Genomic DNA, 454,883 nt, shown 5'->3' with positions numbered 1-454,883 from the left:
GAAGAAGGACTGGGTCCTCTGGAGACTGGTTCATGATCCCCAGGGAGATTTTCCATTTTCACTAGTTCAAAGCTGTTTTTATTATTTTCTTAACTTCAGTTTCTCCCATGATGCACATAAAGTTAATTTGGGCTCTGCCAGACTCTTCACTGCTTTCCCATAATGGCTGATGAACGTTTTCCACTCTGTTTTATAGATGAGACAGCTTGCCAGTCAGCAGCTTTTGTCTCTAATCAGGGAGCTCAGTTCCAGGTCCTAACTTCTATTAGACTCATCTATAATCTTGCATGACTGTGAAAATATGGTCCCAGCTACCCACCCGTATTTCTAGATCTGATAGCCTCAGAAGCTGTTGGCTTCCGCTGCCACTGACCATTGTGGTTTTTGCCTAACTCTTCATTTCTGGCATCTAGAAATGTTTCCTTCTAGTTTTCATAGTTGCTTAAGTTCTTTTAAAAAATGTATCTAGTATTTTCCTGTATTTGGTCTGTGGGCTGATGCAAAGCCCTTCTGAATCAAACCAATCATTCATAGTAGCTAGGAATTTAATTATACTCTGTATTCTATGCCATCTTTTGTCTCTGCCCAAAACCACCTTTTTTTTTTGGTGGGGTGGGGGGTGGGTAGAATTTCCTTTTGGAGGTTTCTGTCTTCTAGCTTTAGGCTAGTAGGCTGGATGAGATGATTTCCAGACCTCCTGTAGGGCTGTCAGTCTGAGCCTTTGCTGTATGTCCTGGTAGGTGTAGCCAGTGCATCAGCGAACATGGTCACTGCCTTGTCCTCCTTGTCCTGACCACAAGGGCTTTTCAGTTCACTGACTCTGGTTTGTCTCTGTGCTTTTCCTTGGCTACATGAGGATATATCCAGTGCTCCCTTTGCATGCAGGGCATTTCCAGAGGCTGTTTAAGGTCTGCTGCCTAGATGCCCTCTCCCCTTCTTCTGCTTCCTCTCTATGATGGGCATGGGAGAAACACCGAGGTCTTGCAGGTTTCCTGGGCTACCCTTGGGAAAGAGCAGCACAGCTTCTGCTCTGGAGAACTATGCCCCCCTCCACTGACTTAACCAGAAGAGACAGAGCCTAGGTCCCCTCCCTGGAGATCCACAAGACCTAAACCCTCTTATTCCCATTCTTCTCCTCTATCTCCCAAGTTTGGGGAAATTTTCTTTAGTGTCTAGAGCAAGAGAAACTGACTCTTGGAGCATATAATATATTTTAAATCTTTTGCCTGCCTTGCCAGGTCCTTGGGTTTTTTTCACCTGAAAGCTAAGAATGAACTCTTTTGTTCTCTGTGTTATGCTGTGTCATCCTTTCCCTGAAGTGGGAAGATGGAATGCCCTGGCTGCCTGGGCTGAAGGAAGGTCACAGGGAACAATGAGGAAAAACCCTGTGAATATCTTGACATTCTGTTAATCACAAATGCTTGGGTTCTGTGTGTCATCCCCAGCTAGAACTCCACTACAATTTTTGGGAGGCGTTCTATTATTTTTTAGTACTTTATAATTAGTTGATGGATATATTTAGTAGGTTAACCTGAAATTAGCTAATTAAATCATTTGGCATATCTCCTCTATGATATCAAAACATCCCTCTTTAGCTTCTTAAATTCTAATCTGCTATTTATTCAACTCCACTCATTCATTCAGTATTTATCACCTACCTAGTGTCAGCTACTGTGGTTTTTACTGGAGGAAAGTATGAGACAAACAAATAATCCCTTCAGAGGAACTACTGACTCACATGTGGGGGAAAAATAATCCCTTCTCTCAAGATGCTTTTGTTGTGGTGGGAATGCAGACAAATCACCCCAAAATTCTAAAGAATGATAAGAGTTATAATAGTGAAATGCATAGAAAAGGGGGCAAAGGAGAGAAGGCCATTAGCTCTGGCTGGCAAAGAAAGAAAGATCTTCACAGAAGAGATGACTCTTGAGTTGGGTCTTGAAGAATGGGTCTTGAAATAGTGAAGGATGAGGAAATGCAAGTTGTGGGGCAGTGGGAAGAAAAGGCAGTTGGGGAGAGGAAGGAGCTGGTGAAGCCCCATAAAAACATGAACATGTACTAAGGGAACAGGGAGACTGTGTGGAAGTGAGAGTAGGGGAATGAGGAGCAAAAATAAAATAGGCAGAAAGAGTAGAGCGTTGCGCTTTAGGAAGTCTATCTCTCTCTCTCTCTCCCCCTCTCGATGGAATCTGGCTCTGTTTCCCAGGCTGGAGTACAGTGACGCTATCTTGGCTCACTGCAACCTCCGCCTCCTGGGTTTAAGTGATTCTCCTGCCTGGACCTCCTGAGTAGCTGGAACTACAGGCACCCGCCACCACGCCTGGCTACTTTTTTGTATTTTTAGTAGAGATGGGATTTCACCATGTTGGCCAGGCTGGTCTCTAACTACTGACTTCAAGTGATCTGCCTGCCTAGGCCTCCCAAAGTGCTGTAATTACAGATGTGGAGCCACCAACCCTGGCCCTCTTACTGTTTTCTAAATTTAAGTGATCAAATATATAACTGGGAACTTTTCATGCGCATGTAATTTTGTAAAGCTCTGCAAGTGATACAATGGTGGTAAGAAACTAATAGCTTACCATCTAGTTCATGTGTGTACTAAGTAAAATAGATGTATGAATGATTATAAAACAATTTGTATAAAACATATTAATGCTAGAGTATAACAATTTTATTTGCAGGATAAGAGAGATTAATAACACAGTAGAAAACAATCTACAATCTCAGTGGCTTAGTGGAACAAAAGTTTATTTCTTACTCCTGAGGAGTCTGCTGTAGGCCTGGGAGATTCTCCAGGACAGATGTCTGATGTGTGTTGGCTCAGCCTTTGGGGCTGCTTTGGTTACAAGGGGCTGCTTTGGTTACAAGGCGCCTCTACCTGGACATGTCTCCATGATGGCCACTGGAGAGAAGAGTGGGCAGGAGCCTCGACTACTGGCAATTAAATGCTTCTACCCAAGTCACTTCTGTTCACATTTCACTGTCAAAACAAGTCATATGATTGTGGCTAACTTCAAGGAGGGCAGGAAAGGACTATCTGCCCATGTGTGAGGATTCAGAGAGGATCAGACAGTAAAAATGCTCAGTAGCATTCAGTAAGATAAACCTAACAGGGCTGGGTGCAGTGGCTCATGCCTGTAATCCCAGCATTTTGGGAGGCTGAGCTGGGCGGACTGCCTGAGATCACCCCGTCTCTACTAAAAATACAAAAAAATTTGCCAAGCATGGTGGTGTGCACCTGTAATCCCAGCTACTTGGGAGGCTGAGGCAGGGGAATTGCTTGAACCACGGAGGTGGAGGTTTCAGTGAACCGAGATCGCACCACTGCACTCCAGCCTGGGCGACAGAACGAGACTCCGTCTCAGAAAACAAAAACAAAAACAAAAACAAAAACAAAAAAAATAACAATAGAAAGAATGAGGGGCATTCTCAAGCAGAAAGCAATCATACTTAGCATGTCATGTAATAAAAGACAATTCTGTTTTTCTGTCAATCAGTGAAAGGGTGTTCTTTGTTACTTCACTTTATTATGCCAGTAGTAACTGGCCTGCTGGAGCTATTAATTCAATCCTAGCTCCCAAGCTGGTTGATTTCGTAGAGTCTACAAGACTTCCATGCTTTCTCCATATCTTTGTTCCTTTCTTTTATGTCTCAGATATGTAGCCTAAGGAAATGGGATCTGTGTAACAGAGTTTCTGGGAAGGTTCTAGAAGGTCTCAGTCTACCTTCCAAGAACTTTTCATTGCTTCTTTGAAGACATGGGTCTTTTTGAACAAAGGTTTTTTAAGTGGTTCAACCAAATGACTTAACCTAATCAATTAGTAATGTCTCCATCTTGGAACTTAGATACCTATTAATAAGAGAGCCATCAGAGTGCAACCAGAAATTCAGCATAAGAACAATGGCAGTTGGTTATATTGATCTTAAATAAATAGAAGGGAAAAAGTGGTCCCAGGGCTTTATAAAAAGTGAGAACTCATTAAACTAAAAACCAAGAAACCCGAGTTTTCATTCTTCTTGTAAGCACTTAGGAGAAAGTCAGGAACTTCTGTGTCTTTCTTATTTATTTTGTCTTTACTTCTTACCCAATTCTTAATTATCATTCGGTATGAGTAAAAAGGGAGAATACTTGTCTACCTGTCTTAAAATTACAATGATCAAATTATTCCAAACTTTTTTTTAGTTCTTTGGAAATATGTATTACCACATATATATAAAAGAACAAGAAATCTCTACATTAGCTCTCAACTGGGGATATAACATAAATAAAACATAACTTTTCCATATTTTAAGAAGTTGGCTGCTTTAATAACTAGGAAGATTCAAGCTGTCGATATTATGTTTTAAAGTGAAATTTGGAACTGGAATTTATAATATTGTGATTGAAAACACGAGCGTTTTTTGAGATTATTAGGAAAGATAATTCAGAAATTAATGTGTAGGCTTTAGAAGGAACTGAAACCAAGCAAATACTGTTAAAAAAAAATCCCAGTTCTCCACTGCGAGTGGCCCCCTCTCTAGGGGGCAGCAGAGACGCCCGGGAGGAGACGGAGATCGCGGCGACTCAAGAGAGGCCAAGTGGGTCCGGGCAGTGCCCGCGCCAGGCTCTGAGCTGCAGCCCCAAGGGCGGGGGTCGAAGGAAGAGGCGAAGAGGCGGAGAGGCGGCTTCACGGATAAGCTTTTGCAGGCGACGCTCTCCGCCCGCCGGACGGGAGGCGGAGTAGCAGCCCGATTAAAGAAGCAGCCTGGAAGGAAGGAAGGAAGGAGCGAGGGAGGGACGGGAACGGCAGGAGGAGGAGCAGCGAGCTGGGCTGCAGCTGCGGCGGGAGGAGGAGCGGCCCCCGCGAGGCCACGTTTTGTTTTTGTTATTTTCCACTGGAGTAGTTGCCGGAGCCTTTCCTGAGGACTGACCGCGCCGCAGCCCTGCAGCCCCGACCTTCCAGGTGACAGCCGGTCACCCTGGTAGGAGTCAGCTCCGCCCCAAGTCACCCCCTCCCGCCCACAGCCCCATTCCCCGCCCAGCCACCCAGTGTCTGCCCCAGGCGAGCGCGGCGGCCGCAGCGGGGCTGCAGCGCTGGAGCCGGCGGCCGCGGGGACCCTCGGCGTGGTCCTCTGACCCTGCAAACCCGCGACGGAGGAAGGGGAGGTCCTGCCCGAGGCGCCAGCCCAAGGAGGAGGATGCCCATTTAACCCGCCCTCGCCTGCCGGGCGCTTGCCTCGGTGCCCGCCGCCGGAGCCTCCGAGCCGCGCCCGTGGAAGTGCTGCATGGGGCAGGGCTGCTGAAGCGCGGAGTTCGGGGTCGCGCCGCTCCCAGGCAGGCGCGGGAGCCCGGTGCGGCAGTTGGCACAGTTTCGGCGGCGCCTTCTGCGCGGGAGTGGGGGGCGCGGTGCGCCCGGCCGGCCTCCGCGGTGCCCTGGTGAGGCGAGAGTTATGGAGCCGCCCAGCTGCATTCAGGATGAGCCGTTCCCGCACCCCCTGGAGCCCGAGCCGGGCGTCTCAGCTCAGCCCGGCCCCGGGAAGCCAAGCGATAAGCGGTTCCGGCTGTGGTACGTTGGGGGGTCGTGCCTGGACCACAGGACCACGCTGCCTATGCTGCCCTGGCTCATGGCCGAGATCCGCAGGCGCAGCCAGAAGCCCGAGGCGGGCGGCTGCGGGGCGCCGGCGGCCCGAGAGGTGATCCTGGTGCTCAGCGCGCCCTTCCTGCGTTGCGTCCCCGCGCCGGGCGCTGGGGCCTCGGGGGGCACTAGTCCGTCGGCCACGCAGCCCAACCCGGCGGTATTCATCTTCGAGCACAAGGCGCAGCATATCTCGCGCTTCATCCACAACAGCCACGACCTCACCTACTTTGCCTACCTGATCAAGGCGCAGCCCGACGACCCCGAGTCGCAGATGGCCTGCCACGTTTTCCGCGCCACAGACCCCAGCCAGGCAAGACAGGGGCTCGGAGGCGCGGGGGCGGGCTCGGCCTTGGGGGATCGGGGAGCAGGGCGGGAGGGGCGGGGACCCCACTTTAAGGACCGACTGAGGTTTGGCTGCAGGCGCGCGCGCTCCACGTGGCGCGCTCAAGCGCCGGCTGGCCCCTTCCCTGGACCTTGGGAGTGGGAGAGAAGGCGTTCGGGGGCTGGGCGAGCGGCGGGAGCGGCCGGCCGGCTACAGCAGGGACCCGGAGGGAAAAGGACAACGGTCCCGGGATGGAGGGGGAGCTGGCGCGTCCAAGGAGCACGCGTGGAGGAGCGCCCGTCCCGGGAGGACGGCGGTGTCTGGGGTGTGACCGGAGATGGCTTGCTTGCCGTGTGTGTGTGTGTGTGTGTGTGTGTGTGCGTGCGTGTGCGCGCGAGCGCGTGTATGAACGCAGAAGGTTGGGTTCCTAGAGGTCCTCACTAGTTCTCAATCGCAGTCAAATCCTTAACCGGTTTGGCTGGTCGCGTCATCTTCGCAGCAGCACCTGCAGGTCTCCGGTCTGGGAGGCAATTTCCGAGCGGGGCTTAGGGAAAAGTTACTAGACATCGTCAGATTGTCTGCAAAGAAGGATTCTACATTTGGATATTGAATGGAAAGAAGCCCTTTTTTTGCGGTTTTTAAACACACTTATTGGAGGCAGTGTAGTAGAACAGGTTTCTAATATCATTTTTTAAATGTTTTTTTCACTTTTGTTTTTAATATTTTTTTTCCAGAGTCTTCTAAATCTAATTACCAAACAGTAAACTTTACTTCCTTAAAAACAGATATGGTCCTTATGGAACAGGGAGAGGAGAACTTGACTATGCAGTGATTGTGTCTTTGAAAACAGAGTTTTCCCCCTTTAATTTGTAATGAGTTTTCTCCCCGCCATATCAAAAGCTTCCAAAATGCTGTTTTAAAAATGGTTATTTACTGTTTGCACAGTACTTTAGGTTCTTTGGAAAAATAGTGTTGTCTAAATATAAATAAAGTCTCAGGTTGCACCATGTGGCTTTCTTTTGGTAACTGGGAAATTAATCGTAGTCAGATGAGAAAAACATCCTATAAATATGGCTTTAATTTTTTTTATTTCACAATTCTTCTGTCTGTAATTGAAAGACTTAGTTCAACAGTTTTCACAAAAGGCTTGTAGTTGAATTGAAGAAAATAATAGTTCATTGTCTTAGATTTCATCAGTTACTTTGAAAAATAGGTTTTTTTTTTTTGAGACGGAGTCTTGCTCTGTCGCCCAGGCTGGAGCGCAGTGGTGCGATCTCGGCTCACTGCAACCTCCACCTTCCGGGTTCAAGTGATTCTCGTGCCTCAGCCTCCCCAGTAGCTGGCATTACAGGCACCCAACAATCAGAACTCCTAATGTGAAGTTATGTTTATGGCATAACTGTTATGTTTATGGCAAAATATCGTACTAAAATTATTTCAAGATCCTAACCACGATTTAATGAATTTCATTTTGTGAACATTTGTTCAAAACTTATTTTTAGCTTTCACATATGTTAAAATTGGAAAGTTTCTGAAAGCTATTACATTTTATTGTATTACATTTTTCTGGTTCTGGTGGTAAAGAGGAGCCAGTTGCATTTTTCCAGGACTTTAAGGAACTTTTCATGACTCTCGGGGGTTTCTGTTAAAGTTATTTCCCCCCAGCGACATCTGATGCATGACACATTGTTGCTAATCTCATTGATGGTCCTGGCACCTTTAGTTCTCAACAGCTGCTGTTGAGTTCCTCTTGGTCTCATTGGTAGGAAGTCAATTATAAACATTCCTTTATTTTCCTCCATTATATATTTAAGCGTTAGAGGCTGAACTATATAAATATTAATATGTTTAGGCTCACTTCCCCCTTTTAGTCCAGTGGGAGCAGTGGTAGTCATATGACTTTCTCATAAAAGTTCAAGAAAACCTCTAACTTTCCTGTTTATTGCCTTTTCCCAGATGAGTGTTTGATCTAAAGATATGAATTACTATTTGCTCTTAACCAAGAGATTTCCTGGCAGAGGGTTATTAATTTGAAGGGCCAGATGTAGCGTCTCTAGAGAGCATCTCCAGCCATTAATCGGTGGTTACAAACTCAAATAACAAAGAAGAGGGTTGAGTGAGGACCATGGAGGACTGGATAGTGGGTGGCCTTTCTCAAGGTGCTACTTAGCTCCACTTGGAAATTGCATGAATAGGATGCAAGTCTAGCGTTGCTAGAGCTGCTGATTTCCCAAGAGAGAGTGGAAATCTGAATTTTTATATATGACCCCGCATTTTAAAGTACTGGCAAATATTGTAAACATTTAAGAATCCTATCTGGGCCAAACAATACACATCTGAGAGATGGCTTTAGAGATCCATGAGCGGCCACTTTTGATCTTTGGCATAAATATTTGTTGAGTGGACAAGCGCAGTCATTGACACTATGTGCTGTTTGCTGTATTTCCTTTAGAGCATCCAGGTTCATTTGATATGGCTGTCATAGTAGGGGAAGCTGGGACCATCCTTTTTGAAGAATTTAGCAGAAAAATTCCCAGAAGTGTTGATTCTGCAGCTAGACATGTTAAAGGGGTCAGTTCAACATATTATCATCCAGCAGTATGCTTCATGCAGAGTTGGCTGTGGATAGTTCTAGGGACCCTTGAAATCAGAAGGAAGACCTGCTGTTTGCTTTGTTCTGAGTTCTATATTTGAAGTGGAGAATTATTTATTTGGACTTAAGATCATTGTTAAGAGAGTCTCCTAAGTGTTTCCCTCAGTCCTCGACAGAGTCTATAAAGTCTACAAACGTAGCCTAGAGCAGTAGACCTGCAAACATCCCCTAACATACTTGTCTGTGGTTTGTCTGTCATGCCTATTCCTTTAATGCAATGGCCCTATCTGTTGGATGACCGTATACTTTATTGTTTGATATGGGACAATTTTATTGTCAAAAGGGGCACCACTAATAATTATACAAGCACTGTGAGTAATAAACCTGGACTGTTGAGGACAAACCGAGATATATGGTCACCATGGCAAAGTTTGTGTTCATGCAGAGCCACCGAGTTGGAGGATTGTGGTTACTAATATAAAATGATAATGTTTTCAAGAGTATCTACTCACATATTGGAGTTGGATCTACATTTGACCTTAGAGCTGGGAGTGCTGTACTAATCGCTTGGGGGTCTGTTGTGGGGAGTTGCCACAGTGATGTGTTCCCTCTTGGCTCCACACCTCCCTTTGGGTCAGAGTCAATTTAAGGATGTGTGTCAGGAGAAGCATTCAACCAGAATGGCTCAATGCACCACTGTTTCTCCAAGGTGCAAAGAGAAATGGAGATGGGGGTGAAATGTATGCCAATGCAGATCTGTCTCTAGTCAAGCCTATGTAGTCTTATACAGGAGGAATGTCAGGCTTAGCACATTTCAGCTAAACTTGAATATTTGAACTGGGAAAAGGGCTTAATCCCATTGGCATGAAGTGAATTACAGACTTAAACTGATTGGGGAAACAAGAATATCTGATTCTCTCCCAAAGGTCTAGGATAGGTCACTAATACTCTGTAAATATTTATCCACTTGCAAAAAGAGTCTGTATGGCATTACCCAAATTTTTCTGTTAAAAAGTTATTTTATGTTATACATACATTACTACAATAAAAAATAAAGCAGGAGTTGTTATTGAAAATATGAGACTTTGTTATGTTAATTTTTAATTAACATTTGCCTGTGAGTTTTGAAGCATCATTATGTTTTATAATTATAGGATGAACAATCATTTAAAAGGTAAAAACATGATTGTTATAATGTTTATTGGTTGTTTTTGTGTATTATTTACTGAAGCTTGCAAGAATGATTTTAAAGAGACTTTACAAATTGTGTTCTTAAGATTAAAAAAAGGAATTTAATGCCAGTGTTTTCCCAACTCTCAGTTCTCTTAAAAACGTGTATTACTATCTGAGCTTTATTCACGTAACCAGTTTTTTTGTCAATATATTTTTAGAAGGTCATTTTTCAGTTCTTTTTCAAAGTTGATGGTTAGTAGCTTTGAGAATATACTAGTAAGAATACCAGAGAAATTGAAACCTGGAAGATTTCACCTCTCTGTGCTTTCTAAGAAGTTTGTTCTGTGGACAGATAGATCTATCTCTTTTTTTGTAATCATTTTTTATTCTCTCTCCTCCTTGCAGTCTGAAGTGGAGGTTAATTTGCCTTGGCTCTGTGGTAGAATCTTGACTGCAATATCTGGCGGAAAGGCACAAACATAGCCCAGAGACTCCCAGCCACAATGGAGCACATTATGATAGGAGCCCTAAGCTGAAAATTGAAGGTGTTCAGTGTCAGGGCTTGATTATCAGAAACCAGAGATTCTCAAACTTCAGTGTGTGTGTCAGAATTACCTAGAGGGCTTCTTAAAAGAGACCACTGGACCCTACCCTCAATTTCTGATTTAACAAGTTCTCTGGTGATGCTCAAACTACTGGCCGGGTGACCACAGTTTTAGAAACCCTGTGCTAAGTTATTTGGTTCATTTGGTTGGCTGTATGACCATTTCTGTTCCCCTGGATATTTTTGTAGTCTTTCTCAGACTTGAAAGTTCAAGTGGAATGTGAGGAGAAATAATATTTGACTCTGGAATATTTTTAAGAAGCTCTTCATCTTCTAGCTTAATGATTTGCCTGTCCTTTCCCTGATATAGACATTATTCTGCCAGACATCATAAGACCATGCAAATGTTGAATGAAAACTTTGCCTTTCAGCCAAAAGTTTTAAGTTCTGCAGGTGGAATAAACAGTTCATTTTGAGGGGAATACAGATAACCTAAAAATCTGAAGTCCAAAGTGTTTTAACGTCAGAAACGTTTTGAGCATCAACATGACACTACAGGTGGAAAATTCTTCACCTGATTTCATGAGATCACAGTCAAAACACACAAAATTATTAAACATATTGTATAAAATTACCTTGAGGCTATGTGTATAAGGTGTATAGAAACACAAATGAAGTTTTTTTGTTGTTGTTGTTTATTTTTTTGAGGTGGAGTCTCGCACTGTCGCCCAGGCTGGAGTGCAGTGGCGCGATCTCGGCTCACTGCAACCTCCACCTCTCAGGTTCAAGTGATTCTCCTGCCTCAGCCACCCAAGTAGCTGGGATTATAGGAGTGCACCACCACGCCCAGCTAATTTTTGTATTTTTAGTAGAGACGGGGTTTCACCATATTGGCCAGGCTGGTCTCAAACTCCTGACCTCAAGTGATCTGCCCGCCTGGGCCTCCCAAAGTGCTGGGATTACAGGTATGAGCCTCTGCACCCAGCCAGAAACATAAATGAATTTTATACTTAGACTTGGGTCTCATCCTTAAGATATCTCATTATGTATATGCAAATATTCCAAAATCTGAAAAAAAAATTCAAAATCTGAAACACTTCTGTTCCCAAGTATGTTGGATAAGTGATACGCAACCCATATATCCTAATTTCAGATTATGATAGTTTTTGAAAAAATTAAAGCTTGATTTACAGCCTGAGAAATAACACCATTCAGTAAGGCAGAGACTGTTCACATGCCCTTTTCTCATTTTGGAATGAGTAATTGCTTGGTGAGGAAACTGATGATTTCCATGAATTTTCTAGATTATCTGGTATATTATTTACCTCATAAGTAAAAGAATCAAGTCAGAAAAATAGCAGCATGCTTAGTATACTGGCTATTAAGAAAATCATGCAAAAAGAAGTAGAGTTGGGCAATTTAGTGAATAAGATAATGGCCAGCCTAAATAATTACTGCAAACAATTTTATTTACTTAAAAAAACCTCAAGGCTTCTGTTTGTTTAAAAATATCTGGCTGGTAGTTTCAGAGTCCCCTTTCCTTTAGACTACATTGGCATGTCTGAACCAAGCCAACATGCAGTTACTTGGATGTAGCCCCTTGGAAAGTGAAGAACAGCTCAATTATGATTTAATGTAATAGTATATTCAGACTTATTTGACCAAGTAAAGGATTTTTCTTGACATATGGTCTGCATAAAATATGTATACAAATTGAATACCTCACTGGGATGTGCCAACTCTAAGGATGTCATTGGCTTGTTACTTTAAGGTTGGAATATGGTATGTAATATGGTATGTTGACATTGCACTGTCAAGTTTGTCTGAGTAGCTCCTTAATGCATTTCCTTAAAAGTGAACGTTTATTGAGCTCTTCCTGGGTGATAGCACTACTCTCACTGCTTCTCTTAGGAGATCACCCTTTAGCTTCACAGTAACTGGGTGAAGTACGTACCAGTATTTCCTTCATTTTATAGATGAGAAAACTGAGATATAGAAAGGTTAAATTATGGGCCGGGCGTGGTGGCTCATGCCTGTAATCCCAGCACTTTGGGAGGCTGAGGCAGGCGGGTCACCTGAGGTCAGGAGTTCGAGACCAGACTGGCCAACATGGTGAAACCCCATCTCTACTAAAAATACAAAAATTAGCCAGGTATGGTGGCATACGCCTGTAATCACAGCTACTTGGGAGGCTGAGGCAGGAGAATCGCTTGAACCTGGGAGATGGAGGTTGCAGTGAGCCTGGATCGTACCACTGCACTTTAGCTTGGGCGACAAAGTGAGATTAAAAAAAAAAAAAAAGGTTAAATTATTTCTCCAAGGTCACAAGACCTTGGTAGAAGCATATTTCTATCCAGGCAGATTCTAAAGCTTGTTTTCTTTTCTTTTTGAGACGGAGTCTGACTCTGTCGCCCAGGCTGGAGTGCAGTGGCGCAATCTCGGCTCACTGCAAGCTCCGCCTTCCGGGTTCACGCCATTCTCCTGCCTCAGCCTCCCGAATAGCTGGGACTACAGGCACCCGCCACCACGCCTGGCTAATTTTTTGTATTTTTGGTAGAGACGGGGTTTCACCGTGTTAGCCAGGATGGTCTCGATTTCCTGACCTCGTGATCCGCCCGCATAGGCCTCCCAAAGTGCTGGGATTACAGGCGTGAGCCACTGTGCCCGGCCAGTTTTCTTACCTGCTACACTAGAATGCAGTTATTGAAAATTAGTTTTTAGTTGTTGGTCTTATCAGCTTTTATACTATCACTTTTTCCTACTCATATTAAAAATCTCCACAGGTAAATATGCTTATTAAGTTTGTAAAATAATAATTAGTGCTGAATGCACACTTGGGTATAGTTATGCCAGTATGTACTTTCCATTTTAAGGGGAAATAAAAAAAGTTTGTTTGATTTGTTGGGCTGGTAAGGCTGAACTCTGGTGTACCTTTGATTTAGTGTCTTTAAGTATGGCGGGGGAATAAACTATGAGTCTATAGTATTTATAACCATTATAATTTTAGGTTAGAATAAAAGATCATTAGGATCTACATTTAAAAACAAGTAAACCATGAATTTGAATTTATTTTATTGAATTATAAAGTATATGAATATCTTTTAATATGTCTTTGATATCTGTGATTATATGACAGGGACAAAATATAGGATTAAAACTTTGGTTGGTTTCATTTCAGATAATCTTGCCATAGGTTTGTGCAGTCTCAGCAGAAGGAAATCAGGGTTGTTATTACTGTTTTACTGATCTCTTCCAAGTTTCACTTCTTGCAAGATGTTGGGGTTGGAAAGAGGATCTCTAAGTAATGGAATCTTTCTGGCTAAAAATAGGAGCCTACATTGGCTGCTGCTTTAGCGTTTTTATTTTGTGGATACCCTTAACCAGTTGAATAGTCTTCACTTTTAACTTTTGTGAATTTTCACACAAATTTTAAAAATTCTCTAAGTTAGGACCATGGAAACTTTGTGCTATCAATATTACATAATTTGTGAATAGTTTACTATCAGTCTCAGATTCTAAGTCAAACACAGTGCTTCTGGTCGAACAAATCTAGAAATCTTCTGTATCTCACAATTGTATCTTCTTTTGTATCTTACAATTGTATCTTCATATATATTTTTAATAATGGGTTATGTAACTTGGACAAATACATTTATGGCTGGGACCTTTTAAAATTCAGTAAAAATTGGGAGGCCGAAGCAAGCAAATCATTTGAGACCAGGAGTTTGAGACCAGCCTGGCCAACACAGTGAAACCCCATCTCTTCTAAAAAAATAGCAAAAATTAGCCAGGTGTGGTGGTGCATGCCTGTAATCCCAGCTACCCAGGAGGAGGCTGAGGCATGAGAATTGCTTGAACCTGGGAAGTGGAGGTTGCAGTGAGCCGTGATTGTGCCACTGCACTCCAACCTGGGCGACAGCTTACTCTGTCTCCAAATAAATAAATAAATATCAATGAGTAAATTGTTTTTGGTCCTTACATGGCTCCCAGCTTTTTCAACTCATCTCTTGCCTTGGTTTCAGTCATTTAATTCCCATTGGCTGGGCAGTCTGAGAGCTTTTCCTGAGTTTACCTGAATTAAACTGATAGCCTTTCTCCTTGATTCTCCAGGTAATTATTGCTCCCAGATTTCCAGTAGCAAGTTCTTTAGGAGACTAGTTTGGATCCCTCATTATTCTGTGTTGGAACTCCCTGATTCTGCTGCTCCCTTTGAAGACCACCCAATGCTTGTTGCCTAACTCTTTACAGATTGTGCACTACTTGCCTGATTGGATTTCTTTCTAGTCATGGAAGCTGGCCTTCTTTTTCCTGAGAGAGTATCTAGTTATGGTCCTCGCCCCTTCCTGTTAGCTCCTTCTAAGGCTGTTAACAGATTTTATTTGCAGACAGATTTTATTTTGTACAGATTTTATTTTGGCTGTCGTATGGAATTTTGTAAAAGCCTGTTGGCATGAACATAGTGGTGGTGGTGGGCATGACCCTTTTAAATCCATCCACAATTCTTTTTTTTATTTTTATTTTTTTTCTCTGAGACGGAGTCTTGCTTTGTCACCCAGGCTGGAATGCAGTGGCGTGATCTCGGCTCACTGCAACCTCCGCCTCCCAGGTTCAAGCAGTTCTCCTGCCTCTGCCTCCTGAGTAGCTGGGACTACAGGCGCCTGCCAGCACACCCAGCTAATTTTTGTATTTTTAGTAGATACGGAGTTTCACCATGTTGGCCAGGCTGTTCTCTCTTGACCTCATGATCCGACCACTTCAGCCTCCCAAAATGCTGGGATTACAGGCGTGAGCCACCGCAATGGCCCATCCATATTTCTTTTCTTTTTTTTTTTTTTTTTTTTGAGACAGAGTCTGGCTCTGTTGCCCAGGCTGGAGTACAGTGGCACAATCTTTGCTCACTGCAACCTCCACCTACTGGGTTCAAGTGATTCTCCTGCCTCAGCCTCCTGAGTAGCTGGGACTACAGGCGCCCGCCACCATGTCCGGCAAATTTTTGTATTTTTAGTAGAGATGAGGTTTTACCACGTTGACCAGGCTGGTCTCGCACTCCCGACCTCAGGTGATCCGCCCGCCTCGGCCTCCCAAAGTGCTGGGATTACAGGCGTGAGCCACAGTGCCTGGCCATCCACAATTCTTTTTATCTAATTTGAGGCAGGTAGGCAGGTTCAATAGGCAGATCTTTGTCTAGTTTCTTTCTTTTTTTTTTTTTTTGAGACAGTCTCACCGTCACCTAGGCTGGAGTGGTGTAGTGGCCCAATCTCGGCTCACTGCAACCTCCGCCTCCCAGGTTCAAGCAATTCTCCTGCCTCGGCATCCCATGTAGCTGGGATTACAGTTGTGTGCCACCACACCTGGCTAATTTTTGTATTTGTGGTAAACACTGGCTTTCACCATGTTGGCCAGGCTGGCCTGGAACTCCTGGCCTCAAGTGATTCTCCCGCCTTGGCCTCCCAAAGTGCTGGGATTATAGGCTTGAGCCACCCGGCCTGGCTTTGTCTAGTTTCTAATAGCAGTATTAAACAATATGAAAACAGGTGGTGGTGTATTCTATTTATAGATACCCCTTTATGTTTTATCTTGCTCCATTAATTTTAAACCTTTCCACTGGTCACATTATTCTGTTAATAACATTTGATAAATTTGTTTATTCTCTGTTCATGTAAATAAAGTACATTAGTTATAACATAGAGACTGTCACCTAATGCCTAATCCTCCATCAGGGATCTGGAAGTTAATTGGCATATCACGTTTCTTCTACTGGAAGTTAGGTTGGAGATATATATATATATATTTAAAAATTAAATTGTTCATTTTAATAAGTGGAGTGTGAACATGACATAATTAAATCTGTCTTAACATAAGAAAGTAAAGGACTTCTTTAGAATAAAGAATATATAAAAATCAACCTTTAATTTCTCCAGTATTTTCACCTAAGCCCACCATATAGTTTTTTTTTTTTTTTGATACAGGGGCTCACTTTGTCACCTGGGCTGGAGTGCAGTGGCGGATCTTGGCTTACTTCAACCCCCACCTCTTAGGTTGAAGTGATTCTTGTGCCCCAGCCTCCCAAGTATCTGGGACTACAGGCACGCTCCACCGCACCTGGCTAGTTTATGTATTTTTTGGTAGAAACGAGGTTTCACTATGTTGGCCAGGCTGGTCTTAAACTCCTGACCTCAGGTGATCCACCTGCCTTGGCCTCCCAAAGTGCTGGGATTACAGGCCACCATGCCTGGCCAACCCATCATATAGTTTAACAGAGATTTTTATCTGTCTTTTGCTTGATCTACCAAAATTACCCAGCATTTGACTTGATGTTTAGGAGCTATACCCTAAACTTCTAGGAGCCAGATTAATGATGATAAAAATAGCACCTAATCACTTTATATTTATTTACTCTCTAGACCAGAGATTCTCAAATTTAGGACTCCTCCCTTGGACGTTTTGTTACAATATGATTGCTGGACCCCAACCCTGACCCCCGGAGTTTTTGATTCAGTAAGTCTAGGGTGGTATCTTAAATTTGCATCTCTAACAGTTCCCAGGTGATGTTGATGCTGCCAGTCTGGTGCCCACACTTTGACAATACGGCAGTAGACAGTGGGTTGGCAAAACTATAGCCTTTATTTTTGTAAATACAGTTTATTTGAACACAGCCCAGCTCATTTGTTCATATATTGTTTATGTTTTCGTGCTACAGTGGCAGTGCTGAGCATTTGTGACAGAGACTTTATGGTCCCCAGGCCTAAAATCTTTATTATCTGGTCCTTTATGGAAAAAAAAATTGATAACCCCTGCTCTAGACAATCTTGTAAAAAATAATAGGTATTTTAACTCTCATTTTATAGATGAGAAAACTAAAGCTCAAATACTTCTCTTAAGGACTGGAGCTAGTAAGTGGCAGATCTGGGATTCCAAACCCCATGTCCTTTCTGAAACCTACTTAAAAATTTTTTGTTGACGGCTTCCACATTTGTTACTATAGCCCAGCCCTCTCCTCTGAACCCAAACTTTCTTCAGTATTTAAATGCTTATTTGACATCTGCACTTGAATATATACTTGCTGTCATAACTGGGAATTATATTTGAATCCTACTTTTTCACTCACCAATTTCAATCATTGAGGCAAGTCACATTGATTCTGCCTCCGAAACTCTTTTTTTGGAGGGGTAGGAGACAGATTCTTGCTCTGTGGCCCAGGCTGGAGTACAGTGGTGCAGTCGTAGCTCACTGCAGCCTTGACTTTCTGGGCTCAAGTGATCCTCCCACCTCAGCCTCCCAAGTAGCTGAGACTACAGGTTCCAGCCACCATGCCTGGCTAATGTTTTAAAAAATTTTTTGTAGAGATAGGGTTTGGCTATGTTTCCCAGGCTGGTCTCAAACTCCTGGGCTCAAGCAGTCCTCTTGCTTCAGCCCCCTAAAGTGCTGGGATTACAGGTATGAGCCACAGCACCTGGCCAAAATTCATTTTTTGTATGTCCACAGCTCTCCATTACCACTGACACCACCCGGATCTCACTACCTTATCTTTTGCTGGGACTATCATACTGCCTCTCACCTCTTCTCCTTGTTCTCAGCTTGCTCTCCCATCAGTCCCTTCTTTTATGGAGCAGTAGGAGAGGTAAAATACGAGCCAGATCAGGTTTCCCTTGCATTCAGAATAATATGCAAATTCCTTATCATGTGATCGTGTGTGACTCCGCCCCGTTCATCTCCGGGTGTCTTCTTGAAGGCTGCTCTCCTGCATGCATTACATTCAGACATATAAGTCATCTCCCCTATCCTTAAACAAGCTCAACTCTTAAATCACTCCAGAGCCTTTGTACTTGTGACTGCCATTCTTTGCGAGCTTAGTTTTTTATCCTGGGCTTCAGTTCTCTGTTAAATTGCAAATGTCACTTCCTCAGATTGGCCTCCATTAGGTGGGTAGCCCACTTTTTCACTTCTGTCTCAGCCATTTGTTTTTCTTTTGACACTTAACTCGTTTAAAATTAATTTTCTTTTTTACACTTCCGGGGAGCACTGTCACCACCTCTGGAATGTAAGCTTCACACTGAGCGAGATCTTACCTGCACATGGTTGTGTGCCCAGAACCTAGTTCTGTAGTATGGGTTCATTCCAACGAATTGAAATTAGGTTGAGTAAGAATTGATCCCTGCCCTCAAGGAATTTAAGTCCACAGGAGCAGATTAATGTCTACTGGCAAAGATGTATGTTTGTTTTCATATGGTTGCCTTTAGTTTTCATCATGTTTAACAAGTGGTGATTGTATTCTGTTTGCACGATATTTTTTGTTATGGCTACTTATAAATTTAGAGCCATCATACTGCTTATAATATTAAAAAGGATTATAAAGTAACTTACGTAATTTCTGAAAATATTTTGTTGTCTAATTTGAGAAGGGCTTTTTTTTTTCCCTCCTGATCAAAACATAGGAAGTTTGCTAAAGCTACCAACAGGAGAATGTGTGTCTCCTTGTCCTTTGTGAGTTGAGGATTTGGGGATTGGAAGATGATCAGCCTTAATGATTTTACAAATATATCCATGCAATAATTGGATTTATTTTTAGTTTCAGTTCAGTTCAGTTATTTAGGCTTCCCAGTGGTAACATGATCTCATTTGGAAGCCTATTTAGTAACACAGTGCTTGAGAATGGCTTTGGTAAGTTTTTACTCCCAAATCTGAAACTGACCATTTTCTTAGGCCCAAGAAGCTGGACTAGACCCAAGAAATTGAAGCTCTGGACCCCACTCTTCCGTAATTAGTCATGTAACATGAAAAATCCAGATCATGATTTCTTAGTTGTTCCTTTGTTCATTACCCTGTTTATTTAAAAACCAACAAGGTTAATAGCTTTTTAAGGCCTTTCTTAACAAATCGGCAGGGCAGGGCTAAGAGTTGTTTCAAATGCTTTTTGAAATCAAAAAGGGAAATGAATGAATGGAGAGGAGATCCATCTGGGTGAGGTCAGAGAAGAGTAAGAAAAAAAACTGTGGCCAATGTCCACAGTGAACTCTTGACCAACTATAAGATACAGGGTTTGTATTCTGGATTTCTTTATTTGCGAAAACAGCATGCTCTTGTGACAGAATAATAATCACTGCTCTTGTATGTATTTTATTTAATACTTGGAATAAGAGGTTTTGGTAGGTCGATTATACTTTTCATGGCCACTGAGATATGCACCAAGCTATAGATAAGATGGCAAGTAAGACTGCAGTATTCTTGTGGGTTGGGGTTCTACTTTAAAGAAAAAACTACACAAGGAAAGATAACTTTATTTTTCTAGAAAAACCTAACAGGGGCCATAGTTGTATGCCTTTGTAAATATAGGCTCTCTGCTTCCACCTCCTTCCTCAAAAGGGCCTTTTCTCCTCCTTCATAGTCTGTCTAGTATGAGCAATACTCATTTCTACATTTCTTCAATGTTTGGTCCCTTACATGGTGTAGGAGAGTCTCATACAGTAATAAGTTCTAAACAGCTTTTCTTTTTACACCATTGATGAAGCAGTATGTGGTTTATGTATGCGTTTCTCTGTTTTGTCATTAGTTTTTATAATAATTGAAATGATTTTTGGAAACCCGCTTTCCATTATAATCTTGACCCAAAAACATAGATATTGCTGATGATGTGTTGTTCAAAGCAGCAAACACAGCTGCTTGTTAAGGCAAAAGGCAAATATGAAAATAGACAGTTTCACAACATGTTTGCTTATTTACAAAGGCTGTTTTCTTTTGTTCTTGGAGTAGAGGATAAACACATCATTTCTGTAAAGGGACAAGCTGTAATGTACATATTGAGTATGAGAGTTACTTGTTAGCATTGATTTGAGTCATAATATATTACCCCGTTTACTTAGGAACCAGTCAGGTTAATAGATTTTTTTTGTGCCTGTGATTGTACCAGTTAGTAGTTTCTCTGGAAATCTTGTTCGCTATGATTTTTCTTCTGAAAGCAGAATTGATTCTAGATATTGGCAGTGGAAACTGACATATATATGTCCTGTAATTGTTTTTTGGCTGCTTACATTTTTCAGATGTTTTTTTTTTAATTTTTAAATTATTATTATTTTTTTTTGAGACAGAGTCTCACTTTGTCACGAGGCTGGAGTGCAGTGGCATGATTTTGACTCACTGCAACCTCCGACTCCCTGGCTTAAGCGATTCTCCTGCCTCAGCCTCCCGAGTTGCTTGGGTTACAGGCATGCACCACCATGCCCAGCTAATTTTTGTATTTTTAGTAGAGATGGGGTTTCATCATGTTGGCCAGGCTGGTCTCGAACTGCTGACCTCGTGATCTGCCCGTCTCGGCCTCCCAAAGTGCTGGGATTACAGGTGTGAGCCACCATGCTGGCCATCAGATGATATATTTTTAAAAGCCACGCTACTACCGTGAAAGAGAATTACAACAAATGCTTTGCATATATTTAGATCTTCATAATTCAAGTGGAGACTTTGAACTGATTATTAGAAAATTGTTGATTTAAAAAATTATTGTTAAATATCCTCAGTACCTGATAGTGCATAGGGTTTTATGTATATTTTCTGCTTTAGACTCTTGCTGTCAATGAACAAAATGTTCATTTTTCTAGTGCGGATGGAGTAAATGCAGGAAAATCCCATCCTTCTCACATCGTTCTCTGTTTTGAACATGTTCACTGTAATCGGTCTTAAAAGAAGTAACTAACTTCTGCTAAGTTTTCATTTGCCATTTGGTGGCTTTGCAAAGGAGAAAAGACCACTTATTATTGACTACGCAAGTGTGACCCTGTGGAATAGGTGTTGATGAAAAGAGTCAAAGTCTACTAGGTATTTGAAGAGATTTATTCTGAGACAAATAGGAGTGACCAACGGCCTCTGACACAGCTCTCAGATGATCCTGAAAACATATGCCCAAGATGGTGAGGCCACAACTTGGTTTTAGGGAGACATGAGACATCAGTCGATACAGGTGAGATGTACGTTGGTTCAGTCTGGAAAAACAGGACATGTAGAAGTGGGGGCTTCCAGGTCACAGGTAGATTAAAAGATTTTCTGCTTGGCAACTGGTTGAAAGAGTTATTTTCTAAAGACTTAGAATCAATGGAAAGGAATGTGTGGGTTAAGATAAGGGGTTGTGGAGACCGAGGTTGTATCATGCAGGTAAAATCTCTAGGTAGTAGGCTTCAGAGGGAATAGATTTTAAATGTTTCTTGTCAGACTTAAAGAGTCTGTTCTATCAGTAATTACAAAAGGGAGGAAGGTATAATGAGGTGTGCCTGCCCCCCAACCCAATCATGGCATGAATTGGTTTTCAGGTTAACTTTGGAATGCCCTTTGCTGAGAGGAGGGTCCATTCACATGGTTGTAGGGGCTTAGAGTTCTATTTTTGCTTTGCACAGGGACCTCCAGTTTGAGAAGCCAGACTGGAACCAGGAAATTGAAGCTCCGCTCTCCACCCTTCTGTAATTAGTCATGTGACATGAAAAGTCATTTGATCTGGATTATGATTTTCTAGCTGTTCCTTTGTTCATTACCTCATTCATTCATTCATTCATTCACTTGCTCATTCCCTCAACCATTCCTTCATTTGTTCAGTTATGTTGTAAACTGAATGCCTCCAGTGTGCCTGGTACTGTGTTGGATCTTGGTATAGAGTGTTGTATAAAGCAAATGCATTCACTGCTTCATGTATCTTAAAATTTTGCAGAGGAGTGGGACAAAACTAAGTGAAAAACAGCATTAGTTGATAGCAGAGTTCCTGGACTCTGGAATCCGACTGCTGGGACTCCAGGCTCCACCACTTACGGCCCTGCGCAAGTTCTGGCACCTGTCTGTACTTGTATGTCCTCATTTATAATATGGGGATGGCAAAATGTGCAGATTTCATAAGGCTGTTGCGAGGAGTGAGTGAATTCATTTGTATAAAGCACTCAGAACAGTACCATATGGTAAGTACTGTGTAGATGTTAGCAACATAACTACAAATTTTCAATTTCAAATTGTGATGAAGGCTATGAAGGAAAAGAAGGTAATGTTATGAGGAAAAAAAAGAGGAAACTTACTCTAGATTGGGTTTTGTAGTAGGTAGTTTCTTCAGTTCTGTTTTCCTAACAAAATCTTGTTTTTATTCAGTCATTTCTCCTTCTGTCTCTCAGCCAGTAGGCTACAGGAAAGATTTGCCCAGGAATCCAGGCCCAAGCCAGTTTGTAAGTTTGTCCCTGGACATACAGTGGTTCCAGGAAATGTGTCTCAGTTTGTGCCAATGCAAGATCAAGGGCATTTGCCAGGTGCCGAGACCAGCCCGGTTGTGAAGACCCTAACCCAGTGGTGCTAGAGGAATTAAAGACACACACCCAGAAATACAGAGTGTGGAGTGGGAAATCAGGGGGCTGACAGCCTTCAGAGCTGAGAGCCCTGAACAGAGTTTTACCCACATATTTATTGACAGTAAGCCAGTGATAAGCATTGTTTCTATAGATCACAGATTAACTAAAACAGGAAACAAAGGGATGGGCTGAAACAAAGGGATGGGCTCTGGCTAGTTATCTGCAGCAGGAGCATGTCCTTAAGGCACAGATTGCTCATGCTCATGTTTGTGGCTTAGGAATGCCTTAAGTGGTTTTCCACCCAGCATGGGCCAAGTGTTCCTTGCCCTCGTTCCGGTAAACCCACAACCTTCAGCGTGGGCGTCATGGCCATCACGAACATGTCACAGTGCTGCAGAGATTTTGTTTATGGCCAGTTTTGGGGCCAGTTTATGGCCACATTTGGGAGCCTGTTCCCAACAGCCAGGGGCTCTGAGAAAGTTTTCTAATTGGTTGTTGCATGTGGATTTAGAAACTGGAACTGTTATAATTATTTCACTACCAGAAAGATGATGAAGTTAACATACTGAGGAGGGCATTGTTTGGACATCTGGGAAAAACTGTACCTGAATTCTGACAGAAATAAACCTGATTACTACTACCGGTGGTACTTTTTCAGTTTACATGAGTTGAGTTGGTTTTTCTGTTACTTGTAGCCAAAAGAAAGAGATGGGTCACAGAAGGCCACTTGTGGAGGTGAACAATTCAGGATAACTTTAGATTTGCTGATTTTTTTACTAATGGGTAGATTTGGGACCATTTACCAATATGAGGAAGGCTGGTTGGGGGAATGTGGGAGAAACAGGTTTTAGGGGTAAATCAGGAGTTCTTATTTCTATAATAAGATGAGCTGATGTTAACAGTGGTTTGCAAGCTTTTTCTTTTTCTGACCTAAGATACCTCAGACATATCACATCTTAATATCAGTAATTGTGATTTCTAAAGAATTGGCAATCATTTTCACCAATACTGAGGTTGATGAAATCAAAATCTTATTGGGGGCAGGTAGGAAGGGTGATATATCAGTGTTTTTCAATTTGATTGCACATAAGAACTTCATGGGGAGTTAACAAATGTGTACATGTCTACTAGATTCTTGGGTCCTTCTGTAGAGATGTAGAATCAGAATCTCCAGTGTGGGCCCTGGGAATCTCTGTTTAAAAATGGGCCATTGGGATGGAGTCAGCTTAGCACTTTTGTGCAGCCTTAATTTGGAGAACCAGTGCATTAGGGGACCCAAGGCCCCTTCCTATACAGGTTTTTTTAATTATGACTCCAGGAATCAATTCCACTTAAGCTCAGGAAACACCAAGAGCCTTAGGATTTGCCACAGTACAGTCTTGTTAAAACACATGAGTAACATCATTACACTACTGCTTCTTGACACCACCTCTGGTGAGATTGTTATGACTTTTTTTTTCTATAGTGTTAGTGAAAACTCGATCTCTGCAGGAATATTGGCAATACTGTGAGTGCGTTAACAGTTACCAAATGCTTGGGTGTTTGACTGATGGTTATTAGAACATCTGTCACTTAAACAGCAGTTAAAATATCACTTTACGTATCAATAGTTTGGCAGTTTCCTGGAAAGTCAGGTGGTAGATCAGCCTGTAATCATAAGGTTGTGTTCTACAGTCATTGCAAGGACATTATTACCCATGCTTTGCTGAAGCTAGATAATACCAATAGATGAAATCTGTTGTCAGATGGTAAGAGGACATGAGTCTAGGACACACTGAAGCATAATTATGAGCGGTGTTACAAGCAGCGGGGAGGTGGGATGATCTGTGATGGTGATGAGCCAAGGAGGGTCGTGGCTCCAAGGCCCAGACAGGGTCCCCAAATAATGAGGTGATCTACAGGAAGACATTACTCTAATTAATGTAATTAAGACTTTATTTATAGTCATTTGGGCTACATTGTCAGCAAACCAATTTGCCCAAGGTGGTAATGATTCTCTCAGCTTTGGAAAATGATGCTGTAGGCATTGGTGTAGGGATGGGGGGCAGGGGAGGGTACAATTTAGCTCTGCTTTGTCAAATCTTTTTTTTTTTTTTCCTTTTTCCCTCTACCCTCCACCCTCAGAGGTTTGTGAGTGCTGGAAGAACATTTAGTCCTGGAAAAAGGCAATATTTTAACTCTTCTACCTAGTAAGAGATAAAGTTCTGACTTGACTTCCCCAGAAAGCAAGCAAGTTATAAATATAACATTCTTCTCTTTGCTTATCTATTTTTTGAGGTAATGTACAATTTGGTAGTTACCCTAGGTATCATATTAAACTTTAGGTCTGTAGATGTGGGGTGAGGCTTAGAACGTTGGACACCTCGGACACATTTGCATCTGTTCCTCTGGTCCATTTGCTGTTTCCGTAATTGAACTGCCCTTCATGTATATAGTTGATCTGAGACTAATAAAAATAATAATAATAATATAATAATGGTGATGGCATAGGATTTTTAGAGGGTAATTCTTGGTTATGGATTAGGCAGTGAGAGCCATGAGAATTTTGTAGTTGTCACAGTGTTTTAATCATACTTGTTACCAACATTGTCATCACCACACTGTGACCATTAGCAAATATTGGTTGAGGCTAATCAAGTGTAAGATTAGCAGGTTGACAACTGGGAATAAGAGGTTTAAGTGATTTCAGCATAACAGATAAACACTGGTAGTAGCCTAAGCTCATGTTAATTATGAAGTGAAGCTGTAGAGATAGTACACATTGTTGGGGCACTCGGTATTCTCCGACATGAGATCTGCAATTGGTTTCAAGAAATGTGGAAGTTTCAGGGCCTGGTTGAAGAGTGTTTCAAGGGAAAATTGATAAATAAGTAACATTTAAGCCTTCTGCAGGTTTTCATTCTTTAACAAAATGTCTCAATCTGTTAGAGACTTAAAAGTCAGTGTAGCTACCTGTATGTAGGAAATGAAGAACTCAATGATTAGGAAATTTTAATGATAGTGCTTTTTCTGTCATTCTTACATTTCTATAAATAATATGACATTTACAGGTTGAATCAAGTTAAACATTGCTTTCAGTGGCTTCATGGTGATTTCCACATTCCTTAGAAATATAATCATAGTACTTTGAAAGAGAATTTTGGTACAGCTAGAAAGTTTATAGCACTTAGTAATTTTTTGAGGCTATAGTATTAAAGAAATTTATGGCTCCATTATATATGGAAATGGGATCTGGAGAGCATATGATCATTGAAATCCACAGATAGTCCTTTACTTGAAGTCCTTTCTCAATGAGTTGAGGAACAAATAAATACAGATGGTCTTTACATCTTTTTTCTCTTAAGCCCTTACTTGCATTTCTTTCATGCCATTGTGTATTGTAGATTCTAAGATGTAAGAAAAAATAGCTTAAAAAGTGGCTCAACTGAATTTGAGCTCTGATTGCTTTGCAGACATTCAGTGGCTCCCAAATATACAGCAGAATAGTTAGATTCACTCTTTTGTAAGCGAGTGGCTTCAGTGATAATGATGGTATGGAAGATGATAATGAAAAACTACATTGGCTATTTATGGAAACACATTTTTATGTCTGAATGGGTACAGCCTAATCTTGTATACTGCTAGTATCCAGTCTGTAAGATTATTGTCATTGAAGGAATAAACTTGGCTCAACCATTTACTTCATTCCTTATCTCTCTCCTTTTTTGTTGTTTTTTTGAAGCAGGATCTTGCTCTGTTACCCAGGCTGGAGTGCAATGGCGTGAAGTTGGCTCACTGCAGCCTTGACCTCCCAGGCTCAAGTGATCCTCCCACCTTAGTCACCCTAGTAGCTGGGACTATGGACATGTGCCACCATGTCTGGCCATTTTTTTTTTATTTTTAGTGAAGATGAGGTCTCGCTGTGTTGCCCAGGCCAGTGTTGAACTCTTGGGATCAAGCGATCCTTCCGCCTTGGCCTTTCAAAGTGCTGGGATTACAGACGTGAACCACTGCCTCTGGCCTCTCTCTCTTCTTTCTTATAACCAGTCCAGTTACTCAGAGAATGCTCAAGCTCCATACCGTGGGTTGGTAGTTCTCATCCTTCTCTTTGTCTGAACTCCATCTCTGCTTTCCAGCTCTCTGAACTTCTCATCATTCCTCGTGCCCACCTGGCCTTCCACATCTCTCTCTACACACATTGGTCTTTTTGTTGGGAATGCCCTCTTGTTCACCTGGTTTCCTGATCTTTACAAACCCTATTCACAAGTCACTTCCTTTGCTGTAGTCTTCTTGATATCAATCCCCATCCTCCAGATGAAAGTTGTTCCTTCCTTTGTGCTTCCCTGTTTATGGCTTTATTGAGGCAGTTACAGAGTATTTTTATTGTTGATTTGTAAGCCTCTCTTCACTAGTTTGTAAACTCACTGAAAGTATAGATAGGGCCATTTTTGTATCCTTAGCATCTAACACAATGACTAATATGTATTATTATTATTTTTTTTTTTTATTTTTATTTTTGAGACGGAGTCTCGCTCTGTCGCCCAGGCTGCAGTGCAGTGGCGCGATCTCGGCTCACTGCAAGCTCCGCCTCCCAGGTTCATGCCATTCTCCTGCCTCAGCCTCCCAAGTAGCTGGGACTACAGTTGCCTGCCACCACACCCAGCTAATTTTTTTGTATTTTTAGTAGAGACGAGTTTTCACCATGTTACCCAGGATGGTCTTGATCTCCTGACCTCGTGATCCGCCCACCTCAGCTTCCCAAAGTGCTGGGATTACAGGCGTGAGCCACCGCGCCTTGCCAATATGTATTATTTATATGCTTTGTTGAAATAATTTTAACAAAATATATGTTTTTGTTGTTGTTTTCAAGTCTTTCCTTTCTGAGTAGGACTGTGCTATGTGTCCAGGGTTATAAGAAGTATAAGGATTGACCTAGACACTAAAAGGTTCATATTGTGTTTGGAAGAAAAAGAACACACAGGGAAAATGTTAAATAATTAAAGACAGTGAATGGTCCTACCACTGTTTTGGGAAAAAGAACACAGAGAAAGCATATAGGTCCTTAATAGAGAGCTAGGTAAAAGAGGTTTTATTTTAAAAAATAAAATAAAAGTCTACTAAAACTGAACTGCTAGACATAGGAGTTAGCTAATATTGTGAGAAAGGCAAGTCAAGCCAGAAGAATGTCATTAGAATGACAGTAAGAAAATATAGTTGTTATTAATAAGTAGTGGTGGCCAAGCATAAAAACACACATTTATGAGGGAGCCATACAAACTGAAGCCACACAATCAATCAGAAACACAGCTAAAGAAGATAAAGGTTAGGTATTAGGCAAGGAATATGTCAACAGGAAATTGAGAATGAACAGTATGGGGTCAGTGTTGTGGGGAAGGGAAAGGCAGGGAAGTTTGAAGAGCAGTTGAGAACAAAACACAAAGAACTAGTGAAAAGAACGACCTTGAAGCTAAGGCATTGCTTGCCCTAGGCTGGTAAAAAACATGCTCTCCTTCCTGCCAGGACTGGAGCGGATCAGCGTGTGACCAGCCCAGGGCTTGCTGGCGGAAGCAGGTGTGCCAACGAGTGAGCTGGTAATTAGGTTAAGGGGGAGAATGGGGAATTGCAGTAGAGCCAGATTGCGACAAGAGAGAGTAGTGGAGGAGGTAAGGAGGGAGACTCTTGAGGCAAAAGAATGGCAGAAAGGATGTGTGAAACAAGGTCCCAGTTTACATTTACCTAGTGCTTTCTCTTTCTAAGGCCCTAGGTCTGAAAGGGAAGGCCAAGCAGAGACAGTATCAGTTTCATAGGCCCCCAGGAGAGCACATAGCCACTGGCTTGACTTGCCTTTCTCACAATATTAGCTAACTCCTATGTCTAGTAGTTCAGTTTTAGTAGACTTTTATTTTTTAAAAGCATGAGATTTAAAAAAAACTGTTAAAAAATTATACTTGTAGAAATGTTTAGGATTTTTGTCATGCAATATAGTTAAAAGGTTTTCTACCTAAGGGGTATACATTAAATAGAGTTGTCTTAGAGTACTGTTTTAACACTTGCTTGTTTATGATACAGATAGGATGCAGGGAAATACTAGGTAAAAGAGGGCGGTTCCCCATCAAAGGCCCAATCCTCAAGCCTAGAAACCCATGGCCTTAAATGGGAACAGGCATTCCTGTTTTTGCGCCCACATGTTGCTTTTTCCAAGGCCACTGTGGCTTGCCACATCCCTACCTCGAGCCCATATAAACCCTAAGCTCCGCGAGTCACGAGTAGAGAAAAAGAGGAGCAGAAGAGCAGCAGAGTGGCAGAGCTGTGCAGCAGAGAAGGAGAGAAGAAAGGGAGCATCTGAACGTTGAGAGTTCGGCTGGGGGTGGTTGGAGAAGAGATTGGCCAGGGGACAGCCGAACTCCAGGGGAAGACCATCTTCCCACTCCATCCTCTTTCCAGCTCCCCATCCATCCTGCAGAGATCCACCTGCACCACTCAATAAAATCCTCACATTCACCATCCTTCAAGTCCGAGTGACCTGATTCCTCCTGGATGCCAGACAAGGACCCGGGTACCAAGAGGAGAGGGTGTAAAAGGCTGTCACCCCAACTCTCCACTGGGCTGGTTTAACACTTAGCCATCCATGAACGGCAACTACTTAAAAGGGCATTAATTGTAACACCCCTAGATGCTACTATGCGGCCAGAGACCAAAAGCGCTTACCCTGGCTCCTGCACCTGCCCATCTGCATGCTCCCCATTCCATAAGGGGTTTGTGCGAGCAACAGGGCTGACCTAGCAGAGGAGTCACACCCCTGTTGTAAGACCCATGAGAGGGTTAGGGAACGCTCGCTTCATTGATAAAAATCACCTGAGGTGCTTGTTGGACAACAGAGATTTCTAAGCCTTACCACAGACTTATAGAAACTAAATCTCTAGAGCAAGCACCTAGGAATTCATGTTCATAAGCATCCTAGGTACTTCTTGTGATTAGGCAGTTTGGGATAAATATTGCCTGTGTCAAGTGAAAGACTTTTAAGTCCTTCTTGTAGGTCAAGGATTATAGTGCTTAATTTCTAAGTCATGGTCTTGATTGTACTCCGGTTCCTACTTTGAGAGGTTACAAAGGAAGGTTTACTGTATTCTCCCATTTCTACCAGTAGTTTAACACAGGGGTTCTCAACTCCAGGTGATTTTATTCCCCAGTGGACATTTAGCAATATCTGGAGACATGGAGACACTTTTGGTTGTCAGGCTGTTCATGTGGGCACTATAGGTGTCTAATGAGTGGAGAGGTCAGGGATAATGCTAAATATTCTACAGTGCACAGGACAGCCTCCTACAAACAAAGAATGATCTGGGCAAAAGTATCAATAGAGGACCCTGGCCCTAAGGTCTGTCAGTATTAATTAATACATAAACCATTTAATTAGTTAATAAAATCTTAAATTGATGTATAATATATATCCCATGTCACCGACATCCATATTAAAATGTAGAATATTTCCAGCACTCAGTGCTTTCTTGTACCCTCTTCCAGTTGATACCCATTCCCCCTTAGAAATCATTATCCTGATTTCTGTCATCATAGATGACTTTTGCTTGTGCCTGAACTTTATATAAATAGAATCATACAGTATGCACTCTTTTATGTCTGACCTCTTTTACTCAACATTGTGTCTGAAAGGTATATTCCTGGTGTTGCATACAGCAGAAACTTGCCCTTTTTTATTCTTGTAGTATGTATACTGCAATTTAGTTCTCCATTTACTGCTGATGGGCTTTGTATTGTTACAAACTTGTGATTAATATGAATAAAGGTGTTATGGACATTTTTGTGTATGTCTTTTGGTGGACGTAGGCTATCATTTCTATTGCATATATGCCTAGGAGAGGAATTGCTAGGTCTTTGGATAGCATTGGTTTGGGCTTACTAGATACTGCCAGGTTTCCAGAGTGTTGGACCAGTTTCTACTCCCACCAGCAATGTGTGACAGTTCTAATAGCTCTACATTCTTCTTAGTATGTAATATTGTAAGTTCTTTCATTTTAGCCATTCTTGTAGGGAATGTATTTGTATCTCATGGAGGTTTGAATTTGCATTTTGCAGATGACTAATGATGTGCTAAGCACCTTTTCATATGCATTGGCCATTTGGATGTTATCTTTTGTGAAGTGCTTGTTCAGATCTTTTGCCCATTAAAAAAATTGTCTTATGATTTGTAGAAGTTCTTTAAATATTCTGGATATGTGTCCTTTTTCAGATATGTATTGCAAATCCATTCTTCTAGTTTGTTGCTTCGATTTTCATTCTCTTTTGAGAAATAGAAGCTCTTAATGAAATACAATTTATCAGTCTTCTATTATATTAGTGCTTTTGTATCCTTTCTAGGAAATCATTGCTTATCCCAAACACCTGAGGTCTTTGGATGCTCAGGTTTCTGTTAGCTCAGCACTTTGTAGTGAACCAGATTTATTTATAGATATTATGGCTTTCTTTGTTTGTTTTGGTCTAATCCACATGGTTTATATTGGACACTAAGCCTATGTGAGAGCTGGGAGTGGTGCATGCCTATAATCCTAGCTACTGGGCTGAGGTAGGAGGATGGTTTGAGCTCAAGAGTGTGAGGCCAGCCTGGGCAACATAGTGGGACCCTGTCCCCAGGAAAAAAAAAAAGCCTATATGAGTAGCAGATTAATATTTATATATGTATTATATATATGCATTAGAAGAGAAGTCCTTTTGCTTCTTGAGTTAGGCAGTTGATTGGTTAATATTTTTGTTAAAGCAGGGTATCAGAAAGGATACATTTCCTAAACATTTTAAGCTAACCTTTTGCTAGGCTTTTGGGGTAGGTCCACATCAAGGCTGTGTCTTTACATATGGGTGCATTAGTGACAGTGGAGACTCTTCGGTTTTTTGACTATATCATACCTTAAAAGTACCTTTAGTGTTAGTGAGAATGTAAAGATACTTGTGAATTGGTTAGAGTTCAAAGTCATCCTAAAGTTTTATCATTTTTCCTCATTTTATTTTATGATTGTTTTGTCTGCACTTGATTTGACGATTTCTCATTTTAGTGAATTAAAAAAAGTATATATTTTAAAAATTCTATTTATGTTCGCAGGCTGGACTTGAACTCCTAGGCTCAAGGGATCCTCCTGCCTCAGTCTCCCAGGCAGCTGGGACTATAGACCTGTCCCACGGCACTTGGCTTGGTTAATTTTTTGTTTTGTGTCCTGTAAGACTTTTTTTTTAAACTCCAATTTTATTAGCTTACATATATTTAATTACATAAATATAATTATAATCGTTGTATAGTAAGCACAAATAGGACTGGGGACAAACACAGTTGACTTATAACCATAGGGTTCAATTCAGGACAGAGATATCTAGGTGTACGGAGTGGGGGCCCCTAGCTATCCATAGCCAGCGGGCTGTGGGCACATGGAACATGCATGTTTTACAGAGGCAGTGGAGTGTGAGGGTTAATTCATCGACTTATTTAGAGGATGGTGGATGAAGGTTCTCCAGTTCTCATTGAGCTGTGTAGTTGGAAAGATAGGATGGGAGGGAGGGAAAACCAGATATTTTGATCTTTCTGATCAGTTACATAGAATCTCTACCTTCTCTAACTGAAGAATCAGAAGCAGATGAAAGAGTAGTCATATATTTAACTAGGGAAAGCATTTATATATTCATGTTTACATTTTTCCCAGAGAGTACTTAATTTTTAAATTTGAAATAGTAGCTTGGGATTAGACAGAGGAATCTAACACCTATGAAAGGTTATATTGGAGTACATTTACAATGTAGTTATGTAAAGGACTTTACAGATTGTATTTCAAAAGAAAAAATATATACCTTTAGATCAGATCATTATAAACCCTGGGAAAAAGGACTGGGGATTTGTGTGTTCTTGTTAGGTCTTGCTTGTTAGTATCTCCAGACATCCTGTACTAACATGCCAAAATCCACCCCATAAATTCTGTTGGAAAGCGACCTGCTGCCAGTTTGAAGCTGCCTATTGCTTAATAAAGTCTAGCAGTTTCTATATGTTTTCTGCAGAAACTGAATAAATATAGCAAGGTAGAATCTGTATTTAATTTTGGATCTGATAACATCTTTTACTTAAAAGTTGGAAGCAATTTTTGCATGCAGCTGTAATTTCATGTGAATCGTATTTTTAAATATTGAGGATAAATCTTGTAAGAATTTAAAATGGAACATTTATGCTAACATTTATATTAATCTTTTTATCAAAGCCTGGAAAGAACCCTATTAAATAGCAGGAGTAGGTATTTTAAATAACATTTCAGAATGTTAGATTGTCTACTTTCTTTTAATAAGTCACAATAGAGGCCAGGTGCCATGGATCACACCTGTAATCCCAGAACTTTGGGAATATAAGGCAGAAAGATCACTAATATATTTTTATTTTTGTTTTTGTAGACATGAGGTCTTGCTGTGTTGCCCAGGCTGGTCTTGAACTCTTGGGCATGGTGGCACACCTGTAGTCCCAGGCTCCCAGGGGGCTGAGGTAGGAAGATTGTTTGAGCCTGGAGGGTGGAAGCTGCAGTGAGCCATGATCATACCACTGCACTTCAGCCTAAGCAAGAGAGCAAGACTTTGTCTCAAAAAAAAAAAAAATAGAGATTTATTACAGGATGGATTATTAGAAATAATTGTATTTTTACAGAATATTCCTTTTATTTTCATGTTTGTTTCATTTATTATTGGCAATGCCAGGTAACAGGATCCACATATGATTTTTCTTTTTCGATATTATTAAATAAGAATTTTTTTTTTTTTTTGAGACAGAGTCTTGCTCTGTCCTCCAGGCTGGATGGCAGTGGCACTATCACGGCTCACTGCAACCTCTGCCTCCCGGGTTCAAGAGATTCTGCCATCTCAGCCTCCTGAGTAGCTGGGATAACAGGCACATGCCACCACCCCTGGCTAATTTTTGTATTTTTAGTAGAGACGGGGTTTTGCCATGTTGGCCAGGCTAGTCTTGAACACCTGACCTCAAGTGATTCACCCACCTTGGCATCCCAAAGTGCTGGGATTACGGGTGTGAGCCACCGCGCCCAGCCAAGAATCTTTTTAAAATAGAAAATGTTTTTTCTACCTAGTGGAAGTATACATACATATATATATAACTACACTTATAATTAATATTTTTAAGGAGATTGAATAACTTGGTTTAAATATGTCTGAGTGGAACTCAACTATTTGGCAGTATTTATGAAGAAGAAAACATGACTCGGTGAAGAATTCAGATTTAAGTTTTAATTGCATAATGTTATTATTGTATTAAAAATAAAGGCTATGATATATGAAATATATTGCTTGTTCGATATCCTTTGGAAATTTGAATGGTCAGAAACACCTTGTTAAACTAAACATATTGGTTAAACTCTAATGTGCTGCTCAGTGCTTGAGGATACTTGAAAGCAAGAAAAATGCTACCTAAAAATCTTATTTATACTATTTATAAAGTAATATAATATAAAATTTAATTAATTCAGGAATTATGTATTATGACTGCTTTGTGCCAGGAATGTTAGAAATATGAAGAATAAACCTCACAGAAGCTGATAGGAATTTTAATGCATTTGAAAATAATTTTCTTGAAATTTTGCTTATTTTTGGCAGAAAAGACTAAAACCTACCATTGCCAACATTTTTATAAATGTAATTTTATGGGTTTATTAAACCTGTATTTATTGAGCCCTAGGCCCTCGAGACGCTATCCCCTGACGGCCGCCTCAGGCTTCCTCATCACAACAACAGCCACACCAAAAGCTGGAAACAGACACTTTAAAAAGAGAAAAAAAGACTTCCATGTGACATGTCTATGTCACCACACCTAAAATTGTTATCTCTCTCCTGTGACCTAGATAATTACTTCACTCCTCCGTATCACTCATATATCAGGGATTGAAGCCTTTTATGATTTAATACCGTATAGTTCAACTTTCACCAGTTTCTTTGTTGAAAATCACTTACGGCAATTTGTAAAAACTTCTGTGGAATGGTTATGCAATGGAATGTGGGTTAATGTTTAGTCATCGAAATTAGTTGGCAGGTTCTTAGAAAACTGTGAAATAAAAATAAATTTTCTATAAAACATTTTCTCATTATTATTGCTTTTACTGCTACCATTAATAAAGGTTTCAAGTTATATTCCCACATTTTTAATTAATGTCTTAATTTAGCTTTGTCAACCAATATGACAAGTTTTACAAAGATAGGCTCACAGTTTTATATATACGCTCATAGTTTTATCAAGATATGTTCATGTCATATATCCATAGTTTCTGGATACATGCAGCTTTCATATACTAATTAGGGTTATTTTTGGTCATAAACTCCAAGATAGTATCTTTATTTACTATGGAGGAAATGCAAAAGCTAATCTAATTTCCAATTTCTAGGCAGACAGTAACATTTACTGAGTAATCCCCAGCATTATAAACTGATTTTAAAGCACCTTTAATAAACAGCGAGTTTACTTGGAAGGAAGGATAAACATGAAGATGTACTTTAAAAATATAAGCAACCAAAAAAAAAGTCAAAACTTAAGTAAGTGGTGTAATGAAATCAGTCAAAAGAAAAATAACACAATACTAGTCAAAATATGGTCCAAAAGAAATTTACTCACTTAAAATTACATCTTGTACTAAAGAATTAATTTACAGATGTCATCAAAAAATATAAAATTAATTGAAGTACAATAGTTTAAACACTAGTAATTATTTGGTTTGCTTCACAGGAAACAGCCAAGTGTCAAAACAATTATCAGTTTTTTGGTTAAATGCTCCTTTTAATATATATACACATTTGTTATATAAAATATATATTGCATGCATATATTTAGTGTATATTATATTTATTACAAATATATTTTTATAACACATTATGTATAACTATATAAATTATAATATAGAGCACATATAAATATACATAGAAAAGCTTTTGGAGTTTTTTTTTGAGATAGGAACTTGTTCTATTACCCAGGCTGGAGTGCAGTGGTGCAATCATAGCTCACTACATCCTCAAACTCCTGGGCTCAAGGGATCCTCCCACCTCAGCCTCCCGAGTAGCTAGAACCACAGGCTTGCACCACCATGCCTGGCTACATTTTTTATATTTTGTAGAGATGGAGTCTCACTCAAAATATGTATTATAAATATTAATATATATGTTATATATTTAACAAAATATGTAATATTACATATCTATATTACAAATAGCCAAGTTAAATGAAAACAGTCCTAGAATGTATGCTTAATAAGTAACAGAAAAAAATTATCTACTGACTCTTAAATACAGCATTTGATTACAAGAAAAAGATGCACATAATAATAATAGTTATTATTTTATAGAGCACCTTTTATGTGCAGACACTGCGAGGCACTTTTTTTCGCTCTAATAAGTAGGTACTATTCACTCCATCTTATGGACAAGAAAAGTGAGTCTCAAACAAGTTAAGTGATTTACCCAAACCACATAATTAGTGGCAGAGAAAAGTTCTGAATTAAGAGCTCTTCATGCGCACTGCAATGCAAATACGGTAAAGAAATGGTAATAGATCAATTTTGCAGGCACCTAATAAAATAAGACATACTATACTTTTGGGGGAAATAGAAGGACGCTTGAAAAGAATTTGGCTGGCCTTTGTCCTAGCTCCTGAGTGGTAACTTCTAAATCCCTGGACTCTTCCTATTGATAGGAGTATCTTTGTTATTCATGGTGGGACCCTCAAACTACACTTGATAGTTTATGCTAACGAGGGGGCTCACAGTGGGCCCTAGATAGTTTATGCTAATAAGAGGACTGAGAATGGAGAATGGCCAAGCTAGAAAGACTAACCATGTGATTAAAGGTGGGGCTTGTGGCCACCAGGTGATATCAGCCTGACCTTTGGGGAGGTGGGAAGGGCTGAAGATTGAGTTCAACCATATGTCTAATGACTCAATTAATCATGCCTATTTAAGGAAGCCTCAATACAAACTCCAGACACTTAGGTTCTGGTGGGCTTACCTGGCTGGCAGTATTCTCTGCATATTGTCACAAACCGATGCTCCAGGAGGAAAATTAGAGTATCGATCACAGTGTTATACACTTATAAAAAGAGGTCAAAGTTACCAATTTCGTCCTTTCTATTTGAAATTTCCTGGAAAAAAAGCCAGAAAACATATCTGCATGTATCCGTATGGGTGTGATAAAACTTAAATAAATGTCAAAGTTGCTATCAAAAGACTTAATACTAAAGGGCTTTTTTTGAAAGTATAAAGCAAATGAAAAGGCAACAGTAACATCTGAAACATAACACGTGTCAGGAATGTTGCTATTACACTAAATGAAGTACACCTCTGGAGGAAAACGGAAATTCTGACACCGCATCATAATGAAGAAAAACAAGGAAAACAATTAAAAGAAATGAATGGCAACTATGGCCACTGTGAGGTAAAGTAGGGCTCAATAAATACAGGTTTAATAAACCCATAAAATTACATTTATAAAAATGTTGGCAATGGTAGGTTTTAGTCTTTTCTGCCAAAAATAAGCAAAATTTCAAGAAAATCATTTTCAAATCCATTAAAATTCCTATCAGCTTCTGTGAGGTTTATTCTTCATATTTGTGTGTATCCACACAAAACAATATAAAATGTATCAGAGTTCATTTATTTGGAATCATCCATAGGACCCCACGGTACCACTGGCAGTCTACTCCTAAATGACTACAGAATGTAAAAAATACACATTAAAACTATGTACATTTGGCTGGGCACGATGCCTCATGCCTATAATCCCAGCACTTTGGGAGGCCAAGACAGGTGGATCACTTGAGGTCAGGAGTTCAAGACCAGCCTCGCCAACATGGTGAAACAGTCTCTACTAAAAATACAAAAAAGTAGCCAGGTGTGGTGGTGCATGCCTGTAATCCCAGTTACTCGGGAGGCTAAGGCAGGAGAATAGCTTGAACCCAAGAAGCGAAGCCTGCAATGAGCCGAGATCACACCACTGCACTGTAGCCTAGGCAACAGAGCAAGACTCCATCTCAAAAAAAAAAAAAAAACTATGTATGTTAAAACTGTGTGTGTGCGCGTCTGTGTGTGTGTGTGTGTGTGTGTTGCAGTTTCACTTTCAGGTTTCAGTTACCTGTGGTCAAGCGTGGTCCAAAAATATTGCATACAATAAGATATTTTGAGAGAGAGACCACAGTCACATCTTTTATTACAGTATATTGTTACAGTTGTTCAATGTTATCATTAGTTGTTATTGTTAATCTCTTACTGTGCCTAACATAAATTAAACTTCGTCATAGGTATGTACGTATAAGAAAAAAAATTGTGTGTGTGTGTATACACACATATGGTTCAATATATATATGTGTGTGTATACATATATATACACACATATATACACACACACATATGGTTCAATAATATTCAATAATATTGCAGTTTTAGGCATCCACTGGGGGTCCTAGAGCATATCCCTGAGGACACGGGGGGATTACTGTATACAACACACGTTAGTATTATATGTGTTAATATTAGGTAATGTAAGTGTGATTGATATATAATTATCATCAGATATGTATATAATTATATATATATAAGTCAAATATGTGAATGCATATACATGATTCTCCCCTTTGTGTATGTGAATTTCAAAAACTGCTATGAGTGTCACTTTCACATTTTAGGAGGCAATAACTGGAGCAGCTTTTATAAAATTTCACATAATCTGCTATAATTTCAAAGACTGGTTTCATTCATTTTTAAAGAAGCAGTTGCTAAAGTTTATTATTTACTAAACATGACCTGGGGAAGTATATTAGGTCAATTACAGAAAACTGCCTATTTGTATATATTGATTTACTTTCTCATTACTAAAATATTTTGTTTCTTTTTTAATAAGTCTACTCATTTCACATGCTTTAGGAGTTAGATTTTTAGCCATTCATCTACGGTGTTTGGTTAAAAACACCGTATAAAATACTCATTTTAATTAATATGTTCACTACAGAGCATAAAGTGGAGTTTTTTTATGGTGTTTTTGTTGTTGTTGTTATTGTTTTTTTTTTTTTTTGAGACGGAGTTTCGCTCTTGTTACCCAGGCTGGAGTACAATGGTGCAATCTTGGCTCACTGAAACCTCCACCTAACGGGTTCAAGCGATTCTCCCACCTCAGCCTCCCGAGTAGCTGGGATTACAGGATGCGCCACCACGTCTGGCTAATTTTTTGTATTTTTAGTAGAGACAGGGTTTCTCCATGTTGGTCAGGCTGGCGTTGAACTCCCGACCTCAGGTGATCTGCCCACCTTGGCCTCTCCATAAAGTGTTTTTTAAAACATGGGAAACAAATTTTCACATAAATGCAATGTAAAAACACTGCATCCAACTTGAAAGAAAGAGACCTCTGTCCCAGCTCATTCACTTGTTCGTTCATTCAGTAAACTTTTATTAAGCATTTACTCCAATGAAGACCCTGTAGAAGACAGCATGAATACAAGAGTGATTAAAGTAGTCACTGTAGAACAGCAGTCCCCAACCTTTTTGGCACCAGGAAGAGGTTTCATGGAAGATAATTTTTCTGTGGACTGGTGGCGGGGATGGTTTTGGGATGATTCAAGAGCATTACATTTATTGTGCACTTTATTTCTATTATTATTATTACATTTTAATATATAATGGAATAATTATATAACCTACCATAATGTAGAGTCAGTGGGAACCCTGAGCTGGTTTTTTTGCAACTAGACAGCCCTATCTAGGCATGATGGGAGACAGTGACAGATCATCAAGCATTAGATTTTCATAAGGAGCCTGCAACTTAGATCCGTCACATGCACAGTTCCCAATAGGGTTCTTGCTGCTATGAGAATCTAATGCTGCTGCTGATCTGACAGGAGGTAGAGCTCAGGCAGTAATGTGAGAGATAGGGAGTGGCTGTACATACAGATAAAGGTTTGCTACCTCACCTGCCGCTCACCTCCTGCTGTGACGCCTAGGTCCTAACAGGTCACTGACCAGTACTGTTTTTATATATGTGTGTGTGTGTATATAAAGTATACGTATATGTGTGCATATATATATATAAACAGTACTGGTCAGTGGCCTGTACACACACACACACACACACACACACACACACACATTCACACTATGCATGCCCATCAGCTTATGATCTGATGTCCCTACAGCATCGCAGCCTTCAGTATCCTCATCTATGAAAATATAAGTAACAATAAGAATCTGTTTTAGCATTTATATTAGAAGAAAGTGTTAATGATTACACCTAGGGCTTACAAGTATGTAATGAAACTGGAACTCGCATAAACTGCTAGTTGCACTGCAAATTATGAAAATCTTTAGCAACAGCAACTTGAAAATAGGAGTATAGAACCAATAAAAATCTACCTTAATCCTTCCATACTTCTACCGTTGATATAAGTTTACCAAATCTACTAAATACTTTCTCCCTATAAATATCCTCCAGTTATTTCTACATTTGTCACCCATCAAGTCCACCGACTAAAAGTAACTCCTGTAACCACGTGCAACAGTTGTATATCTTTGTGCACAGTGAGGCTTTTATTTTGTAACACCTACACTTTGTTGCCTAATATATAAAAAGATCTTAGCCTTCAATCTATAATATTCCACCCTTAACTGCAAAACATATCCCTGGCACAACCTGTTCCCACCCCCTCAGGTCCTGCTGAGGGTGCTTCCTTGGCCACCACAATTCCTGCTGATGGGACATTTTAAGGGCTTCCTTGCAATCTCTTACTTCACCTGTTTGTTAAAAAAAAAAATTATATGGACTAATTTGAGATCAACCTAGTAGTAGAGGTCAAATATTTATAGTTTTGCTACCTCTAAAATCTGCTTTTATTGAAGGTTATTACAGAAAAAGCCATATTACAAATGCTTCAGTATACACTGTGAAACTGCGGTTGTTCAATGTCACATCAAGTCCCAATTGAGAAATTTCATTTAGAATTCAGTGTCAAGAAAAACTGTTTCCACTGAGGTGCTGGAATTATTCTCTGCTTTTGGATAATTTATCAGATGTACCTTTATGCTCTGTTGCTGGAAAGCTTAAGTGTCAAACCTAATGTTGAATAAAAACTACGTTAACACATGTTGATTTCATGTTAGCTTCTTTCTCCTTTCCTTGGTTCTGATCTTCCATTTCTATTTTATTAATAGCCTTAATGAGAAGCCACTCCCAAGCTTTTTTTAGAAAGAAGCACAGCACAAATAAACTCCATAAATAAATTTAAAAGTACAACACAGTGATGAAAGTGTTCTGGAACTAGATAGAGGTGATGCTTGCACAACATTACGAATGTTCTAAAAGCTACGGAATCGTCTCCTTTATTTAAAATAGTTCACTCTATAAGAATTTTACCTAAATTTTTTAAAGTGCAGCATAATTCCAGCAAATAGCATATGGGTAGCATGAAACAATCATATTACATTCTTCTCATTTTCACTGTGGTGTTTGGAGAGAAAATTAATCTCCCCTCTGCCATGTGAACTGTCTGTCTCCCCTGCTACTACTTATGTTCCAGTATCATTTTCCGCTGCTCAGCTTATGTCAAAAATACTTAAACATTCTGTTAGGCCAGCGGTTTCCAAACCAGCCTGGTTCTGGAGCTCAGAGAATTTTTTTTCAAAAGATGTCTTTCAGAGAATACCAGCACATAAATCAAATAAAACCAGCTGCTCTGTAACTTAAAATTATCCGAAATAACTTTTTAAAAACAAAAATGTCTAGGCTGTGACTCAGGCTTGTTGAATCGGCAATCATCAGATTATGAATATGATAGTAAAGTGTTTTCCAGCAATATTGCACAACTTTTGATTTGCTTACATTTTTTTAGGGAGTAGTGTGAATGGTAAATAACATTTAGACTTGAAACATTTTCTATCTTAAATCAATGTATGTCACATGTTGGTAAATTGTAAGCTTTGCCAATATGAATTTTTTTCTTTCCTTTTATACCAGTAACAGATAACAAATTAGATGAAACTAGTATTACCACTGCTACATTTTACTCTGGGTGAGATTGTTGATTTTAGTGCTCCATGACCTTATTTTATAGAAGATTTTACAGTTTAGAAAGGATTTTGCATATACGATCTCAGTGGATTCTTAGAGTGGTTTCTGAGGAAAATACAACAATAGATGATGTTATATTTTTGGTGCAAATGAGAAAATAATGTGCCCAAGGTCTATAGCTAATTCATATTTGAGTATCTACAACAAGCCCAGTGTGTCATGTAGACAAGGAAATGTGCTGTTCTAGATATTTTGAGACATTAATTATTCAATAACCACTTGAGTATTTTTGAGAATAGTTCCATGCACTGTTCTATGTGTTGTATGGAATAGAGTGATGTACAGTATATACACATAGATTATTTAAATTTCTGTTAATATGTAAAACTAAGAAATAGCAGTTACCTGTGTGATTATCTTCTCTGGTGTCTGCGTGATATTATTAGAAAATTCCAGTTTCGGTGTAGTATGAGGAAAAAGCATGGGCTTTAGGGTTCATCTTGTCCTGGGGCTAACACTTGACTCTTCCAATGGTTAAGTGTCTGTGACCTTGGGCGAGTGACTTTTTTGGGGGTGTTATTTGGAAAATTGAGATTAATATAGCTATTCTTATAGATTTTATGAGGGTAAATGATGTAATGTACATAAAATGCCTAGAAAACTGGCTGGCCCATAGTAAGCAATTAATAAATGAAAGCCATTAATATCATTTTTTCCAATATTGAAATAAAAAGTAGAGAAATGTAGACCCATGGGTCATGATTAATTTATATTATAAAATAAAATATTAACACACCACCAACACAGAATTTGAAATACAGGTTTATGAACAAACATCCAGACTGCAGTGATAAATGATCAACCCCAGAGCCAGGGGTATTGTCTTTTATTTACTCGTTGTCCTTTGAGTTGTTTTGTAAGTGTTAAGGTGGCTTACAGAAAAGCTGGAGAATGTACCATTGTTGTTTTAAATCCAGGATTCCAGATTTCATCAGGGTGTGCAGTAACACCAAAAGACATGAAACATGAACAACAATGTCTTATTTATAATGTGAAATTATTAAACTTTTGATCACCTTGTTTTTTCCATTCCCTTGGACTTTATTATTATCTTATCTAAATTATGATCACAGCATTTAATTTTCTACTAAAGAGTTAGAGGCCAGGAAAGGTGGCTCAAGCCTGTAGTCCCAGCCCTTTGGGAGGCCAAAGAGGGGCGATCGCTCAAAGCTGGGAGTTTGAGACCAGTCTGGGCAACAAAACAAGACTCTACAAAAATACCTCAATGAGCCGAGCATGGTGGTGAATGGTGGTGAGTGCCTGTAGTCCCAGCTATACAGGAGGCTGAGGTGGAAGGATCTCTTGAGCTCAGGAGTTCAAAGTTGTAGTGAGCTATGATGACACCTGACTGCGCTCCGCTTTCGCAACAGAACAAGACTTTATCTTAAAAAAGAAAAAAGAATTGTATCATTTGCTTCTTACAGCTACATTTTTCCACCTTTCCCTCCACAACTAAATGTATGTTCTTTAGCTTTTGGGTATATCCAATATCAGCAGTTACTTTGCCTTTGTCCTCTGTTACCCTAGCATCTACAGCTTTTTTTTTTTTCAGATGGATATTTTTTTCTACTATCTGCTTATAAAATGCTTTAAGAAGACTATGAAAGTTATCCTGTTGTCACGTCTGTATCTTCTTCTGATTCCCAGTACTTGGATTTCAAAGTAGCTGGTAGTCGTTAAGTGCTTGGCAAGGTAGGTGGAAGACCATGTTAAACATTCACCTTGGCTTTTCCTGGTCTCTGCAGTTGTGGTAGCTGTGATTCTGAGTAGGGACAGGGCTTGGTGGCAGATACAGGACAGTGTTCTCAGGGGAATCTATTGTCCCTTTAAGGTGAAGGAAAGCGAAGTTGACTGGAAAAAGCCTCCCTGTTAGTTTGGATTGACATTCTTCCTTTTTCTTTCTTTGAGAATCACGGATGTAGAGACAGGGAAGGTGGGACGTCTCTTCTGACTGCTGTGTCAGCTGTATGTTCTGCGTTAGAAGGGTGCCTGGAAGGCAGTGTTTGATAGGTGTTTTATTATCTGCTAGGGAATCCCAGCCCCTCTGTATATTCTAGACGTGTTATGATGAGAACTCGTCCAACAATTTCCCTGATCTTACCCACACTTGGCAGTGTGCTTTGATTTAGATATAATTAAATTTTTGCATTATTTAATGCTGTATGGAATACTTTCAGGGGATTATAACAAAAATACTCAAACACATGAAATGAGATATCTGCTCAGTCTAGGTACTTTTGTGTTTCTAATTCTTATTTTTATGTTCCTTTAGAAACTCTGTGACAATTCTTGCCTTTTCATTCTTCATAGCTAACCTCTACAGGGAAAAAAGTAGTTGTGCAGTTATTTGTCAGTGAAATGTCCTAGCCGCTGTTGGCATTCACTTGTGCATCTGGCTGCATCCAGCTGGGGGCCTCTAAACTGAAGTAACTAATTACTTGCCTAAGCCCAGAGGAGCTACGATAAACTTCATCAAATAAACAGAGCAATGAAGCCCAGAGGAGCTACAATAAACTTCATAAAATAAACAGAGCAATGATACATGTAGCAGTTTATCACCTCTGGTGCCTTTCTTCAGGTTAAGTGGTGATTCTGTTTTTAGTATAGACTAGGCAGAGAGAAGAGGCACAGACAGGACATGGAGTTTGGACTGTTTCTGTTTTCTTTTTCTGCTCTGTTCTGTTTTCTTTTTTCGCTCTGTTACTCACTGACTTTTCTTTTCTTTCTTTCTTTCTTTTTTTTTTTTTCCGAAACCGAGTCTCGCTCTGTTGCCAGGCTGGAGTGCAGTGGCGCGATCTCGGCTCACTGCAACCTCCACCTCCCGGGTTCAAGTGATTCTCCTGCCTCAGCCTCCCAGGTAGCTGGGATTACAGGTGTGCACCACCACGCCCAGCTAATTTTTGTATTTTTAGTAGAGATGGGGTTTCACCATGTTGGCCAAGATGGTCTCGATCTCTTGACCTTGTGATCTGCCTGCCTCGGCCTCCCAGAATGTTTTTTTTTCCCCTACCAAATCCCTGACACTCAAACTTAAATGTTAGTTTTAGACTATATGATTCCAGAACAAAATTTAAGTGATTTTGAATTTGTTTTCTGTTTTGGGATATTCATAGCATTGTTTTATTTCATTATTGTTATTAGAATCTTAAAAATAATCATCATAATAAACCCCACTAATGTTTATTGAGAACTGGTTATTTGCTAGATTCTCCTCTGAACACTTAAAAAAACTTAGTTCTAAAATGATTCTGTGGTAAGTTTTGTTATTAGCCTAATTTCACAGATGAAGAAACTGAGGTTTTAAGATGTTAACTGTAAAAGAGCATTTGCCAGAAACTAACTAAATACCACTCCCTCCTCTTTGAGATGTAACATTTTTCTTTTGAGGTTACCCTATATTATTGAGGAGGTTAAAAAGAGTACATACATAGTATATATTATGATGTTTATAAATTGCCCAAATGTTTTCTGAAACCATTATTTGAGTAGCTCTGAAATGGAAATTATGACTACTCATTTTAATTAAGTGCTTTAAGCTTAGTTGTCTTCAGCACGTTAATTGAGCATAAACATTGAGTGCAGCTACACCATGCCATTGGATACAAAGAAGTGTTACAGAGTCTAATTTGTCTTCTTAGAGGTAAAACAGACATGTATACAATTAAGTTGTAATGTAGATCAGACTGTGATGGTTGCTGTAATTCGGAGTTGGGGTACTGTAATGGGAACAGAGAGAATGAAGTTACTGATTTTACTGGCAGGACTGGGGAAGGCTGAAGGGTTGTCATTCTGTTTCTGAGTTAACTGATCCTGTTAGATCATGCAGTTTTAAATTGGTTCAAAATTTTATGACTACTTAGTTTTCCAACTCTATAGGTGCTGTGTGCAATCTATACATGTGCATAGACGTTCCTGGGCTATGGAAGATAAAAAATCATATTTTTAGATTTCAAAAGTAATCTTTTTAGAGATATTAAAAATATAGTGCTTTTAAGTTACTCAAGGGGGGAAACTATTTGAATTTTTTTGGTAAGAATACAATTTCCTTTTTAATTTTTCGAGATTGATTAGATATTCAAAAAGTATACACATAATAATTAGGTTTCTTTTTTTTGGTTCCTATTCTTGAAGATATGGTTTCCAGATGAGTCCCTTAAAGTAGAAAGCTGCTTACATTGTAAACATTTTACATGTTTTTTTAATAGAATTCTATAGTTTCATATATTTCAAAGGCACTAATCATGCCTTGTACCCCCTCCTCCTTGTTTTTTGAGACAGAGTCTCACACTGTTGCCCGAGCTGGAGTGCAGTGGTGCGATCTTGGCGCACTGCAACCTCTGCCTCCCAGGTTCAAGTGATTCTCCTGCTTCAGCCTCCCAAGTGGCTGGGATTACAGGTTCCCGCCACCATGCCTGGCTAATTTTTTGTGTTTTTAGTAAAGACGGTATTTCACTATGTTGGCCAGGCTGGTCTCAAACTCCTGACCTCATGATCCACCTGCCTTGGCCTCCCAAAGTGTTGGAATTACAGGCGTGAGCACCGTGCCTGGCCTGTCCTCTTTTTTAAAAAAATCACATAGCATTTAGCACAGCACCAGCCTGAAAGAAGGTAAATGTTCACTGAATTTTTATAAATTAATATTAAAATATGGTGATGGTCTGGTGCAGTGGCTCACATTTGTAATCCCAGCAGTTTGGGAGGCTGAGGCAGGAGAATCACTTGAGGCCAGGAGTTTGAAACCAGCCTGGACAACATAATGAGACCCTGTCTCTACAAAAAAAAAAAAAGAAACAAATAAAACCCAAAGTAGCTGGGTGTGCTGGTACGGGCCTGTAGCCCTGTCTACTCAGGGGGCTAAGCTGGGGGGATCCCTTGAGCCTAGGAGCTCAAGGTTACAGTGAGCCATTATCACACCACTGCATGCCAGCCTGGGCATGCAGTGACACCCTATCTCTATAATTTTTTTTTTAAAAAATAGTAAAAATAAATATGGTGATATAAACATAGGGCCCTTAACAATTGGTTCCCTCTTCAATATGTATTCCTTCATGTTCAGTCTAGTCTTGATGTCCTTCACAGCTCAGTGTTTTTTTTTCCTTCTAAAATTTAACTGTGTCAATTACTTCACTGCTTAAAACCCTCCTCTGTTTTCTCTTTGCTTGAAGGATAAAGTCCAGTTTTTTGCCTGGCTTACTGCCCACTTCATGATATAATCTGGCCCAGCTTAACCTCAGACTTCTCCAGGGTTCTGCTCCCCCTTTGAAGAGTTAGCCATTTCATTTTATACAATCCACCCCTAGTTGAAACACCCTTCTTCTTTTTTTTTCTTTTCCAGTTATAACACTTATCGCATTATTCTGTTTGTTGACTTTGTGTCTCTTTGGAATTACGTAAAGGTGGGATTTCTGCCTTGATATATTTATATTATTCGTCTTTTTAATTACCAGTGCCTGACACATAGTATATCAAAAAATGCTTGTCCAATGATTGTGTTCTATCCTCAGAGTCCTGCAAAATTATTATGCTCATTAAGTGTACAAGAATCTTTTCATAAAAGGTACTGTTTATAGTCAGATGTTAATGAAACATTTATTATATTAGATTTTAAGTTGTTTGGAATATTGCATATATACCAGTTAATTTTCTTTTCTTTTCTTTTTCTTTTTTTGAGATGGAGTCTCACTGCAACCTCTGCCTCCCGGGTTCAAGTGATTCTCCTGCCTCAGCCTCCCGAGTAGCTGGGATTATAGGCACGTGCCACCATGCCTGGCTAATTTTTGTATTTTTGTAGTAGAGACGGGGTTTCACTGTCCAGACTGCGCCACTGCACTCCAGCCTGGGTGACAGAGTGAGACTCCATCTCAAAACAACAATGACAACAACAAAAACCTTGCCAGTTTTTCTAAACATTGGGTACAGCAAAACTAGTCATTGAAATAAAGAAGCATAGATTGAGGAATATATTCTAAGCAAGAATAAGTGAGTTATTTAGCTATTTATATGAAGATTTGAACATAGTGGTTTACAATTTCTGTTAAATACTCTGGATAGCAGTCTTAATATTTTGTGTAATTAATACAGTATCTCCGAGTGAACATACGATTTGCATTAGAGAAAGAACACAAGTTTAAAAGAGCAAGCATATTAGGCTTACTTCAGGCAGATGATAAAGTATTACATTTGAACTGTGAAAAAGTAAAAAATTATGAATTTTATCACAACACTTGGCCTTAAATGAATCAAAATCAACATAAATAGAATAAAAAACTTTATACATGAAGTTATGAGGCATTTCTTTATGCTTTATAAGTTATGAAGCATAAAGAAATTTAGATGTGGCAAATTTTCCTTAAAGTTGCCATCAATAAACTGGAATTACCTCTTGGATAAGGAACAAGACAGTTTTTCGGGAGATTTTGTCTATGGCAAACACATTTATAGAACTTCTAAAGGGAAGCATTAATAGTGATGTTGCTTGAGCTTATCTTCAGCTGGAGAAGCTAAGCTCTTTGCTCTCAAAATATATGGTCCACATAATACTGTACAAAATATTTGGCACTAAAATAATGTAGCTTTCCACTTAAATTGCCTTAAACAGGAAATACTTTTATCTCCTATCATATCAAAATATTTGGCACTAAAATAATGTAGCTTTCCACTTAAATTACCTTAAACAAGACATACTTTTATCTCATATCATATGCCCTTTTGACTACATAGATACGTATCTGTTGGAAACTATTTCTAGATTTTCTAATATACGAATCTAAGAGACTTGTAGCCTGTTTATCTATAGACGTTGAGGTCGACATTAATCTGCTTTAAAAAATAAGTGAAGAGACACACCATGTTTCTGCATGAAAAGTCTTAATATTATAAAAGTTTTCCATAATGTTTTACTGTTTATAACTTGAATTCTCAGTGTGTTATGGCCTTGCATGGTCTCTTCCTTTTAGATCTATCATTGTTATAGAACATAGCGACAGGTTTGCTGGCTAGACTTTCTAAAACTGACTTCCAAGTGCTTTAGAGGACATTGATTGGATTTGCCCCTTTTTATACACCTAGGATAGAGCTCTTCTGTTTTTTCTATCCTTAGGCATTTACAAGTGACTGGGCATTTACAAGTGACTGGGCTATTAAGGTGGGTATTTCAGGAGCAGCTAATATTGAAAGGCATAGTTAATGAAATGTTTCTAGAGAAAATTGAACATAAGCATTGCTCAAGTGAAACCTTTGGAATTGTTTTTAGCATAGAGATGCTTATTTGCTTTATTGTTTTATCAGTTATAAGTTTCTAGGAGTTACTAGGAAATGTAATTAACGGTATATGAACAAGAGTGATATGCTTCAAGAGGGAAGCTTGACTAGGAGAATTCAACAGGTGGAAGTTGTCTCTTGAAAGAGCAGTTCACCATATCAATTATTGGATATAGCAGAATGAGGAAAAGACGTTTATGACATTGGAAAATTGTGGTGTGATGGGAGAACCTGAAGATTTTATTTTTGCCATGTTTGTGTAGCTTTTTGAGTATTTTCTTGGCCAAGAATGTTTTCCTCAATTGTAAGAATTGCAGATCTAAAGGATTTTAAAAAACAGATTTTTAGTAATATCAGGCAAAACTCTGTACTCTTTTGACAGACCTCTGCCAGCCACCAGAAAGAGTTAATGCATCTTCAAATAGTTCACAGTGAACAGCAGTGACTTCTCACTGGGAAGGTCAGGGCACTTAACAGCTTGCTCTGTTTTATAGAGGAATTAGCTACTACTGGTGAGTTAGCTGTTCTCTGAGAGTCGGTTATCCACTGGAGAGCTGCCAAACTTTTAAAGACATCAGCTACTTCTTAGTGTCCCAAATCTGAAAAACTGTATATCGGTGTATTGTAGAGGAGCTGGAAATAGCTCCATTCTCTAAAAAAAAAAAAAGTTTATAATGAGAATAGCACTTAAAGGAATTTAAGGGAATAATTTTGCTACTGCACTGCTGATACTGTGGACAACTAAAGTATATTTAAGAAACCTTTTTGTTTTAGAGTAAGTTCAGACTTATAGAAACATTGAAAGAATAATACAAAAACTCTTACTCCCTTGACTCACATGTTACATTCATTAACATTTTTGCAAAATTTGCCTTATAATTCTCTCACAATATAGTTCTCCTTGTTACTATAATTTTTTTTAACAACTTAAAAATAAGTTGCAGACATGATGCTGTCCTGCCCCCTTAATGCTTCGTTGGATTTTTCCTGAAATCAAGGACACCATTAGATAACCACCGTGCTACCATAAAAATTGGGAAATAAATGCCAATCTGTTGTTACCATTTAATCCACAGACCCCATTCAGATTTCACCAGTGATCTCAGTAATACCCCTTTAGGCCTAGGATCTGTATCGAATCCATTTGTTTATGTTTAAGTCTCTCTTAATCTGGAGTTTTCCTAGTCTTTTCTACTCTCTCATTGCCTTGACATTTTCAAAGAGCACCAGTTATTTTTGAACAGGGATTTTTAGGATATTTCTCAGTTTGGGTTTGGCTAATGTTTTCTTATTGTTAGATATAAATTATGTGTTTTGGGAGGAATACCACAGAAGTGTGTTCCTATCAGTGCATTTTACCAGGAGGCATGAGATGTCAATATGTCCCATTACTGGTGATATTAACTTTTATCACTTGATTAAGATGGTGTCTTCCAAGTTTCTCTAATGTAAGGTTAATAAAATTTTTTTACTTGTCAATTAATAATAAGGATTCTGTGGGGGAGATGCTTTTTAATCAAACATTTTACCCATTAGTGTCCATTGATGATTCTTGCCCAAATCCATTATTACTATGATGGTTGTAAAATGTTTTTTGTTTTTTTTTTTTGGAGACAGGGTCTCACTCTGTCACCCAGGCTGGAGTGCAGTGGTGCAATCATGGCTCTTTGCAGCCTCAGCCTCCTTGAGCTCAGGTGATCCTCCCACCTCAGCCTCCTGAGTAGCTGGGACTATAGGCATGCACCACCACACCTGGTTAATTTTTGTATTTTTTGTAGAGATGGGGTTTCACCATGTTGTCCAGGTTAGTCTTGAACCCCTGAGCTTAAATGATCTGGCTGCCTTGGCCTCCCAAAGTGCTGGGATTTGGGAGTGAGCCACTGTACCCAGCCTGAAATGGTAGTTTTTGATTCCACCATTCCTTCTTCATGAACTAGTTGGCATTTGTGTTAGTCCATTTTCATACTGCTATGAAGAAATACCCGAGACTGGGTAATTTATAAAGAAAAAAAGTTTGAATGGACTCACGGTTCCACATGGCTGGGGAGGCCTCATAATCATGGCAGAAGGGAAGGGAGGAGCAAAGGCACATTTTACATGGTGGCAGGCAGGAGAGCATGTGCAGGGGAAGTGCCCTTTATAAAACCATCATATCTTGTGAGACTTATTCCCTATCATGAGAACAGCATGGGAAAACCTGCTGCCATGATTCAATTACCTCCCATGACACGTGGGGATTATGGGAGCTACAATTCAACATGAGATTTGGGTGGGGACACAGCCAAATGATATCACCATTGTATATAAAATAGAACTTTCTTTTCTTGTCTGTTTGTTTATATCAGTGTGGATTCATGGATTATTATTTTGGGTAGTGGGCTATAACCAGTTACTGTCATTATTTCCCAGAGTTTGCCAGTGGCAACTCTTTTACACTGACTTCTGTATCTTCTTCCCATACCCTAGTTATTCTTTGAGCACTTTTGGCACAAAAATGGATTTCAGACTTATTTTATACTTACCTAGCTTGTCAGTCAGCCATTTCTTCAAGAAACTCCCAGATTCTTTTAGTGGAGAATGGTATTTAGAAACCCACACCAGGACACTTGGTATATTCGTTGCCACTGGGTGTCATAGCTTCTAGGATCTGTCAGTGGACAGATATATGAAATATATGTATGTTTATGCATACAGATTTACTACCTCTAGAAACAACGTGATGTCCTTGTGTTAAAGATTGTTGCTTGTCTTAGCATTTCAATATCTAATATTTAAAGTTTGTAAAGATTAAATTAAAAACCTTGTTACAGTTATTACTGAAGTTTTCCTTTCAAGTTATCATGACTGAATCATATATTTCTCTTACAAAGATGTTTTAATTATGTCACTTATATCAAAGTTTTTTTTTTTTAGTCGTAATTATGTATTTTTTTTTTTTTGAGACAGAATCTCCCTCTGTCTCCCAGGCTGGAGTGCAGTGGCGTGATCTTGGCTCCCTGTTCAAGCGATTCCTGGGATATTTTTTCGCATTCTGTAGGTTGTCTGTTTACTGTTGATAGTTTCTTTGGGAAGCTTTTTAATTTGCCATTCTCTTTTATTTATAGTATGAATCAATATAACATGGTGTAAAATGAGTATTGTGTGTATTAGAATAGATGAATCAAGTACGTTAGGAAAGGGCTGCCTCTCTTGCAGGTAATTATATAATGGGTTAAAGAGCATTCATTGCCTTTGTCTTTTACAGGTGCCTGCCACAACGCCCAGCTAATTTTTGTATTTTTAGCAGAGACAGGGTTTTGCCATGTTGGCCAGGCCAATCTCGAATGCCTAACCTCAGGTGACTTGCCTGCCTTGGCCTCCCAAAGTGCTGGGATTACAGTCATGAGCCACCGTACCAGGCCTATAATTGTGTATGTTTTAATTGAACTTTTAAACTTTCCTCTTCTTAGTATGAAAGCAACAGTTTTTAGATCTGTGAAACTCTCAGAACTTTTTTGTTTTACAGATTTTGAAATATGCAACTTATATTCTTTTTATAGGTTGAGTCTGTGTTATTAATATTTCATCTTATATAAAAACATTTTTAGTTATCTGAAGCTTTTTATTTATTTCGTTAACTTTTATTTTCGGTTTGGGGGTACATGTGAAGGTTTGTTACATAGGTAAACACATGTCACGGGGGTTTGTTGTACATATTATTTCATCACCCAGGTATTAGGCCCAGAATACAATAGTTATCTTTTCTGCCCCTCTCCCTCCTCCCGCCCTCCACCCTCAAGTAGTTTCCTTCTTTGTGTTCCTAAGTTCTTATCATTTAGCTCTTACTTATAAGTGAGAACATGTGGTATTTGGTTTTCTGTTCCTGTGTTAGTTTGCTAAAGATAATAGCCTCCAGCACCACCCATGTTCTGGCAAATACATGATCTTGTTCTTTTTTATGGCTGCATAGTATTCTATGGTATATATGTTCCGCACTTTTAAAATCCAGTCTGTCATTGATGGGCATTTAAGTTGATTCCATGTCTTTGCTATTGTGAATAGTGTGCCATGGACATTGCCTGCATGTGTCTTTGTGGCAGAATGACTTATATTCCTCTGGATATATACCCAGTAGTGGGATTGCTGAGTTGAATGGTAGTTCTACTTTTAGCTCTTTGAGGAATTGCTGTACTGCTTTCCACGATGGTTAAGCCAGTTTACTCTCCCACCAACAGTGAATAAGTATTTCCTTTTCTCTGCAACCTCACCAGCATCTGTTATTTTTTGACTTTTAGTAATAGCCATTCTGACTGATGAGAGATGGTATCTCACTGTGGTTTTGATTTGCGTTTCTCTAATGATCAGTGATATTGAGCTTTTTTTCATATGCTTGTTGGCCACATGTATGTCTTTTGAGAAGTGTCTGTTCATGTCCTTTGCCCACTTTTTAAAGGGGTTGTTTTTCCCTTGTAAATTTGTTTAAGTTTCTTATAGACACTGGATGTTAGACTTTTGTCAGATGCATAGTTTGCAAATATTTTTTCGCATTCATAGGTTGTCTGTTTACTGTTGATAGTTTCTTTGGGAAGCTTTTTAATTTGCCGTTCTCTTTTATTTATAGTATGAATCAATATAACATGGTGTAAAATGAGTATTGTGTGTATTAGAATAGATGAATCAAGTACGTTAGGAAAGGGCTGCCTCTCTTGCAGGTAATTATATAATGGGTTAAAGAGCATTCATTGCCTTTGTCTTTTACACATATGCTTCCCTATCTGTCTATAATAGGGAAAAGCATCTTGTATTTTCATTTCTTAACAAGGGACAGTAGATTGTTTTTATTTTATGGCTTATGCTCTCTTGTCTTGATACTTTGGGTAGATATATTAGGGCAGGAATCGGAACAGATTGTACAAAGAATCTATGAGCCCTTAAAAAAACACTCTACTTCCATACATACTTAGTGAGTGCTACATAGTAAGGCAGTATGGTTTGAAGAATGTTTTGGATAAATGGACAGGGCAGCTTCCTCTGTTTTCCACCATGTGTGAGAGAATAAGGCTGAGGAATGCCACTGGCACCTGAGATGGATCTGATGAATGAGTGGCAGTACGTGGGTCACCATGGCATGACAGAAAATGACTCATGCATGGTAAATATGCAATATTTATTGAATGGCATGGAATGGTGAGTGAGAGTTGAGGCAATAAGTGTAAGTGAAGTAGGGTAGGCTCTTTTGTATTGTGTATTTTTTTTTCCTTTCAGTTATTTGCTCTAATCCTTATTAGAGGCACCATGCAAAGAGCATAGGCATTGTGACAGACAGGCATGATTTTTTTTTTTTTTTTGAGTCAGTCTCGGTCTGTCGCCCAGGCTAGAGTGTAGTGGCATGATCTTGGCTTACTGCAAGCTCTGCCTTCCGGGTTCACGACATTCTCCAGACAGGCATTATTTTTAATGCCAATGCCACTTCTTGCTGGCTGCATGTCTTTTACAGCCTGAGAAATCTTCGATCTCAGCTGACTCATTTATAAGATGAAGATGATAATACCTATCTTATGTATGGTTGTGAGGCTATAGAAAGTGCATCAGACACTTGAAAATATTAGTTCCTTTCTTCTATGTCTTTACTTGTAAATAGTTATTCCGTTTAAGTATTAACTATACATTCTAAATTGCTTTCTGTGTGCCATTTCATTTTTAACTAACAGTAGTTATAAATTCCCACACCTCCAGGTCAAACATTGCCTTTTTATATTGCTGGCAGAATTCTGGTTCTGCCCTCTTCCTAGTCCCCAGTGCTTCTCTCCACCCGACCCATGATGTTTTATTTATTTGTGTGGTTGTTGACATTCCTGCAGTGTCATGGACATCGTTGTTTTGTCTGCTTAGAACCACAGTGAGCTACAGAAAACTGCTGCCTCAGAACATGGAGTTTCAATGGACCTTTTAGTCATAGTCTCACGAGGTTCCTGGGGCCATAGAACATCTGGGCAGTTAATACATTTATCCCTTGGCTGAGATGCTTGCCCCAGGGATGGGCCAGATCAAGTGGAGCTTTTCCCTGAATATTTCACACTAGATACCATTCTCTCCAGTCATGGAGCTGGAAGGCTCTAGTTTGATTTGTCTGTAAAGCCAACTCCACACTGCCTACTTCTGGTTACACAAGAAAAATGAGTGCTCTTTATTTGCTTAAGCTAGTTTGAATTGGGTGTCTGTTACTTTTCACCAAAGAATGGACTTGGCCTGGAATCTTTATCCACTTTCTCACTCCAGTTGACTAAGTTTTACTGATTCCTGTAGACTCAGTTCAAGCAAATCTAATTCTTCTAAAATGTCCATTCTTAACCCTTAGACTGGAGTGAGACTACTCCTTCCTTTCCTGGTTCCTCTCAATATTTCTTAATAGGTAACAAGCTGTTTTAAAATTTTATGTGCACAAGTCCATGTCTTCTTTCATATCCTATTTCTAGAATATAAATTATCTGAATCTTTAGTACCAGTACAGATCCTGAAACATTATAGATACTCAGTAAATGTTAATTCAGTGAAAAGGCAATGATTTGCCTTTTGAATTCCATGCAAATAGTTACTTAGTAAAGATCTTTGGTAAGAAGAATGCAATATGAAATTCTTTTTATTACTTTTCATCATTACAGTTGTTACCTAACTCTGATCCTTAGACCAACAGACCAAAGGTTGGGATCCTTAGTCCCAACAGACCAAACCAAAATGGAGTTACTCATGCTGAAGTTCCCAGGCACCAAGTAGAAATTAAGTTGTTTATCCAAGGAAGATGTTCTTATCTGAATTTTATAGATGTGAAAATAAGCTTTTGTGTGACAGTTAGGTATCATACTGAAGGTCACCTGACAGCTTTAGCGACATAATTGGGATTAGAACAGGGGATTAAGATCATTTAGGAAGTTAAAGAAAATAGTACAAAAGAGTTTTCTATAACCCTAGCACCCATATACTTGACAGGTTATGGAAACTGTTTTCTCAAAGTTCTTCAGAATGAAAATTGCATGGAAACAAAGCCAAAACTCAGGTTGTTCATAATGATAATTTGCATGTATAATTACTAGCTTCTTTATATCAACTAGCTAATTACACCAGTTATAATTTCTAGATAATCTTCTATAATTGATTGTTTAAAGGAATTTAGTACAGCTGTTGTAAAGCCCATTGATGCCTCATTTCCCTTTTATTCTCCCTGGGACACCTCCAGAAATAGCTTAGCTTAAGCTTGCCAGGAGTGTTCATTTGCTGGGCACCCCTCAGGAGTTGAGTTTGAGTCCAGCTTATTTTAACCACAAAGCTTTGGTTCACCTTGTCTTTCACTGAATGGTTATCAGCAAGGACATTCTGAGTTACACTGGCAAGATTGTGGGTGGAGTGGCATGGGAAGGTAAATGTGAGCAGACACACTCAGGGATGGAGCTGCGCTGACCATATGAAAAGGAAGGGGTGGATGGAGAGAGAGTGAAGTGCTGTACCGGAGGAACCCTAATTACACAGGATAAAGCCTTAAGGGAGCAACTGTTCATATCTACACAAATCGATGGGGAAATAAAAGAATGGAAGATTCAAAACAGAAACAGCCATCTGCACATATAATAAACATTTGGCAAGTTGTGATTTCTCCATCTGTCCCCCGATGAGCCTGGAGTACTAAGCTGATGTATAGCAACGACGCTTAACAAGAAAAGCCCTTGAGATGTCCTCTTCCCTATTTCTGTCAGTTTCTCATTCTGCTTTATAAATTCCGGTAGTGTGACCCTTTGGTCATATTTGGAAAGAAGATACAGATATTAAGAAACAAAAGAGATTTTGAAGTACGTGCTTGGGTGGGGCACGAGGGGACAGTGTGGACTGTTTTGAAAATGGCCTATTTAGAATTCACAAAAATACCATTTGTTTAATTTTTAAAGAAATGAAACAATGCTAAATGACTCATTTTTCAGAGTAAAAGCTGTCAGCCTTTAAAGCGATGTATATTTCACAGTGAGAAAGGAATGTCTTCCAACTAAAGGCTGTAATGTTTGTCATCTATCAAGATTATAGAGTAAATTTTATAAATTTCCAGTTACAGAGTATATCTTCAGTGAGATGTAGCTACAGATATTGTGAGAATATTTCATGTAAACTCATATTCTCAACTGTCATGTGTATTTGTCATAATTTTCTTTTTCTGTGTTCATTGTCTGTGTGCAATGGTAGAGCTTGTTCTGTTTAACCCTTCTCTGGAGATTTAGAGTGAAATACCTTTATCTAGTCTTGCTCATTCTATGTGGACTAACTCTAGCTCTTCTCCTATTCCAGATGGGTGCTTTTTGGAATACATTATTATGTAGATTACAAAATTCAGCTAAAAATCTATTTATTCTGTTCAAGTTCTGCAGATGGTTCTATGCTCTGAAAGTCCTATGGGTTCTCAGACTAAGGTTTTTCTAAGTTTTTCTTTGCATTTCAGTGCCTTAAAGATTTTTTCTTTTTTGGTCCAATTTTTCTCCCCTCCAGTTTTCTCCTCTTTTTTCTTCCTAAATTTTTTCCAATTTCTCTCAGGTGTTTTGTTTTTTCTTTTCTCCCCCAATACTTTTTTAAAAGAGTAGTGGTTCGATCTAAATAAATTTTAAAAGCATTTTTGGGATCATTTTAATTAAAACCTTTTATTTTATCTTGCCAAATTGATTTGGAAGAAAAATTTTATCAACTTTTTTTTATGACAACAATATAAATGCCTGGGCATGAAAATCTCAGCAAATGGCACTGCATTTGTCAAGCCCTGAAGGCTTAAATGTTGCAAATCAGACCAGGAGATCCAGAAAGCTCTGGGTCAACCTCAAATCACTCTGCTGTACATACTCATTCCTGAAGTTCTGTTCCATATTAAGACTTCGGGCTTATTCATTGAACTCTGAAACTAGATGGACTTTTCTTTGTGATGAGATGAAAATATTTACTTTCAGTGATGGAGATTATGAAGAGGGGGAATTTTACTTTGCCTTCCATAGGTTGTTGATTTCCATATTGACTTATTTTTTAGATTAGGGTAAGACAATTAACTTTCTTTCCTTTGTTACCAGAAAGATATGCTTCATTCTTTTCTCCAACACGTGATTTTACGATTTGAAAACATACATTTGGTGGTTTTAATACTTAAAAAGAAAACACCAAAAAAGTTACTCACAGAAAACTAGGATTGCCACCACTTGCGACTCTGTGTAATGATAACCTGGGTATGTGGTTTGAGAAATTTGTGGTGGTCAGGTGATTCGGCAAAGGCAGTTTCCACAGTTAATTCACTCTTACCTCTTAGGATGCAGGAGTGTATAGGGAGGGGGCCTACTGTCATCATTACTGCTCTGAAGGTTGGCTGTGTTCCATCAAAGACCAAAGCTGTCATGGCTGGAAATATGGGAGCCTATGAAATGTGTGATGAAAGGGGTTGCAGCGAGGGTGGCATTCTCCTATTTACTTCACCCTCAATCTGCCCTGTTTATGTTTGCGGCAAGCCTCTGTCCAAGAAGGCAAAGACTTTTGCAATGTTGCTTCAGATGAAGAGTGATTCCATTTCAAAATGATCAAGAGGAACTAATCCGGGGAACTGGGTTGCCAAAAACCATTTTGGAAGAAAATTGCTCCTCAGTTGTTATATTTTTATTTCTGTTGTGTTCAGTCACCTGATTCTGTACATAGAGTGATTTAGATTAAAAGAGTCTTGATTTTATTCATAAGAGCTAAAGGAAATTATTATACATTAATTCCTGACTTGTTCATTTTTCTGGAAAAATCTAGTATAGATTCACACCAGCAAACGTTATACTGGTTTTCCATTACTGTATTTAATCCAAATATGACTAACAAAAGTTTAAGGGTAGAGGGTGAAACATGCTGGAAGGATATGTAAAAAACATGAACATTGCCCAGGTAAATTTTCAGGTTTTTTTCCTTTAAAATCTTATTTGGTAGTTCACCTCAGACCTTAGCATAGAATGTTACAAAAGCAGAAATGTGTTTGAGATCTGTTTCATGACACGAAGCATTTTACTGTCATGTTTGAGCTTTGCTTGTTTCATCCCTTCCCTCTACTCCCCCCAAGTCCTCCCCAAAATAATAAACAAACCCAACAGTACTGAAGCACCCCCTTAATGAAGGCTGAATTTTGTGTCCCCTGTTGATTTTAATACCTGTAGAGAATGCCAGATATTCAATGTTTGCTTCCTAATGTTATTTTAAGTACACATGCTTGCTTGCTTCCTGATGTTATTTTAATTTTTCTTCCCATTATAGTCTATTCCTTTCTTTGGCCCTTCCTCCTGTTGATAAATTGTCAGAGGAGTATTTCCCAAAGTATATCAGAAATCCATCATGTATAGTTCACAAAATGAATTCATGAAAAAGTAATTTAGCATTTTCTCTTTGTTCTTATAAGCAACATAAAACAAGAATATGGAAGTGTGGGCTTTCAAGAGTTTTCACTTAAACAGTGAATAAAGCACAGTTATAAATGTGTGAAGGATGCAAAGATCAGTGACCCAGGGATCCTAGCTCTTACAGGATCTTGCAAGTCTAGTGAAAGAGATCAATGATTATGAATAATTCGAGCGTGAGTATTGGGGCAAGTGCCGAGGGAGGTCTAAATACAGAAGGAGCCAGCTTCAAGCTTCAAGCTGGAGCAGCAGAGGTGTGAGGTTCACTAGCTGCTCTGATGGGTTCCATCTTCTTTTTTCTTTTTCTATTTTAATATTTAATTCAAAAATAGAGACAGGGTCTTTCTGTGTTGGCCAGGCTGGTCTTGAACTTGAGTCTAGGCTGGACTCAAGTGATCCTCCCGCTTTGACCTCCCACAGGCTGAGATTACAGGCATAAGCCACTGCACCCATCTTGAAAGTTCCATCTGAATAATATTGTTGATATATACAGCAGATACTTAAAAGTTTATATTTTGGGCCGAGGCGGGTGGATCACGAGGTCAGGAGATCGAGACCACGGTGAAACCCCGTCTCTACTAAAAATACAAAAAATTAGTCAGGCGCGGTGAGGGGCGCCTGTAGCTCCAGCTACTCGGGAGGCTGAGGCAGGAGAATGGTGTGAACCTGGGAGGCGGAGCTTGCAGTGAGCGAGATCGCGCCACTGCACTCCAGCCTGGGAGACAGAGTGAGACTCCGTCTCAAAAAAAAAAAAAATGTTTATATTTTGAAGGTATTCATTCCTTTTTTGTTTTCTTTTTCTTCTGAGACAGTCTCTTGTCGCCCAGGCTGGAGTATGATGGCACAATCATAGCTGACTGCAGCCTTGAACTCTCAGGCTCAAGCAGTCATCCCACCTCAGCCTCCCGAGTAGCTGGGACTACAGGCATGCACCACCATGCCCATCTATTTTTTTTTTTTTTTGTATTTTTTCCAGACAGGGTCTCCCCATGTTGCCTGGGCTGATCTCAAACTCCTGGGCTTGAGCAATCTACCTGCCTCAGCCTCCCAAAGTTCTGGGATTACAGGTGTGAGCCACTGTGCCTGGCCAATATTCATTCTTTCTACTTCTGTTTAAAGCTTTTTGTTTTGGGGATGCTTTTTCTTTCATTTAGTTTTGGACATGAATAGTCTGTTGTGGTTATTAAGAGACAAGGGATTGCACAAGATTGCTTCCAAACCTGTGTAGGTATTTGCTCCTGCAGGTAAGAAATTGAGCCAGTGGCTGAATAGTTCCTGAGTCTCATACCAGTGTTGCTAGGGAATAAATTCAATGCAAGGTGAGTAAGAACAGGTATTATTTGATTTATATGTGTTTATCCTGATGTGTCTAGAATCACAGTCTTTGATATAGCCAATAACAAATAGGGTTGACCTCCTCCCATTTATTAGCCGGATACATGTTTTCTGTGAAGCCACTTAGTAATTTCACTTATGGTTATTTTGATAAGGGGACTTGATCTGTGACTTAAACATTATCAAAAAGGATTTTTTCCCTTTTCTACACATCCTCCCCAACACTTGTGGTCTCTTCTCTTTTTGGTAATAGGCTTCCTAAGAGGAGTGAGGTGGTATCTCATTGTATTTTGCTTTGCGTTTCTGTAATGATTAGTGAAGTCAAGCATCTTTTCATATCCCTGTCGGCCATTTTTATGTCTTCTTTGGAGAAATGTCTATTCAAGTTTTTCTCCCATTAAAAATTTTATTTCAATTGATAAGTAAAAATTTTATACATTTATGGTATAAAACATGATGTTTTGATACCCATATACATTGTAGAATGGTTAAATCAAGCCATTTAAGATATGCATTACCTCACATTCTTAACTTTTTTGTGTGGTGAGAACCTTTAAAATCTACTCTCTCAAAGACTTCGAGTATATAATATATTGTTATTATTAACTATGGTCACCATGATGTACAGTAGGTGTCTTGAACATGTTCCTCCTATCTAACTGAAATTTTGTGTTCTGTGACTAACATCTTATCAGTGCCTCTACACTCCAGCCTCTGGTAACCACCATTTTACTCTGTTTCTATGAGTTAATTTTTTTTAGATTTCACAGATAAGTGAGATCATGTGGTATTTGTCTTTCTGTGCCTGGCTTATTTCATTTAACATCACGTTCTCCAAGTTCATCCATGCTGTTGAAAATAATAGGATTTGCTTCCCAGGCTGAATAGCATTCCATTGTGTATGTATACCACAGTTTTTATATTCATTCATCTGTTGGTGGACACTTACATTGATTTCATATCTTGGCTATTGTGAATAATGATGCAATGGACATGATAGTATAGATACCTTTTCAACATACTGATGTCATATCCTTTAGATATATACCCAGTAGTGGGATTGCTTGATCATATGGTAGTTCTATTTTGAGGAACCTCTATACTGTTTTCCATTATGACCATACTAATTTACATCCTGGCCAATAGTGTGGTTCCCTTTTCACCACATCCTCACCAACACTTAACTTGTCATCTTTTTTTATAATAACCATTCCAACAGGTGTGAGGCGTTGTGGTTTTAATTTGAATTTTCCTGATGATTAGTGATGTTGAACATTTTTTTCTTACAACTATTGACCATTTGTATGTCTTCTCTTGAGAAATGTTTGTTCAGGTCCATTGCCCATTTTTAAATTGTTTTTTTTTAAACTATTGAATTGTTCCTTATATATTTGGGATATTAACCCCTTATCAGATATATGGTTTGCATACATATATTTTCTCCTTTTTCATAGTTTGTCTCTTCACTCGGGTAATTTTGTTTGCTGTGCAGAAGCTTTTTAATTTGATTACATCCCATTTGTCTATTTTTGCTTTTGTTGCCTGTGCCTTTGGGGTCATACTGAAAAAAATCACTGCTTGGATCAATGTCATGGAGCTTCTGGTAGTTTTACAATTTCAGATTTTATGTCTAAGTCTTTAATTCGGTTTGAGTTGATTTCTGTATATGGTGCGAGATAAGGGTCTAACTTTATTCTTCTGCATGTGGATATCCAGTTTTCTCGGCACCATTTACTGAAGAGGCTATCCATTCCCATTATGTGTTCTTGACACCTTTGTTGAAAATTAACTGACCATAAGTGTGGGAACTTATTTCTGGGTTCTGTCTTCCATTCCACTGGCCTATGTGTATGCTTTTATGCTAGTACCATGCTATTTTGATTACTATAGCTTTGTAGGAGATTTTGAAATCAGGTAGTGTGATGCCTTCAGCTTTGTTCATTTTGCTCAAGATTGCTTTGGTCGTTCTGGGTCTTTTGTGGTTCCACGTGAATCTTAAGATTTTTTTTTTACTTCTGTGAAAAATGTCATTGGAATTTTGATGGGAATTGCATTGAATCTGTAGATCACTTTGGATAGTGGAAACATTTAAACAATATTATCAAAAATGATTTAAAAAACATCAAAAAATACAATATTAATAAAAGATTTTGAATTCATTGAATGATTGCTTTCTTAGAGCAATTCTGCATTCACAATTTTTTCTTTTTTTCTTTTCTTTCTTTCTTTTTTTTTTTTTTTAAGACAGGGTTTTACTCTGTTACCTAGGCAGGAATGCAGTGGCATGATCATAGCTCACTGCAACCTCAAACACCTGGGCTCAAGGGATCTTCCTGCCTCAGCCTCCTGAGTAACTGGGACTACCAGCATACACCATCATGCCTGGCTAGTTTTTTGAATTTTTAAATTGTTTTGTAGAGATAAGGTCTCACTGTGTTGCCCACACTGGTCTTGCACTCCTTGTGCCTTGACCTCCCCAAGTGCTGGGATGATAGGCATGAGCGTGCGACTCATAATTTTTTCAAACTGTCAAAAATACACGTAATATAACATTTACCATCTTAACTATTTTAAAGTGTACAGTTTAGTAGTGTGAAGTATGTTTCCATTGTTGTGCAGTCTCCAGAACTTCTTTTCTTGCAAAACTGAAACTCTGTACCCATTAAACAACTCCCCTTTGTCCACCCATCCCATCTGTAATTTTTAAAGATTACTTTTTATTAAGAGAGAATAAAACCTGTAATATAAAAGCAGAGCAAAGATCCTAATAGGAACTATATTAGGAAGAGCTGAAAATGGAGACTAAACAGAAAAGTAGCTGCAGAGTTACTCTACAATGGAAGTTTTTATTTTAGATTCATAGAGAAGTCATTCTTCTCTTGCCCTTAATACCTAGAATCAGTAGAGGAATTAAAATGTCTGGAATTGATTGATGTCTTCACCTGCTTTGGCTTTTTATTGAATCTCTTCTAACTTTGTTATTTAATCTCCCTCTTTCCTTTTACTCCCTCTCCCCCAGTTTTAAGGGAAAACTCTCTCTCTCTTTTTCTTAAAATAAATTTTAATTTCTTTAGCAAGGTGCTGGCCCTAACAAACCATCTGTTGTTAGAAACAGTGCTTTCTTATAACTTTAGTGCTGGAATAACTGGGTGAAAAACACATTATCATACTGCTTTCTTTTGGACATAAGTTATATAGCAACCTGTTAAGATATTTTCTGAAAACTTACCAGTTGGCTTTAAACAGAGAAAAAAAAAACACTTACATACATAGAGATTTTGAACTATATAAATTAAAAATTAATGCAGATATATGAAAACTGTCATAACTTTCTATGGAGGGCTCTATTTAGACCTAATTTGTGATAACTTTGGGCTAATGTTTCTAGTTTCCAATTTTGAGAGTGTTGTTGCTTTTGGAAACTTTTCCCTTAAGATTAACTCTGGTATCGCATCATTAAAATATGTTTTCTCTGTCAGCTGTGTCATTTAGCCTAACTAGTAGCGAATGCAATTCTAAAATTGGCCTCATTTATGAAGTTTAATTTGAATAAAAACTGTAAGTTCAATTAAAATAATTGGTCAACCGATGGTGGCTTGACATACAAACTCATGGAAAGCTAGGGCAAAAATCCATTTTTAAAAACCGAGAGTAGCTGAATACTTGATTGAATTCTCTGTTTTGCTTGTATAGACAAATTATCAAGTTAAAGATAATCCCAAATATTCTGTGACATTTAGAAGTACATTGAGGAATATTATTTCCCCCTCACTCCTCAGTTTTACTAGGAAAAAGGTTTCATTGATATTATCTTTAATATAAATGCCCAGAGAATATCCTTTCCATAGTCTTACTGGCACTATCATAAAAGTGAATTCAATAAACAAGTAACAAAAATACAGCAGTTTTTAACAAGATAGATTTAAATATTGTAAAGAATTGAAGTTCGAAAGGATTTTCTTTGATAACAAAAGATTTCTAGCAGAAATTCTCAATATTTTAAAATGAATTTCCAGTTATTTCTATGACTCAAAATTAATTTTCCATTTGCATAGTTAACGACTTTTTGCTTGATACCAGAGTAATGTGTTTTTCAAAGGATTTTATGATGGAGATAAATGAACTTGTATCTGAGCTGTGTGTTATAGTTTCTCATTTCCATTACAAGAAAGAAATGACTGTCTGATTTCATCCTGCAGTGGCTTCCTAAATTCAGGCCTGAATTATTTTGATTTTTTTTTTTCACAGCCAGTTTCTTAACACTGTATTTTTCTGGTCAAAATGACAAGGAACTCCATGAGACTGAGGGGCAGATGAACTCATCTTTGCTCAGTATTTTGCAATCTGGGTCAGCATTATTAGCCTCTTGGAATAAGGTTTGTGTATAGCACAATAGGTGACATTTAAAACAGTATTTAAGACCAGGTGTTGGTGGCTCACACCTGTAATCTCGGCACTTTGGGAGGCCAAGGTGGGAGGATCACTTGATCCCAGGAGTTAGAGACCAGCCTGGGCAATCCCACCTCTAGTTGAAAAAACAAACTCCAGTATTTAATACCCGAAATGTGCATTTGAGTGCACAATCTTTGTACACCATGTATGGGGAGGAAATGGATTTGTGGAACATTTGATGAAATAAGGGATTGCTTCATCTCAGTATCAGTGATTAAGTCACAATAATTAACTTTAAAGTCAGTATTTTTTATAGATTTGGAATATGATTGTCTTTTGTTAAGAAAGTTGTCACTTTTAAAGTACTTCGTTATTTTTAATATTAAAGGAAATGAGGTACATTTGTAATCCAAAAATTATTTTCTTATAAACATAATAGAGAAGTTCTCTTTGCCCAGTCTATGATATGCCGCTTCATTTCAGGTTTTTCTCCCAAGACTCTACACACAACCAATAGAGTATCATTAGTGCTCCTTTGAAGTATAATTGTTCTTAGCAAAAATAATTATTCTGGAGTTCTTGTTACAGAACATTTTGTAACAGGAAAGCATGTATAAATATACTCCAAAGAATTACTTAGTAACAGTTTCCCAGCAAATAAAAAATTACTAAGGAGTCTCTCCCATCAGGGGTTGCAAAGGTGAGTGTGACCTAATGCCTGTCTTCAAAGATTTTGTGAACTCCCCAGCTGAGTTCACAAAGTCCCCATGCAGTTAGGGAGTTAGGGGGATTGTAAATGGGATAGGAGAGGCTGAAGCCAAGTTCAGTGGTGCCTCCAAGGATGGAGAGATTGTACGTGGCCAAAGGGTCCAAAAAGGCTTTGTGAGGACGATGGTCACTGTTCTGAGGCATCATCTGCACACAGTGAGTGAGAAGTACCTCAGATACCTGAGCAGTGGGGATGCCACCCTGCTGTTCCCCTATTTATCATTTCTCCAAAAGAAACTAGGAAAGCAAATGTAGATTTTATTAGTGCTTCATTATAGATAAGTGAATAGAATTTTCTTTGATAAGTAATCTAAATTTTAAGCAAAGAGTGATGTTTTTATTCGTCTCTGCTTTTGACTTTCCAGTGTTGGGCTCTTGAGAACCAGGGGGTAAATCTGCCTAAATAATTCCCCCTTTTATAACTGCTTGGTCTTTTCTGTTCACTCAAGGTCCGTTTTCTGAAGGCCTCGTTCAGCTCTTGTAGAGGGTATATTTCTTCTCTAGATTTTGTTCACCCTTTCCCCCTGAATGATTTCCTGCTTTAATATTTTCTTGGACTGCTTGTTCTCTTCCTGTCCCCATTGCATCTGCGTACCCCACTACATTTGGTGTAACTTATTAAATTATTGTTGCGTAGAATTTACAAGGATCTCAGGAAGCATAATTGTGTGGGGTTATTTGAAAATCACTGTTATTTCTGATTATGTTCCAGAAAGCTTTACTAGAGATCTAATTAGGTCTCCTGATTATCTTCTTCAAAGTAGAAATATCTGCATTCCACGTTGCTTGAAGCAGTTGTAAATTTCGTGCTTATTTGCCTCACCAAATCGCCACTTGAGGCCCAAGTAGTTTCACACTATAGAAGGAAGTTTATACACGTAGATTTGTTGATTACTGACTGTTGTAGCACTCTAAAAAGAAATTCAAACCTTTGAAAATCTAAAAATTATGCTGACTTGTATTTATGATTTACATGCTATACATTCACTTTTTTTTTGTAACTATTTTTGTGGCTCTCTGAATTGCAGAGGCCATGTAGGTAGAAGGCTAGCTATAGCTAGTGAGCATTCATTGCAACTTTTCTTGGACCAATTGTCTCTCAGATAAGAGATGTCCTTTGTCCATTCCTATTGCCACTGCTCTGCCCAGCACAAGTCCCCCACCCCTTCTGGAAGATGGCAGCATCTAACTTCTTACTATAGCCACTGAGGAGTTTCCTGGATCCAGGCTCTCCAATCTTCTTTGGCCTATTCTGTCTCTGCCAAAATGTGGTACTTGCCCTTCTTCTGATATGTTCCTCCCTCTCCTCTTCCTTTGTGTTTGTTCACGCAGTGTTCTTCTCATTTCTGCCCAGTGACATCCTGCTCTTCCTTTAAAATCTAGCTCCAGTGCCGCTTCCTGCGCGAGGACTTCTGATCCTTCCAGAAACTTTTTTTGCTAGTAGCACACCGTTCTTCCAGTGCTTGTCATATTTGGCATTCTACTGTGGTTATTTGTGCACGTCCTATCACCCCTGATGAGAGACACCATATCATATAATCTATTTTTATATTCTCATAGCATGTAGTGTGGAATCAGGCACATGGTAAGCACTCAGCGAAGATTTTTTGATTTAATACAATTTGTGAGTTCCACATATGTACCAGATGGAGGTGACTGGGAGACCACAGTTAATGTGTGATGCCCACTTCAGCCTCCCTCTGTGGAAGAATGTAAATTGTTATAAACCTTTACACTACTGTGTGGTTCTCATTCATTTCCTGCTGTAATTTCAGAAATATATCTATTAGAAGAGTTAGAAGAGTATTTATCCCCCTTTAACATGATTTTTGATAATATATTTTATACAACTTCGAGGTATGCCTCATCAGAACTCACATATTTGCCTTCTATATTTTCTTAAAGCTGGTAATAGACTATAAAAACTAAAAAGTTGGTAAAAATCTGCAATCCTTACTAGATACATACATTGTTAGACAGAAATCCAAGGAATAGGGTGAAAATGTTGCATAAAACTTCAACAGCTCCTTTTTCCTCCTCCAGCACTGGAATGAGAAGAGGCAGAACGGTAGAGAGGCCAAATGATTGCTTAAAGACACCTCTTAGATTGCAACAGAGCTTGACCAGCAAAATAACCTCCAGCAAAACTTTCTTAAGCAGTTATCTGAGGCAATTGTAAAAATTGGTTGGTTACAGCAAAGTGGCTAAAGTCACATTTGAATTACTGTAAAAGTACCCTGAGTTATATAATCTCCATTTGTGTGTGTGTGTGTGTGTTTGTGTGTGTGAAAGAGAGAGAAAGTAAAACAATTAATAGTTACACAAAACAAACGTTTAGATCAGTGGTCCCAACCCTTTTGGAGTTATGGCACCCAAGAGGTCCCACATGTGGTTTTTGGTCCCTTGGATAGTGGCTGCTCCTATTTTGCCCCAGTCTTCAATCCACCTTTAGCACAACCAGAACTGCTGCTATGATAGTAACAGGGTATATGTGTGTTTATTTTGCGGAGGTTGCAGCAGAGAGTAGGGAGTGAATAAAAATTGTAATTCAAACATAGCACTTGGAGTTGTTAGAATATCTGTGATTCCAAAAATTGAGAAAAAGAAAACCATTGAAATAAAGTGTTTAGCAGAGCTGGCCCTTCTGAGAAATTATTAGCAATTGCTTATGTAAGGCTGTGTCTTCAAGCTGCCTGTATTTTTCACCTTAACACTGCTTGAAATATTGTTAATTAAATATTTATGTAGATAACAAGTGTTCTATTTTAAGAACACAGACCTCTTTGGAAAACTTAAGGGGACCTCTCAGAGTAACTAACAAGAAGCTTTGGCCTAATAGCTAAATGTATGCCCTTCATTGTTTAGGATCTTTTGTTTGCTAGAAATTCTCTTTTCCCCCTTTTTCAGCTGGAAAATTCCTACTTATCTTTTAGGGCCCAGCTCAAATGCCGCATGCCCTGTGTAACTGTCCCAGATCCATCTCCTGTCTGGCAGGAAAAGTAATTATCCCTCCATCTGGATTCTCATTTAAACAGGTCTTTTCACACATTCGATTACAATTTTTCTTTATATTCTTATTTCCCAATAGAAAGAATAAATACCATGGCATACTCAATGCTATATCGGTGGGGCTTAGTAACACCTGCTGGCTGAGTTAAAAAATTTTGGCAATTAGATTACCTTAATTTTAAATGAATCACACTAGGTGATTTTCAAGTCAGTCCTTGCCAAATCTAACATTTTATGATCTCAGGAGAAATGCTTACATTTTAGTCATTGACAATTATGATAAAATAATAATAAAATAATAACAAGTATAGTTAGCATATCCAGATAGTTTATTATATTTCACATACTGGGATTTATACTCACTTCCATTTAATTTTAATAACAACCCTATGGTGGTGGTAGTATCATTACCACGTTGACAAATGTGGAAGATTATGTGACTTACTCAAGATTGCATAACTAGTAATTGGCACGATGTGAACATAGGACTGTCAGATTTCCAAGCTTATCTGTTCATCAGTAGAGTTGAAACTAAAAGGTAAAAAGCCAGGCAGCCACCTGAGGCATTTATTTATAAGGGTTGCTAACACATGAATCACTGGAATAAGAATAATACTACTAGTTAAAATAGGTTTCCATATCTTAATTCTTCATGTCTGAAAACAAAACAAAACACACTTGATTCCTTAAAGGAGGCCACATCCTTTCATGCGTGCCCCTCCTCCTCTGCCTGGTCTGTATGTGCCCCTGTTCTCCATGATGAAGGTCCTTAATTAAACCTATCCTGATCCCCTATGCTAAAAACTAGAAGGAGCCTTCTATTCTGAGCCCAGGCAATTTTTTTTTCATTTTTATGACTCTTATTTTCTATCTGGTATTATAATTTCAGCAGGTGATAAGATGAAATCCAGTTTGAGCTGAGGTCCTATGTGCCCACCACTCTCAGACTCCAAAGGGCAGTGTTACTCCTCCCAGGTAGCACTTACCCGGGGCAGGTGGTGCAGGACACAGGTTTGAGGATGCCGGCTCAGCACACACCTTCAGCCTGCACATGAGGCTGGAAGGAGATTTGGGAAGTAGAAGGAGGTGACGTGTCTAGGGCAAGTGGCAGTTGTGCTGTGAGCCCCATTTCAGCGAGGGGGCAGCAAGTAGAGCCTGGCATGTGGGCCCTGGCTCTTGGGGGACAGGGTGTGGTGTGTGAGTCATGCCAGTGGCAGAGAACAGAAGACGATGGGTGGGAAGTAGCTGCTTTTCCTGCTAACAGTGGACCAGAGATATTGGGTGGAATTGTGAGTGACCATCCGGAGCAGGTGCTTTTGGGCATGTCAAGGAGGGTCCACCTATGAGCAGAGCAAGCAGCTTTGAGCATCTGCACAGTAAACCAACAAAGATACTTGCAGGGCAGTTTGACCTTCCCTGCCCTCTTTTCTCCTCCAGGGGTCAGAAGAAACTGCTAGTCAGCCAGTAGGATCTAGGTTTGGGCAAGTGAAGAGAGGAAGCCCACCCTGCCCTTGTGCCTCACAGCTGCCTGAGCCAGTGGAGGGTGACACTTTCCCTTTGAATGGAGCCCATAGTTTGGTTATTACATAGACTGGGTATTTACCGAATGAAGACTATTTTAGGGACTTTTTATTATCCACAACCTGGCACCTAACCACGGTGACTGTCTCAGATTTAATCCAGGGCTGGCATAAGATGTAGCCTGATCAAATAGGTTTCCAGGGTGCTTGTGCAGGAAAAGTTGCTTTGTGCCTTTTGAGTATTGCTTGTATGTTGCTCTTTCCGTATGCCTGGGTCGTCTTTGTCTTTTCCTGCACTTGAGGCTCTGTGAATACTGCAGCTTGGAAATGAGAGGGGGCTGATGTCTCAGCTGTCAGCACTTAGTTATCTTTGTAAATCATACAGAGCTGAGCACTCAGTTGTTCAATACATATTTGTTGAATAAACGGTTTGCAAAATTAGGCCAAATATAATTTTCATTAAAAATTTTTGAGAAGTACGGAGATTACTTTTTTAAGGAAACTTTAATTTCAGAGTAGTAATTTTAGACTTACAGAGAGGCTATAAAGATACTGCAGAGTTCCCATACACTGCATGCCTAGTTTCCCTTCTTGTTGACATGACTTGAGTATATTTGTCACTACTAGTGAACCAGTGTTGCTTTTTATTTATACAAATTATTCTTCTTACAGCATAAAATAATAAAGGAAAGAATGCCACAATATTTGTCTCAGAATAGCTATTTTGATTTCCAGATTGAGGTTTTGTACAATTTGCTAAACTTTGTTATGCATTTGCTTTGTACAAGTAATGTGCTTCCTAATTTCAGTTACAAATCAAAGTGTATTGCACAATTCCTAGTGAGTCAGATTGCTAAGTTCTGTGACCCTTGAATTTCATAAAGTAGCTATGCTTTTCTTTAAAATGGCCAAGGAGGAAACTTGATATTTATGTGGACTGTTGTCTTCAGTCTGTGATGGAGTACTTTATGTTGTTGCCAGAAATAACATGAATTTAACAGTTAAGATCATTTTTGGTACCAGTGGTTTTGTACAAAACCATAAAATATAACAAGATGATCAAGCAAAACTCTTTCATCTAAGAAGTTTTCCCTTAAATACAGCTCACCCTTTATGTCTCCGATTTCAAGAAATTTTGTGGCCTTCCTCACAGAATAATTATAAAGGAAAAGTCAGTTAATGTAAGAAAAATGCTTAAAAAGCCACAAGACTCTAAATAAATTAAAGCAACAGAATCAGTTTGGATTAGTGTGATATATAGTTTGTCACTACTTGCGAGAAGCACATTTGGTGGTCTGTTATTTAATATGTGTTCCCAAGTAGAGTGTAAATTATTAAAGTGAACAATGCTGAGATTGAAGTACTCTCAGATGGTTTAATGCCTATGTGAAGATGGCTTGATAAACTTGTTTTTGTATTCGACTTACTCATCTGTACTGGAAATGTCATCAATCCAATATTTTTCTCATGTCACCCATTCTCTGCAGTATTGTAATCACTGGGACTTTATAGCTTAACAGCCACCAGCACTGGTGAATGTCTACAACTGGATGTCTTCTGTCAGTCCTAATTCAGTATGTCTAAAACCAATTCTTCTTTTAAAGTCTTAAGTATTTCTCTTGAAATCCCAATTTCAATTTATGGTAATAAATCAGTGACCTATCCTCACACCTCATACTTTACTTTTTTTTTTTTTTTTGTGAGATGGAGTCTTGCTCTGTCACCCAGGCTGGAGCGCAGTGGCATGATCTCGGCTCACCGAAACCTCCACCTCCTGGGTTCAAGCGATTCTCTTGCCTCAGCCTCCCAAGTAGCTGGGATTACAGGCATGTGCCACCAGGCCTGGCTAATTTTTGTGTTTTTAGTAGAGATGGGGTTTTACCATGTTGGCCAAGCTTGTCTCAAACTCCTGACCTCAGGTGATCCGCCCGCCTCAGCCTCCTAAAGTGCTGGGATTACAGGCATGAGCCACTAGGCCTGGCCCATACTTTCGATTTGCTTTCTTTCCATCCCATTTCAGTCTTCACATTGTTGACTTTGAATGGCCTTTCTATGAATTTTTTCCTATTCACTTCTAAATCCCTATTTTAAGGATCACCTCATATCTGGATTATTGACATAGCATTCTGACTGGTTCTACCCTGCTCTATTTTCTCTTCCCCCAAAATACACACACATGCATATACACACAGACCACACCCACACAGACCACACCTACACACCATCCTGCATACCCTTTCTTCTCCCAACATAAACACACACAAACACCAACATCCCCCCATATTCTTCCTCCATATAATACACACATGCACATACACACTTCATTAATTGATCTAGTTGATGGTCACATTAATTGTCCTAAAATACTTCCCCTCATTTCAGCTTACTAAAAACTTTTCGTGGGTAGCTCCTCATGCTTATGGGATGTGGTCTGGACTTCTCAGTCTGACTTTGTAGGCAGTTCACCTTTCAGTTCACTTTGTTGAGAATTCTTCCTCTGCTATGCCCTTGGCTTTCTGTATGCAGGAGGAGATTTATGTGCTTGTTATCAAGACTTTCTACAGAGTGACCTGGCCTTTGTTTAACCAAGTCAGCTGTTTTAGTGGTGTCATCTAGAACTCATTGGAGATTGTTCAGTGGCCTAGGCCTACCACCCTCCCTCTGACATGTCACTGACATGACATGACACTGAGAATGAACTCAACCATGGGAATGCGGATGTAGTATTGCAGTGCCATAAAGGGACAAAATACTTCTAATTGCTAATGGGATTGCTTGATCACTGTACATCACTCCAAACACAAGCATCACAGGAGGCATATGAAGTTGAAGAGACAATTGTTTTTTTCCACCCTAAGCACAATCTCTTGTGGGACCCTTCTTGACATCATGGAACCCCAATCAAGAAACCCTGCTCTAGAAGAAGAGAAGGAGAACCATGTTTGGTTTTAGTTATTTGAGATCCTGTAGAGAACCACCGAAGAGAGGGGCTCCAGAAATGCAAACACCTGTGGTTAAAAGCTAGGGTACTGTGAATCAGTTTTTATACACTGAGGAAGCTACAGGTCATATAACTGGAATCTTGACAGTGTAATACAAAGTGTTTCCCGCCGTGATGCTTAGTGACAGAAAGAACTCTATCCTTTTAAGACTAACAGTCTGGCCTCTTTGTTCTTGAAATTCCATATCTGCAGGTGTGGTCCTAGGTTTATCAGGGGTATCCAATGTCTTTTGGCTTTGCTGGGCCACATTGGAAGAAGAATTGTCTTGGGCCACACATAAAATACACAAACAATAAGGATAGCTGATAAGCTAAAAAAAATCACAAAAAAATCTTATAATGTTTTAAGAAAGTTTACAAATTTGGCCGGGTGCGGTGGCTCACGCCTGTAATCCCAGCACTTTGGGAGACCGAGGCAGGCAGATCACAAGGTCAAGAGATCGAGACCACCCTGGCCAACATGGTGAAACCCTGTCTTTACTAAAAATACAAAAATTAGCCAGGCGTGGTGGTGCGCACCTGTAGTCCCAGCTACTCGGGAGGCTGAGGCAAGAGAATTGCTTGAACCCGGGAGACGGAGGTTGCAGTGAGCCGAGATTGTGTTGCACTCCAGCCTGGGCAACAGAGGGAGACTCCGTCTCAAAAAAAAAAAATTAGTTTTTGGCTGTTCAGTGTTTCTGAGTGGTCACCTTTGACCTTCTGTGATCTTCCTCCCCTTTATGTGCTCCGATGGCACCATCTGCTTCTCTCTTTGTGGCATTTATCACACTGTACTGTACTTGCCCATTTTCTTGTCTGTTTCCCCCACTGGAAGGTAAGCTGTGTGGTTGCAAGGGACCATTCCTGTCTGGCTCATCTTTTTCCTGCCTGGCACAGTGTCTGTCAGGTTTTAGGTCACAGAATAAACATTTGTTGAGGGAATTAACTCGGTAAATATGTCTCTTACTGGAGAATTATGATGTTGCCTAAATGTGGTTTATGACAACTAACTTCTCTGCAACAATAAATTGAAAATTGGCGTTGTTAATAGATTGGGAATTAATCCTGAAACTTCCATTATATGTTAAAATAAACTTCCAAATTTAGTATCTTTTTTTCTGGTAATAACCTGGGAAGACCTAATGACTTCATTTCCTTTTTGTTTGTTTGAAATTGTGGAATCAATTTAGTTTATTTGGCCCTTTGACTTTATTTAGAGGTGACGGTAAAAAGGTATTTTAGCTGGGCATGGTGGCTCACACCTGTAATCCCAGCACTTTCGAAGGCTGAAGTGGGAGGATTGCTTGAGCCCAGGAGTTTGAGACCAGCCTTGCAACATAGTGAGACCTTGTCTTCATTAAAAATAAAAAATAAAAAAAATAACCGTGTGTGTGTGCATGCGTGTGTGTAAGCATGTGCCTGTGATCCCAGCTACTCAGGAACCTGAGGTGGGAGGATCACTGGAGCCCAAGAGGTCAAGGCTACAGTGGGCCATGATTGCACCACTGCACTCCAGCCTGGATGATAGAGGAGACTCTGTCTCAAAAGAAAAACAAACAAACAAAAAAAACCCCACGTCTTTTAGGCCATCTGTGCATTTAGAAGCCATAAAGGGGTTACTTACCTAACTTAAACTGGATTATCATTCAGATGTGTGTTTTGTGTGAGGGGAAGCAAAATTAGGGTGAATTGGGAGGGTATAGCCCAAACTTCTACAGCCCTCACAAAATTTCAAGCTCTCTTATTCATTATAATTTACAGGATTCTCTTCTTCTCCCAGACATGCGAACACTGCTGTCCCTAGGCCTACCCCCCAACTTGTTTGAATTGCCTGGTTATTATTTGTAGTAGTTAGACTAGTGACATTTCAGTAAGTGAATCTTATTAAACTGACTGATTCATCCTTAGCCTTATGAAAATTTATGGGATTAACTAAAGTTAATATTGCAAATGGAAGCAGTGCTTTTTGAACCCCAAGTGTCTTCAGAAGCTCTGTAAACATCCGTGGGCTGGGCATGGTGGCTCACTCCTGTAATCCCAGCACTTTGGGAGGCCGAGGCGGGTGGATCACCTGAGGCCAGGAGTTCGAGACCAGCCTGGCCAACACGGTGAAACCCTGTCTCTACCAAAAAGAAAAAAAAAAAAAATAAAAAATTAGCCAGATATGGTGATGTGCTTGTAGTCCCAGCTACTTGGGAGGCTGAGGCAGGAGAATCTCTTGAACCCAGGAGGCAGAGGTTGCAGTGAGCCGAGATCACACCACGGCACTCCAACCTGGATGACCGAGCGAGACTCTGTCTCAAAAAAAAGAGGCTCTGTGTGCATCCCGTAGTTGCTTAACTCTATAAATTGGGGCTGTCACTACAGCTTCATAGAACCATTTCAGTATTATTTTTTGAAACACTTTAACCAAATGGCCCTTGGCATTGAAGCATTTTAGGAAATGTCCTTTACTCCAAATGTTTGTGGGTTTGAGAGGAATCCTAAAAGCCCATGAGGCAGACATAATAATAGTATTAATGAGATTTTACGTTAAGCCCTCCTGTTTCATACTAAGTGGTAACTAGTTCTATTTCATCACATTATATCATAAGGTGGGGAAGATTTTATTATGTATTTCATTTAACTCTCATCAGTATTAGAATTTGAGTTATTGTCATATTTTCCATGTGCTTGCCTTCTAAGGTCAGTAAAACAAAGGAGCGGTTGTGGAGAAGAGCGTTTAAACCATTTGTTGGAAAATATATGGCGTAACGTTTGGGTTCTTTCGGCTTTTTTATCTCTGTGGCCTGATAAGCTTTAGCCACGTGGATTCATGGTCTATGTGAAATGTCTTACATTTTATATTAGTTAAAATATTTTATGTCTGCACTTAGAATTTTTTTTTTTTTTTTTTTTTTTTTTTTTTTGAGACGGAGTCTCGCTCTGTCGCCCAGGCTGGAGTGCAGTGGCGCGATCTCGGCTCACTGCAAGCTCCGCCTCCCGGGTTCACGCCATTCTCCTGCCTCAGCCTCCCGAGTAGCTGGGACTACAGGTGCCCGCTACCACGCCCGGCTAATTTTTTGTATTTTTAGTAGAGACGGGGTTTCACCGTGTTAGCCAGGATGGTCTCGATCTCCTGACCTCGTGATCCGCCCGCCTCGGCCTCCCAAAGTGCTGGGATTACAGGCGTGAGCCACCGCGCCCGGCCTCCCCTTCGGTATTTCTAAAGTAGTTATTTTTTACTTTTAATGTCCACGTGGTATTTCTGAAAAACAGACAGGTGTTTAATTTCTTGATAACCAAATATAGACCTGCACATCATGTAGTGTGGTGTGCCCTGACCCAACTTCTTCAGCAAATACAGCACGTGTGGAGTTTATTTATAGTTTGACCTCTAGTCTTCATTGGCTTGTAGTTTATTTGGGGCATAATTCATTAGCGTGACGGGCTGTGGTATTTAAGGGTCAGCTCTGAGGAGAAGGAGATAGAAGAAGAAGCACTGTTCTGGCGTTTGTGCGCTGCTGTGCTGTGTCCGCACCTGGATTACTGTGTGTGTGGAGATGGGCTTGGGTTAGGCAGACCATAGCAGACGGTAGACTGACAGCATAGGAACCTTTGGAATGAAAAGGGGGATGGCTGTAATATAGGAAAGCTTTTAAAGAGGACGTGATGTGAATATATCAAACATAGTAATTATAGGTACCATTTATTGAGTGATTATCATGAGCATACACCGTTATTTACGTACATTAGCTTATTTAAACCTCACAACAATACTCTGAGAGTGCTGTTATTTTGTTTATACAAGGCAGGCAACTGAGTTTTAAGGTAAGTGGCAAATTTGGTTAAGATAAACAAATTTGGTGAACAAATTTAAAAATCTGAAAGCTGGGGAAATCCTTTACAACATCTGTCAAGTGGGTCAGAATATTTGAAAGAAATTTTGGATTCGAATTCATTTCCTCCAGAGATGATATAGCAGGGCAAGTATAAATTAACACTAGTATCTTAACATCCTAAGATTAGAAGGGACCTTTATAGCTATCTAGCAAAGGGTTCGCTAAATTTATTAATTGAAATTACATACATGTCTAAAGAGAAGCTGGGATTGCAGAGAACATTTATTGCCTCCTTGAAAGCCTTTGTTGACAGCAGAATATAAATTCATTAAAGAGATTTGTGTTTTTGTTCCTTAAAATTATATTTAAGATTCCGTGTATTTTACTGTGAAGTTTCACCAAGGGTCAATCTGCATCAAACTGTGGAATGAACTAAACTAATTTGCAGAACTTCCAGAGAAACCCAATACTTTAAATTTATCTGTTAGCCAGGGTATTTTGAAGAGGGGGGGAACCTTTAATGTGAATAAATCTACATTGGGAAGGAATGGAATGTTTGATTTGAAATGGGCTACTGAAATGGAAGAACAGATTAATCGTGAACCCAGCCATTACTTTCCTATTTCTAAATTGAGTCAGTTGAAATATCTGGGAGGGAGTGAGCATACAGTATTTAAAATGAATATAAATTTAAAATTAGAAAAGGTTTTGTTGTAGAAAATATTTTAAAACAAATTGAGCAAAAAGGAAAAATTTGCCAATTACCAGCCATTACTGTGATACAAACATTGTTGAGATTCTGGTATATACATTTCTAGCCTTTTTAAAAACCCACATATATGATATCATTGTGTGAAGACTTACGTATATATTCATATTATAAGTTTAAACAAAAGGTTTCTTGAAGGCAAGACTGGTAACTGACCAATAACTCTTTATGAAAAACTATGTATGTATGTATGTGAGTGTGTGTGTGTGTGTGCGTGTGTGTATATATATATGCACACAATCATATATCAGAGGGAACTTGTAAGTTTGCAATCATATATCAGAGGGAACTTGTAAACAGAACATGTACAGAATTTTTACAACTTAATAATAAAGATAATCCAATTAAAGAATGGGCAAAGTATTTGAATGGTTATTTTTCCAAAGAAGGTATTCAGATGGTCAATAAGCACATTAAAAATGCTCAACATCATTCGTCATTAGAGAAGTGAAAATCAAAATCATAATGAGATACTACTTCACGCCCACCAGAACAGCTATAATAAAAATGACTGATAATAACAAGTGTTGATGAGAAAGTGGATGAATTGGAATCCTCATACACTGTTGGTGGGAATGTAAAATGGTACAGCCACTTTGGTAAATGTCTCGCAGTTCTTTGAAAGGTTAAACATAGAGTTACCAGTTAACTCAGCAGTTCGACTCCCAGTTATCTACCCAAGAGAAATGAAAACGTAACTCTCTACAAAAACTCATACATGACACTATTTGGTTGATGGTTACACTAGAGGCCTGGACTTCACCATTATATGATACATACATATATCAAAACAGCATTAATACCCCCTAGATTTATACCAAAAATAACCCTCGTATGTGAATTTTCATTGCAGCATTATTCGTAATAGCCAAAAAATGGAAACAACCCAAATGTCCATCCGTGATGAATGGATAAACAAAATGTTTCATATCCATATGATGGAATTTTACCTGGCAATAAAAAGGAATGAAGCACTGATACATGCCACAACATTATGAACCCCAAAAAATGCTTAAATGAAAGAGGCCAGTCACAGAAGACCACATATTAATATGACATCATTTATATAAAATGTCCAGAATAGTTAAATCTATACATAGAGAAATTAAATCAGTGTTTGGGGGAAGGGGGTAAGGTCCAGATATGGAGGTGCGATTGGTGACGGGTACAGGGTTCTTTCTGGGGTGCTGAAAATGATGGTGATGGTCACACAACTTTGTAAATATGCTAAAAAGCAGTGACCGTATGCTTTGAAAAGGTGAATCTATGGTATGTAAATTATATATTAATAAAGCTGTTAAAAATATGGTAGCTTATTTTCTGAGATTTCCCGGCTCGTTCCCCATTTCTGTTTTATGTGTACCATCTCTTTTCTTTTTTTTTTCTATTTTCTCTCTCCTGATCAAGCCGTTTCTTGTCGGTGTGAGTTCCTGTCTTAGATGTGAGTCCTGGAGTGTCAGTTTCCAGAGTTTATACCCTTAGACTTTGCTGTGGGCACTTCTACTCACTAACTGGGATAGAGAAAAACTTGTGGTTTCAGCTGCTGTGCTCCCATGGGCAGGCCATGATTGACAATGAGTACCTGTTGGCTGCCTTGTAGATCTGTTCTCTGGCCTGTCAGTCACCCGGCTGCTTCCCTTTGCATCCTTCCTCAGAGATGCCGAGATTCTGCAAGTCTTGTATGTAGTTTGTACCAAAGCCACTTTTATTTTTGGATTCAAGAGGATACTTTCTCACCTAATTTTGTTGTAAATGTTGTCCATGGGTTTTGGTTTTGATATCAGTTGTTCTGTTTTTGTGTGGAGATTTGGGAAAATCAAACAATTTTGCTTCCATTGCTGTGGCCATCTTCCTAGAATTCAGAAGTGTAATCTTTCCGGCTGTTTGAGGAAGAGATTTGGAGGGAATTGATCTGACAAAAACAGAAGATATTGTCCTGGAGATTTTAATGTCCTTGAAAGAACTCTTGGTCTATTAGTCTATTTAAATCTGTTTAAACTCAGAACCTGGCATTAGTAAACACTCAGATAAATATTCTTGGAATGCTGTTGAGTTTGTTGAACGTAGATGTGCAGGAGATGAATGGCTACCTGAATGAGGTGGGCTAGAATTTAGAGCTGGTACCCACTTACCAGTATGGTCATTGAGGGGGCTGGATGAATAGTTTCTCCTCCTTATGCATGCAGATCGGAAACACTTCTGAAGCTTTGGTCAGCTTGTCTCACATGCCTCAGTTTATCACGAATGCCTGAAATGATACATAACTATCATGTTAAGTTTCGGTCTCACTAGGGTATGAATACTAGGGTGTTGATCAGAATGATGCAGATCCTACATGCATCTGAATGAGTGTGCTAGAGACCCTTAATTAATCCTTAGGTGCTGGGTCTGTTTTCCAAGTCCAAGGCTTTGGATTCCGTTTTTGTACATTAAACTACCATAAACCCTGCTTGTGGGTAACCAAAGCACATGTAGTGGTTTAATCATGCAGGACCTTTCCAATTTGGTATGGAGGGAACTGCCTGATCTTTCCTGAGCTCTCTTTTCTCTAATAATCACTTTTGTTTATTCTACTCTTACATGAATCGTAAAATGTTAGTAAATAGAACTATATATGTTATAGAGATGAATTCCCTAAAGGCCCCCTCGATGACAACACTGTGATGTGTGCTCCATCCTTCTCGATCCTCTTATCCTCACCAACACTTAGCGTCAGAGGTTTCATTTGCTTGGTGCTCTGTTTTGCAACATGTCCTTGGAGAAAAGGTTGCTGAGGTTGAAATGAAGGACAAAACCATGCAATGTGCCGTCTGTTGAAGACAGCATATTCTTTTGTGTTTTAACAAAGGCCTGCAATGCTTTAATTAGAAGAAGTTGAATTGGGTGGCAATTTAAGTACCTTGGACATTTTTCAAATCTGGGTGATGCCCAGTGATCTTGGTTTTAAGTAAAGTACGTAAATAATAGAATTATAAGGAATCCAGTGTTTACTTTCTGAGTAGCAGTGAAGAGGCTAAGTGTTTTCCTTCTGGGTTGGCTTCTCAGATGTGTTTCTCAATAAATTCTCTAGAGATATGTGTGTCAAGTCAGCTTGTTAAAAAACAAAGAAACATGAAGGCATGTAGCCCTCACAGTTGGATGCTTTTAAACACTGCAGCTGTTTGAAAGGCCGGAGCGAACGAATTCAATTATGACTGAGAAACCTATCATCTCTCCCTGTTAGTGCTTGTCATGAACATCCTTCTCAAAATAATGGTAGCCCAGGGAAGAGAGTTGTGCAAGGAATATAGACAGCTTCAGTTAACTTCAATTTAAAAAGGAACAAAAGACAAAAAATAAAATGACACTTAATTCTTAAAAGATAAGTGAAGGATTATAATCTTGGTTCACCATGCTAGAAGTTTACTCAAACTTCCATTTTTTTGGGTCTACTCTTTGAAACTGTGCTTTATTTTGTACATAGTGGTTAATTTAACTCTTTAAACAAATGAGTTCTTGGCTTAAAGCTTTTCTGCATTATTATTTACAACCTTTTTTTGGTAATAAAAGATGATCATGGTAAAGTTTATGCAATAGAAAAATATAAAAAGTTAAAACAAAAAGAAAAATAACTTCCCTTTCAATTTTTCATCCTTTCAGGAAGTTATAGATTGATGCATACCCTAGACTTTAAAAATTCATATGACCAGGCGCAGTGGCTCACGCCTGTAATCTTAGCACTTTGGGAGGCCAAGGCGGGCATATTGCCTGAACTCAGGAGTTCGAGACCAGCCTGGGCAACATGGTGAAACCTTGTCTCTACTAAAATACAAAAGAAATTAGCTGGGTATGGCAGCGTGCACCTGTAGTCCCAGCTACTCGGGAGGCTGAGGCAGGAGAATTGCTTGAACCCGGGAGGCGGAGGTTGCAGTGAGCCGAGATTGCACCACTGCACTCCAGCCGGGTGACAGAGCGAGACTCCATCTCTCCAAAAAAAAAAAAAAAAGCATATATACATGTATATATACACACAGACGTACCTATAATTTGTTGTGATGTATGAATTGCATTTTTTTGCAAAAATTATATGTTTACTATTCTGCGACATGGTTTGTTTCACCTAACAGGTCATAGTCTTCTCTCCATATAGCTGAGATCTGGTGAGCTGTATTCTCCCTTTTTGTGTCAGTAAGGGTATTACATACATAATGACCCATACATAAGAAAGATGTCAGGGGAAACTGCAACCCTACCCAAATAGTTTGTCCTTCTCAACCCCTGGCCCACATAGATGTGCAGTACCTAAAAGTCATTTAACAGCTGTCAAATCAATTGCACGGCTGCTGGTGTCATAGAGGATAAGCAGCAGCTGGTGGGCAAGTGTAACCATCCCCATTTCTCTGCATGGGTGGAGGGGGGACAGCAGCAGATGGACATAGTTCTACTCTTGTTCAATTTTTAACTGTAACTTAAGGGCTTTCCTTTAGGTGTTTAATTTTAAAGTAATAAAAAGTGATTTTAGTGAAATACTTAAAAAAAGATTTAGATAAGTTAGAAGAAAAGAATTATCCGTAGTCCCTCGCTACCCAAATATAATTATTGTTAGCATTCTGTGATACTTCTTTTTGTTCATGCCTTTTCTTGAATCTGTTGTTAGAAATGGCACTTTACATCTGTGGTCTTCCTCCCTAAAACCCATCACTCAGTCTAATCATGAGAAAAACATCAGATAAATCCTGACTAAGAAACTTTTAAAAAAAATGCCTCTTGAGAACCCCTCAAAACTGTCACAGTCATTAAAAACAATGAACGTCTGAGAAACTGTCACAGCCAAGAGGAGCTTAGGGAGACATATGACTAAATGTAATGTGTTGTCCTAGATGGGATTCTGAAACAGAAAAAGGACATTTGGGTGTCCATACTGAAGAGGGATGTTAACAATAGAAGAAACTGGGTGTGATTTATAAGGAAACTTTTTCAACTATCTTCACCTTTTCTGTAAATCTAAAACTATTCTGAAATAAGGTCAAATACATCTTTTAAAAAGTACTACAATAATACTATGTATGCAGTTTTGAACTCTGCTTTTTCTTACTGCGCCATCTTTTTAAAAAATCTAGTGATTGTTCACTATTTCTCAGAATGAATATGCTTTGATTCACGTAACTATTGCCTTTGCTGGGGAGATGTGTGTGTGTGTGTGTGTGTGTGTATGTATATATATCCCCCCTACAAAAGCCTATTCTAATTTACAGTTACACCACCTATATATATAAATACCTGATTTCCTTGAACTTTCTCTAGCATTGTGTATAATCTTTTATATCATAATCTTTCCCAAAACTAGTATCTTGATTTAATCTGTATTTCTTTAATGAAGTTCACATGTAAGCATTTCTCCATTAGGTTTATTTTACTGCTTCTCTTAAGAAGTCTCTGTTCACATTAATTGTCCCACTTGAGCCTGTGTTTTTCTTGTGAGTTTTCTTGAGCTGTTTAAATAGTAAACACAAAACTTTTAATAGTAAGCACAAACAGAGATGGGAAATTGGACTTAATAAGTATTCTTTTGTAATGATCCTGTAGAATGCAACTAGGAAGAGGAAAAATTATAATTTATTAAGATAAAAACTAATGTAATTGAAATTCATATCAAAAGAAAATACAGAATGATAGTAAGGAGTAGCTCATTTTCTTTGTATTTGCTTTATTTTGGAGCAGCATGTGTATTTTGGAAATGTTGGGGTTGTTTAACAAAATTGTTTATACTTCCTGCGTTTATTTTTTAAGGTATTTGCTAGATCAAAAATAATACATTTTGTAACTACCTGTTAACATACAAGAATATCTCAAAACATTTAGAATGTAATTTCTTTAAGCAATATGAATAGAGCCTACAATTAAAATATTTTGTTTAGTAATAATGAAAAACTAGTTGTTAGCAAGTGATTTTGTTGCTAGCTGCGAAACTAGAACTAATAATTATCTTAATCCTTTCTCCCCTGCAAAAACCCCACACACTTTTCCCCTAAAAATAAAGAAAGTCATGTTGTGAAGTAGAGGATCCGGTGGAATTAAAAATGCATTGACCCAGGATCTCCTGGTACCTGGCCATGGACAGGAGTAGGTCTTTATCCATGGGTGAAAGGCAGTTCAGTCTGCTGGTTTGGTTTATTTTAGCCCTGCATGCCTGAAACAGACTCTTGAGAGAGGGGCCCAGGAGCACGGGGGCTGCATGTTCTTTCCCCATGACTGCAAATGCCAGAGATACTGTGAAACTGGACTGTGGAACTCATTAACCCGGGCCTGATGGCTGGCAGGCTTCACAGCTTCCTCTGATTTTGACAGGGGATGGAAGATGTTCAGACACCTTGTGTATGTAACTTAATCTCCTTGTGAGCTCTATTTTTGCTTTTTGTGCTTAGGCAGTGTCTATTTTTAGATATTAAAAAGTCTCTCATATCTCTCTTACTTTTACCTTCTTTATAAATTATACCTTTTTTTCTGTACTAACCTGAATTAAAATATTTATACAAAATGATGTTAGAAATCTTTTCATCACAGATAATGCATGATACTGTGTGTGTGTGTGTGTGTGTGTGTGTGTGTGTGTGTGTGTGTTTACTAGGGATGGAAGACCACATGGAAAATGAAATTGTTTTTAAAGTAAAAGTGTATGTACCAAGTAAAATGTATAGATTGGGGTAGACAAATGATCTTTTAAATGGAGAATGTTTCAGATTGCTCAACTTAAAATTTCTTATCCTTTTTTTTGAAGCTATTACCTGAGAATGGAAGTATTTATTATACCAGAATCATTATTATAAACCTTGGTTAGTTCTTATATTGAAAGAATGGAGAAATGTTCTATTCAGTCCTTTGGCATGTTTCAACGAAAGCTTAAGTTGCGGCATAGAAGAATGAAGGTGTATCCCCGGGGAGATGGGGGACAAAACCCTTTTAAGTCTGCCACAAGCTCTAAATTACTTTGACACCTTGTTGTATATTAAGAAGTAATTCAGATTTTAGTTTATTTGATAATATATCTTATGTATTTTAATATAAAGATGTTTTTAAAAGCTTGGCAGTAAAATGATTTAACCCCCCCACTCTCCAGTCTATAAGTCAGAATCATTCTACTAGAATCTGTGCCATGTTCATCCTTGACTTTAGGGCACCCTTGGTGGGTGGTACACATCCTACAGTGTACATAGAGCTCAGTTAATACAGCTTTGCATTAGATGCAGGAGGAAGGGCTCAAGATCTACATGTTTCAGGAGATTCCAAGCAGAGTTTGTGTTTGAAGTGTTCACTTCAGCAAAAGTCCACAGGTTTTCATGATTTGAATAATTCCTCACTGCTTAATGTTCATTTTCTGTTAATTGAAACATTCCTTCATTCATTTGACAAATGTTCCAGTCTCCAGGACTGAAAAAGGGTCTGTCTCCATGGAGTTTACAGTGTAGCTTTTCCTATGGTTTCTAGGTTGATAGATACATTCTAAAACTAGTTAAAACTTGTTGCCTTTATTCTCCAGTAGCTAACAACAACAAGAACAACAACAACAAAAATCAACCCCAAAGCATCTTCATTATCTGGAGAATAAACCTACTGCATTCTGTGAGTGAGAAAATGTAGATTAATCTGTATATTCTGTTAATTCTTGCTAAAAAAGAGAATTTCTTATTGCCAGAGTATTATATTTTTTATTTTGTACATAATTCTTGATAGGAAAGAATAGGTTGTGCTGTTCTTTTGTGAAGGTGAAGTCCTCTGTGCTTTCTGATTATACGTTATTTTCAGCTATTGAAAAAGCTGCTTAATGCCAAGGTCATGTAGTATCAGGCATTGACTAAGGATAGTTATGTGGGTGGACCTTGACTGACATATCTGATGCAAAAACAGTTCTTACTGACAAATTGAATCAGTTATTCACCACCACTGTGCAATCCCCCATGATTGTGGGAGATTTGGGGTTTGGAGATACTGTGACTTCAGAGGAAGAAAGGGGGAAATTAAAAAGAAGTAAGAGAACTAATCCTGGAAACAAGCTGTCACACAAGCTTGAGGGTAGAGCTGGGTCAGGGAGAAGGGGAGTATGTAGAACTTCCTTTTTGAAAATATTTTCCTTGTTTTCAGACTCATTTTTGAAAGCATTTTGATACCACAGCATATTAGAGATGGATGAGAGATCAAGAGATCATCTCATTTTGGTCTAACACTAATATTATGTAAAGGAAACTAAAGCTTGTTTATTTAGAGTGACTTGTCCAGGGTCAGGTGGTTAATTAGTGACAGCATATATGCATCTAGAGTCTAGAAACTTGTTCTGGGTTTTTCCTGTGAGACTTTCTCTTTCTCTGGAGTGCTCATTGCTGATGGGTGATGGTTGCACATGAAGCTGGAGAACTGATCGATGCTATATGGGGGAAAGCTTTGTGTGTCCTTGTGAGGAATTTCACTCTATGTGTGTGTGCTGGAGAGCTAGTGCTGATTTTAAGCATGGATGTGGCTGGGCGTGGTGGCTCATGCCTGTAATCCCAGCACTTTGGGAGGCCGAGGCAGGTGGATCACGAGGTCAGGAGATCGAGCCCATCCTGGCTAACACGGTGAAACCCCTGTCTCTACTAAAAAAAAAAAAATACAAAAAATTAGCTGGGCATGGTGGTGGGCGCCTGTAGTCCCAGCTACTTGGGAGGCTGAGGCAGGAGAATCGCTTGAACCCAGGAGGTGGAGGTTGCAGTGAGCTGAGGTCACGCCACTGCCCTCCAGCCTGGGCAATAGAGTGAGACTCTGTCTCAAAAAAAAAAAAAAAGCATGAATTTACTGTTAGGTTTGTATTTAGAAAGAACACTTTGACTGTGATTTGGAGAATGGGGTGTATTGGAAGTAGTGGCGGTGGTAAATGGGTGAATGGGTATATTAGGAAGCTACTGAGAGTTGTTCATGCAAAAAATGATGGGAACCATGTAAACAGTGGAAGTGGAAAAAAAGTGCGGCTGGTTAGAGCAATATTAAAGAGGAAGAGAAATAGGATTTAGTGATTGTATATTGGTGGTAGGATGGGGTGAAAGGAGGGAGAGAAATGAAGTGTTTTGGTTTTCTAGGGTACATAACAATTCACCTTTCTAATTAATGGCTTAAATCAACAGCAGTTGTTTATTTGCCCACTATTTTGCAATTTGGGCAGGGCTTGATGGATGGCTCATCTGTACTCCACATAGTGTCTGCAAGAGCTGGAATTTTCAGGATGGCTTCTTTACTGGGTGGTGCCTCGGCTGACCTTGTGGTGTCATCTAGGGGCTGGCTGGGAATGGCTCTCCTTTTGGTCTCTCCCCAACGCTAGCATGACCTGCCTTACAGCATGTCAGTCTCCTGGTAGTCTGACTTCCTGCATGGTGGCTGGCTTTTCCCTAGAGCTCAATAGTAGAAACTGTTAGCCTTCTTCATACTGGGGTGCAGAAGTCCCAGAACATTAGTTCTGCTACATTCTTTTGGTCAGAGCAGCCACAGGGCCAGATTGCATTCAAGAAGAAGGGAAATAGCTCCCATCAAAGAATTTATGGGTGCATATTTAATCCATCACTGTCTGCCCTCTGGCCACAAATTATTTACATTTCTTCAAAGGCAAAACACAGTTGCTCACTCCCAAGATGCCCAGCAGTCTCAGCTCATTATAGCATCAGGCTCCGACTCAGATACCAGAATTGCATTCATTAAATCACGTGGGGGTGTAGATAAGGTGGGTTGGGTGTGGTTTCTCAGTTGCAGAGGTGTGTGAACTAAATAAAAGGACAAGTTATTTGTCCCCCAGCCCCCCATATATAAAACAGGAATATGGGGATGATATAAGCCCAGTAGACACCCCTGTTCCAAATGGATGTGGGGCAGTTGGTTACAGTACTGTAGAACAGGTACTGGTCCATAGCAGTTCTGAAATTCAGCCAATTCTCAGCCTCAGCTCTCATTGGGAATGATTTTCTGTGATTTTTGGCTCCATCCTCTGTGTTGTCCCTCCATTCCAGTAAGAAACAGCTGATGTTTGCAGCCAACTCTTTTTTAGCATGCTTCCTGCCTATAGAAGTTTGGGGGTTTGGAGGCCTCCTTTATTTTGGGAGATCTTATTTCATTTATTCTTGATCTCCTGACCTCGTGATCCGCCTGCCTCGGCCTCCCAAAGTGCTGGGATTACAGGCGTGAGCCACCGCGCCCGCCTAATTTCATTTATTCTAAGCTAGTGTAGTACCCCCAAATTTTAAGAACTTTCTGTATATCAAATTACAGTCTACTCTGTTTGAGAAAAGTCACACCCAGAATATCTTTGAAGATAAGATTGGTTCTTCTCTACTTTAGGCTGGGTGTCAGGTTGCTGTGGGACAGCCCCTTAAAGTCTTAGAAACCCCCTTGTCTAGATAAGTGGGTCTGGGAGACAGGTCCTCAGATCTTTGAGGTGAGAAAGAAAAAGGAGTCTTACTTTCTTGATACTAACCATGGGTCCTTTTTACTGTCAGAGCCCTATTTTGGTCCTTGACCTGAGGCTACTTTATACTGTAAAAATCTTTTGCTGAGAGGGACTGCAGATGGAAGTAGCTTTACTTTTGGACCCATAACGTTTTGGGTCCTTTATATTCCCTCTGATTTCTGCTTTTCTTAGCTTGTCTTGCTTCTCCCATACTTTATCACAGGCAGTTAAAGGAAGCCAGTTATACTTCCAGCTTTCTGTTGGGAAATCCTCTTAAGTTGACCCCCAAGTTCATTAGATACTCTCTCTGTTGTGTACATTACAACAGTTTTCCTCATTGTTTGCCAGTTCACAGCTGGTATCTTCTTCTGTCCCGCCTTCAGTAGCCGTTTCCTCACTAGCAGCTCCCACTTTCAGACCCACTAGCCATTTCCTCGAGGCCCTTCAGGCTCCACACAAAACCCATTCCCAAAGCCAATTCCACATGTTTTAGATTTTCTTATGCCAGCACCCACTTCTAGATTCTGATTTTTGTCTTGTTCATTGCGTAACAAACCACCTCCAAACTTAGTGGCTTAAAATGATAACAACGTTTATATACTTAGTACCCTGCAATTTGAATTCTCCTTGGTAAGAACAGCTTATGTCTACTTCACATGGCATCTGCCAGGACTAGAACGTCCAAGGTAGGATCTTCCCTCTTGTGTGTGAAGCCTTGACTGAGTGGCTCAAACACCTGGGGCTGGCCAGGCATCTCTTTCTCTCCATTTGGCCTCTATGCTGCAAGCTTGGCCTTCCTCACAGCGTGGTGGTCTTATGGTAGTCATGACTTTTGTTATAGCTGCTGGATATTTTCAGAGTAGGAAAGTGGAAGTAGCCAAGCCTTAGTACCTCGGCTTGAAGAGCTCAAAATGTTCATTTAATTGCTTCTATTAATCAAAGCAGCCACCTAACCAGGGAAGCAGATAGTATCACTTTTCAGTGGGAAAACTACGAATAATTTGTAGCCATCTCTAGTCTACTATACGAGGGTAATTCCTAGGTTTTTCTGGTTTAGCATTGGTAGATTATGATACTATTCCCTTGAACTGGGTTTTCTGGGAAAGGTCATGCTTCATTTTACATTTCAGAGAAGCCAACTCCAAAACAAACAAATGAAAAACAAAACAAAACAAAACAAAAAAGCAAAGCAAATCAAAACAAACACAAAAACAAAAAGCCAAACAGGAAAAGAAAGACCTGTCAGCTTTGTAGACTGACTTATCTTTTCTCTCCTTGCCGTCTCCACACAATATAATTATATTACTGTTTTCACATTTTCTACCATTTATCTCAGTTTTCTCTTTTTCAGCTACAGAGAGTATCCCTTACATTCTGTATTAGTTCTACTGCCTTTCCTTCTCTTTTCCTCTGCTTCCACTTTATAGTTTCTGGTATCTGCCCTTTATTTTTTGTGTTGTTTAAATTGATATCATCACATCGTGATGTGTTCATAGTTAATTTATGCTTTGTAAGTTGATTTTGGGAGTTGATTATTACTGGACTAAAGGTTTTATGCTAATATGACTGTGTAAATATTCACTAAAGAGTCACTGTGCCATGACTACACTTTTTTGTTTGGCAGCTTTTTGTTTTTCCTGGAGTTTCTGCTTACCATTTTTTTTTCTTGCCTTCTCTGCTTTAATCAGACCCTTAAATTCTTCTAACATCTCAAGCATACTAATTAACCTGTGAAATCCATTCATTTCCTAGATCCTCCTCAGCTAGGGCCCTCAGTTGTCCTGTTTCAGTTGGGACTGATGGCAATGTGTCCTCAAGGTTGGATTCTCTATTTCTTAGATTGTATGGCTTCCTGTTTCTTATTTTACTCTCTTGTTTTGCTTCAGCATATCTTTAAGTAAGCTCTCTAAAATGCTTTTATGTGTAAAATCTCTGAATTTTTTCTCATCTGAAAATGTCTATTCTTTAATCATAATTTTTTTCAGTGTCATAGGCAAAGAAATACTCAAGTGCTCAGAATGTTGTTCCCTAAGGATGCTGTAAATACATTTAAGGGTGTATGATTACTTGTTTCTGTTGTTTTCCCCAAATTTGTTTTCTGATCTTATATTCCTGCTTCATCATTGTTTTTTTCTTTTTCTTATTAATATTTTTGAATTTTAGGAATTACATTCAGACATTAGTTATTGGGTTTTAAAAATTGATAATTAATTATACTAGATGACAAACTTGTGAAATTCTCCTTAACTGGCTTTATTAGGAAATCATTATTGTGACACAAATACAATATGCCTATTTTAGAAAAATCTGTAAAATTTCCGAAATATCTACACCTTTCAGTCCCTATTTAAGAATCTCTTTACTTTTTCCCTGGTGAGATAAAGTTGGATTACTTAAAACTTTTCAGGACAGCTTTGTCTTTTAAAAACATAGTCAACAAGATCTGGAATATTTTAGGCCTTTGGCTAGTGGTGCTTTTTAAGTCAGTTCTGTTGCCCCTTCTTTGAAACAGCTGCTGAGACAATAAAGGTTGAGATATAAACTCCATTAACAGCATTCGTGGCTGGAATAAAAATATGCTTTATTGTTTTAGTATAATGAATGGAACTGTCTGGGAGGCCGACTGATTTTTTTCTACGTCTGTTGAGATGTGAAATTTGCAGCTTGTGGGTTTTAATGAAGGAAACTGGATTAAACATTTACCCCTTACATAAATTATAAGCAGGTGAAATAAGCCTGTGGAACACCTTGTGTGAAAGCAGGAGCTACATTAATAGCAGGTCATGAGAAAAACGAGGGACTTTGTTGAGGAAGTCCAGAGCCAATGGGTTGCAGAACCAACCTGATCCTGCTTATAAATAAAGAGGCTTAAACAAGCCAGCCAATTAAATGGGAGGGGCACAACAACTTACTGCTTGTGGAGCCATGATACTTACCAAGGTATCATTTCTTTTATTTATTTATTTTTATGTATTTATTTTTTTGAGATGGAGTCTCACTCTGTTGCCCAGGCTGGAGTGCAGTGGTACGATCTCGGCTCACTGCCACCTCCGCCTCCCGGGTTCAAGTGATTCTCCTGCCCCAGCCTCCTAAGTATCTGGGACTACAGGTGTGCGCCACCACACCTGGCTGATTTTGTATTTTTAGTAGAGATAGGGTTTCTCCATGTTGTCCAGGCTGGTCTCGAACTCCTGACCTCAGGTGATCCACCTGCCTCGTCCTTCCAACGTGCTGGGATTACAGGCGTGAGCCACCGTGCCTAGCCGTATCATTTATTTTCACTGTTGGATTGTGAACTTCATAAACTATGATTTTGCTGTTTCCAGCAACTCATAGAGAAATACCAGGAATCTTTATAAATAGCCTTTGATTGTATACAGATTATGGTATTAGAACGTTGGAGGAATGGATCTCATATTGTGACTTTTGCAGTTTACCACTCACTTTAAAAAACATTCGCGAAAAGGGCCTTCTAGTTTGAACTGAGTCTTGTACATGTTTGTTCCTGTTTAGATATACCAGAAAGAGGCACGGCGTCTGTGGTGAGGAGTTGCTAAGGAGGAAGTAGCAGTAGATATATCTGTTTTATGCCTACCCTTATCCACTGTTGAGTAGTTACCAACCAGTACATTTCAGGTAACTTGTACCTTTGTCCTACCATGTCTGTCTCAGGCCTCCTTTAACACAAAGGAATGGCAGCATTCTTTTTAGAACATATATTCTAATTGGATAAATATTTTTTGATTTCACACACACTGCCTGCAAACATACTTCTGTACTTAGTGCCTATACTCCTATTGTAAATGGTTATTTTTATACTTGGTACCTTCTATACTGAATGCATTCTCTATGCAGTGATCCTGCACCCCACCTCACCTGTATGCTCTGTCAAATTGTAGCAAGGTTTTGCACATTGCAGTTGCTCAATAAATGTTTGTTGAATGAAATTAATTGGCTACAGTCTGTTCCTGTTGTTTCCCTTTAACTTAAATCTACACAATATTCCTGTATTGAAAGTACAATAACATTATTTGCAGTGCTCAGAATCATTGCCAAGGATATATTTGATTTGCACGTTATACTGAGAAGTAACAATGAACAAATGAATGAACAAAACAGCTAACCACATACTTTTTAATTTTTTTAAAGATTCGCAAATCTAGCGTCTATTGTATTTGAAATATAAAATATATTTATGTTTGCTATTTAATAATAAGGTTTATATTTTGGCAAGTATTTGGCTTGTAGGTGGTTCTGAGCATTCTTTTTCTTTTCTGTGTTTTCCTTAAAATTAAACAAAAATTATACAGCTGAAACATCTGGCAGATCTGATTTAATACATAGCCAAAATGACCATTGTTCTTTCCATGATTGTCAATTCTTTTGATGACCTCTTGTGTTTAATAATGTCGTTTCCTTTTTAGACTTCACAACGGTTATGGCTAGATTGTAAATCTGTGGAATCTAAACTATGGTTCTGCTAAATCTTTGTTAATAAATGAGGAAGTAAAATGAATATGAACTTGAGCTCAAAATTAATGGGTCTGAGATGACAGTAAGCTTGTTTTAAATATCTGAGTTTGCATATCAGCTCTGTTTACTAGTGTCATGACTTTTCTTTCTCTAAGTTAATTATATTTCTCTTGTCTTATAAGGTAATTGTAAGAATCAACAGTAGTTGAAAAGCACTTTGTAGCTATTAGCTGTATATATGAGATTATAATTACCAAGTCATATTACATAATCCATATTTCAAAGCAATTAACATAGGCATTTTCAGAAACCAAATCATTCTGATAGACTGACTCATATTCTTCCTCTAAGAAAATAAATATCTGTATTACTCAAGAAAGAGTTTAGTTTTGTTTTTTTGTTTTTTTTTTTTTGAGACAGAGTTTTGCTCTTGTTGCCCAGGCTGGAGTGCAATGGCACGATCTCTGCTCACTGCAACCTTCGTCTCCCTGGTTCGATTCTCCTGCCTCAGCCTCCAGAGTAGCAGGGATTACAGGCATGTGCCACCACGCCTGGATAATTTTGTATTTTTAGTAGAGTTGGGGTTTCTCCGGGTTGGTCAGGCTGGTCGCGAACTCCCAACCTTAGGTGATCCGCCCACCTTGGCCTCCCAAAGTGCTGGGATTACAGGCATGAGCCACTGTGCCCAGCCAAAGATTTTTTTATATCATTTAAAAAATTTTTCCCCAAGAATGTGGAACCTACAAATTTCTCAGGTCTGGGTAACTCTAAACCGCTGTATTGTTGCACTGAAAAATTTGCTGTTTGTAGGTCTCGCCTGTGCATAGCAAGCCAAGTGGCTATGAGTGGGTAGAATATTATCTGGTGGATCGAATGCGGCAAAGGATATTCACCATCCATTCAGACTTGTAAAATGTTTGGAGCGGAGCCTGGCAGACAATATGTCCCATACAATTTTTATTATATAAATATTAAGAACTGAGACAGTATTAATTGTTCTACTGAAATGATGATTAAATGTAATATTCCAGAGACCAGCCTGGGAGAATGGGGGTGAAATGTGTGAATGTAAGGGTGTTAGCAGTGTCTAAGAGATGACTATCTACCTCTTGTTTAAAGAGTTTGGTAGCAAAAGGAAGGAAAAAACAAAACCAAATGCAGTAGTAAGAGCAAACAAAGACTGAGTGTGTGTGTGTGTGTGTGTGTGTGTGTGTGTGTGTGTGTATTTTAATTTAAATTTATGTATTTTTTGACATTACAAAAGAGATGACGCCCATAGAGAAGAAATGACTGCAGGTCTACATAAGGAAGGGTATACTGTAGGATTTGGAATTCTAGCAAAATAGAGATGGATTAAGGGCTCAGCAAAATGAAAGGAATAACTGTAAATCAGAGAAAAAAGGCTAGGTACAGTGGCTCACTCCTGTAATTCCAGCATTTTGGGAGGCCAAGGCAGGAGGATCACTTAAGGCTAGGAGTTCAAGACAAGCCTGGCAATATATCGAGACCCTATCTCTACAAAAACAAAAATGAAAAACATTAGCTGGTGTGGTGGCGCATGCTTGTAGTCCCAGCTGCTCAGGAGGCTGAGGTGGGAGGATCACTTGAGCCCAGGAATTCGAGGTTGCAGTGAGCTGTGATTCTGCCACTGCACTCCAGCTGGGGGAACAGAGAGAGACTCTGTCTCTTAAAAAAGAAGAAGGTGAAGAAGTAGGACGAGGAGGAGGAGGGGGAAGAAGGGGAGGGGGAGGAAGAACGGAAAGAGTAAGAAGAAGAAAAGGAAAAGGAAAGGAAAATGTCTTCAGTGTATGAGAGGACAGAAGGAGGGACAGTGCGATATTAAAGTGGAATGAGGAGCACATGAGAACATTGATGTGAGGTTGTCTTGCAAGTGCCAGTGAATTAAAAGTGGATTGTCTGCTGTGAGGGTCTTCTCTTCTTTCAGATGACTAGAGAATAAATGAAATATAGGAAATGATCAGCTGAGGGGTGTGATGGAGAATGAATGCTGGTAAGGAAGTAGAAATAAAGTGAGAAGGAGGATATACTAATATTTGGAACATACTGTTTGAACTTTAAAATAGGGTGATTTTTGCATTTATTTTGTGTGCATTTTAAAATACGGCCTTTTGGTTATTTATCCAACACATATTTATATGTTTAATTATTCAGCAAATATTTGTTGAAAATCTTTGGTTTTATAGGGCTTCTGTTTTATCATGGGAAGACAGACATTAAAAAGATAAAAAAGTACAATATTATAGCATGCTAAGTGGTGAGAAGTGCTTAGGATAAAAATTTTACAGGAAAGGGGTTGGGGAGAAAGGAAGAGAAGGACTGAGAAAAAGAAATGATGAAAGACTGGAAAAAGAATGAGAGAAAGCGAGAGAGAGGGTTTCAGTGAGTGTGGCCAATGGAGTTGTCACTGGAAAGACAACAGGTGAGTAAAGATCTAAAGAGAGGGACAGGACTTCCATGGCCACAGGAGGAAGCCTCCTGCTCTGTGGAGGAGCAGTCAGGAGGCCACATGGCTGGAGTGGACTGAGTAAGGGAGAGTGGCAGGCGAGGAGCTCAGAGAGGGAGTAGGGCATCAGATGGTGCAGGGTCTTGTAAACCAGAAGACTGCATGAAATGACTAAGTGGAGCAAGTGTAAATAGAAAAGAGGAAAGGGCCAATCATAGAGCCCTGGGTAGCCCCAAGGATTAGAGTTCTGAGAGATGAGAAGGAATAAGAAAAGGAGTCTGAAGGAGAGCCAGTGAAGTGGAGAAAACCTAGCACAGTGAAGTGTCCTGGTAGCCAAGTGAAAGAAGTATGTCAAAGTTGAGGAAGTGCTCTCTTCTGTCAAATGTACTCCATGGGTCTAATATGATAGGGACTGGGAATTAACCGTTGGGTTTAGCAATGTGGCAGTCATACCGGCTGCTTTGCTGGGGTGGCGGGAGTAATTGCCTGATGTTATATGGGTTCAAGAAGGAAAGGGAGGAGAGAAATCACAGATAGCAAATGCAGGCAACTCTTTTGGAGTTTAACTGCATCTAGGAGGAGAGAATTGGCGTAGTAGTTAGAAAAGGAAGTGGGGTCAAAAGAATTCTTTTAGGATGAGAGATAAAAATAGTGTGTGTGTGTGTGTGTGTGTGTGTGTGTAAACTGATGGGGAGGATAGAGTAGAGAAGGAAAAACTGATGTTGTAGAAGAGAGAGGGGAGAACTGCTACAGCAGTGTCTTAAGTGTGCAGGAGGCCATGACATCTGATATACAAGTTGTTTGTGTGTGTGTGTGTGTGTGTGTGTGTGTGTGTGTGTGTGTGGTGGGGGAATAAGTGGCCTTAGCTAGTGTGTTTGTGCATAGTATCAGGAAAGAAGGCATAGTGTAAGCACAGTTAGATGTGAAGGTCAGAACTTGTGGAAGCTCTCTTTGGATATGTATCCAAAGATAATATAGATCCTCACCTTCCCTCCCCTCCCCTCCCCTCCCCTCCCCTCCCCTCCCCTCCCTTCCTTCCTTATCTATCTATCCATCCTCACACAAATACCTATACATACAACATGATTTTCACGCACTAAATAGAAGAGAAAGATGAGGTTTTTCTCTTTTGACAATTGCTGCCTTATATTCCTTGAAGTTTGCTGTTATTTTCTGGTCTTTTTGTAAATCTCTTTGAAGGTCACATGCAGCATCCTTAAGCTTCCATCATTCCAAGTCTTGAGGAATTACTGTTAGCAAGGCAGAGCGTTAGATTCCAGTTCCCTTTCATCTTTGTGTTTTAACTCTGGGGCTGCCATTACTAAATGAGAATGGGAATCTGTAAGTGAGTGAATTGCTGAAGGTGTCAGTGAAACAGTCTGTTAGTGTCAGAAATTAGTATTAGCACCTTTGAGAATACTCTTCAGCAGCCATGGTGTAAGCCCTATTTTTAGGTGATTCCACATCCTAATCACTCTGGATGTAGTCTTGTACCTAATCTCCTGGACCCAGACCTCTTGACCATTGAGACCTGACTGTCAATTTAATCTCTGTTCTGACTTCTTTTCTTTTCTTTCTCCTGTTTTTTTTTTTTTTTTTGACGGAGTCTCTCTCTGTCGCCTAGGCTGGAGTGCAGTGGCGCGATCTTGGCTCACTGCAACCTCTGCCTCCTGGGCTCAAGAGATTCTCTTGCCTTAGCCTCCCTAGTAGCTGGGATTACAGGCGCCCGCCGCCAGGCCCAGCTAATTTTTTTTTGTATTTTTAGTAGAGACGAGGTTTCACCATGTTGGCCAGGCTGGTCTCGAACTCCTGACCCCAACTGATCTGCCTGCCTCGCCCTCCCAAAGTGCTTGGATTACAGGCATGAGCCACCATGCCCAGCCTCTTCTGACCTTTTCATTTTAAATTTTTGGTTTAGTTACCTGTCTTCAGTACTTATTGTTTCTGTTACTTGTAGGGCCCAGACTTCTGGTTTGCTGAGAATTTCCTACCATCTTTAGTGTTTTAACTTGTAAATTTTCTGGCCTTTTCTGCCAACATTGTCTGCTGGTCCTTGTCCACATCTGACTAGCACAATCGTGTTGATGCCTGATATTGTACTGTGTGCAGTAGCCAACCACAGTACCATAATTGGTTGTGATTTTGTAGTTATTTTTATAAATTGTAATAATTCATATGACTAATTTTATCAAAATGATTTCCTAACATTATGGCAATATTTAATTGGTCAAAATATTATTTTTCTTCTATTTTATTTATTTAACCAGTTTAATTAACTGTTTCTCATAATTATTATTTTGTCATTAAAAAATAACAAAAACTAAAACCAATTCTGGAGATACAATAGTTAAATAAAACCAAGCTTTTCTACAAACTATTCTGTTTCTACTTACAGTGCTTTTCTGAAGAAGCAAAGTACATTAAAAAAACTAATAGTAGCCTCAGAATTAAATAAAAGTACACAGAAAAAAGATGTGGTTGTGGCCTAACTTTAATCTGAAACAGAGACAGTATGATGAATAGTTTTGTCTTTTTTTCCAAAATCTCCTTTCAAGGCTGTTTATAATTCATTTTTGGCTACAGGTTAGCTCATTAATATGAACATGATCAGTCTGTAGAATGAATACTCCTGGAAATATATTGGAATCAAGTAAGCAGAGTGCCGTCCTGTTTTAAGTATGACAGGTTAAGAAAAGTCTGGAATATTGCAGTAGGTCTGTTATTTTTAAAAAACAATCACATGCAAAAAATTTGAACCCAGAATAGATGATGGGCAGCAATAGCTACTATTTTAGTGAGCACTTATGCGCCAAGCATGTGTCTGCTCTCATTTAATTTCACAAATCCTTAAAATAATAATTTGAAGCAGATATCAGTAAACCACTTTATGCACAAAAAACTAAAGTTAGAGCTGCTAATAATAAATTTGTACAAGGCTACACAAACCAATAAACTGGAGAGCTGGTATTGGAGCCTGTTTGAACAATGTTGGAAGGCATGAAATTTTAATTATAACCTATATGCACATATGGTGAGCAGATCATTGAATTGGGTCAGTGTTGTCATACTTTATTACTGTGGACATGTGGAAGACTTGAGGACCATAGTACTCAAGTGTGGTTTGAAGAACTCTGGGGTTCCCTGAAATATTTTCAGGGGGTCAGCAAGTCAAAAGTATTTTGATCATAATGTTAAGATGTTATTTGTCTTTTTCACCATGTTGACATTTGCACTGATGGTGCAAAAGCAATGGTAGATGAAACCACTGGCATCTTAGCATGTATCAATGCAGTGGCACCAAACTCTACTAGTGGTCACTGTATTCATCACAATCAATAATTCATAGCAAAAAACCCAGCCAGACCCACTTCAGAATGATCTTCATCTGCTTATTGAATCAGTAGAATTTATTCAGTTTCTTAAAATTTAACCTTTGAGAACACATTTTTAAAAATATAATACATGAGAAAATGGGAATGGCATACCAAATAGAATGCTCATGTAGAGGAAAAGCATTTGCACAATTTTTTGAGTTGTGTGGTAGGCAGAACTATGGCCCCTTAAATATGTGCTTGCCTTCATCCCAGGAACCTATGAATATATTACCTTGTATGTCAGAAGTTAACTTTGCAGATGTGATTAAAGTTAAGGACCTCGAGATGCAGAGATTATCCTGGATTATCCAAGTGGGCCTAATCTAATAACAAGAGTTCTTAACAGGGAAGAGGAAGGTAGAAGATGGGTCAGAGAGATGTGATGTGAGGAGGACTCAACCCGCTATTGCCGGCTTTGCAGGTGGAAGAAGGGGGCCACAAGGCTGGGAATTTGCATGTCTTTTAGAAACTTGGAACAGCCCTCAGGTGACAGCCTGAAAGAAGACCATAAAGAAATGAATTCTCCCCTAGAGATTCCAGTAAGTATCACAGTCTGCCAGCACCATGATTTTGGTCTGATGAGATTGGTGCTAGACTTCTGTCCTGCAGAACTGTAAGGTAATAAATGAAGTTTGTGGTACTTTATTAAGGCAGTAACAGAAAGCTAATACAAGTTGTAAGCTGAACTAGCCTCTTTTACATGGAACACCATTTTTACTTGAAAGAGTGACTCATAACAAAATGTGCTTCTTCAGTCTTGGGTGTTAGGCAGACATAGTCTTGAAAATGAACAAAGTGATCTTGCCACTTAAAGAAAAACAACTGACAGGGTGTATTTAGACTTTTGGAAAAACTTCTGTTTGTCACTGTGAGCTTGATAGTTTGCTGAAGACTTTGATGAGATTGGTGGTGATATTAGTGAATGTGATGTCTTGATAATACCTAATAGAATATGTCAAAATTTGCATAATTCAGTGAACCAATATTTCCCCAAAGATCAGTGTATGAGTTACAAAATCATGCATTGTTAAAAGATTCTTTTGAAGTGCAAGGTAAAGAAGTGGATTTCAATGGGACAGAATGTAGAAAGTTCACTGATATAGTTTCAGATTTCGCATTGCCACAAACCTCTAAGGAACGATCATTCTTTGGTGGATAGTGTCAAAAGATAATATTAACCATTATCTGACAAAGCTCTGAAAATTTGCCCTTTTCCATTTATATATACTTGTGGGACGTTAGATGTTCTTCATGTCATGGCAGATTGAGTGCAGAAACAGATAAGGGAATCCAGCTACCTTTTATTAAGTCAAGTATTACAAAAATGTTAATATAAATCTTTGCACAAACTTTTTTGTTTTAAAAGTGAAGCTATTTTCATAAAATATTTATTATATAATTATTTGTGATTATATTAAGTGAGTTAATAAATATTTTAAATTTTCTCAGTTATAATTTCTAAAATGATAAATATTGATAGATCAAACCATACACACGAAAGCCCTTAGTGGCCTCTCAACAGTTTTCAAGAGTGAGAATTGCTGTTTTAGAAAACACTTGAAAAATAATGATAAAGATCTAAATTATCAACAAGGAAAAATACCTACACCAGGTTTTCAAGCACAAAAAGGAGATCACAAAACTTTTTGTTTAGAATGAGTCTGCGTATTCAAAATTTTATACCTATATTAACTGTTTTAATATTGAGAAATGGCGGAAAGATGTTCACTAAAATTTCAGTAGTGGTATTCTCTGGATGAGTGTTTTTTTTATTTGTACTTGTCTTTATGGTTTTATTATTTCCCAATGAGCATGTATCATGAAAGAAAATAGCAAATCTGAATCCCAGCACTTTGGGAGGCCAAGGTGGGTGGATCACGAGGTCAGGAGATCGAGACCATCCTGGCTAATGTGGTGAAACCCTGTCTCTATTAAAAATACAAAAAATTAGCCAGGTCTGGTGGCGGATGCCTGTAGTCCCAGCTACTCAGGAGGCTGAGGCAGGAGAATGGCGTGGACCCAAGAGGCGGAGCTTGCAGTGAGCCGAGATCACACCACTGCACTCCAGCCTGGGTGACAGTGTGAGACTCCATCTGAAAAAAAAAAAAAAGAAAAAGAAAAAGAAAATAGCAAATCTGTATTAAAAGCACATTTATTATTTTACAACATGCATTTTTATAAGAACTGTGAAGCCAGGTAAAAAGTGTATAATTTATTCATGAAAACTTCTCTTTCATTGCATTCTTTTCCAGAGCTACTAAATGATAGTCATGGTTTTTGGTCCAAATTTATTGCTCAAGGCTTTAATGCAGTAGTTGGCATTTATATGTTTAAGATGGTCTCATTGGTAGCTTGGCCCAGTAGATATTGATATTCATTAATGCAGCAGTGTGTTAACTTCACTCATCCTTTTGTTTTCTGTTTAGTATTTATGGGTAAGCCTTGTAGGGTACAATTAAACTTATGATGTTTATAAAAATATTATAAATTGTTCAGGTTCATAGCAGGACACGAGGGCTTTAGGGTGCACACTGTTAATCATAAGCAAACACTGTCACAGAAATGCAGTGTTTGATGTCTAGTTTCTGTTCTAATCTCATAGTCTTTGATGTTATCATCTCAAGACTGGAAAATGTCATATTCATTTTCTTGATCCAGTTAACATGATTTTATGAGTGGGTTCAATAAATTAGCAGAATATAGGACAGTTTCTTATCAGTAAAATGAGGATAATAATAGAATTACCTCAAAGGATCAAAGGATAGTTGTGAGGATTAAAGGAGATAAAATATATAAAGCATTTAGAACAGTGCCCAGCACGTAAGTGCTCCGTTAGTGATAGCTATTATTATCTAGAAAGTGCACACGTAAGTTCATAGCAAATATTATTTGCAAAGAGCTAACTTTCCCAGATACTCACGTTCAAATTGTTCATGTATTTGCTTTAGCGATGGTCACGCAGAGGCTGTTATCAGCGTCTCTTTTTAGAACAGGCACCTGCTTTTCAGGTGACACTCTTAATTTGATTAATACTGTCTTCTCATATGAAAACACTCTAGGTTCAGGCAAGAACCTGTTTAGTATTGTGATCTAGGAGGGTGAGCAGAACCACCATTTTCTCTTTGATTCTTTGCTTGCTTATTCATTGGTTAGTTCACTTCACAAACGTTTTGCGTGGGAGCCATGTGCTAGGCCTTGTGCTTGGGATAGGTAAGGGGCATGAGACACATCTGTGGGAGAGGAAGATGCCATTGGGTGGCTAAATATAGTGCCATAAGTGCTGTGAGGGGGAAGCACTGGGTTGCTGTGGGTGATTTAGAGGTGTGCATTGCTGCCACAGGCTCTGGGTTAGGGTGCCTTTGGGAAGGGCCATGGAGGGAAGTTTTTTTGAGGGGAGTTGTGAGCAAATAGGCCTCCCAGGCTGCTGAGCAGTGAGCAGTCTATGCTTTGTTCCTCTTTGTTCCTCCTTCTCTGAGGACATCTTATTATCTGCTGATGTGCCTTATGGGCAATTTGCATGGAAGATTTATTAGTCATGTTTTTATGTTCTTCACATTTTATTCACTGGGCTGAAAGAAGCATTTGTGTTTATCCAATATTTATAAGGCAATAAAATTTAAAAATTTTTAAGAATATTTAATAAAGGCATAGAGGTTTCAGAAAGATTTTTCTTCAGTTATTTTAACCATAACTGGAGTTTTAAACATTTAAGGATGATTTTTGTTTGTTTATTTCAGAGTTGTGGAAGGAATAATCTTTCCAAAGTTCTTTTTTTTCTGAATCAGCCCACAAATTCATAGATTAATCATAAGAAAACCATTTAGCTGGTATTTATGTAAAGAAATATGTTATCATCACTGAATTTTCAAATCTTTGGGCTCATATTCCTGTATTTTGCGGTGGCAACCTTTTTTTTTTTTTTAAAGAAACTTTTTTTTTTTCCTTTATCTTTTCTGGTTCCCAAATTAAAGTAGAATTTTGGAGAAACTGGAAAGTTACTGTCAGGTTGACTGGATGTAGTGCTGCAGGGTGTCCAGAAAGGAATATGCAGCTCATTGGAGGTGAGGTTTTTGAGATGGAGTCTCGCTCTGTCGCCCAGGCTGGAGTGCAGCAATCTCAGCTCGCTGCAACCTCTGCCTCCCGGGTTCAAGCGATCCTCCTGTCTCAGCCTCCCAAGTAGCTGGGACTACAGACACCCACCAGCATGCCCAGCTAATTTCTATATTTTTAGTAGAGACGGGATTTCACCATGTTGGCCGGGCTGGCCCTGAACTCCTGATCTCAAGCGATCTGCCCGCCTCAGCCTCCCAAAGTGTTAGGATTCTGTAATCCCAGCACAGGCGTGAGCCACTGCACCTGGCCTGGAGATAAGTTTTCTTTTTATCATTATTATTATTATTTTTTTTTATTATACTTTAAGTTTTAGGGTACATGTGCACAATGTGCAGGTGGTGTGCTGCACTCATTAACTCGTCATTTAACATTAGGTATATCTCCTAATGCTATCCCTCCCCCTTCCTCGGAGATAAGTTTTGAAATGGTTTAAGAGCTGGAGAGCAGCAGATGAGAAAGAATAGTTCAGGAAAACTGGTAGGCCATGTACCCAGGAAATAGATGATGAAGTAAGAATGAGTGCTCAGCAAGGAATTGAGAATCTTGTAGGAGACATAAGGCAAGAAGACCAGTTATATACAGTAGCCCCGCGTTATCAGTGGGGGACACATTCCAAGACCCCTCATGGATGCCTGAAACTGTGAATGGTACCAAACCCTATTTACACTCTGTTTTTTTCCTGTACATATGTACATACATACATACATATGGTAAAGTTTAATAGGCCCAGCAAGAAATTAGCAACAATAATAATAAGACAGAACAATTATAACAATATACTGTAATAAAAATTATGTGAATGTGGACCCTCTCCAAAATGCCTTATTGTACTGTACTGCAGGTAACTAAAACCACAGAAAGTGAAACTACAGATAAGGAGGGACTACTGTACGAGTCCAAATGTATTAAGTGCAATGAGGATAAAAACAAAATGTTTTAGTCATTTATTCAGTAAATAAATAAATTGGTTGAGTGCCTACTATAGCCACGGTTGAGGTGAGGGTAAGATCAATTCTGTTTAAAGAATTCAGAATTCAGGATAGGCTTTTGTTGTTTTTGTTGTTGGGGAGACAAGGTCTCACTCTGTTGCCCAGACTGGAGTGTAGTGGCGCAATCTCAGCTCACTGCAGCCTCCACCTTCTGGGTTCAAGTGATTCTTGTGCCTCAGCCTCCCGAGTAGCTGGGACTACAAGTGCTCACCACCACTCCCTGCTAATTTTTGTATTTTTTGGTAGAGATGGGATTTCACTATGTTGGCCAGGGTGGTCTCAAACTCCTGGCCTCAAGTGAGCCGCCTGCCTCTGCCTCCCGATATGTTGGGATTATGGGCGTGAGCCTCTGTGCTCGACCGAAGATAGGCTTTTGATAGAGTTCATGACATTTAACTTGCCCTTAAAGGGTATACAGAGATAGAATTCTAATGCAGTGCTGTCCAATTAAAATATAATGTGAGGTTCATGTAAACTTTCTAGTAAACAGATTAAAAGAAGTCAAAAGAGACGGGTGAAATTAATTTGAATTGTATATATTATTTAACCCAGTACGCACAGAATATTGTAATTTCAGCATTATAATCAATATAAAATTATTGAGATATTTAACATTTTTCACACTAAGTCCTTGAAATTGACTCTGCATTTTACATGTCAAGCACATAGCACATCTCAATTCAGAAGCTAACTTTTCACTGGAAATATGTGATCTAAATATAGAGTTTATAAAATTTAACAGTTGAAAAACAAAATTCACATACAGTTTGTTCCAGTCATACTTTAAAGTTTTCCAATAACTGAATAGGGCATCTGTTTTAAAATTTTAATGTATATTAAAGTTAATTCAAATTAAAACATCTTTTTCCTAGTCATATTAAATTCATCTCCACCCATGGCTAAAAGCTACCATATTGAATAACACAATTTTAAAGAGCTCGAAAAGAAAGTTTTGTAGGCAGAAAGACCAGTATATGCAAAGGTGTCAAGGAAAAAAGTTGGAGCAGTGTTGAGGAAGCAGCAAGCAGCCCAGTGTAATTTATTTGAAATGAGATAGTGAGAGAAAAACCTGGAATGATATTTGGGAGTCATGGATGCTTAGTCTCCAAATTGGAACTTCATGTAAATAGACATTGGACACTCACAGGTTAAACCTTTTGGGAAAAACTTTATAAGAGGAATGAGAGGCTGCATGTTTTGATTTAGGCTGATTAATCTGGCTGAATTGTTTAGGGTGGATTTGAGAGCCAAGGGGAAGGAGAGAGGCTGGAGGTGAGGATATTAACAAAGAGCTAATCGCCAAGTGGAAAGAGCTAATGAGAGCCTGAAGTAGAAAAGTGCTGGAGATTCCCCATCCTAAAAAGATTCCCTTTTACTGAATCAGCCTCCCTCAATGGGTTTCCTAGTGTTCAACTCTTTCTGTGCTGTTACAAATATTATGTTGTGTCTCTAGTATATTGTCTGCTAGTATTTCATTTATTAATTTCCCATCTATCTCCATAGATTGGTACTGTAAACATGTGGCCGTACAGCACTTATTTCATTGTATCATTGTATATTATTTTGTGTGTTTGGATCTATTCATTTTAGAGTCTGAGCCATCAGCGAAGAGAGACCATTTCATTTTCATGTTTGCATGCTTAGCGCCTAGCATACTTAGGGCCTCTGGTGTTCTGGTTGCACTGAGAAGAAATTCAATAAATGTTTCTTGATTTGACTGAACCTGCAATGATAGTAGTTTGTGGATGGCACAGACTTGGGGATGCCAATAACTTTGACTCATATCTGGGCAATAAGGAAGCAACTGAAGGTGGGGGGTTCATTTCAAGGTGAAGTGCTAGAGGTTTCAAGTCAAATTTTTATTGGGGAAAAGTTGAAGCAACAGTTTGAAGCAGTTTCTGGTATGCCCCTGTTTCTTTTTAAGCATACACAAGAAATTTAAATCATTGGAGAAATCCTATTACTTGATATAGGCAAATATATTACCCCTTACAATTTGTTTAAAATTAGAAATCCTAAAACTGATGGTGAAAAGCCAGGTATAGTTATTTCGACAGTGAATGACTGAGTGGCAGTTATAGGCCATTCACCCACTGGACAAATAGGGACGGTGAGGAAGGACTGGTGTTTGTGGGACATGATGATTTCCTCATAATAAATTGGAGACTTTTTGTACATCATGGAGTTAGTTGATAATGAAGAGGAGGTGGAGAAAAATAGTTAATATTTATTAATTTTATTTACAAGTTAATTCATCCACTTTATTAACATTATTAAGAACCTATGTTAGATACAATGTTAGGTGCTTTATACAAACTTTATTCTCACAGTTTTTATAGGTTACAGGTATTATCCCTATTTTATAGAGGATGATACTGAAGTTAAGAGAGTTTTAAAAGTGTGCCAAAAATCACATAGTAAGTGATCTAGCTGGGAATGGAACCCAGATCTGTCTTACTGTAAAATTTTGACCATTTATAATTGGGCATAGTAGATGTTACAGAGAGGGCATTTTGGAGTTAAAAAAAGGTAGGGGGAAAGGTAAGGATCTTTTTCTAGAACAGAAGCTCCTCTTCTGTTCATTTGGATGGTGATGATGAAAACTCTTCCAGTGGCATAACACCAGAAATTATGGGGACTGCATTAGGCTAGCTTTGTCAGGACTCCCATAGGAGGTGGTCTTGTGGAAACCATGATAAAGAATAAGAAGGTGTGAATATTCTCCCTTTTTTCACTTCTTCACATAACGTAGGTAGAGTTAACGTGTGGGAACATAAAATGCCGAGAAGGTGAAATGAAGGAAATAGGGATTGATTGTTTGTAAATTCAGTGTTTCATGCCTTGAAGATTAAAAAAAAAAAAATCTTATCTAGTTCATTACCGTTCTAGAGACAGACAGATTTAAAAAGTGTCTGCCTTTTTTTTTTGGAGATGGAGTTTTGCTCTTAGGCCCAGACTTGAATGCAATGGCGTGATCGCGGCCCACTGCAACCTCCACCTCCTGGGTTCAAGTGAGTCTCTTGCCTTAGCCTCCCGAGTAGCTGGGATTACAGGCACCAGCCACCATGTCCGGCTAATTTTTTGTGTTTTTAGTAGAGATGGGGTTTCACCATATTGGTCAGGCTGTTCTTGAACCCCTGACCTCAGGTGATCCACCCGCCTCGGCCTCCCAAAGTTCTGGGATTACAGGCATGTCTGCCTCTTAATAGAAGGGTCAGATGAGGCTAGGCGCGGTGGCTCACGCCTGTAATCCCAGCACTTTGGGAAGCCGAGGCGGGTGGATCACTTGAGGCCAGGAGTTCGAGACCTACCTGGCCAACACAGTGAAACCCCGTCTCTACTAAAAATACAAAGGTTAACTGGGACACTTCGGAGGTTGAAGCATGAGAATCGCTTGAATCTGGGTAGCAGAGATTGCGGTGAGCCAAGACTGCACCACTGCACTCCAGCCTGGGCAACAGAGCAAGACTCTTTCTCAAAAAAAAAAAAAAAAAAAAAAAAAAAAAAAAAAAAGAGTCAGATGAACAAAACTGATATACTTCAACACTAGCTTTCTTTTAGCTATCTTAATTTTATCAATAATGGTAAATGTGTTGTTTAGTTGATTTTTATCAACTAAAACTGGGAGTTTTAGCTGACCCAGGAGAGTGAAAGGGCTCTCTTTGAGACTGATAATCATTTTCTGACATGAGGCTATTTAAGGACTCAAGAACTTCTAATGTCAATTAACCATGAAATATTTTAATAGTGCTTAGTCTTTGCTCAATAGGTTGGTCTGTGCTATGTTTGTAATAGATGTAAGTCAAATCGACATTTTGGTTTATGAGATTCCATGTTTCAGAAGAGGCTATTGGATTCTTAAAGTGTTTATTCAGTCATCAAATATTTATTAAGTATTGAACTCATGTTAGGCATTGTGACAGACATGGGGTATTTAGTGGTGAACAAAATATATATTTTCCTGCTGTCATATTCTTTGAAATCTAGTGAGGTTGGCAGACTTTAAAAAGACAGTAACACAAATGAATATACTGTCATACATTTTGATAATATTTGTCATTGCACATATTGATTTCATTGAACACTAGAGATGTACTTTTTTAGACATATCTTGAAAAGCTGTGTGTGTGTGTGTGTGCATGTGTGTATGTATAAAAATTCACGTTTGTGTAAATCAAGTAATAATTTAGCTTTGTGATTTTGAGCTAGTCATTTCGCTTCTCTGGATTTTAATTTTCTTGTTTATCATGTAGCAATTTATAGAAGATCTTTGTAGAAGTTTCTGAGGTTAAATTCAGTCATGATGTTATGTGATTGAGATGTTTATATACTGTTTTTTTAATGTTGCTCAACACCTAAATTAGTTCATTTTGTACCTGAAAATAGAAGTAAGACTTGTTAAATACTAAATTCACCCAATTTGCATCAATAGTTATAAAACTGCCATACTGCAAATGTTGAACGTTTTGCAGAAGCTTAAATATGAAGCTTTGAAAGGTATTGTAGAAATTCTAGATTCTAAGTTCTATTCAAAACCTGTTTATTTTCTTCAGCTGGATATGTATTTGATGTGAATCTTCTAAACTTGAAACAAACACTTGATGGCCATCAGTTTTCCAGTTTATTAGTTTTTAATAGATAATTTTTTAGAGCACATTTAGAAGTATAGAAAAATTGAGAAGATAGACCAATTTATTTTCACAGTGGAAGTAATAGGCCCTATCTTGGATAGTTGTGAGAATAAGAATTATTGAATGTAAAAGTTTTAGCATAGGTCCTCATTCCTACACAGCTATCATTGTGATCAACTTTTTCCCTTCATTATGCTAACTCCTACACTAAAAGAGAGCTAGGTATCTGTTTATCTTTTCAGTTAACAAAAGAGAAAATTCTATTGTCATGCCCAGATTTCCATCTGTATCACTGATGACTACCGAGCACAAATCTGTTACACCATTTAATGTTTTCTCTCATTGTTTAGATAATTAGTTCAGTGATCTTTGTTTCCTTTTTCTAACCATGGAATTTTATGAAAATCTAGAGATCAAGAGGAAGCAACATAAGAATGAGTAGGTGATTTTTGTATTTTTTTCAAAAGCTGATCATTTTAAAACAAAACATTCCAAAAGTTTCTAGCTATTAATATAGAGTTAATATGCATTTGAAGAATTTTCAATAACTTAAACCAACTTTTAGTAAAATTGAACTTTAAAATATATTGACGTGCGTTTATTACATAAGCTGGTATGTGTGGAAAACAAAGGCAAAGATTGAGCAAAAGATATGGAGTAAAATCATGCTGATGTATTTTACACTAACAAAAAGCCACATATAGCCATAGTACTAATGTACTACTCTTTAACATATTACAGTAATTGTAATTTATGGCTTTGAAACTTTTAAGGTATGAAACCCCCAAATCATGTTTATATTTGAAAGAGAAACTTAAGGCAATAAATAATTTGTAGCAATTAGAAGTATATTTTGCATGCCATTAATATATAATTGTATGCTACTTTTATATATTCATTGTAGCAAAGATTCACCAGTGAACTCTATCAGGCCCGGTTTATGATAGATATGTAGATAGATAGGTAGATAGAAAGATCCTGGTTTAATATAGATAGATAAATGGATAGATAGATAGATGCACACACACATACTGATAAAGACCAATCAGAAAATATATATATATATAATATATATTTAAAAGACCAATCAGAATATTTATCTATATTATATATATAATATATATTTTTGGGTTGGTCTTTATCAGTGAAGTCATACTTGAATAGTTAGTAGAGTAACCGAATGTCTTGTTTTTGCTCATTTGTGTTTGAGGTATAGTTGTAGTGTCCATGGGATGGTGCAGTGGTATTTGCATCACATAATTGTTGCATGTGGGCCCTTTTGTTCCCATTGACTTTCAGGGCCATTTTGAAACCTGCATTAAAGAAAATTTCTGAGACATTTTCTTCTAGAAACAAGCATGGTGTTAGCAGATTCAAAGCATGGTGTTAGCAGAGAATCAGAAAATAATTTGTATATCAGACCTCTTCGTTCTATGGTTTTGGAGAACAAAGTCTCACAAGTAGCAGATGGCCCTAGCTGTCATTCACATAGAGCTCCAGCTTTCATAAAAAGGTATGTTTCCCGGATACAATCTGGGGCCTATTTGCCATTTAACGGCCTCACTCTGTTTGAAGTTTAAAGTTCTCCACTGTGCTGCGCCAACAGTTTTTGATATTTATTTAGCAGCTGGCTAGGAACTAGAGAATCTTGTGTTGCACTGAAGACTTGATGTTCACACTTTGAATCAGACAGAAAAATTTATATTATGGCTAATATGTACTGTTTATGAAGACAGAGATGTATATACATGCTCCAAATGATTAAAATGAAAAGTTGTAAACAACACAGTTAACCCTCAGTGGCTCGTAAATTTTTGTGACAGGATAAATGCTGGTTACACACGTGGTGCTATTCTCTGTGTTTGGCCTATTGGAATGCATTGATCTATATTTGTAAGCTGAAATGAAATTAAGAAATTTAATTTATATTATAGTTATTGATTAATTACATTGCTCTGTGACTGTACCAGAATAATACATACAGAAACATATTACTGGTTGAAGTAAGTTTTAGATGGTTACTTGTGGGTTATTGCCCTATTACTGTTTCTATAGAAATGTAAAAGTTTACTTAAAAGTCACCAGAAGGTCAGGTGCAGTGGCATATGCCTGTAATCCCAGAACTTTGGGAGGCTGAGGCCGGCAGATCACCTGAGGTCAGGAGTTCGAGACCAGCCTGGCCAACAAGGCAAAACCCCATCTCGTCTCTACTAAAAATACAAAAATTAGCCAGACATGGTGGCACATGCCTGTAATTCCAGCTACTTAGAAGGCTGAGGCAGGAGAATTGCTTGAGCCCGGGAGGCGGAGGTTGCAGTGAGCCAAGATCGCACCATTGCACTCCAGCCTGGGTGACACAGTGAGATTCCATCTCAAAAAAAAAAAAAAAAAAAATGTCACCAGAAGAACATGATTGTATTTGGAAAAGATATTTATAAATTTCAGTATGTCTGTAGATGCAGCTTAATGATATTACCATCAGATGTGCTTTGTTATCTTTGGGTGGAAAGGAATAGTCCTGTGACAGTCTTTGAAGGTTGATCATAAGATTTCTGGTTTTTTTGTTTGTTTTTTTTCAATTTCAGAAAGTTTTGAAACACCTAGTTCAGCCTTACTTTTCTTAAGGACATATCTCTGCAGCTTTGACTTGAGTTCTTTCTTTTTAGAAGCAATACGTAACTTAAATATTTTGACTTGCATTTATCCCCAGCTTTTCTTCGTTGAAGAGCTCTGATGTATTGCCTTGTCTCGAATGCATAATTGATCATTATGAAAAGAATACAGGTTGTTCCTGTTGTCTGTTCTTCCTTCTTCTCTAGTAACGGAATTTTGAACTAGGTAAATGGCTATCTAGAGTCAAGACTACATTTCCTAGCTTCTCTTGTTGCTAGGAGTGCACCTGCTTCTGGCCACTGGGGTGTAAGTAGATTTGTTTTGTGGCAGCTTGCTTAAGAAACCTTCCTTAAATAAGAGAGAATCCATTATGTGTGTGTGTGGGGGGGGTGGGGCAGTAGGGGAATGTCCTCTATTTCTTTTTCTTATTATTAATTCCTTCTTTGTATCCTGCTCCCTGGAATACAGTTGCAACTATTTTAAACCATGGAGTTGAGGTCCCCAAGACAGAGAAACAAGATAGAAGGCACCTGCACCTTTGATATTTAATGACAAGCGATGAAGTACCATGATGAAAACAGCCCCAAACCCCTAACTACACTTTCATGTTTCATGTGACAGGGAAATAAACTTCTGTTTTGTGTAATCAATTGCTATTTTGGGTTTCAGTCATTGCAGATGAACCCAATCCCAACGATTGGGTTCAACAGGTTATATATAACATTAACTGATTCTTTAACTACTGTGTTAATATATATTCTCCCAGAGTTGTGTACTGGTTAGAACTCTTAGACACAAGGGTGAAAACTATCACCTATGTGAAAGGACCCTGGGAGTGGCCCCCAGAATTGGAGGAGACGAAGAGCTCATTTACCACACCTCTAAGGATGTTCACAGCCAGGGACTGGACCCCACTAGGACTCTGTCTCTCCACATTTTGGATCTAATTTCATTTTCCTCTTGGTTTTATTTTGTTACTGCAGACTGCTCTCTGCAGTGAAGGAGTATGGTACCAGACTAATTTCCTTAATACTTGTGGCTTCAGATGGGACACAGCTGTGTCTTGTCTTCTGTTGTTGGAAAAATATTAGGGAGCAACTCACATTACCTGGTTTGGGTCACATGCCAGTTGCACCTCTTTACCTGTCACTGGACCAGCTTGGATTACTTGCAGTTTATTGTGGCTACTTTGGAGGCAGGTGGATGGGAAGATTGGACCTGGGGGAGGGTGCAAGGATTGGCAGCATCCACTGAAACCATTTGTTCTAAATGAAGTGGGTGCTGTTTTGACAAAACAGTGTCTATTATAGCTGATACGTCATTTATAGATGATTTACAATTGGGCTCATCTTATTCTTTCTTGAAAGCAGTCCATGTGTGAAAAAAAAATGAGGGCTGCGAGTTTGCTTTGAATTTGGTTTCTGACTTTGAAGTTGTGAAATTTGGCAAGACTGCAGCTCAGATAAATCCTTTGTTTGGGAGTTTTGATGAAAATTATTTCAGGCCCCATTATCACATTATACAGGCTAACTGTTAGGAACCACTGAACAGATTTCCTTATTTTCTTTGATCTTCAGTCTCATTGATTATAATGGAAGCACTGCTGTAATCATTAATCTTTTTAATGTAGACCTAAGGAGGTGTTTTGGATGTTAAAGAATTAAGGCTATTATGCCCTGAAAAATACTTTAGTGTCACAAATTCTACTTGAAATTCTAAGGTGAGCGCTTCTCTAAGGAGTTAAAATTTGACATTTAAGGAGTTAAAATTTTATGTATGTTTGACATACATAAAATTTGAGAAGTAAAAATTCTTTTGAAAGGGCTTTGGGATACTGAGTTTCCAGAATGTACTTGAAATATTAACAAGTGATGGGCGGTAAATTAATTGAAAGGTCATGGTGTCATCGGATTGAGTTCTGTGGAGGGAGAGAGGACATCTCCGTCCACAGGGCATGCATTCAGAGTGGGCAGGGCCTGGCGTGGGCTGGGCAAAAGCTAGTCATGACACAGCTCCTGCTTCCAGGTGGCTTTCAAGCAATATGGTGATGTTTCAGAGACTTCAAAAATAGAGGTGTATTGCTTGTGGAAGTATTATATTTATTAATCTGATTTCAAGTCAGATATGTGTGAGGTGCGTAGATGAAGCATATTCTTTCTCCAGGATGCTGAAAGTCTCAAGCTTTTTATTCTTTTCTGCAATCAAAGATGAAAAGAAAGTTTTGTTGTTTGGGTCACGTAAACCATCATACACTTTCTCTTGGTATCGTTTTGCCAGCCCATGCAAGAGAAGGGGAGGGAAGGGAGCGTTTGATATTTAATGAACAAAGAAGCATACCTTTCAACAGCCAGTGTCAGCTCTGAAAATGCCTTTTCTGATCAGAACCTTTCGTAGATGATGTTCACTAGAGTCCCAGACAGGAAGAAGGAACGAGGGCCAGAAAGGCAGTCTTGCTGCAAGATGTCATAGGATTAATTTTTCATTCCCCAGGAGCAGCCACAGCAGGCACGCTCCATGAGGACCCGCATTGTTTGGAGGAGTTGACCTCTACTGTGAGGGTTGGAGGTTGTGCATTTAGAGCTCCAATATGAATGGTTACTATGTGGGGAGACTAGTGCCTTTCCTTCACCCACAAAAAGTGCAAGTCCGGGTCAGAGATTAGCATCCGGTTGCTTGCTATTGCCTTTCCTTCTAGCCTAATTTTGGAGAGAGGTGAATGTGTGTTTTCATTTTTATCCCCGGATGGCCTGCGGTTAGGATTTTTCTTCTTTGAAGAAGGGAGGTATACGCCCCTTTAGCAGTTAATGATAATGTTTATAAGGACCTGAAGTCTTTGAATAAAAGCTCAAGAATGTCATATTATTTTCATCTGCAAGGTGAATAATCTGTTATGATGGTATAAATATCTGAAGTAATGTGGAAGGACAGGACAAAAATAGGTTTCTGAGAAATGTGTGGCGTTTTTTGTTTCCTGATAATATTACAGCTTTATCTACTGATCTCAGCTAGAGTTTGTCATGTCCAGATCCCTCTGGGCTGAGCCGTCGCTCCTTTGCCTCCTTTTCCAAGGCCCACTTCATTGCACAATTAAGCCTTGCTTAAAACCTTCTCTTCTCATGAATTCAGACATTTCATAAGTTAAAACTACCTATTAAATATTCAGTTTTAGGATTTTGTTTAGATTACTTTATACTTCCTATTTCATGATGAAGGACCAAGACGTATGTTTCCTATTATGTTTATTGTGTCCTGCTTTAAACTCTCTAGCAAATTAAATGTCATCAAGTCCTGATTTTGCTGTATTCAAATTTTTTCAGTCTAACTTTATTTTATTAACTTATTAATTTTATTGCCAAACTTGTCTAATCAGCTAAAATTCTAGTTAATTTACTTTTTATGGGCCTAAGATGAGAGCAGTAGTAATAATATTTTATAAACAGTGGGAGCATTTTTTTCTCAGTATTGTGAGAACCTTTAAAAAAATTTTTTTTTGGTTTAAACTAGTCTATGTGGGAAAGCTCCCTCTAGTGTTTCTTGGAGCAAGTACAAGTGGTGTTGAACTATGTTTTTCAAAAAATGAGCCTTAGGGCCAGGCTTGGAGGCTCACGCCTATAATCCCAGCACTTTGGGAGGCTGAGGCAGGCAGATCACTTGAGGTCAGGAGTTTGAGACCAGCCTGGCCAACATGATGAAACTCTGTTTCTACTAAAAATACAAAAATTAGCCGGGCATCCTGGTGGGCGCCTGTAATTCCAGCTACTCAGGAGGCTGAGGCAGGAGAATCACTTGAACCTGTTAGGTGGAGGCCTGCAGTGAGCTGAGATCGTGCCACTGCACTTGAGCCTGGGTGACAGAGAGAGACTTGGTCTCAAAAAAAAAAAAGTGAGCCTTAAATAATAGGACTAATTTTATAAATAAAGAGCATCTGGTTGAATAAATAGATAGTAGGCTGATCTCACATTGAAAATGCTTTGCAGTTGGGTAGAGGGATGTGCTGTATTTGAAAACATGGATCTCGAAAATAAAGAACGTTCTTTATTTTTCCATATAGAAATGTTCCATATAGAAAATGGAACATTAACTTTCTTGATTACATGTTTATGAGATGCTTTACTTTCTTGTTTTGATAACTTTGTTTCTAATTTCGCCATTTTAGAAATCATGCCCATAGAAATATCCATATCTAAGGAAAGAAACATAAGGTTATTTTTCATAAGTGACACAAATATTTTAAAATCAAAGTATGTTATTCTTATTTTGAGAAGGTACACAATAGAGTATTTTTGCATAACTACATGCAAACTTTTTTCAAACTTTATTCCTTATATAAATATTACTTTTATAGGAGAGCTCCCAGTTTCTCCTAATGGCAGAGAAAACAGTTTTACCTACATGGGTTCATTTTACAGGGGCAAACCGCTCTTCTAATTAGTGGCTGATTCCTGAGTTTTACCTAAAATACTTGATGCCATGTAGGGGTCACATTTAGCAATCCAGAGAACACAGGAAGCTTGAGGATCCTAAAGATGTCTTCACCTCACAACTTAGCCCACAAACAGCCCAGAATTAAATTTTATGTTGATGCTTAATATTCTGTTAGATCTTCTTCCCCATCCTCATCTTAGCTAATGAGCAAGCTTGCTATTTTACAGAGAAAATTAAAGCAGAGGAGAAATGCTATAAACTCCCATCACCCATCTGCCTGCACCTGTGCCTTTCTATTCTGCCTTTCCCTTTCAAACTGCCAGTTCAGTTCAACCTCTTCCTTGGGCCTAGATTCTGTCCCCTCTTGCCTACTTAAGGAGATTGCTCCAGCAATTCTGCCCTGTTTCTTGAAATCATTGATTTCCCCTTCACCATTATGTATTCTCTATTGGAAGCTGTCATTTCTTCCAAGAGAGAACCCTGTCTTGACTCACTTGTTTCTCCTACTGCTGCCCTTATAGGTTGTCTGTTCCTATTGCTTTGAATTTCGTTCTTGAAATTTCTTTTGAACCTACTCCATTAAGGCTTTTGTCCTTAGCTCCCACCATTTTTTCTTGTCAAAGTCACCTGTGATCTCGTGTTGATTACTCTTTTCTTTTGGAAACCTTTCTTACTTGACTTCAGGATGCCATTCTCTCCTGGTTTTACACCTGGCTCTTGCTGTATTTTCTTTCATTCATATTTCTCCCTCTTTCAAACTGTAAGCACTGTGGCTTCAGGGCTAGATCCTGGAGATAACCCCCTCTGTGTTTCTGCCTAGCTGTCTATGTCTCTGTCTCTGTCTTTCTCTCTCTGTCTTCTATACTCTTGATGAACTCATCTAATCTCATGGCTTTAAATACCATCTAGATGCTAATAACTTCCAATTTTCTGTCTCAGCCCTGATCTGTCCCTGGAGCTCCAGACTCATATAATCAACTGCCTACTGACATCTCCTCTTGAATGTCTATAAGCTTCTCAAAATTAATGTGTCCAAAACGCGGCTCCTGATCTCTTAAGCCATCACCCACCTGCAGTCTGTCCTATTGTCGCTCCATTTTTTCTAATTCCTGTGGCCCTAAACCGTGATGTCATCCTTGCCTGCTCTCCTTCTCCTGGACCTCACATTGGATTCATCAACATATCATCATGTCTGTACCTTTACAATTATATCCAGAAGCTGGCAGCTGCCTAACCACCTCCCTTGCTGTCGCTTCTGTGTGAGCTACCAATGGCTCACCCTGGATGAGTGCAGTAGACACCTGCCCATTACCCTTGTCCATATTCCACACAGTAGCCAAAGGGTTCTTTTGAAAGCAACTTAGATCATGTCATTTCCACACTGAGCACTGCACTGTACCAGGGGCTTTCTATCTCACCAAGAGTAGAAGCCAAAATCCTTTCAAGCCCCTGCAGGATTTAGATCTCCCACGTCTCCCACAACTGCCTCCCCCATAATCGCGTGCTCACTCACTCCCATCCAGCCATGCTGGTTCCTCACAGTTCCCTGAACATACCAGGAAAATTTGTGCTTCAGGGCCTTAGTACTTGATGTTCTGTCTGCCCAGAACATTCCTCCCTCTGATATTTATATTGCTCATGACCTTGCTGACTTCAGATGTCTACTCATATATCATCTTATAGAGAGTCCTTTCCCTAAAATTGCAATGGTTTTCCTCAAAATTTTATGTCTTTCCAAATTTCTGCCTTCCCTGCATTATTTTTCTCCTTGGAAATGTTCACTAAAATCCCTTATATTTTACTTCTCTTGTTAATTTTTTCTTCCCTATCTCGCCACCTCAATTTAAATTTCATGAAGGCAGGCAATTTGATTTAGCCATAGCTTCTCACTTATTTCATCTTCTTATGTAGCACACATTGGAATTATATTTTGGTTTAAATGTTATTAAATGCTTTCATTGTCGCAGCACTGTGTCAGGCATATTTTCACATCTAATTCATTTTTCTTAGGTTGCCTTTCAGATAAACATTGTGATTTCCATTTTGCATATGAAAAACCTGAGACCTAGGGGGTATCATATCTTTTCTGTAGATAAACATAGATACTGGACCCAGGCTTTAAGTAGAAACCCTTTAACAGCATGATGTGTACCTTTCTAATATGTGAAGCTATGGACTGCTTCCTTTTAAAAATAATAATTTTGATTGTGTGTGTGTGTGTGTGTGTGTGTGTGAGACAGGGTCTCACTCTGTCACCCAGGCTATATAATGCAGTGGCATGATGTGATCACTGTTCACTGCAGCCTCGACCTCCCAGGCTCAAGTGATCCTCCCACCTCAACTTCCTAACTAGCTGGGGCTACAGGCATGTGCCACAACTCCTTCCTGGTTTAAATTTTTTGTAGAGACGGAGTCTCCCTATGTTTCCCAGGCTGGTCTTGAACTCCTGGTTTCAAGCAGTTCTCCTGCCTTGGCCTCCACAAAGTACTGGGATTATAGGTGTGAGCCAACACACCCCACCTGACTTTGGTTTTGAAAGGGAATTGGAAAGTGACGGTTCTTGCCTGCTCCTTTGTCATATGACTTCTTCCCAAGCATGCCATCTTCTGTCTTGTTACACCAGCACTAAACTCAGCCACTTTTGGGGAGATTTTATTCTCTCTCTCTTTTTTTCTCTCTTTTTTTTTTGAGACAGAGTCTCACTCTGTTGCTCAGGCTGGAGTGCAGTGGTGCAATCTCTGCTCACTGCAACCTCTGCCTCCCAGGCTCAAGCGGTTCTCCTGCCTCAGCCTCAGGAGTAGCTGGGATTACAGGTGCACACCACCATGCCTGGCTAATTTTTGTGTTTTTAATAGAGATGGGGTTTTGCTGTATTGGCCAGGCTGGTCCTGAATTCCTGACCTCAAGTGATCCACCTACCTCGCCTCAGCCTCCCAAAGTGCTGGGATTACAGGTGTGACCCACTACGCCCGGCCTCATTCTCTTTATCAAATCATGATTCCCCAGATTTTTTCCTGTGAGTTACTCTTTTATATTTTCTATCTGATCACTTTTACACATTTGTAACAGTCATAGGATAAGAAGGCACAAGTCGTACCTTTTACAGAAGGAATTCAACTGGAGAAGCAGTGAGACAGCATGAGAGGAGAGAACTTAGTAGAATGGTTTAAGAAATGTTTCTCTGACAATTTGGCCTAACTTAGAGGCCATCAAAAAGGCAGCAGTTAGAAAAGAGCTGAACCATAAATGGGTTTGGAGCAAAGTTGCCAAGAATATCTAAGAACTAAAGCCTGGTCTGAGAGGAAACTGTCTTGGCTCATAGCCCGAGGATCAAAAACAAAGCTACTTGTATGACTCTGGTTTAAGTCACAGAGATACTCTTGCTTTCTTTGGCCCCAATAGTGTAGTCTCTTGTAATCTCGTTCTTTTCCTCTTCAGTGGTTTGACTTTTGATGTTAACAGTTTATTGCCACATCTGTAAAATAAGACAGTGGGGACCGGTGATTCCTTAAGGAGACCCTTAGTTTTACAGTTTTACAGTTCTATCATTTTCAAATCAGTGTATTACTCTATTCTATTTTGAATCTAGACTCAGTTTTAGACTTCTATTTTACTTTGGAAAATTTGCTTTAAAGAATAATTTAGATTTTTAACTAAATACAAAGAAACTCTGAAGTATTTTAGGATAAAAGTTAAAATGAGATTGTCAAACAGCTTCACCCTAAAAACCATAGCACGAACTCGGTGTGCTTCTAAGGCTACTGGAGCTGGAAAAATGGCTAGGAATGATTAGTGTTTCCTTGAATACAAATGAACTGATACTTGGCATCTATATATCTTCCCAGCATTTTCCATTATATGAAGATGAAGTTTTAAAAAGCTCAATTAAAAATTATAACATTAAATGACCAAATCAATCGTTTCTCAAAATGCTGCATTTTACTTCATACCATTACGCTTTCAACATCATCCCCGTGTTGCCTGGATAGTCTGTAAACTAATCTTAATGGTTTCTTAAACAAGCAGAATTAATTATAAAGGAAATCTACCCTTCCCCTAAAGCCACGCATTACTTCCAAACCAAATATATTTCTTTTCCATACTGTCTCTGTTTGAGTGAGACTAGTTTAAATTGCTATTCTTTCTCATTAGGCAGTTTTTCAGTTTACTTGTTCCCTAATGTTTTTCCTCAACTTTTTTTTTTTTTACACTTCTCTAAATCTTGCTCTGCCTACTATAGTTATTATAAAAGATTAATAATATCAAGCAGTGAAGCTTATATCAATTGTAAAATAATTGATACAGTTCTTTTTTGTTTAAATATGTTTTAGGAAGCTTATTCTCACGCTGATATCCGTCATATCTATTTTTAAACATTTATTGAAGTTCATCTGTTATCAGTGAACCGTGTGAATAAAAAAGACATTGTACTGTAGATTAATCTTCTCTTATATCCATAATTAGTAAGCATGGGACACTTGTGATTATTTAAACAGTATAATAAAGACTACAGTCATCAAAATTAAAATGTTTCTTTTTAAAGAAAGCTAAAGCTTTGCTCTTTAGTCCCAAACAATCTGTGTATTTCCTGATTGCAGAGTCAGGAAATACTTAACTTTTGAAGCAATAATGGTTACTCCTGGGAAGTTTTATAATTGGCTGCATAGTGATAACGTGGACTTTAATAAATACAATGAAAATACCGCCAGCTTATTTAGAAAGAGAGAACTTAGAGCTAATACTGAGGACTACACCAGTTTGGCAAAATCATTGCTCTTCGTGACCACCTCCAGTTTCCAGCTGGCTTCCTGATCAAAGGTATCTTTCCTTAGTGCTTTTTCACTCTCCAGATTTTCTCCTGTGTTTGTTCAGGTCTTTGAACATCAGTGTTTGGTAGTTGTAGAATTTGTTTTATTTTGAAATCAGGTAAAATGTAGTTTATAAAATGTTAATGGGTTTTTTGAAGTATGTTAAGTAACTATGATAACCAATTAATGAGAAAGAACAGCATGACATCAAGGAATCTAGAAGCAATATTTTTTTTTTTTTGTCTAGAGTGAGGAATTGCTTTAATGTCTGAGTCTTGGTACTTGATTCTAAATTGTTTTAGTGAGGTCACTGAAGGTGTAACAACAAAATACTAGCTAAAGGTGGCACTGTGCTTTTTCTAAATATAATGAGACCCTTATTTCTGTTGAATTGATTCCTGTGTGTTAATGGAAATGGATCATTTTAACAACTTGCACACTACTTCAGGTTTAATCATAAAGGTGATTTTTCCCTCTCTTGATTGTACATTATCCTGCCTTTATATTGGCATTAATCCAAAAATTAACTCACAGAATGTGGATCTCGATGAGACCTTATCAACCATCTATCAAGTTCCCCCATTCACTTTGCTCTTGAGGAAGTTATCTGGCAGAGGTGCAACAACTATTCCCAGAGGTCTTGAGCAAAATATTGGGGATAGAATATAAACCTGTCAGTCCCTAGTTTGGTTGAGCCTCTTTCAGTATCATTGTTTTGTGTTAATAGATTAAATGCTGCCACTGAGTAGAAATCTTGCCTTAAATTGGTGTGTGTAAATCGTCATTAGGCTCTGTGGGTTGTAGGCAGATTCTGAGCAGCGGAATTATTTGTAGCTACAATATGTAGCTAGGGTGTGTAGCTTGAGGTGCTCTATAACATTTAGAGTCATTCTGGAAACATACCGTCACTTCCTAGTTTGGGTGAATGGTGAGCAGAGTGAGAAGCCACTGCTTTCTATTTTTGGGTGTGACAGATCTCTTGAGTCACCAACGGGAATTTACTAAACTGTCTCAGTCCTGAAGAATTTATATCAGAGTTCTAGGTAGTTTTTCACTCCTATATATATGACTCTGTTTGCTGTCAGCATTCATTCAAGTTCTTCTGAGCCCAGACCATTTTCCTAGTGGCCACAGGGAGGAATTCTAGTAAGCAACAAAATCCCCCCAACTCAGTCTTTCACTTAAGAGCTTATGGTACGATGGTACAGGAGAAAGAGATATTGAAAAGATACAACACATATAAGAAGGATTCAAATTCGTTCAACAATATTTGTAAATGTATGTATAAATATATGTCAGTTAACACTATGCTACAGGAGAATCCTATGATTCCAAAATATTGTATGTATGTACAAGTACTTGATAGAAATTTTATTTCTCTTGCATTGTTTCTGATGAATCCCTTAAGTAAATGCTTCAATACAAGATTTTCATGATTCTCTGATCACTCATTTCCCCGCTATGGATATTTTACTGTGCTTATATGAGCAGTGTGCCCCTTCTGGTGTGGCCTAAGTGAGTAGTCAGGGGCTGTATAATGCTAGTGTTTATACTCTGTGTTTCACATGAGGATAAGCAAAAAAAAAAAAAACAGAGCTGTTGTTAGATTAGTTTTGCAGAGTCTCTGCAACCCATGTCATTCAAGTTGTGGTTAGTCATAACCTGAGAAAAGGTAGTAAAGGTAACTAGAACCAGTTTTGTGTTGTAATATTAGCATCTTAAATTATTAAAGATTAAATTATGTACTCAGTTTAGAATTCAAGATGATAAACTTTGCTTATATAAATTGGATCACTTACAGAATTACATTTAGGTGTTGAGTTTTTACCTGTAGTCACAGGGAAGGATCCTGGGAGACTACAGAAATTCAGCCACAAATCAGTTTTTCATGTAAAAACTCTTGATATGGCGGTAGAGAAATTCAAAAGACTTGACACAATTAAGGTTGAATTGACTTTATGTGCAATCTCAATTGTAGAATGGAACTCTGAGGTTGTATGTAAATCATTTAAATATTTGTAACAAGATAAAATATCTGCAGTAAAATCAGTGCTACAGGCTATATTTCTGATTCCGTACTCTGTAGAGACACTTTTGGAGGCATACTTGGGTTAAAAATTAGATGAAAAGTATTTAGTGGAAATCAGACAAAAAGATTTTGGGTTAAAAATCAGATTAAAAATATTTAGTAATCAGATGAAAAGTAGAGAGAAAGAAGAGATCATTCTCCTAGGGCTTTGCCCACTAGAATCATTTTATTTTTTGCAGGTTTGCACGGTTGAGTGTCAGCTAGCTCACTCTCCATAGCTTTGGCCCTTGCCAGGTAAGGTAAATCACATACTAAGGCAGTAAGAAAATGATGAAGGGTTGAGGTTGCTAGTCACATGTTAGCACAGATACCTGACTTTGTCCCTGAGACATGGCAAGTGTTCAGGGTGAGTCACTGAAGCTATAGCATGTGGATTTTATCCTTTCATAGGAAATACTTGGTCTAGCAAGCGGAAATTCTTGTTATTTGTAAACTATGAATGTTCTAGCAGTATATCCCAAATAATTACAACAGCCCCTCCTTATCCACAGTTTCAGTCACCTGTGGTCATCTGTGGTCCGAAAATATTAAATGGATGTGGCAATAAACTGTTAACATCTCTGAACTCAGAGACCTTGTGGGAGGAATGTGCCTTGTATGTTGGAGAAATAGCAAGGAGGCCATTGTGGCTGGAGCTGAGTAGAAGGGAATTTAGTAGGAGATAAACTCTAGGAACCAATTGCCAATCAGGAAATCTTTGAATCCACCTACGATCTGGAACTGCACCGCCCCCACCATGCACACTCCCCACCCTGCCCCTTTGAGTTCTCCCACCTTTGTGGATCGAACCAATGTACATCTTACATATACTGATTGATGTCTCATGTCTCCCTAACATGTAGAAAACCAAGCTGTAGCCCAACCACCTTGGGCACATGTTCTCAGAACCTCCTGAGGCTGTGTCATGGTCATGCCCTTAACCTTGGCAAAATAAACTTTTAAACTGATTGAGACCTGTCTCAGATACTTTTTGGTTTATAGAATGTACCACATTTTATTTATCTCTTCACTTGCTGATGGACGTTTGGATTGTTCTCAGTTTTAGAGTTGTGAACCAGAAAATCTGAGACAGGTCTCAGTTAATTTAGAAAGTGTATTTTGCCAAGGTTGAGGATGCGCACCTGTGACACAGCCCCAGGAAGTCCTGATGACATGTCCCCAGGGTGGTTAGGGCACAGCTTGGTTTTATACACTTCAGGCAGACATGAGACATCAGTCAATATATGTAAGAAGTACCTTGGATCCGTCTGGAAAGGCGGGACAATTTGAAGCAAAGGCAGGAAGACTCAAAGCAGGGAGGGAGTTTTTAGGTCATAAACAGGTGCTATGGTTACATTCTTTTGAGTTTCTGATTAACCTTTCCAAAGGAGGCAATCAGATATGCATCTATCTCAGTGAGCAGAGGGGTGACTTTGAATAGATAGGAGGTAGGTTTGCCCTAAGCAATTTTCAGCTTGAGTTTTCCTTAGTGATTTTGGGGGCCTAAGATATTTTCCTTTCACAGGGTATTGGGACAAAAGTGCCTTTGAATATTTGTTTGTAGGCTCTTGTGTGGACATGTTTTCCAGTCTTTTAATTTTTAGGAGTGGAATGCCTAGGTAATGAAGTAGGTCTATATTTAACTCCTAAGAAACTGCCAAACCATCCTCTAGAGTGGTGTGTCATTTTATATGTCTGTGTACAATGTATGAGAGTTCAGTTGCTCCCATGTCCTTGCTGGCAGTCTTCTTTTTATCTTAGCCATTCTAAGAGGTATATAGTGGTATCTTATTGTGGTTTTAATTTGCATTTTCTCTGATAGTTAATGCTGATGAGGGATGTCTAGGTTTTAATCTCCTCATCAAAAAAGGTTATTTTGTCCTCATGGTTGGAACTTTGGTTCCTTTCAGCTGAGGCACAAATAACTTTTAAACACAATCAAAAGACATATTATGACATAATAGGTTGGCAGTGGCTTATATAGTTTCATGGTTTTGTTTCTGGGAGACTCATTTAAAGTGGGAAAATATAATCCTGCTATTCAATTTCAATTTTCATTACATTTTAATTTTATCTTGAAGTCATTTATGTCAAATAATGTAAGTGTATGCTCTGTCTCGTGTAGTGTCTATTACTTTGTATATTATTTAGGATGAAAATACATTCCATGTGGTAATAATTGGGCTAGGTAAATGTAAATTGTCTCAAAACTTTCAACTAGAATCAGGGTTTTAATTTTTTCCCCCAGGTTCCTGATGTTATTAGCAGCATAAGGCAATTATCTAAAGCGGCCATGAAAGAGGATGCCAAACCCAGCAAAGATAATGAGGACGCCTTTTACAACTCTCAGAAGTTCGAAGTCCTGTACTGTGGAAAGGTGACCGTGACCCACAAGAAGGCCCCCTCAAGCCTCATCGATGACTGCATGGAGAAGTTCAGCCTGCACGAACAGCAGCGCCTGAAGATCCAAGGGGAGCAGCGCGGTCCGGACCCAGGAGAGGACCTGGCTGACTTGGAGGTGGTGGTGCCCGGGTCCCCCGGAGACTGCCTGCCGGAGGAGGCTGACGGCACCGACACCCACCTTGGCTTACCTGCCGGGGCCAGCCAGCCTGCCCTGACCAGCTCTCGGGTCTGCTTCCCTGAGCGGATTTTGGAAGATTCTGGCTTTGATGAGCAGCAGGAGTTTCGGTCTCGGTGCAGCAGTGTCACCGGCGTGCAACGGAGAGTTCACGAGGGCAGCCAGAAATCCCAGCCGCGACGGAGACACGCGAGCGCACCCAGTCACGTCCAGCCCTCGGACTCGGAGAAGAACAGGACCATGCTCTTCCAGGTACACCTGATCGGACGCTGTCTGCCCTTGCCCCAAAAGGTGCCAGATGGAAGTAGCTGGGCATCCAGTTCCTCCCAGCTCCACCTCTATATAACGAATAATCTAACTTTTATTTGTTTTCCCCTTCAAAGCAGATAAGGCAGGTGGAGGAAGAGTGCAGAGGAAAGTAGGGAAGGGGGGAGAGGCAGACGTGGAGTGTGGAGTATAAGAATTAAGGGAGTAGGGAAGGAAGAGGAGGAGGAAGCAATTCGTAGAACGTCCTGGACACCTGGTAGAGAGAATAAGAATCTATAACCAGCATTTGCCTTGGGGTGATTCTCAAATAAATGCTTAAAAAAAAATTGTAGGCCCGGCGCGGGGGCTCACGCCTGTAATTCCGGCACCTTGGGAGGCCAAGGTACGCGGATTACTTGAGGTCAGGAGTTCCAGATCAGCCTGGCCAACATGGCAAAACCCCGTCTCTATTAAAAAACAAAAATTAGCCGGATGTGGTGGGGGCGTGCCTGTAATCCCAGCTAATCAGGTGCTGAGGCGGGAGAATTGCTTGAACTGGGGAGTCGGAGGTTGTAGTGAGCTGAGATTGACCCCCTGCACTCGAGCCTGGGCGACAGAGCGAGACTCCATCTCAACAACAACAAAAAAATTGTAGAAAGTAAATCTTTAAAGATATGAATCTGAGAGAGTGCGATTTGGCATGGAGAAACAAGGGACTTTTTTTCTAGAGAAGAAAAAACTCCAGAGACTTGTATTTGTATTTTGAGTCGAGGACACACCAATTTATGCTGTCACACCAAAAGACGTTAAAGAAACATCATTGGCCTAAAAATGTACTGAATTGGATACTAAAATAATTTGATGCAAGCTGTAGTATTGGTATAAAAGATCATTCTTAATTCTAAACATTTTTGAATGTTGTACAGGGTATAGAAGGTGTCAGGTTCCGCTTAAAATAACTTAATTCCTAACAATACTCTGTAGAGAGTCTTTAATTCTCAGCTTGTGAGATTTGAGTTTCCTTGGGGGGAAAGAAAAGAGTGACTGTCTTTTTTAAACCTATTTTAAAGATTTCCTAAGAAGGAGATTCCGGAGTATTTTGGTAAATAGTACCGGTGTGTAATATCAGAAGTTTGCTTTATCGGAAGTTCATGAGGCTTTTTTTCACAAATGATAATATTTTATTATAGAAAAAGCATCCCAAATGCAGGATTTCATAAACACTCGTAGGTGAACAAGTACAGCTTCAAAAGTAAATTCAGAGTAAAGAGGCAACACTTACAAACATTTTGCCTTAAGGAGAAAATGTGATGTTCTCCTGCAGAAGTAATCCCACACAGAACACAAATGTGGCTCCATATCATGAAGGCATCAGATTTGCTTTCTGAGCTCAGTATGCCCATTTCAACAATTGAAAATGATGGCAAGAAGTAGCATTGAATATATTACTACTTGATTAAAAAAAAACACACCCCTGATTAAAAAAAAAAAATTAAGAGACAGGGTCTCGCTCTGTCATCCAGGCTGGAGTGCAGCAGTGTGATCACAGCTCACTACAGCCTTGACCCCTGGAAGTTCATATTTTTTCTTTTTTGTTGGTGGTGGTTTTGTTTTTAATGAACTCAAGGTATGTCATTAAAGCCTCTCTAGTCTTTGGTGATGTATTAACTGAATTTCCCCTTTTCTTGGGGTTATCAGATTTGTTCTTTTTTTAGTTAGTCACAGTCCTTGTTGTTAATTTTTCTGAATGGGTTATTTTCAAAGATTTTAATTCATTAGCCCAATTACAGATACATCCTTTTGCTGACCATTTAGAAGAAAGTATGATTATAACTTATTTTTTAAAATTACTATTTTTAGAAATCATGAAGTGAGGAAAGTTTGCATATTTTTTAAAAAGACAGTTGTTTCTAATCTGAAAAATATTTGTATCTTATAATAATTGAAGACTAACTTAATTTTCATACGTTTTTTGACAGAGGAAAGAAACATTTTTGAGGCAGCTGATATTTGGGGTTAAAAATATTGGTTGGATTAGATGTTTAAGCACATATGAAATACATATATCTGGGATATTGCATTTGAATCTATATTATTAGTTTAATATTTGGTTATAAAGTAAGATGTTAGATCCTTATGAATTGAAATTAATTGGAATGCTTTTATTTTTAAGGTTGGGCGATTTGAGATTAACCTTATCAGTCCAGACACTAAATCAGTTGTGCTAGAAAAGAATTTTAAAGATATCTCCTCTTGTTCTCAGGTATGTATCAAAGTATATCATAGTATGTGAAGAGACCAATCTTGTTTCAGAATTAACAATAAAATAAGTGGGCTTGACCCCCTTCAAATTTTAATTTTTTTTGAAATTTAAATTTTTATTCTTAAAGGGAATTTGTCTTAAACTAAGGGCTCCTGGGTTTTTGTCTATGGCAGCACCAAAATCCTGCCCAGGTCCCTTGGTATCTATCCTAACAGTTTGTCCTCATTTTAGCCAACTCTTTCTCATTGTAATACCATCAAATCCCTTCCAGTGATGGAATTTTTGTGGTGGTGAGTTCTTTTGAAAATACCTTCACAGTTAGTTCCTTGGAATGTTGGCCTGTGGGACTTGTGGGTATAACTGAGTCATGCTTGCTCTTTATACCGTAGTAGGTAGTAAAAGGAGAACGAGGGTTTCAGCTTATTTTAATGTAAATACTAAACTTTGAAAATATTTTTGTATTTTTGTTCTTTTATTTGTTTTTAATTCACAAACTGTGTATTTAAATGTTTTTTAAAATAATACAGCCAATTATGTACAAGATTATATTAGACATTGAAGAGATTACAAGATTAAAAAGAACTTTTGAAGATGTCAGATAGAAGGAGTATCTAAATGTAAATGTAGGGAGGTTAAAAAATGCACCTCTAAGGAGGTTCCTGGAATTGAGAATTCACTTCTTTTCTGCCTGGTGACTTAACTTACCTTCAAGGAGCTGGATCTTGCCAAGGTCCATATATTTTAATGTTGAAAAGCCACGCCGGCCTATCTTGTTTTCTTTAGTTACTATCTTTTTAAAGATAATTTGAAGTTAGCATTGCTATAGGTATGATATTCAGACATTCTTCCCTTTGAAGTTAACAAGACAGTTTTTGTACTTTTATTTATTTATTTATTTATTTTTGGAGACAGGGTCTTCCTCTGTCATCCAGGCTGGATTGCAGTGGCGTGATCATGGCTCATTACAGCCTTGACCTTTCCGGCTCAAGCAATCCTCCCACCTTAGCCTCTCCAGTAGCTGGGACCACAGGCATGTGCCACCATGCCTGGGTACTTGTTATTTTTTTTATTTTCTTGAATTTTTTGTAGAGACGAGGTCTCATTATGTTGCCCAGGCTAGTCTTGAACTCCTGGCCTCAAGATCTTCCTGCTTTGGCCTCCCAAAGTGCTGGGATTAACAAGCATGAGCCACCATGCTGGCCAGTTTTTGTACACCTTAATTGTTTGCCTCAGTCTCAGCTAATACAGTTCACTTCTGATATTTTAATATACTTTATATTATATGGAGACATAAAATTACATTGTGTAGATAAAAATTTTCTACTCTGATAACTTTGTCAGCAGTTGAAATAAGGAGAAATATATTGTAAATTTCTACATTCCTACTTAAAGGACACAGAAATTTTAACTGAAAAGTATTTATTAAGCATTCTTGTAATTACCAATTTACTGGTTGTCCCTGGGAGATCGTAAGTGCTGTGAGGGCAGGTGTCTAAGGCTGTGGTGTCATTCTGTAGCACATCAGAGTCAGATGTACTAAGACAGAGCTTAACCCTGAGGTGTTCAATACATGTTGAATGAATGAGCACTTTACACATGGTGGGCCTTATGCCAAATACTGAAGAGAAAGTGATGTCTGAACCGAAGCAGTTCCTATCCCAGAGCACCAGGGGGCATCCTCAAAAGCTGTGCCTCCCACCCCACACTCCTCAAGCCTCCTGGTGAGAAAACTCGCAATGCTCATTGGGCAGCTAAAAGAAAAAAAAATAGAAAGAAAAAAGAACTAGCCAAACCAAAAATTGGAAGTTCAGATACAATTTCTTGTTTCTCCTTTGTATTTTTTTAAAGTCAAGATTTGCATTCTGATATTCTGGTTCAGAAAAAGAAATAAACAGAAGCAGGAGGGAGATTTGTGGAAAGCCCTGCCTTTCATTGAGGTAATTGTCAGGTTAGCCATCTGCTCCTCACTGAGTGGCTGGCTCTGCTCTTATTACATCCTTCCATGGAACTGAACGCATATAATGTGGCTGTTTTCAGGAACAGCCTGATTTTTAACAGTGCACATCCCAAATGCTTCTTTCTTCAAAATCTGTCGGACTGTTTGCCTGGCAAGCATGGGGACTACGGGAATGGTTTTCTTTCCTGGAAACATTGCCATTGCCTCAGGACTCTCCGAGCTAATGAGGTCCTGTGAATTTTTCCCATTTAGTGCTAAGCAAGTAAAGGGTATTCTTAAGTCACTAACAAGTTGTACCAAATTGAGGCCAGTGTGGCTGGAGTTGGGGAGGTGAGAAGGGAATGTTATAGGAGAGAAAGCCAGAGGAAAGCAGATGAGGATGGAAAGATGAAAATCGAGGTTGTGTATCTAAAGGTCATATGGGGGGCTGGTAGTCACCGTGCAAATTTAATCTGTGTGGATGTCATATCCATACGGATTGCTTACTTTCACCTCAAGAATTGCAGCCTCTCTCCTCTGTACTGACTTTTTCTTTTTACAGGAATTGATTTCCTTTTTCTATTTCCATTGGATAGAGCTTATTATAACAAAATAGGGGCAACCATTTATCAAACATCCTAGGAATTATATTTCTTAGTTCTAAATCCAAACATTCCTGACAGTAGATGCTATTACTACTGTTTTATAATGAGAAATGGATGCTCAGAGATAGTTATGAGCAACCCAGCGCAATATCACATATCTCACAATTAGTTGAATGAAGATTTCAGCACAAATCTGACTTCAAAGCATGTTTTTCCTTTTCACTTGGATTTAGGTGATTTGGGGACAACTTTAAATTTTTTGCCTACCTGGCTTATCTAAGTACTGTGCTTGCTATTAAGGTGTTGTCTACTTACCAGTATGTATACATTCAGACTGAATGAAAATCACAGATGATTCTGATTTTTTTTAATGGGATATAGGGAGGTTATTTAGCCTGGGTCCAGGAAGTACAATGATTTGTCACTGTGGATAATTGGCACCTGCAATAATTTCTATAACATATCAGTCTTTTAAGTGTGGCTGCTTGAGTGTCTATAAAGAGACAAACATTCCAATAATTCTATGCATACTTTAGGGAATTCCATACCAGTTAATTTGAGTATTGTCAGTATTAGTTTTTCTCAGATTCTTAGCCTCAGATAAGAACAGGGTTTATGATGAATATCAGACTGCCGTGCCAAGAAGACAGTAAACTGAAAACTCCGTTACTTGCAGACATGGAGTAGCATTTTATTACAAGACACAGTGGATCATACCATCAATGTTTTTCCTCCTGTGGCCTTGAGTCGCAGAATGTTTATCAGAAGCAAAACAGTCTGAGTTGGTCTCACCTTTTATTTTATGTATCAACAGGCCACTGCATGAGTTTGCTATGGCATTATGTCCCCCCTTCATTGCTGTGAAGGAGAAATTCGTAGAACTGTGAAAGCAAAGAACTGATGTTGCTTTCCATATTGTTGAGTAAAAAATATATATTCCCATACATTTTTATTGCACTTCTTCCCCTCCATCTAGGGTATAAAGCATGTGGATCACTTTGGCTTTATCTGCCGGGAGTCTCCAGAGCCTGGACTTAGCCAGTATATTTGTTATGTATTCCAGTGTGCCAGCGAATCTCTGGTAAGTAGTGTTATTGCTGTCTGCCTGCTCCTGCGGACACATCTGTCGAACAGAAGACTTGTCTCTTAGGAGCCCAAGCCTTGCAATATGGCTATCTATGGGAAAAGAAGAAGGCGTCTAGAAATATGTTCCTCCCCTTCAAAGCAGCACAGCAGTAGAAAAGCAAAAACAAATTGTCATGGTAAAATATATGCCTACATACTTTTGTGGGTTTAATAAACCCAGTCATGGAAACTTGAGCTTTTTAAAAGGCAGGAAAAGACTAATAATAGGAGAAAAGCTGTTACTTTTTTCATTGCTCATATGAGAAGATAAGGAAGGCCATTGATCTTTTATTTTCTTAACTGCTATAACATTGCAGAGTAGATAATGCTTATATCAGCAGAACAGAGAGCTATTTTGGTTTTCTTCTTTTATTTTATTAGCCCCTTCTTCATTTTTGAAATATCATATACTTTGTGGTCTTACTTTAACCTTAATTTTCTTCTTTGGCATTTAAAAGTCAATTCTCTTTAATACTACCCCTCTCCTACTCTCAACTAAAGGTAATTGGAGTTCAAGGCATTATGTCCCCCCTTCATTGCTGTGAAGGAGAGATTCGTAGAGCTGTGAAAGCAGAGAACTGATGTTGCTTTCCATATTGCTGATTAAAAGATATATTCCCATCAATTTTGTATTGCAGAGTTCAAGGTAATTGGAGTTCATATGTAAGGCAGGCTTGGACATATATCTGAGCGGCTAAGAAATAAGTTGATTTTTTTCCCCTCAAAGTTTTTACTCATTCTTGCACCTATGCCATCTTCCCATGTCATTTTAACACAACCCTTTAGACATATACATCACCATTCTTAGAAAAGTTTACAGAAAATTATTTTCTTAGACATGTGATCCTCCCACCAGGATTTCTCCCAGGGAAACACATACAACTTCGTCATATAGAAATCAGTCAGGCAGCATTGCCCTTGTGCCCTTGGTGAATATCACAATTATCCCTGCCCGACTCTCGCCTTCCACATTCCCAGTGTGGACACTGAGGTTAGGAATAATGAAGAAGTAGGAGTGAATTTGTTCAAAGGCACTTTGTGACCAGCAGCCTCTGGCCTTCATCTTTTTCTCTAAAAGATAGAAAACTCCCATCACTAACACTTTCCTATTCTAGAGGGTTCCATTTGAGTTTTGTTCTCCCTCTAAATAACCACACCTATGCAATATCCACATGTTGATATCCAGAGGCTGTTGCTAAATGGGTTGCATTTAGGACTTGAGATAGAAATTTGAGATTGTCCTTGTGTAAATGACAGTGAAAGGCAGGTTGGATAAACACCCGGGGGAAGAAAGAGAAAGAAAGCCAAAGAAAACCGATGACCTAACACTAGAAAATGCCAACCAAGTAACAGTTTGGTAGAAAGTGGTATCCTAGGATGTTATTCCACACATGCCCCGCTCCCCACCCATCCCCTACACGCCCACACCTCACTCCTTCTCTGTGTCCCTCCTCTACTCTAGGACTGATCCTTCTGTCATGTTCTGGATCCCCCCACTCTGCTACCTTTCTAAAAACTATCATATACCCCATATGTTTTATTTTGGAAGCACCATTTACCTAACTTCTCTACTTACAAATGCTAATGTATCTCTTTCACATTTTATGTGCAGTTGTTCATCAAATCCTATTGACTGAAAGATAAGAATGTCTCTTTTCTCCATTTCTCCCCCATTTCCTCTTTGCTACCCGATTCTAGGCATTCATCTTCTTTACTTGGGCCCTTGTGTTAATGTCCTAACTAGTCGTCCTGCCACTGGCTTAATCTGCCATCTCTTCATTTTCTACATTATGTTAGAGTTTTATTTCTCACAAAATTTCCTCCTTGGAACCTGGTGTATGCCTCACTGTTAAGGGACAAAATCTATATTGTGTAGCACACAGTGGGGCTCACTTCATTCTCTAGCCTCATCTGATGTTATTCTGCACTTAGACCGGAATACTATGCCCTTTCATGACCTTCTTCACATATGTCGTTCGTCTTACAAGCTCTTCTCTGGGTCAGACCACAAAGACTGCTTCGATGGTTGGTGTGATACTGCTTTTAGTTTGGCTTGCTACTGAAACCCACACGTGTTGGTTAGTTCCTGGGACCTAAGGACTTGAGTGAGAGGCTGCAGCTCTCTGAAGGCCCACTGTGGCTCACAGTAGTACAGCTGAAACTCAGAGGTCCCCATTCACTGCATGGAGTGAGGAGTGTGCCATGTGAGAGGATGCCAGAACCAGGGCTTGCTGCCTTTCATACTGTCCGGCTGGGAAGGAAGCCATGTCAGCCTCAAGAATCTGCCTGTTACTAAGCAAGGAGAGTGTGCAATGCTTTAGTTATCTCTTTTTTTTACTGCTTTTAATTTTGGAAGTGAAGCAGGCCTGGCTCTGCCCTACTATAGTCTGAGTACCCTTCCGCTTCTTTTCTACTGCATATTTTTCAGGACCCAGCTTACATATCACATCCTACCGAAGCCTTTCTTGACCCCCTTTTTTGCAGGAATTGCCTCCTTTAGTTGTGCTATTGTTAGTTCTCTTACTATACTTTATTCCTAGGTCTCAAACAGTTCTTGCCAATCCCCACACTCACTTATTGTTGCATAACCACCTACTCTACTAGATTGTGAGTTTCACAGATTTTGGACTGTCTCTTTTACGTGTTGTGTCATGGAGGTTCTAGGATAGCAGGTGCTTGGTACTTTTGTATTTTGAGTGATTGAATGACTGCATTACTCTGAACTTCAGGCAATCATTTTCTAGGTGCTGGTTCATCTGTGATCACTGGAGAACTTGCACTAAAAGGAAAATGATGTAAAACTTTGTTACTTCTAATCTTTTTTACAGGTTTTGTTTTGTTTTTAGTTTTCATTTTGCCCTCATGCATGTAGAATGAGTTTTGGAAACAGGGAATCACAGTAGAAAGTCTGGGAACATGCTGCATTTTTCCACCTAGCATGATCTGTGACTAAGGCAACAGACTTGACTGGCTGTGAATGCCTTCCTACTACTTGAAGCTGTGTCAGAATCCGAGGTTTGGCATAATTATTCTTAAGAACAGGCCTATGCTAGGATCTCTCAAACCATGTTTAATTTTATTGGTAAGCATCTTAACTGAATAGTGAGGCAATAGAACTGCAAGCCTCAAGAAAAAAATTAAACGTAAATTTCCTTCATAATAGAGGATGGCTTAAGCAGCTGATACATAGACCAAAACAAAACAGTCAATTAAATATTATCAGTCTAAGCAGTGTTAGGAGTGATGTGGTTTGTGTAACACAATGTATTGCAACACCACACCTGCTGATTTATCTTCTCTGAGTACCAAGAATACACAATTAACATTTTCTTTTGCTTCTTTGTAATAATTGCTATGAATTTGTAAACAGTATAGTGTTCTGACGGGCCTGGAGGGCTTTGCTGGAAATTTAGATGATCAATTCTTCCTTTTCTCCTGTCTTTGTCTCTCCCAACCTTCTCCCTTCTTTCCTTCTCCCTCTCTTTTCTTTCTTTCTTTCTTAAAATAGTTGTTGGTGAGCAGCTTCATCTTGTTTAACCAACCCTTGAGATTTGTAGAAAATATTATTTCTTCAAAAGTGCTTTCTCTAAAATAGGTTTAAAGAGTTTGAAAAAAGTACAGGTGGACTGCTACTTACAAATGAAGAAAAAGTAAACTCCACAGATGCAGACCAAAATATTTAGGGAAAGTATAACCAAAAGGAAAAAAAAAGAAAAAGACCCAGCTGCCCAAGACCCAGAATTTGTATGGGGTTAATAGTTAATGAAATAAGCATGGTATTTCATTAGAAATGAAATATTAGCATATTGATAGAGGGATGAGATACAAAATCTGGGAAGTTATCTTTCTCTTACATCTGATATTGAGTATATTTGTAAATTTACATCTGTAACAATTAAGGATCAAGCAAAGTGGGAAGATAGCAGGTAAAGAGACAGGGTGAGGTTTCCAATCTGCATGTTTAAATCATGAGGAAAAGTTGCAGATGTTTCAGAAAAGAGCAGTACTCTGTGAAAGTTTCTCATCTAAGAAAAATGGACATAATTGGCATCATTCAGCCTAGGGACAAGAAGTATAGGTCTTAGCTTCAGACATATGAGCTGTCATGTGAGAATTTACACGTAGTATAAAATGCGATAAAATGTGATAAATGGGCTTAAAATCTAACAAATATGGAGAACACTTCAATACATGGGTGGTTAATTAGCCATTGAAGTAGACCTGGTTGTTAAGAATTGTTAAAATAGGATTGATGCCAAAGACTTGGAACCAACCTAAATGTCCAACAACGGTAGATTAGATTAAGAAAATGTGGCACATATACACCATGGAATACTATGCAGCCATAAAAAATGATGAGTTCATGTTAGGGACATGGATGAAACTGGAAACCATCATTCTCAGCAAACTGTTGCAAGGACAAAAAAACCAAACACCGCATGTTCTCACTCATAGGTGGGAATTGAACAATGAGAACACATGGACACAGGAAGGGGAACATCACACACCGGGGACTATTGTGGGGTGGGGGGAGGGGGGAAGGATAGCCTTAGGAGATATACCTAATGCTAAATGACGAGTTAATGGGTGCAGCACACCAACATGGCGCATGTATACATATGTAACTAACCTGCACGTTGTGCACATGTACCCTAAAACTTAAAAGTATAATAATAATAAAATTAAAAAAAAAGATTTTTACAATAAGTATATATATACCCCCCCAAAAAAATAGGATTGATGCCATTCTTTATTGGATAATTTAAAAATTTAAATTTTTTTCAGAGAATTAGACTAGATAATATTTGAAGTCCTTCACATCCTGTGATTCTTAGACTTATTCTCAAATGCTATAAAATATGTAAGTTTGATATATAGTGTAAATGTTTATGAGCATCGTCTGCATTATAGATTTTCCTTCTAATTTTGTAAATTGGGCTTTGTCCTATCTTATGTTTTTTGCTGGAAATTTAATTTGCCCAGTGGTAGTGCCAAAAATAGGTACTTTCTTTCTGTTGGTGTATGATTGATTTATCTTTGCCCATTCCTTTGCTTTTAACCTTTTGACATGACCTATAACTTTGTTGCAGTTGTATCTAGACTAAAATAATTAAGTTATTCACGGTACACTAATTTGAACTTTTAGTTGCACTGATCTCATAATAGAATTTATAGGTCATTTGGGAAAAGTGGTAGATTTTAGAAAATAAAGTATTTATAATTTTAGAAGTCAAGTAAGTTTTTAGTAATATTTGTGTACAGGAGAAGTTGGTAGCCACATTTCAGACACCATGACCCAGAAATAGCAAAAACATCAAAAGTTCATTATTTCTACTAGATACCTTTTACAAGGCGGTATTATTAAATGATGAATAACTTATATGGAAATCATTTATATTACTAGTAGATTGCTAACCCCTTCAGTGTTTAAAATAAATAAGAAACAAGAAAGAATAAATAAAGGAACATCTGCACAAATAGCTTTTGAATGCGTTAACAAGGCAAATGAAATAAAAATGCAAAGGTATTAAACATGTAGTGCTTTTATTTTCAAGAATTAGAAATTATTAGTTTTTGCTTATAGTATAAAATAACATTTTATCAAAAATTACTTTTATTAATGGAATGATAAGAAATTCATAAGCCTTAAGGTTGCTGATATAACAAAACGTAACTGAATAATGACTGACTGCTTGGTGTTTGATCTCTTCTTTCAGAAATAGTAGAAGAATAGTCTGTTTATTTCAGTTTCCTCATATACTGAAATGTAGAAGTAGATTACATTCTTTAAATAATAATTTATTCTTAAATCAGGCCATAGGGGAAGGGGAAAAGAATATAAAAATGTGCTTACCAAGCATGGTAAATGGTTTGGAATATCAAAGCTAGTTCGGATGAGGCCCTTAGTGCTCAATGTCTCTGTTATGCAGGTTTCATAATTTGATCTAAGTCCTACAGAATGTAGGAAAATTACACTTTACATTTGTGATTGTTTCCAGAAAAGGAGATACAACCTAAAATTGGTTTAACAATGCATGGGGATGAGCTGTTAGTTGGTTTCAAAGAAGCATCCAGGAAATAAAAAGGCTAGATTAAAACTTTTTGACTGGGTCATGGAGGAACAAAAAAGAAGTTAACTGGTAGTTTGCAAGCTGCTGGCCTAATGGTGAGACTCAGCTGTTAGATGCCTCTATGTAAGACCTTCTTAGTGTCACAAATCAGAAGTGGAATGATAATATTAATAAATCAGAAGTTACAGGGATAAGCCAGCATTAGTCACAGACTTTCCCCACCATTGTTTAAATGGAACTCATTTTTATCCAGAACTTTACTTAACACTTTTTGTTTGCTTTTACACTAAAAGTAATCCAGAAAAGTAAATAGGATACCTATTAACAAAGTGAATGTTGGACCTATTTTGTTGTTTCATATAAGTGGCAGACAAAACTTCCAAAAGGATCTTTATCTGATAAAGCATATAATTAAACAGAAGGATTAACTAATTAAACTCTCTGTGACGGCATAGCCCTCAATGCAATTTGAAAATAGCATTAAATTTAAATTAACAGAGCGGTATTATATTACACACATTGAAATAATCTTACTTCATCCAGCTTTCAATTATATGTATGAAACGTCTAACTCCAAGACTTAGTATTTTCTCTCGGCTAACTCTCTAGTCATCAAAATTCTATTATTTTTATTTAGTCAGCATCAACAAAGGCTCACATTGCTGTTGAATGTTGAATGTTGCCATGTAAGCCAACTTTTATAGACCTGAGTTTTGTTTCTTCCTGTAGGTTGATGAGGTAATGCTGACTCTGAAACAGGCCTTCAGTACGGCGGCTGCCCTGCAGAGTGCCAAGACGCAGATTAAACTGTGTGAGGCCTGCCCGATGCACTCTTTGCATAAGCTCTGTGAAAGGATTGAAGGTACAGTTTAATGTGGCTTTGGCAAAAGAGAAGTTTGCTTTGGCATTTGGGAAATGAGAAAGTCCCTATTGTCATTGAATAGTTCTTTGTTTCGATGTGAAACAAGAACCCAAAGAATCATTTCTCATGTCCACTCAAATGTGAGTGGGCTGTCAATCTCTGCTAGGTGCTTGACACACACACACACACACACACACACACACACACACACACACTCTCTCTCTCTCTCTACTCTCTCTCCTCTCTCTCTCTCTCATTTCTGAAGGCAAACTCAAGAAGGTATTTGTATTTCCCACAGTTTTTAAGACTCTGCTAAGTACATGGTGGGAACTGACCAAATATTTGTTGAATGAATGAAGAGAGACAAAACCATCACAGAATGTCAAGTGTTTATTTAATATTTCCCCTTTTCTCCTTTACTTGATGATGAGTTCCTTTTCTAAAAATGTAGAACTTTAGTGAAGCCTGCTTGGCTTTTGAAGGACATTTGTCAATGACAGAGATAATAGAGGTGATAATATAAAGCAGTTTTTTTTAATATGTTCTGAGAAGGAGTGAAGGCCATGAGAAAGAGATGATCCTGTGACTCAACTTCCTTTTCGTTTATCTCTTACTAACAACAACACAAAAAAGCTTGAAAACTACTATACAAGACAAAAAACACAATTTAATAAACACTAGTGAAATGTCTACTCTGGACCAGGCAATGTGCTAGGCACTGGGGGATACAGAAATGATTGAGACATGGACTAATCCCAAGAAGCTTACAGTCTAGAGTGGGAGACAGGTGTATTAGCAATTAAATGTAATTCATTATGATAGGTGTTATAATAGATGGGAAGAGTGCAAATTATTAATAAACATAGCAGAGATTGGTCTAGACACTGGAAATGCAAATCATGATTTCTGTTCAGTAGGCAGCAGAATCATAGGCACAAGGCAGAATCAGTGATGAATAACAGTATTCGTTGAATGTTTACACAACTATGTGATCAAACACAGGTTTTTTTTTTGTTGTTTGTTTGTTTTGAGGCACAGCCTTGCTCTGTTGCCCAGGCTGGATTTCAGTGATGTGATTATGACTCACTGCAGCCTCTACCTACCAGCTTCAAGCAATCCTCCTGCCTCAGCCTTCCAAGTAATTGGGACAACAGGTGTGTGCCACCACACCCAGCTAATTTTTTTAAAAAATTTTTTGTAGAGATGGGGTCTCACTATGTTGGTCAGCCTGGTATCAAACTCTTGGTCTCAAGCAATCCTCCTGTCCTGGCCTCCCAAAGTGCTGAGATTACAGGCATGAGCCACTGTGCCCAGCCAAAGACTATTTCAATGTAATAGGCTTAAACAATTATAATTGTAATATTGCAGAATGTACATTATTTTCAAACACATAAAGCATTTAAAAAAATGGAACATTCTTAGCTGTGTGATAAAGGAAGCATGTAAATCTGTGTGTCAACGGGTGCCAGTCACTCAGGAGATAGTGTTGGATCAATTAGCCATCCCAAAAGGGCAAAGATTGCTTATATTCATCCTGCTTAGTAATACATGCTAGATGGATCAAAGTCCTCAGTGTAAACAAACAAAATATTAAAACCATTAAAAGAAAACAAGAAGAGTATTCTTATTTCTTGAAGAGAGATTTATTAAGACACAGAAATGCAAGAACAATCAGAAGAAGACACTGACATATTTGATTTTATGAAAATTTAAAGTGTTTACATAGCAGTAACTGTTTAGGAGTTATATGATCAGTAACAAACAAGGAGATAGCAGATTGGAATCCAGAATTTGTAAGAACTTTAACCTATAAGAAAAAGATAAAACCACGCAGTAGGAAATTGTGTAAGTCATATTGAAAAATACTTCTCAGAAAAGGAAATTAAAAGTTCCAAGAATGGAAATGTAAGGATGCTGAACCTTACTGGATGTCAGAGAAATGAAAATGGAAACAACAATAAGATACTCATCAGATTAACTGTTGGAGAAATTGTATGGTTATGTAATACGTTTGTGTAATACTGATGGGAGTGTAGATTGCTACAGCCATTTTGGGGGGACAGTTAATATAAACTCATTAACCTAACATTGCACATACTCTGTTATCTAGAAGTTCCATGTCTTGATAAGAAAAACTTTTATGTAAGTACAGAAGGTGACATTTAAAATGTTGTGTTACTTGTAAATAATGGAAAATTGGAAATGATCTAAATGTCGATCAATGGCATAATTAGTAGTATATTCACATAATGAAGCAGTTAATAGGAATGAATTTGAACTATGTGTCAACATGGATGCATCTTAAAATTGTATTGTTGAGTGAAAAAATAATTTGCTTAATAACATACAGCATATATTTATATATATGGAAAAGTACATAGTATAATGCCATAAATTTTTTTTTTCAAAAACTTTGATCTACACTCCGTCACTTTCAGGAAGGCAGTCTGGCAATTCCTCAAGGGTCTAGAGCCAGAAATACCATTTGATCCAGCAATCCCATTACTGGGTATATACGCAAAGGATTATAAATCATTCTGTTCTAAAGACACATGCACACGTATGTTTATTGCAGCACTATCCACACTAGCAAAGACTTGGAACCAACCCAAATGCCCATCAGTGATAGACTGGATAAAGAAAATGTAGCACATATACACCGTGGAATGCTATGCAGCCATAAAAAAGGATGAGTTTATGTCCTTTGCAGGGACATGGATGAAGCTGGAAACCATCACTCTCAGCAAACTAACACAGGAACAGAAAACCAAACACTGCATGTTCTCACTCATAAGTGGGAGTTGAACAATGAGAACACATAGACACAGGGAGGGGAACATCACATGCCGGGGGCCTGTCAAGGGGTGGGGGTCTAGGGGAGGGATAACATTACTAGAAATACCTAATGTAGATGACAGGTTGATGGGTGCACCATGGCACGTATATACCTGTGTAACAAACCTGCACATTCTGCACATGTATCCCAAAACTTAGTATATAAAAAAAACAAAACTTTGATCTACTTTTAGATTTACAGAAAAGTTGCAGAGAGTTTCCAAATATTCCTTACCCGTCTTTTCCCATTGTTTATAAGTAATATTTTCCTCCTTAAATTTTATTTTTCAAACCATACACTGTAAAATAAATTAGTTCTGTGTAGGCAAAGTTAAAAACATAGGAGTAAAGAAACAACTTTGTATTTCTGTTTTTAAAATTATTTAAACAGACTCTAGGTGTGTTTTAAAATATGCTTTCTAATACAAAACAGAAGTTTTAAATTCTCATAAAAGTAGGCAGTCTTTGTCAGAAGCTGGCTCTAAACCTATAGGGGAGCTATCACTTATACAAAGGACTCCGTGTAGACATATAGCTGGATCTTGATTTTCTGGAGACTGAAGTTTTTATAGTTTTAAATATCTTTTTTTTTTTTTTGTATTTTCTTAGAGACGGGGTTTCACCATGTTGCCCAGGCTGGTCTCAAACTCCTGAGCTCAGGCAATCCGCCCGCCTTGGCCTCCCAAAGTGCTAGGATTACAGTTGTGAGCCACTGTGCCCGGCCAGTTTTAGATACCTTTTTAAAGAAAAAGAAAAGTAATAAACAATTATGAATTCAGAATTGTTAGGGCCCTTCCCAAAATCTCGAAGGGACTCTGAAACTTAAGCTTTATGCACTTCAAGGCATGCATGTATCTGAAGGGAGTAAAAAGAAGGACTTGTGAGTCACTCAGGGTTGTTTTCCTAAGTCCCTGGATCACACTCTCTGATAGGATTTTTTCCTTCCTCCTTTTTATGTTGAGTAAAGATAGCAGTAAGACAGCACAGTACTCTGATATTAATAGTAAGAACAAAGGTAGTAACAGTAAGGCAGATCCTCTGTAGGCCTCTCCATGTGCGAGGCACTATTGTGTTTCACATGTATTAGCCCATTCCATCCATATGAAAAAAACTGAATCTCTTTTACACATGAAGCAGCTGAGACACTGAGACCCGTAGTGGGGTAATAACTGCTGTATTCACTTTGCTTAGAAGGGGCAGAGCCAGGATTTGGACTTGCCTAATTGGCTTCCAAAGCACCTGGATACCTTTTCTCTAAGAGAGTATCCAAAGGCAGGGACCCTCAGGGCCTGGAAGCCTCCTGGTATCTGTGTGTTTTCCAAACAGTTACTTTCATTTAAGTAAGATAACTGTTAATTCTAAGTTTGTTTTATGCTTAGGTACAAAGTACAAAGCTGGAAGAAGGATCACATTTAGATAAACACAAATTAATAAAAGTATTGTTAGTGAGGAAGATATTTTAAAAAACCAGATAGTAGTATTTTATTTCACTCATTCAGAATTGTAGTATTCTTGTCAATACATTTAGCTGCATTGAGTTCTATTTTTAATGACAAAAATAAGATAAAAATAAAGTAGATAAGTATGTGTATGTGAGCCTTCATCGTCTGTCCTTGTGTTCACTCTTACTGTTTATCCCAGGAGGAACAGTCAGCCATCTCTGTGGACTGAAGTGAATTGAGGGGGTGGCATCGAAGGGGAATGCTGTTTCCCAAGGACCAAACCTCAGAATGTGAATCTGAAAAGTGATGCTGAGTATCACCGAGATAGACCGATTATCCTAATGTTGGTTTCCTACATTAACATGCATAGTGGATAATATACATGCTTTCAATATCAGTAATTCGCCAGTCAGTGATTCCAGTTGCTGGGAGGAAGGAAGTCCAATCAGATTCATGGAAGAGGGAGCATGTATAGTTTGAAAGAAATAAACTCCAGCCAATTCCAATTCTTTGACTAACATAGAGGACTAAAGAAACTTCCTAGTTTATGAATTTAGTTACATACTTCAAATAACTACCTTCTTTATTTTTCTTTTCCTCTTTTCAATCTTTTATCTTCCATGTTAGTCACTTGAGTAATAAACAACAGGAAACAAAACAAAAACAATCATGTGAATCATTATCATAATATGTTGTCTAAGCCTCTGAAGGAGACTTTCCCAGCAAATAATAAATTGTGATAGTGGCCGGGCACGGTGGCTAACGCCTGTAATCCCAGCACTTTGGGAGGCCGAGGCAGGTGGATCACCTGAGGTCAGGAGGTCAGGAGTTCAGGCCCAGCCTCTCCAAAATGGTGAAACTCCGTCTCTACTAAAAATACAAAAATTAGCTGGGCATGGTGGTGGGCACCTGTAATCCCAGCTACTTGGGAGGTTGAGGCATGAGAATCACTTGAACCCAGGAGGCAGAGGTTGCAGTGAGCTGAGATCACGCCATTGCATTCCAGCCTAGGTGACGAGAGTGAAACTCTGCCTCAAAAAATAAAATAAAATAAAGTAAAATAAAATAAAAATAAACACAAAACAGGGCACGGTGGCTCATGTAATCCCAGCACTTTGGGAGGCCGAGGTGGGCAGATCACCTGAGGTCAGGAGTTGGAGCCCAGCCTGACCAACGTGGAGAAACACCGTCTTTACTAAAAATACAAAAGTAGCTGGGTGTGGTGGCGCATGCCTGTAATCCTAGCTACTCGGAAGGCTGAGGCAGGAGAATTGCTTGAACCTGGAGGAGGAAGTTGCGGTGAGTCGAGATCGCGCCATTGCACTCCAGCCCGGGCAACGAGAGCGAAACTCCATCTCAAATAAATAAAATAAAATAAAATAAAATAAACTGTGATAGTGAGTGGTGTCATACCATCAAAATGAATTTAGTTTTCTGTCTGTGATCACCAAGACTTGCACCGAATTTTGCTGTACATTGCACAAAGAAATGTGGAGTGGAGTTTTTGGAAACTTTTCCTCTAGTTCTCATTCAGTACTGCACAGTGGTTTAAAGCAGGCCTGGTGGCCGTGTGGCTGCAGTATGGCAGTACTGTGTGCTTTCTGGCAAGTGTGAAGTGAATTCTAGATCTTTTAAAACAATGTGTATTTTCAGGTGATCCTCCTGTATACTATCTGTAGAGATCTTGATAGTTATTTAATTTTAAAAAGTAGCTCAAATCTATTAAATCAGTTTACTTCAGTTGCCTGGCACCTCATATTTTCTTAGAAATGAATACAATGAGAAAAGTGCACAATGTACTTATAGACTAATACATTATTTTAAAATTCTGTGATGCAACTTAGCGGAACAAATTATAAGTATTTTCGGCCAATTACTTTGTCTTATTCTTTGTAAATAAATACAAAGAATACATGGAAAACATTCAAATTATGTCATAACATCATGTAATATATTTAGTTATAACCTGAGAATGATAGCAAAGGCAGCCTTATAATAACAAATGATTTTAAAATGCCAGCCTACCTATAAGGTTTATTAAATATTATATATATCCAGAATATATATATATATTCTCTTCATAATCAAAATATAGTAGCAATACTCTAAGTGGAACCTAACTGTAATGAAAATCTGCTCTTTTTCTTTGAATCTTCTTTTGAAGAAAGAGAAATCTGTTCTTTAAAAATGAATGGTCTGTTGAATTACTGCAAATATGAATTAAACTTTCTTTTTTAAAAAAAAATTTAAAAACAACCTTCTCATGAAAAAAGATTTTCCCAAGGACTTAATATAAATTATGTGTAAGAATGGGATAGGTTTGTGAATATCATGATATAAAGAAGTAAATGATTTCTTGATAAAATAATAACATTGAAAGTTCACTAAATACTAATGCTATCCTTAAAACTTTATTCTCACAGAACAAGAGCTGCATCGGGGAAGAGATCTCTGTCAAAGCCGTAGTCTTGCCTTTTAATATTATTACTTGTTCTTTCTTCTTTAAATGTCAAGTTGTAAACTTAAAATTTTTGGCCAAGGCTAGTCTTTAGCTTTTATTTCCATGTGAGGTCTTAGGTTAATGTTAAATCATCTGTGAGTTTCTACTGTGGCTGTTTGTTAGTGTAAAGTGGTATCTGGTTGTGCTCAGTATCGCTTAGAAATTCATTGTTAGTAATTTTTGTTGTTGTTGTTTTGAGATGGAGTCTCACTTTGTCGCCCAGGCTGGAGTGCAGTGGCTCGATCTTGGCTCACTGCAACCTCTGCCTCCCATGTTCAAGTGAGTCTCCTGCCTCGCCTCCTGAGTAGCTGGGATTACAGGCCCCCGCCACCATGGCTGGCTAATTTTTGTATTTTTAGTAGAGACAGGGTGTAAAAGAACTAGAATTTGCTTCATGCTTGTCAGAACGCACACAGTCCTGCCATACTGTGGCCACACTGTCACCAGGCCTGTTTTAAACCACTGTGCAGTACTGAATGAGAACTAGAGGAAAAGTTTCTGAAAACTCCTCTCCACCTCCCAAAGTGTTGGGATTACAGGCGCGAGCCACTGTGCCCGGCCCGTTGTTAGTAATTGTAATGCCAAGATCACTACTGGGGGCTGTTGATTTTGGTGGAGAGGTTTTTCATCTAGTTTTAATCATTTCAATGTAGTATTCCAAGGTTTCTTGTAGGCAGGAACACGTCTCCTTGAGAAGATTTAAGTTCAGAGCCTGCTTGGGAAGAGGTGAAGTGTAATGCATTCTCTGCCCCTGGATCTCTGCTGCTAGACTCTGTTTAATACCTTCCCTCATCATTTTCCTTAGGTCTCTACCCACCAAGAGCCAAGCTGGTGATACAGAGGCATCTCTCATCACTGACAGATAATGAGCAAGCTGACATCTTTGAAAGAGTTCAGGTAACATTATTTGTAGGTCTCATAAATAAGACATAAGGAATGAGAATTGGATCCTGTTTTTATGCGTTCCTGTTTTCATTCTGCTGCCTAGAGCTAAAGATGCATGACCTAGAGTACTACTGGATAGAATAGAATGCCATTTTACTTTTGCTTCTGAGCGAAGTTAAAACTCTTAGCTTTATTTACGTTTGTCTGCCCGACAGAATAAAAGGAGGGAAGTGGTGTTGCCATAGTGTTCTTTTGGTTTGTCTGTTGAACAGAAAATGAAGCCAGTCAGTGACCAGGAAGAAAATGAACTTGTGATTTTACACCTGAGGCAGCTGTGTGAAGCCAAGCAGAAGACACACGTGCACATCGGGGAAGGCCCTTCTGTGAGAAGATATTTCCTACTTCACCTACTTTTGTTGTTGTTTAATAATTTTGTTAATTCTTCCCTTTGTACTCTCAGGTTCTTTAGGGCTAAAGTCCTATCAGAGTTTCCTGAACTACCCCCTCACTCCCCCGCCCAGCATTTTAATAGTTTTATAGGTTTTTTTGTTTTTTGTTTTTAAGACGGAGTTTCACACTTGTTGCCCAGGCTGGAGTGCAATGGCACGATCTTGGCTCACTGCAACCTCCGCCTCCCGGGTTCAAGCGATTCTTCTGCCTCAGCTTCCCGGGTAGCTGGGACTACAGGCATGCACCACCACACCCGGCTAATTTTGTATTTTTAGTAGAGACGGGGTTTCTCCATGTTGGTCAGGCTGGTCACGAACTCCCAACTTCAGGTGATCCCCCCGCCTCGGCCTCCCAAAGTGCTGGGATTACAGGCATGAGCCACTGCACCCGGCCATTTTATAGGGAATTTGAGCAGGCACTGACACATTGAGCTAAACTAATGATGGTCTTAAAATGTAAAAGAATTTGTGGGTTTTGGTTAAAAAAAAGCATTAATAGTACATGTTCGTGATTTAGAATGAACATACATTATTTTTAGTTATATTAATCTATTATTTTATTTCCAATTCATATGAACATTTTATTTCATCGAAACTGGAGATAGCCCAAATGGTGAAACAGCAGTAATATCATGTAAATGGTACCCTAGCTGCAAACTGAGGGATGGTATTTTTGTGCATGTGGTCTAGAATTTATCCTCTGCTGCATATAGAAGAAGCAGGACCACCAGCCGTAACATCAAAGGGGATTGTGAAATATTTACTCTTGATAACACTAATTCAGGTTATATCTTTATTTCACTATATTCAGAACAAATCACATATTGTTAGTACACAGTCCTTCATTTAGTCACAGAACAAGCATTTCTTGAGAACCTTCTATGAGTTAAACTATGTGATGGAAAAAGGTGACAAAAAAACCTGATGAATGAATCATGTCCTCTCCAGAGAATAGCTCAAATATTTGAAAGGGGAATGCAAACAGATCAATAGATACATAGAATAAAGTCAATAAGTGGCTTTAAAAAAGAATCTGTAGTGAGCACAAAAGTAGCTGTGTCTTTGCTTTGGAGCTGGAGTAGAGAGTAAGAGAAGAGGAGATTCAAGAGGAAGGACATTTTGAGGGAGTTGGAATTTTAGGAGAGATAAACTTTGCTGTCAGAACAGTTGAGGAACTGTACTTTTTGGGCCGGGTGTGGTGGCTCACGCCTGTGATCCCAGCACTTTGGGAGGCTGAGGCTGGTGAATCACGAGGTCAGGAGTTTAGAGTCTGGCCAACATAGTGAAACCCCGTCTCTACTAAAAATACAAAAACAATTAGCCGGTGTGGTGGTGTGTGCCTGTAATCCCAGCTACTCAGGAAGCTGAGGCAGGAGAAGCACGTGAACCTGGGAGGTGGAGGTTGCAGTGAGCCAAGATCATGCCATTGCACTCCCCAGGCGACAGGAGACTCCGTCTCAAAAAAAAAAAAGAACATTGAGCACAAAGTTATGTAGTAGTGTGCCCAAACTTACTCCATGCAGGCACTGGAATTAGGTGCTGGTTTTGAGGTTGTGCTTGGGGATTGGTGGGGGAAACAAGGCTGGGATGATAGGCAGAATGAGATGAGGAAGGGCCTTAAGTTACTGGCAGGCCTGACTTTGTCATGGAAGGATTTCAAGTAAGGGAGTGAGAAGATCAGATTTGCACCACAAAGAGAAAATTCTGCTGTTCTTCTGATGGTAGATTTATTTATGGGGGAGGTTGCTTGGTTGAGGGGGTTAGGACTAAGTCATATTCTCCAGTTGGGAGAATGTTTTAATAGAATATGTGATAAGTGATTTAATTATTGCACAAATCTTTATCGAGTACAGACTGTACTAGGAAACAGTGATGAATAATGGCGACCCTTCCCTGCCATCTAACTGTTTAGGAGGAGAAACCAATGTGAAACCAAATACATTAAAATATGATGTGATTGGTATAATGATGTATGCACAAGTTAGAGGTAGCATTGGTACATAAATAGCTTGAATAATTCGTCTTGAAGCATTTATTTGACTCAGAGAGGCCAAGCTAGAGCCCTAGAGAAGTGGGGAAGGAACTGAGTGAAGAGCTATTTAGGCGGCATAATCATTAGGACTTAGTGACTGGCTGGAAGAATCTGTAAAGGAAGGGAGAGGGAGTTGCTGTGAACAACGTCAGGGTTTCCCGTGTGGGGAAATTTGATGAAACAGAGCCGGGAAATAAAGAAAGCAGACGAGAGTGGGGCAGGGGATGAGAATAAAAAATAAGAATTCAATTTGGAAATGTGTTTGAGATTCAATTAGAAAAATGGATTTGGTGCCCATAGAGGAATTTGAGGTGATGAGTAAGGAGGTTGATACATTTGGTGCCTATAGAGGAATTTGAGTATAAATATGGAAGACATGAGCTTTGTTGTGGACCTGAAGTTAAAGGAGGATGTTCACGAGATGTGCATTTCTTTGTGATGGAGAAATCACAAAGAAATGATCATACAGGAGGAGATTTTAACAATATTTTCATGTTTTCTTGCTCGTAGCTAAGCTTCTGCCTCCATCACGCTCTCCTTTCCTTCATTTCCTTCCATTTATTCAACTGGTATTTACTGAGCAGTTACTATGTGTCAGATATTTGCTAAGTGCCCATACAGTTTTTGTATTTTTGTCACATTTGTTTATCTGGAAGCCTTAGAATAATGAATGATCCCAGTGCTTTATACACACCCTGAGCCCTGTCCAGCCCACATGTATACCCATTGTTTTTTTTTTCCTCTCCTTTCCTTTCTTGGTGGGGCCTTTCTTGCATCTGTAACTTCTTAACTGATTTGATGGAGCTGGTGCTAGTGTGGGCCCTTATTGCCTCCTACATAGACTGTGCTGAAGCCTCGAGTTCAGTTTGATGTTTCAGTCTGATTTTCCTGTCTTTTAGATGTGTTTTTGAACACTTCTTTTTGATAACTCTCCCTAAAACATTACATTCACAGGGATTTCCCTCAGCTTATAAATTTGGATTGCTAATTCTTCCTATTTACCTGGCACTTAAGAACATTCAAGGTTTTATTTTCCAGCCTGAGTTTCTCGTGTTACCTTCTACTGCTCCCTTCTATTAGGCAGGTGCAGAAGTAATTGCAGTTTTTGCCATTAAAAGTAATGGCAAGCAATATTTTAACTAAATACATGCCCTGACTTTCTCTCCCTTAAGCAATCCACCCTTTAGGATTTTGCCAACAAGCATCCCCAGTTCTGGGGAAGTCTTCATCCCTTTCTTCCCGCCTGTCTGAATCCTGTGTATTCTTTTCTTCCTGTTTAGACCCACAGCCAATCTTCCTGCTTTGGTATTTGATACTTACACGTGCTTTGTGTTGCTATTCCCTCCCCAAGCAAATCATAAGGTTTCTCGCTTGAAAGTTTTTTGCTACTAAGGACCATGTGATATACATAGTAGCTGCTTACTTCAATGGATAAAATACATAGAGAACCTAATATAGTGGACACATCATAGATTCTCACCCAGTTTGGTTCTATACTTGTGATCTAAGACATAAATGACCCACTCACGAATGAAAATGGAATTATAACAGAGGCATTACCAGAATCCAGTTTTGTTTGGAAAATGCTTTGTTCTTTGGAACTTGTGTTCTGTGTTTTTCTTGGTAATTTGGATATAAAGTATACATCTTGGAAAGGGATGGTTATAGATGTTAATCAGAGTAGCAGTAGTAAAAATTGACATATCAAGTATAATTTTTGCTAAATGCAGTAGGAGTGTATTCATGGAAAGGAAAGGCATGAAGGAAATATTTTACATCTGTCTTTTTATTACATACAATATGAAAAATTAAACCCCTTTCCTTATAAGCATTATGTTCACAGTGTGGGACCTAAATTATTACTTATTAATAGAGCTACTGAAGAATTCTTGTGTTTTTTAATAGCTTAGTCTTAAGCCTATAATTAAAGTTTCATTTAACCTTGAGTATTTCCAAACTAAAATGTATCTGTTTTTCTTTTTTTAGACTATTTCAAATAGTACAATCCCAGAAAATGCAACAAGCAGTGGAAGGTTCAAACTTGACATTCTGAAAAATAAAGCTAAGAGATCCTTAACTAGCTCCCTGGAAAATATCTTCTCAAGGGTAAGATTGCACCAATGGTCTTTCAAGTATGCATATCTGTGTTTTCTAACAGTTTAGCTTCAGTCTCAACAGGCTCACTGATTTCCTTAAAACAAAAAACAAACAAAAAAAAAACCTAAGATAACTTTTAAAAATTATTTAACAAAAGGATCTTTTTTTCTTTTGTTTTTTTGTTTTTTTGAGATGGATTTCACTCTTGTCACCCAGATTGGAGTGCAGTGGTGAGATCTCAGCTCACTGCAACCTCTGCCTCCTGCATTCAAGCGATTCTCCTGCCTCAGCCTCTCGAGTAGTGGAGATCTCCCGCCTCAGACTCTTGAGTAAGGCAGAGATTACAGGTGTACATCACCATGTCCGGCTAATTTTTGTATTTTTAGTAGAGACAGGTTTTTACCATGTTGGTCAGGCTGTTCTCAAACTCCTGACCTCAAGTGATTCACCTGCCTTGGCCTCCCAAAGTGCTGGCATTACAGGTGTGAGCCACCATCCATGCCCAGCTCAAAATGATCTTTTTTTTTTTTCCTTGAGACGAAGTCTTGCTCTGTCACCATGCTGGAGTGCAGTGGTGCGATCTCAGCTTACTGCAATCTCTGTCTCCTGGGTTCAAGCGATTCTTCTGCCTCAGCCTCCTGAGTAGCTGGGACTACAGGTGCGCGCCACCACGCCTGGCTAATTTTTGTATTTTTGGTAGAGACAGGGTTTCACCATGTTAGCCAGGATGGTCTCGATCTCTTGACCTTGTGATCCACCCACGTCGGCCTCCCAAAGTGCTGGGATTACAGGTGTGAGCCACCGCACCTGGCCCAAAATGATCTTTCAAAATAAGTTTGCTTCTCAGATCGAGATTTATTCTGGGGCCTTTATTTGAATTCGAGCAATAGATATTTAGTAGTAGAAATATATATGTATAGAAAAGGGGAAATAGAATACTGATGCTCAATACTATAAGAACTTTAAAAATCATTTCCCATAGAAAGTTATAAAGAAATTCTTCTTTTGCCCATTGTATTAGTTCATTTTCGCATTGCTATAAAGAAATACCTGAAACTGGGTAACTTGTAAAGAAAAGAGGTTTCATTGACTCACGGTTCTGCAGGTTATACAGGAAGCATAGTGGCTTCTGCTTCTGGAGAGACCTCAGGAAGCTTCCAATCATGGTGGAAGGCAAAGGGGGAGTGAGACATCTCACATGGTGGGATCAGGAACAAGAGAGAGAGAATGAGGAGGTGCTGCATACTTTTAAACAACCAGATCTCATGAGAACTCAGTATCATGAGAACAGCACCAAGTGGATGGTGCTAAACCATTCCTAAGAAATCCATCCCTGTGATCCGGTCACCTCCCACCAGGCCGACCTCCAACATTGGGAATTACAATCTGACATGAGATTTGGGCGGATCCAAACCATATCACCGATTCTTAGGAACTTAGAGGAAGTGCTGAAAAAAGTATAAATTAATGGAAATTTATGTATTCCATTTAGTAAGTATATATATTCCATTTTAAAATAAGCAAAATGGTTCCCCTTCAACTTCATTTTCCTCTTCCTGAACAATTCTGCCTTAGAGCTATTAGGTGAGGTCAAGCTACGTGGGTGTTCTGGGCTGTGGCATGGGGGACCCACTGTGGCTCAGAGCAGGGAGACTGTCCATATGGGGTGTGGAATGTGGGGATGGCCCGATGCAGGGTGTGGGAGCCTCTTGCAGTAAGGAGGGAATCTGCAGAGAAGGGGAACCTGGTTTGGGAGGTTGTAGGAGGCAGCATACTGGCAGAGGGAAGGCCCAGTGCGGGTGTCAGAGCCACAGTGGAGGGGAGCGAGCATTCACAGGGATGGGTGCCTAAGCAGGCTGAGGATGTGCACGTGTTGGGGTGGCAGCCCCAGCAGGGAGTGGCACAGCCTGGGTGGGATGAGGACAGTGTCTGTGCAGTGGCCATTGTGGAGATGGGTTATATATACACAGGGACTGAAGAAGTAAGTAAATGTCTTAAGGATAGTGGGGTCCAGGGAGGAAGAAATTACTAATATGAAAAGGGTAGAAATTAGAATGAACCCTGTGTTGGATTCAACTTGGAGGTATCACACTAAAGAACTTACTCATGTAACCAGATAACACCTGTTCCTGCCTGGCCGACATGGTAAAACCCCGTCTCTACTAAAAATACAAAAAAATGAGCCGGGTGTGGTGTTGCGTGCCTGTAATCCCAGCTACTCAGGAGGCTGAGGCACGAGAATCACTGGAACCCAGCAGGCAGGGGTTGCAGTGAGCTGAGATCATGCCACTGTACTCCAGCCTGGGAGACAGAGTGAGACCCTGTCTAAACAAACAAACAAACAAACAAAAAACCACCTGTTCCCCAATAACCTATGGAAATAAAAAAATTACAAAAATAAAACTTGGAGGTATCAATATAAAATCATGAATTTTATATACATGTAAATATAGACATATTATATATACAATCATATAGAAATATATATGTAAATATAAAAAATGTAAATGTAAACATAAGTATATATGTATATGTTCCTACTAGACAGAACCAAGATTCTGAGAAACATGGCTAATTTCAGTACTGCAGGAAAAGTATGATCCCAGAACATCTTGGTGTTTTAGATAGTAGGAAAATATTCAAAGAAAAATGGTGACGTGTCATAAAGACATAAAAACCTTGAAAGGGCTCCCACTGGGACAATATGAGCGTTGACATAAATGATAGCAACAGATAATCTAACCTGTTGCATAAAATAGGCAACTATTTTCTGATACAAAAAATAAATGAATATATTGAAAGTTTTATCATAAATAAGATATTTGCTGTATGTAATTAATATTTATTAATTACTAATGGGAAAATAACTTTACAATGGAGAAGGCTGGCAGGCACCACCAAGTGATCAAATTGAACATCATCAGCAGTGGGACAAATTGCAGCCCTGTGCCACCTGATATGAAGAAACAGAACTGCTTCTGTGGTATTCCTGTCAAATAGGCAGTGCTTGAATCTAATCAAGGGGAAATGTCAACAAACCCAAATTGAGGTGGAGTCTACAAAATAACAAGCCTGTTATCTTCAAGAAAGTCAAGAACAGGTTGAGGAATAACTCCAGACTGAAGGACCCTAAAGAAACACAAAAACAAGTGGAATGGGAGATTGTGAATTGGATCCTTTTGCCCTAAAAGCCATTATTGGGACAACCAATGCAATTGGAGTGAAGTCTGAAGATTCAATAGTATTACTGTATCAATGTCAGTATCCTGGTTTTGAAAGTTGTATTTTAGTTATATTGGAGAATGTCCTTTTTTATAGAAAATACACAGTAAAGTATTTCAGGGTGGTGGAGCTTTATATTGGTAACTTACTTGAAAATCGTTGTGGGGAAAAAAAATTTTTGTACTGTACTTATAACTTGCCTCTGCATTTGAGATGGCTTCAAAATGAAAAAAGAGAAACAAAGTGATCGTTTTAAACCTGCTTATCACACATGCCTCACAAAGCCCACCCAGGGTGTTTTTTTAAATTTATTTTTTCTGCTTGCTGTTTTCATGTGTTAATGAATAGCTCAGGTTATTAATGGATCACAAGTACTGCCATTGTACAGTCATCAATAAGGGCTCTTTTCTGTACCCAGCACACTGCCTGTGAAAACCAAGTAGTAAGACTGGTTGGGTGGTAGGTGTTTTAACTCCTGTGAACAAAGTTTCAAAAGGTACCCTTGATGACTTTTTAAAGTCTCTTGGCCTTTATGTTAATACACAAAGAAAAATTTCACCTTCAGTGTATAAGTGTCTTCCTTAGTGATCTCTCAGTGCCTTTAAAGAGGCAAATGAGTGGTAAAAATTCTTAGACTTTGAGAGGAACTTTGAATTAACCATTGAACTCTATTTGCAAATGTGTATTGTTTTTAAAAACATTATTTCCACCTGTTTAACCTTAGTAGCATTATAAGAATATGTTTAGTTAAATAGTTGGATACATTTTGATTTTTTCCATGCTTGTGCAATAGAGCATTAGGACACAGTAACTTCTGATATCCCGTGTTCCTAGTTTTGTTTCTTTGTTATGGCTCAAAATACTTTTCTAGTTATTTCTCTTAATGATAGAGATCCTTCTAACTTTAACAGAAGCCCTGCAGCAAGCATGATCAATTGTGAATGCCATTATTTTATCAGTGGAAAACTGAATCTCAGAAAAGAGTATCTAGGAGATTTGTCAGAAGTATGCCAATGCAAATTTCATAAAATATGCCTTTTTCCTTCAAAATTTATAAATTAGTAAAATCCTGGTCCTCACCCCAGACCTACTTAATCAGAAACTCTCGGGGTGGGGTCCAGTAATTTGGGTTTCAACAAGCCTTCCAGGTGAGGCTGATGCAATTACACTTACTTAAGGCACGTGTAATTCTTAAAGCACCAGCATCAGAAACAGCATCAGCTACCTGAATTGAACACAGTGTTTAGTGAAAATTTTAGCAGAAAAGACCATTTAAGTAGGTGTCAGGGTACCTGAATGTAATCCCTGGCCCTAGCCGATTTTATATTTATGATCTTGGATGAATTATTTGCCTTTTCTAAGCCATAGTTTTCCCATTTGTGAAATGGATATATTAACACCCACTTGCCTCATGTAATTGTGAGGATTAAATGTTAGTGTGTTAGGGAAATATCACATCATAGATAGGAGGTGGTATATTCAGTAGTAAGCTCAAAACCTCTGTCATTTACAAAATGGCAAAGGGTATTTAGGGTGTTCCTTTATCTCCATTTAGTACCTTGGCATCCTGCATAATACTTGCAGTGCCAACTTTGAAGTCTTTTTTGCATGCCTTCAATTGCTGTAATGACATTTTCAGCAAGGGCACAGCCAATCTGTTTTGATCAAGGTGGATACTGTAGCTTTTGTTTCCCAGAGTGATGCCAAATGACATAAATTTTGCGACCTAACAAGGTCTTGCTTGTACCGTGTGCAACAGATTGCACTTTTTGGGCAGGTTGGCAGCTCCCCATGTTGTATTAAAGGTTACATAGCAAAAGGGGTTTTGTATACTTCTAAAACTTGTCTTTTTTTTTTTTTTTCCTGCTGAGTTGTATAGTAGAAAATTCACACTCCAGTTTTGGAGTTTAGCTCATAATTGCTGCCATTTTTAAACATCAAAATATTTTATTTAGCTAACTATAGTTGTTTATGAAATAGGATCCATTTTTTAAATGCAAAGAAACTCAGCTCATTAACCACTAAAAAGCGAGTCCAAGGGAAAGGGCCTGACACATGAATTAGCAAATCACAATGTAGTAAAACAGAAAAAGCTGTCTGTTCAAAGGTGAAAATCAGAATCATGTAATGGCTATCTGTTGCTTTTATTTTTTCAGTTGTTTTCCAAAACAGAAATATTTACTAATATAAATTTTATTTTATTTTTTTGAGATAGGGTCTTGCTCTGTCACCCAGGCTGGACTGCAGTGGTGTGATCATAGCTCACTGCAGCCTCGAACTCCTGGGCTCAAACAGTCTTCCCGCCTTAGCCTCCCAAGTAGCTAGGACCATGGTCACATTCCACCAAGCCTGGCTAATTTTATTTTTATTTTTTTTTGTACAGACAGGGTCTTATCATGTTGCCCAGGCTGGTCTCGAACTCCTGGGGTCAAGCAATCCTCCCACCTCAGCTTCCTAAAGTGCTAGGATTACAGGCATGAGCCACCATGCCAAGCCAATATTTACTAATATAAAGTGCAAGTTATTTTAAAAATAGTACTCATTTTCTACTTTCTTCAGAGTAATATCCATTGTCTTTACTTGTTGAAATGTGTGAAGTGGTAGAGTATAATTTTAAAGTAACTTTGTTTTTCTTTGTGCACAAAAAAAGCTTGTGTGGGTAAAACACCACTATGAGTAAAATAGGTGATTTCAGTTGTTTTTCTAGTAATAGGAATGGTTTGATACCCATCTGACTACTTTGTCTGTTAAGACCAAATAACCTGTCTGAGATAACCAGGCAGGTGGGCGTGTAAGTAGCGCTAAAAATAACAGCAATCTCATCTTTACTATATTTTCCTCTTGGCTACACACACTAACCCAATAATTTATTAGCCACAAATAGAGTTTTTGTTATTGGAAGGATGCCAATTATAACATAGAACTGAAGAACTGAAAAGAATTTGATGAGGTTCTAGGACATTTACAAAATTCCATGTAACCTGTGTAGGCTAATTAGCTTTATTTGTAATTCTCTTTTTCACAGAGCTTTAGTTTAGGGATGTAGTAGTAACAGCTCAGGAGCTTCACTTTACAATTGTGCTTCCTGTGTCAAAATTGCTGCCCTTTCTTTTAACTAGCTGTGTAAACTTGGGCAATGTAATCTATCAGAACTTCAGTCTCTATATCTGTGAAGACGGGCTAAATAACCATACTTACCTCACAACTGGTATGAGGATTAAGTGAGCTAATGCAGTGTAAAATCCTTAACGTAGTATATGGCACATGATAAGCGTTCAATAATATTAGGTGCAGCTATTAATTTTATTATTGTTTTAGTTATCCTATAGTAAGCCATTGGAGATAAAGCTATAATATATGCAGATAAGAATAAATATTGCTTTACGAAACAAGATAGGATGTCATAAATAAAACACAGTCATCTGAAAAGAAGAAAGAACTGTTTAAACTTTCTGATAGTAGATGTAAAAAGAAAAATTCAAGAGAAGGCTAGGAAACTAGAGTTGAAAAAAGGCCTTTCAGAAAATGGAGCAAACTTCAAAGAAATGGAAAATAGGAGAACAAGGTAAAAAGTTAAAGGATTAGTCCAGAACCAAACAGTAGGAGTTCCAGTAAGAAAAAATGCCTGCAAGGAAATTTTTAAAGAAATAATTTTAAAAATTTCTCAGAGCTAAAGAGCGTGAGTTTCCAGATTTAGTGAACTCAGAAAGTGCACAACAGAGTGACTGTGTAAAAGTCATGCTAAGGCACGTCGTTGTGAAATTTCACAATGCCAAAGGGCAAACTTAGATTCTGTTCCAAAGAGAAACAGCAGGTCAGACACACAGGCTCTAGAATCACAATGGCTTTAGACTTCTGAAACAAAGGACATTTGAGCAATGCTAAGATATTTGGAAGCAAAATTTCTAACTACTACAATATACGATATCCAGCCGAACTATTAGTGAAATACAAGCATAGAATAATGACATTTATGGACATGTACATTTTTTAAAAAATTTAGTTCCCACTCTCCCTTTCTCAGAAAGCACCCGGAGAATGTGCCTCACCCAAATGAGGAATTAAACTAAAAAAGGAGAAGACATGGGACCAAGGAAGCAGAAATTCCAACAGAGGAGAGAGTCAAAGGAAATTTCTAGGTTGATAGTGAAGGAAAATCCTGGGAAGCTTTGTAGAGCAAGCCTATATTGTAACATGTCCAGATTGGGGCAGAAACACAGAGGTCTCCATAATGGTAGCTTAAAAAAACAAGCGGGGGAGAGAGAGAGAGAGAAAGAGAGAGAGGAGAGGAGACGTGAGGGGAGGGAAGGGGAGGGGAGGGTAATTGATGGTTGGTGTGGTGATGTTTGACCATATTGTGAACTGTAGGAGAGTTTTGTAATATATTCGTGTTTGCTGAAGTAGTCACTAACTCCATGAAAAACAAAATATATAAGATATGAGGTGTAAGCAGACATAATCATAGTAAAATATGTCGCTCAGCTGCAAACAATACTTACAGTCCTAATAATCTAAGCACAAAGTACTGATTTAACCAAAATTCGTGATGTAACTATATTGAAGGAAGAGGGGAAGAAAGGTGTGTGTGGGGGTTGGGGGGAGGTGGAACTGGGTATATAATGAGGTAAGAATATTAAATTTCATCTTCCAGAGTTAGGAAGTCAATAGATACTTCCTAAAATGGAAAGCTTAAGGAACGGTAGGATAAGCTGAATACCAGAAATATCAATATAAATAATTTCAAGGTTCGCTTTTGGGGAGTGGGATTCAGAGTGCAAGAGAGGGGGTTGATGACCACCACTTTTCATTATAAACTTGATAGCACAGTTTCACTTTTGAAACTTTGTGCTGATATTACTTTGATTAAAAATTAAAATGAAATGCAACCCCTTACCCCCGACCCCCAAATAAACCTAAGAATGTTTGCAGACAGAGTCGAAGCCTGGAAAGTACTATGCAAATGTTATGCATTGTTAAAAAATTTCGCAGGGTCACTGTCACATGGATCTGACTGGTGTTTCCACTCATTCTTTTTTAGAACTTCGCCACATGCTCTAGAGTTGTGTGGAACTCCTCAGTCTGTGTTTTGTCTTTTAAGACCTTGTAGATGATGAGGTTCCCAACCTGACTTGTATCCTCTTTCCTTCTATAGTTGGCCTCAGTTTCTTCCTATTTAAAGTGAGGGGGGAACAGAAAGAATAATCTCTTAGGTTCTTAGGTCTCTTAGATCTTAGGTGATCTCTTAGATCTCTTTCTGAGATCATTTATAAAATCCACACCAAAGGACTATGTGAAAAAAAATTGATAACCAATTCACCAGTATTGAAGCAGACTGATATCTAGTCTTCCAGAATTAAATGATTTCTTGAAATAGTTTGGCATTATGGAATAATGAATGATGCAAAACCGATAAATTTTAGAATGTGGTTTTCTTTTCCATGTGGTTTTTAACTGATGTTTATTATAATCCTATAAATGAATTATGATGTTTTGATCTAGGTTGTATGTATTAAGTCATTTTCTGCATAGCTTTTCTGGTTTGTTTTGCTGTATCTTCCATATTTGAATCTGAGACAGAGTTAATTGGGGCCCTCACTGAACTTATGGATGAATAACGTGTAATCTTGTAACCAAACTAACTTCAAAAAGCTTGGTCTGAGTATCTAGTTATCTAACGGCTGATTTAAAAATAATGGAAATAGATCAGAAATAGTTATTTTTACTGTGCTGTAATGACTATTAATAAAGCCAACAAATTTAAGTGAACCACAAAATGATCAATTTAATGCTAACATTAAGAGACCACCTGGAACTACCTTTTATAGTTTTGAAGTAAAATTTTAAATCACACGAAGCACTTAATTTTATTCTTTTCACTCAGGGAGCTAACAGAATGAGAGGTCGGCTTGGAAGTGTGGACAGTTTTGAACGGTCCAACAGTCTTGCTTCAGAGAAGGTATCTAACTAGAGCTTGTTTACACTAATTGCAACTTAACAAAGTCAGCACCGATATGGTAATATGCATGCTCCATTTTTTATTATGAATGCTTTATAGCTTTTTAAAAAATAAATATTTGAGACTTTATTATTTTAACTAAGAAGATTCTAGGCATTAGCATGTAGCTTCTTATTCCCTTACAGGCTAACTGTGCTCTGTTAGGCTTTTTATTGTTTGGAGATAGTATGCTTTGGACAACAGTATTTGAGCAACTATTGATCCAATGCCTTATAAAAAATGAGCCATATATTAGTAATTATATACTTGTACAGTGATTTTATTTGTTCCCTTCCCGTGTTATTTTCCCCCCTCATTTTTTAAAAATCATTTTAGCTGCAACACTGGGATCTTCTTTATCTCATTGACAACTCTCGGTAGGTTGGGTTTCCTGTTTCCTGCGTAGTGCAGTATGTCACCTGAGGCACATGCAGCCTATTTTTTAAAATGGAAATATATTAAAATATTTCTGTTAAACTTTCTGTTGATGGAAGTGGGGACTTAGTCCAGCTATGAGTCTATTATCACTAACCCATGTTTATCAAGCTAAATATTTCTACAGTGGTGCCTGTTCTGGAAAGTTTTAACAGCATACCTGTCTAAATTGAGAGATTTATGATTTCTACCCATGCAATATGAGATGCATTCCAGCATAGCTCGGTTTTCATTCATTTCCTGTTTTTCATGTGTTTTAAAAGAAATTTACCTCAGGGAACATGTAATTGAATAGAAACATCCACGGTGAGGGAAGATACTTAACAGACTTTATTTTCCGGAAGGCTTTGCCATGAGACTTGGACACTTAGGCATTGTAATACTGTTTTGGCAGTACAGGAAGCATGCAATTGATATGTCACGGAAGCCAGGAGATACGGAAACACAGACTCCACCCTCTTTTGGTCATGATCTTTTTTTCATCTCTCTGGCAACAGTGAGAGAAGTACAGTAGCTCTAGCGTTTCATCACAAAGTGTCAGGGGAGAGAATAGCTTTCACTTTTTTGTCATCCCTCTCACTTTCTGGCCTGTCTTTACGGATGCTGTCTTACAGCTGCTTATCCAAAGATAAGTGGGTTGTGGTGATACTGATTACAGCTGCTTATCAGAAGATAATGGGTTGTAGTGATACTGATTAGCCTACGGCATAAATTAAGTAAAAGGGGGAGGAAAAACAGTTTTGTCATGACTCAGGAGGAAGATGAGGCACACTGTCACTTTTGAGCTCTGTGTTTTGGCAGGTCTGCCATGACCCACGTGGGAAATAAAGGGCTCCCTTCCGCTTGTGTTTCAGGACTACTCACCAGGGGATTCTCCACCAGGGACACCGCCAGCGTCCCCACCGTCCTCAGCTTGGCAAACGTTTCCCGAAGAGGATTCCGACTCCCCGCAGTTTCGAAGACGGGCACACACGTTCAGCCACCCACCTTCAAGCACAAAGAGAAAGCTGAATTTGCAGGATGGGAGGGCTCAGGGTGTGCGTTCCCCTCTGCTGAGGCAGAGCTCCAGTGAACAGTGCAGGTGAGTCTGACCCTCTCCAGAATGAGACCTAGATTCTCAAGGCACACAGTTTTGATTACTCTGGAGTCAAGGTGGATTGTGAATTTATGCTGTAGCCAACTTTTAGTTTTGAGAAACACCATAAAAACAAATTAAGTTACCTCATTTACTAGGCGAAACAGGCAAGGTTAAGGCATACACAAAAAGAAGAGTTAATTCGTTTGGGTGGAAACTCTTTTGTTTTTCCTTTCAGAAAAATAGAAAAAACAAGATAACCATGCAGTTGTTTTGTCTGAAAACCTGCTGATAACACGTTACGCAGTGTCTTGATGATGATTCTAGAGAAACAAAGTCAGCAGATTTGAAAATAACATAGCATTAGAACTTCCTGTTAGCTTATGATAAAATACCAGGGTTTTAAAAGTCACCTAAGTTACTTTCATACATGAGATAATATTTGGCTATATTTTGTTACATAATAAATTAAAGCTGAATATGAAAATTGTTATAAATTGTATCTAGAATAAGGTGATATGTATAAAGAAGAGTATATATACCATAATTGACAGGCAGTGTCCACTTAGAAAAGATCTTACACAGTATTTAAAACATAATTTAACAAAAAGTTGCTTGATATTTGGTGAGAAACAGTAAAGAGGATAAACTTGGAATGATTTTCTTCTTTCTGTGTAACACAGATCAAATTTATATCTTAGAACTCATTTTGTTTCTCTTCTTTACCTATGAATTTGTTACGGAAAATAGGGTTAAGTAAAGATGCTCGTTGGAGAGAAAAAAAAAAACACAACTCGATGTAAAAGGAGAAGGCTAATTTTTATATCGTGTGTTACAAAATTTGCCTGCATTTCTTCTAAGGATACAGTTTTATTTTCATTGTTGTTTTCTGAATGACTCGAAATTTAAAAATGAGATATTTTATGATACAAAAAATAAAGTTAACAGAGTTCATTATTCTCAGATTTTTTTGCTGTGTGTGTAAAGGATATTAAGTAGTCATATGTATATCAAGATATTTAAATGATCACTTCATATATATTTACTCAAGGCAATAGAACTCTTTTTTTTTCCAGGAAAAATTATTTTCAATAATTAAAGACATCAATCATTTTAGACTATAAATATCTCAATCCTTCCCTCTGTTTTCCACATTTTATAATGTATAAGTTCAAACAATTTCTATCACTATAAAAAGATGCTCTCTGTGTCATTGTGAAAGCTTGCTATGCAAAGAATCTTCTAGATTTTGGGCTTTCGATTAAACCATAGTGGCACAATTCCACTGTCCTCAGGAAAGAACACGGACATTAATGTTTGTTAAGCCAAAGGCATTATGATAACTTCCAACAACCAAACATGTTGTTCTTAAATATTTAGAAGGGTTTATATCTTTAAAATAGTCAAAGTCTTTGAACTAGTGATAATCAGTCCTTCCTTCTGGAACTTGTTTCCTGTAATTATTTGTGCTTTCCTGCTTTTTTCCCTTGAAGTGTCTTTTGCATGTGAAAACAAATACTTTTTGTCCTCAAATTGTTAAGAAATTTTTAGAGACAAACACAGATGCTTAGACATACTGTATAGATAAGGAATTCAAATTGTAAAGGAATGAAATTAGGTCATAGTTATCTAAATAGAGAACTGCATGCTTCTTCTTTTTTTTTCATGTAAGATCCAGCCCTGAGCCTTGAAAGGAAAGATTAAATTAATAGCAAGAACCTGTTTATATGCTTTTTCATAGTGAATGAAGATTTTGTCAAAATATAAATTAAGACATATTTGCTGTATTTTCTGTACTCAGCAATCTTTCGTCAGTTCGACGCATGTACAAGGAGAGTAATTCTTCCTCCAGTCTTCCAAGTCTTCACACTTCCTTCTCTGCCCCTTCCTTCACTGCCCCCTCTTTCCTGAAAAGCTTTTACCAGAATTCAGGTAGACTGTCCCCACAGTATGAAAATGAAATCAGGTGAGATCAGTGTCCTCTGTTTGCAAAGCAAAATTTTCTGCAGTGATATACTGATATGTTACTAAAAAGTGGTTGATTAATTTTGGAGTGACATTTATGCATCCCTGTGTTGTGCTTGTTCTAATCTGTTTCTAATATATTGGTTTCAATCCCAATTAATTTTATTAAGAGAACTTTTTCAACCAGTAGTTTCAAAGCTTTTTGATGATATGATATCTTTTTGAATTATGCTTTTTGTATTGTTTGTGTGTTTCGTTTTCTCAAACTCCAGAGTCTAAGCTTTGTATTGTTAGCACAACTGATGCTAACATATACTAAGTGAACCTTCCCTGATTGTGCCTTTTTTTTTCCTTGGCCTTTCTAGACATATTTAATGGAATCCAAAAGCCACTGATTGACATAACTGTACTAAACTGATAGATACAATAATGTCTTTATTTTTAAGTATATAGAATATTTCCTAGGCATTTCTTTGATTTTTCAATGACAGACTTTTCTGGATCTCAATATAAATCGCATAATGGTTACAAGATCATATGGATAGCAACTCTTAGATAGCATGAGGGATCTGTGAAGGACCTCTTGAATCTTGTGAACGACCTCTTGAATCTTGTGAACATTCTATTTTGTTTTGTTTTTATCCCCAGTATGGAAAATGTATAGCCTGTTAAATCTTATTCTTGTTCTTTTAGTAACACAAAATTAGACGTAGTGATTTTTGGAGAATTGCTTTTTTTAAAAAAAATTAAAATTATACATGCAATAATATTGATCATTCAAATTCTTAGTGGGGTGCTGCAGCCTCTAGAAAGTAATGGGCTTACTTGGGAACCTTTCTAAATTTGTTGGTGTCATAGATGTTTGTGAGATTCATTCCTGTTTTTGTGTATAGCTTGACTTATTCACTTTTATTGCTGTATAGTATTCCATTTCATACATTACATTTTATCCACTCTCTTGCTGATGGATATTTGGGTTGTTTCTTGTTGTTTGATAATTGGCACTTCTTGTAGTCAGGAGAGGAATACATGTTATCCACTAGCCTGTGTGCCATTAACATCTTCTTAGATATTCTTTTGGCCTATTTCTCTTAGACATAGTACATGCTAAAAGTTAATATATAACTAGGTAGCACTCACTCACTAGTTAAAGTAGACTAATCCTTGAATTATTCCTGAGGGTCTTTTGTCCATGTGTGCCTTTTTTTCACTTTAAGAAAAGATAACTAATACTGGATTAATATAATTTTGATCCTGAACTTTCCTCTGAATTAGTACAAAGTCATGTTCCAACAGTGAATTTGATTTATAGTGAAGAAAGTATATGAAGAATTTACTTTAGAGTGCTTTCAGGGACGACCTTATGGAAGAAATTTCAAAGGAAATAGCCACAAAACTAGTATAAGATATATAGAATATGAAACTAATTTAGAGAACCAAGAATATACATAAAGATATCAGTTTGCCGTATCTCTATAATACGGCCTACTGATAAGAATACAACACTTTCAACCAACCTATTTGCATTTTCTTATTGTTATGTTTGTTAAAGTGAGTATATGGAGAATCCCAGTTTCCTTCCTGAGAGAACCATGCCTGAAAGTGACAATTAGCAATACCCATTAAGATCAAAGGTTAGCTGTAACTAGGATGTAAAGCACAAAAGTGGTGGCTTCTGTCTATACAGATTGTTCATATTGTTTAATATAAGGTTATTCATTTGCTTTCAGGAGTTCCTGCTTAGTTGTATGTGTTCTTTTTGCCAATAGCTTCCCAAAGCCCTCTATACCTCATTCTAATAGAAGGATTTTGAAGTCAAAGGGCAAATACACATTAGTTTTGGGTTGAAAAATTTCACCTTTTTGTAGCTGTGTTGTTTTAAGTGGTGTATTGAAATATATGGCAAACTTTTAAATTTCTAAGATCATTAAAAAATCCTTGTTTTCTGTATGTTTTAATGTTTTCTTGGCTATGTGCAATTCTAAAAATCAGAGAGTACTTGTTTGTACCCTTTTCTACACTTTGAAAGTTTGATAGCAGAAAATGAATAGGCCAAAAGTGTACTTAAAAAATTGTTTTCCCAGGAAAGGACACCAATTGAAAGCACACAGCTCAATGGATTATCACAGAGTGAACACCACTATTTCTCTTCACCCCAGTCAATAAATGGAATGCTAGCAGCATGCCTGCAACTTCTCCCATGTCCCCCATCTAATCACCATCCCCATGCTGACCTCAGATATCTTAGATTAGTGGTGCTTGGCTTTGAACTTTGTATAAATGGAATGATACAGCCTATATTCTTTTATCTCACATCTTTCACTGACATTCGTTTGTGAGATTTAATTCCTCTTTTAATGAGCATTTTATTTCATTCATTTTATTGCTATTTAGTATTCCATTTAATATATCTCAATTTTTCCATTCTCTTGTGAGTAGACATATGGGTTATTTCTAGGTTTTTGGCTTCAAAAAGAGTCCTGTCTTCACTATTATTATACATGTCTTTAATTGTACCTACATATGAATTATTGATGAATATCTACACGGTAGTAAAATTGTTGGACAAAATGCTCTCTTAATAGGTTTATCTGAACTAGTAAGTCACTTCAACATAAATGTTCAAGTTAGAAGATTGGAGAATTTTTAATTTGTATTTTGAAACAATTTCAAATTTATACTAAAGTTGCAGAAATATCACAGAGGATTCCTGTTAACCCTTTATCCAGGTTAATCAACTTTTTATATTTTGCTACATTTGTTTTATAATTTTTGGTCCATTTACATATATATATACATATATATGCACCGCTATATTTCCTCATTCTAAGCCATTTGTGAATAAGTTGCATGCATCGTGTCCGTTTACTCTTAATACTTTAGGGTGTATTTCCTAAGAAAAAGGATATTCAATTCAAGAGCATGGTTTCTGAAACCCAGTGGTTTCTGAACTCTACATTCTCATTATCACTTGTTTTAGAGAGGATATCATGTACACATAATTACTATGATATCTGGAACTATTCAGAATAGTGAGGGGAGAAGGTTCATAGTACTATCAGTTATAATTTTCTTGTCAGTTGAATACTTAATATCTTATTAGTTGCATAAAATGAATCTCTAAATATGCATAGTCAAGTAGGGAATAGGGTAGGGTAGGAGATACGCTAACAATACCATTACTTTTTTTTTTTTTTTGAGATGGAGTCTTGCTGTGTCGCCCGGGCTGGAGTGCAGTGGCTCAATCTCAGCTCACTGCAAGCTCCGCCTCCCGGGTTCACGCCATTTTCCTGCCTCAGCCTCCTGAGTAGCTGGGACTACAGGCGCCCGCCACCATGCCCGGCTAATTTTTTTTTTTTTTTTTTTTTTTGTATTTTTAGTAGAGACGGGGTTTCACCGTGTTAGCCAGGATGACCTTGATCTCCTGACCTCGTGATCCGCCCGCCTCAGCCTCCCAAAGTGCTGGGATTACAGGCATGAGCACCGCGCCCAGCCTACTATTACTTTTTTAAAAGCACATTATTTTGAAATTTTAAATTCAGATTAGGCATCCATTTCCAGGACCACTATCCTGAATTACTGAAAACAGGTTACTATTTTTAAGCAGGCTGAGAAAAAGGAGCCAAGATCTTTTTAATAGTTGGTTAGTAGATTTATTTGCACATAACTGAAATGATAGAGGAGAGGGAATGTGTGTATTTTTTCTTTTACCTCACTTTGAATTAATTTTTCAAAATTTAATGTTATTTCATTGTTTAGTAAACTATAATTTTATATAATGTTATGGTAATTTTTATAACATCTGCTTATTAAATATTATCACAGACATATTTGTTACTTTTTACAGTGCTTCTCAGGTTTTAAGCCTGTGCTTAAAAATTTATTTATGTTGAAATTCATTGCTCAGAAGTAAATGACAGTCAAAAAAAAGTAAATGATAGATACTACTTCTATTCACTGATAAAACTTTTCAATGAGAAAATAAAATCTTTGATGATGAAGTACTTTGTGGTATAGTTTTTGTTCTATATTTCTCTTGTATTCAGTGAAAAAAAAAGGTATAATTATTCATTGTGGTTCATTATTGAAGTAACCTTACCATGACTTATTGATGACTTATTGGAATGCCTTTTATCCTGAATCCTGATTTGGACATATTTGTGTGTGCTAATTCCATTCCTTGTTTTCCTGTTGTACCAGACAAGACACTGCTTCAGAATCAAGGTGATTAGAGGTCTACGTATTTTTATTTAAAAAAAATTCACAGATTCTTCCAACTGAACATCATCCTTAGTTTAAAAAGCAGTTTTGTTTGTCTCCTGAATGCATGCCATCTTTCTGAGTGCTCTGAGGGCTATATAGTAGGGAAAATGTGACCCTTGGTGTAATCAAAGACCATGAATTACCATGTAAAATGTTGATTGCAGACAGAAATCCTGTTTCTACTCTATTCCATGCTGAAATTTCCTTAGAGCTGTGCTGTGGCCTTCAACCAAAGCCTAATTTTAATTTTAAATTAATAGAAGTGGATTTGCTAGTTAGGGGGTACATATGTGCCTAAGTGGAGTTTATTCCAAATGCCAAGAAGATGCAGAAATGAGCATCCTAAAAGAAACGTACTCACAAAATTGAATCTGCCTTTCAACTGAAGAGGATTATTCGTCTATTTCTGTTCACCTAAATTCCTGTCACGTTGGTCACTTTGAGACACTGCTAAAGCCGTTCAGACCTCCCATTTGTCTGGACACAGGAAACACCTAGTTCCTTATTATGGAAGTTTGACCACATCTGTGTTGACATCTCTTGACTCACATGCTTTTTTTGTGGTGAACATCTAGAATCACTGCTAACAACCACTGCAAATAACTGTCCTCTGCTTTATTCCAGTTTCTACATGTTGCTTTTATCATGAGCCCAGTGAAAAAGATACATGCCCATCTTCCTATTTGGGGCCACTATTTAGATTTCTTTGTAGCTAGAGTGAAAATATAATATTAAGTATCGCACTAGACTGAGATGTTCAAGGAGAAAAAATCCTCAGAAAATTATTTTAGCAACAATTATAAGATTAAAAAGTGACTTTTTTGAGACTGGTAATTGGCAAGTCTCAGTCATGGTTAGGTGTAAGACCATTTAAATAATACTTCTTACCTATTCTTAAAAGCCTAATGGAAATGTTAGTTCTGCCTTGTGTCCTTTTAGGTATGGAATTAGCTCTGTTTATTACTTTAGAGTTAATCTAGTCTATGATTTCCTTATTTTACACATGGATAGATTGAACTCCAAAAAGGTTTTATATTTTGCTTGATTTTTTTTCAGCTTAGGTCATAAGGATATAAATAAACATATGAGATACCCAGAGATGTTTTAAATTCCAATATACTAAACTTATTTTCTTAAAATCTGCAGTGTGTAGAGTTTAGGAAATAAAACTCTTTGTTTTTCTGCTTCTTTCATCTACACGTTGTTCCACTGACTAATCTATCTCTTTTGACTCATAGGTCAAATACTATATATTGATTTCCACTAGAATAGTTTAATCTCAATTTTACTTAATTAGTAAAGATTTTCCATAGGATAACAGACATGTATGCAGTTAAAAGCCAGAACCTATATAAACTGTTAGTGCACCTGATGCAATTATGAGTTAAATTATACTGTGGATCCTGTAGAAAAAATATGGTTTCATTTCTATGAAATGAAATTGTTTTACTTAGCATTTCTTAAGGCTTACAAAGAGAAAGCTTTTTCAGCTTTCGGTTCAATAGTTGCTATCACACTAATGAAGTTTTGGTATCTATCTTATGTTGAATTCATTGTGATTTAGATACAGATTTAGACAGTGTTTTGTCATTTATTTGGACTTCAGAGATAGAGTCTTGCTGTGTCATTCAGGCTGAAGTGCAGATGCTGGGAGTTTCAACTGGGTGCCAGAGGGTTGGGGGATAGGAGGCAGGTTGCTGCTCAGTATAACACCACCTTTGCAAGACTGGTCCTGACAGAAGAGTTTGCCTTTGTGCAAAGTATATCTGTGTTGCCCTGGCAGGAAGTAAAATATGACTACATCCTTCTTAAAGTTGAGTCTCTGTGAGTGGTCATTAGAGCATCTCCATTCTGTACAATAGTCAATGAATTCTTTTAAAGCAGGCAAGTAGACATTACAATTCTATGTTAAAATAAGAAGTGGGATGTTAATTTAAGAGTTGATCTGGTGAAGACTATAACTGCTTGTTCAAGGATATGTTAAAAGATTATCTTGAAGCTTTGACAAGTTCATATTATAGCATTTGATGGATCCTATATACAAAGGACTTGGAAATAGCCTTCCTACCCTATATTGGGGGATATATGTAATACGGGACATTTTCTCCCCATATGAAGTCTGAATTTGTGTTCACAAACTGTGGTTCTTAATTAACTGGTGAGTGGTAAGAGGGAGTATATATACAATATACCAGTCAAAAATGGGTGGGAGTTCTCCAAGTTATGTTTCCTTCCTAGATATTCATTTTTTAACTTTGTCAATTTCTGATAGAGGTAATGCTGGCACAGAATACTTTTCCTGAATATGTATCTTGGGAAGGAGTTTTATAATACACATGCTTAGATTCCAAAATACAAAAGAAGAAGGAAAAAATTCTATGGAAACATAAGGGAATGGTTATAACTTGCTTCATCATTTAAGAAATGTAAAGATGATTAAAATACCAGTGTATGTATATTCAACTATATTTAGGTGTTTTTTTATTTGGTCCTTCTATTTACAGTTAAAAGTGTATACATTTTGGAATGTAATTATTTCAAAGCAAAGAAAAGGAAGTGAGACATTTACATAAACGAGCACCTGATAGTACTCTGAAGTTATTTCTCTGTTGATATAAAATTAATCCATTAAAAAATGGAAAGAGAAGTACCCAATCAAAAGGCTTAGTGCTAATTGGAGACTTAATTTTTCACCAGAAATGCAGAGGATCCTGGGGGTCCCAACAGCTTTGTTTTTGTGGTCCTATAGAGCTTTGTTCAGAACTAATGCAAGGAGTATTTACACTGGCAGGATCAGCTGCAGTGCCTAATGCTGGATTCTGGACCACCTAGGTTTGCATCCTGGTTCCTTCACTTTATTATCCGTGTGACTGTGGGCAAGTTACTTAGCCTCTTTCTACTTCAGTATTGCACCAAAAATGGAAGTAGTAATGACATCTACCTTGCAAGGTTGCTGTGAGGATGAAATTAATTCATACTCGTAAAATGTTTAGAACAATCGATACCTGGCATGAAGTATGTGCTGAGAGTCTTAGCTTTATTATTATTACAGTAAACACCACGTGTTGTTTTATTTTTGTTTTTACTCAAAAAGTAGACATTATGCTTTCTTACCTAAGTTTAATCAAAGGAAAAGTTAATGTGATAACTAATGTTGTAATAAAAACAAACAAACAAACCAAAAGAAATAAACTCCCTCCACCCCCATCCCAGTGTAGTTTCCAAGTTGGGTTATAGGAATTTTGATGCAGTGTTTCATTTGGTTTTGATTCTTGCAATTGCCACCTTAAGAATGTCAGATTGCTGACTAAAAGTAAATCAAACAGGAAACTGCTATAAGTTGCATAATAGCACTGACTGCTTAAATGTTTATTGGGAACTTGACTTCTGAATACAGATCTTCTCTTATTAAAAGCAGAGCTGCTTTTGCCATATCTCAGCAACCAACTACTTTTTCAAGATGTCGATTTTTAGTACAAGATAAAGGGTCAATGGTTTGTTATGTAAGTTCTTCTTTTCAGTATATTATTATCTTCTATTTTGACTGCTAATTTTTTGGCTTATTACTAGTCAGTAAATTCCAGACATGGGAGAAAAATTTGTCATTGGGCAGTTTATATTATAGGATTTAAAATTTTAGGTTTATGAAATTTTTGAATATCAGTGGGCTAATGTAAATACTGTATGCGCCTCTTTTATAACATATTGCCCCCAAAACTTTGTATTTTATAGGCAATCATGAAACTGATATGGGTACAACTCAGTTTTATTTTTAGTACGTTCTAAACACTTGATATGTCATTAGCAGTGAATTGGAAGGTGATTCTTAAAAGCTGTTTTAATTCCAGCATTAAAATATAAACATTTCGGAGTCCTCTGATTTGGTCAACTCTGGTTTGTTAGAGCACTAAAAAAGTCAAGCTAAATTAATATTTGTTGATCTTTTGCCCTGTGGAGCATTGACATAGTGCTTTTAAATAAGTATTTCATTTAGCTTTCAAAGCTTAAAGTATAAATTAGATGGCTTTATGTAGGAAAGGAATAACACTTACTAGAAAAAATATGCTTTTTGTTGTTTATTAACAACATTGTCATGGTCAATACCTACCAGTGCCATCAACAGTTCAGAACATACTTTAGAAAAACAAAGCTATTAGGACTTGACTCCCAATAAAGGGTTTTAAGAAGGTAGATCTTTTATTTATTCCTGACATGTTAGCCTAGCCAGTATTTTTGTCTGTTTCACTTAAACTTCTGAGTTAATATTTCATTTAGTTTTATAAAATATTAATTTATTCAGTAGATATTATTCAGTGCTTATTATTTACCTGTTACTACACTACAAGCTAGAAATATACCTATGAACTGGGCATTTAGCAAATAACTGCCATCAAGGTCGTGTTACAAAAATGAAGATAATGAGTACTTCAACTGTATTTATTGGGTTGTAACTATTATATATAGAACATTTGAATCATATTTTTAAAAGGGAAATACTTGCATTAATGTTTTCCAAAGTGCAAGTAAAAGCAAATATATATATATATATGTGTGTGTATATATATATATATGTGTGTATATATATATGTGTGTGTGTGTGTGTGTATATATATATATATATATTCAATATTCAGGAAGGTTTTTTGTTTTGTTTTGTTTTGTTTTTTGGGACAGAGTCTTGCCCTGTTGCTCAGGCAGGAGTGCAGGGATGCGATCTCGGCTCACTGCAACCTTTGCCTCCTGGGTTCAAGCGATTCTCCCACCTCAGCCTCCTGAGTAGCTGGGATTACAGGTGTGCACCACCACACCTGGCTAATTTTTGTATTTTCAGTAGAGACAGGATTTTGCCCATGTTGGCCAGGCTGGTCTCAAACTCTTGACCTCAAGTGATCTGCCTGCCTCGGCCTCCCAAACTGCTGGAATTACAGATGTAAGCCATTGTGCCCAGCCTCAGGGAGTTTTTCTAAAAAAAAAATTTAATTATAATTTTATTTTGACATGGAGCCTCGCTCTGTTGCCCAGGCTGAAATGCAGTGGTGCATTCTCGGCTCACTGCAACCTCTGCCTCCCGGGTTCAAGAGAACCTTGTGCCTCAGCCTCCCAAGCAACTGGGATTACAGGCACCTGTCACTAATGCCCAGCTAATTTTTTTTTTTTTTTTTGTATTTTTAGTTGAGACAGGGTTTCACCATGTTGGCCATGCTACTCTTGAACTCCTGACCTCAGGTGATCCGCCTGCCTCGGCCTCCCAAAGTGCTGGGTTTACAGGTGGTGAGCCACCGTGCCTGGCCACTGCCTCAGGAGTTTTGAACAATGGACACATATTAGGGTTATAGTGTTATCCAGGATGCATAATAACCAGAGTTTGACTATATTGAGATATATGTATCAAGTACTGTACTTTCTAAAGTATCACGTCATAATACTTACTCTCTGCATAGCAGCTCAGAAGTCTTTTTTTTAACTTTAATTTAGCCAATCCAGAAGTAATGTTTCCATAAAATAGATCCAGACTAGAATGAACTGAATTGCCTGAGTAAATAAAGATACGATAGGCAGATGCTGAATTGCTCTTCTCACTATTAATTGCCTCAACACTATTGAGTTCCTTTGAGTATCTGAGAGTGGCTGTTCTGTCTGAGCTTTATTTCTGACCTCAGCACTGACCTTTTGATTCCATCAAAAGTCTTATACCTTCATTTGTTGGTATCATCACCTGTAAATATTGGTATCCTTATTGTTCTCTCAGGCAAACTCAGACTGTGAAACTTAAAAATGTAAGATATTCCTGCCACTAACAGCAACAATTATTGTGAGGTCTTCCAGCAGCAAATATAATTGGTCTCAAAAATGATTTTGAGTCATACCGACCTTTTTTTGCAGATAGGCCTAGCATAACTCAAAGTGGTCTTTTTTAGGAAATGAAATTTTGACAATAGAGGAGCATTTTCTTATGCACTAATATAGAATGATGTGACACTACTCCCTGTCCCCCAAAAATTGAGGGAGGTGATTCTAGAATCAATTAATTTCAATAAGTTGGGGAATTTCTATACACTGTTTCCCTGTTGGAGAGGTACAGTGCATGCCAGTGTATTAACAGTCTCTAACAAGTACTGCTATAAAGAAATCTGTTAACATTTTTTAACAGGCTGGGTGTGGTGCCTCATGCCTGTAATCCCAGCACTTTGGGAGCTGAGACAGGAGAATTGCTTGAGTGCAGGAGTTTGAGACCAGACTGGACAACACAATGGGACCCGGTCTCTACGAAGATTTTTTTAAAAAAATAGCCAGGTGTGGCGGTGTGCACCTGTAGTCCCAGCTGCTTGGGAGGCTGAGGTGGGAGGATCTCTTGAGCCTGGGAGGTCGAGGCTGCAATGAGCTGTGATTGCGCCACTGCGCTCCAGCCTGGGTGAAAAAATGAGACCTTATCTCACAAAATAAATGTCAATAAAAATATAAAAAGATCTATTTTTTAACTTAGCCATCCAATCTTATTTGACCCCAGTTTTTTCTTAGTATATCACCTACCAATAATCCCAAGGTTGACTGTTCTGCTTATATTCAGGTTATCATCTGCCATGATTCAACTGTTGGTAGCTGACCATTCAGAGACACATCTTAACAGTCGTAGGCAATTAGAAACAGTCTTTATTGACCTGTTCTATAAGAGCTCTAACAAAAGCTCTTTGTGAGGCTTTTATGGAATATTTACCTTGTTTCAAATAAGCTATTCATGTTATTTCCTTAGCAAAGCATGAATTCATGACTTAAGCAACCTGTACTCCTCCTTATAAGTGCTTCTGTTCCTCAGATTAGAACTAGGACTGGTTGGCTGCTAAGGAATGAGTAGAAACAGGGGAGCTTCTCTTGACTGGGCTGTGGCCTAGATTGCTGTTTCCCCAGGATGTGGTGGCCTGGGTGACTAGTGTGCCTGGTGATGCATTGCTCCATGTTGCCTGTGGCTTGTGCTTGCCCGTGACAGAACTTGTGAATGGCTTGTGCTACCAGTTGGTTGTGAAGTGCCATGATGTGCAGCTCTCCTTATAAGTGATATGTTTATTTGCTTTCAACAGTGATGGAGAAGGGAGAAAAAGGACCTCATCTACCTGCAGCAATGAGTCCCTAAGTGTGGGAGGAACCTCTGTCACTCCTCGCCGGATCTCCTGGCGGCAGCGCATTTTCCTCAGGGTTGCTTCTCCCATGAACAAATCTCCCTCAGCAATGCAACAGCAAGGTCTGTGTTGCACTCCCTAAGGAATTTATCCCTCTGAGTGTCAGAAATTAGCTAATGGAATGCACGTGCTGTGTATAAAGAGATTTAAGTGATTACAGTGTAGAAATATCTTTCTGTATGTGATACAGTGGTTTCTCTTTCAGGTATCATTAGAAAACATTAGGCATTCAATACCTGCTTGTTGAATGAATGAATGAGTGAGACAGTTTCCAAAAACCTGTACTTGGGCCTACTCCACAAGGTAGACGGAACTGTGATAGTGCTAGGAAAGAAGCTGTATGTCCTTTTTCTTTCTTTCTTTCTTTCTTTCTTTTTTTTTTTCCCAGAGATTGGGCCTTGCTCTGTTGCCCAGGCTGGGGTTGCAGTGGTGTAATCATAGCTCACTGTAGCCTTGAACTCCTGGGCTCAAGCAATCATCTTACCTCAGCTTCCAAAGATCTTTTTATTATTAGAAAAGCAACATAGCCTTTTATAAGAGCCACACATAAAACAAACTGACATAGAAATATTGAGCAATAAAGGAATATATACAATATACTAGGCAAATACTGAGCAAAAGAGAGCACAGGCAGCTCTCTTTGAGTAATTGACCTATTAAACTAAAGCAAAAGCATCCAAAGAGGCAAGCACATGTAACAGTAAACAAACAGATAGAACAATCATGAGAACATACATAATGATGTAGCTTTGAGAGCTAGAAAATAACACCTAAAAGAATTCTGGAGTGAAATCGATAAATTAATAGCTCCTGTGGGAGATTTTAACATACTCATCTTTAGAAATTAAATATAAATAATATTTGAGTAACACAAATAAATAAGCTTGACCTAATATTTATAGAGAACTTCGCCTCCTATGGAGAAAACTCATTCATTTTTAGCACACTTGGAACATTCATAAAATGTAATTATGTACCTGTCCACAAAGATTTTTAAGTAAATCTTTTTGAAATCCAAATAATCATAATCATTTATACAAATATTCTCTGACCACAATGCCAAAAAAAGAAAGAAATCAAGGATTAGAAGACAAGTAGAATGACATGTGTTTGGGAATAGAAAACTACTCTTAGAAGCTAGAAGGAAGAAAATTCAATGCTTAGAGCCTTACCTATTGAAACGGATCTAGGGAGCAGTTAAAAGCCATGAATATATTGATATAAAATCAAGAAGGCCAAAAATTAGTTACACTGAGTGTTCAACTCAAAAAGCTAGTAAGAGAGCCAGGTATTAAAATTTTAAAACAACAACAGTAAAACGTATGGAAGTAAATAATAAAAGTAAAGGCAGAGGTCAATGAATATATATAAAAAAAGAAGAAAATAGAAGAAAACAACTGGTATTACTAAAGATGAAGTTAACTCTGCCCGAGGTGGTCAGAAAAAGCTTCACAGAACAATTAGATGTTTATTTAAACTCGTTGCTGGAAGAACCATGCTTTAGAAGGAAGGAATGACGAAGCTCTGGAGTCATTTGAGTGAACTTTGCAGATCAGAGAATCATGAGAAATTCAGCATGATGAATGCAAAGAATAGAAGATTGAGATATGAGGCTGGAAATCTGAGTGGAGACCAGAATCTGAAGGAACTTAAATGCTAGTCCCAATTTGTTCTTGCGATATAAGCAACCATTGAAATGTTTTAAGAGATGTGATTATGGTTGTTAATAGGAAAATCATTGGCAGTAGGAAGGGAGAGAATGAGTCACCTGTTAAGGGAGTGTTGCACATGGAATACTGCACAGCCATGAAAAATAATGAAATCATGTCCTTTGGAGCCACATGGATGTAGCTGGAGGTTATTATCCTAAGAATTAACACAGGAGCAGAAAACCAAATACTGCATGTTCTCACTTATAAGCGGGATCTAAACATTGAGTACACATAGAAACAAAGAAGGGAACATTAGACACCGGGACCCCCTTGAGGGTGGAGGGTGGGAGGAGGATGAGGATTGAAAAACTACCTCTCAGGTACTGTGCTCACTACCTGGGTGGCGAAGTCATTTCATTTGTACATTGTACCCCAGAGTCACGTAATTTACCCATGTAGCAAACCTGCACATGGACCCCTTCAACCTAAAATAAAAATTGAAAAAGAAAAAGAAAAAGGTGTTGCAGGAGGAATGAGCAGAGGGAGTACTGTGCTCAGCCAGGAGAGGCCCAGCATTGCTCAGTGGCTATGCTCCTGACGGATTCTGATGATCGATGTAGACCTTCGGAGATCACTGATACCTAGCCACTTAATCTCGTTCCTCACAGCCAGAGAATATACGTAAGTAAATTGCAGAAGTGTTGGACTCAGGAGAGGCCAGTTAGTTTTGGGGCACCTCTCTTACAGAGCTCTTTGGGTGGAAAGAAGAAGTGGTGAAATGACCTATGCTTCTGTTTCATCATGACAGGGAAATCTGGAAGGGGAATTCAGTCTAGTGAATTTACTTAAATATTAGCTGCAGAAACTAAGTTACAGGGAAAGCGGCTTTGTGACATTTTTAAGTGTAGAAGATCAGATGAGAATGTGAATTCTACAGAAACTTGGGTAGTCTGGGTTACTGCTAAGGAATGCCTCTCACTGTGTTCTTCTCTGCAGATGGATTGGACAGGAACGAGCTGCTGCCACTGTCCCCCCTCTCTCCAACCATGGAGGAGGAACCGCTGGTTGTATTCCTGTCTGGGGAGGATGACCCAGAAAAGATTGAAGAAAGAAAGAAATCAAAAGAACTGAGGAGCTTGTGGAGAAAAGCTATACACCAACAAATCTTGTTACTTCGAATGGAAAAAGAAAACCAGAAACTTGAAGGTTAGCCATTTTAACAGACTAAATGCTATGATGCTATGATTGAAGGGTGTATGTTAAACCTACCTTTCTCTCCCCATACATACTATCCGCACTCAGTTTTGGACTGTATGCACACTTTAAGAAGAATACCTACTGATTATAATTGTTGATTTCCATTTTGTGAGGTGGTTATAACATGGGAAAGGTCAGCTTAAGATATTTGTGGTTTTGTTTTAAATGGGTTTGCATTTTAAATAGATTTAAGACTTAAGAAACTCTTAGAGTATATTTAGGTAAAATAGAATGTAGATAATATGGAATCAATGTATTTGATGTGTCTGAAAGTTCATTATCTTAGTGTCACTTCTAAAAAATCCTTAAATATGAGAAAGCAAATTTTCTTTTCTTTGAATGTGATTTTCAAGTTTCAGGTTAATTACATTCATAATGGGAGAAATATGCCTACCTCAAGTAAATCCTACTTACATTGTATTCAATTTAACTATTTAATTATAATTATCTGTTATCAAGCCAAACCTATTCCTATTTTTTGTTAATGCTTTATAAATTTTCTATTTAACAAAGTCGTATTCAAATCATTATATTTATAATCAAATAATTTATAATAGATTTTGTACTGTTTGTGGTGCCTTATTGCTAAGATTATGATTACCAAATGCTTTGGAATGTGTTTTTCAGCCTTTGAAAGAATGATATAATTTACTCCAGTACTGATAGAACCACATACAAGGAGATGCTAAGAAATCCAAAAAAATGTATAAATTTCATTATTTTGGGAAAATCACTTAACCTGAAAGGGTCTCATTTTTACACTTGTAAAATGAAACATTTAACATAAGTGGTCCGTTTGACTTTTAAGATTATTGGCACAAGTATAATTTAGATATTTCTCTCACTTGCCTTTATTTTGTGGTCTTTCATACAGCTTTTTTAGTATAGGTATTCCACATTTCTGACTTTATCATCTACCTTAAGATTCTTGTTACTACACCTATGATTCAATTTAATTTTTTTATTTTAACAATATATAGTTTGCAAGAGCACATTTTTTAAAATCGCTGTTAGCAGAGTGAAAAGTACATAGGATTTTAAATATCCTTTGGAAATACATCTTCTTTTCTTCAAAATTAAAAATGCTATTACTTGTCGTTAGCATAATTTTAAAAGTTCAGTTTGATAAATGGTCTGCCCACTTGAGGTTTCGCAGGCTTCAAAAGAAATTGAATTCATATTTGTAAGCAAGTAGTTATATTTTGAACTAACTCAGAAAAAGAGGTTGAAAAAAAGGTGGTCATCCTTTCCTCAAAAAATTTAATGCATGAAACTGTATTTCACTTGGGAGTATGTACAAATAAAATCTGATATTAAATATCAAAAGGTGGTTTCAGAATCATAGACTATTTGAAGTAGAAATAGCCTTAGAGATTACTTAGCTAGATTCTTCATTCTACAGTAGAAGTAGTGACTGGCTTGGGAAAGGTAGAGAATTAACCTAAGGTCAAATAGTGACATACTGGCAGAGCAAGTACCAAAACTCAGGTTTATTCATCGTGGTTCTCGGGCTTTCCCCAGCACCCCACAGTATTTCTCAGCTGTGTATGTTAATATAAGGAAATGGAATGTTTTACATAAATGGCTGCTGTGTATTCTGAGATCAGTTATACTATATGATTTTACAGGTTAAGAAAGGAGGTGACATTTAGAATACATTCTCAGAAACCTTCATCGGTTCTCTGTTTCTCTGCCTACATAACAAAGATAAAAAATAGTTTAACCTATGAAAATTCTAACCAATGGATAATTATTTCTTGATAGTTCTTTAGTCTTTTCTAGTTAAACAGTTAAGGGCAGATATTAACTGTCCCTGTTCACCATTTTATCCTCAGGGTGTGCGGCTGGCACATAAGCAGATGCTCGTGATTATTTTAAATGATCAATAATCTAGAGAAGATTAGAGAAAAACTCTAAGGAAGTAATTATGTTTTGTCCATCATGAAGAAAATAATTAGTAAAGTTATATATAGGAGTATATTTGTTTTTAGCCTTAATAAAGCCACACCTTTTAAAAAATTACTTGGTTATCAGAGAAATATAAAGCAAATAGCCAAACAGCCAAGCTAGACAGTGTTAGAAAGCCATCTGTGGTATCCGGAAGGAATAGTTTTGTACTGTGATTTATCTTTAGATTATGTTTGGACTTTTAAGTAGGAATTTTTACTGCCTTGCTTGAATAACAGTTTGTTATAAGATATTTTAAGTCTTTTGAAATGGTTTCAAACACACTAAGTAAAGAGTAACTTTCATTCTGCTGTTGTTTTTGTGCTGTCGAGGACTTGGGATGCATGACAAAGATTTGTGTTGCAGGAGGTAAGGTGGCCGAGCGCTGTGAGCATGCATGAATACAGATTGCTCTGAGATGTTCCTGTCCACCGTGATCCTAATGAAGAGAAGAAGTATACTCTTGTGTCTGCTCTTCCTTCTCTTTTGAAATCAGTTTTTCATGATAAAGAACAAATCAAGATACTGGTTGCTTTTATAGACATTTCTTTTAATGAGCTCTGGGCGGATATGTTAGACCATCAAATTAGAGAGAACTCTATATTATTTTAAAAATAGAATTAGTGTTAACTTCAGTGAAAGGAATTTTTCTTTTTAAGTTTATTACAAATGAACACAGGAGGGCTGGGTGCAGTGGCTCACACCTGTTATCCCAGCTCTTTGGGAGGCTGAGGTAGGAGGATTGCTTGAGGCCAGGAGTTTAAGACCAGCCTGGGCAGCATAGCAAGACCCCATCTTTACAAAAAAGTTTGTCAAATTAGCCAAGTGTAGTGGCGCATGCCTGTAGTCCTAGCTACCCAGGAGGCTGAGATGGGAGCTCAGGAGGTTGAGGCTGCAGTGAGCTATGATTGCACCACTGCACTCCAGCTTGGGGTACAGAGTGAGACCCTGTCTCTAAGAAACAAAAGCAAAAACAAACGAAAGAGAAAATAACGAACATGGGAACACATAAGCTAGTTTTATTAGTTATTAAGGGCAGTATGGATAACTCTGGAAACAGTTATAAAAATGTATCATGTTATGGTCATATATTTTTCAAATCAAGATGAGCATGAGTCTTTGTCTTCTCATGTATGGCACATATAAAATATTAACACTTCAGTGGTGTCAAAAAATGGAAAATTATAGAATGATCAACACGGTTTACTTTTTATACTTAGCAGAGTCGCCATATGTAAGATACAGAGTAAAACCTCCTTAGGAGGTTATTCCTCATTTTTTTTCTCACATGAAATGACTCAAAGCTTGGGACCCTTTCATGTATCCTCAATTTGTTTTAAATTTTCTTTTTGAGATACACTACCAGTTGATTCCTGAAAGTCATTTGGTATGGTTTTACAAATACAATCAAACGTCTAAAGTTTTACATTTGAAAAACACATTGGTCTTACGTAAATTGTTTTTTTCCTTAGCAAGCAGAGATGAACTCCAGTCCAGAAAAGTTAAATTAGACTATGAAGAAGTTGGTGCATGTCAGAAAGAGGTCTTAATAACTTGGGATAAGAAGTTGTTAAACTGCAGAGCTAAAATCAGATGTGATATGGAAGATATTCATACTCTTCTTAAAGAAGGTATTTGGGATAATCTCAGTAATTTTTGTTTTTTAAAGAAAAGCCTGGGGGATTTTTTTTTTTTGTTTGATTTGTGGAGCTCAGATTTTGCTTAGTAATTTTGTCCTTGTGTTTTGCTTAGTAAAAAAAGAGAAGTAATTTGTTTCTTCCTGTAGTTTAGTGACTGTCTCTGAGGAGGTAGCACAAACCTATTTTCAGCATGGTGGTGGTGTTTACCAAGGAAGAAGTGCATGCATTGATACAAATCTTTGATCACTGCCATAAAAATATTAATAATTCAGTCTTTCAAACTTGACTCATTTTCATCATTTGGTCAGAAGTATTCATTTACATATATGTGTATATTTACATGACTGTGTATATATACTTGTATGTATTTATATGTATAGATTTATATTCTGGCTAAGTAATCAATCAATTTTCTTTCATCCATTCATTTCTTCACTAATTTTGGAGAAGTTGCTTTTATTTAGCCATTATATCGCATTTATTCTTTTATTGCTGCTATGCCATATAAGATGCCTGATATTTAAGAATTTTAAATTTAAAAATAAAACTAATAAGTCAACTTTTAGTTGCAGTTTCTGTGACTCAGATTAAATATATTAAAATTAGAATCTCCATAGCCTGCATAAACTGTGGGTGTAAAATAAAAATTCCAAAATACCCAAAGAAATTCTATAATGATTGTTGTTTTAAAAGCCTATGCTAATGTGTGAGACTGTTGAGCCACAGTTAAGTTTAAATTAAGATAAGTGTTATTTTGAAAGCTGCTGCATTGACAAACTTAATATAGTGTTCTTTATCCTTGAAGATATGGAAATCCTAAAGATTTTTACTGAATGCTTTATTTGGGAGACACAATAATGGTTAACAGAATGTCTATGAGATGTAGATCACACCATTTTTTGGCATGACTTTCAAAGATATTTTAGGAGTGCTTATCTTCCTATTTCTTATTGGATACAGTTTAAACTTCTTGGCCCTGTGCCCAAGGCCTTTGTACTAGTCCATTTTTAGGCTGCTGATAAAGACAAACCCAAGACTGAGTAATTTCTAAAGAAAAAGAGGTTTTATGGACTCACAGTTCCACGTGTCTGGGGAGGCCTCACAATCATGGCGGAAGGTGAAAGGTGTGTCTCACATGGAGGCAAACAAAAGAGAATGAGAACCAAGTGAAAGGGGTTTCTCCTTAACAAGCCATCAGATTTCATGAGACTTACTCACTACCACAGGAACAGTATGGGGGAAACTGCCCCCATGATTCAATTATGTCCCACCGGGTCCTTCTCACTACACATGGAATTATGGGAGCTACAGTTCAAGATGAGATTTGGGTGGGGACACAGCCAAACCATACCATTGTTCTATAATATCTACTTCCTCCTTTCTGATCTCATTTTGTTATCTCTCCTTACCTTGTATTGTGTGCTCTATTTTACTTTGAGCACTGATATGTCCTTTGCTATTTCTTGCATGGAATGTTCCAGCCCTCCCTATTCTCCTTCTTCCTTACTTCTCTACATTCTCATTTCCCATCTCCCTTTCTTTCCACTCCATCCTCTTCTCACTCCTCTTTCTTCCGCCCTTTCCTCTGCCCGTCTCAGGGCCTTTATGCGGTCCTCTCCTGGAGTGACTGCTGCCTGCGCTTTAAGCCCAGAGCATCCTATTATCCCTCAGGTCCCTCAAATACCATTTCCTCAGAGCACCACCCCTGCCCCCCGACCAAAATCAGTTCATTGTACTTTATCATTCTTTTTCGTGATTTATTATACTTAATCATAATTTACAGTTTAATAATTATGTGTGTATTTGTTTAATGTTTTTCTTACCCCACCACTGCACACCTAGCACCTAAGACAGTATCTTGCACTCATTACTAGATGAATGAATGGATGAATGAATGAATGAGATGATTTTCCTGAGAATGGATTTATTCATCACTCAATGATGAGGCATCCTGACTGCCTTGCTTTATTCTCTGTTACATACTGGATGCTCAATAAATGTTTGTTTGACTGGAATGAAGTTGCTTTTTGTACATTTATTATTGGTTGGATAATAAAACTGCCCACTCATGTTATCAGTGATTCATTTAGTGGGCTGATAGTTACCTTCTAAAAATGACATTTTCTATGCTGTCATTGATTCATTCAACAAATGTATAAGCAGCAAGGTATATTCTTGGATTTTATCATACAGAGATGAAAATATGCTTGCTATTCTCAAGGACCATTTAAGCCGGGAAAAGAGACAAAACTTCAATATAGAGCTAACTGTAATCTAATATGGTAATGTTACAGTATGAGTCAAATGGTGTGTGAAAAGGGACTGATTACATCTCGAGATGTTAGGGAGAGCTTCAAAAGAAAAGGTGACACTCAAGCTCATTCATGAAAGATGAATAGACGTACAATGGGAAGTCAAGCGAGGGAGCTTGGAATTCCATAAAGGCAACAGGAGGTGCAAGAAACTGGAGAAGTGAAAATAACCACAAGCGTCTAGTATACATCAGGGACTGGGAAGTAATGGTGCTTAAAAAGGTAGTTTGGAGCTATATTGTAGAGGCCTCATAAGTCATGCCAACGAGCCTCAGTTTCACCTGTCGGACAATAATACTTTCAGCTTGTACAAACTCTGGCAATCAGTCAGAAGAGATTACTGTCATTAAGCATTTCCTTAACCAGCTGGAGCAAAGGAACCCATTGCCGATTCAATGTGTCCAAACTGAAAACTCTTAGTGAGTGAAATAAAGTTGCCTGCACTGTGCAGAATTGAATTCTGTCCCTCCCAGTGCTTACTTCATTTCCCTTGGCATAAAAAACATAGTCATAGTGTCCTTGAACTGCTTGTGATACATTTTGGTGTTCAAGCATACTAGAGTTAATGTTTCATTATATGTGCTAAGCATTTTCTTTTCAAAGCCCGAATGTTGTTCTGGAGCATATCAGTTACGCCTTCTTATTGTTTACTACTTATATTATTTCTTTTTTTTTTAGACAGAGTCTCGCTGTGTCTCCCAGGCTGGAGTGCAGTGGTGAGATCTCAGCTCACTGCAACCTGTGTCCCCCAGGTTCAAACGATTCTCCTACCTCAGCCTCGCGAGTAGCTGAGATTACAGGTGCATGCCACCATGCTCGCTAATTTTTGTATTTTTAGTAGAGGCAGGGTTTCACCATGTTGGCCAGGCCGGTAATGAACACCTGACCTCAAGTGACCCACCCACCTTGGCCTCCCAAAGTGTTGGGATTACAGGCATGAGCCACCGTACCTGGCCTATTCTTTCATTTTTAATGCCCATATAAGAATGCTATTTGATTCTCTATTATAAAGTTACTTGTTGATGACAAATATTTAGAGTTGTAAATTAGGTTTAGCATTTGTTGCTATCCTCAAGCCAGATAAAGAGTGAAAATAGGCAGTAATACACTTTGGGATATCAGGATTTGGCCTCTGAAACCAGACTTTTGGAGTTCTAATTCTAAACTGCCACTTCCTAGCCATGTGAACTTGGGGCAATTACTTCATCTCTTTCTGCCTCAGCTTTCTGTCTATAAAGTGGACCTAATAGTAATTGCCTACCTTATAGTTGAGTTGTTTTCTGAGTGCATGTGCTTAGTAGCTAGGCACCCTCAATAAATGTTTTATTAATGCTCAGTCAGCAACGGGTGATGTTATTGTTAATATTGTCATTATCGTAAGTGTTGCGTGAGGGTTTTCTTTTGCAAGGCATCAAGAGCTATAGGATTCAGCTTGTCAAAATATGCTTCTGTCAATTATATTGTGTGGTCTTAGGGTGGCATGCAGTACATACAGCTGCCTGTTTACCAGAATTATATAGTGAATCAGCTGGGATCTATCAACTTCATTCCAGAGTTCAAGGCCTTGGTTATTTATCTCCTTCATTGTAGGAGTTCCCAAAAGTCGACGAGGAGAAATTTGGCAGTTTCTGGCTTTACAGTACCGACTCAGACACAGATTGCCTAATAAACAACAGCCTCCTGACATATCCTATAAGGAACTTTTGAAGCAGCTCACTGCTCAGCAGCATGCGATTCTCGTGGATTTAGGTATGTTTGTCATGTGGATTATAATTTACAAAAGTAAACAGCTGATCCCTCTGTTAAGTTTTTTTGGTTTTTGTTTGTTCTTGGTGCTGATAAAGAGCACCTGTTGGCATATGCAGAGCCGTTGACTTTGTCCTTTACTGAGGGCAAGTTGGCCTTATACCTGATTGACGATCCCATAAATGCCTGCGTGTTAAATGAAGTTTTCACCCCAAAACTTTGCCTCTGCAAAGGGAGCCATCTTATATTTAAATTATTATAAAGGTCATATTATGGGGTGCTCTCAGTTACTGCATTTTGAACAACTGACTTTTTAGGGCAGATAGTTGTATCTTAATCAATGCTGGTTTTGAAATAGCTTAGAATAGGTTAAAAATTTAACAAAGGTGTACTAGGTATTCCTGGACACACTGCTGAAAACAATCCTTTATATGTCACTTTAAAAAGCAGCATGATAAATGGTTATGTTGGTGGAAATTATGACTATACACCTATAGGGTGAGTGAAACATTAGTTGCACTAATAGTGTAGGAATGGGTACTCATGACCTGGCGGAGAATTTCCAGTGACAGAATCATAAAGCAGTCTTTTTTTTTTTTTTGAGATGGAGTCTCCCTCTGTTGCCCAGGCTGGAGTGCAGTGGCACGATCTCTGCTCACTGCAAGCTCCGCCTCCCAGGTTCATGCCATTCTCCTGCCTCAGCCTCCTGAGTAGCTGGGACTACAGGCACCAGCCACCACGCCCGGCTAATTTTTTTTTTGTATTTTTAGTAGAGATGGGGTTTCACCGTGTTAGCCAGGATGGTCTCAATCTCCTGACCTCGTGATCCACCCGCCTCGGCCTCCCAGAGTGCTGGGATTACAGGCATGAGCCACCGTGCCCAGCCAGCAGTCTTCTTAAATGCTGATTTTCAAATAACTTATGGAAATAAAAATGCTTTGATTTTTAAAGATTGTATTGTCTCTAATTTTTCTCTAACATACTTTATTATTTAAAAATATCTACATTATTAGATTAAATATTATATATTGGCATTTGACCACTTTATTTGTACTCCTAAAAGTTGATATATGTCAGGTGGCCAGATATGTTATTTGGGCCCATTTGGGAAAATACAAGATTACCTTATGTTTGGGGTCATCTTATATTAGGGCATATGAAAAATCACTAGCCAAACCCTAGTTTTTACCTCTGTTCCTTTTGGATGACAAATGGCTCTTACTGGGAAAGGACCCAGCTCAGTTAATTATTTTTTTGAGCCCAGCGGAATTAAAAAGGGGATTTTACAGAGAAACTGAAAATGAGTTTTTGTGCTGATTGTGCCACTAATTGTGGTCTTAGACATATTACCTTCCTTCTGAGCGTCCATCCTCTCTACTAAGTGGGGACATTGAACAAGGCAATCCCTATGTTCCCAAGCAAATCTGTGGTTCTCTGACCATAAATTGATGATACAATCAGGGTTAGTCACGATGTCCTATTAAAGAGAGAAAATGAGATCATATTACAGTCAGACAAAAATGGAGCTAGAATCAAGTTAATGGATAGAAAGTGTATTTATAGTTTTCCTTAGTAAAAATTTTAAGTGAGAAAGTAAAACCATAATTTTAAAAATTGCTTATTTGGCTCTGCTTGTAGCCATCTGTGTTTCTTCAGCATGCAATTGTTATTTTCTCATATCTTCCTCTTACTGGCTCTGCAGAATTAATCTTATTGGTTCCTAGAAAAAAAAATCACTTTTAAGCATATGTGGGAGAAAACATTTTAAAACCTGGCACTCTTGCAAGTTCTAAATGACATGAGTAATCATTTCACAAGGAAGCTAACATCCCCCTTCATTTTTGTGGCCCTAGAAAAATGCCCATACCAATATAGACAGCTTTGATGTGAAGACGGATTTGTTTCTGTGTATAGAACTCTCCTTTTAGTGATGCAGGACTCACATTGCCAGCTCAAGTGTCTCTGTGGTAATTTTATACCTAGAGGTATATTTTAGAGGGGAATTTATTTGAAATTGACTTGACCCTTTATTTTCCTTGATATTTTTAGATATTGAAAAAGAAAAGTGGTTTACATGGCTCATGGAGGTATTTTAAGAGCAGAGAGCGAACGATAGTTGAAAAAGCAGTTTTCTTCTGAATGACAGTCTGAATGTAAAGTCAAACAAACCCAAAAAGTCCCTCCAGTGTCATAAGAAAAGCAGAAATAAACCTGTTTATAGACTATGAAGATTTTCTTTTAAATAATATAATATGTCTTACAGACTTCTGGTTTCATTTAGAAGGTAGTCTTTATATGAATTAGAATTTGCCTTGCTTTATAGTCAGAATAAAATTTATATTCCATTTTCCTGGTATTTCTCCTGGGTACATCATTGGTTTGTGGATTTTTATTGTATTTTTTTTTTTTTTTTTTTTTTTTTGCTGGAAAGAAGTACTGGTTAGCATAAAATGTTTCCTCCCATATCGTATATGTGAAGATGGTATGGTGGCCTGGCAGAACTTGGGGTGAGAGAGGGAGAGACTCTTAGTTACATGGTGACTCTAAGCAACTCTCACTGGTTTGGGAAAGAGTGTCTGTTTATTCTTGGAGGTCACTGAATTGCAATTTCACTGTTGTCTCCAAGGCATGAGGACATTTCAAAAAATATTTTCCTTCTTTTCCTCTGCAGGAAGGACGTTTCCTACTCACCCTTACTTTTCAGTACAGCTTGGGCCAGGACAGCTGTCACTGTTTAACCTCCTGAAAGCCTATTCTTTGCTGGACAAAGAAGTGGGATACTGTCAGGGGATCAGCTTTGTGGCTGGAGTCCTGCTTCTGCACATGAGTGAAGAGCAAGCCTTTGAAATGCTGAAATTCCTCATGTATGACCTCGGCTTCCGCAAGCAGTACAGACCTGACATGATGTCGCTGCAGGTGAGGCACTTGTGCTTCCCGAGGAAGGTGTGAGACTATTACCAGAAATCCTGGCCCTCTTCTCAATTATTACAGTTCAGATTTAAAGAAATGTAGAGCCATTGTCTTAGAACTTGGGTAAAGATTGGGGCATGTTTTAGTTCACTTAGTGTGGGATTTGCTATTTAGGTAAACTTCTAAGTGTATGAGACCCAGAGGCAGAATACCTTTTCCATAAAATTCCTGAAGTAAGTAAATAAGTAATTTAAGAAAGGTAGGTGATGAGGACCCAGTCCTTTATGCCCTAAGTCTATGGGTTACATGGAGAAGGTATCAAATCATCTTTATTCACTTTTTCTCAACTTCTCAGTTGAAAAGGCTCACAGATCTTTTGTTTACAATCTGAAAGTATCTTTATCCCTTTACTTTTGAGTACACAAATAGCAGATACCATGTTATGGTTCTTTTTGAACTTATCATTGATATCTCCCCTCCTTTATCTTCATGTAAGATAGGCCTTTACAGAGGAAAAAGTGTGAAAGCCAGTGGTGCCTTTTCAGTCTGCTTTGTGTGTGTGTGTGTGTATGTGTGTGTGTGTGTGATGGAATCTTGCTTTGTTGCCCAGGCTGGAGTGCAGTGGCACGATCTCGGCTCACTGCAATCTCTGCCTCCCGGGTTCAAGCCATTCTGCTGCCTCAGCCTCCCCAGTAGCTGGGATTACAGGCAGGTGCCACCATGCCTGGCTAATTTTTTTGTATTTCTAGTAGAGATGGGGTTTCACCATGTTGGCCAGGCTGGTGTTGAACTCCTGACCTCAGGTGATCCGCCCGCCTCAGCCTCCCAGAATGCTGGGATTACAGGCTTGAGCCACTGAGTCTGCTTTTCTTAGCAGGCTCTGAAGAAGCACCATTAAGATTTTCCAGGTATTTTGAGTGGGGTATTAACTGCCACTGCTGTCTTTAGCCTACCTCAGACTCCCTGTTTGCACATTTCTCTCCTAGTTTTCACTTCTCTAAGTGGGTTGGTTGCTAATAAGCAGTTTAAATTTTGTCTATAGATACTTAAACAACCACTGCCTGGCAATTTAAAGCTTTCAGTGGTTAAAAATATAAAAGAAGACTTTAAAGAGGATTCTCAGGTTTTTCCTCCCTTGAAATGAGGTATGCATGACTCCCAGTTCATCATAATACTGTGCTTTAGATAAGAAGTAATAGTTTAAAGATGCTTTTAAAATATACTATTTTTTTCTGTTTCCCAGAGATGAGTTTTTTGCCTTTAATATCTCAGTTGCCAATGTATAACAAAAGAATTGTATTTTTAGTCTGAGCGTTATAGTAAATGATATTTTTTGAGAGTATGAATGGAGATGAAGTATTCCATTTTTCTTTACTTTCTGAAGGTAAAATTTTGACTGGGGAGATAGGGCTTTGCTATCAACATTAGGTTTTCTGGTGTGAGTTCATATGATTTGATTCCTCATTGATGACTATTCGTAGGTTTAACAAGTCAAATAACAACTGTGGAAAGTTTTATTTTTTATTCCTAAAGAGTTTACCTGTATCTTTTTATCTTTTTATCGTTTTTTTTTTTTTTGGAGACGGAGTCTTGCTCTGTCACCCAGGCAGGAGTGCAGTGGCGCGATCTTGGCTCACTGCAACCTCCACCTCCTGGGTTCAAGTGATTCTCCTGCCTCAGCCTCCCGAGTAGCTGGGATTACAGGCATGCACTACCATACCCTGCTAAATTTTTTGTATTTTTAGTAGAGTTGGGGTTTCACTGTGTTGGGCAGGCTGGTCTCAAACTTCCGGACCTCAGGTGATCCACCTGCCTTGACCTCCCAAAGTGCTGGGATTACAGGCGTGACCCACTGTGCCTGGTCACCTGTATCTTAATATCAGATAGGAATCAGATGGTCTTGTAAGGAATTCAATAATTCTGATTTTCAGAAACAACGGTTTGGTAGCTATTATTAGAATTTCAAAGATACAGGGAAGTACCTGTGAGTAGTGTTTGATCTGGGTCCACAGATAAAAGGATAATAGCTATCAGTTTAAAAATACAATGATATTTCAACTTAAAAATTATTCATCAATTTGACATTACAAAAATTCATGTAAATCGGATTTATACATTCATTTAATATGGACTGTAAGTACCAAGAAGTATTTTATGTCTATAATTTTGAAAATGCAGATGTTTAAAAATCTTTGGTGACAGCATTGCTGTAGGCCGCAGTATTGGGGACCTTATTCTGGGAGAGTAGGTCCTTTTGCATTTTAAAGTGAGATATAACACTTTTCCACTTTCTAGAGCAGGAGGTACTGTTTTGGGTATAGCCAATAGGATGTTTAGAAGTGTGCTTAAATGCCTCTTGCAGTGGGTTTGGACTCACTCCACAGGATTTCTGATTTCTTGCTTCTCTCTTGGTGGCTTGGGTGCTCCAGGCTTCAGTTACCTTATCTGTAAAATGTGTAAAATCTTGCTTCAGTTACCTTATCTGTAAAATGTGGGGGTTGAGGTCTTTTTCAACTTTAAATACATGTATCTTGTCACGTTTGTTTCTGCTGCTTTCTGTGTTAAGCATAAAGACATTATATCTTTTCCTCTGAAGTTTTTGGTCTCTACTTTTTTTTCATCTTCTCTCCCCTACCCTTATCTCTCTCTGTGCATCTTTCCTTCTCCAGTTCACCTCTTTAATCTGCAGGTTTGCCTTGGTATCTATAAGGTGGAATTGAAGAATTATTTGTTCTTAGAAAATAGAATTTTATCATTAAAGCTTTCTTTGAAGGAAGCCTGAATTGTGTTCTTATTTGCCCAAATATCCCTTGATGGAAGAAACTCTCTTAACTCCCATTTGAGTATGTGCGGCAGGGTAGGTGGGAAATAAGATTCTCTTTAAAAAATTACATGTTGAAGTATTGCTTCTTTTTATAATCACAAGTGAACAAGAACAGTGTGCTTTTGATGACGTGCTTTCTTTTTATGCTGCTAATTAGACTTTTTTGATTTTTGTGCTTACCAAAATACTAACTCTTTTGTTGATAGATGCTCAGAATTTCTCGTTTCTACGATGTAAATGGTCTAAAGGAAATGTATGTTTTTTTTCAACATGATTTTTTGAGATAATAATCTCATTAAAAAAAAACTTTGACTCCAGCTAAGCTTCTTATTTTATAGCTATGACTTCCTGTGGCTCTTTAACTCCCTTTTATTTACAGTTTGTGTGGAAACGGAGTTTCTAAAGATATTTGTTGTGGATAAGGATTGAACAAACAATTTTTTGTATTTTTGCATAGTTTTTGATTTTTTTCCAAAGGAGTCTGTTGATTTTTAGTTCTGTACTCTAGAAATAATTGTTGAATTCACAACATAATTGGTTATTTTTATGTATTGTCATAGAGCTATTTAAGAGTGATGTTTTAATAATTTCTTCTAGTGAAAGAAGTTCTGCTAGATTTAATAAAACATTTTATACATTTTTACACCAAAATATCAAGCCAATATAACTGATCAGGGAACCATCACTTATCTCTTAACTGTGTGGATAAAAATTTAAATTAAAACACAATTCACAAATTTGTTTGTTACTTACTACTGCTTTATCTGTAGTATCACAGATATGAGTTTAAAAGTTTCTGTATGCTGTCTTTATGATGTTTTCTGAAATGCCAATAACCAACTCAGTAGCCAAATGAAATAATTTTTTCTTTTAGTTCTAGAAATATTCAGAAACAACTGCACTTTTTGCCTTAATCACGTTTGTCATGAAAAATATGCTGCTGGAATAACTTGAATATTAGAAATAAATCTCAAGCTTCTGGCCCTGTAACATTCGAAGCTTTAATTCTCTCCTAGCAGTGCAGATTGTCTGGAGAGCCAGAACTCTTTCATAAATCACATGCTGGTCTCAGTAAATAGAAATAAGCTTCTGCACTGAACATGGTAGATTCTTTAGAATGGAGGCTTTTCTGGAATTAGTCTGAAATTAGAAGGGATTTTCTATGAGGTTCCTGAGCCAGGACTGTTCTCATTAAATTCCAAAAGCAATGCCTCCCTACAGAAGAAAAAATTCCATTTCTTTGTATGTATGTGATGCTCAAACACACGTGATAGAGAAACTTGCTCAGTCTTCTTAGATAGACTTTCAGTGACTTGCTTTATGAATTCAGTTAAGTGAACTTGGATTTTAGTATCAACTTTAAAATCATAAAAATAAAGTAATACTACTTATATATGTGAATTTGTTATTAAATATTAGAATAAAATTAAAATCAGTGTGTTTGATGCACATGCAGATAAATGCATAATATTTTTTTTCTTCTCCAAATTAACTTTAGATTCAAATGTACCAGCTGTCCAGGCTCCTTCATGACTATCACAGAGATCTCTACAATCACCTTGAAGAAAATGAAATCAGCCCCAGTCTTTATGCTGCCCCCTGGTTCCTCACATTGTTTGCCTCTCAGTTTTCATTAGGATTTGTAGCCAGAGTTTTTGGTAAGAGATACCTGTAATTAAATGGAACAGTATTATTTATTCCAAGGACTATACTTCTACTTCTAGCCATATGATGCCCCTATTGTTCTATCATGTGTTATACAGAATAGCAAATTGCTAATGGAATTTAATAAATGTGCCTGGCTGTGTTCTGACAGTAACTTAAAATCATACTTGTCTTACATAAAATTGAAATTAAAAAGGAAAGAGGAATTGGGCTCCTGTATTTGAGTCAGCTGTAATGGAGCTCTTATTTTCATTTGTGCCTAAAAATCAGAGAGTATACTCCTAAAATCTGGACTAGGGACAGACTGTGTATAATTTTCCAGATTTTTATATACATGTTTCTACCCCCATTGTCTTCTTCATCTTGCATTCAAAACACAGAGAAATATGTTCTTAACTGTATCAATGTTGTTTCTAATGGCATTTCTTAACCTGACTTTTTGTTGTTAACAGAATAACTTTACATCCTGTTTCATTGCTCATGTGACTCTTCTTTCATGCCAATGCAGTGCTGGGGGACAGTCTCTAAGACTGGTGGCTCAGGGAAAACACTAAGTACAGTCAGTAGAGCTCAGGGCAAGTTACTGAGTAACTGCCTTGCTCTAAGCACAGTGTTTGGCATTGGGAATAAAAAGAGAGTGTAACATGGTTTATGTCCCCTTTGGAGGCCCTTAAATCTATTCACAAGTCTTTATACTAGTCTAAGTCTGTTATTTAAAAAGCAAAAATTAAAACAACAACAACAACAACCAACTCTTCATCAGAGGTTTGTTCTAATGATGTTGTTTAGGACCTCAGTAGCCTTAGAAAGGGCTCCCTTAATTTTTATGTTCTGATAATCTATTTAGTAGACATGGGCAAAGCAGTCAGTATTCACTCACAACTGCACTTCTGTTAAATTGGAGCTTTTTGTCAAATTGTATTGGCGCCATTGTAGGTCATTGCCAGTGTTTGAAAAAATGAAACAGCATTTAGTGAAGATATTAGGGAATATTACAAATAGTAAGGAAATATGTTGTTTGGAGAAATTTGTTTTGAGGATATATGTGTAATGTATATATATACCAGATTACAACATATGATATCTTTCTTATTGAGGGCTGTGGTTTAAAAGTTAAACACTGCATTAGTGTTACTACAATTTATAAAATGCAGCAAAAGAGTAAAGTGAAAATGCGCTGAATCAAATGTTCACCAGATTTCTCTTGTTTATTGAATATACACTATTGCTTTTCTACAGTGACATTTTCTCTGGAGCTTGGGTTCCTATTAATGGGTATTCTATAAATCCTTTTGTTTATATACATTTTTCTTCCCAGAGAATAGTGTATCAAATCAAAATGATGTTTCAGGGCACCTCTCTTTTACTTACCCTTGGAAGCTTGATATCAAGAGTTCAAGAAACAAATGTCCTCAGTATCAGTTTTTTGTCATGAGAATACAAATGATGCTGTTGGCTATACAATAGCTGTTCAACTCTCTTCTTTGAATTTATAAAACAATGGAGACTGGCAGGAAATGGAAAGATGCATGAGCAAGAAGAATTACTATGAAATAATGATTCTATGGTTCCCTCTTCATTAAAGACTCCCTGTTGTATATTATTGATTAAAGAATGACATAGATTGAGAGAAACTTTCATAAAAAAGTACTAAGTACTTGATACTTTTATTTCTTTCTTTTTTTATTTTTCTAAGACTGAGTCTTGCTCTATTGCCTAGGCTGGAGTGCAGGGCACAATATCAATTCACTGCAACCTCTGCCTCCTGGGTTCGAGCGATTCTCCTGCCTCAGCCTCCCGAGTAGCTAAGACTACAGGCATGTGCCACCACACTCAGCTAATTTTTGTATTTTTCGTAGAGACGGGGTTTCACCATGTTGACCAGGCTGGTCTGTAACTCCTAGCCTCAAGCCATCCACCCACCTCAGCCTCCCAAATTGTTGGGTTTACAGATGTGAGCCAACACGCCCGGCCTAGTACTTGATACTTTTCAAAAGTATTGCATGTTTGTATTTGTAGGAAAGCAGGGCTTAGAGTTAGGGTAGCTCTTATATTTCTCTCCTGATTGAGGTTGTATGTTTTTCATTTGTTTTAATTTTTCTGTTAATGTTTTTTTTTTTTTAATTTCCTGGTGTGGTATAGATTTAATTACATAGCTGGTTCATTTACTTTTTATTATGGTAATGAGAGTTTGAATAGTACTCATTGGTTATGTTAATTTGTTTTTGTATTCCTGTTGTGAAGAAAAATCTAAATATCAATTGAATAACTGTCCTTGAGGTTTACCTAGTCTCCATTAAATTTGGCATTAAAAATTACAAGTAGTTCATGGACAGAGATATATACTTTGTCCTTTTTTACCCTGGCTTTATCTGAGATTCTTAAGAGGAATATTAAAACATCTGCTTATATGTTTAGTTATATTGCTTTTTTAAAAAAAAGCTAGATGCTTTTGACCAGTTTTCTTCTGCAAAATACATAAAACAAGTAAACAAAAACCTTTAGCACAAATAGCGTGCTTTTTACAAGAGTGGATGCATAGTTTTGATCATGAAAATTATATCTCTTCTTTTAGATATTATTTTTCTTCAGGGAACTGAAGTTATATTCAAGGTTGCACTCAGCCTACTGAGCAGCCAAGAGACACTTATAATGGAATGTGAGAGCTTTGAAAATATTGTTGAGTTTCTTAAAAACACGCTACCTGATATGAATACCTCTGAAATGGAAAAAATTATTACCCAGGTATGATTTAAATGCTAATAGTATTATATAGCAGTTTTCTCTACTGAATATATATTAAATGCTTTAGCCTAAAAATGTAGCTTTGCTTGACAGATATTTTCATCAGATACATTTTATTTAGAAAGGGGACTATTGTGAAATTTCTACACTGTGACATTTTCTATCTGGCTATGCACAAAAAATGCTGTTTAGTGCTACGTAATGAGTTTTTCAGGAATCCTTTCAATTTAAACCAATGCTAAAACTGAAGATAGAACTGACAGAGTCAAGAAGGCCTGAGAATAAAATCAGATCCTCTTGCCTTTGTTATATTGTTAATTATTTTGTAAAATAAACGAAGAGGACACGTGGCAGGAGTACAGGCTTTGGAATTAGAAGGTATTGGGTTTGCATCTACTTCTGGCTTTTTAATTGGTTGTTTGGCTTGCACACATCAGCCTAATCATCCAAACCCTAGTTGTCCAGAATGGGACAGTACTGGACAAGTTCCAGAATGGGATGATACTGATCTGAGAGGTTTTATGAAGCTTCAGTGAGGAGACTTGGTGTATCAGTCTTTGTCCCTACAGGAAACATTCTCCCTCCGATGATTCAAATGAAGGAACCATCTATAAAGGTGTGGGTAGGCGTAAGGCAATCCAACACAGCTGTCCAGGTGCGAAGGAACTAGTAACATAGGGAAGCTGTTCAAACCCCTGCTGCAGAGGAGCTAAGTGGAGGATATAATAGTGTTACTAGGCCCAGGGAGAGCTGGAACCGTGGAGGAGGGTTCTGTGCTGGTTGTTGTGGTCTTGTTGAACTAGGCAGAGAAGGATCAGGGAAGAAATACCCAACCCTTTTCTCCTGCCCCTTCTGATCTTGTGCTGGCATCTTCTATTTGCCAAAGTGAACCAGAAGCCAGCCAGAAAGTAAGTGTGGGGAATTGTCTGCCTGCCAGGGTACAATAGAATGGATGAGGGCAGAGAATTGATCTGAGAAGCAAATTGAGAGTAATCTGCACACCGTATGTGTAGTCCTTGACTCTTCATAGGGACCAGGTGAGTGGTAGCTATATATTGCTGCCGTTCAGATGCAGTGGACAAGCTTAAGAGCAGCTTGATAGATTTGACAATTATGCTTTATGAGCATTGATAAAGTTTACCACTTTCCTGAAGGCACTTTTGATGGCAGAAAGACGATAGGGTTTAGAGAAAGGGAGTTTGGAACCTTGTTCTGGTGCCCAGCCATTTACTAGCTGTGTACCTATGGGCAAGTTACAACCTCTCTGAGTCTCAACCTCTTCCTCTACAAAATGGGAATAACAAAAGTAGATTCTATTATAGTTTTGTATTATTTTAGGAGCAAATATAACCAATATGTTAAAGTATTTTGTACCCTGTAATTCATACTATAATATGAACTCTTATTATATTAATACATGTAAAATTTTATTTCCATTACATGGAATCTAAATCACAAATATCTATAAATAGTTTGTATTTGTTAAAATGCTCTGTAAGCTGAAAAGTGTAGCTTTTATTTATATATTCACTTGTTTATAAATTTTTCAGAAATATCTTTCTTGACTGGAATCAGATATTATGCTTTTAGAGATTTGAAATCAGATATCACCTCCCTTCTAAAATTAATGAGGAAATTGCCTGGCTTTATAGATTACTATTGGGATTAATGAGTAGAATTTATAGGCAGGTAAATTTGAACTTGATATTGGAGAGAATTTACTAACAATTAGAGTTGATTACTGTGGAATGAAATGCTGATATTAAGGGAGACTTTGATGAACTTTATTTATGGACACTGGAAAAAAATGCAAATAATGCAGAAAATCACAAGAAAATAAAAGTAACTATAAATCTCAACATCTAGAGATAATCTTTGAAACTTTGTATTACATGTTTCTTTGCTTATATATACATATAAAAATATATAAAGTTGTACATAAATGAAATCATACTATATATACTATTGTGGAACCTGATTTATAATTAAAAATATAAAGTATTAGATTTTTTCCAGTAACTATAAATCCATATTATCATTTTTAATGGTTGTATAATAATCCATTGTATCCATACCCACTAAGTAAGGAAAAGATGATGGTTATTTGAGGATAACCAGTTAGTCTAGAAATTCTCTTATTAAAATTCGAATGTTTGAGTATCTCTATTAGTAAGTAGTAGAGTAAGTCAGGTTTTTTGTGGTTTCTTTTCTCTTCTCAGTGTTAGTATAGACACCATTGCTTGAATAGCAGCTGTTGTCTCTCCTTCCCCCTAGGAAGTTTGGAGTAACTGTCCTCTAGCTTCAAAGCAAACGACCTTCCTATTTAGTGGTGACATGGGAGAGCAGTAGCAGCCCTAATTAAACCTTACAGCCCTGGACAGTGCTCACAGTGTGCAATTTTGAGGATTCTCTGTGTGGTACAATATGTAAATGACTCTTAAGAGGCTTACAGGGAATAGCAAATGGATGCAAAATTTTATTAAGATCTTTCTGCTCCATTGGCAAATAAATTAGAAATGCTTTTGGTTGCTTTATTACAGTAATACCCTATGCAATTTTGCTTACTAATCAGCAGAGATTATCTCTAACATAATAATTACTCAATAACTAATGTTGTTTATCTAGTATACTACATTTTGGGAGACAGTTACTAGATTATGAATATCTTAGCTGCCAAATACACTTGGACATTAATTTATTCTAGGGACTTAGCTTCATGAGAATGTTTCAATTGCATAGAAATAATCTATCTGTTCTGTTTTTAAAGAAAATCTTCTTTCACAGAAAGAGCTATCTGTTTTTATGTTGACAGTGTAAACTATATCTAATTTATTCTTGTATTGACAGTTACACTTTTTTTTTGCTTTTTTATGCTTTAATGTTCTTCATTAATAAGTATTTGGAAATATACATGAAATATACCAAGATAAACAGGCTGTATCTTGTTATACATACCAAAGGCTAGCCTAACCCATGATACTTTCATGGCAGGTTTTTGAGATGGATATTTCTAAGCAGTTGCATGCCTATGAGGTGGAATATCATGTGCTACAGGATGAGCTTCAGGAATCTTCATATTCCTGTGAGGATAGTGAAACTTTGGAGAAGCTGGAGAGGGCCAATAGCCAACTGAAAAGACAAAACATGGACCTCCTAGAAAAATTACAGGTAAAGAAATAAAGATTTGAGCAAATAAGTACTTCAATGCCTCCTGCATGCACAGAACTACCTCAGGAATGAAAGGGATATGTGCGTGGAATGAACCATTGCTAACCAAGAGCCCATGTATCAGACTGTCCAAGTGCTCTGGGGCTACAAATGACATGTTAAATTAAACATTACTTGGAAAAAAATGCACCCTCACAAAATAGCTAAATGGCAGTTCAAAGTGGAATCTGCTTAAATACCTGTTGCATGTTATAGATATTTGGTTAAATTAAAGGGAGGAGGAATTGAATGTAGGAAATTGATGAAGTTGTGAAGGACCTGGGCTTGAGCTGGAATCTGGAGGGTTGGTGGAAGAAATGAGTGAGGAGGGTCTTTAAGTCAGGCTGAGTAGGAGGGTGGCATCAATCAGAAGGACATGGCAGAGCAGCAAAGTTAGCCTAGTGTCAATTTAAGATAGAGGTTGGGGAGAGGTAGGGTAAATATGATAGAGGCAGAATCGTAAGTGACTTTCAGTGTCAAGCCAAAGAACATGGCTTTAATCCTGTCAAGAGGGAAATCTCTCAAAGTTTTTGGGCCATGCTGTAGAAAGATCAATCTGGGAACCTTGACGAGGACAGATTGAGATGGGAGAGAAGGTAAGGAGGCCTGCTAAAAGTCACTTGTGAAAATCTGTTGCGGATGATGAGAGTTGTCTAGACTAAAATGGAAATTGGAAGAGAGGGAGACATGTCTAGGTAAATTGAATCCCATGCAAATGTTACATGTAATATTAATACATCATTCCTGCCATCAGGGAGTTCACAATTATTTGAGAATATAAAATACTATATATCTGTCTCTAAGCGCACACTTATACATGCAATAAGAAATTTATTATAAAGTCATATTCGGTATTTGCAACTTGTATGATGTGTGCTATGTAGCCATGCCCTGAGGGGAGGGGCTTAAGAGTGATCACAGGATGGGGGCTAGCAGGTGACCCTTCTGAAGTCTTCGGGGAGATGACTTCAGGGGAGTTTCAGTGTCTAATGGCTCCTCGGTTTCCACTTACTCCTCCTCTCCATTTCCCCAACACTGCACCTGGCTACAAACTGGAAAACACTAAAACTCTGCTTCTATATGGTGAGTCCCCTGTCAAGACCAGTCAAGAGAGACAGGTTAGAAATGAGGGATCTCTAAAGTAGTTGCTTCCCAAGAATGGGAACACTAAACTTCCTTCGCTTTGTCTTACATTGGCTCTGGCTCATAGAAAATGTAAATCTTTTTTTCTATTCAAAAAAGGGCAACATACTCTATTTTCAAAAAGAAAACTAAATGGTTAGTATATTGTCCATTTTTAGTTGGATAGGTCAATGGCGATTAATTATTTGCCCCTTATTAGGGAAGGTGGGTTTGTACCTGTTTTATAATGATTCGTCTGAACTGTTGTAGACTTTTTCACTGACAGTTCAGTGTAGTCATCATCAGTTACTTGGCCACCCCTCACATCTATAAATACTGATGAAAGCCCAAGTGTATGTTTAGAGAACGCCGTATTTCAGTCAGAGAAGGAAAATCTCTTTTAGCACTGCAATAGTGTCAGGAATCTCCTGTTTCTCCTTCAGCCAGGCCAGATCCCACTCACTCAGGGGAACACCAGTGGGTGTAGAATAAGGATTCCTACTGTTGGTGAGGGGGGTGATTTAGTATTGAATTATTCGTGTGTTCAGTGAGAAGAGATGAAGCATGGTAGTTCCATAGTTACATCTTTGTGAAACCTAATAAATCATCGTTTCCTGTAGGTTTTCAGAGTATTTGCTTCACATAATATTTTATTAAGTAATTTGAAGTAATTGGTTAATATGTGTAAGGACTGTCTCCTACTATAATGAATCATTTGATTTGGAGGATTTTTTCCCCCCCAAACAGGTAGCTCATACTAAAATCCAGGCCTTGGAATCAAACCTGGAAAATCTTTTGACGAGAGAGACCAAAATGAAGTCTTTAATCCGGACCCTGGAACAAGAAAAAATGGCTTATCAAAAGACAGTGGAGCAACTCCGGAAGCTGCTGCCCGCGGATGCTCTAGTCAATTGTGACCTGTTGCTGAGAGACCTAAACTGCAACCCTAACAACAAAGCCAAGATAGGAAATAAGCCATAATTGAAGAGGCACGGCCTCAGCAGAAAGTGCTCCTTAGAATACTACAGAGAGGAAGAGCCTGCATGTCGCTGGCCCAAGGCTGGACCCTGAAGCTGATGGAACCACCTAATACTGGTGCTGAGCGCCTAGTCACAGCAGGTGGACCTCGTGCTCATCAGAGCATGCCAATCCTAAGCCATTGGACATATGTAGACTGGTTTTTGTTGTTGCTATGTACATATAAATATATATATAAAATGAACATAGTTCATGCTTTCAGATAAAATGAGTAGATGTATATTTAGATTAATTTTTTTAGTCAGAACTTCATGAAATCCACACCAAAGGAAAGGTAAACTGAAATTTCCCTTGGACATATGTGAAATCTTTTTGTCTTTATAGTGAAACAAAGCCAGAGCATCTTTGTATATTGCAATATACTTGAAAAAAATGAATGTATTTTTTTCTCCAAAGAACAGCATGTTTCACTCAATGGTGAAAAGGTGGAAACATTTATGTAACTTTATGTGTATCTGTCTTGATATCTACTGACATTGTCTATATGAGGAAAATGATTACTGGTCATGCTCCTGTGAGTTTTTTGGGAAGGTAGGGTCATTTCTCCCTGCCTGCTTTGTGCCAACTAGCATGTTGCATCTACATGCATTATGAGTCTGGTTAGGCATTACTTTAAACATACATAAAGAGACAGTAGGACATTGTGGCTGAGTCTACCCAGCTCAAGGTAAAGGAGAATGTTGCTAATTTTTTAGCAAACTAGACCAGCATTATTACTCAAACTAAAAATATCACACCTGAAAAATTTAATTTAGGACCTAAAATGTCTAGATTAGCTTTCTGCTTTTTTTATTTGAATAACTCATTCAGTTGTGAATGAATTCCTCTTTATTTGGTGCCACAGTCACCAAATGACAAGGATTTGCCACTTTCCCACCAAATTGTGAGTGCTTGTAATTTAGGTCTCTCTACCTTAAATTCAGTATAAGGAAACGTAATTATGATTGATTTTTTCCAAAGATGACAAGCTGTGTTGAAATACATTTTTTCTTTTGACCAATTGACAGAATCTAATAAGCTTTAATAATCTTCCCCTTTTATGTGAAAAGTTTTGAGAACTGTGAAATGTTTAGGAACAAACTGTTGAAATCCATTGGAAGGGAAAAAAGAAAGTGGTACCAGTGTTACCAGCTCAACTAAAACCTGCAATTCTGCATTTCAACTCTTCACTTCCTCAGCCTACAAATAGCTCATTAGATGACATTCACGCATGCTGGGTATAGGCAAGGAAAGTAATTTTCAAAGTACATTTGCAGTTCTCTTTTTCAGAGATGATTCTATGATAGTGCCTCTGAAAGTTGATGCAGCATTTTTGCCTTTCCAAAAAGTATTTATCCTCACTGCTTTTTGCAGTACTTGTATTTTCACAGATGGATTATCTGGGGTAATTTTCTTCAAAGGGAGTTTGTTATACACAGTGAAAATGTATTATAGAGTAGAATAGTAAAGCTCTAGGGGTTTCAGAAAGCTTTGATGAACAGATGACAAACATCTGAAACCCCCTCCGCACTGTTACCCAGTGTGTATATAATGACTTGTTATAGCTCAGTGTGCCCTTGAATCCATACAGTTTCTTAAAAGACAATAAAATCTTATTAATAAAGTTAATGTAACTTCTAAGTTCTAGAAAATGCTGATTCTGTCTGCCCCATTCAATTGGGGGCTACTAATTGATTTGTTGCTTGGATTTCCTGAGAATTTCTCTATTTGTAGGAGGGGTTTTTTCTTTTTACGGTCTGTTGATGACAATTACTTTATGGGTGTGATGCACCGATGGTAGCCAAGGAATCTGTTGGGGAAGTTCGGAAAGAAACCTTTTCTTTCTTTTATTCAGTTTAAAGTAAACTTTATCCTGGATGTTTAGAATCAACATTAAGAGTTATATTATGGTGTTCAGAGATTAAGCTGACTTGGATACAATATTTTCTTTTGAAAATGAATTTTCTTTTTCATTTGTGATTTTTAAAAAATGTTGCACCAGTTATGCTTCATGCATCGTTACATCTTCATCAGGTTAATGTAATGTCTAGTTCCTTTGCAATAAATATATTGCTGCAGCTTTCTTGACGTATACTGTTACTTTTCGGGAGAGAAGCAGCTCTTGGTTAGAGTCTTTTACTGCAGGGGTCCCTGGGTACCTGTCTGTGGCCTGTTATGAACCAGGCTGCACAGCAGTGGTGGGCATGCGAGCAAGCATGACTGCCTGAGCTCTGACTCCTGTCAGATCAGCCACGGCATTAGATTCTCATAGGAGCGCAAACCCTATTGTGAACTGTGCATGCAGGAGATCTATGTTTTGTGTTCCTTAAGAGAATCGAATGCCTGATGATCTGTCACTGTCTCCCATCATCCCCAGATGGGATCGTCTAGTTGCAGGAAAACAGTCAGGGTTCCCACTAATTCTACATTATGGTGAGTATATAATAATAATATGGTGAGGATATAATAATAATAATAGAAATAAAGTGCACAATAAATGTGCTTGAATCATTGAATCATCCTGAAACCATCCCCTGCCACCAGTCTGTGGAAAGATTGTCTTCCATGAAACCAGTCCCTGGTGTCAAGAAGGTTGAAGACCGCTGCTTTACAAGATCTGCATGGTGAAACCCCATCTCTAGGGAAAATACAAAAATTAGCCAGGCGTGGTGGTGTGCATCTGTAATCTCAGCTACTCAGGAGAGTAGGAGAGGCATATATTGCTACTTATAGGAGGCTGGAGAATAGTTTGAACCTGGGAGGCGGAGCTTGCAGTGAGCTTGCAGTGAGCCATCATGCCACTGCACTCTAGCCTGGGCCACAGAGTGAGACTTTGACAAAAAAAAAGAAAAACAAACAACCAAACAAAAAAGATCTGCATGGTTTGGATTGTACCTACTTAAAATTGCTACACAAATAATTCTTCCTAATAGAGTCAGACAACAAAGATAATTTAGGAGACATTTATGTAAGTACATTGTTACCATTTTTCAACTTACTTTCTCAATGGAGACTTTTGAAAGAAAAATATAAGCAACCACATTGACAGATTTGCATTCTACCCTTTTATTTTCCAGGCCCCCTCATAGATAGCAAGGGAGAGAGAGCCACAAGAAAATACAAAATTTTCCAACTGGACGCAGATAATTAAGAATTAAGGACATTTACTGATGGATGTGATATGAATGTTTTTATATAAAATATGCATCTCTTGGAGTATTCTCATGTATATTTGTAATCCAATAAAAATACACTGTATCTTCTTGCTAACTTTAGGACTAACACTTTTAACTATTTTTTGCTTAATGTAGTAGTTAAGCATTTTGAGAAGGAGGCACTGTAGGCTTAATAGTACAGTCTCTTAATATCCATGTTGACTTTTACCCATTTTGTCACTATTTCACCAATTATTTTTTCACAGTACCAGATTAGGAGTAAGAAATCTACCATCTGATGGCATGAAGTATTTAGTCCTTCTACCATGATGTGACACTCTCATTATATTACTCATTAGCTGTGATATAATGAGAAAAGCACGGGATTTAGGGTGAGAAGTTTTATATCTGTGTCTTGGTTCCACCACTTTTATTTACTCATTCAACAAATAGTTTTTCTGAGACTATTCTAGGCTAGCTGCCTGAAATTCAGGGGTGGAGAAGATACAGTCCTTGTCCTCAAAGAGTTTGTATAGCCAAACAAGACAAAGCAAAAATAACAAATCTGGAGGCACCACATTACCTGACTTCAAACATACCGCAAGGCTACAGTCACCAAAACAGCATGGTACTGGTATAAAAATAGGCACATAGACAGTGGAACAGAATAGAGAACCCAGAAATAAAGCCAAAAACAACAACAGATCTTCCATAAAGCAAACAAAAACATAAAGTGGGAAAAGGACACCCATTCAACAAATGGTGCTTGGATAACTGGCAAGCCACATAGAAAAGGATGACCCTCATCTCTCAACTTTTACAAAAATCAAGATTTATATCTAAGACCTGAAATCATAAAAATTCTAGAAGATAACATTAGAAAAACTCTTCTAGACATTGGCTTAGGCAAAGACTTCATGACCAGAAACCCAAAAGCAAATGCAACAAAAACAAAGATAAATAGATGGAAATTAATTAAACTAAAAAGCTTCTGCACAGCAAAAGAAATAATCAGCAGAGTAAACAGACAACCCACAGAATGGGAGAAAATGTTCACAATCTATACATCTGACAAAGGACTAATATCCAGAATCTACAAGGAACTCAAATCAGCAAGAAAAAATCAATCACATCAAAAATTAGGCTAAGGACATGAATAGACAATTCTCAGAAGAGGATACACAAATGGTCAACAAACATGGAAAAAAATGCTCAATATCACTAATTATCAGGGAAATGCACATCAAAGCCACAGTACAATACCATCTTATTCCTGCAAGAATGGCCATAATCAAAAACTCAAAAAATAATAGACGTTGGCATGGATGTAGTGAAAAGGGAATACTTCTACACTGCTGGTGGGAATGTAAACTAGGACAACCTCTATGGAAAATAGTGTGAAGATTTCTTAAAGAACTAAAAGTAGATCTGCCATTTGATCCAGCAAACCCACTACTGGGTTTCTACCCAGATGAAAATAAGTTATATGTTGACTTACAGATATATATACATACATATATACACATGCACACACATATACACATACATACATATATACATATATATAAGTTTGTGTGTGTGTGCGTGTGTATATTACATTTTCTTTATCCACTCAGTGGGCATTTGGGCTGGTTCCATATTTTTGCAATTGCAAATTGTGCTGCTATAAACATGCATGTGCAAGTATCTTTTTTGTATTATGACTTCCTTTCCTCTGGGTAGATACCCTGTAGTGGGATTGCTAGATCAAATGGTAGATCTGTGTGTGTGTGTGTGTGTGTGTGTGTGTGCACACGTGGTGTTCTATATATGTGCGTGTGTGTGTGTATACACACATGGAATATAGTATTCTATGTGTGTGTGTGTATATATATACATGGAATATAGTATTCTATATATGTATATATATAGATATACCTGGAACACTACACACACACACACATATATACATGTATATGAAATACTACTGAGCCATGAAAAAGGAACGAAATAATGGCATCTGCAGCAACCTGGAAGGAGTTGGAGATCATTATTCTAAGTGAAGTAACTGAGGAATGGAAAACCAAACATATGTTCTCATTCATAAGCAGCAGCTAAGCTATGAGGATGCAAAGGCATAAGAATGATACAGTGGACTTTGGAGACTTGGGAAAGGGTAGGAGGAGGGTAAGGGATAAAAGACTACACACTGGGTGCAATGTACCCTGCTTGGGTGACAGGTGCACCAAAACTCAGAAATCACCAGTAAAGAACTTATCCATGTAGCCAAAGACCACCTGTTCTCCAAAAACCTATTGAAATAAAAAATAATAAAAAAGAAAACAAGAGAGTTTATACATTATAGTGGAAAAACAGATATGCAAAGTAGTAAAAACAAGACTCATTTCACTCAGCCTGGATGGGGGACTGGGTGGCATTGGAGTGGGTATCAAATGTGGTCTGAGGATGGGATGCTTGATCTGAGTCTGAAAGCTGCAGTAGAAGTTGACTAGGTTGTGTAAAGCAATATATGAAAGATAGGGGGTGGCACAGCAGATCCTCAAAGTGTTGTTTTATTACAACGTTCATGAGAAAAAAAGTAGATTCCCTGCCAGGGCCACTGCCTGTGTGGAGTCTGCCCATTCTCCCTTAGTCTGTGTTTGAGTTTCCTCCCAGATCTCAAGGATGTGAATTAGGTGAGCTGACATGTCTAAATGGTCGCATTGTGAGTGATTGTAGGTAAGAGTGGCCCTGCAATGGGATGGCAAGCTGGCCAGGGTTGGTTCCTGCTTGGGATCCTGAGATGCTGGGATGGGCTCCAGCGAACCAAGACCCAGAGCTGGAATAAACCAGTTGGAAAATGAATGAATGAATACAACTGATTGTAAAATAAAAATTGATAAACTTTACAATACATGTATGACACTAACGGATGCAGTATGAAAGTGCTCAGCAAGCCCTCCATGTTTGTGATGGTTTTTGAACTTCATGGTTGGAGGAGGTGTTCCTGACAATTTTTGCATTTGCAAATATTTATTCCTTGATTTTCCCCACCACAATGACAAATGCTGTTACTCGCAAGTTCACCAAAAAGGTGGCAAATGATTATCTTACTTGTTTTCATTAATCTTTTTTAAATGTATGTATAATTCACATTTACTTCAGTGTTTGATATTAGAAGTGTTTGGGGACTTCATTTAGAAGTTTGGTGATGTTTTTGTGACCAGAAACATACTGTAGGAACTTAACTTTTGTGTATATCAATTAGCTTATGATAAAATCGGTTTCCTTGTACATTGTGTCACTTAAAGTCAGTTTCCAAGAATCTTACTATTGCCGGGTCTGTCCCGTAGACCCTGACCGACGGATGAAATGAGTACTCAGACACAGGTATGTAGTGTAAGAGCAGCTAGGGGACTGCCTGGTTCAAGTGGCCAGAGTGCAGCTCCAAGCAGCTGGAGCTGCTTGCTTTTTTTAGTGCAGGAATAATGCTGAAAACCTGGAGCCAACAAAACCTGCAGGTAATTAACATTTATTGTTCTCCTTTCAGGGAACATCACAAGCAGATGATCAAAGGTCAGTTCCTCGTCAACATAAGTAAACAAGCCTGTTTAAGATAAATTGCCTCACACTCCCTTGAACCTACTCCTTACCCTCTGCCTCAGGGTTATAGAACAGCTGCCTTCAGCTATTCTACCGCAGGGCTCTGCAGAACCTTCTGATCTTTCAGAAGGTTTGCATCCTTTCCCTATAGTTTTTCCCACCACTCTGACCGATCCCCCACATACTATGGTGGTAAGTGACGACTTACTGTTTATAAATCATAAGTCATTCCTTAATTTTGAAGTGTAGTAAGTATACTTAGTAAGTGTAGTTACATGGGGGTGTAGTGGGAGATGAGTCCCTGACACACAAGGACTCTATCAAGAAAGTCTTTGTAGACCATTGGAGGCCATGTGAGGTCGTTTTGAGTTCTGCCTAGCAGGCAATGGCACCATTAATGACTGATAACCTGGAGAGAGACATCTGGTTTGCTCCAATTCATTTTATACATTTGAAGAGAAACTAGAGAGTAGGAGTGTATAATTAGGTGAATGCAATAAAAATAAGGGCCGAACAAAACAGAACAGTATAAGCCTGATCTAGGGCAGCGGACTTTGGGAAAGAAAATGGCCCTTTACTTCTCTTTCTGATATACCAGTCACTGAAACTTAATAGTTTTGTCTGCAAAATATTTGTCCCCCCTTTTCCCCAATCCCTGCAGCAGCTACCTTAGTTTATTCATGCTCTTGCTCCAGTGGATTAAACTGAGACCATCACCCACTTCTAAGGGCAAATTCCTAAGCCACAGATATTGAACTAGTTGTTTTTTGTTTTGTGGAGTGAGAAACGCAAGTAGAAGGTGGGGCTGAATGGCTCATTAGAAGAGCCAGGAAGGATCCAGAATTGAAAGGGAATTCACTGGAAGCATAGGAAGAGACCAATAGCAAAGATAAGTGAAGATTTTTGGAGCAAAATGCTATTATCCCTTCAGTCTACTCATGACATTCAGTACAATGTCAATATCTTGGTGCTCCATGTTGTGGAACCGGATCTCCTTTGATACAAGTTCTCTTTCAAGGTAGTGTAGCAGTGGAGGTCATGCCAAAGGGAGCATGCCCAAACATGGGTTATCATTTCTAATCTGGATTGCTCCTTGCCATTAGTGCTTCTCCCCTTGGCAAAGAGAACTTCCTAAAACATAAATCTTATTAAGTTCATCCTCAGCTTAAAAGCCTTCAAAGCCTTTTTCTTCCTCCCAGGATGAAGTTCAACTCCTAAAATGAAACATTCAGTTTTTCATGAGCAAGTCCTTAATAACCTGTCCAGCATGATCTCCTGCCTCTGGCCCCATCTTGTTCTGTGCTCAAATCAAATGGCTAAAATGCTAAAATCCATCAGTTTCATGAACCAGCCTTTCTTTTGCTTTGCACAAGCCGATCCTTTCTTCCCACACTCCTTGGGGTTCACTCCTGTAGGATACACTTGGGTCTCTGTAATAGGAGGAACCAACCACACCCCCACTATAGCCTAAGGAGTAGCGTCACATCACTGGCAACCTGGGAGGGAGTACAGGGGAATGGGGGAGCAAGGCGCTGCTGACCTTCATGGATTTCTCAATACCCCCGATGACATTATGCATACAAAAACCTTGAAGAGGTCCTTCACATCCCTTGTAAGTTGGATTCCTAGGTATTTTATTCTCTATGAAGCAACTGTGAATGGGAGTTCACTCATGATTTGGCTCTCTGTTTGTCTGTTATTGGTGTATAAGAATGCTTGTGATTTTTGCACATTGATTTTGTATCCTGAGACTTTCCTGAAGTTGCTTATCAGCTTAAGGAGATTTTGGGCTGAGACGATGGGGTTTTCTAAATATACAATCATGTCATCTGCAAACAGGGACAATTTGACTTCCTCTTTTCCTAATTGAATACCCTTTATTTCTTTCTCCTGACTGATTGCCCTGGCCAGAACTTCCAACACTATGTTGAATAGGAGTGGTGAGAGAGGGCATCCCTGTCTTGTGCCGGTTTTCAAAGCGAATGCTTCCAATTTTTGCCCATTCAGTATGATATTGGCTGTGGGTTTGTCATAAATAGCTCTTATTATTTTGAGATACGTCCCATCAATACCTAATTTATTGAGAATTTTTAGCATGAAAGGCTGTTGAATTTTGTCAAAGGCCTTTTCTGCATCTATTGAGATAATCATGTGGTTTTTGTCTTTGGTTCTGTTTATATGCTGGATTACGTTTATTGATTTGTGAATGTTGAACCAGCCTTGCATCCCAGGAATTAAGCCCACTGGATCATAGTGGATAAGCTTTTTGATGTGCTGCTGGATTTGGTTTGCCAGTATTTTATTGAGGATTTTTGCATCCATCTTCATCAGGGATATTGGTCTAAAATTCTCTTTTTTTGTTGTATCTCTGCCAGGCTTTGGTATCAGGAGGATGCTGGCCTCATAAAATGAGTTAGGGAGGATTCCCTCTTTTTCTATTGATTGGAATAGTTTCAGAAGGAATGGTACCAGCTCCTGCTTGTACCTCTGGTAGAATTCGGCTGTGAATCCGTCTGGTCCTGGACTTTTTTTGGTTGGTAGGCTATTAATTGTTGCCTCAATTTCAGAGCCTGTTATTGGTCTATTCAGGGATTCAGCTTCTTCCTGGTTTAGTCTTGGGAGGGTATATGTGTCCAGGAATTTATCCATTTCTTCTAGATTTTCTAGTTTATTTGTGTAGAGGTGTTTATAGTAGTCTCTGATGGTAGTTTGTATTTCTGTGGGATCAGTGGTGATATCCCCTTTATCATTTTTTTGCTGCATCTATTTGATTCTTCTCTCTTTTATTCTTTATTATTCTTGCTAGTGGTCTATCAATTTTTTTGATCTTTTCAAAAAACCAGCTCCTGGATTCATTGATTTTTTTGAAGGGTTTTTTTGTGTGTGTCTGTATCTCCTTCAGTTCTGCTCTGATCTTAGTTATTGCTTGCCTTCTGCTAGCTTTTGAATGTGTTTGCTCTTGCGTCTCTAGTTCTTTTACTTGTGATGTTAGGGTGTCAATTTTAGATGTCTCCTGCTTTCTCTCTACAATTCACTGCTCAACAAAATAAAAGAGGACACAGACAAATGGAAGAACATTCATGCTCATGGATAGGAGGAATCAATATCGTGAAAATGGCCATACTGCCCAAGGTAATTTATAGATTCAATGCCATCCCCATCAAGCTACCAATGACTTTCTTCACAGAATTGGAAATAACTACTTTAAAGTTCATATGGAACCAAAAAAGAGCCTGCATTGCCAAGTCAATCCTAAGCCAAAAGAACAAAGCTGGAGGCATCATGCTACCTGACTTCAAACTATACTACAAGGCTACGGTAACCAAAACAGCATGGTACTAGTACCAAACAGAAATATAGACCAATGGAACAGAACAGAGCCCTCAGAAATAATACACACATCTACAACTATCTGATCTTTGACAAATCTGACAAAAACAAGAAATGGGGAAAGGATTCCCTATTTAATAAATGGTGCTGGGAAAACTGGCTAGCCATATGTAGAAAGTTGAACTGGTTCCCTTCCTTACGCCTTATACGAAAATTAATTCAAGATGGATCAAAGACTTAAATGTTAGACCTAAAACCATAAAAACCCTAGAAGAAAACTTAGGCAGTACCATTCAGGACATAGGCATAGGCAAGGACTTCATGTCTAAAACACCAAAAGCAATGGCAACAAAAGCCAAAATTAACAAATGGGATCTGATTAAACTAAAGAGCTTCTGCACAGCAAAAGAAACTATCATCAGAGTGAACAGGCAACCTACAGAATGGGAGAAAATTTTTGCAACCTACTCATCTGACAAAGGGCTAATATCCAGAATGTACAAAGAACTCAAACATATTTACAAGAATAAAACAACCCCATCAAAAAGTGGGCAAAGGATATGAACAGACACTTCTCAAAAGAAGACATTTATACAGCCAACAGACACATGAAAAAATGTTCATCATCACTGGCTATCAGAGAAATGCACATCAAAACCACAATGAGATACCATCTCACACCAGTTTGAATGGCGATCATTAAAAAGTCAGGAAACAACAGGTGCTGGAGAGGATGTGGAGAAATAGGAACAGTTTTACACTGTTGGTGGGACTGTAAACTAGTTCAACCATTGTGGAAGACAGTGTGGTGATTCCTCAAAGATCTAGAACTAGAAATACCATTTGACCCAGGCATCCCATTACTGGGTATATACCCAAAGGATTATAAATCATGCTGCTAAAAAGACACTTGCACACATATGTTTATTGTGGCACTATTCACAAGAGCAAAGACTTGGAACCAACCCAAGTGTCCATCAATGATAGACCGGATTAAGAAAATGTGGCACATATACACCATGGAATACTATGCAGCCATAAAAAAGGATGAGTTCATGTCCTTTGTAGGGACATGGATGAAGCTGGAAACCATCATTCTCAGCAAACTATCGCATGGACAAAAAACCAACACTGCATGTTCTCACTTGCAGGTGGGAATGGAACAATGAGAACACTTGGACACAGGAAGGGGAACATCACACACCGTGGCCTGTCGTGGGGTGGGGGGAGGGGGGAGGGATAGCATTAGGAGATATACCTAATGTAAATGATGAGTTAATGGGTGCAGCACACCAACATGGCACATGTATATATATGTAACAAACCTGCACATTGTGCACATGTACCCTAAAACTTAAAGTATAATAAAAAAAATAAAAAATAAATAAAAAACAAAAAGCTAACTTCATCTTTAACCTGCCAGAAAAACATGTTAATGGACTTTGGAGAGATAGATGTAGTTATGTCTAGCACTTTATGTTTCTTGATGGCCTAGTATGGATGGGTCAGACACTGCTAGATTGTAGGACCTCAAAAATCTCTCTCTCTGGAATTCTCTGTGTCAGTTCTCATCTGATAAAAGCACAATTTTTATGAAAAAGCAAAAAGGAGCAGGCAAAGTCACACTTTGTAAATTGTAAAAGTGTTCTAGTGCTTTGCCCTTCATTGTAAATATGTTACATGCTTGTGCTATGTACAAGTTATATCCAATGCAGTATATTATGGCATATCTCCTACTTCACATTAAATATATTGTGATACAAGCTATTAATATAATAGGGTATTTGCACTGAATAATCCCAGAACATCACTTACATAGACTATAATGTGGATGGTGCTCCCTGGAGTTGTGTAATGTAGCAGCTGATAAAATATATTACATATGATACGGTATACATATTATACTGAGAACTGACACCATGTATCCCACACTATTTATGGTCTATATTAACATGCTTTTACTATTCCATTGTCTACATTGATATAATTTTATAATTCTAAAGCATTCTTATCCAGGCAAATTATTTCATTGTTCATTACAGGAACATCCCAAAAGACCCATGAACTTTTCAATAGACAGTTTATATCCCAAGCTTCTCTGAACCCCCTCATCTCAAATTTCACACTTGCTCTTTCCACCAATCATATTATTATTATATCATGATTTTCACCCTGTCTTAATCAAGAACTACATTGAAATACACCCCCCCAAACAAAACTTCCCCTCTGAGACACAACCAAAGCTCTGTTGAGTTGGTGTTCTCCCTTACTGTGATAGGCAATAAACTCAGTTGTCTTCATAACCTCAGCATATGAATTTTTTTCTTCCTTCAGTTGAAAAGTTTCACCTTTTGACTTGCAGGTAGCACTTGACAGCTTCTCTTTGGAATATCTGAATTGCCAGTATCACTATTCTTCAGCTTAGGGGCCATTATTAAGTAAAATAAGGGTTGCTTGAGCAGAAGCACAGCGATGGCTCAACAGGTGATCTGGTAACCAAGAGAGCTACTGCGGGACTCACAGGCAAGTGAGGCAGGAGAATAGGGTCTGGAGGCAGGGAACATAAGCCTGATTCATGCTGACTTCCTAGAACTAAATCAAATGGAAACACTTCAGCTATGACAGGAAATATCCTCTCCATTTACATAGGGCTCACACTGTGTAAATGACTTTGTAACTTTACTTCATCCTCTTTGTTGACATAGGGTGTACACCAAGTAACCAATGGAAACCTCCAGAGGATATTTAAACCCCAGAAATTTCTGTAAAGGAGCCCTCGAGCCCCTATGCTGCAGCCCGCTCCCACCCTGTGGAGTGTACTTTCATTTTCAGTAAATCTCTGCTTTTGTTGCTTCATTCTTTCCTTGCTTTGTTTGTGCATTTTGTCCAATTCTTTGTTCAAGACACCAAGAACTGGGACACCTTCATCCAGTAACGCAAGGAGTGTAGACAGCGTGGATATGCCAGACAAAGGGTCAGTTCATGTCCTAGATGGGACAGAGTGGGACAGTGTGAGATTTCATCACATGACTCAGAACAGTGTGTGATATAAAATGTATGAATTATTTATATGTGGGATTGTTCGTTAATATTTTCAGACCTCAGTTGGCCCCAGATAACTTGTGGAATTTTTCATTTAATATTTTCAGACCTCAGTTGACCTCAGATAACTGAAGTCCTGGAAAGAAAAACTGCTTATGAGGGAAACTATTATAAGGGGTACATGCTATTATTTTCTCTTTTGTTTTCTTACCTTCTTACTTTGCTTATCTTATACTTAATTTCTATTTTCTTTCTCCAGTCCTCTTTTCCCAAAGTTATATCTATCTCAGATCTCCCAGTAATTCCCATCATTTCCTACTGTAATTGGTGCCTAGGGATACAGGCAGTGTTGACTCTCCTAGTTACTATTCCTACAATAATACAATGTAGAAAACATTGGGATTGAACTAAATATTTTATTTACTATCAGGTGCATGAGGTCTATAAATATTAATACCTGGGCACTACAATGAGGTATTCTCTAAAACCTCATAAATAAGGGAAATGTGATATTCTTTGAAGTGAAATCAATAATTTTGCTCTCATCTACAAGGTCGCTTTAGACAGAATACTTCCTGGATCTGAAAGCTTTGACTGTGATCTAATTGAATATGTTTGCACAGCTAAAGAAGGATTAGGTTAATTAGAAAAGAATTGTTTAGCCTTAGAAATATAGAAGAAAGAAAACCAGGCAGTTTGGGCAGATCCAGGTGGAGGGAACCTTAGCCAAGATCCCTGGCAAAGCTGCCCTTTATTGTGAAATTGAATACAGGGAGACCTGGCCTCCAGAATACAAGCGTTCTGGCTCCTCTGACAAGTCTGTCCCCATTGTAAGATTGATGTCATCTGTGATAGACACATGTCCTAAACATCCAACTCATTGTACTCCCCTTGTTCGAAATCTACGCCCTCAGAGCAACTTTCCATTTAGGATTTAGCTTTTCTGGATGTCATAGAGAAAGGTTAGTCTAGTTTTAAAACTCCCTATATTCAAGTCCCTGAAACAGTTCTGTTTTTCAATATCAACTTAAAACAGGGATTTCCAATTTTTAGAATTATGGTAAAATATATGCAACATAAAATTTACCATCTTAATCATTTTTAAGTGTAGAGTTCAATGGCATTAACTACATTTACTTTCTTGTGAAACCATCACTATCATCCATCCCCAGAACTCTTTTCAGCTTGCAAAATTGAAACTCTGTACCCACTGAACATTGAGTCTCCAGTCACCCCTTCCCCAGCCCCTGGTAACCACCATTCTCCTTTGTCTATGAATGTGACTACTGTGGGCACCTCACTGAAGTGGAATCATACAGCATTTGTCCTTTTGTGACTGATTTGTCTTACCTAGCATAATGTCTTCAAGGGTCATCTAGGTTGTAGCATGTGTGAGCACGTCTTTCCTTTTTAAGGCTGAATAAAATTCCATTGTGTGCATATATACCACTTTTTATTTTTTCATTTCTCTTAAAGCGACACCTGAGTTGCTTCCACCTTTTGGCTATTATGAAAAATGCTGCTATGGACATGGGTGTACAAATACATTAGTCTCAGGAGCTTGGTTTTTGTGAGTCCACCCATGAAGAATGAATCTGTGGTTTGTGTGCTGATGAAATCAAACTGCTGAGCCTTCAAGGGCCCAACTGGAAAAAAACTTACCAGGGTAAATGACATTTTTGGGTGATTTCTTGCTACTGTTATTATGTAGAAAAAAATCCTAGAATGTACAGGTTGGATGTTGGGCAAACTGATTTTCTTAATAATAGTGCTTCTTTTGCATACATGGGAGATTGTTTTTCTAAGAGCTAGTCAAATATCACTAATATTCAAGTTCTCTTTTGCAAAGTAAAAGCTTATGTGGTCTGATGTTCTTTGCCTTCTCAAATTGAGTTAATTTGCAAATTCACAGATGTTGTTCTCAATAGACTATGATATTATATAGAAAGGATTATTTCAGTTAAAATACATCTTATGCTCTATATTCAGGGATGTCTCAGGAGTGTGACATCTCAAAATGAAATGAGGGCATTTCCTATGTTGACTTTCACCAACTTGGGCCTATTTATTTTTCTTTATACATTTATATTCTATTTTGTCTAGTGAACAGTTATTATTCCAGTCCCCTCTCCTCCGCTCCCTAATTTAGCTTTTGTATAGTAAATTGGGTACTTATAGGGAGAAATCACCATTCATTCTTTAATTCATCTATTAAAGCTTATGTAATTAGAGCATTCATTAGTCCTTTAATAGTACTTATGTTTAAAATCACAGGGCAAGGCAGGAAGGGAGGTACCAGTGACTTGAGTGAGTTAATATGCTTGGTTTTCTTCCCATTTCCCTTGAAACTAAATTTATCGGTTAAGTATGCCCTGGGATAAACTGTCCCATTCACTCAAAGAATCAAAATGCACTTCACATACTGTTTCTATGAAAGGATTACCAGATAAAATATTAATATGAGTGCAGATACAAGAAATTATCACAGAAATTTGGAAAATATACTTTCTTACAATTGTATTTCTTCATCTCTTTGTTCTTCCTGAGCCTGGAGGAAGTGGACAAAAGAGTTATTAAGAGGCCGGGTGCGGTGGCTCACGCCTGTAATTCCAGCACTTTGGGAGCCCAAGATGGGTGGATCACGAGGTCAGGAGTTCAAGACCAGACAGGCCAAGACGATGAAACCCCATTTCTACTAAAAGCAGAAAAATTAGCCGGGCGTGGTGGCATGTGCCTGTAATCCCAGCTACTTGGGAAGCTGAGGCAGGAGAATTGCTTGAATCCAGGCAGCAGAGGTTGCAGTGAGCCGAGATTGCGCCACTGCACTCCAGCCTGGGCGACAGAGCAAGATTCTGTCTCAAAAAAATAAAAAAATAAATAAAATAAAATAAAATAAAATAAAACAAAATTAAAAAAAGAGTTATTAAGAGCAGCGTCTCTGTAATCCCAGCACTTTGGGAGGCTGAGGTGGATGGATCACCTGAGGTTAGGAAGTTTGAGACCAGCCTGGCCAACATGCTGAAACCCTGTCTCTACTAAAAATACAACAAATAGCCGGGCGTGTGCAGCCTGTAATCCCAGCTACTCAGGAGGCTGAGGCAGGAGAATCGCTTGAGCCTGGGAGCCGGAGGTTTCGGTGAGCCAAGATGGCGCCACTGCACTCCAGTCTGGGCGACAGAGTGAGACCAAACACCACTCTCTGGCCGGGCGCGGTGGCTCATGCTTGTAATCCCGGCACTTTGGAAGGCCAAGGTGGGTGGATCACCTGAGGTCAGGAGTTTGAGACCAGGCTGATGAACATGGTGAAAACCCATCTCTACTAAATACAAACAGACAAAAAAATAGCTGGGTGTGGTGGCACACGCCTGTAATCCCAGCTACTTGGGAGGTGGAAGCAGAAGAATCACTTGAACCCAGGAGGTGGAGGTTGCATTGAGCTGAGGATGTACCATTGCCTTCCAGCCTGGACAACAAGAGGGAAACTCCCTCTCAAAATAAATAAATAAAAAAAAATAAAACACCACTTTCTGTGAGGCTATGCTAATTTTGTTTAGCACAAGGGATGACGGAAAGCCATGCACTGTTTCACTGTGCAGGTTAACTTTTCCCGTGGCAGGTAGAGTTAGATAGCATGAGAAATCTCTCATTCTTTTGTGGGCATTTTATTAAGCTGGTTTGTCACCAGACCAAGCTTATTTGTGTACATGGAAAGTTACGAGAAAGAATTGGTTTACCCATTGCACGTTTGGATTGATTACCATGTGAATTGTTGGCAGCATCTGGGAGACCTAGTTCACATGGCTCTGTAGTGAGGATAATTGTATTGCCTTGGACTTTCTCAAAGTGTTTTCATAGAGAACACTTATCAGTGCTAATGTGTCCGGAATTGCTGGGTTCTTGGTCTCACTGACTTCAAGAATGAAGCCGCGGACCCTCGCGGTGAGTGTCACAGCTGTTAAGGTGGCGCGTCTGGAGTCTGTCCCTTCTGATGTTCAGATGTGTTTGCAGTTTCTTCCTTCTGGTGGGTTCGTGGTCTCGCTGGCTCAGGAGTGAAGCAGCAGACCTTCGCAGTGAGTGTTACAGCTCTTAAGGCAGCGCGTCTGGAGTTCTTCGTTCCTCCTGGTGGGCTCGTGGTCTCGCTGGGCTCAGCAGTGAAACTGCAGATCTTCGCAGTGAGTGTTACAGCTCATAAAAGCAGCGTGGACCCAAAGAGTGAGCAGTAGCAAGATTTATTGCAAAGAGCAAAAGACCAAAGTTTCCACAGTGTGGAAGGGGACCCCAGCGGGTTGCCAATGCTGGCTCGGGCAGCCTGCTTTTATTCTCTTATCTGGCCCCACCCACATCCTGCTGATTGGTAGAGCCGAGTGGCCTGTTTTGTCAGGGTGCTGATTGGTGCGTTTACAATCCCTGAGCTAGATACAAAGGTTCTCCACGTCCCCATCAGATTAGTTAGATACAGAGTTTGGACACACAGGTTCTCCAAGGCCCCACCAGAGCAGCTAGATACAGAGTGTCGACTGGTGCATTCACAAACCTTGATAAACACAGGGTGCTGATTGGTGTATTTACAATCCCTGAGCTAGATATAAAGACTCTCCACGTCCTCACCAGAGCAGCTAGATACAGAGTGTGGATTGGTGCACTCACAAACCTTGAGCTAAACACAGGGTGCTGATTGGTGTATTTACAAACCTTGAGCTAGACATAAAGACTCTCCACATCCCCACCAGACTCAGGAGCCCAGCTGGCTTCACCTAGTGGATCCCATACTGGGGCTGCAGGTGGAGCTGCCTGCCAGTCCCGCGCCATGCGCTCTCATTCCTCAGCCCTTGGGTGGTCGATGGGACTGGGCGCTGTGGAGCAGGGGATGGTGCTTGTCGGGGAGACTCGGGCTGCACAGGAGCCCATGGAGAGGGTGGGAGGCTCAGGCATGGCGGGCTGCAGGTCCTGAGCCCTGCCCCGCGGGAAGGCAGCTAAGGCTCTGTGAGAAATCGAGCGCAGCACCGGTGGGCCGGCACTGCTGGGGGACCCAGTACACCCTCCGCAGCCGCTGGCCCGGTTGCTAAGTCCCTCATTGTCCGGGGCCAGCAGGGCTGGCTGGCTGCTCCGAGTGCAGGGCCCGCCAAGCACACGCCCACCCGGAACTCCAGCTGGCCCGCAAGCGCCGCACGCAGCCCCGGTTCCCGCTCGTGCCTCTCCCTCCACACCTCCCGGCAAGCTGAGGGAGTGGGCTCCGGCCTTGGCCAGCCCAGAAAGGGGCTCCCACAGTGCAGTGCAGGGCTGAAGGGCTCCTGAAATGCCACCAAAGTGGGAGCCCAGGCAGGGGAGGTGCCGAGAACAAGCGAGGGCTCTGAGGACTGCCAGCACGCTGTCACCTCTCACTAACAGGTAAACAGGTTCTATGACCAAATAAATTTGGGAGACAATGGATGAAGTCACATTATATAGAATTTTTTTCTGTGGGGCTTTCGGGTAGCTTTAGCTTGCTGCAGCTCCTTGGGAGGAGGGCCAGGAGACCATGTAGCCCTTAGTGTTAGGAGCACAGGATGTCTCCATGTAGAGCCAGGGTGAATTCCCGCTCCTGCACTTACTTCTTGTTGACCTGGGCAAGTCATCAAACTTTTTAGCATCTGAATTTTTCTTTTTTTTTGAGACAGAGTCTCACTCTGTCACCCAGGCTGGAGTGTAGTGATGCAATCTTGGCTCACTGCAACCTCCACCTCCACCTCCCAGGTTCAAACAATTCTCCTGCCTCAGCCTCCCCAGTAGCTGGGATTGCAGGTGTGTGCCACCACGCCCAGCTAATTTTTGTATTTTTAGTAGAGATGGGGTTTCACCATATTGGCCAGGCTGGTCTCGAACTCCCGACCTCAAATGATCCACCCACCTCGGCCTCCCAAAGTGCTGGGACTATGGGCATGAGCCACTGTGCCCTGCCGCATCTGAGTATTCTTATTTGTAAAATGATGGACTTAGACCACTAAGGCTTCATTCAGTTGTATGATTTCTGCAATAAATAATTTTCCAAAACTTCAGATAAATCATGTAAGGCACAAGGAAGGAAAATTATGGTTTGACTTTCAGTTTAACTATGATAATTCATAATTCATCTTCATCTCATAATTTACTTTTATTTTTAAAAAAATGCCAGTACAAGGAATCGGCCAAATAAATATATTTTACCAGCCTTTTTTTTTTCCCCTCTGAGTAATACAAGTCAGTAATACATGAAACTATATGGTTAGCCTTGTTTTAGAAAAATAGATGAATAGGCCAGGCACAGTGGCTCACACCTGTAATCCCAACGTTCTGGGAGGCTGTGGTTGGAGGATTGCTTGAGGCCAGGAGTTTGACACCAGCCTGGGCAACATGGTGACCCCATTACTACCAAAAATAAAAAATTATCTGGCTGTGGTGGTATGTGCCTGTGGTCCCAGGCACTCGGGAGGATGAGGTGGGAGGATTGTTTGAGCCCAGGAGGTGGAGGCTGCAATGATCTGTGATGGCACCACTTCATTCCAGCCTGGGTGACAGAGCAAGACCCTGTATTCAAAAAAAAATAATAATAAAATGAAATTAAAAACAAAAAACAGGTGAATCAGTCATTTTCCCCTCTTCCTTCTGACTATTGGCATATAGTTGCTGCATTTTAATTTTAGTCTTGCTTTTCATTGTTGGAGTGGTGAAGATGGAAGAATGATATGTCCTTTTGAAAAAATCTAACTACAAAATAAATTTTGTCTTGAAATTCTATTTTTTGGTAAAAAACATATAATCTGAAATGATAAAGAAAGGCTTTGGATCATCAAATGAATTTCTATGAATGCTTACCTCTAAAATGTTGCTTTCATGAATCTACAATACTAAATTTCTGTCATATGGATGATGCTGATGGTCATTCTATGAATGAATAAAAGTTGGTAAACAGAGAAAAGCCCATATCTAATAAAATGTCTTTTTCTATTGACATTGTGCTGTACAGCATCTGTGTTCCCCTCGAGTGGGAGATGCATGCTTTATTTATATAGGAAATCATAAATAGAATACACATTCACTGGTGAGGTAAATTGCAGAATAAATTTTTTATTAATTCACAAACATTTATTAAAAACCTACTGTGTTCCAGCCAGTGTTCTAAGTGCTGAGAATACAGTCCTATAGAGAAGATAGACAAGAAGAGGCCATACAACATAGTGACAATGCATCCTGCTAGATCAGTTAGGCAATGATAGTAAAGCAAAGAGGAGGGCCACCTAACCTAACCTTGTGAGATCAGGAAAGCCTCTTAATTAAATTAATAAAATTTAAATAGGCCAGGCATGGTGGCTCATGCCTGTAATCCCAGCACTTTGGGAGGCTGAGGTGGGTGGATCACTGGAGGTCAGGAGTTTGAGACCAGCCTGGCAAACATGGTGAAACCCCATCTCTACAAAAAAATAACAAAAATTAGCCTGGCGTGGTGGCATGTGCCTGTGGTCCCAGCTATTTGGGAGGCTGAGGTAGGAGATTTGCTTGAATCTCGGAGGCGGAGGTTGCAGTGAGCCAAGATTGTGCCACTGCAGTTCATCCTGGGCAACAGAGCAAGACTCCATCTCAAAAAAAAAAAAAAAATTTAAGTAGTCATTTGTCTTGACTACATGACCCTAAAAGAATTTCAGGCTTAAATTGACTAATATCTTTTAGTCCAAACCACTTTGCTTATTATTTCTTCATTTAAAAAACTAATGCTTGTTTATGTTTTTCCAAATGTAAAAGTCAGTATAGGAGATTACTTATGAAGTCCTGAAAAGTTTAAGAAAATTTACATGACTTCTACTATCTACAAATTATCAATAATATGTTTATATATTTCTTTTGTCATCATTTCCATACGTTACAAAATAGATATAGACATAAATACAATTCTGTATCTGATATTAACATCATGATGTATTTATGTCATTAAAGATCTCTAAAGTATCTGTATGCATAATTTTCAATGACTATTCAAGTAAACCAAAATGTATTAATGTTTTTATATTTATGTAGTTTCATACATTCTTCAAGTATAATCAAATGACTTACAATATTCAACTACCTACTGAAAAATAATATAACATAATCAGCTGTTTTCTATTCCCTAAAATCGGTACCTCAAAAGATTATATTGTATTTGAGATTTCCTTCATTATTCAGTAAACTAATGCATAGGCTACATCGTCTAATATATGGTAAATTAAACATATCCAGAGATTATCTAGATAAGCAATGTATATTAAATATATTACTTTTTAAACAGAATTTCTATGCTCCATACATTGTAGATGTGTTTTGGCCCCTAGATCATATAGCAACATTTGAAAACTAATATTTTAAGATAGTTCAATGCCTCTCAGGAAAGAGTAGAGAATATATGTACCACGGGTCAAATGACATAATTTGTTGGATAGATACAAAGTCATACTTCTGTTGAAATTGTGATGATTTTCTACTTTGGTCAGTAGAACCCAAGTACAAGCCCAAATACAAATTCTAGACTCCTGTCCGTCCTCACTTTCTGACAGCTTTCAAAATCCACAATCAATGTTACAGAAATTTCAAGGAAAAAGAAGATCCAATTTATGAAATACAACCCCCCTCCTTAAATCCTTGTACGTTTCTACTTTCATTTTGCTACAGCTGGGGTCTTTCATTCACAGCCATCTACCAAACTTTCCCCAACACACTCTGAGTGAGAAGCTATTCAGTTTGTGATTCGTAGATCACCTTAGCCTTTCTGCAACTTTCGGTTTTGTACATGCTCATCCATTTGGTATGATCTGAATGTTTGTGTTCTCCCATCATTTATATGTTAAAACCTAACCCCCATGGTGAAGGTATTAGGAGATGGGGCCTTTGGAGGTGATTAGGTCATGAAGTCACAGCCCTCATGAATGAGATTAGTGCCCTTATCAGAGAGGCCTGAGGGGGCTTGTTAGCTTCTTTTTGCACAGAAGGTGCCATCTATGAGGTGCCATAACCAGACATCAAATCTGCCAAAACCTTGATCTTGGACTTCCAGAACTTTGGTTGTTTATAAAATAACCAGTCTAAAGTTTAGTTATAACAGTCCAAATGGGTGAAGAAATTCAGTAAGCAACAGTTGTTCCCTCCAGAAGCCCAAGGTGAAGGAGGAGAAAGATTATATTAGATTGGTTGGTTCTGTTACCTAGTATTAATTTTTGGATCTGTCTGTTATATAACCTTACTATAGACTTCTGGATAATTAGAGAATCCCCACTTCATTCACTAAAAGGGCCAAATCAGTATGCTTGACATTCTCAGAAAAAAAGTTTGACACTACTCTTAATTCTGCCTTCCATTCCACCAGTGGCCTTTACTAGAATACTTGACAGTGAACTGGTTTAGTTGCTCATGTTATAAGGCAGAAAGCTGTACAAAAGGTTTTTCTAGGTTTTGGTTAGAATTAAGTCTGTAAGCTGACCACAGGCACATAAAGAAGGCATCAAAATAAAAGAGAATTCAAATGACATAATGAGAGTGTTTATTGTTTGTGCCTAAGTGGTCACATCAGCTACAAATTATGAAGCTGTGTTTTCCATCCTGGACCCCTTCTTGCACCAAGCTTTGACCTACTCTCTATACACTGTGCTGTCTCAAATAATTACCATCAACAACCACACACACACACAAATTGGCAAATATACTCTTTCCCTAAATCCAAACCACAGAAACAGAAGAGATTCATGAGTCATAAATGCAGCTTCATTAAATTCAGTTGTAAATTATATGAGGTTTCTAGTTTGCCCCACATCTAGACAGGGTCGCTTCTGCCACTACTGTGACTATTTGTAGCAGCTGGTTGCTGTGCAACTATGAGAAGACACAGGATGATCTGATCCATGAACAGTTACCCTGTAATTGAAGTAAAATGTGAAAATAAGAAAATGTTCCCAGTGAGATTTACCAAGAACATCTCCCTGTAAATCTTTCTGTTATGCCTATCTGACTTCTTGAAAATGGTATAAATTCATCAGTTCTAATTGATATGAAAGTTGAAAGAGTGAAGGAATAATAAACATAATAACTAATGGCCGGGCGCAGTGGCTTATGGCTGTAATCCCCGCACTTTGGGAGGCCAAGGCAGGTGGATCACGAGGTCAGGAATTTGAGACCAGCCTGACCAACATGGTGAAACCCTGTCGCTACTAAAAATACAAAAAATTAGCCAGGCGTGGTGGCACGCACCTGTAATCCCAGCTACTCAGGAGGCTGAAGCAGGAGAATCACTTGAACCCAGGAGGCGGAGGTTGCCATAAGCCGAGATCGCGCCACTGCACTCCAGCCTGGGTGACAGAGTGAGACTCTGTCTCTAATAAATGAACAAATAAATAATAATAATAATAATAACAAAAGGAGCTATTGCTTATGGATAACTTATTAATGCATTTTAAACATATGTTAACTTATTTAATTTTTGCAATAATTCTATGAAAGAAAGTATAATTTTATTAATATTTTACAAATGAGAAAAATTAAATGACACAGCTAGTAAGTGAGGAAGTTGGGGCTCAAATGCTGCATGGTCTGACTGCAAAATTGGTTATTTCAATGACTTTGCCAGGCTACTGTAGCCTTCCTTGGAGCAGTGAGCTAGTCCCAGGTTTATCTACATTTCATCATCTCCAAATCTTGCAGAGTCTGGCAGTGTGTTTGTTTGTTTGCCTTTGTTCAAGTTAAGAGTGCTTTTCATATTGGTTCTTCTGAGATAAGCAATTTAGGAAATAGAAAGGGAAGAATGTGTAAAGATTAGGGGAATCAGAAGTTTGGGGGATGAATGAGGAGAGAGGAGGAGAGAAGATAGAAAAGTTAGAATTCTTCTGGTCTCTATTAACTTACACTGTTCAAAAGTTATGATGAAGAAAACCTTAAATACAGCCACAGAGGGACTGCAGATTCCTATGATATCTTTCTGGATCTCATATCTAAACCAATTTATAGCATTTAGCAATTTATTTTTTCCTTGGTGCCTGGGCACAATGAATTAGGAAAATGTCTATTTTTGTTCTAAGAGATTTCTACTAAGGGCTAAGGAAATCCCTGGATAGGAACTCCCAAGCTATATCCCCCAGGTGCCATCCCCACCCCAAAGCCCATATGTTGGGCCAGTCTGGGGGCTCTGGGGAACTAAAGGAAAGGAAATGTCTTAGTGTTCTCCAGCTCCTCATTTCTTTCTCTAGCCTTATACTCTGGCTCTGACTAGAAACGATGATTATTGTAGGAAAGGAAGTAGATCTATAACATTTTGGTCTGATAGGCTGATGGAGGAGAAATGGAATCATGGAAACATTCTGAGTACCTCCATTCATGATGGACCAAAAATCAGATTTATCTGTCATGATCTCAGATGTTTGTGTGTCACTGAAAGAAATCTGTGTAACTTGATTGAATCCTAATCTATTCAGGGAGAGGTTTCTAGGGACATGCAAAGTTTATGATAGAAAATACGTTTTGGCCAGGTGCAGTGGCTTATGCCTGTAATCCCAGCACTTTGGGAGGCCGAGGACGGTGGATCACTTGAGGTCAGGAGTTCAAGACCAACCTGGCCAACATAGTGAACCCCATCTCGACTAAAAGTACAAAAATTAGCCGAGCATGATGGCAGGTGCCTATAATTCCAGCTACTCAGAAGGCTGAAGCAGAAGAATGGCTTGAACCCAGAAGGCAGAAGTTGCAGTGAGCAGAGATGGTACCACTGCACTCCAGCCTGGGCAACACAGCAAAACTCCATCTCAAAAAATAAAATAGAATAAAATAAACTTTGCTTTACTTTGAAGAGCAATGCAAAGAAAGAAAGGGCCAACAGATTAGAATGAAGGATTCCTGAAACAGGCCTATTCCTAACATTGCATTACATTGGTTGGCTGGCTGGATTAATTGATGAATGGATGGAAGAAATCTTAACATTTTGGAGCACTAGTATTTGATAAAGTAATTGTCTTAGTCTGTTTTCTTTTCTGTTGCTATAACAGAATACCATAGGCTGAATAATTTATGAAGAAGAAATTTATTTCTTACAGTTCTGGAGGCCAGGAAGTCCAAGAGCATAGTGCTGGCAACTGGTGAGGGCTTTCTTGCTGTGTCCTAACCTGGTGGAGACCATCACATGGTCAGAGGGCAAGAGCATGTGTGTTAGCTGCTGCTTCTTATAAAGCCACCAGTCCCATCATGGAGGTCCTACCCTGAAGACCTTTTCTAACTCTAATTACCTCCCAGAGACCCCACCTCCCATCAACATATAAATCTGGGGGGACACATGCAAACCATAGCAATAATTAAGCAGTATCATTAAAAAATTTGGGGCTATTAGCCCTTGATAGAATGATTTAGACTTTCTGGGAAATGGGCATTTATTTATTTATTTATTTATTTATTTATTTATTTATTTGAGAGGGAATCTCGCTCTGTCACCCATGCTGGAGTGCAGTGGCGCCATCTTGGCTCACTGCAGCCTCTGCCTCCCAGGTTCAAGCAATCCTCCCACCTCAGCCTCCTGAGTAGCTGGGATTACGGGCACACACCCCACGCCTGGCTAATTTATTATTGTTACTTTTTTTAAACGGAGTCTCGCTCTCACTCTGTTGCCTAGGCTGGAGTGCAATGGCTCGATCTTGGCTCACTGCAACCTCTGCCTCCCGGGTTCAAGCGATTCTCCTGCCTCAGCCTCCTGAGTAGCTGGGATTACAGGTGTGCGCCACCATGCCTGGTTAATTTTTGTATTTTTAGTAGAGATGGGGTTTCACCATGTTGGTCAGGCTGGTCTCGAACTCCTGACCTTAGGTGATCCGCCTGGCTCGGCCTCCCAAAGTGCTGGGATTGCAGGCATGAGCCACCATGCCCAGGCTGGGCTTCCTTTTATTGAGAGAATAAAGGATGGAAAGTGACTCATTGCGGGTGCAACTTCTATGTTAATATCACTTAAGTGAATGCCATTTTTAAACATTTTATAGATGTGTTCGGTTGTCTGATATCTATTTTCTCTTTCACTCAGATTGTGTCATCTCTTTTTGTTTGGGGGAACCTATTTTATTAGATTAAAACATGCATTGTGCAATCTAGGATTAGTGTCTATGGAACTCAGCTTGGGAGACAGTACCTTATTTTGTATTAATAATTTCATTGTCAGAGCTTTGAATAAATGGGATAATCAATCACCCACAAAGTGTGACTTGAAGGACACTGACTAATTTCAAGCATGTTTGAAATTTGCATCATTTAATTCAATTAAATTCATACAGCATTACCTGAATATTTGATGTGTGCCCTGCACTAGGAGAGAGAGACACACAGATAAATATCTATATTTCAGTTTGGTGAATCCATAATAAAATACTATATATTTGAAGCTTTATTTGCACATACGTAAGGAAGCAATTAGTTGTGCCCAGGCAGGCAGGCAGGAAAGCAATGGAAAAGCAAAGTACCTTTTAAAGGATCCTTAAAGAGTCAGAAGAGACTCAACAAGGAGCCAAAGGATGTGTGTGGGGGTGGGTGGGGTGGAGGGAGGGCATGTGAAAGGCACAAGAACAGCGACTATTATCCAGGTTTTGATATTCCTTGATAAGTGATTCCTCAAAACACTACCTCTCTGATGATGAATTCTGTTTCCCAAATACCATGATATCAAGGAAGAAAGTAAACTGATATGAGACACGTGTCTTTCACATCTTCTAATCAAAACAGTAGCTGTCATCTGTGGTGGGTTTGCTGTAAAGCCAATGTTTCAGGGTCTGTCATTTGCATGAAGATCTTCCAAGATTCTGTGTGTAATTCTGTATTAATAATTTCATATATTCCTTTTGAAGGGGAACTCCCCCAAATTCTGTAAAACTCAGATCCCATAAAACTTGGATCTGTCCCTAGCTACCATTTATTGTATGGTGTATCAATCAGGGTCCAATCAGGAGACATAAATAACACAGTAATTTGAACAGGGAATATTTAATATAAAGATTTATAACTGTAATATGGAATTGGAGGCCTGGGGATTGGCTAGTAAGGAGTGAAAATAACTTTAAAGAATGCAGGAATGACAGATACAGGGTGTAGCCACTAAGAGCTGAAAGAGAGAACCCAAGGAAGGAACACATCTGAAAAAGCCGGTCTCCCTGCTCTCAAACCTCGTACCAAGGCTGAGATCCAGACTTTATTGGTGAGGGCATGGCTGTGGCTCCCTGAATGGCAGAGAAGTTTGCTGAGGCTGTGAAGCCCTCAAAAAGCATTCCAGGGAAGCCATGTTTGGGAAGGTACCAGGCCTGAGGCACATCACTGAAAAGCTCTCTGAAAGAGTGTGGAGCAAAGCCGTGCATGGGAGCTGCCTTGGACTTCTGGCCAGCTAGCGATGCAGGAGCCTGTGCTGGAAAAGCTGCCTTTGCTGTAGGTGCTGGGTGCTGCAGAAGCTGCACAGGCTGAAGCAGCCTGTCCAGAGGGCTATCACAAAACCAGGAAGCACAACTGCTTCCTCCTGCAGGGTCCCTCCAGCACCCTCACCTGACAAAGTTCAAATTTTATCATCATGCAAACTGCAAAGGAAAAATACATTTTCACAGAGCACAGAATAAAGAGTAGACTTGGATCTCAAGTAACTGACACTTGAAGTTTCCATACATAAGTCATATATGTTATCTCATTCAATTCCCGTAAGAACCCTGTCTGTCCCATGTACATTTTATTGGCATGAAGTACTGCTTGTGAATATACGTATTTCTGACTCTGCTGACAAAACTGGATTTTTGGATCCATCTAAACAATGGGATGTCTCCTTTTGAAACAATGAGATGTCTCCTGTAAGACTATGTCTGAGAGGGGTCACCTAGAAGCACCAGGAGGAGGGCAGCTAAAAAGGCCTGTCAGTCATTTTAGCTTTCCATGACTCCTAACAAGCAATCACTTCTCATTTCAGCATTTAGACTTGGCTTCAAATCTGGAAAGCCCAAGACGTACATCAGGAGTGTGGCTATTAAGAATTTAATTAAAACATTCGAATTCGGTTGGGTCTACCCTTTAAACTATGACTACCAAAGTACTTATAATTTCTTAGTTCCCTCTAGAGGGTTCAGTTATCAATTAGCCTGATGATTTGGGGGTTCTTTTTAGTGTATGTGGTTGAGGCATAAATGGGAAAATAAAATCTTGAAACAAATTTACATCTGGTTTTTAAAAATTAATTAGTTTTCATATTTAAAGTATATAGGGATTCAATCAGATTGGTATATTGAGTGGTATGACTGAACTTTCCACTAGATGACACTGTTGTTTCAATTTATTTGCATTGGTCTTTGCCTTATTTGGAATGGACTTCACAGGTTAGCAAACTACTTGAAGGAATTTAGTAGCTCACCATTCTGCTTCCAGGTAAAATATCCCAGTATAGGAGGATCTAGCTTATTTGGAAATGCCTTAGGGAAACTACTTAAGTCTACCCTTGTAACATCCCTGAAACTTAATTCTCTTTATTGTCAAGAAATTGTTTTATACCAATCTATATTTTTAATACTGCTGTTTAAACACATTTCTTTTTCCTCTGTTCTCCATGAAGATGAAGAAAAACAGATCATCTTCTTATATATAAAAGCCTTTCAAATACAGAGGACCAGTATAAAATTGCTTTTCATCTTTCTTTCCTGAAGGCAAAAATAATATAATTTCTTCTAACTTTTCATCACATTTCTTCACCAGTCATTTGGACTCAGTTTTGATGATTTTTGATGAGATCTGAATTCCAAATGGACTCCAAAATGCTCCAAAGACTTTAGATTTTGCTTATGACCAATTCACTTAGTTTCTCAAAGTTTCAGCAACGTGGCCTAATACTTTCTTGGGTTCTTAAACAAACACAGAGAATCAAGCTAATATTGGTTTAAGTATCCACCCTTCATTCTGATGTTGGTGATAGAGGTTGAGTGGACAGGTGTTTATCAACTCAGACTTGTCCCAGATAAACCATCTTTGAAGCACCATTCTCTTTCCCACCTGTGGACCTCTGTACTTATTATTCTCTCTACCTGGGATGCTCATAATCTCTCTGCCCTATTCTCTTTCCTCTTGTGTAGTTTCTACACATCTTCAACCTCAGGCTAAACATCATTTTCTCAGGAGACTTCCCTTAGCTCACATCATCTGCTGTCCGGCACACCAGGTTGTGGACTCCATTAGAGTCTTTCTTAGTACCTTGTACTTGCTTTTGTGGAATGTTGCACACATGTAGCCATTTAATTATTTGCGAGCATTTGTTTAATGTCTGCTTTTCTCTCATTAGACTCTATTCAGTTAGGGATGAGATCTGTTTCATTCATCTACAAAGCCCCAGCACTTCTCTGGGAATATAGTAGGCACATAGTATGAACTCGGTAGGTTATTTTAACTAACTACTGGATGAATTCTTGACTAATTTTTGCATCCTTTCCTTTTCTGAGAGATAACACTTCTTAGTAGGGCAATTCTCATGAATCAGGAGGTAGACAGGAGCATGACTCATTCAAAGACCTGGAAGAAAGCCAGGGATGTATACAGGAATGGAGAGAGCTATACACACCTGTCTGGTGAAGAAGTTAAGGCCAGACTTTAGACTTCGAACTGTGGGCAGTTAAAACTATTGATGGGTTTTTGAAGAGGGAAATGATATAGTCAGATGGTCGCAATTTACCAGGAATGTTGAATGGTTCATGAAGACAAAGACCATTTGTGTTGAGAATTTTAGCAGTAATCTTGACATTGAGCCTGTTCCTTTTATAATTTTATTTCCAGTTGTGATTTTTGAGTTTCTTTTTACCATGCATTACAAGCTAATCATACAGATGAAGATGATGAAAATGATGTGGATAATCACAACCTAATATCTAACATTTTTTGAGCACTTTCTGTATACCAGGCACTGGTCTAAACACTTTATATGCATTATATTAGTGATTAAATTTTAGTATGCATAACAATCACCTTGAATGGCTTCTTGCTAAGTACTGGTAGACCTTACCCTCAGAGTTTCTGATGCAGTAGATGTGGCTGGAGCCTGATAGTTTTTGTGTTTCTGAAAATATCCTAGGTAATGCTGATGCTGCTGGTCCAGGGACCACACTTTGAGAACCACTGCACTGTATCATTTAATTGTTAAGACAACTGTAAAAAAGAAGGACTACTATTATCTCCTCTTTATAGATGAGGAAACTGAAGCTTAGAAAGGTGAAATAACTTGTTTAGAGTCACACAGCTAGTAAACGGCAGAACTGTCAGATCCAGATTCATCTAACTCAAAAGTTGGTCTTAACCCCTAAGGTAAATGTTCTCAAACTTTGTGCATCAGAATCAATGGAAGAGCTTTTTAAAAATTCAAGCCAGAGTTCTACCCTATCTAATGAATCAAATCTTCTGGCGTAGGATGGGCTATTTGTTATTGGACAAGCTTTTCAGGGGGACTGTAATGCCCATCAATTTAGAAAAATAGTGCATTTGGCCACACGTTGTAATACCTTAGGAGTTCAAAAAAACTACTGACACCAGTTAATCTGATTTATTTGGGCAGCAGTGTGGCTTGAGAATCAGAATTTGTAATGTTGCCTAGGTGATTCTAATGTGTAGCTTGAGAAACATGATAATCACTGCACTAAAGTTCTGTTTCTTGAACTTGACTGCTTATTTTTTGGACACACTTCAAAATGAATTCATTATGCAAACGAGAGGTTAAAGCCATAAGACTCCACAGCAGCTTTAGTAGGGGTAGGAGTTCTGAAGGTAGAGGACCTGGGTTTAGGTTGTTCTATCATTTACTAACTCCATTGTAACCTTGAGTGAGTCACCAAAAATTTTCTGAGCCACAGCTTTCTCATATATAAAATGAGAATAATAATGAGATTACATACTCATCATAATAATGTTAATAGCATTATTATGAAAATCAAATGAGATTATATTATTTTAAGGCTTTATGAAATATTGAATACTAAACCAAGATGAGGGATTGTTTTCACCCATATTCAAGAGAGACTTCTTAGCAAGCATCTATCCTAGCTGGTAATAAGTGAGGTATATTAATTTTTTTTCTACCTTCAGAAGCCATAATGCCCAGCTCGTATTTAGGTAATTATGTCAAATATATTTCCTTGGATTTTTTTTTCTTGCAGGGCTAAACAGAGACGCAATCTTTTATATATCACTGGTATGCTTTCCTGAAAGCACCAAATTATAGGCAGGACTAATGCGTTGTGAATGCTTACTGCCAGTTTATTGTGGCCTGCTTCTGACATATCACCATCTGAAAAGCCATCACAGAGGAAAGAAATCATTCAGAGTCTAATTTAAATAATGGCCACATCTTTGCAATGATGACAGACTGTGACAGTTTATAGGTTTTAGATGGCGACTCCCGCACTTTGTAAAAACAGATCATCTGCCAGTGGACCTACGATTATTGCCCCACATACATTTGTGAATTTTTAAAAGGAAATTGAGTGTGCAGCTGCCATTACAACAGGTAAATTTAGATGAGTGAATGTATCTATCAAGTGACTTTAAAAAAAATATTATCCTCCTGTGCTCCAATTCCTGAAGCCCCATTTCCAATTTTCAAATTTCTTCTTGGAGAAGAGGTAGAAAATAATGGAGAGAAGCTGAAGGAATATCTCTTGGTAAGAATGGAACTGGGAGAATTAGAAATCGTTTTCTCTCTTCCTCATCCTCAGTATGCAAGCACCATGATTCTGGGAAACCAGAAGGTGCAGCGTAGAGGGACTGGCTTGACAGAGAGGAGGCTTACAGAATGAATTAAAAAGAATCCCAGCTGGTCGTGGTGGCATGTGCCTGTAATTCTAGCTACTTGGGAGACTGAGGTGGGAGGATTGCTTGAACCCACAAGTTTGAATCCAGCCTGGGCAACATAGTAAGATCCCGTCTCAAAAACAGAAAAAACAAAAAACGTATTCCTTTCGCCTTTTTCAAGGATGAGCTTTTCTAACCCCTTGCCTGCACAAATAGAGCCCTTTCTTCCCTATGCAAAAATCTTTAAACTAGGGAGGAGGGAAACTTAGGTTGAACACGTTGTCCAGCCACCTTCACACCTGGGGAAAAATGTCCTTTCATGGGGCAAGGACAGTTTTTCCTTTATTCTGAGGAGAAAAGGTGTTTTCAAAAGTAAAGAGTAGGTTGTTATCTGTGCTCTGAATTTAGAGTAAAGGTGACAAAGACCCAGAGTTGGAATAACAACTACTGGTTGTAGAATACTTTAAAAGATTAGCAAAATTTCCTTATGAAATTCTACCAAAAGGCACCTTCACTTTGAGTCCTAACTCAATGAGATTGCAGTATTTTTTTAAAAGTGTTTCTTGAATGATTTTCCAATGAGTTCCTAAGCAACAAATTCAGTGATGTTGTAAGTGTTTATATGACTTGACCATTTGACATTGGCGAGCATGCTACTTGGTCTTCTCTCCTGTTGTTTCCCTGCTTATGGTCAAAGCAGAAAAGAAGTATGAAGTGAAGAGTGGTCAGATGAATAGGCACTAAAGCCTCTTCTATGTAGTATTAATCTGGCTTCCACAATGCTTTGTTCATTTCTCAATGATAGCACTTACCAAGTTGGGTTGTAATTTATTGTTCTCCCCTATTAAACTATGAAACCCTTGAGGGCTAAGCAGTGCATTACTCTGTTTAGTACCCATTGTGCTGGTAAATAATAGGTGTTTAGTAAGTGTTTATCAAATGAATGAACAAGCATTTGAGCCAATGTATAATAATAAACCTAAGTGAAAATCAGCAATGTATAAGAACCTATGTTTCATATGATGTTCTGTTTTAAAATGCATATATATTCAAACATGTTACTTTACTAACTTGGCTTACAAATACATTCACATCTCTCTTATTTCTCAAATCTTTGGGATCCCAGAGTTCTGTTTTAGAAGAGGGTCCCGTACCTTTCTTGTGTACTATTCCACCCTGAATTGCTCAAGAACCCCAGGGACTTATTCAATGTGGAAGGGCTAGTACGCAATCTGATCAGTTCAAGGGTGGGTCCTGTTTTTAGCAGTTCTTGCTTTGATTGATTGAATCCTTATGTTCTCTTGCCTGCTGTCTTCCCTTGAATCTTTATTGAGTTCCTTCTGTGGGCCACGCACCGTTCTAGTTGCGCCATCTCATGCGTCCCTGTCCCCTGCTACCGAGAGACAGCACACTCTTGGCTGCTTCAGATCTCTGCAGATCACAAAGTGGCTCCAAACTCCATGCTCAGAATCCCCAGGTTACCTCTTTTGTGTTTGTCTAATTGGATTCACAAAACAGGTTAAGTCTTGAGGATCTTCTAGACTCAGCCACACTCTGTGCTGGGCCAATCCCTTTTCCCAGACTTCAGATCTTTACTTTGAAAGAATAAAGTACCCCAGATTTCCACCCTTCTGAGGGACTCTACTTTGGGTACTTGGTGTCCTTTCCTACCATCAGGCCACTGTCAAGACCATCCCAAATATTCTAATAATGTTGAACTTCAAAAAGGGAAAAGATCAGACTCACCTTTTTTTTTTTTTTTCCTCAGGAGGCTTCTAGACTCTTATGCAAATTTGTCCACCTTCTCCACAAATGCTACCTCTGCTTATCAAGAAATATAGGGAGACTTTGTCAGGGTTCATCAGGTTCTATCTTTTCCCCAGGTAATAGTGCCTGCTAGTCTTACTTTTGTGTAACTAAGAGGAGCCAGTTAAGCGACTCTTGCCTGAACAAAATAAAGTCTGCTCCAAGGTGCCTTGTTATGTCCATCCATAGATTCAAGAGTTCTTGGATTCAATGTTCATTTTAAAATTTCTTCTTCACATGCATTCTCTTTATCAAGTCAACAGAAAGTGTTAATAGTAACCAACCATTTCTGGGCAATAATATTGTAAAATATAACTTTATTTTTCTCTTATTTTTCTCAATAGATACATGCTATTTGAAAAATAAAATGCTAAGAGTTAGTAAAATAAAGAAATATAAAGTAAATAAGTTCATAGCTTTAGAGTAAAAAATATCAGCTGCACATGAGAGAGCTGGAATTTATCTTTGAAAATAAAACATGACATTGTCTATAGGTTTCATCCTCTGTTACTTCAAGCCAATTATAAATGAGTTTATAAAAATGTCTATTTACCTGCCCTGTTTGCTTACTTTGTAAAACGAGAGTGCTAGTAACAGATGATGCATACAATCTAAAGACATTTGCTCTGGGTTTTTTACTTAGTTTTGTTTATGGTGCTTTGCATACATATAAGTTTAAATTCTATTTTACCCTCTATTGTGTAATTTATTTTTTATAAAGCATATAAAAATAGAAAAGTAATTCTAAAACTTTTATTGTAGAAATAGAACCAAAGTGTTGCCTCCATTTGTGCTTACATACCATTTTATGTTAACCTAAAATTTTCTAAGATGGATAGCTCATCCATTGGCGTTTTTTCAGGAAGGCTGGCAAAATCTCTCAGGCAATCTCCTTCATATATGTTAACATTTATAAATATGATTTTAATGTTGCTTTAATCTCAAAACATATCATCAAAACAGAATAATCCTAGAGCAACACTTTGCTCTTTCAATGCAAAGTAGACTAGAGGAACGCTTTTAATCATTTTTTGGTTGAATTGTCCTTCGTCAGTTACCTTGTCATATATGCTAAATGATGTCCAGCAGAGCACGGTGGCTCACGCCTGTAATCCTTATCTTCTCTAAGACTTGTGTTTGAAAACTGTTCTCAGTTAAACCCTGTTCCATTTAGTTGTAGAAAAATCAAAAATATAAACTTTTTTTGGGCACAAAGCTTGTTTTTAGCTTCCAGGGCTGGATATTCATATGTTTTGAGTCCAGGAGTTTCAGACCAGTCTGGGCAACATAGAAAGATCTTGTCTCTACAAAAAAATAAAAACAGAATTAGCTGGGTATGGTTGTATGTGTAGTCCCAGCTATTCAGGAGGCTGAGGTGGGAGGATTACTTGAGCCCAGGAGGCTGAGGCTGCATTGAGCTGAGATCGCACCACTACACTCTAGCCTGTGTGACATAGTGAGACCCTGCCTCAAAAAAAAAAGAAAAAAAAAAGAAAAAAAAGATATCCAAACATTTGAGAAAGACAACATATGCGGAATGTGCTCTTGATTGACTAAAATATGAAATCCCCTATATCAGTTCAAAATGGTGAGGGAGCAGCTCATTTACTCCTCTGACTTCGTGGGACTGGAGTTACAACAGTGGGAACTGTGATAACTCACACTTCCTGCACAGCTGGGCGGATGAGAAAAATGATTTCATTAGGAAGAAGATTCCAGAATGGAAGTGAGTTGCTTTTACAAATTTCATAGTAAAAACAGCTTTTCCTACTTTCTATATTCCTATTCTGCAAATGCGTGGCACATTTCTGTCTGCTAGGTTACTTTTCTAATTTGATTCTGGTTCCTATTTGAAACTGCTTTGAGTAAGTTAAAGGGAGGGTGCAAAGGTTTCTTTGCAGGGAGGTGGGAGTGCTCAGCCACAGAAACTTCATTATCCTCTATAGGCTATTTGTGGTCAAATGTCATGGAATTCAGAGGCAAGAGATCCCTTGTATTAGGTCACATCTATTAGATTATTTCATGATTCAATGAGTCATAGAATCAGAGATTGTTTTAGTTGGAAAGAACCCTGGTGATTTATCTAGTCCAGCGGTTCTAAACTGGCTGGGAACTGTGGTGGAGGATGGGGTGGACGAGGGGCGCGGTGTCAAAAGCCACATGACAGACCTCCTCTTCTTGATCAACCCCATCTTCTCCCAATTATGGCAGGTAAGAATCTCCCAGAGGTAAGAATATATATATATATATGGAAATATCTCGGGGGTTCTGTCTGATAGGATTCTCTGGCGGACAGCCATACATTTCATAGTCATATGTTTAAGAAAATGAGAAAAGAAATTCCAGAAAAGTGAAGTAATCCCCATCACTGATAGACTCAAGCCCAGAGACCTAATTCTCAGTCCATTTCTCTTGTAACTCGATTGAGGAAATTAAGTATTTAAATATACCTTCCAAGTAATCTCTTTCCTGTGTTATTCTTCAGAATAGGTACATAGAGTGCAAATGTTGATATAATCCTATTTAGTTCTTTTCTGATTTGTGAAGGTATGTGGACAAGTTGTAACACATCTAGACAGAAACAGGAATCAAACAGAATTATTGAAGAGGGACTGTTCCTTTGTTTTTCTCCTATTGTGGCACTAGCATATTTTCTTAGTGGAGAGACTCAACTCAGTCCCTGTATCTTTCTGAAAATGTCCCTAGATAGGTTGTTTAAATTAGACTTTTATAAAAAAAGTTAAAATGTTAAGTCATGAATCCATTAACTCATATTATTGGATGAGATCTCTCTATTTTTTTTTTTACTTTACAGATAATAACTACATAAAATATGCAGTGAGTTTGAATATTAACTTCCAATTCTTTCTCACTCAATGAGTGCTGGCAATACTTAGCTAGTATACCTAGTAGAATTGCCAGGCTTCTGGCCTGGGCCATTGTCCTTTTGTTTCTGACTTTGTAGATCCTGTTCTATAGATTCATCACAATCTATACTAGACTGGCTGCTTCAGGGTTTGTGTGTACAACATGTGGAAAGTTGGACTTTCTTCATGTACTTGTTCAAGGTATACAAATATCTAGATACTAAGTCTTGTTTAAGTGCATTAACTTCTTTATAGAATGCCTTGTAAAAGACAGGCCACCTGCTTTACTATAAAATATTGGGGATATGCTTTTTGTCTCTCTTTAATCTGAATGCCTAGTATCTGTGTTCTTTTTCACCTGCATCCTCTCTGCCAAATCTATTAAGTTTAATGCCAGCAGATGAGTTTGATCTTTCTGGGTGGGAAGCATCCCTTCCCACTTAAGGTCTCAACTGAAAGTGAATGTCTATTGGATTAAAAAAAAAAGACACTTCAGATACATCTCATGCTTGGAGGTGTTCTTATTTAAACATTTCACATCTGGTTGGATACAGAGCAATCTTCTGGCTGCTCCTAGCTTCCAATGCACAAGCTCACTCACTGCCACCCATATCTCGGGCCAACTAATGTGATTTTAAATGTTCTAGTAGTCGTATTAACAAGAGTAAAAAGGAACATGTAAAGTCAATTTTAATAATATATTTTAGGCCAGGCGTGGTGGCTCACGTCTGTAATCCCAGCACTTTAGGGGGCTGAGGTGGGTGGATCACCTGAGGTCAGGAGTTCAAGACCAGCCTGGCCAACACAGTGAAACCCCGTTTCTACTAAAAGTACAAAAAAATTAGCCAGGTGTGGTGGTGTATGCCTGTAATCCCAGCTACTAGGGAGGCTGAGGCAGGAGAATCGCTTGAACCTAGAGGCAGAGGTTGCGGTGTGCCGAGATGGAGCCACTACATTCTAGCCTGGGCAACAGAGCGAGACTCCATTTATATATATATATATATATATGTATCTTAGTTAATCCAGTATAGCCAAAATAACATCATTTCACCATGTAATCAACATAAAAAGTATTAATGAGTTATTTTACATTCTCTATTTCTTACTAAGTCTGAAATCTGGCATATATTTATACTCATCTCAATGTGAATGCTAAATGCAGAATATTTATTGTCAGTACTTGATCTGTATCCAGATTTCATAACATTTCTGGTTGAAAAGTAGAGCCACACATCCAAGATTTTCCAAACATACTTAAAATATTCCAATAACTAAATTGAGTATCAAAACATAATTTTCCTCTTATATTCACATTCACATTGATAAAACCAGTTCATGTTTTGAGAAGAATTAATTTGACTTTGAAGCCAAGTATGAATTTCAAAACTATACCTGTGTAAGTTAAGTAAATTTACTAACTCTGGTGTCAATATAGTGTTAACATTGAATTCAAAGGGGGTATACATAAATTGAAAAACAACTTTAAATTAATCAATATTTTTCTTGTGGTCTTACAGCCAGTTTATATAACATTATAAATTGCTGTTAAAATCTTGTGTATATTGATTCATGCTAGAAAAATGAGTAAAATAATTATTTACATGTATTATGAAAAATTTAGATTTCAATATAAATGTCTGTACTTGTCTGTCTAAGTCACAAATAAGCTTTCCCTTTTCTCAATAGTTCACATTTAGCTCATTCACATGCAGTGTGAGATCTGTGAGAAATCATAAATCATATTGCCCCTTTTGTCTTTGATTTTTGAATATTTGGCAAATATTCCCTTTGTTTCAAGAAAATCTTGAATAGGAGTATTAACAAGTAAATTGAGGCATATTAAAATATTAAAGAGTTTATATGAGCAAACAGCAAATCATGCAGCAGACAGCTTTAAACCAGAAGGGATCCAGGGACTGAGGTATTTGAGGGAAAGCTGCTATAGGGTAATCATGGACGCAAAGCAAATAAATTATTTGATTGGTTAAAGTATAGCAGTAGCCTCATTTGGAACATGCCAGTGGACAGTCCTAGTTGGAAATTAGTTGGCAGTTTCTGGTTGGTTACACTTAAATTTCATTTTGTTGATTTATTTTTTTTGAGACGAGCCTTGCTCTCTCTCCCAGGCTGGAGTGCAGTGGTGCAATCTCGGCTCACTGAAAGCTCTGCCCCCCAGGTTCATGCCATTCTCCTGCCTCAGCCTCCCGAGTAGCTGGGACTACAGGCACCTGCCACCACTCCTGGCTAATTTTTTTGTATTTTTAGTAGAGACGGGGTTTCCCCTTGTTAGCCAGGATGGTCTCGATCTCCTGAGCTTGTGATCCACCCGCCTCAGCCTCCCAAAGTCCTGGGATTACAGGCGTGAGCCACCGTGCCTGGTCAAATTTCATTTTTTTTAAGAATATGACTGTTTACACTGGAGCTACCTCAGCTAATGGCCTCCCAAGTAATTATTTTAATGGAAATTAACAGTACAATAAAGTTTTGTAAAATGCTTCCACAACCCAAACAAACAGCATTCACAAAGAACACAAGGTCTTTAATCTATTGCCTTCTATTTGTTTTAATGATTCTATTAACTGACAATGATTAATAGTTTGCACATATTTAATGAGTGATTTTAACAACTGTATCTGCAACACTTGTCATAGAGCCTGCTTCAGAAAACTAAGCAGAAATATTTTAAATATCTATTATACAGTGGTAGAAAGAAATGAGGGAAATGTCAGTCTCTTATTTTAAAATTTCAGTAAATCTGGATTTTTAACCTCACCAAGCTGAAGCATTATTTATCATGACAGAAACCATTTTTTTTCTTATCCTGTTGAAAATGTTTTGACAGATATACAAGATTAAAAAATATCTATTCTGGGGTGGAGCCAAGATGGCCAAATAGGAACAGCTCCAGTCTACAGCTCACAGCGTGATTGACGCAGAAGACAGGTGATTTCTGCATTTCCAACTGAGGTACCGGGTTCATCTCACTGGGGAGTGCCAGACAGTGGGTACAGGACAGTGGGTGCAGCGCACCGTGTGTGAGCCGAGGCAGGACGAGGCATCGCCTCACCCGGGAAGTGCAAGGGGTCAGGGAATTCCCTGTCCTAGTCAAAGAAGAAATGGGTGACAGATGGCACCTGGAAAATTGGGTCACTCCCACCCTAATACTGCACTTTTCCAAAAGGCTTAACAAACGGCACACCAGGAGATTATATCCCGCGCATGGCTCGGAGGGTCCTATGCCCACGGAGCCTCACTCATTGCTAGCACAGCAGTCTGAGATTGAACTGCAAGGCTGCAGCGAGGCTGGGGGAGGGGCGCCCACCATTGCTCAGGCTTGAGTAGGTAAACAAAGCGCTCGGGAAGCTCAAACTGGGTGGAGCCCACCACAGCTCAAGGAGGCCTGCCTGCCTCTGTAAGCTCCACCTCTGGGGGCAGGGCACAGACAAACAAAAGACAGCAATAACCTCTGCAGACTTAAATGTCCCTGTCTGACAGCTTTGAAGAAAGTAGTGGTTCCCCCAGCACGCAGCTTGAGATCTGAGAATGGTCAGACTGTCTGCTCAAGTGGGTCCCTGACTCCCGAGTAGCCTAACTGGGAGGCACCCCCCAGTAGGGGCAGACTGACACGTCACATGGCCAGGTACTCCTCTGAGACAAAACTTCCAAAGGAACGATCAGGCAGCAGGATTTGCAGTTCACCAATATCTGCTGTTCTGCAGCCACTGCTGCTGATACCCAGGCAAATAGGGTCTGGAGTGGACCTCCAGGAAACTCCAACAGACCTGCAGCTGAGGGTCCTGACTGTTAGAAGGAAAACTAACTAACAGAAAGGACATCCACACCAAAAACCAATCTGTACGTCACCATCATCAAAGACCAAAGGTAGATAAAACCACAAAGATGGGGAAAAAACAGAGCAGAAAAACCGGAAACTCTAAAAATCAGAGCACCTCTCCTCCTCCAAAGGAACGCAGCTCTTCACCAGCAACAGAACAAAGCTGGACAGAGAATGACTTTGACGAGTTGAGAGAGGAAGCCTTCAGAAGATCAAACTACTCCGAGCTAAAGGAGGAAGTTCGAACCAATGGCAAAGAAGTTAAAAACTTTGGAAAAAAATTAGATGAATGGATAACTAGAACAACCAATGCAGAGAAGTCCTTAAAGGACCTGATGGAGCTGAAAACCATGGCACGAGAACTATGTGACAAATGCACAAGCCTCAGTAACTGATGCGATCAACTGGAAGAAAGGGTATCAGCGATGGAAGATGAAATGAATGAAATATGAATGAAATGAAGCGTGAAGAAAAGTTTAGAGAAAAAAGAATAAAAAGAAATGAAAAAGCCTCCAAGAAATATGGGTCTATGTGAGAAGACCAAATCTAAGTATAATTGGTGTACCTGAAAATGACGGAGAGAGTGGAACCAAGTTGGAAAACACTCTGCAGGATATTATCCAGGAGAAATTCCTCAATCTAGCAAGGCAGGCCAACATTCAAATTCAGGAAATACAGAGAACACCACAAAGATACTTCTCGAGAAGAGCAACTCCAAGACACATAATTGTCAGATTCACCAAAGTTGAAATGAAGGGAAAAATGTTAAGAGCAGCCAGAGAGAAAGGTCGGGTTACCCACAAAGGGAATCCCATCAGACTAACAGCGGATCTCCTGGCAGAAACTCTACAAGCCAGAAGAGAGTGGGGGGCCAATATTCAACATTCTTAAAGAAAAGAATTTTCAACCCAGAATTTCATATCCAGCCAAACTAAGCTTCATAAGTGAAGGAGAAATAAAATACTTTACAGACAAGCAAATGCTGAGAGATTTTATCACCACCAGGCCTGCCCTAAAAGAGCTCCTGAAGGAAGCACTAAACATGGAAAGGAACAACCAGTACCAGCCACTGCAAAAACATGCCAAATTGTAAAGACCATCAAGGCTAGGAAGAAACTGCATCAACTAATGAGCAAAATAACCAGCTAACATCATAATGACAGGATCAAATTCACACATAACAATACTAACCTTAAATGTAAATGGGCTAAATGCTCCAATTAAAAGGCACAGACTGGCAAATTGGATAAAGAGTCAAGACCCATCAGTGTGCTGTATTCAGGAAACCCATCTCACGTGCAGAGACACACATAGGCTCAAAATAAAGGGATGGAGGAAGATCTACCAAGCAAATGGAAAACAAAAAAAGGCAGGGGTTGCAATCGTAGTCTCGGATAAAACAGACTTTCAACCAACAAAGATCAAAAGAGACAAAGAAGGCCATTACATAATGGTAAAGGGATCAATTCAACAAGAAGAACTAACTATCCTAAATATATATGCACCCAATACAGGAGCACCCAGATTCATAAAGCAAGTTCTTAGTGTCCTACAAAGAGACTTAGACTCCCACACAATAATAATGGGAGACTTTAACACCCCACTGTCAACATTAGGCAGATCAACGAGACAGAAAGTTAACAAGGATATCCAGGAATTGAACTCAGCTCTGTACCAAGTGGACCTAATAGACATCTACAGAACTCTCCACCCCAAATCAACAGAATATACATTCTTTTCAGCACCACACCACACCTATTCCAAAATTGACCACATAGTTGGAAGTAAAGCACTCCTCAGCAAATGTAAAAGAACAGAAATTATAACAAACTGTCTCTCAGACCACAGGGCAATCAAACTAGAACTCAGGATTAAGAAACTCACTCAAAACTGCTCAACTACATGGAAACTGAACAATCTGCTCCTGAATGACTATTGGGTACCTAACAAAATGAAGGCAGAAATAAAGATGTTCTTTGAAACCAGCAAGAACAAAGATACAACATACCAGAATCTCTGGGACACATTCAAAGCAGTGTGTAGAGGGAAGTTTATAGCACTAAATGCCCACAAGAGAAAGCAGGAAAGACCTAAAATTGACACCCTAACATCACAATTAAAAGAACTAGAGAAGCAAGAGCAAACACATTCAAAAGCTAGCAGAAGACAAACAATAACTAAGATCAGAGCAGAACTGAAGGAAATAGAGACACAAAAAACCCTTCAAAAAATCAATGAATCCAGGAGCTGGTTTTTTGAAAAGATCAACAAAATTGATAGACCGCTAGCGAGACTAATAAAGAAGAAAAGAGAGAAGAATCAAATAGATGCAATAAAAAATGACAAAGGGGATATCACCGCTGATCCCACAGAAATACAAACTACCATCAGAGAATAGTACAAACACCTCTATGCAAATAAACTAGAAAATCTAGAAGAAATGGATAAATTCCTCGACACATACACTCTCCCAAGACTAAACCAGGAAGAAGTTCAATCTCTGAATAGACCAATAACGGGCTCTGAAATTGAGGCAATAATTAATAGCTTACCAACTAAAAAAAGTCCAGGACCAGACAGATTCACAACCGAATTCTACCAGAGGTACAAGCAGGAGCTGGTACCATTCCTTCTGAAACTATTCCAATCAATAGAAAAAGAGGGAATCCTCCCTAACTCATTTTATGAGGCCAGCATCATCCTGATACCAAAGCCTGGCAGAGATACAACAAAAAAATAGAATCTTAGACCAATATCCTTGATGAAGATCGATGCAAAAATCGTCAATAAAATACTAGCAAACCGAATCCAGCAACACATCAAAAAGCTTATCCACCATGATCAAGTGGGCTTCATCCCTGGGATGCAAGGCTGGTTCAACATACGCAAATCAATAAACGTAATCCAGCATATAAACAGAACCAACGACAAAAACCACATGATTATCTCAACAGATGCAGAAAAGGCCTTTGACAAAATTCAACAACCTTCATGCTAAAAACTCTCAATAAATTAGGTATTGATGGGACGTATCTCAAAATAATAAGAGCTATCTATGACAAATCCACAGCCAGTATCATACTGAATGGAGAAAAACTGGAAGCATTCCCTTTGAAAACTGGCACAAGACTGGGATGCCCTCTCTCACCACTCCTATTCAACATAGTGTTGGAAGTTCTGGCCAGGGCAATCAGTCAGGAGAAGGAAATAAAGGGCATTCAATTAGGAAAAGAGGAAGTCAAATCGTCCCTGTTTGCAGATGACATTATTGTATATCTAGAAAACCCCATCGTCTCAGCCCAAAATCTCCTTAAGCTGATAGGCAACTTCAGCGAAGTCTCAGGATACAAAATCAATGTGCAAAAATCACAAGCATTCTTATACACCAATAACAGACAAACAGAGAGCCAAATCATGAGTGAACTCTCATTCACAATTGCTTCAAAGAGAATAAAATACCTAGGAATCCAACTTACAAGGGATGTAAGGGATCTTTTCAAGGAGAACTACAAACCACTGCTCAATGAAATAAAAGAGGATACAAACAAATGGAAGAACATTCCATGCTCATGGGTAGAAAGAATCTATATCGTAAAAATGGCCATACTGCCCAAGGTAATTTATAGATTCAATGCCATCCACATCAAGCTATCAATGACTTTCTTCACAGAATTGGAAAAAACTATTTTAAAGTTCATATGGAACCAAAAAAGGGCCCGCATTGCCAAGTCAATCCTAAGCCAAAAGAAAAAAGCTGGAGGCATCACGCTACCTGACTTCAAACTATACTACAAGGCTACAGTAACCAAAACAGCATGGTACTTGTACCAAAACAGAGATATAGACCAATGGAACAGAACAGAGCCCTCAGAAATAATGCCGCATATCTACAACTATCTGATCTTTGACAAACCTGAGAAAAACAAGCAATGGGGAAAGGATTCCCTATTTAATAAATGGTGCTGGGAAAACTGGCTAGCCATATGTAGAAAGCTAAAACTGGATCCCTTCCTTACACCTTATACAAAAATTAATTCAAGATGGATTAAAGACTTAAACATTAGACCTAAAACCATAAAAACCATAGAAGAAAACCTAGGCAATACCATTCAGGACACAGGCATAGGCAAGGACTTCATGTCTAAAACACCAAAAGCAATGGCAACAAAAGCAAAATCGACAAATGGGATCTAATTAAGCTAAAGAGCTTCTGCACAGCAAAAGAAACCACCATCAGAGTGAACAGGCAACCTACAGAATGGGAGAAAATTTTTGCAATCTACTCATCTGACAAAGGGCTAATATCCAGAATCTACAATGAACTCAAACAAATTTACAAGAAAAAAACAAACAACCCCATCAAAAAGTGGGCAAAGGATATGAACAGACACTTCTCAAAAGAAGACATTTATGCAGCCAAAAAACACATGAAAAAATGCTCATCATCACTGGCCATCAGAGAAATGCAAATCGAAACCACAATGAGATACCATCTCACACCAGTTAGAATGATCATTAAAAAGTCAGGAAACAACAGGTGCTGGAGAGGATGTGGAGAAATAGGAACACTTTTACACTGTTGGTGGGACTGTAAACTAGTTCAACCATTGTGGAAGTCAGTGTGGCGATTCCTCAGGGATCTAGAACTAGAAATACCATTTGACCCAACCATCCCATTACTGGGTATATACCCAAAGGACTATAAATCATGCTGCTATAAAGACACATGCACATGTATGTTTATTGCGGCACTATTCACAATAGCAAAGACTTGGAACCAACCCAAATGTCCATCAATGATAGACTGGATTAAGAAAATGTGGCACATATACACCATGGAATACTTTGCAGCCATAAAAAAGGATGACTTCATGTCCTTTGTATGGACATGGATGAAGTTGGAAACCATCATTCTCAGCAAACTATCGCAAGGACAAAAAAACCAAACACCGCATGTTCTCACTCATGGGTGGGAATTGAACAATGAGAATACATGGACACAGGAAGGGGAACATCACACACCGGGGACTGTTGTGGCATGGGGGGAGGGGGGAGGAATAACATTAGGAGATATACCTAATGCTAAATGACGAGTTAATGGGTGTAGCACACCAACATGGCACGTGTATACATATGTAACAAACCTGCACGTTGTGCACATGTACCCTAAAACTTAAAGTATAATAATAATAATAATAATAATAATAATAAAATGCAACCACTAAGCTATAAAATGCAACCAAAAAAACTGTTAAAAAGAAGATACACTATAAACACTATGAATAACAACATGGAATTCTAAAACAAATGTTCAAGTGACCCACAGGAAGTCATGAAAAATAAGCAGAGAAACAAGAATTGATACAGAAAACAAAAAATGTCAGGCTTATGCACTAAAGTATCAACAATTAGTTTAATTATGAATGGTCTACCAAGGGACAGATAATAGAAGAGTGTATTTAAAAGTATGACCCTTTCTTATATGTTTCTTGTATGCTGTGTACAAGAAACTTGAAATTTACCAATACAGGGGAGGCCAAATTAAAAGGATGAAAAAAGATACATTACACAAACATTAATGAAAGGAAAGCAACAGTGCCTGTATGTATATCAGATAAAGCAAAGAAAATTACCAGAAACAGAGAGATTATATAATGATCAAAGGTTTAATCCATGAAGAAGACAGCAATTTCAAAAGTGTATTCACCAAAAAGTGCTTCAAAATATGTGATGTGAAAACTGCCAGAACTGAAGCGGGTCGGGCTGGGACCAGCGCTGCCTCAGGATGTAAAGTGTAACAAGGGGGCCAGGGAGGGTTGGGGATGCAGTATGGGCCTGTGAAGCCTGTGGGTGCCCGCGTTCCCCAGCTCCCCCCGCAGCCGGCTCCGCAGTGGTCCGCTCCGGTTGGTTGCCGCGTGCGGATTCGGGTTCCAGACCCAAGGCTGCGTGTTCTCCACCGTTTGTTGTGGCCAGTGTTACTGTGGTGACCGCCAGAGCAGCCTTCGCGCTATGGAGGAGCCCGGTGCTACCCCTCAGCCCTACCTGGGGCTGGTCCTGGAGGAGCTACGCAGAGTTGTGGCAGCACTACCTGAGAGTATGACGGCAGATTCGAATCCTTATGGTTTTCCATGGGAACTGGTGGTATGTGCAGCTGTTGTTGGATTTTTTGTTGTTCTCCTTTTTTTGTGGAGAAGTTTTAGATCGGTTAGGAGTCGGCTTTATGTGGGAAGAGAGAAAAAACTTGGTGAAACGCTTTCTGGACTAATTGAAGAAAAATGTAAACTACTTGAAAAATTTAGCCTTATTCAAAAAGAGTATGAAGGCTATGAAGTAGAGTCATCTTTAGAGGATGCCAGCTTTGAGAAGGCGGTAGCAGAAGCACGAAGTTTGGAGGCAACCTGTGAAAAGCTGAACAGGTCCAATTCTGAACTTGAGGATGAAACCCTCTGTCTAGAAAAAGAGTTAAGGGAAATCTAAACATTCTCAACAAGATGAATTGATGGCGGATATTTCTAAAAGGATACAATCTCTAGAAGATGAGTCAAAATCCCTCAAATCACAAATAGCTGAAGCCAAAATCATCTGCAAGATTTTTCAAGCGACTGAAGAACGATGGGCAATAGCAATAAAAGATGCTTTGAATAAAAATTCTCAACTTCACGAAAGCCAGAAACAGCTTTTGCAAGAAGCTGAAGTATGGAAAGAACAAGTGAGTGAACTTAATAAACAGAAAATAACATTTGAAGACTCCAAAGTACATGCAGAACAAGTTCTAAATGATAAAATCACATCAAGACCCTGACTGGACACTTGCCAATGATGAACGATCAGGCTGCTGTGCTTGAAGAAGACACAACGGATGATGATAACTTGGAATTAGAAGTGAACAGTCAATCGGAAAATGGTGCTTATTTAGATGATCCTCCAAAAGGAGCTTTGAAGAAACTGATTCATGCTGCTAAGTTAAATGTTTCTTTAAAAACCTTAGAAGGAGAAAGAAACCACATTATTATTCAGTTATCTGAAGTGGACAAAACAAAGGAAGAGCTTACAGAGCATATTAAAAATCTTCAGACTCAACAAGCATCTTTGCAGTCAGAAAACATATATTTTGAAAGTGAGAATCAGAAGCTTCAACAGAAACTTAAAATAATGACTGAATTATATCAAGAAAATGAAATGACACTCCACAGGAAATTGACAATAGAGGAAAATTACTGGATAGAGGAAGAAGAGAAGCTTTCTAAAGTGGAAGAAAAGATCAGCCATGCCACTGAAGAGCTGGAGACCTATAGAAAGCTAGCCAAAGATCTTGAAGAAGAATTGGAGAGAACTGTTCATTTTTATCAAAAGCAGGTTATTTCCTACGAGAAAAAAGGACATGATAATTGGTTGGCAGCTCGGACTGCTGAAAGAAACCTCAATGATTTAAGGAAAGAAAATGCTCACAACAAACAAAAATTAACTGAAACAGAGTTTAAATTTGAAGTTTTAGAAAAAGATCCTAATGCACTTGATGTTTCAAATACAGCATCTGGCAGAGAGCATTCCCCATATGGTCCCTCACCATTGGGTCGGCCTTCATCTGAAACGAGGACTTCTCTCTCCTCAAACTTTGTTGGAGGATCCACTCAGACTCTCACCTGTGCTTCCAGCGGGAGGAGGAAGAAGCCCAAGCGGCCGAGAGAATCCTCTGGACCATCAGATTACCAATGAAAGAGGAGAACCAAGCTGTGATAGGTTAACTGATCCTCACAGAGCTCCTTCTGACACTGGGTCCCTGTCATCTCCATGGGAACAGGACCATAGGATGATGTTTCCTCCACCAGGACAATCATATCCTGATTCAGCTCTTCCTCCACAAAGGGAAGACAGATTTTATTCTAATTCTGATAGACTGCCTGGACCATCAGAACTCAGAAGTTTTAATATGCCTTCTTTGGATAAAATGGATGGGTCAATGCCTTCAGAAATGGAATCCACTAGACATGATGCCAAAGATGATCCTGGTAGTTTAAATGTGCCTGATTCATCTCTCCCTGCTGAAAATGAAGCAACTGGCCCCGGCTTTATTCCTCCACCTCTTGCTCCAATCAGTGGTCCATTGTTTCCAGTGGACACAAGGTGCCCGTTCATGAGAAGAGGACCTCTTTTCCCCCAACCTCCTCCAGGAACGATGTTTGGAGCTTCACAAGGTTATTTTCCACCAAGGGATTTCCCAGGTCCACCACATGTTCCATTTGCAATGAGAAACATCTGTCCACTGAGGGGTTTACCTCCTTACTTTCATCCAAGACCTGGATTTTACCCCAACCCCACATTCTGAAGGTAGAAGCGAGTTCCCTTCATGGTTGATTCTGCCTTTAAAGGAGCCTGCTACTGAACATCCAGAACCACAGCAAGAAACCTGACAATATTTTTGCTTTCTTCAAAAGTAATTTTGACTGATCTCATTTTCAGTTTAAGTAACTGCTGTTACTTAAGTGATTACACTTTTCTCAAATTGAAGTTTAATGGAATTGTAGTTCTCAGGATAGTATTTTGTAAATAAAGATGGTTTAAATATGAATAAAAAATAAAAAATATCTATTCTACAAGTTTGAGTTTTCAGGCTGTCAATTGACAACATTTCTTCATAAATTTGAAAGTCCTCAGACGTGCTCTTGAGACACTCATAAAGGACGTGGTTTTACATGCTATCCATATGATGAAGACTTCCATACATATCATATGCTCAGCCCTAATCTCTTTCCTGAATTCTAGACTCAAATATCCAATATCTACTTAACATTTCCAAATTCTTGATGCTCCTGCCAAACTGCCTTTTTACTTAGTCTTCAATAAATGATAACTCCAGGCCAAAACTCTGAGAATTATTTTCAACTCTTCTCTTCTCTTCACACCCTATGTTTAATCCATCAGCACATCTTGTTGACATTACCTTTTGAATGTATTCTAAATATGACAGTTTCTCACCAATCCATTGTTATGACATTAGTCCAACAGGACCTCTTGGGTGGACCATTGCAAAACCTCTTAAGTCTTCCTGTTTCCAATCTGTAACTTTTGTCTTCTATTTTTAACTCAGCAGCAAGCCAGATCATTCTAAGCTTCTCCTCCACATCTCTTGAAAAGATTCCCATCTCATCAGAATCTGGTCCGTAAGTGTTGCCATGGCCTATAAGGCTATGAATCTCACTCCCAGCTGCCTATCCATCCTTACCTCCTACCATTTTCAGCTTTTGCTTACTGATTTCTTCTTCTGTGGCTTCCTTGCTGTTCTTCAAACACTTGAATCCTTGGGGTTATTTTTTTGAATCTACAACTCCTCTCTGCAACATGCTTTCGCTGACAACCAATGACTCATTCAATTAATTCATGACTCTGCTCAAAGGTTGCGTTATCAGGGAAGACTCCTCTGAATACCTGACCTAACATATGTTGCTCTCTGTGTCTCTTTACTTGCTCTGTATTTCTTTATCAGTTACGTTATACATTTATTTGTTTTGGAGGATTATCTGTATCCCCATAGAACAAAAGTATCAGCAGAACAATTTATATGCACCTGTTACTGCTGTATCCCCAGTGATCAGGCCACCATCTAGCACACCACATATTCTCACTTATAAGTGGGAGCTGAACAATGAGAACACGTGGACACAGGGAGGGGAACACACACACTGGGGGGCCTGTCAGGGAAGGTGGGGAGAGGGAGAGGGTCATGATTAATAGCTAATGCATGTGGGGCTTAATACCTAGGTGATGGGTTGATAGGTGCAGCAAACCACCATGGCACACATTTACCTATGTAACAAACCTGCACGTACTGCATGTGTATCCTGAAACTTAAAATAAAATAAAATAGAATTCTAAAAAAATTCTAAAAAAAGATGCTTAATGTGCAGTTGTTTGGTTAATAAATGATTTATACTTCTGATTAAAACTCAATGAGTAAATTGAAATCTTAGAATATCTGTTTTCTGGATATTCCTATCTTCTGAGTATAAATCATTTGTTTGTGGTGGCTAAAATGCATGAAAATAAATTAGGCTTTGAAAATAACCAACTGTTATTTAGATTTTATGCTGCAGGCATTTTGTGGTTGTTTACAACCATGTAATGAGCATTGGCCAATGTCTCTTATGGTTTTGGGGAATAGTTCAATTCACAGAGTCCAGATTTTTCCATTGGTTATTTATTTTTTCATTCTCTTCAGTTCAGTCTTATTTTTTCCACAGCAAGCTCCATGTCTATCTGTAAGCAAATCTCAGGTTTCGAGTTAGTGCAGGACTACCTTTCCTATCTTTGTACGGGTACAAATTTTATAGTCACAGACTTGAGTGTGCAAAAATATAACCTTATTGTCTATAACATTTTATTTTGGGGCTCTGAACTCCCATTCTCAATGTGGCATAAAACTCAATACAATCACTGCTGGGAATTTCAGTCACATTCAGTGATTTTTTTCAGTCCCTTCAGACTTAGCCCAGTCACAGTCAGGACATTTTATGTCCACCTTTCCCCGTGGACTTGCAGATTCACTGTGTGGTGGGTAAAAGGACAGAAGTGGTGGTGGCGGAGGGGTCAGAGTTGTCTTCTCCTCTGTACTGACTCTGTCCTGTGCCAGGAAGGAACTGCTCCTTTGGGCCCTCAATACTGGTAATGGGGTGCTTCCTCTAATGCACACTGAGACCTGTGGGTCCTGACTGGGCTTCCCTCAGCTCCCTGGAGCCAGCAGTCTTCTGACATGCAACTTGTCCACTCTGGTACCCAGTAGATGGTCCACACTGCATCTTTCTCGGAAGTGTCCCCCAGAAACTTCCCTTGTTTCAGCTTCAGTCTTGACCTTCTGGTTCAGTCTCTCTTACCAAATACCATTTGACCCAGCAATCCCATTATTGGGTATACAACCAAAGGATTATAAATCATTCTACTATAAAGACACATGCACACATATGTTTATTGTGGCACTATTCACAATAGCAAAGACTTGGAACCAACCCAAATGTCCATCAATGATAGACTGGATAAAGAAAATGTGGTACATATACACCATGGAATACTATGCAGCCATAAAAAAGGATGAGTTCATGCCCTTTGCAGGGACATGGATGAAGCTGGAAACTATCATTCTCAGCAAACTATCAAAAGAACAGAAAACCAAACACTGCAGATTCTCACTCATAAGTGGGAGTTGAACAATCAGAACACATGGACACAGGGAGGGGAACATCACACACTGGGGCCTGTCTAGGGGTGGGGGCTAGGACAGGGAGAACATTAGGAGAAATACCTAATGTAGGTGGCGGGTTGATGGGTGCAGCAAACCACTATGGCACGTGTTTACCTGTGAAACAAACCTGTACGTTCTGCACATGTACCCCAGAACTTAAAGTGTATATGAAACAACAACAACAACAACAAAAAGCCCACATCCTATTTAGGTTTTGAACTCTTAGGTCTTATAAAACGCAAAGCGTTGTCTCCACCCTTCCTGCTCCTAGAAAAGTTCTCCGCTGTTTCCAATCTCTACCACCCAGATGGGGAACTTCTTTCTGAGGTTTGCTGTGTCTCTGAACTGTACCTGAAAACCATGGCTCAGGTTCTTTCTTTTCTTGGATCCCTTTATTTAAAGGAAGTTCCATTATTCTTTCCCCTACTATAGCCCTGGTACTTCACTCAAGTGGGTAGAGGTTAAGAATACCTCTGGGTTTCTGTAAAAACTCTATTTCTACCCAACTCGGAGGATTTTTTTCCTACACTCAAGGGGGAGTAAAAAAGCTGTGGGGAGCCTGGGCGCGGTGGCTCACGCCTGTAATCCCAGCACTTTGGAAGGCCAAGGCGGGCGGATCACGAGGTCAGGAGACTGAGACCATCTCGGCTAACACGGTGAAACCCCATCTTTACCAAAAATACAAAAAAATTAGCCGGGAGTGGTGGCCGGTGCCTGTAGTCCTGGCTACTTGGGAGGCTGAGGCAGGAGAATGGTGTGAACGTGGGAGGCGGAGCTTGCAGTGAGCCGAGATCGCGCCAATGCACCCAGGCTGGGCGACAGTGCGAGACTCCGTCTCAAAAAAAAAAAAAAAAAAAAAAAAGAAAAGAAAAGAGATGTGGGGAAAGTGGTTCTGACTTACTCAGAAATTGTCTAGGAGTTGGAACTGGGCAGAAGAAAATCCTGGTGTCCTTACAATGGAGCGCTGGGCATTGTCTAACACAGTGTTTTCAAATTGGAAGAATTTGGCAATATTGGAGACATTGTTGATTGTCACCACTGGGTGGGATGGCCTGCCACTGGCCTCTAGTAGGCAGAGGCCAGGGATGCTCCTAACCATCCCACAATGGACAGGACAACCCACAAAACAAAGAATTTTCTGGCTCCAAATGTCAATGGCGCCAAGGTTGAAAATCCATGGTCTGGTGAACCTTCTGGGGATTATATGATTCTATAGTGGTGTGTAATTTTCAATTGCCTTTCTATGGACTAGTCTACTTTATATCACTTTAGGGGAAGAAGTTAACTTGTTAAAAACTGTTAGTAAAGCAAATGATTCTTGTTTATAGCAATGCAAATGAATTTTGACAACTAGAGACTGTTGATTTCTACCTGTAGAAAACACGACCTAAATATTTTATTTTATTGCCATCTGAGACATTATTCAGTTCCGTATCTATTAGCGGATTTATTTCAGCATTTTTATTTGATATATATATAACTGGTTTTAACCACTTTAGTGATTTCCTCACTAATGAATGGGTTGAATACAATCTTTGACACATGTTAATTTTATATTGGCCCAAGAGTCATGTTTTTAATCTTTTAAAAATTATCTTTCAGCAACTGTCCATATCTCCTTCCAAATATTTGCTGTTGTACACTGGGATGGTCCCTTTTGATCTTACAGGTCACAAATTTTGTTGCTTTTATTTTCTTGGGATCTACACTGATAACCCTAAGTTATGGGATCTTACTGTTGGGGTTGGAGTGAGTTCAGGGGTGTAGGGAGTATTATGATGCCCCAAGAGCTCTTTTTCAAACATTACCATAACACCAATACTGATACCTTAAAATGAATAATAATTCTTTAATATTAACAAATCAGATTCCTGATGTTTCATGTATTTTTAAACAGTTAGTTTGAATCAGGATCTAAATAAGACCTATACATTGCAACTGACTGTGATGTCTTTTAAATCTATTTTAAGCTAAAGCTTCCTCCATATCTTTTTCCATATCTTCTACATATCTTTTTATTTTCCTTGCAATTGCATTGTTGGCAAAATTTGATCATTCGTAAAGTTTCTCACACTCTGAATTTTGTTGATAACATCTTTGCGCCATTGTTGCCTATGTTTGCTATAATCAGGCATTCAGTTGAGAAACTTGATTAGACTCAGGTTTGATTTTTTTTTTTTTTTTGGCCTGAACACTTCATAGGTGGTGCTGTGTACTTCCACCAAGAGTCTCAAGCAACTAGCTGTCTCTGGTTTTGTCATATTGGTAGCTGTTGAGTATCACTGCCTAGATTGATTTTTTTTTTTTTTTTTGAGATGGAGCCTTGCCCTCTTGCCCAGGTTGGAGTGCAATGGCACTATCTCGGTTCACTGCAACCTCCGCCTCCTGTATTCAAGCAATTCTCCTACCTCAGCCTCCCGAGTAGCTGGGATTACAGGCTCGCACCACCATGCCTGGCTAATTTTTTGTATCTTTTGTGGAGATGGGGTTTCACCATGTTGGCCAGGCTGGTCTTGAACTCCTGACCTCGTGATCCACCTGCCTCAGCCTCCCAAAGTGCTGGGATTACAGGCATGAACCACCGTGCCTGGCCTAGATTGATATTTTTAAATTAAGGATGTGCAGTGCATCTTTAATAGTTATCAACCTCGTTTTCCCCAGGCTTAATCTTCACCTCTCTATTGGCACATTCCATGGCTGTGGGTAGTCACCTTGCAGTGCAGTAGTAAAGGTTTCCCTGAGGAGGTGAATGCTTCTTAAGGAAATCTCAGAGTTGGGCAGGGGGAAGGGAATTCAATGCAGAGGGAACAGAAGGTGCATGGACAGAGGAATATAAATGAAGACGAGTCCATTTGTAAATTGTGAGTGAACCCAGGTGCTTGGGGAAAGAGTATTCAGGGAAGAATAGATGGGAGATAAGTTTGGGAGATAATGTAGATTGTGGCCCTAGCGTAAGAGGTTCTGTCATAAGCATTTCCAAAAGTTTTAAATTCCTGACTAGGTCAGACTTAGGTACAGTGCTCTACAAGGTTCTATGTACACATCTCTGAAAGGGCAAGAAGTCTACATAAGGGAAAACAGAAACACCCCCTGCATTACTTCATTCTGGCTACTATAACAAAGCACTACAAACTGGGTAGCTCACAAATAACAGAAATTTATTTCTCACAGTTCTGGAGGCGGGGAAATCCAAGATCAATGTGCCAGCAGATTTAGTGTCTAGTGAAGGCCTGTTTCCTTGTTCACAGATGATTCCTTCTCTCTGTGTCCTCACAAGTGGAAGAGCAAACAAGCTCCCTCAGGCCTCTTTTATAAGGGCACTAATCCCATGCATGAGGACTCCACCCTCCTGACCTAATCACTTCCCTCCTGATACCATCACATTGTTGAACAGGTTTCAACATAAGCATTTTGGGGAGACACAAAAGTGCAGACCATGCACCACCAGTCCCTCCTCCTGCACCATACCACTGTCCTCATAGTGTGCTTCTTTCCTTCCTGGGGAATGAATTGATGAGCTTCAGGGCATGAAATGAAACATCCAAGTAGAAATCAAATCCAACATCGCTCTTTTCAAAGTCTTTGCTACTTCTGCTGAGAGAATAATCAAGAGCCTTCAGACCCCTCACCTTTATTGTGGGATGGAGAGAAGGAGAAATCAGGCATGCATCCATTATATTATTTTTCTTGTCATTTTAAATTACTAGGTGGCAGTTTTGAAATACTGTACATGGCTGAATATGGCCTGAAGTAAATACCATGTCTGATGCTGGCAGACAATAGATTTCCACAAGCCTGAAGCATGCAATTTTTAAAGCTCTATTTTTCTCCTTCTCTTTCTTGAGGTGGAGGGTATGTTTTTTTCACATAAAAATAATAAATTTTAAGAATATAAAAATATACATAAAATCCCATCTACATTGAGGGCTTTTGATTTAATCTTCCTTTTTTTCCCTTTTGACTTCATTTCCATCACTCTTTTTGGTTTTTCTATCCCATCTCGCACCCTAATGATTACTATTTTTATGTCCTTTGATGGTTCTATTTCCACATTTGTCTTTCTTAAAATGCAGCTTATTTAGTGTTGGAAAAGGGATATCTCCATTCTTCAACATTTCTTTTTCTGGATATCAGGACCCCTAATTCCTGTTTCACATGTAGATTTAGGAAGAGATGATGTACAAAACAAAGATGACTTGATTTTGGTTTATCTGCAGCCTTATTCACAGACTCAGTACTACCCCTGGGCGCAGAAGTACCTATGTGTTTTTTTTCTTACATATTTTGCTAAAGTTTCTGATTGGAGTATTTTTCAGTTATTCAATCACATTAATTACAAACTTACCATGGATCAAGCATTGGGAATACATAGTAGACCAAGAGAAATAAGTTCCCTGAATCATGAAAATAAAATTCCCATATCTGAAGTCAAATTTGCCACCTTTCTCTTTCTGGTATCTCTTATTTCTCTCAGTCACGAAATTATTCTTTTAATCAGAAACCAGGTGCTAAACCTTATCTCCTTTCTCTCCTTTGGCATCTTCCTAAATTGTCAGTAAACAATTTCTGCCAACTCCTGCAACAATTTATTTTATTTTCACTCTTCTTTTCCATTCTCACTGCAGCCCCTGAGGTCTGGATCTGTATAGCTTTATCTCAACTCTGGCCAAAACTTCTTTATTGATTATTCTTTCCCTTCTCTTCAATGCTTTCTGAACTTCACATTAATTTTCCAATTGTATTGGTTTAGGTAGGTCAATTTTCTCCTTCAAACATCTACAGTTACTACTGCCTAACTTAAAGCAGCATTTCCCAAAGTAGGTTCCAAAAAATGTGGTAATTGCCTTCGACCAAAAGAAAGGTTTTTAAAGTTTGAAAACGCTAGGGTAAACAAAGTAAAACAAATTAACTCTGGGGATAGTAGTTTTCATAAAGGATTCCTGAAAGCCTTGGATGTTGTCGAGGAGATGTCCAATGTGGTGGTTCCCATTCTCATTTGGCCGTGAACACCCCCCTCTCCACCCTGACAGTTTTTTTTCTTCCACAGTAAGTCCCATGGGATCAGTTCTATCAGGCATCAGTGTGGGAGATACTGGTCTGTGGTACAAATTCTAAATTCCCTGATGCCTGTAATCCCAGCATTTTGGGAGACCAAGGCAGGCAGATCACCTAAGGTCAGGAGTTTGAGACCAGCCTGGCCAACATGGCGAAACCCCGTTTCTACTAAAAATACAAAAATTAGCCAGGCGTGGTGGTTTGCACCTGTAGTCCCAGCTACTCAGGAGGCTGAGGCAGGAGAATCGCTTGAACCCAGGAGGTGGAGGTTGTAGTGAGCCGAGACTGCGCCACTGCACTACAGCCTGGGCAACACAGAGGGGTGTTAGAATGTAAACTAGAATGTAACTAGAAGTAGTTATAGTATAACTATAGTTAACTATAACTATAACTAGAAATAGTTATTCAGGGGGCATACAGGACCTTTGGAGAAGGTCGAAGTTCCTTTAATAGAGGATGGGGGCAGAATTTAGAAAATGTAATTTATACTGTTATTTGATCATGTTGCATTCCCCCAGGCTGGCATGGTGTAGAGAAGAGTGGAGTGCTCCTGGCTCTCTCATTTGTCTTCAGCTCTAAGCAGGGAACAGGAGATGGTGGCCTCTTCAGCCCTTTTTGCAGCCAGCTACTGCTTGTGCCAGTGGTATCTGATGCCTGGTGCAGGAAAGAGCCCCAAACACCCACTTCCACAAAGTAGCTTAAAGACTTTTTTGCCTTGTATTTGACTCAGATAGCTTTTGTATTTGTCTGCTCAGGCTGCCACAACAAAATACCATACGCTAGGTAGCTTAAACAACAGAAACTTATTTTCTCATAGTTTCAGGGTGCTAGAAGTGTGAGATCAGGTTTCTAGCATGGTCCAATTCTGGTGAGGCTCTCTTCCTGACCTGTTGATGGCCACCTTCTTGCTGTGTCCTCATCTGACCTTTCCTTGTTGTATGTATGCACCTTGAGAGAAAGAGAGAGAGAGAGAGAGAGACAGAGACAGAGAGAGACAGAGGCAGAGAGAGAGAGAGAGATCTCTTCCTCTTCTTATGAGGCCATTACTCCCAAAATGAGGGCCCAGCCCTCATAACCTCACTTCCCAAAGGCCCCAATTCCAAATACCCTCCCATTGTGGTTAGGGCTTCACCATATGAGTTTAGGTTGGGGGAAACAATTCAATCTACAGCAGTATTGAATGTTAGCCTTAACCAGTTTTAAAAAAGCAGAAGGAAGATTTAGAAATAGGACTCATTGAAATGGTACTAATTTAAAGAAATTCTTCTTTTTCCTAGAATCTCAAGTGGAGTAGAATTTCTTGCCAACAGAGGCGTCTGTCAGCTTATGAGCCTCCTCTTGGGCCGTGTGTGTGTGTGTGTGTGTGTGTGTGTGTGTGTGTGTGTGTTTCCACTTTAAATCCACCTCACCTATTCTTTTCAGAGCTCATCCTTCATTCTCAGGATTTAAAACCGAAACTTCTTCTTGTTCTTTTACTTTGTTTAGATTGCACAAAGGGGTGTGAGAATGTAACGTTTGGGGTTGGCTTGTGAGAGCAGTAGGGAAAACAGTTAAACATTAAAGGGGAAGGAATCCACTCACAGAAGAAAATCACAACCCTGGGAGAACTACACTCAGAGGGCCAAATGGCTTTCTCTCACTGCTGGCTAATTTCTTGTGAATTAGGGGAAGTGCCAAGAAACATGAGGATTCAGAGCCCTCTGCCAGGATCTGGGTATTTCTTGCCTCTTAACATCTGTCTTATTTAGGCCTCACTATAAATTTGATGGGATTTCTTCCTGAACTAATCACAGAACCTCGTAGGGCAGCAGACGCCATTTCTTGACTCTGTGGCTTTATACAGGAAAATGAATTTAATGAGTCCTTGCCTGTTCATTCCAGTGCATAGTTTACAGTTCCCTGGTCCCTATTCTGGTCTGAACACTGGGCTGTGATGCGCACAGAAGAGTGGCTTACCTTTATTATTTTCAACAGATAACGATTAAGCTTTGGACGCCAGGCAATGGTAGGGGGTGGGGATAAGGCTGTGAGCAAAATGGAGAAAAATTCCTGCTCTCATGGAGCACATATTCTTGTGCTTTGTATATTTGGCATCTTTTTCACATGATGGTTGTACTCTCACATTGAACACTTCCTTGTTTAATTGGAGCGTCAGCTCTATGTGGAGATGGTAAGCACTTTAAAGAAAAGGATTCTAGGCTGGGCGCAGTGGCTCATGCCTGTAATCCCAGCACTTTGGGAGGTCAAGATGGGTGGATCACCTGAGGTCAGCAGTTCGAGACCAGCCTGGCCAACATGGCGAAACCCCGTCTCCACTAAAACCACAAAAATTAGCCAGGCGTGGTGGCAAGTGCCTGTAGTTCCAGCTACTTGGGAGACTGAGGCAGGGGAATCACTTGAACCCAGGAGGCAGAAGTTGCAGTGAGCCAAGATTGTACCTCTGCACTCCAGCCTGGGTGACAGAGTGAGTCTTTTTTACTATATCATTGTGCCTGAAACATCATAGGTATTTAATATGCATTTGCTCAGTGAATTAACGTATGGACAACCTTCCACAGGGTATTTTTTTATTGGTACCTCTTCCCCTTATATAGTAAGCAAAAACTTTCATACACGAGAGACTCCTCATCTGCCTAGAATGATTTAAACTAGTAATAAAGTTTGTTGCCCATCCATAGGCCTTTAATAAAATATTTCTGACCTGCTATGAATCAGCAAAGCTGAGGACTCCCATGCTCATAACACTGTCATCCCCACCACTGTTAACTTTCCCTGTACCATGGGATCACAGCCCTATATCCAGTGGGGTACTGGAGCCAGCTCATACCAGCTTGCAATATCTGATTGAGAAATTTTCAAAAAGTTTGCAAGCCAGTTGGCATCACATCAGTAGGTTGAAATTAACTACGATGGGTAGTATTTACACTGTGGAAATTGGTAACTGTTACATATCAGTAGTCTCCCTCCGTGCCTCCAGCCAACTGTTAAAATTTATGAACACACCATTGGACTAGATGGAAAGATAGGGTACAGGATCATATCACTAAGCCACTAACTGAGTCCTGAACTACCTTCTAGAGTCCTTGCCAAAGAAATTTCAAATGTCTTGTGGTTTAAGTTCTTGCTACTCAAAAATGTGGTTGGTGAATCAGCAGTGTTGGCATCACCAGACAGCCTGTTAAAAATGCAGTCTCAGGCCTTGCTCCAGACTTGCAGAGTCAAGAGTCTGTATTTTAACAAGATCCCCAGTTAATTTGTAAAACACTAACATTTGAGAGCACAGGTTCACGTCAATAGTTCTCAAACTTAAGTGGGTATCAGAGTCAGCTGAATTGCTTGTTTAAACCCAGATTGCTGGGTGAGTTTTCCATTCAGTAGATCTAGGAGAAGGACCTTGAGAGGTTATATTTTTAACAAATTTCAGGCTGCTTCTGCCGCTGGCACTGCTGGTGTTGTGGGACTTTTCCTTGGTTCAGCTAAAGACGGGGTCCTTGTCACACGGCCACGGAAATTTAGGCTCGCAGACAATTTGAAGAGTGAGAAAAGTGGGATTTATTGGGCAAAAAAGGAACAAAAAGGGAAACAGATTCTTAGCAAAGTGAGAGAGTGTGCTTCCTGCCCGCTGGGCTTTCTGCCTCACAGTTTGAATCCCAGGTTCCACCCAGGAAGAGGGCCGAGGCTCCTCCAGGCTGCAAAGGGTGTGAATTTCTGTGGCTCCTCCCCCGTGCGCATTCCTCCCAGTGCGCAGGCGGGTTGGAGTTCTGCCAGGAAGCCCTTCCCACCTGGCTGTGTCACTGGTCTGGGAACACATTTTGAGAATCACTGGTAGGTACATCGGTCATTGGGTGCATTTTTTGTTTGTTTCTTGGAGCTGAGTGTATCCTGATGGCGGCAGTAGTGGGCTGGTAAATGTTTAACAATTGGCTCTCTAATTAAAAAAAAAAAGCCGTGATTTGTGTTTGCAGGTTACACGGTGTAAATACTTACCCACCCCTTGGCCAGTTGCAAGCTACCAACATGGTGCCACTGAAAGTGGAGTTGAGATGAGTGTAGGTGGCTCTCCTGAGCCTGTGTGAGCTGACACTGGGACAACACTGAGGCTGGCCAAAGACAGCTGAGAAGTCCAAGTAAGGAATTGTTAAAAAGCTTTCAGCAGAGTGGCTTTATTAGATTTGGGTTTTAGGTGGATCTGTGTTTCCTGGCTCACTTTAACAGAGTCTAATAGAGTTGGAGATCCCCATAGAAGACTGTAGCAATATTTCCAGCTATGAGGCTGAGGAGTGTTGCCAGAGGAGAGAAACAAATGTGAAAACTAGTATATTAGTCTGCTTGGGCTGGCCTAACAAAATACCACAGATCAGGGAAACTTAAAGGACAGAAACCTATTTTCTCACAGTTCTGGAGGCTGAAAGTCTAAGATCAAGGGGTCGGCAGGTTTGGTTTCTCCTGAGACCTCTTTGCTAGGTTTGCAGATGGCCACCTCTTCACTGTGTCCTCACCTGACATTGTCTCTGAGTGTACATCCTTGATGTCTCTTCTGCTTCTTATAAGGACATCTGTCATACTGATTAAGACCCTATGCTTATGACTTCCTTTAACCTCAAATACCACTTTAAAGGCTGTATCTCCAAATAGTCACTTTGAGGGTTAGGGCTCCAACATATGAATTTTAGGAGAACACAATTTAGTCCATAACAGCTAGTTGGGAGGTAGTTTTGTGGCCCAGTAAGTGTAGGGGCTGAGGGCAAGGGTGCAATCCAGCCTGGCCAACATGGCGAAACCCTGTCTCTACTAAAAATAAAAAAATTAGCCAGACGTGGTGGCGGGTTCCTGTAATTCCAGCTACTTGGGAAGCTGAGGCATGAGAATCGCTTGAACCCGGGAGGCAGAGGTTGCAGTGAGCTGAGATCACACCACTGTACTCCAGACTGGGTGACAGAATGGACAGAATGAGACTGTGTCTCAAAAAAAAAAAAAAAGTTGGGGAAGAGGAGAAGATTCTAACAGGGTTTGAGTAAAGGTAATTTTATGTCCTTTATAAAATCATATTTAGCAGCAGCTTATTTTTTGCTTTTCCTGTGGGAACTTGCATATCGTAGAGGATTTTTTTAAAGCTCCAACGCCATCAAAATCCAAACTATTTGGAGCCTCACATACGGTTGCCAGGGAAAATAGAGGATGCACAGTTAAATTTCAATATTAGATTAATAAAAAATGTTTTAGTACATGTTTGTCCATATATTGCATGGGACACATTTCTACTGAAAAAAATTGCTATTTATTTGAAATTCAAGTTTAACTGGGAGCCTTGTATTTTTATTTGCCAGCAACCCTAGCTTCCTATGTACTCATTAGGGAGACACTTTTGATTGGCTGTACTCAAATCATACTAAATACTGTGAAGTTTCCTGTTGACAACGTAGTCGGTGGTCATAGGTGCTTTGCAATAGGAAGTGTAGGTATGGATTTCACATGGGCTATCTGTGAGGCTGGAATCAGGAAAACAAGAGGAAGGATGATTGCAGAAAATTCAGTGTGAGTCACTGGAAAACTGGCTACAGGTGAATGTCTGTTACTGTCCATCTAAGTGCGTCTGTAGTTTATGGTCAACAGCCTGCAGTGTCTTTTTTAGAGATTATCTGAATTGTTTCTCCAGTGTTTCTGTACTTTCACTTACAGCCAACTGAAATCTTAGCAAAGAATCCCATGCGTGTTTCCAATATTAGAGTGTGTGATTCCTTTACTGCAGGAATGTCCTGCTTTAAATCAAATGTTCGGTCTCAATCCTGAATCCCTCTGAGCAGGACCCAGCTGGCCCTACTCCTGGGTGAGACCATGTCTGTGCATGCTTTCCACACCTGGGGCCTGCCTGGCAGGCATTCCCTACACACCCTGGGCTCCTGAAAGCCTCCTGGGGAGATGAATGGGAATCTGGAGCACAGATGGGCCTTTACCTCCCAGACGGTTCTGGCTAGAAGCATGGCCCCAGCTCTTAGAAGCATAATCATGTCCATGTGTAAGTTTGAAAATATGAAATCATAAAAGTGTGTGCAATTTTGCACATTTAATGATATGTATGGGTGATCCTGTGAGTAGAACATAATCACATTTTAGGTAAATAAAAATTTCTATGGGCCTAAAATATTTTCAGATCTTTTAGCAATTGTTTAAAGATGCTATCATTTACATTACATATAATTCTTGGGAAGAGCGTGTCTTAATCATCTTTATGTTTCTCGGCCCATACAAAAGTAAGCCTTCTCCTGCTCTTACATCATATTCCTAACTTTTGTTAAAGGTCCCATCATTTACAGCACTAATCATACAGGAGCCACCCTAGATTCTGCCGTCTCTCTTAAATCCTCCTTGACCAATACATTATGTCCTTTCAGTTCTACTTAAACCCTTCCCAATCTTCCTTTCCTTTGAATCCCTCCTGCCTTAGTCTTACCGCTCAGCTGAAGAATTGCTGTGGCCTCGTCCCATCTCTGAAATAACTTGTGTTTTGTTGGGGCACAGAAGCAATGAACAGACTAGGTAGCATTAATTTAGTAGTTTCATATTTGTTACAAGTTTGAGCTTGTGCCAAATTATCCTTGTCTTCTTTCCTGATAGGGTGACTAGAAGAACCTCACGAGTGGTCACAGCCTGGAGAGTTAGTGTGGGCTGGACGATAAAAACATGGGCTCCGGAGCCCACCTGCCAAAGGTCAATGCGCAGCCCTGCCACTGTGGGCCTTTGGATAGGTAGCTGAAGCCCACCATGTCTCATTTTTCTTGTGGGCCAAAGGAGATAATAACCATAGTGTTATTATAAGGATTAAATCAGTGCCTTGCACAAAGCAAGTACTCTAAGTGTTGGTTAAATAAAATGGTGGGTTTAGGGTGGATGCAGTTTCCGAACCTGCCTCTCATCATATCTACCACAACTTGGGAATGCATCAGGGGTATGGCTGTCTTCTCATGACTGGATGGTGATTCTGAAAGACCCAGAACTTGGTTCAACACCTGCCCACTGGAATGGGGCAGGCTCTGGGGAAGAAGTCTGGGATATTAACTTATCTTTAGATTTGTATCTACATGGGAAGGCAGGGGACAGGGGATGCTGAGACAAGATATGCAATGTACCTATCATGGATAAATTCATTCTGGAGAGCTGCAGACCCTGCCCAAGAAGTGATGTCAATAGGCAGTACTGGTATTATCTATTTATTGATTTGTTTGTTTTCCACCTACATTTACTGTATATGTACCTCTTCCCTAGGCCAGGTACTCGGGCATACAAAGACATGCAAAGAATCATCAATAACAGTCAAAATCAGCAAACCATGTACCCTCACAGAGTTCAAGGTGAGATAAGGTGGCGAAGAACCTGATTCAGAGAGACAGGGACATTCAGGGTCTAGCAGGCCAGGCAAGCAGGTCCTGGCTCTCACTGAAGAGCAGAGCTCAGCAATCCAGAAGCAGCGCAAGATGAACTGTGTTCAGGAGTGATGAATACATAGGCTGGAATTACCAGCCAGCATCTAGACACAGGCCCATAATAGGAGCTCATCTATGGCAAAGCCAACTTGGGGGTGGAGGTGGGGCTAGATAGGACTCTGGGGCCACAGGAAAGATCTCTGTCCTCATTGGAGATTCTGGTCCCATATGGCAGCCAAGAGAATGCTTCTGTTCCGGGCTTCCTCCTAAGATACCTGGTTCAGAGTCTGATTTGACCATGAAAGTGCCTCATGGGGCTGGCTGAGTAGTTTTCATGCTTCCCCCTTAAGTACAGATTTGCTCAGAATCAGGGCAGGCTGAGCTGGCAGGAACAAGGTATTGCTCAAGCATTTGCTCTTTGTAAAGCTGATGTGGTTTGGATCTGTGTCCCCATCCAAATCTCATGTTCAGTTGTAATCCCCAGTGTTGGAGATGGAGCCTGCTGGGAGGTGATTGGATCATGGGAGTGGAGTTCTCATGACTGGCTTAGCACCATCTCCCCTTGGTACTGCATAGTGAGTGAATTCTCATGAGATTTGGTTGTTAAAAAGTGTGTGGTACTTCCCTCCTGTCTCTCTTCCTCCTGCTCTGGCCATGTGAATTTCTGGCGTCTCCTTTGCTTTCCACCATGATTGTAAGTTTCCTGAGGTCTCCCCAGAAGCTGAGCAGATGTCAGCATCACACTTCCTGTATAGCCTGAAGAGTTGTGAGCCAGTTACACCTCTTTTCTTCATAAATTACCTAGTCTCAGGTATTTCTTTATAACAGTATGAGAAGGGACTAATACAATAGCACTGTGTTAGGTACCCGAACCATGGTGCAGAAAGAAAAACAAAATCTTTCTGTCCAGGAGGAGTTGATGGTTTAACAAGAGAGTTATGGCCAACACAGAACATGCAGAACCAAATGCATTAGGACACATCCCCTGCCTCCCCAGTGGTCCCCACCTCCCCATTTTATCAACAGCCCTCCACACATGCCAATATTTAGGTGCTGCTTCATTTAGTGAATCTATTAGAGATTGTTAAGATGTAGTTTCCTAAAAAAAGAGGATCTTAAGTATTGCAGGGGTTTTGAAAGAAGAAGAGGACATTGTGTCATATAAAGAATAGATGTTTTTCAGGTTCTTAATGCCGTAGATATACTAGAAATTTATGTCATAACCACTATTCGTAATCCCTGCTTTATTCTTTTACAGAGATTGTCGCGGGGTTATAAGTAACTGAAAACCCAAACCCATACAATTAAATTATAGGCCCTTTCTGCTAAGTTTTGTAAGGTTGTAAAATACATTAGCAGTGTGCTTCTTTGGTTTGTGTCCTGGTATTTTAATTTTAAGAGTATTTGGCCAAATGGAGATAACCTGGGACTAATCTAATGCAGCATTCCTTGCCTTATTTTCAGAAAAAGTCATCATCTTCTTTGAAAACATGTGTTTTCTGTTCTCTTTTAAAAGTTCTCGTCTGTTTCAGATGTCTTCTCCAAGTCCGTGGAGTCAAAGAATTGCCAGCCTCTGAGATTTATTGGTAGCGGTTTTGCTGAAGCATAGGGTGGGTGATGGGGCTGACTTCAGACCTCCTGAGGAAGGAGTTTTGGGGAGGAGTAGACAGAAGATGTGGTGTAAACTATCTTGCTTGTGTCACACTCACTAACCTGATGTCGCTGTGCTTTCTGTAAGTAAACGGCTTCTCATTTTGACAAAGTCACTTATCAGAAGCCTTACAGACGTGATTTGTTGTACTCTTCATCCCAACATGATAGTTAGGAAACTATGGGCCCTGGTGTGAATTTCGGCTTTGCATCTACCAACGCTTTGAAATAGATAATTCTGTGGTTCTTTGAACTCTTGCAAGTGGAGACTTCCTGATGCCGATTCTAGTAGTGGGCTACTGCCCAAAGGGGTGTCTGCCTGTGGTAGAGCACTCACTCTCTGTCAGAAATCAATGAAGGTGATTTGACGATCAAACTACTCCCTGGTCTAGAGAAGGGTGGGGAGCTGTTGGAAGAAAGTAGACCCTCCAAAGAGAGGCACTCCTGTGGGGGCTGGCCAGCCCCCCGGTAGACCTGGGAGACACAGAGGCTGCCCCAGAAGGAAGCCGTCTTTTAGGCCAGTGGAAAGCTGGACACAGAGGAAGATGGGGCTTTTGCTCCTCTTGGGGTGACAGCATCTCCTCTGGCCAGGGTTTGACAGGGCCGCACCATGCATCTCGGGCCAGACCTGCCTGCAGCCCCGTCCCACTGCCCCTTTGGTCCAGGTCGCCCCCTGAGCCCTCGGTTATCCAGCAGCCTCATTAGCTAGTGAGCTCAGCGGGTGGAGGAGAAGGCACCCAGCAAGGGTGCAAGCCTTTTCTAAAACCTAGCGTACAGAGACAAACCCTAGTCTCCTCCCCGCCCAGACAAAATCCCGTGCCACCCTCCCCACTCCCCACTGCGTTTCTGAGGGAGTGTTTCCATGTCTTTCTCTCTGCATTTTCTTCTCAAGGATAATTGGAGGAGGAGAGCTAGGTAAGGGAAGGGGTGGAAAAGTGTATGTACGTTGTCATTTCTCTCTGGAGCCTAACTTCGGAGCAGCTGGACTCCAGACGCCCTCTTGACTAAATGATGCACAGTTAGCGCGCAGGCTCTGCTCCGGAAACCTGCCGGGCGCCCGTCGCACTGATAACCAGTAGATGGCGCTCCGCCCCCGCTCAGCCGTCCAGGGATCCGCGGCACCCGGAGCTGGGCTCTGAGGTACAGACTGGTGTCACCCGCGCAGGCGAGAGGCAAATATTAAACCTATTTTATGCGTTTTGAGAAAGAAAGTCTTTCTATTTAGGTTCACCCCAGATTCTCTGGAGATGTGTTTGGAAAACCCCCTGCCACTGAACTCATCACTGTGGCCTTTTATTCACTTACAAAATGCTTCCCCCGAATCGCAGCTCAATTACCTTTTGTCTCGCCTCTGTCCTAATACTCTGGTCTGGATGCATGAAAAACAAAACAAAGCGGCAAGGTTAGACGTCCCTTTTCTCTTCCAAAATGGTGTGTCGTTCTTGTTTTCCAGAGCCAAGTGGAACTAGTAGCCTTGCTGCCCATATATATATATATATGTATATATATATATATGTATGCAATTTGTCTGTGTTTGTGTATGTACAGTATATGTGTGTGTGTATTTTTTGCCTAAAGAAAGAAATAAAAATAAATAAGTAAATAAATACGCATTTCTTTTCCTTTAGGCAAACGTACATGCTTTCAGATAACGTTTTTACCAGTCTACTCAAATCATATGTCATTCCAGAGGTCCAATATCTGAAAAACTATCATGAATGTCTGATAGTTAATCAATTCAACAACTAGTTACTGATTGCTGCTGATGTGCGAAGCCTTATACTCTGTTGTGGGAAATACAAATATTACATTAAATCCTTATCCTTAAAGAATTTACCACCTTGTCTTAGAAAAATAGCCCTTGGACAATTAGAGCTAAAGCAGTGTATATAAGCATTTGAATATATGCAAGAAGGCCACAATATGTGTTAGTGTGTGTGCTGTAGTTGATCAAGACTGAGATCTGGAGGACTGTCGTAGACTTTTAGAGCGATATATCTTATAGTGAAGGTAGGATAGTTTGGTTGCTTCAGAGTGCCATGCCTAGTTTGAGCTGATAGTATGTTCTATCAATAAAGATGTGAATTAGGCTCCAAAAATAACTACATTTACCTTAGGTAGATAAAATGATTTACCTTTTCTTTTCTTTTTTTGAGATGGAATCTCACTGTGTTGCCCAGGCTGGAGGGCAGTGGTTCAATCTCTGCTTACCGCAACCTCCGCCTCCCGGGTTCATGCAGTTCTCGTGCCTCAGCCTCCCAGGTAGCTGGGATTACAGGCATGCACCACCATGCCCGGCTAATTTTTGTATTTTTAGTAGAGACAGGGTTTCATCATTTTGGCCAGGCTGGTCTTGAACTCCTGACCTCAAGTGATCCACCCGATTTAGCTTTTCTAAAGTGCTTCCACATGTATTATCTCAGGAATGATACTTTGCCAATATTTTACACTGTGACTTACATTCAACAATAGAGAAGCAAGAGGTGAACATATAGATATTAAGGAATAATGCATGGCCGGAACCCAGAATGCCAGTTATACCTTCATCTATTTTGTTTCCTCTGGTCTCTCTATATTTTTTCCTCCAGAAAATATTTGGTAGATTTGGATGGGAAGGAAAAATTCCTCTGGTGGGAAAGCAAGTGGACTCTGTGTGTGTGTGTGTGTGTGTGTGTGTGTGTGTGGACTTCTGCATGCTATTAAATGTCTTCCCAGAGGTCTTGGTCTGTTGCAATAGCCTTGCCAATCCTTCAATTACTGTTTTTCTTTCATGAGAAATTGTTACTAGAATGCACTCACCCTTTTAGGGAGCTGTGAATGTGGTTATAATTGCCTGTTTCTAAGATAATTGGCCTGACTGCATAGCCCTGGAAAAGTTACTTGAACAAATGGAATGTGGAGGAGAGCCTGAGCTGCATTCAGACATAGTCTCAGCTGCGAGGCTTTGCTGCCATCCATGGGCCACTGTCCTGGGTATCACAGTGTATTGCAAGAGAAATGAAACCAGAAATGTCTATAAATAAGGCCACCTCAGAGTGAAAAGACTGCTTGAGTTTTGACATTTCTTTGAAGGAGCGATGTTCTTTTGATGGTAAAATGACCTATTCTAGCTTTTGATGGGTTCTAATCCAGGAGCTGTAGATTACTAGACTCTCTGATGGATTCCGTTACCCCTTTACAGGAGGCTCTGGAGATTCAGGAACTGAATGTTATCCGAGTCTGCAGGAGCAATGGAAAGGAAAGAGATAGTGAAAGGTTGATTGATTTCAGGCATTAAATCAATGCAAAATTTTCCAACATCTATATTATTGGTACTATCAATAACCTCTGATGGCGCTGATCAGAGTTGTGCTAATGCATAACAGGCTGACATGAAATGACCATGTTATTTGCTCCTGGGGAAAAACTAAAAATACTTAAAAGTATAGGCTCCTGAGGATAACAGAATGCTGTTAGTTTTGTTCCCCTCACACGCCCCCCCCATACTGTCTTAAAAAGAAAAGGAAAGTCCTAGAAAACATTTCGTGATGTGTATCTGTTCAATAACTGAAACTTGGTTACCAAAAAGAATCTTTAAATTGTGAAGAGCAAGAGATTAATCTTTGACTGGGAAAACAGAGATCCGGGGTTGTAAAAAGGTGAGAGTAACCCAATCAAGAACACCTAATTTAATGAAGGTGTGCCCAGCCGTTCCAGGATTTATGGAAAGGCGTAAACACAGTCAGGAAAATCAACCTAACAACTCAGTGTGGCTCTTCTTTTATTTCTTGTTTTCCGTCTTCTTAACAATCTTCTCTTTTTGTTAAAGACTTGGAGGGTTACAGGATCATACAGGCTGTATGTAAAGCATTGTCAGGATTGGAAACTATATGAACTTAGCCAGTTTCAAGGAACTATTGCAAAGAGTTGTTACCCAAAGAACTTCCTCCAAGACTTGCTGGATTACCAGGCAGGGTCCGTGCTAGGGTGCTACCGGGAGCAGTGAGCAATGTGGCTCATTTTGTTAAGCATTTTTTCAGTGACTAGCAATTTAAGCATGCTTTTGCAAGCTACCACTTAATTTTTCAAAAAGTTACTGCAGAACCAGCAAATAGTATCCTTCCTTTTCAAAGTTTTTTTTTTAGCCATGAAAACACAATTATAATTTTCTACCATATTAAAACACAGCAATTCTGCAGCCATTAAAGAGAACGAGAGACCCGAATATAGTGACATGGAGAAATTTCAAAGATGTACTGTTAAAGGAAAAAAGCAACAGGCAGAAACTATGTTTAGGAAACATTTATTATTTAAATACAGAGAAAAATGATGAGAAGCATATACAGTAATCTGTAAATTTGGTTACCCTTGGGGAGAAAAATGGCAGTGCATGAGGAGTAAAAAGTAAACTTTTGCATTTTACTCTCTGTACTTCTATGTTGTTTGAATCTTTTTTTGCTGAAATATATTAATGTATTATTTATGTAATACGATAGTTTTTAAAATGTGACTGTAAATATCACAGTGCTTCAAACACACTGAGAAAAACAGCTATTTCATCTTCTGTTTTGTGTCTTGAGTATACATATATATATATATTTTTATTTCATTTACTGTAGTGCAGGTAAGAAGGGGTTAAGCCATCTAGGTCATTTTTAAACGTCTGGATTCTTGCAATCAAAGCAATCAAAATCCATTTCCACCTTAGCCCTCTGCCACCATTCATCAAATAAGTCCCGCTCTGCTGGGAAGACAATGTTGTTTCACAAGTAGGAAAAAACCCAGCTGCAAATGGTTTGCACAGCGCTGGTAGGGAGAAGTCTGCTGAGGATTCCAGGAGAAAGTGGTCAGCGTGTCTGGTCCTGTGAGGGTCGTGGTGTATGCTTTGTTTTCCTACAGTGAAAGCTTCCCTGAACATCCTGGAGAGGAATGAAAAATGTCCCGACCCGCAGAGAGGGCATCAGGAATGAGTGTTAAACTAATTCTAACATGGAAGAAATAAGCATCAGGAGTTCTCTCTGAAGGAATGGGAGCTGCAGTTCCAAAGGAGCTTGCCTGAGCTCTCTTTCTGATTTCATTTGTGTTGTCAGAAGCTGCACAGTCACTTCTTTTGATGTCTCACTTTCCTACATTGTCTGTTTCCAGACCACATTTTTGGGTTGGGGGAATTCTATGCTGGCCTGGGTGTATATGGGGATTCTTGGTGAGGGCATGGGAGGTTTTTTATTTTTATTCTTTCTAGCCCTACCTACATTTCACCTTCCTTAGGGGAAGACTTTATGTGCAACCTCCACAAGGTAGAGAGAGATGTCATAGAAGAGGGACATATGGAACCACAGCGCTGTAATTTTCCTGGCAAAGAGTAAAGCTTATTACTTCGTCAGTATCTAACAGAATCTGTTTTTTTTCCTCTTTAAGTATTATTCTGAGGCTCATGGTTGTGGCCAGGTCATTTTTTGGGTTCAAGCAGGAATAAGAATCGCTAAAGGAATTTGGGAAGGAGTTGGAGGGAACTACTCCTTCACAAAGCTATCCTCCTGGTGGAAGGGTTTGCTTATTTTTCCCTTTATAGATTCCTACTGGATGGCCAAGTGAGTATCAATGTGAACATGTTTTAGAAGAGGTACTGGCTATTAGGTACTATCAGGCATAAGCCATGAAGCATCACCAGGTTATTCTCCCTTGCACAGTTCAAGATTCAGACCTTTCCCCAAGTGCTTATAAAGCTCTCAGTTTCACACCTAAAAGGAGACTTTAAACTTGAAAAAAGTGCATATATAAAAGCTATAGTTCAAGACATTGGGATATAAAATAAAATGTGGAAAGTTAAAGAAGCAGGACTATTTAATATATATAAAATTATCATCATCCCCAAGCCTAGAGAAAAATAGTAGTAGATGTCTTAGTGTGCGCTTGTCCAGGCATGTTCACTTTCTCTGAGAACAGACATATCACTCTTCCACTGCCCACAGCCAGCCCTACCCTTCTGCTCCTGTTATGTGGAGCAGACCCAGAAGGTAGACACCTGGCCCAGGAATGTTCCATCTAGAGACTGGGTTAGGCCAACAGGTTCTGTAATGGGGGTTTTATTTTTGAAATACACCCGATGTGTCTCCACTTCTCAGCAGTTCTCTTTCTTTCTCTTAAGTCCTTCTGCTGTTTTTACCGTGGGGAAGGGGAGGAGAGGGGAGAAGCATTTCTAGGCTAACAGGTTCAGGTTCAGGTGTCTGTGTCTTGTCCTGTAGAGAAGACCTTTATTCATGTCACCAGAACCACAAGGTGCCTCTCAGGCAATAGAGTAGAGATAACTGAGTAAGGGACAAGGCAGATGGGCCAAGCAACAAGCCAATCATTTGCCTTTGTGGGAATTAAGAGAAAAATTCTCTAAGTGGAAGAATTAGAAAAAGGCATCCCTCTGCATGGAGGAAGGCTGGCAGGTGCATGCTTGGCCAGCTGACCAATGTCTTTTTGCAAAAGTCAAAGGCTCTCTTTTTCCAGACCAAAGCAGCCCAATGCCAGGGAACACCACTTGGCAAGCATAATGAAGATTCAGGCCCTTCTTGCTCCTTTGGCCTTTGTGCAGTGCACGCATGGCTCAACCATACACAGAAACCCTGAGTCTGATAATCACTGCCCAGAGACTCCAAGTTCCAGCTTGATGTCCAGAAAGTGACTGAGACTTCCTAGGCCATTGAAGAGGGATGAGGAATGAGGAGGGACATGGCTGATGGGTGGTAGAACCAGCCACTCTTGTGCAAGGTACCCAGGGACCAAGCAGGACAGAATTCATGGAGAACTCAGGCAGGGCCAGGGCTTCATGAATGCCAGCTTGATAAACACGTACCTGTAGCTATCACTGGGTTCTTGAAGTCTCATCATTTTCTGGGTTTTGGAATTTGTTTTAATTGGAGTTCTGGTTTTTCACACAAATTGGGTTTCACGAAGTAGAAGTTACTTGGACAACATAAAGAGTTCCTTTTATTCCCACAATTTCATTTTCCGTGTAGACACGAGCTTCTCTCATATTTTTCTGTAACCAAACCCCTTATGGTTTTATGCAAGGTTTTGGTAATCAATGATCTTCTCATTTACTCAAACCAATGTAGTCAAAGTTGTATATATGTAATTTTTTTTTGCTAGGCTCATGTACTCTGGTCTTCATTAGGCTCTGGAATTATTAAATCACATATACTGATTAATTCATGGTGTTTCTAGATAAAAATGAACCATGTTAGGCCCATGAGAGGCTTCAAGACAAAAATAATTCTGTAGTCAAGTAAGTTTAGAAAAGATTGCATAATATATTCCTCTCTTCATATTATCTTCTCTTTCATATTATTATTATTATCATATTAGAGTTTATGAAAATTTCTCTAATAACCTTTTAGCCTTGTTTGACTCAATATACTCTAGACTTATTTGACTATGAAACATTTTGTTGGTGTAGAATAGTTCTATGAAAATATTTTGGTAAACACCCTTCTAGATTTAAGATTCCTAGAGCTGAAGATAATTAAGGAACATTTTTCTCTGGATGTTTAAAAAGTAGCATATGTTCTAATTTGTTTATTTTCCCATTTGTAAAATTATCTCTCCCTGTGTTAAAACAACTGACTGTGGGCTTCCATTTTCTCAAGTGGCCTATGCTAGTCTGCCTTTTGTTTTTAATACTTCCTTTATTTGAATAAGTTATGATTGTTTACCATCTATTCTTTCAAATGACTTTCATCTGAAAAATAATTTTAAAAAATTTCCATCTTTTCACAGATTCTTGGATAGCTGTTTGCCACGTACAAAGTATTTTCACATTCATTATCTTATTGATTGTTGCTATGACACAGTCATTTTAAACAACCTTGCTGATAGTATTTAAAAATCATTAGGGCCATTAATATTCTATTTGGTCTGCAAAAAATTGAAATAGCTGACTACTCCATATCACAGAACTAAGAGAATATAAAATTTTGCCTGTAGCAAAAATGCTCAAAGGTTTTACTTAAACACAGATTGCTAGACTTGAATAACAAATAAAGAACAAGGAAGGTAAAGAGTGGAAGAGTTGTTTGCTGTTGTTATTGCTAGAAATACTGCCTTTTAAAAATTTTTGCTCCTTCTGATTGATTGATTTTAAATTCTGGTCATGCCACTTTCCAAGGCCATTATAGAAAATATATCCCCAAAGACTCTGGGACTCAAATCATTATATTTTCTAGCAATCTCAGGAAATAAATATCTGAATAAAAGTGTTTTATTTGTTATCTTTAGTTTACAAAGTTTATGAGAGGGAATATTATTTTAAGGGTTACTTTTTAGTTACAAGTTGTAGAATTTCTTAGTTGTTTTATTTGCCTGATTTCTTTATTTTAAGTTTCGGGGTACATGTGCAGGATGTGCAGATTTGTTATAAAGGTAAACATGTGTCATGGTGGTTTGCTGCATCTATCGTCCCATCACCTAGGTATTAAACCCAGCATGCATTAGCTATTTTTCCTGATGCTCTTCCTCTTCCCTATCCCCTACCAACAGGCCCCAGTGTGTGTTGTTCCCGTCCCTGTGTCCATTTGTTCTCATTATTCAGCTCTCATTTATGAGTGAGAACATTCAGTGTTTGGTTTTCTATTCCTGCATTAGTTTACTGAGGACAATGGCTTCCAGCTCCATCCATGTGCCTGCAAAGGACATGATCGCATTCCTTTTTATGGCTGCATAGTATGCCACGGTGTACATGTGCCACATTTTCTTTCTTTGGTCTATCATTGATGGACCTTTGGGTTGATTCCATGTCTTTGCTATTGTGAATAGTGTTGCAATAAACATACATGTGCTTGTATCTTTATAATGGAATGGTTTATATTCCTTTGGGTACATACCCAGTAATGGGATTGCTGGGTCAAATGGTATTTCTGGTTCTAGATCCTTGAGGAATCACCACACTGTCTTCCACAATGGTTGAATTAATTTGCATTCCCACCAACAATGTAAAACTCTTCATATCTCTCTGCAGCCTCTCCAGCATCTGTTATTTCTTGACTTTTTAATAATCGCCATTCTGGCTGGCGTAAGATGGTATGTTATGGTTTTGATTTGCATTTCTCTAATGATCAGTGATGTTGAGCTTTTTTTCATATGTTTGTTGACAACATAAATGTCTTCTTTTGAGAAGTGTCTGTTTATTTGACTAATTTCTATTAAAAATAAGATATAATTGTTGAATGACTAAATAACGAAGTAATAGCAAAATCCTGGAATTTGTATCCTTTCCATATATTTTCTCAGACATTTTAAATACATATTATGCTTACATTGAGATCTTAATAATTCCTACTGAATTGTAAGCTTCCAATTTTATTAAGGTATAATTGACAAATAATAAATTGCCTGTGTTTAAAAGATAAGATTGATGTTTGTTGACATATGTACACACATATAAAATGGTCACTGTAATCAAGATAATAAACATTTCCATCACCCCCACAATTTTCTTTTGTTCCTTTGTGGTAATGGTAATTTCTCACAGATCTTCACTGTCCCCCGGCAATCACTGGCCTGCTTTCTGACATTATAATTTAGTTTGGATTTTCTAGAACTTCATACAAATGAAATCCTACAGCATACACTTTTTTGTATCTGGCTTCTTTCACTCAGCTAAAGATTTTTGAGGTTTTCTATGTTGCTGCATGTGCCAATAGTTTATTCCTTTTTAAATTATCTTTTGAACATAAAATATACTTTTTGAGCATAATTATTGCTGAGTATTGATTTACTATATGGATACTTCACATTTATCTATTCATCTATTGCATGCAATGGGCTGTTTCCAGTAGTTTTTTGGCTATTATAAATAAAATTGCTAGAAAAAGTACCTAGCGGTAGCATAGCTGAATAAAATGGTAGGTGTAGGTTTCCTTTTTTTTTTCTTTTGAGAATTTTTGAAATGTCATTTGTGAAAACATCTCAATAAATGACAGATTACTAGTCACAAATTCAAAAAATACCTTGGGCATATATTATGTGCTGGATACAGTGCCAGAGCTGAGGGTATAATGCAAACAAAAATAGACATCTTGCCTGTTTTCATGCACCTTATAGTATGGCATAGGAAACAGAAGTTAATTAAATAACTATCCTGATAATTGTATAACTACCCATTAACATATTTACTCTGAAGGAAAGGAATGTGATTCTATGAAAGGATATCATACAGGGATATCTCATTTTATCAGCTTTATGTGCTTTGCAGAAATTGCATTTTTTAAAAATTGAAGGCTTGTGGCAACCCTGGCTTGAGCAAGTCAACTGGCACCAATTTTCCAACAACACGTATTCACTCTGTGTTTGTGTGTTACATTTTGGCAATCTTTGCAGTTATTTCACACTTTTATTATCATTATTTTATCTGTTGTGGTGATCTGGGATCAGTGATCATTGATGTTCCTATTTTAATTGTTTTTGGGACATCATGAACCATGCCCATGTAAGACTGCAGACTCAACTGGTAAATGTTGTGTGTGATCTGACCACTCCACCAACTGGCTGTTCCCCTATCTCTCTCCCTTTCCTTTGACCTCCTTATTTCCTGAGAAACAAGATTGAAATTAGGCCAATTAATAACTATCACAGCCTCCAACTGTTGAAGTGAAAGAGGAGTCATACGTTTCTCACTTTAAATCAAAAGATAGGAATGATTAAGCTTAATGAGGAAGGCATGTCCAAAGCCAAGACAGGCCAAAAGCTAGACCTCTTGTGCCAAACAGCCAAGCTGTGAATGCGAAGGAAGAGTTCTTGAAGGAAATGATAACTGCTACTCCAGTGAACACATGGATGATAAGAAACTGAAATAGCCTTATTGCTGCTATGGCGAACATTTCAATGATCTGGATAGAAGATCAAAGCAGCCACATTTCCTTAAGCCAAAGCCTAAACCAGTGTAAGGTTTTAACTCTCTTCAATTGTGTGAAGGCTGAGAGAGGTGAGAAAGCTGCAGAAGAAAAGTTGGAAGCTAGCAGAGGTTGGTTCATTAGGTTTAAGGAAAGAAGCTGTTTCCATAACATGAAAGTGTGAGATGAAGCTGAAAGTGCTGATGTTGAGGTTGTAGCGAGTTATCCAGAAGATTTAGCTGAGATAATTGAGGAAGGTGGCTACAGGAAGTGGCAGATTTTCCATGTAGATGAAACAGCCTTCTAATGGAAGAAGGTGCCATCTAGGACTTTCCTAGCCAGAGAGGAGAAGTCAATGCCTAGCTTCAAAGCTTCAAAGGACAGGCTGACTCTTGTTAGGCCACTAATGCAGCTGGTGACTTTAAGTTGAAGCTAATGCTTGTTTACCATTCTGAAAATCTTAGGGCTTTTAATAATTATGCTAAATCTACTCTGCTTCTGCTCTATAAATGAAACAACAAAGCCTGGGTGACAGCACATCTGTTTATAGCATGGTTTACTTAATATTTTAAGCCCACCGTTGAGACCTGCTGCTCAGAAAAAAAGATTCCTTTCAAAATATTACTGCTCACTGACAATGCACCTGGTCACCCAATGGCTCTAATGGAGATTTACAAGGAGATTAATGTTGTTTGGATACCTGTTAATACAGCATGCATTCTGCAGCCCATGGATCAAGGAGTCATTTCAATTTTCAAATATTATATAAGAAATACATTTTGTAAGTCTACAGCGGCCACACATAGTGATTCCTCTGATGGATCTGGGCAAAGAAAATTAAAAATATGGAAAAAGCTCACCATTCTAGTTGCCATTAAGAACAATTTTTGATTCATTGGGGAAGGTAAGATATCAATATTAGCAGAAGTTTGGAGGAGGTTGATTCCAACCCTCATGGATGACTTGGAGGGGTTCAAGTCTTCACTGGAGGAAATAACTACAGATGTGGTGGAAATAGCAAGAGAACTAAAATTGGGAGTGGAACCTGGAGATGTGAGTGAATCTCATGATCAAACTTTAATGGATGCGGAGTGGATTCTTATGGATGAGCAAAGGAGTAAATTTCATCTCAAGAAACCACTTCCTTTGCTCATCCAATTGTTTTAAACAGGATGATAACATAATCAGATTTGGATTTTGAAATGATCATTCTGGCTGCAGCATGGAGAATAGATTACAGGAGAGACTAGGTTGGGTGTGGAAGACCAGTCATGAGGCTGTTGAAATGGGCCAGCACGACCTGAGGTGGTGTGCAAGGCAATGGAGTGAAACATATGGATTTGAGAGCTGTTTGAAGGATAAAATTGACATGTCTCATATATGGGTGTCTTATTTCATTTTCTGTTGCTATAACTGAATACCTGAGACTGGGTACTTTATAAAGAAAACAATTATTTCTTACAGCTCTGGAGGCAGAGAAGTCCGGAGTTGATGGGCCACTTCTGACTTTTGGATGGGACAAACATTCAAACCGTAGCAATGTGTAAGGTAAAGTGTGCAGTGCAAAGAAAGGTCAAGGTTTCTGGCTTGTACAAGAGTGCCATTTGGTCACATAGAGATCACTAGAACAGGGCCAAGTTTATGGGAAGATGCCAAGTTTGGTTTTGAAAAGTTGAGTTTGTGCATGGCATGTGAGACATATCTGTGTAGATGAGTCTTCTTTCTTTCTTTTTTTCTTTTCTTTTCATTTTTTTCTTTTTCTTTCTCTTTTTTTTCTTTTCTTTTCTTTTTTTTTTTTTTTTTTTTTTTTGCAGTAGGGTCTCTTTTTGTTGCCTAGGCTGGAGTACAGTGGTGTGATCACAGCTCACTGCAGTTTGATCTCCTGTGCTGAAATGATCCTCCCATCTGAGCCTCCCAAGTAGCTGGGACCACAGGTGTGCAACAGCACACCTAGTTAGTTTTTAAAACTTTTTTGTAGAGATGAGGTCCCACTACGTTGTCCAGGCTGCCCTTGAACTCCTGGGCTCAAGCAACCCTCCTGCCTTGGCCTCCCATGTATATGGGTCTTGAGTTCAAAGGAAAGGTTTGGGCTAGGGCTATATATAAATGAAAGGAGATAACAACCAAAATGATAATATTTGAGTAAGGAGGACTTGGTGCCATGCATCACAGAGTACTAAATGCAAAAACAATAGCTTTTGAGGATTTATAGATCCAGGTGTAATGTTTTTCTTTCTACCTTTAAAATTGAATTATAAATTATCTTTCGTGTACCTCCTCAAAGTGATATCCCTGCTAAAAATGAAATTTAAAATGCTGTAATTAGGTAGGAAAAAGCTCTAACTATAACATTTTAAGTGCTTCTCTTCTCAAAAGTTTAGTGACTGTGTCTCACAAATTCAAACTCTAGTTCAAGATTTTGGTGTTGAATTCAAAGAACAGATGGTTCAACTCATGAAGGCATGGAAGTTCACTGGTTTTGCCATAGGATCATAGTAATTAATGGTAAAAGTGGCCATATGTTAAAACCTTCATGGGCAGGGTGGGTCGGAGCCAATTTTGTGACTTAAATTAAAGGACTTGGCCTCATATATCCATTTTCTTTCTCCCTGTGCATTTTACTATTTCCATCTTCTTGTGGATAATTACCAGAAGCACTCGTACCACTCTCTTTGAACAGTTTTGTCATCTTTTCCTCCTTGATCCTGCTGTAGAGTTGAAATTCTGAATTTATGACATTACGGTCATTTTCATGGCAACAGACTGTGGCATCATAAAAATTGCCCAATAGAAATTTCTGAGAAATTGCCAAGATGGATTTTTGGGCAACATAATCCAATAATTACTAGGAATTTATATTGACAACCTGCCTCTCTGTAAATGTTCTAATGTCTGACTATACCTTGAGATTTTGCTGGAATGTGTAGAATTAATGTAAAGTTCATGGGAGAGCTATATTCTTTTCTAATCTTCATCTACTTTTGGAAGTATTTCGCTAAGGAGCCTATGCATACATAGACTCCAAGAATAAATTTGGTAGTCTAATAAATCTGATTTGAGTCCCAGTTTTGGGTCATACTCTCTGTGTACCATTGGATAAACATTTTGTCAGATATTAAGATGGTGAATCCAGCTTCCTTTTGGTTTATGTTTTCTTGTTAAGTCCATTTGAATCTTTTCAGTTTTTAATCTGACTGTTGTTGCATTTAAATATGATTCTTGTAGATGACATACATTTGGATTATTCTCCAGTTTAATCTGTGAGTCTCTGTCTTTTGGTTGGTAAATGTAACCCACTAACATTTAGTAACTTAAATATCAATATTTATTATAATTTATTTGGTCATATTATTTTATATTTTCCATTCACTCACTTATTTTTCCTTTTGTTATTTCAGTCCTTGCTCTTTAGAAAGATCAAATTTTCTTTTTCTGGTTGCAAATGTACACATTCTATTTTAATACTTTGGTCATTGCCCTTAAGACCCATTCTTATATTTATGTAACCATACTGATTTTTAAAAACTTAACAATATCTATGCTGATATCTGTATATTCTTTTTATTTTTAAATCTCATTATCTTTTCCAACTGCCCTCTTGGAGAGCTCCTCAATATAATGTTCCAACTAATAAGTTTGTACTCTCTTTCCTCCTACTGTTTATCCTGTTGCTCTATTTTAAAATCTCAACTACCATATTTTTATACTTAATATTTACAGTGGGTTTTTTTCTTATAACTTCCTATTTATGTTTCATGTTACTAATAACTTTTTTTATCTCCTGAAAGATATTTAATGTCATGCTGATATGGTTGGTATCTGTGTCCCACAAAATCTCATCTCAAATTGTAGTCCCCAGTGTTGGAGGTGGGGCCTGGTAGGAAGCAGTTAGATCACTGGGGTGGATTTCTCATGAATGGTTACCACCATCCCCTTGGTGCTGTTCATGTGATAATGAGTGAGTTCTTGTGAGGTCTGGTTGTTTAAAAGTGTGCAGCACCTCTCCCCTCACTGTCTCTTGCTCCTGCTCCCACCATGTGAGACACCTCCCTCCCACTTTGTCTTCTGCCATGATTGCAAGCTTCTTGATCCCTCCTCAGAAGCAGAAACCACTATGCTTCTTGTACAGCCTGCAGAACTGTGAACCAATTGAACATCTTTGCTTGATAGATTACCCAGTCTCAGGTATTTCTTTATAGCAGTGCAAGAACAGACTAATACAGAAAATTGGTACTGAGGAGTGGGGCTTTGCTATAAAGATACCTAAAAATGAGGAAGCAACTTTGGAATTAGGTAATGGGCAGAAGTTGAAAGAATGTGGAGGGCTCAGAAGAAGACAAGAAGATGAGGGAAAGCTTGGAATCTCCTAGAGACTGGTTGAATGGTTATGAACAAAATGCTAGTAGTGATATGGACAGTGAAGGCTAGGTTGAGCAGGTCTCAGATGGAAATGAGGAGTTTATTGGGAACTGGAGAAAAGGTCACTTTTGTTATGCCTTAGCAAAGAACTTGGATGCATTGTGCTCTTGCTTTAGGGATCTGTGGAACTTTGAACTTGAGAGTGATGATTTAGGGTATATGGTGGAAGAAATTTCGAAGCAGCAAAATGTTCAAGAAATAGCCTTGTTGCTTCTAATACCTGTGCTCATATGTGAGAGCAAAGAAATGACCTAAAGTTGGAACTTATATTTAAAGGGGAAGCAGAGCATAAAAGTTTAGAAAATTTGCAGCCTGTCTATGTGGTAGAAAAGAAAAGCCCATTTTCAAGGGAGGAATTAAAGAAGCCTGAAGAAATTTGCATAAGTAAAAAGAAGCCAAATGCTAATAGCCAAGACAATGGAGAAAAGGTCTTGAAGGCATTTCAGAGACCTTTGCAGCAGCCCCTCGTAACACGGGCCCAGAGGCCTAGAAGGGAGGAATGGGTTCATGGGCCAGGCCCAGGGTCCTGCTGCCCTGCACAGCCTCAGGACACTGCTCCCTACATCCCAGTCACTCCAGCACCAGCCATGGCTGAAAGGGTCACAGTTATAACTCAGGCCAGTGCTTCAGAGGGTGCAAGCCATAAGCTTTGGCAGCTTCTATGTGGTGTTAAGCCTGTGGGTGCACAGAGTGTAAGAGCTGAGGCTTGGGAATCTCTGCCTAAATTTCAGAGGATGTACAGAAAAGCCTGGATGTCCAGAAAGAAGCCTGCTGCAACAGTGGAGCCCTCATCGGGAACCTCTGCTAAGGCACTGAAGAGGGGAAATGTGGGAATGGAGCCCCTACACAGACTCCCCACTGGGGCACTGCCTAGTGGAGCTGTGAGAAGAGGGCTACTATCCTCCAGATTCCAGAATGGTAAATCCACCGACAGCTTGCACCCTGTCCCTGGAAAAGCAACTGGCCACTCAGTGCCAGCCCTTGAGAGCAGCCTGAGGGCTGAATGCTGCAAAGCCTCAGGGGTGGAGCTACCCAAGGACTTGGGAGCCCACTACTTGCATCAGTGTGCCCTGGATGTGGGACACAGAGTTGAAGGAGATTATTTTGGAGCTTTAAGGTTTAATGACTGCCTTGCTGGGTTTCAGACTTGCATGGGTCTTTATTTTGGCTGATTTCTCCCTTTTGGAATGGGAGTATTTACCCAATGCCTATACCCCTATTGTATCTTGGAAGTCACTAACTTGTTTTTGATTTTACAGGCTCATAGGCAGAAGGGACTAGCCTGTCTCAGGTCAGACTTTGGACTTTTTAGTAAATACTGAAATGAGTTAAGATATTGGGGGACTGTTGAGAAGGGGTAAATGTATTTTGCAATGTGAGAAGTATATGAGATTTGGGGGGCCAGGGCCAAGATGATATGGTTTGGATCTGTGTTCCTCCAAATCACATGTCAAATTGTAGTCTCCACTGTTGGAGGTAGGGCCTGGTGGGAGGGAGTTGAAACTCATGAATGATTTAACACCATCCCCTTGGTGGTGTTCTCAAGATAGTGAGTTCTCATGAGATCCAGTTATTTAAAAGTAGGTAGCGCCTCCCCCGCCCCTGCTCCTGCCGTCTGAAATGCCTTGCTCCCCCTTTGCCTGTCACCACAATTGGAAGCTTCCCAAGGCCTCCCCAGAAGCAGAAGCCACTATACTTTCTGTACAGCCTGTAGAACAGTGAGACAATTAAACCTCTTTGCTTTATAAATTACCCAGTCTCAGGTACTTCTTTATAGCAGTGCAAGAACGAGCTAATACACATGCTTATTTTAAGTTCTTTGTCATTTTCAATAACACTGCTTTAGATGTTTCCCTTTGGTTGTCTTTACAGTAGTCATGTTCCTCACATGTCTAGTTATTTCGTCTTATAAGCTCATGTTCCTCTAGGGGTATCAGCTTCTTTTCTTGGTTTGGGGGAAGGGTCAAAGGCTGTGCCCAAATCTGTGTCCGCTCTGGTGGACTTAAAGAGAAGAAAGACTGTATTCCTTAGATCCTTAGATTCCACATGGTTACCCTTGATGACATTTTATCAAATACTTGTGTTAAGGTTTTACCCTTAGGCACTCAAAGACAAGCATCATTGGGAGAAGGCAGCTGGTGTTCTAGCTGGGGAGGAAATTGAAGAGTGGAGGCTCCAGGAGCATTTGCTGTAAGCTAATGTTACCACGAGGCCAGTGTTGGGATAAATATCTGTGGGGAAGTGCCAGGCAAAGCTTGTCCTCAGGGAAGACTTTAGAGAGATAAAAGCCGAATTTAAGAGCTTCCCTCATCTAGGTGCAGTGGCTCATGCCTGTAATCCCAACACTTTTGAGGCCAAGGCAGGTGGTTGGCTTATGCCCAGAAGTTTGAGACCAGCCCGGGAAACATCATGAAACCCCATCTCTACAAAAACAAAATATAAAAATTAGCTGGGTGTGGTGGTGCATGCCTATAGTACCAGTTACTCAGGAGGCTGAGGTGGGAGGATTGCTTGAGTCTAGGAACTTGAAGCTGCGTGAGTCATGATTGTGCCACTGTACTCCAGCCTGGACGGCAAAGCAAGACCTTGTCTTAAAAAAAAAAAAAAGAAAAAAAAATCAAGTTAAAATTAAAAAAAAAAGCTTTTCTCTACTAGAGCTTCTCCATCACTAGTTTTGAGACAAGAAGCAAGCACCATTTTGGTGGCCACTCTCTCTTTTTGACCTCATAAAACAGGTAGTTCTGGATTCGGGAGTTTTTATTCCTGTGGAGTCTATGTCCCTTGAAGGCAGGGATCATGTCTGTCTTGCTGCCTATTTTCTCTCACCTGCTTCTGCCATTACCCTTTTATTCTTGACTTTTCCATTACTTAGGGTTTAGGTTTAACTGTGACTCTCAAACAAGTAGAAGTTTATTTTCCTTCCATGCCAAAGGCTGGTAGAAAGTGATCTAGGGTGGATACAGTGGCTTTGCTTCATGGAATCCTCTTACTGGTGAGACCCAGTCTCTTACCAGTTTACCTCCCTGCTAACCCTGAGCTGCAGTTCAAGATGGTGACACCACCTTATATGCAGAGGGTAGGCAGGAATGAAGAAGGATTAGTAAAAGACATAACCTGGTTGTTTCCTGGCAGGATGTTTCAGGAAGCTGCCTCATAAAACTTGTCTTTACATATAAGCCACAACTTAATTGCATGGTTATAACTAGCTTCAAGGAAACTAGTCTTTACTGTGTCTAGTCACATACCCAACTAAAAATTCTACAATTATGGAATAAAGGAAGAATATGGTCTCAGTTACCTCTTCCTTCTTTTCTTCTTCAATGTAGCTTGTTTTCCTAGTTCCTTTTGTTCCTGACTCCTTTTCATTCCTTCCCCAAACATTATTTAGTGTCTAGTGTGCACCAGGGGCTGTATTTTGGCCTGCATTTCTATCATTTATTTGGAGGACAAAGATACTTTACTATAGAATGAGGAAATCTCAGGGAGAAACATGTAGGTTGAATACAGAAGTTATACATGTTGTATGAAAATGGTTTGCTATTTACAGATAAAGAAATATCTGTAAATCAAAGATATTTTGCCTCGATCAAAGCCTTTCTAGGCAGGAGAAAAATCATGACTTCAGTCACAGAGGTAGAAATAATGTGGAGGTAAATAGATCAATTTGACCAAATACTAGGCTATATTTTAAAGAATAGGGGGAGGAACATTTGGAGAGGTGGGTGTCAAACCATGACAACCCTTTAATGGCAGATAAAGGTGTTTAGAGTTAGGCAACAGGGAACCTCTTCAAATTTATACCTAGGAGAGTAGCTTATGAACACACAATTTTAGGAATCATGTGGCCTGAGAGGAACCTGGAGACATTTAAGTTTGAGGTCTAGAATGTTGACATTGGGAAGGAAAGTGGTAACTGGTAGACACAGTCTCCTTGTACCTCCACCATATTTAGAACATGGTTTCCACTTTTCAGTTTACCTCAAAGTCCAAGATGGCTGTGGGAAATCTAGATGTTGCCTTTACAGTCCAGGAACAATGGAAAAATAGGACTCTCTGGATCAGTTTCCTTTATGTATACCTCTTGGTAGTTGCCTATAACACTTCTGCTTTTATCTCATTGGCCCGAACTTAGTTATGTGACTACATCTATCTGCAGGGGAAACCGGGGAATCTAATATTGTGTTCTGAGTGATGATATACTCAGCTAAAATAATTAGTATTTAGTTACTATTGGGGTGGTGTCCCAACCTTGTTATTAAGAAAGAAGTAAGGACTGAATATTAAAAGGCAATCAGCAGTTTCTTCCCTATCTTAGATTAGCCTAATTAAGGGAAGTATATCCAAAACTCTGTGGCTGGCGAAGTGGGGTAGTGGTTAAGGGACTTTATGCCAGGTAAATGTTATGAGAGGAAAAATGTGGGGAGGAAGAAGGGAAAAAGGACACAGAGATTCCAGAGGTTGAGGGTCAGAATATTTTCAAATGAACTACTCTGGGAAATCTCCTGTCTACAATGTCAACAGTTGAGCGTTGGCAATGTGACAACTCATGCCAAGGGAGGTGGGTAGGGCTGTAGCCCTGCTGTGTACTTCTAGGGAGCGCCATTCATGTGGAATATATGAGTGGTGCCTCTGAAATTGCAATACAATCCAGCAGCAGCCTGGGCTGCTGTCATGGAGTGGGGGTGGTCCTGACACTGTGGCCTGACCCTATTCTTTTATTTGAGGGGTCTTAGTGGCAGGCAGCTCAAAGCAGTCTTCTCAGGGCTCAGTTCATTGTATTCTCTGTTTCTTTAGGAAGAACACTTGCAGAGTAAGAAAGAAGGATGAGAGAAAGGGAAGGGGATGGGATGTCAACTAGGCTCCTGTTTTAGGAGTCTGCATGGCTAGTGGTCTTTATTTGATTCACTTCATACAGCTTAGGGAAGAAATTAGAAATCCTAGCTGGACACTTTAAGATTTTATCAGCAATTTGGACTTCTGACTTGGAACTCTCGATTATAGGCAATTTTAATAAAAAACCAAGGGGTTTCACAGAAGCTTAGAAAGAAAGAACAAGAGTAATGAGAGCAACAGTGACGTGGTGGGAAAATTCTATTGAACTTGGAGTCATACAATGCGAATTTTAATTATAACTTTGTCACTTGCGAGCGGGGTGATCTTGGTCAAATTATGTAGTATCTCTGAGTTTCAATTTCCTTATCTTTAGAGAGTAATTATAAAAGAATAATCCCAAGGTTGCTGTGAGGAATAAAGGAGTTAGTGAATAATGGACACAGAGGCTGCTGCTAGTGTAATAGGAAAACTAAAGGGCAACCGGGAAAATCTGACACTGGTGATAAAGTACATTCAACCTTTTCTTGCCAATATCCTCGGCCCCTCCTGAGTTACCTCCCTTCCGTGTGACTGTAGGGCTCTAGCATGCCTTTCCTAGGCTCACATCTGGGAAAATAACACAACCATGAATATTTTCACCACAAAATTTTATGGTCACCAACCTCAATTTGGCCTTTAATACTGCTCACTGATTCTTCTATGCTTTGTTCTTTCTGGTTTTGTATCTTTTTTTTTTTTTTTTAATGGATGCTCCAAAAACGTTACTCCTCCTTCTCCCCTCCTGCCCTGGCTTTCCCTCCCTTAGCCCTTATCAAGTGACATCACTTCCCATTTCACAGAGAAATTAGATGCCTTTTTAACTCTCTGTCAGCACTTAACCGGCAAGCTTAACTTTCTTCACATCCATCCTTCCTGCCTTCCTTCTTGTTAATGGAAGAGGTGACCTTCATGTAATGGGCAAGTCCTCTATTTATTTTGAGGGTCTAACCCTGTCTGCTTTCTCAGGGTTCTGGTTTCATCAACCATCCCTTCTCTTCTGTATCTTAAAGTTTTCCCTTCATACTGACTCTTTTTTGTAAGCATTTAAACATCCCTTACTTTTTGCCATTTTAAGAATAAAATCTGGCCGGGCGCTATGGCTCATGCCTGTAATTCCAACAATTTGTGAGGCTGAAGTGGGAAGATTGCTTGAGCTCAGGAGTTTGGGACCAGCCTGGGCAACATGGTGAGACCCCTGTCTCTACTAAAAATATTAAAAATAATTAGCTGGGCATGGTGGCACGTGCCTGTGGTCTCAGTTACTCCAGAGGCTGAGACAGGGGAGGATTGCTTGAGCCTGGGAAATCGAGACTACAGTGACCTATGATCCAGCCACTGCACTCCAGCCTGGGCAACAGAGTGACACCTTGTCTGAAACAAAACAAACAAAATAATAAAATCTTCCTTGACTAAATTTCCTATTCCAACGACTTCCTTCACATCACTCACATTCCATGTACAAAGCCATCTGCGTGGCTAACCTCAGTGTCAATAGGACAGAGAAGTACTCATCTCCTTCAGAGAAGCACTGCAAGTTACAAAGTAATGGGTAGGGATGTATAATTATCCTATAGCAAGGGAAGTGAATAATTAAAACGCAATCTACCACATCCTCTTTATTGCCAGACTTTTTGAAAGAGTTGTCTCTATTGCTAGACTTAAAAAAAAAATCTATTTCTTCAGTTTGGTTTCTGCCTCCACCACTTTAGTGAAACTGCTCATGCCAAGGCCGCTGATGATTTTCTTGTTGCTAAAACCAAAGCACATATTTCAGTTATACAGTACCCAGCTTTTACCAACATTTGAAAACATAGACCCCTCCCTCCTATTAATTCTTTCCTCAGCATCTTGACTTTACTCCCCTGGTTACCCCCTCTCTCTCTGGCTGCTTTTTCTCACTGTCTCTTGTGGGCTCTTTCCCTTGGGCAATTCCTTAAATGTTGGTTTGTGTCACGTCAATTCCCTTCTCAATCCCTCAATAGTCTCTACTTCCAGTTCTCCAATCATGTTCTACATTTTGCAATACATCCTAGATGTGCCAAAGTATAGCTTTTCTTATTTTTAATAACAGATACAATTGTGCTCAACCCTTTTCCCCCTAGAAAGGGGTGGTGGGGAAAAACATAAATGAATTATATTAAAAATTAAACAAATTAAATTAATTCATCATCTTCTAGTTTTAATGTCTCTTGCAGGTAAATCTTATGTGAACTCAATCTTCCTTTAATGTGATTTCTTATCTCTCAAGGAGCCTTCTTTTCTTCTCACTGCCTGCCTCTCGAGGGAGTGTGGATGCAGAAGTGCGCGTAAGCCTTTAGCTATTGATGGAAGCATGGACGTGTAACTGGCTTATGGAACGTACTGAATTCAGTAGGGTGGAAGCTGAAAGCAACTTTATTCTCTCTTACCATTGCCCCATTCAAATCAACTTTCTCTTCTTGTTACTCTCTAATAACTGGAGGAAATTTGGGGTAGGATTAAAGATTTTTGTGTTTATATAATAAAAAAATACAGTCCAATTTAGTAATCATACAATACTAATCTCCAATCCAGTTTTCTTCTCCACAAACCAGTTGTGCCTGCCTAGAATCCTCCAGTGGGAGGAAGAAATAGTTTCTTTTCTGTTTTTCATTCATTGGCTAGATGTTTTTGAAGCCCGTCTAAGGGAGGAAAGAGGTAAGGAAAAAAAGAGATTTTTCCTTAGGTTCATTTTATCTTGTGTTGATGCTCTCTGGCTGCAAGAGATAAGTATAACGAGCTGACTCTCTCACTGGGCTCTTTGTGCATTTTTGGAGATGTTCCCATGGGTGGGAGTTGCCAAATTGCGTTTTGCTTGACTTTGGGCTTAATTGCTCTAGCAGTTACATCTGCTCATCACCTCGCCCCTGCCCTCATTCCTAGCCCCCAGCTTCCACTGCCCTCTGGGTTCTGCTATCCACAGTGATCCTGGGACCAGTGCTCCCTGGGCCTCTGTGTTGCTCCTCCAGGGTTCTCTTGGAAGAAAACTTTTATCAGAAATGTGCTTTTTAGAGAGAATGATGAGGCTCTTCTTCCTCCTCCTTCTCTTCATCCTCTTTCTTCTCTTTCTCTCTCTCTTACTCTCTTTTTTCTTTTTTTTTGTTTTTTGAGGATGGGTTAGGTTTCAGTGGAAATCAACAGCAACTGGAAAAGAAAGTATTAGGCTATGAATAAATATGGAGCTACAAAAGATTTATTACAAGACTTAATTGCATTATTTGCAGTGAAATCTATAATACCTTCCCAGTAAGCAAATCCAAATAAAACAAGTACATGGCATTAAGGAGTAACAGAGGAGGGAAGAGGTTAGTGAACGACAGACAATAAGCAGTAAAAATTAAATAGATACTTAGAACATTCATCTTTTGGTAAAAGTTAAGGAATGTTTTATCTTAACAGTCTGAACAAATGTTCAGGAAAATATAATGCTCTATTTTTAACTGATACTCCTTTTACTCAAAGATATGATAATCTGTTTTTAGTAAATGAGTAAAGGTAGAACTTTTCACCTTTTTGTTATTGAAATCATACAAAACATGTCGAGACTCAAACCTGGGACTTTAAGGAAAAGCAATTTAACAGATAGGGATGTGTATATGGTCACTTTGGGATCCAGGAGTTGTTCACAACCTAAGCAATATATCAGTGTTGAGTTAGGGATGAATGAGACATTTGCCTTTCTTGTAAAACAAGGGAGAAAGGCTTCTGTGAAATGGAAAGCACGATCCCTTTCATAGATTAATTTATGAAGAAATATGCAAAAAAGTTGAGGATACAGAGATTAATTTCTTGAAACCATTTTGCCCATTTTTTCCCTTTGGAAACCCTAGTATACCCTCCAGGGATATATGTACTTCCAGTTACTGTTTTAGGGAGTGCCCTTTCCATTTAGGATGTGAGGGATTCTTGATGCTCACAGTATTCGCTTTCTTTTAGGCTTCTGCCAAAACTGAGCTACAGGGAGTATCATATTTAACTTCCCATTTCACACATATATACATTCTCCTGGGAGGAGAATCTGTAGCTCTCATTAGCTTTATAAGGGGTCCACTTTACCCAGAAGAGTTAAGAAATTCTGACCAACAGATTGACCTCCTTTTGCAATCCTATTATTAGGCTACTATAAATGCAACATATGACTGTATATTGCATACCGTACATAACATTCCTGCCTTGTTTTGATTCTGCAGACCAAATGGTCTGCTTCTGTCAAGTTCTTCCCATATCCACTGGGGACTCAGCTGCCATTCCACAGGGCATGGGAGTGCAAATTAGTTATTCAGTCTCCTTTGGCAGACAGTGAGAGCACTATGCAATCTGTTACCCCATTTAAATATCTGTGGCACAAACAATCACTTAAACGTGATTATAGTTATTTGATGCTACAACTTAATTTCATGATAAAATTGTATGTTTTAAAAAATCTCTTTGCCAGTTTTTTATAAGATCGTGTTGTACAAAGGACTTGCTTTGCTTGAAATCAGATATCCACTGGTAATTTGCGCAACATGCACACCAAACATGGAATGTTTTTGTGGGAAGGCAAAAAGACCAATAGCAAGACTATGTTTTGTTTTCTTTAGAAAAATGCTGCAAAGCAAGGACTGTTTAAAGAGTATGCTTTTGGATGGGTGCAGAGGTAGTGGGAAAGAGGGGAAATGCTTATCTGAAAAATTCCTTAACCGCAGCTGAGACCTACGCAGGTAAAAAGATGACACAAAGGAAGACAGAAAAGTGCATCCTAATCTAACGGAACTGAGAGAACCACCAAACTGTCAATTCACTGAGCTGTGGCTGTAGAAACAGAATGGAGCCTTTCAATTCTGCTGCCTTCTCCCTGGGGTTAGAGACCGGTTGCCATGGATATTCTGGATTCCTGCAGCTAATGGGAGGGAGTTCTGTAGCATGGTATCCTGGGGACCCGCCAGGGTGAAACATGAAATGGAGGCCTGTGGGTGTGGTGGTGGAGGTCTGGGAAACAGAGGTCATAGGGTCGCTTTCCAGCAGAGTTAAAGCTGATTTTATTTCAAGTCACATTCATTTGGCAATCTATATTTTCCTGAAAAACAGACCTTTTTGTCCCTCCCCTACTGAGCAAAGAGAATCTTCATCTCCTTAAAATGGTTGCGATCACAGCACTAAGTAGTGTGTGCTATAATTAGATGTGCAACAGTGGTTCAGAGAAGGAATTTTTTTCAATGTAATTGTGGGGGGTAGGGGGAGAGGGGAAATAATTTTAGTATGGTTCAGAGATTGAACTGTTAAAAAATGCCCCATATATGTTTGTAGCAAATAGGGTGAACCAATAAGAAAGTTTCTGATTTATTCTGTCATTTAAAAAATGAATTGGTATTTGGCCTCTTCTTTCTTTCCAATAACTCATGGCAATGTAGCCTTTTCTCCACACCTTGTATCTGCCTTTCACTCTGCCTCAGTTTTTAACCAGGTCACACTGAAAAGCACTTTCTTTCTCTATAATCTTTTGGAGAATGTCCTTCTCTGGCTGGATAATCGAGCACTTTAAAGTCAAGTTATTGGACAGTGGTGGCTAATGCTGATAAGTGGGAAGTGTCTCTGCCCTGACCTTTGAGCCTTCTTCTCAGCAGAGCATTGAAATGGTTATGGGGTCCTCCTTAGATGATTTCAGCAAGCAAAATATTCAGCACTAACTATCAATGCCGCCTTTCTGTTCAAAATTCTTTCAGTCCTCACTGAAGGAGTTGCTCTAATGTAGATTAAATAAATCACAGTCACCAATGCTGCCTGGCAAGGTGGAGAGGCGTAGGTTCAAAACTAAGACTGTTTTGGTGTTTAATATGTTGCTTGCTTTTAAAACATCACATGGTTTTTGCTTGGCACTCATTGTGTAGCTGGTTGGCAAGGGCAACAGAGGAAGGTTGGCCTCTGCTGATCCCTGAATCCCAAGAATAGAACTGCAGTTTAATATTATCAGCCTCATGGAAAGTAGAGACTTGGAAGTGTTTCCTTGTGGGCCAAACGTAAGGGAGTTTAGTAGTTTGGAATCTGGGAGAAGTAGCTTGCCAGACCCAAATGAACATGTTTTGGCCAAGGAAGCCTATCAGAGTTTTGCCGGTCCTCAAGGACTACTGCTATTCTTCTATTAAAAATCTCCTTCTTCCTATTAATTAATCTCTTGCTTTTTCTACCTTATTTGCTTAATCCATCAGACATTAAGTTCAATACCTAGTGATCATCTACTAGCAAAGCTGTCTCTTTTTCCCCCAAATGGAGGGAGAAGTGGTGGTCATCCACAAAACTCCACAGCCGTAGCTATCAGCACAAATCAGCGGCTGTCAAAAGATCCCATCTTGGCCAGGTAGAGTGGCTCACACCTGTAATCCCAGTGCTTTGGGAGGTCGAGGTGGAAAAATTGCATGAGGCCAGAGGTTCAAGACTCAACTGGGCAACATAGTAAGACCGCATTTCTACAAAAAATAAAAAATTAACAAGGCATGGTGGTGCATGCCTGTAGTCTCAGATACTCAGGAGGCTGAGACAGCAGGATCACTTGAGCTCAGGAGATCCAGGCTGCAGTGAGCTATGATTGTGCCACTGCATTCCTGCCTGTGCAACAGAGTAATACTCTGTCTCTAAGACAAAAAAAAAAAAAAAAAAAAAGGACTGTATTTTTACCCAAGGGATGTTGCATGGCATGTCCAGGTCTCTGTGGATCAGGCACCATCCGGAGGATTGGGAAGCACAGGTTGAATCTGTGTAGACAGTATAGGAAATGAGCATGGAGATTCCTCCATCCCCAATTGTTGGCAGCCAAAGCATCTCATTCACGCTCTTTCAGAAGGAAAAGAGATGTTTAAAATCAGTTGGATTCTCTAACAGCTGGAGGTATCAAAAGATCTACATTTTAGTCCTGGCAGTACTAGGAAGGAATGATGTGGCTAGGGGAAATTAATAAAATTTCTCAAGAATCTTACTTTCCCAGTAAACTGGAACTATATGATGTCTCAGTGCAGCTTCCAATTCCTGATTTTATACGGGAGAGTGTGTACCCTAGAGATGAGGAAGAAGAAATCAAAAGAGAAGTCCAATAAACTTTACAGCACAAAGTAGTAAATATCTGTATATCTGATAAATATACAAATATTGTAAGTAAAATTAAAAGTTGAATGTTCAAACATGTGACAAAAGATTAGTATCTTTATTAGGTAAAATGTAATTATTAAGAAAAATGGGTTAAAGACACAGACAAATAAGAAAAATATTGAAATATCTAATATAGAGGTGAAAATAATGTTCAAATTCATCAACAATTTAAAAACATAAAAGCAACAATATACTGTTTTTAGCCTCTAATTTGGCAAACATAAAAACATAATATTTGGTGATGGTAAGGATGCATGAAGGTAAGGACAGAGTTATTCTCCCTACCTTGGCTTTTTGAAAAATCATTGGTGATATTATAAATTGCTATATATTTTCTCCTAGATATTTTGTCAATAAGTTATTAAGCAATTCCATTTTCATGAATGTATCCTAGGGAAATAAACAATAGTTTGTAAAATATTTAGCTCTAGTCCTGTTAATTGTAGCAACTTCTTGAAAAGAAAAAACAAAATATTCAACCATTGGGGATTTATTGAATTAATTAAGGTTCATTTACATAATGGACTACCACATAATAAGTTAATAAGATAGTACATATTAAATGCTTCTCTTTTAATGAAAATATGTCTATAATGGACTGAGTGTGGTTGCTCATATCTATAATCCTAGCACTTTGGGAAACTGAGGCGGGCGGATCATTGAAGCCAGGAGTTCAAGATCAGCCTGGGCAACATGACAAAACCATGTGTCGACTGAAAATACAAAAATTAGCTGGGCGTGGTGGTGCATGCTTGTAATCCCAGCTACTTGGGTGGCTGAGGTATGAGAATTGCTTGAACTTGGAAGGTGGAGGTTGCAGTGCTCTGAGATCGTGCCACTGTACTCCAGCCTAGGTGACAAAGTGAGACTCTGCCTCAAAAAAAAAAAAAAAAAAAAGCTTACAATGTATTTTTATTTGGAAACAAATTATCAAATATTATACAAGATATTATCATTTTTATTAAAACAATTATGCATACATGTGAATATAGAGCCAAATGTGTTAGTTGTCAGTTTCCGTAGATACAAAGATTTATGGATTTATTTGCATTTTAATTTTTTCATCTGCATTTTCTGTAATGGGAATTTGTTGCCCTTGTACTAAAAAATTTCATTTAATCAATAAAAGACTTAGAATTCTGCAATTTTAGAGGAATGTATGGTTAAATAACTAACTTCTAAACTGGCACTTTGTATAGAATTGTGATAGTAGGGGTAGATTAAGGAAAAAAATCTGTAGTTATGATGTCAATAAAGGCAATATATTTTTGTTCAGATTGATATAATTGACACAGACATAATTGATGTTCATTTAATAATATAAAAAATACAACTGGACGCAGGTTGGCACTTGTGTTGCAGTCAGCTACGATCTTGCCACTGCACTCCAGCCCAGGCGGCAGAGTAAGACCCCATCTCTAAAAAAATAAAAACAAAACAAAAAGCACATGAACAAGTATTCCATGTCGAGTGTGAGGAGAAATAAGTTCCCAGGAGTCGCAAGTGTTTTCAGGTATGCAGAACAATTGCATAGGAGCAGCAAAATGAAAAACACTTTATTGGATTAGATTCTAAATAAATAAAAAGTATCATGTAGTAAAATGTATATGCAGTATTAATATTAATATTGTAAATGCTCTGGGAGTTTCAGAAGCATATACTTCATAATGTTTATTTAAGTTTGTCTCTATTTGAGAGCAAACACATATATTGGAAGGAATTTAACTGATATAAATCCACTGTGTCTACAAAGCAAAACAGTGGTTGCCTCTCACAGTCTAATAACATTTATCTATGTAGATTAACAAATCACTTCAAAATATTCACTGAAGACTTCAACTATCCAGTCCAGCCTACTTTTCTTTTTTAACAATAGCAATTTTTACTTATTTTAAAATCTTTTTTGAGAGTTTTCAACTTGCTTTTTTATAACCACATCCATCTCCCTTTTGCCGCTGGACCCCACCCCAACCCTATCTCTAACCTTTCCCAACCACTAATCTGTTCTCCATTTCTAAAATTTTACCATTTCAAAATGTTCTATAGATGGAATCATACAGTATGTAACTTTTACAAATCATATTTTTTTCCCCTCAGCATAATGCTCTGTAGATTCATCCAAGTTGTTGTGTATATCAATAGTTGGTTCCTTTTTTTTTGTTAAGTGATATCCCGTGTGTATTAGTCAGGGTTCTCTAGAGGGACAGGACTAATAGGATCGATGTATATATGAAAGGGAGTTTATTAAAGACTATTGACTCACACGATCACAAAATGAAGTCCCACAATAGGCCATCTGCAAGCTGAGGAACAAGGAAGTCAGTACGAGTCCCAAAACCTAAAAGTAGGGAAGCCAACAGTGCAGCCTTAATTGTGCAGCCAAAGGCCTGAGAGCCCCTGGCAAACCACTGGTGCAGGTCCAAGAATCAAAAAGCTGAAGAACTTGGAGTCTGATGTTCCAGGGCAGGAAGCATCCAGCACAGGAGAAAGATGGAGGCCAGAAGACTCAGCCAGTCTTGTCCTTCCATGTTCCTCTGCTTGCTTTTGTCCTAGCCACACTGGCAGCTGATTAGATGGTGCCCACCCAGATTGAGGGTGGGTCTGCCTCTCCTAGTTCACCAACTCAAATATTAATCTCCAAGTTTGGTAACACCCTCACAGACACATCCAGGAACACTAGTTTGCATCCTTCAATCAATCAAGTTTACACTCAGTATTAACCATCACACCATAGAATCCATGTATCACAGTTTTTTTTTTGTTGTTGTTATTTGTTTTGTTTTTGTTTTTTGAGACGGAGTTTCGCTCTTGTTGCCCAGGCTGGAGTGCAATGGCGCGATCTCGGCTTACCGCAGCCTCTGCCTCCCGATTTCAAGCGATTCTCCTGCCTCAGCCTCTCGAGTAGCTGGGATTACAGGCATGCACCATCACGCCCAGCTAATTTTTGTATTTTTAGTAGAGACCGAGTTTCTCCATGTTGGTCAGGCTGATCTCGAATTCCCGACCTCAGGTGATCCGCCCACTTCGGCCTCCCAAAGTGCTAGGATTACACGCATGAGCCACCATGCCCAGCCTACAGTTTGTTTGACAATTCACCTGTTTAAGGGCCTTTGCTCCTTTCCAGTTTTTGGTTATTATAATTAAAGCTTCTATGATCATTCATGTACAGGTTTTTATGTGACATAGGTTTTTGTTTCTTTGGGATAAAAGTCCAAGTTAATTGTTTAGATTGGTGAAACCACCCAACTGGTTTCCACAACAAGTGTACCATTTTACATTCCCTCCAGGAATGTATGAGTGGTCCAGTTTCTTCTTCAAGTGGCAGTTGGTGTCACTATTTTTTATTTTAACCATTCTGATAGTTGTACAGTGACTTCTCATTGTTTTAATTTGTATTTCCCTGATGGCTGATGATGGTGAAACTTTTTCATGTGCTTGTTACCAATATACCTCTTCAGTTAAATGTCTGTTCATGCTGCTTACCCCTTTTCTAATTGGACTTTAAAAACATTGTTGAATTTTGAGAGTTCTTTATATCTCCTAAGTACTAGTCCTTGACTAGATATGTAGTTTGCATGTATATTACCTGCATTTGTAGATTATCTTTTCACATGCATCACAGCAGATCAAAAGTTTTAAATTTTATGAGATTCAAATTATTTTGTCTTTTTATAAAATGTGCTTTTGGTGTCAAGACTAAGAACTCTTCGCTTAACCCTAAATCCTGAAGATTTTCTTTTATTTATTTTTCCAAAAATTTTCCAGTTTATGCTTTACATTTAAGATCATGAACCAGTTTTAGTTAATTTTTGTCTAAGGTGTGAGGTTTAGGTCGATGTTCATTTTTTTTTGCTTATGGATGTCCAATTGCTCTGGTGCCGTTTCTTGAAAAGGCTGTCCTTTCCCCATTGAATTGCTTTTGTGCTTTTGTAAAAAAAAACAAAATAATTAAAACAGCTGACTGTATTTATATGGATCTATTTCTGGGTTCTCCATTATGTTCCATTGATCAATGTCTTTCTCCTTCTGCCTATATCACATTGTTTTGATTACTGTAGGTCTACAATAAATTATAAAATTGTATATTAATTTCCCAGGACTGTTGTAACAAATTACCACAAGTTTGGGAACTTAAAATACAGAAATTTATTTTCTCACAGTCTGGAGGCCAGAAGTTGGAAGTTAAGTGGAGGCGGGGCTTCATTCTCTCTGGAGGCTCTAGGGAGAATCTTCCTTTTCCTCTTAAGCTTCTGGTGGCTGTTGGCAATTCTTGGCTTCCTTGGCTTCCTTCAATTTCCGCCTCTGTCTTCATGTCAGCTCCATCTCTGTGTATGTTTTCTTATCTGTATATCTGTCCCCAAACTCCTTCTGCCCCTCTATTATAAGGATACATGTGATTTTATGGCTCACCTACATAATTCAAGATAAATGCTTTCTCTCAAGATTCTTAATCACATATTTTGCGATATAAGGTAGTATTAACTCCTTTGCCATATGTGATGGTTAATATTGAGTGTCAACTTGATTGGATTGTAAGATGCAAGGTATTGTTCCTGGGTGTGTCTGTGATAGTGTTGCCAAAGGAGATTAACATTTGAGTCAGTGGACTGAGAGGGGCACCCTCAATCTGGGTAGGCGCCATCTAATCAGCTGCCAGCACGGCTAGAATAAAACAGGCAGAATAACATGGAAGCACTTGACTTGCTGAGTCTTCTACTCTTTATCTTTTTCCCATGCTGGATGCTTCCTGTCCTGGAACATCGGACTCCAAGTTCTTCAGCTTTTGGACTCTTGGACTTACAATAGTGGTTTGCCAGGGGCTCTCAGGCCTTTGGCCACAGACTGAAGGCTACTTTTGAGGTTTTGAGACTTGGACTGATCCACCACTGGCTTCCTTGCTCCTCAACTTGCAGACGGCCTATCATGGGACTTTACCTTGTGATCCTGTGAGTCTAGTCCCTTTAATAAACTCCCTTTCATATATACATATATCCTATTAGTTCTGTCCCTCTAGACAACCCTGACTATATAAGACACCATGTAAGACAATATTCAGAGATTCCAGGGATAAGAATGGGGACATATATTTTGGAGGGCTAATATTTAGCCTACTACAATTGGATAGAGTAATTCCTCCTGCTTCATTCTTCTTTATCAAATTATTGATTGTTTTAGTGCTTTTAGGGCCTGTGCCTTTTCACATACATTTTAGAATAAACATTTCTTTGTCTTGCCTTGTGGCAATGGCTAGAGCTTTCAGTACTACGTTGAGTAAGAGTGGTAAAAGTGGACGCCCTTGCCTTGTTCCCGATTTTATTAAGAAAGCATTCTTTTTTTTTTTTTTTTTTTTTTTTTTTTTTACCATTAAGTGATGTTACCTTTAAGTTTTGTAGATGGATTTTATGAAGTTGAAATATGTTTTGTACTTCTAACTTGCTGAAAGTTTTGTCATGAATTGGTGTTAGATTTTTGTCAAATGCTTTTCCTGCAACAATTGATATGACTATATGAGTTTTTTTAGATGGTTGACATATATGGATTACACTGACTGATTTTCAAATGTTGGACAAGCCTTGCTTACCCAGAATCAACCTCTGTTGGTCACAAGTATAAATTTTTTTATGAATTCTTGGATTCAAGATTCTATTATTTTTTGAGGATTTTTGTATTGATATTTATAAAAGCTGTTGGTTTGTAGTTTTCTCCTTTTTCACTGTCTTTGTTTTTGGTAAGTATTTTATCTTGATTGAGTTTTAGCAGTTTGTGTTTTTCAATTAATTGGCCCATTTCTTCTAAGATATTAAATTTATGAGCATAAAATTGAGATATTCCCTAATTATCTTTTTAATGATGGCAAAATATGTAATATCTTATATTTCATTCTTGATATTAATGATTTTTCTTATCTCTTTCATTTTCTTAAGTTTTGTCTTGTTTTTGAGTGATGGACATAATTACATATATTTTATTTCTGTCAATATTACTATGATTTTATTAACTTTATTGACATTTTAAGAACTACTTTTTGTTTAATTGGTTTCCTTTATTGTCTTTCCATTTTCAATTTTATTGATTTCTGACATTTCTTTATTTCCCTTCTTCCACTTGTTTTGGGTTCATTTTGTTTCTTTTAGGAAAGAACTTAGATTAATTTATTTAGAAATGTGTTATTTAATTTTTACATATTTGGTGATTCTGCTGTTGTCTGTGTTATTTATTTCATGATAATCAGGGAACATACTCTGTATAATTTCAATTCCTTTTTTGGGTCGGGTTTGTTTTATGAAGCAAGATATTGTAACTGTAATAGGTTACTTACAATAGGCAAGTCAATATGCCAAGACACCAGGTTGCAACAGAGAAAGTAGTTTGATTGTAGGGCCATTGAATGAGGAGATAGGAGGAAACCTCAAGTTCAGGGAGTTTGGGGCTAGGATTTTTAAGGGTTTTGGAGTGGGCCAAAGTGTGAAAATTGTTGATTGGTCAAAGGATGAAGTCATGGGACAGGGAGATGAAGAAACTGTATTCTTAGGCTGATTTGGTTCCTCTGTGGGGGCGTCTTTAAACTGGTTAATGTCAGCTGTTCTGCTGAAATTCAAGATCTGCTTAGGCAATTCTTAAACTAAAGCCTTATGATTCCAATGTCAGAATCCTATATATAGGAACAGTGGGGATGCAAATGGTCCATATCTAGTGTTATTTGACTTTCAGTTACGAGGAAATAGGTCTGTTATAGTAGGCACCTAGGCAGACATGAGCAGGGCAGGAGAGACATCCCAACCTTGCGAATGTCAGGTGACCATCAGGTAATGGTCAGGTGGATGTTAAACTGTCTCTCTAAAATAATAATTGGTAGCAGCCAGCACCAGGGAAAGGCAGGTTCCCAATAAATAGAAAACACCTGAAGCTGGTGATCAGCGCTTCCTGACAAAATCCCAGGAGCTGGGTGAGTGGGCTCAAGCATATGCACTAAGAGATAAAATGACAGAGTTCAACTAGTATATAACCTTCCTCTAGAACACTTAACTGGTAAGGGAAAAATGCCTCAAGTAAGCATGCACACAGCTCCAGTAAACATATTGTGCATGTGGCTCCTCCCAAGTGCTGGCAGGCTACTGTGCATGTGGACAGCCTGCTTCAAGAGAAGAATCAGGGGAAAAGAAATGTAAACCTTGGAACCATGCCACAGTATAAAACCCTAAGTCAAGGGTCAGATGAAGCACTTGGATCTCTCATGTCGCCCACTTGGCCCTCTTCCAAGAGTACTTTACTTCCGTTTGTTTTTGCTCTAAAACTTTTTATTAAACTTTCACTCCTGCTCTAAAACTTGCCTTGGCTACCCTCTGCCTTAAAACTACTTCTGCTCCTCTGCCAAATTCTTTCCTTCAAGGAGGCAAGAATCTATTTGCTGCAGACCTGTATGGATTCACTGCTGATAACGGGTCAACATACAGCCTGATTAATGCTTAATTAGAGCTATATTTCTGTAGCTATTTAACCCTGTGAGGATGGCTTCAATATTGTCTAAGTTGGTGATTCTTCCATGGGTGCTTGAAAAAAATATGTATTCTGCTGTCATTGGGGTGAATGGTTCTATATATGTTCATAAGATTCTGTTGGTTGATTTTGTTATTTGGATCTCCTATATCCTCGCTGAGTTTCTGTCTGGTAATTCTATCATTTTTGAGAGGAGGGTGTTGAGATCCCCAGCGACAATTGTGGATTTGTCTGTTTCTCCATTCAGCCTTATCAGTTTTTGCTTTTCCCTCTTGTTCTTCTTCCTCTGTTTCTCTTTTTTGCTTTCTTGTGGGTTACTTGGATAATTTTTTTTAGGATATCATCTTGATTTATTTGCAGTGTTTTTGAATATAAGTCTTTGTATAGTTTTCACAGTGGTTGCTTTGGGTATTATGATTTGCAAATGTGGCTGATCACAATCTATTGATATGGAAAGCAGAATGTTCCCTTTCCTGGAAGATGTCTGCTTCCTAGTCTTCAAAACTATGAATACTTTATGTGGCAAAAGGGACTTTGTGAATGTAATTAGATAAGAATCTTGAGGAAGGATGATTATCCTGGTTGCTCTGGGTGGTCCAATGTAATCACAGGATTTTTACAAGAGGGAAGCAGAGATACATAGAAGTGATATGATGATGGAAGCAGAAGTGGGAAAGTCACAGAAGAGATCTGGAGATACGCAGCTGGCTTTGAAAATGGAGGAAGGGGCTACAAGCCAAAGAATGCAATTGCTTCCTAGAAATTTTGTCTCTTATATTACGAGTCTCTGGATCCTCATTAAATCTTTTATTTTAGCAAGCTGTCAGTCTGTTTAGCATTCAGATCCTAGCCTACTTTTTGAGGTTGTTAATAAAATGACAGCTTAATTTTTACAGGCTTGCAGTGCTATTTTGGTTGGCTTGATTTTTCTTTCGCTGCTGGGGCTCCCACTAGTACTTGCTGGTGCTGGATGAGAGGATAGAAGAAGTTTCCCCAGGCTGGGCTTCCAGGTGTCTCTTAGATGGGGAGGGTAGTCTTATGCCTGTGGGGGTCCCAGGGGCTTCCTGCACTGCACCTCTTGCTATACCTGTGTCCCTCTTCCAGACTGCCTGACTATCTCTGGTATCTCTCAGTGAGGGAGAAGAGCCTGAGGCCCAGTGAAAAAAGAGTGGATTCTCTCCTGGGCTGCTTGTTAGTGAGGCTCCTGGTGGATCCCACCTTGCCTGTTCTTCTGGGTTTGCCTAATGTTGGAAAGGCTCCCATTCAGTCAGGGGATGGAAGGAGCCTACCCAGGCTAGTTTAGTTGTTGGTTGGGGTTCTGAAAATGCTAGGTCTTGGTGACTTTCAAGTTCTGTTGGGGAGGAGGGTAGGCATGCAACACCCTGCTACAATGTCGATCTCCCAGTTGTTATTGGACCAACAGTTTCATATTCCTGCTGCACAGTAAGAGATCAATACACTGACACAGCAGGGTTTGTAGCAGAGAAAGTTTAATGATTGCAGAGCACTGAATGAGGAGATGGGAGGATACCCTCAAATCCATCTCCATGAGGAGTTCTGGGCTGGAGTTTTTAAGAGAATCATGGAGAGCGAGGGGCTGGAAAACTGGAGTCATTGATTGGTCAGAGTAAGGGGAATGAAATCATCAGGATGTGGCAACTGCATTTATTGGTTAGTCAGTTTCTCACGACGTCCTTCTGACCAGTGGATGTCAGTAGTTTTGCTGGTACACAGGACCTGAAAGAATGTCTCCAGTGGAAAACTTAACATTTCATAATGCCGAAGTTGTTATCTGTAGAGCAGTTAAGGGAACCATAATGTAGGGTCTATGTGATTCTAAGGCAACAGGCAAACAACTACAAGAAAGCAGGTCAGAGAGTGAGCTGACCTACTGATTAGTACTGAGTGTGATGTAGGCTGGGCTTATTTTTGTTTTTCTCCCTTATTGGGGGAACCTGCCCCCAATATTTCAATGTAGGTTCTTTCTATTTTCCCTAAGTGTTGGCCGGTCTGAGAAATAAAGAGAAAAAGTACAAAGAGAGGAATTTTACAGCTGGGCCTCCAGGGGTGACATCACATATTGGTAGGACCATGATTTCCCCCGAGCTGCAAAACCAGCGGGTTTTTATTAAGGACTTTAAAAGGGGAGGGGGTGTATGAACAAGGAGTAGGTCACAAAGATCACATGCTTCTGAGGCCAATAAAGATCACAAAGCAAAGGGCAAAGCAAGGATTACAAGGTAAGGGCAAAATTAGAATTACTGATGAGGGTCTATGTTCAGCTCTGCACGTATTGTCTGGATAAACATCTTAAACAACAGAAAACAGGGTTCAAGAGCAGAGAACCGGTCTGACCTCAATTTCACCCGGGTGGGGTTTTTCCCCACCCTAGTGAGCCTGAGGTACTGCAGGAGACCAGGGCATATTTCAGTCCTTATGTCAACCGCATAAGACAGACAGTCCCAGAGTGGCCGTTTATAGACCTCCCCACAGGAATGCATTAATTCCTTCCCCAGGGTATTAATTATTAATATTCCTTGCTGGGAAAAGAATTCAGCGATATCTCTCCTACTTGCACGTCTGTTTATAGGCTCTCTGCAAGAAGAAAAATATGGGTCTATTCTGCCCGACCCCGCAGGCAGTCAGACCTTGTGGTTGTGTTCCCTTGTTCACTGAAAATCGCTGTTATTTTGTTCTTTTTCAAGGTGCACTGACTTCATATTGTTCAAACACACATGTTTTACAATCAATTTGTACAATAGTCGTCCTGAGTGACGTACATTCTCAGCTTACGAAGATAACAGGATTAAGAGATTAAAATAAAGACAGGCATAAGAAATTATAAGAGTATTATTTGGGAACTGATAAGTGTCCATGAAATCTTCACAATTTATGTTCAGAGATTGCAGTAAAGACAGGCATAAGAAATTATGAAAGCATTAATTTTGGGGAACTGATAAATATCCATGAAATCTTCACAATTTATGTTCCTCTGCTGCGGCTCCAGCCGGTCCCTCTGTTCGGGGTCCCTGATTTCCCGCAATACTCCCTTCCTTCTTCCCTGATTAATTTTATAAAGTTTATAGGTGCAGTTTCATAGTCTTGGGATTCCAAACAAGTTTGCCTTCTTCTTACTACCTTTCAGAGTTCTCCTTTGGTTGCTTTTGCATTATGTCCAGAGTTTATATTACCTAGTGGGAAGAAACAGGGAGAGAAGGGTCTGTGCCTTCTTGTCCAGACTGCAGGTCACTGTTCAACTTTGATAACGCCAAGTTGCTTTTGCTCATGACCTAAAAGAAGGACTAGTGTACCTGAGGAGCTGGAAGAAGGCATCTGAAAAACAATGAACTAATGCGTATGGAGTGAGATGAGGTTGGCAAAGTAGGAAGGGTCAGGTCATGCAAAAACAATGCAGATCATGTTAAGGAGTTTGGATTTCATTCTAGGTGCAATGGGAAACCATGTAAAGTTTTAAGCAATGGAATAACTTGATCCATTTTAAATTTTAGAATGATCATTTCAGTTTCAATGTGGAAAAGAGACGTCAGAGCTTATGAGTGGAAATACTGAGACATAAAACTATTGTCTACTAGAGTGAGACACAATGGCTACTGAACAAAGGTAGAGCTGGAGAGAAGTAAAACGATTAGTGACAGATTTTGGAGGTATTACCTGTAGATTTTGGGGTGGATTGACCATGAAATGTAAGTGAAAGAGACATATCACACATGCCTCTCAAAGCTCTGGCTTAATGAACCTGTGGGTGAGGACAGACAGGAGAAGGAGTGGGGTGAGAGGTATATCAATGGTTGATTTTGAGATAAATTTTACATATTAAAATAGAGATGCCAAGTAGATGCTTATAAATATCAGCCCTCAAGCTCAGAAGAGAAGAATGGACTAGAAATACAAATGCAGAGAATATCAGATCATAGGTAATAGGAAAACTGTGGGAACGGATAAGATCACCTTGGAGAAAATATAGAGTAAGAAGAGTAGAGTTCTCAGTTCAGAGCCCTGAGGCAAACCAACATTTGGTTGTCAGAGAGGAGGAATGTGCCAAAGAAAATAAGTAGCAGCAGCCAGAAAGAGATAGGAAGAAAGCCAAGAAACATTTCCCATCTTTGTAAGAATTTCTTTCACATTCTCATCACATTAATCACCCGTAAGGATGCTAAACTAAGCAGAAAGTCACAAACACACTCCTCCACATATTGTAATCAAGTTCCCTAATTATTCAATTACTTTATTGCCAATTCACATTAAGAAATTATCTGTAGGAGAAATTTCTATATGCACACAAACACACACAAAAATCTGGAAGATAATATAAAAATATTAGCAGAGATTATATCTGATGATAGAATTATGGATGTTTTTATTTTCTTCGTTTCATTTTTCTAAATTTTTAATTTTTTCTATAATAGGCTCATCAGAAGAATTATCTGAATTCTTTTTTTGAGGGGGGAGAAACTATGTTCTATTATTTGGAACAAGGGAAATTAATCTGAGTGTTATGGCATACCATGATTCTATGACACATCTCAACTGGTTCTTTGAGTTAAATATATACAATTTATTTTCCTCTGTGATCCTCAGGGCTCTTTCCTTACAGAAGAGTACATGGTTCTCTGTAAATAATAATGGGAGACCATGAAGCATTAAGAATATGAAACTTTAAGTTATCTGTGTTTGAATTCTATCTCTGCTGCTTCATATCTTTGTTGCAAGGGATATGCTGTAAAATGGGACTATTAATGTATATGTTTTGAAGAGTAATCAGAGGATCAAAATTAGATAAAATAGATAAATGGCACAGTCCACTTTTTGACACATGGTAAGTTGTAGATATGTGGTAATTGTTAATATTGCAGGCTATGGAGAGAGACAGCCTAGGTTTGAAATTTGTTCATCATTTACCAAATGTGTCATCTTCTGCAAATTACTCAACCTCTGTATGCTGCATCTTCCTTGAATGACAAATGAAGGTCTTAATAGCATCTATCACAATAGTATCTATTACTTAATAGTATCTATCACAATGGTATCTATGACAAGGGTTTTATGAAATAATATATGTACAGCATTTAGAATAGTATGAGGAGTATTCACAAGTACTCAACAAACAGCATTTTGCATATTTCTGCTATGATTAAGTTTCTGTAAATTAAGTGGTTATATTTTAAACTCCTTAAGGAGCAGGAACCAGGACTTGCCCTTTTTTATACACAATGACTCATGTGCTCAAAAATGTTTATAATTTAGGATTGTCATTCCAAATATTAATTCCCATGACATAAGACTACAGTTGGAGCTCTCTTAATGTATCTTCGCTTAACTGTCTCACTAGGTTAACTGATGCTCTCATTCTCTTTTGGTGCATAAAGAATCATGCCCAGGTGAGCATTCCTTGTACACTTCAGGCAACTATTTTTATGTATATTAGCACATTTCTGCTTCTAATAGTAGAGTTTTATTACCAAGAGACTTGTGTTTATTTCCAAACCAGTTAATTCCAAGGGTGATTTTGACAGTGGCATAATTTATTTAGATATGGAATATATTGTTCAACTTTGAGTGTGAAAGGAAAAAGCCATGTTTCTTATGAAAATTAAGTTCAATGTTTTGGAAAAACTTGATAAGAATGAGTTCCTGGCCGGGAGCGGTGGCTCACGCCTATAATCCCAGCACTTTGGGAGGCCGAGGTGGGTGGATCACCTGAGGTCAGGAGTTTGAGACCAGCCTGGCCAACATGGTGAAACCCCGTGTCTACTAAAAATACAAAAAAATTAGCTAGGCATGGCGACAGATGCCTGTAATCCCAGCTACTTAGAAGGCTGAGGCAGGACAATCGCTTGAACCCGGGAGGCAGAGGTTGCAGTGAGCCAAGATTGTGCCACTGCACTCCAGTCTGGGCAACAAGAGTGAAACTCCATCACAAAACAAAACAAAACAAAACAAAAAAGAGTTCCTAAAACTTGCTGTCAAATTAGATATGGGCAATGCAACAGAAAGATATTGGGAAATCTATCTACGCTCATATTGCCTTATAGAATAGATTCTCTTTCCTTTCTAAGAAATGCAAACTAGAAATCATAGACAATGGATAATGGATATGATTTATGTGGGTGATTTATGGAGGTACGTGTCTCCATCAGTGGACCTATACTCATGTCTTTGCCCAACATCTGAAGATTGGTATGTATGTATATATTCCAAGTTAAAATGAAATATTTAATTAAGGCTTGTATTCATCCATTTTTAATGACATTTGCGGGCTTTAATCAACAAATATTCATCCTGAAGGTGAAAGAATAAGTGGTCTCCTAACATACTTAGATGGATTGAGCAGAAATTAACTGAATATCTACTAACTTGGGATCCCATGATAATCACTTGCTAATGTTAAGATTTTGAGCAGGTTACTTATCCTCTTGAACCTGAGTTCTTCATTTGTAACAGGTAATTTTTTATTAATGAGGTTTTTTTTTTATTAAAAGAGATCATATATACATAGCAGGGTTTTTGGAAGGGAACGAGTGCTTAAAAATGTGTTTTCTATATTCTGATGACTACTAAATCTTTTATTTTCGACCTTGACCTCTCCTAAGCCCTGTACCCATATTTCCAGCTACATCTCCTTAAGACACCTTCACCATTCTCTCAGACTGAGTTTCAAACTGTTATCAACACATTACTTTTTATTCTATCTAATAACTCATTCCTACAAAAACTTGTGACCACATATGTTTGAATTTGAATTTTAGAAATGTCTCTCTCTATTCTCTTCTTTTTCCTTCATTAATATTCCCTCCTTTCTTCCTTTCTCCTTTCCTTCCTTCCTAATTGCTCCAGTCTATTTAGTTTAGTGAGATGTATCTTATTTTTATTATTCCAACATGAGTTTAAGTGAAACTTATTTCTATTTACTTAAATAACATTTGCAGTTATTCCTTTAGTTCAAGACTTCATTACTTTTCATAGTACATTCCAATCTCTCTCTCCTCTCTTAGTATGTCCACTGCTGATATTATCTTCCCAGGAAACAAATCTGATCTGCCCGCCGCCCCCCCCACCCACACACACACATGCACACACACACTTAGACACTCATGCCTTGTCATTACATCCAAGTTGAGATCCAGTCCCCTTAGCTTTGCATATAAGCCCATCGCAATCCTGCTGGAACCACTTTCTATAGATTCAGCTCCTGATCCTTCCAACCAGAGTCACCTTCCTGCTGTTCATGATTCTATACTGTCCTTGTGTTTATTCTGGTGCTTATATCATGCCGTCTTTTGGAGTTCCCATTCGAGTGGATTAACATTTTCTGTCCAGGAATTCTTCCCACTCCCAAATGTACAGCATTGAAAGTATCTGGGTGATTTTGGAGGCTAAAGCCATATCTCTGTCATTCTCTGTGTACACACACAGCTGGTTATTTGCACATTTGTGGGCAGAATGTAATCTTACCAGAGTTCTCTTAGGTTGACTTGGTGTCTTCTCCCTAATTACTCCACACAGGGCCTCAAGTGAGAATAACAGCTGGTTATGCAATTAAAACCTTTGGGCCGTGAGTGAAGAGCTCAGACAGGATGACTGGAAGGGCATAGTGTATAACTTACTCATTGGTTTAATAAGATGGAAAGTGTTTGGCTGCTCAGTTATGCAATTCATTTTAACTTGAATGGAGAAATCAAATTAACTGCAGGCAGGTATTATAAGAGCTGACAGCTCCGACATCCTCAGTGTTCCATGAAACCGGGAGATTGTCCTTGTAGAGGCACAGGTCTGCTTTTTCTCCTTTCTTTTTCTCAGGACATTTCTACATGCTAAAATAAATGTTCAATTTATATTTTTTAGTAGCTAAAGGGATATTTTGATTTTGGCTGTATCAACTGCAGAATTTGCAACAAATTAATGAGAACCTCAGTGGCAGAAGCTAAAAAAGTAGTCCCCTGAACCATTACTGTACCGATCAGTGTTCTAAATTGCTGGATATCTTGGCAAAAAAAGAGCAGAGATATATGAACGTGGTGTTTCCATCTCATTTAGACTCATTCAGATAATTTTTGATTCATGTTTCTCAGAAAAATAGATTGTCCATGTTTTCTAACATTACTTTGATAAAGACTGGTACAGCGGATTTGCTTTCTAATGGCTCATATGATAAGAAGAAAATAAAGAACAAATTTAAGTTCCTTTAAAGAGATTTTTTATTTTACCTTTTCAATGATTTAGGATGTTTTCTTAAAAGCTTCAACACATGGGCTAGAGATAGAGAATCCAAAAATTAATAGTATAAATTAATATTGGCAAGTTTAATATTCAAAGCTTCTTGAAAACATGCATTTCAAGTTATGACTACATGGAAATGCCACCCTTTCTTAATTTGTTGGGTGCATAGTTTAAGGGAGCAAGTAAATAGAAGCAGGAGAAAAATAATTACAGAAAAATTAAACCACTTTGCACAATCATTCTAATCATTGAAACATTTTATGTTGGTATAAGTGTACTGAAATATATGCATTTTAATGCCTAATTAAATCTTCTATATATGTGTTGTGCAAAACACATCAACTAAATATATGTTTATTTCTACCCTCTTCCCCCTCAATGTGAGGCTACTAAAGGGCAGGGATCACATGTTTGTCATCTCAGTAATCTCAATTCCTTATCAAGATCCAGCTCATTGTATGTTATTCATACCTTTTATAAGGAAATTAATTTTATAAGCACTTAAGTAATATCTATTATATGCCATGCATTAGTCTAAGCACTCTCTACATTAGTTAAAATATTAGCCATTTTTATCCTTGTAAGTATTAGTATCAGTTACCTATTGCTGTGTAACAAATAATCCCACAATTTAGTGGCTTAAAGAATCAAGAGAGATTATCTTACACACAGTTTCTGAGGGTCAGAAAATTGGGAGCACCTAGATAGGTAATTCTGATTTCCTGGTCCCTCATGAGGTTGAAGTGAAGATGTTGGTTATGACTGTAGTCATCTGAAGGCCTGACCAGGGCTGGAGGATCTGCTTCCAAGGTGACTCACACAGTCACATACATGGCCGAAAACTTAGCGCTGGTTGTTGACAAGAGGTCTCAGTTCTTACTATGTGAACCTCTCCTTAGGGCTACTGGCAGCTGACTTCCTCCAGAGAGTGGATGATCTAAGAAAGGAAAATGGAAGATACGATACTTTTTTGACCTAGCTTTAGAAGTCGTACTCTGTCACTTTTGCAATCTATTGGTTACGTAAGTCAGTCTATTCTATGTGAGAGGTACTGTGCAAGAGCATGAACAGCAGGATATAGTGGTCACTGGGGGCCACCTTGGAGGCTGTCTACCACAACAGGTGTATAAAATATGCGCTTTCATTATACCCATGTTACAGTTGGGAAAAATGAGGCACAGAAAGGTTAAGTAATTCGTCTTATGGTGAGGATTAAATGAGATCTCACATACAACACACGTGCAAGATGTAGAACATTATATGGAACATGCTAAGCATTCAAATATTGCTGTTATTTTTCTCTAAAAGCCAAAATTATTGCCCTTGGTGTTTGTTTTTAAATGTCAATGGGTCAAGATGGCCAGCTATGGGTTCCATTTTATGGAAACACATTTTGCAGCTATTGAGAGGGAAAGCTGGCATGTGATGTGTATTAGTGTCCTATTCCTGCTGTAACGAATTAGCACAAACTTAGTGGCTTGGCCTAGTGGCTTAAAACACAAATTTATTATCTTACAGTTTTACAGGTCAGAAGCTTGACCTAAGTCTTACTAAACAAAAATCAAGATGTTGGTAGGGCTACATTTATTCTGAAGGCTCTAGAAGAGAATCCATTTTCTTGCCCTTTTCCGCCTTTTGAGATTGCCTGAATTCCTTCTCTCATGGAGCCCATCCTCCATCTTCAAAGCCAGCAGGGTAGCATTTTCCAATTTCGCTCTCTCTCTGACTTCTGCTTCTGTCACTGCATCTCCTTTGCAGTTTCTGCTTCTGTGGTCATGTTGCCTTGTCTACTTTCCCTGTCCTCTGAGTCTCTCTCTTATAAGGACCCTTGTGTTTACATTGGGTCCACTTAGATAATATACGATAACCTCCTCATCTCAAGAGCCTTAACTCAATCACACCTGCAAAGTCCCTTTCATCATGTAAGGTAACATTCACAGGTTCCAGGGATTTGAATATGCATATATTTGGGAGACCAGTCATTATCCAGCTTACTACATGATGAGTGCTTAGTTTTAACTTGAATCAAAGTTTTTGAAAAAGAATACTTGTGTTATGGTCACTGAACTATCTCAGGCAAGAGGAGGAATTGAATCTATCTGCCTCTCTCTCTCGGGGTGATTTCAAGGTTTAATCTCTTCATATCCTGAGAATGATTCATGCCTCCTCTTGCAATGCATTGTAGGAAGCAAGACTGTAGCAGAAGCCACACCAGGATAAGTATCAGAGTCTGAGTTCTTGTAGATATTCTGCCGTCTTCTAGCTGTGGTACCTTGAGCAAATCACTTAGCATTAGAATGGTGATCATTAAAAAGTCAGGAAGCAACAGATGCTGGAGAGGATGTGGAGAAATAGGAACACTTTTACACTGTTGATGGGAGTGTAAATTAGTTCAGCCATTGTGGAAGACAGTGTGGCAATTCCTCAAGGATCTAGAACTAGAAATATTTGACCCAGCAATCCCATTACTGGGTATATACCCAAGGGATTATAAATCATTTTACTATAAAGACACATGCACATGTATGTTTATTATGGCACTATTCACAATAGCAAAGACTTGAAACCAACCCAAATGCCCATCAGTGATAGACTGGATAAAGAAAATGTGGCACATATACACTATGGAATACTATGCAGCCATAAAAAAGGATGAGTTCATGTCCTTTGTAGGGACATGGATGAAGCTGGAAATGATCATTCTCAGCAAACTAACACAAGAACAGAAAACCAAACATCACATGTTCTCACTCATAAGCGGGAGCTGAACAATGAGAACACACGGACACAGGGAGAGGAACATGACACACCAGGGCCTGTTGGGGAGTTGGGGGCTAGGGGAGTTATAGCATTGGGAGAAATACCTAATGTAGATGACAGGTTGATGGCTGCAGCAAACCACCATGGCACATGTATACCTATGTAACAAAACTGCACGTTCTGCTCATGTAACCCAGAACTTAAAGTATATTAAAAAAATAGCATTGTGTATCTGTTAAGGGATAAAGAGTCAACATCCATAAACAAATATCTAAATAATGTGACCAAAAATACCTGCCTTGCCTACTTGACAGATTGCTGTGTTCATCAGTTGAATAATATGAAAGGACATGTTTTGAAAGATGTAAAAAGCCAAACAAACATAAGATCTCATTGGCATCCTTGCCGCCAGTGATCTGAGCCCCCCACAAATGAAGCTAGCATAGTTGTGAACATGAAAACAAACAAACTCAGACATTCTGAGGGTCTCTGTGAGTGCTCAGGACTATGACGGGAATGTTTTTTATCCCATGCCTTTGGGAGTTACATCATTTCCTCACTCTGTAGAGTGAGATGGAAAATGAGAGAGATTTTCTAACCAAACGACATTTAGACCCCTTGTAATCTTCCATGCTCAAATGAAAACAAAGCCTTTAATTTGTGAATGTGGGCTTAAATATCATGTTAACCAAGTTAATATGTTATTAAATGACTTTTATATGTCAATTGGGGAGGTAATTAAGTGTTGAATATTCTTCAGAATTTGTTTTTTATTCACTTATCCCAGGTATGTTTTACAAATAGGCCTTTTGGGGCCAAAGGAGATATGTTAGGTGAGTGGATGACCACAAATGAGGGGGAAGACATCCTCAATGATGACTGCATAATATTCATGTCATTCTTGCTTCATGAAAAGTTCTCTGAGTTGCTTTGTGTGAGGCTGTATCAGGGCCCTGATGACCCAGGGCTTTTATTGAGTAATCCTTTCAGAGTCAACAGATGCAATCAAAGATAGCCTGGTCCGTCCCATTTAGTCTCCTTCTTTAAGCAATTGTTTATACAGGGAAGACTGACAGTTGGGGAATGGCCACACAGAATCGGAGAGCTCAGGGTTGGAAAACTCCCAAGAGGTCCTTCAGCAGGTTAGCAACTTTATTGCCACTTAGAGCCTGAGAACTTTACAAGCTATTCACCCCTTTTCAGCCAGGGTTTAATTTTCTTAAAATCACTATTGATTTGCCTCAACAACCAGTCTGTTTTCCATAGCCGTCAATGTTTTCTACCCATGAATCCATCCTGCTCTGTGCCGTGGGGTATACAGCTTTAGGCCCCTCCCCAGCGAGTGCCTGTCTTCCTGCCCACCGGGCACACTCACTGTGGTGACATCAATCACTCCACGGGAGGTGGCTGCAGATAACTGCAGCCTCTACCCCACCAGCACTGTTTAACGAAAGGCAGAGAATACTGAATTTGCAGCAAACATCCTGTATCTTTGCCTTGTCCTTCTTCAAGTGTAGATTTCACAGAACTCAATCTTGTTCAAAGAGGGGAATTACTGCCTGCCCCGAAGGGGGAGTCAGGGAGTCTCCTACTCCCCTGTTCATTTGCACTCCCTATAAAAGACAGTGAGGAAAGGTCTAATCTTCCTCACCTTGAGCAATCATGTAAAGAGTAGTGGAAAAACAACAACAAAAAACCAACCAGTCTTTTCAAAGCCTGCCTTCTATACTGAATGTCAGTTTTTCAGGGAGTAAATCATCTTGATGAAAATTATTCTGATTCTTTGATTTTTTTTTCCAGCTATTTTGCTGCCTGACTTTGAGACATTTCAGTACTCATTAAAAATTTCTCTTTCACACAAAACAGAGAAAATGAGAGATTTTACTTGAACCAGGCAATTTGACTCTCTTTTTCAGAGTAGTTGATGTATACACAGGTATATTTATTTCATCTCTTTTCCGCATACATCGTTGCTTAGACACAGATTTTCAAGAAAGGAAATCCATGTATCATTTATTAAGTATGCAACATAACTGATGCATATTATTTGTAAGAATTTTAACATATCTACTAAATAATCCATCTCTAATTGTGGCATTCAAAAAACTCTGGAGTTTGAGATGCTAACTTCATTTTTAAAAATAAAAGCCCCACTTTCTTAGCTAAAAGTGTAAATTTTTAGTGGCTGAAGTGGTTGCCCTCTCAGGCATCTCTAGAACAGAGGATGTGTTATTTAGGGGACCGTGTTATTTAGGGGACCGTGTCATTGGATATGCAGGATAAGTAACCTCATTAAGGATGTAATATGAAGGCAATACACTGGTATATAAATAAGGTCAAGAGGCCTATAAAGGAAAACCAGGAGAATTAGCTGGAAGTATGGCAGTCCACTTACATTACTCATTTGCTGGATTGCTTTTATTTTTTGTGCTTTATGATTCCTTTTAGTCATTTATGTATTTTGATTCCTCATGGTGGATTTTTGTGACTTACAGTAAAAGTATCTAAGTGACTTGCATGAAATAAAGTAACTGATAATTAGTATGTGTGTGTGTGTGCTTGTGTGCATGTGTGTACTTATACATATAAGTACAGTTCAGGCAGGGGAGGGGCAGGGGGCAGGCATAGCCAGCTGTAGAGGAAGAGACACTAATCTGAGCATTGAGCTGTTTGAATCCAAAAGCAACTCCTTGAACCAGCCAAGTTCAAGGTAAGAAAGATGAGCAGTTAGCTAAGGTCTGCAGTAAGAGTTCATCTTTGGGTGATGAACTTTAGAATTCAGGATGTTGCATGCACTTAACTTAGAATTCTACGTATCTTTCCCAAGAATTCAATTAGTTACCTAGAAATTTGAAACTACAATTGACAAGGTGATATAGATGTGTTTAATAAATACTCCATTCATACAGAATGGAGATGTAAAATAAGCAAGAGAGGTGATTTATAAGATGTTAAGGAGCACTTAATTGATCATAGAGCAGCAGTCTCTCGAAGACTGGGCAATCTTAGGAATAGTTCAAGGTGATGTTTTCTTGAAAATGTTAGGGTGTTTAGGTCATCCTCATGGGTTTATCTTGAGGGTTAAATAATAAGGTGGGAGGAAATCATTTATTCTCTTTTTCCTCCATTCGACAAATATTTATCCTGCTCTAACTAGCTATCAGCATGGTGCCAGATACTAGGGTTATAGAAGCAATTTGAATAAAACTTTGCCACTGCCCTCAAGGAGTGCACAAATTAAGTGAATGCTTAGATCTTAGCAAATTGCTTGGCATGTATGAGGCTCAACAAATAGTTCCTTTACTTTATCCATTTTTAGAATCTGGTGGATGTCTCTTCTAAACCTTAAAACTGTGAAGCTGTGAATGATCTTTGATGTGTGAAAATATAATGTTCTTTTATTCACCCACTAAATAGTTCCTGAATGCCTATTGTGTGAATATGGATTATTACTAGGACCTATGTGAAATTAAGTATTATTCTTGGTTGAAAATTCATAATATGTCCATGCATCTGGCATGACTGAGTGATTTAGGGGACATAAGAATTATTTGAAATGATATCTTTTCTTAAGATAATCCATTATAATGTTATACACAATTTTGTCGTGTTTGAACGCAGTGGTGGGTTGTCACGAGTTTTGTGTTTTGAGTCCAAAAAGCCGTCATGATCTGTTCCTTGTCTTTGCTATTAGTACTCTTTGCTGTTAGTATGGTTTCTCTTGTCCCATCCCATCTTCTGATGGACTTGTTTGTTGCCCCGTTGAAATGGAAGAAGCTTTCTGAGAGGAGACTTGCCTGTTCTCCAGACTAGGTGAACCCCCCAGTAATCAACCAGTCTTTTAAAGCAAGCACCCAGAAGCAAATCCTGACTGGTATGATGCTCATTGCCTTTCATTATAAATACTTCTTTAATGTGTGTCTTTCTGGTTTGAGTATGGTCAATATTTGTTGAATGAAAGAAAAGGAGAATAAATGAATTCTGCCTGGCTCATAAAATACACATGGTATTCTGACTACCACAGAATATATCAGAAATAAAAGACGTTTTTCCACTCTTGTGTAGCCCATGCTGGCTGCCCTGAGGCTACCAAGCCCCTTTGATGATTGATTGTGCCTTGCTGTATTCTGATAATCCCTTTTTGGGAGCAAGTTGCACAATTTATGGGTTGCAGTGAGGCTGAATTAAATTGAAATTTTGTGTTCACCTAAATTTCGGAAATATCAAGTTAAACCATGTTAAAGTTAATAGTTTTAACAGTAGGACTTCTCAGGGTCTTTACTACTTAATGTGCATGGTGCATCTCTGACAAGATAATGTGATGTGTAGCATTTTTCAAAAGTATTTGACTTTTGAACCCCTTTTATTTTTCATGGAGCATTTTGTGCAAACTTGAGGTCTTCCATACACCCTTTGAGAAGCTCTGGGTTTGGCTGTCCTAAGGAAGAAACACAATTCTCCCAAGAGTGAGGACAGATAATTGAGCTCAATTACTTTCTGCTAAATTTCTGCTAAGGGGAACTCAACTTCTATTGTTCTCAAAGAAAGGAAATATAATCAAATGCTAACTCTGGTAAATGATAGGAAATGAACTTCCAAGGGTTAAGAAAAGCCAGACATCCTTCCCAGCAGCATCCTCTCCACATGACCGACCTCAAGGCCACCCTAAAGCTGCCAACCAAATGCCTGGGGAGATTCCCATGGAAGCAGATGGTGCTGCCTGGAGACAGTTGTCCACAGCTTGGCATCTGGGCTTTGAGTGCTGTCCAGCTGAGGACCGATCAGGCAGAATACTGGGTGATAGGCTTCCTACTGAAATCCATTAGCACTCAGGCACTGCCCATCCTTCTTTTTCTTAAAAACGGAATTTGTGTTCTCTGAAATTATATCAGAAACACCGGCCAATGAAATGTGTAAGGCAAATTGTGGCCTTTAAAAGAACACATTTAGAAAAGATAGAAAAGTATTAACATAGGGTCCACCCATTTAGTCTGTATGATACTAGGACCTAACCCTGAAGTACATGGAGAGAAGGTTTCCATGTTGCTTTTCTACATTGAATACCTTTTAAACATGGACTGTCTCCTTGAACAAACTTCAGTTAGGCTCCTCTGAGCCCTCTTCTTGACTAGGCCTAGACCTTTCCATGTTCACCTTTGCCAAGTCCAGTTTTAGCAGAAATCCTGCTGAGTCGGTTTAGAGAGAATCCTCTCATCCTTGATGTCTGATCACTCCAGTGTGCCCTCACCGAGATCCCTGTAAGTTGGTTTAGCAAGTTTCCCTTCCCTGCAGGTCTTACCTTAGTAATTTTCCATCCACTGGCCTGCCTCACTCTGTTCCCTGGCTATAAATTCCTACTTGCCCTTGCTGTATTTAGTGTTTCGTCCAATCTCTCTCTCCTATTGCAATCATCTTCGATAAAGTCTTCCTTACCATTTTAACAAGTATCAGAATAACTTTTTCTTTAATATTATACATGCCTTTTCTACTGCGAGGCTCTCTGTTTGGGATCCTTTGTGCTTAATTGTAATTAGCAAAGGTAAAAAATAAAATGATTTTAGAAGGAATGCCTTGAACAGAGATACTCGTTTTCTCTTTGGCTGATTCAGAAACAGAACTGTGGTACCATAAGAGCTAAGAGGAAGGCTCCTCACTAGGAGATGAGAGAGGAGTTAGTCCCTGAATTAAACCCACAGGCAGAAGAGATTTCTGCATCGTTTAAAATATAACGGCCCAAGAATAATAATAAATACAGGATATTACACATACAGCATATCATTTCTGTGATTTTATCTAATGATTATTTTAAAAATTAAGCATCATATTAAAATTAATTTTAAAAATTTTACAGAAAAATGATATACCCATTAAAAAATCATTTCCCATGCCTCATCTAAACAGAAGTTTTACTTTTTCTGGAGTTCTCCTAGCTGGAACTCAAGATATCATACATCTTACTTTGTCTGGGGCAGCCCTGGTTTGCAGCAATTGTTCCAGAGCCCTATCCAGCTTAGCATTTGTCCTGAAAAAAAAAAACAAAACTGTCCATTTGGACTGTGAATTGTTTGAATCCCTTGCCCTATCTGATATTAGATATGCCAAAATGTCACAGTGCACCCACCTGTGTTCACCCACACTCCTTGTCACTTACTATATCGGATACTTCTTATTCAGCAATGGGGATTCTCTTGGTTTTGATTGTTTTCTTAGCCTTTGGCCACTTGTTTTATCCCAGCCACTGTAAGGCCAAATTCATATGACTCTACCCAGCATGTCTGAAGCAACTGACTTCACTTGAGTGTAACCCAGTGGTGCCTCTTGTCATGCCTGCATCATCCACCTTTCCCTCCTTGTCTTGAGCTTTCTCTGCAGCCCTTGAGGTGTGAAACTCTGTAAGACTCACTCTGCCCCCAGTGCGTGGGCAACGTGGGATGTGGGAGGAGTTTACACCTTGGCTAATGGGGGACAAGAACTAGTAATCTGGTCGGGCGCGGTGGTTCACACCTGTAATCCCAGCACTTTGGGAGGCCTATGCGGGTGGATTACCTGAGGTCAGGTGTTCAAGACCAGCCTGGCCAACATGATGAAACCCCATCTCTACTAAAAATATAAAAATTAGCTGGGCACGGTGGGCAGGCTCCTGCAATCCCAGCTACTCAGGAGGCTGAGGTAGGAGAATCGCTTGAACCTGGGAGGCAGAGGTTGCATTGAGCCGAGATCGCACCATTGCACTTCAGCCTGGGTGACAGAGCGAGACTCGCCTCAAAAAAACAAAACAAAACAAAACAAAACAAAACAAAACAAAACAGAAAACAACCCTTCCCCCTCCAAAAAAAACTGTACTCCCTTATTTCTCCTGAGACACAGTTTATAGGCATCTGGCAGACAGAGCAACCAGTTGCACATGATACCAACTATTGGGCAGCTTGATAACATGCTGCTACTTCCCCTTCTTCTTTTCCTGCCTCATTCTGCTTTTCTCTAACTCCTGCTTTCTTGAGACAGAATGCTTTAACAAAATGGCAGTCCCTAAGGTTTTGTCTGGGGCTCCGCTTTTCGAGGAACTCAGGCTATTCAGTGTATTCTAACTCTTTCAGCTCTACACCTCCCTTCTCACTCTTCCCCATGATTCTGGAGCTGGAACTCTGCGAACAACATCTCCCAGACTCCTTTGCTAGTTTGCTTACAGGTTCTGCCAATAGGAAGAGTAGAGAGAAATCTGGAATTGGAATAGAATAAGCAAGAAAAAAAGGATTTCTTATTTTTTCCTCTTTTTGATGTGTGGCCCCAGCATTGGAAGTTAACTTCAACTGTGGTTAAAGACCCCAGCCTCCAGCTTCTTTTGCCATTCCCCAAACCAGCCTCTTGCATCCTCAGAAGCAGGAGCGGCAGGTGGCAGCCCCTCTGAGCACCAACTCCAGTCTCCAGGCTGGAGTGCAATGACACAATCTTGGATCACTGTAACTTCTACCTCCTAGGTTCAAGCAATTCTCCCACTTCAGCCTCCCGAGTAGCTGGAATTACAGGCATGTGCCACCATACCCGGCTAATTTTTTTTAATTTTATTTTTAGTAGAGACGGGGTTTTGCCATGTTGGCCAGGCTGGTCTCAAACTCCTGACCTCAAGTGATCTGCCTGCCTCGGCCTCCCAAAGTGCTGGGATTACAGCCATGAACCACCGCGCCCGGCCCATATCTTAAATCTTAAAAGCAACTTATTCCAGTAGATACTGTTCTCTTTGTTTTACAAAAAAACAAAACAAGGTTCAGAATTTAGTGACTTGCTTTGACTTACATGAGGCTGCTCCACTAACAGGTGCCACTGTTTAAATTCATACCCAATCCCACTGGCCCAGAGCTGGGATCTGGCACTACCCTGCACCACTGTTAGCATCTCTGTCCTCTGCTCACTTCTGTAGGAAAGCTGAAACAAGAACACTGAGCCTCGTAATTCCACTAAAGGTTACAGAAATTTTATTTTATATTGCAAATATGAAATCTGCAAATAATGAGGGTGGACTGTAATAAATTTAGAACATTACTTGTACACAGAAAATGTTCAAATATTCACTGTGACCTTGCCATTTCCATTTTATAGTTGAGAATATTTAGTTCACTTAAATATTTGTGTGTGGCAGAGACAGAATTCAATTCTGGACCTGGTTCATTTTATTTCAGTACTTGTATTTTCAACTATTATGCTGTGTTGTTTCCAAGTTTCTAAAAAAATCTTTGTAATATTTTGTGACCATGTAATATTTTATCACTCTGATGAATAATTATTTTCTTAACTGTTTCTATAGTATAAAGATATAGTCTGGTTTCTATTTTTTTATTTAAAAAAATAATTCATGGCTGGGCGCGGTGGCTCACGCCTGTAATCTCAGCACTTTGGAAGGCCGAGATGGGTGGATCACAAGGTCAAGAGATAGAGACCATCCTGGCCAATACGGTGAAACCCTGTCTCTACTAAAAGTACAAAAATTAGCTGGGCGTGGTGGTGCGTGCCTGTAGTCCCACCTACTCAGGAGGCTGAAGCAGGGGAATTGCTTGAACCCGGGAGGCGGAGGTTGCAGTGAGCCAAGATCGTGCCACTGCACCACAGCCTGGTGACAGAGCGAGACTCAATCTCAAAATAATAATAATAATTCACTAGATGTATATATGCTTTTATCATTTTGCTTCTCATGAAACTCTCAGGAATAATAATCTATCTCAGGCAATATAACTATCTTTAAGACTTCTGCTGTGTTAGAATTTTATTTTCCACAAAGGGATTGCTTTAAGTCCATGTAACCAGCTTTAGATCAGAGTATCATTTTTTGCCAAAATCACACCTGTTCTAAAATTGTTATCAGCATAACATTATTTCTTGAAGTTGCCTTAAGTTATTCATCCTGAAAAAATATTTTCCCATATCTTTTTTTTGAGGTATCTGTGATATCTTTTTTACCTTTAATGATTGAAATATTGCTGTTTGTCTTATACATTTGTATTTTCTATATGTTAAAGAGAAACTTTAATCTGTTGTATTTAATGCAAATGTTTTTTAGTCTGTTATTACCCCTTTAAAATTAGGTTGGTTGTATTTTTATTGTAGAAGTGATTGCACAATTGAATTTTTCATAGAATTCATTATTTGTTTTGTTGTCCTGGTCAGAGGTCAGAATAAAGCCGGTAACAAACCAGCAGCTTGAATGGATTATGGTGGGGGTGGTGAGAGTGGGAAGAGAATTTGATCTGCCGTTTTAATCTTTTCATTTTAAACTTTTCTCATTTGTAAAAATGAGTAAAATTGAGAAGATAGTCTCTAAGGCCTCTTCTGCCACTAAAATCATTTGGTACTAACTTGAATCAAGTATGATTTGGGATAAATGTGGGGGAAAATCTCCTTATTTTGCTAAATCTGTTTGTGATGTGGAAACTGTATTAGTCTGCTGAGGCTGCCATAACAAATGCCATAGACTGAGTGGCTTAAACGACATAAATTTTCTCACAGTTCTGGAAGCTGGAAGTTCAAGACCAAGGTACCAGCAGTTGGTCTCTGGTGAAGCCTTTTTCTGGCTTATAGACAGACACTTTTCCCATGTCCTTACATGACTTTTCTCTGCGTGCAAAGAGAGAAAGATCTCTGTTGTCTCTTCCTCTTCTTATAAGGATGCCAGTCCTATTGGATTAGGGCCCACCCATACGATCTCATTTAACCTCAGCTCTCTCCTGAAAGGTCTTACCTCCAAATAATCTCACTGGAGGTTAAAGTTTCAACATATGAATTTTGGGGGGACCTAACTTAATCCCTAATCGTAGCCAACTTCATTCAGTGAATGGTGCTACACCAGTGCAATAATGTTGTTAGAATTCTGACATCAGTGGAGTTGTGGATTGAAGATTCTAAAATGTGTGGACTTTTCCAATCTCTTTTCCTAGCTTCCCCCCACTTATTCCAGGAACCGTTCGCTGGCCTTCCTTCCATGTTTCCTTGAGCAGACCACCACATTCCACCTTCAGGCCTTTGCATCATCTCTTCCCCTGCGTGGGTACTTGTTCTCCTGGTCTTTGATGGCCCAGCTTCTTCGTCATTCTGGTCTTAGCTCCTCAGCCCAGCCCTTCTCTGTACCAAACTGTTTTTTGTTCTTGCATAGCACTGCCCTCTCCTGAAATTAACTCCCTTGTTTATTTGTTTACTTGTTTACTGATTGCCTGTCTTCCTATTCATAGAATATGAACTCCATGAGGGCCAGGGTCTTTTACTATAGTGCCCGTTACATACCAGGCTCTCAAAATTATTGATTGATGAAAAGCTGTTACCAACATTTCAAGTTATTCCAAACATAAAATGGAAAGGGGTAACTTTGTGACAAATATAGCAGATATTGAGGTGGCCATTGACACCAAAACAAAGTCTATCTGTGGAGATTTAAGCTGCTTATAAGCATAGGACATACAAAGAGTTATCCCTTAGGAATTCTCCTTCACTTTCCAAAATGTCAAGGCATTTATACCCAATTTGTATACTACATGACTTAGTCTACTCTGAGTGTTGTCTGTGACAGCAAGAAGGAATTACCTTCTGAGGTTAATATTCAAGAAAACAAAACTTTATTAGAACACAGATATCATACTAAGATTCAAGATGATTTGAACTCCCTATCAGGCTTTACAATACAACAAAGAATTCTAGCTTGTAGGTGCCACTGACTGGCAAATTATTCCTAAGGAATTATTTATTGGGTGCCAGAATGCAGTTAAGAAACATAAAGACTTGGTCTCCATTTAATGGCTGTTCTTCTAGACAGGAAATACAAAACAACTAAGATAGCCAAAATATAGCAACTGAAAGAAGGAAACAAGTTAAAGGTGAATGACTCCTTAGTTGGCATTTCTTTTACTTGTACCGAACATTTAATTGATTGACCCTATTTACTTTTTGATATACAGAATTGAATTGCTCCTTCTAATCCCTTCAATATTTCAATGGCTGACTTGGTTTTATTTTGAAATCTGTATGACATATATTAAAATAATTATGTTTTGAGGACTAAGCCATGTTTGTACATGCAGAGAATTAATAAAATCTGTCATGAAAATCTTTGGTTTACATTACATTAAATTTTTCCCATGCATTTTTATTTAGCCTCAGAGGATAGAAGATATAAAAATTAAAATAAAGCATATATGCAGTACATTCCAAGAAAGATAGATAATTCTATCCTTTTATCTCTCTTGTGTGGGTTATAAGCTTTTACTAAGCTAAATTACGTTCATAAGCAAGCTGAAATATACAATTTATTTTATGAAAATAATCTATGTTTAGTTATAAATTATAGGAAGCACAGATTCTTTTCTAATAGGATTTTGAGATGATAAAGTGGGAACATATAAAATTGAGTATCTTTATTTTGGTACCTTCAAATGCATTTTATGTTGAGAGGGAAAATGGGGTATTAAATATTAAAAAAATTGAGCGAAACACTAATCTTTCGGTTAATTCAAACTAGGACAGTTTCCTTCCATATAGGCTCGGAACTCTTTTCCATTGATTTGGGAATTCAAGAATAGTTATTTCACCGATTTTCTTTAAATTTGTCTCAAGCGTTGCTAGAAGATGTGTGGCAGCAGAAAGAGTTAAAAGCTCAGGGAGAAAAACTCATGTCCCCTAGCTGTGAGGGACTTGAAAAGCATGAAGAACATTAACAACTTTAGGGGGTTCTCCCCTTATAATTCTTGATCTTTGCAGCCTGGATCTACATGAAACATAAATCAACCAGTTAATGCAATAAGTTCAAGTGAACAATTTGTCAGTTTTAATAGAAAAAGAAAGTTAAATCAGAGCTTGACTAAATTTGAATCATCCTGGTTAAATTAGTCGAAACAGCAGTTAAATTATATGCTCTCATATAAGTTCACTAATGGGTGACTAGAGTTACATGGCTTCAGCATCTATGTCTTACTTCCCCATTGCTGCTGCTTCTCCTCTGAGGATGACCGTGGCTGCTACAATCGCTTTTGTTCTCTTTCTCTCTTTCTCTGTGTGTGTGTCTTGGGGAGAGGACACTGCCCTTTTCATAGAATGCCCCCAGTCTAATCCCATCAATATTTCAATGGCTGACTTGGTTTTGTTTTGCAATCTGTATTATTGTAAAGTGTAAGGTAAGCCTCCTTTTTTTAATCCTCTGGTGGGTAGTAGAGGTCAGCCTGTAACTTTACCCCCACCCCTGCTCCCATCACCACCCTGCAAGTTGTACAGACAAGAAAAGGGAAAAGCAAGTTTAGACCCCCTCTCCGGTAGCCCGCTGCCTGGATCCATGTGGTGGAAGCCAGCATTCCACGTTTACCTTCCCCTTCTTCCACAAGTAATGCTCCAGGTGTCTTCAGACCTTGGTGTTCTGAAACATACTGACTCCCAGATGCAGAAAAGGGGACCAGAGTTCCCTTATTTGAATCCGAGCCCCACTGAGTTCTCATTTCCCATCCTGTGAAGGGCTTCTTTCCAGGGATAGTGACAGTAGGAATTTTTTTTCCATAGAGAAAACCAGCCCTTACCTTTAGAAGGTTAGTCTGTTAGTCTGGCTTCCAAAAAGGTAGTTTTTTTTTTTGTTGTTAAATTTTCAATTTTTGTTGGTACATAGTAGACATACATATTTATGGGATATGTGAAATATTTTGATATAGGCATGCAATGCATAATAATCACATCATGGAGAATGGAATATCCATTTTTTCAAGCATTTATCCTTTGTTTTACACACAATTCAATTATACTCTTTATGTTAAAATGTACGATTAAGTTATTAATGATTATAGTCACCCTGTTGTGCTATCAAATAGTAGGTCTTATTCATTCATTTAAATTACTTTTTGTATCCATTGACTGTCTTCACCTCTCCCCACCCCTCCAGGACCCTTTCCAGCCTCTGATAACCTTCCTTCTACTCTCTATAACAGCAGTCCCCAACCTTTTGGGTAGCAGGGACTGGTTTTCTAGAAGACATTTTTTTCAAGGATGCGGGAAGGGGTGGGGGATGGTTTGGGGATGATTCAAGGGCATTATATTTATCAACAGATTCTCATAAGGAGCACGCATCCAAGATCCCTTGCACGTGTAGTTCACAATAAGATTTGTGCTCCTAAGAGAATCTAATGCTGCCGTGGATCTGACAGTGGGTGGAGCTCAGGCGGTAATGCTCGCTGGCTGCTCACCTCCCACTGTGTGACCCCATTCCTAACAAGCCACAGACCAGTACAGGTACCAGACTATGGCCTGGGGGTTGGGGCCCTGCTCTATAAAATAGTTATTTGAAGTCTGCATCAACTCGTGTTGCATAATCTGTTTCATTCATACATGCATGATACCACGTATGGGATACCAATAATCTAGGTTGTAGTTCAGTCTTTTTAAATCTCTCTCAAGTTTTCAAAATCTTGGTGCATAATCTCACCTATATGGTTAAGACTGTTAGAAGTATCAGTGTGTATGTTACCTAAGTTAACCTCAGATCTTACCTATACCACTCACTTTTAATTTTTCATTATGCTGTTCATCAAAAGGTTCACAAATAATTTTCATATGTTAATTAATATTTCTATTATTCTTTTAAAATGTGTTGCTCTACTAATTCAGTGCATGATGCCTAAAAAAGCTTAAGCTTTTTGATCTAATATGACAAGGCAAAGAAAATAATGATTGAAGTAATCAAATTCCCAAATGCTGATTTTAACTTCTGTATTTACAATGGAAATCGCTTTTTCACATTAGAAAATTAATGCCAATGAATCTTTCATATCCAAATATACTAATATTGCTTTATTAAAATATAATTGAGAAATGGTTGTTGAAACAAAAAAATAGAACAATAGTATAAAAATAGAAAACATATGTCAGGAAACATTGTCACCTTGTATCCAGTCTGGGGATTAATATCACACAAACAGCCTGAAGCTTGAGTTGAGTGCTCTTTACAGCCTGCTAAGTAGGTTCTAAGAGCAGAACTGCATGATTGTGATGAGTAAAAACAATTTAACTGGTTGAATTTGCAATCAAGAAGGGACCTTGAATGGATTCAGATTCTTTTAAAATGGAGGAAAGGTGATTCACCAGGGCACATCCATCACTTATGGAAACCTAATTGTAAATCTGAATAAAGACTAAAGAAATAAATGCCTTTTCAAGCCCTTTGTTTCTTTGCCTTATTCAGTGTTCAATGAGGATCGCACTGAATTAGTTCAAGAAATCAGAGAATGGAAATATATTCCAAGGTTTAAAGGTGTTTTCAGCTACTCCAGATCCAGAAGGAGGGTGGGCTAGGCATCCAAGGCCAGTGAGTGGAAGACAATTGGAAAGACTAAGGCCACCGTTGGAAGGGCAATCCCCAACATGCAGGTGGTCAGTCAGCAAGGAGAAAAGCAGATATGAGCCCTCTAGGGAGGGATGCAGAGGCAAAGAGGTGAGCAACCTGTTTAATAATGATGTGTGTTTAACAGGGAGTCTAGGTTTCTTCCCGTCCTTGCTTCCTGGCCTACTGGAGACAGATTTGGCCTGTTGGAACCCAGTGTGAAGTGGAGGTGATAATCTCCTGGAACTTTCTTCATCAGACCCACTCCTCTGCATGGGAGTGTCAGAGGCATGTGAACCAGAGCAACTCCATCTTGAATAGGAGCTGGGTAAAATGAGGCTGAGACCTATTAGGCTGCATTCCCAGACGGTAAAGGCATTCTAAGTCACAGGATAAGATAGGAGGTCGGCACAAGATACAGGTCATAAAGACCTTGCTGATAAAACAGATTGCGGTAAAGAAGCCAGGCAAAACCCACCAAAACCAAGATGGGCACGGGAGCGACCTCAGGTTGTCCTCACTGCAATACTCCCACCAGTGCCAAGACAGTTTGCAAATGCCATGGCAACATTAGGAAGTTACCTTATATGGTCTAAAAAGAGAAGGCATGACTAATCTACCCCTTATTGAGCATATAATCAAGAAATAACCATAAAAATGGGCTACCAGCAGCCTTCGGGGCTGCTCTGTCTATGGAGTAGCCATTCTTTTATTCCTCTACTTTCTTAATAGACTTGCTTTCACTTTACTTTATGGACTTGTCCTGAATTCTTTCTTGCACAAGATCCAAGAACTCTCTCTTGGGGTCCGGATTGGGACCCCTTTCCTGTAATAGGAGGAACTTAGCTCCCAACCTTATCTTGCAGCACAACAACCCTGGAAGACAGTTGGAGGAGACTAGATTATGAGTGTGGTTAGGAAATGTTTTGTAGAACAGCTTAGATAGTAATAACTATTAACTGTTGTGGAGTCTTCACTGCTGTATGTGTTTCACAGACATTATTTCTGTGAGGTCAGTTTGATGATCTTCATATTAAAGATGCAGAAATTTTGGCTTACAGAGGTTAAACCACATATTCTAAATAAAACGTGGGGCTGAGATTCAAATCTAGCTCTGATTCCAAATCTTATGTTCTTAACAACCATGATCTATTTCTTCTAACTTTGGCAACTAGACAAGTTAATGAATTTGGCTAATTACTGGATCCCAGACTGTATTTCCTCTCCTGAAGCCCTTCAGCTGTAACATAGCTTTCTGGGGACCCATTCTGTCCTTTGGTTTTAGCCAGTACAAGCTAGGCAATTAGGACCATCTAGAATCAAAGAAAAATTCATCTGTCACTTATGCTACCCAGGAAAATATGTTTCAAAATTGATTGCAACCTTATGAGTTTTTTTAAAACTTTTATTTTAGGTTCAGGGATACATGTGCACGTTTGTTATATAGGTAAACTGTGTGTCACAGAGATTTGGTGTACAGATAATTTTGTTACCCAGCTAATAAGCATAGTACCAGACAGGTATTTTTTCTGATCCTCTTCCTCCTCCTACCCTCCTCCCTCAAGCAGGCCCCAGTATCTGTTGTTCCCCTTCTAGTATCCATGTGTTCTTATCATTTGGCTCCCACTTATGGGTGAGAACATGTGGTATTTGATTTTCTGTTCCTGCATTAGTTTGTATAGGATAATGGCCTTCAGCTCCATCCATGTTGCTGCAAAAGCCATGACCTTGTTCTTTTTTTATGGCTGCATAGTGTTTCATGGTGTATATGTACCACATTTTCTTTATCCAGTCTACCATTGATGGACACTTAGGCTGATTCCATGTGTTTGCTATCATGAATAGTGCTATATTAAATGTACACATGCATTTGTCTTTATGGTAGAATGTTTTATATTCCTTTGGGTATATATCCAATAAAGGGATTGTTGGTTTGAATGGTAGTTCTGTTTTAAGTTCTCTGAGGAATCACCATACTGCTTTCCACAGTGGTTTAACTAATTTACACTCCTACCAGCAGTGTATAAGTGTTCCCTTTTCTCTGCAACCTCACCAGTATCTATTATTTTTAGACTTCTTGGTAATAGCCATTCTGACTGGTGTGAGATGGTATCTCATTGTGGTTTTGATTTGCATTTCTCCACTGATCAGTGATGTTGAATTTTTTTTCATATACTTGTTGGCTGCATGTATATCTTCTCTTGAAAAGTGCCTATACATGTCCTTTGCCCACTTTTTAATGGGGTTGTTTATTTTTTGCTTGTAAATTTGTTTAAGTTTCTATAGATGCTGTATATTAGACCTTTGTCAGATGCGTAGTTTGCACATATTTTCTCCCATTTTGTGGGTTGTCTTTTTACTCTGTTGATAGTTTATTTTGCTGTGCAGAAGCTCTTTAGTTTAATTAGGTCCCATTTGTCAATTTTTGTTTTTGTTGTAATTGCTTTTGGCATCTTTGTTATTAAATCTTTGTCAGGCCAGGTCCTATGTCTAGAATGGCATTTCCTAGGTTATCTTCCAGAGTTTTTATAGTTTTGGGGTTTACTTTTAAGTCTTCAATCCATCTTGAGTTGATTTTTGTATATGATTGTAAGGAAGGGGTCCAGTTTCAATCTACTGCATTTGTCTAGCCAGTTATCCCAGCACCATTTAGTGAATAGGGAGTCATTTACCCACTGCTTGTTTTTGTCAGTTTTGTCGAAGATCAGTTGTGCAACCTTATGACTTTTTATAAATCCATTTATATCATGTTTAAAAATTGATTTTGAGACCATAATAGTTTTCCATAAATAAAAACTGAATGACAGAAAATCTGATGGTAGTGTTAACTATAATTTCAAAGTTTAATAAGATTATTGAAAGATAGCCAATTTTTGTAGATGGGTCATGATTTTTATCTTAATTTGTAAGCCAATTTGTAAGCCTTTTCTCATAATTCCAAATAATTCCAGGTGAATAGTTGGCCCTTCTGCTGACTTTATGTAAGCACATGGACTACTTGTGTTCTAGTTTATGCCATCTTTTGTAGATGTAAATAGACATCCTTCTTCCTGCTTGCTGGTGAAACCCAAATTTTGTTCAGGTTTCTACCCTTTCCCCTAGCCAACATGGTTATCCTAGTTCTCCTATCAGAGTTTAATTTAAGACATGGTATACGATCCAGTTTTAGACATTGAGATGCAAAGTGAAATCTGTTGAGTGGTTCTTGAGAAGGTTTTGTTGCTGTTAAAAATGAGACACACAGGAAGAGACGTGCTTTTCTTCCATTGGATATTCTTATGATGGATGTGATCACTGGAATAGTGGTAGCCATATTGCAACCATGAGGGAGTCTGTCTGAGAATAGTAGAGTAGAAAAATGGGAAAATATTGGATCCTCAATGGCTTGCTTAAATTTTTAATCCTGAAGGCAACAGAGTTATTATATATAAAATGAATATTTTTGCTGTGAATCACTTGTCATTTTTTTATTTGCAGCTCAAAATATTCTAAGTGATATAGATGATATCCAAATTTCATTATCATTTAAACACATTTTTATTATAGAAGGAACTTATATTTGGTTGATATCAGTATTCAAAAACAAATTCAAGTTTGCTATTGTTTATCACTGTGAATTATGCACTCCTTTAGGTAAGTAGAAGATGACATGAACTTCTTCCCGCTAAGAACAGAAGAAGAAATAAAAATGAGTGGATAAACAGGCAAAAATCAAAACATAGGATCTGACATTAAAGGGTAGTATAAACTTTATATGTTATTCATTCATTTAGAGAAGGTTAAATAATATTCCTTTTCCACAGCAATTGGAAAATTGGCTCAGTAAAGTGATTTATTTAATCTTTCTCTCAATTAGTGTTTACTATGTTTTAGCATTTACATTGGGCACTGTGCTTCCATCTAGTTTTATCATTTAGAGTTTCTGCCTTGGGGAGACAATAGCTAAGTAGGTGAGCTAAGAGATGTGTATTTTATTTATTTCTGTACAACAACTTACATGAAAACTTAGCAGGATAAAAACAGTTATCTCACAGTTTCTATGGGTCAGGAATCTAGGCATGGTTTAGCTGGCTCCTGCACTTCAGTGTTCTCATAAGGCTGAAATAAAAATGTTGGCCAAAGCTGTAGTCTTATCTGAAGGCTTGACTGGGGAAGGATCCACTTCCAAGCTCACTTACATGGGTATTGGCAGAATTCAGTTCTTGAAGAGCTGTTGGTTTGAGGGCTTCAACTCATTGTTGGTGTCTAGCCTCAGGCAACCCTCAGTTCCTTGCCATGTGAGCGTCTTTAACATGGTGTCTTACTTCACCAGAGTGTGTAAACTGAGAAGCTAAAAGGGAGTCCTCTAGTAAGATAGACATCACAGTGTTTTACAGTCAAATCATGAAATGACATCCCATCATGCTTGTTGTGTTCTGTTCATTAGAAGCAAGTCACTAGGTCTAGCCACTCTCAAAAGAAAGGGATTACATAAGGTCATGAACATTAAGAAATGGGAATCATTGAAAGTCATCTTCTAAATCTACTACAATACAAACATAAATGTTGTCAATGTACAGCAATAGGTGAAGGGTTCCACATGAGTAGAATAAAATAGGAATGCACAAGGAGGAGGAACCAATTCTGACTGGAGGCACAGGAAGGAGATAATATATATAGAGTAAGGTGTTGGAGCCAGATTCCATATCCTACTTATGTTCCAGCTTGAATGGCACACACATATGTCTCATAGCAGAAAACAGTTGGAAAATTGTTGTTCTTGGCAATAGAAACTGATATAGTTTCAATATGTGTCCCTGCCCAAATCTCACATTGAATCGTAATCCCCAGTGTGGGAGGTGGGGCGTGGTGGGAGGTGATTGGATCATGGAGGTGAGTTTCTCAGGAATGGTTTAGCACTATCCCCTTGATGCTGTTCTCATGATAGTAAGTTCTCATGAGATCTGGTTGTTTACAAGTGTGTGGCACCTCCCCCTCTCTCTCTTGCTTCTGCTTTCACCATGTGATGTTCCTGCTCCCGCTTTGCCTTCCACCAAGAATAAAAGCTCCCTGAGGCCCCCCAAGAAGCTGAGTGATGTTGGTGCAATGCTTGCACAGCCTGAAGAACCATGCGCCAGTTAAACCTATTTTTAAATAAATTACCCCATCTCAAATATTTCTTCATAGCAATGCAAGAACAGCCTAATACAGAGACTCATTGAAGTGTTGTGAACAGGGGAGTGACCCCTTGAAGCAGAACTTACAGAAGATTTGTGTGGGATTCATAAGGCTGAATGGAGGAGAAGGCTAGAGTCATAGAGGCCACATGAAGCAGGACCGCAGTATCGAGAATGCAGAATAATGACTCTGATTGTCTTTGGGTTGTGGAAATGCAAAGAAAAAAATGTGAGAAAGAGACAATGAGAAGAAAGAACAAATTGGTCTCAGTGACAATTGAATTGCAAGTTAACTGGAAAGGAGAACTTGAAGATAACTCATTTTTGCCCTGGACATCTAGGCTAATGCTAGTCTTATTAATGAGATAGGAAAGTCAAGAAGTTGATTTTTTTTTTTTTTTGGTGGGATGGGAAGATGATTGCTGTTTGAGATGCTTCTGGAGAACCCATCAAGTTGATACTCAGAATAGATTTCTCTCTTGACCTTACTTAATATTAGTAAAAGTCCTGTTTTAGGACATATGGGCAAAGACAAAGCTTACTAAACCACACTAATATCTGCTATTCTAGTAGACTGAAATGTATTACCATCATCATTGCAGTGCTGGGATTTTGTTTCTCAAATTCCCCAGGCTGAATTTCTACCTAAATAAATAGCCATCAGATGACATTATGGGTCAATTTATCATAAGGTATTATAGATAATCAATTTACAAATCATTTGGGAAAATTTTCCTGTAGCTGTTTTATTGGCTACTATTAGTGTCACATGTCAACCATCTATTATTTTGGATTTGCAATGGCAGCTATTCTTTTACAAGAAATCTAATCAATTTGGTGCACAGAGGCTTATTATTGAGGTAAAATTCACACAATGAGGAAAGCTGCTTTTGTTCCAATAGGACTATGCCATGGTTTGAGGTTCCATTAGTGTAGCAATATATAGTTACAACTGTACATAACTTGGCAGAGCAATTCTGATCGGTAAACTATGATGGTTTAATTCAAAAGTATGTTAGAAAATAAGAAAAATGGCAGTTTTGGAAAACTGCATTTTGTCCTTACAGTTGTAATACTGTACATGGAAACAATCATCTCAGCTTTTTATGAAAGTCAAAATTGTCAGCCATACGACACAGATTCCCCAGACACTGTATGAACAGACTCTAGGGCAAAACTGATGCCAGGGATAAAGTTGAAAACAAATTTATCCATCTCGTTCCCAGGCTGGTAACAGAGTCCGTGTATTCATTGGAACTTTGCCTCTGCCAAAACCAAGAATCTCTGGAATACAAAACACAGGCAGTTCTTAAAAGAAGCTTAACAATATGAAATAAAAACTAGTAGAATGACATTTATTTTGTGGTTCTTGTCTTGCTTTTAGCCACGTGAATTAATTGGTGCATAAATAACGAAAGGAGGCCAAAAGCCTAGAAATGGTCTGGAAAGGGCTCAATCAAGACATCAGATATAAATGAAGATATGGCTGAAGACAAAGGTCTTCTTTAGATTTCCTGGGTAGGCATCCCTCACCCTAGCAGGCACTTGGAAGGGTGAAAGAAGCCAGCTGGAGCCTATATGCCTGGTCAGTTGTGAGGAATCTCCTTACCCATTTGGGGTGGTGCAGAGGATATTCAGAACAGGAGGGTGCTGTGAACACATGATGACAAAAGTGGAAAACTTGCAAGGGAGAGGGAAGTTGCTGCCTGGTTTCTGGTGTTGAAATGCTTCTTGCATAAAGCAGTGTTTTTTCTTCACTTTTGTTTTTGGTTTTCATTTGACCATCCTGGCTCTCCCCAGTTCTTGTGAAATTGTCTTTATAGCTGGAAGGATTAGAATTCACCCTTTCCTAAAACAAATTTCTTAATTAGGGAGTTCCTGTAAAAAATTTGACATCTGATAGATTTGTATTTTTGTGGAAGTTTTGCTATGAGAGGAAAATACTATCTTATCAATTATCAGTGGAGAAATCACATCAGTTTTTTCTTTCTTTAAAAAGAAATTTCCTGAATATTTTTCAAAATCGAGCCTGTTGAAATAGATGTGGAAACAAATGTGTCCATTGGGTTCATTGACTGTAGTCTTTGCTGTGTGAGGAGAAGCACACATTGAGATGGCTGGGAGGAACCTCAATGACTGTGAAACCTCACAGCTGTGAATTGTACAAAGCATTTATGCCAAGCTTCAGTCCCGCACTCAACCCTCAACCCACATGTTAAAAACACAGTTTCCGGAAATCAAGGGCATATTAAGTCCCAATTGCAAATTGAGATGAAACCCCTAATCTGTTAAGAAACATTTAAACTAGAAAGAGTAAAAACGGTTTAATTTTTAAAACTATTACCTTTTTAAAGAGATGTAGATATTTTAATAATTTTCCTAAAGAAAAATGAAAACTGATGTGATGTTCATTCAAATAAACAACGTGCACTTACTAAGATCTACAGTGCATGTGATGTCCTAGTAATTGCTAATGGGAATGTAATGAGAAGTTTCCCAACTATAAGGGGAAACAAGACACAAATGCATACACTCTTGAATAGTAGTGAGAGATTTAAAAATAGCTGAATAAGACATTTTGGAAAAGATGAAACTATAGAGACAGGAAAAAGATCAGTGGTTGCCAGTGGACCGAGGGGAGAGAAGGAGGATGCACAAGTGAAGCACAGGGAATTTTCTTTTTTTTTTTTTTTTTGAGATGGAGTCTCACTCTGTCACCCAGGCTGGAGTGCAGTGGCACGATCTTGGCTTACTGCAACCTCTGCCTCCTGGGTTAAAGTGATTCTCCTGCCTCAGCCTCTTGAGTAGCTGGGATTACAGGCACGTGCCACCACGCCCAGCTAATTTTTGTATTTTTAGTAGAGACAGCATTTCACCATGTTGGCCAGGACAGGGGACTTTTAGAACAGGGAAATTATTACATTCTCCCTGAAAATGTAATGGTGGATACATGACATTATGCATTTGTCAAAACCCATAGAACTGGACAGCACCTGGAGTGAATCTTAATGTAAGCTATGGACTTTAGTTAACAGTCATGTATCAGTATTGGCTCATCTACTGTAACAACTGTACCATGGTAGTACAAGATGCTAATCATAAGAGAAACTGAGGGCAGGGGAGAGAGGGAACACTCTGTACTTTGTTCAATTTTCTGTAAAACTAAAACTACTCTAAAAATGTAAAGCCCATTAATAAAAATAACATGGCTGAAGAACCCAGTAGAAGAGATTTCACAGAACAGTTTTGCAAAATGCATAGTTTAGACAAAGCTTGTAATGGGAACTGAGAGGAAGGTGGTATTACTTCAAGCAAGTGTGGTCAGAAAGGACTGTGCAAAATACATAGGCTTAGTGAGATTTTGAATGATCAGTTTAGGTTGATGAAGAATTGCTGATTGAGCTGTGCTGGGAGGCTGGTGGGTGTGAGAAAATAATGGAGGTGGAGAGGTGTCATATGTAAGAGGGCAGCCAAACAATGGCTCAAATACAACATCTTTTCTTGGTGTGGAAGGTAGGCTTTAAATGAAGTTTAAAATAGTATTCTTGAAGGCCTTTGAATTAGTCCATTTTCATACTGCTATGGAGAAATGCTAGAGACTGGGTAATTTATAAAGAAAAAGAGGTTTAATGGACTCACAGTTCCACATGGCTGGGGAGGCCTCAAAATCATGGTGGAAGGCAAAGGAGGAGCAAAGGCATGTCTTACATGGCAGTAGGCAAGAGAGAGTATGCAGGGGAAGTGCCCTTTATAAAACCATCAGATCTCGTGAGACTTATTCATTATCATGAGAACAGTACCAGAAAGACCCACCCCCATGATTCAATTACTTCCCACCGGGTACCTCCCATGACACATGGGAATTATGAGAGTTACAATTCAAGATGAGATTTGGGTGGGGACACAGCCAAACCATATCAGCCTTGAATGTCAGGCTAAAGTGTATGGGCTTGACCTTCTAACCAAAAAGAAGCCACAGCAGGAAAATAATAGGGTCAAGGTGAAATTTGGGTATGTTTTTTAAAAGTAAAATACTACAAGGTAATTGCAAAAGTCCTGTGAAGGTACAAAAGGAGGAAAATATCCTTCTCCCATCCCATTCCTATAGGATGGCACCTGTGGAGTTAGAGACAGAATTCCTAGAGCAGACACTGTTGATGCTCTGCCCAGATTCCCGTGGGTCTCTTTTCCTTCTGTTTGCAGCTGCCCCCAGCTCCTGTGTGCTCTTGCTTCTAATGGCCCACACCTTCAGACTGCCTTCTGCAGACTGTCGGCTCCTGGAGCTGCTTTGTCTGCACATACACAGAGAACCAGAAGGGCCTGGGAAATTGTGCTCCCCACTGCCCCCATCCCTCCCTCTTTACCAGCCAGGCCTTATTTACTGACCTCAGCAGCTTCTTTTGGGTATATTTCTTTACTCTATCATTTGCACATGAATCATTGTCTCAGAATTTGCTTTTGGGGCCTCTGACCCAAGAAAATTCCCTAGTAACAACATCTGCAAGAGTTTAGCCTTAAAACTCTGGAAACTCTCTGGGTATCCATCTTGTTATCTGCATGATGAGGTCGTTGGTCTGTGACAGTAACTTCTAAATTTCCCTTTGGCTTTAGCCTTTTAAGATCTCAGCTCTGTCTTCTACTGTGGTCAGGGTTAAAACTGAAATTCTTAGGAAATAATCTCTGTCCTGATTCCAGGAATGGCCCCAATAATTTTATGTAATTTTTCAGTAATCACCTGTATTACCAGCCGAGATGAGAGCAGTCAACATACCAGCAATTAAGAATGCATTGGCTTTATAAGAACCACTTGCTTAACTAGTACAGGTAATTTGGGAGAAAGAAGAAATATATACAGATTAAAGGAAAATTGTTAAATTAGAGAAGAATAAGGTGAAGGTAAAGAATTTTCATCCAAAGAAAAAGAAGACAATGTTTGAGCAAAATAAATGGAAGCTAGACTCAAAGACCAAAAGAGAGAAGTAGGGACACATTTCAAACTTACACAAGAGATGTTTACATGGGAGAAGGATGATCAAAAGCCAGTTTGAGTCAAGAAATATAACCAAACTCACTGTCTCATTATTTTCTCCACAAAAGGCACTACAAAAGTTCTGAGGGTTATAGTGTCTATGAAGAGTTAATCTTCTCGGGAGTGTTAAAATAGGACAACTGCATTAAGAGGCAAAAATGGAAAGTCAAACATGTTAAAAACAGAATTACTTTTGGGCAAAGTTGTGAAGAAAGCACAGGGCCTGAGGTACTCTTCTACCACTTCTTTTTAACATTTCTCCTTCACAGTCCTTCATGGTGTCCACCCCTCAGATGCCAAGGCCAGCCAAACCCTCTCTCCAAGTGACATGGCACCCCACACTCCAACAGCCTCCTCCCTCCTCATTGTGGTCTCCACCCATTTGGGTTCTTCTCATCTCTCAACATATATTTTCTTCCTCTAGATCTCATTCTCCAATAATGTGTTAATGGGTGGAAATGGCTTATTAATTACTTTAAGTAATCTGTCAATGTGCTGGCTAGATAACTGATTACCTTCTTGGATGGCTGGCTAGATAACTGATTACCTTTTTGGATAGCAGTGTTCTAACTTTTAAAGATGAATACTTAGCATTGCAGTCAATTGTAGGTCTGGCTAGGGTTGGGGAATATTTTTGAACAAAAGTGATGTTTTTCTGGCCCCTTTTCCTAAGAGAGACAATGACACAAATCTGTTCACATAAATTAATGTTGCCTTTTTGAAGACTGCCCCATATGGCAGGAAGAAGTTTACATGCCAACATGTAGGCTGCCTCATGTGCTCCATCACTCCTTTTCATTGTATATTTGCACTAACAGGCACAGAATGGAGTAAATTCATTTTTCCATTTTTCAGGATGTTATTAATTGACCTATATACCTGCCAAGCTATGTAAGAAATTGCAGGGAATTGCAAATATGGGATGATCTTGCATCATTTGAAGAGGGGAGGTTTAAAAGAGATAATTTTAAATTTATCAAGATGGACAATGGATTCTTTCAGTGTTCCTCAAGTCACACAAATGGCTTACTTATTGGTAAGAATGATCCCAAAAGCTTTGGAAAATATGATAGAACACATAGGTGACATTAACAAGTATAATTTTTGTGAAGTTGGAGCAAAATCTGGATTGCAATAGGCTTAAGTGCAAAAGGAGAAGACAGTGAGTTTGACAAATAATTGGAGGAGCTTTGCGGTAAAGGGAGGAAAAAGATGGGCAGCAGCTGGAGGGTAAAGTGGGATCAGGAGAGGGTGGTCTTTGCTTTATAGTGGGAGAAATATAGTATTTTGTATGTTAGTGCGAAAAAAGATAAGAATGATACGTTGATAATGCAAAAGAAAGAGAGTTACTAGAGGAATGATCTTAGGTAAATGAGAGAGGGATGGAGCACATAAGTTATTGAGGGCGTTGCCTACTTCAGGAGCATGGAAAGAACACAGGAATAGGAAAGAGAGCAGAGCATCTGGGCCCAAGTGCAGGAGAATGGATAGATATGATGCTGGGAGCTCGTGGAGCTCTCTTCAAATTGCTTCAATTCTTAGCAAGATCAGAAGCAGGGTCATTGCTGAGAATGAAGGTGCAGAGATTTGGGAAGACCACAGGGTGGGAATGAGCCAACTGATGATGAGAGTCTTGGGGATAAGGGATGGCCCGAGTATCCTAGGCATCTCGTGGGGACTGACATGATAGACTGTCTCGATGATCCCAGATAGTTAATGGTGGCTGGGCTACAAGTGTTGGGGAGGAGAGTTTTCCAGAATTCTGGCTGTCCATCTTGATCTTTGCTGATGGAGACATAAGCCTGTCAGATGAATGAGTTATATCCAATGCAAAGACCCCTCTCTTGACTTATGACAACTATTATACACAATATAATTTCCCATTATACTAATATGAAAGTTGATTCTGCTGACTTAATGATTTTGATCAGACTTGCAGTGATTCTAGGCTGGTTGTTCTGTGGCTCTTAGAATAATAATGCAAGTGGAGTAAAACTGATTTTTTAAAAAGACCTTTACTACTAAATCTTGAAACAGCTGCTAAACACAATTTAGTGTTCTTAATTTTACAAAATTATTAATGCAGATAATTATTACAGTTAATAACAAAAATAATTCCTACCTCCTCAATGGGAACATGTTTGTGGTTACCAGAGGCAGTTCTCCATATCACACAACCTCATTGATTTATGTTCTTAAACCACATCTTTGATGAGAAGGGTCATGAGCAGAACATTTGAGAACACTTTAAAACAGCAGGGGCAAATCCAATCCAGAAACAAATGCATATAACAACTTTCTCCTAAGATAGGCATATCAGGTTTTTATCTTTAAATGGTGTTAATTTCAATCAAGGTTGACTGCTTAGTTGGTGAAGAGATGTCAGTAACCACTGATTTCGGAGTCCTGAGGAAACTCTTAGCTGTTGGCCAAAGTGGACCTAAAGGAAGCAAGAGTACAAAATGCCTTTAGGGTGACTTTTTCAATCCCTGCAGAATTCTTCAAGTGAAGCGGATGTTATTTAACAATCTGCTGTAGGTCATTTAACACATAATCTATCCACAAAAGGAAAGTCGTGCCATTCCAAAGCCAAAAGCAGGGAAAAATATGTCTTTATAGGATCAGTTCAAATTAATGCTGGCTGCTCTTGTAACTTTTAAATGTAAGACAGGATCTCAAATTAACAAATATGCAAATGCGTAAGAGATCAACTTTCCCCAGCTCTTCCGGAAAGACTGGGGAGAGAGAAAGGTGGGAAAAGACATTAAAAGGAGTAATGAAGCACATTTCCCTCTTTTGAAACATGTTCAGGCTCTGAGAGCATTTCTGTCCCGTCTGTAGATGAAGCAGCCCTGGAGTGAGCATGCATTGGATTTCCATGCAGTCAGGTGGGCAAGTGGCTGCCACCTTTTCATGGGGCTGCCAGTATTAATTTTTGTCTTTCTGAACTCATGGAAACAAATTATTACTAGGTGAAAATTTCCAGATGTAATAAAATCTTCAAGAAAAACTCTTATGAAGAAAAGACTGAGCAGTTGCAACTTAGTCCTCACTTATGGCTTTGGAGTATATTTTAAAAATTAAATGAAAAATTAAGTCAAGAACTGTGTCCATCCAAGTGTAACTTCACATTACTAGAGTTTCAGTCTCTATAGGACAAAGTGAGCATTTGTAAACTGGTTATAGTTTTCAGGATATAGTTTTCATAATAGTTAGATTCATGTTTTGTTTTTGATTTACCTGATGGGACAGGTGAGTTTAAGGAATCAACATATGATGGATGATTGTATCGATTCAATAGCATATTATTTACTTATATGCTCTTAAAATCAAATGATCACAGTGAAGTGAAAATTCGGTTCTAATACCCTGCACATCTATGGCAGTTATCAGTTAATTCACAGTTGTTTTCATCCGTTCATTCATCAAATAGTATTGTACTGTGCCATTTGTCAGGAAGTATGCAGAGTGCTGAAGAATGTAGCAGCAACCAAGGCAAACATGTTTCTTGCTTAAAAGCCATTCTGGAGTCAGGCAGACTGATATGAAACAAGCAATTATAACAAAGTGTGATAGATCTTTTGATAAGGCAAGTAGAGTTGTTATAGGAACACACAGGAAGAAACATATAGGAATGTGGAAAGAACAGTCTGGGGCTATAGTGAATAGTCAAGGAAGCCTTCCCCGGGGAAGTAAGCATGAGAGACTGGACTAAATACACTGGCATGCACAATGCACAGCAGCCCACATCTCTTCTTTGATCTTAGTGGAGGTGTTTCCACTCAGAGGCCATCAATGAGCAGTACCACCTATGGGCTAAAGTTCTGTAACCCTCTGTTCTTTAACTATAAGTTAACTCATAGTCTTTAGCTATAAGCCTTTCACCAGAGGACATTTTCCTTTTCTTTGCACACCCCCAATAACTGCAAAGAAAAGGAAAATACCCTCAGGTGAAAGACTTAAAGCAGATGTCCAGTGTCTGTGCACTCAGTGGACAGACACCTAGACATTCCTGTTTTCTGTCCAGCCAAGTCAAGAAATAGGCTGGGGTCATGATGACATCAGCTTATATTAATGGTGGGTGGAGGAAAATGAATCATTACACTACCCACTGGGCATATAAACTCTGGCACCAGCTCTGTTGCGTATTACTCCTTTTGTAAACTCATATGTGAAATTGAGATTATCTTCCTCTAGCTGCAAATAATTGAAATGTATTTTAATTGCTGATATTCTGTTATTCTATGTTAACACTGCCCAGGAAGAGCTATGTGCCCAAATGAGATGTCTGGACTAGCGGCCTCCTGAGGGCAGGTGTGATAGTCTTGGAGAGGCAAATTGAAGCACTTGATAAGGATGCTGAAGTAGGTAGTTGAAAAACAGTTTGGAGGTTTTTCTTTGCAGAAGCAAACAGCTTGGGAAGAATCAGGAAGAGTTGTTCCTGATTGGCAGGATTTGAGCAATCAACCCATTAGAAAGAAATCCTAAAGCAGGAACAGATGTTTAGGGTGGAAGGCATAAAGTCATGAAATGTGGGAATTTGGCTATGAGCCCAGAATAAAAGAAGTTGAAGAATTACATGCGGCACATCCAGAACACTGCTGTTTGGGAGATTTGAGTTGCTACAGGGGAAATTTCAAATGGAAACTCTCAAGTCAATCTTGATGGCAAAGGGCCCCATGTCTATAGAATGAAATAGTTCTCCCTTTGACTGAGTGCAGAAATTTAAGGGGAGTTGTAAGTTAGTTCCAGAAACCCATATGTCTGTATAGTTGTAGCAGAGCTGTTTTACCAGCTGTATGACAAAAAGAGTGGCTGAAAGAGACATTAAAAAAAAAAAAAAACTTCAACTGAGCTGAGTAATGATGTGAAATGGGAAGGAGCAGAAGTATTTGGTCTATGGAGAAGTAATAGTTGTAACATTCTGGATGGTGGCACCAAATTGTTATTTATATAAGGAGTCTCTCTCCCTGTCATGTTCTGGGTCCATGTGTCATCTCTAGCACCAAATCCAGCCACTACCCCAGTTCCAGTTAGTTTGGTACCATGATGATGACTTCATGGGGTCTGTTGGGTTATTCTATGTTGTGAGAGGAAGGAGACTTAGTGATCCACAATTGGTCCTCAGGGCTTGTCCATGGCCACCAGTAGACAGCTGGAAAGTAGGAAGTGCAACTTTAGATACCAGGAGACTATTTCAGGAACGGATCAAGGCACAGAAGTGTATATTACTGTATCTTCTTGAATGCAAAAGGCTGAATCTGTGTCATAGAAATAAAACAAGATAAAAACTTTCTACTTAATTGAACTTAACTGGAAATAAATATGTTTCCAGGAAAATACTTTCAACACAACAGTTCAACTCCTAGGGTAATCTTGTAAATCAAAAAGTTCTCTGGGCTCATGGTGGCCCTCTTTGGATATGTGTAAGGTGCCCCTTGGGCAAAGGGTGGAAGATGCTGCCTTCTATTCCCAAGCCAAAAGAGAAGGTCTTTCAGGAGGATCCTGTTTGAGCTTTGAAAGACATGTCTTGTGGTTGGGACATGCAGAGGACTGGAGCCAGGCTTAGGCTTGAGAAAGCTCAAGTGGATTATAGTCTTGGGTGGGTCTGACTGTAGGAGGCAATCAGAAGTGAAAGCTGAAGGTGCAGCTAAGAAAGCCATTTGCCTAGGACTGAGGAGTTGTCTGGGACATGGGACTTTCAGTAGTAAAATGGGTACAGTTTGGGACAAACTAGGATGGTTGGTTACCTAGGTGTTGTGCTGGGATTGAACTGCATTTCCAGCACTTGGAAGGGAAGGGTGGCCTGAGTGTTTCCTGTGGGCCTCCTCACATGGGAGAGAGAGCAGACATTGGGTTGTCTTGAGTCCTGTCCAGGAGGGCCACCTGGAGCAATGAGGGAACATCAGTAGAAAGTGTATTTCTTTTTTGGGAAATGGGGGTCTCACTCTGTCACCCTGGCTGGAGTGCAGTGGCGTGATCTCAGCTCATTGCTACCTTGGTCTCCACTCCAGAGCTCAAGCAATCCTCCAACCTCAGCCTCCCAAGTAGCTGGGACTACAGGCACACGCCACCATGCCTGGCTAATTTTTGCATTTTCCTGGCTAATTTTTGCATTTTTTGTAGAGATGGAGTTTTGCCATGTTGCCCAGGCTGGTCTTGAACTCTTGGACTCAAATGATCTGCCTGCCTTGGCCTCCCAAAGTGCTGGGATTATAGGCAGGAGCCACCGTGCCCAGCTAGGAAGTATTTTAAAGTATACTAATGAATTGAGAAAGAAAGCATTTTGAAGTTTACTCAGGAGTGGCATCTTAGAATAGATATTTATTTGGCCTAGTGGCAGTGCAATTATAGGACAGCAGGATCTAGCAGGGAACCTCTGAAGCCCATGTAAGCCTCCCTGGAGGGAGAAAGTCACCTTTATCAGTATGTAGGGTACCACCCAGGGTTACAGCTTTCACCACCTGGCAGGCGAGGGTGTGGAAAGCCACTCAACCGAGGCATAACTGATCTATCCTCACGCCCTTTTGCTTTGCCTCTGGCCTGGAGTGAAACAGCAGCTTGATGTGGAGTAGGGGCAGAAGTTCCTAAGGTGAAGTTGCAGAGAAGTGTCATACTTCCTTCCCTTTGCGGGAAAGGGAGAAGATATAATACTAAGTCAACTATGGCCTTTTGATATCTTGGACTGGACATTCTTTTTATTGCATTTGCTGCTGCAATGGCTTAAAGAAAGCTGAGTTTACTTATTACTCAAGGATCAGCAATAATGTCTCACAACAGTTTTCATCTAGAGGCAAAGGGGAATGATGTCCACTGAATGCAGTTTAAAAGGACCTGGGAGACAAAAATAACTAAGCTGTTATAGAAATTAGACTGCTAGTATCCTAATGAGAATATCTGCAATATATACAGAAAATGCCAGCTGATTTTGAGACAGTAGCTCCTAACCCTGTCAGTATAATTATATCCTGGATATCAAGCACGCTTCTGCTTTAGCTTTCTGTTTCCATTTGGAAGCACCCAGAGTTGATGTCTATGTGCACTGCTCTTTGGGCTCCTCACATTGGGTGAATCTGGTATTTTCAAGGCCATATTTCACAGCAGTCTGTAGGCTTTAACTTGCCATAGAAGCAAATTTGCAGGTATCTGGAAGGGCCCACACTTTTAGAAGGACAGCTAAAAAGCCTCCCTCTTTGCCAAAGAGGAGGCCAGACCATTTATCACAGCCAGAGGCAATGCATGAAATGACTGTAACAAACAAATGAGTGAGTGCCCAATAAATCACAGTAGCTTGATTAATCAATAAAGATATTGATTTTCTTAGTGATATTTCACATCCCTTTCCCCTCTCCCAACTAAGGGATTTATGCAGGCCACTGAAAGATAAATTTATCTTCCATTCTTTGGGGCTCGTATTTGTCCCAACGTAATAGGAATTGATCATTATCTAAATGTTGTTTTGGCTAGAATGTTGTAATTTGCTGTATTACGAAAATGTGTAGAGTTGCTTGTACAGGTACCATCATCTCTAGTTACGTGTTTTTATAATAGAGACTAATGTTTCATATCAGGGATCCCCTTGGAGCTCTCCTTTCCCAATTACATGCCAATAAGGAAACATAATACCAATTAATAGTAACTTTCCTACATAGAAGGGTCTATGCTGTGAAGATTGTTGTTTACCAGTTTTATGCACTCTCTATAAAAATCTTCCAGGAATGAGAAGGCCAGGTGCTGTGCTAGGATGCCTAGAGCATCAATTATTTCCTTCCAGAGGTTCCCAGTTCCACAGTGGGAAGCATGGCTTCCTTCTAAAACCCCTGCTTAGGTTGCATGTTTGTGTGCTGCTCCTGAGGTAGAAGAAAATAGGAGGGGAGATCGCTATCATTGGCACTGTCCAGGCACAGTACAGCTCCCTTCTGCTCCACACTGGTCTCCCTATCAGAAATGCTCAGCCTACCTCATGAAACTCGGGTAGCCACCTCATTCTCTCCTTGGCCAAAGGCAACCTTAGAAGATTCAGTACCAATTCATCCAAAGTTTAAGTTAGTGAAACCTAAAAGATGAGCAGTGCAATCACATGTGCTCTTTTTTAGCATGGAAAAGTGGCCCTGGATATTTGCTATTGGGTACCAGCAAATCACTTTTGCTTTTTTAAAAAAGCACAATCACTTTTGCTTTTTTAAAAAAGCACAATCACTTGTGCTTTTTTTAGTGTGGAAAGTGGCCCTGGATATTTGCTAGTGGGCACTGATCCCTCATAATGCTGATTATATATTACATACCTTTAGTTCTTTTAATTAAAAAATTCTTAGTCTATTAGCTGTTTTTAAATGTTTGACCATTCCTTTACATTCTGATGGGCATCTTTTTTTGTTTAATTTAAAAAACATTCCTTAAATCTCTTCCCAGTGTATAGTCTTTCCCTATGTGGTTCTATCCAATCCCATGATTTAAATACCATCTATGTGCTGGGGACTCTCAAATATATATCCATTGTGTTACCTGAGCCTCAGACTTACATTATCCAGCTGTTAATATTGAATCTCTACTTAGATGTTTCATAAATATCTATACGTTTGCATGTCCAAAATATTCATCTACCCTGAAACCTATTCTCAGCAGGAATTTTTCATTTCAGTGAGTAGCATCAGTACTGACACAGCTTTCTAAGCCAATAATTACTCAATCAAATACTCACAGAGTTGACAGAGATTTTAGAGGGTTAATCGAATTGTATTATGTTTAAAGTCCTTCAGCTTCTTTGTGCAGAACTTAGAAGATAATTCAAAATTCTTCTTGTGGTCTTCAAGGCCAAGTAAGATCTGATTCCTGCCTACTTCTCAGAGCTCTGTTCATCTGCTATACTCTGGCTACTTTAGCCTCCTTTCTTTCCTTGAACACACCAAGGTCTTTCCTGCCTCACAATCTTTTCCTTCCTATTCCCTCTGCTTGGAACTCATTTTACTCCATATTTCTTATCTCAGGTTAAATGTCGCTTCTTCAAAGATGTAATTTCTAACTTCTCTACTCAAAGTAGTTTATCCTCTTGTTATTCTCAAAACATCTTTATTTCCTGAAGATCACTAGTCTCAATATGTAATTATTTTGTTCATTTATTCTTGTGTTAATTTAGTGACTTCCCTAGTCTCTTCAAAAATATTTTTGAGGACAGCGACCACATCTCTCTTGTTGATCACTGAATTCTCAGTGCCTAGTTCAGCTACTGGCACCTACAGACACTCGATGTGTTCTTTGTTGAATACATAAACATAAAAAATAGTAAACAAACTTAGTGAACAACTAGCCTTCCCTCCCATCAAATGATTATCTAACAGCAAATAATTGATAATACTTTGTGCTGATGTGGGTGTGGGGCAATTGCATACTCAAGCATAGTTGATAGAACTATAAATAGATATAACTTTTCTGGAAGGCCATCTGGTAATAGAGAAATATAAGATGTGTATGCTGTATGATCCAGCAATACTACTTTTAGAAAATAATCACAAAAGGGGAAGAGATTTATGTCCACGGAGTGTATCATAGAGCTATTCATAATAGCACCAAATTGGAAACAACCCAAACATCCATTAAACTGGTTAAGTAAATTATAATACATACATACAATTGGATAATATGTGACTGTTACAAATGGTGTAGATCTATATTTATTGACATGGATGAATGTCCATGACATATTGTTGAGTAAAACTCTCAGATTACATATATTATGTATGTATATTATGATTCCCCTCATACAAAGTTGTTTATCTATATATACAGCTATATCTAGAGAGAAAATGGAAGGATGTTTATCCAAATGTTAGTTGTGGCTATATTACAGTAATAAAAATTCAAGTGATTTTTTCCTGAGTTGTATGGTTTTTACAAGAATGTATACTTTTTCTCCTAACAATAAAACTATCCATCAATATAACTACCTTACTTGACTTTATTTGCTCATATTTTATTGGCAATATTTAATATGTATCCATAAATAGGTTTTCTCTGTTTTATGGTTGGTTTGTTGGATTTTGGTAGCCTGTACTTGGTAGCAGATTTAGCTAGTTAAATTTAAAAAATAACTAGAATGAACTTTCTTATTTTGTTTTTTTTTCTATGCTTTAGAATAGTTTAAATACCACACGAATGATGAAATCATTAAACCATTAAAATATCCAGGTTAGATGCACAGAAGTGGGGGTGATTATATTTCTTTGAAAACACTTTAAATGTCTTCTGTAGTTACTAGACTATTCTGAATTACCACCTGTTCAATTAATCAGTTTTGGTGCTTTATGTATTCCTAGAAGGTTTTTTATTTTCAAAGATATTGAGAAAAGTTAAATAATCATATTACAAAAATAAAATATAATTTTGGCTATATAATTTTGTTTTCCCACTTTTTCTCAGTTAGCCTTACCAAGGTTGTATCTATTTTTGTGTGTTTGCTTCAAAGTAATACTCTTTGATTAATTGATTTTACTGAATTCCTATTTTCTAATTAATTTAGTTGAGTTTTTATTTTTATTAATAACATTCTAGTTTTCTTAAGTTTATTCTTTTCTAAGTTTTTGAGGTAAATATTTTGTTTACTTATTTTTATTCTGTTCTTTAAAAAGAGCAGACTAATGAATCTGTATTATGGAAAGCAAAAGTTAGTAAATCTTATTTCCAGTTTTCATATAGGTTCCTGCTGGTAAGAATGATCAAACAGAAGAAAATCAACAGGCAAAATGAAGATTTTATCATTTAAAACATGGGAGTCTATCTGGTAAAATTCAGATAAATGATTGTTTATTTTTTAAAAGTTTAGGAAACCGTTTACAATACTTTATTTTTTTCAGTGACATTCAGGAGGATGTTGCTTTCCTAAAACAACTGGGGTGATGTAGAAAGGGAGTAATGTAAGAACAGGAAAGATTTCTTAGTGTGTTTGTCTATTTAAAAAGGCAAGAGTGAACTGTAGATTGCATTCCATTAAAACTAAATTGCTTTAAGCCAAACTCAAAATTTTCTACATATTCTACAGGAATAGTATATGGAATTTCAGGAAAAGAGACATGGACATAGAGACAGAGACATCTAATATGTATATAACAAGAGATCCAATAAGCATATAATGTTGAAACTGCCTTTGCAATATTACCACAGAGGGAGAAATCTAACACAAGCTGATTTTATCTTGCTTCTAAACACACAAGCTAACTGTCCTGGGCATCAGCCAAGCTAACTATGGGAGGAATTTAGTTTATAGTTTAACTTTAAAGCAAGGATGATAATAGTGCCTTCCTGAAAAAAAGCCTTCTCCTTGTTTGGGGACACAAACTATCTCTGTAAAATTAATGAAAGGCCACAAGGTTAGAATTATGGGAGGTGCCTCAATTCTGCTAAGAACTATGCATAGTTAAGTGATATTCTGCCATTGTTCCCTAGCTTGCTTATTGCTCAGGAGTCAAGTAGCCACAGGCCACAAAATTTGCAGCTTCCCCAGTTGCTTCCATGGAAAAAATCATTATTGTAAAACCTAAGATTGGTTTTTGAGATATTTGTCAGACTTCTGCATTCTGGAGAACTGACTGATGCTACCTGGACCCATTCAGATCTGTAACTCAATTAGTCGATTCTATGACCTCCACCCAGAAACGGACTCAGCACAGAGAGAATTCCAACACTCCTATGATTTCATCCCCAACCAATCAGCAGCACCCATTCCCTAGCCCCCAATCCACCAAATTATTTTTGAAAACCCTAGCCTCCAAGCTGTTGGGGAGGTGGATTTGAGAATTATCTCCTGTCCTCACACTTGGCTGGCCCTGTGATCATTGAACTCTTTCCCTGCTACGGTACCTGCCATTCTCAGTGCAGTGGCTTTTTTGGGCTGTGGGCAAGGTGAACGTGTTAGGCTGTTACAATATGAGAAAACGGAAAATGAAGTAAAAATTGTCAAAGAAATTTGAAAACAATCTACAATGTTGAAGATTTAAGTATAAAGCAAAATGATGAAAGCTGACCTTCAGTTAGATAAGACCTATTGACATTTTGGAACTTTAAGGATAAATATGAAATCACTTTGTATTTAGGCAGAACAATTAGATTGTCTGTGATGGCAGAAACACAATGGCAAAACTCCTCTGTGATTCTCACTGGCTGAGAGTCCTTACTTCTACCACTTCTAAATGCACCCATGTTAGGAACAGTTAACATTCCCTGCTTTCTCCATTTACCATTTTGCTGATGCCAGGTGAAAGTCAGGGACGCTTCAGCTAAATCTGTGTGGATTCTGGAAACTGGCCACTTCCTGAGGCTTTACTGTGACAATTAGAACTGCCTTCTATAAGCTGATAACACTTTTCCGTTTCTGTTTTGATCTGTGGGGGTGGTGAAGGAGGCTAATTAAGTCATGTTGGGAGATTTTTTCCTTTACTCCCTGCACAGGGCTTTTTCATCATCTTTAGTGGTTGTTGTTTGGTAGTTCTTTGCTGCAGTATAGTTTAATTTGTGTTATTCTTTATGAAAATTCCTTAAAGCTGCTGGCATGTGGATGGCACTCTTGCTTAACTTCCAGTGATGATTGCTTATTTCTGTATTATTTTTAGCTGTTTGAGTGGGAATATGTGGCAGGAATGGAGTTAAGTACATGAACTCAGATTGCCAGGGCCAAAAGTCTTCAAGATGACTTCTTGTGGAGGCACTTGCTGTCTGTCAGGGCTCCGGTGTCCTACTTGTGGGAGGTGGGTAAGGGAAAGGATAGCTTTTGATTTAGGTGTGTGTCCCTGAGGCATTTTTTTCCCAAAGGGAAATCACCTGATTATTTTTTATATAATAAGTGCTATAATATATAATTTATGTATTTAAAATTTTATGAAACCTAACATATATTTTCTGAAACTTAAATATGTCTATTAATTGGTGTTTATTTAATTGTGAACATTTTATAAATTATTCTTACTTAAGTCAATGTTTTCCACTTAACCCCAAATTGGTCTCCAGTGTGTTTCTTTTGGCATTCTTTTCTTTTTTTTTTTTCACAAAATAAATACCAGATTTATGTAGTAAAGTCAAAAGAAATGTTTATTCTTCAGAATTTTTTTGCTAGAAAGGTCCCAAAATTTCTTGAACCCTTGGGAAGATCTTTCAATGGGAATAAAGAGCAAAAGAAAAAGACAATAACAATTTCTGTTGCTAAAAATCAGCCATCCATGCTTGTGCCTTTGGAATACTAGTTGTAAAACAACAACTACCACTCTACACAAAAGGCTAATCTGTGCCCTTTACATGGATTTGAAGCTATTCATAGGAAGAGGTAAATTGTTATCTTTCATGCAGTTCTAGGCATGAAATCTACCATCATGTTGGGCAAATATATAGTGTATTTTGGGAGAGACAATACCAGAAATTGTCAGTAAGGACGAGACACCAGGCACTGTATTTAGTATCCCTAAGACATACTTCAAGTTGTATCAGAATCATTGGAACAACAATGATTTTGATGAGACCAACTGCTTATGTACATTACACATACACACATGTCAATTATAATAGTTTTAGAAAGGTAAATTTGTGACTATAGAGACATGAATGGGACGCATTTTTAGCAATATTGTTTCCATTGACTCTGGTTTCTCAGAACACACATCAATTGCAGTCTTTTATGGTGATATGGCCGCTCTGTGCTAATTTCTCTAAAAACAAAAATTTGGGGGGCAGTTAAATCAAGGTCGAATTGTCCAAAGAAGCATTTGCCTACCAGATGCCATTGATCTCTTCTGTGCCTCTTTTCTGGAAAAACTTATGAGTAAAATGTTATCAATCTGATTCAAAGTTTTGTGAGGAATCAACTCATGTTAGTATCATTCTGGTTTGATGCATCCATTTCTATTTTCTGTATGGGTCTCTTTTGTTTTCTAGATTCTAAGATCAGATGAAATCCAGTGACAGCCAGTATCCCAAGACTAGCAAGAAATATGTACATAAAGATCATTTTTTTCTCTCATCAGTTGTAAATATCTGATCAAAGATAGCATATTGAATACATTGCCATTGAAATCTTTGAATTCAGATTCATGCTTAAAGGGTCATTCACCCGTGGGTCTCAGGGAGAAATAAAAAGGGCTCCAGGGTTGCCTGGCTCTGGGTTGGCACTACAGTTTTTAGAACAAGGGCTATGTTACTCTGGATATAAAACTGGAAATTCTGAGGGTGATGGAGTGAGACATCTAGGGATTTAACAAAATCTTCTGTACTCTTGTTTGTAAAGTCTATTAGAAACCTCGCATTGCTGCTTGATTCATCTCCTTTTATAAATAGGGTAGTTCTATCTGCACTTGGTGAGGCTTCAGGCTCACCAGAAGTCTGTAGTGTCATATTTTCCACCTCAGCTTCCTCATTTTTTATTTCAAATCTTTAGTGGTTCTTCATCTGCTCTAAGATCTTGAGCCATTGGTAATCAGGTTCTAGGTCCTCTCATCTGAACAAGAGGGTGGCAGGCAATATAAGAAATACCTGGAGAAAGAGAGGAGGAGCTTTGTGTGGACAGTTGAATGCCCAGTTCAATGCCTTGCGTTCTCCTGGGGCTCTGGCAGTGGCAGTGGTGAAACTGCCCCTATACACTTTATAAAATTAATCAGAGAAGAAGTGAGGGGGAGAAATGAAAATAAACCAAGCTTGCAGCATGATTGACATTAATCATGAAATCAGTGTGCTCTCTGACTTTCTTCCTCATAGTTGTGTGGTGCCTATTGTTGTAGAATAATGTAGACCATGTTACAAGATTATAGTTTCCTTTGACTGCTCTATAGATAACAATTTGAACATTATGAAATGGTGAATTTTTCCTTTGAGATATTATTTTATATCCTGCATACCAGTGAAACGACTGACGTCAGCTGGTCTGAGGGATTCCATTGATGCCAGCTGTCTGAGGAACTCCACAAGAAGCTGACTCATCAAAGAATGCAGTTTCCACGTCCTGATGATTTCATCCCCCTTACCCCAACCAATCAACAACCTCAATTCTCCAGCTCCTCGCTCTCCATGATCCTTAAAAAAACCCCAGCCCAGAACTTCTCAGGAAGATGGATTTGAAGGTCTTTTCACATCTTCTTGCTTGGCACCCCGCAATCATTAAACTCTTTCTCTGCTGCGTTCCTGCTGTCTCAGTGTAATTGATCTGTTACTGCACAGCAGGCATATGAATCTATTGGTCCTATAACAGTGATGTTTCTTTTTATCTAGGCTCTGGTCAGAAGGGCCCCACTGTGGTTATGATTCTCTGTGTAAGAATTTAAACTATGAATCAACTTGGAAAACATAAAAATCAAGATAAAGATCATTTGAAACTCTACTGAATAAAGAGCACATTCTTTATTACATAATGGGCAAATGTTATATCCATTTTGTTCTGGTAGAATTTTAAATTGTAATTCTCCACTCAGAGTTGAGGTAAGGCAGTCTCTGAAATTCCTATTATCTGTAATAAATTTTTGTGATATTCTGCTAAATATTAATAATATATTATGTGCATTTTATCATAGCATTTTTATTCCTTGGGCTTTGCTCAAGGGATTGATACTCTTAGTCCAGGTCTTTATATTGCGGTCAGTGAAAAACAAACCACCAAAGTCAATAATCTTGAGTTTTACAGCTTTTGGGAGCACAGATTGAATTCTCCACAGAGGAGATGACACTAATTCAGCTCTTGATGTAGGCAAGTTGATTCCTTGGCTTAAAGTCAGTGGAATCAAGCTTTGCTTTCCTTAGGTCCATTCTCCTCAATTTCAGCTTACATATCTCCACAGAAAAGAAAAAACTGTCAGTGCTATTTTGCCTTTTATGACAATATTAATACAAACCAAGGAGACAGGGACTGAGTCCTTCCCACCAAATTAACACAAAAACATTCTTTCCTTTGTGAACTGAAAACAACTACAGGTTGAGTATAATCCAAAAATCCAAAATCCCAAATGGTCCAAAATTCAAAATGCTTTGAGCAGCAATGTGACACTCACAGGAAATGCTCATTGGAGGATTTCAGATTTTGGATTGGGGTGCCCAATTGATAAGTATTGGCAAACTTTCCCAAATCCAAAAAAAAAAAAAAATTAAAATCCAAAACATATCAAGTCCTAAGCACATTGCATAGTTGTAAAACCTAAGTTTCCAAAACCTTGGGATGAGCCCTACAAAATTTAATCCTTGTTGAGTTCCCTTGGGTATGCAGTGAATTATTTCCTTACCTCTGAAATAATTTCTTAGTCTCCAGGATGGGTCCTTATAATGGGATCTGAATGGGAACCTCACTTCCCTGAATTCAGGCTGTTTGGTTGGGACTTTATAGAGATTGTAATCTGGTCTACATCTCCCTGGCCTCTTGCTGGAGTTCTCATTCCTGCAAATAGCCTCAGAACTATTGTCAGCTTCCCCTGGTACACATCTTTGCTGGATATTCTCCATTGATTCTTGAGATTCACTCTTTAGCCTTCTCTGTCCTCCTCTGTGCTCTTGCAGGCTGACATTTATGAACGTCATTGTCTGGTCATCCTTGCCCACTTTGGGTTTGGGCAATGGGAGGCATTGACAGAAATTGGAGTGAGGTTTGGGTACTTCTTTCCCAGACTCTCTTTTTGTTTGGGCATCTCTTGATGGTAGCTGCATTCCACTACTACAGACCACATCTCCTGTACAGCAGCTGCTGCTACAGGTCTCCCAGGCTCCAGCAAGAGTTCTAGCTCCCTCCTTGTCATAGGCTGAATAATGGCCCCCAATGATGTCTATATCCTAATTCCTGAAACCCATCAATATTATCTTATATGGAAAAAAGGTCTTTGCAGATGTGATTAAGTTAAGGGTCCTGAGATGGACAGTTTACTTTGGATTATTTAGCTGAGTCCTGAATGTGATTACAAGAATCTTATCTGTAAAAGAGAGAGATAGTGGGGCATTTGACTACACAAGGAAGAGAAAAAAGCCATGTGAAAGGAGCAGGGTCAGAGAGAGAAGTTGTACACTGCTAGCTTTGAAGATAGAGGGAGAGACCTGAGCCTAGGAATTCCAGTTCTAGATGCTGGAAAAGCCAAGGAAATGGATTATCTCTAGAGCCTTTGTAGGGAAAGCAGCCCTGCCAACAACTTGATTTTAGCTTTGTAAGCATCACTTTAGACTTCTGGTATTCAGAAAATAAGAGAAAAACTTTCTGTTGTTTTAAGCCACCGAGTTTGTGGTCAGATTTTTTTTTAGCAAGCCTAGTGTAAATTGTTCCACTGCTGTGAAATCCAGATTGCTTCTTGGCCCCTCAATTGGTCTCCCTTAATCTGCTCCCACCTTTGTGAGATGTCCCATTCATCACACTCTGTTGAGTTACCTTTTAGATCACGGCACTTGTGTCCTGTTGGTACCCTCACAGGTACACCTCCTTTGCTCTGCCAAGGCCAGGAAGATTATGGCTGGAAGTTCTCATTTAAGTTTCAGTGAGTTCCATGAGGGCAAGGACAATGGGTTTTGTTTTGTTGTGCCTGATTTTATAAATAGATTAATTAGTGTAGAAACATTATCAGCCTGCATTTGGGAAAAGTACCACTGGAGCAAGAGACAAAAGGATTCTTAAAGGCTGTCATTTACATTTATGCAAATATACCATATGATCTGAGCTACACATGATCTCACAAGTCTTATATAAATAGTCTTCATGTTGTCAAAGCAAGCGTTTACCTTGCCAACCATGATGTGAAAATGAAATAGTTCAATACTGAAAGAACTCATTTTTAAAATGTTTCAAATAGTATGTGTATTTTTTAACACAGACTTTCTGAACATATTTTCTTCTTTGTTGTTGTCTTATAAGTAACCAGTCTGGAAATGTAGGATTGTCAGAATACATTACACACACACAAACACTTACACACAGTCACACATATACTTGCACACAACATCTAACAGTTTATCTTGTGGTATTTTAGTCCTACTAAAGAAATTGAAAGTCAGTTTATGGTTTTGCAATTGTAGAACATAAGTATATTAAGTGATACTAAGTTGAGGTCCAGAATTAGTCTGTAAGCTGGCAAACTTCTACATTTATCCTCTTATAGCATAACAAAATGTGTTATCCTCTGTAGGATTGATTTAATAGCTTTTATAGATCTGAACCAAGCAATTATTTCCAAGCCCTAGCTATTCTGACCTTTCTCATCGTTGTTACCACCATAAAAAATATTTTGTACACAGTGCTGGGTACTGAACAGGTATCTTGAGCACACACTATCCCTAAACTCTAAACTTCAATCGTTGCTATATTCTTCTGTTCTGAACTGAAAGGTTTTCTAAGAGAAACTCAAAAGCAGTGGACAGGATTTGAAAGTACGTGAAAGAGGTACATGTTTTCAGTGAAATACTTATTTATCTTTCTTTCTACTTATGGGGCCCTTGATTGATAAATTTTCTACAGTCCTCCAAATAATAAAGTTTCTGCTACTTACATTAGCAATCGATTTCCACCTAACCATTCTCTTCAATATATTTTATTTCTTTATAGCACTTATTACCTGCAAAATTATCCCATATCATGCATTTATTTGTTTTTAAAATCTATCTTTTCCACAAGAATGTAAACCCCATGAGGACTGTTACCTACTGCATCCCTAGATGAAAGTTAGAAAGTGCTTGACGTGTGGTACAAATATGACCAAAAAAAAAAAAAAAAAAGATTAAATGAATCATGATGAAATCAACTTTGCTACTTAGGTGGTCAAATAAATAATGTCACAGGTTATTTTGGTGACAAATATATTTATAGCACTACATGTTGTTTTCTGAAAAGAAATTCCTTGGGAAAAAATAACTTACTATGTTGGACCAATAAGTATGTCTCAGATGTATTTCATCATCAAAGCAGATCTGGAGTCAAGGCAATGCACCATCCATCCACAGAAGTTCCATTGTCCAGGAGCCAGGGATGAGTGCTTGTTAACAGCAAAGCTTTACTTTAAACAATTTAAAAACATGCTATAACTCCCAGCTCTTGTATTCCCGAAGTGAGATCAAGGATTAGAAGGCTCCAAGAGTTTCCAATCTCCGTGGAAAATTGGCTGTCACATGGAACGAGATATATACTAACTGATTTTGCCGTGCAATTGGGTTCTTAATGAAAGCAGTATAAAACAAAACTGCATCCCTCTGTATTTCATTTGTGCATCTTGTACCTGGAATAAGATGTAACTGCTGTAAATCTTTGAGTTGGGTTCAATAAAGCAATAATACTGTGCTGTGCAAACTGACCATTTAGCTTAACAACTGATTTGTTACACCATTAACTTGTCCCTTGCCTTGTCTTAGGCCTCTTTGCTAACTGAGTAGTTGTTAACTACTGTAATTAACAGATTCTTCTAAGGGGAAAAACAGCTTAAACTGGGAAGTTGGTGATATCACTGATATCTTAAATGTGGGCATGGAATAATGCATAGATTTTAAAGTTATTAATGTTTCATCATGGAGGTATTGTAGGCCCTCAAAAATAGCTTTAGAAACGAAATCAGCTAAAGAAAAGGCATGTAGAATCATGTCAAGGCTTTGCAATTTGCACCTTACATGTCAGATTTCTTAGCTGCTACTTTAAAAGATCTCTGTAGTCAGATTACATGGTTTGGAAAATGTAGTACTATTATTAAGAGTAGCAGCCATGACATTTATTTTCTCTTATTGACCAGTATACTCTCCGATGTAAAAATATCCTTTACATCCTCTGAAGAAACACATGAAACTATGGAGATGGTCAATTCAGAATTAGAATAAGCTAATGGGAAGATGCAGTGTTGTCTGAGACACCCTGGGCACAGGAAAGAGAATGGATAACTTGAAGCCAGTCCTTAGAACTGGAACAGGGAATGAATGTGCTCTGCTGGTCTCAGGTAGTCCAGCCTGGACTTCAACATCAGAGATAATATTTCCACATCTATACGTAGTACAGCTTCATCAACCTCTAGAGAAATGTAATCCAAACGCTTCATCTTACACAGGAAACTCCATTGTGGTCTACTTTGAAATTTTTTAGTGTACAAAGGCCGTTTTCTTCTGCAAAGCACACTCATCTGAGTATTCTTTTAGAAAACAAGCTATCTGGCAGTTTTTGATATGTGATTTGCCAAGATCATATTAGTCTCCTCTTTCACAAAGATGTTAAGTGAAAAAAAATGAAGCCATAAAAATTTTGGAGGAAAATGCCCACAAATATTTCTATAATTCTGGGGTGAAGGGTATTTTTGAAAAGCTTCCTCAGCATGGCCCCAAAGGCAGAATTCACATTTGAAATGTTCATGCAATTCTACGGTATGAAAATTAAAAACAAACTTCTGAATGCAAAGCCACAATGTTAAAAGGCCAACTAAAAACTGCATAGAAATATTTCAGTGTAAAAAATACAGGTTAATATGCTGATGTATGACATGCCTGTAAATAAATAAGGAAAATAACCTAGATTCCCAATAGTAGGGGACTGATAAATAATTGACATTCATTAAATAAAATAAAAACATGTAGTCATGAAAAAATATAATTCTATATGGGACATGAAAAGATATTAATATTGATAAATGAGAAAGGCAGTTACACAGTAGACTGTACAATATGATAAATATATTTCTATTTTTACTAAAATTTAATGACTAGGACAACATTTTGGAAGGCTAAACAACAAAGTATTTGTAATGATCATCTCTGGTTGGTTGTATTTTAGGTAACTTTAAAATGTTACATCTAAAACAAGCATGAATTACTTATGTAAAACAATAAATAATTGCATAACAATGTATTAAAGACATGGCAGATATATCATAGGTGTCAGGCTGCTGCTTTTTTTCTCCTATTTTTTTTTTTATTTTGGATGAACTGTCATCAAAAGTCTTTGATGTACTGTAAATACCTTTGGAAACAACATTAAATCTTTCAGATTTCTGGGGACGTAAGTTGATATTTAAAGTTTGTGTGGATAGGTTATATGACAATCTAGTATGTGGAATTCTGCCACCTAGCAATTTCTAGATCAAGGGGAAAATGATGCAGCTGCTGCTTGTATCTGTGCACCACGGAGTACTTCAACCCAGAAATGATGCTGGCCATGAACCACCATTACTCACACTGGGCAATAAAGCTTCTGGCCATAAACTCCCTGCTCCTGCCATGGCTATGCTGATAGAGCTTTATGCCAGGAGCATAGTCAGAGGAATGACTACCAAAGACAATTACATAAAAAAGTGTGCTGCTACACTTTTACTAGGTTCTGTATCTGTCTCATTGTGGTCTACCACTGAGGTTCTAAGTAGGTATTGAATGAATCAATTCTTGCTCTTCCATGTCTTTCTCTAATTTTTTTTTTATCGCATAGAGGAAGTATGATATTATGTGTAACTAGACTATCAGTGTGGGCTCTGGAATCTATGTTCAAATTCTGGCACTGCCACTAACTAATGTGTAATCTTGGGCAAGTCACTTAACTTCTCTGTTCTTTGGTTTCCTTATCTGTAAAATGAAATTAATCTCAATCTTGTAGGATGAGAAGATCCAATGGGATAATATATGTAATGAACTTAAGACAGTGATTGATCCATAAGTCTACAGTGAATGTTAGCAATTATTATTGCCAGTATTCATAACCTGTTGAAAGCTCCCTAGTTTAGAGAATATGCTTGGTCATTGTACCATTTTGTAAGTAGCTGAAGAGGCTAGTTCATTCACATCCTTGGAGTTCTATGTGCTATCCACTTTATGTTCAGCCTTTTCAACAACCCTAGCAGCTTATATTAGTTTCTACTTTCGAAGTGAAAAAACTGAGCCTAATCAGGACTGTTCTTTTTCAATCCTTCATACTCCCTCCCTTTACACATCTTATATTGCTTCTGGTTATAACACTCCCAGAATTCACAGGTGGAGTCTTCCAACAATCCTCCTGCCACCTCCCCTCCCTTAGACCTGGTACTCTTCAAGGGGTTTTGAAGAGCATTGAATGAGTAGCATATAATACAAATTGCTGGTGGTTCTGCTCTGGCCTTTTACTGAAGTACTAATAAGTAGATTTTGCTCAATCTTGGTGAACAAGCCTTGTGCTGAGCTTTGTTTCTTCTTGATTTTGGGTATTGCCTTCTGCTCAACCTTCTCAGGACAGATGTCCTGCTGAACTTGTTTCTGTATCCTGCTGCCATACTACACCCATATAGACTGCCTGGCCAAACCTTTACCTATTGTGTACCTATTGCCTTTTCCTCCTCCCCATGCTCTGGTTTGTCCACTTGTAGGCCCTCCACTGACAAAAACCACCTGCTTACTTGAGCGTCTGCCTAATGGTTGCTGGCTCTTCAATGTGCCAGTGGCCAAGGCAGATTTTGTCTCTGCTGGAGTATTGTGGGATCAACAGCATGCTCCCTGTATTAGCTCTGTCAGAACTATGGGTCCTTCCAAATCTGTCCATCTTGCCAAAAACAAAGCTCTAGTTCTGGGATCTGAAGTCTGTTCATGTCGGAACCCTCTTAACTCCTTTAGTGGCCATTAATGCCAGCTGATAAGTGAATATTTCACCCCCATCCTATGAAGACAGATGTGGATTCCATCATGGAATTGACTTACCATTATCATAGGAGCATTTTCATATCTGTCCATGTGGAGAGCCTGTGAATCTGGGAATTTATCCATTTAGAAGATGCTTCTTGCTGCTGAATGGAGAAATAGTTTCAAATGGCCATTTCAACTCATACTCAAAAAAGCCAAAATGAGCACAGTTCACTTTGAAATAATAAAATTATTTATAAAATTGTATTGACATCTCAAACTTTTAATGTTTGAATATTTTTCATCAGCTGTTGAGATAAACATGCACATAGAAAGCAGAATTAACTAAATAGAAAAGTCAATTATCTGACTAGAATGGAAAACTGCATTATTTGAAATTCTCTTGCCTGTCTCCTATAAAAATGAAAACATGCAAAAATAACTTCTTATTTGCATATAAAATGCTACATAAAATTGGTCTACAGCTTATCTCATGCTGTTAACACAAAGAAAGGAGAAAATACGCATTTGTATGTACAGCTTATATTGGAAAGTCTTATTAAATCCAAATTATGCATTTCCATTCAGGAAAAACTTCTCCACTAATAGAAAACTGCAGCCATTTTGCTTGGTAAGACATTCCAAGGGTTCACATAGTAGGAAGTATTCCACTATGTTTCTACAAGCTGTTGGTTACATTCCAAAGAGAGTCGTTTGATTAAAATACCACTTACTACTTGGGATCCTGAGGTTGGAGAATCACTTGAACCCAGGAGGCGCAAGTTGCGGTGAACCAAGATCCCACTACTGGCCTCCAGCCTGGGTGACAGAGTGAGACCCTGTCTCAAAAACAAACAAACAAACAAAGAAACAAACACACTTAGCCTCCTGTGGAGTGTGGCTACACTACCGTGAAAGTGTCATCATTTTTGGGGCACGTAAATGTGAATCTGGGCAAACTCTTTAAATCAAGATCTCAGCTATAGACTGGATGATACCTTTAAAAGACAACTATAAGATATTTCTTGTTTACCTGAGTATACTTTGAATTTTATTTTTTTGTTATAAAAATTATCTTACTATTCGCTCATAGCATCCATACAGAAAATTGCACAACTTGCAAGTTTGTAGCATGATGAATTTTATGCTGCAAATATGTAATATCCACTCAGATAAAAAAAACGAACATTACCCTTCCAAAAGCACCCATCTTATTCCTTCCTTATAGAATCCCTACTTTCACAGTGGTAACCATCATCATGATTTTGAACTCTATAAATAAGTTTTGTCTATTCCTCCATATTTATGTAAATATAAAATTTATATATAAAAACACAATGTATTGTGTTTTTGTTTCTGGCTTTAAAAAAACTCAGTAGTATATTTTTGAGATCCATCCATGTTGTTATTTTTAGCAGTAGTCTTTTATATTTTTGTTATTTTGCTCTATAGTATTCTGTCATATGGATTTATCAGAATTGATATTTGCATTCTATTGTTGATATTTGAGTTGTTTTAATTTTTGCTATTACAGTTCTTTTGGAGCACATGTTGATGCATTTATTTTAGGAATTATATCAAGAGTAGAATTATTGGACATAAGGTATATGTATAATCAACTCTAATAATATTGACAAATAGTTTTCCAGTGTTTGGACCAGGTTACACTCTACAAGCTGTTCTAATTGCTTCACATCCTTGCCCACTGCCCACACCTAGTATGGTCAATCTTTTTAATTTCAGCTATTGTGGTGGATATGTAGTGGTATATTATTATCTATTTATATAATTATATAATTATTATTTTACTGATGACATCTGTTTATTTTACTGATGACTAATGATGTTGAGCAGTTATATGTTTTTTTGTGGCCCTTTGTAGCTCCTCTTTTCTGATGTGCCTATGTAAGTCTCTTGCCCAGTTTCTCTATTGCATTGTCTTTTTCTTGTTGGGTTTCAGGATTTCTGACTACAACTCCTTTGTTGGATAGATCCATTGTAAGTACACTCTTTCATTCTGTGGATTATCTTTAACTTCTTAGTTTTAAAGCTGCTTAACATAGCAATTATTTCCTTGATTTGGTCATTAGTAGTTTCTGTATCCTGTTTAAGAAATCTTTGCTTACCCAAAACCATTAAAATATCCCCTTATGTTTTCTTTTAAAAAATTGTGAAAAGAGTAGAGTCAAGATTAATTTATTTCAATATGGATATCTAATTGACCCAGTACTATTTGCTTTACCATTGTAAAGACCATTATTTCTCTAGTTTACTGTGGTGTTACCTGTGTTATAAATCAGGTGATTTGTATATGCATGGGTCTATTTCTGGATTTTTAAATTCTCCTGCTTTGGTCTCTCCATTTATCTCACTATCTTATTATACTTCTATGATAGGTGTATTAGATAGTAGGTCTAAAACTTAGTTCTTTCTAAAGATTGCCTTGACCACATTTAATCATTTGTATTTTCACATAAATTTTAAAATTATCTTGTGAATTTGCAAAAAAAAACCTGCTGAGATTTTAATTAGAATTGCCTTGTATATATAGATCAATTTGAGCAATACTGAATTTGCTATATCTCTTCACGGATTGAGGTCTTTAATTTCTTTCAATACTTTTTTGGTAAATTTTAATCTCAAGCTTATGCATATTTTTGTTAGATTTACTCCTTGATAGTTAATGTTTTGGTTCGTATTGAGAGTAGTTTGAGTTTTGACATTTTATTTTCAAATTGCTACTTTGGAGTTTTTAACTTTATTTTTTTCTTTTATATTTTTATATAATTTAAAACATTTTTATATTTATCTTCTACCAGTGAATATAAAAGTGACCATGTAAAATTTACTTTTTAATTCTAATAGTTTATCTGAAATGCTTTTGAAATATGTACATATAGAGTGATGCCATTTGCAGATGACAGCAGTTTTATTTTTTTCTTTCCAACTTTTATATCTTTTATTATATTTTTATTGACATAAGTTACCAGCTATGATTTTCTTTTACAATGTTGAAATAGATGTAATATGTAAAATAAATGATCTTTGTCTCATTCCTAATCTCAGAGGAATTATACCATATCTTCTATCAAAGGAAGAAAGCTTCATTCCATTTTTAATTTTCTAAGAACTGTTATCATATGTAGATGTTGACTTTTAAAAATGTTTTTCAGCATTCGTTAGGTGATTTTATGATTTTTCTCTTTTATCATGTCCATGTGATAATTTACAATGATTTTAGAATATTAAACCAAACTTGCATTCCATAAGTATAGCCAATGTGTTTTTTATTTTATTTCTTACATATTTTTTCAAGAAGTACTCCCTGGATTTGTCTGTGAATGTTTTATTCAAGAATTTGAGATCTCTGTTATTCATCTTACCACAGACAGAATGTCACTGCATGCCCCTGATCACTGGATTCCTAAAAGCTCTACTGCAGTGGTAGATCCCTGAGTCTTCATAGAGTTTATCTCCCAAACTCTGGAGCATGTGTGTCTTGCCAGCACCTCCAATGGACTAGCTATATTTTGCTCCTTTTGCCTGATCAGCATAATGTTATTAATATAATGGATCAATGTAAATATCTGAGATGTCCAGATTTCTATATTGTATACTGTATAATGCTAGGTGTTATACTATGTTGTTCTACTAAATAAATTTTCAGTATTCCTTAGGCATTCTGCAGTATCTATCTAGTTTTTGCAAGAGCTAGGTGAGTGAATTAAGCAGGGATTTAATAGGGACCATGACCCCTGCATCCTTTAGATCTTTACAATTGTTATCCATGGTATGAAATTTTGTTTTTGGTTTACCATCTTGCTATCTTCACTATCGAGATCTGTCCTTCTCACTTTACCAGTTGTTATAGTACTTGCAACCTTCAGATTCTCACAATTAGGCGCTACCACCTTGCATTTTGGTTTTAGGTCTCTTCATTCTCATTGATATTAATAAACCATGCTCTGTAACTACTGTCATCCCTGGCCTGCTGAGAAAAGCCACTGAGGACTTTCTTAGTGTTGCTGATGCCCATCTGCTAGCACATTCTTTATGGTCTTGGTGAATTGTTTGTCACTTGGGCTCTTCTGCAGAACATAATTCTCTTGTGGGTCTTCTGGGCTCATATAATATATTCATTCCACCAGGCTCACTTTACTCAGCTTCTTTACTTCCTTCTATGTCTGCTACAGTAACTCCAGCATTTCAACTTAGCTCAGTATGTGCTATCTTTTTTCCCCAGATTTCTAAGAGCCACTCTAGCAGAGAATTTGCCTCAACCTCTGGGGTCTTTGCCAGGGTGCTAAATCCTGTATTCCAAGAAAGTGCCTACAATTTAATGAATTCTTCATATCTCATCTTAAGTTCTAGCCTGCTTGATCAAGTACCCTTAATATCCAATCAAAAGATATTCTCCTGGCTCGTATCAGTACATGATAGCTAATTATTCCTTCTGACCTCAGGGTTTGGTCTCTGTTTTCTCCTATTAGGCCCAGCATTGTTCTGTACCAGGTTACACAGAGATTTAACTCTAGTTATTGGCCTGATGCCCAGCAGAGGTGTTGACAGATCCTGAAGAGCCTCCCCTTGCCTTATAGGGGAGAGGTCTCTGCAGTGTTTTTCTGCATAAGGAGAAGTGATATCTCTTAAAAAGTGAGGGTCTGGCTAGCTCTATAGTCTCTAAGGATTTATGGAAGTCTACAGAGCCAAAATCCTTGGGAGCAACCACCTAGGTGTCTTCATACCACATGTCAGGTCCCTAGATTTTCCCAACAGTATCCTGACATTAGCAAAGCAGGCTTCCCTTGCTTGAGCACTTAAACATTTCTACATCTCTGAAGTACCTCTACCTTTAATATCAGATTCTGAGTTTGCTTCTCAGCTGTTTCTGCTCTGTCATTTTAAGAGATAACAGCTCTCTGTCAACTATCAAAATGGCCCTCTCTAGCCTCAAAATTAGCCCTGTTTGTTAACTGTTAAACACTATAAGTCTCTTATTATCTCTCTTCTGGGTATCAATGCAACTGATTAATAAGAAGACATCTTAACTGTCCTCATATGTCTTATTTCCCCATATTTCTCAAATGCTAAAATCATCACACTGGAAAGGGTGTTTTTCACCCGTAGGACCTTTTTCCATGTTACTATGGGTGAATTCTTCAGCAATTGGATTACCATCTTGTGCCAAGGATTTACATGCCACTTAGGATGGGGTCTTCCACCAGCCAGTTGGCGAATAATTCAATCCCAGAATCTTATTTTATATTGAGATTTTACTGTATTTTCTTTTTTTTTTTTTTTTTAATTTTTTTTTTTTTTATTATACTCTAAGTTTTAGGGTACATGTGCACATTGTGCAGGTTAGTTACATATGTATACATGTGCCATGCTGGTGCGCTGCACCCACTAACGTGTCATCTAGCATTAGGTATATCTCCCAATGCTATCCCTCCCCCCTCCCCCCTCCCCCGACCCCACCACAGTCTTTTCTTTGATTACTCTCAGTAACAGCTGTGTCACTTTCAGTCTTCTGGGAAGCTGACTCCAAGACAGAATTTGAACTACAACAGGTTCATTGGGGGAAATCCTTGTGAAATATATAGGGATAGAGAGCAGGAGTAGGCAGACAGAGACTGTGATACAGATCTGATGCCTATTAGAGGAGAGGAGGAACAAATGAGGAGGATTCGGTGAAAAGAGTCTCAGACCAGTGCAGTTCTGAGATAGGCTCAGCTAGGCTGTTAGGGAGCTGCAGGGAAAAGAGTGCTTATTAGAAGGCTTCCACACTGGGCTGGAGCAGCCTGGGAGAGTATATGGCCTCAGCACCTAGTACTTCATTAGATTCCCCAAAGTGTGGCATTTGAAGGTTCTCTCTTGAAGGGAGATTATAGTGCATACCTCCTAGGCTGCCCTTGCTTTCATAGTAGCCATTTGCTGCCTTCAAACAGATGTTCTTATATTTTATCTATCTTTTCTAGTTGGTCCTAGTGGGAAGATTAATCTAACATACCATAGCCATAAGCACTCTTTAATCTGATTTTTTTTTTTTTTTGGAGGCTGGAGTGCAGTGGGATGATCACAGCTCACTGCATTTTTGACCTCCCGGGCTCAAGCGATTTTCCCATCTCAGCCTCCTGAGTAGCTGGGACTACAAGCGTGAACCACTATACCTGACTAATAGGGTTTTGCAATGTTGCAAAAAAGGTTGTTCTCGAACTCTTGAGCTCAAGTGATCCAACCACCTTGGTCTCCCAAAATGTTGGGACTACAGGCATAAGCCACTGTGCCCGCCCAAATCTTATTTATTTTAATAAAATGTTAAATATAGTTAGATATAAAAGATTGGCAGTCATGAACTGTTTCTATCTGGAAGTTATTTGGAAAATGACATAAACTTAGTCAAACAAGAAAGGGTAAAGACAGTATTTTGGTTGATAAGTTGGGTTTCTTTTTTCTTCTTTCTTAGTGGGGCAGAGCTTCTCTTGGACCTATTACCCAATGTAGCCTAACAGTCCACAAGAAACAGAACAACTATAGGGAGAAATACTGCTAGCTCATGAAATTTTCACCCTCAAATATCTTTTCTATTAGTCTTTCCTAGTTCTACCCTTCTAATTCCAGATTGATTTCTTCACTATTGAGGTTACCAATGGCTTTGTAATGACTTGATGTAGAGGAGGGATTATAGGAGGGCAGAGGGCATGTAAGTAATCTCTACCCATACAACACTGAGTCAGCTGAGGTCAAAAATTGTTTTTTAAAAATTCTTTGTTTATAGGTTGAAGTTCATAATATATATTCAGTTTCTGAAGTATTGAATGGAGAATGATGTACTTGGATAGGAGTAGGGCACAGTTCACTTAGGATGTATCTGGTAGTGACAGAAGAAACATGCAGTGACTTCTGGACTGTAGTTCTCTTCCTTTCATGAGCTTCTACACAGGGACATTTTATTATGGTAGCTAGTTGCTACCTGAAAGATACAAAAAGCCTAACTTTAAAGTGAGAAGAAATTGTGAGGTAAGTTTTGAAGATGGGGAGCATAATTATAAAAAGTATGAAATTACTGGGACACTGAATAGTGATGACAATGGTGCACTGGGTAATGGGGCAATGGTTAGTGGGAAATGTTAGAGAGAGAAATATGGTATAGTAAGAGTGGAATACTATGGATGGTTGTCCAAATCTGGCCCCCTGCCTGTTTGTGTAAATAAGGTTTTATTGGAACACAGCCACACCTGTTTGCCTGCACATTGCCTATGGCTGCTTTCATGCCACACAGCAGAGCTGAGTAGTTGCAAAAGCAGGAATCATTTACTGTCAGGCTCTTTACAGAAAATATTTATAACCTCAGAAGTGCTGGCTTACAGTAGCACGATGAAAACCAACATTACCAATTTCCAGTTTTGTCTCAAAACAGGAAGACTTGTTTAGAAATTTCTTTTAATGTAGCTCCAATATTTTGGCAACACTGGTTCTTACCTCTTTTACTCATCTAGATATTTCCTCCTCCTATAGCCTTTACTTTTTCCTGCTTCTTCCTTTTTCCTTCTTCATTTCCTTCTTCCATGGCATCTGCTTTCCTCACCTTCATGTCTTCTTTTTCTTTTTCTTTCCCCTGCCATCTTTTTCTTCTCTTTCTAGTTAAGACTCTTAATAATGCAACATTTCTGCTATGTTATTAATAACCTGTAAACAGGGTTGAGATTGCAGATCCAACATACTTAGCCTTTAATATGTCTTTGTTCAAGACTAGGATTTACAGTACCACGTGTTCCGAAGGCAAAGCACCAGTCTGCCCGCCTTTGAAGTGCAGAATCCTACAATGGATTTCACACTAAATCCACTCACATCACTCGCTTTGGCTGCATCTTGCTACACCAGTTTATGTGAGTGTCACCACCTGCAGTTTAAATAATGGACAATTTCACTGGCTCAGCAGAGCCTCTGGCTTTCATGTCATATTTCTTCCATGCCTCCTATAAAGAAATGCCTATTTTTTTTCTCCCCTAGGTTATTATAGATCTAGTCACTATTACAGAAGCACAATTTTCTAGTCCCTTCAGTTTTGCTTGTATTGATTTTTAGCTCTATTTTATTTACATTGCTTTTAAAGTAGTATGTGGGCATTTTCATTCATACAGGTGACTTGATAAAAGAACATTGTGCTGTTTGTACAGTAGTATCCCTTTTTCCAAGGGGGATATGTTCCCAGACCCTCGGTGGATCCTAAAACCATAGACAGTACCAAAATCTCTCTATATTATGTTTTTCCCTATACATACATACCTATGATACAGTGTAATTTATAAATTAGGAAGAGTAAGAGATTAACAACAATAATAAAATAAAACAATAATATAGTATAATGAAAGTTATGTGAATGTAGTCCTTCCTTCTCTCAAGATATCTTACTGTACCGCAGGTAACTAAAACCATGGAAAGTGAAATTGTGAATAAAGGGGGACTACTGTACTCAGCTGGCAATTTTTTCTCATTTGAAACCCTTATTTTTAATTCAGTAGTATGGCATTTTAAATTTAAGTAGTAAGTGCTTCCTGTAAGAGATTTTATTATTGCATGACTTAACATTATGATTACTAGCATTTATCATGAACTACCAAAATAAAGAGGATCTGTGGACTGTCAATTAAGTTAACCTAAGTTCAGCAGTACACAACTCTATGTTCCCACACATCTTGGCCTCACTTTCTATTCAATAAGCACCTGCTTTTTGCTTAGCAGATTGAAAAGAAGTCACACAGTATCACAAACTTTTTCTTAAGTCATTTTTGGAAAAAGTAATTATAAACAAAGAAAAAGTAAAATGCATAGTATAAGCAATTAGAGATTCTAACACAATTTAAAATAACATTATTTTTAGTAATATGCTCCTGTTAAAATTTCAGTGCAGTTCACATTAAAATGTTAAAGGGTATTTCAACTACTTAGGCAACAACGATATGCAAGATGTCCTCGTTGAATGTTCTATTGGACACTAATTTTAGAGGTGTTCATGAAGAGGCTTAACTGATGGTAGGTCTGGTGCATAAGAAGAAAACATTACTTTAGGGATGTTGCTTTTAGAATACTGAGAATTTCATGAAGATTCCAATTTGAAAGAGGGGTGGTCCAGAATGGTCATGCAAGATTAATTACTTCTTCTTCCATGGATTTCTGAACTTGCTTTGGCTAATGCCAAGCAATTTTTGGAGAAGCCAATAGGAGAGCTTCAGGCACCCAGTATGAACCAACATTGACCCTGAGAACCCCATGAACTCCCTCAAATAAAACAAGGTAACCTTTCTTAAACCCTTTAACTCCCTCGAATTAAACAAGGTCCCAGAAAATATTAATATTTATATGATTTCTATTTTTTTTAAGATGGAGTCTTGCTCTGTCTCCCAGGGTTGAGTGCAGTGGCACGATCTTGGCTCACTGCAACCTCTGCCTCCTGGGTTCAAGCAATTCTCCTGCCTCAGTCTCCTGAGTAGCTGGGATTACAGGCACGTGCCACCACATCCGGCTAATTTTTGTATTTTTAGTAGAGATGGGGTTTCGCCATGTTGGCCAGGCTCGTCTTGAACTCCTGACCTCAGGTGATTGCCCACCTCGGCCTCCCAAAGAGTTGGGATTACAGGTGTGAGCCATTGCGCCAGGCCAATTTCTAATTTTATATTTAAATATTGCTTTAATCAACATCCATGTCCATTATTTTTTCCCTAGACTAAACTCATAGAAATGGAACTTTGAGGTCAAAAAGTATACATATTTTTGAAGCTGTTGGCACTTGTTGCAGAAATGCACATTAGAAAATTTGTAACAATTTACTATTTAGAAAATTTGTAACAATTTACTATCTGCTAGCATTATATGAATTAAGGCATTCTATTCCGTACTCCTCATCCAACCTTGTGATGTTTATTACTTTTCAAAAGCATTTGTCAGCCTGATAAAGATGTTAATTTAATTAATTTATTATGTGCTTATTAGTATATTAATTTATGTATTATATTAATTTGTATATCTTTCATAATAGTATAGTCTATTTTTATATTTTTATGGCACATAAATATTTCAGACCTCTCTTGTGGCATTTCTTCAATTTGTTTAACTTTTTCATTGCTTTCCCATCATTCGTCTGTGTCTATCTGCTCTAATCTATGTTTAGAAGAACTTGTTCCAACATATAAGAGTGACAGTGTTGGTCAGACCAACAAAGCACTTTCTAATAGTTAGGATTATTCAGAAGTAGAATAAGGTATTTTTTGAGGCAGCAAACTTCTTGCTGGAAGCATCTATCTTTGGAGATTGCTCCAGTTGCTAGTGGTTTGGAATAAATCTTTCAGCTGTCAATTCTACTCCTGAAGCTCTAAGATCCCTTTGAATTTTCATACAAAACATTTTACACTTTGGTGCCTTGTTTGTTCCCTGAATGAATTAAAAAATTAATGTGTGTCCACATAGTTGAGTATAGTTTGGAAACACTTGTCCCTTTATAGGAAGTAAGAGCCAGTAAGATAACTTTTGGTAACTTACTTAAGCCTGGACTAATGTCCACCCGTAAACTCAGCAAGTGAGTTGCTCTTCTTCCATGGAAGCTTAGACAGCGACACAGCATGTGCAAAGCTTTGTTTTCATTTACACACCCATTTGAAATAATACAGTAAGGCAACACCAAAGGCAATTATCATTTTAACATGAAATGTAACATTAGTTTTTTCCACTTTCAACATAAACAGTGCATCTATAGTCTGCTTAACACTAAAAGGTAATTTGCTCCTAATGAACAGAAGAGTTGTAAAAAAAGCAGTGTCGTGATATAGGAAGAGTGGTGACTAACTGTTTTTAATGGAATTATGCATGCTTGATTCTTATTATCATAATTAGGTTTTCTCATGTTATGGGTTTTGTGGGTTTGTATTCTAGTAGAGTACTAAATCAATAGCAGCCTCATCGGGGTCTGGAAAAAAAGTTCAAGCCAAGTGAACTTTCCCATATGGATATAAAATAAACTGCCATAAATTAACATGAGAGTTTTTTTTCCATGCTCGTGTAGTGCCTGAATTCACCTTTTCTTTGCTCATGGATACAATTACATCATATTTGGAGAAGACAAAGTTACCAAAGTAAGAAAAAATGAATGTGCTGTCATGTCACCTTTTCTTATCGCTTTCCCTTTAATTCTTATTTTCTGCAAGTTAATTTGGAATCCTTGCTATGGTAGGATGAATTATTTTATAAGATGAGGCAAGAAAGGAAAAAATAAAAGTATATTAAAAAGATAAGTATATATAAAAAAGAAATTAAAAACACAGAGGCCAGGCTTTGCCTACAGGTCTCATTATATACCAAGGACTATTGCAAGCACTCTTCCAGTGATATAAAAAAAAATTCTCTTGGGGCACTTTTGTCATTTGGTTGGCTCTTGTATCACCATCATTTTGTATCATTAATGCCATCATAATGCAAACATAAATAGGGCCATCACTTAAGGTCTTATTCTGTATAAAATATGTTAAAATTGATGGATTTTTGAAATCACAGTTTGATGTGGATGCCAATGGTAGTGATAAATATTAGATCCTTACCTAATTAGGTCCTATTAGGACCAGTGTACCAGGGTCCTGGGCTTTGCCATTTACACATGTTACATGATCTCATTTAATTATCGGAACAATCTAATGAGGTAGATGCTATTATTAGAATCCATTTAATAGACGAGGAATCTGAGGCTCAGAGTAGTTTAATAACTTGACCAAATAAGAAATAGAATGGGGATAGGGGCTTAGTTCTAATTTCAGAGCCTATATTCTCTTTATTTTTTATTTTTTATTTTTTTTGGAGATGGAGTCTTGCTCTTTTGCCCAGTCTGGAGTGTGATGGCACAATCTGGGCTCACTGCAACCTCCACCTCCTGGGTTCAAGCGATTCTCCTGTCTCAGCCTCCCCAGCAGCTGGGACTACAGGCATGTGCCACTGTGCCTTGCTAATTTTTTGTTTTTGTATTTTTAGTAGAGACAGGGTTTTGCCATATTGGCCAGGCTGGTCTCGAACTCCTGACCTCAGGTGATCCACCCACCTTGGCCTCCCAAAGTGCTGGGATTACAGGTGTGAGCCACGGTGCCTGGGCCAGAGCCTATATTCTTCATCAGTATGATTTGTTAACTAGCCACCAACCATTCCAGAGGGTAAAACTTGAAAATTGACAAACATAAAGGAAACATGAAAAATTTAAACCGTGTATTCATTTAGAAAGTCAAGGGCTAAGCATGTAAGCAGATGAGAACACAGAATGGGACTTTGATAACAATGGTGATGGATCACATGGAATAAGCCACCATGGGCAGTACTGTTAACTAGGCTCCATTTCAACTTGGAATCTTCTCAAGTTTTCCTTTCATCCTTTCCCTATCCCTCTCTCCCTCCTTCTGTCCGTCCCTCCCTCCTTCCTTCCTTCCTTCCTTCCTTCCTTCCTTCCTTCCTTCCTTTCCTTCTTTTCCTTCCTTTCCTTCCTTTCCTTCCCTCCCTCCCTCCCTCCTTCCTACCTTCTTTCCTTCTTTCCTTCCTCAGGGAGATGTCCCCTAGAATTCAAAGGTCTTTGCTAAGTTTTAGTGATAATATTGAAGGTTTATCCCATGGTAATATCCTTGTCTGTATATTCTGTATATTATTCTTAAACTGTATACACGAAGCATAACGGTTTATATATATAAAAGTTGGCCAGAAGTTTTCAGTCACTCTCTCTAAAGCTCCCAGAAGTGAATTCAAGTTTCACAACATGAAAGAAGCTTGGAACATATTCAAGGAAGTCATTAAGGATTTATTAGAGCACAAATGCATCAACTTTTAGTTTTCTTAAAATGGGCTGTGAACTATAAAGGGCCCTAAAACTAAAATAGAAGCTGGAGGAAGAGATAACAGGGAGTAACTTATGTTAAATCAGGAGACAGGCTATTTGTAATTGTTCTAGAGATTGATCTGAAGTAGTGAAAGGAATATGGACAAAAAGGCTCACTTAGGTAGATTCTCATTCTGGTAAGATCAGTGACGAGTTAAATGATCTTGAGCAAGGTAAATAACCATGGTTCATCTGAAAAATGAAGTTGATAATGTATTCCTCATTGCATTTTTTGAGGGCTAAATATTTTAATATCTGTAACATATTTAATACTAAACAGTGCCTAGCAAATGAAAGATGCTGAATGACGGTTTCCACCTTCCTTTGCTTTTCATATCTTCCTGGTGGTGAAAATAAGATGCTCCTCACAAGCAGGAGACTGGTAACTGCTTGGTTCCAAAAAGTATTAGTCAATTTGTGAAAGATTATCAATAAAATTATAGGTAACATGCACTGAAGACATTGCATCCTTCCTGAGCAGTTCTGTGCTAGCTGTTCCTATATATAGCTCCTAATTCAAGCTTACAATGTGCTTGTAAGGTAGGTGCAATCATTCCCTACTTACAGAGGAGAAAAAGAATGTGTATAATATGCCCCAAATCACAAGTGCACACCTGGGCTTAACCAGGGCCAACATTCATATCCAGATATTATTAAACTATAAAATTAGTGTTCTTTCTACTCAAACACATACTTGCGTTAAAGACTATTTTACTAAGATGTTACTGGAAAATTTAGATTACAAGACTACATTTTGTTATTTACTTTATTTTTTCTAAGCTTTTAATTTTTTAAAATTTGGTTTTGTAATATTTGACTTATGTGTAGGAAAGTCATATGCATCATACATGGTTATGAAGCAAGATAACAAAAATACTTGTGAATCCATCCCTGACTTAAGAACTAAGACATCTCTGAACTTTTTTTTTGCAATTTAAAGATTTTGTTTCTTTATTTCTTCTAAAAAAAAATAAAGGGATACATGTGCAGAGCATGCAGACTTGTTACATAGGTATACATGTGGCATGGTGGTTTGCTGCACCTATTGACCCATCCTCTAAATTCTGTCTTCAGGCCGTGGTGTGTGTTGTTCCCCTCTCTGGGTCCATGTGTTCTCAATGTTCAACCCCCACTTATGAGTGAGAACATGCAGTATTTGGTTTTCTGTTCCTGTGTTAGTTTGCTGAGAACGATGGCTTCCAGCTTCATCCATGTCCCTGCAAATGACGGGATCTCATTCCTTTTTATGGCTGCATAGTATTCCATGGTGTATATGTGCCGCATTTTCTTTATCCAGTCTGTCACTGATGGGCATTTGGGTTGGTTCCATGTCTTTGCTATCATAAACAGTGCTGCAATAAACATACGTGTGCATGTGTCTTTATAGTAGAATGATTTATATTCCTTTGGGTATATACCCAGTAATGGGATTGCTGGGTCAAATGGTATTTCTGGTTCTAGATCCTTGAGGAATTTCGATACTGTCTTCCAGAATGGTTGAACTAATTTACATTCCCACCAACAGTGTAAAAGCATTCCTATTTTCCCACAGCCTCGCCAGCATCTATTGTTTCCGGACTTTTTAATAATGGCCATTCTGTCTGGTGTGAGATGGTATTTCATTGTGGTTTTGATTTGCATTTCTCTGATAATCAGTAACGTTGATCTTTTCTTCATATATTTGTTGGCATAAATGTCTTCTTTTGAGAAGTGTCTGTTCATATGCTTCACCCACTTTTGGATGGGGTTGTTTGTTTTTTTTTCTTGTAAATTTCTTTAAGTTCCTTGTAGATTATGGACATTTGCCCTTTGTCAGATGGGTAGATTGCAAAACTTTTCTCGCATTCTGTAGGTTGCCTGTTCACTCTGATGATAGTTTCTTTTGCTGTGCAGAAGCTCTTTAGTTTAATTAGATCCCATTTGTCAATTTTGGCTTTTGTTGCAATTGCTTTTGTTGCAATTGCTTTTGGTGTTTTAGTCATGAAGTCTTTGCCCATGCCTATGTCCTGAATGGTATTGCCTACATTTTCTTCTAGGATTTTCATGGTTTTGGATTTTACATTTAAGTCTTTAATCCATTTTTAATTAATTTTTGTATAAGGTGTAAGGAAGGGGTCCAGTTTCAGTTTTTTGCTTATGGCTAGCCTGTTTTCCCAGCACTGTTTACGGAATAGGAGATCCTTTCTCCTTTGCTTGTTTTTGTTAGGTTTGTTGAAGATCAGATGGTTGTAGATGTGTAGTGTTACTTCTGAGTTCTCTGTTCTGCTACCATTAGTCTATATGTCTGTTTTGGTACCAGCATCATGCTGTTTTGATTACTGTAGCCTTGTAATATAGTTTGAAGTCAGGTAGCATGATGCCTCCAGCTTTGTTCTTTTTGGTTAGGATTGTCTTGGCTATATGGGGTCTTCTTTGATTCCATATGAAATTTAAAATAGTTTTTTTCTAATTCTGTGAAGAATGTCAATGGTTGATGGGAATAGCATTGAAACTATAAATTACTTTGGGCTGTATGGCCATTTTCATGATATTGATTCTTCCTATCCATGAAGATGGAATGTTTTTGCATTTGTTTGTGTCCTCTCTTATTTCCTTGAGCAGTGGTTTGTGTTCCCCTTGAAGAAGTCCTTCACATCCCTTGTTAGCTGTATTCCTAGGCATTTTATTCACTTTGTAGTAATTGTGAATGGGAGTTCGTTCATGAATTGGCTCTCTGCTTGCCTATTGTTTGTGTAAAGGAATGCTTGTGATTTTTGCACACTGATTTTGTATTCTGAGACTTTGCTTAAGTAGCTTATCAGTCCAAGAAGTTTTGGGGCTGAGATGATGGGGTTTTCTAAATATACAATCAGGTTGTCTGCAAACAGAGACAACTTGACTTCCCCTCTTCCAATTTGAATACCCTTTATTTTTTTCTCTTGCCTGATTGTCCTGGCCAGAACTTCCAATACTATGTTGAATAGGAGTGGTGAGAGAGGGCATCCTTGTCTTGTACCTGATTTCAAAGGGAATGATTCCAGCTTTTTCCCATTCAATATGATATTGGCTGTGGGTTTGTTATAAATAGCTCTTATTATTTTGAGATGTTCCTTCAATACCTAGTTTATTGAGAGTTTTTAACATGAAGGGATGTTGAATTTTATTGAAGGCATTTTCTGCATCTATAGAGAAATAATCATGTAGTTTTTTTCTTTGGTTCTGTTTATGAGATAGATTACATTTATTGATTTGTGTATGTGGAAACAGCCTTGCATCCTAGGGATGAAGCTGATTTGATCATGGTGGATAAACTTTTTGATGTGCTGCTGGATTCAGTTTGCCAATATTATATTGAGGATTTTTGCATTGATGTTCAACAGGGATATTGGCCTGAAATTTTCTTTTTTTGTTGTGTCTCTTCCAGGTTTTGGTAAGAGGATGATGCTGGCTTCATAAAATGAGCTAGGGAGGAGTCCCTCCTTTTCAATTGTTCAGAATAGTCTCAGAAGGAATGGTAGCAGCTCCTCTTTGTATTTCTGGTAGAATTCAGCTGTGACTCTTTCTGGTCCTGGGCTTTTTTTTTTTTTTTTTTTTTTTGGTTGGTAGGCTATTAATTACTGCCTCGATTTCAGCGTTTGATATTGATCTATTCAGGGATTCAGTTTCTTCCTGGTTTAGTCTTGGGAGGGTATATGTGTCCAGGAATTTATCCATTTCGTCTAGATTTTCTAGTTTATTTATGTAGTGGTGTTTATAGTATTCTCTGATGGTAGTTTGTATTTCTGTGGGGTCAGTGTTGATATCCCCTTTATCATTTTTTATTGTGTCTATTTGATTCTTTCCTCTCTTCTTTATTAGACTAGCTAGTGGTCTTTCTATTTTGCTAATTTTTTTTTTTAAAAAAAAACAGCTCCTGGATTTGTTGATTTTTTGAAGGCTTTTTCATGTCTCTATCTCTTTCAGTTCTTTTCTGATCTTAGTTACTTCTTGTCTTCTGCTAGCTTTTGGATTAGTTTGCTTTTGTCTCTCTAGCTCTTTTAATTGTGATGTTAGGGTGTTGATTTGAGATCTTTCTACATTTCTGATGTGGGCATTTAGTGCTATAAATTTCCCTCTTAGTAATGCTTTAGCTGTGTCCCAGAGATTCTGGTACATTGTCTCTTTGTTCTAATTGGTTTCAAAGAACTTCTTGATTTCTGCCTTAATTTCATTATTTACTCAGGAGTCATTCAGAAGCAGGTTGTTCATTTCCATGAAATTGTGTGGTTTTAAGTGAGTTTCTTAATCCTGAGTTCTAATTTCATTGCACTGTGGTCTGAGAGACTGTTTGTTATGATTTCAGTTCTTTTGCATTTGCTGAGGAGTGTTTTACTTCCAATTATGTGGTTAATTTTAGAATAAGTGCCATGCGGCACTGAGAATAATGTATATTCTGTTGATTTGGGGTATAGAGTTCTGCAGATGCCTACTAAGTCCACTTAATCCAGAGCTGAGTTCAAGTCCTGAATAGCCTTGTTAATTTTTTATCTTGTTGATCTGTCTAATATTGACAGTGGGTGTTAAAGTCTCCCACTATTATTGTGTGGGAGTCTAAGTCTCTTTGTAGGTCCCTAAGAACTTGTTTTATGAATCTGAGTGCTCCTGTATTGGGTGCATACGTATTCAGAATAGTTAGCTATTTGGTTATTTTGCACACTAGTTCTTGCAGTTTCTTCGTAGTGTCATTGGTCTTTATATTTTTTTTGTTTTTGCAGTGGCTGGTACTGGTTTTTCCTTTCCATATTTAGTGCTTCTTTCAGGAGCTCTGGCAGGGCAGACCTGGTGGAAAAGAAATCCCTCAGCATTTGCTTCTCTGGAAAGGATTTTACTCCTCCTTCGCTTATGAAGCTTAGTTTGGCTGGATATGAAATTCTGGGTTGAAAATTCTTTTCTTTAAGGATGTTGAATATTGGCCCCCAATCTCTTCTGGCTTGTAGAGCTTCTGCTGAGAGGTCCACTGTTAGTCTGATCGGCCTCCCTTTGTAGATGACTTGGCCTTTCTCTCTCGCTGCCCTTAGCAGTTTTTCCTTCATTTTGACCTTGGAGAATCTGGTGATTATGTGTCTTGGGTTTATCTTCTCATGGAGTATCTTAATATTATTGTCTGTATTTCCTGAATTTGCATGTTAGCCTATCTCATTAGGTTGGGGAAGTTCTCCTGAATAATATCCTGAAGTGTGTTTTCTAGCTTGTTTCGATTCTCCCCGTCTCCTTCTGGTACTCCCATCCATCGGTCTTTTTATGAAGTCCCATATTCTTGTAGGCTTTGTTCGTTCCTTTTCATTCTTTTTTTTTTTCTCTATTCTTGTTTGCACATCTTATTTCAGTAAGGTGGTCTTCAGACTCTGATATCCTTTCTTCCACTTGTTCGATTCAGCTGTTGATACTTGTGTATGTTCCACGAAGTTCTTGTGCTGTGTGTTTCAGCTCCATCAAGTCGTTTATGTTCCTCTCTAAACTGCTTATTCTACTTAGCAGTTCCTCTAACATTTTATCAAGGTTCTTAGCTTCTTTGCATTGGGTTAGAACATGCTCCTTTAGCTCATAAAAATATGGAACGCTTCATGAATTTGCATGTCATCCTTGTGCAGGGGCCATGCTAATCTTCTCTGTATTGTTCCAATTTTAGTATATGTGCTGCCGAAGCAAGCACACATCTCTGAGCCCTTAAAACTTCTTGCCTGTTCCTCCCAGGTTCTTTCTCTTCGTTGTTTCCTTGCTTTTAAAAAAGTTTTTACATAAATATCTCTGAACAATGCTTAACTTTGTTTTTTAGCATTTTCAAAATTGTTTCATGCCATCTTCAGTCTTCTGTGTTTAATGTTTTGACTTAACATAATGTCTCTGAGATACTTTCATGTTATTGCTAATGGTTATATTCATTTTCATCACTACATCATCTTCTACTACATATGTTTTTCAAGTTTTATTTATCCATTGTTTAGATGGATATGGATTAATTTTTTAAAAAAATTATAACTGTAATACACAATGTTGAATACCTTTTGCTTAATGTTGTCTGTAAGACTTGGAAGTAATGTACTTATAAAAATTTTCTCAATCGAATGAGCACTAAATATTGGCTTATTGTGGTGTCAGGTTCATTTTCCTAATTATTAATGAGGGTGAACTTCTTTCTTAGTTTAAAAATACTGTTATTCTAAGTTCAGGGGAAAAGTGCAAGTTTGTTACATAGGTAAACGTGTATCATGGGGGTTTGTTGTACAGATTACTTCATCACCCAGGTATTAAGCCTAGTACTCATTAGTTATTTTCCCTGATCCTCTCCCTCCTCCCACCCTCCACCCTCTGAAAGTCCCCTGTGTGTATTGTTACCCTCCTCACCGTGTGTCCATGTGTTCTTATCTTTTAGTTCCCACTTATAAATGAGAACATGCAGTATTTGGTTTTCTTTTCCTGTGCTAGTTTGCTAAGGATAATGGCCTCCTGTTCCATCCATGTTCTTGTGAAGGACATGATCTCATTCTTCTTTATGGCTGTGTAGTATTCCATGGTGTATATATACCACATTTTCTTTATCCAGTCTATCATTGATGGGCATTTAGGTTGATTCCATGTCTTTGCTATGTTGAACAGTGCTGCAATAAACATATGTGTACATGTTTCTTTATAACAGAATGATTTATATTCCTTTGTGTATATACCCAGTAATGCAATTGCTCGGTCAAATGATGTTTTTGGCTTTAGGTCTTTGGGGAATCATTACACTGTATTCCACAATGACTGAACTAATGTATAAGCATTCTTTTTTCTCCACAACCTTGCCAGCAACTGTTAGTTTTTAACTTTTTAATAATAGCCATTCTGACTGTTGTTTGATGGTATCTCATTGTGGTTTGGATTTGCATTTCTCTAATGATCAGTGATGTTGACCTTTTTTCTTATGATTGTTGGCCACATTTATGTCTTCTTTTGAAAAGTGTGTGTTCATGTCCTTTGCCCACTTTTTAATATTTTTTATTGCTTGTAAATTGTTTAAAGTTCCTTATAGATGTTGGATATTAGACCTTTGTCAGATGCATAGCTTGCAAAAATTGTCTCTCATTCTGTAGGTTGCCTGTTTACTCTGTTGATAGTTTCTTTTGCTGTGCAGAAGCTCTTTAGTTTAATTTGATCCCATTTGTGATTTTTTGCATTTGTTTCAATTGCTTTTGTCATCTTCATCACGAAATCTTTAACCGTGCCTATGTCCTCAATGGTATTGCCTTGGTTGTCTTCCAGGGTTTTTATTGTTTTGGGTTTTACATTTAAGTCTTTAATCCATTAATCTGTCTTGAGTTAATTTTTGTATATGGTGTAAGGAAGGAGTCTAGTTTCAATCTTCTGCATATGGCCAGCCAGTTTTTCCAGCACCATTTATTGAATAGGGAATCCTTTTCCAATTGCTTGTTTTCATCATGTTTGTTGAACATCAGATAGTTTTTTCTCAGTTTATTGGCAGTTAGTAGTTTCTCTTCCATAAAATCACCTCTTCTTAGTTTTTGGCCATTTTTGATTGGATTTTTAGACTTTACAAACATTAATTTGAATGAGTTCTTAAGATATATTTGATATTAATCTCTGTTTGTCACGTGTTTAAAATATCTTCTCCTAGTGTTGATGTGCCTTTTTACTTTCTTTTCAATGCTTTGAAATGTATTATTATTCTTAATTTCTGTATAGTAGAAATTATCAATCTTTTATTGTATGGCTAGTATTTTTAATTTTGATGAGGTTCAGTTTATTAATTTTTTCCTTTTATGGATTTTGCTTTTGGTGTCAAGTCTTACAAATATTTGCCTAGCCCTATATCCTAAATTTTTGTGCAATTAAGTCTGTGATGCATTTTGAGTTAATCTTTTATAAGCTGTGAAGTTTAGGTTGCCTGTTTTTCCAATTGCTTCAGCACCATTTGTCAAAAGATTCTCCTTCCTCCACTGAATTGCTTCTGTACCTTTGTTAAGAATCAGCTGAGTGTATTTGTGTGAGTTTATTTTGGGGCTCTTTATACCCTTCCACTGATCTATGTGTCCATCCCTCCACTGATACCATGCTCTTGATTATTGTAGCTATAGAATAAACATCAATATTGGTTAAAGTGATTTCTTCCACTTTAAACCTCAATAGGATTTTGATAGGCATTGCATCAAACCTACATCTTCACCCTGTTGAGGCTTCCAATCCATGAACATAGTATGTCTCCACTTATTTAGAGCATTGACTGATTTCCTCAGTATTTTGTAATTTTTAGCATACAGATCCTGTACATGTCGTATTTAAAATACATCTAAGCGTTTCATTTTCTTGGAACAACTGTAAATGGAATGGTGATTCTGATTTTGGTTGCTGCATATTTATGTTTAGTATGTGGAAGTGTGACTGATTTTTCTGCATTGATCTGATATCCTTTGACCTTGCTGAACTCATTTGTTCATTCTAGGATCATTTTTGTAGATTTCTTGGGATACTCTATGTTGATAATTATGTCATCTACACATACAGACAGTCTTATTTTTTCCTTTCCAATTCGTATGCCTTTATTTTTTTGCCTTATTGCAGGGTCTAGGATTTCCAGTGCTATATTTTCTAAGAATTGTGAGAGCAGATATTGGACATTTTTACATTGTTTCCAATGTTGTAGGGAAAGCATTCAGCCTTTCACCATTAAACATGATGTTAGCTGCAGATGTAGATGCCCTTTATCAAGGTGAACTTAGCACCTATCTCTCTTTCCCTCACTTGCTGACAGTTTATAACATGAATGGTGTTGGATTTTGTGAAATGCTTTTGCCATGTCAGATGATATGACTAATTTGATTAGCATTTTTTGTATTAAAAGATCCTTTTCTATTTTGAGATCATAAGGATATTCTATTTTGTTTTCTAAAAGTTTTGAAGTTTTGCCTTTTACATTTATATATTTATTCCATTGGGAATTGATTTTGCCAATAGTGTGAGAAAGTGTGCAACTTAATTTTTATAAGGATTGCTGATTGTATCAGTTCTTTTATTGAATATATATCCTTTTGCCATATCTGTCATATGATTGGGTCTGTTTTGTTCTGTCACACTGACTGATCTCTCTGCTCTGGGCTAATATCATATAGCTCTACTTATCTTAGTTCTGTAAGCCTTGAGATTATGTTGGGCAAATCTCTGTACTGTATTCTTCATCAGAAGTTTCTCCCCTATTTTGTGATATTCATTTTCCGTATAAATTTTAGAATTTGCTACCATGTTTCTTGAAAAACCTATCGGAATTTTAATCTGTAAACAATTTATGGAAATTGACATCTTTTTGATATTGAGTTCTGATACTTTCCATGAAAATAATATTCCTATTTATTTAGAGATTCTTAAATATCTCTTATAATGTTAAAAAGTTTCTCCATAAATGTCTCATGCTTATTTTGTTTGATTTATTTCATGGTAGCTTGTTACCTTAAAGGGTTTTTTAAAAAGTAGCTTTTTAAAATAGTATCTTATTGCATAATATTTGTTTGTTGTTGATATATAACTAATTAATTTCTATGTATTAATCTCACATTCAAGCATTTTACTAGACACTTTTACTAGCTCTAATTTTTGGCAGATTATTTTGGGTCTTTAATGTGGAAATCATATTATATATGAATAAAGGGGGTTTTGTTGCTTCCTTTCCAGTCCTTTTCATTTTTTTTGCCCCTTTGTCCTTATTACACTGTCTATTATATCAAACAGAAGTGATGATAATAGACATTCTTTTCTTGTTCCTGATTTTAACTTACTTCACCGTTAAAATTTATATTTACTGTAAATTTTTGATAGACAAATTTTGTCAGGTTAAGAAAGCTTTGATTTTTATTCTGAGCTTTTAAAAAAAAACACACACAAATGGGTGTTAAGTTTACCAAATAGTTTCTACACATTGTGACATAATAACTTGTTTCTTTAATCTGGTAGATCATACATATAGATTTTTTTTGCCAGTGTAAACGTGTAAACCAACTTTTCCTTCTTGAAATTCATGTAACTTGATCATGATATATTATCTATCAATGCACTACCCTTAACCATCATTACCAGTCAATTGGAATCATCAAGTAAACTGGAAATTATTTACCAACTCTGACTTAAGTGAGCTTCTTTTATTCTCTCCTCCACCAGAAATAGTTCCATTTTAGTACACAGATTCTTCAATTCCAAAAGTACATACACAACATGAAATATAAATTGTTTACGTTTAAATTCAGGTAAAGGAGATATTTGCAAAAGAGACTTATTTTGCTGCATCTCCTTCAAATCATCCTATGTAGGTAAGTCTATTTAATCTGTTCAAAATTCAGGCCTGCTCAGAAGAGTTGGGTGTGGTTTAAAGCTCAAAGGAGCCCTCAGTTTGTGACTAAATGGACAGGCACAGGAAATATCCACAGGATAAACTAACAAGTGTCTGTTTTAACTCTAGAAACCAAATGGGGTCAGGCGCAGTGGCTCACACCTGTAATACCAGCACTTTGGGAGGCCAAGGTGGGCAGATCACTTGAGGTCAGGAATTCGAGAGCAGCCTGGTCAACATGTTGAAACCCTGTCTCTACTAAAAACACAATAATTAGCCAGGCAAGTGGGGTATGCCTGTGGTCCCAGCTACTTGAGAGTCTGAGAATCACTTGAACCCCAGAGGCAGAGGTTGTAGTGAGCAGAGATTGTGCCACTGCACTCCAGCCTTCCAACCAGGGCAAGAGAGTGAGACTCCAACCAAAAAAAAAAAAAAAAAAAGGAGAAGGAGGAAGAGGAGGAAAGCAAATGTTAAATTTTTTGAGTTTCTTCTGAGAGGATATCTTGTTTCTCTCTCTTTGTCCAGCATGTTGTCAGAAACTATGTGTTTTTCTAATTTTTGCACTTGATTCATTAGTAGCAGACTACACATGCTTAGCTCATGTGGGTTTCTGTTTCTGTGTTTTTCCTAAAAGGCAGAGGAGGAGGGAAGAGAAGTTCTGGGCTAAAGACCCAAGAGCCTTTCATTTAAAGGCTTATAGCCAAACTGCAAGCCTGTGGTGATCTAGACCAATTAAATCAGAAACACTGGAGTTGAGACTCAATTATTAATATATTACAAACCTCCCTGGGTGATTCCAATGTGCAGGAAATGAAGTGAATCAGTGTTTCCAGCTATCAGAGTCAAATGACCATTAATATGTATCTAAGGACATAGCAGACATTTTGTAAATATATTTATTCACCTAGTCTTGAGCCTCTTTAAATACAATGGAAAGGGAAGTGTTTTGATGTTTTACTCTAAAACTTTTACTATCTTGGAACTTTTCCTGTAGTAGACTAGCAATGAGAAAATCATGGAGGAGGCAGTGACAGCAGAATGACAAGAAAAAACACACAGAGGTGTGTATGTGCACACACACACACACACAGATTCAAATATTGCAAGTAAAAGGCGAGAAATTGGGGGGGGTCCATAATTTTCTACTATACTTTGGTGGTGAATGAGACATAAAAACCTTTTTTTTTCTACTGATCACAGCATGATTTTCTTTAGGTTCAAGCCCAGTGCTCTGAGTAAGTTGATTAGCTCCAACCAGGTGAATAGTTTCACTAAAGGTAACACTCTCCTCCCAGAGGAGAAATGCCATCTATAACCTGCCGTTGATTGAAGTGGCTGACCCTGTAGAACACACACACAAGTTCTACCCACCTTGTATCCTGCACCAACCCTGAAGCACAGGCACTTCCTGCAGGAGGCAAAGGAGAAGAAACAGCCTGCACTAACTGCTGGGCTTTGCAGGTGACAATAGCAAAGGTTTATTACAGTTTCTGAACATGTTAGAAAGTAAATCTCTATTGTAGATAGCCCTGCAAGTCCAAAACTGTAGGAGGTTTAGAAAAATATGGGTTTTAGCAGCAGGCGAAACAATGATGACAGCACTATAAGTCTAATGTTGAATTTTTCTAAGTTTCTTAAACATGACATTGGCCATGGGTCAATCATATGTTTCAGTCTTTAAAGAGATGGAAAAGATATTTTGTCCCCAGGTTCTTTTCTATGATGACTCCGATTGTACTGTGGCATTGTATAGTTGGTAGACTGAGTAGTAAGTAGTATAGATTTTCATTGTTATTAACCATCTATAATTCAATTTTTTTAGGAAGATGCAGAGTAAATTGTTAGTGAAAATTGTCTAGAGCCTGATACTATGGACTTTTGAAGTTTGTTTCTGCTGCATACCAAAGTGATGTCTTCCACATCAACTTCAAGCCATGAAAAGTTACACAAAAAGGACTTCATGTATACTTTCTCTGTGGTATTCGTCATCACTCATTCAGGCAATATTGACTGGTTCCTCTTCTGGGCAGGCTTTGTGCTGGGAAATGGAGAAAATGCAAAGGGACATATGTGAAACAGTCCCTGATATTAAGGAGGAAGAGACACTCAAATAACTTTGAGATTGTAGTTACTGTACAGCTAGGACATAGGTGAAAAGCAACAAAGCAAGGCATTCAAATGTTCATTTATATGATAACACAAACCCATATGTTTGAAATAATCGGTGTGACAATCAGAATCTCTCAGTTTCCATCTGGATATCTGTTGTATTGTCAACACTGCCCAATTTTGAGGGTCATTTGGTTTTGTAGCATGATAGATTCTTTCAAGTTCATTTGTTTCCTTTCTCGTAACATGTGTTGCTGCAGCTCCAATAATACCCTTTTGATGATATCACAGATGATGATTCATCCTTAGGTCTTATTCACTCAACACACTAGGCTACACTGGCACAAATCCTCATTTCATTTTTGCTACCTAATTGGAAAACTACTGTCAAATACTTCAAGAAGGAGAAAGAAACCTCAGGAGAATTAGGTGATAATATTATTCAGCGCTATCTATTGAGAGCATTTATCTAATCAAAACAAAAGATGTAACACCTGGTATGTATCTAGCACTTTCCCCTGCTGGTGCAGATGGATGCAGCCAGCTTGAGCTCTGAAATCTCTTCCATCCCTGAGTAGTCCCTGAGTGGTGGTTTGAGCCAGGCAGTGAGGGGGAGAAGCGGACCAGGCCAGCTCAGCTCAGCAAGATCTCACAGCTGCCTGGCAAGTCACTTTGATGTGCTGTGCCTTTGAAGTCAATTCTTTCGTATGGGGCACTCTTCTCACCAGTCTTTTTCTTAGCCCCTGCAGTTTATCAGAGGGAGAAGAGTCCTCCAATAATTACTTCTTTGAGGGAGGCAGAGAAAAGTGAGACATGGAAGGAAGAAAACAAAGACAGGGAGAGAGTGAGAGAGCAAGAAAGCTAGAACTAGGGAGTGAATATTAAAGGCAGTTGGCATTTGAATTTACCTTGCCTATATTTTAGTTGAAACATCTACCCTTAAGCTGGGTTTAGCTTTATAGGTGCTTTTTCGGAAGGAGGGAGGAATTTTATACTCTTACATCTACCTTCTTGGGCCTGTTTGATGCTAATAAGAATACTGTTAGCTTGTGTTTTAAAATGTCTTCTTAAAAGAAGTCTTGAGTTTGCTTGAGTATCTTTATTTCACTAATTTTAGAAACTCTTTTAGAAACTGTAGGCACACCACTGCCAATATCCTCATCTGTAAAATGGGGTTAATAGCGGTAACTTTTTCATGAAGTTATGATGAGGAGGAGATGAACTAAGATTTGTAAAGTGCTTAAAAGTATGCCTTGCAAAGGAAATGCTATGTAAGCATTTATTAAATAGAATAATAAAGAATGATTTAAAAATAAAATATAAAAAAACAAATAAGAATAAAAACCAAAAGGGTAAGTTAGATTGTTCATCATTTAATCCTGATCTATGTTGATTTATTTTTAAAATTAGGTTGATTACTCTAGTGAAGTCAGTGTAGTGTCTGTCCCCTCTTTCCATAGCTGGATGATGCAGAAATTCCATATTGGTGCCACATCTTATAGATAACTCAGAAGACACTTGTTTTAGTTATTTCTAAGCCTCAGGCTTTTGACTTCTGTGGAGCTAAGGAGGACACCTGTCCTTAGCTACTTAGATTTTAGCAAGAATATTATTGCATTGTCTGGTGGTTTGGCTCAGACATGGCCTAGAGTAGAGAATGACTGCCTGATATGGTTTGGATGTTTGTCCCCTCCAAAGCTCATGTTGAAATGTAATTGTCAGTGTTGGAAGTGGGGCCTGGTGGGAGGTGGCTGGGTCATGGGGGCAGATCCCTCTTGAATAGCCTGGTGCCCAACTCGAGGTAAAAAGTGAGTTGTTACTCTGAGTTCACAGGAAAGCTGGTTGTTTAAAGGAGCCTGGAACCCCCTCCTCTCTCTCGCTTCCTCTCTCACTGTGGGATATGCTGGCTCTCCCTTTAGCTCCTGCCATGATTACAAGCTCCTTGAGTCCTCACCAGAAGCAGATGCTGGCATCAGACTTCCTGTACGGCCTGTGGAATCGTGAGCCAGAAACACCTCTCTATTTTCTTTATAAATTACCTGGTTTCAGGTATTTCTTTATAGCAATGCAAATGGACTAACACACTACCTTTATTCTGTGAAAAGTTTCTCTGGCTTGAAATATGGTGAACAACATCATTTGTCCCTTATTCCAGGAAGAAATTCAAAATCCTTTCAGATTCCATGTATTCTTTCTATATTTCTGTTGCGTCTCTTACCATGTACAGCTGACTCTTGAAAAATGTAAGGGTTAGGGTCACTGACCCCTGTGTAGTTGAAAATCCCGGCATAAATTTTGGCTGCTCTTACCTACTTAATACTTAACTACTAATAGCTTACTATTGGCCAGAGGCCTTACTGAAAACATGAACAGTTGGTTAACACATATATTTTGTATGTTATATGTATGATAGAGTGCATTCCTAAAATAAAGTAAGCTAGAGAAAAGAAAATGTTATTAAGAAAATTGTAAGGAAGAGAATATATGTTTACTATCCATTAAGTGGAAAATCTTCATTTTCAAGGGTGGCAGAGGCATAATAAAAACCATGTATAAATGGATCCTTGCAATTCAAACCCATGTTGTTAAGGGTCAACTGTATTTCAGAAGCAATGCCAAAATAAAGCACTTGCCTCCTTTGACTGAAAATGTGCATTAATCATCACCCTTTCAGCAGAACCTGACCTGAAATGCCCCGTGACAGAATTTTTGCTGCTGTTTTATTTTTGGTTGTTTTTTGCAACAGGCTAAAAATATTAAGGCTGTAGAAATTTACTCAGGGTTAGGGCTGTTGATCATATCATTGCTTGCCTTAGGTTGCCTGACATCTCAGTTTATGACTTGTATTCAGGTTTTAGGGACTGGTATGCCATTTACTGTTGTCAATGGACATGGGCTGAAAGACTGACTTGGAATTTATGAAATAATTTCAGTTTCCTGGTTACCAAACTAACTAATTATTAATTGAATTAGGGTTTCAATACAGAGGAAATTGTACCAAATCTGTACATTCAAAATCTTGAGAATACGTTAAGTCTATCAAAAAAAATAGCTGTGGGCATTTCCATTTTTTAAACTGTTATCTTAGAAGCAAAGAAAATAAATAATTATTGTCTTTAATAATAATGATTACTAAATATTCTTATAATATTGAATTCTTAGAACAACAGTATAAATGTAATTTAGGAACTTAGGTGATCTATGTGCACACCTATGGGTATGTTAATACCACATGAATTAAATTTTATGACACCTTTATGATGTATCTGATATTTCAATATTTTCTAATGGAAAAATTACCATAAGATGTTATTCTGGGTTACAGTGTTGACCAGGTGGCTGATTTCCTACTCATCACACTGTCTTCTATGAACAAGTACAAGAGCAACTGGAACAACTACTACAATGTATTCAGTGATGACCCTGTGTCAGAGAGTGTGCTAAGTACATTAGTAACACATTCTCTCATTTAACCCTCATAGCAACCCCATGAGGTAGTTCTCATTATCTTTATTCTAGTGATGAAGGAATCAGGACTCAGGTAACTCAATCATACAGATAGTAAGAGACAGAGATGAAATTTGAATCTAGGCTATGTCAAGACGGCACCCACACTTTTAATCACTAGGCTAAGTTTGCTTCCTCAGTGACAAAATTGCCCCTTTTCTGTATTGAGAGAGTTGTCCAAAACTGTTGGGACATGTGCCAAGACTAGTGTGTTAGTTTGCTTGCTGTGACAAAGAGTACTGGCCGTAAGAGTTAAAAGGAATCTAAATCCCATCTATCTAGAACTCTTTTGAAGTGTCCACATTCACATTTGCTCTTCATGGTTTTTAAAGACTTTGTTAAAGTCATTCATTTTCAATGTATATGAAGAAGTTCCTTACTGAAGAGAATCTATCCCAAGGACATATGTGGACATAGCATCAAATTTTAATAGATATGAGTGCAAACAGTCCACATATCAGTTGCTTGAGGTCATCTTTCAGAAGCCAAGGGTTGGCCATGCCTCTTCCCAATGACCCCCAGCAAAGCCCCTCATTTCCCCCACATCATCTTCTCTAGAGTGGCAGGAGGCCAACTGGGTGTGTCGTAATGAGCAAGTTTGTCCTGTGTTATGAGCGTGAAGAATTAAGGAAAGCTGCAGAGTTGAATTCATACTGGTATTAATATGGTCTATTTTCACAAAGAGAATATGCATAAGTATGTAGCTGGAGAAGAGATTACTCAGAGCAGGCAGGTCTATTAGAAAAAAGTGGGAAGGGAATAATAACAATACTGCAACTATATAAATAAAAACTTTTTATGCACCTGGGAGAAAATAACAATAGTAATGGCAATTATTTTAAGTGAAAACTTTCTATCTACCTGTTTTTTTTTTCTACAGGCACATTATTTCATTTAACTATAATCACAACACTTTGAGCTGTCAGTCATTTGGTTCATTTTTCTAAAGGAGGAAATGGAGATTGAGGGTTATTAGGCATTTTACCCAGTGATACACGGCAGAGCCAGAATTCAAATCTAGGCATGCCTAACTCAAAAGCACAGGTTTTTTCAACTAAAGCCTCCTCAGTCATATTTAGCTGAATGCATAGAAGCAGTGCTGCAAGTTAACTCGTGGCTTCAGAGAACACCACTAATAGAGCTGTTTTGTGTGGTCAATAATGAAAATAATTTTGAAGAAAGCTGATCATGGGTATAGGGAACAAACCAAAAGAGAGCTCTCATCTAAATGTTAAAAAATTAACTTATATTTTATATTAGTTTTACTTTTTCCCCACAAGGAGCAAAGTTTCTTCAGGAAAGAGACCATGAAGGAAGAAAACTATTAACATGATGACCAACAAATGCTGAAAAATATGTCATCTAGAAAGAATTATTTTTCCAGGACGAATCCGTAATATGACTTTTCTGGACATTGAAAAAATTCAATATGCAAGAGGAATGTGGTGTAAAGTAGAATTTAGAATTCAGTAATAGAGGGAGTTAGAGTGGTGAGGGAAACTATATCCCCCTTGCTATTAGCATAGATCACTGCACTCCCAATGCTTTATTATGTATTTCCTATAAACAAAATGCTGTTATATACAACCACAATATAATTATAAAAATCAAGAAGCTAAGACAGGTACGTTGACTAACTGAGCAATATCTATGTAATACTCAGACCCTATTCGAGTTTTGCCAGTTGTGTCAGTAATGTCCTTTACAGAAGAAGAATCCAGTTAAGAATCACACATTGAGTTTCTTTTTAGTTTCTTTAGTTGTGTCTCTTTAGTTTGTTTTTGTTGGAAACAGTTTCTTTCTCTTTCTTTTCTTTTCATTTTGGGATCTTGACATTTTTTAAGGTTGTAGACCAGTTATTTTGCACATTTCCATTCACTTTTGGGATTCTTAGACATTTCATTATAGTCTGATTCCAATTATGTACCTTTGACAGCAGCATCACTGAGGTGATCCTGTGATCCACACAGTTATCAGGTGGTACAAAATTTGTTCTCTCTGATCACTTGATTGAGGTGGTGTCTGCCAGGCCTCTCCTTTCAGAACTTACTTTTCACCTTTGTAAGTAATAAGTGTTTCATGAAGAAGCACTTTGAAGCTATGTAAATATCCCATTTGTGGTTAAACTTTTTTCATTTATGTATATCTCTACATATTCGTGGGTTCCTATTTTATTGAATGGTTTATAATCCATCACAATCATTTGTTCAATGCTAAAATAATCCCAGACTTTTCGGTGGCTCCGGTGTTATTCTGTCCCCATATAATATGGTTTGGCTGTCTCCCCACCCAGATGTCACCTTGAATTGTAATAATCCCCACGTGTCAAGTGTGGGACCAGGTGGAGATAATTGAGTCATTGGGGTGGTTTTCCCCATATTGTTCTTGTAGTAATGAATAAGTCTCACGAGATCTGATGGTTTTATAAACGGGAGGTCCCCTGCAGAAGCTCTCTTGCCTGTTGCCAAGTAAGATGCATCTTTGTTCCTTGTTTGCCTTCAGCAATGATTGTGAGGCCTCCTCAGCCATGTGAGACTGTGAGTCCATTAAACCTTTTTTCTTTATAAATTACCCACTCTCGGGTACATCTTTATTAGTAGCATGAGAACAGACTAATACACCACCTTTCTTTGAGCACTTCCTTGTTTTCTGGACAAAATGTTCCAGACTCATTTTACTTTCCCTGCCCAAACTAGCTATCAGCCATTTCTCCATGGATTTCTGGTTCCTTTTAGTGGAGACTAGCACTTAGAAGCTAAGATCTGGGCACTTGGGGTGCTCATTGCTATTGGGGTATCAGTGCTCTAGGCCCTCACAGTGGACACACACACACATAGGCAAACACACACATACCTACACACTTGCATTTACATTTTTTGCTATGCCTCATCTATCTCTCAAGCTAGCTAACTAACTAGCTATGGAAAATCATAAACTCACACTGATCCTACCAACATTAATTCAGCTCTACAGGTTTGTTCTAGTTTTCTCACATTTTGTTTTTGTAATTCTTATGCTGAAAACAAACAAACAAACAAACTTGGTTTTCATTATCTTTAATGTATTTATGTGATCACTTCCCCTGTATGTAACACATTTTCAATGGCTACACCACCTCTCTCCCCTGCTCACATGCCTTTCTTATTCCACCTGGGCTCTGCCTCCTTCTACCAGGTTGTTCTCCACCCTGCTTGGGTGCTGGCTCCCCATGCCTGGCCACCCCCCACTCCATGTGCTGTCTTCCTCATATGGCCTAGGCTCTGCTACCCTAAGCTGGGCAGCCCCCCAGTGGATGCCCTCCTCACACTGCTCAGTGTCTGATTGTCCACCCTGGGCATCCCTCTGCATGGTCACCCTCTATTTTCCCAACTTGTGCTCCGACACCCTATACCAGCCCACCCTCCAGCATGGATGCCCTCACTGCCCTATTTGGCTTCTGACTTCTCCTTCCTGCCCCTCAGTAAACACCCTCATCACCCTGCCTGGGCTTTGTTACTCCATGCATGCCACCCCTTTGCCTGCATGGATGCCTACCTTGCCTTGCCCCATCGAGTGCATTTTGGACTGAATTGCTAGGAAGGAAAAGGAAGGAAATGAAGGGGAAGGGAGGAAGAAGAACAAGTTGAGGAAGAAAAATGAATACTTTTGAATGAACATCATTAAAAATATGGGCTGTTTTCTAGTTGAATTTCACCCTCCTGAAGTCTTTCTTTTCTTTTCTTTTTTCCAGGAGGGGGTGGGTCTGTCTCTGTCACCCAGGCTGCAGAGCAGTGGCGCTATCATAGCTTACTGCAGCCTTGAACTCCTGGGGACAAACGATCCTCCCACCTTGGCATCCCACATCCTGAGTAGCTGGGACTACAGGTACAATCCAGCTGAGCTCTTTGCTAGCAGAGTTTAGCAGATGCATTTTTACTCAGATGCCCGTATTATTTATAATTCCAAAGGATCACAAATGAATTTCTGTTCTAATAAGCAAACACACTGATAGTCAATCCAACTGTGAACTGTCTTTTAAAAGGCTTGGATTATAATCAAACAACTATAACTGTTTTCTTATATATGTAATTGTGTTGCTAAAGAGTTTAAAAGTCAGAGACTATAATGGGTATCATATCTTTAATCAGCTTGGAGTTTTAACTGGAATCCAGTTAAATTCTGGGCAAAAATTACAGTGCCCCTAAATGGTCTTTTAATTTTTGGCTGCCTGTATTTAAAAGGAGACTTCAGAGTCTTGCAAACATTTATCTGGCAGCTGCAAATAGATAATCATATTCACTTTAAACACAAATGTAGAGTCCTACTCCTGGCCCATGTTTTTGAAGAGACACTTGTAAGAATGATAAAGTTTAGTCTAGATCATAACCAGCCTTGGAATCCTAGTGCCCTCCACTCAGATAAATATCTCTATGACCTTTCATTTCCATATTCTCATTTATATATTTTATGATAACTAAGAAACCAAACTATAGAAACACTTTTTAAGTTTTCTTCAGGAAAAAAATGTAAAAACATATTTCCAGATATAGAACAGATGCACACAACATGCCTTGAAAATGGTATGAAAACTGTCATTTCAGCCTGCATGATCACATTTTTTCACCTGCTTAGGGAATTGTACATCTCTGGCTTGTTGAACACATTCTTGTCTGTAAAATTGAAGACTGCCAGATCAAAAATGCTGCTTTAAGCATGTTATTTCATAGCTTATATTTTACATTTGGAAGCAAAGCATTAAACTACATACTAAAGCATAATGAAATGATGTTAAAGAATGGAATTGATTTTAAGAAGACACAAGTTGCAGAAATACTTTTGTAGATCAATCAAGATTAATTTATATAGCACTTTTCAAAGTCTAAATATACTGAACTTGGACAATCTAAGCCAAACTGAAACAGTTAGTCTCTTAGACTAAAAGCCCCGGTAATCCTAAGAGTATTTCAATATTTGAAAAAGTACCTACACTAAAGTATTTCAGCTTATATTATTTAATTCTCATTCTGTTGATTAAAAAAATCTTTGCTAAAAGACATAACTTCCTTTTGTCTGTAGACTTCTGGCTTATTTATTATTATTTATTATTATATTAAATACACCAGTTTTGTGAAATTGAAAAAAAGTTCAATATTTGTATATGAAGGCACATAATTCTAAATTTTTATTTTTATTTATGTATTTATACTAGAGAAAGGATATCCCTCTGCCACTCAGGCTGGAGTGTAGTGACATGATCATAGATCCTGTATTAATCCATTCTCATGCTTCTATGAAGAAATACCAGAGACTGGGTAATTTATAAAGAAAAGAGGTTTAATTGACTCCCAGTTCTGCCTAGCTGGGGAGGCCTCAGGAAACTTACAATCATTGCAGAAGGTACCTCTTCACAGGGCAGTAAGAGAGAGAATGAGAGCCAGCAGGGAAGATGCTAGACACTTAACAAAACCATCAGATCTCATGAGAACTCACTCACTATCATGAAAACAGCATGGGGGGAAAATACCCCCATGATCCAATCACTTCTGACTGGGTCCCTCCCATGACCCATGGGGATTATGGGGACTACAATTCAAGAAGAGATGTGGGTGGTGACACAGCCAAACCATATCAACCTCAAACTCCTAGCCTCAAGCAATCCTTCTGCCTCAGCCTTGTGAGTAGCTGGGACCACAGGCATGAACTACTATGCCCAGCTAATTTTTATTTTTTTGCTTTTTATAGAGACAAGGTCTCTCTATATTGCCCAGGCTTGTCTTGAACTCTTGGGCTTAAGTGTTTCTCCTGCCTTGGTCTCCCAAAGTGCCAGGATCACAGGCATGAGCCTGTGATCTAAATTCCAAATTTTTAGAACCTAAAAATACCCTAAGAGCAGAAAATAGTTTTTGAGTAAGGCAATCTATACCTGACCTTTATCAAGTGCTCACTCTATGTGCCTCACGTGTGTTATATCATTGAATCAATCATCACCTTCATCCTAAGGAGCAGACATTTTTGTCATCCTCGTCTTTCAGATGAGGAAATTGAGGCCTGGAAAGGCTGAAGAGTTTGCCCAACGTCACACAGCTGGTATATGGTGGAATAGAAATTTGAACTCAGTATTCTGATTGTATGGTCTATGCTTTTTTTTTTTTTTTTGACAGAGTCTCACTCTGTCACCCAGGCTGGAGTGCAATGGCATAGTCTCGGCTCTTTGCAACCCCTGCCTCCCGGGCACAAACGATTCTCCTGCCTCAGCCTCCCAAGTAGCTGGAACTACAGGTGCATGATACCACATCTGGCTAATTTTTGTATTTTTAGTAGAGATGAGGTTTCATTGTGTTGGCCAGGTTGGTCTCGAACCCCTGACCTCTTGATCTGCCCCCATCAGCCTCCCAAAGTGCTGGGATTACAGGCATGAGCCACCGCCCCCAGCCTATGCTCTTAACCTTTAGAAGATAAGTGAGAGACCAAAAGAAGGTGGAACCCACAATCTTTGAAGTTGTGTTACTTCCCTTATGCTAAATATACTCCATCAGAGTAAGATTATAAAAATAAAAATTGGCATTTTTGCAAGTTCACTGTTCTCTGGAGTTCTAGGAAGCAAAGAAAGAGAATAGAGTTGAGATTATGGTTTAGCTATTCATGGCAATAGGGGAAAATTAGAGAGAGAGCCCAGTCTCCATGGCCCGTGCTCCTGCTCTGGCTTCAGAGCCATGCCTGCCCTTCCCACTGGCCAGTTCCAAGTGTAGACTTACAGGTAAAGGCACAGTTTCTGGATCTAGACACTCTTCAATCCTAATCCCTGATGGAACATTTATCACTAGGAGATTATGGAAAAGTGACAACCTCTCTAAGCCCCATTTTCTTTTTATTTGTGAAAAAAAGATACATAATAAAGTATCTCCTTGAAGTGTTGATTTGGGATTAAATGAGTGAATACCCATACATAATGTAATCAGTCTGTCTCGTACTTCTCCAGCTGCTGCTTGCAGTGCCCTGTTGCTGACCTCTTGCTGTCTGAAACTCTTATCTCATCATACGCTATGATGAGGTATTACTTGTTGGAAAATTCACCTTCTTCTTCCCACATCAAAATTCATGTTTTGTCTATGAAGGTTGATCTCAGTTTGAATTTAGAAATAAAGTGGTCAAGTGAGCCTCCTGAAAGTGTTGGCATCTTAAAAGCAAATGTTACCCACGTAAATCTAGTTTAGAGACTATCAAGCTGCATGACAATGTGCAGGGGATTTCAGGTAGGTAGAGAAGGAGAGATATTGTGATGAGCTTCCTCAGAGCAAAATGTATCCGAACTTTCAAAGGAGTGAAAGGAAAAGAAAAAGTAAAATGTGTTAGCCATGGTCTGTTCTGTTAGAGGGCTGGCCTCTTCCTGATCTGCCCCCCTCCTCACTCAAAGTCCCTTTCAAAAGCCTGAACACTTCCTGCTCTGAAGCCAGAACAAGAGGCTCTGAAGATTGGCCGGCCTGACTGTTTTAAAAGGTTACTGGGTTCACCTTGGAGGTACATAGGGGAATTTTAGAGCTTGTTAGAATGCACATGTGACTGAACAATTAAATTCAAATCAAGTGCTGTGCTGGTTGATCTAATGAAACAGAAAGAGCCAGTTATTGAATGGAGAAATACTTTCAAAAGTAGATCGGCAGGGATTGCTTTGCTGAGATAAGAGAGGATAAAAGTAAGAGCCCTTAAGAATAAGATTCTGAAGTCAGAGAATTTACACATAATGGGATAGCTCACAGTAGCATAAGTCTTGTTACTAGAATCGCTCTGTTGGTCACAATATGAAATATGTGGTCTTTTCTCTTCCTGACTACTCAGCTCCCAAGGACTATTCACAGATACACATATTTACAGTGGCTTGTGCACTGTGTACTGACCATTGACATTGCTAACACGTAAAGGCTAGGAAGAAAGAGAGAATCCATCAATTTCTGCCTACTCATCATCCTTTAGAAGGAAGAATTTGTAGAGCTGAAGCAGAAACATCCACTGCCTTTGTGTTTGCCTGGACTCTGTCTGTAGAGCTTGCTTCTTTGTATTCACTCTCTGTGGTTCTATAAGAAGTAATTTAAAGGATAATTTTATTAGTATCCAGTCCAGAGAGAACTTCTTTTAAAAACTCAGTGATCTTTAGCACTGCTTTGTCTTTCTCATAAATTCAACATAAGCCCCTTAACAATACATTTGCCTGGAAAGGAGCAACTCCCCTCAAGGCCAGGGCTGTCAAGGCTGTGACTTCAACCACCAGGCAATGCAGCTGATTAAGTCCTTGAGGAGCAGAGGGTAGGGAGACTTGGAAACCTAAATCCATTGCAGGAGAAGAAGTGCCCCATATGAGCACGACTGTAATAGTATAGGGAAAGAAAGGAATGCAAATAGCCAAAAGTGTGAGATCATGCCCTTTTAAAAACCATTTTACATTTGTAATTTTCTGTTTAGTGAATGATGAGATTGAAAATCAGGTCATAGGTTCAGCAGAAAAAAATAGGTCAGTATTCAGAAACAAAAATGAGGAAGAGTCTGGGTAAAAGATAGAGCTAAATGGACTATTTTAGACCTATGTGAGAGACATTGATTGCCTTGAGAAAATAGAAATACCAATTTCTGATGAGCGTTGTCTGTTGGGAAAAACTCTGTTGGGAGCATGATCTTTGATTTTTGTTTATAGGATGGACTCTTCTTATTTTGTAACCTCAGCGGGAGGAGAGTTACTTTACATGAGGTTTCAGATTTTGCTTCTCTTATTCCTGGTTTGGTCTCTCCCTTCTGTGGTCAGGGATTTTATTGTTTAGGATGAGACATGTTAGTTTGTAGAATTATCTGTCTAACACCTCCATCAATATTCCCTGCTTAGTATTCCTGGCCTTCCTCACTGTGTTCTGTGAATTGTTATCTGATTCTGTTTATGCCACCGTCATCTGCACCTCATGATTATATTTGTGACCTTGGTTATATCACTCATTCTCTCTGTCTCAGTACCCTCCTTTGATAAAGAAGAATGACAGTTACTTCTAAGATCTTTAGAGAAAAATGTATGTCCTCAGTTATTCATGAAATTACTTATCAGAGTCCTAGGAACTGTAAAACTGAGAAGGTACTTAAACAAAAAATATAGCATTGGAAATTCTACATGTTTGTTATTGTCTATTTTTTTTAAAACTAAATGTAACACAGTCATAAGCCGTTGCTATGTATTTGAACATGTTACTGTGTTGGATTCTATATACTGTAACTAAGACATGGCTCCTTTTCATCAAAAAAAGTGAGAATAATGTGCCACGATATTTGAGACACATAAATGAATGAGCAACATAAAATATAATCATGTCTAATTGCTCTCATCCCAGAGAAATTAAAATATATTTGAATCAAATATGTATTTAAATCCCAGGAATTACCCACTAATTTCAACCAATACTCAAAGAAATCAAACCAATACATCTTTTGTCAAATATTTGTGTTTCAGGCTCTTTGCTGACCACAAGGTTTACAAGAAGAATATGAAGGCCCTTTTGTTGCTGAGATTATAGTCTGATGGGGAAGACAGACTTTGCCCTAAAGGGAAAGAACAGTCATTAAATGTCTTACAGCAGAGAATGCTTTGTATAGCCTTGTATTTTAGAAATATAATTTTGAGTTTCCTGTGAAGAACATTTTGTGGCAGGTATCAGAAAAAAACTGAAGACTGAAGAACAGTTTGTAGGCTCTGGAAATATCAAGTGTCTACAAAATACAAAATTTTGTTAAGCACTGAAAATTCTAGAACAATATATATGACATTGTTCTTGCCTCCATCAACCTAAATAACTGAGAGAGACTTTCTAAAAGAAAATAATATTTATTTGGGAATAGAGCATTGCAATGGGTATAAATGTGCCGTAGTGAACTATTTCATATGTGTACATTCAGGAAGGTAAAGGAAGACAAGGGTTTTTGAAGGAAAAATGAGAAAGATTACATAATTGTTTTGAGATAATTCTCCTTAGTAACCAGGATCAACAACAACAGTCCAAATTTGGACAGGCAATTGTCCTCTCAGAAGTATTTTTTCGTAAGGTTGTGATGGCCTTTGTGCAAGACTAATAACAAGTCTTGTTATTAGTCATTTATGCATGAGAATGTTCCCACTGTGGCCTTCTCGGACTCCAGTTTTTTTTGTTTTTTTTTAAACACGAGTGACTCCATTTTGATTCTGACATCTTTCACATCTCCAAGTAGTTAGCATATATGTACAGACACATGGCGTAAAACCACAGGAGGGTAGATAACAATACTGGCTTTGTATTCCTTAGAGGCTTAAAGTGTTTTTATTTTTCTTTGTATTTCATTTTTGGAGCAGAGTTGTTGCTCAGTAAGTATTTTAAAGAATGAGTGGGCTTAAAGACTATCTAACAAACAAATGATAAACAATTTTAAAGGGATGAGAATTTCACCTAAACAAATAATTACCACTGAGTGTGAAGACTTCAGGTATTAGGTAGAGACAGCAGAGAAGAGGGAGTCATTAACTCCCTTCACATGAGACAGGACATCTTCTCTGAAATGGACCTGCAGGTAACATTTTTTTCCAGATGGGCACAAGGAGATAAGAATATTTTACAGAGAAATCCACGAGCAAAAGCATGGTAGTTGAGAAAATATTTGCAATTCTCCAGCTTTCTGTGAATTAGTCACCTGGAGTATATGCAGGAAGGGATTAGGGCTAAAAGATAAGAGGAATTCAATAGATGGAGACCACATATCGAAGAGCTTCATATGCTATGCAAAGTAATTTAAATCATACCTTGTAGTCCCTTAAGAGATTTTGAGCAGGGGAGAGGAATGGTCAGATGTGTTAGTAGTTCACTTCAGCAGCATTATGGAGGATGCATTGGAGAAACTGAAGCAAAGTCAGGAAGAGTAATTAAATTGTTATTGGGAAACTTCCATTTAAGGGCAGTTAAGATGATGGTTCTGCTTTCCAAATTCACCCAAAACAACAGAAAACTGAAAACTTAGACTCTAGTATTGACAAAAAAACAAAACAAAAAACCCTAGAAGGTCTCTTGACTCTGAACTACCATTTATGAGGGGGATGGAAGATTATGGGAAGACACAATAAATAATCTTCTTGACTGAATATTGCAGGCATTAGAGCTGAGTACTATACTTTCAAGCAGGTGGAATACACTGAAGCAAGGTTATAAGCCATTACATTATAGAAACATAGCATCTGAGGGCAGAGAAGGGAGAGAGAGTTACTGGGAAATAGTGTAAGTATGTTATTATAGGTATGTAGCTGTCAATAAAAAAAAAAAAAGGAATTTGAACTAGGATTGTCATTTTACCTCCTTTAGGGCAGAATGCATAAGTTGCCAAGAAAATCCAAGAGTTACACTAAATAAATTCTCCGCACTGAAGAAACATGAGTGGTGGGTAAAAATTGTTCTGCTGACAAATATGGATGAAAAAAGACCCTCATTTTATAACAGCATTCTGAGAATTTATATAATGAGAAAAAGGGCAATAACTTCCAAAATTAAGGGATAGTTCAATATATGATAAAAGTCATCTTACTGAAGTGTACAATTCAGTGGTTTTTAGTATATTTACAGAGTTGTGCAATGACTGCTATTGTCTAACTTCAGAACATTTTAATCACTCGTAGAAGAAACTGTATCCATAGCAGTCACCCTCTATTCTCCCCACTCCTCCCACTCCTGGCAATAGTAGCCAACTTTATGTCTCTATGGATTTGTCTATTCTGGACATTTTATATAAATGTAATCATATAATAAGTGGCTTGTTGTGCCTGGCTTCTTTTACTTGGCATGTTTTTAAGGTTCATCCATGTATGTATCAGAAATCCATGATGTTTTGTAGAGAGATACTCTATTACGTGGATAAATCGTTTTGTTTGTTCATTCATTCGCTGATGGACATTTGGATTGTTTTTGTCTTCTGGCTATTATGAAAAATGTAATGAACATTCATGTACAACTTTTTCTGTAGACATATGTTTTAATTCTCTTCAGCATATACCTAGGAGTAGATATGCTGGGTCATCTGGTAACTCTGTGTTTGATTTTTGAGGACCTGACATTGTTTTAAAAGTGGCTGCACCAATTTACATTCTCACCAGTAATGTATGGGTACTGTAGGTCTCCTTTGGAGAAATGTTTATTCAAACTCTTTGCTCATTGTTTATGTCTTTTTATTGTTGAATTGTAAGCGTTCTTTACATATTCTTGATATTAGTCCCTTATCAGATACATGATTTAAAAACATTTTCTTCCATTCTGTAGGTTGTCTTTTTATTTTTATTTTTTAATTAATTAATTAATTATTTTAGAAATGGGGTCTTGCTTTGTTGTCCAGGCTGGTCTTGAGCTTCTGGCCTCAGGCAGTCCTCCTGCCTTGGCCTTCCAAAGTGTTGAGATTACAGGCATATTCCACTGTGCAGCCTGATTTCCTTGATAGTGTTTTTTGAAGCACAAAAGTTTTAAGTTTGAATAAACTATAGTTTATCTATTTTTCTTTGTTCTCATGCTTTTAGTTTCATGCTATGAAACCCTTACCCAACCCAACGCCACAAAGATTTATGCCTATGTTTTATTCTAAGATTTTTATAGTTTGGGCTCTTATATTAAGAATTTGATTCATTTTAAGTTAATTTTGTGTATGGTGAGAGGTGGGAGGTCCAGCTTCAATTTTTGTATGTGGAAATCTAATTGTCCCAGTGGCATTTGTTGAAAAGTCTATTTTTTCCCCATTAAAGTGTCTTGGCACTCTAATGAAAATCAATTGACCATAAAAGTAGAGGTTTTTTCCTGGATTTCTGTCATATTCTCTTGATCTATATTTGTATCCTTGTTCCAGTATCACATTGTCTTGATTATTGGAACTTGTAGTAAGTTCTGAAATCAGAAAGTGTGAGACCTCCAACTCTATTTGTTTTCAAGATTGTTTTGGTTATTCTGTGTCTTTTGCACTTCCATATTAATTTTAGAATTAGCTTGTAGATTTCTGCAAAGATGCTAACTCAGATTTTGATGGGGATTCTGTTGAATCTGTAGATCAATCTGGGGGAGTATTGTCGTCTTAACAGTATTAAGTCTTTATATCCATGAACATGGGATATCTTTATATTTATTTAGATCTTTAATTTCTTTCAAGAGTATTTAATATTTTTAAGAGTTCAAGTTTTGTACTTCTTTTGTTACATTTATTGCCTCATATTTTGCTGTTTGATACTATTATAAATGTAATTTATTCCTTAATTTTATTTTTGATTGTTTATTGCTAGTACATACAGATACAATTAAATTTTGCATATTAATTTTTTTTGGTCCTGCAACCATTCTGGGTTAGTTTATTACATCTAGTAGGTTGTGTGTGCATGTACATGTGTACTTTTCTTAGGATTTTCTACATACAAAATCAGGTCATCTGCAAAAAGAGAGTTTTACGTCTTCATTTCCAGTCTGGATGCCGCTTATTTATTTTCCTTGCCTAATTGTCCTACATACAAACTGCAGTGCAATGTTGAATACAAGTGTCAAGAGCAGATATCTTGTTCATTACTGATTTTAGGAGAAAAGCTATCAGTTTTCATGACGTGATTCATTAAATATGATGCTGTCAGTGTTTTTTTGTAGATTTCTTTTATTGCTATTACATTATTATGAATGTAAATAAACTCTGCATTCTTGGGATAAACTTCAGGTCATGGCCATGATATGTAACTCCTTTTTATGTGTTTCTGAGTTTGGCTTACTTATATTTTATTGAGAATTTTGAGTCTTTGTTCACGAGGCAAATTGATTTGTGATACTCATTCCTTGTGATATCTGTGTCTGGACTTGGCATCAGAGTAATACTGGCCTCATAGAATGAATTAAGTATTGTTCCCCCCTCTTCTATTTTTCTGGGGAAAGAGTTTGTAAAGGGTTGGTATTAATTCTTTTTTAAATATTTGGTAGATTTCATCAGTGAACCTATGTGGTCTTGGTCTTTTCTTTGCACAAAGATTTTTAATTACTAGTTTAATTTCCTTCCTGGCTATAGGTCTATTCAGAATTTCTATTTCTTCATAATTCAGTTTTGACAGGTTATGTATTTCCAATAATTTATCTGTTTTATCTAGGTTGCCCAATTTGTTGGAGTACAATCATTTGTAATATTCTGTTATAATAATTTTTATTTATATAAAATTGGTTGTAATGTTCTCTTTTTCATTTCTAATTTTAGTTATTTGAGTCTTCTCTCTTCATTTCTTGGTTGATCCAGCTTAAGGTTTGTCATTCTTTCCAAAACTAAACTTTTGGTTTCATTGATGTTCATTATTGTTGTTCTATTCTTTGTTTCATTTATTTCCATGTTAATCTTTATTATTTCCTTCTTTATTCTTTGCTCTTCTTTTTCTATAATGGAAGCTTAGGTTATTGATTTGAGATCTCTTTTTAAAATATAGATGTTTACAGCTATAATTTTTCCTCAAAGCACTAATTTTTCTCATGCTTTCAATTATTGAATATAGTGTTTTTTTTTTTTTTGGTTTTCATCCATATCAAAGCATTTTGTAATTTTTCTTATAATTTTTCTTTGACCCATTAGTTATTTCGGAATGTGTTGTTTTATTTCCATGCCTTTGTAAATTCCCTAAATTTCCTTCTGTTACTGATTTCTAATGTCATTCTATTGTGGTCAGTGAAGATATTTTATATAATTTCGATACTTTTAAACCTATTAAGACTTGTTTTAGGGCCGAATATATGTTTTTTTTTCTCTGCAGAATATTCTAGGTGTACTTGAGAATAATGTGTATTTTATTTTTTGATGCAGTGTTCTATATATATCTATTGGGTCTAGCTGATTATAATGTTCAAGTCCTCTATTGTTGTCTTCTGTCTAGTTGTTTTATTCATTATTGAAAGTGGGATATTGAAGTTTTCAACTATTATTGTTGAATTTTCTGTTCCTTCCTTCAATTCTGTCAGTTTTTGCTCATGTGTTTTTGGACTCTGGTTGTTAGCGGCATATACATTTATAATTACATTTTTCTGAAAGGTAAGCCCTTTTATCATTATGAAATGTTTTTCTCTTCCTCTCTCTCTCTCTCTCCCTCCCTCCTTCCTTCCTTCCCTCCCTCCCTCCTTCGCTCTCTCTCTCTCTCCTTCCCTCCTTCCTTCCCTCCCTCCCTCCTTCCTTCTCTCTCTCTTTCTTTCGTTCATTCGTTTGTTCTTTCTTTCCTATTTTCAGGGTCTCACTCTATCATCCAGGCTGCAGTGCAGTGGCGTGATCTTGGCTCACGGCAGCTTCGACTTCCTGGGCTCAAGTGATCCTTTCATTTATCTTCCTAGTAGCTGGGACCACAGGTGCATACTACCATGTCTGGCTAATTGTTATATTTTTAGTAGAGACGGGATAACATTTTTAATATTACAGTTACTCCAGCTTTTTGAGGATTGTTATTTGCATAATATAGTTTTCTCATCATCTTACTTTCTATTTGAATGTTTGGATGTAAACTGTGTCTTTTGTAGACAGTATAGAGATGGATCATATTTTTAAATTCTTAATCATTTTTTACTATTTTTTTGAGTTTCTTTTTTAATGGTTGCCCTGGGGATAATATTGGCACCTTATTAATACCTTATAACAACCCTGTTCTGATTTTTCCCAACTTTATTTTAGCAGTATACAAAACCTTTTGTTCTACTTAACTCTGTTATGTCCTCCATCTTTTGTATTATTATTGTCATACAAATTACATTTTTATACCTTATGTGCCTATCAACACAGATTTATAATTGTTGTTGTTTTCAGATTATTTTTAAATCAGGTAGCAGTATAAAAGCCTTACAGACAAAAATTTCTTTTGTCATTCAAATTTACCTATCTAGTTACCTTTACCAGTGCTATTTGTTTATTCATATGGATTCAAGTAATTGCCGAGTGTGCTTTCATTTCTATTTGAAGAAATCTCTTTAGTATTTCTTGTAAGACAGGTCTGCTTGTGATGACTTTCTTTGGTTTTGTTTATCTGAAAATATATCTTAATTTCTCTTTCATTTTTGAAGGATTGTTTTACTGGCTACAGTATCTTGGTCAATAATATTGTTATTTTATCACTTTAAATATGTCATCTCACTGCCATCTGGCCTCCAGGACCAGAAGAGAAATCAGGTGCTAATCTTATTGAGGATAAATTGTATGTGGTAAATTGCTGCTCTGTTACTACTTTCAAGATTCTCTTTTGTCTTTAGATTTGATAGTTTGATTATAATGTTTTTAGGAGTGGATCTCTTTAAGTTTGTTCTATTTGGAGTTTGTTGAACTTCTTGAATGTGTACATTAATGCCCTTCATCAAATTCAGAAAATTTTTGACAATTATTTTCTCAAATATTCTTTCTGCCTTCTTTCTTATTCTTCTGGGACTTCTATGATGCATATTTGATATGCTTGATGGTGTTTCAAAGGTCCCTGAGGATCTGTTAACTTTTTTCATTTTTGTTTCTTTCTATTCTGAAGACTGGACAACCTTAATTAAAGTCAGTCAATTTGTCCTTTTATTGACTCACATCTGCTGTTGAGTTCTCTCTAGCAAATTTATTGTACCTTCTACTCCATAATTTCTATTGGTTCTTTAAAAAATAATATCCATGTGTTTGTTTGTATTCTATATTTTACTGGGTAGTGTTCTCATACTTTCCTTTAATATTTTTAGATGTGATTTTTTGGGAACGTATTTGAAATAACTGATTTAAAGTCTTTGTCTCATAAGCCAATCATCAGCAAATTCTCAAGGGGCGGTTTCTATTGATGCTTCATTTTCTCTGTATAGGCCATACTTTCTTGATTATTTACATGCCTCAATTTTTGTTGTTGTTGAACACTGAACATTTAAAATAATATAATTTTGGGTTGGAAACAGTGGCTTATGCCTGGAATCCCAGCACTTAGGGAGGCCAAGATGGGAGGATCACTTGAGGCTAGGAGTTTGAGACCAGCCTGGGCAACATAGTGAGACCTCCATTTGTCCAAAAAATTAAAAAAAATTACCTAGGCACAGTGGTACATACCTGTATTCCCAGGTACTCATGAGGCTGAGAAATGAGGATTGCTTGAGCCCAGGGAGTCATGGCTGCAGAGAGCTGTGATGACACCACTGCACTTCAGCTTGGGTGACAGAGTAAGACCTTGCCCCAATAAATAAATAAAGAAAATCATAATGTAAATTGAAAACTTTGTAAATCAAGATTTTTCATCTCTCCTAAGGTTCATCATTGCTCTATGTTGTTGTGTTGCTGTTTCTTTATTTAGTGCCCCTCTTAAGCTAACTCCATAGTCAGCTAATGATTGAACAGAGATTTCCTTAAATGCTTTGAACCAATATGACATCCAGCCTTTGCAAGAGCTTCTGTGTATGTTTTAGGCATGCCTTCAATGCCTTCAGTCAGGAAGCATATATCTCTGCGTTTGTCTTCATTATTCCTGCCTTTACAGTGCCTAAAGGTCAGCTTAGGACCGTCTCAGTTTTTTTCTATGTGTATTCACAGGCTTTGGCAAGTGTCCAGCCCTATACATTTCCATGGACTTCTCAATTTCCTGTAATACATTGGAGCTTTCTAAAGACATGCAAAGCTTGTACATACATTGCATACCCCAGCTTTTTCTTTATTTTATTTTATTTATTTTTTTTGAATTGTATTATTATTATATTTTAAGTTTTAGGGTACATGTGCACGATGTGCAGGTTAGTTACATATGTATACATGTGCCATGCTGGTGTGCTGCACCCATTAACTCGTCATTTAGCATTAGGTATATCTCCTAATGCTATCCCTCCCCCCTCCCCCTACCCCACAACAGTCCCCAGAGTGTGATGTTCCCCTTCCTGTGTCCATGTGTTCTCATTGTTCAATTCCCACCTATGACTGAGAACATGTGGTGTTTGGTTTTTTGTCCTTGTGATAATTTACTAAGAATGATGATTTCCAATTTCATCCATGTCCCTACAAAGGACATGAACTCATCATTTTTTATGGCTGCATAGTATTCCATGGTGTATATGTGCCACATTTTCTTAATCCAGTCTATCATTGTTGGACATTTAGGTTGGTTCCAAGTCTTTGCTCTTGTGAATAGTGCCGCAATAAACATACGTGTGCATGTGTCTTTATAGGAGCATGATTTATAGTCTTTTGGGTATATACCCAGTAATGGGATGGCTGGGTCAAATGGTATTTCTAGTTCTAGATCCCTGAGGAATTGCCACACTGACTTCCACAATGGTTGAACTAGTTTACAGTCCCACCAACAGTGTAAAATTGTTCCTATTTCTCCACATCCTCTCCAGAACCTGTTGTTTCCTGACTTTTTAATGATTGCCATTCTAACTGGTGTGAGATGGTATCTCATTGTGGTTTTGATTTGCATTTCTCTGATGGCCAGTGATGGCGAGCATTTTTTCATGTGTTTTTTGGCTGCATAAATGTCTTCTTTTGAGAAGTGTCTGTTCATGTCCTTCGCCCACTTTTTGATGGGGTTGTTTGTTTTTTTCTTGTAAATTTGTTTGAGTTCATTGTAGATTCTGGATATTAGCCCTTTGTCAGATGAGTAGGTTGCAAAAATTTTCTCCCATTCTGTAGGTTGCCTGTTCACTCTGATGGTGGTTTCTTTTGCTGTGCAGAAGCTCTTTAGTTTAATTAGATCCCATTTGTCAATTTTGTCTTTTGTTGCCATTGCTTTTGGTGTTTTAGACATGAAGTCCTTGCCCATGCCTATGTCCTGAATGGTAATGCCTAGGTTTTCTTCTAGGGTTTTTATGGTTTTAGGTCTAACGTTTAAGTCTTTAATCCATCTGGAATTAATTTTTGTATAAGGTGTAAGGAAGGGATCCAGTTTCAGCTTTCTACATATGGCTAGCCAGTTTTCCCGGCACCATTTATTAAATGTCTTCCCAGCACCTTTCCCCATTGCTTGTTTTTGTCAGGTTTGTCAAAGATCAGATAGTTTTAGATATGTGGCGTTATTTCTGAGGGCTCTGTTCTGTTCCATTGATCTATATCTCTGTTTTGGTACCAGTACCATGCTGTTTTGGTTACTGTAGCCTTGTAGTATAGTTTGAAGTCAGGTAGCATGATGCCTCCAGCTTTGTTCTTTTGGCTTAGGATTGACTTGGCGATGCGGGCTCTTTTTTGGTTCCATATGAACTTTAAAGTAGTTTTTTCCAATTCTGTGAAGAAAGGCATTGGTAGCTTGATGGGGATGGCATTGAATCTATAAATTACCTTGGGCAGTATGGCCATTTTCACAATATTGATTCTTCCTACCCAGGAGCATGGAATGTTCTTCCATTTCTTTGTATACTCTTTTATTTCATTGAGCAGTGATTTGTAGTTCTCCTTGAAGAGGTCCTTCACGTCCCTTGTAAGTTGGATTCCTAGGTATTTTATTCTCTTTGAAGCAATTGTGAATGGGAGTTCACTCATGATTTGGCTCTCTGTTTGTCTGTTATTGGTGTATAAGAATGCTTGTGATTTTTGCACATTGATTTTGTATCCTGAGACGGCTGAAGTTGCCTATCAGCTTAAGGAGATTTTGGGCTGAGACGATGGGGTTTTCTAGATATACGATCATGTCATCTGCAAACAGGGACAATTTGTCTTCCTCTTTTCCTAATTGAATACCCTTTCTTTCCTTCTCCTGCCTAATTGCCCTGGCCAGAACTTCCAACACTATGTTGAATAGGAGTGGTGAGAGAGGGCATCCCTGTCATGTATCCAACCACAGCTTTTTTTCTTTCAGAAATTTTTGGCCAGGCTCTTATTTACTGGTGTTACTGTTTTAGGCAGCATTAGGTTAAACAATTGCTGCTGACTGCGTTGGTCAAAAGTTCCATGGAAAAGGCTACTGGCACTGACCAAGGTCTGAATCATATCAAATAACAACAAACCCTGAGAATGGGTTTTCCAGGGACTTTCCAGACATGGAAAAAAGTAACAGTTCTCTGAATATGGTTTTCTTAGTTTTGTTCTGCTGTAACAGAATATCGCAGACTGCATAATTTATAATGAACAGAATTTTAGTGACTTAGAGCTCTGGAGGCTGGAAAGTTCAAGATCAAAGGACCAGCATCTAGCAAGGACCTTCTTGCTGTGTATCCCATGACAAAAGGGCTGAAAAGAGAGAGAGGCAAAAAAGGGCTGAATTTTCCTTCTATAAAAAAATCCATTCCCACAATAATGCCATTAATCCATTTATGAAAGCAGAGTCCTCATGTCCTAGTTACTTCTTGAAGGTCTCACCTCTTAAAACTGTTTCACTGGAAATAAAGTTTTCAATGCATGCTTTTTGAAGTACATATTCTAACAGTAGTATTCTGCCCTGGCCCCCCAAATTTACTGGAGAAAGATCACTGACACTCTCAGAGGAAAGTCTCAGAAAAAATGAAAACTTATGAAAAATATAGAGTTTTATGATAATAATTTTTTTTTGAGCCAGAATCCTGCTCCATTGCCCAGGCCAGGGTGCAATGGCAAAATCTTGGCTCACTACAACCTCTGCCTTGCAGGTTCAAGCAATTCTTCTGCGTCAGCCTCCCAAGTAGCTGGGACTACAGGCGTGTGCCACCGTGCACAGCTAATTTTTTTTTTATTTTTGGTGGAGATTGGGTTTCATCATGTTGGCCAGACTTGTCTCAAGCTCCTGACCTCAGGTGATCTGCCTGCCTTGGCCTCCCAAAGTGCTGGGATTACAGGCATGGGCCACTGTGCCTAGCCTGAAAATTTTCATGAGGAGGATTTTTACACAGATGGTAGAAGTATGAGGGGATATAGCCTAAGATACAGAGAAATCAAGCAAATGAAAATATTAGGGATATGTTTTACATCTAGAAAAAAAAGATGTTGAAGAAAGGGAATCTAGTTATAGTTTGTTACTTGGCTCAGTAGTAAGTAGTAGCTTGCATACTCATAGTAATACAAACACTGAAATGAAAACAACCAAAATTTGTGATATAACAGTGTAACAAGATGGGATATAGAGAAGGGTGTAAATTCCTGTAATAGCAATTTAACAAATATTGCCTGAAATTGATGTAGTGATAGCAGAATACACCTATTACTGAGAAATTTTGAAGTCAATTACAGAAGTAAAATTTGAACATAGTTGCTCCTGAAGAAGATGAAGATTACAGGAGATGTGTGTGTGTGTGTGTGTGTGTGTGTGTGTCTATAAAATGTCTCATAATGATATTTACTTTTAGCTAGTAAATACTGACCACATTCAGCTCAGTTTTGGTGATGTGTTTAGCATGAAGCTTTATGGTAAGGGGCTGGAAACTGAATGAGAGTAAGAAGTGTAGTCTGTTTTTCAAAAGAATAGTAAGCTAGTTTTTCAAAAAAGTTGACTGGAAGAGTGGGGGAATAAAGCAGAAGGGTGAGGCAAATGTTGATTAGTGATTGGGTGACTTTATCGGCCCAATATTTATTTTTAGAAAAATTTTTGAATGTGTATAGACTGAGGGAAAAATACATGGTAAGAAAATTTCAGAGAATGAGGCTGGAGAGGTTTGAAAAGATGCTTCTTTCTCTGAGATTCAGTGGAGTGCTAAAGGGAAGAGAATGAATGTAGATAGATTTCTATGAAGACAGATAAGGAGCTGAGGACTTTTTTTTTCCTGGTAAACCTCTAGAATAAGAATAAAACAAGGTTATTCACTGTGAAGTGAACTGATTGGTTTTTGAAGGGAATGATGAGGGTTTGAAATAGCTGCTTGGGGGATTGGCAATTGGCACTGACACATATAAAATGCAAGTGGTGGGGAAAAACCAAAAGATGTTTGAGGCACTATGAATTTATTATCACTCAATATACATAAGATTATGCCCACTACCCCTGAATTCACTATCAGGTAATTAGAAGAAATCAGTAGTGCTCAGTGGTTTGGGTGTGAGAGTGGAGAATAGGGATTGCTAGTTAGGACCAGGGATGAGGAAGTTAGAGTTAATTTGGGTAAAAGGGCCCTGTTAAAAGAGCTAGAAAAAGAGTGGCCCAAGTGGCTATGCTTGGGTAGGGAAGGAGGTAAAGTCAGGAAAATGGTGTGTTCAAGAGACTAATAGTATCTATAAGGTTGAAGAAAAGTTTTAGTGAGATAAAATGGATTTTGAAAACTTACAAAAAAAGAAGTTGAGATGTAAATTTTCTGTCAACCAAATAACTTGGTTTGTGTAGTCTCCTGAGGTTTAAGTGAAAAGCAATTTAATTTTTATTTATGTAATTATATTATCTGTAAAGACAAGGTATTTGCATATTTAGATGGGGAATGATGTATTGATGTTGAATAGTAGGACAAATGGCCTCTACTCCTTCAAATTTGAGGAAGAATTTCTTAAGGAAATGTGGTTTCAGAAGATTTTTAAAGGATGGTAAAAAAAAAGAGTTTTTGAGAAGGTAGGGTGAAGAGGGCAGTCCAATTACTGCATAGGAGAAATGGACTGAGAATTGGATAAAGAGAATCATGGGTTTTAATTCTTAACATTCAGAAGTGTCTTTCCTAGGAAAATGAGATCCAGTTGGGCCTATGTTCTTAATCTCCCCTTGGGTTAAATCTCTTTCTTGTTATCTCCCTGACTAATGTGTGTGTGGTTGGATGTTAAAGCTCATGAATTATCCTGAATGACATATGCACACAGCTAATCAGCTTCCTTTCATTCTGCCCCTTCTAGCTCTGCTTCCTCAGCCACAGATGCTGATTTAGCTGCCTCTGTTTCCAAAGCAGGAGCTGGAGAGTGGGGTGGGCATGAGAAAGTGTACCCCAAAGAGGAAAATGTAAAGAGTGGAAGAGGAAAATTTAAAATAACAAAGTAACTCAAAATGGGAATGAGGGATTTGAATAAAAATATTGTTTATGAAAACAATGGAGTTTGTGAAAGGAATGAAAATGGTATCGGGGAAGAGGAAAGGTGAGGAAGAACATGAACAAAAGGATGACAATGTCAGAAAGTGTCTTAGTCGCTTTGAGATTGCTGTCTTGCTGGTTTGTTATGAAAACCAATAAATGTGGGACCTTTATTCAACTATTTGTTCTTACCTCTTTTTCCATTGTGAACGTGTTTGGGAATAGATGTCACATGGAAGGCACACAGTCATGGATGTACCCAGGTTTGTTTGTCATTTGTAGCACACTAATTTTAATTTTATTCCTTTATCTTTCAGCTAACAATGTATATATTATAAACAAACAGGTAAAAGTGATCTTGTTCCAGAAATAACCACTTTATTTATTTATTTATTTATTTATTTTCTTTTTCTTTTTTTTGAGATGGAGTCTCGCTCTGTCATCCAGGCTGAAGTGCAGTGGTGCAATCTCAGCTCATTGCAACCTCCACTTCCCAGGTCCAAGCCATTCTCCTGCCTCAGCCTCCCAAGTAGTTGGGATTACAGGCGTGCAACACCATGCACAGCTAATTTTTGTTAGCAGAGATGGGGTTTCACCATGTTGTCCAGGCTGGTCTTGAACTCTTGACCTCAAGTGATCCACCCGCCTCAGCTTCCCAAAGTGCTGGGATTACAGGCACGACCCACCGTGCCTGGCCACTTTATTTTTAACATATAAAATCTTTAATAACTTAACTGTTATCATAGATCACTTTTCAGAACTCTCACAACCAACTAAAACACCTAGGTCAAAGACAACCATGGTAAGTTACTTCTGAAATTTTGTATGCCAGTTTGCTGTGTAATACAGAGTAGTTTCTATATATATACATAAGTAGCTGGGGGAGTAGGAGTTGCAATCAATTTGGCGAATAATTCTTGAGAATCTCTAATGTTCTAGGCACTTTGATCTTGATCACTTATCATAAACTCTCTGAGAGCGGTATCCTTGTTGATTCTGTCACCTTTTCTTTCTCCAGCTTTTCCTCCTCCTTCTGACAGCCATTTCTGTCTAATATATACTATGTGTTCTACAAATAAGTGCATAAATTATGGGTGCCTTGGTGCTAAAGAAAACAAATGATGTAGAATCTTTCTTCAAGTACTATTGTAAATGAAGAAGAAGAAGAAAACATATACAATTAAAATGGTGATGGTTGTAATTTCTTCATGTGTGAGTGTTTTATTTTCTCCCTGCCCTACACTAGCATTATTCAATTCCTGTGTCATCTAAAAAGAGAGATATTTTCCAAGGAAGTTCTAAATTTTGGAAGATGCAGAATCAGGAGTGTCTGAATACTGGAGCAAAAACCAGATAAATAAGAGGCTAATTCAATCTAAAAAAAGTAAAGCAAGAAATGCCATGGGTACTGGGTAAATGGGAGAATTTAGGAAGATTTAGCTGTGAATTATTTTAGAGCAGCTGAAGGAAGATATGAGAAAGAATTAGGAAAAGGCAAAAGAACTTTTTGAGAAGTGTTCTTGTGGGTTATAAACTGCAAAGCACTTACAAATGTCAAGATGTGAATACAAATTAAAATTGTATTTTAAATATTTGGATTGCTGGTCTGTCGTTTGAACATACTTTGTGTGTGGAGTGAGTCATGTGGCGCCTCAGCTTTTAGACAGGCTACATTATTATTTTAAAGAGATAAAGCAATTAGTTTCAATGGAGGTGGCAAGGTATTTTGGGGGCCAGAGTAAAATTCTAATGAGACATTGAGAAAAGCTTTAAAAAGAAGGTAATATTTTAATGGGTCTTTGAAAGCTGTGTAAAGTCCTCCTTGGGAGAGGGAACGAGACATTCCATGATGAAGATAATGTCTGCGGAAATACCAAGTTGTTGTAGGAAAGCATAAAATCTGTGTATTGGAACATAAGTTTTATGACTCCATGTGGTGGGAAATGAAGATGAAAAGATTTTTTATAACTACTGCTATTTATTGAATGCTTAGTAAATGCCAGGCATTGTACAATTATCTTAATTGTTGCAACAAAGTTTAACTGCATTCATCATTATAGCCAAGGATGAATAATAAAAGAAGATCGCGAAAAGAATCCTAGTCAAAATTGTTACTTAAAGGATAAGCAGAGAAATAGAAGACTAAAATATGAATGATCATGGGTAGTAGAGACTCAGCAGAAATCAGGGTTCCAAAGCAGAGGAGAAATATTTCTAAAAAGTAGGTGTAGGCAACAATGCCAAACTTCAGTACTTTGAGGACTGAGAAGAGAGAGTAAGAGCTAACCTTTAGGAGGCCATTGTTGACATTTTGGGAGAGCATCTTCCGTCAAATATTGGAAATAGAAATGACAGTACAGGAGGCTTCAGTGAATGTATGATGAGGAGGAAGAACCAGTAGAGAACCAGCTGTTCTTGAGGATTAATAGCCCTTTAAAGAAGGAAATGGGAGACTGACTCAAGTTGTCAACAACAGCTGAGAATCTAACAAATGAAGAGGGAGGAAAAATAAAGACAGAAGGATTGATCTATGAGAGATAAAAGATCACTGATGCAGGCAAGTCTGTGGGAGGGGATGGGCTCTAAAGCCAGGTGAAAGAGTTGGGGTTGGTAGGGAGGGAGACTGCACCAAGGCAGAGCTGGAGGGAGGTCTTAAATGTAGATGTGATTCTAAATTGATTTCTTGTTTTTACTGTTTTGCACCACGTCTCCCTATATTTCTGTAGGGGTAAGCAGCCAAATCAAATAACTAGATTATTGTAATAATTCCAATGCAGCCCTGTAGGATCCTGAGTTTGCTCCCAGTCTTTGGCCAGAATCAATAGTTCCAGCCAGGACTTCTTTATGAAGTAGCTGTAGCTTCCCTGACTATAGGAAGTTGCTAGGGTAATGTAGAAATATGACTCGTGCATCAGGTCAGCTATGTTTATGTCTAGAAGCCCAGCATGGACAAAATAGGACATAGTATGAAACACCGGCTATGCAGGGCCTTACGTGTGCCTTAGCCCCCACCCCTGACCCACTCTCTGAACAAATAGTGGATCCCTTAATTATAACACCAATCACTTCAAATAAGAAGTTTAATCATTCAGCCATCCCATAATATTCCCCGTGTGTGCGGTTGCTCAGAAGCACAGAATTCTGTCCAAGTGCATTCACCCTATAGTCAGCAATCGCTACATACAATTAATGCTGGACTCCGTTTTTGGCATGCTACAGTTAATTTTTTTTTGTAGGGGACAGTTTTTCCTTACTTAATTGAAATCTACTCTTCAGGCAAGGAAAAGAACTCACTAATTTTCGAAACATAAGAACAGATGCTGTGTTAGGGCTGGCTTCATGAACTGGAAACGAAACATAAATTACATGGTGTTATTTGAGTGCCTCGCCAAGCAGTAAACTGTCTTCTCTCACTTATCTGCTGTCTAGTACCTCAAACACTGGCATTAGAAAAAACAAAAAATGAGGTGGATGGTGGTGCCGAAGGAGTCCTAATCAGTTAACCCTATAGAGAAATTCCTTTAAATATAGTATTTCTCAAGATATTCCACTTTATTCAATCAGACCCTCAAAAGCTCCAAGGAAAGACCCACCCCCCATTTCATAGATGAATAAACTGAAGTTTAGAGGTTTAGTGACAAACCTATTTGAGGAAGTGGCTAAAACAGAAGGACAAGCCAGGTGTTTGCAGTTCTCAAAGCTTCTTATTCAACCCCTCACTTAATGGAGAAATGAATTTGCCTAAGAGGCAGGACAAAATGTTCATGGGAACATAGGCTTTATAGCCAGGTTTGAAGCCTGGTATCTCTGCTTCACATTAAGAGTTACCATTTTTTGAGCACTTAAAATGTGTCAGGCACCATGCTGTTTGCTTGACAACTGCTCTCACTTATCTATCATACACAGAGCTGCAGGGTTGACAGTATTATCCACTTTTTAATAAATACAAAACTGTTACTCAAAATGATTAATTCACTGGAGATGGGCCAGCTAATGGGTGATGGAGTCAGGATTTGAACCCTAGTCTGCCTGGTTTACTCCATTCTGCTTTGCTGGAGTTTGTAGCTAACATGCCATGTGACTGTAAGAAATTCACTTTAGCTTCAGCCTCTTTATCTTTTGAATGGATATTTTAGCACATACCTTGTAGTATGTTTTGACAATTAAATCAGCATACAAAGGAAGCATCTACTATAATATCTTTAGCTGCTTCAACAGCAGTCATGGGCCTATTTGTCGCTCTAAGTTGCTCGGTTAGTTACCGTTGGAGCTGGAGCTACACGCTAGGTTTTCTGATTTCCAATTTTCCTTACGTTGCTGTGCAATGCTGAGAGAAGAGTCTTGTGAGGCAGACAAAGAAACACAAGGAGGAGGAAGAGCAAACAGGACAGAGTAAAAGGGAGAGTTGGCAGTGACAGTCATAAATGTAATGATGGGCACATGGCTAATCAAGAAGGGACCCTTGGGGCGGATTCAGTCATGTGTGCAGAGGAATGGCTGTGAAGCAGAAATAGCCCCAGTGGGAAGGCAGGCATTGATGGATGTGAAAGCAAGCAGAGCCATCCTTTGGCTTAATTTCCCATTTATTTGACTTGAGGTAAACTAGAAGAAAAGATCCATTTAAAATGGATTTCAAATTATGAAATTAAAGAAGCTGCAAATTGCAGGTATAGAAATTACAGATGATCTGACCACATCCAACTACAGAAAGGATCAAATAAATATGATTAAAAGATAATTGGAGTTTAAAACGGATATAGTGATTGTAAGAAAGGACCAGGCTGTTTTGAATGAGTTCACTCATCCATTTCCTGTTCATTAAGTACTACTCAGCCCCAGCCAAATGGGAGGCACCGTGATAGCAGTGAGCCATACAGAACTGAATAAAGAATGGCCCTTTCCTCAAAGAGTTCAGTTTCTGGGAGTGAAACATATGGACACAAGTAGTTATGATATGGCATGAAAAGTCCTATTAAAGAGCCTTGTACAGAGCATTGTTGGAGAACAGAATAGGAACATTTAATGTAGCCTTGAAGAGCAGTTTAGGAAACACTTCACTCGTGAGTTAAAATGATCATTTTCTTGAAGGATCAGTAGCAGTTATTCTAATGGAAAAGAGGGGGAAGTTTCTTCCAGAAATAAGAAATAAATACAAAGACACAGAAACATCCTGTGCTCAAGGATACGCAGGATGTTATGGCTGCGGTGTTGGCTCCATGAGGAGAAGTGGTAGAAGGTGACACTGAGAGCAGATGTTAGGAGTTTGGAATTCTACCTGTGCATGATGGGACAGAGCAGCAAAAGCAGGTAGACTTAGGTCTCTGCATTTATCTAGGTGAGAGGAGAAGCCCTGAAAGAAGGAAGCAGAATGAAGAGAAAGGCCAGAGAATAATATCTTTAGCCTCTTCAACACTGTTTTTTTCTTTAAGGTCCCATGTAACTTGCTATTTAAATTACTTGAATAAATGTTCCTATGTACTGTAACTAGTTATTTCTAAGTATGTACCCAAATAAAAGAATTATTTTTTTAGATCACTGGGCAGCAGCTTCCTTCATTAGTCGACTTCTTTGTCCAGTCTTCCTCTGCTGTCTTCTGCCTGGCCCACTGTCCTCCTCTCAGCTCCTTCAACAGCTCTAGGCCCTCACCTCTTCCCCAGCCCAGTCCCTGACTCCAAAATAGGGGGAAGGATAAGCACGGAGCTGGTGGGAGAGATCCTCTGAAATGGGTGAATATTTCTGTTGGGAAAAATGTAGACTAAACCAAGGCCAGGCCCCATGGGTTGGTGGAACACTGAATCACAGTTTTGGTAATATGGCTCCACTTTGCAGAGCAGAGTTACAGTTGGGAGGCAGCAGTCCTGACAAATCTATGTAGGAAGTCAACTCAGCTCAAAGGTTCTGAAGCTCATTCAGGTCTATATTAAGAGGCAACAACACCAACAGCTCCTGATTTAGAAGGTGCTAAGTAGAGGGAAGCATGAGAGCCAGGAGCAACTAATTACATTTACATATACATATACATATGTATGTATATGTATAGATATAAAATGATAATGTATGTTTAACATTTAAATGTTAGTAATTTACTTTTTTGTATTGTAACATTTAGAAATATTTTACTTGCAATAAAATGCACTATTTCGTTTAGTTGCTTATCCAGAACTCATAATATTAAATAAATCACCTTAGAAGATAAAACACCAGTATTACTATAGGTATCTTAATATTAGATATAGAAATACAATGGCAGTTGCTTTGCTCTGGTATTATAATCACTAAATGAAACAGCTTTCCTGTTTGAGGAATTGCCGTATGTTATGGAGAATGGTAGATATTCCAGAAAAGTAGGGTGGACCCAATTTCTAAAAAGCGGGTAAAAAAATGTAAAAACTATAGATTGACAATTCCTAGCCTTATTTTGGAATGAGAAGAATACAGGAAAATCTAAACAAAACTAATTTGATTTCCTTTTTGGAGATGCTTTGAAATTCTATAGACCAAAAGAATGCTGTGGATTTAGATATTTTCATTTCAGTAGAATGACATTTGAAATTTCTTCATACAACTAACAAAGGGATGATAGTTCCATTAGGTGGCATTTAGACCTGACTGACCCATCTGTCACTTAGAGCAACAGACAGCGAGCTTTTGCTATACATTTCCAGAAAGCAAATAGTGTTGGTTTTATGGCCCATGGTCACTGATGCAACTACTCAAGTCTACCACTGTAGCAGAAAAGCAGCCACAGATAGACATAAATGAATGAACATTCCTGGGTTTCCAATAAAACCTTAAAACCTGCTTTACAAAAACAAATGGCAGGTCACATTTTGCCTGCAGCTTGCAGTTTACCTCCATGGCTTAGAGTGTTAAATAACTGGTTGAGATCAGCCTGGACTAATGTTTTCAGTGACATGATGTAGGGTCCCAACTGTGACTGTTTTGTTCGAAATATTATTTACAATGTTGATGAGATGGAAGGCAAGTTTATCATATTTGTGAGCAATAAGCACTGATAAGAAACAGTTAAACTTTTAGAAGACAAGGTTCAAAATGGTTTTGAGGGACAAGTAGTGAGCAAAAATAAGAAAGAGAAAATTTAGTAGGGCTAAATGTCAAGTTGTACACTCAAATTAAAAAAGAGCCCTAGATGTATGGGGGGGCTTTGCCTGACAATAATTCATGTGAAAAAAAATCTCTGTGTCACTGACCAAACTGTTTATAGTCAGCCAGTGATGTGAGGTGGTTACCAAGAATGCTGAGGATACCTTTGGCCGCATTAACAGAGCACAGTGTCCAAGGCAAGGGCAGTTGTGATCACATTGGGTTTGGCATGGACCAGAGTCCCCTGGTGGGCTGTAATCAGTGTTAGGTATCATGCCTTATTAAGTATTTTGCCATGTAAGACAAATAACCATTGGTTTGGAGAAAGATATAAAAATCCAAGATGTTTATTCCTAGAACTGATGTATATACTTTATAAATATGTGTTTAGTGGAGAAGATATTTAATTTTTTTGAATTGTTGAAAGCTGTCATTTGGGGAGTTGTAAAAAATTTCTGCCTTTTTTAGAAGAGATGGGGATGGGGTTGTTCCAGGAGGAAATATATTGAAAACCATTTTTAGTCATATATGACCTAATTTTAGTTTGGGAAGCTCTAAATTGGCGAATTAATTCAAATGAAGATATTTTTGACTGAGATCTTAAGGGTATCGTTTAGGAAGGTGAACTTGGATATAGTAGAAGAACCCTGGCATTAAAGAATTAGCTAATTTTCTCCCAATCTGAACTCAAACCTGAATTTTGACTGCTGTATGCTTGAAAATTACTTTTTTGAAGGGGGAGATATATGTGTGATATATGTGTAGGTACATATGTATGTTCTTACCTAAGTAAGACTCTGTTTACTAGGGATTGGGAGTTAAGGCTAGAGTAGAAAGACTATATTAATTTGGAAGACAGGCTGTGACTTGAACTTGAACTGGACTTAGTCAGTTAAGTACCACCTGGCCTGTCTCTGTATGTTCTCGTGCTACTGGAGATACATAATCCTGGACTATTGTGATATTCTTGTCCTGATTATATAGCTCAGTTCACATCCTTATGGACAGGAATGGAGTTTCCCCTGAATGGAATGAATGGTCCCTCTGTCAACAATCCTGAGAAAAAAACAGGCAAGCCTTGGTCTGGAGGAAGGAAAGATTCTCTATTCTTCTGGGGTTGAAGAGAGTTCGGGCTAGAGCTGCTCTGGGTGAAGACTTCTACTTCATTTGTTTGGGTTGACCTGGACGTATGAATTATTTGCAGGAAGTTTCCAGGGACTTAGGTTCGGGTTGGCCTGGTGGGCACTAAGGCCCACACGCTTTTATTGGAAGTTGTTAGTTCTCTGTGTTGCTGTCTGTTATCCCCGGGCCTTCTGTAATACCTAGCTGAAACTATAACTTGAGCTCAGCAGGTCTTTGAGAATTAAAAAAGATATATGTGGAAAGTGGCAGTAACCTGAAGAAGTTAGTTATGAGTTGGCAAAAGGTAAGCTATAGGAAGGGAAGAAGCAATCTAAAGTGAGACAATTGCCCAAGATGACATACATCAAAGAGGATAAATTTGTGGAACAAGTGGTACTTCCCTGAAATTCCCAGAAATATCCAGAAATCACAAGGAATAATTTTCATTAAAAACTGTACTTCAAGTGGTCTTAAATCACTGGAACTTGATCTCTTGCTATTTGAGTACTAAAAGGAGGAATGGGCATCCATTTTGAGTGTGGCAGAGGAAAGTTGTATTTCCCTTTCTCCACTCAGAAATTATTCAATAAAAAACACAAGGAGGATGACATACAATTCTGTCTCTGACAAAACCAGAAAACATCTGAAACACTGACCACATCAAATACTATCAAAGAGCTATCAAATGCCGTGAAAATCAGGTAGAGCTGGTGGAAGAGAGAATACTATTGGTTACAGTCCTAAAGGGCCAGCAAAGCACACTTTTCCAAGGTAAGAGGTACTTTTCTTCTTTTCAGAAATGCGTAGAAGGTACATAACTTGTGGGTGGGAGACTTAGAGAGGTTCCTCTCTGAAGGAGGCAATGCTAAGTGGAGAATCACACAGACAAGCCCTATCAGCTTGAGGCAGTCTGGTCATGGGGCAGGAAACTTGATGGAGAGATGAGACTCTTTCCATAGTGAATATTTCCAGTGCTGCCTGCCTATCTAAGTAGGATGGAAGTAAATGCTGAAGAACCTAACTGTATTACTAGTGAGATATAAAATAGCACAACTGCTTTGGAAAAAGTTTGTCGATGTTACATAGTAAAACATACAACTATCATTCTGCTCCTAGACATTTACCATAGAGAACTGAAAGTCTATGCCCAATAAAGACTTGGGAGAGGTATACATGGCAGCTTGATTTGTAACAATCTTGAACTGGAAACAGCCCAAATGTCTATCAACAAATAAATGGATCGATGAATTGTGGTATGTCCTTAAAATACTACTCAACAATAAAAGGAAAGATACACCCACCAACATGGCCAAATTTCAAAATATGGTTTCCTGGCATAATGTATGAGGTGTGGAGGGGTAGGAAGAAGACATTATAAAGCAACAAGAACAAATTTTGTGGATTATGAATATGTCTATTATTTAGATTTTTATGATAGTTTTACGTGTGTGTGTATGTATATATGTGTGTGTATATATATATACACACATATATATGAAATTATATGTACATGTATCAAATTACATACTTCAAACATTAGTTAACTGTATATAAATTATACATCAATAAAACTATTTGAAAATAATAGGGCTGTGATACCTCTGGACTAAATACGGTGATTGATTATAATTCAATTGAGAGCAAGTAATTTGATTTCCTGCGTTGTTTTAGAATAACTAACATTCATCAGAATACCTGTAATAATGAAATTTAAGTTGAATTTCAATGTCATATTTTAAAAAAAATATTCTCATGCTTCTGAAGGACTTACATGCTATGAGAACTGTTGCCATTTCAGCTTTATTTCTTACTTGGCTGAGGAGAATAAACAGCCTTAAGAGGCAAGAGATGTTTGTTTGGTTTGGTTTGGTTTTGGTTTTTAATGCCCATGCCCATCCTCCATCTCTTTATGCCTAGAACAACAGTGCTTTGATGATAGTGGATGTTTGATAAATGCCTTGACTTCGTGTATAATTAAAGGGCCTAAATAAAGGGTCTTAGTTGCTTATTAAAACATCTGGGAGTGTAAATTAGTTCAACCATTGTGGAAGACAGTGTGGCGATTCCTCAAGGATCTAGAACTAGAAATACCATTTGACCCAGCCATCCCATTACTGGGTATATACCCAAAGGATTATAAATCATTCTACTATAAAGACACATACACACGTATGTTTATTGCGGCACTATTCACAATAGCAAAGACTTGGAACCAACCCAAATGCCCATCAATGATAGACTGGATAAAGAAAATGTGACACATATACATCATGGAATATTATGCAGCTATAAAAAAGGATGAGTTCATGTCCTTTGCAGGGACATGGATTAAGCTGGAAACCACCATTCTCAGCAAACTAACACAAGAACAGAAAACCAAACACCATATGTTCTCACTCATAAGTGGGAGTTGAACAATGAGAACACATGGACACAGGGAAAGGAACATCACACACCAGGGCCTGTCAGAGGGTTGGGGGGTATGGAGAGGGATAGCATTAGGAGAAATACCTAATGTAGATGATGGGTAGATGGGTGCAGCAAACCATCATGGCACATGTATACCTATGTAACAAACCTGCATGTTCTGCACATGTACCCCAGAACTTAAAGTATTAAAAAAAAATCTACTGATGGGGAAAACTCTACTAAGAGTATAACATAATCTTAAAATATAAGATAGAAAACATTCAAAGTAGCAGAATATAGAAGTATTTTCAGCCTTCAGGTAAATATTTTTTCTAGGTAAATTGAACTCTCTGAGTATGAAAACAAAATTTTGTTCTGTTTAGTAAGTTTGATTAAAAGAATGTAGGCATGAGTGGTAAACAGTACAGGTGTTGTTGCTAGTAAGATAAAATGATGCTGGACAAATTGTTTAACCACTGTTGACTTTGTCATTTGATAATAGCAGTATATTCCTTATAGGGTTGTTGTAAGAATCAATGAAATAATGCATGTGAAGTACTATAGTGGATGCTGTGGTATGACCCGAAATCCCCCTTCCTGTCCAAGGCACTTATTTTTCCAGTTGCCTGAATGTTGACTCCTGAGGGCCCACAGCTGAGGCCCTCTTCAGAAATTGTTCTGGACTAAAGGAAGCTGCCTAACCCAAGGATACACCATTCCCCCAGGAGCTGCCTCTATCCAATGACTAGTCCTTGTAGGGATAATGGGCCTAGCTCTCTTTCCACAATTAGGGCAATGTTCAAGGGCAATCCCAGCTCCAGACCTCCCTTTAGGATTGTAGGATTGGCTGAATGTATGGTGCAACTGCATTGCAGTTGCAATTCCCCTTCTGCCCAATACTGCGACCCTTACTCAGAGTTGTTCTTGAGAGTAGACCCTAATAAGTTTCCTGCATGCAAATCTAAGAGTTTAAGCTTCTGTTTTCCAGGAAACCCTACTGCTATGGTTTGAATGATAGTTCCCTCTAAAATTCAGGTTGAAACTTAATCCCCAATGCAACAGTAAGTGTAGCCTGTGGGAGGTGATGAAGTCATGAGGGCTCTGCCCTTGTAAATGGAATTAGAACTCTTATAAAAGGGCTTGAGGTTGAAGGCAATACCCTTCTGCCTTCCATCATGTGAGGACAAGTTGGTTCCCTCTGGAGGACTTGGCAACAAGATGCCATTTTGGAAGCAGAGATTGCAGCCCTTACCAGACACCAATCATGCCAATGCCTTGTTCTTGGACTTCCCAGCCTTCTGAACTATAAGCAATAAATTTCTATTGTTTATAAATTATCCAGTCTGTGGTATTTTGTTATAGCAGCATAAATGGAGTAGACACCTAATTATAACAGTTAGTGCCAGAAGTTGTTATAGAAGGCAGATGCGCTAACTCTGCCAGGATTTTGATTGGTACTGTTTTAAATCAATAGATCAGTTTGGAAGAGAGTTGATATCTTTACATATTGAATTTTCCAATCCATGAGTATGATATATATTTCCATTCATTTCTTTAATGTTTCACCACAAAGTTGTGTGTGTGTATGTGTGTAGTGAATGATAGAAATTTAATTGCACATTCCTGAGTGCTTTATATTTTGGTATTATAAATTGTTATATAGAAATAGAACTGTTTTGTACTATATTAACTATGCATCTCACATTGTTAAATTCATTTCTTAATTCTCATAATTTGAATTTTCTTTGACAGAGTCTTGCTCTGTCACCCAGGCTGGAGTGCAGTGGTGCAATCTTGGCTCACTGTAAGCTCTGCCTCCCAGGTTCACACCATTCTCCTGCCTCAGCCTCATGAATAGCTGGGACTACAGGTGCCCACCACACTCCCAGCTAATTTTTTGTATTTTTACTAGAGACGGGGTTTCACTGTGTTAGCCAGGATGGTCTCGATCTCCTGACCTTGTGATCCGCCTGCCTCAGCCTCCCAACATAATTTTTTAATAGATTGTTTTGGAGTTTTTATGTCACAATCTTGACTGAGATAACAATATTTCTATTTCTTGCTTTCTACTCCTTATAATTTGTGTCTCTTTTCTTACATTATTTCAATCGCAAGGACTCCTATACAATGAAAAAAGGAGTAATATTAATGAACATCTTTGTCCCATTCCTGATTGCAGGAAGAAATCTAATATTTGTCATTAAGTATAATTTCTATAGCTTTAAAATAAATACCTTTTATCATATTAAGGAAGATCATCTATGTGCCTAATTTGTGAAGAGTATTTAACATCAAATGCATTGGGCTTTTATTAAACGCTTTTTTTTTCTTTTTTGCACCTACTGAGATGACCATATAACTTTTCTCCTTTATTCTGTTAATAGAGTAAATTTCACTGATTGGATTTGTGTAAAATGTTTTTTTTTTCTTTTAATGTTGGGAAGAAGATAGTGGTAAAGCCATCTGGTCCTGACGTTTTCCTTGTTAAGAAATTTTAATTACAGATTTAACTTTTAAATAGGTAGATAATTATTCAGATTTTCTGTTTTTCCTGTTTTAGTTTTGTTGTTCTTTCTAAGGAATGTGGGCATTTGAATGTTCAAGTTTATTGTCTTAAAGTTGTTTATCCTCTATACCTTTTTAATGTTTTTAGCATATAGATTATAATCCTTTTTTTTTTTTTTTTACTTCTGATAGTGGTAATTTGTGTTTTCTTTTTCTCTCCTCTCAACTGTTCTATCCTTCCTTCCTCTTTCTTTCCTTACTTTCCTTCCTCTCTTCTTCCCTCCCTTTTTTCTTTCTTTCCTCACTTTCTTTTCTTTTTTCTTTTTTTTTTGAGACAGAGTTTCACTCTTGTTGCCCAGGCTGGAGTGCAATGGCGTGATCTCAGCTCACTGCAACCTCCATCTCCCGGGTTCAAGCCATTTTCCTGCCTCAGCCTCCCTAATAGCTGGGATTACAGGCATGCACCACCACGACTGGCTAACTTTGCATTCTTAGTAGAGATGGGAGTTTTGCCATGTTGGTCAGGCTGGTCTCGAACTCCTGACTTCAGGTGACCCACCTGCCTCAGCCTCCCAAAGTGTTGGAATTACAGGCGTGAGCCACTGTGCCTGGCTCTTTCCTCACTTTCTTTCTTCTTTCCTTCCTTCTCCTCCTTCTTCTCTTTTTCTCTATCATGCTTGGTAAAGCTTATTAATTTTATTTATCTTTTCAAAGAAATAAATTTGTAAGAATTATCCTTATTATACATTTGATCTCTATTTCATTAAATTCTGCTCCTTATTAACTTCTCCCTACTTTCCTCACATTTAACATACTATTCTTTTCTAGCATCTAGAGATGAATACTTAGACGATTAATTTTAAACTTTTCTTCCTTTTCAATATGTTCATTTAAGGCTGTTAATGTTCCTCTGAATATAGGCTTAGCTGTATGTTACAATTTTTTATATCACAGCTTTACTTTTATTCAGTTCAAAGCATTTAACAATTTTCATTGTGATTTCTTTTTCTACTTATGGGTTAATTAGGAGTCTATCACTTATTTTCTAATTATGGACATTCTAATGATATATTTTTTAAAAATACTGATTTCTAGTTTAATACTGTGGTTAAAAAACATGCTCTGTATGAATTCAGTCCTTTCAAATTTGTTTAAAATTTCTGCATGACTCAGTGCATGGTCAGTTTTGGTAAATGTTCTTTCTGTATGTAAAAAGAATGTGTATTCCTCAGTTGTCAAGTGTAATACTGTATATTTGCATATAAAGTCAAATTTGTTAATCACATTGTCATAGTTTGTTTATTGCTAGTAATTTTTGACTGCTTTCTTTTTTGGTTACTGAGAGATGTATGTTGAAATTCTCCAACAATGACTGTGGATTTGTTTATTTCTCCTTTAAATCCATCAGTTTCAGCTTTATATATTTTGAAAACATGTTACTAGACATGCAATAAAAAATTTTATATTTTCCTGTTGAATTGATATGTTTATTGATATTTTATTGATATTGACACTAGTTCTCCTATTATCTTAAAGTCTATTTTGTCTAATATGAATATAGCAATACTGGTCTTCTTTTGGTTACCATTTGTGTGACATATAGTTTTCCATCACTTTATTTTCAACTTTTCTGTATTCTTGTATTTAAAGTGTTTCTAATAAGCAACGTGTATTTGGATTTTATTTTGCTCAGTCTAATAATCTTTGTCTTTTAGTTGTAGTATTTAGTTTATTTTCATTGTATGTAGTTACGGGGTTTAAAACAACATACTTTTTTCATGTGATATTTCATTACATACATAGAATATCTAATAATGATTAAATCAGAATATATAGGGTATACGTTACCCTGAGCATTTATCATTTCTATGTGTGGGAAAATTTTGAGTCCTTCTAGCCTTTTTTGAAATATACGCTATCTTGTTATATCTGCTAATGTTCCATGGCAGGGTCACCCTACTCTGTCATGGAACATTAGAACTTATTCATTCTATCTAACTGTATGTTTTAACTCATTACTCAACCTCTCTTTACCACCCCCACCCCCACCACACAACTCATGCACCCTTTCCAGCCTCTGGTATCTATTATTCTACTCTGTGACTGTATGAAATCCACTTTTTTAGCTCCCTGATATGGGTGAGAACATATGATACTTTTCTTTCTGTGACCAGCTAATTTCACTTAACATAATATCCTCCAGTTTCATGTATGTTGCTGTAAATTACATGATTTCATTATTTTTTATGGCCAAATAGTATCCCATTGTTATATATACCATTTGTCCATTGATAGGCAGTTAGGTTGATTCTGTATCTTTGCTGCTGTAAATAGTGCTGCAATGAACATGGGGTGGGGGGCAGGTATCTCATTGATATATTAATTTATTTTCCTATTGATAAATACCCAGTAGTGGAATTGCTGGATCATACTGTAGTTCTATTTTTAATGTTTTGAGAAATCTTTCTACTATTTTTTACAGTGGCTATAGTCATTTACATTTCTATCAACAGTGTAGAAATGTTCCCTTTTCTCTGCATCTTCACTAGCATCTGTTATTTTTCTTTTTGTATTTACAGTAATAGCTATTCTAACTGGGGTAAGTTGACATCTCATTGTGATTTTGGCTTACATTTATCTGGTGATTGGTGATATTGATCACTTTTTTCATATACCTGTTAGCTATTTGTATATCTTATTTTGAGAAATGTCTATTCAGGTCCTTTGCCCACATTTTAATGGGATATATATCTATATAGCTCTCTATAAATATATATCTATATATGTATATCTATCCATCCCATTATATATATTTACTGTTGAATTGTCTGAGTTCCTTGTATATTCTGGATATTAGTCTCTTGTCTAATGAATAATTTGCAAATATTTTATCCTATTCAACAAGTTGTTTCTTCACTCTGTTGTTTGTTTCCTTTGTTGTACAGAAGCTTTTTAGTTTAATATAGTCCCATTTGTCTATTTTTGTTTTTGTTGCCTGTGCTTTTGAGGTCTTGGCCATAAAATCTTTTTCTAGAATAATGTATTTAAGTGTTTCCCCTATGCTTTCTTCTAGCAGTTTTATAGTTTTGGATCTTATGTTTAAGTCTTTAATATATCTTGACTTGACTTTTGTATATGGTGAAAAACAGAGGTTCAACCTCATTCTGCTGCATATGAATATTCAGTTTTCCCAGAAAAATTTATTGATGAGGGTGTCCTTTCCCCAATGTATATTCCTGGCACCATTGTTTAAAATAAGTTGGCTATAAATATGTGGATTTATTTCTGGGTTCTTTATCCTGTTCCATTGGTTTATGTGTCTGTTTTTATATCAATATCTTGCTGTTTTGGTTACTATAAGCTTGTAATATATTTTAGGTCAGATAATGTGTTGCTTCCAACTTTGTTCTTTTTGCTCAGGATTGCTTTGGCTGTCTGGGCTCTTTTTTGATTCCATACAAATTTTAAGTTTTTTTTTTCTGTTTCTCTGAGATGACATTGATATTTTGATAAGAATTACATTAAATATACAGATTGCTTTAGGCAATATGGTCATTTTAATGATATTAATTTTTCTGATCCATGAGCATGGATGTCTTTCCATTTTCTTATGTCTTCTTCAATTTATTTCATCAGTATTTTATAGTTTTACTTGTAGAGCTCTTTTATTCTCTTGGTTAAATTTATTTCTAGGTATTTTATTTTATTTTTTATTTATAAATTTTTTGAGACAGTATCTCACTCTGTTGCCCAGGCTGGAGTGCAGTGGTACAATCTTAGCTCACTGCAACCTCCACCTCCTAGTGATTCTCCTGACTCAGCCTCCCAAGTAGCTGGGACTACAGGTGCTGGCTACCATGCCTGGCTAATTCTTGTATTTGTAGTAGAGACAAGGTTTCACCATGTTGGCTGGGCTGGTCTCAAACTCCAGACCTCAAGTGATCCACCCACCTCAGCCTCTCAAAGTGCTAAGATTACAGGCATGAGCCACCACACCTGGCCTGGTATTTTGATTTTTTTGTAGCCATTATTAATAGATTGTTTTCTTGGTTTATTCTCAGCTAGTTCTTTGTTAGTATATAGAAACATTACTGATTTTTGTGTGTTGATTTTGTGTCCTGCAACTTTACTGAATTTATTTATCAGATAGAGTTTTTTGGTGAAGTCTTTAGATGTTTTTTAGGTATAAGATCATATTGTCTGCAAAGTGGAACAATGTGATTTTCTTTTTTCCAATTTGAATGCCTTTTATTTCTTTGTCTTTACTGATTGCTCTGGCTAGGACTTCCAGTATTATGTTGACTAGAAGTGGTGAAAATGGGCATCTTTGTCTTGTTCCAGATCATACAGGAAAGATTTTCAGCTTTTTCCCTATTCAGTATGACGTTAGCTGTAAATTTGTTATATATGGCATTTATTATGTAAGAGGTACATTCCTTCTGTGCTCCGTTTGTTGAGAGTTTTTATCATGAAGGGATGTTGAATTTTATCAATGTTTTTTTCTGTGTCTATTGAGAAGATTATATGATTTTTCTCCTTCATTTCATTGATGTGACATAGAACGTTCATTGATTTTCATACACTGAATCATCCTTACATCCCTGGGATAAATTCCACTTGATCATGGTGTATTATCTTTTTGATGTGCTATGGAATTTGGTTTGCTAAAATTATGTTGAGAATTTTTGCATCAATGTTTATCAGTGCTATTTGCCTGTAGTTTTCTTTTGTGTGTGTTTACCTTTTGGAAATGTAATGCTGGCCTCATAGAATGGGTTAAGGAGAATTCCGTCCTCTTAAATTTTTTGTTATAGTTTGAGGAGAATTGGTATTAGTTGTTTATAAGTTTGGTGGAATTCAGCAATGGAGCCACTGGACCTGGGCTTTTCTTTGTTGGGAGACTTTTTATTACTGATTCAATCTTATTATTGATCTAGTCAGATTTTCTATTTCTTCTTGATTCAATCTTTATGGGCTGTCCAGGAATTTATCCATTTCCTCTAGGCTTTCTAGTTTGTTAGCATATAGTTGTTCGTAATAGTCTCTGATGATCTTTTGTATTTCTGTTGTATTAGTTGTAATGTCTCCTTTTTGGTTTCTGATTTTATTTATTTGATTCTTCTTTCTTTTTTCTTTGTTAGTCTAGCTAGTGATTTATTAATTTTGTTTATCTTTTCAAAAAAAAAACTTTTTCTTTCATTGATCTTTGGTATCGTTTTGTTAGTCTCTGTTTCATTTAGTTCTGCTCTGATCTTTATTTCTTTCCTTGTACTAATTTTGGGTTTAGTTTGTTCTTGCTTTTCTACTTCCTTGAGGTGAATCATAGATGGTTTATTTGAATTCTTTCTACTGTTTTGATGTAGGTTTTCATTGCTATAAACTTCCCTCTTAGCACTACTTTTCTTGTATCCCATAGGTTTTGATATGCCGTGTTTCCATTTCCATTTGTTTTAAGATAAAAAAAAATTCTGTCTTAATTTCTTCATTTACCTAATGGTCATTTAGAAGCATGTTGTTTAATTTCCGTGTATTTATATAGTTTCCAAACTTCCTCTTGTATTGATTTCTAGTTTTATTCCATTATTGTCTTAGATGCTTTATATGATTTAGATTTTTTTTTTTTTTTTTTTTTGAGATGGAGTCTTGCTCTGTTACCGAGGCTGGAGTGTTGAGTGACATGATCTTGGCTCACTGCAAACTCCTCCTCCCAAGCTCAAGCAATTGTCATGCCTCAGCTTCCCAAGTAGCTGAGACTACAGGCATGCACCACCACACCTGGTGAATTTTTGTATTTTTATTAGAGATGGGGTTTCACCATGTTGACCAAGCCAGTCTTGAACTCCTGACATCAGGTGATCCACCCACCTCAATCTCCCAAAATGCTGGGATTACGGGCATGAGCCACATGCCCAGCCATGATTTAGATTTTTTTTTTTTTTGAGACAAAGTATTGCTCTGTCGCCCAGGATAGAGTGCTGTGGCATGATCTGGGTTCACTGCAACCTCCACCTCCTGGGTTCAAGCAATTCTCCTGCCTCAGCCTCCCAAGTAGCTGGGATTAAAGGCGTGTGCCACCATGCCTGGCTAATTTCTGTATTTTTAGTAGAGATGGGGTTTCACCATGTTGGCCAGGCTGGTCTTGAACTCCTGACCTCAAGTGATCCGCCTGCCTTGGCCCCCCAAAATGCTGGGATCACAGGCATGAGCTGCTGTGCCCGGCCCATGATGTAGAATTTTAAAAAACTTGTTGAGACTTCTGTGTGACATAACATGGTCTATTCTGGAGAATGTTCCTTGTCCTGATGAGAAGAATATATATTCTGCAGCGGTTGAATGAAATGTTCTGTAAATGTCTGTTAGGTCAATTTAGTCTGAAGTCCAGTTTAAATTTAATGTTTCCTTGTTGATTTTCTGTATAGATGATCCATCTAATGTTGAAAATGGGGTATTGAAGTCTCCCACTATTATTTTATTAAAATCTATCTCTTACTTTAGATCTAGTAATGTTTGCTTTATATATCTACATGCTTCAGTGTTGAGTGCATACGTATTTAGAATTGCTATTTTTTCTTGCTGAATTGATACCTTTATCATTACATGGCCTTCCTTGTCTTTTTTATTATTTTTGATTTAAAGTCTGTTTTATATGATACAAGTATAGGTACTTTTGCTTTTTCTATTTGCCCATACGTTTATAGTTGCCTTTTTTTCTCCTTTCTTATCTTCTTTTGCTGTTATTCCATTTTCCCATGCTATATTAATTTGTTAGTTGTACATGTATTGACTACTCAACTGGTTGTTATCCTAGAGAATTAAACTTGTATACTTGAATTATTATGTATGTAATAAGTTAATTACTTTTACTTCTGACAACTTTTGTGCTATTGTTGTCATTTACATTAAACTTACATATATTTTTAAGCCCCAGGAGAAACTATTATTGCTGTTTGAAACAGTCAATATTTATTTAGATTTATCAACATTTTATCTGTTTCCAGAGATTTTGTTCTTTGTTTTTATTTACCATGTTTCTATTATCACTTTCTTTTGTCTGAAGAACTTCATTTAGGATATATTTTAAAGCACATCTGTTGGCACTGATTTTTTTTTTGTTTGCTTACTTAATAATATCTATCTTTAGTCTTCTTTATTTAAGAATATTTTTAGTGACATAGAATTCTGGGTTGGTAGTTATTGCCTTTCATCGATATTCCAATCTTGGAATGGGGCAATGAGGAATTAAGTGGTTATTGAAATAATCCAACTGAAAAGAAATGAGGCTCTGAACTGACAAAATGGAAATGAAAATGAGGGAACAGTTGAGATGAAAGTTGAGAACAGAATCAGTCAGTCTCAGATATGTAGGGTGGATAGATAAGAACATTTGTGCTATCTTTCCTTTATATGTTTCTTTCTATTGTCTCATGGCTTCCCTCATTTGTAAGAAAAAGTTAGCTTTAGGCTTTATGGATGCTCTTATGAAATAACTGTGTCCTTTTTTTTCTGCTGGATCTATCTTTCTTCAGGCCATTATCTCTTTAAACATTGCTTATATCACATTTTCTCTCCTTATGTTAGATATTTTTACCTTGTCCTCTATATTCCCTACATACTTTTATTTCTGTTTATCTCTCTGTGTTTTCATTTGGATATTTTTTCTCTCTGTGCTTTCAACTGGATATTTTATGCTAATCTTTCTTCTAGTTCACTAATAATCCTTTTTGCTTTGTCTCATTGGTTGTTAAACCCATCCCTTAGTTTCTCAGTTTCACTTCTAGATTGCTCATGTATTATTTTTAGGAGTAGATTCATGTCTCTACTTGATTTTCTATATTTTGTACTGCTCTATTGTAAGGGGACTGAATAACTGTCTATACTTGTGTCACTGTAGCTGTTAGTATTATCTGTTTTTTCTTTTTCTATTTGTAATTTGAGCCCATTTCTAATCATGCTTGGTAATTTTGGATTGTATGCTTGATAGTGTATGTAAAAGATCTTGATAATATCTTTCTCCTGAGATTTTTTTTTTAAGAAGGCAGCTAGAATAAAGGCTAATCATCTTGATCCAATCAGTGATGAAGTGAACTGAGACTGCTTTCCAGATCAATCTCTTTCTGGTTTGTTCTTGTCACTAGTCTGTTGTCTTTCCAGGGTCTTACGTGAAGCCTGAATAGTTTACCATACCCCTCTACCTTTAAAGCCCCTAAACTCATTTTGACTTCCAAGCTCTGTGAGAATGTAAAGTTCTGCTTAGCTTTTACAGATCTTGGCAGCAGCTCTATGCTGACTTTTTCTACTTCTTGCTCCATTCAGCCCATTCCTAATGGGTAAAATCCAAGCTGAACGTGATTTTGTTTTCCCCTTGATTTTGGTTCCTCAATTTCTGGTTGGCTTGGGAGTTCTGAATCCAAATTTTTCTAAGTATAATTTTGAAACTGTGAATTTTAAGACTCAAATTGTTTGTTTTTTATGTACCATCCTGGGAATTGGCAAATGTATCAAAGAAAAAAATGGTAGTAAATGTGGGGCTTACCTAAATGTACATCCCTTCCCTCCTGGAGATTAATCCCTCAAGTCCAGGCTACCTTGGTTGTTGTCTGATTCCTTTAAATAGCTGTTTAGTCTTTTGTATTTTATGTATGTTTGATTTTGTATTTTATGTATGCTTTGTATTTTATGTATGTTTCTGTCCATGGCAGAAAGTTTGGTTTCATGCAAGCTACTCCATTAATGATATAAGTGAAAGATCTCTATTTTTTCTTAAAGGTCGGAGGACATAAGAATCATTTGAAGTCCTTGAAAAATAGCTTTCTAGGTTCCATATCTGAAGATTCTGATTTATACCTCCATATTTAACAAAGTACCAGATAATTTTGACATAGTTGGTCCTGTAATGAAATTCTACATCCTTTAGATTCTATAGGTCAAAACCTAAAATTCACCTATTCCATTGTGATAAAATGTTTATGTTTTATTGACAACAATGTTAGTAAGAAGAAAGCTAGCATTATCACAAACTTCTGGATTTCTTTTTGCGTGAAAAGAGTATGTAAAACCAAGGAATAGAAACTCATTAGGAAAGGAAAATGAGGGGAGAGTCTATTTGATGGGGGTGCAAAACTCCCTAGATATGAAATTAATATATAATCCATTAGTCATAAATTTTCAGTAGCAGTAATTGGTAGCTCCATAGAGGATCCATATTCAGGCTATTGGGATTCATTCTACATAGGCCTGCCTTAAATGTAATTATCATTGAATTGACTCATCTTCTATCGAGACACATTTTTCAGATACATTTTGATGTAGAGATCTTGTAAGTTCTTTCCTTATTATGATTTATAAGATGAGATTGTGTTAAGCTGGAATGATTTTTGTGTGTATGTGTGTTTGGTTTAATTTTGTTTTAGAGTTATTGTAGCTATATCTCTGCTAGGCTGTTCCTATCAACAGCTAATATCTGTAAGTCTCTATTTACTCTTCTGTTTAATGGAAAGGAAAATGCCTAGTGTACACCTCTATTTATATCCTCTTTGAGGGCCTATTGACACAATTCTTACAAAATTGTTTTATAAATAATAAAGCACTAAAATTTTTTTTGGTTATTTAAAGAGACAGAGAGATAGTGCAGGCAATGACATAGAGGGAAGAAAGCTCAAGATTTGCCAGAAGTCATTGGTTGTTCCATATGGCTGAGTTGATGTGAATGTAAAAATAAACTAGTAAAATGAGGTTGGACCAGATAATGGAAGTCTTGATTTTCGGGCCAAATTTGGTCATTTCTTCACTAGGCAATACAAAGCATTGCCTTATGAAGGGAGGGTTGGCATGACACAAGAAAAATTATATGACATTAGGTGTAAGATGTCCTGGAATGGGGCAATGAGGAATTAAGTGGTTATTGAAATAATCCAACGAAAATAAATGAGGCTCTGAACTGAGGAAATGGAAATAAGAATGAGGGAACAGTTGAGATGAAAGTTGAGAACAGAATCAGTCTCAGATATGAAGGGTGGATAGATAAGAACATTTGTGCTATCTTTGCTTTTCCTAAGTTTTGATGACAGGGAGAATTAATAGAAATAGGGAACACAGGTATGGCCCCAAATCTCAAACTTAATCTGGCTCAATAATTGCTTTTTTACTATACAGTTACAAAAGAGATTTTCCATGTCCCCAGGCACTTCTTTATCTCAAATTGCCACTACATATGGCATTAATTGTTTAAAAATTATAACTATTAGATATTCAGTAGTGTTTCTGTGTCTCCTACGGATGAGCCAACATTCCAACTTCCAAGTGTTCACTTTTAAATAAAACACATTTACTGAATTTTTCTGACACAAATTGTATTACATGTGTAAGGGCTAAATCTCGAAAAGTTTAACAGATAAAAATCCAGTTATGCACAAGGGATTAACACAGGCAACTCCCGTTAATGTTAATCATCCAACTCCTTGGCCGTTAAAGTTTCACCACATTCAGAGAAGAGGTTACATATGAAGAGGAAGTAGACAGGCAAGTAAATCATTTCCGTACAGTCCATTGTACGAGCCATTAAAAATTTTATAAAAGTCATTTGTAAAATGAAGGGTTTTTTTTTAAAGCATAAATACTAAGGAGCAGCACTTCCTTCTTAAGGCTTGCAAATTTGCTTTGGCTGAGATGACCATCCGTGTTGAGTTTTCAGGACTTGTGCTCTTGGTTATGTCTCCTGTGGTTATTCAATGCCATCCCCATCATCTGGCATTTCTTGCCTTCTCTGCTTTAGAAATAATAATAACCAGTACTTATTGAATGCCCATTCTATGATAGTTGCATTAGATCACAGATTCTCAAAGTGTGGTCCCTAGACATCAGTGTCATCTGAGAACTTGCTGGAAATGCAAATTCCTGGCCTCTACTCCAGAACTACTGATTCAGAAAGTCGAATGATGGGGTCCAGCAAATGGTCTTTAACAAGCCCTGCTGGGGATTCTTAGGAACTGAGAACCACGGTTTTACACTTATCTCCAATCACAATATGTCTGCTGTTAGGAATTACCTTTTCAGATGTCAAAATTAAGGCTGAGAGAGGTAAGTAATTTGCCTAAAGTTGGGCAGCGCTTAGGATCTCAAAAGCGGATCTATAACCTACTTCATTACCTCATCACACCGCTCCTTTGTAGTGTGCATTAACTGAAGACTAAATGCAGGCTTGTGTCACAGAAGAACAAGGCCCACGTCATGACTCCTGATGTTATGTTATGAAGCTGTGGGCAAAGCATTTTGACCCTTTGTGCCTGTTTTCATACATGTAAAGTAGGCTTGAGGATCATTTACCACTGTGTGTGTGTGTATGCATATGATAAGCCAACCAACACGCTACTACCCAGGGCTATGAGATAAAATACTAAGCTATGCTAGGTGACTAGAAAACATTATTTCCAAAAGAAGTCATGCAGATGATAAAATAATATGCTTTGATAAATTGATTTGACTTCTCTTTACAATCCCTACCATGTAAATCTCTACTGAATAGCATTAAGAGCTTTCTGTGGTCTTAGCCTGAGTTGAAACATTTGGCCCTTGTGAATGCACCATGGACAGGTTGAATTTTCAGCTCCTGATTCCCAGCTTGCTCCCCTTTCCTCTAGTAGGAATTATGTTTACTTCTCTTTATACAAGATTTCATTAACATAGTTACTCTCAGCTAAATCCTGTGCATGCCACTAATCCCACTACTCCTAAGAAACTGGCTTCTAAAGTTAATGTTTATTCATTTTACAAATATTTTTTAAAAACCCATGTTCTCAGTACTATGCACTAGAAGGAATGTAGATGAAACCATCGGACAACATACATTCTCTACTTTATGGCTTTTACCTGGAGTGCATGTAAATCATATACACATAATAAATGGTGAAACAAAGCAACAATATAAGAAATCTCATGGAAGAGGATGTTGCTGTTACAGTTGCTGTGAATTCAGGGACCAGAGTGAGATGATTTTGTTAGCATTATCTTGGAAGAATTCATCCTGAGAGTTTATAACCTAAGGAGAACCCAGAGAAAGGGAGAGGAGAGAAAAGAAGGAAGACGTGTTATGCTTAGACAGAGCGTGTTTCTTCCCACCACTTCATCTCCCTCTGTAGTTCTTCTTTGGCCCTACTTTCAGTGAAACATTGAAGTGGCAGTGTGCATCTGTGTGGCCCAGAAATGGATGGCTAGTGCTAATGTACATGTTGGTTATTTTTCTATTCTTTTCTCAGTCCGCTTAGACTGAAATCTGTATTCAGAGGAAAAGAGTTTCACATTTCTCTGAGAGCACTGTTGACTTGTGTAAAATATTAACTTGACTTCATAAGAAAGGAATGATGTGGGTGACAAAAATGCTAATTGGTGAGGAAGGAGTAGAGATAAGATTTCAAGCTGACATGGATCCTTCCAACCTTGGGAAAACTCTGCAGCTGGGTGGCTCTCTGGGTGCTGTACTCATCTATATGCAGTGACGGTCTGTGTTCCCGACATGAGTGAACTGAAGACCCTAGAGCTTGTGCCAAGAGCTCCTTCTGAAAGCAATTATCAGGATTCACCATATGATTTCAATTCTTTATGGACTATAAAAGAGACTCTTCACCATTTTTTGAAAAGGGATATGAACAGGAATGCTGGTGGCTTATGCATTATTTAGAGCCTGTCATCCTGCCTTGGTCTCACAAAGGAGAATGACAGCGTTGTCAGAGTGGTTTCAACGTATGTGCTGGTGGAAATAGAGATGTTAGATTTTGTAGCTTCTCTGAATTACCTGTAATCTGGTGACCTATAATTAGCTTCTTGAGGATATTAAATCCTCATTTTTTTCACTTATCACTGAAGAAAGGTGTCTGGTATCTCATTGTATTTAAAAAAATCACATTGTACATATATTTGAGAAAGGTAGTTTCATGATAACAAAATTGTTAACTCTGCTTATAGTTTGTCCACAGTCATGCATATAAAAGTTTAAAGGACATTGCATGGATACAGCTGATAGCAGGATTTGACTCACTCTTTTTTCTAATACTGCCGCATAAAGCTATCTTGCTTTGTTTTGAGACACTTTCAGTGAAGTACTTAGGAATTTGGATAAGACTGTTACATCAAGACACATTGACAAAAATGCTTGGCAGCAGCCCCATCTTATAATTTAGTAGCTCCTTTACCTCCTTTCCTTTTACCGTACATGGATCTCTTATCTGTTTATGAGAGGAAGCTTAGGTTTGAAACCTTTGAGTCAACACTGCCCTTCTATGCTGATCAGTTACTAAGCCCTTTTCCTTCCACTGGCACATGCCTCTGGAAATTGCTCCCACTATATAATAGTCAGCCTTCTCCAGAAAAACAGAACCAATATGATGAATATGTAGGATATAAATATGTGTATATATGGGTATATGCACATACACCATACACACACACACACACATAGGTACATAAGAAGAGATTTATTATGGGAATTGGCCTGCATGGTTATGGAGGCTGCAAAGTCCCACGATATGCCATCTGCAAGTTTGAGAACCAGGAAGCCTGGTGATGTAATTCAGTCTGAAGTGGAAGGTGAGGTCTGAAGCTGAAACCCAGGGTTGGTGTATGGATTGGGGAGGACAGCTAATATAAGTCCCAGAGTCCAAAAGCCTGAAAATCAAGAGCTCCAGTGTCTGAGAGCAGGAGAAAATGGATGTCTCAGCTCAAGAAGAGAGAGAAAATTTGTGCTTCCTCTAAATATGGTTTGGATCTGTGCCCCTCTCAAATCTCATGTAAAATTGTAATCCCCAGTGTTGGTGGTGGGGCCTGGTGGCAGGTGATTGGATCATGGGGGTGGAGTTCTCATGAATGGCTTAGCACCATCTCTTTGGTGCTATTCAAATGATAGAGTTCTCATGAGATCTGGTTGTTTAAAAGTGTGTGGCACCTCCCTCCCCAACTTCTTTCTGCTCCAGCCGTGTAAGACGAGCCTGCTTCCCCTTTGCCTTCTGCCATGATGGTAAGTTTCCTGAGGCCTCCTCAGCCATGCTTCCTGTAAAGCCTGTGGAACTGTGAGCCAATTTAAACCTCTTTTCTTTATAAATTACCCAGTCTCAGGCATTTCTTTATAGCAATGTGAGAACACACTAATACACTCTGTCTTTTTGTATTATTCAGGATCTCAAAGGATTGGGTGATGCCCGTTTTCATTGATGAGGATTATCTTCTTCAGTAAGTGTAAAGACTCAAATTCTGATATCTCCTGAAGACACCCTCACAGATACACCCAGAAATAATGTTTTACCAGCTATCTGAGCATTCCTTCACCCAGTCAAGTTAACACATAAAATGAATCATCACACACTTCAATTCTTCCCCCTCGATCCTCTAATCTAGTCTCTTCTTCTCTCAGTTGCTCTTGATTCCTGTGGTCTTTCTCCTTTTTCCAACACAATGCATAGGCCTTGCATTACCAGACTCATCTCTGAACACTTCTTCCATCACGTCACTGCCAAACTTAAATTACTTCTAGTTGATACCCAAATAAAGTACAAACTCCTCTGTGTAATAATTAGGGTTATCCTGCAAAGTGTAGCCATATTGGTTACTTCTTCCTGGTTACACCCTATGCTCTAGGCAGCCTTGGCTATAGCTGTCTCCTTCTCTTTTATTGATAGATATTTAAGGGGTATAAGTGCAGTTATGTTACATGGATATATTGCACAGTGGTGAAGTCTGGGCTTTTAGTGTAACCATCACCTGAATAGTGTACATTGTATCCATTAAATACTTTCTCATTCCTCATACCCTTCCCACTCTCCCACGCTTCCAAGTCTCCAAAGTCTATTATTCCACATTATGTGTCCCTGTGTACACATTATTTAGCTCCCACCTATAAGTGAGAATATGCAATATTTGACTTTCTGTTTCTGTTTTTTTTTTTAACATAAGTTAATGGCCTCCAGTTCCATCCATGTTGATTCAAAAGACATGGCTTTATTTTTTTATGGCTGAGTAGTACTCCATTTTATATATACACACACACATATGACATTTTCTTTCTCCAGTCATCTGCTGATGGACACTTAGGCTGATTCCATATCTTTGCAGTTGTGAATAGTGCTGTGATAAACATATGAGTGCAGGTTTCTTTTTTATACAGTAGATTCTTTTCCTTTGGGTAGATGCCCTGTACTGGGATTGCTGGATTGAATGGCAGTTTTATTTTTAGTTCTTTGGGAAATCTCCATACAGTTTTTGATAGAGGTTGTACTAATTTCCATGCCTACCAACAGTGTATCAGTGTTCCCTTTTCTCTGCATCCTCACCAACATTCGTTATTTTTAGAATTTTTAACAGTAGCCATTCTGAATAGTGTAAGATGGTATCCCATTGTGGTTTTAATTTGGATTTCTCTGATGATTAGTGATGTTAAGCATTGTTTTCATATGCTTATTAACCATTTGATGTTTTCTTTTGCTTATGTCCTTTGCCTACTTTTTGATGGGGCTATTTGTTTTTTTCTTGTTGAGTTGTTTGAGTTCCTTGTAAATTCTGCATATTAGTCCTTGGTCAGATGGAGAATTTGCAAATATTTTCTCCCATTCTAAAAGTTGTCTGTTTACTCTGTTGACTGTCTCTTGCTGTGTAGAAGATTTATGGTTTAATAAAGTCCCAATTGTCTATTTTTGGTTTTGCTGCATTTGCTTTTGTGGTCTTAGTTATGGATTCTTTACCTAGGCTAATGTCCAGAAAATTTTTTTCTAGGTTTTCTTCTAGTATTTTTATAGTTTCAGGTCTTAAAGTTAAGTCTTTAATACGTCCTGAGTTAATATTTTTATATGGAAAAAGATAGTGGCACAGTTTCATTCTTCTGCATATAGCAATTCAATTTTCCCAGCACCTTTTAATGAATAGGGTATTCCTTTCCAAGTGTTTGCTTTTGTCAGCTTTGTCAGAGATCCATTGGCTATATGTATGTTGCTTTATTTCTGTGTTCTCTATTGATTTCCATTAATCTGTGTGTCTACTTTCATGCCAGTATTATGCTGTTTTGGTTACTATAGCCTTGTAGTATACTTTGAAGTCAGCAATGTGATGTCTCAAGCTATACAAATGTTTCTTATTCACATGTCTTTATTTTAGTAACTTCAAAGTTTTAAATTTGAATTTACATCTCCTGAAATTAAGAGACAGTTGTTGCCTTAATAACTTAGGGTTCAAATCATAACCATTCCTTAAAAATCCGTAACATCTATAACTAGGTGACCTCTGCAATAAAAACTGTTCTATTGCTCATTATTATATATTCTTTCCTTTGAAACTCTATGCATAAATTATCTTTTGCATAAAAAATACCTCAAATGTAGCGGCTTGAAATAACACACATATATTATCTTATGGTTTATGTAGGCCAGGAATTCAGGGACAGCTTAACTGGGTCCTCTTATTAGGGTTTCGTAAGTCTGAAATTAAGGTATCAGTCAGGATGAATTGGGTTCTTATCTGAAGGCTTAACTGAGAATGGATCTACTTCCAAGCTTCCTCAGGTTGTTGGCAAAATTCATTTTCTTAAAGCTGTAAGATTCATGGCAGCTCACTTCTTCAAAGCCAGCAGTGGAGCAGGAGAGATTTCAGTATGATGGGCTGTATACTCTGATGTAATACTGTATATGTAATCAATCCCCTCTGCCATGTTCCATTGGTTAGAAGCAGGTCACAGATCTTACCAACAGTCAAGGAGAAGAAATCACACAAGGACATCAACACATTAAGAATCATGGGGACCTCCTAAGAATCTGTCTGCCACACTGTATATTTTCTTCTTCTCTTCAGTATTTTTTATGTCTCTCTTACCTTTTAATAACCTGATTTTCTGTTTATTAGATGTTTTAACTAGCTAGGTTCAATGATAGCCTGTTTGTGCCTTATTGTGCCTGCACTGTTTGGTGCAAAGTATATGTGGGTTAAATAACATATAACTTGAATCGATCACTGGATGCTATATTTTTCTGTAGAGTCTATGTTTTTCTGTGTTTAACAGATTATAAACTTTTAAAAGGCAAGAGGAATGTTTGTAACTTATTTTACATATTACCTAATTAGGAAAAAATCAACATTTAATATTATATTATTATCACTTATTAAATAAACATTTTAGAGCCTGAAAGCATTAAACATTTAAATTTGTAGTATGAATATAATCCTGCCATCAAAATTATGTAAGTATTATACCCTGTGAGGTACATTACATGAAAGATGCCTAGATGTCTTTGGTTTTCCAGGAATCTCATGCCATTGATATTAGGGCACCATGTTTTTCTTAATTCTCTTTTCTTAACTTTGCCTGAAACATTAGCTGTTGTGGAAAGATGGCAAACATCTTAATCAGGGGAACTAAATAAGAGATGTATTTCTGGGCCAAGGTAGAGTGGTGGGCCCTGGTAGAAAGGTATGAGGGGAGAGAGTCTAGGAAGAAAGAGTAAGAAAGTAAAATAATCCCGCCATTGGTAACAGGATTTGCCAAAGGGTTTCCATAGGACTTATTTTTTAAAATATATCTTAAAGATGTTATAATGAATTAAAAATTCTATTGTCTAAAGAATTTAAGTGACATTAAACAGATTTCCTTCAAAAGGTACCTTTCGAACTCTTAATATGCTAATGAGCATTGTTTGCATCCAAGAGGAAAATTTTAACAACTAATTTCAACTTTTATTTTAGATTCAGGAGGTACATGTGCAGGTTTGTATATATTGTGTGATGCTGAAGTTTGGGGTACAATTGATCCTGTCACCCAGGTAGTGAGCACAGTACTCAATAATGAGTTTTTCAACACCTGTCCTCTCCATTACTATTACTGTAGGAACAGAAAACCAAATACCAAATATTCTCACTAATGACTGTGAGCTAAACATTGGGTACTCATGGACATAAACATAGCAACAATAGAAACTAGGGGCTACTAAAGCCTTCCCCACTCTAGTAGCCCCTAGTTTCTATTGTTGCTATCTTTATGTCCACGAATACCCAACGTTTAGCTCACGCTCTTAAGTTAGAATATTTGGTATTTGGTTTTCTGTTCCTGCAGTAATTTACTTAGGATAATGGCCTCCAGCTGCATCTGTGTTGCTGCAAAGGACATCATTTTGTTCTTTTTTTAAATCACTGCATAGTATTCCATGGTGTATATATGCCACATTTTCTGTATCCAATCACCGTTGATGGGTCTAGGTTGATTCTATGACTTTGCTATTGTGAATAATGCTGTGATGAACATATGAGTGCGTGTGTCTTTTTGGTAGAAAAATTTATTTTCTTTTGGATATATACCCAGTAATTGGATTGCTTTTTCAAATGGTAGTTCTCTTTTAAGTTCTTTGAGGAATCTCCAAACTTCTTTCCACAGCAGCTGCACTAATTTACATTCCCACCAAGAGTGTATAAGTATTCCCTTTTCCCTGCAGCCTCACCAGCATCTGTCTTTTTATGTTTTTTCTTTTTTATTTATTTATTTTTTAATAATAGCCATTTTGACTGGTGTGAGATGGTATCTCATTGTGGTTTTGATTTAGATTTCTGTGATAATTAGGGATGTTAAACATTTTTTCATACACATGTTAACCATTAAATGCCTTCTTTTGAGAAGTCTCTGTTCATGTCTTTTGCACACTTTTTAATGGGGTTATTTGTTTTTTGCTTGTTGAATTGTTTAAGTTCCTTGTAGACTCTGCACATTAGACCTTTGTTAGATGCATAGTTTGTGAATATGTTCTCCCATTCTGTAGATTGTCTGTTTGTTGATAGTGTCTTTTGCTGTGCAGAGTTTCACTGGGGATTAGAATTTGACCTGAAATTTGGGTGGGGACACAGATCCAAATCATATCACTAAGAATTCCAGTATTATGTTGAATAAGAGCGGTGAGAGTGGGCATTCATGTCTTGTTTCAGTTCTCAGGGGGAATGGTTCTAGCTTTTGCCAGTTCAGAATGATGTTGGCTGTAGGTTTGTCATAGACATCTCTTATTATTTTGAGGCATGTTCCTTCAATGCCTAGTTTGTTGAGGGTTTTTATCATGAAAGAGTATTGGATTTTATAGTAAGATTTTTCTGCCTGTATTGAGATAATGATATGGTTTTTGTTTTTAATTCTGTTTATGTGATAAATCACATTCATTGATTTGCATGTGTTGAGCCAAACTTGCATCCCAGGAATGAAGCCTACTTGATCATGGTGAATTAACTTTCTCATGTGCTGCTGGATTCAGTTTGCTAGCATTTTTTTTTAAAGACGTTTATGTCTATGTTCATCAGGGATATTTGTCTGTAATTTTCTTTTTTCATTGTGTCTTTGCCAGGTTTTGGTGTGAGGGCAATGCTGGCTTTGTAGAATGAATTAGGGAGGAATCCCTCCTTCTCGATTTTTTTGGAATAGTTTCAGAACTAATACAAGCTCTTATTCATACATCTTGTAGAATTTGGCTGTGATTCCGTCACGTCTGGGGCTTTTTATGGTTGGTAGGTTTTTGATTACTGATTCAATTTTGGAATTCAATATTGGTCTGTTCAGGATTTGAATTTCTTCCTGATTCAATCTTGGGAGATTTTTTCCAGAAATTTATACATTTCCTCTAGATTTTCCAGTTTGATTGCATGGAGTTGTTTATAATAGTCTCTGAGTCATTACATGTGACCTGGGTCTCTTAAAGACAGCAGACAGATGGGTCTTATCTTTTTATCCAACTTGCCACTTTGTGCCTTTTACAGGGGGGCACTGAGGCAGTTTACATTCAAGGTCAATATTGATATGTGATGTGTCGATCCTATTGTGAGGTTACTTGGTTGCTTTGTAGTTTCTATTGTGGGTTCCTTTAGAGGATCTGTGGACTATGTACTTAAGTGTGTTTTTTTGGTATTAGGTATCATTCTCTCATTTCCATGTTGAGAACTCCCTTAACAATCTCCAAGAGGAAGATTTAACGTGTAACTTCTCTGAAATCAGTTTTTACTGGAAATGTGTATGTGTGTGTGTGTGTGAGAGAGAGAGAGAGAGAAAAAGAATTGGGAGATTTCCTGAGTGGTTAAAAAAACAAGTTAAGTTGAAAGGAAAAAAACCAAAAGGACATTTAAATCCTCCATTGACTCCTACATTGTTTGAGAGGACAACATTTAGATCATAGTTGTGTGGATTTGGGTGGGAGAAGAGACACCTGGGTGCAAAAGGAAGGAAAAGAAACACTTTCAAGCATCTATGTTTCCATCTTGAATTTAGTTAGCTTGAATGCAGCTTTTTCATTAGTCAGCAAATCTACGATGGAAAGGTCCATGGTCAATGTAGCAATTTTATCAAGTTTCTACTAAGTCATTTGAACAAGTAGTGAATTATCAAAATCATACAGTTTTTTAAACTAATAACTGAATAGTTAATATCCACATGTACCCATATGGGGTTAGAAGCTAAATATGCTACCTGAAATTTTAAGCTAAATTTAATTGTTCTGTGTCTTGTCATTTTAATGTTGAATTCCTGTCAATCTGTTTATTGAAAAGGATATAAGGCTTTCCTATAATAGTCTAAGGTTTGTTTTACTAGGTTTAAGGATTGATATTTTATAAACTTAAGATTGATTGTTAAAAAAAGAAACCCAAACAACTGCATTTTCTAGAATGTTTACTCTAGAGAATTGTGTTTGCTGTCTTAGAGGAGTAAGCTGTGTTTGTCATAGGAGGCTGAATCTGCTCAGCCACCTTCTGAAAATTGACTTGCTGAATATAATTTTACTTATCTAGTTAGAACTACGCAACTGATGGATAAGATCTGAAAATTCTTTTAATGTTTGAATGTTGCTTGAAAGCATTCCTCTAAGCATAAATCTTTATAAGTAAATATTAATGTGTTTTTAATGGGATAACTTTAAAAAACTAAACAAAACAAAAAACCATTTTCTCAAAGATGATACTGAAGTTCTAAATTTAAATAAAGGAGATAATGGGGATACCCTTAACAGATAGTAAAATAAAGCAGGAGTATTTGGTATGGAGGAAATTTACCAATAACCAATGTGTAACAGTGTCAAAGAGAATCTTAAAGGTTTCCTTAGAAAAAATATTTAAATAAAATAAAGCAAGGCAGGCAAATTTTGTCAAATATATATAGAGTTTTCTATTAGTGCTCTCCAGAGAAACAGAACACCATAGGAAATATATGTATGTGTATTTATATGTGTGTGTGTATATATATATAAAATAAGGAATTGGCTCAAGTGATTATGGAGGCTGAGAAGTCCCATGATCTGCCATTTGCAAGCTGGAGACCCAGGAAAGCCAGTAGTGTAATTTGAAGGCCTGAGAGAACTGTTGGTGTAGATTACAGTTCTAGTCTTAAGGTTCTACCATTCCTGAGAACCAGGAATGGTGAGCACAGTAGCAGATTGATGTTCAGCGTATGCAGTAAGGCAGAGGGAGAGGGAATCCAGCTTTCCTCTGCTTTTTTGTTTTATGCAGGCCTTCATGCTAAGGAGGACCATCCGCTTTATTCAGCCCACCAATGCAAATGCTAATATCTTCCAGAAACACCTTCGCAGACATACCCAGAGATAATGTTTAATCAGATATTGAGGCATCCCATGGCCCAGTCAAATTGACATATAAAGTGAACTAAAAAAGGGTTCTTAGAAAAGTCTTTAAGTGGGCAGTCTGGAAGGGATTGTGGAAGGGCTCATTGAGTGAACGGGCTCAATTTTAACATTTTAACAGTTCTTTTAACAAGAACTGAAGAAAAAAATGAATGAAATTCCTAAGTGTGTGTAATGTCAAAGTTTTAAGATGTATCTCTTATGATGTGGTGACTTATAAAAAATTATTTGGAGACCTGAATTACTGGAACTCAAAATGCTAACATTCCATACATTTGAAAACCTCTATTTCATAGTCCTTTTTTTTTGACAAATGAATGAGTGAATGAAGAGATTTGGAGGTGGGTATGGGCAGCATGCAGTATTGAATTGTGAAATTTAAAAATGTTTGCAAAAGTGCAAGCTGCACAATATCTTACTTTGTAGGTGAGATTTAGGTAGCAATTGATCATATCTGATTCTGTAACTAATAGTGTATGAGATTATTCTATATACTGAAATTTAAAAAAATTAGGCTTATAAGTTCCTCTCTTTTTTCTCATCTACTTTTCCTCTTTTGCTTGCTATTCTTTTAGTTATTTATTTCTGTCAGTACTGAATTCAGTGCCAGTATTAATTAAATCCCAACTTTGACTACTTTATACCAAGACAGATGACAGATACAAAGGTAAAGAGGGCATGGCCCTCGGCTCAAGCTCAATATAACTCCAAATGGAGCTTGATAATTCCAATGGAAACATGGACGAGAGTTTGGAGCAGTACAGTGTACAGAAAAATATTCCTGCTCTGGAGTAAACTGTCAGAGGCATTCAAACTGGAGCAATTCCATCTTGAACAAGGGCTGGGTAAAATAAGGCTAATACCTACTGGGTTGCATTCTCAGGAGGTCAGACATTCTTAGTCACAGGATGAGATAGGTGGTTAGCAGGACTGTTATAACAAGATACAGATCATAAATACCCTGCTAATAAAACAGGATGCAGTATAGAAGCTGGTCAAAACCTACCACATTCAAGATGGCAATGGAAGTAACTTCTGGTTGTCGTCACTACTCATTATAAGCTGATTGTAATGTACTAGCATTTTGTTGGAAGATAATGTTAGCAAAGTAGGTAGTGAATACAAGTTGTGTTCTTTCATCTTAATCTTTAATTAGATAGATTGTGGAACAGAGAAGTAACAAGTTTAAACTATGTTTAATAGAATGGCGCCTCTGCCTCACTTTTCTATAATTATTCTTATAAACTGATGCCGAATCTAGACTTTGGCTGTGAGGATGGATAAGAAGACAATGGATGCCTGAGGAATTGATGGTTGACTTGATAGAGTTCGGGAAATGGAACTCAGATATGACTGAAGGTGCTAGCCCGAGTGAGTGGCTCCATTAATAATGGCGCAGACTGAAGGAGAAAGGAAGGTGGGTTTAGGAAGCAGAGACAGGATACTCAGTTTTAGAAACTGATTTTAGAATAAAAGGAGGAAATTCCCTTGATGATTACCAATAATCAGATGGCATTTCTGGTTTGGATTTTCAGAGAAGGCTTAAAGCTAGAATTGGAGAGGTAGAAATCATTAGTTCAGATATGCTGGTTGAAGCCAGTATGGGGAAGACCAACAGTAAGTGTTTATAAAGAGAAAGGACATCAAAGTACAAACTTTCTTGCTGAATAAAATCACACTCAAACAGCCTAGGTTTTGTCACCAAGTTAATGCCTCTTTGGTTATCTTCTTTCTCTGGGGTGCTCTTTTGTCTCTAAAGCTTGGGAGTGCTGTCTTTTCTTTTAGGTTTCCATCTAGAGGCCATTAAGTCCCTATATTGGCCCTAGGATCTTCTATTAATCCATCTATCCATCTAGATACCCAGCTCACAGGTAGTTACTAAATAATAGATAATAAAGATACATAGATGAATAGGGCATAGTCCCTGTTCTCATGGGATTTAGTCTTATGGCAAGGAAAGACATATAAATTGTTAATTGAAATGTGATAAATGTCACGATAAATGTGTGTGGGGGCTATTGAGGAAAAGGAGCAAATCACACAGTCTGTAGGGGAGGTATGAATGGGAAAGCTCTTTTGTAGAACATGAGGCCTGGTATAAGTCATAAAGAAGGTATAAGAGTTAATTCAGAAAGTATCACAGCAAGGTAAGGTACATTGTAGAGGATTTCCTAGGAAGAGATAAGCATGAAGAAGAGTAGAAAATTGAGATGCATAGTGTCATCTCTTACACAATTTGTACCTAAATCTCCCCATTTGTCCCAGGAATGTTTTCATGGCTAATTTCTTTTCTAAAGCAAGGACCCAATTTGATTTTATATATTACATTTTTTTGTGCTTTTTCATAACTTTTCATCTGGAGCAATTCTTTCACTTGCTTTGTTGTTTTAATGGTCTTAATTTTTTGAGTAATTTAAAACTTGTAGAATTTTCAGAATTTTTCTGATGGTTTCTTCATGATGTCCTTTAATTTGTTCCTCTAGCTCTATATTGACTACTAATAAACTGGAAGGTAGCTCATTAAGTCTAGAAGCTTGATGAGGTTCAGGTTAAAAATTATGACACTTCATAGTTGATGTAGAATACTTCATATTGTAACACATCAGGAGGGATATAGTATCAAATTGTCTCTCTATTCATGATGTGAAATTCTGTCACTCAGTTAAGGGGCTGAACATTAGGCCATTCCATTGTAAAGCTGGTATTTTCTTTCAGCAATCATTAAGCAATCTGTGGAGTGATACATGTTAGGAGGCCATTCTTCATAGGACTCTTCTCTTTCTGCACATTATGCAAGCAGAGGATTGATTGTTTTCACTCTGGGCTGTCTTTTCAAAGATATTTGTATAGCAAACTGCATTGGAAGATTGAGACAATATCCCCTTCTGGAACAAAAGGCAGATTTATTTCCTGTCCAAGATAAGAAAGATAATATCTCCTTCCAAGGCAAAAGTTGAGTAGGTTTGCTAGGAGCCCCTTTTTCCTAGCCCAAGAATCAAACCCACTGTGTGTATAGCATGCACCTGGATTAATCTGAACACTATGGGGAACAAAGGAAAATAAATGCAAACAGTAAGCTAATGTTTCCTGCTGTGCTGAATAATAGTTATTTCACTCTGACCTAGGAGTTTTGTGTCTTTTCCAGTACCCATTAAATTGGCAGGTTAACAGCCTGCAAGCAGCGTAATATGTCAGATACTTCACAGTTCTTGACTGCAATTATACTCACTGTCAATTTTTTTGTATGATGAAATTCTAAAATTATTGCTTCTGCATTTTTAGTTGACATTCATTCTTCCATAAAGAGGAGCCTCTTGTTTTCCTCTCTTTTAAAATTTTCTTTTTTATGTCACTGTAGGCTCCCTGATTTTTATTTATTCAAAATACATAAAATAAATAAAAAGGTTTCCTCAAAAAGCCTTGGTTCCTTGAATGGGAATTAGTATTTAGAAATTAAGATCTAAGCTCTAGGTATTTCTAGGCCTTGTTATTTATGACATTAGAAAATATAATCTTAAAAATTATGAATTTATGTTGATATTTCCATTTTAAGTTTAATTTTAATGTTACAGGGTTTTCCTCCTAAAATCTTTTATTTTATGTTTGCTTGCATCTTTGTCTCTTTTTTTGATTATTTGTTTATTTTTATTTTTTAACTTTTAAATTCAGGCGTACATGTGCAGGTTTGTTACATAGGGAAACTCGTGTCATGAGGGGTCATTGTATAGATTATTTCATGACTCACGTATTAAACCTAGTACCGTTTAGTTATTTTTCCTGATCCTCTCCCTCCTCCTACCCTCCACCCTCCAATACCCAGTGAATGTTATTCCCTTCTATGAGTCCATGTGTTCTCATCATTTAGCTCCCACTTATAAGTGAGAACATGTGGTGTTTAGTTTTCTGTTCCTGCATTAGTTTGCTAAGGATAATGGCGTCCAGCTTCAACCATGTCCCTGCAAAGGACATAATCTCATTTTTCTTTATGGCTGCATAGTATTCCATGGTATATATGTACCACATTTCCTTTATCCAGTCTATCATTGATTGGCATTTCAGTTGATTTCATGCCTTTTCTATTGTGAATAGTGCTGCAATAAACATATGTGTGCATGTGTCTTTATAACAGAATGATTTCTATTCCTTTGGGTATATAACCAGTAATGAGATTGCTGGCTTGAATGATATTTCTGTCTTTAGGTCTCTGAGGAATTGCCACACTGTCTTCCACAATGGCTGAACTAATTTATGCTGCCACCAACAGTGTATAAGCATTTCTTTTTCTCCATAACCTTGCCAGCATGTGCTATTTTTTGACTTTTTATTAATAGCCATTTGGCTGGTGTTAAATGGTATCTTGTGTTTTTGATTTGTATTTCTCCAGTGATCAGTAATGTTGAGTGTTTTTTTCCTATGATTGTTGGCTGCATATATGTCTTCTTTTGAAAACTGTCTGTTCATGTCCTTTGCCCACTTTTTTATGGGGTTGTTTTTTCTTGTAAATTTTTAAGTGTTTCTTACAGATGCTGGATATTAGACCTTTCCAGATGCATAGGTTGCAAAAATTTTCTCCCATCTGTAGGTTGTCTGTTTACTCTGTTGATAGTTTCTTTTGCTGTGCAGAAGCTCTTTAGTTTAATTAGATCCCATTTGACAATTTTTGCTTTTGTTGCAATTACTTTTGGCATCCTTGTCATGAAATCTTTGACTGTGCCTATGTCCTGAATGGTATTGCCTAGACTTTCTTCTAGGGTTTTTATAGTTTTGGGTTTTACATTTAAGTCTTTAATCCACCTTGAGTTAATTTTTGTATACAGTGTAAGGAAGGGTTCCAATTTCAATCTTCTGCATATGGCTTGCCAGTTATCCCAGCACCATTTATTCAATAGAGAATTCTTTCCCCATTGCTTGTCTTTTTCAGGTTTGTTGAAGATCAGATGGTTGTTGTAGGTGTGTGGTCTTACTTCTGGGTTCTCTATTCTGTTCCATTGGTCTATGTGTCTGTTTTTGCACCAGTACCATGCTGTTTTGGTTACTATAGTCCTGTAGTATAATTTGAAGTCAGGTAGTGTGATGCTGCCAGCATTGTTCTTTTCGCTTAGGATTGTCTTGGCTATTCAGGCTCTTTTTGGTTCCATGTGAATGTTAAAATAGTTCTCTCTAGTTCTGAGTAGAAGGTCAATGACAGTGTGTTAGAAACAGCACTGAATCTATAAATTGCTTTGAGCAGTATGGCCATTTTAACAATACTGATTCTCCTATCCATGAGCATGGAGTGTTATTCCATTTGTTTGTGTCATCTCTGATTTATTTGAGCAGTGGTTTGTAGTTCTCCTTGAAGAGGTCCTTCACTTCCCTTGTTAGCTGTATTCCTAAGTATCTTATTCATTTTTGTAGCAATTGTGAATGGGAGTTTATGATTTGGCTCTCTGCTTGCTAGTCGTTGGTGTATAGGAATGCTAGTGATTACTGCACATTGATTTTGTATCCTGAGACTTTGCTGAAGTTGTTTATCAGTTTAAGAAGCTTTTGGGCTGAGACTGTGGGGTTTTCTAGATATAGGATCATATAGTCTGCAAACGCATAGTTTGACTTCCTCTTTTCTTATTTGGCTGTGCTTTATTTGTTTCTCTTGCTTAATTGCTCTGGCCAGAACTTCCAATACTATGTTGAATAGGAGCAGTGAAAGAGGGCATCCTTGTCTTGTGTAAGTTTTCAAGGGGAATGCTTCCAGCTTTTGCCCATTCAGTATGATGTTGGCTGTGAGTTTGTCATATGTGGCTCTTATTATTTTGGGGTATGTTCCTTCAATACCTAGTTTATTGAATTTTTAACAAGAGTGAATGTTGGATTTTATTAAAAGCTTTTTCTGCACCATGTGATTTTTGTCTTTAGTTCTGTTTATGTAATAAATCAGATTTATTGATTTGCGTATGTTGAACCAACCTTGCATTCTTACACTTTCAGTCTTAATAAACTTTTCTTCAGTCATGAATTATAAGTTCTCTTAAGTATCTTTTTGAGTCTCAGGATGCCTCATTCTGGACCTCTTGACAGCTCCACAGGCTGACCATTCTAGCCTATAAACGTGCAGGTCTTACCTTCTAAGATCTCACCCAAGATGTTTTCCTTGTAGCAACATGGTTGACAGGCTAAGAAAAGCTTCATTCAACTAATTTCAATTGTGAATCAAGGCTCCTAAACTTAACTGCACTGAATCTACCATTTACCCTTTCATTCCTAAAATATCAAAACAAGCTCCTGATTGGTTTGCTTGTTTCCAGTCTTGTCTCTGTAGACATAATCTATTTTTAATAACAGTGATTTAATTGTCCTGTTGTATTTATACAAATCAGAGACAGGGTTGATTTTTAGATGGTGCAATTATTTTATTCACTACTAAGAAAGAAGTTTAGCCATTAATATAATGACCCAATTTTTAGCACTTTAATTTCTGTTTTCTATGAAAATATCTTTTAAATTTAATGAGACATAGGGTTACATCATGTATCACTATAGATTCATAAGATTAAAGAAATAGGCAAGGTTTCTGGTCTGACATGTAAACAGTTTGGAAGTTGTTATTCTTACAAGAAAAAGCTGAACAGGCTGGGCACAGTGGCTCATGCCTGTAATCCCAGCACTTTGGGAGGCCAAGGTGGGTGGGTCACCTGAGGTCAGGAGTTCAAGACCAGCCTGACCAACATGGTGAACCACCATCTCTACTAAATACAAAAAAATTGGCCAGGCGTGGTGGTGCATGCCTGTAATCCCAGCTACTTGGGAGGCTGAGGCAGGAAAATCACTTGAACACAGGAAGTGGAGGAATCTTGGCAGTAAGCCAAGATTGTGTCATTGCACTCCAGCCTGGGCAACAGAGTGAGACTCTGTCTTGAAAAAAAAGAAAAGAAAAGAAAAGCTCAACAAACTGAAAATCAACAACTTTTTTTTAATCCCGCATAAAATTATTGGCATAGGACAAACTGCCACCCTAACAACTAGAGAGATTGGCAGATACAGAGATCAGAGAGCTTACTGGGAGCACAAGCCATATCTGGAGACTTAAATTTAAACACTTAAAAGGTAATTGAATAATTGCTGAAGTCTGAAAGATTAAAAACCCCTGGGAGCCAGGTTTTGGAGGGCAATACCCATGTTTTTATGAGTTTTACCTCCAGGAGCTTCATCAAGCTCTCAGGGTCAAGGTCAGAGGAAAATTACCTCATGCTTCTGATACCAAGAAGGGAAGAGTAACTATTTTGAAATATACCTAGAGTGTTCTGTACCCTCAAAGGAAACTATTTTATCAGCTTCTAACCAATGTGAGTTTTACCAGAGCTTAACAAACCCATAAGGGAAAGTAAATACCCAACTCCTGCACCCTCTAGCCTTCTTTTCTCATGTAAGGGAGAAAAAAGCTAGAAAGTATTTGTAAAGATCATAGTCTAGAGTCATGGTCTCACTAAACCATTAAGACCTGGTAATAAGATTGTAGAGTACTTCCTTCCCTCCACCCACACTCTATCAATAGGGATCCTGTATAACCCGAGTTACAGCTGAGAGCAATTTCAGAGTACAAACTCTATTTAAGAAGGAGTCTCTAGAGAAGCCCAAAGACAACAAGGAAGAGAGAAACAAGGACACTAGAGTAAATGTTAGCCTCTAATACCTATAGGTACAGCGAATAGTAAACACAGTCTAATTCCTATCCAGATAAACGTAAAACCTCACTCTAAAAGGCCATATGCCTCAGTTCCTTCACTCTGATACAGTGTCTGGCTGTTAAAAAAAATTACAAGGTAATTTATAGATTCAATGCCATCCCCATCAAGCTACCAATGACTTTCTTCACAGAATGGGAAAAAACTACTTTAAAGTTCATATGGAACTAAAAAAGAGCCCACATCACCAAGTCAATCCTAAGCCAAAAGAACAAAGCTGGAGGCATCGTGCTACCTGACTTCAAACTATACTACAAGTCTACAGTAACCAAAACAGCATGGTACTGGTACCAAAACAGAGATATAGATCAATGGAACAGAACAGAGCCCTCAGAAATAACGCCACATATCTACAACTGTCTGATCTTTGACAAACCTGAGAAAAATAAGCAACGGGGAAAGGATTCCCTATTTAATAAATGGTGCTGGGAAAACTGGCTAGCCATATGTAGAAAGCTGAAACTGGATCCCTTCCTTACACTTTATACAAAAATTAATTCCAGATGGGTTAAAGACTTAAACATTAGACCTAAAACCATAAAAACCCTAGAAGAAAACCTAGGTATTACCATTCAGGACATAGGCATGGGCAAGGACTTCATGTCTAAAACACCAAAAGCAATGGCAACAAAAGACAAAATTGACAAATGGGATCTAATTAAACCAAAGAGCTTCTGCACAGCAAAAGAAATTACCATCAGAGTGAACAGGCAACCTACAAAATGGGAGAAAATTTCTGCAACCTACTCATCTGACAAAGGGCTAATATCCAGAATCTACAATGAACTCAAACAAATTTACAAGAAAAAAACAAACAACCCCATCAAAAAGTGGGTGAAGGAAATGAACAGACACTTCTCAAAAGAAGACATTTATGCAGCCAAAAAACACATGAAAAAATGCTCGCCATCACTGGCCATCAGAGAAATGCAAATCAAAACCACAATGAGATACCATCTCACACCAGTTAGAATGGCAATCATTAAAAAGTCAGGAAACAACAGGTTCTGGAGAGGATGTGGAGAAATAGGAACACTTTTACACTGTTGGTGGGACTGTAAACTAGTTCAACCATCATGGAAGTCAGTGTGGTGATTCCTCAGGGATCTAGAACTAGAAATACCATTTGACCCAGCCATCCCATTACTGGGTATATACCCAAAGGACTATAAATCATGCTGCTATAAAGACACATGCACACGTATGTTTATTGCGGCACTATTCACAATAGCAAAGACTTGGAACCAACCCAAATGTCCAACAATGATAGACTGGATTAAGAAAATGTGGCACATATACACCATAGAATACTATGCAGCCATAAAAAATGGTGAGTTCACGTCCTTTGTAGGGACATGGATGAAGCTGGAAATCATCATTCTCCGTAAACTATCGCAAGGACAAAAAACCAAACACCGCTTGTTCTCACTCACAGGTGGGAATTGAACAATGAGAACACATGGACACAGGAAGGGGAACATCACACTCTGAGGACTGTTGTGGGGTGGGGGAAGCGGGGAGGGATAGCATTAGGAGATATACCTAATGCTAAATGACGAGTTAATGGGTGCAGCACACCAGCATGTCACATGTATACGTATGTAACTAACCTGCACATTGTGCACATGTG

At 38.3% G+C, this 454,883-nt stretch overlaps 1 protein-coding gene, 1 long non-coding RNA gene and 3 pseudogenes across 13 annotated transcripts, besides 13 other annotated features; 2 read left to right on the top strand and 3 right to left on the bottom strand.

Annotated features, from left to right (window-relative positions):
• Nucleotides 4,406-4,495: an enhancer, noted in NCBI's record as "active region_7827". NCBI's record gives its function as "activates an Ori minimal core promoter by ATAC-STARR-seq in GM12878 lymphoblastoid cells {active_cell/tissue: GM12878}" and the evidence as "EXISTENCE:reporter gene assay evidence [ECO:0000049][PMID:35858748]".
• Nucleotides 4,976-5,425: a silencer, noted in NCBI's record as "silent region_5402". NCBI's record gives its function as "represses an Ori minimal core promoter by ATAC-STARR-seq in GM12878 lymphoblastoid cells {active_cell/tissue: GM12878}" and the evidence as "EXISTENCE:reporter gene assay evidence [ECO:0000049][PMID:35858748]".
• Nucleotides 5,029-203,695, top strand: TBC1D4 (TBC1 domain family member 4). 11 transcript variants are annotated; one of them, NM_014832.5, is made up of 21 exons: nt 5,029-5,928; nt 124,591-125,172; nt 127,340-127,429; nt 130,947-131,051; nt 137,896-138,028; nt 145,611-145,702; nt 145,963-146,073; nt 150,158-150,277; nt 159,372-159,446; nt 160,775-161,001; nt 162,797-162,961; nt 167,161-167,184; nt 174,300-174,460; nt 177,047-177,256; nt 180,727-180,885; nt 184,797-184,955; nt 187,624-187,868; nt 192,185-192,344; nt 194,927-195,096; nt 198,088-198,264; nt 200,173-203,695. In NM_014832.5, the coding sequence occupies exons 1-21, from the start codon at nt 5,431-5,433 to the stop codon at nt 200,404-200,406; spliced, it is 3,897 nt and encodes a 1,298-aa protein (NP_055647.2). In that variant the 5' UTR covers nt 5,029-5,430; the 3' UTR covers nt 200,407-203,695. The 11 variants fall into 11 exon arrangements, with proteins under 11 accessions (NP_055647.2, XP_011533633.1, XP_005266660.1 ...); XM_006719903.4 differs by lacking the exon at nt 5,029-5,928 and adding an exon at nt 76,557-84,297; XM_011535331.3 differs by lacking the exon at nt 145,963-146,073.
• Nucleotides 6,026-6,395: a silencer, noted in NCBI's record as "silent region_5401". NCBI's record gives its function as "represses an Ori minimal core promoter by ATAC-STARR-seq in GM12878 lymphoblastoid cells {active_cell/tissue: GM12878}" and the evidence as "EXISTENCE:reporter gene assay evidence [ECO:0000049][PMID:35858748]".
• Nucleotides 91,822-91,871: an enhancer, noted in NCBI's record as "active region_7826". NCBI's record gives its function as "activates an Ori minimal core promoter by ATAC-STARR-seq in GM12878 lymphoblastoid cells {active_cell/tissue: GM12878}" and the evidence as "EXISTENCE:reporter gene assay evidence [ECO:0000049][PMID:35858748]".
• Nucleotides 95,733-95,782: an enhancer, noted in NCBI's record as "active region_7825". NCBI's record gives its function as "activates an Ori minimal core promoter by ATAC-STARR-seq in GM12878 lymphoblastoid cells {active_cell/tissue: GM12878}" and the evidence as "EXISTENCE:reporter gene assay evidence [ECO:0000049][PMID:35858748]".
• Nucleotides 101,792-101,841: an enhancer, noted in NCBI's record as "active region_7824". NCBI's record gives its function as "activates an Ori minimal core promoter by ATAC-STARR-seq in GM12878 lymphoblastoid cells {active_cell/tissue: GM12878}" and the evidence as "EXISTENCE:reporter gene assay evidence [ECO:0000049][PMID:35858748]".
• Nucleotides 121,221-121,490: an enhancer, noted in NCBI's record as "active region_7823". NCBI's record gives its function as "activates an Ori minimal core promoter by ATAC-STARR-seq in GM12878 lymphoblastoid cells {active_cell/tissue: GM12878}" and the evidence as "EXISTENCE:reporter gene assay evidence [ECO:0000049][PMID:35858748]".
• Nucleotides 124,928-125,448: an enhancer, noted in NCBI's record as "H3K27ac-H3K4me1 hESC enhancer chr13:75935886-75936406 (GRCh37/hg19 assembly coordinates)". NCBI's record gives its function as "activates a minimal SCP1, AML or CMV promoter by ChIP-STARR-seq in primed H9 embryonic stem cells {active_cell/tissue: H9 hESC(primed)}" and the evidence as "EXISTENCE:reporter gene assay evidence [ECO:0000049][PMID:30033119]".
• Nucleotides 137,251-137,545: a silencer, noted in NCBI's record as "tiled region #11619; HepG2 Repressive DNase matched - State 16:ElonW". NCBI's record gives its function as "represses a minimal TATA promoter and a strong SV40 promoter by Sharpr-MPRA in HepG2 cells {active_cell/tissue: HepG2}" and the evidence as "EXISTENCE:reporter gene assay evidence [ECO:0000049][PMID:27701403]".
• Nucleotides 160,155-160,274: an enhancer, noted in NCBI's record as "active region_7822". NCBI's record gives its function as "activates an Ori minimal core promoter by ATAC-STARR-seq in GM12878 lymphoblastoid cells {active_cell/tissue: GM12878}" and the evidence as "EXISTENCE:reporter gene assay evidence [ECO:0000049][PMID:35858748]".
• Nucleotides 160,335-161,534: an enhancer, noted in NCBI's record as "BRD4-independent group 4 enhancer chr13:75899800-75900999 (GRCh37/hg19 assembly coordinates)". NCBI's record gives its function as "activates an origin of replication core promoter dependent on BRD2, P300/CBP, MED14 and CDK7 cofactors, and independent of BRD4, by STARR-seq in HCT116 cells {active_cell/tissue: HCT116}" and the evidence as "EXISTENCE:reporter gene assay evidence [ECO:0000049][PMID:35650434]".
• Nucleotides 176,548-176,607: an enhancer, noted in NCBI's record as "active region_7821". NCBI's record gives its function as "activates an Ori minimal core promoter by ATAC-STARR-seq in GM12878 lymphoblastoid cells {active_cell/tissue: GM12878}" and the evidence as "EXISTENCE:reporter gene assay evidence [ECO:0000049][PMID:35858748]".
• Nucleotides 235,186-246,610, bottom strand: LINC01078 (long intergenic non-protein coding RNA 1078). Its single transcript, NR_132375.1, has 3 exons — nt 246,556-246,610; nt 236,597-236,717; nt 235,186-235,450 (listed from the first exon to the last, which is right to left on the bottom strand). It is a non-coding gene; the product is annotated as a long intergenic non-protein coding RNA 1078 (long non-coding RNA).
• Nucleotides 246,611-246,816: 206 nt separating this feature from the next.
• CTAGE11P (CTAGE family member 11, pseudogene) lies at nt 246,817-249,445 on the top strand (annotated as a pseudogene). Its single transcript, NR_027466.1, has one exon. The product of NR_027466.1 is annotated as a CTAGE family member 11, pseudogene (transcript).
• On the bottom strand, nt 350,261-351,020 carry SSR1P2 (signal sequence receptor subunit 1 pseudogene 2; annotated as a pseudogene).
• Nucleotides 350,742-351,941: an enhancer, noted in NCBI's record as "BRD4-independent group 4 enhancer chr13:75709394-75710593 (GRCh37/hg19 assembly coordinates)". NCBI's record gives its function as "activates an origin of replication core promoter dependent on BRD2, P300/CBP, MED14 and CDK7 cofactors, and independent of BRD4, by STARR-seq in HCT116 cells {active_cell/tissue: HCT116}" and the evidence as "EXISTENCE:reporter gene assay evidence [ECO:0000049][PMID:35650434]".
• RNU6-38P (RNA, U6 small nuclear 38, pseudogene) lies at nt 377,506-377,611 on the bottom strand (annotated as a pseudogene).

Source organism: Homo sapiens, chromosome 13 (assembly GCF_000001405.40).
Source record: "Homo sapiens chromosome 13, GRCh38.p14 Primary Assembly".
In the NCBI taxonomy this organism is placed as follows: domain Eukaryota; kingdom Metazoa; phylum Chordata; class Mammalia; order Primates; family Hominidae; genus Homo; species Homo sapiens.
Note: the sequence above shows the minus strand (reverse complement) of the source record. Positions and strands in the feature narration are given on the sequence as shown.

What these genes read in the sequence shown, in the direction of transcription:
- TBC1D4 (NM_014832.5), top strand. Translation starts at nt 5,431, where the DNA reads ATGGAGCCGCCCAGCTGCATTCAGGATGAGCCGTTCCCGCACCCCCTG. An exon ending in ATATCTCCTCTTGTTCTCAG is followed by an intron (nt 127,430 to 130,946) that starts GTATGTATCAAA and finishes CCCTCCATCTAG; the next exon opens with GGTATAAAGCATGTGGATCA. An exon ending in CTCAGCAATGCAACAGCAAG is followed by an intron (nt 174,461 to 177,046) that starts GTCTGTGTTGCA and finishes TCTTCTCTGCAG; the next exon opens with ATGGATTGGACAGGAACGAG.